The sequence below is a fragment of the Leucopleurus acutus genome (assembly GCF_964270905.1).
Source record: "Leucopleurus acutus genome assembly, chromosome: 5".
Classification (NCBI taxonomy): Eukaryota; Metazoa; Chordata; class Mammalia; order Artiodactyla; family Delphinidae; genus Leucopleurus; species Leucopleurus acutus.
Genome location: NC_139147.1, coordinates 24,909,866 through 25,486,581, shown reverse-complemented (window position 1 = coordinate 25,486,581; position 576,716 = coordinate 24,909,866). Strand labels below are relative to the sequence as shown.

General features: G+C 34.7%; 1 pseudogene across 1 annotated transcript; it reads right to left on the bottom strand.

Moving 5' to 3' along the window:
• Positions 1–156,956: 156,956 nt before the first annotated feature.
• LOC309961631 (translationally-controlled tumor protein-like) lies at positions 156,957–157,461 on the bottom strand (annotated as a pseudogene). The gene has a single exon. The product of its transcript is annotated as a translationally-controlled tumor protein-like (transcript).
• Between the last annotated feature and the right edge of the window lie 419,255 nt (positions 157,462–576,716).

The following is a 576,716-nucleotide window of genomic DNA, read 5'->3' as shown; positions in this document are numbered from 1 at the left end:
GGATTTGAATCCTGGCTCTACCATTTGATAACTGGCCTTTGGAAGGTTACTTCACCTTTCTGAGACTTTGCTTTTTGATGTATAAAGTAGTATTGTAAACAGTTCCTCTCTTGTTTGATCATCAGTCAGATGACTTAAGTCTGTTTTCTTGACTGTTCTGAGCTTCCTTTTGCTCATTTATGAAATACTGACTTTGATGGCATCAATTTATATTTGTGAGGATGAAATAAAATAAAGTATATAAAGTTCCTAATCGAACTCACTAGGTTATACAGGTGTTATGTATAATCTGTTTTATCCTAATAAATCAAAGAAGAAAGATCTGGTTTATTAAGTTACACATAATTTTCATTTGTAGCATAATCTATGTTGTTCCTTGATGTTTTCTTTTGCTGATTCCTGCTTGACGTCAAAGGTGAGGGGTGTTGTCTCATGAACTTTGTACTCAAATTATCAACCTGTCAAAAGCAAAACTAAGGAAGATAGATCAGAAAATAAAAATTTTTATCTTGAGATAAAATAAAAAGTCAAGCCTTAATCATTGACATTTTCCCAGCCCTATATACAGTTCTGTATTTATAATCTCTTAATTATTTTTTTATTCTTTTTTCCTATTTTAACTTAAAATAACCGTCCCCGAACTTTTTTATAGCAGCAACAGGCAGACAAAACAATACAAATATCATTTAATCAAGGGCCTATTTCAAGGCTTTATAACCACAAGGCAGATCTGGTTCCAGTAGGAATTAATCTTAATATATCTGATCAAATGCAGTGGGGGAAAAAGAAAAATCATGAAAGTGAACTCTGAGAAAATACTTGTTTCATAAGTTAAACATGTTTTTCTTCAGATATAATTGAATACTAATAATTTTTGTGTAATACAATTAATTATTATTTTATTTTGCTTTGGAAATTATATTAATGTTGTAATTTTATCTATGATAGCTATGATTTCAATAATTTTATATATAAACACTTGTGAATGTATTTAAACTAAACTGATATTATTTCAGTTTATTTTATTCACTTTTTATTATTAATATTAATGAATTTGAATCATAATGTAAATAATTGATAAACTGAGTTTAACTAACAATTATCCAGTTTGAACACTGATTTTGATGACACCCTTATAAATTTGATTTCAGAAAGTATGTATTTAAATCAATATTTTCACACTTCTAAGAACAGTATATCACAAAGTGTTTACAAATAACCATATATTCTTAAAAACATAAGTTTTATCCTAGCTTTATTTATTGAGGTAACATTGGTTTATAACATTATATAAGTTTCAAATGTACAATGTTACATTTTGACCTCTGTATATACTACAGCATGCTCACCACCAAAAGTTTAGTTTCCATCCATCACCATACAGTTGACCCCTTTACTCATTTGACCCTTCCCTCACCCTTCACCTATAGTAACCACTACTCTGTTCCCTGTATCTACGTGTTTTTTTTTTGTTTGGTTTGATTTGTTTATTTTTTTCTTTCTTCTATTCTACAAATGAATGAAATCATATGGTATTTGTTTTTTTCCACCTGACTTATTTCACTTAGCATAATACCTTCAGGTTCTGTCTGTACTGTCACACACACACATACGTGATATATATATATATATATATATATACACACACACACACATATATATGTGAGATATATATATCACATCTGTTTTTTATCTATTCATCTGTCCATGGGCACTTAGGTTGTTTCCATATCTTGGTTATTGTAAATAATGCTGTGATCAACATAGGGGTGCATATATCTTTTTGACTCAGTATTTTTGTAATCTTAAGATAAATATCCAGAAGTGTAATAGGAGGATCATATGGTAGTTCTATTCCAAATTTTTTGAGGAATCTCCATATTGCTTTCCATAGCAGCTTCACCAATTTACATTCCCACCAATAGTATATAATTGTTTCCTTTTCTCCACATCTTCCCCAACATTTGATATTTCTTGCCTTTTTGATAATAGCCATTATAACTCTATGTTTTCTTTGGAAAAATGTCTATTAGGCTCCTCTCTCCATTTTTTAATTGGGTTGTTTGCTTTTCTGTTGTAGAGTTGTATGAGTTCTTTATATATTTTGGATATTAACCCCTTATCAGATATATGATTTGCAAATAACAAAGAATATACAATGAAGAAAGGATAGTCTCTTCAATAAATGGTACTGGGAAACTGGACAGCCACAAGCAAAAGAATGAAATGAAACCACTATCTCACACCACACATAAAAATCAACTCAAAATGGATTAAAGACTTGAATGTTAAGACCTGAAACCATAAAACTCCTAGAAGAAAACATAGGCAGTATGCTCTTTGACGTGGGTCTTAGCAATGTCTTTCTGGATATGTCTCTTCAGACAAGGGATACAAAAGCAAGAATAAACAAATGGGACTACATCAAACAAAAAAGTTTCTGCACTGAAAAAAAAACCCAAAACAAAACATCAGCAAAACAAACAGATAACCTACCTAATGAGAGAATATATTTGCAAATCAGATCTAATTTTATTCAGTTTTATATTTACTCCTTTTTTTTTTTTTTTTGGTAATTGCAATTTTGGTTGGAATGTGTATAAGACAAAGGATATAATTTTAAACTCCAAGGAAAATATTTTATGTGATTCTTTTAAAAGGTCTAGAATGAAGATTGTTTAAAGTTTTGTGACTCAGTGTATTTCTTTCTCATTTCTCTTACTATCCCTCTGAAGTCCAAATGCTAAATAAATAAACTAGGTAAGCATTTCCAAACCCATTTAAATATTAAAAAAAATATTTGAAATCTGGTCTGGAATTTTATGAATTATATTTATTTTCTTTCAAGAATACTTACCCCTTTATTCCAATTTGACATCTCAATATACAATATTTTTCTATAAGGAGTAATTCCTAAATTCAACTTAAATACTTTCTCATTAATAATTTATTTTATCCTAATGTGCTTCTATCACTTTTTATTTTTCTCCATACTTTTAGATTATCTCTAAAGTCTTGGGCCTTAAATAGCAAAAAGTTCATTCTTTTTAAACAGCCATAGTTAGTACTATTAGCATCTATAGTACCAGAGAGGCTTTAATCATAGAAATTCCTGATTTACCTCATTAGAGTTGTTATCATAAAATTTCTACATTCCCTTCTAAATTTATTAGTATTTTATTTGTAACATTTAATTTCCTTTGTAATTCTTAAAAATAATTTTGTTCAAAGCATACTAGAGTCCAGATGAAATGTGATTTTCAAGCAGGGGAAAGCATAGGTAGTCTTTACTTGTCACTGTTATTTATTACTTTTCCAAAGTTAGCAGTTAGGTTCTTTGTACCTTGGACTATTTCTCAACTAAAACAGATTGTACTCTGATGTTTAGCAACTGCTTGTGATTCAGTCCTTTGGTTCTAATGTCAGAGTTTTGGTTTTAACATTTGTTACATTATGATATTTTTGAAACCCTGGGCAAGTCTTTTAAAGTGTTCTATGTAACTTTTTCCCTTTTATTAGTGTTTATATAGCACAATATTTTTAGTTAGCAAGCCTATCAAAATTATTAGAAAGTTGCATACACAAATTTTCTTTGAAGATTTGTGAATTTGTATAGTAGGTGTGTGTTATTCATATTTATTCATTATTAAAATGGTAGGACAAGACCAGGCTGATATTATTTCAGCCTGTTTTCTTAAAGCAATTGTGTGATTATTAACAACCCACCTCACTTTTCTAGATCTTGTTTTTTTAAGTCTTTTTTTTTTAAATTGGAGCATGACATTTATACCCCCCCAAATGCACAAATCATCACGTATACCTTGATGGATTTTCACAAGGTGACCACACACAAGTAAGCAGAATCCAATAGAGAAACTGCTACCAGCACGCCAGAAACTTCTCCTGTGTCCACATCCAGTAGCTAATCCTCAATTATAACAATATTCTGACATCTAACCCCAAAGATTAATCTTCTTAACTAATCCTTGATTTAGAATTTTATATAATTGGAATCATAGTATATATGACTTTTTACCTTTTCTTTTTTTCCTAAAAAAATATCTTTGTAATATTTATCTATATTGTTGCATATGGTTGTATACACGAATACACGAATGTATTCATTCGTGTTCTGCGTAGTATACCAGTGTGACTATACATAGTGTATTTATCTATTCTTAGAAGGGATTTGCTACCTGGTGAACTAAGAAGTCTTCACTTACAATAAGGGTCAAATTGTCATATCAGATGCAATATAATTTTTAAAAAATCTTACCCAGTACCAAATTACTGATGATTCAGAGGATACAGGAAGTAGCAAAAGACATGACTAGGCTTTGGGAAGGTCCAAAATTGTCAATGTTACTCCCCAAAGGCTCTTCATCTCTTGTATTCAGACACGCTCTGGTTTGGATTTAACATGAGATGCTTATGCAATGACTTTACAAGTACATCTGTTTAATGGCATAATTGCAAGGGGATTTGATCAGACTATTTCTCAAGTGTCCCAGTAAAGCAAGAAAATAGGTTACAAACCTGCTTTTAATTTTAACCCTATCCTTCTCATGCAGAAAAATATTTATATTTGTCTATTTATCTATTCATTCATTCATAAGGTTTATATATTTAGATATGCAAACCATCTGGTATATTTTTATGCATAATATGATATATATAGACATCAAGATATAATATTTTTCCAATTGGATTTCCAATTGACTCAGCACTATTTATTAAAAAGAATTGCCTTTCCCCACTATACTGCAGGTCGTTGACATAAGTAAGGTGATCATACATGTGTTGGTCTGTTTCCATATTCTATATTCTGTTTTTATTATCTATTTCTACCATAACTATCTAGCACCATCATCATGCAGTCTTAACTACTATTAGTTTTTAAAATATATGCAAGTGTGCATGTTTCTGTTTTTGTTCTTATTCTTCAAGATTATCTTGCCTATTTTCAGCACTTTGCATTAATTTATAAATTTTAGAATCAATTGTCATCTTCCTCATAAATGAGAGATTTTTAATTGGGCTTGCATATCGGATTAGGAAGAATTGACACCTTTATAATATTGAGTGTTTTTATATATATATATATATATATATATATATATATATATATTTGTGTGTGTGTGTGATACGCGGGCCTCTCACTGTTGTGGCCTCTCCCATTGTGGAGCATAGGGTCTGGATGTGCAGCCTCAGCGGCCATGGCTCACGGGCCTAGCCGCTCCATGGCATGTGGGATCTTCCCGGACCAGGGCACGAACCTGTGTCCCCTGCATCGGCAGGCGGACTCTCAACCACTGTGTCATCAGGGAAGCCCTCCAATATATTGAGTTACTTAAGTCGTATTTTTCTTCCTTCCTTCCTCCCTTCCTTCCTCCCTCCCTTCCTTCCACCCTCTCTTTCTTTCTCTCTTTCTTTCTCTCTTTCTATCTCTCTCTCTTTCTTTCTTTCTTTCTTCCCTTCTCTTTTTCCCTCTCTCTCTCTTTCTGTCTTTCTTTCTGTTTTAATATAGAGTTCTTACACATTTTGTTAAAATTGTGTATAATTTGTTTGGTATATTGTTGCTATTATAAATGGTATCTTTTACAATTTCAGTTTCCATGTGTTTGTAGTTAGTAAACAAAATCAGTATAATTGTTTTCTTCATATTGACTTGTATCCCATACATTTGCTAAATTACTGGATTTTCTATGTACAGAATCAGTTCATCCCTAAACAATGATAGTTTTATTTTCTATTTATTGGAATCTTTATGTATTTTTTTCCTTCCATATTATAACTCTCTAAAACCTTCACTATAATGAAGAATAAATAGGGATGATAGCAGGCATTCTATTTTTTATTCTTGAAGTCAATGCGAAAAGTCATCAAGTATAATCTTAGCTATAGGTCTTTTGTAGGTACCATTTCTCATATCAAAGAAATTCCACACTATTCTTATGTGCTAAGTTATTTTGCTTGTTTTACTTGTTTTTAATTGTGAATGAGTACAGAATTTTGTCAAATCATTTTTCAGCACCTATTAAAATAATTAAGTTTTCTCCTTTATTCTGTTAACATGGTGAATAATATTAATTGATTTGTGAATTTTAACTTTCCTTGAATTCCTGAAATAAACCATACTTTGTTATAATTTATCATCTTTTGTGTATATTGTTGTGCTATATTTGATAATATTTTGTTTATGAGATAAATCTGTAGTTCCCTTTCCTGTCACATATTTTCAGATATTGATATTAAGATGATGCTAGTCTTATAACTTTTTAGAACTCTGGAAGTTCTTGCAAAAACACTTGGAGAGTTTGTATATTTGTATTTATTCCTCTTTAAATATCTTATAGAAGTCTCCAGGGAATCCTTCTGATTCTAGGGTTGGACCAGAGTTTTTAAACTACTACTTGTAGTAAATGTTACAGGGTAACATAGTGAGGTATTATTTTGTTGCAGGAAAACCACTAAGATGGATTATCTTATTTCATCTATATAGAAACTCTATGAGGTATTAGCGATATTTTAAAAACCAGGGAATTGGAGTTTAAGGAGGACAAACAACTTGCTCAAAGTTACACAGGTAGTTAGTAAAAGATCACATTTTTATAGACACTGTCTCCTTATCTGTCAAATGAAAACATTGAGTAGATTGTAAATGTTCCTATCACAAGAAGAAAAAAAATGTAACTATGTGTGGTTAACTAGATTTACTGTGGTGATCATTCCACAATAGACACATATATAGAATCATTGTGTTTTAAAACTGAAACTAATGTTATATGTCAATTATATCTCAATAAATAAAGTGAAAAAATGACAAAATGAAGTATTGACAGAATTAAAGGGGTATTAATCAAGGTAAAGAGGTATATATTTAATATGATAAAAAAGACTTTTTCACAGCATTTTGTATAAATTGTTGAAAAATGATTAAAGACGATTTATATAATACAAACGTTATTGTTGAACCTCATGAAGCAGACAGTCTCCATTCACAGAATTGCAAAATGGGACAGAAGGCAGGAAGCTTTTATGGGATGAAGTATAAAGGACCAGGAAGAGACAAATACAAAGTATCTTGCTTTAACCTTGGCTCTTACACTTCTTATCTCAAATTTCAACATCCTGCTCTCAATACAACCTCCCCCCTTTGCAGATATCATTGCTCTCCATCCAGTGCAGATTTCCTTTGACAGCAGTGTAGCCTTCAGTGTCAAGGCCACATCAACCATTTTCACTAGAGCATCTGTATCCTTTGATCTCCACAATATGAGGAAAGCAAAGTCCTGAGTCTTTGTCAGTACTGATTGTCTTTACTACAACTACACAGGAAGGGTTGCTTTCATACAGAAAAATATCGAAGAGCCTTTTGAACTGCAGACACTCTATATTCATCTTCCACCCTCTCAGTACTTCTTAAAGGGATCTACTCACTGGGAAATTTCTTTCCTATTTTCTCATTGGCTATTTATTTTAATTTTTCACGGGTTCTTCAAGGGTTGTATTCCATGTTTCAACTCTCACTTTTAGCTAATATTCTTGTCCAACCACTTCTTTTGAAATAAAACAATACTAGGTTATAAAAATCTACCAACTTTTATATTAAAATATGAAGACCCCCATCTGTAGCCACATTACCCTTATATAAATTCATTCTTCTGTTGTTATTGGTAAAAATGTCTTTCCACTTATGTGTCTGAGAGTATTTCCTCCCTTACTTCCTTAAAGGATTTTTTTCCATGAAGTATCCCATTCCTTTATTATTTATTCAGCCTAATACTGTGTATTAATACTACACCAAATATTTTGTATATGTTCACAAATAAAATAGATACAGGAACCTGTTCTCCATTATAATGGGAGGAAGGGACAAATAATAATAACTAAGTAGAGTTGATAAGATATTGGAAACTTGTAAGTCAGAAAAAAAAAGTAGGTAGAAGTCAAGGAGATCGGGGTTATTCAGGGAGACATGAGCAGGTTACAGTATTAAATATACTATTATGATTGGCTCTAATTTCCTCTAGTACACAGGTAAAGTATTTCAGTTTCTTCATTAATGAATTGATGTAGCTGTGTGAATCCAGATTTTCTTTGGCCTTTAAAATTCAGTGAGTCCATATAAGTCATAAGTAATCATAGTAATAAACATGCATAAAAGTGTTATTTTTTTATTTCTAGGACTATTATTCAAATCTTAGCAACACCATAATGTTTATCAGTCATGGCATTTCTTGTTTACAAATAATTTCTTGTAGCAGGAATACAAGTTTAACAAGAGATTCCTAAGAGAAAAAGTAATCTTCTAAGAATAAACTCAGGGGAGTCACAAGTAAGAACTCAAAATAATTAGTCTGGTTCTCCAGTGTTGTACATCTTTCATTCTGATTGTCCAGTCTCACTCTGAAAATTTAACTAACCCTAAATGCATTGGTCATTCCAGAAATCATTCTTAAACTCTGTCTAGCAATATCTTAAGTATCAATTCATCTTGTAAAGTAGAGGTGCCTTTTATTTTTCTCTTCTACTCATATCTCAGCATCTTAATTGTACTAACTCATGAGCTGAGTCTGTTTTTATTTTATTTATTTTATATACATTTTTGTCTGCTTGCAGTAGTGCTGATGTGTCACAGAACAGTGACTATAGCTGCTACTATAATTGATGGGAACAAATTCTTCTGGGATGTATTAATACAGCTGCAGGCAGCAAGGCAAACAGTGAATGGAGAGTAAATGGGTTCAGGGGCTGTAGCAATGCTGATGTCGCTGGGGGCAAGGTGGTAGGCAGCCACTAATAATTACAGCTAAACAGTGGGAACGGAGCGTGTGCTAGGTTTATTTCACTCATCATTGTATATCGTATGCATTTGGCGGTTATGATCAAATGTTGTTTTCCCAAACCAATTAGCCTTCACTGTATTGCTATGTAATGCGTATGTAGCTACTAGTTTTAATGATCACTAGGCCTTTGATTTTAAGCACCCATGTTAAGGATACAGATTTTCTTCGGGGTTTTAAAGACAAAATATTTTTTCTCAATCTTGAATACTTTTTCCAAAGACCAAGATTCTACTGTGTTTGAAATTCTAAGACTATTTCTTTACATTTTTAATTGTGGTGCTCAAAACTTAGGCCTGTAGAATTTTAGTTCTGCTTAAAACAATTTATTTTGCTGAATAAGAGCTTGCTCTAGAGAAAATGAGTTACTTGCCCAAGGTGCAAAAATTGCTTATGGACAGCATTCGGATAAAAGCAAACTCTAAAGTTCATCATGGTTAGGTTTACTAGCAATTCAGCAAAATGTATTGAGTATTCATTGTGTTAGGCATCACGCTAAGAGACAAAGACACACTTAGAAATATATAAGCACTAATTATTTCAGGGTATATAATTATTTGCTAGTGACTTAAAGAAAGTAGAAGCAAAAGGAAGGAAATTGTTAACTTTGATTAGAGAGTTAGAGGACAATGATATATCTACAACAAGTAGCAGGCATTATTGGGAAGAAAAACAGGAAGCTTGCTGCAGAGTCTTTGCAGGGCATGGTGCAGCAATGTAGAAGTCACTAACCCAGATGTGCCTATTCTCTTACAACTTTTGTGAACTGTGTTTACACCCTGAGTTTCACAATTAAGGTAAAGCTGCAACTTTCCTACCTGCAATTTGCATTGTATGGTGAAGAAAAGCCAGACACTTAGCTTTGATGTGGAATCTTTAGATATTCAGCACATCTCATTGTATACCTCCAGAAATAAGTATCTTCTGCACATTCATCATTGCAGTTTACTTTACGAAATAATAGAGAAAAAGAAAGACATCCTGTTTGATTCATGTCTTCCATGCCCTTGACTTTTCAATGCATCAGTGACTTCCATGGCTGTCCACATAGTCTTGGTTTTGATACTAAAGATGGCATCTATCTCTATTACTACATACATGATTGCATTCTAAGATCCTTGGATTTCAAATCTTTAGTAGTAATTCCTTAAACGGACATATTTCTTTGTAAATAAAGAATGAAATTAACTCACATGTCCAGTTGCGAAGAATTTAATGACTCCATCAGCATGTGGCATCTTCCTAGTGAGCCACGGGTCACACTAAGCATGAAAAGTTACTGCACCAAGCGCCTGATGTGGATTGCAACCTCCTGTGGAAATACTCAGTATTTAACGTTTGCATCGGTTTTCAGCAGGCATTTTGATGAATATGAATGTAATAGAAATGCCTGAATCTGTGTATGAATCAAATATAAACCAAAGAGGAAATTCTTTGATTTCTTTTGACTTTTTTCTTTTTGCCTGGTCATTTCTTGAAGCATCAGGCATAAAACTGGCTTAGTGCTGGAATCTCATTCTCCTGGAGAGGAAGGAAATGTTTAGGGGACACATATAAATAAAATAAAAATGAAAATATCTTAAACCTGTTACTTTTTGGAATGACTCCATGAAGTTTACTATCTTCAAAAGAAGTTTTAAATTGATAAAAGATGGTTTTATTTGAAGAACTTGTATTATATAATAATTACACTGTCAGGTAGTCATGAAGCAATACTAAGCATTCCTCAAAAACTGCCAAATCTATTCTTTTCAAAATAATTGTAATGTAAAAGGCTATGTCTGATTGAAATGTGAAAGCATCATCAACTCTAATGTAAAATAAACATCTCAGAGATTAGAGAATAACTTTCTCTTTACACCCCATTTGGAAAACAAAGGGAAGTAAGTTGGGCATAATACTATAGAGAAAGAAGAAGCAGAGATAAGAATGCTTTAGAGTTATCATTTTTCTGTCGTGAACATTGTAGGACCAGATTTTTATGAACTGCTAATTGGTGCACAATGGGTTCACTAAATGCTATGATCAGGTTTTAAAACAATCTTTCTTAACCACATGATATTTGAAAACCTGATAGGACTCCTTTAGACCATGAGTCCTTAGAGAGAAATTATTTCTCGATTTCTTTCAAAAAAATAAAAATGTGAAAACTACCTAAGGATACATTTTCTGACCATAATTGACCAAGTACAGCTTTAAGAGCTCAATTTTGGCCTGTGTGTTTCTATATGTCTCTTAAGATATTATCAATTTTTATATATAGAGAATAGTTATGACTATCCTCTTTTTCCCAATGGACAAAAAAAAAAAAAGTAAGATAGCTAATGTGAAAGAGTTAATGTGTGGTGTGGAATTTGAGTATGAAACCCATGCCAAGATTTAAAAGCTTTAGGAATAAAGATTCGATTTTCTCATGTGTATAATAAATGATTACATTAAATCATCTTCTCAACTTAATTCTTATTATTTTATGATTCATAATATACATTCTTAAGAACCACTATTCTCTTTTTTTTGAAAAGGCTGTGTCTTAGAAATAGTAGGCATAAAAACACCCTGTGAATGAGTCAACAGGATGCTCTTCTTAAATAACTATGGTTCCTTATATAGTTGTTAAAATGTGCTAACTGGTATTATGTTCTATTTACAAAGATTCTTTTAGTTAACGTTTTTCTATGCTCAAGTACGCTTGTGCCTTATTTTGAGTTAAGAAAGTCAAGGATGAACATTATAGAAATCTCTACTTCTATATTAATTCTATGGGATCCTATGCTTTCTAATAATGATACTTCTCTATTATTCTTCTCAAGAGAGATCCTACACTGAATAAAAGACATCAGATAAGAAGATATTAAGTTCCTTTTCAGATTTTTTTTTCTACCTGTAGTAAGTTGAGTGGTGGTCCTCCAAAAGAAATTTTACCTGGAGCCTCTAAAGGTGACCTTTCTTAGGAAAAAAGGTCTTTGTAGATGTAATTAATTCAAAAATCTTGAAATGAGAATATCCTGGATGATTAAGGGTTGGCTCTCAATACAATAACAAGTGTGCTTAGAAGAGAAGGAAATGGAAGACATAGAGGGGAGGGTTGTGTGAAAGCAGGCAGAGACTGGAGTCCTGAACACTGAGGAACCTCTGGAGCCAATAGAAGCTGGAAGAGGTGAGGACAGATTTTCTCCTAGAGCCCCCAGAGGGGGTCAAACCCTGTTGACATCTTGATTTCAGACTTCTGGTCACCAAAACTATTCTAGGAAATGACTGCTATCATTGCCGCTAACTTAAAAAAACAAGGGGCTTCCCTGGTGGTGCAGTGGTTGAGAGTCCACCAGCCAATGCAGGGGACACGGGTTCGTGCCCCGGTCTGGGAGGATCCCACATGCCGCGGAGCGGCTGGGCCCGTGAACCATGGCCCCTGACCCTGCGCGTCCGGAGCCTGTGCTCCTCAACGGGAGAGGCCACAACAGTGAGAGGTCCGCATACCGCAAAAACAAAAAACAAACAAACAAAAAAATACAAGCAAACGAACAAACGAAAAGCCCCAAATGGGATTAATACATAAGGGTAAATCAATTAGGAACCATATGATTCTAATAGGGTATTCAAGAAAATATAAGAAAATGACTCCTTATAAAGGTGTGATCAGGGTGTAGGAAAGCTTGCAGGTATTTGTTTGCTAGGTCTGCCATAACACAATACCACAGACTGGGGGGGCTTAAACAAGAGAAGTTTATTTTCTCACAGTTCTGGAGGATAGGAGTCCACGCTCTAAGTGCCAGCAGGGTTGTTTTATTCCTGAGGGTCTCTCCTTGGCTTGCAGATGGCTGCTTTTTCCGCTATGTCTTCAGAAGGTCTTTCCTAGTTGCCCATGCATTCCTGGTGCCTCTTTTGTCTGTGCTAATTTCCTTTTCATAGAAGACCTCCAGGCAGATTGGATTAGGGCGCACCCTAACAGCTGGATTTTAATTTAATCACCTCTTTAATGACCATTGCTCCAAATATCTTCTAAGGTGCTGGGGGTTAGGACTTCAACATATGAATTTGGGGAGCACAATTCAGTCCATAACAGTGCTCTCGGCAAGGCGAGGCCTGAAGAAATGAGGAGAAGCAGCAGTTACATGAACCCAGAGACAGAGAAGACCTTGCAGAGAGATACCTGATGGGACCTGAGTGTTGGTGAGAGAAAAAGCAAAGCCCCAGAGGAAAGGAGGCTGGGGAGTGAATTCTTCTTTCCCTTTGACTCCTGGGAGCCACAGGAAGGCCAGAAGACCACTTCTGTAGTGCATCCACATCAGCCTTCCGGCACTCAGAGCAAGGTTGAGAAGGGTCAAGAGAGGATGTGAAAACTCAAATGAAAGATATCCAGCAAAAATGAAATTTCAACATTATTTCATGGAAATCACTTGTAGCCACTTCTGCGGTTTGAAGGCATCAGTAAACTAGGTCCAGCATAATAAAGTCTTTAACAACTCCTTTTTTCATAAGGAGTTGAGGAGTTAATGAAAACAACATAAGTTTTGTATAACATATTCTCAACAATATAGACCTGCCCTGGAAGCTTTAAAAATCTTGCTTCTTATGGAACTATTCACATTTTTTATTAAAGTGTATGTCTACTTGTGTTTATAAACAATATATATTTTAAAACATCACACAGGTTGACAGGTATTCTAAGATTTAAATGCTGAATGCCTACCAGGGTTCTGTTCCTGTTTTCAAAATTCACTAGGACACATTCTGAACTTTCTACAATCTTGTTGTTTTACTGGTTCAGTGGGAAGGTTATTGATATCCAAGAACCAGATGAAATTACTACAGGATATTATTTTAATAAAACAAGTGCTGGAGAAATGCTGTTTGTGACTGAAGCACATTTATTAGTGTATCTTCACCACCCAGTGCTGATATAAATATTTATTTAACTGAATTAAACAGCAATAGACATCTGCTCATTTTCCTAGGTATATAAGCCACTGGAAAAGAATTGTTATTTGAACAACTTTATGTATTCTGGGCAACTTAGTAATGGGGGAGGAGTAAATATTTGAACTTATTATCAGGCTGTTCCTTTTCCTCATGGCCCCCTTAGCCATTTTATATTAAAATTTGCCATATATAAAATATATGAAAAATATTTTTTCAAACTGCCCCAAAGTTTCGCATGTATATTGAATTTCTAGTCATATTTGGCAAGAAGTTGAAACCAGTTCGGGTGGAAAATTGTCAGAAATATTCTAGAGATTTGATTTCCACGTTAAAAAAAAAGTTAAATATTTGAAAATCATTAAATTAATGGTCGTATATGTTTTGATATATTTTTGGAAGGATAGATAATTTGAAAAAAATGTGTATCCAATTATAATTTGTGACACATTTCACTAGAAAACATTTATGAAAAGTCAGTCAAAAGTGGTTAAAATTATTTAAGGAAAAAAACCATGCTGCTTCCTAAATGAAAGTAGCCACTAGAGGGCACTGCTGCTCTATATCAAACCAACGTGTAACCACAATAAATACTGAAGATTTTAAAAGGTAGGGGTTCAAGGTGGCAAGTTTGGATTGTAATATGAAATGCTCTAAAAGAAGAAAAATAAATTTGTTACAGTTAATATTATTTATCAGACGATTTGAAAACTCTGAGCACTTAAATTGGCACTTCCATCAAATTAATTTTACTAGACTTTGTGATGTACATTTAGGAAAAAAAATGTACATAAAGAAAAAGATATTTATGGAACCCCACAGTAGTTTTGCTTAGATTAGCCCTGTTATCTTTTTATTATAAAGATTTCTATTCTTCATAATGTCAGATAATAATGGTAATGATAACTTAGCTGCTTTCCTCAGAAGGGCTATGATGTATTTATACATATACAGTATATATTCATAACACAGTATATATATTCATGTTTACACGCCAAAGTGAGGCAGTAAAGACAGGTAGTATAATCACCAACTTAAAAGGAAAGAAATTGAGGTACAGAATGTCATTGCTTGTCTAAATCTCAGAGAAATTAGAGAGTGAATATGTGTGATGTGTATGTGCACATACAGGGGCAAAAATGGAGATAAAGAAATACTTTTCCAATAAAATTGAAAGAAAGAAATATCCACAATTAAATAATGAATTACATACATATAACATACACATATTGGAGAGAGAAAAGGAAGTTAGTTATTATGTTTCACTAATAAATATTATGCTCTTTAACTTAAAAAGCAATGAATAGTTCACTGTCCTTACTATGAACTAAAAATGAGTGGCTAATATAGAAATATGAGACACATTCTTTGAAGTAAATAATTGAAATAGAGTTGCAGAGACAATGCACATGTCAAAATAGACTATACTGCATAATTTTGTGTGAGAAATATGCTGGGTGTTATATATACAGACTTTAGGAGATCATCATGGGTTGGAGTAAACTAAAGTGTTCTATGGAGAGGGGATAGGAATTTGAACTTGGTCTTGAAATTTGGGACAACATCAGATAGGTGATGAAGATGTTAAAACATGGGAAGACTCAGAGATCTGGGTGGTCCAGACATGTACCGATGCCAGTCAGTATCTAAAGCTATCTGTCTTGGTGAGTAGGGGTAGGGAGGTGTAGTTGGAGCAATCTAGAAAGCTACATTAGGGATATATTGTATGTAATTTTGAATTCCAGGTTGAGATGCTTTGATTTGATCCAAGCCATTGGAATCAGATGTGTGGCATGATCAAAGCAGTGTGTAAAAAGATTAATCTGCTTGCCAGATAGATTCATACGAGGAGAAACTTGAGTGAGAGAAGACCTTTGAGGAATCTGTTTCATAGAACAAACCTGAGATGCTATGAACCTTAATTAGGACAGTGGCTACAGACATAACAAAGAAAGGGCTAAAAGAGAAGTGAGATAGAAATAGGAAACGGTATGGATTTGGGTTGATTAAATGTGGAGGTCTCAGAAGGGAGAGGGGATGAGAAGCAGTTATGAGAATTTAAGCCCAGAGGACATGAAACAAAAGGCAGAGGAAGCGGATTTGTACTGAGCATACAAGACAGAAAAATCTGTTCAGTTTTAGATATGTTAACATGTCTTTCATTGATTAAATGTAATGATTCTCCTCAGAGATGCAGGGCAGAGCTGCAGAGAGGAGTTAGATTGTCAGTGTAGATTTATAGTTGTATTTACAAATGCTAACTTAATCAGAAGGAGGTGATACATTTTTGAGTGAAAGGAAAAAAATGAAATAGGGGACTAAAAGCTAAAATACAGGTTAATCTGAATTTAATAGTTAGAGAAAGAATAACCAGCACTGAAATATTCAAAACGATTGTCTTAGATGTGCGTAGGAGACAAAAGATCAATTAACCAGAAGCACAGAATGAGGGATTCCCTGAAGTCAAACTTTAAAAATAGGTCAAGAGAGCTGGGGAAAATGCCATGGAGTTAAGTAATTAATAATAGGTCAATGCCATATTGGAAAGTGTCCTTTCATCAGAGTGATAGAGATAGGAGAAAGATGTTGACTGGTTAGAATAGAGAAAAGGGGAAATAGATGCTAGGGTAAATCACTGTTTGAGAATACAGGCAGTGAGATAAATAGGAAACTAGGATCAAGGGATTACCATTAGGTTCAAACATCATGTTATAAGATTAGGAAATATTGCATTACAATATATAGGAAATATTGTGTTGTAATATTTAGTCAAGTAGATTGCATGCTTGCAGACAAAAGGGAAAAAGAGAATGAGAAATGAAAGATCCAAAATAAAGAGAGAATAATCGAAGGACAAAAGGAGATAAAAAGAGGGAACCGAGGACCCTGGCTGAAGCAATATCCCTTTAAAGCTGTGATAATGCATCTTTTGATAAGCCTGAAGAGATATGTTATATGGTAGGTTTACATCAGGATATTCTTAGCTATCTCAAATCTATTTTGAAATTATACATGGGACAAGTCAATCAATAAAAAACAGAATCACTTCAGTCATCTTTATGTTGTAGGAGATGAGATGACCCTAAAAAAAGGGGGGGTACAAAAGGTAATTTTGCCTGCCTCACAATCTTCCTGATGTTCATTGCTGAGTAAAAATCTGGGCTCTAATGTGTGAATCAGAGTTTGCATGAAGACCGTTCTGTCTATGTGCCTATTTAAATCAAATAACACATGAAAAGCAAATTGAGCCTTTTTGTAATCCTGAAGAGTTGCAATAGTAGAGCCTGTCGACCAATGTTCTAAACCTACCTGTTTTCATCATTTAGCTTTATGGGCTTTTATTTTTCCATCTTGAAAAGCCAGACATTAAAAGTCTGAAATATTCTGTAATTTACAAACAGCAGAGCAGCAAGTCTGCTGGTTATATTTGATCCCGACTGGTACAGAACTGCTGGTGAGATGTCCTGCCTGTCAAATTTCCTCATTCTTGTGCTGATCTGGTTGCAGACCCTCTGACCTTGCTCTGCTCTTTGCTTCCTTTGAATTTTCTGATTCCTGACTACCTGCTCAGCCGTTCACTCACCCAGCATCTTTTCTAGGAACTCCCTACCTGTGTACTTTTGATCCCCAGCTGCCTGTCTAGCTGATAGACTACCATGCTCTGACCTCCTGTACCTAGATTGTTGTTGATCAAATATTGCTTACTTGAGTCCTAAATTGCCTCTTCCAACTTGGTGTAGGATGTGTCGATATGTGTAGACTGCCTGCCTGAACTCCTGTACCCTATCTTCAACAAGCCTTGCTTGGCCTTTCCTAATCCTGACTCATCATCCTCCTTCAGAAAAGCATTTTCCCTCAAGTCCTAACGGAACAGCAATTAAAGAGGATGCCAAGGTTTATTAATCCTGGGTGATGGGGATTAAATGGATAGGAAAGAGTGAAGGAGGTAATGAACTTTGTTGTGGATTTATTTTATGTAGGATTATAATAGATGTCTTATATTGGATGTTCACAAGATTTAAGGTATATTTTCTACTATTTCTCCATCAGGGAGAAAAATCATCAACTAATCTCATTATAATGTATTAGTTATTATCTAGGTCTAGATAGACTGGAGTTCTATTTAATATTTTTTAAGGTCCCAATTGTGGACTATTATAATGAATTGTTTCTAGGAGTTAAAACTATGTAACTCTCTTAAGACAGAACCACTTTAGACTTAATTATGGCTGAAAAAAAATCTTAATTGATTCTATTATGCACATGTATATCTTACCCATATGAATTCAATAACAGAGAAAGTACCACCAATGTTTCTTTTCTGAAAGATTTATTATGGCATGATGTTTAGGAGAGGGGTAATTATTATTTGTGTATAAATTCTTCATGTAGTTTCTTCCTACTTTTCCCATACCACATGATTCTTAGGAAATGAAAATATGTTAACATGGATCTGAAGAAATGTAGCAGGCTTCTCAAGATTTGTGGGGATGTGTTGAGGGCTTCATCTACCCCAAGCCATAGTAATCATTGTGAGAGCTTAGGGGATCATAAAGTCTGCTAAATTTCAACCGGTTACCATACTGGGTGGGAAATTCTGCTTGGGAGTCATCATCCACCCAGTCAATCAACCTGGAAATGTGAGGATTATCCCTCAACTGTCTTTGCCTCTCATTCTCATCCTTCACCAAAACATCTAGAAACATTTTGAATCACTTCCTTCCTTTCTATATCTCTGTGTCTTGTCCTAGTTCAGGCAAAATCGTATTTTCCTAGAATGCTTGTTATACTTTCCTGAATTGACCTTCTTTATTCTAGGATTTTCTCCCTTCTTTGACATTGGTCCCATTGCCCCTGTGCATGGAATGCCCTTTCAACAACTATTAGCAGGACTAAAGATTCCAATTTTTGAAACTCAGCTCGAGGGTCACCTTGAGATGACTTTCCTGATACTACACATCTCCACATTAACTTGGTGCTACAAATAGGCTGAGTGCTTCTTCTTTTTCTATAAAACCCTGTACGTATTTCTGCTTCTGCATGTACGACATAGTGTCACTGTTGTTCTGGGTCTACTTTCCCCATTAAACTTAGATTTGATTGAGGGTAAAAAACATATTTTATTGTTTCTCCAGAACTCAGTTTAATGCTGAATATATAGTAGGCACTCCATAAATGCTTGTTAAATAAATAAACGAATATATAGATCTGTCTTTATACTCTATTTTTCATGGGCAAGAGCTCTTATTTTTATGTTACATTTGGCACTGTAACAAATATATGACAGATGCTTAACAAGTATTTTTTCAATGACTGTCTCGATAAACTGCAATCATTTCCCCCTTCAAGGTCTTATGCAAGAAGAGCTCATATCATATATCTCTTTCCAATAATTTGATTGTACTTTGTGACAAATTTTTAGATTTTACTGTAAAATAGGTGGTGGAAAGTTTAATAAAATTTTCTTGTAGATGCCTTGGAGAATTCTACACATTTCCAAGGTCTGGACAAGAAGAGCTCATTTTAGCTGAAATAGGATTACAATGAGAACTATGCAGGACATCAACTGTCTCCCCAAATACTAATGATATGATATGATATGATATGATATATATAACATAATATGATTAATATAATACATTGAAAACCTCTCTGGGTGAGGAGATATCTATGAAGGGCTTGGTTGAGGGTTATGAAGAGATTGATTGATTGCCTCTGGACCTCATACTATCATTTGCTATTCTGAGAATTCAGGACTAAAAATAACTGAGGAGGTGGGCAGACAGGATTACTTCAACTCAATTTAACATTTGACACATATTCTTTGCTCGTTGCTACAACTGCATTTTTCAATTGTTTCGTAATGCTTCATGTGCCTGCCACCTTGCTAGAACTGTGAATTCCTGTTCTCCAATTCTGTGTCTTATTCACATTTATAGCATAGTTTATAAATCAGAGTAGGAGTTCAACATATACTTTTTAAGTGGTTGAATGAATACATTTTTGACCAACAATGTACAAATCACTGTTAAAATGAATACGGCCAGGCATGCATGCATAAGGCACATTTCCTTTACTCAGTCAAATGAAGGAGGGGACAAAAGGGGATGGGTAGGAATGTTTTATACAAAGAAAAATTTGATAAAAACATGGAAAAAATACGTAAATAGAACAATGGCCATATTTGTACAAATGGTCATATTTGCAGTTTAATTTAGACCTCTTATTCATACTGACAGGAAAAGCCCTAGAATTAATGTAGAATGGGTTTCTGTCAGGAGGCCATGGCACTCTGGACCCTAGATTTTGGATTCATCATCAAGTTCCAAAAATATTTTAACATGTTGGAATCTATAAAATGAATCTAATAAGGCATCATATAATAGCGACAAATGGAAAACCCTTCTCAACCAAGTGCAAAATCAAAGAATAGGTAAAAAAGCTTTAGATTTTTAAAAAACTCTGAGTCTGATACAAATCAACAGTGAGTTGGTTTCTAAAATGTTATAAGTATCAGACTTCATTGGTAGCATGGCACCTACCAAAGGACAGATAATTGGTTCTCTGTGAATGTTGGAATTTACCAAATGCATTAACATTTTATTGATCATTATTTGCTTAATTTATATTCTGCCTAATTTCTAAAATAACTTGAGACAACTACCTTGGCTGTCTTTTTGTGTAAGGATTTCAGACAGAGTGGAGTATGGAAAAATTAGAGAAGATCCAAAACGATGACTAGAGTCAAAGCTGTGCAACATTAGCAATAATTAAGGAACTAGCAATATATTTATTCGCTAAAAAGAATTCAGTAAGCAAATGTTTGTTGAATACCTACTATGTACCCAGTACTCTATTAAGTCTCAGGGATTCAACAGTGAAGGGAGAAACAAACAAGGAAAAATCCTGCTGCATATTTATGAAGCTTAGAGTCAGATGAAGAGACACAATCAATGATTTTAGAAATAAATGTATAATTGCAACCATGCTAAATCCTGAAAAGGGCAAGGATGTTGTGCCATGAAGGTATAATTAATGGGAAGTATTAGTTGTGGTAAATGTGGTCAGTGTCAGCTCCCCTGAGAAAGTGAAATCTGAGTTGAGATCTTATTGATAAATAAAACATTAGTAAATACGAATTCCTTATTCTATTGTTGATAGATGTGGAAATCAATATAATACCTTAAGAAGGTAATTTTGTAGTAACTATCAAAATGTAAAATATGAATACCTTTTGACCCAGTGTTTTGGACTTCATGCTTGTGTCTCCCCCAAAATTCATATGTTGAAATCCTTAACACCAAATGCCATTGCAATGGTATTGGGAGATGGTGCCTTTGGGAAGTAATTAGGTCATGAAAGTGGGCCCTCATGATGGGATTAGTGCCCTAATAAGAGACTTGAGAGAGTTTGCTTCCTTTTTCTCTCATGAAACCATGTGAGGACAGTGAGAAAGCAGAGAGCCAGGAACAAGACAGCAGAACTGCCCCCCATAATTGCACTAATTTTCTACTGCTATTTTGACTTTCTAGAAGTCGTTTGCTCTGCAAGGAGTAAACATTATAGAAATGTGCATTTGTGGAAACATTTGATCTTTTTAACATTTAAAGATATGTATTTTTAGCAATTTAGAGCAGTGCATTTACTTTATCATTCTCTGAGAAATGCAAATTTAAAAAAAGTAGCTTGTAACACAGAACTAAAGCAAACTTCAAAAACCTTTTTCAGTTTTCAATGATTGATTTATTTTCTCCAACCCTAATTTAACTACTTTCCTTTAATCCCCATGTTTTCATCTCAGTTATTTTATATATTAGAAATACGTTTTTTCAAAGTACAAACCCAAACAAAATTCTGTCATATCACTCATATAGTATAGTTGCTTATCCAGTAACATTTTTAGGTGCTTTCCCAAATACATATGAAGCTTAACTTAGATCTTTAGAGAGCTAAAGCAAATTTTCAGTGATAAAATAATGGGTGCAATAGCCCAGATACCTACCATTTTTAAAAAGTGAAAATTGTTTATCTACAGACTTGAGAAAAAAGAGGATCAAGACTTTTAAGGGCCCCAAACTGCAATGTCTTAAGAAGCCATTCAGGTGACTCAAATTGCTGAACAAGGACAGGTACTGGACAACAGGTAGCAATGGGGGTTTTGTTGAATTAATGAGTAAAATTTTGGCGTCAAGAGGTCCTCATCTCCAGACAGATTCAGTATTGCTATACCTTCTTGGATTATTTAAAAAGTAGCTGGAAACTGAGCTTTTATAGGAAGTTTCTCAGTTTTTCAAACTTTTGTCTGCTGAATCAAAGGGCACAGGAAGGTTAGATTTAGCTCTCTAGGTCCCCACTTAGAAAGAGTTGAGGTAATGGAAGTGGGGCAGCCTTGAGCTGGAAAACAGAGAGAAAGGAAGCAGGTCACTGGGGATCCAGTAAACTCTAGAGGGAAGAGAAACCATCCAGTCATATCCATGACTAGGCTAACCAGCTTGAGACACTGCAGATAAGGCTTTCACAACTATTGGCAATTTTTGAACATTGAGGATATTTTTGCCACAGTGTAGTGAAATTTGTTGCTTGACTCCTCAGGAAGATAAGAGAATATCAAAAACCTAACGCAGGGCTTCCCTGGTGGCGCAGTGGTTGAGAGTCCGCCTGCCGATGCAGAGGACACAGGTTCGTGCCCCGGTCCGGGAAGATCCCACATGCCGCAGAGCGGCTGGGCCCGTGAGCCATGGCCGCTGAGCCTGCGCGCCCGGAGCCTGCGCTCCGCAACGGGAGAGGCCACAACAGTGAAAGGCCCGCGTACCGCAAAAAAAAAAAAAAAGCTAGAGCAACTCCTAGTTCTTGTAAACCTAGCTGCCTTTGAATACAGGCATTTTCAGAACACAAACAAATGAACGAACAAACAAACACAAAAGGGTAATTTCTTTAGATAGAGCTATTTACTGTATATTGTTATTCTTAATGCCATATTACTCTTGATTTTCTTTCTTTTTAGATCTCATTATCAAGCTTTCCTTTGGCTCTTATTTCTTTGGATATTAACAATGTATCAAAGGTTATCATTGACATGTTTATCTTTACTTAAGTTTCAGTGCTAAGCACATGTTTCTGGACTAATACACTCAGAAGAACCTCTCGTCAGGGAATTAGCCTTAATTCTTTTAGAAGCCATCAGTGATTCTGCCATCTTTGTCAGGTCCTCAGTCATGTGCCTCATTGGCTTTCTTTATATCTTCTTTTAAGGAGAACCTGTAATTTCTTCTCTCAATGCTACGCTGGTATTTGGAAAAAACACTCGGATTTTGGAAGGGAGAAAAGGAAAACATGGCACTCGTTGGAACACGGTTTTTCTCTCTTCACAGACGGCTTTCTTGTTTTCCAACCATACAATCACTTTTGTTAGTTTTTAGGGATTCTTATTCCATTCACCTTTCAACCTGACTTTCAGATGCATTCCCATGGCTGCTTCCAGTCCCTAGCTATGCTGTCATAAGGATTACACTCAGTTATATAGAAAACAAACATACTTTTCTTCGTATAATTTTACTATAACGGCTTTCTGAACCTAAAGATTCTGTATGCAAGTGTGTATGCATACATACACACACACTCACATAGTCACACAAATAACTCCCCCCTTATTTCCCACATACACCCTTTATGATATTATATCACATTAATGTGCTCTGCTGTCTCCTTCAAGGTTCCCAGAAGAAATGAATTACTTCTGGAAGCCTAAATGATCTAAATCTCACCATCATTTTCTCCTAATAGTCCAAGGTCTAGCTACCTAGATCATGTGTTGTTCTGTAAAAGACAATAAGTCCAGCTACAAGAGTTGTAGCTAATGTGCAAATGAGGGTCCAATTCAAGGGTTACCAATTATTTCACCTTCTGCAAATTTAGTCGATGGTCTTAATTTTATCAATTTCTTCTCTCACAATGCTTCCTCTATTCTAGTGTCTTTAGTAAGAATCCTATTGTCCTTTACTTATATTATTTTGAAGTAAACCTCCCAATGGAATATAACAGTCCCCAAAATATGCAACCAGAAGCATGCTATCACTCATGAATTTGCTCCAATATCAGCAGAATTTATCTAATTATCCCTCAGAATCAGGCCTTCGTAGCCTAACTGAACCATGTCTCTGCTTCACAGTGATGGTCCTGACGTGGGACCCAGTGTACAGAGGACCTCTGTATTAATAATCTCATTGCAGTGCCCCATTAATAAATATTACCAGATCAAAAAAATTTTTCAACTAGTGATCTCAAACATGTTTTTATGTTTTCAGTAATTTCTGTTAAAATTCTTTGTCATCAGTTGCAGGTTAGGAGCATGGAAACAAAATCTGCAATTAGGAACAAGCACAGCTGACAAAATGAAGAGTCATGGGCACACGCAGAGAGCATGGCAGGGTGAAGCTGCCCCTGGAAAAGTTAGGAAGAAAACACTTAGCTGACATTGCAGTATCAGCAAATGTACATGGATTTTTTTCCCCCTATTCTTTGTTGTAACTATCAAATTAGCCAGTGTGTTCGAGAGAGTGCCATGCTCCTGGGAAAGGGCAATCATTGCTTCTCCTCTCACTCATATTCCTAGTTGACAGTTCCCTAGGGGGACAGCAGAAATAAATTCAGGCTGTCCTGATGAAGGCGAGTCAGCTCATTAGCAGCTGCCATCACAGCACTTTACCTCGAGCTCACAGATGGAGACAAGGGGTCTTTGAAGGCGATTCTAAGGCAGCTTCGCATGGAGCAGCATAAGTCGGAATCCTGTAAAGTGTTGTCTCCCTGGAAACCAAGTGCAACAATTACCCTGTTTTCATCAGTTCAGGATGTGTATAGTTCACACATAAATGCCGGGTTTGTGGAGAAATTTGCACAGTGGATTCCTGTGTTATGGATACACATAAAAAAGAGAGATCTTTAGGACTGTCAGTCAGATCATTTATGAAGTCATGGACCGCCTTTGAAAGAGTGGAATGTTAAAGGTCTGAAATAAACGACTCCTGTATGATGTATGTGTGATACTGAATCCCTGTGTGAAATACAGCACTCCCTTATGCAATTTAGAAAGGGGTATCAATTTTAATTGAATTAGATCTTGTTTTAACATAGACGTTTACCTTGTTCATTTAATTCCCAGATTCTTATTTGTGGGAACACCAGTAGTGGAGTTTTATCTTATTTCTCAAGTAACAATATCATCCCAATTTCATGCATACTCATTCGATTCGAAATACAATTAAGAAAAGAGGCATTATTTTCTACAATGCTTTGTATTTAAGCCCATGAAGATTAAAAAAAACTACTAGTTTTTGAGAGGACTCTGACTTTAAATTGTGTGTGATTTAACCTTCTGAATATTAAGTTTAGGCTATAATGAGTAAAAAGTAAGTTTAAAGAGTTAATAGTTTATAATTCTGGATTCCAGCTATCTCATCAGAAAATACATGCCATCAAATTAAGATACCAGGAGAGAAGTTCCTCAGACAGGAATTCAGAGAATGATTATTCAAGTAGAAAAGTTTATAAAAATAAGTTGCCCACCCATAGTATAGATTAGAGACATTTTTAACAGTAGCAATTGTAAAGGATCTCTAAACGCCTCTACAACCTAAACACTAAGCTAGAAACTGGCCTTATTTGTCAGCTTAGCTCTTAATTGCATAACATGTGTTTTTAACTAATAATTCAATGTTGATACTTTTATATTTTGGTGTTTATGGAAAATGTTAGTGACACCAAAGATAAGCAGTCTTTACACTGTTTGTACATTTATTATTTATCTTTTCCATATTCCCCATTTGAACCTTCATTCATTTTGAGTGGAATTCCTTATCAAAAGTATCCTAAAACTATCAGGTCCAGGTAGGGATCACCTTGGTGTAACACATAGAGAAATGGGTGATACCAAGAACCTGTCCTTTATCTGTGTTCACATTAATAGAGCCAGGTCCTCAGATTTTCCTTCTTACCATTTAATCACCAGTTTGCAATAGGCTACAATTCAATTCTACTTAATTAGACTGTATAATCATAATGATTGATTAGTTAATACAGACACATGTACTTATTTTAACTGCCATTTGATCTTGAAATATGGCTTTGCACTGTCTAGACTGTCAAAAGAATGAAACTCTTCCTTTTTTATCTCTTGTATATTAAATCTCCCCTTGGCATTACTGCATTATGGCAGTGTCTTCTCTATGGTTTCTATATGCAAGTAAGCTCAAGTTTTCATTCTTTAGCTGTTAGTCACATAGTTCTAAATGTATTCCAAATAATGCTGATGTTGAATGTTTTTTACTCCACTGTGTGTTTCTAATGGGATTTTACCAAAGAGCATAACCTCTAACCATATTAATAGTTAATCAAGCAATAAACATGCTTTGCTGCAAGTTCAAGCCAACAGACTTTTCTCTGATGATGAATTTTCTATTCAATTGACAAGGATTTCTTTTGCTTTATCTCATTATTGTAAAACTGGGGTAAATGCCTGAGTGTTCAATTCCCAGTAAGTGCCCTAAAGGGCTTCTTCCTAACTCTTTGACCTAAATAAATGAAGTGTCCCAAACTGCACATTAATATATTATCCCAAAGCTTTGCTTCTTTAGAAATAGCCTCAAAAAACATGGATCTATTAGATAAAGGGTTTTGAAACAGGAAGACAAAGTAAAGGTAGTCATTTATTAAATTTAAGAGCTTGCATTATGAAATATTGAGAAATTTAAAAAATATGAGTGTGCTAAGGAAAACTACGACGATTTATATAATACTAGGAAAACTGGCCCAAAGTGAAAGCAATGTGCTTAGATTGTACTTAGGTATTTATCCTATAGAGGAAAGTGAGACAGAGACAAGGTTACACAGTCACCATACTGTTTCCTCCTCCTGCAGACACAGAAAAACATTTACTACATCATCATGTTTCCTACACTTGCCTGCAGTCAGGATGGGGTGTTACTGGCTGAGCTTTGGTCAGTAATTTATGGGCAGAGGTGATGTAAGCCACCTCCAGCTCTTGTTCTTTCTTTTTTTTAATAAATTTATTGATTGATTTTTGGCTGCGTTGGGTCTTTGTTGCTGCGCGCGGACTTTCTCTAGTTGCAGAGAGCAGGGGCTACTCTTCGTTGTGGTGCATGGGCTTCTCATTGTGGTGGCTTCTCTTGTCGAGGAGCACAGACTCTAGGCACATGGGGTTCAGTAGTTGTGGCACGCAGGCTCAGTAGTTGTGGTGCATGGGCTTAGCTGCTCGTGGCATGTGGGATCTTCACAGACCGGGGCTCAAACCCGTGTTCCCTGCAGTGGAACACAGATTCTTAACCACTGCACCACCAGGGAAATCCCACCAGTTCTTGGTCTTAAAAATCACCCTACAATGTCCCCCAGGCTCCTCTTTCCCATATGCAGTAACCTTGAAAGCCTCTTCTTCTAGATGGCGGAGCTACAAGACAGAAGAAGCCTGGGCCCCTGTAGCTTATAAATGTGCTATCTTCCATTAAAAATACTTATGGGACACAGCTAACCTCCTCAAATCTCTTAAAATTAATTTATAGATTGATTCTGGCAGTCATGAAATCAATTAAAACACATAATCCTTAAGTTATCTTTTTGAAGACGTTCTAAATTGTATAGTAGTCATGGCAGAGCTCAGTTCATGGGTCAGCCTTCTTATTTTTGTCTTTGTCCTTCTTATAATTAGAAAATTAAATTTATGGCTAATAAATTATCTTCAATATCAAGCAAATTAGTGTGTGTGTGTGTTGTGTCTTACCAAAGTGGGAGTATATTGCTCATCTCACTCCAGGCCTTTGTGTGGCATTTGTGGCTTCAGCTGTGAAAGGAGCAGTTCTGGTCAAGGACTCAGGGACCAGCCTGAGACTGGAGGAACCTCAGCATTGTTGGTCTTCAGGCTTGGTCAGACCAGGGACTATGCTGGGAAGAGTGGAGTTGTACTGGGCTGTCTAATGTTAAACTTGTCGTGTCAGCCCAGCACTGGCGTTGCTAACAAGCCTTCCATTCCTTTCATATTTTGGGGAATATGGTTGCGATTACTCAGCATCTATTCCTAAAATGACAGTGCATTTTCAGCGGTTCTTTCGAGAGGGCCATTTTGATCACAATGTTGAGTTCTCTTTGTTTTGGTTTCCCTGATGTTTCTCTCAGTTTACTTTCTCCAGGACTGACTCTAAGGAACTGCCAAAGCAATAATTATTTGTTCAAAAGGAATTGTCCTCTAATGTGGGCCTTGTATATTCCTTCTATTTATTCGATCAATGTACAATGGTTTGTTTCTATGCATATCAAATTATTAGTCTGCAAAATGAATGAATTTGAGAGTAGTTGGACCTTTGCTCTCCCTTGGTTAAATTCCATCACACAATATTCCCTTGAAAGACTCAGGAGGTCTTTCTATTTATTGACGAATCTAAGCAGGGGCCTTGGAATGAATGGTCTAAAAAATATAAATGCTGCAGTAGATTTATTAAGTAGTAGTTCCAAACAAATACTGAGGAGTACAGGAGTATTTGCCAACATTTGTGCTCTTAACTCAATTTCCTACAGAAGGAACAGCTGAAAAAACAAAAACTATTAAAAATCCATTACCTGTTGTTTAAGAAGCAAAATAGCATTTTTCATAAGCTCCTTGTCAAGCAATTGGATGCAGCAGGATGATGAGCAGTGAGAGTGAGGGTTAGGCTGGCATTAACATTTTGCCTAGTAACTTAAGTGATTACACCTTCACTAAATTAGATCAAGGAATTTAATTTCTTTTCAAGTCTTTATGAATTTTCTCTAACACAGAAATGATCCGAGACAGAATGCTCAAGAAAGTTAAACAGACACAACACTAAAAAAAAAGTCTGCATTGCTCTCTGTGGAGGGCACTCATGGACCATGAAACACACAGAGTTTCTTGGACAATTTTCTCAATACAATTTTCAAGGCAAATTCGGATGTGTTTGCTGTGTACTCACAATGTATTCATGAGTTAAGACTTGAACGGGGCTTCCCTGGTGGCGCAGTGGTTGAGAGTCCGCCTGTCAATGCAGGCGACATGGGTTCGTGCCCCGGTCCGGGAAGATCCCACATGCCGCAGAGCGGCTGCGCCCGTGAGCCATGGCCGCTGAGCCTACGCGTCCAGAGCCTGTGCTCCGCAACAGGAGAGGCCGCAACAGTAAGAGGTCCGCGTACCGCAAAAAAAAAAAAAAAAAAAAAAAAAGACTTGAATGGTAGAGCTAAGCCTAAATTGGAAGCATCCACTCTTTCTTAAGGTCGTGTAAGCTACCTTATATACTTGAAATCTAGCTGCAGTGTTAGTTACTAGGTAAATTCAGTATATATAATAATTTTTATCTATATCTGACATGGGCTGAACGAAATCCACAAGGGGGAAATCAATACAAAAACTACCACATATTAACATGGGTTATATTGCATATGACAGAGGGCAGAGGGACTTAACATAATGCAGTTATCTTTCACAGCAGCCACAAATGTGCTGTCCCTCAAGTAAGCAAGGTCAGAAAGCTACCAGGTCTTTCCCTTTAAGGCCAGGGCAGAAAGAGCATCTCCTGCTCCTGAAAGAAGAGAAAATGGGCCTCACAGATCAGCGTGATCACTGCTAGCCCAGAGTCTGCACTGTTTTATGATCTAAATAATAGAGATGCCAAGGGCAGCTTCTAGGGAGGTTTTAGACTTCCCCTCTAAAGAAAAATAAGTCTCCATTAGCCTTAAAGTCACTCTGTTCATTGTCTGAATGTTGTTTTAAACTATTTAAATAAACGTACAATCTAAATGAAAAAATCCAGGTGCATGCTAATTACAACAATTTGAGGACACTCAACCATTTGAGTCCTTCTAAGCTTGACCCCATTCCAAAGAAATTGCCCAGATTTAAACCCCTTCTCAAAGCATGCTCCACACCTTAGCCATAATAGGATCAGGGCAAAGAAGACATATATATTTTCTTCAGGAAAGAAAATAAAACAAAAATAGAGCAGACCAAGAGTCTTGTCCCTTTAGGTCATACCTCTGTAGACAAAGGAAAACACATCACTGGGGTATAGTGTATGAGCACGTACACACATATACATACATGTACAAATTTAAGGAGGATTTTTATCTGTGAGGATGAAGAGGGAGTTGGTGTATTTGGTCAGAGAGGGGTTGTAAAGGAAGGGAAGTAGCATATATAAAAGTATTTTTAATATTATATGGAAAATTAGTGAAAATAGCATGTTCATTCACTGAAATGCCACCTGATAAAGAAAAAGAAAACTAAGAGCCTCCAATGCCTAAAATATTCTGTACAAAATCTTGAAAACTTCAGTAGTCAATAGGTTCTCTTCAGTTTGACTCATAGATGTCATTGTAATTTGCTGAGGGTTGTAACTTAAACTATTAAGGAGGTGGCTTTTGTCATTTCCTTTTTTGCATTCTCCTACTGCTTAAAATTAATCGACAATTTAGTATTTTTAAAAACTTGTTAAAGAAAAGCATATTTAGGGATTCCGTCAAACCAGTGAGTCTAAAGCTAACTGCCATGACAAATGGAACTGCTTCAAGTGAAATAAATAGCCATTCCTTTGTAGCTATTTGTTATATCTGAGTGATATGTTTTAATATCCCAAACATAGATAGTATATAAAGAACATGCAAATCCATAAAATAATAGACAGCCTGAATTGTTATTTATTTCATAAAAAATATCATGGTAATGGGATTGAAAAATGAATGGTAAAACCTCATCATTCTCAGAACTGACACTAAAGAATTTGATAATTAAGACTTCAAGGTCAAGTGGTAAGTAATTGATGAAGCCTTGCTTTTCATAATGTTTTTAGTGAGGATATTAAACTGAAGTGCCCTAAATTTCTTGGCTGCATAAATTGAGTCATGATTAAAATAGCCAAAATAAGGTTTCTTTATAATTTGTTTTTACTCCGTGAGACTGCTGAGTGGGATATTGTGTTAAACTTTTTTCTTTTTCTTTTTTTTTCTTGCGGTACGCGGGCCTCTCACCGTTGCGGCCTCTCTCATTGTGGAGCACAGGCTCCGGACGCGCAGGCTCAGCGGCCATGGCTCACAGGCCCAGCCGCTCCGCGGCAAGTGGGATCTTCCCAGACCGGCGCACGAACCTGTGTAACCTGCATCGGCAAGCGGACTCTCAACCACTGCGCCACCAGGGGAGTCCTGTATTAAGCTTTTATGTTCAGGTGTTAGTGTCTCTGCTCAAGAAAAGCTAAGAAGGTGATAAGCAAAGCCAATGATTTTCTAAGAGACACACTTTTGCACTTTTGTCTACATTACAAGATGCCTGAAGAGCTTGCCAGGGTTGTCAGACTCTACTTATTGGGATGCTGGAATCTGAATTGAAGCAGGAAAATGAAATGAAAAATGAATGGCTATATCATTTTGCTTTTCTTGCAGTTCCAAACGTGAACTCAGTGCAGAAAGACAAAGAATTCTCTAGAGCCTCGGAACCCTCTAATCATGATATAGGTCTCTGTGCCACCGATAAACTGTGCCTAGTTCTTCTGATGAAGAAACAGATATGATTCCCAAAGCACCAAGACTGACGAGATGAGACAGGAGAGCCACTCCTGATTCCAACACTTACGCTGGAGAGGGAGGTGCATCCAGGGTGGCTGCTATTTCCTGCTTTTCACCAAGTGAGGGGGTGTGAAAAGCATACAGTTTCAAACAATCCTAAGGACTCATAGTCATTTTACATTTCCAACTATTTTTCAAAGAAAGGTATTTAGCAGTATCCTGCAAGAACATGAGTGTTTATTTCAGCAGCTTTTACTATGATTTCACTTAGCTCTGCTTGCACTTTAGTTAAGGGTCATTTTTCTGTGAACTTTAATTAAATCCATTGTCTTCAGGGACTGATTTGCATTGGTCCTCCTTTCCTCAAGGTCCCCAACTCATATCAGGCCTCCTTGAAATATCCTAAGTTAATGATATCTGTTAAGGGGATATTTTCTCACCACTGAAAATTTCAAATCATTCAATATATCATTTTAGGCACACAGCTGAATCTTCTGCTATGATGTAGTCCTTGCCATTTTTTAAATATAATAAGCCTCCTCTTAGTTTCTGGATTCTGATGATAATTGGAAAAATCTTCTATTTTTAAATATAGTTTATTTGGTTATCTTTCAAAGTAATTTAGTGAATGATTTGGTCATTACTCTATAAATTATGCAATTAATTTTAAGAATATTATCACAACATTTAAAATGCTTTTGAATTTTCTCAAAATAATAGGGTTAAATGGCTAACAGGTCAATGCAAAAGTTTGAAATTTTTTACCTAAAAATTAAGGAGAGATAGGAAGATGAAATACAATACATATTTATTTGCCGCAAAGCAAATAAAATCTATTACTAGTCACAAAATTTCCATAACAAGCGTATTTCCACATTTTAGTGCCTGTGAAATTTAACGTGTATGTTACCTAGATTAGTTAAATGCTATATCACTTGTTGTTCTTTAAAAACACATTTCAAATCATTGTATGTCTATTAAAATATGTTAAGTTGATCTATGTTTAATGTGGAATACATTTTCATTTTTTTATCAATTATAGGGTTTCCAGTCACAAGTAATAGAAATTCTAACTCAAATTAATTTAAACTGTAAGGTAAATTTATTAGCCTAGGTATCTGTGAAGTCTGGAGGTAGAGAAGCTTCTGGGTTGTTTGGTTTAAGCAATAGGATAATATTATCACTAACTTAGTATTATTATTATTCCCACTGCTTGCCCTTCCTCCCTCTCTCCCTTCCTTCCTTCCTTCTTTCCTTACTCTCTTTCTCTCTCTCTCTCTCATATTTCTTTTCTTTCCCTTTCTTTCTTTCTTTCTCTTTCTCTCTCCTTCCTCCCTCCATCCCTCCCTCATTCACTCTTTTGGCTCTCTCTCTTTCTTTCTTTCTCCTTCCCTTTTTCAGTAGTTTTATCCAAAGGCTGGACTCCATTATGTTGGGAAATTTGCCACAGTCATTCCAGATTTCATGTCTGTCTACCATATATTCAGTAGATTTTTCTTCCCCAGAAGCCTTCAGTATCAGTCTTGTTCAGACAGATGTGCTGAATTGGATTCTATACTTATCAGTATCTGTGGCTCTGATGATGAATTTCAGCAAATTGTCTTAGGCTTCAGCCACATCAGCCACATGCCCCAATCCTTGAACCATGAGGATATCAGTTTCTTTAAAATGTATGGGTTCAATGGGGAAAGTCTGAATATTTAACTGAAGAAAATAGATATTGGGAAACAGCTAAAAACCCATTAAAATAGTCCAATGAGACTCACCCCACCCTTCTCTCTCTGTGTCTCTCTATCTGTCTCTCCAGGCTTCATCTCTCTCTGTTTTGTGTGTGTGAGTGTGTCTAGAAGCTTTGTTCTTATAAAAACCAAAAAGCTTGTAGACATGGTAACATGTTTCTCCCAGTCTCCCAATTGCTTAACCATTTCCATCCTCACTGTTTTTTTTTTTTGGTTTTTTGTAATTCACTTTTTGTTCGATAATACTTTTAGATTTATGGAGAAGTTGTGAAAATAGTACAGGTTTCCATATACCACCACATCCAGTTTCCGCTGTTATTTATGTTAACATCACTATGGCACGTTTGTCACAGTTAACAACACAATTAATTAATTAATTATGGAGACACTGTTATTAATTAAAATCCACATTTTATTCAGATTTCCTTAGTTTTTAACAAATGTCCTTTTGGCGCTCTAGAATCTTACTCAAGATTCCACATGTACATTTATCCTTCATTTCTCCTTAAGTTCATCTTAGCTATTAACGGTTCCTTAGACTTTCCTTGTTTTGGATGACAGCTTGACCTTGACAACTTTGAGGATTCAGTGAGTTTTTAGAATGTCCTTAACTGGAATTTGTCTTATTTTTTTTCTTATGATTAGAGTGGGGTTATGGGTTTTTGAGAGGAAGATGTGGAATAAAGTGACTTTTTCACCACATTATATCAAGTATACTTACGTCAACATGACATCATGTTGACATGATGTTAACATTGATCGCTTGACAGATAGTGTTTGACAGGTTTTTCCGCTGTAAAGTTCCTCTTTTTCACACTTTCCTCTTTGGAAGCAAGTCACTATGTACAGCCCACACTTAAGGATGGGGAATTATACTCTATCTCCTCAAGAGGGGATTATCTATATAAATTATTTGGAATTCTGCACAGATTTGTCTATTTTCCTTCAATTATTTACTTATACAATTATTTCATATCAGTATGGACTCATCAGTATTTTATACTTTGGGTTATAATCCAAGATTACTTTATTTTTGTTGCTTAAATTATTCTACCTTTGGCCAGTGGGAACTGTTTCAGGTGGTGCCTATTTCACTTTGAAATACTCCCTTCTCCACTGTTTTCTTTTTAAATTTCTATCTTACATGCAGTTTGAATCATTACTCTAGAGTAATGGCTCTCAAAGGTTGTTGCCTAACCAAGAGCATCACTGATGTCTGAGAACTTGTTGAAATATAGATACATCCTGGATATACTGAATCAGAATCTCTGGGTGTGGAACCAGCAATCAGTCTTTTAAGTCCTCTAGGTGATTCTGATGCACAGGAAAAATGAGAACCAGTGAACTAAAGGTTCATGAGAAGAAAGGAGGAGGCAAGTATTTACTCCATTCCACAACAGATAACTGAAGAATAAAACAAGTAAATGATTCATTCCGGCACTCCCCAAATATATTACATTCTGCATGAAATGTGCTGATTTCTAGTCTGAAGACATTTTTTGAATAATAATTTGGATTCTTCTCTTGAAATGACTGTCTTTTTCTGTTTTAATCATTTATCAACTTTTGTGAAAATAGAGTTTAAAATCCATTTCTCTTTATTCTAGATTCTCTCAACTTCATATCATTTCAAATATATTTTTTATTGGGGTATAGTTGCTTTACAATGTTGTGTTAGTTTCTGCTATACAGCAAAGTGAATCAGTCATACATATACATATATCCCCTCTTTTTTGGGTTTCCTACCCATTTAGGTCAGCACAGAGCACTGAGTAGAGTTCCCTGTGCTATACAGTAGGGTCTCATTATAGTAGTGTATATATGTCAATCCGAATCTCCCAATTCATCCCATCCTATCCTTCCCCCTTGGTATCTATACGTTTGTTCTCTACGTCTGTGTCTCTATTTCTGCTTGCAAATAATATCATCTGTACCATTTTTCTAGATTCCACATATATGCGTTAATATACAATATTGTGGGATCTTAGTTCCCTGACCAGGGATCAAACCCACGGCCCCTGCATTGGAAATGCAGAGTCTTAACCACTGGACTGCCAGGAAAGTCCTCAAATATTTTTTATCATGGGATTTAATTTCTCTTTAATACAATTATTTGTGAGGACAAAGTCAGCAAAATGCATCTAAAACCCCTATGAAGAAACTAAGTACACATATCCTCTGGAAGTGAATATTAAACTATTTTTCTTACTAATCCAAATATCTTTTTGTCTGTGTGTGTGTGTGTGTGTGTGTGTGTGTAGTTGGTTTCTCACCAAAGCCAACTAATATCACAAGACAAATATTAAGGTGTACTTGGTTTTGGAATAAGTGTTGAAGAAGAATGCCAACTTTTAGTAAAAACTTTCCATTCTGACTCAGGTGAAACCCACAGTCAATACATTCTTAGATTAGTTTTTCTGACATTTGTCTTAATTGCTTATCATATTTTATTTGGAATCAATAATTATTTTGAGTTTAAAAGAGTTTGTTACTGGGATCTTTATAAACTCTCAGATCTTAAAAAAATTAATAATAAATACATGCATAACACAAATAATTTATAATGATATTTACTTTAAATGAAAAAACTTAGTATTATTCCCCATCTCTGAGAAGAGTTTCAAATATCTATCATCTGTCCCACCTGCAAAGGCCATTGTTAATTTGCCACAGAACCCCAAGGAAGATTAAAATGTATATGACAAACTGTGATTTCCTACAACATTGAACTTATCCTTTAATGTGTCATTTTTATGTTATTTTTTTCACAATTACCATGTTGAGTTGTAGAGCAAAACATAATGGTTTTATAAAGGTTTTGTATTTCTAGGAAGGAAACAATTAGTGTTATTAGGTTAAGTCTTTTCCATTACCTTTCTATTATTTTCCAAGTTTTTATATACATATTTTTAAATGAGTTGGATAATAATACACAATTCAAAAGTATTTCTTTGAGTTGAGTTTTACTCTATGAAGTCCGAAAGTCTTATGTCGTAAAGGATTCTAACATTGAGGAGGTCTGTTTCTTTTTGTCTCACTCACACCTCCCAACTTCACAGTACTCTATATAGAAACACAGCTGTCACTGCCAAGGACTTCGGTGCTTCCACTTTCAGGCTGGATGATATCTGACTGACAAAGTGACACATCAGTCATTACACATGATGACTCACACCATCCTTGTCTTGGCAGGAATATACATATTGCTAACACTAGCATTTCTCTGGAAAGGCTGAAGCATTAATGCATTCCTATTTTTATTCTAACCAAAAGCTCCAAATCATAGGCACTTCTCTTACAACCGTACAATTAATCTGAGAAGTTTTAAACTGTAACTAGAGGGTGCATTTTATTCTTTAATGACATTCTTATAATTTGTTCTTAAACACTTAAAATTATTGCCAAATTATAATTATACTTATGGTGTGCTTGTATTTGGATCTTCTTTGGTGTCTATTTGTGATTCAAAATACATTGGTTTCATTATTAGGTTAATAATTTTAATTAAGAAAATATTAAAATAAATGAAAGGAAAGCTTTCATATGAATAGTAAATCTGACACTCAGAAATCAGAAGATTTAAAATATTAAAATTTTTTGTTCATCTAATATCTTCTTTCTTTTCTATTTAGCAAAATTTTCAATCAAGATAAGACTAAAAGCAGAGCTTAGTATATAAAGCATCTTTCTATTTCAAAAAAACATATATTTGATCTGCTCTTTACCTTTAGTTTCTTTATGGTGTGACTCATTTTTAAGTGCACAATAGTGGTAATTTAAAATTAATTGCAAACCACAAAAATGTATAACTTTATACTGAATACAATAGGTATATTATGTGCCATGTTTCAAATACTGTATCATTTTTAAGATATATAATGTTTAAATGATCTCTGTGGTAGTTTAAAGTGATTTTTAATGTAAAATGAGAATTAAAGATTTTAGATTATTAATTATTCATCAAAGGACATATAATGGTTCAATTCAGCTGGTATACATTGACATGACAGTCAATAATGAGCTGAAATTATTAAGGAAATAATGTCAGTCAATATTAATATGAAACAAGTAACGGCATTTCTTTCTTAGGAATAACTGCTTTATCTATTGGGTAGTATTTCAAGAAGTGAAATGAACAAACTCTTGTAACACGTCTTCCCAGGTTTTAATTTAGTTCCAAAGTAGAGGACAATCCCAGGGTGCAATCAACCTGATTTAATATGATTACCTGATTTAGAGGTGGTGTGTAAATCTTGGGGCCTAGAATATGCCATTTCCAAAGTGTAATCACTTAGCACATTTCAGGTGACCTTCTCACGTGATGTTTCCACTACTATCACTTTATAAATTATTTTTCTTAACTTTTATTATATTCAGTATTTAAAGAGTGTTTATGTTCTTCTCTAGGAGAGAGAATCAACAGTTGTCAGATAATAAATTCGTATTTAGAATTCCATGTGATTGGCATAATCACCTGGTGTTTTTTGACTGATAACCAAGATGAAATATTTATTAAAAGTATTCTTAGGGGTTTCCCTGGTGGTGCAGTGGCTGAGAGTCCGCCTGCCGATGCAGGGGACACGTGTTCATGCCCCGGTCCGGGAAGATCCCACATGCCGCGGAGTGGCTAGGCCCGTGAGCCATGGCGGCTGAGCCTGTGCGTCCGGAGCCTGTGCTCCGCAACGGGAGAGGCCACAACGGTGAGAGGCCCGCGTACTGCAAAAAAAAAAAAAGTATTCTTAGGTTAAAATTAAGTGTATAAAAGTACAGCGAGACACCCTACAGAAGGTGTTCAGGAATCACAGCAGCTTACAAATATGTACATTTTGAAAAACTTCAAGAAACCTTCCTCATATCTGCATAATCTTTCATTATTATATTCTTACATTTTTCTTATTTTCCAGGTTCTTTTCTGAACTGACTTACCTGTAAATTCAGTGTCCTATTCTGACACGGTAGGATTATAATCAGTATGTTTCTAGAGTTGTAGATGTTGTATTCTGAATGGTAGATGTAACAGAGGCATCTAGGAATAGCACATCATAGGAGAAAAAGCAGATGGAATATATTAGTACATATCCATGCCACATATATTTCATATATAATAGAAAGCACCCTAGATTGTTACATGCCAAACCCATAGAGATTCACATATCTGTGGGGCATGATATAAAAATTATACATTGTCCTGTTGGACGAAAGCAAATTTTCAATGTGTTTTGTAGAATTAATGCATTATGACTAAATACAAAGGACAGGTTGGTTGATCAATTATTGTACAACTGAAGGAATAAGTTGAATCTCTTAGAAAAAATCATTTTGCTGGGTACTGGTTAAGCAAGGACAGGAACAACGTGATTCAAATGACACATTCTGCCTCCAAAAATATACCAAAACATATTCATAACTGTCTACATTTTTGAGATACCTGTTACTTAACTTTATGTATTTATGTGCTTGCTTATTTATTTTTACAATGTTATTGACTATATTTCCCATGCTGTACATATCAGTCCCATGACTCACTGACTTTGTAACTGGAAATTTGTACCTCTTAATCTCCCTCATCTATTTCACTCATTCCACCATCTCCAAACCCTCTGGGAACCACCTGTTTGTTTTCTGTATCTATGTGTCCATTTGTTTTGTTCTGTTTGTTCCATTTGTTGTTGATTTTTAGATTTCACATATAAGTGAAATCATATGGTATTTGTCTTTCTCTGGTTTATTTCACTCTAGGTCCATCCATGCTGTCTTAAATGGTAAGACATCATTCTTTTTTATGGCAAAGTAATATTCCATTGTATATATACATACCACCCCTCCTTATCCATTCACCTATTCATGACACATAGGTTGCTTCCATATCTTGACTATACTAAGTAATGCTGTAATGAACATAGGGACACATATAATGTTTTTGAATTCACGTTTTGTTTTCTTCAAGGTAACTACCCAGAAGTGGAATTGCTGGATCATATGGTAGTGCTATTTTTAATGTTTTGAAGAACTTCCATACTGTTTAACATAGTAATACTGCACCAATTTACAACCCCGGCAACAGTGTATGAAGGTTCTTTTTTCACCACATCCTCGCCCATACTATTTATTTCTTGTTTTTTTGATAATGGCTGTTCTGACAAGTGTGAGATGATATCTCATTGTGGTTTTGATTTGACTTCATTTAAGCCTTATGTTTTGAACTCCAATGAAATAATCAAGCTCTTGATTGCTCTTTGAACCCTATACTAATGCAAACTAAAGTTCTGTTTGACAGTGCATTCTACTGGTTCGTATTTAATTTAACACTACTACTTTACTTATTTTTCTGACACTGATAGTTTATCTTTGAAAAGCAGCTAGTGCTTTTCAAGCTGGGCACAGGTCAGTACTGATGATGCATTTAAGTGGGGACTGTCAAATCATCTTTATTTCATATATATGTCAAATATATATATATATATATATAAAACACATATATTATATTCATATATAATGGAATAATGATATTTCCCTTAAAGTTTTTTTCATATTGTTAACTCTCTTTTCAAATACGTTTTCCTTTGCAAATCACGTTTCACCTAGACTCCTTTTATAGTCTCTAATACCACTTGGACTTCTTTTGTAGCCATAAGGCAAAGTCCTCAGAATATCTTAGTAACTGGTAGCAATTACCATGATTTTTATTGAAGTAACTCTCCTTGCTATTTTTCAGCTTGTTACAAACAACAATCTTCTTTTTACCATGTTACTGTTCTATCTTAGTCTGTTCAGGCTGCCATAATACAATGTCACAGACTGCGTAGCTTATAAACAACAGAACTTTATTTCTCAAAGTTTTGGAGGTTGGAAGTCTGAGATCAGGTTGACAGCACAGTTGTGTTGGGGCTCTTCTCTGAGTTACAGACGTCTCATTGGGTCCTTACATAGTGGAAGGAGCAAGGGATCTTTCGGGAGCCTCCTTTTTAAGGGCATTAATTCCATTCATGAGGACTAAACCTTCAGGACCTCACCACCTCTTAAAGGCCTCACCTCCTAATACCATCACCTTGGATATTAGATTTTCAACATATAAATTTTGGAGAGACACAAACATTCAGAACATAGCACCTTCTTATTTCTCAATCTGTTCTTATCTGCAATATTTTTGTACCAGTTTACTGCTCAATAACGTTTACATTTCTCTTGCTTATAGGGACACTTTTATATACCTCAGAATGGCATTCAGTCTCTTCCCTTAATTGGTCTTCTATCCTAGCTAAACATTGCTATTTTTCAAATACGTTCACTCCTATTGACCTCAAACACATACTATTTAAGTTTACTATAAAACAATGTCAACAAATTGGTCTTCTTTCTTTGAACATGTAAAATCCTGATCATTTTACATTTAATTGGAAATTTTAAATTATGATAACTTGTTATCTCAATTTTTATATATTTTCTTCCTCAACTACATTATAAGCTATTAAACAGAAAGCATTATGACTTATACTTGTCTTGCATATTTTATGTAGCTAGCACAATGCTTATGACAACTCTAGCCACTTGACACATCTGCCCAAGAGAATGAATGAATGTAATTCATTACCATGTAAACTGGCTAAGTAATTACTAATCTTCCTTATCATTCCTAAGGGCATACAGCTATACTACATTTCCCAACCATCCTTGTAGTGAGATGTAGCTGAACTGGAATCAATGGAGAGAGAGTGGAAGTACCATATGTCATTTCATACTAAGGTCCATCAAAACCTTCTATGAATGACCTTCCAAGTTTTTTCTTCCAAGTAAGCTTGATATCAATGATAATGGAGAAATTTTGGAAGTCACACATTGAAGATGGAAAAAATACGGAAGCAGCTTGTACTCCCTGCCCCCAGAAATAATGCAAAAGAAAGAAAGAAAAACACACACGCACAAAATTAGAGAAAACCCAATAGTTAATAAGGAACTAGCATTTTGGACTTATGAGGAAAAAAAGAAAAACTTTTATCATGTTTGAAGACTCTCTCTCTCCCTCCTTGAATAACACAGGGATGAAGAACAACAACTTTCAGGCAGCTGAAAATTTGTGTATAACTTTATAGTCAGCCTTCCTTATCCACTGTTCCACATCCTCAGATTCAACCAACTACAGATCATGAAGTAGCTGTAGTACACATTTACTGAAAAAAATCACATATAAGTGGACCCACACAGTTAAAACCCTTGTTATTCAGGGGTCAACCACATTTAATTTGTTTGTTGTAACAGGTAACATTATCTTAACTAATACATTACATTGCTAATTAGGTATAAGTTGTGGCTACCAGTATTTATAAATAATCTAAGTTTTACCATTGAATGAAGACTTTTAGCAAAAAGGAGATATTTCCAAGTCTGAATACATAGATTTTACCTGACTCTTGCCTTTTCTCTATTCACCAAGATTTATAATCAATATTCCATATATGTACAACTTGTATCTAAAACTATTTGCTTTTATAAATAACAAAAATAATGGTATCATTTTAATGTACAAATTCCTTTCTAAATAGTAAAAGTATGTATCATAATGCAAACTTTAGAAAATTAATGATTTTTGCCCATTTTAAAGAATGTGTTGAGCCATTTTCTCCAAAATATGGTGAATGCCTTCTAATCTTTCCTATTTAAAATCTACTATCCTCTTAAAATCCAACTAAAATGCAAACACTTCTGAAATAGCTTTATTCTTTATATCTAAAGAAATCTTATTTTGCCCTGTGCTCCCAATGTCTTTTTGGCCTTCCAGAGCAGCTTTTAATTCACACTGCCTCATGTGACACATCTTTGTGCACAGGAGTTCTAACTAGAGAATAGCAATCATGGAAGCCTCGCCATTATATTCTGATGCACATGACATATATCTTATTAATAATTGTTGTATTGATGTTATGAATTGACTCTTTTTAATTCCTTAACCAAAGGTTAGATTTCCTTTTTGCTTGTTTTTATTTTTTGATTGTTTTGTTTTGTTTTTTGCTGCACCACTTGCTGAAGAAAGAGTAATAATTTCCAAATGAATTTACCCTTGTGATTTCACTTAACCAGAACTAAAAGGGTATGAATTGATTTTTTTTTATAGGTGAAATGTTTCTCATCCTTTCTTGAGATCTCAGTCTAATAAGTTTTGGTAATGTATGTGGTTATATATTTTTTGAAAGATATTATTCTTACAATCTAACTTGTGGTGTCAAAATTCTATGAGCTGCAATTAGTCTTCATAGACTGTCAACACCGTAGAAGACATCCCATTCCAAATCATTTTTATAATAGGAAAAAAATCTAGCCTCATTATGTAAGTCAAAGTATTATCTTACCTTTGGAAGACATGCATGACTAATGAAGGATACTTTAAAGTTACTACATATTTTGTTAAAAAGAAATGAATATTTATTTTATTTTAAAAGCCACTCATGTTTAGGACAGTTAGAAACCAGTGGCTTCTTCTATAAAAGCTATGATTGTTTTACTATTCTTTTCACTAAAGAATAAAACTATAAAATAGTTTTTATAGTTTTATTCTTTAAATAAAATAAAGAAAAAATAGTTTTTATATAAAAAAATAAAATATAAAAAGGCTAAAAAATAAAAAAAATGTGGGCTTCCCTGGTGGCGCAGTGGTTGAGAGTCTGCCTGCCGATGCAGGGGACACGGGTTTGTGCCCCGGTCTGGGAAGATCCCACATGCCGCGGAATGGCTAAGCCCGTGAGCCATGGCCGCTGAGCCTGTGCGTCCGGAGCCTGTGCTCTGCAATGGGAGAGGCCACAGCAGTGAGAGGCCCATGTACTGCAAAAAAAATAATAAATAAAATAAATAAATAAATAAAAATTTTAAAATGTACTTCCTTATAAATTTTCAAAATGTGAACACAGTCTTATAATCACTATTCAGGTCACAAAGTTTCTTACCAATACCTTAACACCCATACAGCTGCTCCCACCTTCCTCCTAAAGGTAACCACTCTCCTGAATTTTATCACCACAGATTAGTATTGCTTCCTTTGAACTTTATATATATGGAATCAAATAATAAGCCTTATTCATCTCTGATTTGTTTAGTGTTATGTTTTCTTTGTGTGATTTGCCTATATTTTTCATGCAGTGGTTCATTGCTATTACTACATTACCTTTTGATAAACATTAAATTTGCTTCCAGTTTGAAGCCATTATGAATAAAATGGACTGAACATGTTTTACATGTGTTTTTGTAATTGTATGCAAATTTTTGTATTGAGTACAATTTTAGGTCTTACAGTATGTTCAGCTTTGTTACATACTACCATAATAGCTTGTAACAAATTTTTTTTTAACAGGCAGTGTTTGAAAGTTAATATTTTGTTCCAAATCATTGCTAACACACTATATATCTGTATTATTATCTATTTAGCTATCTGCTTTCCTATCTATATATGCTTATCTAGATAAACCATTATAACATGGCTTGTATTTAATTAATTAATTAATTAATTAATTTGCTTGGATGACAATAGTTTTTATTTTATTTAATTATTATTTTTTAATTGGAGTAAAATTGTTTTACAATGTCGTGTTAGTTTCTGCTGTACAATGAAGTGAATGAGCTATATGTATACCTACATCCCCTCCCTCTTGGACCTCCCTCCCAACCCCCAATCTTGCTCATCTAGGTCATCACAGAGCACCAAACTGAGCTCCCTGTGCTATACAGAAGGTTCCCACTAGCTACCTATTTTACACATGGTAGTGTATTTATGTCAAATCTAATCTCCCAAATCGTCCCACCCTGCCCCTCCCCCACTGTGTCCACAGGTCTGCTCTCTATGTCTACATCTCTATTCCTACCCTACAAATAGGTTCATCTGTACCATTTTTCTAGATTCCACATATATGCATTAATATACGATATTTGAAAATTTGGTTCTTTGAGAAGATAAACAAAAATGATAAACTTTTAGCCAGACTCATCAAGAAAAAAAGAGAGAGGATACAAATCAATAAAATTAGAAATGAGAAAGCACAACTGACACTGAAGAAATACAAAAGATTATAAGAGACTACTACAAACAACTATGTGCCAATAAGATGGACACCCATGCAGAAATGGACAAATTTTTAAAAATGTACAATTTTCCAAGACTGAACCAGGAAGAATTAGAAAATATAAACAGACCTATCTCAAGTAATGAAATTGAAACTGTAATTAAAGATCTTCCAACAAACAAAAGTCCAGGACCAGATGGCTTCACAGGCGAATTCTATCAATCATTTAGAGAAGAGTTAACACCAATCCTTCTCAAACTCTTCCAAAAAATTGCAGAGGGAGAAACAAACTCGTTCTATGTGGCTGCCATCACCCTGATACCAAAAGCAAAGGTTGCAAAAAGAAGAAAATTACAGAACAATATCACTGATGAACATAGATGCAAAAATTCTAAACAAAAACTACCAAACAGAATCCAACAACACATTAAAAGGATCATATACCATGATCAAATGGGATTTATCCCAGGAATTCAAGGATTCTTCAATATACACAAATCAATCAATGTGATACACCATATTAACAAACTGAAGGATAAAAACCATATGATAATCTCAATAGATGCAGAAAAAGCTTTTGACAAAATTTAACACCTATTTATGATAAAAACTCGCCAGACATAGGCATAGAGGGAACCTACTTCAACATAATAAAGAACACGGCTTTTAAATTTAGCTATTCTCTTGTGAGTGTTATGGTATCCAGTTTTGTTTTTAATCCACATGCCCTCAATCACTAATGAGGTTGTCTACTTCTTCACATGTTCACACAGAGACCTTACTTAGGCAATGCATGCATAGCCATACCGCACAGTCTTCTCACTGGGATACTATTCTTCTGCTGGCAGAATTCACTTTACTATTTCCTTTACAGTGAGCCTGCTGCTGAGCACTTATTTCAGATTTTTTTTCTTGTAAAATACAACTGTATTTCATCTTTATTTTGAAAGTTTATTTTCACTAGACATGTAACTCTAAGGTCTTTTTTTTTTTTTTTTTTAGCATTTGAAGATATTTTCAATACTTATGTGACTTTTGTTTCTTTTACTTTTCCTCTCTCCTTCCCTCCCTCTGTTCTTTCCTTCCTTCCTTCCTTCCTTCCTTCCTTCCTTCCTTCCTTCCTTCCTTCCTTTTCTCCTTTTCTTTCTGAGGTCTTAGCTGTCAATCTAACTGTGGCTGATATTTCTCATTGTTAGGTAATGTGCATTTTTGCTCTGCATGCTTTCAGTGTGTTTTCTCTGTCTTTGCTTTTCAGCAATAATATATATATGTTATGTCCAGTACAAGTTTTATTCATATTTATTTGCTTTGAAATTTAAGTGCTTGTTAAAACTGTGCCTTGATGTTTTTTATCAGTTTTGAGACAGTTTTTGTTATTTTTCTCTTCTACATTGCTTTTTCCCCATTCTCTTTTTGAGAGTTCAGTCACTAATGTTAGACCACTTCACTGTTTTCCATGTATTTTATATGCTTTTTCTTTAATTTTATCATTTCTCTAGAGATTTTTATTCATTCAATTTTCAACTTTATAATTCTTTTAAACTTTGTAGAGTCTGTTAAAATTATCCATGAATTTTTAAAGTTTACTTATTTTATTTTTCAGTAGAGCACTTTCATTTGATTTTTTTTTTAAGTTTCCATTTCTTTGTCAAAATTCACCAGGCTTATGTTATTTTCTTGCACATACTTAAGAGTTATTTTAATGTCTACAAAAATGGCTTCAGTATATGGATGTCCTTATGTATTGAGGTGCTCCTATTTTGGGTGCATAAATATTTACAATTGTTATATCTTCTTCTTGGATCAATCCCTTGATCATTATGTAGTGTCCCTCTTTGTCTCTTCTAATAGTCTTTATTTTAAAGTCTATTTTTTTCTGATATGAGAACTGCTACTCCAGCTTTCTTTTAGTTTCCATTTGCATGGAGTATTTTTTTCCATCCTCTTACTTTCAGTCTGTATGTGTCTCTAGGCCTGAAGTGGGTCTCTTGTAGACAGCATATATATGGGTCTTGTTTTTGTATCCATTCAGCCAATCTGTGTCTTTTGGTGGGAGCATTTAGTCCATTTACATGTAAGATAATTATCGATATGTATGTTCCTACTCCCATTTTCTTAATTGTTTTGGGTTTGTTATTGTAGGTCTTTTCCTTCTCTTGTGTTTCTTGCCTCGAGAAGTTCCTTTAGCATTTGTTGTAAAGCTGGTTTGGTGGTGCTGAACTCTCTCAGCTTTGGCTTGTCTGTAAAGGTTTTAATTTCTCCATCAAATCTGAATGAGATCCTTGCTGGGTAGAGTAATCTTGGTTGAAGTTTTTCTCCTTCATCACTTTAAATATGTCCTTCCAGTCCCTTCTGGCTTGCAGAGTTTCTGCTGAAAGATCAGCTGTTAACCTTATGGGGATCCCCTTTTGTGTTATTTTTCCCTTGCTGCTTTTAATATGTTTTCTTTGTATTTAATTTTTGACCGTTTGATTAATATGAGTCTTGGCGTATTTCTCCTTGAATTTATCCTGCATGGGACTCTCTGTGCTTCCTGGACTTGATTAACTATTTCCTTTCTCACATTTGGGAAGTTTTCAACTATAATCTCTTCAAATATTTTCTCAGTCCCTTTCTTTTTCTCTTCTTCTTCTGGAACCCCTATAATTTGAGTGTTGGTGCATTCAATGTTGTCCCAGAGGTCTCTGAGACTGTCTTCAGTTCTTTTCATTCTTTTTTCTTTATTCTGCTCTGCAGTAGTTATTTCCATTATTTTATCTTCCAGGTCACTTATCCGTCCTTCTGCCTCAGTTATTCTGCTATTGATCCCATCTAGAGTATTTTTAATTTCATTTATTGTGTTGTTCATCATTGTTTGTTTCATCTTTAGGTCTTCTAGATCCTTGTTAAATGTTTCTTGCGTTTTGTCTATTCTATTTCCAAGATTTTGGATCATCTGTACTGTCATTATTCTGAATTCTTTTTCAGGTAGACTGCCTATTTCCTCTTCATTTGTTAGCTCTGGTGGGTTTTTATCTTGCTCCTTCATCTGCTGTGTGTTTTTCTGTCTTCTCATTTTGCTTATCTTACTGTGTTTGGGGGTCTCCTTTTTGCAGGCTGCAGGTTCATAGTTCCTGTTGTTTTTGGTGTCTGTCCCTAGTGGCTAAGGTTGGTTCAGTGGGTTGTGTAGGCTTCCTGGTGGAGGGGCCTAGTGCCTGTGTTCTGGTGGATGAGGCTGGATCTTGTCTTTCTGGTGGGCAGGTCCACGTCTGGTGGTGTGTTTTGGGGTGTCTGTGGACTTATTATGATTTTAGGCAGCCTCTCTGCTAATGGGTGGGGTTGTGTTCCTGTCTTGCTAGTTGTTTGGCATAGGGTGTCCAGCACTGTAGCTTGCTGGTCATTGAGTGAAGCTGGGTGCTGGTGTTGAGATGGAGATCTCTGGGAGATTTTTGTCATTTGATTATATGTGGAGCTGGGAGGTCTCTTGTGGACCAGTGTCCTGAACTTGGCTCTCCCACCTCAGAGGCACAGCACTGACTCCTGGCTGCAGCACCAAGAGCCTTTCATCCACATGGCTCAGAATAAAAGGGAGAAAAAGTAGAAAGAAAGAATTAGTAGAAGTAGAAAGAAAGAAAGAAAGAAAGAAAGAAAGAAAGAAAGAAAGAAAGAAAAGGAAAGAAAGAAAGGAGGGAGGGAGGGAGGGAGGAAGGAAGGAAAAAAAGAAAGGAAGAAAGAAGATAAAGTAAAATAAAATAAAGTAAGATAAAATATAATAAAGCTATTAAAATAAAAAAATATTGAGAAAAAAGTTAAAAAAAAAAAACTGACGTATAGAACCCTAGGACAAATGGTGGAAGCAAAGCTATACAGACAAAATCTCACACAGAAGCATACACATCCACACTCACAAAAAGAGGAAAAGGGGAAAAAATCATAAATCTTGCTCTCAAAGTCCACCTCCTCAATTTGGGATGATTCGTTGGCTATTCATGCATTCCACAGATGCAGGTACATCAAGTTGATTGTGGAGCTTTAATCCGCTGCTTCTGAGGCTGCTGGGAGAGATTTCCCTTTCTCTTCTTTGTTCTCACAGCTCCCAGAGGCTCAGCTTTGGATTTGGCCCCGCCTCTGCGTGTATGTTGCCGGAGGGTGTCTGTTCTTCGCTCAGACAGGACGGGGTTAAAGAAGCAGCTGCTTTGGGGGCTCTGGCTCACTCAGGCCGGGGGGGGGGGGGAGGGAGGGGCACGGAGTGCGGGGCAGGCCTGCAGCGGCAGAGGCCGATGTTACGTTGCACCAGCCTAAGCCTCGCCGTGCATTTCCCTGGGGAAGTTGTCCCAGGATCCCGGGACCCTGGCAGTGGCGGGCTGCACAGGCGCCCCGGAAGGGGGGTGTGGATAGTGACCTGTGCTCACACACAGGCTTCTTGGTGATGGCAGCAGCAGCTTTAGCGTCTCATGACCGTCTCTGGGGTCCGCACTTTTAGCCGCGGCCCGCGCCCGTCTCTGGAGCTCCTTTAAGCAGCGCTCTTAATCCCGTCTCCTCGCGCACCAGGAAACAAAGAGGGAAGACAAAGTCTCTTGCCTCTTCGGCAGGTCCAGACTTTTCCCCGGACTCCCTCCCGGCTAGCCAGCTGTGGTGCACTAACCCCCTGCATGCTGTGTTCACGCCGCCAACCCCAGTCCTCTACCTTGCGCTCCGACTGAAGCCCGAGCCTCAGCTCCCAGCCCCACCCGCCCCGGCGGGTGACCAGACAAGCCTCTCGGGCTGGTGAGTGCTGGTTGGCACCGATCCTCTGTGCGGGAATCTCTCCGCTTTGCCCTCCGCACCCCTGTTGCTGTGCTCTCCGCCGCAGCTCCGAAGCTTCCCGCCTCCGTCACCCGTAGTTTCTGCCCACGAAGGGGCTTCCTAGTGTGTAGAAACCTTTCCTCCTTCACAGCTCCCTCCCACTGGTGCAGGTCCTGTCCCTATCCTTTTGTCTCTGTTTATTCTTTTTTCTTTTGCCCTACCCAGATACGTGGGGAGTTTCTTGCCTTTTGGGAGGTCTGAGGTCTTCTGCCAGCGTTCAGTAGGTATTCTGTAGGAGTTGTTCCCCATGTAGATGCATTTCTGATGTATCTGCCGGGAGGAAGGTGATCTCCGCGTCTTACCCTTCCGCCATCTTCCCCTCGTCCCTGGATGTCCTATAGAACAGTTTATGTTCCAGGTTTCCTTTTTTGTTGTTTTTGGCCAATTCTTATTTCATTATTTTTAAATTGAATAACAGATATTTTTATTAAAAATATAGATATATTTTAATACTTAATATAATATTTTCCTCCATAAAGGATTGTTTTGACTAGTCTGCCAGTTAGATTGAGGTTATATTATCAAATATTTAACTGGACTTTACTTCTTGTGTTTATTAATGTATACTTTGTTCAACTTACTCCTGAGGTTTACACACAATTGAAAGTCTGTGTTACTTAACAGGTCCTTCATCCTTGGTAGATCCTCAGCTGCACTTTTCATCCATCCAGCCCTATAAGTTTTCTAATATTTCTGTTCATCCTATCATCCATAGCTTTGTGGCTGGCAAATAACCTAAAGTAGAAGAATATTGGTCTGATATCCATGGGATTCTCTTCTCTCTGATAGCTTGTCTTTTCTCCGCCTCAAGTCCTTGTAACCTTAGCAACTTTCCAATGCTTTTAAACAGATTTTTAACATATATATTTTTCTTTTTCTTTTTTGTCCAGCTTTTGTAGTTCCCACAGTGTGGTTTTTGTAACAGAAGATCTACAACTTCTCTACATAATTCTTTGTACAATCTTCTTATAAATATGAAATTACTTGAAGCAAAATGCAAAATATCACAGTTCTTACAAATAAAAATAACAAATGGAAAGAGAAGTAATGTATTGTATTATGTTGATTATGATGAAGATGTGTTTGATTTATACCACCCATTAACAATTTTAAATTAGACATTCAAAACAATTACTGGAATTATGTACAACATTAGGTAAGACTTTACTTAATATATCTATCTATTTCTTGGTAACTGATCTTTGCACAATAACTTATTATTGATTTTTATTACTACTCACATAAATTTTATTTCATAAATGTGTTAAATATTGATTTTACATAAATAGTTTTCAAAGAGCATTCAGTAAGCAATCTGCTGATACAAAATAATATTAAATACTTTTATACTTATGTTTTAACTTTAATTATGTATTTTTGAGCATTAAAATCCCATATATAAATAATTTAAAAACTTTCTTTTTCTGTTTAATTTGTCTACTTTGCCAAAGCAGTTACTGGATAATTATACAATTGTCTCCTCCATGTCTTTTGATACTTTTAAAATACAGTCCCAAAAGATATTCCTTTTCACCTCAAGAAATATCCAAATTATGAAAGGAGGCCTGCTTGGTTTTTTTTTTAATTTTCAGATTTCTGTTCTCTAGTCCTCTTTTATATATTTCCTTTAGTGTAGCATGTAAATCACTATACATCTAAAACATTGTTTTGGAAACAAGATCTATTTAACACCGTATATGAAATCTCTGGTCATAAGTTATTGATGCAGAAAATAAAGAAAAAAATCTCAACAGGCATTACTTGATTATAATCTTTGTGCCAGGCATTGTACTAAGGGTTTGAAATTACACTGGTGAAAAATATATGGCTCTTGTACTCAAGGAAGTCACTGTCTAGCAGATGTAAACACATGTAAATAAATGTAATATAGTGCTATAAAGTGCCATAAAAGAGGACTTTAGAAGGCATTTCACAATAAAATATCATATATCATATGGAGTGTTTACACCAAATCGTGAATTTTGTTTCTGCTAATTAGAAAAAAACTCCTAGCATTTATAGAAAGACGTGAAGTTAGAGGGGTGAGTCAGATGAGATCAGACACAAGGCAATATTTTCTTCTATATTTATGCCTTATCTCTAATTAGTGGCTTTGAATATCATTTATATGTTTATAACCACCAAACATAACTTAAACCTTGATTTCTATTGATCTCTAGTAAGCAGTGTGTCAATATTTCATGAGAGACTTGTTATGGTGGGACATTGGAAGAGTCCATAAGAACACAATAATTATGCTACTATATGTGGGTGGATTTGGGGGCTTATTGACAATACTAACACTATTACTACTCATAATAATAGTAATAACTATTGAATCTCAATTTTGATTCATTTAAAATATTGTCTTTTTTCAAATAATGCTGTGATACAGCATTATTTTCCTGGTGTTATAGAGAAAGGTTTGAAAGCATAGAAAAATCCTTAAATAGCTGAGTCAGAATTCAAACTCAGTCTGTCCCTCTGAAGTGGGAGTGTATGTTATGAAATATGGAAAAAAGATAATGGGTTGACTTTTGAACATTTTAATTTTGAGAAGGGTTTGGGACACCCATGTGTAGTAAAGAGGCTATTGAATATTTTTGAATGAAGCTCTTGAAATGATCCTACATAGAGATTTGTTCTTAGATATCATATAAGGGGCAGGTAGAAGATTGCGTGTTTGAGACTGCTGAGATATTTGTGTAAGGAATAATGAAGAAGACAAGTATAAAGTCTTGAATAACACAATACTTCATAAACGGTTGAAGGAAAATGAGCAGAGGAAAGAGAATGAAAGAGTTTAAAACTTAGAAGAAAAACTAGAATCTTCTGACATAGAAATCAAAGGAGAGTCCTTCAATTAATTGAAGATAGTCAGTGAGTGCTGCAGAAAGATTAAGATGAAAAGTCAGCTCTAAAGTTCAATTTTACTTGGATTCTGCCTCCTCGACTCACCTAAGCCAAAAAGAACCTTTAACTTAGAGACAAAGAAATTCTAGGATTTTTATTCAGTCCTATATCTCTTCAATTAGGACAAAAATATTCTACAAAATTGTCATAAATTGTCAATTATGTTTTGTTTGAATATTACCATCCAGAATTGAATTGGTGAACTTACAATTAGTGCAAGAAACAAAGTGTATTTTCAGGTATAATTTTATCTATTTAGGAGAATTTCTAAAAGGCTTTGGAAATAGACTAACATTACTCTTCTCAGTCAAGACTTACTAAAGCTACAAAAATAATGAAAGAATCAATATAAACACATAGAGATGTATTTTGGTTGAATCAGAGGTAGTAACACTTTAACTCTTACCTACCAATTCTGAACCCATATTCCTCTACCTTCTTAAAGATTCTCTGCTCGTGACAGCCATAGTTCTCTTTAATTATCAAGGGATATTTGACATCATGTAAATATTTATTCTGTCCATGTCCTCTTTTGAAGGGAATCCAGGAATTTCATGGGAAGGAATGCATATTAAAGTTCAGATTTTCACAAATGTGTCTGATAGACTGGAAAAGTTCTAATAGAATCAACTCTGCAGGAAAGAAAACAGGAATATGGGTATTTTGTTCAGAGAGAGGCAGGAGGCTGATGTGATGATCCACAGAGACCAAGGGGGCAGTGGTTCCAAGTGAAATGTGAGTCCATGTGAAAATTATTTTGTTTCCATGTCATTACTCCATCAAAATCGAGATTGATTAAGGTCTGAGAGAATCCATACTTCCACTTAGAGTAGAAAAAAATTTTTCCATGTATTTTCTAATGTTTTCAAGCCACATAGGTACCCAGGCTCTTTTCCTCTAGAGAGAATTGGTTACAGGAGGACAGTTTCACAATACACTGAACTCAGTTGATTAATGAAAACATATATTTTCATTACTAGAGACTACACTAATCTACTAGAAAACAATATGGTTTAATGAATTACCTACTTTTTCGAAAGCAATGAACAAATGGCTTCATTTATAGAAGTCAATAGCAGACAGAAAATATGTTATATATGAAAAATAAAATATCTTATCCATTCTTTAGTGCTTAATCCAATTTTAGTTAGGGTATGTAGAATTTTGCTCACAAATATTTCTAGAGCTCCTAAATCCCGGGTCAATTAGCTAAACCATCCTTTACCTCCAATCAAATATAGGTTATCAAATGTCTTGTTTTCCTGAATTAAGTGGACAGCAATTTTTCTTTTTCTGCTTTTCATTGTTAATTACTGACTTCCTTCTATTATGAGTTTCTTTGCTTCAGTGGCCATTTATAATTTCCACTGCTCTCTTTTTGTTTTCAACACATTTCTTTTTAAATTCTTTCATCTTCTGACATTTGGCTCAAAAACAAAAAAAGTGAAAGAAAGAAAATCTGTTTTATTGTCTACAATTTGCATAGCCAAAGTTTTACTGCCTATACACTGAAAAGAATCTTTCCATTTACCTATAGCTCAATGAAGACTTCTACATTATGGTAAAACATTACATAATGCCAATAGCTCAATTATATATACTTTTATAGTTCATTACCCAAACCATCTCTCTTCCTGAGAAATCCAGAAGTTTAGCTATGCCTCATTGATTCACAGTAGATACACCAATCTGGATGGAGTTTAAAAAATAAGAAAATTACAGAATTAAAAACAACTGCATTCATTTACATGCACACTATACTGATGTTCTTGTTTATTACTTTATTACACCAAGGGTTCTTTTTAGCCCATTGAATACTGTTGTATTAGTTTAAAGAAGATTCTAAAACCATGTTCAGAATCTGATCTCTCTGTTGAACAATGGACCTTCTTCTCAGCCAGTCTTATTCAAGTCTGCAGTGTGTTCAGTGGACAGCAGATGTAAAAGCACAGGAGAGTTTCTTACACTCAGAGTCAACATTATTTTGAACTGTGTGCCCTTGTTCCTGAGAGGTGTATGTGGATGTATCAGAACATAGGGGTTATCACTAGAGGATACTATCACATTATCCCAACCATTAAGTTTTCTCTGGTCTTTGATACATGTAAGGACAAGTATTATTATGAATGTTAGTATGATTATTATGACAAGAATTTTACACAATTACAATCTGAAAGAGTGATTCACCATTCCTCACCTTCTTTAATATTTTAGACAGCTGTGTCTGTCATGACCCCATTTAAAAGACATTAAGTACATTTCAAAAAATTTAGGTCACACATAACCCATGATGTTTGATTTATGATCTACAAATGGACACCTGGGGCATAATTATACACCTATAAAGTTGTTGTAGGAACCATTAATTATCTTCTACATAATGGCAGGTTCTAATTGGTTTGCTAAAAAGTTTATTACTGATTATCACAGAGAACTTGCCACTGAAGTCATCTTTGTTATAATCCCAGCAGCAAAGATGAACACATTTTAATGCAGGTATCAGACATAAAGTAGGAAGCATGCTGAAAATCTATTAACAAAAACTATTTCAAGAAAAACAATTTTGTAAAAATTCTATTTATCTTTTTTTTTAAGGTCAAATCTTTTATTTATTTATGGATGCTTTGTGTCTTCATTGCTGCATGCAGACTTTCTCTAGTTGCAGCGAGCAGGGGCTACTCTTCGTTGCAGTGTGCAGGCTTCTCATTGCGGTTGCTTCTCTTGCTGTGGAGCATGAGTTCTAGGCGCGTGGGCTTCAGTAGTTGTGGCATGTGGACTCAGTAGTTGTGGCTTGCGGGCTCTAGAGCACAGGCTCGGTAGTTTTGGTGCATGGGCTTAGTTGCTCCGCGGCATGTGGGATCTTCCCAGACCAGGGCTTGAACCCGTGTCCCCTTCATTGGCAGGCAGAGTCTTAACCACCATGCCACCAGGGAAGTGCCCCATTTATCTTTGATATAACTTTCTAATAGATTCTTGTTTTTCATCAAAAATAATACTGAGCAAACACTCCAAATAATTTCAAAATTCTTTTTTCAAATCAAGAAAGACTTATGTAGAATTCTGAAAACCATGTCTAAATTAGGTTAAAATCTTCAGTTTAATGAATCAGTCATGGTATTAAAATTGATCCAATGTTTACTGACAAACTTACAGTAAAAAATGGGATTTTTCTCCATTTTATTTAAGAAAATTAAACAATTCAGCCAAAGAACTCATTACAACAGAGAATGGCATTCAAATTCCTACTACTCACTCTGTGAATCTAAATAGTAGATTTCGTTGTCCATTTTACCATTTTGAAAATTTATACTTTTCTAATACTTAAATTGGTAATTGTCAAAAGTAGCATTTTAATATCCAATTATAAGACAGGTGTTGCAGATGTATGATATTTTTGCAGGTGTTGCAGATTTTGTATATTTTTCTTTCTTCTCATCTGCAACTCTTGAATGTTTACATATTGTTTAAATTGCTACTCGTTTCCAAAGTTGTTTTTTGATGGATTATAAATAATTTTTAGTGGGTATTATTACATTGTGATGGCTTTATTTACACATTTAAAAAAATAAGCTTATAGAATAGAGTATCATGGGAATAAAATATGAGGATCCAAAAAGAACCCAACAAAAAACTAAAAATACAACAAAAAACTGGCTTGTCATGAAGGAAGTGAGTACTTTATGCGATCTGGGGTCTATATAATCAAGAAAGCTAACCAGTGAGTTATAAAGAGATTGGAAGAACAAGCCAAAATAGGAATTCTTTTAGGACTGTCAGTGCTAAATGAACTCTATCAGGATCACAATAAGATACAGAGTATTCAGGAGTAAGCTAATTACCTTTCTCAGTATGAGATGGCTCAGGTCTCATTGGAAACAATTAGGAATAAATATGTTCATTTATAAGGTCCTTGTTCTACTCACATATATTCAATGTATTTACATGCATAATATCTGAAGTTTTAGGAAAACTACTACACTTAAGGAAAAACTCAAATATATATATATGCATGTATTTGTAGATACCTATCTATCTATCATCTATCTATATCATCTATCTATCCATCTATCATGTCTTTCTTTTATGGGAAACTGAAGCAAAATATCATTGTAAAGTGTTTTAAATTCATAAACTCTTTAATCTTTAGTGAGGAAGTATCTTCAGGGAGATAATTCATCTGCTTTTCTTCCACCTTCCATTTTGTAAAGTTTACCTTAGCAAGACTTGTTAATCCTAGGAAACATTTTCATTATCTGAAGGTTTAAGCTTAAAAGCACAATTGAGAATCATTCATAATAGTCACATAATTTTCCACTGACTGATTGCTGCCTGCTCTCAAAGAACAATCGTTTGTAATCTTATGATAGGATGGTGAGTAAGCATCATCTTACAGCAGTTTCTTTCCTATTAACCTTTCTGCTAATGCCACAATCTGTTTACAACAAAAACAAATCAGTCAACACTTTTGTAATTTTCATTAGTGGTACAGCTTTTCCCTCTGATTCAAAAACAAAATGCTTAGTTGATGTGTTCATTAAATTCTGACTTTTTTTTTTTTTGTCTCCATGCAGTATTAAAAAAAACAGCATGTGTGATTCTTTTTAAAGAGAATTGGAGTCTAAGAGAAATCAAAACCAGAGTTCTGTCATCCCTAATATGCCCTTGAGAACTGACTGGATTCGTTAGCTGAGTCCATTTTAGCATGTTTCAGATTTTGCCTGTGTGTGTGTGTGGCTGCCATGAAAGCCAGATGGATACTTTGTGAATACTTTATACTTAAGAAAAAAAAGAGGGGTGAGATGCAGAAACTCCAGACACTAATAGCTCTCAACCCATCTTATTTAGATAACAATTGAGTAAATGTGGACACATATTGATTACCTTTCTAGAAATGATTTCTTTCGTATTTTCTTTTTGGCTCCTTATCCTTGGCACAAGAAATTGTTACATTAATATTGTTTTACCACAAAGATATGAAGGTTTATTGCCTGGAAATTATGTATGCAGTTTCAATTAATTTTATAAAACATCTGTGTACATGTGATATACAAAGAATTTATAGTTAGTCCTAATCCACCCAATGTAAGCCACATAAAATTATTCTTATTCGGGCTTCCCTGGTGGCGCAGTGGTTGAGAGTCTGCCTGCCGACGCAGGGGACACGGGTTCATGCCCAGGTTTGGGAAGATCCCGCGAGCTGCAGAGAGGCTGGGCCCGTGAGCCATGGCCGCTGAGCCTGCGCGTCCGGATCCTGTGCTCCGCAGTGGGAGAGGCCACAACAGTGAGAGGCCCGCGTTCCGCAAAAAAAAAAAAAATTATTCTTTTTCCCCACTGCATAACCTACTATTAATTTTATTAATAAGCCTAATTGTCAGATCGCACAAAGACCTTGGATAATGACAAAGGACATATCTTCTGTGAGTTGGGCGTTTAAAAATATTTTTGAAAGGTCAACAAATTTAAAGCACTAGGTTATTTCCCTTCAGTCATTTTGTTCTACAAGTATTTCTACCACTGTTTGTCTGAGTGGAATGTACACTCTCTAATAAAAAGAAAATAAAACAGTGACTGTCACTGACAGAGGTCAATACTGAAAAGACTTCTACAAGTTCTATTAATAAAGTTAACAATTTGAGTAAATGCTGACATGCATTACTTTATCAACCGCTCTTAAAACACCTACTACTTCTGTATGACAATTTTCATTGCTGCGATAATTTGAATTGCCACCATCAAATAACATTTCTGAGAGTCTGGCACTACATAGTGTCAGGTTTAATGTTGTATCTCAAACAGGATGACAAGGTTGCTGCCTTCTACACACATCATGGCTGGTTAAGAAATATCTGGTGACAACAAACACAATGATAGCTTATTATTTCAAGGTTGTCAGCAAATTTTCTCATACTGATTAAAAATGTTGGGTAAACTGGAATACATAAAACAGATAAATTATGCATGACAACCCACTTTGTCAAGGGCTTATCATAAAATTCTGTTAAAAGGTACTGTTTATTATAGCATCCTAAGTGTAAGTGAATTTATAAAAGTACAGTGGAAACACACATTTTTAGTAATAGTTTTACCACCTAAAGTTTCAAACAACTTGCATATACATACAAAGTTATATCCATATGACATTTCACGTTTTTGAAGCTCTGGATGGACCTAATCATGGAAGGATGTAGAAAAAAGAGCACCAGTTTTCTTCAATCTTTATATTATTTAGAGATACTTTGTTGAGAGTTTATTTTCTACCCAAACTTTTCTTTTGATCAACTTTTAACTTCCATCTCTTACTTTCTTTTTAAACCATATGGTATAATCATATAATGTAAAAGGGAAAAAACGTCCTCTTAAAATGGTTCACTTTCGTTTCCAACCCCAGCCAACTGGGTTACATTTTCAGTGCTTAAATGTGATGAATAGGAAACTGAGTCATTTAAACCGATGCATCATGCAGGAAATGTATAGAAAAGGAATCTGAAACCTAAGAGACTTTTTTTTGAGTGTGATAATAAGCTCAGGATTTCATCAGACTTTTACAGCAGCTAATAGAGTGAAGGATGGCATAGCTTCACAAGGAGAGAGATAATGCTCCATTCCCTCAGTAGTTATATAATACCAATCACAGGAGCACTTAGTCTAACAAAAGACCAGATGAGTTCTTTCTGGGAATTACTTAAAATATAGGCCAGGACAATAAAGAGACTGAATGTTAGTGTGTATTGTTCACAGGAAAGGACAGAGGGCAGTGGGAGTTGGGCAAAGCAATAGGTATACCTCAGACAGCCTTGCTACAAAGTTTCCTTGATATCACATTTGTACTTACAAGTATTAGCACAGCCTCAGTTCCCACTCAGTCAATTCCTATTAAAGACTTCCGAGGCCAAAGAGAAATGGAAGGATTAATTCTGGTAGTCATTTGCCAAATTCACATTAGAGAGAGTAATTCAGCACATTTGGAAAATTAACTAAGACTCTTTACAAAGAAGATTAAGACTTCTAATTTTATAAATGATTTCACTTTGACACATTTATATGATTCAGTTAAACCCTTTAACTTATAGGGGAATGGTCACTGAATCCCTATCAATATCTTGGCATATAGAGCTTAATTGATTTAATGTCTTATGCAGTTCGCACTAGAAGTAGAGAAGAAAAGTTTACAAATGTTGATGAACAAAGTAGAATGATTTCAAGAAAAACATGAACAATTAGCCTCTTCTGTATTAATCAGAGTTATCCAGAAAAACAGAATAAATAAGAGAGAGAGAGAGAGAGAGAGAGAGAGAGAGCAATTTATCATAAAGAATTCACTCATGCGATTATGGAGGCCTGTAAGTCCCAAGATCTGCAGTCTGCAAGCCTGAAGACCAGGAGAGTCGATAGTGTATTTATACTCCAAAGGCTGGTAGGCTCAAGATTCAGGAAGAGCTGAAGTTTCAGTTAGAGTCCAAAGGGAGGAAAAGAGCAGTGTCCCACTCCTGGGCATAAATACAGATAAAACCATAATATAAAAAGATACGTGCACCCAGATATTCATTGCAGCACTATTTACAATAACCAAGACATAGAAGCAATCTAAATGTCCATCGACAGATGAATGGATGAAGAAGATGTGGTACATATATACAATGGAATATTACTCAGCCATAAAAAGAATGAAATAATGCCATTTGCAGCAACATGGATGGACTTAGAGATTATCATACTAAGTGAAGTAAGTCAGACAGAGAAAGACAGATATCATATGATGCCACTCGTATGTGGAATCTAATTTTTAAAAAGATGCAAATGAACTTATTTACAAAACAGAAACAGACTTACAGATATTGAAAACAAACTTATGGTTACCAAGGGGGAAACACGGTGGGGGAGGGATAAATCAGGAGCTTGGGATGAACACACACACTACTATATATAAGATAGATAACCGACAAGGACCTACTATATGGCACGGGGAACTCTACTCAGTATCCTGTGATAACCTATATGAGAAAAGAATCTAAAAACAAACAAATATATTATATGTATAACTGAATCATTTTGACGTACATCTGAAACTAACACAACACTGTGAATCAACTATACTCCAATAAAATTAAAATATTATAAAAAATAAATAAAGTAAAAAAAAAAAAAAAACTATGTCCCAGCTTGAGGGCAGAAGTGCAGGAAGAAATTCCTTTACTCTCTAGAGGGTCACTCTTTTTGTTCTATTTAGGCTTTCATAAGATTGGATGATGTCCACCAATATTGGGAAGGACAACCACTTTACTCTGTCTACTAATTCAAATGTTAATCTCTTCCAAAACATCTTCACAGACACACCTAGAATAATGTCTGACCAAATGTCTGGGCGCCCTGGGGGCCTACTCAAGTTGACACAAATTAACCATCATAAGTCCACGCCTTGTCAACATGGCACCCATACACATTTCCTTAAAACCATACTTAATCTCCAATGAAAGACAATAACAAGGTCATAATTTTACCTAAAATTATACAGCTATTCTGCATACAATAAAGAATACACTAACTCCTTCCACAGAGGAGAAGGTAAAGTTCATGAGTGATGTTTACTTTTTTTGATATCCCGTAACTAAAATACTATGATGTAGAATTGATAATACTTAAATACTATAATATAAATTCAACACATTTTACATTATATAATAAGAGAATAAGAGAGGTATGAAAACAAAGATCTTTTCTACACACACACACACACACACACATCCCCCAACATAGTCATTACATAGTGAGGAGGTCTTTATTTCTGTAACTGATTTTGTGCTCAAAGCTGGTATGTATGACTAACTTCTTCTATTATCCATTCTGTATTCCCTCTGCTTTTAGCAAGCACCTCAGCTGGTGGAAGTTCTTTAACTGGTAGGCTGAACCACACCTTTACTTCTGAATTCCTGAAGAGTCAGAGCCATCAGTAGTCCTGCCTGGATTGGACTGTAGTTTTCCATTGGCCATAGTCACAAAACATGGTAATATTAAGAGATGTCCTAAGAAATCTATATTCCAGACACATTCTTCATTATGTCCACTGTAGAGTAGTTGTCCAACATCCCCTTGGTAGTCAGGATCAATCATCCAAGACAGCACATTAACTCCCTTCTTTGCCTGTTGATTTGGAGGCATAAGGAGCCCAAAATGGCTGAGCAATAGTCTTAACTTTCAGTTTAATGGAAACATTGTTGTATCTCCTAGTGAAAGCATTCCTTCTTTTGGAACTAACACTTCTAGGACAGCAGAGCATAAGGTCATGGTAACAGGAAGCAACAATTTTGCTAGGGTGTGTCACTAGAGGTAAAAGTAAGTGGTATCATTCTCATTTTCACTTCTTGATTCCTGGACCCATTAATCCTGGCTGCAGAAGAAAAAGCACCATATATTGAATGGTGATTCAGAGCATATGTAACCTCTGGAGAATCTTACCTCAGCTTGGCAAAGTATTGCCACCTAGCTGGTGCTGTAACTGAGTCTTCAAAAAGCTATTATACCATTCTGTCATGGAAAACAGAGAATTTCATGATTATGAGCACATTGACATAATTTTTGTGCTGTGAAGTGAATTCCTTAATCAGGAGCAATGCTGTGTAAAATATCAGGATGGTGGATAAAGGATTTTGAAAGACTACAGATGAGGGTTTTGAAGCATTGCTTGCAGGGAAAGCAAATTTGTATTCAGAGTAAATCTATTCCAGTAAGAGTAAAACATAGCCCATTCCTAGATAGAAGCTGTCAAAGTTAGTCAGCCTGCCACCAGGTAGCTAGCTGACCACCCCCAGGGAACGGTGCCATATCAGGGATTCAGTGTTGGGCTCTGCTGCTGGCAGATTGGACCTCAGTGGTGGCTGAATCCAGGTTGGCCTCAGTGAATGAAGTCCATGGCACTGAATGCATGCATAACCTCCATCCCTGTCACCATGGCTACTTTGTTCCTGAGTCCACTGGCTGAGGAAAAATGCTGACGGGTGGTATACACAGAATGTGTCATTCTATCCACTTGATTGTTAAAATGCTCTCTTTGATGATCATTCACATGGGGCAGAAATATTTTCTTGTTTTCTTTCCATTCAGAGAGGTCTACCCACATGTTCCTTCCCTACATTTCCTTGTCACCAGTTTTCTAAACATGTTCCTTCCAAATCCCTGACCATCCAGCCAAACATTGGCCACAGGTCATGAATCAGTATATAGTCTCATGACTGGCCATTTCCCCTTCCAAGCAAAGTGAATATCTGGGTAACCATCTCGAAGTACTGTCCATTGGGAGGATTTCCCTTCACCACTGTTCTTCATGAATGTCTCAGAAAAGAATTGCAGTGCTAAAGTTGTCTACTTTAAGGTGGTGCCTGCCTATCATGCAGAAACATCAATAAACCAGGCCCAATAGTTCTCTTTCTCTGTCAACCAATCTTATGGAATTTTTCCTGAGGCCAAAGGTATAGGCTGGGACAGAGAAAACAGTGTAGCAAGAGTGGGGACCATGAGTATTTGGGCCACTTCATGTAACTAACTTTTGCCTTCTGGTCTAGCTCAAATCTGATCAGGTACATTTACTTCCATTCAAAGATGAGGTGTTGGTGTACGTGCTTTATGGCTTGGTGGGTCAGATTACACCCAGTTCATGATAGACAGCTATAATGGCAACTTGGCAGCCCATGGTTAACTGTTCAGTCTCTACTATTGCCTGGTAGCAGGCCAAGAGCTGTTTTTCGAAAGGATAGTAATTTACAGAGGATAGCAGGGCTTTGCTCCAAAATCCTGAGGACCTGCACTGTGATCCACCTATGGGGGACTGCAAAAGTCTCCAAACAGCATCCCTATCTGCCACTGACACTTCAAGCACCATTGGATCTGCTGGATCATATGAACCAAGCAGCCGGGCAGCTTCCATGGCAGCCTGGGTCTGTTGAGGAGATTTATCTTGTTTTGGGCCTCACTCAAAACTAGCAACTTTTTGGATTACTCAGTGAATAGAACAGAGACACAAACCCAAAGGAAGAATATCTTGCCTCCAATATCAAGAGAGGTCCTCTAGGTGCTGTGCTTCTTTTTTAGTTGTAGGAGGGACCAGATTCACCTTTGAAGGGATATTTTGTCATGCCTCACACCACTGAACTCCTAGAAATTTCACTGAGGTAGGGCCCCTGAATTTTTGTCATATTTTTTCCCCCACACTCTGACAGGTAAATCTCTTACCAGTAAGTCTGGAGTAGTTGTTCTTTCCTGCTCAGGAGGTCCAATCAGCATAATGTCATCAGTGTAATAAACCAGCATAATACCTTGTGGAAGGGAAGTGATCAAGATCTCTGGGAAGTAATTATGACATAGAGCAGGAGAGTTGATAGACTCTTGAGGTAAGACAGTGATACTGTATTGCTGGCCTTGCCAGCTCTAAACAAACTGCTTCTGATGATCCTACTGACAAGTATGGAGGAAAAAAATATTTGCCAGATCAATAGCTGCATTCCAGGAACCAGGGGATACATTAATTTCCTCAAGCAGTGAAACCACCTCTGGTACAGAAGCTGCAATTGGAGTCACAACCTGGTTAAGGTTATGATGATCCACTGTTATTTTCTGAAGTCCATCTGTCTTCTGCACAGGCCAAATAAGCAAGTTCAATGGGGATGTAGTAGAAATCACCACGCTGCATCCTTTAAATCCTTGACGGTGGCACTGTTCTCTGCAATCCCTACAGGATTGCTTTTGGCTGATTATTCTCCTAGAGACAGTTAACAGCAGCTTCCACTTGGCCTTTCTGACCATAATAGCCCTCAGTTCACCAGTCAGGAGACAAAGCCAACTTATGAGTGTATCTAATCTAATTATGCATTTCAGAACTGGGGAAGTAACCACAGGATGGGTTGGGAGATACACTTGTCCCATTATGAGATAGACTTGAGCTAAAACTCGACTGGTCGTCAGACTTCCAAAAGTCCCTACTCTGACTGACAGACAACAGTGATGCTTTGGGTCTCCTGGTATTAGTGTCAGTTCAGAGCCATTGCCCCCCAAAATCTGATGATTTCCTTTCCCCCAACGCACAGTTACCCTGGCAAAAGATCATAGGTCCCTTTGAGTAAGGCTAGGAGAAAAATGAATGATACATTTTTAGCAGTGTACCAGGGGCCCTCTTCAAGGGGCCCAACCTTCTCTTCATTCAAAGTTTTCTGGGTCTGCAAACTGGCTCAGAAATCTGTGTTTGATTCAGCTTAGACTTTTGTTCACTTGTTCTAGAATTTTTCTGCTTTCACAGATCAAGTAACATTTTAATAGATTTCCTATTTATTTCACTTCTAGGTACTCCAGGATCAACTAGCCAATGTCATAGGTCTCTGTGAGTCAAACAATTCTTATTACTGCTTTCACCCTAAGGTCTCTTTATGGGAACCACACTCACCTTGCCTTTGGTAGTTGATGCTGACACTTTGTCCCTACCACTCCAGGATCAATTACTCCCCTTGCATTTAGGTTTCCCAATTCAGTGACCACAGTGCCCACTGTAAGGTCTGTTCTACAACAAAGAGTGATCACAGAGCTTACAAAAGTATTCCTCACAGATGTGATGAAAGTTATATCTCTGGACCTTCCCAGTGTAGGTGAGTAGTTTTTAAATGACAAATCTACTCTAAAATTCCAATCCCACTAAGCCTTTGAATCACTTCTTCTACATTAAATCAAGGCAGGTTCTGAAACTGAGCAGAACCCTGTGGGGTTCCTGGGCACAAAAGCCTTTCTGTGTCCCCCATTTCTCAATTACAGGAAATAGGCTTCATTCAGCCTCCATGACCTTGCCCAAAACAGTTGCTAATTAGAGAAGGGAGGCAATACAGAGAAAAGGGAGGAACAGTCAAGAAACAATAGTGCAGCCTTGGGGCAAGGTCCTGGTTCTCCCTCAAGGGGTATACATAACAATATCTTTGAGCAGTTTTGCAGATACTGAAAAATTTCTGCATACTCACCAAGTGGGAGCAGTTAACGGTATGCTGCCCACAAGCACGTAGACCCCAGACAGGTTGGAACCAAAAGGTTGATGCTGACTCCCACTTACCTCACCACCAAGCAATCAGAAGAATGTCCATGAGCTGTTCACACCATCTTTGGACCATTATTATAAAACTCCTCACTACATGCTCCAGGTTGGGACACACAGTTTCAAGGGCATTAGTCTGCTGTGGCCCACTTTGCCTGGCAAAGCAATAAAACTATTCTTTCCTACTTCACCCAAAACTCTGTCTCTGAGATTTAATTTGGTGTTGGGGTACAGAGGCCAGATTCATCTTCAGTCTGACATTTCTAACTCATTCACTGTGGGCCACCTGTCAATGATCTATGTTTCAGGCAAACAAACTGTTAGTCATTTCTAACTCTCCAAGTTGCAATATTAAATGTAGAATCTGCTTAGAGAGCCCATATCAATAAATTCAGCCTGGTCCAACTTTATATTTTTTCCAACATTATCCCACACCCTTCCATGCCCGGATGATATGTGCCCCAAATTTCTGTCTGTGTAAATTAGAAAACTCAAGTAGCTATTTGGAGGTGTTAGTGCACCTCCTCATAGGTTACACTTTATTCCTCACTTTTAGGGGTCTGCTGGGACTTGAGTCTAATTATAGGCCTAGAAGCAAAGAAGACTGGGGGAGGGGACTGAGTCCCAAGGAGAATCTGCATTGTCTTGCGATAACAACTGCCTCTGGGGAGGTCATCACAGTTTCCTCAGGGAATGCAGAGTTGATCTTTTCAGACAAGGTGGAGAGGCATTTACACGGAGGATGTGGAGGCTGCTTCCACTGGGAGTGGGGAGGCCTCTTCCATGGGCAAAGAAGACTCACCAGAATTTAGGGGTTTGATATCCCCAACTTTACTGGAGTCTTCCCACAAGTTCCCTTTCCAGCTTATAGGATCCCATTCTTTACAAAGTAATGCCCTCACATTTACAGTAGACACTCTGTGAGGTTGGGAATTTAATTTGCATTGAAATTCATCCATTGGCAGGAAGGAATTCTGGGTTAGGTTTTCAACATTCTCAGTCTTGTGCCTATCGAAGATAAGTCTCTTTCAGGGCACACACAGAAGTTTCTAGGTCTTCATGTGACCCTTGACCTTAGAATTAAAATCCCTGATCTCATTCATTTCTTTCCCTACTTTGTCCATTGACATTAGGAGCACCCCACCAGTCTCACTGACATTCATTAGTTTGAGAAAAAAATCCCAAAGTATCAAATACACAGTTATCAAGCTCCTTGCGTCTTACAAAAAGTTGATTAGGATTACCCAGTGGTGACATTTTGTATACCTCCATTGCTAGATCATTCTGTAGACTATCAATGATCTCTTTTACTATTGGAAATAAAGTCATTCATATCTTTAAATATAATAAGATTTGAGAGCCAGTTCCAGAACCCCCAGAACTAAATTAGAAAACTTATCCTTACAATTCTGTTCCTCTTCAATCATTCTTGGTACCAAAATCTGTGTTAGTCAAGGTTCTGCAGAGAAACAGAAACTATGTATATATATATATATATATATATATATATATATATATATATATATATATATATATATATACATCAGCAGCCCTCAAGCTGGAAGCCCAGGAGAGTCAATAGTGTAGTTCTAGTCTCAGTTTGAAGGCCTGAGGACCAGGAGATCCAACAGTATAGCTCCAGTCCAGAGGTCAGTAGACATGAGGCCTAGGAAAAGCCTGTGTTTCAGTTTGAGTCCAAAGGCATAAGTAAATCCATATTCCAGCTCTAAGGCAGTCAGGTAGGAGATGTTCCCTTTACTATCTAGAGGGTCAGTCTTTTGGTTACTCAGTCCTTAAACTGGTCCCACTTGTATTGGAGAGGGTCTGTTTTACTCACTCCACCAACTTGTAAAAAATTAATAAACAGAAACTTCAGTTAAGTGGAGTTGGGAGACCAAACGGGGATGTTCTCTCACCCTGTGGCAATAGCAGAGACCATTAAGAAGAAGAAAGACTCCTTGTCTTTCCTGGCAAGGAGTCAGCCAATGAAAAGCCATGGATGGGCTCTTTGTTTACTATATCTCTCCCAGCTTCCTTTTTCCCTCTATAAAATTGTTCTTCTTTCTTTTCCATGTGGGAACTTGTACATGGCTTTCCATGGTTACAGACCCTGAACTGCAATTCTCTACTGATCCCAAATAACTCCATCTTTTCTGGAGAAAAGTTTGGCTGTCTATTGTTTTAGGTCAGTGTTTTGGAAGACTGTACAGGGACCTCTCACAGCTCGAGGGCTGTTGAGCTGGTAAGCAAAAGGTCCAGTACCCACAAATGAGACCTTTGTCACCCACTGCTTTTCTCACAGAGCCTACTGTTTGAAGGTACATCCTTCTCCTGGATTCAAGCTCATGCATTCCTTGCATCTGAACCTCTCCAAGCTGTACTGGGGATCCATTTAGGGGTTCTGCCTTTCTGGTTAGGCCGTGTTTTGTATGCGAGTACTCATTTGGCTTTTCAGTCTGATTTTGAGATCACACTGTTTCCCTGAAATTGGCAAGCCTCTGGCCTTTTCCATTTAGAACAGGGGCTGCTTCTCCTGAAGCTGTCTAGCCTCTACCCATTCCTTTGTGAACAAGTTTTCTTTATCTGAAATGGTGCCAGGTTTTCAGCTTTTGGCCTACTCCTTTGGAAAGCTGTCTTCTGGACACTGGCTAAAGAAAAGGTCTCTGGCCTGGCTCCTCCAAGACCAAACTGTCTCCTTAAGACAGGCTGGGGTTAGCTTGCACACTATTTGAATTGAGCCATTTGTGCTGTAAGCTGTTTATGCTGCTTGAAAATTGTTCTTTGCTCTAGAGGAAAAGCCTCTAGGAAATGGGATCCCAGTTATCCAAGTATTTTGAGGGTGCTTCTCTCACAAAGGCTCTGTCCAGTTTTATGTTTAAAAGCAGAGGTCCTTCCTCATGCTCATTTCTTTCTTTCTTTTTTTTTTTTTTACGGTATGCGGGCCTCTCACTGTTGTGGCCTCTCCTGTTGCGGAGCACAGGCTCTGGACGCGCAGGCCCAGCGGCCATGGCTCACGGGCCCAGCCGCTCCGTGGCATGTGGGATCTTCTCGTACCGGGGCACGAACCCGTGTCCCCTGCATCAGCAGGCAGACTCTCAACCACTGCGCCACCAGGGAAGCCCCCTCATGCTCATTTCTAACTAAAATAAACATGCATGACTAAAGGCAATTTAGAATATCAGTGGCCACTATGGGAGACTTGTGAAATCCCCAAACTTCATTTCCTTGAAACTGAATGGGACTATAATAGCTCAAAATTTTCCAGAAGTGAGTGGACTGTTTATTCCTGTTGGAATTTTGAGGTTTCTCAACTTTTCAGGAGCCTAAAATTGCCTTTCTGCATAATAAGATTTTAAGATTAACTGAGACAAAAAATATTTAAGAAAAACAAAATGTCTCCTGAAGCCTCAGGCTCTTCTTCCTTGGTTTCTTTCTCTCAGGCTCCACGTCTGGCTCCATCTCCTTCCTTCCCTTCTACACAACCCCCATACCCTCAAATTCACCATACTAATACTCCCAGCAAACTTCCCCTTTTCTCTGAAACTCTCCCTACTCCCTTTTCCTCTAAACTTATCAGAACCTGTCCCTTTAAAATTAAGTCTTCTGAGGATTCAGAGGCTAAACGCTTCATTTCTTAGACTTCCTGGGTTAAAGCTGAGCTGTGAGCCATAGTAAAGATTTTCCTAACATAACTGAAGAAATTTCTCACGTTTGCTGAGGAATTTAATATAGTCATTCAAATTTATCAACATGGTTTCTCTGACCTATATCAGCTAGTTCTTTTGCTTCTCCGTGAAAGGGTGAAAGCCAGGACTAGCATTCAATGAAAACTACTAATTGGGAAAATCCTGAAAGGTCTCTAGAATTACAACCCGAAAACAGCCCACTAACTTGTATGGGCAATCAGCAATTATTAGGTAACTTCAGAAAGCAATTACTATTGATTGGAACAAAATTCAGACTTGCACAAGAAAATCTTCTGAACCTACTATTAACTATTACTATCAACTGTAGATTGTTTTTTAAAAAAATCTGGTCTTCCATCAAATGTTGATTCCACCCAACTAGCTTTTAACTCTATGTTTATTAATAGACTGAACTGAGACTTTTCCTTTCTAGTAAAAAAGAACCAGGAAGGAATGAGAAACTCTGTCCACTTCAGATTTAGTTAATCTGACAAATCAGCTCTCTCATACTCTACATGAGTCACTTCCAAGAGAGGCTGCCAAAATTCTTAATCTTCAACTCCAGCAAATGAAGGCTCCTAAGTGAAACCAAATCCTCCTAGTTTTTGCTGTTATTGCAAACAGCCAGAAGATTGGGAAAGAGATTGGTACAAATAAGCACTTTAGGTGCCTTCAGCCCTCAAATCAGCCTTTCCAGCATCCTCCTAATTCTCGAGGACTGGGCTCCAAGGAACTACAGGGGCTCTTCCTTCCTCTTTTTTTTTTGCGGTACGCGGGCCTCTCACTGTTGTGGCCTCTCCTGTTGCGGAGCACAGGCTCCGGACGCGCAGGCTCAGCGGCCATGGCTCACAGGCCCAGCCACTCTGTGGCATGTGGGATCTTCCCAGACCGGGGCATGAACCCGTGTCCCCTGCATCGGCAGTCAGACTCTCAACCACTGCTCCACCAGAGAAGCCCCTTCCTTCCTCTTAATTGGCTTGGAGAAACATCTCTCCAGACTGGAGATAAATCTCTTCCAGTCCTAATGGACAACAGAGCCACTCTCTTGGTGCTCAACCCCACTACTATAAAACTGTCCCTACCTCCCAGGACTAAAATAGTTCAGATAGTGGGAATCTCTAATAAACCTCAAGAGGATCCTGTCTCTGAACTTATTTCCTTTTGTTTAGGCCCTTTGGAAGATACACACCCTTTTCTCCTCTGCTCTTGTCCACTTATTAGGTGGAGACTTCTAAGAGAAGTATTATGCTGGAATAAAATAATTCTAGAAATCAATGTAACCAACCAGGTGAATTAAATGACACTTTGACATCTTTTATTTGTTCTGACTCTGACAGTAGGTACTAGAGCTGATTCTGGAAACACTGATTATTTGTTCCTGTTGAATCAGCTGCCACTTTCCTTATGGGCAAAATCTCCAACTGTTGTTGGCAAATTTCACAATGCATCTCCCATCAAGATTCAAACAGACCCCTCAAAACTTCTTCCCATTATTAATCACATGCTATAAGTAAAGAAGACCTTCAAGGTATAAAGGACATAATGGAAGATTACAAGTCTCAAGGCCTCCTTATCCCTTGTACTAGTCACATTAACACTCCCATTTTACAGGTAGGAAAACCTAAGTACTGAGGGTGAAAGTTTGTCCAGGACCTCTGAGCAATAAACAACATTGTTATCCCTTGACACACTGTTATTCCTAATTCTCATACATTACTAATATCTATTCCCAACAAAGAAATCTTTACTCTAATTGATTTATGCTGTACATTCTTTAGTATTCCAGTTGATGGAGCCAGCCAATACCTTTTTCCCTTCACTTAACAAGAAAAACAATCCACCTAGACAGTAATGCTTCAGAGTTACACTGGGAGTCCTTCTTATTTCTCCTAAATCCTAAAGGTTGATCTGGGTGATACACACCCTTGAGTTTCTTAAGTTCCCTAGAGTTTCTACTCTGTTGCAATATGTGGATGATTTACTTCTTTACTCTTCTTCTCAAGCCTCCTCCCAGGAAGAGAACATCCACTTGCTAAAGTTTTTAGCCTTAAAAGGACATAAGGTCTCCAAAGAAAATTTGCAATTTGCCCATCTGGTTTTGGGCATCTGATATCAGAACAAGGGGTACACTTAGATCCAGATGGACTTCATGGCGTCCTAAGTTTCCCAAACCCAAAACTAAGCACCAACTGTGAGGCTTTCTTGGGCTAGTTGGTTATTGCCAAAATTGTACTCCAAATTTCTCTCTTATGTCCGGACCTCTATATGTTTTACTCAACAATAACAAATCCGACCCAATTTTATGAGAACCAGATGACATGGTCTCAAGCCCTTAAAAAAAGTTAAATGGAATAGAATATGAAAAAGAATGTGCTACCTTGAAAGTAAATTGTTCCTAGAATTGAAGCAGATGACTTCTGATGAAACAGCTTTCCAAAGATATCTGGACCAGGCCTGTTGGAAGTTTGTCACTAAACATTTGATGATGACCTAATGCTTCAGATGATCTCCAGTGTCTATAATCTTGATAACATATGGACTTTATACAAAAAGTGCCTGAGAGTTCTCCCTCCTACCCCTCCTTGTTACTTGAATGTAACCTTAATAAATTTCCAATATGTGCACTTTCCTTCTGACATGGGACATTATACCCAGGAAAGGTCTTTCCTGGCATTGAGGGACAAAAAGCTGCAAAAACTAGTAAACCTGACTCCTTTTCGGGCCTCTCACTGTTGTGGCCTCTCCCATTGCGAAGCACAGGCTCCGGACGTGCAGGCTCAGCAGCCATGGCTCACGAGCCCAGCCGCTTTGCGGCATGTGGGATCTTCCCGGACCGGGGCAGGAACCCTCGTCCCTTGCATTGGCAGGCAGACTCTCAACCACTGTACCACCAGGGAAGCCCATAGAAAACCTGACTCTTGACCAGCAGTGTTTTCAGAGAAAGATCTTGATGAAAAGGGGAAAATGTAAACAATAAACAGAAACCTCAGTAAGAGTTTGGAGACCAGAAGGGGAGCTCTCTCACCCAGTGACAATAGCAGAGCCCAACAGGAAGAAGAGATTTCTTTTCTTTCCTGACAAGAACTCAGCCAATGAAAAGCCATAGACTCTTTGTTTACTGTAGCCCTTCCACCTTCCTTTTCACTTCTATAAAAGTGTTTTCCTTCTCTTTCTGTTTGGGCATCTATACATGCCTCACCATTGTTGTAGACCCTGAAGTGCAATTCTCTGCTGATCCCAAATCAATGAATCTTTGCTGGAGAAATATCTGGCAGTCTATCTGTTTCAGGTCAATAAAATGAAATGTTAATCTCATTTAGAAACAGCATCTCAGACACACCCAGAATACTGTTTGACTGAATGTCTGGGCATACCTTAGCCCAGTTAAGTGGGCACATAAAGTTGACATATTACACTCTCCCAATATTTTTCTCCATAATTTAAATATTTTACTCCCCCAAATTATAGCTGCTTTGGGGATGAGAGTTAAGAAGGGGCATGAAAGAAATACATTTAATCAGATATTTGAATTTTAAATAATTTACAGAAGTCCAAAGGACTATTTCCAATATTTTTCCCCTAAAGATCCACCAATAATTCTCTGTTACTTTTATGGAGACTTCATTATAATTAACTCAATTATCTTCCCCAAATGAACAAAAACTGTCTTAGTAGCATCACCTACATTGCTCACATATATATTTTAATGAGATATTAGTGGAATATCTTGTAACTGATGCTGATTTATCAGCTAAGTTGCTATTTTGATGTTTAAAATAACATCTACTATTTAAAAATATTGTATAAAATAATTAAGATTAAAATGCACAATTCGACAAATATCTCTTGTCAATACGTCTGGGAGGGAATGCACTTTATTGGTGAATAGATGGGTGGTGATGACTAGAACATGGATGATGAATATTTCTAGGTAAACAGCATACAGTATAGGAAACATTATCAAGCTACTCTCAATCACAAACAAATGGTCGATAATAATTTGCTAGTCTGGTTTACAATAAACCAACATAGAGTGATTTCTGGTGCAGTTATAAATACTAGATTGTTTAACACATTTAAAAAATCTATTCAGTAACACTACTGCCTAGAGGAGGTATTAAAGAATTGTCAAAATAATAATGTCTGTCTTATTTATGACAAGCATCTATATAATTCACAATTTTAAAATAAATATTTTTAACAAGATTTGTGAGTGATTCAGGCTGCCCCTTCCTTATTCTAGATATCAGCTTTATTGTGGTGTGATTAACTTCCATTAAACTGCATGAATTAAAAATGTATAATTTGACAAGTTTTGATCTATGTATATACCTGTGAAGCCATCACCACTGTCAAAGTAATCAACATATCCATTATCTCAAAAAGTTTCCTTAAGTCCCTTCCTAATCATTTCTTATTGCCCACCTGCCCACCATTTTCGGGAAGCCACTCATCTAATTTTGTTCACTAGACATTAGTTGGCATTTTGTAAAATTTTACATAAGTGGAGCTATTTGTAGTGTATATTCTTTTCTCTGACTTCTTTCACTCAGTATAATTATTTTGAGAGTAAACATGTTGTGTATTATCAATAGGTCATTTCATTTGATTGTTGAATATTATTCCACTGTATGTATATACCACAATGTGTTTATCCATTGATCTGCTGATGGACATTAGAGTTGATTATTACAAATAAAGCTGTTAACAACATTTGTTTATAAGTTATTTTATGGACATGTGCTTTTATTTCACTTGAGTAAATACCTAGCAATAGAAGGGATGACTCATAAGTGGAGATATATATTAAATTTTTAAGAAACTGCCACACTGTTTCCACAGTGGCTTTATCATTTTACATTCTCAACAGCAGTGTATGAGAGTTCTAGTTCCTCTACATTCTCACAAAAACACTTGGTGTGATTGGCCTTTTTATTTTAAGCCATTCTGATAGATGTATAACAGTATTTCATAGCAATTTTACTTTGCATTTTTTAATGGCCAGTGATGTTCAGCATCTTTTCATAGGCTTATTTATCATCTATATATATTCTCTGGTAAAACGTCTGTTCAAACCCTTTGCCTCTTTTTTTTTTAATTGAAAAATCCAACATCCATTCTTTTTAAAAACTTTTAGCCAATGAGGAATAGAAGGTAACTACCACTACCTGATAAAGCATCTATAGCTAATATCAAGATCTATAGCTAATACCAAACTTAATGGTGAAAGTATAAATGCTTTTTCACCAATATCAAAAACAAGACAAAGATGTCCACTCTCACTACTCCTCCTTAACATTGTATTTGAGACTCTGGCCAGAGAAATCAGGCAAAAAAAAAAGAAAATTATAAAGAAAGAAGAAAAATTGTCTCTATTCATAGATGACAAGATTATCTATGTAGAAATTCTAATGGAATCTATTTTTTAAAGTTACTAGAACTAATAAATGAGTTTATTAATTAAAGTTCTATACACTAGCAATAAAATTTTAGAAATTAAAACATATAATTTCTGAAGTATAAAAGTATAAAATATTTAGGAATGAAACTGATTTAAAAAATGTGAAATACGTGTTCCCTGAGAACTGATGAGAACTGCATAATATTGCTGAGAGAAATCAAAGAAGACTTAAATAAATAGAGAGATATACCATATTCATGGGTCTGGAGACTCAATAATTTTAAGATGTAAATTCATCCTAATTTTCTCTATAGATTCGAGAAAGTTCCAATTAAAATCTCAGCAAGTTTGGTAGAAATTAGAAAATTGATTCTAAAATTTATATGGAAATGCAAAGTACCTACAAGAGCCAAACAACATTAAAAAAGAGTAACAAAGTTGGGGAATTAATATTACCTGATTTCAAGACTTATTATAAAGCTACAATAATATTTGTTGTTAAAATAGAGAAATAGATCAAATAACCAAAAACCCAATCTAGAAATATATCTATATACATGGGTATATATATGTGTGTGTGTGTATATATGTATATATATATATATATAACTGATTTTCAAAAAGAAGTATAAAAGTAATTCAGAAGAGTTAGGATAGTCATTTCAACAATGATGATAGAGCAATTAGATATCCATAGGTGAAAAAAATAATAAACTTTGTTCTATACCTAAAAATGTATACAAAAATGAACTGAAAATGAAATATAAACATAAATGTCAAAACTTAAATAGTAAAAATCATCTAAAAGGAAGTTTTAAGATACAAAGAGAAGGTTTTTCATATGAAATGGAATAATGAGAGATGCTTATCTCCTCAACAATAATAAGTAAGGCAGGAATTAGGAAGAATAATGATTTCTTTTCTTAGCTGAGGCCTGAAAATATCCACAATTATTGAGGGAAGATGTAGAGGAGGGGTGAGGAGTCAAGCTGATGAGACAAACAAGCTAAGTCCTAGACAATGATGGAAATTACGCTGCTTTGTCTTAAAAGGGAGGAATTTTTATTCCTTCTGTTTTTATTTTCACATGAGTATTTAATGCCTTGAAGAATTATAAAGTTGGTGAGTGGGTCCAGTCTTGACATTCATCAGAATAAAATTCATCTATCAATTCAGTGATCTGAACTTTCATTTTTTAATAAAAGTATTTATTCAAGAGATAGAGAATAGTAGTAGTAATGATGAAATATTTTTATAGAAGATGTCAAAATTTCAGATGGTATGATGTTCTGGCCATCAAGTTGATTATTTTAAAAATTCTAATATTTGATATTCATTTTTTACTTTAAGTTTTTTAAATTGCCCAAAGGATATAGACCTGGAGTATGTGACAAAGTGAAATGTTATAAATAATGAATAAGTCCTGTATGAATGAATGAATATTTCAGATCCTTCCTGACTGACAGTATTAGCAGGACGAATACAGATGAAGCAGAGCATTAACAGATTCAGACGTGCTACAGAAGGTATAGATAGGGAAGCTGGAGGACATTACGGTCCTAAATACCAACACTGAGAAAAATAAACATTTTCTACATGCCTTTGGGAGTTAAAATATGAACTAAACATTGTTTTGCATCTTTACACTCATTTTCAGGAAAAATTTCACCTATGTTATAATTTTTTAGGGATAGCCTCTATGAATACTCAGAAAATATAAAAAAAATTAAAATAAGACAGATTAAAACAGATTTAAAACAAAATACCTGGGGCAGAAGTTATTGGGCTTTCTACCTCTGAAAGGAGCCCAGGTTCTTTTATTTTTCTATGGTGTCATCATCAGTGCTGATATACACCATCAAGTCCACTCATGCTTCAAGATGGTTACCAGGATATTGGGTCTGCACCTTAATACAAGATGGGGAAAACGGCAGAAAGGGTTCATTTTCAACTGAGTAAGCTTTCTTTAAGGAGTCTTTTGAAAGTCAAATACAGCACTTCTGTTTACATTACGTTAATCAGATTCTATGTTACATGGCCACACCAAGCTGCAAGTGTGGCTGGGTGATGCCCTCTTTGCTTGGCCTTACTGATAAATTTAGTGTGCCTTTGCATGGGGAGAGGAGAATGGATATTGGGTAGGCAACTACAAAGCTCTGCAGAAATCTCTATGATTATTTTACCACACTAAATTTTCATATCTCTCTAAATGTACTGAAATGCCAAATTACCAGTTAAGAACACTCATCCTTGAATTTATAAATGTATACACATGACCAAGTATCCAATCACAATGCTGAAGACAATCTGTGTTTGTTTTTCCACATATGTGCTTGGAGAGTACTTTTTAAATACCTGCCTTAGTGTCATAATCACATAGTATTGTATGTGTTTATATAATTGTAACCACTTCAACATGAATCACTGCAGGCCACAAACTATATTTTATGCGTCTGTATCAGACAGCTGTTGCTATAATACAAACAAAGCTACAAAATTTCAGTGGCATATAAAAATAACTTTTTTGCTTGTTTGTTTTTTTCCCTTAAACCTCTGTGAATTGGTTAGGGTAGCCTTTCTGATCTCAGCTAGGCTGGCTCATTTACCTGTTGGCTGATCTAGCCAGAGCTCAGCAAGGTGGTTCTTCAAATGAACAAAGGTGGCAGTGGACAAAGAGAACAAGCTGAACTCTGTAAGCCCCTGGTTGTGTCATATCTACTAACATCCCACTTGCCAACCAAATCACGAGTCCAAAGTCAAAAGACATGGAAGCATATTCCTTTGTGAGTGGAATTGTTAAATTACCTGGAAAAGGGCAAGGCTATAAGGCAGGGTGAAGATCTGGGACCAGTAATTCAATCTACCACAGTTCAACAAATCTCCAGGACAAAATTTAGGGCCTGACCCATAGCAGAACTCATTGAGTAGATATAAAGAAAGTGTATTAATCAGGGTTCTACAGAGAAAGAGACCAATAGGGTAAATATGTGTATATAATGAAAGATTTATTATTAAATAATAATAATTTATTATTGGGTCACACAATGATAAAGGCTGAGAAGTCCAACCATCTGCCATCTGCAAACTAGAGACCCAGGAAAGCTGGTGTGAGTCTGAATATAATATAATTCACTCTGAGTCTGAAGACCTGAAGCCCTGGGAAGCTGATGGTGTAAATCCTAGGCAAAGGGCAGGAGATGAGATGAGATGTCCCAACTGACCAGTGAGGCAGGAAAAAAGGGGCAAATTCCTCTTTCCTTTGACTTTTGTTCTATTCAGACCCTCAACAGATTGGATGATGCCCACCCACATTGGGAGGGCAATCTACTTTACTGAGTCCCTGGATTCAAATGCTAATCATATTAGGAAACATCCTCATAGGCACACCCAGAAATAGTATTTAATCTGGCATCCCATAGCCAGTCAAGTTGACATACAAAATTAACATCAGAGAAAGGAATACATTTTAAAACACCACTTTGTTCAGGTTTCTTAACTCCACTGCTTTCAAAGTGTCTCCTAAGCACAGTTTCACCTTATTCTTTAAAAATAATCGGTGAACTTTAATATATACCAGTTTTCTACTTCTTTAATATTAAGAAATTATTCATATTTTCCCATCTGAATCCCACCCACTATAGGCCACACAATTGGATCACCATTTTGTCAAAGTCTTCCTTGTGCTAGAATTAACTATAAATACAAATGAAAACTAAGCAATGTGGCATAAATCAAGATTCATTAAAGTCCCAACATTATAGGATTATTGTGAGGAATAAATAAATTTATATACATAAAGCATTAAAAATAAATGCCTGGGGCTTCCCTGGTGGCGCAGTGGTTGAGAGTCCACCTACCGATGCAGGGGACACGGGTTTGTGCCCCGGTCCGGGAAGATCCTTCTTGAACGTCAATCTTGCAAGCTTGAAAAGACATGTATATAAGTAGCCTATTATCTTTTATGTAATAAAGAGATACAGGAAATTATATGTGAGTTCAGAGAATATATGAGATCATTAAAAAAAATGTATGGTTCCAGGCACTTTCCATGATCTTATTCATTTTATTAAAATTTCACAATAACAGGACCTAAGATTTGAACCCAGTTTTTTCAGACTCCAGTTGTCATGTTTAGCTTTTCCCCTACCTCACAGATCCCAGTTCATTTGGATAATTGAGAATGAATAATTCAGTCACTGCCATTTGAACTAGGTAGTCCTCAAAGAAAAGTGAAAATGTAGATAAGTTGAAAATATAGAACATCATAAACACTACAGATTTGTAAGTGGAATAAGACAAGAAGTGTTCCACAAATACTATGCAATAAAGTTGATAAATTTAAAATGTATAGGGCTTCCCTGGTGGTGCAGTGGTTAGAGTCCGCCTGCCGATGCAGGGGACACGGGTTTGTGCCCCGGTCCGGGAGGATCCCACATGCCGCGGAGCAGCTGGGCCCGTGAGCCATGGCCGCTGAACCTGCGCGTCCGGAGCCTGTGCTCCGCAACGGGAGAGGCCCGCGTACAGAAAAAAAAAAAAAAATGTATAAAATAATTAAAGAAATATTAAAGAAAATAATATTAAAGAAAATAATTATTTGGGGAAAGTGTTTCTTTCAGCTTTCTTAACATATAAATGCTAAGAATTTTTAAGAAGAAATATGAAAGATAACATCTCTTATATCCCAGATTATAGTTTAGAAGTTAATTAACTGTACTTGGCAATTAAAACATAGTTTTCCTTAGAATGTTGAGTTGTTCATTAACTTGTGTGTTGATGCCAATTTCAAAAGCTATAATATTATCTTGTTTGGGAGGATTAATATCAGCTAGTGTATTCCCTGGTAAAGAGATAACCCGCATTCAGATTTATAAAAAATAAAAATACAACTACATATTGCAATCACTAGAGATGAAAAAACAATTACTTTACTCTTTGTAACTGCATTTGAAAGCTTCACAAAATATATGTAATAGAATAAGTATACTGTGCATGTCGCTAAAATCACCTAAAATACAAAAGCATGAGTATAAAAATGACTAAAATAGTGCTTTATGATGATAGTTTACACCCATATTTATAAATATACAAGCATCCTCAAATGAGAGTAAAAGTATCAAAAGATTCTTGTTTAGTTCAATATTTATCTGTCACTAAGTTACCATAAACTTCAGCTGGACTACTTTTTGGTGTTAGGGATTAGAAGAGGTCCAGGAGATTATAGGTCCAAAACTGACGGCACAGGTAAACCTGCAAAAGTGGAGAGAGAGAGAGTCTGAGAGAAGAGAGAGAAAGAGGAAAATCACTTTGATTATCCTGGATATAGGTGGAAAGGGATAGCAGGCTGTGATAATCATAAAAATTTAATCCTTTAGTCTAATTTTTACATGTTAAATACAAATTCTATTTCTATCCCTTCTTGTTAAGATTTTCTAATAAATACTGCATTTGAACAATTAAAATTTAGTTGTCTTTATTTATCCAGCTCAATATCCAATGGAGATTATGATCACATTACTAATAAAGAGAAAACATCTTCAATAAACTTAAATTGTATTAGGGACTTCAGGTAATTGTCACTGCAAAATAAGGTTCTTTGGGCTACTCAGGGATCGATTTTGATTCTCTTTCTGGATATACAACCTAGTTCTTTGTACATAAGAACTTCAAATTAAAAAAAAATATATGAATATTATATTGTTATTCAGTGATCATAGACCACTGCATTGAACAGTTGAGACTGATTTTAGCCAGTCTGTGAGATAAGAGAGCGGGAGGGTAAGGAGGAAGTCTAGTGAAATGCATTGAAAACTGTTTTATCTCTGGCACCAAGTTATTGACCCAGAATCAAATTCAGAAGAAAGATTTTTTACTAACCATCGCCTCTAGGAGTGAACAAAAGCTATGTTCACTAAATTCCTAACATGAGACTCCTTGTCTCACAAGGATACATGTAACCAGTTACAGCATATCTGGGCTCACTATCTGAGTCTGGTGAGCACTGATGCTGAGCCACAGAGCTACGGAGCTCTCTCCATCCTTACTTACCTCTAGCCCCTCCCTTAATGATGCTTCTCACTGCCTTCACATCCATGGAATTCTGGTCACTGGACGTACTATCCTGGTTTACCATTCTCCTCAATATACCTTATTGCCATCTTATAAATTCTGTACCCATCATTTACAATACTATCAGATACTTCATCTCCCAGGAGCAGAAACATAAACATACACACCAGGTGTACTCTTAATATTTTAGCTATCAATCTGTAGCTGCCAGTGCCAACCTCTATTCCCTTAACCCCCTCAGCTTTGCAGGACAGCTACTATATATGTCCATTTCTTCCTACTTTATGAAAATGTGTCTCTACTTGAGAGCTTTCTCTGGCTGCAGGGCATGACCAGCTTATGTCCAGGACAGAGAGGAAGTGCCAAGAAGCTAATGCTCCAAAGTAGGGAGGTAGTGGATTATATGCTAGCTTTTATTAGAGAACATAGTAAGATTTCCATTTAACATATAGCAGTGACTGACTGCCCCCTGATCATTGTGTTCTTTTCATGTTGACAAACTGAAGTTTTAGATTAAAAGTTTAGATAAGTGTTACTATCATGCCTGTGATTTTTGACATTGATTATTATAGGTGACGAGCAGTGGTCTTACATAATGGAAAAACAAAAGAGTATGTCTGTGATACAAGATATTTGATTGAGTATCTCATGATGTCTCTATGTCCAGGGATAAGAGTGAATAGGAAATTATAGCAACCAGGGCCTGACAAGGCCATGGTAAACTAAAACTCAGTCCTTTCTATTGCATCCTATGCCCAAGATCTGTGTCACCCCACTAGTCAAGCAACTTAGATGAACAGAAGTGCTAGGTGAATATGAAGAAACTAAAAGAAGTGGTAGACAAAAGATAATGAATATTAGTTATGTTCTTAGAATTGACTGTGTCAGTTTAAACTCTAGTTTTGATAACTCCTTTGTGGTAGATCTTATTTTCCTAGGAATCATAATCATCCATTACCTTGAAGAATCAGTGAAGGCTTAAGTGGATTTAACGTCTAAATGGTGCAAGGCATAGACTGCTCGATGAACCTAAGATGTGCTTGTTGCTTCACTCAAATTCCCTTAGTTCACCCTAGAAGATAATTGTGACTGAGGTGGAGTCACACTATACACAATGCCTTCCTACATGAGGTACTTATATCTCTCTGTTTGACAGTTTTCTTTGGTTACATGGGCAAGATCAACCTGCCTGTAAGACAGTTTGGAAGTGCCAAGGGACTAGTGATTACGGTAGCAAACTTCAAACAATGAGGAGGAATGTTGGTGAATAAACAACCAACCTTACTCCTGTGTCAGGGTACTATTCTGAAATATTTTCAATGCAGTTACTCACTGGCATTGAACTCTGGTTCCTGCAGTAGTTATTAATGTGTGTATAACGGTCATTAATGTATCTTTTTATTCGTTATCCCCCCTTACCCATCTTACTTTCCTAGTCTCTCACCGTGCTTCTGGTTTACCTTCCAAATAAACTCTTACACAAAAGCACTTCTCTTAGGAACTACTTTTCAGGGGACAAAAATTAAGACACCATCATCATACAACTTACTATTGGCCTCTTTGACTACTAAAAGTCCAACTTATAGAGAGATATTTGGTTGAGTAAAAATTACATCCACATGACCTACAATGAAAATAAAATATCCATAATTTATAGACAAAAGTACTAAATGAAGGAAGTAAAACACTTATGTATGACTATGGAGTGATTATCAGAGCCAGATTCATGAAAGAGGTCAAGCCATTAAATTCATGACCAGACAAGAACACGAATCTTGATAAAGAAAATGAACATTTAATTTTTCTAATTAAATTGAATTTTATTATTTTTTTATACAGCAGTTTCTTATTAGTTATATATTTTATATAACTAATATAAAATAGTGTATATACGTCAATCCCAATCTCCCAATTCATCCCACCACCACTATTCCCCCCAGCCCCCTGCGTTTGTGAAAACGAACATTTTAAATGAACCATAAAAGGCAACTTGCCAGAAAAGGGCTCCCTTTAAGGGCATTGACAGGACTTTGAGGTCACAGAGCCAACTCTACATCAAAAATACATGTTCTTTGAGTTATATTTTCAATAGATTTGTTAGATTTACATTGTGTATCAAGGTAGCTCCCAAGAGTGAAGGTAATAGTCAGTTTGCTAAGGGTAGAAAGCAAAACTGTTTCCCGGGGAGACCAGTGCTACAAATTAAATTCTTTGGCTTTAGCTCCTGTTATGTCTGCTTTTATCATTTGACCCTTGCCCACAGGCTCAGCTCTGCCCACAGTTCAGGATCAAACATGCTTCTAGTCTGGACAAATTTAGAAAACTTAAATTCAGTTGCACAGGGTGGTCAGTACACACACACACTTGCTGTCAGTCTTTTGTCTTGGAATAGTTCCATTCTCCCTCATTGCCATGACCCACCTCCAACCATGCACTAATGCTGCTCTCCACAGTCACAATGAAGCTGAAGATAAAACCCCATGCTCTCTTTTTACTTCTCGTTCTCAGATGTCCCCGTGCTTGCTGCTTTTCAAAATTTGTTTCTTCCTGTCTTGATCCAATCTTAGTCCTTCTATCACTCAATGACTAGTCTTTTTTTCTGAGCTTTTGTTTCATTTCTTATCCTGCCTTATCCCAGAAATACAGGAAATCAAGTTACCTATTATACACAATAGGTAACATTTACAATACGGATAAAAGAAAAAGAACAATAAAGAAGCAAGAACATCATACAAGAAAATCAAAGATCAGGATACTTATTGCAATCAAGCCCATGATATAGATTTGAGCAGACAGCTGGTCTTTCACTCTATTTTCTGCTTCTGCAATTTCACCCACACTCCCTATCTTGCCAAGTTAATATGCAGATGTTTTGCAAATGTGGATCTCTCTTACCAACCTTTCACCAAGCTACAGACCTGTATTTTCACAAGGCCTGCTAAACAATTCCAAAATTATTATTTGTCTCATTTTCAAACTCAGCTTATTCCACAATGAACGATCATTTTCTTTTTGTTTTTACTTATCCTCAAATTCTATCATACCGTTAGCATCTCATTTAACACCTATGATCACCAAGGTATTGTTCTAGCCTCTGGTGATACAATAGTAAACAGAATTTTACTGCTCTCAAGAAGTTTGGTATTTATTGCAGCAAGCTGTCTCATGAGAGCCCTCACCTGAGTCACCAGGGAAACCACAGACTTAATCTTGTCGCCCTCAAAGGCCTGCAGTGGGATGACCTCTATATCTTTGGCATGTCTGACAGCCTGTTGAAGAAGACAGTCACTCAATCACCCAAAAATCAAATACCAAGACATCGTATCCAGACCAAAAGAGTAGGTCCAAGCCAAGACTAGTAAATAGGGGCAGAGAGGAACAGGACCTGCCCATGACTTTCTTGGGAACTTAGCCAGTGAAAAAATAATATGTTCAATCTGAGCAAAGATAGCATGTGTAAGGAACTTAACCATGAACAGAAGGTGCATTTGCTCTCCAGTAAAGATTAAAGATGATGGTCTAGTGCACACAAATCGACAAGTTCATCTCCATGTACGTTAATGTTAATGTTGTTTCTATGTTTCTCTACTGGGGAGATCTCTTTCCTCCTTTGTCTCTGTGTTCAGGCATCAGAGCATTATCTCACCTGATAGATCTGAATCCCTTAGATCTGTATTTTGCAACCACCTTATCACATGTGAATGTCCTTGACAATGTATACTGTGATACAGTCATCACATTGAAGATCCTTTGTGAAAATGTACAAGCTAAATTCTCCATAAAATCTTAGAGCTTAAGTAGCATGAAAAGTCCTGGGCTGTCTCTTCATGGTGCAGCCTGTGACCATGGAGGCCTTAAGTTCCCTCCAGCAGAGGGGCCTGGGGTTGGGTGTGCTAGTGGCTGATTTTCTCTAGCTCAGATCATAATTAAAGTATGAATTCAGTTCAGAACAAAATTTTAATTTACAGATTTGTATATTAACCTCAGGCAATGACGATGTTATTGTAGATACTGCTGTCAAAATGTGTTTATACGAAGCTGCCCTCCTCTGTTCATAGTTCTTTTAAAGATTATAAGTAAAAACTCATTAAACAAAAAGACAAGTACAATTAATTTCTGTGTAGTGTTCTCAACTATATAGAAAGGAAGGCTAACACTAAGATATAAGGTAAAATACTCACAAGAAGCTCCATCAAGGTTGAAGTTTGAATGGAATGAAAAAGTTAGGTAAATAAAGAGGGAGAAGAAGCTGACAGGTGAAAAGGAGAAACACTTTTGGTAGAGGAAATGTTATAAGGCAAGGACTTGCTGCCCAAGGCACATAGAAGCTGATACTATGGCACTGGCTTTTGAGAAAAGAAAGAGCTTTATTGCAAGGTCAATGGGCAAGGAGACAGGAGGCAAGGCTTTCAAATCTGTCTCCCCAGCTGGGGTTCGGTCGAACTTGAGTTAGGGAAGGAGGGTTGGTATGTGGAAGTGCTGGAGGGATAGGTTTTGATTAGAGGGCTTTGAAATTTGGCCATTTATGGTAAGGTAGGATAAAAGGGCTTCAGCAGCAGTTCTTCCTGGACAGTGAATCCTTCCCTCTGAAAGGGTTCTTGCATTCAGGTTTTGGTCATGACCCAGTCCTTTGGTTCTGTTGGGGGGTAAGGGAGGCTTTGGTTCTAGGGGTTATTTATGGTCAAAATTTTCTCCTCTGCTCATGCTTCAGCTGCGTGACTTGCAGTTTTGTCCTGTTGTCTCCAAAAAATAACTCGGTATCTTGTTGGAAACAGGGTAAGGCCAATTTGGGCTTTGTTTTGCAGTTTCGAAGTAGCTCAGGAGAAGGCACAGAGGAGAGGAAGAATGGTGCACTAAGAAAATGGTGAAGAAGTCACATTAATAAAAATATGGGGGATTTCTTTACATGGGGCTGCCTAGGCTGAAAGAGAAGTGTCATTTTAATCTCCCCCACCTACCTACTTCTTTTAGCCAAGAAGCTATTTTGGACTTTGGGGTCTGGCTTCATTTTAGCTGAGAAGATATTACCAAGTTATATGGATCCTAGAAAACAAGGAGTAATGATATAAAAAATCAAGAAACTGTGGAAAGCTTGTAAGGGTAAAGAAGTTCAGATGAGAATGAGGATTAAAGAAAAGATTTAAATTGTGAGCAGGAACCCAGCATAACAAGTAGGGGAGGCATATTGAGATTTAGCAATTTTTAGAACAGTTAGATGCAGGAGTCAAACTCTTAGCCGAGTCAGGCTTGGTCTGTACTGACTGTATTACTAATGAAGTCTTGGCTCAGTTCTGGTCCCAGTGGGTCTAATAGTTCCCAGAACCCTGATTAGAGTTGGGAGTAGTTGCAACCCCAACTGAAAGTGTGACCTTTGGAAAATGCAACCTGGGACCTGGATTCTGATGTTACCATTCTCCTAGTGGCACCAATGTTCTCTAACACCTAATTTATTCTGATTACCACCATTCTCATTACACAGAATTTATTTAATTATTTTTTATGGTCAATTGACTTCAAACTATTGTAAAGAAGCAAGTACAATAAAACTGCTATTACATTAAAATAATGGAACTATTAAAACAAAATGGAGATGAATATATCTGAAATTCAATTATTCCTATAATTTAACCTTTATTCACATATATTAATTTTTCCCCCAAAATATCTTATAATACATCAACTAAACTAAACTATTGTTTTCTCTTCTTGATTTTCCTTGTCATTTCTATTTTTGCACCTTTGCTCATGATATTTACTTAATCAAAGCATTCTCTCTGTGATATGTATTCATTGTATTCATATTCGTGTTTGTTATCCAACAGACATCTCAGATATAATATATATATAGATAGCTCAAGTGAAGAAAGGCTTCATGAAGCCTTTCTTAATATTTCCATTCATATATTATCTTTCTTTCCTTTGACTCTCCATAACAATTTGTGTATCTGTTAGCACGCTAAAGACATGATGAACCTATGATATACTGTATTCATTTGTGGTAGGTGCTGGGATGCACCTCCAAGAGCCCTTCTCAGGGCTTTCATTGCTTCAGCTTCTGAGAGTGGGACTGCTGACAGCCCTCAGATGTCGTCCAGCTCTAAGGATTGCTTCAATCTGAGAAGCAGAGCCTCGCCCAAGGGTACACTCCCTGTTTCCTGCAGCCTAAATCAATGATGATTCAGAAGTGGATATGAACACCAGGGTCATTTCTCCAAATGCAGACCACTTTGAAAGAGTTCCTTGTAGATCAGCTGCAGAGCCCTTCATTGAGATTGTATCACAGAACAGCTCCTCCCCCTGCTTAATCCTGCTTTTGCCCTTTTCTTCCATAGGTGTTAATCCTAAAAGTTTCCTCCATAAGGCCTCTGTGTATTACCTTTATCTCATATTGTGCTTCTTGGGGGGAATCCAAAATGTATTATCATTCATTCATTGAAACATATATTGAATTATTCATAAGGCAGGTATTCACTATGCAAGACATAGTTGTAAGTGTGGTGGAAGAAGCAAAGAAGAAACAGAAATTGCTCCTGCTTTCAAAATTCTAGGATGAGAAATGAGTGAAATGTGTATATGAAAGGCACCAAGTGATTAAAACACAGATGAATACCGTGGGGATTCTGATACAGGTATCACACTTAAGCATTTCTTATCTCCTGGGAGGGCTTATCAGCTTTTTTATAGCAGTATGTTTTCATAGACTTTTTGTTACCCTGCTGTATCCAGTGACTTGAATAAAACTGATACTCCGTATGCAATTGTTGAATTGATCTCATATTGGATTGTTCTGAAAAAAATCAAAAATCTACAAGAAACATTCAACAAAGACTTCCTTACACAATGACTATGAGTAACTATGAATTAATTTGAATGCCCAGGGAGTCATTCTATTCTTGTGTTTATTTGTTACTGAAAACACGAATTATAGCTAAATAACACTGAGTCATAAATGTCAATGTTAAAACCTGAAAAAAGTGCTGAGGTCCACATAGACAGGAAAAACATTTATAATTTCAAAGACTCTCAGATTGATTGGTTCAGTTTCCTAGACAGGTATGTACTGCCCTCCATTTACAATCATACAGAAGCTATTATATCCTGTATTTTTTCAATTCTAATTTGGTTCATCTCTAACATAATCTCTCTGCAAGGCTACTGCACAAGACCATTATTTATCTATTTTTTTTACAGCAAGTTGTTTAAGAGATTTTTGAGATGGTTATATGGATCATTAAGTGTTTAGTCTAAAAGGAAGAGAGTTGTATGTCAATGTCCTGCAGAATTATCTTATTTAACCCAAAAAATTCTTGTTTAGAAGAAGCAAATAATAGTGTGATTCAATAATCTGTGTAGGAAAATAAAGAATTAAACTTATTTCTTAAATGTATTGCTAAATAGCTATTTTTTTTAGTTTTGTTAGAAAAATATGATAGCCAGAGTAATTCTACTAACATTAATTTATAAAGACCTCTATTTCTCTAAACATTGGTATTTATTAAATATACGATATTCATATTTAATACCATTTATCAATGTGACCAAAGATATAAAGATGTTTATTTCAGGAAAGTTGCCATATATATTTAAACTAGACAAAAACAGAAAGTGATAGTGATTATTCTGAACTTTCAACAAACTGTATTCAGTGGTTAAATCAAAAGGGAGGAAATACATAATTAAGTTTTGAATCCCCCAATATAAAAGCATGATGATTATAAGTTTATGTGTTGTAAGTTCGCTTCAAGATCTAAAATTTCAAAAACATTTAAATTTATTCCCACACCCCCTCACAAATGATTGAGGATGAGTCTATGTGAGATTTCATTTCTATTCCCAGCTGTTTGTTCAATTACTATTTTGAATTCCTTAATTAAAGGAGAACAGTTGATTAATGACTCATCAGCAATTTATTTTCAAAAATGTCAAAACACATCATTACCAAAAGATGTTTTTATAAGCTTAGATACTAATGCCTACATTTCTCCTTCATTCTGATAGACTTGCCTTCTACTCTGTAAAAATAGGTTCTTCCATCTTATGAACTGCATCAAAACCACCTAAAATGAAGAGATCATTCCAAAAGCTTAGTATTTCAAAAATGCAAATAATAATTACATGCATATTATGTTATACATCTACTTCATGTTTTGCTCTATGAGAATCTTGGCTCTGCTAAGAATGCTGTTTCCCTTTAAGCTCTCTTAAGTGCTGTTATTTTTCTCCCAAGTGCTTAATACCATAGGTCTTGAAGAGGAGGAAAAGTTCTCTCCCTGTTGTATATCCAGACCTTTCTTCTTTTCTCTTGCTTCGAACTTCAAGTCATTGGACTGTACAGCCAGAACTCCTCCTGTTGCAGTTGTCCCATTTCCTAGTCACCCCCTTCCCCTATCCACAAACACACGCCAGAGCTTTCTTGAAGATTTTTTACATGAGTCACTGCCCTCTCTTAACTACTGTTACAGTTCCTATCTTATATGTCTATGTCAGTAATCCTTTAAATCACTTGGACTCAGTGTCTTGACTTCTTTTCCTCCAATGATCTTGTCTCCATTCTCCATCAGCCTGTGTCCGTTTCTTACCCTGGCCTAGGCATTATTATCAACATTGACTACAACTCTTTCCCAAACCCATGATCAATTTATGCATTCACTCTCTGAACACCACCTCCTATCTTTCCAGAACATTTTCTACAACACCCCATCTTTCAAACGCACCCTGTACCTACAATTCAATGGTCCTGTTACATTTTCATTGAGACTCCTTCTCTCTGTTTTTCTCACACAAGTTAAACAGTGTGGTTCATCTATAAACACTGTAGCTGAATCATTAAATCTCTTTCTATTCCTTCTTTTATTTTATGTTGGACAAAAAAATCAACACTTCACTTATTTCTATAGCGATGAACAAGGCTATCTGATCTTACTTTATCTTTATGACCATATACGTCAAGTGGACCTTAATGGCTCTTGTCTATAGTACTGCATTTCCCTGGTCCAGTCATTCCCCTGGTCTCCTAGACAACACCTTCATTGTCTTTCCTATTCCCACACCTCCAACCCTACTCAAAGTTATCATGTCTGATGACTTTTACTTCCCTTTACACTGAGAAAAGGAAAATACATGTAGAAGATTGCTTCTGAAAGCTTCCATCATCACATCTACCTAATGTATTGAATCTGTGCAATATACTGTTCCCACTCTGTTTCTCTGGATGAAATATGTTGGCTCCTTTGTAAGATTGACATTTACCTCAATTTGAGACTGACTGCATTCTTTGTCATCTTCTCAAGAACAGTGTCTTGGAAAACCTTCTCTTTCTCTGTTTCTCTCATTCTCTCTCTCTCTCATGATTTGTATTCTCAAGAAAGTACACCCCATTACTCTACTGGCATAACTGACATTAATGATGACCTGATATACTCCACTTCTAAAGAAGAAAGTAACTAATTGATGCTCATTCTTTTCACTGGTCCAATCAGTTCTCCTACCACACTAATCCAGCAGGATAATCTTAATCTTAGACTGGTGAGCAATTTGTGGTACTTTGCTCTTTCTCTTTTTGGTGCTTTGGGCATATTTAAATTGATCAGGTAGTGTGCAGTATGAAGTATTAAAGCAAAATTAGAATAGGTTGGAATATTAATGAAAAAGACTGGCTCAGAGGCCAGGGTATCACCACTAGATATATCAAAAAGGTAAAACTATCCTTTGTCTCTTCCACATGATCATACCAGTTTTTGTGTCTGTAGGTGGTTGTATCTGTAATCCTCCCATCAGTATCTTTTTTCTGGTGTACAGAATGTAACTATTCTTTTTGATGACCCCCCACACACACACAAAGTCCTTTACAGTCAGCCATGTCTTTTGGGTTGTGCTGACCACAAAGGTAATTACAGGAAGGCATGATTTAGACAAAGCCAAACAAATTCAGTCTCATAATTTTAGCTGGTGAAATTAGAATAGAGGGAAACTGGAGGAACAAAGATGGTGGAGTAGAAGGACGTGCTCTCAATCTCTCTTGTGAGAACACCAGAATCACAACTAGCTGCTGGGCAATCATCGACAGGAAGACACTGTAACTCACCAAAAAATATACTCCACATCCAAAGACAAAGGAGAAGCCACAATGAGATGGTAGGAGGGGTGCAATCACAGTAAAATCAAATCCCATAACTGCTGGGTGGGTGACTCACAGACTGGAACACACTTACACCACAAAAGTCCACCAACTGGAGTGAAGGTTCTCAGCCCCACGTCAGGCTTCCCAACCTGGGGGTTCAGCTATGGGAGGAGGAATTCCTAGAGAATCAGACTTTGAAGCCTAGTGGGATTTGATTGCAGGACTCTGACAGGACTGGGGAAAACAGAGACTCCACTCTTAGAGAGCACACACAAAGTAGTGTGCACTTTGGGATCCAGGGGAAGGAGCAGTGACCCCAGGGGAGACTGAACTAGACCTACCTGCTAGTGTTAAAGGGTCTCCTGCAGAGGCAGGGGTGGCTGTGGCACACTATGGGGACAAGGACCCTGGCAGCAGAAGTTCTGGGAAGTACTCCTTGGCGTGAGCCCTCCCAGAAACTGTCATTAGCCTCACCAAAGAGCCCAGGTAGTTTCCAGTGATGGGTTGCCTCAGGCCAAACAAACAACAGAGAGGGAATCAATCCCCACCCATCAGCAGACAAGCGGATTAAAATTTTACTGAGCTCTGCCCACCAGAGCCACAGCCAGCTTTACCCAGCACCAGTCCCTCCCATCAGGTAACTTACACAAGCCTCTTAGATAGCCTCATCCACCAGAGGGCAGACAGCAGAAGCAAGAAGAACTACAATCCTGCAGCCTGTGGAACAAAAACCACATTCACAGAAAGATAGACAAGATGAAAAGGCAGAGGGCTATGTACCAGATGAAGGAACAAGATAAAACTCCAGAAAAACAACTAAATGAAGTGGAGATAGGCAACCTTCCAGAAAAAGAATTCAGAATAATGATAGTGAAAATGATCCAGGACCTCGGAAAAAGAATGGAGGCAAAGATTGAGAAGATGCAAGAAATGTTTAACAAAGACCTAGAAGAATTAAAGAACAAACAGAGATGAACAATACAATAACTAAAATGAGAAGTAAACTAGAAGGAATCAATAGCAGAATAACTGAGGCAGAGGAACGGATAAGTGACCTGGAAGACAAAATGGTGGAATTCACTGCTGTAGAACAGAATAAAGAAAAAAGAATGAAAAGAAATGAAGGCAGGCTAAGAGACCTCTGGGACAACATTAAACACAACAACATTCACATTATAGGGGTCCCAGAAGGAGAAGAGAGAGAGAAAGGACCAGAGAAAATATCTGAAGACATTATAGTCAAAAACTTCCCTAACATGTGAAAGGAAATAGCCACCCAAGTCCAGGAAGTACAGCGTGTCCCAGGCAGGATAAATCCAAGGAGAAACACACTGAGACACATAGTAATCAAATTGGCAAAAGTTAAAGACAAAGAAAAATTATTGAAAGAAGCAATGGAGAAATGACAAATAACATACAAGGGAACTCCCATAAGGTTAACAGCTGATTTCTAAGCAGAAATTCTACAAGCCAGAAGGGAGTGGAATGATATACTTAAAGTGATGAAAAGGAAGAACCTACAACCAAGATTAGTCTACCTGGCAAGGATCTCATTCAGATTTGATGGAGAAATCAAAAGCTTTACAGAGAAGCAAAAGTTAAGAGAATTCAGCAGCACCAAACCAGCTCTACAACAAATGCTAAAGGAACTTCTCTAAGTGGGAAACAGAAGAGAACAAAAGGACCCACAAAAACAAACCCAAAACAATTAAGAAAATGGTAATAGGAACATACATATCAATAATTACCTTAAAAGTGAATTGATTAAAAGCTCCAACCAAAAGACACAGGTTTGCTGAATGAATACAAAAGCAAGAATCATATATATGCTGTCTACAAGAGACCCACTTCAGACCTAGGGACACATACAGACTGAAAGTGAGGAGATGGAAAAAGATATTCCATGCAAATGGAAATCAGAAGAAAGCTGGATTAGCAATGCTCATAACAGATAAAAAAGACTTTAAAATAAAGAATGTTACAAGAGACAAGGATGGGCACTACATGATGATCAAGGGATCAATCCAAGAAGAAGATATAACAATTATAAATATATATGCACCCATCATAGGAGGACCACAATACATAAAGCAACTGCTAACAGCTATAAAAGAGGAAATCGACAGTAACACAATAATAGTGGGGGATTTTAACACCTCACTTACACTAATGGACAGATCATCCAAAATGAATATAAATAAGGAAACAGAAGCTTTAAATGACACAATAGACCAGATAGATTTCATTGATATTTATAGGACATTCCATCGAAAAACAACAGATTACACTTTCTTCTCAAGTGCACATGGAACATTCTCCAGGATAGATCACACCTTGAGTCACAAATCAAGCCTCAGTAAATTTAAGAAAATTGAAAGCATATCAAACATCTTTTCTGGCCACAACGTTCTGAGATTAGAAATGAATTACAGGGAAAAATACATAAAAAACACAAACACATGGAGGCTAAACAATACGCTACTAAATGACCAAGAGATCCTGAAGAAATCAAAAAGGAAATCAAAAAATACCTAGAGACAAATGACAATGAAAACACGACAATCCAAACCTATGGGGTACAGCAAAAGCAGTTCTAAGAGGGAAGTTTATAGCTATACAAGCCTACCTCAAGAAACAAGAAAAATCTCAAACAAACTATATAACCTTACACCTAAAGGAACTAGAGAAGGAAGAACAAACAAAACCCAAAGTTAGCAGAAGGAACAAAATCATAAAGATCAGAGCAGAAATAAATGCAGTAGTAACAAAGAAAACAATAGCAAAGATCAATAGAACTAAAAGCTGGTTCTTTGAGAACATAAATAAAATTGATAAACCATTAGCTAGACTCATCAAGAAAAAGAGGGAGAGGACTCAAATCACTAAAATTAGAAATGAAAAAGGAGAAGTTACAACAGACACCGCAGAAATACAAAGCATCCTAAGAGGTTATTGCAAGCAACTCTATGCCAATAAAATGGACAATGTGGAACAAATGGACAAATTCTTAGAAAGGTATAACCTTCCAAGAGTGAACCAGGAAGAAACAGAATATATGAACAGACCAATCACAAGTAATGAAATTGAAACTGTGATTAAAAATCTTCCAACAAACAAAAGTCCAGGACCAGATGGCTTTAAAGATGAATTCTATCAAACATTTAGAGAAGAGCAAACACCCATCCTTCTCAAACTCTTCCAACAAATTGTAGAGGAAGAAACACTCCCAAACTCATTCCATGAGACCACCATCACCCTTATACCAAAACCAGACAAAGATACTACAAAAAAAGAAAATTACAGACCAATATCACTGATGAATATAGATGCAAAAATCCTCAACAAAATACTAGCAAACAGAATCCAACAACACATTAAAAGGATCATACACCATAATCAAGTGGGATTTATCCCAGGGATGGAAGAATTCTTCAATACACACAAATCAATCAATGTGATACACCATATTAACAAATTGAGGAAGAAAAACCATATGATCATCTCAATAGATGCAGAGAAATCTTTTGACAAAATTCAACAGCGATTTATGATAAAAACTGTCCAGAAAGTGGGCATAGAGGGAACCTACCTCAACATAATAATGGGCATATATGACAAATGCATAGCAAACATTATTCTCAATGGTGAAAAACTGAAAGCATTCCCTCTAAGATCAGGAACAACACAAGGATGTCCACTCTCACCACTATTATTCAACATAGTTTTGGAAGTCCTAGCCATGGCAATCAGAGAAGAAAAAGAAATAAAATAATACAATTGGAAGAGAAGAAGTAAAACTGTCACTGTTTGCAGATGACATGATACTATACATAGAGAATGCTAAAAAATGGCACCAGAAAACAATTAGAGCTACTCAATGAATTTGGTAAAGTTGCAGGATACAAAATTAATGCACAGAAATCTCTTGCATTCCTATACACTAATGATGAAAAATCTGAAAGAGAAATTAAGGAAACACTCCTATTTACCATTGCAACAAAAAGAAAAAATACCTAAGAATAAACCTACCTAGGGAGACAAAAGACCTGTATGCAGAAAACTATAAGATACTGATGAAAGCAATTAAAGATGGAGAGATATACCATGTTCTTGGATTGGAAGAATCAATATTGTGAAAATGACTATACTACTCAAAGCAATCTATAGATTCAATGCAATCCATATCAAATTACCAATGGCATTTTTTATGGAACTAGAACAAAAATATCTTAAAATTTGTATGGAGACACAAAAGATCCCAAATAGCCAAAGCAGTCTTGAGGGAAAAAAAACGGAGCTGGAGGAATCAGACTCCCTGACTTCAGACTATACTGCAAAACTACAGTAATCAAGACAATATGGTACTGGCACAGAAACAGAAACAGATCAGTGGAACAAGATAGAAAACCCAGAGATAAACCCACACACCTATGGTCAACTAATCTATGACAAAGGAGGCAAGGATATACAATGGGGGAAAGACAGTCCCTTCAATAAGTGGTGCTGGGAAAACTGAACAGGTACATGTAAAAGAATGAAATTAGAACACTCCCTAACACCATACAGAAAAATAAACTCAAAATGGATTAGAGACCTAAATGTAAGGCCAGAAACTATAAAGCTCTTAGAGGAAAACATAGGAAGAACACTCTATGACATAAATCACAGCAAGATCCTTTTTGACCCACCTCCTATAGTAAGGAAAATAAAAATAAACAAATGGACCTAATGAAACTTACAAGCTTTTGCACAGCAAAGGAAACCATAAACAAGAAGAAAAGACAGCCCTCAGAATGGGAGAATATATTTGCAAATGAATCAATGGACGAAGGATTAATCTCCAAAATATATAAACAGCCCATGCAGATCAATATTAAAGAAACCAACAACCCAATCCAATAATGAGCAGAAGACCTAAATAGACATTTCTCCAAAAAAGACATATAGATGGCCAAGAAGCATATGAAAAGCTACGCAACATCACTAATTATTAGAGAAATGCAAATCAAAACTACAATAAGATATCACCTCATTCCAGTTAGAATGGGTATCCTCAGAAAATCTACAAAAAACAAATGCTGGAGAGGGTGTGGAGAAAAGAGAACACTCTTGCACTGTTGGTGGGAATGTAAATTGAAACAGCCACTATGGAGAACAGTACGGAGGTTCCTTAAAAAACTAAAAATAGAATTACCATATGATCCAGCAATCCCACTACTGGACCTATACCCAGAGAAAACCATAATTCAAAAAGACGCATGCAGGGCTTCCCTGGTGGCACAGAGGTTGAGGGTCCACCTGCCAATGCAGGGGACGTGGGTTTGTGCCCCAGTCCAGGAAGATCCCACATGCCGCGGAGTGGCTGGGCCCGTGAGCCATGGCCGCTGGGCCTGCGCATCTGGAGGCTGTGCTACGACATGGTGGGAGGGGCTGCAGAAGTGGGAGGCCCATGTACCGCAAAAAAATAAAATAAAAAAATGATGCATGCACCCCAATGTTCATTGCAGCACTTTTTACAATATCCAGGTCATGGAAGCAACCTAAATGCCCATCGACAGACGAATGGATAAAGAAGAAGATGTACATATATACAATGGAATATTACTCAGCCATAAAAAGGAATGAAATTGGGTCATTTGTTGAGGTGTGGATGGATCTAGAGACTGTCATGCAGAGTGAAGTAAGTCAGAAAGAGAAAAACAAATATCATATATTAACGCATGTATGTGGAACTTAGAAAAATGGTACAGATGAACCAGTTTGTAGGACAGAAGTTGAGACACAGATGTAGAGAACAAACGTATGGACACCAAGAGGGGAAAGCCACAGGGGGCTGGGGATGGTGGTGTGGTGACTTGGGTGATTGGGATTGACATGTATACACTGATATGTATAAAATTGATGACTAATAAGAGCCTGCTGTATAAAAAAATAAAATAAAATTCAAAAATTAAAAAAAAATACTAAACTTTCTTTGGGTTATTTGTATGGAAATATGTTAATATAAATGTTTCAGACATTACATGAAATTCCTAAAAATCTTATATGTTCTGGTATAATGTTATAAGTCATAATTCTAGTTATTATTTTAAAATGTATATCTCAGAAATAACTAAATTTCCTTTTCAATTGCATTCTTATGAACTTTCATCAAATCTTTAACCGTGGTCATTTTAAAGTCTTTTGTCATTTACAGACAGTTCTGGTGTACGCTGATGCTTTTGCAAAAATGTTCCTATAAAAGGGTCTCATCTTTAAGGAATTCATGGATAAGACTCTGACAAGTACAGGTTCCTGGTAACTGACTATAATGCTGAACTGAATGAATAAGAATTTTCAGAACTCTAATGGAAAACTGATGAATTCATAAAAGTGCTAACAAAAGATCAAGATAAAAAAATTAATTACATGAGACTGAGTGAACTGATGAGGATGATTATAATTTTTGTGACTTTCTGTTTGAATAAAAAAAAAAAAAGAAAAGAGGGACACTTTTACACCAAAGATAGCAAACTGGTAGAATACAAGTCTGGAGTGTTTTTGTGGTTATTTTTGCTCCTGTATGGGAAGAGATACCTGCTAATGAAATCAATAAACCTAAAAGGTAATGAAAGACATATTGCTGAGGATATTCTTTGAGCATCTGGATGTCACTTTTTCTAAGCCATTCTTCCTTGAGTTTCTATTTGATTGTGCCAATGGATTTCAAGTTTGAGTTAGGTTTCTGTCACTTACAGAAGAAAAAATCTTGACGTCCTGATTAACACAGACATAAAGATAAAATGGAATAGGAGAGGACACCCCATAAACAGTCTAAAGTGATAGGAGAGTACTCTATGGCATGGTTTCTGTGTGGTAGAGCTGGTCAGGAACTGCTGAGCTTCTACACGGTTTGTGAACACCAGATAGTTAGATTCTGATATTTGACATTTTTGGGGTATTTTAATGCAGGAAAAATATATAAGTGGACACCAAATAGTAGAACTTACTAAACCATATAATAATCTCAACTTCCTTTCCAAACATTTTTAGAGAGTCTCCCCCTCCTTACGTTTCAGAGGATCCACCATTGCCTCAGTTAAATTATTGTTGTAAGGGTTTGTACTTGTATAGGTTATTTGTTATTGGTTTAGGGGAGAGAGATTGAACAAGTCTGAACTAATCATTATTTCTTCTAGAAACTCTATCCTTCTAGTCAACGCTTATAGTTCAATTTTTGACTCCTAGAGTGAGTTGAAGATCTTTCCTGGGAATTTGAAACATGGAATTAGTGAAAGAAAATTAATTTTTTATAGCTATACTGAAATATGTACATTTTATGTGCTTGGTGATGTCCTGTCCCAGCATTTAGATAGGAGGCAGGTTGAGAAGAATGAAGGAAATATGCAGAGATGAGCCAAAGAAAAAGTAAAATGACCCCCTTCTTTTCCCACAAGACCTAGTTCTCCAGTTTTATTCTTGAGGCCTTGAATAAAAGTCCATAAAACGTTTCATTACCCTTCAAATAATTTTATTTATTTTTGCTTAAATTTTATCCAGATTTCTGTTACTTAAACCAAAAGTAAACTTAACTGTGGAAAAATTTTTGTGTGTGTCAATAAAGCCTATGATATATGAAGTTGATTGGTACAGGGACAGGCGTAAAAACTGTGTATCAACATTTCATAAAAGGATTTGATCAAATTTTTCATAATGTGTTTATGTTCAAAAGAAGAACTCCTGGATAATTTAAATCAGAGAAGTGTGTTTTTACTGTGGCAGTGAGAAAACAGTGCCTATCAATGGTGTCTTGACAGTTTTCAACCTTATGTTACAGGCCTCCACCCTCAACTTTGTTCTTGTCAACAGTTTTTAAATTAATGATAGAAGGAAGATATTGATGGCATGCCTATCAAGTTCCAACATAACATCAACATGGGAGGGATAGAAAAGTATAAGTTGGCAGAATTAGTGTTTTTGAAAAAATTGTGTACTAAAAACCTCATCATATAATTTAACAAGGATAATTGTAAAAGTTACAATTATGCCCCTCAAAACAATCCTAAGAGACAAGTAAAAGGTAGGGATAGATAAAAAGTATTAATTATTTTGAGTAAAACTATTAGCTCACTTAGGTCAGCAATATGACAATGCTTAAAGCAGTATTCAGCAGTACCAATAAAGTACTGTGCTGAGAAGTCTGCCATAGTTAGGATATACAAGGAATAGTTTGAATGGCCAGTTAACCAAATACAGCACATCCAGAGATGAATGCTCTGATGAACTCGTAGAAAATATTGCTCATTTATGCCCAACAGTTGAAATATTGACTGGTTATTGTGAAGAATTCAGGTGGGAAGGTGGGGAGTGGGATGGAAAGTATAAACTTCATGGTCATATTCCAATTGAAAAAACCCTACTGTGTGGGAAAATTGTATTTATTAAATTATAATTATGTTTAAATACAAAGGATACCTTTGAATAGCAATTAGAAAGAGATAGAAGGAGAAAAATTCAATCCTTATGACAAAGACATATCTGAGAACTGGAGGTATCTGAAAAAAAATATGAAGTGGCAAAAAGTTGTGAATTCTCTATTTTGCTGTTGAGGCAGAGATAGTAGTAAAACTAACAGGAAGTTATAGAGGGAAGTCCTCAAATGTGTGCAAACTTCATTAGGTGATTCCTAACTTTCTTTTCAATTCCAAATATTATGACCCATCAATTTCACTGTACTGAATATAGTTTATAATAAGTAGCTTTATTTCTATAAGAAATGTTAGTTGATTTTTAATAGAAGTATAGTTGGTTAACAATGTTTCAGGTGTACAGCAAAGTGATTCATTATATATATATATATATATGTCAATTTTTGAAAAGTTAATATTCAGAAGATAGAAGATGATTTTCAGGGTCTAAGGATTGAGTCAAACCACAAATATAGTCACAGTAAATCTGTGCCAATGTAGACAATTTTATTTAAAAATATATAAATGTATATCTAGCTTGTTTACTTACCCCCTTGAGCTCTACTATAATGATTATAAACACATTTAAAAAAAATAATCTAATCTGGGCTTCCCTGGTGGTGCAGTGGTTGAGAATCTGCCTGCCAATGCAGGGGACATGGGTTCGAGCCCTGGTCCAGGAAGATCCCACATTCTGCGGAGCAGCTAAGCCCATGCGCCACAACTACTGAGCCTGCGCTCTAAAGCCCTTGTGCCACAACTACTGAAGCCTGTGCTCCACAACAAGAGAAGCCACTGCAATGGGAAGCCTGCGCACCACAACGAAGAGTAGCCCCTGCTAACTGCAACTGGAGAAAAGCCTGAGCGCAGCAACAAAGACACAGTGCAGCCAAAAATAAATAAATAAATTTAAATAAATAAATAAATTTAAATAAATAAATGAATAAAATAATCTAATCTAAAAAGACAAAGATAAGGGGGAGAACAAACCAGTAAAATAATATGATACAGGTTTGAAAGATGGGAACATTTAACTGTTAAAATTCATGATGGAAGGAGGGTGATACATGTGGGATCCACCCAATTAGCCCCCCCAAATCTCTGACAGATTCCATGACTTGAATCACCAGGTAAGCCAGTGTATTAGTCAGAGTTCTCCAGAAAAACAGAGTCAATATGTGTACACGTGAAGAAAGAGATTTATTATAAAGAATTGGCTCACATAATTATGGTTGTCAAGTCCAAAATCTGCAGTGATGGCCAGCAAATGGAGACTCAGAACGGCAGCTAGTGGGGTTCTACTCCAAAGGCCAGCAGCCTATAGATCCAGGAGAGCCTGGAGTAGCTGAAATCTGAAGGCAGTCTGCTGGACAATTCCCTCTTGCTGGAGGAGGCTGGTCTTGTTTTGTTTTACTTGGTCCTTCAACCGATTGGATGAGGTCCATAGCAAACTGATATCATGACTTCCAATAAATGCACCACATCTAATCTCACTTCAGTGCAATATTGGTCAGACTATTTCTGCTGAATGATAAATGAATATATTTTTATATTTAAAAGAGTATGGAGGAGGGATTTTCTAGAAATTTTTTAGCATGGCTAATTAAAAAAAAATAATTGATGGCAATTTCCAAATTAAGAACAGGTTCTGGAAAATCGTAGCTCAGACTATAAAGGAATCTTCTCATTAAATTTTTGAGAAGCATATCACACCAATTTAAAATTTAAAAAGAATTAGTTAAAATAGTTTAGAGCCTCCCAGGCCCTATCCTTATGCCTAATTTTATTTTACACTCTCCTGACTGAAGTAAAGTAGAAAAAAACTGTATTTTTAACTCCACTCAGTTTGTTGAAAGGTTAGTTTTGAAAACCTGTAGGTCCAAATTGAATGTGATTTTATAGGTAATATCTGAAATCACTTAACAACACATTACATTCTAGAATTATTTAATAACATTTATTCTTGTGTTTGTGACTGTATTTAAAATTGTCTTTCTTGAAGATGGTGAGTATCTCAACACATAAATGCACTTTTGACTATCATGTTTGGTTTCCATTTTGAAGAGGATATTGCATCATAATTACTAAAGAAACATTCTAAATGGTCAGATTTTGGAGGAAACAACTTTAATTATTCAGCTAAAGTAAATGTTCTTAGAAAAAGCAATAAAAAATAAAGACATGTTAAAATTATTGTTAAAAAGTTCTAAAACAGATTTATGACTTATTAAATATCTAGTTCTGAAGATTCCTCTTATCTAAAAGTACATATGAATTGAAAATCTGATTATTTTTAAATGAATATCTGTTTTAACTGCTGTCACCAGAGAAGGTTAATAAACAATTTCAAAACTTGGAATAATGTATTTAGCATGATTGAGTCTTCTGTTTGTTTGTTGATTTGGTAGCTAGAGTTTTGAGGTGCAGATGGTGAAATAGACATATCAGTGGTTTACAGTTCACACTGTCTCTAGAGTTTTAGGTTCCAACTGCACCTATAAAAGGGGTAATTAGTCCTTTCTATTTCATTGCTGTTAAGGGAAAGAAAGCTATTTCAGTTAACTGCCAACTAGATACTACTCTAGATTAAAACCCTGACACCAGTAGCTTATTTTTCCTTTCAGATTCTAAGTTGAAAGTTCTAAAAAAGTAAGAAATGTCACCTTCCTAAATATTATGATCTATTAATCATGTCACTGCGGTGAAGTTTATTGGTGCAATTAGTTGACAGATATGAATATCATTCTTTATAAAATTGTATGTAGTGGAGACAAGGTTAATACTAATTGAATATGCATTAATGATATGATTGAATGCATTCAGAGATGAGGGAGCTGTGATCTTAGCAAAATGGCATATTCTGATTTATTTAAAAGTTTGAAAACAAGAACATTCTCAAAGCATGTATTTTTTCACAAATCCAGTACTGTTGGCAAGTTGCAAATGTGTAATAATATTTAGTTTTTTCATTTAGATGTGAATTATTTTGATAGCAACTTCTCAGTCATATCAAATACGATGAACCGACTAGAAAATAATTCCATTCCTTCCTAACTACACCTGTGACTCCAATATAAAAAGAATAATAAACATTCAGTTTTAGTCAGATGCACAAAATAGGTATTCTAGTTTCCAAAATAACCTTCAAACATGTGAAGAAAATGAATGTCAAATATTAGCTTAATTATTTGAAATTTCATCTTTGATGCCTTATAGGCAATGTGGTTAACTCATAGAGGCTTTGAATTATTTCTGCATAACTTTTCCTACTTTAGAGGTGTGAAAACGGAGAATCCTAAGAAAGATACGCAATTTGAAATGATCGACAGGTCACATAAACTAACAATGGCATTAGCATTTGTTTGTAGATTAATTATATTAATAGTTATAGTTAGGATAATTTGAGCTTTTGCATTAATATAATGGGAGTTTACTTGTAATGTTTTTAGTGTATGTTTTAATTCTGCCAACTGTGAAATGGGGGAAAATGTCAATGCTGAGAACAAAGTGGAATTTGCATAGGAATGGAAACAGCTACATCATGACAAACAAATCTTGAATTAGCTCATAAGCTGAATAATGTCATGAGTTTTTGTACTTAGAAATGTATTTTTTAAATCCATATATACCATGAAAGACTGATTAAGACAGCTGCATTTTTTAATTCAAATAAGATCAGCTGTTTGCCAGAGGAGGCAGAGCAAAGAAAAATTGCAACAATGACTTAACTGGAGTGAGAAAATCAAAGACAAAGAGGAGCACAATGAAATCATCATGAAAAATACACATTAACAGTAACTTCACTCATTTTAGAAGGAAAGTTTGTCTAATTTGCTTTTGACTGTGCCTAGTATAGTTTATACCAAAAAAACAGTTTCCCTAAATAAATATCCCTCAATGAGGACATAAGAAAATTAAAGGTAAAAAGAAAAAAAATTCAATGACTTTAAGGAAATAGAGTCCTTTAATTGTGCTGGTCAGTGTCATGCTATCATCACAATATATTTTCGGCTATAAGCTTTTATTTCACTTTTTATGACAAAATTTCCACCTGGTATACTAATTCCTACCTGGTTTGCCTATGTCTCATTCCTTGTTGTGAGTGCTTTATTTGACCCAGAAGCAAAGAGCTCAAATGATCAGATATTCACACTAATTATTGACAGATGCCCTTTACTTAGGGACTACCTGGATTCCACCCACTGTCTACGGACAGGTGTCTCCCATGCTACTTCTACGCATCTACAAGTGTTCCAGTTGGATCCTTTCATTGAATCTGCTTGTTGCTGACTATCTGGTCTGAAAGTTTGAATATTACTAAGAGCAGCCTGCCAAACTGTCTTCTTTAGTCACTTCTATTAGGTTAATGGACTCCCTTTTTTATCATGTATGGGAGTTCTCACTTTAGTCTCAGAAGCTTGCCCCACTTTGTTGCTTAAAGAAATTCAGTGCTATAAATAGTATTCATTCATTCAAAAATAATTATTGATCTCCATTTCAGCCAGTTATAAGAGTTAGTTATACAGTGATAAACAAATCAGACATAGTAATTACCTGCCTGGACCTTAGAGTTTAGTGGATTGTATAGGTTATACACACATAAGTAGATAAATACATATTTAAGATTTTAATGTGATTTTTAAAAAATCAGTGTTTTGTGATAGAGACTCACAGAAAGAATGTAATTAGAGAAGACTGTCCCTGAAACTTAGCAAGAGTTATTGAAGAGTTAGCTATACTTATATTGTTGCTATTATTATATTAATTACTAATGTATTCACCAAGGACATTTTATTAAGATAAAACTCTAATAACTGCCTTAAGTGTTTAAAATATACTAAACAGTCTTTTAAGTGCTATACATGTATTAGTTTATTTACTCTGTGTGACAAAACTTTGAGGTGGGGGATATTATTACTCGCATTTTATAAGTGAAGAAAATGCAATACAGAGATGGAGTGAATTGCCCAAGGCCATGCTGGTAATGAAAGGTTGAATTGGTATTAGGGCTGTAGGTGGTCTGCCTCCATAACCAAAATGTTATATCACCTGTCAAAGTGCTGAGACTTGAAATCTCACCCACATTGAGAAGTGAAAAAATAATAAAAATCAAGCCAGTGTACTGCACATAGAGGGACAATCACATGTAATGATTATCATTTGGAGCAGAGCTATAGTGTAGTGACTATGGATGTGGGCAGACTAGCTCAGGATGAGGGTTAAGACATGTTTAGGGATAGATAATGTGGGGTTATGAAGAAAAAGGGAAGCTATTAAACTCCTAGCACGCCATTGACCTGACCCAACTCATGCTTTTCCTGTTTATTTCATTTTGCTTTGCTTTGCTTTATTTACTCATTCTGAATGTTAAGCAGGAAATTAATTGGAATGGAGCAGCAAGAAAGGAGGTGAGGATGACAATTCAGGGGCCATTTTTGCAGTTCAAGAGAAAGATGGTGATAATTGAACTATGACTGTAGCTGCAAAAATATAGAATGCTGAACAGAGTAGAGAGACATTTGAAAGAGACAATATATATGCAAGATATGTGGAAGACTAAGTAATGAAGGCTAGTACTAAATTTTCTGACCTGGTAAAGGTCTTATTCTAAAATGCATAGAAATATTAAAATTTAAATTTAAATCATTTAAGAACATTAAATACTCTGGATTTTAAGCAAATGGGCTAATACTTTTGCTAACTAGGTAAGTGTGATTGCTGGCTACCACAATTATTAATAGATGAAATTTTTGAATCCTTTACTGAAAAATGAAAAATCAATAAGATAATAGATAAAGAATTATAAATAGAAAGATTAAGGGTAACAATATTATAAAATATATTTTTAAAATTTTCTCTCTTATTAATAAGATATGCTTATATTAAAATAAATTTTCATAAATGTTAAGGATGTAGAGGCACAGTGTAATAGCACAGGATTTAAATAATTATTCTGGATTAACTTGACAGATTTAAATACAATTACAAAATTATTGGAGGAAAGCGATAGAGCCCCTGTCATATGTTTGGACTTTGGGAAAGTATTTTATACTGCTTCTAAAACCTTTGTTTACACAATATAAAATAAAATGTAGTCTGAAAAACTATAAATAAAGACAAATGGCCAAGTTTCTATCTAATAAAGTGTATTTATTTTTGGTAGTCTTAGGTTTAATATTATTTGATATCTAAGCTAAACAAATAATCTAAAAAAAGGAGGAATAAACCAACCCAACTTGGAATATTTTAGGCACTGAATTTAAAGACTTGAAGAGTGAAAATCCCAATATATTTGAGGGGGTAAATGTTTGTTTATGAAAAGGCTAAGAAAAGTGAAGGTTGAAATTAATTTAAGAAATCTGCTACCCTCCAGAAAACAAATACTTGCAACATGGATCTTAAGAAGCAATATAAACCCCATGAGTATGGAAATAGATTGAGATATTTCCACAGAATAGAAGTATTAGAAGTCATATCACTGAGAACAATATACATATACACGTCTGGTTACCTTGGTATTAGACTGATATTAGCAAAGAATACATTCTAAAGAAAAATGGCTCATTTTTTAAAAAATATGCTATTCAAGATTATGCTTTTTTTCTTTTTTTTAAGCAATGTTTGACATTTTTGCAAAAAAATTAGATTATATTATCTTCAGCACTGGAAATTAAAGGCAGATCTATGTGCTTTGATAATCAATCTAGATGGAGGTAGGACTGGCAACTCCTAATGAAATCTAAAATCTCAAACCAGAACAGAGATAAATAAAATGGCATGACATGGAGATGTGCCTTAAAAAGAACTCTAGGGTAGGTCAAAATTCTTTTCAGAAAACACTGTCCAACACAGAGAAATGTGGCTTGAAAATTTCTAAAATATTATGTTATTGCTTTGAGCATAGCTTCACATATATTAGCCAAATTAGGCTTAAGGCAGATGCAATCAAGCTACAGTGATTTTCATTTGAGGTCACTTCCATATTGTTAAGAGTAAAACTTTGTTACCTGAATAGAGAAATTCACTTATATTTATTCTCTGTATAGGCAGCTGGGGTCAACAGTAGTGAATCTTACTTATCAAGAAACATAATCAAAATATATTTAAATAAATATAGGTATAAATATAGCTGTAGCTGTATATAGATATAAAATGTCAAAATAATTTCTAATTTATCTGATTTAAGATTTTTACATAATCTTTACAGAAATCTGTCAACATTATACTCATTTCTTCTTTATTTCTTACAATATTCTATAGCCATCAATCTTTTACTTATAAAAACAAAGCATTCATGTGAACTCAACTTTTTGCCTATAGCAGATGCTAACCACCCCACTATCCCAAATCTTGTATTTCAAGATATTATTTATAACTCTTTACAACTATTATGATTTTTATAATATTTTAAATGAAAATATAATTTTTTAGGAAATCACCCTTAAAGTATTTTGGCAATTATTTTATGTTCTGCATGTAAATGGTGCTGAAAAATCAATTTCCTAAAGGGAAGGAGATAAAGAACATCAATAGAACTTCAGTGACATTCAACATCTCAATTTCACTCAATCACAAATAGGCCGACCCTTTCCTTAGCTGGTCTGTGAATGACTCACCCTCCATTTTCTCAGGCTTTTGGAATGTGAAAGTAACATATATTTGTTTCTTCCAAGGCAGACAAACATATATATTTAAGGATTTGTCTTTATTTTAGATATTAAGTTTAAAGATATGTACAATTGGTATTAAAGTGAGTAATTTCTGTAACTTTCAGTATTAAAAAAGTTTGTTTCTCATGCTAACATTTCATTTATGTATATAAGAGATCAAAATATGGCTTAAAATATTACTATGAAGTCTAGGTATGAAAGTAGAAATACAAACTAATGAAGTACCTTTCTAAATTCAGTGGATACTTTTTCATCTGGAAAAGATACTAGGAAATAAACTTTGCATTACCAACAAAGTATAGCAAAAATACAATTTATTTCTGTTAATTATTGATAGTCTTTGGTTTACCGAAGTAGGCAAATACATCAAATACAATGTCGATATACTTAGCCTTTGGTGACAGTGGTAGTTTCAAAACCTTGAGCAATTCTTCCTTCAGATTTATTATTGATCATGATGCTGCAGCCAGTATGGTGCAGCCATATATCTGAGTAATAGTAAGGACTGGTAGAGTAGCCAGGCAACAGACCTATAATGATTAGAGAATTTGAGAAACTTAACTGTGAAAATATGCTAACAGAATTAGCATCAATTAGTTTAGAGAAGTAAAACCTTGGGGGAGACCAACTTTATTTCATTGACAACTGATAATGAATTCTGATTAAACACATTTACATTTCATTGTGGAAAGTTGTTGTAAATTGAAGGGACTTATCAGAAATTCAGTTCTATAAGAAGCAGAGGAAAAATAATTTAATCTGAAAGGTGTTTTCATAATGAGAAATTTAGATTCATAAAATAATCATCTAGTACCAGTGGTGAAATATTATGAGATACTTGAAATAAGATTGGAAAATTAGTACCAAGTAGATAAGGGTAAATTGAATATTGTGATATGTGTTTGTTTTCATTTAAAATTTTAGTAGTAATTCATTCAGTTTAGCTTTTCAGTACATTTGGAAAAAAAAATTCCTTAAGGTTTATCAACATGTACCGAAAGTCCTTTTGTTCATTGATATCAAAAAATATATATGCAACATTTGACAAATTAAATTTTATTCCAGCTCTGTGATGAACATTACAAAATAAGGAGTTGTTTCTAATTGATTAACAATTTCCTTTTTTTAATAAGGCCGTCAGCAAACATAAGTCTGGTACCGCATTTGACAGTCTCACTAAATACCATATTTCCTCTGCCCTTAGAAGAAAAACACCAGAGCGGGTGCTACATTATGATCATCAAAAAGCTGTTTTGTTTAACATGAATAATGTCATTCAGAGGGTTAGCCATCTGTTTGCTGAGTGTTTGTCAGCTCTACACCCACAGCAGCAGAAAAGCGATGCATGTGGGCGCCATAATCATGGCTCTTCCAAAAAGCTTTTGTCTCATATAAAAATGAAGTGAAATTATTTAAAAAACTAAGGTATATTAGAAATATAGACACTTAAATACTTTTTTTTTTGCCTTACTAATCCCAGATATGCAAATAAAATATTGAGTTTGGGTTTCTGCATATAATTTATGAGCTTAAAAAAGAGATACTGAGCAAATTGTAGTTCAAAATGTGCAATTACTGAAACCAATTCAGTTTGTTGTGTGTATATTTACACACACAACAGATCTTAAACTTTAGATTCTATCCTAAAGTGTAATTTTTTTTTCCAGAACATTTAAGCTATTTCTCACTTTGTATTGATTATCAGGAAATAAACTTAAGAACTTCCTTTCCAGGGAATTCTCTGGTGATCCAGTGGTAAGGGCTCTGCGCTTCCACTGCAGGGGGCATGGGTTAGATTCCTTGTTGGGGAACTAAGATCCCACATGCTGCACGGTGTGGCTAAAATAATAATAATAATAATTTCCTTTCCAAATAGTGAGCAAGAATTAATCATTGAATATTTTTTCCAGAAATATTGTGTAAGGAAATTTTGACAAACAGCTGAGTAAAAACAACTTTTTATTATTCATTTCTAGTTTGCTATTCAAATAATAACCATAAATTTATCTCCAGTTATTAATGGTCAATCTATTTTGAAGGAATTCAAACTTCTATCAATCAAAATTTGGCAATACAGTTTGGAATATGTTTGAAAGTGTAGAAAATATTTTGAGCAATTTGATTCCAACAGATGCATAGATTTTTTTTAATGTATGTAAAACAGTATGATAAAATTTCAAAGAAATTCACTTATATTTATCATGTATAAATTGTCAATATTTATTGATATAAACCATCTGATCAAATTCACTAACAGTTGGACTGATAAGCACAAAAGTATACAGAATTCATGATAGATTTACTAGATCACAATTTCAATACATAAAACCAAGATTATTTAAAATCAGTTTACATTTATGTAACTGGATTCAGTAAGAGAATAACTTCAGGAAGTTCAAGTACTTCCTGAGGACATTGGGAAGGTTGTCATTATGGTCATCACTAAATATGGGTTAGTATTAATAGGAGTTCGCTACCCTCTAGGTATGGAAAATGTAGAAATGAATCAAGGAAAATGAACATAGAAAAGACATGGTCCTGATTTTGAGGCTCTTAAACCACTGCAGGCAAGGGAGAGAAATCCATATCATAGACACTTCAAAGTATGCTCTTGAATAATCTGACTGTGTGTTTGTACATGGGTCCAATCCAATATCCCTTGTCTGGGGAACCTAATTCGACTTCAGTTGATGGGAATGAAGGGTTACAGATGAAGATAGAAAGTCAGCACCTCCTACATAATGATGTATACATAGGGTCTTAAGCTCTAGGAATGAGTGTTGATGGCTTTCATTCTATGCTGGACACTAAGTGAAAGCATGAAACACTGAAGAAGGGCAGAAGCAGAAGACCTGAACCAGAGGTTTGAAGGCCACAGGAAACATAATGAAGACTTGTATCCATTTACTGACATGGAAGGAAAAAAATCAAACAAAAATTGTTTCCTTCTTTTGGAAAGTGATTAATTAAGATGGTAGATAGCTAGTGGGAAGCAGCCGCATAGCACAGGGAGATCAGCTCGGTGCTTTGTGACCGCCTGGAGGGGTGGGATAGGGAGGGTGGGAGGGAGGGAGACGCAAGCGGGAAGAGATATGGGAATATATGTATATATATAACTGATTCATTTTGTTGTGAAGCTGAAACTAACATACCATTGTAAAGCAATTATACTCCAATAAAGATGTTAAAAAAAAAAAGATGGTGAGTGCTCAGGAATTTACCACTTCCTGTTACATAAGTCTATGAAGATCTTGCTGGATACAATGATCTCTTCACTTAGGAGTATAATGCTTATAAAGAAAACCATTGATTTTGTTTTTTAAATAGACTATTTTTTAGTGTGGTTTGCAATTGGTGTTTGAAAATTATAGAATATATATAAAAAAATGATTAGGAAATGAAAATTAGACAAATCTCAGCTCAAGTGCTTCTTTTTGAGTAATTGCTTCCCTAATTTCCCTGTATAAATTTATTCTTTCAATGTATTTGTATAGATATTTATTACAGTCTTAGCCAACCTAATTCATATTCATTATTACATTTTTTTTATCTCTGTTGCTTACGAGGTCGTCAACTCTTTGAAATCAGAAGCACATTTAATCTTCTTCATACCCCTTAGGACCTAGCACAAAAATCTAGTATATAATATGCACAATAATAGGTATTGAATTGTTGAGGAATAAATAAAACTATTCTAAAATACATATACTGATAATGTGAATATTGACTTAATTGATTTAAAAATCACATAAAAGTTATACATTTCTCTTACTGTGGGTGATACAACATCATTCCAAATAAAACTAGTGTTGAATCAATCTTAAGAAGATAGTCCAGGACTAAATAAATAAAAGTGGCAATTGCCTTCTTAAAAAATGTGCCTGAGGGCTTCCCTGGTGGCGCAGTGGTTGAGAGTCTGCCTGCCAATGCAGGGGACACGGGTTCGTGCCCCGGTCTGGGAAGATCCCACATGCCGCAGAGTGGCTGGGCCTGTGAGCCATGGCCGCTGAGCCTGCGCGTCCGGAGCCTGTGCTCCGCAACAGGAGAGGCCACAACAGTGAGAGGCCCGTGTACCGCAAAAAAAAAAAAAAAAAAAAAAAAAAAAGTACCTGAAACTGTCAAAAGAGCTATAGTAACGTCAGGAGACTGAGAAATTTCATGAAATTTACAATACAAGTGAGATTTCTGAATAAATTTAAAAACTCAATAATAAAATAACCCATTAGGGGATTTCTTCATTTGAACTGATGACACAAGGCCTTTTGTTTCCTAATGATTCTTTGCAGTTTAAGTTAAAAAAACTATATTTCCTTAATTATTTGTTATAGTCTTTTTTCTCTTACGTTTTAATTTTTATCTTTCCTTACTAATAGCAAACATTCTCTTCAGTTTTAACCAGAATAATTTAAGCCTGAATAAAGTACATCATACTGAATTTCTGATTCTGAAGGACAACCAACTATATCATATTACATAACATAGTTATGCTTCTTCTTCAAGCAGAAAGTCTCTCATAATATAAAAATTACAGAAAAGAGAAAATGTAGATGTCAAGTTGGAACTATTGATCATAAGGAGAAATTATAGGGATTATCTATTTTATAGAAATTTTAATATGCATTCAAACTTATACAGTGTTAACTTTGAGCCTCAGCACTTTTTCTAAGTCCTTTATAAGTATTAAGCCACCCAGTTCTCACACCACCCCTTAGGGTCAAGTTTACAATTTTTTTCTCCATTTTATGAATAAGGAAACAGAGGAAAGTTTATACAGCCCATATTTGGTAAGAATGAGATTAGGACCTACATTTTCTGGCTCTAAAATCTCTCCTTTAATCACTCTTCTATAACGCCTCAGTAGCAAGGGAAGTTGTTGAGTTTAGCTTATAGAAATCAAAGGAGCCAATATATTCAGGAGAAAATGTACAGGTTAGCCAGACCCTGTAAGGAGAAAAACAAGGAAAAGAAGGTGTCAGAGATGTGCAATTATTTGAAGTTTTGGAAATAGTGGGAGCTCAGGAACAAGAAAAGGCAGATGTTTGCATACTTAGTACTCTGAGCACAAGCTTCTCAGCTATGAGGTGTACCCTGAGAGGTGGCCGTTAGCATGGACCATTAAGAAGGAATACACTTACTTCCACATTCCCAGTCCTTGGAGGTGGGAACTAGGGCCATGTGAGGAAACCCTCTGTTCTGGTCCTCTCTGGGAGGTGGCCCTTGGAAGGATCCTATAACAGGAAATCCAAAATAAAATCAGTGGATACTGCTAGTTTTATTTATGAGAAACAATATCTAGAGTAAAAGTGTGAGATATGATGTTCTTACACATTGTGAATTGTTTCTGTGATATGCCTCACTCTTAAACAATGAATAACAAAAGGTAAAAAGTCCCATTATGAGTTTAGCAGGTGATGAAGAATTTGTAGGATTGTGGAAGATACATGCTGTCACTTTAATTGGGAAATTATTATCTTAGTTTTTTCTTCACTAGGGAGAATTATAAACATTTACTTTTAGCTGTAAGGGTCTAAGATTTCAACAATGGGAAGAAAGAAATTCTGTAGTTATATAATTTGGACATGTCATAAATTCAGTCAATATTTAGAGAGTTGCTTTTCTTTGTGGGTAAAGCAGTTTGATCCATAATCTTGAAGTTTCATGCAAATAGAATGATTGACTGGTAATGATAATTAGTCTTGTGAGATAATTTGTATACAAAGAACAAATAAGTATTTCTTTGATTATCAAGCTCATAATGAAAAATTAGCAAATCAGTACTCCATTTTTAGAAAATCAAATATTATTGACAGATGTCTTAAAATATAAGATTTATACTTAAACAATTAAAGTATAAGTGACTGTTCTGCTCTTTTTATCCATTTTAAAGTTATAAATATAATGCAATTAATCAGTCTATATTCCTCTACTTTAACTGAATGAAAATAACTAGTACTTATTTCTCCATTTTAAAAGAATCCACTTGAGGAAGTAAAGCAGTTTTGCTGCATAAAATATACAGATTATTACAATTTAGTTGTTTATGAAATGAAATGAAATTCTTCAAAATGATAAAATATGCATATACATGTATATATGTATACATCCATATATGATAGTATAAACATGATTTATTATAAATTTTACATTTATCAGTGTTATAAAAACCTCACTGTAGTGTGGGGAAAAATCCCTTTCCAGGTCAGGTCCAGACATCAAAACTCATGACCCTAGTCTAGCCTTCCTTTGGTATGATCAAAAGATTTATTACACAGGCAGGAAAATCCCAAAGCAAAAGGCATAGGATGACTCTCCCAGAGGAAGTCTAGGACTGAGAGAGCCAATACCAAGTGTGCAGGTGTTTTATAACAGCAAAGTCTGCCAGACTGAAGATTTACCCCCCTGTCCCCCAGTGAAAAATTTGAAAGAAGCAGAACAAGGGAGCATGTATTTGTGGTGTGGATGGGGGAGGATTTATGACATGACAGACAGGGAATGAGATTTAGAGATTGCTGGCACTAAATCAAGGTCAATTGGGGTATAAGTTTCTTTCTTATGGTCTCATGGTCAATATTAAAAAGTTTTGCTTAGTTCTGTTTTCGTTTCATAAGGCAATTTATATTTGGGAGTGCTTGGACTATTTGAAGTCATTCATTTAATTGTTTCATTCAGTACAGGGTTTGAATTTATAATTAAAATAAATTATGGAATGGCAATGAAACATTTAATGAGTGAAATATGTAGAGCTAAATAGAAAATGAAATAATGTGAATCCCTAGTGGAAAATATATAATTTCAAGAAACCCAACCAAGAGAGATTAGTATTGAACTATGCAATTACCAGAGTTTATTCACTACTAAGAGTTATGGTGTAGTTTCATAAAAGTTAAGAGCTATCTATAATTAGAGTTTAATCTAAAATTTCTGCTGGAGAATTACTTTAAAATGTAAACTTTGTGTACATTAGATATTATTCTCCTTTCTTTTCAGTAGTCCTAGTCAAGCCAAGAATCTTGCATCAGAATCTTTTTGTAAGAGAAAGAGAAGAAGGAAAGTTTAATGGAACTAAAGAATCAAGACAAAGCTTTATTAAAAAATGTCAGTGTTCATGATCTCTCCCTTTTTATAATCCCACTACAGTGACATTTAAAATAGGGTTTATACATAATAATAAAGATCTTGAAATAGTAATTTAAGACTTTCTGGTAGATGCAAAATGGATGGTGAGGTGAGAACTAATTCAGTGGATCAGGGAAACTGGTAGTCTGGAGACGGATTTCTGATGTAACAACAACAACAATAACAAAAACAAAGTGCAACATTGGCTTAGGAGCCAGATAGAACATGATGAGGAACTTAATGGGTGATAGGAATTGCATAATCCACTGTGAATCATTTGATACAAAATTTGTGACAATTTGAAAAGCAATAATGTACTGGACAAACTTCATGCCAAGACATTGAAAAACAAAATATTAGTAAAGTGCTTTGTTTTCATTTGCTAAATCTGGCAAGAGAGTGCATAAGACATGAACTCATTAAAAAAATGTCCGGTTTGCAAACAGAAATAACAGGGAAATATTAAGAACTCTGAGAGTCTGAGATTATACACCACTTGCAAGCTAATTAGTTAGGCTGCCATGATTTCATGGGTGCCTCTTGGTAGAAGACAGGAGACTTCTGGGTCAGAGACAAAATTTACAATAGAAGTAGTAGTAGCAAGAGTGTCAGCATTTTGTGCCAGTTTCTTGAGCCTCGAATCTCATAGAGTGGGAAGAACGTCAGATGACATTGGCACATGCAATGGGCTGCATTACAGGAGAGGAACACTGAGCTTAGGAAACACAAATATTTTCTGATAGACAGTAAGCATACTTGTCCCTTGCTCTAGAGGAGACTTCATCTTCATTATCCTGGACAATAAGCATATCTACACTTTGCCCTGGTGGGAGGGCACTGTATCTTCTTCAAAGGCTGTTAGCTATGAACTATCCTTGAGAAAATAAGGAAGAATAAAGGCCAATCAGTGTCTCACTTATGAGATGTGCAAAATGGCTTAGACTCATGGAAAACTATCTTCCAACAAAAGTAGGTCCAGAGGGCTTCCCTGGTGGCACAGTGGTTGAGAATCTGGCTGCCAGTGTAGGGGACATAGGTTCGAGCCCTGGTATGGGAAGATCCCACATGCCGCGGAGCAACTAGTCCCGTGAGCCACAACTACTGAGCCTGCGCGTCTGGAGCTTGTGCTCCACAACAAGAGAGGCCGCGACAGTGAGAGGCCCACGCACCGCAATGAAGCGTGGCCCCCGCTTGCCGCAACTAGAGAAAGCCCTTGCAAAGAAATGAAGACCCAACATAGCCAAAAATAAAATAAATAAATAAAGAAGCTTTCATTTAAAAAAAAAAAAAGTAGGTCCAGAAATTCAGGGGCTTTAGAGTAACTTTCTATCAACTGTAAACAGTAAAATATAAAATTGAGAGAATATTTGAGTGACAAGGACAAATAAAACTCAGCTTTGTGTCAAAAGCCAAATTAGTAGTCTAGTGGGCAGGCAGTAACCAATAAAGTCTTTTAGTTGAATTAACTGACTCAATGAAAAGAAATTAAACATGTGACTCTTGGGCATCCAATGAACTGCCTCAAAATGACCACAAAAATGTATAAAGAGTCAAAACAAATTGTGGCTGTGTCTCTTGGCACATGGGACTGATCAGAATTAATGAATAAAAAGCTGAGTTTTCAAAACTGTACTGAAGGAACCCACCAGCCTGGACTAAGACTGTGATTGTTCTACCCCCGAAATGATCCCTGAAATGCCAAGGTTCTACAGGCCAAGAAAGACCTTGAAAATTGCTCAGCCACCAAGGAGGACATATCTCTCCTCTTCAAATGTAACCAGGTAGGATAATGGACAGAGAATGTTCTCCGTCAGGGTGAAGCTCTGTCCACTAAAAGCTATGAATTAGGGAACTTCTCCCAGCAAGAAGGAGTAGAGCTTAACAGTAGAAATTACCATCTTTCCCTTTGTGATTTCAGAACTGCCATGGTGTAGTGAATGTGCTATTCTTTCTATTCTTACTTGTATTTACCTTTATTATTCTTATCACGTTTCTTCTCTCTTCTTCTGCCATAATATATGAGGAGTAAAGGGAGCAAATAATTTGCGTGGCTTTTATGTTGGTGGTTTTTGTTTTGCTTTGTTTTGTTGTGTTTGTTTTATTTGTTTTGTTTTGTTTTTGTTTTTGGCAAGGTCTCTGAGCAAGAAAACCCACAGAGACCTGGATTTGAGTCTGATGCCATTATTAAATTACATTTTGTGTGGTCTACCTGGAGAGTCTGTGAGTGTACTTACACATAGAACAAAGAGAGTACACCAAATATTTTTCACAAGAATAGTTGCTTGTGGAAGACTGTACTATCATTTACAAATACCTGTTCCCACTTCCTGGAGGATTATATTTCTCTGGTCTCACTGACATTACACTTGGCCTTTGTGACTTGTTTTGGGCAATGAATAAATAGTAAGCAGGAACAAAGTATACATATGTCACTTCTGCACAAAAGCTTTATAAGCAAGTACATTGTTTGACATTATTTCCTTGCTTCTGCCTTGATGAATACCAGCTTCTGTTAGAGGTTGCTTTATCAGACTGGGCCCAGAAAAAAGGAGGATGTGGGACACAGCTACCACAGAATAATTATGAACAGGTAACTTTCATAAGAAATAAACCCTTGTTGACTTAAGCCTCTGAGATTTGGGAGAGATTACAACAAAATAACATAGACTATCCTATTGAAGTATCTTTGTACTATGTCAGCTTAGCTATGCTAGAACTATATTTATTAGTACACTCTTCTCTACATGGTTCTGGGTTAGAACAGGACTCAAGAGGAAAATGCATGAGATTCAGAAGACAGAAGAAAAGCAGTAGCCAGCATGCACTGATGGTCAGACTAGGGCACCTGACACCATTGCAGCTTGCATGCATTGTTGATCATCTACTGGTTTACTTTGTTGGAGTCTGGTAGCAGCTCTGTTGGGAACTCCTCCAGCTTCCACCAGATCTTCTGTCTTCTCAAAGTCCTAGGCCAAATGTATGCAGCATCAAGGCAAAGGGTACCATGGTCTCCTGCAGGTTACCTGCATCAAGAGCTTTCAGGTGGTGACAGATGAGTTAAAAACCTAGTTTGTTCTTGTGAATTCCAATTTGGGTTCATGGAGTCCAGTTTTTCCTTTCTCTCTCACAATACTTCTAGTGTTCCCAACATTAGGGTAATCACTGGAATTTCATAGACTCCTGTATCAATTCTCATAACTGTTAAGGTCTAATCCCTGTAATTAGTCCATTATTCTATACCATTCATATTGGTTCTGTCTCTCTAATTGAACCCTCACTGATAAATCTTTTAGACCCTCTCTAGTTATAACTACCATGTGATACTGTAAAAGATTTTGACATTCATTATTTCTATTCCTTACAATAATTCTTCAGGAGAGGCACTGCTATTGTAATTTAGAGATGATAAACTCGGGACAAGAAACATTGCTTTCCAAAGGTACAATAACTAATGAGACACAGAGCTTGTATCTGTACCTATGTTTCGATCATGTTCTTTATATTATACTATGCTTCTCATTGAAAAACATTTATTCATTAATATTGGTAAAACTTGGCCAATCTTCAGCATTTGAATCTAGAGTAAGTCACTTTGTACATTTTTACTGCCAAGTTACAACCATTTTTTGAAGTATGGAATACAGAAGTGAACTGGTGCAGCAAAACTGTGCACCCATTTTAGAGGCTAGATAATGACAGAGGAAAATATGACCCACGGAATATTGCTTTGCATGCTGCAGTGCATTTACACTCAGTAATGAAGGCTCTCATATCAGCAAGAGAGAGGAAAGTGACAATGAACATTAATGCTGAACTGCTGCATTCTCTCTCAATGGAGCATGAAATAAGGCACGTCATCATGTCAGCATATGCCAGGAAGGATTTGCTTAGGCCCTCATCTTTTCAGCACAGTGAATCTGCTTCCCAGGGAGTCAGATTCTCCCACATTGTGACTCTTTCACCTTCTCATTTCTTTCCCTATTCAATCCTCTGCCTTTACAGATCTACTGTGATACTAAATTGCCACCTTGTCAGGAATGTGTGCAAGAAGTTTCTCATATGGCCATAAAGTTTTGTGAAAGGCAGATTATTATAGTACCATAAAAAATATCATTTCATAAGAGGGAAAAGACATTAAGCCATGGTAAAAGTGTATTTTCCACAGCATTGTCCTTACCTACCTATGCCACATAAATAATGGTATTATTGTGTGAATATTAAACCTAAATTCAAACTCAATTTATGGTAACACCAGTAACTAAAAACCACTAATGATCATTTCAAAAATACCTGACAGATATTTTATTTAGTAAAATACATGTGTTACCATGCAAGGTTAAGACACCTAACCTTTTGAGGACTCATATACACAACTCATTTGTAAAATAAAGGCATGCATGTAGATAATCTCAAAGCTACATTTCAGCATTTACATAGTATGGCAATATATTTTGTTAGGCTTTGTCTGATTTCTTACATGATTATTTAGCTCTTTCAAGGCCTAGTTCTATGTTTAATAATAGAGAAAGTATCATCATTTTATTTTTATTCTGTTTTAAGATTTCACTAATGCTATACTGAACAAGTTAGCATAAATTCTAAGAAAACTCACTGCAGAAAAAAAGTTCTATTAAAAAACAATTATCATCAGAACACAACACATGAGGTTAAAAAAGAAAGGATATCATCTTATTATTTACACATTGAACTGACTAAATTGTTCTTTCTATCCTATGAGTATTTAAATAACATTTTTAATACATAGAATAAAATCAAGGCTCTATGCAAATTACAGTCAAGTTGGAATGTAGTTCAAATATAGATAGATCAAGGGGAGAGGGGAGAAGAGTCTAAACAGGGTCTTAGAGTCTGGAATGTATGCAGTATAATCAGGAAACAAAGAAAATATGTTTTCTCATATACCGTAAGCTCCAGTAACTAAAATTGTGCTTAGTAAAATCACATGGTGTTAATAAGGTGTCCTTATTAATGGGGAGAAAAGTGCTCTATGCTCATGTAAACTAAGGTAACTGCTTATTGTGTGCTTATACCGTAAGTTTACAACGTATTTTAGTAAAAATGCCAAGAGAGTATGCTCTAAAGAAACTTCTATGATTTCCTGAACTAATATGGTTCATTTGGCACATTATATTGTTGACTCAGTGAGATTCTATTTTTTACCAAAACAATTAAAAGTGCATGGTGTCAAGAGATTCATCTCTAGGTGAAAAGCTTATCCATATAAAAAGACAAATAAGTAAAATAATGAATTATTTGAATTGTATTTCTGTAATATTCTATGTTAAGAACGTATTTAATTTCTTGGAAAGTTCCATTTTTGAACTGCACTTTGTTTTCTTACCTCAAGTTGTAAATAATAAAGTCAAGCTCTCTAATTGGTTCTCCTATTTAAGTAAGGCTATTTGACAGACTTTCTCGAAAAACTTAAAATATATAATATATTTAAGGCATATAATTTCACAAGTGCTGGAAATACCAAGCCTTCACTAAAATTGAAAACGAATGCTAATTTTTAAAAATGTTCTCAAAACTTCAAAAAAAGCTCAAATATTTAATTTCAAGCCTGATTTCCAAATATAATATGGCAGCAGATGAGATGGACATTGATTTAGGGTATGTTTTACTTTCATTTTTTATTTATTTTTTTTTTAGGGTATGTTTTAGAGATAGCATTTAGTATTTTAATGAATTAGCCAAGTATGGTAAATTTATTCTTTCTTTTTTGATTTCTGAAAAAGTACATTGCTAGATGTTGATTGCCCATTTTCATGCCTTTCAGTCATATCGCAAAATGAAGTATAAAATAATCAGAAAAGCCTGTTTTCCTTGATTCTGTTTTTAAATTTTATTTTGAGGATTCAGTGAGTACTCCTAAATAGATATAACACAGAAGTTTAATAAAACTTTTTTTGTTGAGATTATATCTATATTACCCTCAAACATCCTGAAATAGAGCTATTTAAGCAATCATGAATCCATGATTACTTAGAACAAAAATTATTAAAACATGATGAATTTCCTAAAGGGAATATGACTTTTTATCACATTTTCCCCCATAGTTGGGTATCTAATGCCTAAGAAATATGTATTTCTAGAAAATTACCTGAATATTTGTGTATATTCTTGATCTTTCCTAAGTTGAGGTTCAAATGCACTATTCTAGATTTGCTTTATGTGATTTTTCTTTTTAAATGAAATAGAAAATAATTTCCATTCATATTGTTTGGTATTCAGAACCAGGCAGATCTTTGACACTTTTTAAAAAGTTAGACATTTTAAATAAAAAAAAGAGAGGGACTTGAAAAATGTGCATCTCAAAGTATCCAAATCTCAGATATAATCTTACTAAATTTTGCTTCACCAGAGAGCTATAATTCAATAGCTACTGTGAATTTCCTAAGCAGATTGTGGCTATACAGTATTGGAATGATAAGGTCCAGATGCTGTTTCAACAGCAGGTCTTGAATGAGAAAAATTAGCTCAGCTTCTGCAGTCTTTGTTTTCCAATCAGCACATATCCACATCACAGCTGGGAATCAAAGGAGGCTATTCATTTCAGGTAGCCCTTTTGCCCTTTATACTTTCCAGAGAAAAGCATATTGACCAGAAACCAAGGTGCTCACAGGCATTTGACCTTTAAAAGAAAATGAGTCTTTGTAAAAAACAGATAAAAAAGTCAGATAATCTGTTTTCTTTCTTTCAAGTAAGCAGCTGGGTTCAGAGAAATGTGTTTCTATATGTCAAGCAGCATTTGGGACCCATTCTGGACTTCAGAAGTAAATCTCAATATTTCGATATGTTGAAGGATTTTGGACAATTAGCTCCTTTTGTTTTTAAGGGAGAAAAACCTATGGAAGTTGGGTTAGCTGTAGATTTGTAAGACAATTTTTCCCCTCTATCAATTTAAGAATAGGAAGACGTGATTTTAATTGCAAAGTTAGGAAAATGATATTACATGTTATACCTCCAAATACATGAAAATTCAATGAATGAAAGTAGTTTGGTCCATGCTTCTATTTATTTTCTAATTATTCCAAATAGTATTCTGATATCTACTTGTTCACTGAACTGAAAATTGTTGACTTTTTATATAAAAGCTACCTATCTGGGCTTCCCTGGTGGCGCAGTGGTTGAGAGTCCGCCTGCTGATACAGGGGACACGGGTTCGTGCCCCGGTCCGGGAGGATCCCACATGCCGCGGAGCGGCGGGGCCCGTGAGCCATGGCTGCTGAGCCTGCGCGTCTGGAGCCTGTGCTCCGCAACGGGAGAGGCCACAACAGTGAGAGGCCCGTGTACCGAAAAAACATAAATAAATAAATAAATAATAATAATAAAAAAATAAAAGCTACCTACCTCTGAATATGGCCCATAAAAATGTACTTCTTAACTAAATATCAATGTTTATTGTTACAGTACAATCTGGGAAATATATAACCAAGGCAGTTTCCTGTTAAGTATATAAGAACACTATACTTAAGAATATCAGTGTAATGCAAGTCAAAAGCTATGTAGTATTTCTCTGTGCATCTCTGTGTGTGTGTACATGCAGGGAAAAATAGTGATGTAATAAAGAATCAACTTTAATTACTAAAAGTTTCAAATATTCATATCCATTAAATTTGGCATAGCTTTATCAGATAAGAGATTTTTCTTTTCCCTTTTTATTACAGAATTATGAATTCAGTGACAGTGCTCAATGTTGTAACTTAATGAAGAAATGTATTTTATGAATTTTAAATATTCTTTAGTATCAGAATAGACAGTCTTAAAATATAAAAATTATATAGCTAGTCAGTGGGATAGCTCTATATGGTGATTAAGTGTATTTGTTTTCTAGACTCAAAGTAAATTTATTCTGAAATATTTAAATATATTCAGTATCAGTACATACAGCTGTTTTATTCTTTCTAATAGCTACATTTTATTATGTAAAGAAATTATTGTAAAACTTTCACCCACTTATAGTAAAAGCATAGAAATTCCTGTTCCCTTTTCTGTCATAGAGCTTATTACTATCTCTAAATACCAGTAAATTTCAATACATTCATCATTTTTGGCTAATTCTGATAATTTATTCTTGGCATAAATTCTTTATAATGGAACTAACAATACATATACAATGCGTGCACTATTTACCCCCATCCCCCAACTCCTTCCTTGTACAAAATTTGACTAACAAAGATAAGGGATTAAGAAAAATATGAAAATCTTGTGGCAGGCTTTACCACAATTTTTTTTAAGTTTTTCCAAAATAAACTCACAATGCCATTCCTTCAACTTACTCATGAAAGTCCTCAACCCAGTTCTTTTCTTGCAATGTTTCTCAGTGGAGTGTGTTTAAATGATGAAAAGTCTTCATTTATAAGCCCAGGGACTTGGACAGCTTATGAGACATTGTCCAGGGGACCATAGCTCACAAATCCTGGGTTCTGTTTACTAAATGTATTCTTAACCAGGAACATCCTGCTAAGGGCTTTGCAGAGATAAATATAAGTTTCTTCTGAAGTGATACTGTGTTCTCATGCTGACAGCAAGCATTTTCTGTACCAGTATCATGAGAATTATGAGATATGTGGACTAAATATATATAAAAGGAAAATGACTATAAGATCTCAAAGAAACGTATATCAGCTGGTTTTGTAGTCTAGGAAGCAACTTATATTCTTTTTACTTGTCTTCTGACTGAGTTCACATATTATTAAAAAACTAAATGAAACGAAAATTGTTATCTTCTTTGAAAAGCCTCAAATTCATTACCCAAATTCTATTTTAAGTGTAGATAAATCTGTTCCAAACACCAGGTATTCATATATTTACCTCTCTGATTCTTCTCTATCATCTTCCTTACATGTTCTATGACTTACCTAAGGAAAAGAGGAATGACAAGTCATACTAAGAAGCAATGGTTTCCCTTAGTCTATACAAATGGCTCAAGATGTGGTGTTAGGGACTTACCTGGTGGCGCAGTGGTTAAGAATCTGCATGCCAAAGCAGGGGACACAGGTTCAATCCCTGGTCTGGGAAGATCCAACATGCCACGGAGCAACTAAGCCTGAGCGCCACAACTACTGAGCCCACGCTCTGCAACAACGGAAGCCTGCATGCTCTAGGGCCCATGTACAGCAACAAGAATAGCCACCACAATGAGAAGTCGGCACACTGCATCCAAGAGTAGCCCTCACTTGCCGAAACTAGAGAAAGCCCACAAGCAGCAATGAAGACCCGATGCAGCCAAAAATAAATAAATAAATAAAAGATTAAAAAAATTTAGAAAGACTGGTTTTAGATGGCCTATCAAGTCCACAATGGGGCAACCTAAGATGATTCTGGTAATGGGAGCAGCCCTTGTCTTCTCCTAATGGGGTGCATTCTATATCCCTACCTACATTTATATGAATATTTTCAAGTGCTTACATGTTATTTCCTTGTTGTAGGATTGCCTAAATATCAGAAGAGCTGATATTTACAGTTACAAAAGAAATTTTTAATTGTTTAATTTTTCATAGGAAGTTGCCTGTTTCTATTACCAGTGACAGAGGGAAACATTTCTTAGAACAGGCAGGAAAACAAATCAGTGATTTTTTTTTTTAACAATCTTTACAACTGTCCTCATAACCCTCAAAATATGACAGCAGTGTTCAAAGGAATTTAAAGCAGATAAAAAATGTCACAAAACATATTCAAATTGGCCTGAATCCTTATTTTTTACCTTAATGAGTATGACAGCCAAACCAAAATAAACATGCAAACAAACAACTTGGAGCATGTTCATATAAAAAACAAAACAAAACAATAATGGGGATGTCCAAGAGGTTACTTGCCTCATTACCATAGACAAGATAACGTTGTAGGCAATAAAAAATAATATAACCACCTATTGTGCTTTTAAGTTATTTCTTATTAGTCTGTATGATACTATCTCCAGCTTTAACATCATTTCAGGGTTCTGGTGAGCAAAACCTACTAGAAAAACCCAAATATGATACTGGTGAATCAGGTAAGATGAAGTATTTGTAAACTTAGTACTATTATACTGTGCTAGGGCCCAGAAAGTTATATATACAGATTCTACTTGGTAACACATTCTTTACTAGCCAAGAATCAAGAAAATAATACATGAAGAAAATAAAATACAGTTTTCTTATCATCAAAAGGACATAATATCTCAGCAACAAACCAAAGTCCACACAATGCCTCTGTATACCACAACAAGAATCCATATAGATCAGCTTGTTTAAACAAAGACCCAACTGATCTTAGATTGTATTTTACACAAACAGGCATCAACACAAGAATTCAAGAGTAATTACTTTATTTGGAAGGTAATCCTAGGAAACTCTTCTTGGGAGGGATAAATGAGAAAGGGAAGGAAAGGATGATAATAATGATACATTATTAAACAAGTTACCACGGGGGCAACTAGAGATTGATCCCACTGGGGAAACTTGGGGGATAGTATAGAACACAAGTGTCAGAATTTCCTGACCTGAGGGACAAATGAGTTTGATATTTATTCACCAACACCCATTGGTCTTTTCTGAGGGTGGCCCCAGGGGGGTGTTAATTGCCCAACATTGTCAGTTTGCAGTATACACACACACAGGCATGGATGGCCAACTTTTTTTTTTTTAACATCTTTATTGGAGTATAATTGCTTTACAATGGTGTGTTAGTTTCTGCTTTATAACAAAGTGAATCAGTTATACATATACATATGCTCCCATATCTCTTCCCTCTTGCGTCTCCCTCCCTCCCACGCTCCCTATCCCACCCCTCTAGGTGGTCACAAAGCACAGAGCTGACCTCCCTGTGCTATGCAGTTGCTTCCCACTAGCTATCTATTTTACGTTTGGTAGTGTATATATGTCCATGCCACTCTCTCACTTTGTCACAGCTTATCCTTCCCCCTCCCCATATCCTCAAGTCCATTCTCTAGTAGGTCTGTGTCTTTATTCCTGTCTTACCCCTAGGTTCTTCATGACCTTTTTTTTTTTCTTTCTTAGATTCCTATATGTGTGTTAGCGTATGGCATTTGTTTTTCTCTTTCTGACTTACTTCACTCTGTATGACGAGCCAACTTTTATACCTCAAGGAGTTTCTAGTAGAGCTGGGATGCTCTGAAATGGTAAGTCTTGAGGATTATGGCTGTGGCACAACAACACCTTCTACACAGCCTCTTCTTGGGAATCTAGAATTCAAGGCACATGTAATGGTCTAGATGGTGATATGTGTTTGTTTTCTTTTGGCCAAACTAGCACATGAGAACTAAAGATGCATATATGATTAAGTGAAAAATTGACCCAAAACAAAACAAAACAAAACAAAAAACATTGTTGCAGACCAAAAACATTCTGTGTATGAGATAGACTGAGAATGGCCGAGTTGATTTGATGAAAGAAATTTTAAATCCCTTGGTTATATTTAACTGTATTACACTGTGCCAGCTTAGGTCATCATTCTTCCACTTTCTTGAATCTATTTCATCTCCTATAAAAATTCCTTCAGTGGCCTTAACCTGGAGGAATTACTCAGGCTGTAATCAGCCTTAATTTCCAAATATATTGCTAGGCCACTTGTTGACCAAGAGTAAATTTGTCCAAAATAAATACTGCTCTAAACATCATAAGCCCAGTTTTTAGAAATATTACCAAATGGTTTATAACTGTGGAGGTACCAGTATATATTTTTCTCCATGCTATATTCAAATTTCTAGGGCTCTACTTTGTCAACAACTTACAGCATTTTAATTCTTATGTTTTAGATATTCTGTAGATAGGTTGTGATATCTTTCTTTGGTTTTAATTCTCTGGTTATTAAGAAATTTGAACTTCCTTTTATATGTTTGGGGTGTTCATATTTACACTTGTAAAAGTGTCTACTTAAGTTTCTTGTTCTTATTTTTTTATTGGGTTGTCTGCCAAATTTCTTATTGATTGACAATAACTTCTGTATATGATTTTTTTAATGATTTGTTTAAATGTGTTGCAAGTGACACTTCCATTGACTACATTACATTTTAGATCACTTGTGTTATTTCATAATTAGAAGTTCTTATTTCTCTATTTTAATACAGTTTAGTTGATTTTATCATTTATTTTATGGTCAGTAGATTTGTACCCTATTTAAGAAATCTTTTCCCATGCCTATGGCATAAAGTTACTTTCTTACAAGATTGTCTAGAAACTTTTATGTTTTATCTTCATATTAGATATATTATTTGTCTGGGACTTGTTTTCTGGATGGTATAAGGTAAGGAGGAGTCTCCAGGGGTTGCTTTTTTTTCAAAACTTTTGCACCACTGTCATCCTGTGATTTCCATTGATGACCTGTACCCATTTTTTTTTCATTAATCCTAGGTGAAAAAAATCTTCTTTCTAGGTTAAAACTCTGGTATTATTCTCAAGTATCATCCCAAGAAATATTTCATAAGAAATAAATTGAGTGAACTATTCTGAGTGCAATACATGGATTTATAAAGTAGATACATATGTTATTCAAGACTGATTAGATATTGTCTTCTGGAAACTGACTGAGATATTGGAAAGTAGAATTCTATTGTGAATTTTGCTCCTGTTGGATTGACAAATTTTTTCTCCTTTCTGGAAGCATACAAGGTATTTTTTTATTACTTATTCTGAAATTTCACTTTTATGGGCCTTTATCTTTTCTGAAACTTTTTCATGTATATTCTTTACTATCAACATTATAAACTATGATATAATATAAAATTATTTCATATATAATCACTTTGATAAAAAAGAGATTGACCAAAGTAGCAGGGATATTTAAAATTTAGTTGATTAATAAATTCAAAGAAACATAAAGACCTTGTAATAACATTAGTAATCATTTTGAGAAATTTGTAGAAACTTATACTTGCAAACTTTGACTAATATATAGCCAATATATTTCTAACATAAGTAAGTTTCTGAAATAAGTTTTATGGCATAACTTCTGTGATACATCATTTTAGCAAAAGTTTAAAACAGGGACATTTTTAAATTTAGAGGCAAACATTTTGGGTTTCTTAATAATACCTTATCCCTAATTTATTGATACATAAATCCAAAAGTACCCATTGAAGGCCTATTGTAATAGCTACTTAATTAAATTGGAGAATTCATGCAAAGTGTTGGAGCCTGTGATGTGGTGGTATTTAAATCGAAGCTGCCCTAATCTTCCTTCTTTGAAATAGCTTCAAATCATTCATTAACATTCTCATTCATGCCATTGCAAATATTGCATCATTTCTCTTCCTTTATAGCTCTAATTGATAAATTGCATAATTTAAATGATCTATGTAACGTCAGTTTATTAGAAAGGGTTCATATCACCAAACGCTTAAGCCTGTCCTTTTTCTTGCCAGAAGCATATAATTTATCACTGTCATTGTGGGATAACATGAGAGACATTGAAATATCATTTCATCCACAAATATCTATTACATCACCTATTTCATTGAGTTAAATGATTTACCAAATATTTTGTTCATTCAAATATGTTTATTAATCTTTACTATGTACTAGGCATTTTGCCAGAGATGTGGGAACAAGTAAAATAAAACAAAACAATCTCTGTTTTCATTCCCTTATGGTGTGTAGATTCAGATGAGATGACAGACATTAATCAAATGATTGCCAAAATGTAACAATTGAGATTATAGTAATGATATAGAGAGGAGTGTCATGAGGATGCAAAATAGATGGAAGTAACTGTAGGACACACAACTTTGGCAACACAATTTGCAGATGTAGCATAGGATATATTAGGGGAAACTTGTGAGCAGAGAAGTGTAGTGATGAGAGTGCCTTGAACTCTCATTATTCCATAGTCTAGTCCAAAGATGGAAGTTCTGTATGCATCCTGGCTGAGGCTTTAGTAGACAGGAAACTAGTCTGGGTGCACTGCTGAGAGCGCTCTGAATCTGAGAACAAAGCTAATCCCCCAAATCTGGTTACATACTGTAGCCCAAGAGGGGTTGGGAACACCTAGACACAAGACACTGGTCAAGGAATCTCCAGGCCAAGACATAGCATCCCAAGGCCCAAGATATGCATCCCAACACCAGGTCTTTCATACCAGGGCTCATCCTTGATGCAAGGTACATCGATATCAGCCAACACCTTGACGTCTCCCTATAGATTGTTCAGGTCAACTGAGTTAGCTCTTGGCATAGTTACCAAAATGAGGGGGGTAAATGAGTTTCCAGACCATACAGTATTGTCTCATCACTGACCTAGTCAGGAGGTTCTTCTCTTAGGGATCAAATTGAATCTGGATAAAAGCAATTACATAAGCAATACATTGGAGGTGATTAAATAGGTGTTGGGTAGATGTACATTTAGGCAAAGAGAACTGCATGTACAAAGAGAAAGGCAAGACACAGCATGACACCTCAAGGATCTGTAAGGAGGCTGAAGAGTTAGACAGCAGACAGCAGGAATAGTGTGGTACATGAAGCTGGAGAGTCAACAAGCATGAAATCAGGTGAGATTTTGGAACTACTAGGAATCAATTGTTCATTATGTAGAGTAATGGGGTAGAGTACATGACATGAGTAGGGTGCAGTAGAGAAGAAATACAACATCATCAGATTTCATTTTGAAATTATCACTCTGATTGCAGCAAAAAGGACACACTTGAGGATGCCCAGAAGCAAGTAACATGTCCTGTAGTCTGGATAAAATAATGGTGACTCAGAATGAAGTGGTAGTAGTGAGTGAATTTGAGAGATACTTAGAAAGGTTTAAAAAATACAAGTTATTTGTAACATAACTTTTCTTGTTCATGTTGTCAACAAGAAATATTTTTTCTTGTAAAAATAATATAAAGAGTTAACATGATTATTGAAATTTTAGTTGGATAAAATTCATTTCTCTTCCATTTTACTCACATAACTATTTTGGAATATGTGCATGTACTATTCAACAGAAATGGATGAATATGTTGTTTACCATGAACTAATATTCAGGATTCCTGTTGGTAAACAGAATTCTTTATGGTTACAAAAGCCATGCTAAGATGGAGATAGAGGTTGGGGTAATGCATCTCCAAGCTAAAGAATGCCAAGGATTTCCTGCAGCAACCAAATCCTAGGAGACAGGTGTTAAATTAAACATGGAGGCCAATAGGCTGAGGTAACTCATGCCTTAGTAGCCCAGATAAGCAAACCAAAACTTAAGCCTGTAAATGCCTCAAGTTTAAGAAATCAAAATCTAAAGACAGCCAGCCACAAAAGCCAACTATGCTTTCCCAAATAAGGCAGCCACTTAAGCTATAATCAATCAAATAATTTCCTTGTGTTGCTTTTGTGAGTGCCTTGAACTCTCATTATTCCATAATCTAAAAAGTCTTGCACCTAGCTCCTGTTGGTGGAGAGCTCCTAATTACTCCTGGTTTGGCACTGCCTGATTAAAATAGATTTTAGTTAAAATAAACTTTTTAAAATTTAATAAGCTTCCATTTATCTTTTAACAGAGGCATGGGACAGTTTGTCACAGAGACTTAGAAGGAACCAACCCCAAAGATAACATGATTTCAGACTTCTGTTCTCCTGAAATATGAGAGAATAAACTTCTGTAGATTTAAGCCACCAAGTTGGTGGTAATTTGTTATTATGGCCCTAGGAAACTAGGAAAATTGTTTCTTCACAGTCAGGAAGCACTTATTTATTCCAGCCACTGTATTTAGAGCATAGGATTTTAGTAAATTCCAACTGATTTAGACAAGACTTCATGAATCCCAAGCAAAGAAAAAAGGAGTAAGACATGTTGTACTCAAGATAATTATAATTTATTCCAATCCTAATAAGCCATTGAGAAGAAAGAGAAAATAAATCATAGTACTCCAAATGTAGTTCCTACAAAAACCTTTTTTTCTTAAAATAAAAGTATAAAAGAAATTACTACATGGAAGAGAATGAATGTATTTTATGTCTTTAAGTAACTCAATATATTGAGTTCCTTTCCAGAAAAACTATACTAGTACTACCAATGACCCTACACATTTCCCATCAGTGCTATTATTATAATTGTTTCATCTTTGCCAATTTTAACAATGATTTATACCTGTCTAGAAACAAAATCACATTTTATTTAATTTGACTTATTAACTACGGAATTATTCAACAGGCTTATTAGGCTTTCTTGTTTCTTCTATAATTAGTGACATAGCATATTTATATTATTTTCCTATTATAATTTTTGTATTTTTCTTTTTACTAGTATGAGCTTATTAATTAACTAAATAATTAATTTTATGTGTGTCAGGTCTTAGATGCTGCACACAGGATCTCTTTTTTGTTGCGGTGCACGGGCTTCTCTCTAGCTGTGACTTGAGGGTTTTCTTTCTCTAGTTGTGACATGTGGAGTATGAGCTTATTTTAAATAAAAAATGTTATTGCAATTCATGTTAATGATTGTAGCAATATTTTATTAAATTTTAATTTAGTTTATGCTTCATGATATAACCACTCAACGTGTCTTAGAAAACTATTTGACATTTCAAATTTAACATATTCAAAACTAAACTATTATTTTCCTTCAAAGGTAAACTGTCTGAATTTTTCCCACTTTCAATTAATAGCAATTCCATCCTTTCAGGTACTCAGACCTAAAATCTTATATGGTATAATAAAAAGTATATTTGATATACTTTTCCTGGTTTCTGTCACAAAGCTCCTAAAGTCCTTGGAATTTTCTGAGTGATAGGAGTGTCTTTTGTTATTCAGAAGAAATGTCTTTCAATTAATTATACCGAAGTTTATGCTAATGAGGTGACTCTTGGCTGGTGGCCAGATACATTCTGGGCAGGGCTGGTCACTAGTAAAAACTACTATGTGGTTAGAGCATTAGAACTTTCAACCCCACTCACAACATTTTAGGAGGGACAAGGGGCTGGAAATTCAATTAATTCAATCACCAATAGCAAATGATTAATCAATCATGCTTACTTTATAAAATCTCCATAGAAAACTCAAAGCTAAACTTTGGGAGTTTTTAGGTTGTGAACACAATAAAGTTCTGGGAAGGTGGCACATGAGTAGAGGGCACAGAAACTCCACATACCTTCCTCCCATACCTTCCCCATCATTTCTTCCATTTGGCTGGTCCTTAGTTGTATCCTTTATAATAAAATGATAACCATTAGTGAATTGTTTTCCTGAGTTTTGTGAATATTCTACAGAATTATTAAAACTGAGGAGGGCGTTGTGGGAACACTTGACTTATAGCCAGATGGCCAGATATGGGGATTGGTCCTGGGACTTTTGACTAGCCTGTGAAGTAGGACAGCCTTGTGGAAATGGGACCTTAACTTGTGAAATTTGTACTAACTCTTATCAGTTAGTGTCAGAATTAAATTGAATTACTGGATATACAGTTGATGTCAGAGAACTGGTGTTAGAAAAGACACCACATATTTGATGTCAGAAAGAATTTGACATGTTTGTATCATCTTCAATTTCTATTTTCTTAGTGTATCTGGGCTGCTGTAACAAAAATACCATAGACTGGGTGACTTAAACAATAAACATTTATTTCTCATGGTTCTGGATGCTGGGAAGTCCAAGATAAAGGCACTTGCAAATTCTGTGTCTGGTGGGAGCACAAATTCTGTGTCCCCCTTCATGACCTAATCACCCACCAAAGGCCCATCTCCTAATACCATTACATTGGAGGGTTAGGATTTCAACATATGAATTTTAAGCAGACACTTTCAGTCTATACCAACCATATTTCTCTTAAAATCTACATCTAATTTTGACAGGAAATTTTTGGCCTCCACACCTAAAAATTATCCAAAATATACTCACTTCTACACATCTTGCTTTCTGTTTTCTTCAACAGATTAACCACTACAATTTTAAAGTTTTCTTTGATAGCTCCTACATTTTTCTGTGCATTTTTTTCTCCATATGCCTGGAAATCATTGTTTATATGGCTAATGTTGTATAGCAAATTATGGAGGAAATGAATAACTTCATCTCCTACCAGAGAGAGTTTGCTTTACTCTGTATAAGCCGAAAAAGTGTGGTACACCATTTTTTTATGATATCAGCCAGAACCGATTCAAGACTGGGTTATTGTTTTGGTAGAGATTTCTCCACCCAGTTTGTAATAGATCCTTGGGTATGATCCTCCAAGTTTCCTAACTGAGATCCTGGAAGATATGAACTCAAGTATTGCCTCCTCAGCACCATGAGATCCCGGATATATTTTTTCTGCCCTTCACCAGATTCCTACTTTGCTTCCCTTTTGTATAACTTTGTGGTTGAAAAACTTGACCAATGCATTGAGGTGTTGACCAATGCAGCACGGTGTTGGTCTCAAAGTTTTGTGTTTTCCTTCTCACCGGAATCTGTATTAGTTGCTAACAAAGTCATAACAAAGTACCATAGACTGGATGGCTTAAACAATAGAAATGTATTTCCACACAGTTCTGGAGGCCAGAAGCCTGAGATCTAAGTATTGGTAGATTTAGTTTTTTTCTGAGGCCTCTTTCCTTGGCCTGTAGGTGGCTGGCTTCTTCAGTGTCTTCACATGGTCTTCCCTGGGTCTCTGTCCTAGTCTCCTTTTCCTATACGGACACCAGTCATATTGGATTAGGGTCAACCCACATGTCTTAGTTTACCTTTAATACCTCTTTTAGGGTTCTATCTCCAAATAGTCATATTCTGAGGTAAGGGGGTTAAGATTTTACCATATTAATATCGGGGGGACACAATTTACCCCTCTCTCCCAAATCCTGGCTGCCTCCATAGCTCTGGACTTCAATTTTTCTCTTCTAAGTCCCATGAAATTGCCAATTTTCTGATGGATTCTTTGTCACTTAGCAGTAGCTTTATGTTCTGGCCCTCTGTTTGTATTTTCAACTTCTACCCCATCTCTCGGAAGAATAGGAAAATCTCTTGAAGAAAAAGTACAAGCAGAATATAAGCTTATCTCACCATAGTTCCTTCTTTATGAGATCCTGGCCCTTCACATCCCGTTTGGCTCATCTCTCTCCTAATGTGCACTTATGTGTGTGTGCATGTACACACACACACACACACACACACACCCTTACACCTACATATGTCAAATCGGGCTTCTCTGGTTTTTCCTGGCAGGAATGCTGATATGCATTGAGACTCCATAATATCTAGAAAAAAAATACTATACTTAATAATTAAGGAATAGATACATTAGAGTGGATAATTATGAGAAGAGAGAGACAGGAGGTTGGCTATAGGTATGTGATTCACTTGGTTGTGGTACCAAGGAGGTGATGTAAAACAATAATTATAATGTATCGCTAATAAATTTTTACATAATAAATAGAAAAAACAATTATATAAACAGTATAAAGATCTAAAATAAAATAAGGATGCATGAAGAAAAAAGTGAGCATCACATGTAATCTTACATCTTAATATTTTGGAGTATAAATATATAAAATAAAGTTTTTCCTACATTTGGCTTCATATTAAAGATGCTATTTTTAAACTTCATTTTTCACTTTAAATCTTGAGTGCTTTTAAAAGTCAATATTCACAGAGCCTTTTTATCTTTACTAAAGTTACTTTGTGTGACTACATAGTACTTTTAAAAGACCAATCTCCTCTTCATGAATACAGTAGCAGAGTGTTAAGTTTTAGCACTTACACTAACAGAAAGACACACATGCATACACAAAGCTGGATTTTGTTCTTCTTTATCCTCATCATGAATATAAACCTTGGCTTTTGCCCTGATATATGGGCTTCTATAACAAAGGGACTATCTGAATGGCCAGAAAGAGGAAATGTTTTATTTAACAAAGACAAAATGTTCCAGTGGAAAGAGTTTAGGTTTTATTTTTCTTTGCAGTCAGTTTGTGCCCAGGAGATGCTGACAAGATAAATTATCTGAGTCTCTAAGCCAGGGAGGCAAATCCAAATTGTGTAAACTGAGTCAAAATAAATAAATGAGAAGACATTTCAAAAAAGTGAGAAACATGAAAATACAGAATTTTTTTATTTGGGAAAAAGCACTATAATATCTTCACTCTGTTTTGAGCTCAAATGTCTCCCATTCTGTGCAAACTCTTGGGATTGTTAGGTTTACAGCTCTTTTTTCCTTATTTCCCCAGCTATGAGCAGTTTCCCTGTATTTTCAGAACAATAATTATCTACAGGCAGAAGGCTGGAATAACCGTTCTCCCTACTGGTTTTCCTTTCCTAGGAATCCCAGTCCTATGCAGCTGGTGTACAATGTCGGAGACCAGTTATTTCATGTATTCTGCAGTTTTCTTGTTTACAGTCAGAAGTTATGTCTGATCCTTGTTATTCCATCATGGCCATTAATGATTATCCATAATTATATTTTTATTCATTTAGAATTTATTTTGGTGCAAGATGAAGTCAAACCTACAGATGAATTTTGGAATATTGACAATTGCCATCCATCTAACTTTGTGCTTTCCTTGTTTATTTAAGATTTATTTTTGTTCCTTTATTTTAGTTCCTTATATCATGCATATCTATTCTCAAGTAAATGTCTAGATATTTTAAATTTTATGGATATTTAATCTTTTTGATTAATAATGATGCTTACTCAATATCTTATGAAGAAAATATCTTTATTTCTTGCATTTAGTAATTTAACATATAAGAAACTGATGTTGAATTTTTTAAAAATGCCTTTATTTTTCTTCTTGCAGTGTTTTATCTATTTGACTTTTTTCACTAACCTATTGGTGTGATAAACTACAGAAATAGTTTTCTAATATTGAACTATACATTTTTCTGGAATAAATCATTTTTATTAAGTATAACATTATCTATTATGCTTAAGATACAATTTTTAAAATATATTGTGTAGTATATATTCATTTTTATTCATAAATACTGTTAGTCTGTACTCAGAGCTATTTTATAAGGTTTTGGAATTAAGATTTTGATAACCTAATAAAATGACCTGGGAAGTTTTCCAAAATGTTCTTTATGTTCTTAAGATAGTTCGGAAATTTACTTTTATGTGATTGTCTGATAGAAAATGTAAAACAAAACAGACAAAACAAAAAAAAGGCATATTGATTGAATGCATTTTGTGACCGTCTTAGACATCTTTGCAGTGTATTGTGATGGTACAGTTCTCTCAATATTTCTTTTTTCCTTTCAAGACTATTTTGCTATGTTATCTTAGTATATTTTTTCTAATTATTTTTTACAACTTCTATATTTTCTCTTGCTTGCATTTGATAGTGGTTTGTCTAAATTTTTGTTTCCAAAGAACTCTTCATTGTGATTTTTTTCCCTCTAATTCATATATTTTGACTTATTTCTTATTAAGTTCTTTCTTCCTGGTCAAGTTATTTTATTTTATTATACCCATATTTTCTGTATTAAAGTTTATATTCATTAATTTAAATTATTTTTGTTTTGAGCATATTTTAATGTTTAAAATTACCCTGAGAATAGCTTTAATTTTCTTTTTCTGAGTATATGCACTATAGTCTTGTTTTAGGCAACCTTTAATTAAAACAATTTGATACTCATTATGCTAAAAACTAAAATTTTATAAAAAGCATGCAAATTTTCTTCTTTTTCCAATGTTAGATGTTTCCTTTCTCCTAGCAGTAAAATTTAGTGGAGTTTCATCTTATGTAAAATAACACTCCATAAGTGGCATGATTACATAAGAATTGAACTGACCTGTTGCAAATTTTGCATAATATGTGTTTTAATAAACTACTGTGAAAAGGCATATCAATCTGTTCATCAGACATTTTCACAATGCATTACATTCCTATAAAGTCATTATCTTAACAGAAAAGCAAAAGAGAAACAACTGCCACAATTACTGCAGAGTGCCAAGAAGTTATTAAAACAACCAAAGGAGACTAAACTGATTCAGGAAAGAAATAATAAAAGGTCTCCCCAGATCTCTTGCAATGCTGCACAGAGCCAATAACCACAGCACACACTTTCTCAATTTAGCAGTCTAGAACACAAAGAAACAGACAACGACAAAAAGAAAAAAAAACAACAACAGTAACACAAAAACTGCAGGTTTTAATTGATGTGTGATGTGTGTAAAATTAAAATAAAGTTATTATTTACAGTTGTCATTATGCTTCAGGATTAAGGGGAAAGTCATCAAGTGGGACAATGTCAAACTAAAAAGCTTCGCACAGCAAAGGAAACCATCAACAAAATGAAAAGACAATCTGTCAAAAAGGAGAAAATATTATACATTATATATCTGACAAGTGGTTAATGTCCAAAATATATAAAGAACTCATACAACTCAATAGCAACTCCCCCACCCCGTGCCCCTGCCAACAACCCAGTTAAATAATGGGCAGAGGAACCCAATAGACATTTTTCCCAAAGAAGACATAGAAACGGCCAACAGGTACATTAAAATGTGCTCAAGGGCTTCCCTGGTGGTGCAGTGGTTGAGAGTCCGCCTGCCGATGCAGGGGACACGGGTTCGTGCCCCGGTCCAGGAGGATCCCACATGCCGTGGAGTGGCTGGGCCCGTGAACCATGGCCGCTGAGCCTGTGCGTCCGGAGCTTGTGTGTCCGGAGCCTGTGCTCTTCAATGGGAGAGGCCACAACAGTGAGAGGCCCGCGTACAGCAAAAAAAAAAAAAAAAGGTGCTCAACATCAGTAAGCATCAGGGAAATGTATATCAAAACTAAAATGAGATATTACCTCACATGGATAATTTGGGTATACTTTAAAGTAGATTGTAGAGTTCTTTGCAAAAATAAATGGTCACTGTGATTTTGCATGTAAATTATTGTCTAAGTAAGGTTTTAAACTATACCATACAAACTAAATCTATAAATTCTTGTATAGTAGGTTAGTATTTTTGGCATTTTTCTTTTAAAAAAGTACTATATTGACATATATTTATCTGGTTTTAAAATCAGATTATTTTACTTTTATATCTCTGGAATAGGTGCAGTCATTCCTTGAATAAAGCTAACCAGGAAAAATGTGTTCCTTCTCAAGTGCAATTCCATCCTCACGCATGCTCAATTCTTTAATTTCTCATATTATTTCCATATTACCATTTTATAGAATTTAAACACATGAACTGTTCACTGGGAGCTGGTATCATGAACTGATAACAAACAGTCACCAGCAAAAAGTAACTATCCCACTGACATGCTGTTAAACCCATATTGGCTCCCCTGAAAACAGCTGGAATTGAGTCACAGATTCTCACAAATAATTTTCAAATACCATTAATTAAAAAGTGTTTTGTTTGTTTTAGTTACAATTGCTGCAAATCAGAATATCCCAAAACTTACTGGCTTAAATCAATATTTATTTCATATTCCCAGGTCAAAAGTTCAGAAAAAGTGCCGTGGAGATAGTAATCTGCTCCACAATAGCTAGAGCTTTAGTTGAGAAGACTTTGAGCCTAGGTGGGCGGGCTCAACTGCTTGCAGCTAAAATTATCAGAAGGATATTTACTCTCATGTCTAGTGGTTATTGCTGGCTGTAAGCCTAGATCTCAGCTGGACAGTTGGTGTAAACACCAACATAGGACCTCCTTGTGTGACCCAGGCTTTCTCCTAGCATGGTGGTCTTATGGTCATTAGATTTTCTACATGACAGTTCAGGGCTTCAGCATTAGTGTTCCAGCGAACAACTTGCATCTCTTTTATGACTGGAAGCCTCTGACTGCCACTTCTGTCACTGATTCGTGTGGTCACAAGCAAGTCACAAACACATACAATTTAAGGGAGGGAAATAACAATATCTGTTAAGGGTGTTATGGTAATGTTCTAAGTCATGTTGTTGAATGAGAAGTATTGTTTTGGTGATCTTTGGGCAAAACAATCTGACTCTGCCACTCACTGTTTAGAGAAAATCTAAATTATAAACTATAACATTCCCAGATACATATATACAATTGCCGTTCCATATCCTAGGGGTCTACATTCCCAGATTCAATTAACCATGAGGTGAAAATATTTGAAAACAAATTCCAGAAAGTTCCCAAAAACAAAACTTAAATTTACCTTACCTTGGCAACTATTTACATAGCATTTACATTGTATTTACAACTGTTTACATAACATTTACATTGTATTAGGTACTATAAGTAATCTAGACATGATATAAAGTATATGGAAGAATGTGCATGGTTATATGCCAATTTATATAAGGAACCTGAGATTTGGGTATTCCCTAGGGTCCTGGAACAAATCTCCCAAAGATACCAAGGGACAACTGACAACTGTGTATATATATATATATATATATATATATATATTACACAGAGGGGATTTTACTGGGTGAAAAATTCTTTGTAGTTTGGCTATTTCATATCCTTCATATACTTGTCCATATAATCCTGTTGCCTTTTGTTCTCCTAAAATCCTGTGCTACTTGTTATTCCTGAGGATATTGGGCTGCAGGATTTCTGGATGAAAATAACTGATCTGTTAATACACTGGCACCTCAAATACAAGAGGACTTGTATTAAATAAAGTGTTGAAATTTATAAATGTGACTTCTGAAGTGACAATTGTTATTTCTTATCAGAAATGATAGACATATCTACCTTATTCCCCTAAGCATACACTTTGCAATGTAAATCTATGACTTGGAATACATGCTTAAAAGTTATGCCAATAATTTCAAAGACTCTATGAACAAAGAGATACTGTATGTTATTAATCACTATGAAATCTATTTCATAATTTCTGGTATGTATTATCACATATATGTTTAGTGTCATATCAAAATCTATACTGGGCTCAAATTACAACGAGCAATTCTGATTATACATATAAGTATAAATAAATTTAAAAGGAAAATTTTAAGCATTCAAAACTAAGCAATAAGCAAGAATATATACACTGATTTAAAAACTAGGTAATAAGCAAGAGTGTACATGTTGATTAAAATTTGCCTTCTATGTTTAACATAACCATTAATATAACCCTTGAAGATAATGGAATAAAAGTAAAGAACTGTGTCTGCTGTAAGCTCAATATTATGCTAGGGGATGGTATAGAGTTGTAAAATGTTGACCTAAAACAAATAGACTGTTAAATATTTCTCTATCAAAGATGGGTTTATTCAGGATTAGCAGAGAATTGCAATTCAGGGTCTACGACTGTAGGGAGCCTTGTGCAAGTCCCGGCATAGCAAGGGAAGGAGAACACATTTATAATAAGGGAAATGAAGATGGGTGGGAAGACTATAGTAAACAGAGAGTCCATGGCTTTTCATTAGCTGAGTCCTTGCCAGGAAAAGAGAGGAGTCTTTCTTCTTGCTGGGCTCCAGTACGGTCACAGGACATAAGAGCACCCCATTTTGTCTTCTCACTCTATTTAATTAAGGCTTTTTTTAAAAATTTTATTGTAGTATAGTTGATTTATAATGTGGTATTAGTGTCAGGTGTACAATATAGTGGTTCAATTATACATATACATATATTCATTCTTTTTCAGATTCTTTTCCCATATAGGTTATTACAGAATATTGAGGAGGCTTCTGTTTAATAATTTTTACAGAAAGAAGTATATATTATATTTTCCTGGTATTTGCTCTGTAAAGTCAAGTCCTTACTTTTTTTTAACCTTTGCAAGTTTTCAGCTACCATTTAATTCATTGTTGCTTCCTAAGGTGTTATCCTTTCTGCCTCAGAAACACCTGTTCTTCTAAGACTAAGCATCAGTCTTTTATCTTCATAAATATACTTTCTTCTCTCATGATATTTTATATTTTTAGTTTTTCTTTGTAGTTAGAAAACTGGATTTTGACACAACCAAATTAGCTTTATTTAATAATCATATACTTGGAATACTGCAAAACTAAGTGCTGTGCAAAAAATTAGTAAAAAATGAAAACATCCAAGTAATTCCCAAATAGGTCAGAAACACAACGTTATTAACATTCCTAAATTATATTCCTCTTCCTTTCCAATCATCTTATCCACCCCCAACATATATGTAAACACTAACATCAAAGGTTAGTTTTACTTCTTTTTGAAATTCATGTAATAATTGGGCTGATACAGTATGTACTCTGTTGTATTTGTTTTAGAATGTGAGATTCATCCATTTTGTTTAATTTTATTGTTTTGTTCCAAAATTTAGTATGCCAAATAAACAAAAACACACACTTACGAATACTCACACACATAATCCTCTCTTCTCTTGATGCACTGATGCCTTTTGTTGTATGTACAGATGGTTAGACAAGACAGAGACAGGGAGGGAGAGGGAATGAGGGGGAGAAGGAGGGGTAGAGAGAGAGAGAGAGAAGGAAATTTTGTTGGGTTATGTAAAAACATTTTATACAGTTTCCAGCTGCCTTGCATCCTTATCAAAATTTAACATTGCCAATTATTTCATTTCAGCCATTTTTTTGACTATATAGGGACATCTTACTTTGGTTTTGACTTATATTTCCCTGATTATTAAAGATATGTATTGAGAACATTTTCATACATTTGTTAATTGCCCATTTGGATACTGTTTTATATGAAGTTTCTTTTCAAAATGCTGATGCCTACTTTTCTATTGGGTTGCATTTTCTTACAATTTTAAAGAAAAGTTTATGTATTCTGTGTATAGGTTTTTTCTATTTTTGATTATATGGACTGCAAACGTATCTTTTTTGCTTTGTTTTTTCACTGACTTAAGGTATGTTTGTTTAACATTGGTTTCTATTTTAATGTAGTCAAATTTATCACTATTTTTTTTAATTATTAAAGTTTCCTTCTGTACCAAAAAGCTTTGGTACAGAAAGTACGAGCTCATATATTATGATCTAGACATTTTACTGGTTTATCTTTAACCATAATTTCCATAAAATATATGAATAAAATTTTGCCTTTTATGAGGAAGGGATAAAGATACAGCTTTTCCCATTTGAATAACTGACATATTGTAATGAAAACCCTTTCTTTTCTTCTTTGTACCTTCATTTTTTGTCATAAGTCAAGTGCCCTGTGTGGAAGTTTGTCTTTGGAAAGTAATTTCTGATCCATTATTCTATTTTTCAACATTGAGAAAAAAAACAAATAGTTGTAACTAATTTAGCCTCATAATAAACCTTAATATCCACTATTGTAATCCTCACTTTGTTAATCTTCAAGATTTCTTTGATTAATCTTGGCAATTCTCACTTTCATATATAATTTAGAACGAGATTGTAAATTACAAGAAAGAAAACCTGCTGGAATTTGGATTGGGATTTCATTGAATTATAGATCTATTTTAGAATCTTTGACAACATTACAGGATAGAATCTTCCAGTATATTAACATAATGCACTTGTCTTAACTAATATTTTATAGTTTTTTTTGTGTGTGTGTGTGTGTGTGTAGAGCTAATGCATAAACTTTGCTAGATTTATTCCTAAGCATTAGGTGGGTTTTAATGTTTTTGTAAATATTACCATTCTAAAATTTTATTTTCTGTTTTTTCATGAACATGTACTTGATTTTTATACATTAACCCAATAGCTAAATCTGCTTATAAAATCTCGTAATCATATTCTTATAAATTGTTTATATGTACAATAATATCACCTACAAATATTGACAGAATTAATTCTTGTTTTAAAATTTTTGTGTTTTTAATTAATTTATTTTCTGTTGCTTTATTTTCCTTGTCTTATTTAACTCAGTAGAATCTCTGGTACAGTACTGAATAAAAATTGTGAGAATAGATATACTTTCTTAAGAATTCAATTTTTTACCATTATTATGCTTGTTAAAGTTTATAATGATACAATTAACCAACATAAGGAAATTTTTATTTCTAGTTTTTAAGCAAATAAATATTGATAAATTGGAGTGAATTTTTGGTGATGTAATGAGTTTACAATATCTCTTTCTGCTAGCAATTCTTAATTGATTGTATTCAAGCTCATCGAAGTTTCCTGTGTGGTCAATGTTGTTTCTTGGGTTTTTTCATTTTTACCTTGTTTAAGAATTTTTTTCCTATCCCAAGTCTGAAGATAAACCTTGTATTTTAGCCTAATGACTTTATTCTTTGTCTTTTTGAATTTAGAGAAAATTATTGATCTGAAAATAATTTTTAAATACATTGTGATGTGGAGTTACGGATGATTTTTTTCCTCCATGTGTATATATTATTGAGTTATCACCATTAATTAAAAAGAAAACCCTTTATTCACAACACTGGAGGGTTATATGTATCATGTAAATGTCTATTTTTGGTTTATTTCTTTATCCTTGTGCACATACGGGTAAGTATTAATTACTATACATTATCATAAGTTTTCATATTGGTAGCATAAATCTTCTGGATTTCAATATTTCATTTAACTTATTTAATGTTTAAATAAATGTTCATATTTTCTATTACTCTTCATTTTAAAGAATTCATTGGCATAAAGTTTTTTATAATATCTAATGTTTTTAATATCTAAGTGCTCTGAAATTATGTCCCTTTTTATTTCTGGTATTGGTAGTTTGTGGTATTTTTTTTCTCTTGGTCAATGTTGCAAGTTATCAATTTTTTTAGCGGGCCATATATCTATTTTTAGATGTAACTATGCAAACCTTCAGTCCTCAACTCACTTTATGCTGTTGTCTAATTCAAGCACTCATGTCACACTTTTTCTTATTCTTTCATTATTTTCTACAATACTGACATATGGGATTAAGGAACGAGACTGTTGACAGATACAAATGCTGGGGATGTACTTCCCCTAGGGAACTCTCAAATATAGGTGATGAAAGCCTTGAATGAATATATATTTTCAACCATCTAGTCAATGATTCTGAGAAGCATTAATAAGTATAAACAGAATTGAGACTTATTTGAACATAGTGATGCTTAACTTGATAATTTACCCTTGATATTTATTTTTCTACTTTCTCCTTCAATGTCTGTTCCTTCATTCCTTCTTGCTTCCTGGGATAAACCCTCAAATACACTATCTTGCATAAAAGTTGTTGTTTTAAGATCTATTTTCAGTGGACTAAGATATTAGTTTTTTCAAATAACCAACTTTTAGATATTGGTTTTTTCAAATAACCAACTTTTAGACTTTTAATTATACTCTATTTAAAAAATTTCCCCAATTTCTGTTGTTTTCTATCTTAGCAGCTTACTCTTATTTTTTATTTTTATTAAATTAGCTGTTCCTATTTTATTTTTGAGACTGATGCATAGATCGTTGTCAGTTTTTCTTCTTTCTTAATATATAAATTTAGAATTGCAAATTTCCTAGCTAACATATAGTGCATCTTACAAGTTGTGTTTTGCATCATTTTCTCATTATTTAAACAAAAACATTTTATAGTTTCCACAAAGAAATTTTCTTTGATCTAAGGTAAGTTTAGAAGTGTGCTATTGAACTTCCAAGAATTTTCTAGTTATCATCTGGTTATATATTTTAGCTTAATACTACTATAGTCAGACACCATACATTGTATTATTTGAGTCATATGAAATATATTTTTACTTGCTTTATTACCCCATTCCCAAGTTTAGTGTAGTATTTCATTTGAATTTAAATAAATGTGCATTCTACCACTGTTGCTTACATTGTTATATGCATGTGAATTAGTAAAGTTTTGTTAGGTATAATGTTTCAAGTCTTTTATTTTCCTTACTGATTTTTGTCTGATTTTTCTTTCAATTACAGAGAGAACTTTTTCATAATGTATAAATTCATAGATTTGTACATTTCTCTTCTTAATTCTGTCACCTCTTGAGTTGAGTTATTTTGAAAACTTTATTGAGGTATGATTTATATACAAATAACTGCATATATTTAATATGTAAATTTGAGTTGTATTGACAAATGTATATGCCTATGAAACCACCACCACAATCGAGATAATGAACAGATCCATTGCTCCCTAAAGATTCTTAATGCTTCTTTGTAATCCATTTCTCTCACCCAATTCTGTGAGTCCCCATATCATTCACAGGCAAACATTGAGCAACTTTCTGTCAAAATCAGTTAGCTTGAATTTCCTACAATTTTATATAAATTAAATCATACAATATGTACTATTTTTGCTAACTTCTTTGATTCAGCATGACTATTTTGAGATTTATCCATGTTGACATGTGTGTAATAGATAATTCCTTTTTATTACTGGGTAGTATTCCACTGTATGAATATTCCACAATTTGTTTATCCATTCATCTATTGATGGACATCTGAGCTGTTTCCAGTTTTAGACTATTACAAATAATTAATTTGTAAGTATTTGTGTAGAAGTCTTTGTCTTGATATATGCTCTCATTTATTTTGGGTTAAGTACTAAGGATTTGAATGGCTAGGTCATACTGTGGGCATAGATTTGACTTTTAAAGAAATTGACAACTGAATTGAAAAGTGGCTGTCCCATTTTACATTCCCATCAGTAGCATGTGTACATTCTAATGCCTCCACATCTTCACCTTATACTAAATGCACAATAAATGTTAGGTTATGCATGCTAAGATGAAAAACTTAGGGATCTTTGAGTTTAGCTATTCTATTTCTGATCTGGCTAATGGAATTCTCATTGCCTTAAATATCTGTCCTTGCTTTGTCTGCCCAGTAATTCCTATTTGCCTTTCATGATCAATTTCTGACCTACCCCGAAATGTATTTCACCTCCATCTTTGTACAATGACTATTTGTTCTACATGTTCTGAAGTCCCTACATTCTTATATGTTAGTCTCTCTTATTAGGTTAGGTGTTTCCTGCAGGAAGAATCATGTATTATTTATCCCTAGCACCTGCCTTGGAGCTTGACACATATTAAGAGCTTAATATATTTTGGATTGTTAAATGAAATAGTAAACAGAATTTTATAAATCTATGCCTTCCTGATTATCTGTAAAATCTTCCAAATGAACATTTCATACTAAATGTAGACACATGGAATTGCATTGATTACTTCTAAGACTTGAACCATTCAGAGTGCAATTAATGAAAATAAAATGAGATATCAAGATACTTCTGAGAACATGATTTGATTTAAAATTTAATCATCATTCATTCATGACTGCCATGGAGTTTAACTTATTAGATACCATCTGCTGCCTAAACATCTAGGGAATATTTTTAAGGAATATCTTTCTGGAGAAAATGATAAACTTTTTTTTCAACATCTTTATTGGAGTATAATTGCTTTACAATGTGGTATTAATTTCTGCTGTATAACAAAATGAATCAGCTATATGTGTACATATATTTCCATATCCCCTCCCTCTTACATCTCCCTCCCACTTGAAGTATCACCTCACACTGCTCAGAATGGCCATCATCAAAAAATATACAAACATTAAATTCTAGAGAGAGTGTGGAGAAAAGGGAATCCTCTTGCACTGTTGGTGAGAATGTAAATTGATACAGCCACTATGGAGAACAGTATGGAGGTTCCTTAAAAAACTGAAAATGATAATCTTGCCAACTTGTTTATCAGTTATCTGGTTGCTGGCATTTAAACCTTGTAACAACAAAAATTATAGTTGAGCGTATAAGGCAATAAATGAAAACGAAGTATGCTAAGAACACAATGAAAATATAAATGGCTTTTTTTGGGCCAGATTCATTACTCCTGTATTATAATGAGCCATGCAAGTATGAGACTAGGTTACATGGCAATAGAGGAGTGATTCAGAAGGCAAACTTCATTCAGACAAGTGCTAGTTTGAGTGTTGGCTATACCTTTAAATGGCACCATGACCTTAGACAATTGGGAAACCATAGTTCTTTCATCATAATTAGTGGATAATAATAGCAATCTTGTAAATTGTGTGTATCTGCACATTTATATACTTGGTTAATTTATTCATGGGTCACAAAATTTGAGTAAGGTGGCCATTTAAGACTGAAAGGGTCCAAAATATGCCACCTCAAAACATGCCATTTTAGGCTTAGGATTATTTTGTGCTGAAAGCAATTGAGAATGAGCAGATTCAGGAAGAGTTCTCTACCCTTCCCTTTTCTGCCTAAAAGCAAGGCATAGATTTCCTTTGTGAAGGCCGCACAATTTTCCCTTGTGGAAGTGTCCCTCTCTCCCTTATCTGGAGGAAGAGATTGACTCATCACAGAAGAGACAGTGGGAATAAGATGAGTATGCATCAACAACAAACCATACTGAAATAACCCTTAACTTTCATTGGATTCCTCATAAGGTTCCTAGTTAGTTCACCAGTTTTTTGTCTTTTGAAGCCCAAATCCCTTTTCCTTTTTTAAGATGGTCTATAGGTTCCCAAGTCTAACCACTTTTTTGAGTTTCACTTCTCTGTGAACTCCCATGCCCATGAATATTAACAAAAATTATATGCCTTTTCTCCTGTTAATCTCTCTTTTGTTTGTTTAATTCACATGCTCCCAGACAATGAGCCTAAGAGGGCAGAGGATAAGTTTTTCATTCCCAACAGAACCCTTAGATGCTAGACATTTTTACTTTAAAAATGGGTATCTCTACAAAAAGTAAAATTCTTTTAAAAAATTGTCCAGAAAAGTTAATGGAAAAAAAAGTTTAAAAAAATGATTCTTCAAGAGTTACCTAGGTCCCAAATATTTCTAATTACTAGGAGCTATTCATTTTTGTACCCTTTACGGGTCCTAACAGTTTTGCTGTATAGCAGACACACTGTGCTTGATAAATGTATTAATATTTGCAATGCCCCTGTGTTCTCTTTTAACTACAAATTCTTTATTATTTTTAAGCAATTTTATTAGTTTCCTAAGGCTGCCATAACAAATCACCACAAACTTAGTAAGTTAAAACAATAGAAATTTATTCTCTAACAGTTCTGGCAGCTGTACTCCCACTAGAAGCTCTAGGATGGATTTCTTTTCCTGCCTTTTCCAGCTTCAAGCGGCTCTGTAGGTTCATTGGCTCGTGGCTGCAAAACTTCAATCTTGACTTCCTTCACATGGTCTTCTCCTCTGTGTATATTTTTCTTTGTATGTCTCTTATAAGGACACTTGGGTTTGGTGGATAAGCCAGGATGATCTCATCTTGAGATCCTTAACTTAAATGCATTTGCCAAAAGCTTTTTTTTTTCCCCCAAATAAGGTCACTTTCATAGGTTCTGGGAATTACAATATTTATATATTTCTTTGGGGGGCCACCATTCAACCCACTGTACCAGTGATGGATGACTTAACTTGTTACTAAGTAATTTTCCTAAACTTCATGCTGTATACATCTTAATTTTTCAAATATATTTTTGCCTTTTCTCTTATTCTCCATCTTGGTCATTTCTGACAGCAGGCATAAATCTGTTTATGTGTTCCAACAAAACTACTGCTACTAGTGGCTGATACCCAATGAGAGCATACACTATCCCAGACAATGACCTAAATACATCACACCCATTATCTCATTACATCTTTATAAGAAACGAGAAATATACCCACTTCACAGTTGTAGAGACTTATGCTGAGATATTTAGAGGGATTTTGTGACAAATTCGAGGTCTCAGTCAGTAAGAGACAGAACTGAAATAATGGAGCCCACTGTTTTGTTTACAGAGTTTTCTTAACCACTGTGCTGTATTCCTGTATTCCTTCTTCGCACTTCATTTTGAATTATCTTGAGAGGGGCTTGTCTGGGCTTTTCTGCATTTATGTTGGTTCTGTATACCATATACTAGTTTTTCTCTTGCTCTGGTTCAGAAGCTGCTGTTTCTTTGCTGTATATTCTCTATATTGTTCTGTGGTTGATTTGTAACTGCATCTGCTATAAAGTGAGTTTCTTTTTTACTTAGGAAAAATCCAGCTTTACCTTTCATTTGTTAGAGCTTATGTTCCACCAAGGCCTTATTCTGTGCTGGGGCTTATTTCCTGGGCTCTATTTATCACCCACCTACGAAAGGTTTCTCTACTTCTTTGTTGTACTCCTTGCAGCTTTTTAGAATTCCCAGTTTACTAGGGAAAGCGTCACATCTTATTTCTAAAGCAGGGGTATTTGAACACTTTTGATCATTTAACATATCCGAAAGACAATTATTAGTTAATGCCTCTGTATATGAGTGGGTGTGTGTGTGCATTCATATACACTGTATGTATAATGTATTGATAGGCTATGAACATTATAAGTCGTGAACACAAAGAAATTATGAAATTAAAATCAAGTAAAAATAAGATTTTCCAGTATTTTGTCATTCATCCTAATGCATGGACTGATACAAGCACTATGATTTTTACCTTGAGGTCCAGTATTTAAATGAACACAACAGCTCTCTACATGCCCAGAGGTGATTCTGGTCTCTGACCAGCTCGTCTCATGGCAGTACTGGCTTCAACCTGACTGTTATACTCTTATCACTTGAATATCAGAATCTCTTTGATTTGTGCCTATGCTCACCCATAAAGGGGTTTTACATCTGTATCTGCCCTGTAATACAGAGAGCATTAAGCAATTTTCAGACTGGCGCTACTAAAATACTCCCCGCTTCCCAAACCCACAAAAAACAAAATCTTTCTTTATTTTTTTTTCTGAATTATTTTCTTCAAAAGTTATGGAACAAGAGTTTAAACTAGTGTTTGACATGAACCTTCAGAAGCTTATTATCACACAGTTACTGGTAGAATATGTTTTTTTAACCATATTAAAATTATGTAACTTTTCTAATTCCCTTGGCATATAACCACATAGCTGGTGCTTCCTAGTGGGGAACCCATGTGAAGGCTCATGAAATATAAGCTTCTGTTTTAACCGGTTCCTATGAGAAGTCTCACTTGAATCTACTTCAGATGAAAGCATTTCTAACCTGCTTCCTGAAACTGATTTTGTGAAAATGAAGACCTTGTGTAAACTGCTTAAAGCTAATCTTAATACTGAATCAAGTAAGCACACAATAAAAGGTAGAGAAAAGTCACTTTTCAGTAGCTATTGATCTAACCAAATCCGGTCATCCATATTAAATGTAGATCTTTAAATCTTTCTGCATTAACATTTGTAACGACAGGGTGGAACTGGAGTAATTATCTCAATGACTTTTATGGTAGTATTTTTGGAACTATGAAAATAATTTATCAGGAGGAAGAATGGTGCCATTTTGTGAGCTATTCCTGTATCATCCATTTACTCATCTTTTAATATGAATTTAAAACAAATTCACTGTTAGTTTGTATGTGGTAAATCTTCATGCAGTTTGAAATGTGTTACCGTAAAAATCTCTCTACTTTCTTATTGTTGGTTCACAGTAGTCATTGGCCCAACTGTGTCAATCATTTCTTCTAACCCTCCTCACCCCCTGGTTTCTCTAAACTTCTTGATGATATGATGGGGACATTTTTGTGACTTCCATTGAGAACACATAACACATTTATCAACCCGAAGCAGAATATTTTAAAAATGAAGTTTACCTAGTGTGAAGTTATAGGACCTGGGTTTTAGTCCTAGATCTGACATTTACCAGTTGCCAAAGGAAAAAGCTATTGATTTCTCCTCAGATGGTTCTTCACTGTTTAATAGCCGTCAGGCTCCTTTTACCTCTGTTCATCAATGTTGAGGTAAGAAAGCCTTCTGTCATATACACTTCCTTGCAGATACACACAATTTTATTACAGATGATTTAAAAAGTGAGTAACTGCACAAATCTGGCAAGAAGTGTGTTTTATAAAATAGATACAAACTCATCAAACTGTCTTTTTATATTTTATGCTACATGAATTGATCTGTCCATACAATTATTCATAGAAATATGATTTATTTATACAGAATCAGCTACAGACTTGAACATATTTTTTCCTACTTCTTGAATTTAAGATTACCGTATCAGATACTCCCTGGTTTGTATATTTTGGCATCACTGAATAAACATCATTTATGTTTATGTCTTGAGTAGTTCACATAAAAATTTTTATATGCCAAGTTTCTTGACATCATTTCTAACATTTCATAATTTGGTGGCAGATAGAGTCAGTGACAGAGCTCAGTATTACATTAAACACAACATGATATTTCCCATGACTTCTTTGTTTTCTCTTTACTTATAAGATTTAAATATTTTTTATAAGGAGTTATGTTTTTCCAGACATAAGATTTGAGAACTACAGAATACATGTTAATATTGCCAGTTACAGAGTTAACTTTACCAAATACTTATACCCGACTACATAAGTCTGATTCTTTGTTAAGACTATTATCTACCTTTACCTTTCTATCTGTTTATCTATCATCTATCTATCTATCTATCATCTATTTTTCTATAATCTATTATCTCTCTGTCTAATCTAGCTATATCAATCATCTATCACCTTCTAATAAAAAGAACAGGAGGTAATTACTTTCCTGTAGATTGGTTTAATTAATCAGAATAACTTAAAAGAGATTTTATAACACTTAATTACTTTAGTCTCTATATTATTAAGTTTTAATGGGAAACAAATATTTAATACTTTAAAAGTTATGGTTTTACTGTATTTAATACTGAGAATTAAAGTTCTTATCTTTTCATTTTCTCTAGCCAGACAAAATATATTTCTGCTTTTTCCTGTCTGAAATGGATTTACTAAATCTAGGACTTTTCTGTACTCTGGGTAGTACCATATCTCAAAACAAAACAAAACAAAACAAAGCAAACGGTATTTTTCTGAACTTCAGTTAAGCCAAAGATATTTTACAACAACTTAATATTTCATTAAGAGCTAAATTCATGAATTCCTTCTTGTGGAGGAATGGGGAGAAATGTTGATATTTAAAGTCAGGAAGCCTATTTTTTAGCATTGATCCTATCACTAAATGAGTAGTGAAAGACCTTCATTTCTTAGCAATACTGTTTTAATCTTCCAGAAAAAAAATTTTTTTGAATAATACTGTTTAAAATCTAATATTTATTAGGTTTTTATTATTATGTACAAACACTCACCTAAGTGAAATGATGCATTATTAACTTATTGAATGCTCACAGGAACCCTATTAGATAGCTACCTCTTATGACATGATTGAGGAAGTTGAGGGTTGGAAATATCACATGACCTGCCTTAGACCACAGAACTGGTAAGACTTATGCTTCAACACTCATGTGCCACGACATACATGCTACTTTCTCATAAACCAAAGACTGAAAAATCTGTAAGCCATGTTCTAGCTTTAAAATTTAAAACAAAAAGTGGATCTCAAACACATATAAGGATTTATTGCTTAGCAGGTTTCAAACTTTGTACATTAGTAATTTTGATTGATAGCATGAATCACTTAACTCCACCCCACAGGCCAAACATCACCTGTGGTCTGTTTTTGTATGACTCATACACTAAGAACATTTGCTTTTTTTTTTTTTTTTTTTTTACATTTTTCAATGCTTAGAAAAAAATTAAAAGAAGAATATTTCTTGACAAGTAAAAATTATCTGAAATGCCAATATGTGTGTCCATAAATAGTTTTGTTGGAACACAGCCATTCCTGTTAGTTTACATATTGTCTATGGCTATTTTCACACTACAATGGCTAGTTTAATATTTTCAAAGGAGATATTTGGCCCACAAAGCTAAAAATATTTACTATCTTGTGTTTTAAGCAAAAGTTACTCATCCTCAATCTATTTTACTCACCAGAAAAAAGTTGTTTATATTGAATCAATCATATTAAATGAATAAGTTTTTATTGTGTACATATATAATATTTGTAGTCAAAGGACACTGAAGGATATACAATATAAAATAAGTACCTGGGCATTGAATTATGCCACAAAACCAATACAGATGAAAAAAATGAGAACAGTTAAGAAACTTAAATATAAGTATTGATTTTATGTGCAATGACATTTCAAAGAAAGTCTCAGACAGTTTTAGAATATTTGAAGAAATATCCTTCATGCAGAGGAAATAGTTGTGGTTTTAAGCCTGAATATCTTTTAAATAGAGGTAGGGAGTAGGGGTTACTTCAGGTTATAGCAGCAAACTCATGAAAAGACAAGGATGTGATGACTAGTGTATAACAAAACATGGATAGAGATTGGACTCTGGTGAAGAGACCATGATGGATGATGTGCCTAAATTTAAAGTTGTCCGGCTCATGAGGCTGTGGTTCAATTGCTCCCTGCCCTGCCCCAACAAAAGTCTGTCTTTTTAAATCTCACTACCAAATAGATAATTCTATCAAAGACAATTATATCATTATAGATATATTTGTCATTAAATATATGAGAATTATGACCTTCCCTCAGTCTTCAACATTGCCAGGTCATCTGTTACATGTTTCTGGAAAGTTCACTATCCTACTAACTTCAACAACTATTTTACAACTTCTTTGTTATTAAAACTCATAATTTCAATGCTGTCTCTTTCACATTTACAATATTATTCTGCTTTCCTTTTTATAGGAAAAGGAAGTCTATAAGGAAGAAATTTCTTCAACTTTCTCACACAAATATCTGCACCAGAACCTTGGCATGCCTCCTTCCTGCCAGTCTCAAAAGAAAGCATCCTCTTACCTGCAGTCCACTTACCTGACATGGGACTCTGCCCTTTCCCTGGAGATTTGGCTCAACTGCATGTACCTTCAATCTACCTCCTGATGTCTTCCCTCAGCAGACAAATACACACAGCAAAACATACCCCGTAATCACTGACCTTCTATAAAACTTGTACTTTGATCTTTCATTATTCTTCATATTCTATCTGAGCAATTTTATTTTGTGTCTTAGACTCTCATTTATTGGAGCTGTTTCCCCAAATCCCCCTAATTCTCCCCCATCCTTATTTGGACTTCTCACACTTTAAAGTCTAAGTTTAAAATTTAATCTAATAATTTTTTAATTCTTCCAACTTGTAACCCTTCCCTCTTCTCTATTTCACAGAAGAAAAACACCATTTCTCTTGTTTCAAGAAGCGGGAAACCTCATTTTTCTTTCAAATCTCTGCTTTAAGCCTTCATATTAATAATTTCTGTAGTTTAGATTCCACATTGCTCTCAATAATGGATAAAATAGGTTTGAAGACATCTAGATTAACTGGGTTATGTTCAGAGAAAAAGCAAGCTTGATGAGAAGGAAATTTAATATGTTAAATTTACAATGAGTATGAAAGACTCTGGAATATTCAACTAGAGTAGAGAAAGAGCTGCTTTCAAATATTTGAAAATGCTCATGTGGGAGAGGATATGCATTTTAATTTGATCTTAAGACCCAGTAATTGAAGAAAGTATGTCTTGAGATGAAATGATTGCCTGAAGATTCACTGACTTCACCATAGTGGGAAGTGATCAGGCATATCCTAGATGGACACTTAGTGGGGATGGTATAGAGTTTAGTTATTAGAAGCATGGTTGGATTAGATGAAATTTAAGAACGACCCCAATCCTGTTTTTGTGTAATGTTGAAGACATATAAGTACTGACTTAATGAATTTTTAAATTTCCTAAGGGTGGTGTTTATGCTATAATTATAATTAATTTATGTACTTTAAAACAGAATTTGAGAGAGTTTAGTGCTTTAAAAAGTGAAGGGTGTCTTTCTTTCAATATATAGGCTTTGATAAGTGCAATGAGTTGCCATGACATGCAATATCACATCCAAATTTTAATGTCAAAACTTGATCTATTGCAAAGCCACGTGAATTGTTATTCAGACAAATGGAAAATATAATTTTAAATGTCCCTATAAATCTGTTTCCCAGAATGTAGTTTACATCAACCTTTAAACATTTAGAATGATGGAAAGTAAACATCATAAAATGGTACCAAATTATACTGAACCTATAAGAAGAATCCTTCAGAGTGTAACATTGACTAGACACCTTTTCATAGCACTATTGATTTTGTGCTGAGGTTAAACATTAAAAATGCTATTTTGACAATATTTTCACATTAATAAATAATTTTCTCAGAGGGAACAACACTTAAAAATGAAAAGTAAATGACAAAATAATTTTCAAAATCAGAAGACAGTTTAAAAAAATGTAACGAAAAAAAATGTAGCCATATAACATGAAAGCTACCTCAAAATAATTTGTTGTTCCAAGTTCTCCCCAGAAAGAAATTTTAATTAGAACTAATTTCATTAAAAATGGAAACTAATTAAAATTATTTTGAAAACTTGCACAGGGTCATTATTAGTAAATCTGTATAGAATTCTATACATCATCTGACTCAGCCAGATAGAATTTCAAATTAAAAAAATAAAAAGATTATACTGCATATAAAAAAGGGAGGATTTTATGCTTCAAAATAGTATTATGTAGGAAGTAGAAAACATTTTTATATTAGTTCAAAATTTTTAATTGATACATAGGAGAGTAAAGTTAAAAAATATGAATACATATTTGTCTTTTACTCAAATGAACTGAATGGCCACTTCAAAGTAGATATCACTGTGTCCTGAGAATTTTGTTTCATTTTTTAAAATGTGAATATGGGTTAATAAATGTTCTTTTCTACAGTCTTGGTAAGAGATTTGGTTCCCCTTGATTCATCATTTGCTTAGTGATGAATGCCATGGGGTCTCTAACTTCCCAGGCATGTACACTTACCAAGTTTTTTCCATTGACTCACATTGAATACCTAACTCACAATATTCCATTGAAAACTGTATGTCTCTGGATGGTAGAAGCATGCTATTCAATTTTTAGAGTATTAACAATAAACAAACTGAAACGCCGTTAACCAGATGCATAACCATCTCTTCTATAGATAACACAGATCAAAAGAACAACTTGAGTGTCGGTAGCTCTTGAATAGGGATGCTAGTATCTCATGGACAACCACTTTCTCCCCCACATGCAGAAAAGCCATTGCAGCTACAGAATTCTTGCAAGATAATGTGCTGATAATCTCTATTATTTTATTGGAGTTAATCCAAAAGATTAAATCCATTACCTATCTCAGCTCTAAGAGTTGTGATTTAAGGACAACCTAAAAGACTAGATAATGAAATCTGTAAATAGGCAAAATTTTCCTAGGAGATAGCACTGCTGTTACATTTTTATATTTTTATGTTAATTATCATATTTTTCAATTTGAATTAAAGAAACATTTTTTGTATCCAAAGGTTACATTTCAGAAAAGAGTTGTAAAATAAACAATATTCTTTTCTTCTCTCAAAAATTCTTTCGATGGGCTTCCCTGGTGGCACAGTGGTTGAGAGTCCGCCTGCCGATGCAGGGGACACAGGTCCATGCCCCGGTCTGGGAAGATCCCACATGCTGCGGAGCGGCTGGGCCTGTGAGCCATGGCCACTGAGCCTGCGTGTCCAGAGCCTGTGCTCCGCAGCGGGAGAGGCCACAACAGTGAGGGGCCCACGTACCGCAAAAAAAAAAAAAAAAAATTCTTTTATTAAAATTTGGAGTAAACTTTTCACGTAGATATCCATGAATTTTCAAGTGTTATGTCCAGTGTGTGGAAATGGCCAATTGCAAATGTCTCTTTGGCATAATAAATTTACTTCATTAGATGTAAACTCCAAACTAAAAAAAATTCTGTCGGGTCCCATAGTCCCTATAAATGTGCCCCTCACTCCCCGCTAAAATATAACTGCCTTTGGAATAAAACACTGTAATATACTTTGCTACTTTCAACATTAACTAGAGATTTCAGCCAAGGAACTGAGAGTCTCTTTTAAGTATTTTACCTACAGTCTACTGACAATTTTAAAATTCTGTGTAACATACTAAAGTAGTCAATGGATATTCAAGACATCACATACACAAAGCTTATTTGCCTACAGCAAAAATGTGTTTTTACTATAGATAGCAAATACTTTCACGGTTCATATTTCATTCAAGATCATACAGAAGCATCCTGCTTACTAAGTGAGACAACTAGGTATCATTTATTACCAAGATTTTTATTGGCTTGGATTGGGATGCAACTGACAGACAAATAAATTTCATGTATTTAAATGTATTTAAATGTATTTATGTATTTAAAGGTATTCTACAGATTTTTACCCCTGTGAAACTACCTGCAATATCAAAATAATTAATATATAATACCCATCACCTACAGAAGTTTCCATGTGCCACTAAGTAATCCTTCATTCTTGCCTACCTCCATTCCATGCCCCTCTCGACCTCTACCCATCATTGGTGAGCTTTTTGCCACTATGGATTAGTTTTAATTTTCTGTAGTTTTTTTTTAAATAAATTTATTATATTTATTTATTTACTTATTTTTGGCTGCGTTGGGTCTTCATTGCTGCGCGTGGGCTTTTCTCTAGTTGTGGCGAGCGGGGGTTACTCTTCGTTGCACTTTGTAGGCTTCTCATTGCAGTGGCTTTCCTTGTGGAGCACGGTCTCTAGGCGTGAAGGCCTCAGTAGTTGTGGCTCATGGGCTCTAGAGTGCAGGCTCAGTAGTTGTGGCACATGGGCATAGTTTCTCCGCAGCGTGTGGGATCTTCACGGACCAGGGCTCGAACCCGTGTCCCCTGCATTGGCAGGCAGATTCTTAACAACTGTGCCACCAGAGAAGTCCCTAATTTTCTATAGTTTTTATACAAAAGTAACCAAACAGTATATACTCTTTTTTTTGTCTGGCTTCTTTCACTCAGTATAATTATTTGAGATACATTCATGTTGTAGTATGTTATAATAATTCTTGTTTTTATGTGTAGTATTTCCTTGCATGATTGTATTACAATATGTTTATCTATTCACTTATTGATAGAAAGTTTAATTGTTTCCATTTTGGGCTATTATAAATGATGGGGTTATGAACATCTGTGTACAAGTCTTTGTACAGCATATGCTTTCATTTCTGTCAGGTGAATGCTGAGGAGTGGAATGGCTGCACTATATGCACTGCATGCACTTGGCTTCCAGAGACCATCCACACTGACAGTGCATGTGTATCAACACAGCTGTGCTGTTTACACAGTGTCTCTTCAATCTGTTAGGGAAATCAAAGACCCCAACATTGTCTCTCTGGCTATTTTACTGGTGCTTTCTAAAAACTTCATAAAGTACTTTTTGACTCTATAGGACTGTGTACAAGTTTATAGTATACAATCCTATTTGTTGCTGCTCTGCTCTGTAGAATGTTAGAAGTGAAAACAAAAAAAATATGTATCTACACGTGGTGGTTATTTGTGGGAGAGCAACATACGGTTTCTTTTTTTTTTGCTTCCAACTGTGTTAGTCTTTTTTTATTCTTTTGGTAATCTCTTCCAGGGTTAACTAGTTCCATTTGTAGGTGATGAAATGTGTAAGAAATCCACTTCAAATGCTGGCACTGCTATGAGCATGGTCTTTCCCTTTACTTCAACTCAATTACTTTTGATTCTTGTTTATATTCCAAGTGCCAGAAGTGGTTTTCACTGTAGAAGTTATCTGAAGATGGTCTTCAACCAGGCTCTAGCTTCTCCAGGAAGGCTACACAGGATGGATTTAGATATTACATATTAAACTAAGAGGCATTCTCTCAAATGAGTTTAAATGCATTTTATTTTTAGACAACTTACGTGACATACCTTTTTTCACAAAAACAATATTTCCACTCCAAAAAAATCAACTGTTAAAATAAATGAAGAGCTCAAGATGACATCAGTCCCATTTGTCTAAGTCCTGGTGTTGTGCTGATGAAAAGCTGCAGCCAGCCAGTTATGACGACAGGTGCTAGATCCAAAGGAACAGCCAAATTTGTTAACATTTTTCCATTTCTAAACCACCCTTAAAGAAAATCATATATGGGCTCACACCATCCTCACGGTAGTCTAGCAGAACAACCATGCCATCTGGATTCATGTTTTCACCAATAAGAGGCTGACAGTTGTTGAAATTAGCAAGTATGTGCTTGATTTGTTCTGCAGCCCCTGTCATAAAACATTTTACTCTTTCTGGTCTCTGTTCTTCAAGTTTCCCTTTGATTGACTTCATGTAATCTTTGATGTACTTCTTGTAAGCTTCTTTTGTGTAACTGGTTTCCTGCAAGTGATAGTTCATGACAATATCGACATCAGTGATTTCTGCGCTCTGTACCTTCCTCCTCAGGCCCTTCAGCAGAGGCATTTCCACCAGTGAGCGAGTCATCAATGTTACACTCTGTCCTACTGACCATCTTCCCCTCCACCTCCAGACACAGCCCTTTGGTGACCTGCCTGATCTTGTAGATGTCGGAGAACACCTCAGCATGGTTGATGAGGTCCCGGTAGATGGAGCTGCTGGGAGCTCAGAGCAAGCGCTGTGTAGTCAGAGCGGTGCTGGGCCTGGGGCAGGGGGTGGGGGTGGGGGTCGAGGGAAAGGATGGAAAAGTAACCTGCAGTTTCTTTAACAGGTCAAGGGTTATATACCACTTGAAAAGGCAAACTCATGAAAACAATCAATCTGGAAAAATAGCTGTCACTATACATTTAAGGAAATTCTTTATAAGTACATAAATTTAAAGTAGAGTATATCTGTATATGAATTAGCATAAAATTGAAGTTGTTTTGCTTACAATAAGGGTAGAAAAATGTAGTGATACTTATTTAGAAAATCAACTCAAAACATTTTTATCTAATAGTAGTCTAGCTGTTTTCTGGTTTTGTTTCCTATAGTTGAAGAAAATGTCATATTGAATATTTGTGATTTTTTAATATAATTCTGATGACACACAATGAATAGTTTGTCTTTTCCAAAAGGCAGAATTCCCCAAATGCACTGGTTACCTGTTTGTACAATTGTGAGATGTTTATTTATTTGTTTCATACAAAATGGGATTTCTGGCTCATATTAAATTCCAAATCATCTTCCACTTGCATACAACTTAGCATGATCTTAGCATGCTCCCAAAACAATCTGCACCTCATGCAATCACTCAAAGTGAGCACTTGTGTTTATGCTCCTATTCAATTCTAGCTTTCTGTGCTGTTCGGATGTCCTTACCTTGGTCCAGTTTTGAATGAGGCAGACTTGTGTTAGCTGGAGGCATATCTAGGGTTACTATGAATTGCAAATTAATTAATAGATTTTTGAATTGCCATTTTTGGCCCAAAGATGCCAAGAAATCTGCATTTAGAGAATACATATTTGGGTGAGACTGAAAATATAATTAAGTTATTAAGACAGTGATCACCATGTCTGAGACTGAATATTTTTGATAGGTGGTGGATGAGCTGCCGCTGAAAAAATGTGCTTCCAGAAGAAAATGGTGAGGTTGAGACTATTACCCAGAAAGATATTTTTTCAGGATGACAGATACATTTTTTTAGTTTCCTCAATGGAAGCTATATGGGAATTAGGGCATCAGCTTGGATCTATGACTCTGAGAGATCAGATGTTTCAGGAATAAAGTAAAATTTAAAAAATAAATAAATAAAGTGCTGCACTTCTTACTAATTGATCTGTGGATATAATTAAAAGAGGTTGCTCCAATTATTGAAAGCGTTATTAGACCCTTTCTGCCATGAATAAGTTAGATGTTGTTGTGAGTACTTGTAAAGAAGGTGCATCATCATATATGAGCAGTTTGGGGGACATTCATTAATTATTTCTTCAATGAAAGGTAGTTGAAACAGATACTGTGTATACTAACTTGTAGCAATACAAATTGAACAAGCTATAGCCATGGAGATTGTAAAAGGATATTGACAATCATAATAAAAAATTTGTATCTATGAAAAGCAAGATTACTTCACAGTATAGAGAGATTTTGCTTGTTCATGAGGTTGATATTAGGGTATGGGGTCTCAGAGATTTCCAATGTCCATCTGTACTTTCAAGACAACTATTGAGTGTGAGAAAACAGAGCTAGAGGAGAGTCTGTTCTTAATGTGGGCTAATCCCCTAATTAGTTACAAAATCATTTACTTAATCATTACCAAGTAATAATTTACTGATATGTCAAAGAATTTTTAAATCATGTTATTAATATATTTTCTTTTCCCCATCATTTAAAATTTACCATTCTCCTCCAAGGTAATTATTTCATGTATAGTTTTCTAACAAGGGATTTTGATCTTAGAACTGAGTCAAGCCTTATCTCTGTGCGAATAGAAGCTAGATGATCCAAGACGCTACTTGAATCTTTTTGGTATCCTTTTTCCTTAGGTAAGGTGTTACCTGGAACAATGATGATAAAAATGTTGAGGTTTTACCTTAGGGCGAGTGTGACAGTGTGATCCTCAGAGGTACGATTTAGTACTCTGATCTTGTCAATTGCTGCACCCCTCGAATTTGACTGTTTCCTCTACTCATGGGATAGCATTTCCCATTCATAGGTCAGTCAGTGTTATAAACTATTCCAAGCTTTTCCATTCAGCAAGCTAACAATAAGTATGGTTTGGCATTATTGGACATAGCAAACATGAAATCCTAGAATCTGTTTTAAAAGGCAGAAGTCTAAGACTAGTTGTCAAGCTCTAAGATTCCAGAAGCAGTGTCATAACAGCAATTGCTTTTGATAATACAATTTTCCCTCCAGAGTAACTGAAAGTACTTTAAGTAACATAGGAAAAAATGTTCCAGAACAAAGCCAAATTGAAAGCATAAAAGTTAACCAGGGGTCATAGACACCAGCAGAGAACTGAGCACAGAACATTTTTTTTTTAATCTACAGAAAGTTCTGCTTACTGCTCAATGCAAAGTTTGATAGAAAGTTGAAGTGTACTTTTGTTTTAGGGGCATCTTAAAAGCACATAGTATCCTGTAATGTCCTCCCAACTTTTGTTTCTAAACATACATAAATGTGTCATTTTGGAAAAAAATAGATACCTTACTTAATATAGGGTATTTCTTTGCCATTTTATTTAAAACAATGCAAAAGTCTTTGAACTGAAATTGCTAGTTTTATTCAACATTTTTACTCCCAGGTGTACTGTATTTCAAATGGGTTTTTCTTCTTGTTGATAAGTGTCCTGGCTTTTAGTTTGACCATTGAAATAGTGGGAAAGGTAGTCAATCAAAACGTACTTCTGTGCATTCAAATGAACCTTTTGGAAAAATGAACAAGACTGAAATCTTTAAAAGGCCCTAGTTTGTTTACTAAGCACAGGAGTGATTAATCTTTTCACCCTTATGTTGGCAGCAGCCATAAAATGCACACAATTAAAGTCTGTAATGCCATATTTCTATGGCATATACTGGGAAGTTGTCCAAGAGATGATAGGATAAGATAAACTGGCACAGTGTTCTGCAAATAAGAGTCCCTAATAAGTGTGTTCAGCACAATACAATTTGGACATATTTAATGGTTTAGTTAAATGTTTGTAATAACCGTTTTTCTGCCCTGGGATTGTGTTAATTTCTAGAATAATGAGACACAATACTTCTTTTAAATGGACTTACTGATTCCAAATTTAAATTAATAAACATCTTAATTGAGTTATTTTTTCACACATATATGTATATTTAATTTTGCATTGAAAAATAAACATGCATTTTAAAAGGTTACAGAAAACATAACTAATATTTATAAAGTGTTCACTCATTTAACCACTGCTGAGGTCAAGACATAACATTCTCAGTGTTCCAGAAATCCATTTACATGCCCCTTCCCTATCACGACCCTCTTCCTCCTCCAAGATGATCAGTAACTTGTTAAACACAGTTTTACATTTGGAGAACTGTGATGATTAAGACACTATCAGTAAGTGACAATATTTTTGCTGTTTTGTATAACAAGAAGGGTTATTATGTAACATTTTAAGTTAGAAATTATTTGAAATTGCATATGAAATAAAGTTTCTTATTTGGATGGTTACAGATACTTTTTCTTTTCTATTTATCCATTAAGTAATTTTTACAAAAACAACTAGTTGTTGCCCAATATGTATCCTGCTTTTATAGAATAATAGGATCCCCATATACCTAGCTTCCCTGAATATACTATACTTCCCAGGCTCCCTCACTTATGTCTGTGACCCTGTAATTAATTTCTGGCCAATGAGACACAAATAAACATTGTGCAACAAATTTCTATGAAGGAGAAATTCTTCTTTTTTCATGTCTGTTTCCCTGAAAGCTGGGATGCTATCATGGTGACTAGCATTAGAGCAGTCAGTTTGGACCACAAGTTGAAAGCTAGAGATTGAAGATGGCTGAGTAACAGCATGGATTAGGTCAATGATGCTTGTGAAACTGCAATCGGAGCCCTATACTACCAAGTTTGTGAAAAGGAGAAACAATATTTATAACATTTGTAAGTCATTCTGTAACTGAGAGTTGAACTTAAAGCTAATGCAGTAACCAACACCTTTAAAACTGTATCATAATAAAGATGTATTGGCATTACCTTCTAAGTGGCATTTTCTACAGGGCAAGTACATTTCTTTATAATAAATATATGCATTGGAAATGTTACATTAATGATACAAAGTGAATTACCACATGTATTCTTGAAAATTATTTTTAACTCAATTTATTTTAACTAACAAAATTAGTTATAATTGAGGAAGGATAAAATACAATAATATATAAAAGATGCTTCTTTGGCATTTAGAGTAAACTATTTTCCTAAGTCAGACAAAACTGTCATAGTTGTCAGCCTTGCAAGCATGGCTTTAAAATCCTAGATTGTAACTTAACACAAAAGATAGGAAGTATGAAAGCATTTATGGCACTGATAATGGAATAGAAAGACTGGCATAATGAAGAATGAACAGAAGGTATAAGTGCCCCAAGGCATTTAGTAACATTGTCAGTGCCAGAACAGGTGTTTTCAGGAATATGCCACAAGAATAATTCAATGCCCCTGGATATTATCTCCTTTTGTAGCTTCAATTTATATTGGAATAGTTCTCTTTTTAGTTCTTTTTTCATATTTGAATTTCCATATTGAAATAATTTAATATGTACACAAAAGACTGTATACAAAGTAGAAACAGCACAAAGAATTCCCAAAAGCACTTCATAATGCTTCTCAAATGTTAACAACTTTCATAATCACAGTACGGTGATAAAAACTGGGACATTAACATTGACATGAAAATATTCTTAACTCTACCAACCTTATTCAAAGACTAACATTCACCCCAACAATGTGCTTTTTGTAGAGCAATATTCAACCCAGTCTCATGTATCCCATTCAATCATTTCTTCTTAGTCTCCTTGGATCTAAAACAGTTTCTCACTCCTTTTTATTTTATGGTATTGAAGATTTGAAGACTATTGACAAGGTATTTTATAGACTATTTCTCAGTGTCTGTGTTTGTTCATAATTAAATTTAAGTTGTGCATTTTTAACAAGAATACCACAAAAGGAATGCCATGACTTTCCTGGTGTTTTATATCAAGAAGTACACAATAATAATACATTTTCTTACTGATGGTGTTAACATTGATCCCTTGGTTAGGTGCTGTCTACAATATGAGAAACTTATGTTTTAATTTCTATCCCCAAAAGTGTTTAAGCTGGTTCATCTCTATCTTTTTTCCTCCATAAATTATTTAAAATAAGATGGTTAACTACTAAACATCAAGGTAAATTAACAGAGACTGGATTTTCCTGGCAAATCTAGCAAACAGATAATGGAACCAAATATACAAAACATTCTTATTTTTCATAAATGTGATAATAGTGCAGCACTGTGGTTACCAAGAGAATGGATACAAATGAGGTAAGTCTTATGATTGCACCAGCTCTATACATGGAAGAGTTGTCAAGTTACTGTGAAACAATGGAGAAAACATTTTCCTGTCTAGAGACAATTTCCAGGTAAGAGTACAAGTTGGGAAAAACTAAACAGAGCCCAGTCAGCTTACTGAAATAAGAGACAGAAACCTGAGTTTGAAAAGGTGAAGAAGGCTCATGTTGCGGGGTGTCATACACAAAAGGAGAGACTTTCACAGGGAGATGGCTGTGGAGACCTGCGGAATGGTTCTTTCTTAAACTGTTGATACTGATCCACATGTCCATGAGAGAAAACAACCTGAGTTTCTGGAAAAATCTTCCAGGTAAAGGCAGACAAAAAGAAAAAACAAAAACAAATGGAGCTTCAGGAGTCTGGGAATTATTTGTGTTCCCACTGATCAGAATAGGAAGATTTCATGATTAACAAAAAATTGGACAGAATCCTCAGAATGGCATTACCTTACAAATGGGGCTAGATTAGTTCTGGACTCTTGGCTGCTCTAGATCCACTCTAAAAACACTTAAAGCAAGCTTTAGAAGGATACAGCTGACTACAAGTAACTTAATGTATGTTACAACAAATCAGCATGAAAGGCTAGCAAAAATATAAAAACTAAGAATGTAAATACACAACGCCCACCCAAAAAGAAATTATAAGGCAAGCAAAAAAGCAGGAAAATATAACTCCAAACCAGGAGAAAAATCAATCTATAGAATAAACTGAGAAGTGACAAAGGTAAAGGAACTAGTGGACAATAGAAGTTAAAAGAGCTGTTATGAATGCTTCATATGATTGATAAGAAGGAAAAAATGTGAATGTTGAGGAGAGAAACACAACACTTGATAACAGTATTAGCATATTAGGACGTTCATAAGATCAGTAAACTGGAAGACATAACAACAGAAACTTCCAAAATGAAGTGCAGAGAGGACAAAACCTGAAGAAAATAAGAGCTGGATTAACTGATAACAAGTGGTTTAACATATAAGTAATTGGACACAAAGAAAGAGAGGAGAAAGGTACTAGAAGATATAATGATTGAAAATTATTATATTTAATGAAAAATATAAATTTGCTTGTCAAAGAATCTCAATGAACACCAAGTAAAGTAAATCTAAAGAAAACCACACCATGAAAAGTAGTGATAATGAGAAAATCTTAAAGCTTTAAGAGAAAAAAAAGGCACAATACTTTTAAAGATGTGTTAAAGCAGACTCTTATCAGAAACAATTCAAACCAGGACAGTTGAGGAAAAAAGAATTTTTTAATTGTCAACCTAGAATTTTTATCCAATGAATTATTGTTCAAAAGTGAAGGTGGAAAAAAAATACTTCATTTAGAGCAACAAAAACAAAGAAATTATTTTCAGAAGCTATACATTAGAAAGACCTAAAAATCTCTAAGTAGAAAGGGCATGATGCCAAATGGAGATTTGGAGTAACACAAATGAATGAAGAGCATCAGAAATTGTAAATACACGGTATAAGCAATGTAATTTGTCTTATTTTTAATCTATTTGAAAGATAATTGACATAAATATAACAATCCTATATATGAGTGCAGCTAATAATAAAGCTTCAAAATGCACAAAAAAAATGTGACAGTATCTGCAGGGGAAATAGACAAATTCATAATTAGAATTGCAGATTTCAATATCTCTTTTTCAGCAATTGTTGGATCATATATACAGCAAAATGGATCTAAGGATTTATGAGATATGCTTCTTTAGAGAATTACTTGTAAGCTATACAACTCTTGTGGCATATGAGAGAGCTAGCTCATGACTTAAACATACCTGACTCTTGTGTGAAGTGAAGCATGAAACTTACTCAGAGATTCCCCATCTTATTCTGGCCCAGGAAGTGCATGGTCAATGCAGAAGAAAGGCTTGGGAAGAAAGGCCTGGAACCCTCTCTTCTTCATATGAGACTCCTGATTGACTATAAACAGTATTATTAGTAAATCTTGATACTTTGTTAGATCTCTCAATTTTTTATGAGTCTGATTTGACAATCATTCCCTTGTGTTAGCTCGTATGAACTGCTCTTAAAACTTTTGTCCCAGGATGAGAGGTTACATGGAATAGCATATGGTTGACCGTGGCCTGAAGTACAGAAACAATTGGCCAACAACTCTAATGTAATATAATCAAGAAATAAATATTTATTGTTAGACACTGAGATTTGGGGAGTTATTTGTTACCCCGGCAAAGGTGACTAACATATCAGGATGTGTTTGCAGTAGGGATTCCTTTTTCAGCAATCTATAAATAGATTTGTGTTTTTAATTTAAAAGTCCCAGACACCATTTTGTCTGGAAAATTGGACACTGAGAAGGGTGATAGAATACACAAAATCACAAAAGGTGTGTAACAAGAAATGTATGCTAAGGATGGCGTGGTTGTTATTCCTCCTATAAGATTATTCCTGAATGATTTAATGACCAAGTCACAGTGTTATTTGTTGGAAATCTTGAGAACAACTGAGTCCATGATTCAGAAACACAATTCTATCTAAATTTTTCACATAGTTTTCATACTCTTTCTTTTACTACTTTTAATTGGCCATACTTTTTTAAAATGTGGCAGAGGTGTGGTAAAGAATAGCAAAACAACAGCACCACACACACACACACATATGCAAACACACAACTGCTTTATCAGCAATTATCACTAGCAGTGAGATTTAAGTTTATTTTATAAATCTATATTTTGTCAGCCTCCTTTAAAATACAGAGACATTCAACAAGTGAAGTTTTATACCCCACTGTACTTTTATATAAAAATTATTTTTCTTCTTATGAACTGGTTTTGATGGATAAATTGAAGTATTAAAGAGAGGAGTTGACACATTAAAAGGAAATATTGCACAGTTCATTATACAAGTAAATTTCTAGTCTTCTTTCTGTCAATTCAAATATAACTGTCAGAAGTCATGTTCCTAGCCTAGACTATTTTTAAGAAAGTTATAAAAATTAAGATCATGATAAATAACACTAGACTTACCACTTAAAAATGATTCCTAGGGCTTCCCTGGTGGTGCAGTGGTTGAGAGTCCTCCTGCTGATGCAGGGGACACGGGTTCGTGCCCTGGTCCGGGAAGATCCCATATGCCGCGGAGCGGCTGGGCCCGTGAGCCATGACCGCTGAGCCTGTGCGTCCGGAGCCTGTGCTCCGCAACGGGAGATGCCACAACAGTGAGAGGCCTGCATACAGAAAAAAAAGAAAACAAAAGAAAAAGAAATGATTCCTAAACAGTTCAATCAATGCCCATTTGTAGAGATGTGCAAAATCAGCTCATAGGGTTCAAAAAATAAGCTGTAAGCAACTTAAAATAAAGCAGTTAAATTATTGGAAGACAGCACAAAACATCTAAGGGGAAATTCAAAGATTTATTTCTTTAAATTTTAGCTTGTAATAAAACCACTAATATATTACAATTTCTTGCTCATTTTGCTTTTAAAGACTTGGGCAGGTAATTCCTAGAGATTGCAATGAAGTGCATACCTAGATACCTTGACACTAAAAGGTCTACTTATGCTAACCTTCCTTCCGCCAGTATTTAGCAAAAATATAGGCTTTCATATGTTCTCCATTAAGGGTATAGAATAAAACTTTCTCTATATATAACTAGGGCCAAGTAACTTTTCAAACTTTTCTCAGATTAAGTATGTTAGCTTATATAGAAAGATATTTGAGTGACAACTGGAGTACTTGTCAGATGTAATTTAATCAGATAAATTCAATATGAAGGGTGAAGCAAAGTTGAATGGGAATTTCAATGCGTACATCTTCTCTAGCCTACAATGATTTTATCTTCTCTACTGATGTTTTTCATTAGCTTATTTACATATCTGTAGCTTTTTCTGTTGGCATTTTCTGGATATTTGTCATTGCAACTCTATTAAACCATTTGCAATAACCTCTCATCAAATGTAGTATATGAATCCTATATGCTATTCTCTCAACTTAATTTACTGTTTTCTTTTCTTTGTCTAGTTCACTTCTAAATACCCTTCAAAATTTAGCCAAAGTATCACAATTTTCAGGAACCCTTTTCAGAACAATTAGTGTGAGTTAAAATTGCTGCATCATACTGATAGTAACCTGTACTTAACATATGTAACTAAGTGACAATCAGTATTCTATTTATGGATCTTCATCAAGCTTTAATTTACTCAGAATAAGAACTCCTAGACCCTTCAATTGATATTTTCTTAACATATGTAACTAGGTGACAATCAGTATTCTATTTATGGATCTTCATCAAGCTTTAATTTACTCAGAATAAGAACTCCTAGACCCTTCAATTGATATTTTCATGGAAGAAATAAGGTTTGACATTGTAAAATATTTACACAGTTCAATATTCCACTAATAAATTAGATCTCAATTAAGAGAGAATGGCATTCTGCTTCTAGCCAAGATGGTGTTAACAGGAAGTGGATTTACACTCCTTCCCTGAAATCAATTACAAGACATATGATAAATCAGTTTTTAAGACATTGGGTATCAGTCAATTTAGCACAGTGATTTTGTGAGACAGGAAACAAATCAGTGGAACTCTGTAATTATTGTGTTACTGCCTTGATAGTGTTTCCAGGGCATTGTGAAGAAGCATCAGGGTTGGGAGGGAAGGCAAAAATAGAACTTAGAAGATATCCTGAGTTTGAGACCCAGAGCTGAGTCACAAGGGAGACCATAGTGGCTGGAGTTCACAAAGCTGAGTACTGGAGAGGTGAATTTAACAAGGAGAGATTGAGATTAAATAGGAGAGAGAAAGACAGAGAGAGACAGACAGGATGAAAGAGAATGAAGGGTGAGGGGTGGAGAGAGAAAACTGGAGCTCTGTAGGGAGTCACCTACAGTATTCAGGAGAATACAGATCATATCCTGTACCTGAGAAAACTACTCAAGGCTGGGATGGGTGGAGGAGGGGAAACACTGGTAAGGCTGGCAGAGAATAGTACCCAGGGCTCCTACAGAACAGGAAATTGCATCTGTTTCCACCAATCACATTGTAAACTGCACACTTTACACTTCATGGATCATTGGTCAAGTATTCAGTATTCATTAGCAGAAAAGCTATTGACTTTTGAATAACATCTGAAGTTTAGTTAATAATTGTATCAATATTAATTTTTTAGTTTTGATAAATGTACCATGATTATATAAGATGTTAATACTGGGGCTTCCCTGGTGGCAGAGTGGTTGAGAGTCCGCCTGCCGATGCAGGGGACACGGGTTCGTGCCCCCGTCCGGGAAGATCCCACGTGCCGCGGAGCGGCTAGGCCCGTGAGCCATGGCCGCTGAGCCTGCGTGTCCAGAGCCTGTGCTCCGGGAGAGGCCACAACAGTGAGAGGCCCGCATACCGCAAAAAAAAAAAAAAAAAAAAAAAAAAGATGTTAATACTGGGAAACGTTGAGGGAAAGGTATAAGGCAGCTCTCCATTCTGTATTTATTCTGTAAATTTAAAATTATTTCAAAAATTTTTTCAAAAAACAGGCAGTTCCAAATGAAAATGGGCTATAAAAAAGACTTTAACAGTCACATACAAAATATGATATTCCAAATGGCAAATAAAAATGGCAATGGGCTCAATTTTATTAGTAATTATAGAAATTCAGTTTAATACCATGACATCTTCTCTGGAATAGCTAAAATATATATTTTCTATACAAGAATGCTCATATGTGCACCAAAATTACATGTACAAGAAAGTGCATATGTGCAAGAATGTTTGTTGTAGTCGTACCCCCAAAATACACAGTGCTATATTTAACTTCAATGAAGTTCAAACAAGCAAAACAATTCCATGCTATTCAGTTGGGATAGTGACTACCATGAGCAAAAGGAAATTAGAAGGGGGCAGGAAGGGAACTTCGGGAGCTGTTAGACTCCATTTTTTGAACAGTATGGTCATTCCATGGATGTGTGAACATCACGATAAATTAATGAGCTGTACTTTGTTTATGTTATTTTTGTACCTCCCTCTATGTATAATGAAAAATTTTTAAAGTACTTGATAAAAGGCAAGTTTCTAAGTTATTTAATCTCATCCTCAGTTCTTTCATTTTTAGCTTGTTTTCAACACCACAGAATATCAGTGTGTTGCTTCAAAAGGAATGAATATCTTTGAATCATTGTAGGAGTGAATATCAGTAAATGCTAGAAAATCATTTCTAAAACTGAGTGGGCTGAAAGATTCTATTTGGCTTTATATAGATATCTCCTTTCACTCTTTCCCTCCTGTAGCTTAAAAAAATGGAAACATCTATCTGCTTTAAATACACTCACCTACCAAACTATCCACAAAAACTAATTTTAATGAGAGGCAGATAAGAAGGAAACAGAATGAATCTATTTACAGAATGTATCATTAGAACTGTTTCATACCCAAACTTAATGATCAATTTCCATGAAACCCTATTTCTGACTTGTTATTGACAAAGAAGTCAGGGCTAACATTTTTATGTCTGCAGCAAGAAATAACATGTCCTGTAAGCAAAAGATTCCTCCATTTTATTTTTCTTCAAATTTTTCCATGAAAACATCATGTTATTAATTTGTCAGATTTATCAAAGGCTGTCTCCTGGGAGATTACAAAAAAAGCTGTTATTAGAAATTTTTACTCCATTCTGTGGTTGCCTGTGATTAGAATTTCATTTTCACATAGCCAGTGGTAGATCCAGGTTTTGTGAAGACTAAAGATTACATAATTTTCAGGGGCTTCATCAAAGAAAAAAAAAAGGGAATGTGAAAATATCTTACTTTTGTAAATTTTACAGAAGCATAGGATGATGTGAACACATTACCCCTTCCTGGGAACTGGTACAAGTTAAAGGAAACTTCTATTTCATGGTAAATATGTGTCTCAGCATAGAACCCAGAGATTATCACTTTAAGGCAGGTATCAAAGGGAGGACACCTACAGGGGAGAAATAGCAGTGTAAATAAATGAAATGATCTGTGTAAATAAAACAATAGTGCAAGTGTAATTACAAACGGCAACTTGCAGCCTCATTGCCATTGAAGTGGTAATAGGAAATGGTGTGACTTTGACACTCTTTCTAGTATAATGGAAAATAGCCAAATCCACTCAAATTCTTATGCAGAGTTGACTGTTGCTTAATTTTCCTGTATTGAACAAATCAAAGGAATCTAGAATTTATTATAAAATTTCCATTAAAAAATATTAACAACAAATTAAAATTATTTTCCCAAGAAAGTAACTCTTTTGGAATATCAAATGTTTGACTTTCACCAAGTCTGACACACATGAAGGTAAACAGAATTCACCTCTGACTAGTCCCAGCCAATAGTTGAAGCTAAAGATCAGTGGTAAATTGACCCTGAAGGACTTACTTTATTTTTAATGATTTAAATTAGAAGATAGCCAAAAAGAAGGACCAGAAAAAGTAGGGGACTTCTTAGTATCTGGAATAACTTAAATTTAGGGCATTCTGATGGGATGGTGAAAAGCCAGTGGACTGCCATGAAAACTTATGTCTGTAATATTCTTTGGTCTAAACTCTCTTCACTTTTATTAGTTTTCCTAAAAATGGATCCGAAGACAGCAAGTGGGTTATGAGCCCTACTCTCTCAGTCAGGCTACCTTTAATAACTAAGAATACATGGAGACTTTGTAATATTTGGAATAAGCAGAAGACTTCTTAGTATCTGGAATAACTTAAATTTAGGGCATTCTGATGGGATGGTGAAAAGCCAGTGAACTGCCATGAAAATTTATGTCTGTAATGTCCTTTAGTTTTCCTAAAAATGGATCTGAAGATAGCAAGTGAATTATGAGCCCTACTCTCTCAGTTGGGTTATCTTTATTAACTAAGAATACATGGAGACACTAAAAATCCTACCTCCAGGTCCCAAGTTAAGAGTCAAGCTATACCGTGAGTTTAAATGGATCTGTACAAAATTAAGGAAGTGGAATAGCAACAGTATTTAGGATACTTCACAGGTGATGTATATTCAGGGATAAAAAGCAGTGTAAGTGTAGGCAGATGGATTCCAAAGACATCAAAATCTTGTTTAAATGCAAATGTTTCGAGAAGAAATGTTATATAAATAAATTGCCTCTCAGCAGAATGTTTTCTTCTTCAGGTTTACAAGAGGAAACCTCAGGTGTCTAATAGAGATATACTGAAGAACTAAAAGTGGATACCTTTGTGAAAGGAGTGGTAGTGCCTCTAAAAGCCTGCAGTCAGAGGCACATTATTTATCTACTGAATTGAACCTGCAACCAAATTACAATCTTACTCTCTTTGCATTTTGTATCCCAATATTGACTTTGAGATGAGTTGGCACTTCAAGGCATAAAAGTGTAATTAAGTCTTTCTTTTAATTTCCACTTAACTTCTGTGATAACAAGCAACTGCTTAGTGAGGTAATTAATGGGAAATTATGCTTTTTTCATTGACAACTTGAGACCTACTTTCTAGAACTAAGTACGCACTGAATCATAGTTTGATACCAATTTTTTTCTATCTCAGCTATTTAGTTGCAGAACCAATCTTAATCAGTTACCTGAAAGGAGGGAAAATAAATACCCATTGGCCCATCAAGAGCTTTTTTTGTGGGAGCATAAGTGAAATGTACCCTACTTTGGAAGGTATGTTTCAATATAAATATCGCTTTATTATTTTGCGTATGGTCATTATTGTATGTGATATGCAATTGTTAGATCATTTAATCCCACAAAGTGCATTGAAAATTGCTTAAGGAAAAAAATGATGAAATCTTCATACCTCACTCATACTGTTCGGCAGTGGATAAAATGAATATTTAGCAAAGCAAGCTAACAGTTTGCAAACGTGCAATTAAAATCCTGGCTCTTCTCTAATTATGTAACACTTAAGTTAAATGGTCTTAATAGACATATAATGATAGCTTTATAAACCTATAGTTACTTATAATCAAATGTAATTTCTATTTCAGTTTTAAAGCACCCATTAACTGTCTATTATGATTTTTAAGTAATTTGGCAGACATTTAATGAATACTTTAAAAACCTAAATAGTAATTATTTCAAGAGACATCTGTTAACATATAGGAGTAACGGAGCTATTCATTTGAATACACAGTTTAAAACTAATTAGTGAAGTATATATGCAATACCCAATGGCTTTACTACAAGAAGAAAATCACAATTTTAATGTAATTTTCTCTCTGAAAATAGAAGCTGTTTTTCTAATTTTCTTCTGAGTCCTGTGACATACCTGTCACGTTACAAAACTGTAACACTGAAAAGCCATATCTTCTCATAATTCCAGGTGTATTCTAGAAAAATTATCTCTGTGCCAGGCAGCGTAAAAATGTATTTTACACATTAATTCACTGTTATATTTTGGGTTTGTTAGGATGCTTAAAAAAAAGTTCAATATAGACAGTTTTTCATTGCAAGTTGTAGGTGACAAATCAGTTTCCAAGTTTTTGGAATAATGCTCTTAAATTTAACAGAAGACTACTATTTCTCACTATGTGTAACAAGTATAAGTTGGCTACATATTTTCACAACTAAAATGCTTAAAATTCTTCCAAATGACAGAAGAAAGCTGTGTGTTATAGAAAAGTCAATAAAAGTTTCTCATGAAATAGAGATCATTATTTTTGACCAATGAAGCGTCATTCATGAGCTTTATGGAAACATTTTAAGGCCCATTTCAAGAGTGATACACTTTAATTTATAAAACTGCAATTGCTTTATTATTCCTATGAAATAGAGATGTTTCAATAGTCCAAATTTCCAACTCTGGATTATATGATTACACAAATATAGACAATTGCTTGAAAATGAGATATAATTTTTAGTGCTAATCTTCATTAATTAGTATAAATTTTAATTATTATTATAGTATTACCAGTTAACTTTATAATCTAACTGTTTTCATATACATGCTGTTTCAGCATTGAGGTCATTTGTGACTTTTCCTGTCCTAAACTTCCTTCTCTTATATGACAAGGAAAAATAATGCAAGCATTTCTCCTTCTGTACTGGCACTAATTCCATAAAAGGATACATCCAATTATTAGAACCTACTGCAGTATGAAATAATTGTGTGTGTGTATATAATATAGAGATATCCAAATACTTATATATATGATAAGTATATATACAAGCATATATATATATGCTTATATTTGTGAATATATCATATAATAGCACATGATATAAATATATCACATATATTATATATATTGAATATTTAATGTGAATATATATGAATATGAATGTATATATGAATATATGTACACATAAAATAGTTAATCCCTCTTCACAAATTTAGGGAAATGTATTAATTATATCCTGAGTTCTATGTAAAACAATAGTTAAACAATTGATAATTTTATATTAATTCTTATACAAATAATATTATAAAGTAGTACAATGTGGCCTTTCAACACAGGGCTAAATATTAAACTACTATTTTATACTGTCTATGCATTACAATGTTACAAACTGGTAGACATCAAACTTGTGATAAGCCCTCTAGTTAGTTGGATTTATGCAGCTGCAGCTCAGCAGAGAGGTCTGCACTGGATATAGGGATCTGCCAGGCATTTGGCATACAGATAGTGATCAAAGCTATATAATTATGTGAGATCAAAAAGGAGTTGTACAGCTAGAGAAAAGAAGAATATCAAAGATTGAGTTCTGTGGTATCCAACACTAAAAGGTCAGGAAATGAGGAAACAGGAAACAAACTAGCATAGAAGACTAAAGAGGAAGAGGAGAAGTCAGATAAAAATAGATAACTGGAAGCCAGATGAAGCCATTCTTCCAAGAAACAGGGGATGTGTTATATGCTATTGATACATAAATATTAATAATGTGTTGATATCTGTTATATGCTATTTTGTTGTAATAGCACAATAGTGTATTATGTGATTTTGATAGGTCAAGTTAAAGATTAAGTATTAATTTAACAGTGGGAAATTAATTGGTAACTTGATAAAAGGAGTACAGTGGGGAGATGATGAAAGATAAATAAATGGGGCTCAAGAGATAAAGGGACACTAAGAAATGTTGGTATAAACAACTATTCCAAAGTATGTTCTTGTGAAGAGAAGTTAAAGAACAATGGAGCAGTAGCTGAAGGTAGAATTAGAATTAAGAAAGCATTTTTAAAAGAATATAAATATAATGACATATTTATGTGTTGATGGTAAAGATCTAGTATAGAGGGGAAAATTTAAAAATGTATTATAGAGTAAAATATTGGACAAAATATGAAGAATAAAGTATTGGAGCTAAGATGTTGCATATGTAAAGGAAAGGGGATATAGTGCATAAAGGGAAGTGAAGACCTTAGCTAGGATTCTCACAGTTTGTCCAAATAAACCAGGGAGCAAGGAGGAAATTTGTACACAGTTGCAGGTAGCTGGATTGATGAGATCCTGCAGGAGATCTCCTGTGATTAACTCAATTTTCCTTGTGAAATTGAAAGTGAGATTATTATCTGAGAGTGATGATGATGAGGTAACTCTGGATATTTGTGGGAAAAGGAGGAAGAATGAAACAGCTTTTTAGCAGAATGGGATGAAAAATGAATTGAGAAGTGTAGTTTGTTTCTGAGTAACAATAATGTCCAACTACTCTGAGGTTGGCAGTCACACATTTCAATTGAGAGCAATCAGCATGATGGGTGTTTTTCCAGCAACACTCAGATGCACAGGCACATACAAAAAAAAAAGGCTGGGAGTTCAATATTAAGACAAGGTACTTACCAAATTTATAAGATAATGCCAACAGCTTTTCTGAGTGTGTGTGTGTGTGTGTGTGTGTGTCTTTGTGTGTTTGGGTTGTTCCACATGTTCTATAATATTTTATGTTGTCAAATGTTTAATATATTTTATAATAAGATATTCTGAAAGAAAAATGATGGTGGTTTAATTCTGAATTTTCCCACTTCTCCTATAGAGCATAGAGAGGGATGTATCAATATTAGTTTGCCAGGGATGCCACAACAAAGTACTACAACTGGGTGGCTTAAACAACAGAAATTTATTGTTTCACAGTTCTGGAAGCTAGAAGTCCAAAATCATTTTTAATTTGTTTTTTTGACATTGTTATAGTCATTCAATAAGAAAATAATAATGTTTTTGACAACTTGTCCTGGAACAAACATAAATATATTTGGGGATGGGAGAAGACAGTGTGCCCCCTTAAATTGGAAACATAGCATCTTGTTAGTGCTCCACTCATACTTTATCAGACCCCTTTACCACTTGTTTGTGTGAAGCCTCCATATAGGTTTCCATTCCCAGGAGTCAGCACCAGCAAGTCTAGCAGATAACTACACACAGGTGGCCAGAATCACATTTGTCTGCACAAGCAGAGAACAGAAATTGTCTCCAAAGTTTTGTCCTCCTGTGAACAGCTCTTAAGCAATGACAAATGTGCATGGAAGTATAAATACTCCAAGCTCCTTAAGCTTAATCTGAGGTTCTGGTCACACTTTCTAAAGATCATCTTTGGAGGATTGAGGGGAAGTTACTGTATGTGGGCCTTTTCAAATACCTCACTCTCATTTCCTGTCTTATTTCCTCATATATCTATGAATTTTTCCTGGACCATATAATAATAAATCACAGTTGTCTCTGGACAAAATCCCACTAATCCTTATTTGTGAAGGACAGTCAAATTTTATGTCTATGATCCCAGTAAAATTATCCCATTGCATTGTCCCATTTCATTCTTACAACTGTTCCAGTTTGTATGGTAACATATATGGTCCCCATTTTATAATGAAAAGTTATGACAGCCACAACCACATTTTACCAAGAAGAGAGAGCATAGAAAACCTATAAGATACTCTCGGAAAGAAAGTGTGAGGCAAGGCAAGTTGACCTTGAAGTTTACAAATACACATTGTGAACACACAAGAGAATTAGTGAATATTCTTTGCAAGAGCCTTCTTGAGAACACTATAAAAGGATGAACTCCAGGTGGAAAGAGTAATTACTGATATAAAAAACAAAATAATAGAGTTGAGAAAACGGACTGTAAATTGTATATGCTTTGACAAAGGGAATCACTCATCTAACACAAAATGGGAGCAGATGTGTTTGGTAAGTAGCTGGAAAGAAAAATTAGTTTCCTGATTCCCTCATTGCAACCATGGGTGTCATAGAGTATTATTTAAGGCTAATAAATTAAATAGTGAAAAATGAAACATATGTGAGAAAACAAAGGTAAATGAATAAAAGCTATTAATATTTACTGAATGTGCATTATAGTATAATTGTTGGGGCTGGGAAGGTTACAACTTTATTTTAATGGGGTTTATAATAAGGTGCCAAATAAAGAAAGGATATTTCATAAATCTAAAATCATTAAAATAACTTCTAGAGCAAAATTATAAACTTTCCTAAATATTAGAAATACAGTTAAAAAAAGACAGGAAACAGATATCCATACTGAATGTTTTATACATTATGATAGTTAATTTTATGTGTCATCAACTGACTTTATCATATGGTTTTTATCCTTCATTTTCTTAATATGGGGTATCACATTGATTGATTTGCATATATTGAAGAATCCTTGCATTCCTGGGATAAACCCCACTTAATCATGGTGTATGATCCTATTAATATGCTGCTGGATTCTCTTTGATAGTATTTTGTTGAGGATTTTTGCATCTAATTCATCAGTGATATTGGCCTGTAGTTTTCTTTTTTTTTGACATCTTTGTGTGGTTTTGGTATCAAGGTGATGGTAGCCGCGTAGAATGATTTTGGGAGTGTTCCTTCCTCTGCTATATTTTGCAAGAGTTTGAGAAGGATAGGTGTTAACTCTTCTCTAAATGTTTGATAGAAATTGTCTGTGAAGAGTTTCAATTTCAGTGCATGTGATTGGTCTGTTCATATTTTCTATTTCTTCCTGGTTCAGTCTTGGAATGTTGTGCTTTTCTAAGAATTTGTCCATTTCTTCCAGGTTGTCCATTTTATTGGCATATAGTTGCTTGTAGTAGTCTTTTTGGATGCTTTGCATTTCTGCGGTATCTGTTGTAACTTCTTTTTTTTTCTAATTTTATTGATTTGAGTCCTCTCCCTCTTCTTCTTGATGAGTCTGGCTAATGGTTTATCAATTTTGTTTATATTCTCAAAGAACCAGCTTTTAGTTCTATTGATCTTTGCTATTGTTTTCTTTGTTTCTAATTCATTTATTTCTGCTCTTATCTTTATGATTTCTTTCCTTCTGCTAACTTTGGGTTTTGTTTGTTCTTCTTTCTCTAGTTCCTTTAGGTGTAAGGTTAGATTGTTTATTTGAGATTTTTCTTGCTTCTTGAGATAGGCTTATATTGCTATAAACTTCCCTCTTAGAACTGCTTTTGCTGCATCCCATAGGTTTTAGAACATCGTGTTTTCATTGTCATTTGTCTCTAGGTATTTTCTGATTTCCTCTTTGATTTCTTCAGTGATCTCTTGGTTATTAATAATGTATTGTTTAGCCTCCATTGTTTGTGTTTTTTACGTTTTTTTCCCCCTATAATTGATTTCTAATCTCATAGCATTGTTGTCAGAAAAGGATGCTTGATATGCCTTCAATTTTCTTAAATTTACTGAGACTTGATTTGTGACCCAAGATGTGATCTATCCTGTAGAATGTTCCATAAGCACTTGAGAAGAAAGTATAATCTGCTGTTTTTGAATGGAATGTCCTATAAATATCAATTAAATCTACCTGTTTTATTGTGCCATTTACAGTTTGTGTTTCCTTATTAATTTTCTGTTTGGATGATCTGTTCATTGGTGTAAGTGAGGTGTTAAAGTCCTTCACTATTATTGTGTTACTGTCAATTTCCTCTTTTATAGCTGTTAGCGGTTGCCTTATGTATTTAGGTTCTCCTATGTTGGGTGCATATATATTTATAATTGTTATATCTTCTTCTTGGATTGATCCCTTGATCATTATGTATGGGTGATGGTGGCCTTGTAGAATTAGTTTGGGAGTGTTCTTCCCTCTGCAGTTTTTGGAAGAGTTTGAGAAGAACAGGTGTTAGCTCTTCTCTAAATGTTTGATAGAATTTGCCTGTGAAACCATCTGGTCCTGGGTTTCTGGTTTTTGGAAGGTTTTTAATCACAGTTTCAATTTCACTGCTTGTGATTGGTCTGATTATATTTTCTATTTCTTCCTGGTTCAGTCTCAGAAGGTTGTGCTTTTCTAACAATTTGTCTACTTCTTCCAGGTTGTCCATTTTATTGGAATATTGTTGTTTGTAGTAATTCATCATGGTTCTTTTTATTTCTGCATGCTCAGTTGTTACTTCTCCTTTTTCATGTCTAACTCTGTTGATTTGAGTCTTCTCCCTTTTTTTCTTGACGTGTTTGGCTAGTGGTTTATCAATTTTGTTTATCTTCTCAAAGAACCAGATTTTAGTTTTATTGATCTTTGCTATTGTTTCCTTCTTTCCTTTTTCATTTATTTCTGATCTGATCCTTTTGGTTTCTTTCCTTCTGCTAACTTTGGGGTTTTTTGTTCTTCTTTCTCTAATTGCTTTAGGTGTAAGTTTAGGTTGTTTATTTGAGATGTTTCTTGAGGTAGGATTGTATTGCTATAAACTTCCCTTTTACAACTGCTTTTGTTTCATCTCATAGGTTTTGGGTCGTTGTGTTTTCATTGTCATTTTTTTATTTCATCTTTGACTTCTTCAGTGATCTCTCCATGATTTAGTACCATATTGTTTAGCCTCCATGTGTTTGCCCTACTATTATTGTGTTGCTCTCAATTTCCCCTTTGTATGGCTGTTAGCATTTGCCTTATGTATTGAGGTGCTCCTATGTTGGGTCATAAATATTTACAATTGTTATATCTTCTTCTTGGATTGATCCATTGATCATTTTGGAGTGTCCTTTTTGTCTCTTGTAATAGTCTTTATTTTAAAGTCTACTTTGTCTGATGTGAGAATTGGTATGCCAGCTTTCTTTTCATTTCCATTTGCATGGAATATCTGTTTCCATCTCATTTTCAGTCTGTATGTGTAGGTCTGAAGTGACCTACACATATAGGGACCACTTCCCTAGGGATTACTTCCCTAGGTATGAAGTGGGTCTCTTGCAGACAGCATATATATGGGTCTTGGTTTTGTATCCATTCAGCCAGTCTATGGCTTTTGGTTGGAGCATTTAATCTATTTATATTTAAGGTAATTATCCATATGTATATTCCTATTACCATTTTCTAAATTGTTTTGGGTTTGTTATTGTAGGTGTTTTCCTTCTCTTGTGTTTCCTGCCTAGAGAAGTTTCTTTAGCATTTGTTGTAAAGCTGGTTTGGTGGTGCTGAATTCTCTTAGCTCTTGCTTATCTGTAAAGGTTTTAGTTTCTCTGTCGAATACGAATGAGATCCTTGCTGGGTAGAGTAATCTTAGTTGTAGGTTTTTCTCCTTCATCACTTTAAATATGTCCTGCCACTCCCTTCTGACTTGTAGAGTTTCTCCTGAAAGACCAACTGTTAACCTTATGGGGATTCCCTTGTGTGTTATTTGTTGTTTTTCCCTTGCTGCTTTTAATATTTTTTCTTTGTATTTAATTTTTGATAGTTTGATTAATATGTGTTTTAGCATGTTTCTCCTTGGATTTATCCTGTGTGGGATTCTTTGCCCTTCCTGGACTTGATTATTTCCTTTCCGATATTAGGAAAGTTTTCAACTATAATCCCTTCAAATATTTTCTCTGACCCTTTCGTTTTCTCTTCTTCTTCTGGGAACCCTGTAATTCGAATGTCGGTGTATTTAATGTTGTCCAGAGGTCTCTGAGAGTGTCCTAAATTATTTTCATTCTTTTTTCTTTATTCTGCTCTGCAGTAGTTATTTCCAGTATTTTATCTTCCAGGTCACTTATGTGTTCTTCTGCCTCAGTTATTCTGCTATTGATTCCTTCTAGAGAATTTTTAATTTCATTTATTTTGTTATTCATCATTGTTTGTTTGCTCTTTAGTTTTTCTAGGTCCTTGTTAAACGTTTCTTGTATTTTTTCCTTTCTATTTCCAGGATTTTGGATCATCTTTACTATCATTACTCTGAATTCTTTTTCAGGTAGACTGCTTATTTGATCTTCATTTGTTTTGTCTGGTGGGTTTTTACCTTGCTCCTTCATCTACTGCATATTTCTCTGTGTTCCCATTTTGCTTAACTTACTGTGTTTGGGGTGTCCTTTTCACAGGCTGCAGGTTCGTAGTTCCCATTATTTTTGGTGTCTGCCCCCAGTGGGTAAAATTGGTTCCATGGGTTGTGTAGGCTTACTGCTGGAGGGGAGTGGTGCCTGTGTTCTGGTGGGTGGAGCTGGATCTTGTCTTTCTGGTGGACAATGCTGCATGCCGTGGTGTGTTTTGGGGTGTCTGTGAGCTTAGTTTGATTTTAGGTAGCCTCTCTGTTAATGGGTAGGGTTGTATTCCTGTCTTGCTGTTGTTTGGCATGGGGCATCCAGCAGTGGAGCTTGCTGGCCATTGGGTGGAGCTGTGTCTTAGCGTTGAGACAGAGATCTCTGGGAGAGCTCTCGCTGATTGATATGACGTGGGGTCAGGAGGTCTCTTGTGGTCCAATGTCCTGAGTTCGGCTCTCCCACCTCAGAAGCTCAGGCCTGATACCAGGCTGGAGCACCAAGACCCTTTCAGCCACACGGCAGATGAGTGGTTTATTACCGAGGATATTAAAGCACAGGAACCAACAGCCAGACGAAGGGATTCATAGAGTGAGGTCGAGAACAAAGAAACCTTAGTCTTCTTGGAGTTGGAACCCAGCACAGTGACACATGGAAGCATTCTGCTTTACCTACCTGGAAGCTCTCTGAAACCCCTTCTTTTTTTTCTTTTTTTTTTATGAGTTGTTAATATATTTATTAACTTGGTTTTTTTGTTTGTTTGTTTTTTTAACATCTTTATTGGAGTATAATTGCTTTACAATGGTGTGTTAGTTTCTGCTTTATAACAAAGTGAATCAGTTATACATATACATATGTTCCCATATCTCTTCCCTCTTGCATCTCCCTCCCTCTCACCCTCCCTATCCCACCCCTCTAGATGGTCACAAACCACCAAGCTGATCTCCCTGTGCTATGCGGCTGCTTCCAACTAGCTATCTATTTTACTTTTGGTAGTGAAACCCCTTTTTTTGGATTTTAATGGTGGTTTCACTAACATGGAGCTTCATGAAAGCATTATTTATAACAATCTTGAAGTGGAAACAATCCAAATATCCATAAACCCATGAATAAAGAAAATGTGCAATGGAATATTAATTGGCATTCACATGGCATATTAATGGAGACTGGGGCCAGTGCACCTCAGGAAACATTTTAAATACAAATACCCAGGTAAGTTGTAAAGAAAACCATGGTAAAATTTATATCTTCAATAAAAAAGTTTTAAAAAGATGGTCTGGATTTATAATGATCATAAAAATATAGACTTTGAGACAAGGAGTATTTTATAAAATACAGAGGTTTATTGCATTATGACAAGATATTAATTTAATAGAAATTAAATATGTCATAAGACTAAGACACCTAATAACAGCACTTCAATATATTGAGCAAAAGCTAATAGCACTAAAAGAAGAAATTAAAAAATTATAATTTAGAGTTAGACACTTTAACATAGCTTGTCAACAATTGATAAATCACCTAGTAAAATTCAGTAATTATATAGAAGATTTGTACAATAAATGACATACATTGATAGAATTTTATAGCGCACTATACCTCCAAACTGAAGAATACATTCTTTTCCAGTGCGTTTGGAACACTTAGAAATACAGCTCATATGCTAAGCCATAAAACACTTCTTAATAAATTTCAGAAATATGAGTTTATTGAATATGTTCTCTGATCATACCAGAATTAAATTAGAAATCAAGGAGAAAGATCTCTAGAATGTCATCAAAAGCATAAAACAAATTTTCAAAGAAACTGTGGGTCAAAGGATATCATGTGGGCTTTTAAAAAATAGTTCAAGCTGATAAATAATGAAAAGATAACATGTAGATATTTGTGAATTGCCACTCATGTAGTGATTAAAACATGTTCATAAAAGAAAATAATATAATTATCTAAGTTTCAAACTTAAGAAGTTAGAAAAATAAGAGCAGTGAGAGACAAAATATGAAGAGCAGAATTAGTGAAATAGAAAACAAATGATAAATAAAAGAAACTAAAAGCAGTTTTTGAAAAGACTAATGAAGAAAAAAGAGTCAAAACCCATATCAGAGATGTAAAAGGGTTGACGTCACAATGGATGCTAAGACATTAAAAGGATAATAAAAGTATTATGATTAATTTAATGCTTATAAATTTGACAAAAGGTAAAACTGAGAATTTCTTTAAGATTAACAAATTAAAACTGACAAAAGAAGAAAAATAAAATTTGGGGAACTACTGTATAGAACAGGGAACTCTACTCAATTCTCTGTATTGGCCGATATGGGAAAAGAATCTAAAAAAGAGTAGATATATGTATATGTATAACTGATTCACTTTGCTATACACCTGAAACTAACACAACATTGTAAATCAACTATACTCCAATAAAAATTAAAACAAAAATTGGAGAGCCCAATATTAAAATATAATGATCTAGACCGTTACCTCACATGATGAAAAAAAGAAGGTAAATTATAGAATTAAATGAAAAAGTTATATCTATAAGCCTTCTAAATAAAATTTAGCAAAATATATTCAACATCTTGATGTTTTAGATAGTAAACAGAAAGCAATAATCATAAAAGGACAATTGTTAAACTCTTCTTTGCCCTACCTCAAATTTCTACTCATTAAGAAAATGAATTTTTCAAGCCACACTGTAGGAGAAAATATTTACAAAATATATATCTGAAAAAGGACTTATACCCAGAATCCATAAAGAATTTTATAACTCAATAATAAAATAAAGAACCCAATAAAAAGTGGGTAAAATAATTGAACATACACAATGGAAGATGAATAAATGGCAAACCACAAAAACAACACACATGAAAAAATTCACAGCATCATTAGTTATCACAAAAATGCAAATAAAAGCCACAATGAAATACCACTATACACCCACTAGAATGGCTTAAATATAAGTCTAACAATATTGACCACTGGCAATGATGTGAAGCTGTCAAGCTCTTAAATGTTGCTTGTGGAAATGCAACCTCTCTGGAAAAAAAACGTTTTGTAGTTTCTGTAAAAGCAAAACATAAACCTTATGGCCCAGTAATTTCACTCCAAAAAGTTAAATTATATGTCCACAAATGATTGTACAAACATGTTAATGACACCTGTATTCATTACTGAAAAAACTGAAAACAATTGAAATGTTCATCAGCAGGAGAATTGTTAAACAAACTATGGTTTACTTATACAATGGAAAACAACTCAGCAGTAAAAAAGATAAACAATTGCTACATGTAACAGCATGGACTGATCACACAAGCATTGTACTGAATAAAATAAATCAGACACAAAAGTGTATATACTATATGATTCCATTTGATAAGGTTCAAAAACTGAAACAATTAGTCTGTTATAATAGAAATCAGAGCAGAGGTGGCCTAAACCAGGGGTTGTCATAGACTAGAAAGAGCAGTGAGGGAAATTTCTGGGATAATAAAATTTATACCTTGATATGGATATTGCTTACACGAATATTAGCCAAGAATCATCACATGTTATAATTAAGATTTGTGCATTTTTCTGTATGTAACTTTTTTTCAATAAAAACTAAAACAAACTTGTTAGCAGGGGAAATGAGATATTGAGGACCTAGAGTTAGAAAGTTGTGGAGTTGTTTTCCAGAGCCCAGGCCTCTATTCTACAAGTACAAGTCAATTCCTCCTAATTCACGAAACTGAGAATGAGGCTGATAATGTTCTTATTCTAAAGCCTTGGGAGGAGTCAGGAATTCTTAAAAGGATGAGAAATAAGGAATTGGGCTTGAAAAATTATACTCTGAATTAATGTAAATTTTGTATGCTAGGAGAAATTACATGCTAATATAAGTGAGAATGAAGCTTATTAAATATGCGTATTAATTTCATTTAACGTTTGAATACCTTTGCTTCAGTTGTATCTCACTTTTATCTATATCTATCCCATTTTTAAATTATTTTAGTGTCTGGAGAAGTATTGGCTTTACCAATTATTTTAAATTTGGAGAATGTATAAGCCTAGAAAGACTGAACTTGAATTCTTGGCAACTACTAAGGTTATAGAGGAACGATCACCTTATTAGGATCTTATTTTCTTACATCTCAATATTCAAAATATTTTTTCTGAAATGTTTACTATTGTGTCAAGTTTTCCAAAAAAAGAAATTTAGGAACACTCTGTGGAGCAAATTTTAAAATCATATCTAAGGAATGTATATATAGTTTGGATGTATTTATCCTAAAATTAAAATTCAGTTTTAATTTAACAATAAAGTTTCAGTTTTTGTTTTAACCATATTGTGTATGAAAGGCAAAAACACAGAGAAATGTGTTCAAGACCTTGAGAACAATTCTGCATCAGGAGAATAATAATGTTTATCTTCTTTCAGACATTTATGTGTTGTCAATAAATCATTTAATCTACTTTAAATTATTTTGCACAATAATGCCTAACTAATTTGGGGATAAGGTTAAGCCTTCTATTGATAAGTAGTAAGCTCTCTCATTAAACTTAATCTATTGTACTGTAAATGTCACTCACTCCCCCAAGCTCTTCTTCTAATCAATACCCTCCACTATTTTCCCTGTCAGTTGAGATAAAGTCCACCTCTGTGAGAGTTTTGACTCCACTTCCTCCAGAAGATGATTGCATGCACATTGAACACTTTGCAGTCTTTTAACCCAACAGATGATTATAGTATACACGTATTTTTTAATTAAAGTTTTACAAGTTTTAAAACTATGAGAGATTCTTTTTGGTGGCCTTTTTAACATGGTAATGCTTTTCCTGAAGGGTACTCTTTAAAAAATATATATACATGTGATATATACATGATATTATATATGATGTGTATATCTATGTCATCATATATGATATATACATGATACATATACAGAATACCATGTATGACATATGTGATTCCTTTCCAAACATTTCTTTTTTATTTGAGTTAAGATCCATTTATGCTGTTCAAATACTGCCAGTCAGGATAACAAATTATAACTTTCATATATTTAAGAATATTAAGTCTTGTGAGTTTGGTATTTGTCACATGGAGTGTATTGAACTTAATATATAAAATGCTGAAATTAGCTCTATTGTTAGAAGTGCTGTCAGCTTGGTAGAAAGGAAACTCAGACTAGTCAAAATATAAAATGACCTCTAGTCCTCTGTTTTCCACATTAAGAAGCAGCCTGAGAAATTTGCTTGTCCACTGAGAATGGTATACGTTACAATGCCCTCTTTAGAAATGGTCAGAGGGTGAGAGAAATGCAAATACATATGAGGGAATAGAACCAAGGGCCAAGAACAATGGACCAGGTGTCACCTTCAGGGAAGAGAACACAGACTTAATAAAGAATCATTTCCTGCCTTTAGCATAGGACAGTGTTTCTAACCCTTAGCACTATTGATATTTTGGGGTGGACAACTTTTTGTTGAGGGCAACTGATCTGTTCACTACAGGATGTTTAGCTGCATCCCTGTCCTCCATGTAATAGAGAACAAAGCAAAAAATATAGCATCACTATATTCCTGCCGAAAATGCATGACCTAAATCTAATTATGAGAAAACATCAGACAACTCAAATTAAAGTGTTGTCTACAAAATATCTGGCTGTAAATTTCAAAGTACCAAGGTCATGAAAGTTAAGACTAAGACACTGTTCTAGACAGCTCAAGGCATGATTCACAACTAGATTATTTTTCTATAAAAGACATTATAGAGACAATTGTCAAAACAAATGGAATTTGGGAATTAGATAGTGAAAATGTGTTCATATTAATTTACTGATTTTGATAGTTGTATTATGGTTATACAGAAGAATATAGCACTATTGTATTCAAGGTTAGTGAGACATTAGATTAGTAATTTACTCTTAAATGATTATAAACACTTTTTTAGTACTATACTCTCCACTTTTGAAGTTCGAATTAGTAATATATGTGCATACACCTATGTATATTGTGTATATTCACATACATATACAAAATACAACAGAATGAAAATTTTAATGCACACAGTAAACCTAATAATAAAATATAAGGTCAGGTACAAGTTAAGAATTCCTATTAACATATCTTTTATTCAAAATTGTATAGAAGTACTACCTAATTTCCCAGAAAGAAAAATACAAAAATTTTTAAAAAGTGTTCTTATTTTCATAGAATTATACTTGTCTTCATAAAAAAGGTCCAAGAGAATCTGCAAACTATTGGAACTATTTAGAAAATTCAGCAACTTTTATGAGTGTATTAGCTCTTTTATACACAAACAGAAAAGCATTAGAAAAAAAATTAGTTAAAATATCATTCATTGTAATGATTAATTTTATATGCCAATTTGGAGGGTATTTTGAATGAAATTAAAATTTAAATCAGTGGACTTTGAGTAAACAGATTATCTTTTCCATTGTGGGTGGGCCTCATTCAATCAGTCAAAGGCTTGAATATAACAAATAAACTAACCTTCCAGAACAAGAGAAAATTCTTCAGTAGACTGCTTTCAGACTCCATCTGCATCAGCAGCTCTCCTTAATCTCCAGCTTGCCAGTCCACATTGCAGATATTGGCATGAGCCAATTTCCTATCACAAATCTCTTTATATATAAGATACCTAGAAATATATCCTATAAAGCAATACCATTGTGCAAAATATCAAAACTTATTAAAAGACATGAGCATTTGAATAAGTGCTAAGTTAGACCATGTTTATGGATGGGATAAAGAAGGCAATTTCTCCAAATCATTTTATAAATTTAATGCAATTCCGATGGAAAAATACCATTATCCAAATAAAATTTCATAAAAATTTGGAGGTGATAAATGCATATAAAATTAAAAGAGCCAAAAATAACTGACAATTTTGAAGAATAAAGTATGACTAGCTTTATCTCATATTATTGCAGACTCATTGAAATTCATCATGAAGTGTGAGTAATTTGGTCAATATTGTATTCATGTCAAATAACAGAACTATATCAGTAAATCTGAATGGACAACATAGAAATACCTCATGTATAAATGGTATTGGTATGCACGTTGTCCATATGGAGAAAGATTCATATAGATCTCTGCCTTATGTAATAATATATATTTCATATGAATTAGAAGTCTAAATATGAAAAATAATACTTTAATACATCTAGATATTGATGAGAAATATTTTGAGTGTGGGGAGTTTCTTCAATAAGACAAAAGCGTAATTCATAAAGGAGAAGACCAATAAATTTGACTATATCATATTTAAATGGCACAAGAAGATAAAGCAAAATGAAAAGTTAAACGAAAAACTGGGAGAAGATATTTTAAATCCAAATAACCAACAAATGATGACTATTGAGAATATATAAAGAATATGCATATTTTAAAATTTCTAAATAAAATATTGTCAGTTAGAAGCTAACAGTCATTCAACATGTCAAAACTGTTCATTTGATGAAGCAGAGATTATTCCAGTAATAGGAGGCTGATTTTTTTCCAATATATTTATTAATATAATACAATATATAAAAATAAAGTGGAAAATCAAATGATCACATTAACTGATGGCAAAATTTCTGTTCTCACACGCATGGGCAACTCATGCAGGTATTTCCTAATTCTTGCAAACACTTTTTCCCTGTGATTTCCCTCTGTGGAGGTTGTATCACAAATATGCTTGCTGCTTTGCTAAACTTATCTGAAGAGGGTTTTCTCTAGTCCCTAGGGACTCTGCTGTTTGGGGTAGCTTTGTTCCATTATTCCAAGCACTAGACAGCAAGTTCTTTCCTCTAGGCTTTAATTTGCATATTCCAGGTTTTAATCATAAACTTGTGCATGCATCTCTGCTTCCCTTATGAGTTCTTAGACTTTAGCACTTCTTGATTTTTATGATTTTGAATTAATTGTTTCTTACATTGAGAAGTGTTTCCTTTACTAGTTACAATTTTAACTTTATATTAAAATGTGCATGTGCACCTGGGTGTTTTCCTCTGTGTGTGTGTGTGTGTGCGCATGTATGCCTGAAGCAGGTGGAGGATTCCTGCACCAGTTTAGCTCGTATTCATAAGACATCAGTGATATGTTAAACCATTTCGTATATTGTTTCTGTAATTTCTATTCATTTGTAACAGGAAAAAGTGTTGCAGTGTGCTCTAAGTCTGTCAATTTCAAAGCATTCTCAGTTTTTGGTTATTTGTTTGGGTAGAGGTAGCAATTGCCAACAGTGTAGAAAAAAATGACTTAAAAAGGAAAATATTATATTTATTGCTTATTTATGAGAATTGGGAAAATATTTTAGTGAGGTAAGAACTCATCTTGGCTCACAGGTTATCTGTATTTTCTGGAAGCAGTGGTTGAGATTTGCTGCACAGCAACTTATACTTTGTAAGTCATTTATATGTGTGTGCATATATATATATATATATATATATATATAAACACATATGTATAATATGTATACACATTGGTTTTTTGTGTTCTTCCCAACAGTCTGTTGACATAAATATTACTTCCGCAAATTCTTTCTGTAATAGAAGGTGACACAAATGAAAATGGCTTTTCTCATAATGTCTTCCCAATGACCAGTAGACAAATCATCCAGACCTGAAAGAAAGATCCCATGATCTTTCTACTAAACCATATGGTTTCCAAGGGTAACCTTTCTTCGTTCCCTCCTTCCTTCCCTGCTTCCTTCTTTTTTTTCTTTTTTTTAATAAATTATTAATTAATTAATTTATTTTTGGCTGTGTTGGGTCTTCGTTGCTTCGCCTGGGTTTTCTCTAGTTGCGGTGAAGAGGGGCTACTCTTCATTGTGGTGCATGGACTTCTCATTGCAGAGCATGGGCTCTAGGCACGCGGGCTTCAGTAGTTGCAGCACGCGGGCTCAGTGGTTGTGGCTCACAGGCTCTAGAGTGCAGGCTCAGTAGTTGTGGCGTAAGGGCTTAGTTGCTCCATGGCATGTGGGATCTTCCCAGACAATGGTTCGAACCCGTGTCCCCTGCATTGGCAGGTGGATTGTTAACCACTGTGCCACCAGGTAAGGCCCCCTCCTTCCTTCTTTCCTTTCTTACCTCCTTCCTTCCTCCTTCCTTCCTCCTTCCCTCCTCCCTCCCTTTTTCTTAACCCTTAATTATGCAACTATTCTCCTAAGGAAGTTAAATGACTTTCTAATACCAACAAAATAGCAGTAGTAGTTCATTAAGATGACTGTAAATTAAAAGCAAGTTTTACTGCCCTGAGACTTAACTAAGTACTAATGAGTATAAAGTAGCTCCAATCAATAGAACATTGAGAAGGGACCACATTTTCATTCCTCTTCAATCAATATATAACACAAAAATATTATCTGCCAGCAAGAATAACCTTAGTCTATTTATTTTCTGTTTAATAAGGATCCTCTAAGCATTGTACAGGCAAAAGATACATCTTTCTTCTTGATTTCTATTCTTTCGAGTAGGACATGTTTTAATTTTTAAGAGAGAAGACGCCTGTTCAGAAGAAAACTCATTACTACACAACATTTTCAAGGGAGAAAAGAATAGCAAATGCTTGAAAGACTGAATGTGTTTCTCTCTGAATGAATATCTCTGATTATTCTTTTCTGTGGTTGACTAACTGTATAAAACATGATTAGGTCTAATGTGCTATTGATGTGTCATAGTCTTAGGCAGAGTTAATGGTATACATAACCTGGGCCTGCATTTCTTTCTTTCATCATTTTCCAGACTGCATTGTGGCATAGACTTTAATCAGTACAGTAGCTCCTCCTGAGCAAGCATTAAATTGAACAGATGAATGGCAGCATTTTAAAGGAGATCTGATGACCCAAACATGCTTGCGGGTTTTAAAGAGGCCAAGCCAGATAAAAATAATTAGTGGACACTTGAGAGCTGACATATTCTTCTAAAAAAGAAAGGATCTTGAGAAATCAATTGAGCCATAGAGATTATACTCTAAAGGATCAAATAGGGCAAAAGAATGTTTCTAGTTCTCTAAAGAAGCCTATAATATTTAATGAAAATATTCTTTCAAATAGTCAAATGGATTCATTCATAGCATAACTTCACATACAGTTGAGCCTAATATTTCTAAAAATGACTTTAAAATCTCTCATATTGTGTCAGCAATCTTAGACTTTAATTCTAAATAGAAAAAGAAAAATCATCTCGAAAATGTTTTCCATCACAGTACGTGCCCAAAGGAAAAAAATTCACTCCTCAAAAAGTGAGTCATAACTCATTTAGTTTTTTCAGTACTCAGAGAATGGAGTAGAATTTTCTGAAGGCTGTAAAAGGGCTGTGTGTGTGTGTGTGTGTGTGTGTGTGTGTGTGTGTGTGTGTGTGTTTGAGAGCATGTATGTGAGAGAGAGGAGAGTTTCAGCAGAAAATTGTGTATTCAAAGTTCAACATAATAGGAACAGTCATCAGATTTCAGGAGGCAGTTTAAAAAAAAAACTTTAGTGATACTGATGTTTAAATCTAACAATTTATGTGAAAATACTACTCCAAATTAGAAATATATTTGTCATTATCTAAATAAATGGTCAAATAATGGACTACATATCTTTATTAACTTAAACCATTTATGTGATTCTTTTATCATTAAAAACCTACATTGATTTTATCAACTAAATGGAATAAGCCTCTAAACAATAAAAAGAAGGAAGAAAGGAAGGAAGGAACATCTAACCGGACAAATAAATAGCAGGTGCCTTCATGTGTTTCGTTCATTGTCAAGCTAGACAAAACTTCACAATTTCCAGGAAGTTAAACTAAATAGTATTAGAATTAGTGTTAACTTAGAACCAACAGGCTGGGTGAGAACGATCAAGTGCCAAGTCAGAGGTGTATAAGGACTGTCACATTAGTATCAAGAGACATGGCCCGATTGGGTGCAACACTGTGTATTTTAGAATGACTGCAAGCAAGCAAAAGCTTTGTGATGCTAAGCCAAACAAATAGGGAAATGGAAATGAGCAATTAACAACTGAGCACAAATGCTGGTTTCTTTGAGTGTAAGGCAATAAAAGTATAGGCCCTTAGAGGGCAAAACTATCTCAAAATTATCTTATTCTCCAGAATATTAACATAGGTGGTAGGGGGAAGAGGGGGGGTCAATGATAGATGGTCAATAAACATGACTTGAATAAATAAATTGGTACATTTTTAAAAAGAATTATGTGAAAACTACAGTAATAATAGAGAAAATATTTTCCTCTTTTTTATTCTTCATTGTGTATTCTTCCTTCTCCTGTGCACTAATAGTTCCTCTCTCCATCTAGTCCTTCTACTAATTTCTGCCTCTCTTCTTTTCCTGCTTTCTTCAACCTTTTATCTCTAACAGACTGTGATTTATAATAAGAAATATACTGTATATTTGGTCTTAGTCCTGGTTCTGGGCACAGAGCTCCCAAGACCTTTGGAATTTCCTAAGTGATAAGACAGCCAAAGATGTCCTTTGTTATTCATAGCAAGCCCTTTTCATCTACACCTGAGTTTATGTTAATGAGGTGACTTTTGGAAATTCTCTAAGGATGGGAATTCTTTGCCAGGGGAACCAAAGAGGTGATTAGAGGGTTAGAACTTTCAGCCTCACCCCCAACATCTGACCTCCAAGGAGGGGAGAAGAGGTGGAGATTGACTTAATCACTAATGCCCAGTGACTTGATCAAACATACCTACAATAATAAATCCTCCATAAAAATCCCTGGACTAAGGGGCGGTTCAGAGAGCTTCCGGGTCAATAAGCACTTGGAGGTGCTGGCAGGGTGGTGCGCCTGGAGAGGACATGGAATCTCTGAGCCTCTTTCCGCATACTTTATGCATCTTCTCCATCCAACTCTTCCTGAGTTACATCCTTTTATAATAACTGGTATCTAGTAAGGAAACTGTTTTCCTGAGTTCTGTGAGAGGCTCTAGCAAATTAATAGAAGCCAGTGAGGAGGTCCTGGGAACCTTTCATTTATATCCAGTTGTCAGAGGCACAGGTAACAACCGGGGCAATTTCAATCCAAAGATTGGCATCCGAACTGTGTGCCTGTGAGTGTGGTGGGGTGGGTAGTTTTGTGGGGTTTTGCCTTTAACCCATGGGATCTGGTGCCAACCCCATGTAGACAGTGTCAGAACTAAATCCAATCGTAGGACACCCAGCGGGAGTCAAATAATTGCTTGGTATGAGGAAAAAAATAAACTCACCAGACGTGTCAGAAATAAAATATTCTGTGGTAGTGTGAATTGTAAAGAAGAAAACCAGGAGGAATTTTTCCTTTTCACATCTCTTAGTAAAAGCCTGTCTATTTTACTCAAGTTTCTTCAACCATCTAGTGCAATATATCACACCATCCTTTATTCCTCCAAATAAAACCTCAGGGATTTAATGCAAAGAGAATTCTGTAACCCAATTACCAGTCAAGAATATGTCATGAATGTTGCATCTCTCTTACTGTTCCTATGTGGATAAAGTTTTCTGGAATTGGTTTTTCATCTAGTGAGATCACTCATAGTTGCCATTGTAGCTTCTGGACTGAATTACTACCACTTTGGTATATTGCATGTTGGTTTTAACTTCTGGGCTGTACTTTCTTAGTCTGAGAGACCTAGGTTTATACAACAGCTATAAGGAAAAGATGTCATTTCTTGCTTCCTCTGCTGTCACTTAGGGCACCCATTCTCTCCCAGCCAGCCAAAGACGTGACAACGCCTTTTCTCACTTGTTATACATTAATTCATTAGTAACATGATTTTTTTCAACAGTTCATAAATTGTCAACAAATCATAAATTATCTTCTGTAAAAAAGATAAGTAATGTATTCAGGAAATAGAGATTGAAAAAGTTCCCTGATATATACATAAGAAGCAAGAGTTAAGACATGTTTGTTATGTTCTAATATTTTATTTGTGATTTACTATGCTTAAAAGACAAAGAAGTGAATGGATAGAAACAAAAAGTGTGGATAATGATAGTAGAATAAATAAGATGCTAATTAGTGATACCACCATTTAATTCCTTTTTTTAAAGAAGATTATCCCAAAATCTAGCTTAACAACTAGCAGATTATGGTAAGCTATTTATTTTAATGATTATCATAAGAGGGAAACTAAGAGAGAAGGAAAAGCCCAGAGAAAAATATCGATGAAATCATTGGGTACATCAAAAAATCACTCTGGTTGTATATATCAGATTCATTCTTCCATGCTTGAAAGAGAACATTCAATAATTGGGATTATCCATCTATCATTTTGACATTGCCCTTTGGAGAGTAATTAACAGTACTAATTTATGTAATTTGTTTAGCCCATCAGGAGGTTTCAGAACTCACATATGTGTTGAACATCTGTGTATTTTAACTAGACATATATGGATGCATTTTATTTACATTTCAGGCCATGAGATATGACTGACATAATATTTTAAGAATTATTATTTTTTCAAATTGGAAATGAGTTTCTTTCCAAGTGATTTTTCCAAACTCTTTCCAAGAGTTTCTTTCCAAAAGCTTTCCAAGCTTTTTTGAAGAAGCTTAAAAAAAGGTTTTCAGATTTTAAGTGAGATGAGTATTTCTTTCTCCTTTCTAAGATATCATGTGTAAGTCTATAAATTGCAAGGACTGAAATTTTAGAATTTGATAGGAGATTGTGCACTGAAAAAAATCTATAGAAGGTCTAGGGCAGTGCTGTCCAATAGAAATATAATTTGTTCCACATCTAGAATTTTAAGTTACCTAGTAACCACATTAAAACATAAAAAGAATCAGGTAACATTAGTTCCTTATAATATGTTTAACCCAATATATCAAAAATATTTATTTCAACATGTAATCAATATATGAATGAGGTATTTTACATTTTTTTGTACTGTCTTTGAAATCTGTCTTGTCTTTCACATTTACAGTATGTCTCAATTTGGAGCACCCACATTCCAAGGGCTCAACAGTCACATGTGGCTCCTGACAATAAACTGGACAGTAGGGTATGGGAAAGTTGATTCTCCAAGAACAACTTCCAGAAAAACAACTCAGAACTGGTTTCCCAAGAGAACTTTTCCTTCTGTCACAATCAGGGAGCTAGAGTATCAGGGGTATGCTTTGCCAACTCTGATTTCAGAATTATACAACCTTAGTCACAATCCAGGGATTAGGGAGCCCTCAACGAACCTGTTGGCTTGTGGCATACAGTACCTTGACTGTAGTCCAGAGACAAGGCCACAGCTTAAGATTCTATTACTATGGAAGAGAGGAAGAACAGATCGTGACAGCAAGAGCTGGTCTCTGTTGCAGTTTACCCTCTGCCACTGAAATATCCTCGCACACCTGCCTTTCCATGTATATACTTACCTCCTCCCCAAGGTAAACAACACAAACGTCCATCCGCCGCTCTATCCAGCATCTAGGATTCTAGAATGATGCACAACCCTCTCCATTATGTCCGAAGATAGCTATTTGTTGGCCTAGAAAATAATAAACACATTTTGTATGCCCCATTTCTGATACACACATAATACATTGAAATACATGATATACAATGTTGGAGTAGGAACAGAGTAATAAAATATTTAAAAAATTTAAATTCAGAAAATGTGGGAATGTGAAATAGGAGTTATTAAAAATTGTGACCTTAAAAATAGCAAATTTGATGGGCAGGAAAGGGAATGAGTCCCTTGCTTAGTCCGCCTGGGTGCTTTGGGTTCTGCTCTTTAGGATAAGGGGCCTTCGTTCATGGTTCTCTGTGGTCCCAGGCGTTGCCATTGGGACCATGGCTCTCATCTTCCATGGTCCTACATAGAGTGTTTTTCATTCAATAGCTCCTATTAAGATGAAAAGCTTTATCAGAATTATTTGAAATTCAGTAAAGAGCACTCTGTATTCTGTTCAAAATCAATTGATAGACATAGGTGCCAGCTAAATGGAGACCAAAATCTTGGCTTTTTTTTCTGGATAGACATTTTTGCTTACAAACATGTTACCTTTGAACTAGGTACATATCTAGTCAGTCATTTACACAGCTGGATAATCACAGGTCTATCCCACAACTCTGTAGATTTTATGTTGTTAGGAAGAAAGTTCGTGCTTGCTGGTAGGAATATGGAGGGAGAAGGGACTCATCTTCCCAGGCTCAGTTCCTGCCCACCCATCAAGGAAGTTCCATCTTGTCCCCTGGGGAAGAATGACATGAAACAGAAAAAAGGAAGGAATATGGCTCTTTGGAGGGTTCTGGGAATAAAACATGAAGCAAAGGAAAATTACACATTCCAATAGAAAATAAATCCAGTGAATGCAGTCAAAGAGTTTTATTGAAATAGGTACCACTTTTCTTTAAGTTTCTTAATTTATGTTTTGTGAAATTGTAAATGATTTATTATTTCCTTGATGAGGTATTTCAAATTACAGTGTTAGAATAAGTAACACTAATATTCATTAATTTTTATGCTGAAACACAAATCTCGCCTCTAATTTTCAGAACATTATTTTTTACTAAGTGTATCGTGCCATAACTAGCCATAGCTCTCAAAGATGTAAACTCAGGAGAGCAAGGTTTAAAAATCAATAATTCCTTAAAACTTTATAAGATTTTTTTAGGCAGTGCCAGGAAAAAAGATATTCTTGCTTTCACTTTCTGTAATCTGCAAATAATAGCATAAATTATATAAGTAACCTCTGATTTAACAGAATTATGTCATGCTTTTCATTCTAAGGTCCTTGTTTAGTATGACAAAACTCTATTTTCTACCTCAATGATTCTCAAAAGGTGTGATTTTCCCCCAGGGGATATTTGGCAATATCTGGAGACAGTTTTGGCCCTCATAGGGGTTGGTGGATAAGGCAACCCATTCAAATACTGGCATCTAGAAGGTAGAGGTCATATATATCACCATACATTCATTCCCATATTCTCAGGGCAGCCTCCATAACAGATAATTGTCTGGCCAAAATTGTCAGTAGTGCTGAGGTTGAGCTGAATGTTGTTAGGTGAATGCTACTTGACTTATCAAGGTTTGTATACTATCACAGGAATTTACAGTTTTGTTTTTTTTTAATCCTTGTCGATATTTGGCTAGTTTCACTTTCAACTTTATCAGGTGAAAAAATATGAAAAGATTATAACTAGCCAGTGAATCAAAGCAGTACACACACACAGTTACTTTGAGTTTATTGGAATTGATTACTCTGAATTTATTATTTGTCTTTTTTCTCTTCCTACTATATTAAAGGCACTGCTTTTCTTCCATCAAATTTGTTTGCTCATTTGTTTTGCATATATTCAAATTTTGTTCTTTATAATGATATGAAATAGTAATTTAAACCTATATATTCCTAATAGCTTGCCATACTCTTTTTTGTGATGTTATTTTTGTATGTTGTCTATGAAAACATTACAAGTGAATTAAATAACTGATAATTAAATGATAATTAAATCTAGTTGTTTTGACCATATTGATACTGCAATTAAGGACAAAAATTTGATGAAGCATATTAAAAATACTAAACTAGTTATTAGTTAATTGACATTTTAACACATATATTGAAGCAGAAATTAGGGAATATAGAAATAGATGTGACTTAATCATGACAGTAAAAATTTGATCTTATATAATATTTATAAAAATTATCACTATAATTATTGTCATGTCTTACAAAATTATTATTATTTTTTGCGGTACACTGGCCTCTCACTGTTGTGGCCTCTCCCGTTGCGGAGCACAGGCTCCGAACGCACAGGCCCAGCGACCATGGCTCACGGGCCCAGCCACTCTGCAGCATGTGGGATCTTCCTGGACCGGGGCATGAACCCGTGTCCCCTGCATCGGCAGGCGGACTCTCAACCACTGCACCACCAGGGAAGCCCTATAAAATTATTTTGACTACTCATATAATGTTTAGAAAGCAGCTTATGCATTGCCTTTTTCCTTTATACTTTTTACTTCAAACTTTACTGTGGTGAAGTGAGTACTTTCCAAGTAATTTGAATTAAAGTAACTTTGGAATATATTAATTTTCCTCAGCAACTATTTAAAACATGAAATTATGTCCATGAATCTAAGGAAAATTCAACCTAATTTCTCCTGTTTAACAAATTTAACATACTTTTAACATTGTAATATTTAGCTCTTAGGTTTATCTATTTTATTAGGAAAATACAATAAGACAAAATATTTTAATCAAAGTTGAAGACACTGAAAAACATAAAGCTTAAATAACTTTCTTAAGGTCACACAGCTAGTAAGGGGGTGAGAAAAATTTGAACCAAGGTGGTCAGACTCTAAACCTGTACTTAGTATAAAGACTTTCATAAAGAGGTTGAAAGACAAAATGGAAACAATACAAAAAAGGTATTTGTAACACAGGATACTATTAAAATCTCTAATATGTAAAGAAGAAAGACAGGCAGAGCAATAGAAAATTGAGCACAGGTCATTGACATGATGTGCAATTCATAAAGAAAAAGAAAAACTAGAGAATAGTAACAATAATAAAAATAAAAAAGATGTAACTTCAACAAATCAATTCAAATTAAAATGATGCTGTAATAGGATGAGTAATGGAACCCAGCAGTATCTGCATCCTCCTCCCTGCAACCTGTGAATGTTACCTGACATTTAGAAAAAAAAGTCTTTGTGGGCTTCCCTGTTGTCACAGTGGTTGAGAGTCCGCCTGCCAATGCAGAGGACACGGGTTCGTGCCCCGGTCCGGGAGGATCCCACATGCCACGGGGCGGCTGAAGTCTTTGCAGATGTGGTTAAATTAAGATCTTGAGATGGGGAGTTATTCTGGATTATTCATGTGAGCTCAAGTACAGTCACATGTATGGACATTTATAACAGGGAAGTAGAGAAATATTTTTACGCAAACAAGAAGCAGAGACAATGTCACCATTGGGACAGAGATTGGAGACATATGATTGTAGACCAAGGAACGCCAGCAGACACCGGAAGCTGAAAGAGAGGCCAGAAATTGATTTTCCCAAGAGTCTTAGAAGGGTGTGATATCTGCTAAAAACTTGATTTCAGACCAGTGATGCTGATTTCAGACTTCTGTCCTCCAGGTCTGTGAGACAATAAATTCTGTTGTTTTAAACCACTAAATTTTTTGGTAACTGGTACAGCAGCAACAGAAAACTCATTCAGATGACATAATCATTTTTCACTACCAGATTTTAATAAAATCTGTCTAAGATTAATGTAACAGTGCCCAGAAGCAGAGTCATGTACAATTAGGAATTTATATGGAATTATATATTATTTTGAGGAAAATTGATTATTCAATAAATGGTGCGAGAATAACTCTAGACTATAGGATCCACAGGAGGAGGAACTGTTTTCTATTTTGTTCAATACTGTATCTTCAGGGCCTACTACAGAGCCTAGCATATATAGGCATTCAGTAGATAATTGGTGCATGAATAAATAAATCGTAAAACTCCCAAACTTATTCAATTTAGTAATATACATCTTATAGGCTTTTCTTCAAACCTCACTTTTATTTACTTAACTGATCTCTGAGATACCTTCTATAATCAGTGGATACTTTCAAGTTCAAACCTTCTAGTCAGTATTTGAATATCACATACATAAGGAATTAAAAGTATCTGTCTCAATAACCCTCATTTTATTTTTATGAACCAGGAATTTGTACCTCAAATTACAGTTGAAGATCATGTATAAGGTAGACTCTGTACAACTATTCTCTCATTCCTCCTTAGGATCACATCCTTCACTTGGATGGGGCAGCAAAGCACCAACACAAAGACATGAAATGAAATCTCAGCTTCCCCTGCAGTGGGTCACCTGGTTCCTGTGTGTCAGGTATGGGTGAGTGTCGCAGGAGTTGTCCCCTTTCAAGGCAGGAGTCTTTAGCCTTGTCTTCTCTTAGCCCTTTGCCAGGCCCTCTTCCAGATTGGAATCCAGACACAGAACTTGGATGGGGAGGCCTAGAAAACATTCCTCTGTACCTGGTAAGAAAAGTAAACCTTTCCTTTCTTTAAAATGCTTTGTTTGTTTGTTTTGATGGTAATTCTGTAACATGCAGCTGAATGTATTCCTAACAGAGGCATGCTGGCCGGGAAAGCAAGTAACTGGCAGGTCCACGTTTAAAACCTAAAGGTACCTGACTCCAAAATCCATGGACTTTTCATAGTACTGCACTTTTTTTTGAAAGTTCATAGGTGCTCAAATGTAGTGCTTTTCATAAATTTGCCCGTTACACACCACCGATATTTTACATTCTATCAAGTAAATCTCCAGAGAAAATAATCTATAGATTAAGCTTTCAGATAGAAGGATGAATAAAAACAAACAGACTTTAGCACTCATTTATGATGTTTGTCCTTAAGATGCTTTCATTTGGTTAGGAAATACCTGGGGCTATTTTAAAATGGAAAATGTTTATCCACGTTTTCATAGTTATTTTCATTAATTGATGGTAAAAAAAATTTCTTATCAATGGCATCATTTAGACCACGGCTCTTTTTCAACAAGAACAGTTTTTTTTTCCTTTTAAAATGTTCTTAATTTAAAAAGAAAAATTCTTAAAATGAAAACTTATATGTAAAACCCTACCAACAATTGTTCATTTTAAAAAAAATCAACATTTAAAAATTTACTTATGTTTAATTTTCAATTCTATAAATTATTTTGTTTCTGAAATAAATCATGACTTTATTGAACATGAGTGCAAGTATGAAATACATTTCCTGCTTCAAGGTAATGTATGTTGATAGGAGATATAAAATATAATCATGGAGATAAACTTGAAAATCCAGGATTCCATAGGCTGTTCACTGGATTTATATTCAGAGATGCACTGAAAACCGAGTTTTAATATTCATTAACTGAATGACTATGGACAAACATTTCATATTTCTTGAAACTTTATTCTGTTATTTGGAAAATTAGCATGGTTACATTTGCCAAATATATTGGCTCTTGAAAAGATGAAACAAAATATATCTACAAAGTTTCTTTGAAAACTGGTATTTACTGTAAAACATATCAGTTATGTTTGGGTACTAAAAATAAATTAGAAAAACTAAATTTAATTTTATATTTCTTATTACAAGTGAGAGCATAGTGAGTGTTTGGATGAATGGATAATAAAAATGTGGTATATATATATATATATATATATATATATATATGTAATAGAATGTTTTTCAACTTTAAAAAAGAAGGAAATCCTGCCTTTTGCAACAGTATGGATGAAAATGGAAAACATTGTATTAAGAGAAATAAGCCAGGCACAGTAAGATAAATACTGCATGGTATCACTTAGAGGTATGTGGAATCTAAAAAATTCAAACTCATGAAAACGGAGAGTAGAATGGTTGTTGCCAGGGACTGGAGGTTGGAGGAGATGGAGAGATGTTGGTGAAAAGGTACAAAGTTTCAGCTATGCAGGATGAATAATGTGAATGGTTTCAAACTTTTAAAAAACCTTTAGAAACATATTAAAATTAGAAATGCATATATATTTTTTACCTCTCAAGTATATTCTATGACTTTATCCCTTGTAACTAAATTCACTTTTATTTGAGGCTTTATATGTAAGGGTATTTATTGCTACATTTTCCATAATGATAAAAAAAAAAGTAAAACTACAAATACAGTGTATTTTCAAATATAAAATATCAAGGAATGGCTAAATAAGTTATGTTTTATCTACATCATGGAATAATAAGTAACTGTGCCATGATCATTAATTTCATTTCCTTCCTTTTGACCTTAAAATTGTTCTATTGTTTCCCCTTTATTTTTATCTCACAAAAAATTGTAAACTAAATTTTAATTTTTCCAGACCTACTTCTTAATAATATCCTTCTTCAGAATCCTGTTTCAATATTGTTATCATTCATTGCTTGTTTTTCCCCCAACAATGCTCTCCCACTGTGGCTCCATATAATCTCAAAAAAACATTGAGAAGTTTCTTCTATCCTAAAAAAATAAAAATAAAAACAAAAAAATTAAAAAATAAAAACTTTCCTGAAACATTTTGCCATATCAAGCTGAGCTTTTCCCTCTCTCCAGCACCTTTCAGTCATGTCAGTAATCTTCAAGTCCTCATCCATTTGTTAATAAAGTTTCAGGAACTGGCCACTCTGTTGGTAAAACTAATCTCTCATAGATTTGCAGAGGTCTCCATGGTACCAAATCTAATAATTTTACAAATGCTTATGATCTCTGACCACTATGCCTATGACATAATTGACCACTTAAACCTGGAAACAAGGGAATATAAACCAGGGCCTTGATAGTAGAAAGAGGAAAGTGGAAACACATTTAGAAATATTTAAATGGTAATCCATGATTGATTGCTTGAATGAAGGAATTTGTTGATTGGTTGGATATCAGATATTTGAAGAGAGGTAATCTAGCTACCTAGCTATGTTTCAGTGGCTTGAGTGGAGGGTGATACCAGCAGCAGAATTATATTTTATAAGCAAAGGATAATATTTACAAGGAAATGATGAGGAAATTGTAAATCTAATTTGGGGAAAACTGGCATTAGTAGGATATGTGTCCGAAAATCATTGCAAAATATATAGCGTCTATGAAGTATCTAAGTCATCCTAGGAGAGATATAGAATTAGGTGACAAGTTGGCCAGGGATACATTTTTAGGAATATTAAAGTTTTAGGAATACATATATGAAAAGGAACCCTTGGGGAGGTGGGGAGATGAACAGAGAAATTGAATGGAATATTTTCTCTTTGCTCCTCCATGTACACTTTTCACCTAACCTCACACTGTGTTATGCCCCAGGACCAAACTCTGAGGACCAGTTCATGCCTGAGGTGTCAGTTCAATTTTTAATAGCACACTCATTCATTCTCAAAAATATCTTTTACTGGGCAATAAATTATATCCAGACCAGGACTCTCTTACCCTCTGGCTTCCCTTTGGTTTTAGCCAATGGGGATCAGATGGAGAGGGAAGAATGACAGGGAATTAATTTTTGTGACATCCTTCCTTGACTTTTCACAGTGGGTTGATAGTTACTCACCTTATTGCCCCCAGCTGACACTAGCCACTGGTGGCAGACATGGGGGAAAGGTAAGATTACTTTTCATTCCTCGCTTTTTTACCTATCCTTTTTCATGAGCTTTTAAATTATTCTCAGTTATCACACTGGAATGTGCCATGTGTTTTTGCCAAGATCTTGATTAGTGCAGGGGTACGGGCAGAACCAAGACAGTGTAGTGTCATGAAAGGCAAGAAAAGACTTTTAAGAAAATTTGTGTAATGTACTGGGTGTGTGGAGTGGTGGTGGTGGAAGGAATGTCCCAGAGTGATCCAACAAGATTAGGGAAAGATTGTAAAAATTATGAGAAGGCTGCAAACTATGAAATCTTGTTCTAGGTAAGAGCAAAAATAAACACACTTTAGGTAAAAAAGAGAAAAGTTGTATCCACTTTTCTATTCAATGTAGTTAAACAGTCATTAATAAACTCATTTTGATTTTAGGAGACAGACACGGGACATCATCTCAAGTACACTTTGGTGGGGGGAAATTATAGCAAGGAGAGACAGTAATGTAAGTACAGTACATTAGTACCATAGCTTACTTGAGCTTGGCTCTGCCTGTACTTAACCATGTTTGGAATAAAGGAAGCAATGAACAGAGAATTTTTATTGATATATTATTCTAAACAAACATACTTTGGTCCAGCTTTTGAAGACTTCACTTTCATCAATACTATACAAATACTTTAGCATCAATAGAGTTATCAACAGACATGGGAGGTAATAAATTGTTTAACTATTTTTAAATCCTGCCCTTGATATACTCATTGACTCTTATAAGCCAAGGATGCAAATATCCAGAGTGAAATGGACTTTTTTATGATTATTAGAAACAAAACTAATAACTCTTAGAAAGCAAAGACATGAACGAATACCTAAACTATGGCCATTCCTGGTGGATGATGATTATGGAGAAAAGTTAAATGAGCAGTGTGTAATAAGCTTGGAATTCTCAGGAGGTTAGAAGTCATAATAATTAGCCAGTCAGAGAAGGAGTCAGTTCCTGTAGCCTTTTCCCAAGTTCTTATCATTTTTCAAGGACTTGGTACATCTGGGGATTCTGATAACTGAGCTCTGCATCCAGTTTGGAAAGAGCACCCTTAATTTTAGCTGAAGGCAGAGGAGTAGAAATGTATCACCAAGGAATGGAATGCATGCTTTTTGGCTGAAAGCTGCTTAGCAGAATGCAATGTGTTTAGTATAAAAGTGCCTGGAAAGCTTAGATGTATTTTTCTTTAAATCTATGAAAAATTGTCTATGCCTATAAGGGACAGAAACCCTAAGCACTTATTAAGAAAATAGGAACCATCTTAAAAAAGAAAAACATTTTTCAGTAACATCTCCATCATTGCTCACTGTTCTGTTTCCTATTTCATAGGCCAGACCACCTGGGATTTTGTAACCCCCCAAAACTTCAAACTCCCTCTATTGCCATTCAAGTTCCCATAACTGGACAACATGTTCTTTCTAAAGTTCAAATTCAAGAATATCTGCTGGACAAAGCCTATCCCACTCAGAAAATTAGCAGAATCAAGAACTATCAATAGACATTGTGCTATTTCCCCAAAACATTCAATGTGCTTTTGAAGAGATCTCTAAAACACTCAGTCTCCTGGGTTTGCATGAGTACATAGTCAATGAATGAAGGGAGAACAATGTCTGGCACCTATAAACTCCATGCAAAGAATATTTTTTTAATAAAATTAATTATTCTTCAAATTAGTAAAATAGTTTGAAACATACAATTTCAATGTGCCAAAATGAAAATTTTATCCCTTGATTAACAAATGTTGTCAGTGGCCACTGGCTTAACTCTTCCATATTCTTGAAAGAAGAAAGTAGTATACAAGCAATGGTTAAACATAGAATGGGATAACGATGGGACTTCTGGTATAACCCGCCCCCCCACCCCAGTGTTTTAGAGGAGACCAGGTAGCCTTCTAGAGTCTCTAAAGTTATAGATGTGTGCAGCAAACTTTTTTCTTTTTCTTGGGACAGTTGTCATTACCATTGTGGTCTACTCTTCAGGAAACTGAAACAGTTTTCCCATCCTTTGTTCACAGAGCACTCACTCACCAATCACTCTTTCCTAAAGGACTTTTCTTCTATTTGGGAGAGGGGACTGAACATGTATTGCACAGGACATTGAAGATCACTCTTCGCAGGGAACTGCATTCAGAACTCAAACATTAACTTTCCTTACTGCAAGTTAATGAAAGAGTCCAGATTCTCCTGTTATTCAGAATGAATAAAATTTGGGGAGGGGGCAGAGAAGGTCATTTTGAAGCCCGATAGGACTCATGTTTATGTCATGTTCTATATTATTTCATTAATAATAAAGCTGGGAGGTTAAGGTTAGCAGACATAAGCTATTATATATAGAATGGATAAACAACAAGGTCCTACTGTATAGCACTGAGAACTATATTCAATATCTTGTGATAAACCATAATGGAAAAGAATATTAAAAAAAGAATGCATGTATATGTATAACTGAATCATTTTGCTGTACAGCAGAAATTATTAGAACATTGTAAATCAACTATACTCCAATAAAATAAAAAATAATAAAGCTGATATATAATACCCATCTGTCTGATCCTCAAATTTTATCTGTTTGGAATTTGTAACTGATTTTAAGGTCTAAACAATTATTACTCCTAAAATTCAAATTCCCACCTAATTTCAATCATGTCTTTCCCTATAATTTCTAAAAAGATTCATGTAATCTGCCTAATTTAACCAATCAGTAATTCTGAAGAATAGAAATGTCAATGTCATAAAATTCCATTAGTAGAAATTGGAATATTTAATGGAATTGGTCATTAACTTTACTTAGCTTTTCTCACATTGAATAGCACTTTTTCGACTATGTAGTGTTTTGCCACAAACAGAAGCTCAGTAAATTTTGCTGATTAGATTTAACAAGTGCAGGATTTTTTTTTCCTTTGTCAGGAAAAGCTATTCTATTAGATAAAATATTGACACGAGGAAGTTGACATTTGTGATCTAAGTACTTCCAATGTTAATATGCTTAAGAGAATACAAAATACAAATAAAACTAGACTATAAAATGATTTTGTCTTCCCCTGATTAGGAAAAACTACCAGAAGTGTAACATAAACAAATGTGCAAACTGAGTAAGCATATTCCCTATTGTCATTTTTATTTCTGCTTTTCTATGTTAATCAAATTCTGACTCACATAGGACTTGATACTATTATATTAGGAAAGAATAATGTATCATTATTTACAAGATAAAACCTTATACTGATACAAGGAAAACCCTTTTTTTTAAGTTGGAAGGCTCTTTGAAAAATATTTGCTATTTAATGTAGACTGTATAAAGAGTCTAGGTTTGTCAAAATCATTTCAATGAAAAAACGATAGCAATTTATTTATCTAAAACACACATATACACATTTATCTCATTTATTTAAACAGACACACACATACATACACAAACCCCATGATATAATTGAAAGATCAGATCCTGTTGTTCTAATCCCAAACAATTAATATATTTGTATTCTCTTTCAAACAATACCTATATTGCTACACATTTAAAATCTGTGGATAACTTTACCTAAATCTGGTTCTTGCACAAAGTACAAATGCTCTTTTTTTTTTATGTGAATACACATTTCAGTTTGTCACACAAAAAGGCAGGCTATTTCCTTTAAGTATCATGGAAAGCAACTGGAGTTCTAGTCACTGGAGTAATGGGAAACCTTGAGTTTTTGCCCACTGAGAAGACCTATCAGCTAATTTGAAAAGAATTTCATTAACACAAATAATCAGGTAGAAGAAACAAAAATTTTGAGGTAGTTTTATGACCAAGCAGGGCCCTATGTGGCTTCCCCAGAACAGACCTTCCACCCAAGTCCTCCATCTGCCTCTTGTCTACAGAAAAACTTTAGCCTCCTAGACTTTCCCCTAGTTCTAAAGAGTAAATTTAATAAGAGAAGTGAGAAAATGCAGAAAGAAAGGAAAGCAGTCAAGCAAGACAAAATAATAATAATTTAACCATTAAGCAAAGTCAAGAACCTTTAGTTCTTCCTCAAGGGCTATAGATAATATTCTGAGCTATAGTCTTTGAGCTGTTTTGCAGATACTGAAACCCTCACAAGGTGGAAGAAGTTAATTGTATGCTGCACACAAGCATGTAGACCCCAGACCAGTAGGAACCAGGAAGTTGATGATGTTGATCCCTGTTTACCTTACCACTAACCAGTTAGAGGAATGTCCATGAGATGGTCACAAACCCCAAAACCCCCTTCCTTCACCCTATTTTTAAAACCTGTCCCTGAAAGCCTTCAGGGAGTTTGGGCCTTTTAAGCACTAGCTACCCTGACTCCTTTTTTGGTGCAGCCCTGCAATTAATGCTGTACTTTCTTTCACCACAACTGGGTGTCAGTAGATTGGCTTTACTGTGTGCAGGAATGTGAACCCAAGGTTGGTTTGGTAACAGTTGTACTTAATATTTCAACATAAGCCTTGCTTATCCTTTGCTTATTCCCTAAAGAGATAAAATCTGGCATCCCAGATTCTTAGGAGAATTGACACAGAATGGCCTACACATGATTGCAAACTATGTTTTCAAATGAACATTGAGAAATATTATCTCTATCTCTAGGTCTCTACCTCTGTATCTCTCTGTCCTCTCTCTTTTTCTCTCTCTCTTCCTAAGCTTGCCTATCCTTCCATTCTTTCTTCCTTAAGATGTCTTTTCATATTGTGACTCTCGAGTCATCTTTTGCCAATTTTCTACTTCATCCTTGCCTCACAATCCATGTTATAGCAACAGAGAACATATTTCAGTTACAGAAACATGCAATGATTTCTCCCACTTAAGTCCATCTATTTAGATATTTTTGCCTTTTTCCCTGCCTTTCCTCAATTCCTGATTTATACTTTTGACTTCATTTTAAATGGTACAGTCTTTGAGATGCCATTTCTTCAGCTCTCCCATTCTGCATTAGGGGTAGGATTACCATATAAAATATAAGATGCACAGTTAAATTTAAACTTCAAATAAAGAATGAATAATTGTTTAGTATAAGTATATTCCAAATATTGTATGGGTATGTTCTTTGGTTATAAACATCGAGGGGGAGAGTGGGTGGAGGGACAAAGAGCCCTGCAACAGATGCAGACTTGTGAGCAGGATAGAGCTAAGGAGGATTATTTAATAGGTTTAACTGTGGAGTAATTTTAATTCAATACAATGGCATCTCCAACTAAAACTTTGTTCTAAAAAGTGGCTTCATTTTCCTTGACCTTGAAAGATCAAGTACTTAAACCATCATTTTGAGAAAAATCCACCCATTCTGCTCCCTTCCATGAAATCTCTTTTGAATTATATTTGTGAATGATCTGAACAAGTTATACCATTTTCAAACACAGAAGACTAGATTCTTATGGGTTGACTAGTAATTGAAGAATGAACCTTTTTTTTTTTTTAGAATGAAACATTTTAATTCCATTATTATTAAGCAGCTAGAGTGAAATTTCACTCCTGCTATGTATTACAGAATGAGTACAGGATCATATAACCAATGAGTTAGGTAATATCCACTCAGAGGTTGATAAAACATTCATTTTATTTGAAGGAAATTGTTATTTCACTCAAACTGACATGTGTACCTGAAAATCACAGGACATAAAAGCATTTTAAAAATGTAATCATGGTGTTTGCCATCCACTAATATAACAGTATCTAATTCCCTATCAGTATTATTAAACCCAGTTAAAATAAAACCCAATATATTTGACCCTTGAACAATACGGGCTTGAAACACACAGGTCCACTTATACATGGGTTTTTTCAATAGTAAATACTACAGTACTACACGATCTGCATTTAGTTGAATCAAAGGAGGCAGAATTGTGGAAACGGAGGGCTGACTATAAATTATACACAGATTTTTGACTGCATGGATTGTCAGCAACCTTAACTCCACATTGTCCAAAGATTAACTGTATTAGTTTCACCTTATTTGCTGTAATGAATATTTTTAATATTTTTAAAATGCTAACTATAATAATAAATCAAATTACAAAATTTTACATTCTTTATGATATCTTTGTAAGGCATACATATGTTTTATATACACATATATATCACACACAGGTATATATAAGAAAATGCTGAAATAAAAATGTTGAAATAACTGGACATGTACCCAATAAAATATCATTAATTGTTTTGGTGGCTACCTCTGATTGGGGGCATGGGAAACAGATAACTAGATTTTCTTCCTTACTGAGTAATATCTTCTAAATGTTCCTAATGAACATACTTTCATCAGGTAAAAAATAGTTTTTAAAATAGTTATACTTTAAAAATCTTTTTACCTCTTATTACTCACATAATTTACTAGAGGCCTAAGTAAATATAAGCTCTATTGAGCTGTATATGCTTAGAAAAGCTAAAATGTGTAACCAGCCAGATGATGAAATAGCATAGAAGTCAATAATTTGCTTCCTAATAAGCCGCATGTAAGTCATTTCTTGAGTGAAGAATTTGGTCAATTGTACCTTGTTTGCTATTATTATTTATATCTTCAAGTGAATATGTTTAACATGTTCTTCAGGGTCTCTCTCTGTAGCTATTGATGATTTCAGCCATTCATTGGCATATGCACACATGCTGAATTAAAATATACCTCGGGATGAATCTCTCACTTTTAAGAAGTAGTAGATTTGTTCAAGAAAATACTGCCCTAAAACCTCTGTGCTGACAAATTAATCTTTACAAACACAGAGAAATCCCTAATGTGCAAACAAGTGCTCAGGGCACGAAATGTGAAAAATAACCTGAACTTCATCATCACCATTCAAATATTTCCCCATGTTTATCTATTGAAAATTACATAGCGTGTCTAACAGAGAATGTTCTAAATCTATAAAATGCTATGCAGTTATTTTTTAAATTTATTTATTTTATGCATTTTTGGCTGCGTTGGGTCTTAGTTGCTGCACGCGGGCTTTCTTTAGTTGTGGCGAGCGGGGGCTACTCATTGTTGCGGTGTGTGGGCTTCTCATTGCGGTGGCTCCTCTCGTTGTGGAGCACGGGCTGTAGGCGCTTGGGCCTCAGTAGCTGTGGCTCGCGGGCTCTAGAGCACAGGCTCAGTAGTTGTGGTGCACGGGCTTAGTTGCTCCACGGCATGTGGGATCTTCGCGGACCAGGGATCGAACCCATGTCCCCTGAATTGGCAGGCGGATTCTTAACCACTGCACCACCAGGGAAGTCCACTATGCAGTTTTAAGTAAAGTCATTTTTAGTGAGATGAACTACTACATGGCAAAGCCAGAACATAAAAATCCATCCAAAAAGGCTTTGTAAAATAAATGTATTAAAACTGTATTACCAAAAAATATATTATTAAGGCACAAACAAGGCATACATAAAGTTTGAAATATTACTAAAATTGTTATTGTGTAGTCCTATTTAACTGTAAAATTCTTAACAAATACACTAGTCATGTGTACAAGTATTTTTTAGCAACTATTATATGTACTCACATTTTAATACTCTCACATGCTTTAGTGTGATAATGAATACAACTATCTCAAATACATTTGTTTCTTCCAAACCAGTCATCTGGGCTAAAATAAAATACAGAATAAATGACTGTTATAAAAATGTTGTAGGTCACTTTATATTCATTACAAATTGTCTTCCTTGCTCGCACTCAAAGTTGCAGCTCTGGAAAAATATTGTTTCTTAGAATTCTGGCCTCTGAATTTAGAGTCCTCTAATCTCACTTACATACTCCCAAAGGTAGGACAAAATTCCCATTATCTTTTGAAGACAGCCATTTTGAATGAACATTCTCTACACCCTGTCACCTTTTGCTTATCTTACACTTATTTTCTACTCATTTCAACCACTCACAACCCATCATTCCATTGAGACTCCTTCTTCCTCCTTCTTCGGAAATTTACAGAACTATCAGAACAATGCTTAATTGCTGGAAACAACTAAAACTTTCCTCTCCTTTGATATATTCTAACCTGGATATTTTTAATCACCTTCAGAACTGTTTGGATTTCCCTTCCTCGTTTCAGGCTTCTCTTACTGTCCTTCAAGTGTGGACTTCTCAAGGCTCTGTCTCACCCTCTTTTCTTTCCAATCTACCACTCTTCCATGCTTCCTTGACATCGTACCTATTTCAGTGGCTGCACTATTTACAGTCTGATGAGGTCCATATTTATTTCTCCACTTTGAATCATTCTCCTTTCTGTTTGTGGATGTTTAACTATTTTCTGGACATTTCCACAAAGAGGTTTCATTAGACACCTCACACTCCACATATTAACAAAGGGGTGTTTCTTTCTCATTTATAATCTGACTTAGTCTGTGACTAGTCAACCTAGTTGCATAAACCAGTACTATTCTTGGGATATTCTTTGACTCTTCATTTTTTTATACCAGAAACAGTCAACTACCAAGTCCTCTCAAGTTAACTTCCCGAATATTTCTTGACTTTGTACACTTTTCTATCACCCTTTAAAAATATATATATTTGACATTATTTAAAATCTATCTACGATCTGGTCCATGCCAATCTCTGAGCAACACCACATGTTATATGATCTGCAACAAATCAATATAAATGTTTAAAATTTAACATGGCAAACTTGTTTCAGTTCTCATATATTAAGTACAACTCATCGTAGAGAAGTTACCAGAGACATATAGGTCTAGTTATATTATTATTACAATTCCTGTGGCCAGTAGTAAGCCATGTGAAACTCTTTGGGCCCCAAAGCTTAAACTTTTAATTGGCTGTTTCTGTGCTAACTACTTTTAAAATCTTTTCTATTCCTCTTTCTTGACATGTCCTTTTTCTGCAAAGTGTTTTTAAGATTTTCTTTCTCAGGTTAAACAGGAAACTTAGAGATTTTTTCCAATTTAACTACTACCATAAGAGATAAAAATTTCACTGACATTGCCAGCATCTTTTATGGTATGATTCATTTCCACATTTGAAGAAAAGACTGATCTAAGAATCTGTTTTCCTGATACATTAGTTCCTAATAACCCATCTTATCGTTGATCTTTAATGTAAATCACTATGTTCTTATTCCTTTTACATTTATCTTAAAATATCTATCTCTCTGAATTGGATGGAATTTTTAAAGTATAGCACTTGCGTTGCTGGTCTTAACGTTTGCTTATCGTGATATTACAATCTCCATATATACACAACATGGAAAATGAATAGAGGATTTTGAAAAAAATAAATAACTATATATCACCACATAGTTTTAGATATAAAATGTAATGATACCTTGAAACTTCATAATTACATCCCATGCGGAACCCTGGAGCCATCCATATTTCTGAACATTCTATTTAATAATACTTTGCTTTCCACTCCAGTTTTGCAAACAGGCTTATTTGTCTTTTCATTTTAAATAAATAATATTACACTGAATCCTTATACAACTTGCTTTTTTCTTGATCAATATTGTTGTAGGAGTCACCTCTGTTTATGCATGTGGCCACAGTCCAGTTCCTTTAGAGTACTCAGCTGTATGAACAATCAGATTTATCCATTCTACTCTTGATTGAAAATTTAGTAATTTACAAATTTTTGCATTTACAAACTATTCTGCTATGATAAATCTTGTTATGACTCATGGCGGCTCACTGAATATGTATACCTAGGAAGGAAATTGCTGCTGAGAGAGTATGCAATACTCCATGTTACAGAAAATGCCAGATTGTTTGCCAGATTATTTCTATAAATGAACTCTTCCATCAGGAGAATATGATCTCTAGGTACTCCAGGCCATTGTCAATCCTTTTTATTATTCAACTCCTACACTATTTACCACTCTAAGGCCAAATGTTATGTAATTATTATTTTAATTTTAATTTGCTTGATAACATAAGTTTGAGCATCTTCACAAAAATCTTCATGATTTATATAAGGGATCTATTTGTAAAATGCTGTCAAAATCTTTTAACCAGTTTTCTATTACTTTGTCTAATGTATATTAATTGTTAATAATTTTATGTTTTGGCTACAAATGATTTGTGGGTTAGCAATGTTTAAACTATCCTTCTCAGTTTGTAGCATTTTACTTTCTTTATAGTGTCTTTTGGTGAACAGAGTTTTTGATATGAATGTAATCAAAAACTGCTATTTTTAATAAACTTTTAATTGATGAATAATTTTAAATTCAGGTTGCCAAGATATACATACCCTTCAAGAGGTTGCCCTGTTGCTAAAATTATAACTATGCAACATTCATCACAACTAAGAAGTAAATGTTGGTACCTTACTATTAGCTAAACTCTGATAACTTTATTAGCATTTCATTAGTTATTCCACTAATGTCCTTTTTCTATTCCAGAATCCAGCCCTGTATACCACATTTTATTTTGCTCTCTTGTCCACTTAATTTCCCCTGATCTGTTACAGCTTCTTAGTTTTTATGTTTTGTTTTTTTCCTGATGATCTTGACAGCTCTGAGAAGCACTGGGCAGGTATTTTATAGAGTACTTATCAGTTTGGATTTGCTTGATGTTTTTCTCATGATTAGCCTTGGGTTATGGATTTGGGGGAGGAATAACACAGAGTTGAAGTGTCCTTCTCATGACATCATATCAGCAGGTATATGATATCAATATCATTTATCATGATGATATTAACCTTGATTACCTGGCAAAAATAGTATTTGGCAGGTGTCTCCACTGTAAAGTTAATTTTTACTCCATTCCACACTCAATTATTTAGAAACAAGTCATAAAGTCCAGTCTGCCCTCAAGGAGAGGGGGTTATGTTCCATCTACTGGAGAGGCGAGTATCTACATAAACTATCTGAGATTCTATAAGGAAGATTTGTATCTTATCCTCTCAGCTGTTTAGTTTATATATTCATTCATTCATTCATTCTTTTCAAACTTATAGAGGTTCATCTTATACTTTGGGTTGTAATCCAGTACTATGCTGTTTATTTTGCTGCTCAACATGCTCCAGCTTTGGCCATTGGAAGCTCTATAGATTTGATTTCTCTGTTCACTTCCCATGTCCCCAGCATTGTGCCAACATTCATTCACTTATGGGTTCAACCACAGAATACATGTACAGCAGTTTCAGAATTTTTACTCGTATTCCCAAGTGAAACAAATTCACCAACTTAGCACACATATAGAGTTCCTTTTGTTTTTACATATGCAGTTTCCAGTCAAAACACAATTTCCCAAACTTACTTAGGTCAGTTCCTTTTTTTCCAGACTCCTCTCATTGAGGATGTGTCATAGATTTGCAACATATATTTGCATTGTTACATGTTTATATTTAGATTCTTTTGTCATAGTCTGCAACCTTCCTGTGTTTTCCTTTTTTCTTTTTTTTTAATTTGTATACTAACCTAATGCCTTTGTATGTCTTATTTAATCTCTATGTAATTTGAAATCATAAAAATACTTCTTTATTCTCTTCTGAGAGTTTAAAATGTTTATTTTATTTTACATTATTTTATTTTTTTTCTGTATTTATTCATTTACTTTGATTTCACTATGCTGGCTAAGACCTGCAGTAGCACATTAAACCAAACTTGTGGTAGGCATTCTGCCTGAAATTATTTATAATCTTAATGGTAATGCTACCAACATATTACCGTTAACTATTTAATTGATAGCAAATTTTTAAAGATATCTTTTGCTTGTATAATGGCACTTGAAATTGCTGACTAGTCAAAACTAATTAACTTTGGACCTGTAAAAAGTTAATACACAGAAACCTTATCAAATAGAGTGGGAAGCCCAGAAGGGAGCGCTCTCAAGCCCTGTGACAATAGCAGAGCCCAACGAGAAAAAAGACTCCTTTTCTTTCCTGGCAATGACTCAGCCAATGAGAAGCCGGGGACTCTCTGTTTCCTACAGCCCTCTCTCCCAACTTCCTTTTCTCCGCTATAAAAACATTCTCCTTCCCTTGCTGTGCGGGAACTTGCACATAGCTCATCATGATTGCAGATCCTGCCCAAATGCACAAATGATGCCAAATAAACCCATCTTTGCTGGAGAAATATCTGGCAATGTATTCATTTTAGGTCAACAGACCACACAACAAGTGTGGATTTAATTGAGTTCTCTATGGATCAAGGGGGTTTAAAAGGTTGTCACAATTCTAATTTATTTTTTCTTCTTTCCATCCATAGCAATAGCCAAAACAGACAACTTTCTTTCCCATCTCCCTTTATACAGTGTTTATTTTACCCTGAAATTGTAACACTCAAGGGTCTTGGACTGATTCACAGGCCTGAGGCTCTGTCTTCTATCCCCCCAAGTCACCACTGAAACAAAGAAGCTTGTCACTGGGTCATATCCACACCCTCAGGGCAGCCTCCAGATCCACTACCTTGCTATCTCTCTGGAGTACTTCCCTTTCCTCGTTCTGGCTTATGATTTTTCTTACTTTCTTACAAGTTAGTCATGCACTTTTCTTTTTAAAAATATTTTATCCAGCACTTAAAATTTTTCTGTGTGAAATTACTTTTCAAGATCAATAATTTGCTATGTTCTGTTTTTAAATATAATTTCCCTCAATGTTTTCTTTACCCTTTCCATCATCCTTCTCTTTTAAAAAACTCTTTAATCATTTATTTTTAATATATATATTGATGCATTATTTTGTTTAAACTTAGGGTTTTCCATTAATTATTCTAAATAAGATGAAATAGGCAAAGCACAACTGAAGAAATGCAGAGAAAATGGAATATTAGCTGTGTTACAAATGCAAGAATAGGAAAGGATTTGAAAAAGAATGAGCTTAAGATGCAAAATATAACTCACAGTTAAAGAGATGGTATTCTTACTATTAGCAATCTTACATCCTAGTTTGAATATAATTTATAGCTTCTCAGACTAGCAAAATATCATCACATTTTTCACACTGCTAAAAACTTGGAACATCTGGCATTATAAAATACATAGTTCTAGATCTTTGTATTTTATTATTTATATAGATATGTATATACATATATATATTTTTAAATCACAGATTGTGTAAGATTATGGTTCTTAGAAATGTAAGCCAAAGCAAGTTATTAAAACAACTATGATACACAAACACTTGAAATCATATATAGATTTTTAAAATTGTGAGACTGCTAAATTCCAGCTTTCTGTAACTTTGTAGTTCCTAGAAAACTGTGTCTTAGTATGAACATCATTACATTGAAACTGATACAAATTTAGCAGCTAAATGGGCAGATCTTTAAAAAATGTTAATCAGCCTTACTAACTCAGTAATTATCCATGCTTTCATATAGAAGAAATAAGGAATAAGAAATAGCCGAAGGCTTTGTATTTCAAAGCTGAAGTCTGGTATAGTAGCAGGAGGGAAATAATGACAAATGCATTCACTGATGATTTCAGATAAAAATTCCTAAGGTATCATGTTTTAAAAGATATCAGAACTTTGAAAGTGGGTTTTTTTTTAAATAACAAAATTGGCTTTGTTATATTATATATGAAATGGCAATCTACAAATTGCAAATTATGATTTAGTTGAAAACTTTAAATCTATTTTGGTTAGCCATGTCCTTGAATTTTATGTGCATGTATGGTGTGTGTGTGTGTGTGTGTGTGTCCCCTCACATTCTGAAATTTTAAAATTTTCTTTACTTCCATGACAAAATTCATTACTTGTTTCCATCATATCTCTGTGCATTTTTTTTCTTTCTTTCTTTCTTTTTAATCCCTGCTCCTTCCCCATTTTCCTCTTTACACTACTTTGGTCCCTTGAGATAAAATCCTTCTGTGGCATTTGACAGAAGAAGTGAAAGTTGGCAAGGCCAAGTCCATCACCTGTTCAGTGGTAACAAGGGCATGAGGGCATGGACCTATGACCTAGACTGATGCCTCTGATGTCTCAAACTTTGAATAGACTGTGAAGTACCAAGTCAAATGGATTATTAGTACAGTTAAAGTAATTAAACAGGAAGCCATTAAGCTGAGGTAGCTCTAATGCCCTGGTAGTGGACGTAAGCAAACCAAAACTTAAGCCAGAGTCAATTCCTGTCTCCTCTCCAAGAAAATAAAATTTGAGACCAACTAACCACAAAACCCCACTGAGCTTTCCCAAATAAGGCAACCACTTAAGCTATAGCCAATCAAATAGTTTTCTTACTTTGCTTCCATGTCTGCCCTATAATAACCTTTCCCCTAGCTCCTGTCTGAGGAACATCCCTAACTACTTTTGGTTTGGTGCTGCCCATTAAAACCTATGTTTGCTCAAATAAACTCTTGAAAGTTTCAATGTACCCATGATTACTGGCCACTTCTTCTCCAGGATCCCTTCAGTTCTGTTGCCATGTTTTACCTAAGGCAGCCAATATGATTTTTCTAGTGTGTGCAGTTATAAACCCTAGCTAATATACTGTTATTTTTCTTAGATTCTTCCTTGGTTACTTCTTGTTCTTGGCTCTAATTAACACTGTAAATCCTTTACATCACTATTCAGCTCTTTATCCTTTACACTCATATATCCAGTTAGCTACAAGATGTATCTATTTGGATGCTCAAAAGCAAACCCCTCAACATAACTTGCCCCTAAAACCTGTAAATCTTGTATTTCTACTCTCAGTTAATAATGAGGTCCTGCACTCAGTCACCCCAGGTAGAAATATTTGAGTGATTCTAAACTCTTTTTTATTTGAAACCATTTACTCCAAACCAGTTACAGAAATCAGCCTAATTAAATTCCTAAACTTTTCTAGATTCATTATCTTTCTTATCATTGCTGTCTTAATTTAGATTCTCCCAATATTTTGTCCAGCATATTAATTTTTCTTCTTTTTAATCTCCTTGCCTTCAGTTTTAAATCATCTCTCAAATTAAATGTATTCCATACTATATTTGTCTAAATACAAAAATTCAGACCATAAAACTTTCAAAAGAATCACTGTGGCTTACAGTACATCAAGCCAGAGCCTCTGATTGGGATCCATAACATTTCTCATGGCCTTCATCTATCTGGCTTCAACCATGACCAGTCCCTGATATGCACCTGATGATCTGGAATATTTCTGTAAACACTACTCTTTTGCTCATGCTATTATTTTTGTTACCCTATATTCACTCTCCTAGATAAGTTCCACTTCTTTTAAAATAGTTAACTCAGGTGCTATTTCTTCTTCTATGCATTACTCTTGCACTCCATGCGTACTTTAAGATATATATATATATCATTCTTTATTTTAATTTTAATTTACTTCCTGTCAACCCAGAGCAAACTGTGAGTTTCTGGAGAGTTGAGTTCATGAGGACTGGGTATCAAAGTTTGGTATCGACTTCAGCAGAAGAAATAAAAAGATGGAAGGATCATAGTGGTCAGTAGATAAAATCAAGTAGGATGGTAAAAGGATGGTTCAGGTAAATGAATTTAGTCAAAGATGAGCTCTTGTGGATGGTGTTTATAAATGAGATTGGAAATAGGATTGGGAAACTAGATTGTATCTTTTCATTCTTCCAGTGTGAGTCAGTAATAATACCAGCCTCACATTAAAAAGTGAAATCAAGTTCCGGGAAGATGGCGGAAGAGTAAGACGCGGAGATCACCTTCCTCTCCACAGATACACCAGAAATACATCTACGCGTGGAACAACTCCTACGGAGCACCTACTGAACACTGGCAGAAGACCTCAGACCTCCCAAAAGGCAAGGAACCCCCCACGTACCTGGTTAGGGCAAAAGAAAAAACTAAACAGAGACAAAAGAATAGGGACGGGTCCTGCACCAGCGGGAGAGAGCTGTGAAGGAGGAAAAGTGTCCACACACTAGGAGCCCCTTCGCGGGTGGAGACTTCGGGAGGCGGAGTGGGGGAACTTGGGAGCCGCGGAGGAGAGCACAGCAACAGGGGTGCGGAGGGCAAAGCGGAGAGATTCCAGCGCAGAGGATCGGGCCGACCAGCACTCACCAGCCGAGAGGCTTGTCTGCTCGCCCGCCGGGGCGGGCGGGACTGGCAGCTGAGGCTCCAGCTTTTGTCGGAGCGCCGGGAGAGGACTGAGGTTGGCGGCGTGAACACAGCCTGCAGGGCGTTGGTGCGCCGCGGCTGGCCGGGAGAGAGTCTGGGGAGGGGTCTGGACCTGCCGAAGAGGCAAGAGACTTTTACGTCCCTCTTTGTTTCCTGGTGCACGAGGAGGGGGGATTGGGAACGCTGCTTGGGAGAGCTCCGGAGACGGGCGCGAGCCGCGGCTAAGAGTGCGGAGCCCAGAGACGGACATGGGACGCTAAGGCCGCTGCTGCCGCCGCCAGGAGGCCTGTGTGCGAGCGCAGGTCACTAGCCACACGCCCTTCCGGGGAGCCTGTGCAGCCCGCCGCTGCCGGGGTCCCGGGATCCGGGGACGGCTCCCCCGGGAGAGCGCACGGCGCGCCTCAGGCTGCAGCGTCACACCGGCCTCTGCCGCTGCAGGCCCGCCCTGCACTCCTTGACCCTCCCTACCCCCCGGCCTGGGTGAGCCAGAGCCTCCGAATCAGCGGCTCCTTTAACCCCGTCCTGTCTGAGCAAAGAACAGACGCCCTCCGGCGACCTACACGCACAGGCGGGGCCAAATCCAAAGCTGAGCCCCTGGGAGCTGTGAGAACAAAGAAGAGAAAGGGAAATCTCTCCCAGCAGCCTCAGAAGCAGCGGATTAAAGCTCCACAATCAACTTGATATACCCTGCATCTGTGGAATACCTGAATAGACAACGAATCATCCCAAATTAAGGAGCCCTGTGGATGAAAGGCTCTTGGTGCTGCAGCCAGGACTCAGTGCTGTGCCTCTGAGGTGGGAGAGCCAACTTCAGGACACTGGTCCACAAGAGGCCTCCCAGCTGCACATAATATCAAACAGCAAAAATCTCCGAGAGATCTCCATCTCAACGCCAGCACCCAGCTTCACTCAACGACCAGCAAGCTACAGTGCTGGACATCCTATGCCAAACAACTAGCAAGACAGGAACACAACCCCACCCATTAGCAGAGAGGCTGCCCAAAATCATAATAAGTCTACAGACACCCCAAAACACACCACCAGACGTGGACCTGCCCACCAGAAAGACAAGATCCAGCCTCATACACCAGAACACAGGCACTAGTACCCTCCACCAGGAAGCCTACACAACCCACTGAACCAACCTTAGCCACTGGGGACAGACTCAAAAAACAACAGGAACTACGAACCTTCAGCCTGCAAAAAAAAAAAAAGGAGACCCCAAACACAGTAAGATAAGCAAAATGAGAAGACAGAAAAACACACAGCAGATGAAGGAGCAAGATAAAAACCCACCAGACCTAACAAATGAAGAGGAAATAGGCAGTCTACCTGAAAAAGAATTCAGAATAATGATAGTAAGGTTGATCCGAAATCTTGGAGATAGAATGGACAATAGAATGGACAAATTGCAAGAATCAGTTAACAAGGACCTAGAAGAACTAAAGATGAAACAAGCAACGATGAACAACACAATAAATGAAATTAAAAGTACTCTAGATGGGATCAATAGCAGAATAACTGAGGCAGAAGAACGGATAAGTGACCTGGAAGATAAAATAGTGGAAATAACTACTGCAGAGCAGAATAAAGAAAAAAGAATGAAAAGAACTGAGGACAGTCTCAGAGACCTCTGGGACAACATTAAACGCACCAACATTCGAATTATAGGGGTTCCAGAAGAAGAAGAGAAAAAGAAAGGGACTGAGAAAATATTTGAAGAGATTATAGTTGAAAACTTCCCTAATATGGGAAAGGAAATAGTTAATCAAGTCCAGGAAGCACAGAGAGTCCCATACAGGATAAATCCAAGGAGAAATACGCCAAGACACATATTAATCAAACTGTCAAAAATTAAATACAAAGAAAACATATTAAAAGCAGCAAGGGAAAAACAACAAATAACACACAAGGGAATCCCCATAAGGTTAACAGCTGATCTTTCAGCAGAAACTCTGCAAGCCAGAAGGGAGTGGCAGGACATATTGAAAGTGTTGAAGGAGAAAAACCTGCAACCAAGATTACTCTACCCAGCAAGGATCTCATTCAGATTTGATGGAGAAATTAAAACCTTTACAGACAAGCAAAAGCTGAGAGAGTTCAGCACCACCAAACCAGCTCTACAACAACTGCTAAAGGAACTTCTCTAGGCAAGAAACACAAAAGAAGGAAAGGACCTACAATAACAAACCCAAAACAATGAAGAAAATGGGAATAGGAACACACATATCGATAATTACCTTAAATGTAAATGGACTAAATGCTCCCACCAAAAGACACAGATTGGCTGAATGGATACAAAAACAAGACCCATATATTTGCTGTCTACAAGAGACCCACTTCAGACCTAGAGACACATACAGACTGAAAGTAAGGGGATGGAAAAAGGTATTTCATGCAAGTGGAAACCAAAAGAAAGCTGGAGTAGCAATTCTCATATCAGACAAAATAGACTTTAAAACAAAGACTATTAGAAGAGACAAAGAAGGACACTACATAATGATCAAGGGATTAATCCAAGAGGAAGATATAACAATTGTAAATATTTATGCACCCAACATAGGTGCACCTCAATACATAAGGCAAATACTGACAACCATAAAAGGGGAAATCGACAGTAACACATTCATAGTAGGGGACTTTAACACCCCACTTTCACCAATGGACAGATCATCCAAAATGAAAATAAATAAGGAAACACAAGCTTTAAATGATACATTAAACGAGATGGAGTTAATTGATATTTATAGGACATTCCATCCAAAAACAACAGAATACACATTTTTCTCAAGTGCTCATGGAACATTCTCCAGGATAGATCATATCTTGGGTCACAAATCAAGCCTTGGTAAATTTAAGAAAATTGAAATTGTATCAAGTATCTTTTCTGACCACAACGCCATGAGACTAGATATCAATTACAGGAAAAGATCTGTAAAAAATACAAACACATGGAGGCTAAACAATACACTACTTAATAATGAAGATATCACTGAAGAAATCAAAGAGGAAATCAAAAAATACCTAGAAACAAATGACAATGGAGACACAACGACCCAAAACCTGTGGGATGCAGCAAAAGCAGTTCTAAGGGGGAAGTTTATAGCAATACAAGCCCACCTTAAGAAGCAGGAAGCATCTCGAATAAACAACCTAACCTTGCATCTCAAGCAATTAGAGAAAGAAGAACAAAAAAACCCCAAAGCTAGCAGAAGGAAAGAAATCATAAAAATCAGATCAGAAATAAATGAAAAAGAAATGAAGGAAACAATAGCAAAGATCAATAAAACTAAAAGCTGGTTCTTTGAGAAGATAAACAAAATAGATAAACCACTAGCCAGACTCATCAAGAAAAAAAGGGAGAAGACCCAAATCAATAGAATTAGAAATGAAAAAGGAGAGGTAACAACTGACACTGCAGAAATAAAAGAGATCATGAGAGATTACTACAAGCAACTCTATGCCAATAAAATGGACAATCTGGAAGAAATGGACAAATTCTTAGAGAGGCACAACCTGCCAAGACTGAATCAGGAAGAAATAGAAAATATGAACAGACCAATCACAAGCACTGAAATTGAAACTGTGATTAAAAATCTTCCAACAAAGAAAAGCCCAGGACCAGATGGCTTCACAGGCGAATTCTATCAAACATTTAGAGAAGAGCTAACACCTATCCTTCTCAAACTCTTCCAAAATATAGCAGAGGGAGGAACACTCCCAAACTCCTTCTACGAGGCCACCATCACCTTGATACCAAAACCAGACAAGGATGTCACAAAGAAAACTACAGGCCAATATCACTGATGAACATAGATGCAAAAATCCTCAACAAAATACTAGCAAACAGAATCCAACAGCACATTAAAAAGATCATACACCATGATCAAGTGGGGTTTATTCCAGGAATGCAAGGATTCTTCAATATACGCAAATCTATCAATGTGATAAACCATATTAACAAACTGAAGGAGAAAAACCATATGATCATCTCAATAGATGCAGAGAAAGCTTTTGACAAAATTCAACACCCATTTATGATAAAAACCCTGCAGAAAGTAGGCATAGAGGGAACTTTCCTCAACATAATAAAGGCCATATATGACAAGCCCACAGCAAACATCATCCTCAATGGTGAAAAACTGAAAGCATTTCCACTAAGATCAGGAACAAGACAAGGTTGCCCACTCTCACCACTCTTATTCAACATAGTTTTGGAAGTTTTAGCCACAGCAATCAGAGAAGAAAAGGAAATAAAAGGAATCCAAATCGGAAAAGAAGAAGTAAAGCTGTCACTGTTTGCAGATGACATGATCCTATACATAGAGAACCCTAAAGATGCTACCAGAAAACTACTAGAGCTAATCAATGAATTTGGTAAAGTGGCAGGATACAAAATTAATGCACAGAAATCTCTGGCATTCCTATATACTAATGATGAAAAATCTGAAAGTGAAATCAAGAAAACACTCCCATTTACCATTGCAACAAAAAGAATAAAATATCTAGGAATAAACCTACCTAAGGAGACAAAAGATCTGTATGCAGAAAATTATAAGACACTGATGAAAGAAATTAAAGATGATACAAATAGATGGAGAAATATACCATGTTGTTGGATTGGAAGAATCAACATTGTGAAAATGACTCTACTACCGAAAGCAATCTATAGATTCAATGCAATCCCTATCAAACTACCACTGGCATTTTTCACAGAACTAGAACAAAAAATTTTGCAATTTGTATGGAAACACAAAAGACCCCGAATAGCCAAAGCAATCTTGAGAACGAAAGAAGGAACTGGAGGAATCAGGCTCCCTGACTTCAGACTATACTACAAAGCTACAGTTATCAAGACGGTATGGTACTGGCACAAAAACAGAAAGATAGATCAATGGAACAGGATAGAAAGCCCAGAGATAAACCCACGCACATATGGTCACCTTATCTTTGACAAAGGAGGCAGAAATGTACAGTGGAGAAAGGACAGCCTATTCAATAAGTGGTGCTGGGAAAACTGGACAGCTACATGTCAAAGTATGAAATTAGATCACTCCCTAACACCGTACACAAAAATAAGCTCAAAATGGATTAAAGACCTAAATGTAAGGCCAGAAACTATCAAACTCTTAGAGGAAAACAGGCAGAACACTCTATGACATAAATCACAGCAAGGTCCTTTTTGACCCACCTCCTAGAGAAATGGAAATAAAAAGAAGAGTAAACAAATGGGACCTAATGAAACTTAAAAGCTTTTGCGCAGCAAAGGAAACCATAAAGAAGATCAAAAGACAACCCTCAGAATGGGAGAAAATATTTGCAAATGAAGCAACTGACAAAGGATTGATCTCCAAAATTTATAAGCAGCTCATGCAGCTTAATAACAAAAAAACAAACAACCCAATCCAAAAATGGGCAGAAGACCTAAATAGACATTTCTCCAAAGAAGATATACAGAGTGCCAACAAACACATGAAAGAATGCTCAACATCACTAATCATGAGAGAATTGCAAATCAAAACTACAATGAGATATCATCTCACACCAGTCAGAATGGCCATCATCAAAAAATCTAGAAACAATAAATGCTGGAGAGGGTGTGTAGAAAAGGGAACCCTCTTACACTGTTGGTGGGAATGTAAATTGATACAGCCACTGTGGAGAACAGTATGGAGGTTCCTTAAAAAGCTACAAATAGAACTACCATATGACCCAGCAATCCCACTACTGGGCATATACCCTGAGAAAACCATAATTCAAAAAGAGTCATGTACCAAAATGTTCATTGCAGCTCTATTTACAATAGCCCAGAGATGGAAACAACCTAAGTGTCCATCATCGGATGAATGGATAAAGAAGATGTGGCACATATATACAATGGAATATTACTCAGCCATAAAAAGAGACGAAATTGAGCTATTTGTAATGAGGTGGATAGACCTAGAGTCTGTCATACAGAGTGAAGTAAGTCAGAAAGAGAGAGACAAATACTGTATGCTAACACATATATATGGAATTTAAAAAAAAAATGTCATGAAAAACCTAGGGGTGAAACAGGAATAAAGACACAGACTTACTAGAGAATGGACTTGAGGCTATGGGGAGGGGGAAGGGTAAACGGTGACAAAGCGATAAAGAGACATGGACATATATACACTACCAAACGTAAGGTAGATAGCTAGTGGGAAGCAGCCGCATAGCACAGGGAGATCAGCTCGGTGCTTTGTGACCGCCTGGAGGGGTGGGATAGGGAGGGTGGGAGGGAGGGAGACGCAAGCGGGAAGAGATATGGGAATATATGTATATATATAACTGATTCATTTTGTTGTGAAGCTGAAACTAACATACCATTGTAAAGCAATTATACTCCAATAAAGATGTTAAAAAAAAAAAAAGTGAAATCAGATCTGCACTCTCCATTAGAAGGCTTCACAGTGAGTATAAAATCAGGACGAAGCTGACTTTTATCTAAGCAGAGATTTTAAAAGGTTGTTTTTGAGTTTGTAAAAACAAAACAAATAGAATGGACCTGGCGTTCATGATTTAGAGTTTTGATTTCAAGATCTGTGAATTCATGGTTAGTCTGTAACTGCAATTTGATCACTCACCCTGCGAACCCATCTCAGTTACAAGTACTATGATGTGACTTTTTCTACTTCAGCAGAAGCTGCCTAGAGACAAATTACTTTGGTGTGTCAGACTGAATTCACCCTGGTAGCTGCACAAGGATGGCATTTCATTTGGATGCAGAAGCCTTGAAAGTTTTGCTCTTTGACCTTTGGGATGACATCCTCTGCCCGATAGTCATTATTTTCCACCTCCAGCTCACTAGGTTTCTTAGCAGAGTAGTCATTAGAGCTCCACAGGCAGCGTAAATGACCAGGTATAGATGTTTCCATTTTCAGAAATTGGATAGGAGGAGATGAAAGGAGCGAAAAAACTCCAAACTTGCTTTTATTCATGACTTCATCTTTCCCTTGCTGGCTCTGAAGCCCATCACTGTTGATTTCCCTGTGATCCTGGATTTCCCTGGTATATTTGAAACCACTCCTGTCTCTAGAATGTAATTTGGCTTTATTGTGGTATCATCCCAGGGAATATTACATGATGTTTCTGTTCTACAAGTCTGAAAACTGCCTTTAAACAAAGGTTAAAATTAAGTTAAGTAAGATGTGTAGGAATAAAGCAGAATCAAGCCTGGGGAATGATAGAACTCCTCTCAGTAGGTTAAATATGCCATAAGGATGTTTCTAGAGGGAGAGATCAGTGTTGAGTGGGTGTTGATATAATGGCAAGTAACCCATTTCCCTTAATCCCAGAGATACTGTTAACTCCTATTTTCTTATGCCGTTTTTCTGCTCCCCATACCTTCCACTTCCTGCCTTAATATCCTCCTCTCCTCCCTTCCCTCCCTGATTTTCTCATTCTCTATTTCTGTCCCTCTTTCCCTGTAAAACTCTTTTACAGATCATGAATGCGTTGCAAGAATGCTGAAATCTTCTTAGTCTTTGCCATTATGGAAGTTCAGTTTTATTCTTCAATAACAATCTACTAGAAAAGGTAAATTGTCTTTAAATGTAATTTTTTTGCTAGTTGTGTTGATTTCACCATCACACACCATAGACAGCGATTGCCTCTTATTTGCAAATCATTTTACATACCTACCAGCAATACAAGAGAACTCTGCTTCCTACAAATCCTTCCTGATGCTTGGAATTGTCCTTTTTATTAATACAGCTTTTTTAAACTGCATTTATTTAAAGTGTATAATAGTTAGGTTTTAGCACATGTAACACTCGTGAGGTCATCACCACAGTCAAGATAATGAGCATATCTCTCACCTCCCAAAGTGTCCTTGTACCATTCCTTTTGTAATACTGCCCTGCCCTCACATCTCCACACCCCACCCCCCACCCCGACGCCTCCCCTCTTCAACCTGCCTGTGTGGCAACATTGGTCTCTGTCACTATGCATTCATTTGCATCTTCTAAAATTTTGTATAAATAGAATTATGCAGTTTGCTTTTTAAAAAATATCTGACATTTCAATCAACATAATTGTTCTAGGCTTTATTCCTTTTTCTTGCTGACTAAGACTCAGTAGATATACGACCTTTGTTTATTTATTCATCTCTTGTTGCACATTTTGGTTGTTTTCAGTTTTTAACTCATAAATGAAGCTCCAAAAGGCATTCATTTACAAGTTCTTCTATGGATATGTGCTTTCATTTCTTTTGAGTAAATACCTAGGAGTGAAATTACTGGGTCATATAATGCTTTGATACTTAATTTCTTAAAACAGCAACAACAAAAACTTCTCTATTTTCCAAAGTGGTTGTACCATTTTACATTCCCACTAGCACCTTTCTTGAAGATCTTTACCATATATGTATTGATTCTGTTTCTGCTGTATTCTGTGCCATTGATCTATTTGCCCAAATTTAGGCCAGTATCACATTTTCTTGCTCACTCTAGCTTTGTAGAAAGCTTTGGCACTATGTAGTGTAAGTTCTTCAACTTTGCATTTCCATATGAATTTTAGTGGTTTGATGATGTCTGCAAGAAGTTTGTTTATTTTTTGATTGGAATTTTCTTGAATTTATAGATTTCTTAAACTTTCACTTCAGAAAACACGTTAATTTAAAATTTAGTCCTGATTAATACTTGCAGTGGATATAAAATTGTAGAGTTAAAATCATTTTACCATGTAACATAAATTAATGACAATTTTCTCCTAACATCTTATCTTTGGATAAAGATGATGATGTCAATCAGATTATTGTTCCATTATCCATAACCTGTATTATTATTATTTCTATCATTATTTATTAGTATTATCTTTATCCTTGTTTCAAATTTTCACAATATTTATGGGTGTTAAATCATTTTTCCAATGCTGTATGGTACTTTTTGGGACCTTTCAACCTGAAAACTAATATCTTCTTGAGAGATCAAGAACACTTTAGTTACTCATATTGTTATTAATTATCTTCCTTTCTTCTTCTCAGTTTCTTTAAAGAGAAACTCATGTTGAAGTTCTTGGATTAACCTCCCTTTCTCTTAAAATGTAATTTATTTATCACCTCTTTCAATATTTGCTTTACATTCTGGAAGATTCCTTGAGTCCTGCTGTTGCCTTAATTGAGCTTTTGCCCCCAGCATTTTTTTAAAATTTTTAATTAATTTAAGTTCCCTTTTAGTCTCTAAATTTACTACTTTTCTAATATCTTTAATATTCACGTCCAACTTTTGGTACTGATGCTTTTTCTAAGATGTCAGTGCTCTCTGTATGTTCAATCATATTTATAGATGAAGTTATAGATTTTAGTATAGGCAGTTATTTCAGGTTTCTTGCCCCATTCTTTTTTGTTTTTGTTTTCCTTCTGCAGATGGATCATTTGACTGGGGAGGGCTGAGTGAGATCTGTATATATTCAGACACACCATATTACTCCATTTTAATGAGTAAGTGACAGTGGCAGCTGAGGGTGGTACCTCTCTCTTCATCCAGACAAATGCCAAAATTATGGTTCATTCTGGTGTTCCAAGTTCTATTTCACAGCCTCAGTTGCTCTCAATTACAATGTCTATATTTTGTTTAGTGAGTTGTTCTTTCATTTTATCCTGGGATAAAGGAAGAACTGCTCTGCTCTTGTCAAGAAAGGATCAGGCTGACTGGCTCTGCTCTTCTATACTTGCCTCCCTAATACTTTCCTTGTTTACTGTGTCTCTTTCTCTACCTAAGAGAAAACAAAAAGTTCTTCTAGTGCTCTACTAATTCTTGCCTCTATGGCATTAGATATTGAGAATGAATGGCTTCACCAACTTTGGTGCAAGCAGCTTTGCTTAAGAAGGAAGATGTGACATCTTGAGGTCATATTGTAACCTTTACACAGAGTGTGGAAAGTCTCAGCAATATTGGTAAAAGACTTCGGCAGCTGTGATTATTCTTCCAGTGGGCAGGGAGGTTTTCAACAGGCAGAAATGGCATAACTACTGCTTTGGATATTGTCATAAAAATGTGATTTCATCATAGGGAATTTGAGCAGCAGAAGAAGATATTATGGATTTTATTTGAATGCTGGCTAAGAAAAACTAGCCCATGGGATGTACTTGAGTTAGATTTTTGTATTTCAGAGAAATATTAAGGTTATATTTTAAGATGATAAGAACTTCTAAGTACAGATAAAAATGAAGCAAGAGAAATATTGGTTTGTGACTACTACTGCCAATGTAATTTTGCCCCAGGTCTGTGAAACATCAGAAAAATAAAGCAGATCTATTGTGGTGGCTTCAAGACACAAATTATTTTCCTTTTCTCTACAATAACCTCTAACTCAAATAAGTGGACCCCAAGTGTTCCTGCCTCTGGGGAAATATCCTTAATATATGAGAAAAGGGCCCATTAATCCAGGATCCAAACTAGGCTAGTAAGAGTACACTGCATTTGATTTGTCCAAAGGTAGACAATTGGCTATACTTCCTCAATCAAGTTTTGCCTGGACCTTTTCAAAATATTACTCTAGAAGAAAGACAATTGCTTGATGTTGATGAAAGTTGTTAAGTCATAAAAACAGTGGAGGTTTCAGTGGTTGCATTTCCTACTGTTTAGAGAAAGCCATTTTAAAGTGGAAGAATGATGAAGCCAGTGTACTGAAAGCAAAATAGTATAGTAGAGAGTCCTGGTTGTATTGCAGACCCTGGTCCAGTTGTTCATAAGCCTATTTCATCTTTGTGCTCTGCATTTTGGTTATTCACACTTTCATTAGGTTGTCTAAGAAAAGTATTGTTTATTTTTTTCCCTAAATTAATTTGTTTCTGTAAATTTGCATCAAAGATCATAAGCAATTTGTAAAAATTGTCCATTTATAGTCACTAAGGACTCTAAATTATTTAATTTTCTCAGAGTAAAGCTAATAAGTATTGCCATAGAAGCTCAAGTTTATTTTGAATTAAAGACAAATGTATGTAATTATGTTTAGTGTTTTCTCAATTATTAAATAATAAGCAATTCTAGGATTCTGATGGTGGTCACACATTGGCATTTTTTATAATATCAGAAGTTTGTTCCCAAAGAGAAAACTCACCACTTCCCTGATTTGATAGACCTTGGTTTTGGCATGGAAATTGATGTGTTTTTTATGTTTTTTTGTTTTGTTTTTCACACTAGTGTATATTTAAGAAATTGATGAGAAGCCTGTAACTATGCAATTTAAATAAATATATTATCACTATATTAGTGTCTTAAAGTGTGTATGTGATTTTAATGACTTCAGATTTTATCCATAGAATACAGGTATGAAAAATAGCATTTCAAACAGAAAAAAATTTAAGTATGTATACGTGTGTGTGTATGTCTATATACACATTAAATCATTGTTTTAATAGTCTAATTACTTTAAATTGAAATAATAATCTGTAATAATGTTGCATGATCCACTACATTACATTATCCAGGCATTAGAAGCATGCATATTGAATTCTTACTATATTAGATTTTAATTATTATTCTAAAGATACAGTGTTTAAGTTGACAGTTTTACTGCATAATGATACGAATGTTAATGGTATCCATAAAGTGAATATTAAAGCAGTTTATTTTAATTTATTGATCTTTCAGATACCTAGCAACTTACTCCCTCCCTTTTCATTTTAAGCATCAATTGAGGTGATAAGATTGATGAGGATATAAAGAAAATATCTATGGTTTCCTTATAATGCATTGGGAGCTACATATTATGTGTTAAGCAAAGCAACATTTGCCTTTTCAAAGTCTTCTCCAGCTTCATATATAAGCTCAAGGAATGTGGACCTTAAGCTGCTCAACATCACTAATTATTAGAGAAATGCAAATCAAAACTGCAATGAGGTATCACCTCACACCAGTTAGAATGGGCATCATCAGAAAATCTACAAACAACAAATGCCGGTGTGGTGAAAAGGGAACCCTCTTGCACTGTTGGTGGCAATGCAAATTGATACAGCCACTATAGAGAACAGTATGGAGGTTCCTTAAAAAACTAAAAATAGAATTACCATATGACCCAGCAATCCCACTACTGGGCATATATCCAGAGAAAGCCATAATTCAAAAAGACACATGCACCCCAATGTTCATTGCAGCACTATTTACAATAGCCAGGTCATGTAAGCAACCTAAATGCCCATCGACAGATGAATGGATAAAGAAGATGTGGTACATATATACAATGGAATACTACTCAGCCATAAAAATGGATTAACTTGGGTCATTTGTAGAGACATGGATGAATCTAGAGACTGTCATACAGAGTGAAGTAAGTCAGAAAGAGAAAAACAAATATCACATATTAATGCATGTATGTGGAACCTAGAAAAGTGGTATAGATGAACCGGTTTGCAGGGCAGAAATTGAGACACAGATGTAGAGAACAAAGGTATGGACACCAAGGGGGGAAATTGGTGGTGGTGGTGATGGTGTGATGAATTGGGAGATTGGTATTGACAGGTATACACTGATGTGTATAAAATGGATGACTAATAAGAACTTGCTGTATTAAAAAAAAATAATAAAATAAAATACTGACCATAGTGCTTCATAAATATAGAAACTCGATGAATTCATTGAGTAAATGACCTTGACAAAACAACACAACCAGATCAGACCTGTTTGTTACTTTGTTCTAGTCATTTGAGGACAGCTTATTTACTTGGATCATGTGTTCTGGTGTAAAGCCTTTAGCTATGTCCTCTTGTCCTATTGCTTTCCTCAAATGGACGTCTTTATCAATTGTACTTTCTCTAGATTGTACTTTAATTATCTTCCTTCAGACGTATTATTTCTTCTCCAGTGTTGTCTTCCTGCATCAGCCAACTTTTTCCTCCTGTGCTTCACAGGTTCTGAGTATCTTGACTTTTTTTTATAAAGTATTTTTTAATTAAAAAAAAGAAATCTTCTGATTCATGGCATTCCTTAAAAGAGATTATCTCTGACCTCAGATGCCCCAAACATTGCCCAAATGTGCTCACTTTTATTTTATGCACAAATAATTTTCAAGCATGTCAGCCTAAAACATAAAACCAGACTGTGAGAAAATCTTGCATTCCAACAGATAGAGGAAACCTTATCACTGTCATGTTGTAGAAATGCCTTTGTATAAAAATGCTATAAATGATAATTAATCATAATCAACAGTGTTCCAGTGACAACATACTACCAGTGTTCTAAAAATAACAACATAGGGCTTCCCTGGTGGTGCAGTGGTTGAGAGTCCGCTTGCCGATGCAGGGGACACGGGTTCATGCCCCGGTCTGGGAAGATCCCACGTGCCGTGGAGTGGCTGGGCCCATGAGTCATGGCCACTGAGCCTGCATGTCCAGAGTCTGTGCTCTGCAATGAGAGAGGTCACAACAGTGAGAGGCCCACATACTCCAAAAAAATATAATAAAAACTAAAAATACCAACAGCAACAAAAATATGCCAATATAAATAAATGGGAGGAATATTTACCAAAAGGGAATTAAATGTATGACTTGAACTGTGTTGGAGTCTAAGCTCTAGAGTAATAAGTAATATAGTCATATATAAACATTTTATGCATTCTTTGTGCTTTCCTCTGCAATAATTTATCTAATATTATTCCACAATGTAATGACTGACAGCTTTATCAAAAAATCTTGTCTTTGAAATAGAGAACAATGACAAAATTAAACTTGTTCTGTGCTGATAAATATTTAGAAGGGGTGTACAGCAACTTTCATAAATTTTCTTATCTATTAACACCTCCCTGTTTTACCCTTAAACTTGTCTCTTTTCCTTTGTTGACTAACCAGGCTAATGCCATTCACTTTATCACAGCAGAGACGGACTCACAAACTTGACTTCATTCAACCTTTCCCTCTTCTTCCACCCAGACATGGAATCAGTCTTCTCGGTTTTTTTTTTTTTTTATGAGATGTTCTATATCATATTTTTGCTTTCCTTGCTTATCATGACTGCCTCATTTAAATTCCTCTGTATCACCATTGGGAATATTACAGTAATCCCCTAAATGTCCTCCTGGGCACCAGTTTTTGCATTCTTTTTCACCAATGATTCTCAATTTTTTTGATCTCAGGACTCTTAAAAGTTATTAAGCACTCCAAAGAGCTTTTTTTGTTAAATGTCAATTCTATCTATTGGTATACGCTGCATTAGAAGGTATAATGAAAAGATTTGTAAAATATTTATTAATTAATCCTAACATAAAAATCTTATTAAATATTAACATGGTGAGATATTTTTTATGAAAAATAACAATATTTGCAAAGACAAAACATTAGTGAAAAGATAGGCCTTGCTTTTTCACTTTTCTTATCTGTTAAGTAGAAGACAACTTGGATTCTCATATATGTTTATACATTACTTTTGCTAGGATATCACATATGATATCATCCATGCAAGTATGTAGTTTGAAAAGTTTTGGTTTTCTTATATCATTTCCAGATATTTGTGGATATTCTTTGGTATAACACAAAAACTCAACAAGTGGTATTTCTTAGTGGTTATTTGCAACATGGAATATAAAACCATATCAATAAACTTTTATTTTCTAACAGTATAATCCACTGGGGCTTCTTGTGCTTTGAATCTTTTACCTGTTCATTAATTTGTTGACATTATGCATTGGTCATTTTGAAAATATTGGTTCCTTGAGTTATGCAGATCTCCTAAATGTTGACATAATATTGTACATTTTATTATACAATATAAGAAACATGTTAACATTTGTTCATTTCAACAAAAATATGATCAGAGAAGTATTTAAGTATAGGACATTTTCAAATTCTCAAAAGTGTATACAAATTTTCCAAAGTTCAGTTTATCACTTGAGAGTTGAAATTTTACTATTAGCAACAAATGCTATCAGTTCTTTTCCTCAAAGTGATGGGATCACCTGATTTATTATCATAATTTGTAACTCTTTCAAGTAAAAGGAGTTTTATTTAAAAAAAAAGTGGTGTGATGGGTTTCCCAAGACTACCCCTAAGTTCAGTGATTCATAGGACTCAGCATGTAATCATACCCATGGCTAAGATTTATTACAGCAAAATGATACAAAGTAAAGTCAACCATTGAGAAATGTTGAAACTATCAAAATAGCCTAGGGTAGCAAATTTCTAATAATTGTTTTTTCTTTAGAATACAAAGTAAAGTATATGAGCAATATTTAGAAGTATGTTTAAAAGGATGAAGTCACTAAATAAAAAGTAAAACAAAACAATGAATACCAAAAATAAATATAGTTAGCTAAGAAGTTGAAAATATCAGTAAAATATTCAAAAAACATTCAGGAAAGTGAGTGTCAGTAGAAAAAAATTACAACTACATGAAAAACAGGAAGAATGTTTAAACAATAAAGTAAATATGGAATTTTATTATAAAATACAAATTTCTCACAAAAATAAAATTAAGATAAAGTAGTTGAAGTATTTATTTTAAAATTATGTAGTACAAAATTTAAATTATGTTAAAAGACTAAAGTACATTTAACTCAATATATGTTATAAATATATATAATATATATTTCTTATCAAGGCTAGTAAAGATCAAAATAGGCAAAATAGTTCATTTGAAAAAGAAAATTAAATAATTTTCTCTGTATGAGAAAAACTACTGCCTAAAGGCAGTCCCTTCATTTTATCATCTAATGGTGAGTTCTATTCATTTAGCTATAAGATGATCAAAAGTTGGTAGTGTCATCAAAGGTATGTGATGTCATAATTCATCATTTTATGCCATGATTGATATGTTGGTAAATGGTGAATGGTGTCATTGTATAGGGAATTCAACCATTTATCTAATCATTTGGCAGCATAGATTACATTGTGCTGAAGAAACATTAATAAGGTATCACACATCTTTGGCCCAGAGAATCTGAGAAAATCATTCTTTGATACATAGAAATAAATTTAAACAATACTTCAACTTGTACATATTAAAAGCAGAGTATCAAAATGAAATTTCTTAAAATTTCTTAAATATTCTATAACACACAGTTATACAATATCTCACATGTATCCCAAATGTCATTGACTTCTGCTCCCACTAGATGATGAGTCACATATACGACTCCAGAGAGTCCTCTATGATTCCAGAGAAACCTCTTAGTGTTTCTCCACTAAGCCCATTGCATGTACTTTGTGGTGGGTGTGGTTCATTCATTATATAAAGTTCTTCAGAGTGAAGACCACCTGTTTCTACAGTTTCCCTAAACATTAGAAGTGTTAGCATGGGAGGGCACTTAGATGATTCTGTCCCTGATCTAACTTTCATTATTGAGTTCTGGATGAGGTAGTTCCTCTCTGGAGGATTATGTGTCATTTAACAGATCATTGCTCCTGCAATCACAGACTCACGAAGTAGAGTCATTATACTTCCTCCTGGAGTAATATTCCTTCTCCACTAAGGTTCAACTTCTGCCCTGGAGACTGGAGAACTAGTAATTCTGCCTCAAGATAGAGCAATTAACCTCAAATTGCTTTTCAACACTAGGTTGAGTTACTCTTTCCTAAGAATCTTCTCTTTATTTGCTCAGAAGTTGATAAGGCATTCCAGTTGTCCCTTAATATATTTTCATAAAGCACAAAATAGGTGATCAAATCATTAACTCAGGGTCACATACTGGTTAATGTCCTCCATCCCCTGTTAATTCAAGGTGAAACTGAATTTAATATGTCTAGAAACTATTGTATGTCTTTGGCTTTCATCCCCCCAGTGTATCTGAATTGGAAGGTCAGAACTTAGGTCATTGATTTTGCCAAATAAAACCACCAAAGAATGGTAGTTAAAAAATAAATACTAACAGGTATCTCATTTGTAAAGGAGGACAGTTGGGTCAATTATTTTCTTTTTACACCATTGACATCTCCTGCTTGAATATACATGCTAAATTTGCTAGTATAGCAGCCCTTGACCCTACTAATAAAGTGATGTCAATTTTCTGATTCAAATACCATTGCTGACTTGGAGAAGGTTAACCATTTCCATACAGTTTCATTACTGATGATTTATAAACTGCAAACAATGGATATGACTAATTTACAGAGGAGGATTTTTTCTATTTTGCTCTAGTAGTGATATAAATATGTACAATCTAATTGTAATAATTTAACCAAAACTCTAGTGAATGCCAATATTGGGGAAGAAAGATATCAAATAAGGCTGTCCTGTAGCTAGCAATAGACTCAGCTGTATCGTGCATATGGGTTTATTTTTGTGACATAGTCATATACTTAAAAGTTTTATATTTTTAAAAAAGTGATAGATGATTGAATGCAGAATTCAAAAATAATTAATCTTTGAGTAATACCTGATCATTGCTTCTTCATCAAACATATACTTTATCCTTATGTCGTTCTATGTCCATTATGCCTCTCCTATCTCTTTTTTTTTTCTTTTTCAATTCCATTGTTATTTTTTAGTTAGGTCATTAATATTATTACCATTATTATGTAACAGCTTCCTTAATATGTTCCCATCTATTTCATCTCATCAAATTTACTAAAGTTATTTACCAAATTAAATCTCTTTAATATTGTAACCTTTATCAAATCTCTTCACCACACAATATATACATAATATACATACATATATAGATACATACAGTGTTTTTTCATTTTTTATCAAATCCAACTTCCTCATACTGTTTCTGGCAGTCTGAAATTCACATTCTTATGTGATGAACACACACCCTATGGGATAAACAAGCAGAGTTTAAATCATTTCTATACCATTCCTTTTCTGGTATGTAAGACTATTTTAATTTATTAACTTGGTCTGAGATGTCATTCCCTGAATCTTCAAGGGCAGATTCAGTGTAATTTCTTACCTTTTGAAAGGCTGCAAGAGTGATTCTTCCTTCCTGAGACATTCATGGAACTTTTACTACTTCTGTAATGGCATTTACAATATTCTTCTTTGTATTGTAACTATTTTGTATATTTTAAAAAATCTTTTTTACTTCACCATTGTACAATAGAAAGGCTTTTATTTTATTATTATTATATTTATTCTAGGACACAGCCTTTCATAATAAATAGGAAGTGCTTAATAAATGTCTCTTGATTGAGTGAATAAAGTAACTTTATTTTAATTAAACATAAACAACATTATTTTATTTTGTAAGAAAGTGAGACCTTCTTACAAAAAGAATGTCTGAATAGTTCTTTTAATTTTGGTTTTGATGAAATATTATTTAACCTAAAATGTCATATTTGGAGTCCAGATTTTCCTACAGTGACTCTAAAAACACCTGCTAACACTGACTTCTCTATTATCTCTGTCTGGTTCTGAAGTAGCAGCATTTTTTTGATAGGCAAGGTTCTTGAAAACCAAAACACGTGCATCTGAATTGAGAGCTGGAGAAAGGCAGAGTCTTCAAAGAATATTTTTTGGTCTGGCAAAATGTAAATCAAATTTACTTGCTGTGATTTAAATGCACAGTTGTATCCTATGAAAAAAATAAACCATTTTTAATGTTTTTTATTCAATTGTCACTATTGAAGTAAAAATAAAATGCATATCTGTTATAGAAAGCAAGAAGGTAATTACATTTTGAAGCTGGAAGCCCTCATACTCTATAGAGACCTCAAAAAATGGCAAAATTTCCTATTAAAAACATTTAATATTTGTTAAGGAAGTTTCCATAAAACTGTGAGGACACAGATCTCAAATAACTTTCAAGAAGTTATAAACAAAATAAAATTGAGATTTTATTTACTAAGCCAGTCATCTGCAAAGCATGCTAAGTAAAATTGACTGTCACTGATAGTTCCAGCCTAGAATTTCTCAAATCTACTTGAGTGCAATGATTCCTCAAACCACGTTTTTCTTCAAGAACAGTTAAGCAAACCTCTGGGTTTATTTTGTCAGAAAAAAATTCAGAATCAGACTTCTTAGAGACAGAATCGTCACATGTTGCTGAATTAATTAAGAAACTGACTTCGGAGTGCTAGGTACATGGCAAACACAAATGTCCCTGTAGGCAGCTTTTTTTAGTGGCTATCTCACTTCTCCACTGTTTCTATCTTTTGCATCACACCAATATTTCCATTCCTCTCAGGATTGGATTAAAACTTATCTCTTTTCAAGTAATGGAATGAGATCACTTAAGAAGTCTGCATCATTTTTACTGAGAAGTGAGAGAGAAGCACTTGTTAACACTGATCTGAAAGCTGTTCCTAGTGATATATTAACATTTCCTTTCTGTGGAAGTACTACTGAAAACTGAAGGATAACTGATTTCTGAAGATTGAAAATTCAGACAGAAGACCCAGAAAACATTTTGAGGGCTATTCTCAAAAATATAAGTTAAAAAAAATAAAATTTCTAAAGACCCATCAGACAAATGTCCCATTTCCCAACAAGGTGCTTCCCTATATTTTCTAAGACATCTTCCCACAAAGGAACTTAAATATAATTGGAATAAATCTGCAAGCATTCTAAGATTACTGCATCAAGTCTGCAGGAATTTACCTCAATTTAGATGAAGTACATACAATTAAGGATATCCCTGTTACAATAAAAAAGATATAGTCAGGTCTCCCTAGGGTTGTCAGTTGCTACTGGATTTTGATTCTACACAAATATAGTATAGCAAAACCACTTTGTCACCTGCTGGAAAATGACTTTCCATGGTGCGAACTTCAATTACATTTGGATAGTTTTGTAACACCTAGCAATTATTGACTTTTCCAATTTGTACAAATGTATTTCTTTGAATACAAGCCACCTTTTCTCATCACTTTCAGTGCGAATGATGTATTCAGCTTCAAGACATATGAATATACGTAACCTATGTTTATTTACTGAACAACAACATTTTCACTAATAAACTGGAAATAAAAAGAAATTTAAAGCTGTTGCTGTCAAGAGTCATGAAGTTCCTTACTATCTTCACAGCCATGAATTTATAAATTCTACTGATTAAAATTCTCTTTGACAAGAAAATACACAAGTGAAGCAAAGGGACTCAGTATGCAGAGTAGAGAAAGAACTCTGAAGCCTGGTTGTATAGGTTTGAATCTTGGTAGCAGTGCTGTGCTCTTGGGAGAATTTTTGTAGTTTCATTCTGGTTTAGTTGTCTCATGAGTCAAGTGGAGATAATAGTAGTACTTATCTAGTAAGGAGTACAGTGGATTAAGTATGTTAATAGATGTAAGGAGTTTAGAAAAATGTGCAGCAAACAATAAATACACAATATGTGTTAACAATTAAAATTTTTATCATCAAGAATGCAACCCTAGAATATTTCACTCTATGCTTATTGAAAGCACATACGTTTAGATACCAGCAAGATCAGTAACATGCTGATGACCTGTGGATCACAGAATATGCTGCAACCATTTGGTTGAAAATTGTAACTTTTAAAGACTTCTAGGTCCCAATCCTTCTAGTCCATCAAGTTGCATACTTCACAGTGAATTCTTATATGGGACTATGTCATAACCAGAGTGTGGGCAGGATAGCCAAAGGGAATAAGTGAGAGACAAATATATTTAAATTTATCAAGTAAGCCAGAAACTTGAAATCATCCTTCACTTTATCTTCTCTCTTGTCCCACATTTAAATTGGCACTAGGTGCTACTGATTTTGTTTTTGAAATTTATTTTTAAAATTATTTAAAAATCTGTAATTATTCTGTTTTCTTTTGAAGACCATGTTATTTTTTGTTGGGGACACATGTGAATGTTTTCTCCGTCTTTGAATCTCCTTAAATACCATACTGCTGACAGAGTAGTCTCTTTAGCATAATAATACAGTTTACCCTCTTACATTAATGTATCCAAAGTTCCATAATGCTTTCACAATTAACTTTAAAGCCTATAATATTTCATCCAAAAACTTCATGTGTTGGTCCTTTCTATTTTTTCAGGCTTATCATCTGCCATGTTCTAAAATATTAGCCTCTTTCTGTTCACGTCCCATTCCTGGACAATTTTTCTTCTACTTTTTGCCTTTGTACATACTCTTAGCAGTATCAGTAATGATTTTTATGAGGCTCACCTTTGGATACCATCATGCTTGTGCTTCAAGGCTCATGCCTTTATCTTTAACCCACCAGCCCAGAATGAGTTGGGACTTTGCTTTGTACTTTAAATCATTCTGCATGCTAGTTCTTATTTGGTCTATTAGTTGTTATACTGTGAATGAAATTATTTTTCAGCACTCATGAGAGTTTTGAGGGCAATGATTGAGTTTTCTTCTCAGTATCTCTGAAATCTAACATGGTCCATTGCATTAGGAGGTGATTATTAAATGAGAGTTGATTGAGAGGCTCATTTAATTTTATATTAACAATGTTTGATATCAGTCCTGACCCCATGTGTTACAGCTAGCTTGCCCATACCTAGGTTAGGTGCCCAGAATCCAGTATGATTCATTTCTCTACTGTTTTTTTTTGTTTGTTTTGCTTTTATTCTTTTCTGGAATTTTTATTTTTTATATAATTTTTAAAGGTTACTTTCCATTTACAGTTATAACAAAATATTGGCTATATTCCCCATGTTGTACAATACATCCTTGAGCCTATCTTGCATTCAGCAGTTTGTATCCACCACTCGCTCACCTCCGTATTGCCCCTCCCTCCCCACTGGTAGCCACTAGTTTGTTCTCTACATCTGTGAGTTCGGTTATATTGGTTATATACACTAGTTTGTTGCATTCTTTAGATTCCACATATAAGTGATATCATACAGTATTTTTCTTTCTGTCTGATTTATTTCACTTAGAATAATGCCCTCCAAGTCCATTCATCATTCATGTGGGTGCAAATGGCAAAATTTCATAAATTTTATTGCTGAGTGGTATTCCATTGCATATATATATATATATATATATATATATATATATATATATATATATATATCTCACATCTTCTTTATCCATTCATCTGTTGATGGACACATATGTTGCTTCCATATCTTGGCAACTGTAAATAATGCTACTATGAACATTGGGGTTCCTGTATCTTTTCGAATTTGTGGAGTTTTTTTGGATAAATACCCAGGTACTCAGGAGTGGAATTGCTGGATCATATGGTAGTTCTATTTTTAGTTTTTTTGAGAACCCTCCATACTGTTTTCCACAGTAGCTGCACCAATTTACATTCCCACCAACAGTGTATAAGGGTTCCCTTTACTTCACATTCTTGCCAACATTTGTCATTTGTATTCTTTTTTTTTTTTTTTGCTGTACACGGGCCTCTCACTGTTGTGGCCTCTCCCATTGCGGAGCACAGGCTCTGGATGCGCAGGCTCAGCGGCCATGGCCCACGGGGCCCAGCCGCTCCGTGGCATGTGGGATCCTCCCGGACCGGGGCATGAACCCGTGTCCCCTGCATCAGCAGGTGGACTCCCAACCACTGCGCCACCAGGGAAGCCCTGTATTTTTTTGATAGCTATCCTGACAAGTGTGAGGTGATACTCTCATTGTGGTTTTGATTTTCACTTCCCTGATGACTAGAGATGTTGAGTATCTTTTCCTGTGCCTGTTGGTCATCTGCATTTCCTCTTTGGAAAAATGCCTACTCAGTTCATCTGCCCATTTTTTTTTTCTTTTTCTTTTTTTGTTGCTGTACGCGGGCCTCTCACTGTTGTGGCCTCTCCCGTGGCGGAGCACAGGTTCCGGACACACAGGCTCAGCGGCCATGGCTCAAGGGCCCAGCTGCTCCGCGGCATCTGGGATCTTCCCGGACCGGGGCACGAACCCGTGTCCCCTGCATCAGCAGGCGGACTCTCAACCACTGCGCCACCAGGGAAGCCTTCATCTGCTCATTTTTAAATTGCATTGTTTGTTTATGTTAAATTGTATGAGCTTTTTATATATGCTGGATATTAATCCCTTATCAGTCATATCATTTGCAAATATTTTCCCCCATTCAGCTGGTTGTCTTCTCATTTTGTTGATGGTTTTCTTTGCTGTGCAAAAGCTTTTAAGTTTAATTAGGTCCCATTTGTTTGTTTGCTTTTATATCCTTTACTTTAGGAGAACATATCCAAAGAGATATTGCTGCTATTTATGTCAAAGAGTGTTCTGCCTATGTTTCCCTCTAGGAGTTTTATGGTATCTGGTCTTACATTTATTGAGTTTTTATGCCTTAAAACATTTTCCCTAGCTCAGTCTTATTCTAACTTAATGTTTTAGAAATTGAATTTTCACCTTGGATTTGTTGTTCAATTCTCCTCCCTCACTCATCTTTATCAACCTTTGTTTTCTCTTCTGGGTTATAATATTTTCTTCAGCCTTTAGGTTACAACCATGAATGAGTTATCTTAGTACGTATCTGACAGGTTTAAGTGGCATTTATAAGAACTCAGTATCCCAGGTTTATAAGCATGAAAGTCATTGTTAAAACTCCTTTTTTTGGGGCATATTAAAATATACATATTGACAATATTATAAAGCAGGGGTGAATATAATGGAAAAACCAACCCAATTACTAGGACCACATAGTTTTCTATAGAAACTCCTGAATTTCTAATTTGTGATACATTCCTTAGAATGATGATGACTTGAAATTTTCTTAATTTTTCCAAAGTTGTTTAATAATTGTAATTACTGTCTCTGTGAATTGGACATTCCAACAACTTAATATTTTGTTGAATATTAAATCACAAAATAATTTTTTAGTGAGATGAGATCATATATTTTACATATGCTATATTCTAAATATTATTATTTGATGACTAAAAGGATAAAGCTTAGAAATGCAAATAGTAAAAAAAAAAAGAAATGCAAATAGTAATCTAAAATGCCCACTTTGTTCTCCAGTGTCACCTGTCTTAAAGAAGGTATTGGCAATTGCTGGACCTCAATTAAATCACAGATGACTTAGTAGTATGAGAAATACAATGGGTATTATAACAATTGGGGGAATAACTTTATTTTGAATTATAATTAAAATCTCTTAAAACCAAATATATTCTTTTAGCTCTGAAATGAATATTTTGAAATGATAAGGTCCTGCTGTATAGCACAGGGAACTATATTCAATATCCTGAGGTAAACCATACTGGAAAAGAATATTAAAAAAATGTATATATAGGTATAACTGAATCACTTTGCTGTACAGCAGAAATTAATACAAACTCTAAAACGATAAAAAAACACTTCAATAAAAGTTTTTATTGTAAACTTCAATAAAAATATTTTCGGGGCTTCCGTGGTGGCGCAGTGGTTGAGAGTCCGCCTGCCGATGTGGGGGACGTGGGTTTGTGCCCCAGTCCGGGAGGATCCCGCATGCCGTGGAGCGGCTGGGCCCGTGAGCCATGGCCGCTGGGCCTGTGCATCTGGAGCCTGTGCTCCGTGACGGGAGAGGCCACAACAGTGAGAGGCCCGTGTATTGAGAAAAAAAAAAAAATATATATATATATATATATATATATATATATATATATATATATATATATATATATAATTTTTTGGGGGGGGGGCTTTGGAATTATCACACTTGACTCAGCTAGTCAAACAAGTTTTTAAATAGAGTGTGTTAAATGCTCATAGAGTCTTAGCAGGCACAGGTCTTTTCTCTTGAACCAGGAATTGATTTTACTCTAGTAACTAGTGGAAATTGATACTCGAAATGTTTGAGTTCAATTTCAAACTCCAAATCCATGACATTTGAGTAGGTGCTACATTTGCCAAATTGTGTTCATCCATTCCTAAAGCTATTAGTTCCAAGTCTTGCCAATAGAAAGATCAATGACACACAGAGACAAAATGAATATATGGTTGAGCTTCTTGCTGCATCTTCATTAAGAGAATAGAAGAGTATAATTTAATTCTTAAGCATATATTTGAAATGTAATTTCATAAATGCTACTAAAATTGAGCATGAACTGTTTTTAAATCTTTTGGAAACCTGGCCATGTCTGTAATGACTGTACATACATACACACACACATGTGACTGTGTAAAACCTAGTGTACATTTGATAACAATAACAGGAGCACCAATAGAATCATCATTTAAATTAAAATACACAACACTGTCTGTAACTTAGAAGCTCCCTTCTCCTGATATGAGTCCTTTTCCCTAATAATATTTGCATCCTCTCTTTCCACCAAGGTTAAAATTATATTCATTTTTCTTTTAATCATTCTGTTTTTATTTTCACAATTTTTCAATTATGCACCTTTCCTGACATACATTTTATTCAGTATTGCCTGACTTTAAACTTTATGTAAATTAAATAACACTGTATATAGTCTTCTGTGATTTATACCTTTCACCTTGTTGCTCTATAGAACTGTACTTCATTCATTTTCAGTTCTGAATATTATTTTACTCTATCCACATACTACAAATTACTGTTTTTATTCTAGTCTTGATAAAAGTTTGATATGTTCCAGTTTCTTAAACAATGACACCATGAACATTCTATCACATGTCCCACAATGCACACATGAGTACATTTATCTAGGCTAAATACCCATAAGTAGAATTGATTCACTTCACTGCGTATTGCCAAACTATTATGCAAAGCACATTTCCTAATTTATTCTTACTGTGCTGTGTATGAATGCTATCCTTGTTGCACATACTTGTAAACATTTGATACTGTAGCCCTCTTAAATGTTAATTACATTGTTATAAAATTGTATCTCATAATTTTAATTTCCCTGTTTTCTAATGATATTCATTTGATCAGCCGTTCATCTTTTTCACTATTCTGAAGTGCTTGCTTCAAAATTTTAATATATTTTTTAAAAGCTTAGCTTTGTGTCCATATATATACAAGTAATTTGTAATTGAAATCTTAAATAACTTCTCCCGATTTGCTTTTTTAAAAAATCCCCTTATGATGCACTTTGATGAAAATAATTTCTAACTTCAAGTGAATATCATTTCTACATTAAAAATTAGTACTTCTATTTACAGCCATATAAAAGTTTCTACTACTAGTTCCCCTTTTTTCCTTTATAATTGCATTTTCAAAGCCACATTTGAGAAAGCATTTCTTACAATAAAATTTGAAAATATTTTATTGTATTATATTCTAAAAATATTATAACATGGTTTTTTGCATGAATGCATTGAATTTTCCTTGAAATGATTTTGTCTATGGTGCAAGGTATAACTGCAAATTCATTTTTCCCACATTAGCCCATTTTCTCAAGATCATTTAAAAAAATCTGCCCCTTCACCACAAATATGAAATACCACTTATTTAGTTATCAGATACACATATATTTCTGAACTTCTTAATCTGCTCCACTAGTCTAAGTTGTCATATTTATATAGCTCTATAATGAACATTGATATTGAAGTAACATCCATAGACCTACTGTCTTGTTTTTCTCCACATAAGTCTTAGATATTCTTTGCCAAACCCACTTTTACATCCGTGTTAGAAGTATACCTACTTTGTGTTATATAAAACCTTTTTATTGTTTAGCAGTATGTTCTGTGATTAGACCTCAAAATTCCTGATTATTTGTTCATTGAAAACGAGATACATTGGTCTCAATCTGTTGCTCATTTGGTGGTCTGACATTTTGCAGGGGACAATGATTTTGGTGAGCACTCTTAGTCAGGCAGCTATAATTGGAATATCTTTAATCACGGTTAATGTTTAATCATGGTTCCACAAAGTAAATACAAAATCTGAATACAAATGTGTTAAGCATAATTTTCAATAATGTAGCTGGTAGTATGAAGTGGATAGATAAATAGTAGATGTAAGACCAAGACTTTTACAGGGAGGAAGCAGTCTCCTAGGATGGGAAGTTCAGGAACAACCTCTGAGAGTAAATAACTTTAGCTTGTCATTGAAGGATTTGAGAAGCAGATAGGGAGAATCCTAAGAGATAGATTTTTTCAGGAAGAACATAATACAGGCATTTTAACATCAGATAAATATGTAGTCAAAAACCAAATGTCCCTTTAAATACCAAAATCTCCATTTTTCTGTTTGTTATTATATCAAGGATTTTAACTTTAAGCTGCGAACTCAACCTAATCCATTGTCTATGTGTTCACAGCACATCTTGGGTAAGTTTATTTTATCTAATTTTAATGTGCCTAAAAATATATATATAAGCAAGTGAGCAAAGAAAGAACAACAACAAAAAAAACTTTAATAGTAATAGTTGAACGTTTTTGATATAGGATACTAGGGGGTGTCTGGGGGAGAAAATAAATTGTAGAAGTTTATAATGTGTATTTCTAGCTTGTGGGAATATAAAATATATTAATATTTAATTTGCTTCTGTTTCTATAATACATTTTTGTGTCAAAATGTTGCTTTTTAAAATTATAATAATTATTTTACTAAAGTGCAAAATTGCCTGCAGAGTAAGATACATTCATTTACGAAGCCAATTTCCACATGGAAAATTGGTAAATCAAGATTTCTTTGAGCAGCCAAGCATATTAAGTAGAAATAGTATGTTTATGGCTAGAGATTCTCATGTTTAATGGAACAAATGCAGGCAAATTATCATAATAGTGATTTAATTTGTTCAGAGTTCAATAATTTGAGAGAAGGTAAACGAACTTAATAGTTGTGAAGGGGTTGAGAGAATAATGAAAAAAGAGTATTAAAAGATCAAAGAGCTACAATTTTAAAGAGAAACATTATTGTAATGAAATATAGCAACGGATAAGTGAATAGACACATTATATATTAAACAAAAATTAACCCATAGTTAAATGTCAAAAAAGTAGACATTTTCAAGGTATGCACATATTTGAGCAATGCACATTCATAGAAAAACCAAAAGTCCTGTCTCAATTGATACATGTATTTTGGAAAGATAAGAGAAGGTAGGGAAGAACAGAATCACAAGGTAGAGAAAAGAGGTATGTTGTAATCCAGTGAATGCTAAACTTGGCATGATCATGGATAAACTGTTTACAGATTGCTTTGAAATCTCCTTGACCTGGAAAAGACCTTTCCAGAATCTTGGTCTTATGTTTTATTTTATGTTTTCAGCTTACGGCATATTCAAAGGAATAACTTACAAGCAAGAATTTGGGGAAAAGCACAGCTATTTTTGATGAAACTGGCAGATAAGTATAATCTTGAATACCAATAATTGAAAACAGACTGATAATTGACACTGCAGATTAAAGAAAAAAAAGAACCTTTATATTCCTAAAGAGGCTACCCACAGAATGCAACTCAAGCTTCCTCCACAACACTTCAGGCTTACCATCAAAAACTTTCATAATACTTGAAATAAAGAGAAGATACAAAGAATTTCAAAGAAAGAAAAACATGGATCTTATCGAGGTTTTGAAGTAAAATTGGCAACCAACTTTTCAACAACAGCTGAGAGACAATGGAGCAATGGCTTCTAACATTCTGAGAAAAAAATAATTTTCAGCCTGAATTTTATACACAGGCAAAATAGAACAAAACTGTGGAAGGACAGATAAATACATTTTAAAGCATTATGTATCAAATAATTTATCTGCAATGCATTCAAAATCTCATCCCTAATTCCTCATATGTCACCTGTGTTGAGTCACTGTTCATATTGAGAACAGATTACAGCAGTAGACTCTCAACTGATTGTCTCCTTTCACCTTTTCTATTTTACAGTCTATTCTCAACATGGTAACCAGAGGGGTTCACGTGAAACTAAATTTGAAATGTGACTCTCTGCTCAAAATCCTTCAATGTTTCCCCGTTTCACTCAGAGTAAAAGTCAAATTTCTTAATGTGACATAACTTTTGCAAATAATTATGTAATAATAATGGCCTAAAATATGGATTAAGTAAATAATTGAGTCCTTTTTACCTCAGACATTCTTCTCTACTAATCTCCCCCCTACTCATTCCATTCCGGTCACACCATCTTTCTGTTTTAACTTGAACATTCTCCCTGTGCCTGGAACATGCTCAGCTCTCTGGCTGTGGCTTTTTTTGACCACCCTCTACCACAAACTTTCCCAAACACATTCACACATTAACTGCACTCCCAATCCTCTTTCCATCCTCTATTTTTTTCTTTTTCTGTAACAAAACTCTACTTGTAACCAAGTGTGTAATTTACTTATTTCAAAGGTTTATTGTTTATTTTATTTCAGAGGGTGTGGCAGAGAGACCAGTTAAAAGACTATTGAATTGGTCCAGTCAAGAAACGTTGGTAGCTTTGCCCAGGGTGACATTGGTAAAGGATAGAGGGTCATCACTTCACATGTAAAATCTAGTCCCTAATATTATAATCTGTTCTCTGATATTATGCTCTAAGGCCTGCCCCTTCACAATTTTGGCATGGCTCTCTTAGTCTCTTAATCAATTCTAGAAAATACCAAGAACATTCCTGACTCAAAATTTTCAATTTTTGTTTTTCTTGCCTGGAATTCTTTCCCTTGATAGTCACATAGATCCTTCCTCATCTCATCAGACTTCTGTTCAAATATAAGCCTATGAAAGAAGTGTTTCCTAACCAACCCCCTCTTTACTCTCTATTCCCTTTCTCACCTTATTTTTCTTGTTAGCACATATAATTACTTGACATATTAAATTGTTTGTTTATTGCTTGCCTTTTCCTGATAGAATTGTATTCCCACGCTATTACTTCCAGATCTTAAAGAAGTGAGTGGCAGACAGTAGGTCAGTAACTCACTCTTCTGTGTGAACGAATGAATGTATGAATAATTACTGGGGGAAGAGGAGAAGGTGTGGCAGGGCTAAATTTCCATGTTCCATAATAGGAAGTGCACAGTAGGTAATGTTTGTATAACTTATTCAAGAGATATGGGTATGAACATAGTACTTAAATAATTGGAGCTAAATGATAGTTGAACAGATAAAATTTTGGAAGGTGCTTGCTTTCTGGGAGGGTGTTGCCATGAGAGAGAAGATGGAAAGCAATTCTTACTTTTGTTATACACATTTAACATGGTTGATTCTTTTAAACTTAATAACTTGGCTTAATAACATTAATAAACATCCAAAGCCAATTAATATGAGACGAGTTTGAGTGAAATTATGCATTTTACTTTTATTTTTGTCATCGAAAACTTTGTGATTAGGTATCGCTGCTGCCACTACAAATGCAATAATCTGAAGAAGACTGAAGGCCCCAAAGTTCAACAGAATTGATGGAAGATGCCTTCCAACTCTGGGGAGTCCCATGTTCTCATTCTGCATATTGCAGTCACCTTTTGTAGCAATCTAAAATTAGGCATAGAAAAGTATTCATTTTAATTCATTTCACTTTTGAACATGACTAGATCCCAGCCCAGTGTTCACTAATTGATTGGATGCTATCTCCATGATTTTTACTATATTTTTTTCTGCCCTGTAGAGACTGCAATACTCTTAAATACACATATATTTTGAGAAAGAAGCTATTATTTTTCACCTACTCCTTCATAAAAAAGTGGAGAAAATGACACTATTTATAGGAAGATAAAGAAAGTGAACATTTTATGAAGGCCTATGTTTTAAATTAGATGAAGACATAAATCTGTTGCTGAAATTACCTGCAAATATAGAGACAGTGCTATAGTTCAAGACAATAAAACACAAATCAGGTAGAAAATTATTCGCCTATAAATCTTAATCTCCTACTATTTTATTTTCTCTCATCTATTTATGTGGCACTCTTGAATTTTCAGTGCTAGGTCTATTACTTGGAAATAGGCTTGCCCTAATAAAACTAACATTTCTAAAAGACTGTTTTCATAGAATCATGTTCTTGCTTCTGAGATCCTTAATTCAACACAATTGACATAGTCTCAGTTCTTTGCAGGGTACAATACCAAGAACAAAGGGAGAAATAAAAATATAAAGGAAAGAAGAGATGAGTAGGGATAAACTCTTAAAGCTGTTTTATTCTTCATAATTCAAAAAATTATAAAGTTCTCTAATACTGAAACCAATTTTTTCCATTTTCACACTAGCATTGGTCTTCCATCAGTGACAGGAAAAATCAGGCAGACTTTCAATTATTTTTAGCTAAGTTCTCCTCTTAACAAAAACTTGCTAACTTTTTTTTTCAACTCCAGATTTTATTTCAAATAATGGATTGATTATATGTTATATACACTCAGTTTTCATGGAAGTAGTGAAAATCCAACTTTTCCAGTCTAAGAGCATAACATAAAATAATAATGACTAATCTGAAAGCAAGATGGAATCTCTTATTCAACTCTTATTAAATCCATACTAGCCAAAGTATTCTATTTCATTCAGTTATGTCATTTCAATATTTCCTGTGGAAGGCAGCATTTCAGATAAGTGAGTTGTTTCATCTTCATGAAACATATCATCTTTGCAAAAGGTTGCCTGAATATTACAGTATTTCAAGTTTTAGGCATCCCGTACATTATACATCAAGTATCCCTAATTCCATATTTTAATTTTTGACACCAGCTCTATCTCTTGTTTTCAGGAAAGATAAATTTGCTTTTTCTAATTCATTTTAGATGCCATAAACTACCTTTAACTCTCATTGTTATGTGAGAAATATGAATTAACTATTTAAAAAAAGTAAATCACAAGAAAAATATGGTACATCAGGCTTTGTACTTAAACCTATCAAGAACTATTTTACATAATGTTGGTAAGTGACAAAAACAAGATTTGCTTCAAATAAAGTCGGATATCATTGGGTTGAGCACAGGTCGTTTCTTTGGTACCAGATTTATCATTGCTTTTAAACCTTTAAAACACAAAATGCTCTGTGACTATTCAGTAAGAAATCTATTACACAGTGGATCCTAAACTTATTTGACCGTGGAACCCATACTTCTTGGAGCATTTGACCAGAATAGGGTTTCAAGGGACAAAATTTTGAAAAGCTGTGTGAATAAAACCAGTAACAGCGTGCCTTACAAATTTTCATACATTAGATGTTATTTTTTTCTTTCTTTCCTCTCAAATACAAGCAAATATCTTAGGGGAAATGAGTAATTTAAAATATACTAATTGTATCTGAGCACAAAGAAATGATACTTTAAGTTAGTAATTGGACCCTGCTTCACTTGCTACTTTATTTGCTTATTTTATCAGGGATAGACTGAACTGAAGTAATATTCAACTGCTAACTATTTATTTGCTTAAAATCTAAGACAGCCTAAAAATACAAACCAACATGTTTCTTGTCATTACCTTGATCAAAATTTTATTGCTGCAATTTATTTTTCTATTAATTTCTTTCTTGATAAAAGAATTGCACATCTCTAGTCATTGCTAGAGACATTGGGTCAGTTTGAAAATTTCAAATTTATAATCTCCATTGTATTGTTCAATTGTTTTAAAAGGAAGTCTATTCAATGATCTTTATCTCACAAAGATTTCTCTGTACTCATTTCAATGTCATAGGCAAACAACTATATCCAAAGAATGAAATTGTCTAATGAGGAATTCTCACAAAAGTATGTATTAAAATATAAGAAACTGTTTGAAGTTGTATATATGATTTATTTTCTTGCCTATTATTTTTCAGGCCATAATGAAGTGGCAATAGATGGATTCCTTGCAAAAGAAACAAATGTTGATGAGTTCAGCAAATCAGGCTACACATATATGCTAATACAAACAGACACTTTTTTAAATAGCTAATTTAAAGTTTTAAACAACCTATACCAAATTAATCCTATTTATATATTTATATCCAATACAAAGCAGGTACAATTTATCATTATTTTTCATTGATTTTATCATTGACACCGACTATAAACCCTTTCTTTTAAAAGATTCTTTTAGAGATTTTAAAATCTCTACCTTGAGATATTTCTATCACAAAAAAGGAAGTCAAGTATTTTGTTGAGAAAAGATTGTGTTAATATATATAAATTCCATTTTTAATCTTAAAGATTTCTATATATAGTTAGGACATTATTATTTAATTAGGCTAAGGAAAATAATTTTTTCTGGTGAATTTATAATTTTACTATTTTTGATTTGCAATTTAAATAACCTAATCAGGTAATCAACAAATTCATCTAAGTTGGAGATTTTAAAATGTTGGGTTTTTTGGTTGGTTTGTTTGCCTGCTTATTGGTTTGTGTCCGTTTAAAGAGGCATAAAGTTGTTTTTTTTTTTTTTTTACTGCCAGTATTTTTCCAGATAATCAAATAGAAAAAAAATGTGTGAAATAGTCATCTCAGCTCTAGTATTGGTATTATTGTGGTCTTATGTGAACTCTCCCTGAGTCCTGATCTCCAAACTTTAAAAATACCCTCACGGTGTCAAATACTATAGAGGTTACAAACAGATGTATTTTTTATTTCTATGTTATTAAATCAATAAGAAAAATTTTCTGTTAGAAAAATCGGAAGATTTTTGAGATTAAACAAGTTGCTGTTGTGTGGACTTGGTTCATGTGACTCTAATTGTTGATATTCTATCATATTGAACCTTTTGAAGGTTCAGAATCAGGGGTGCACTAAATAACTTTAAGCAGTATTTGTTTGTTTTTTGTTGTTGTTGTTTTGTTTTAATTACAGTATAAATAGTTGACCCTATTCAGCAGTCTTTGGACTGGTGCAAATGTTCCCCTCTGTTCTGTGGTTGTATGTCATGTACAACCTGACCAGGAAAGAAGAAACCAACCTAAGTACTTAATACAGAGGAAATTCAATGCAAGGAATTGATTATACAGGTGATGCAAGAGCTAAGAAAAAAACAGAGATTGGCAAGGCAAATCAGAGATTAATAGAAGAGAAAACCACTCACATCCCTAGAATGACAAGGGATGAGGTTTTGTAACTAGTACCAGGAGCTCAGTTTTCTTTGCAGTGCCTGGATATACAGGATGTGGTTTCCCAGAAAGCTAAAAGAAATATAGATTCTCCCAAAGGCAGAGAGGAAGAGGAAGAAAGACTCTGGCTTCCCTTTTCTCCTTCCCTTAAGTGAAAGCTGGCTCGAAGCCAGGTGACATGGGAAAATGCAGTCCACTGGGCTGGAGTTAGCTCCTCTGGAATACAAGGAACAGTAGGACAGGTATAAGAAATGGCTCTGAGGTCAAATGGGTACACAGGTAGCACAGTCCATTGGATTTGCTACTTAACACCTGCAATGGTTAATTTCATGTGTCAAGTTGACTGGATCACGGGGTGCCCAGATATCTGGTTAGACATTATTTCAGGGTGTGTCTGTGACTGTTTCAGGAAGAGATTAACATTTTAATTGAATAAAGCAGATTGTCATCCTCAGTGTGGATGAACGTGATTCAATCCTTTGAGGATCTGAATAGAACAAAAGGCAGAGGAAGGTTACATTTGCCCTCTGCCCTACTGCATAAGCCCTCAGTGCTCCTGGTTCCTAGGCCTTCAGACTCAGACCAGAGTCTCCATCATGGGCTCTCTTGCCCTCAGGCTTTCAATGTGCACCCCCAGCTTTCCTGCAGACACAGATCATGGGCCTTCTTAGCTTCCATGTCATGTAAGCTAGTTCCCTATAATAAATATTATGATATAGACAGGTACAGATATAGATATCTTATTGGCTGTCTTTCTCTGGAGAACCCTGACTAATACAGCTCCCATCCTCACTCTGACTTCCTTATTTAACTTTCATGTAACAATTCCATGACTTCCCCACTTCCCCAACTTAAGGTTATTATAAATAATACAAATAAAGTTATTATCATCCTCTCTTCAATAACAGGAGACACAAAATCTTCATGTATATGTCTAGGTATTTTGCAGATGTCTCTGTTGGGTACAGATGAGGCTCCTTGTGGTTTGGTGACATTTATACTAAATTCTTATGTAAAGAACAACCTCCTTCAAAACAGTAATGGAAGGGGAAAAGGAAAATAAATAAATAAATATAAGATAAATATCAATAAATAAATGGGTATATATGTATTATATCATATGTATATATAGTAACAGACTTCCCAGAATATATATCTGATAAACTCCAGACTCAGCCTTCCCCTCTGTTTTATGTACTACAAGTAATTTGTGTCACATTAGGATGCACAGAATCACCCAGAGAATTACTAACAAAGGCAGATCCAAGGTATTGCCACATCCTTCCTACCCCAAACACCCACACACACAAATGAAGATTTGGGAGAGACTAGAAATTCGAATTTGACACAGGTGGTTCACAAATTTTACACTGAGAAACACTTTTTACCAAAATCCCTACCTTTGAGCTAAATAAAGTATTTTTGTATTTCAAGAACACTAGAAATCATCTTGCCCTAATTTTGTCCTTTGAAGGCCATCTGCTTGATGTCTCCTGATCACTTTCAACCCTTTCATGCTGAAAATTGTCTTACTTGGAAATAGACTTGCATATTTCTTAGGTAGGTAGTTTCTTCGGGCATCCTTATGGGATCTGCTCCTTTAAAATGGAGGGAAAGGAAGCAGGATTGGGCAAAGGAGAAGGTGGATTATGATGCAGACTCAGCAAAGGCTTCAGCCAGTGTCCTAAATGCACAGAAGCTCAGATTTTTACTGGAGGTAGTCACACATGGTGGTGAGGGAGCAGGGCCTTACACTCTCACAACATACACTAGTCATTAGATGTTGGCTGCTCTGGAAACGGGATCTGGCCTTGGCAAAGAAATCTCTTCAGAAGAGAGCAATGCCCAGAGATGACTGACAGTTGAAAGGCATCAGCTGCCAGCACCCTCAGCTGCTGAATAGTAAGTCTTTCTGTCCTGAGGCAAATCCTCTCCATTCATGAGACAAACAACTACATTTTATTTTTATTCAAACTCTATGTTTTCTTCAAATCACTTTTTTTCTAATAATTCTAGGTCTCTATAGCTACTTCCTTCTTTATGTATACTTTATGGTCTACATACAACTCATCTGGGACCTATCAGTGATTTTCCCATTTTGTAATTTAAACAAACATGTAGATATATGTGTGGAGAATACAGTATGCACAAATATGCATATATCAGTTCTCCACACATAAACCACTTGTCCCTTAGGAAAAAGAATAACAACATATAGTTATTTGAATATGCATATACTTAAAACTAAGTTAATGCTTATTAGAGAATATTGCATTTATTTTTTGTTTATTTTCATCTCTGTGTGAAGAATACTAAAATTTGATAGCTAGACATATTTTTGGTTTATTAAATGTTAAATGTTGCTTTAAAATGAATATATGATGAAACAAAACATAAAGATATTGGTAATTTTTGAAGCTTTGTGATGATTATGTGGGGTCATTATACTATTTTTCTACTTGTGTTTATTTCAAAATAATCTTAATTTTAAATTTCATAACATAAATAAAATACATGCAAAATGACAACGTTGATGTATTAGGTTTCTTCAGAGAAACCAAACCAATAGGACACACACACACACACACACACACACACACACACACACACATTTATTTGGAGGCTGAGAAGTTCTACCATCTGCCATCTGAAGCTGGAAACTCAGGAAAACCAGAGGGGTAATTCAGTCTGAGTCCAAAGGCCTGAGAATCAGGGGAGCTGATGATGTAAATCCTAGTCCGAGGTCAGGGAAGACAAGAAGAGATGTCCCTGCTCAAACAGTGAGGAAGGAAGAACCAACAGGGAAAATCCTTCCCTCCTGTGTGTTTTGTTCTGTTCACTCTTTCAGTGGACTGGATAATAACCCACTCACACTGGGGAGGGCAGTCTGCTTACTGAGTCCCCTCATTCAAATGTTAATTTCATGCAGAAACATCCTCACAGACACACCCCGGATGATGTTTAATCTGGGTAACTGAGGGCCACTCAAGTTAACACATAAAGTTAACCATCACAGATGAATATTTTTCCTTGGCACAATACAGAAATAGATGATAGCAGGTGACAATTCAATACATATTGAATTATTTTTTTCAATATATGAGTGAGGAATAAACAGTGAAATTCTGAATAAAGTAAAACACTGAAGTGTTACATCCAAGTTTCAATGAAGAATTAAAAAATCCTAAAGTGAATTTATGAACAGGAAAACATTATACACCATGAAAATATTAAAAGTTCATGTACAATAGCTATAAAACAATACTATCTATCAAATCAAATTATAGGAATCCCTTCTAATCCACTAAAAGGTCATCAGTATTTGAAAATATGCACATGCTTTTATATTCACATAACTCAATTTAAGCTAGTTCACCTCTTCTGCCCCCTCATTTTAGCTTATTCATCCATGGTTCTTATACATTAACAGCATCAATTTTGCAAGTAAAACCCCTCAACCTTTCTTTCCTATTACACTTTCCACTTCCAGGCCTGTATGTACCCAGAGAAACACATAACACTAGAGCGACTGTTACAGGAACACTGAATACTAAATAGTCACTATAAATACAGACATTGCAACTTCAAATTTCTTGTTTGTTAAATGTCACCTGATTTTAATTTGACCTTCCTATTCTTATGCAACTTACCTAACTTGGTATGCCTTTTCCTGTTCTTGTTAAATCCATTACTATATTTCATGTTGGTAAAGTATTATTACAGGTTGCGTAAAACACAAGGCTGGGTTAGAAGGTTAATGACAGATGTGATTTGTAGAATGTCACACAAATTGATACTATTAGACTGGCCATGGTCCAATGGTAATTCATCTATAAGTGTAATAGTACTTTAATCAATTCTAGTCTAAAAATATCTGAAAATGACATTTGTCCTAAAAACTTGTGAACACTGCTGCTGAGTGGAAAAATCAGCATGGAAGGAACAGAGAATTAGGTTAGCAAACACTCTAATCACTGGAGTCAGAACAGTCACAGGAAATGGAAGTATATATATGTGTATCTCCCTGTGTGGTGTCTGCCACTTATTTTAAACCAAATTTCATGCATGAAGCAAGGAAATAACATTTTTTTTAATAAATCTCTTGTTTTAAAAATGGGGTTAACTCTTCTAATTGAGACTGATTCTTAGCAAGATATTTGCATTTCCTATGAAGAAAAGATAGATTGTATATTAATTTCATGATATAATTTGAGCAGTAAGAGAAGCTACTACAGAAGGAGATCTCATAAACAATAGATGTACTTTCATTGACAGAAATTTTTCTGCAGTGGACTTCTCTGCCTCTACAAGGTATTGATATACCCCCTCTTCAATTGCCTTAGACATGAAGGGCAGATAGTTGAGTTCAAGGTAACTTGTCAAAATAACTCCAATATTTGTGGTTCACAAACCAATCCCTTTCTTTCTTAGCAGTATTCCCTCAGGCTAGACACAGTTGTTTTTTTTTTTTGTTTGTTTGTTTTTTTTGCGGTATGTGGACCTCTCACTGCTGTGGCCTCTCCCGTCGCCGAGCACAGGCTCCGGCCATGCAGGCTCAGCGGCCATGGCCCACGGGCCCAGCCGCTCCGTGGCATGTGGCATCCTCCCGGACAGGGGCACAAACCCTTGTCCCCTGCATCGACAGGCGGACTCTCAACCACTGTGCCACCAGGGAAGCCCTCACTGTTGTTTTTTTTAAGTTGGATCAGGAACAACATTAGGGCCAATGCTAGGCTAAGAGAGCTAATATCTTTTTATATGAAGTTGTGGAAGGTTTTGTTCAATTGAAATTCTCACATGAGAATGAAGAACAACACTTCCTGGGAGAATTCATGTGCCAAGTCATCTAAAGAACTTGTTCTAGAGCACCTGGAGCAGGTGGCCCATGGAGAGGCAACCACAAGTGTGACAGAGTTGTGAGATTTTCATAGTGGTCTCAGTGTGAAACTTTGGGGAGATGAAACAATGTCTAGGGAGAATTTCGGTGAAAACTCATTTACGAGATGCAATGTGAAATTCCTGCTCCTAGACTCTTCAGGAGGACTTACAGTAAAGATCAGCTTTATTCTGTTTCCTTCTTTGTGACTCCATGCTGATGTAAATGCTTGCTACTACTCTATCCACAATTAATAAGTTGCATTTCAAAAGCTAACTGACTCTTGTGAGCAAAAGATACTACTTTTTGTTCTAAGTCTGAAGTGAGATAAAAAATGTTATGAAATAAGTTTTCTAAGGAGAAAGTGATTTTGCAGTATTGTTTGTACATTATGGACATATGTCTTCATGTATACCTGAATCTTATCCCCAGGCATCATTAGTGGAGTATGCAGTGTTTGGATTCTTAGTTAGATGCATCCAGAATCATTTCTGTGTTATTCAGAAAAAAATGTATCAATATTAAACTAATACTGAGTATATCACCTATAGCCAAGTGGGCCAGAGAACCAGACATGGAGAACATCCAGTTGGGAGCAATCACTAAAATTGCACTACAAAACTGATAAATGCTGAATACACTGACCACTAACACCAAATATTAGGTACTTCAGCTCATCTCCCTAACAGAGCTGGTACTGGCTCTGAAGATAATCCGGCTTGCTGCAGGGACTACTGGTGCCAGTGAGAAATCTTTATTTTTCCACTTTCTTTACATCACTGAGTACTGTTTCAAAGTAGAAACAGATATATTAGATAAGTGGAGTCGAGGACCTGTGCAAGCATCCTAGGTACAAGGAAGCCTAGTAGGGCAAACATCTGCTATTTTTAATGTCTATACTCTCAAGTGCACTGACTCCCCATCTCCAAAATCTCACAGGTTGGATGTTAACCAAACAGAAGATGGGGTAATCAGAAGCTTCAATGACAATAAGAATAAATGTACCATCTGATTGACCATGCAATAACACAAATCATTTTACGTGTAAACATATGCAACTTTAATTTAAGTAGCAAGAAATGTTCTTGTTTCAAGCATGGCACAACTAAAATTCTCATCAGTTATTGCATCTATCTCTTTAAGGATTATCCCATGTTCTAAAATACTGGTGACATCAATTATCATTATCAATTACATCAATTATCATTTTGATATCCCCTAATGTGTTAAATCAAAATTTAGTCTTGACCAAGACATCAATATAAAATGGTGGACATATAGCATAGGAAAAAGAGGAAATTGAATTCTATAAATATATGGACAATAAAGTGGTTCATGAGACAATATACAAAAATACATGAAAAAGGTAAATATCTCATTTCTGAACCTGGTTATAAGTCAGGCTATAATTGTATTTTTTATTTCTCTCCTTTACTACTAGGATAACAATTCACTCTGGTTTTCTCAGCATAATAATCATTTACACTTTCCTGGTCTCCTTATGACACACCATTTATTCCAGGTTCCAGTACTGCTATAAAATGTATTACCTGAGCTGATATAGGTTATTGAGGTTCCATTGTATTTCCAATCTCTGTTATGGTTTTGTCTGGTACTGCGTGAGACACTTTACTATCAGAGTGTTAAAGCTGAAAGACATCTATTAGTAATCCCTGGTGGCACAGTGGTTGAGAGTCCACCTGTCAATGCAGGGGACACGGGTTCGTGCCCCGGTCCAGGAGGACCCCACATGCCACAGAGTGGCTGGGCCCGTGAGCCATGGCCGCTGAGCCTGCGCATCTGGAGCCTGTGCTCCACAATGGGAGAGGCCACAACAGTGAGAGGCCCACGTACCGAAAAAAAAAAACCAAAAAGAATAAACATACCTTACATACAGTATACAACAATGGGTCATAGTCATGTCATTCAGCACATGAAAACAAGAAGACACAAAATCTGAAGAAATAGCAACAGCATCTACTTGAAAATGTGTAGTTAATAAAATGTCTGTAGTTAATGATATAAAGTCCCCCATCACCTAATATAGTGTTTGTCATGCAGTACATTTAATAAAGCTCTTAAAATATAAGTACTCAACACAAGAAGCTAGAAAAATGAGCAAATACATTCTAAATTTAAAAATGAAATTGTTTTCACAATTAAATATAAAAATTTACCAACTATTAAATTAAATTATAGACGTTACCCAGGAATTTTCTGAACAAGATCATAAAGATAGATAGACTTTGGTAAATCTGGAAAGAAAGAGCAAGAGAAAGAAAGAGAGAGAGAGAGAGAGAGAGAGAGAGAAAGAAAGAAAGAAAGAAAGAAAGAAAGAAAGAAAGAAAGAAAGAAAGAAAGAAAGAAAGAAAGAAAGAAAGAAAGAAAGAAAGAAAGAAAGAAAGATAGATAGATAGAAAGAAAGAAAGAAAGAAAGAAAGAAAGAAAGAAAGAAAGAAGAAAGAAAGAAAGAAAAAAAGAAAGGAAGGAAGAAAGAAAGACAGACAGAAAGAAAGAAAGAAAAGAAAGGAAGGAAGGAAAGAAGAAAGGAAGGAAGGAGGGAGGAAGGGAGGAAGGAAGGAAGGAAAGAAGAAGGAAGAAAAGAAATGAAGGAAGGGAGGGAGGGAGGGGAAAAAAGGAAGAAAGAAAGGGAGGATGGAAGGGAGGAAGAAAGGAAAGTGTCACAAAAACCAGGTTGTAAATGAGAAAGAGGATATAACTACGGATCAGGAGATTTTTTTTTTTTTTGGCGGTATGCAGGCCTCTCACTGTTGTGGCCTCTCCTATTGCGGAGCACAGGCTCTGGACGCGCAGGCTCAGCGGCCATGGCTCAAGGGCCCAGCTGCTCCGCGTCATGTGGGATCTTCCCGGACCAGGGCACGAACCCGTGTCCCCTGCATCGGCAGGCGGACTCTCAACCACTGCGCCACCAGGGAAGCCCTAGATTTTTAAAATAATTTTTCAACAAACGTGACTGTAAGTATTTCAATGCATTTGGAAATATATATTCTAATACATTTACAAGCCTAGAAAGAAAGACTTATATATTAGGAAAGGTAAATTATCAAATATAAATTTATTTATATTTACCTATATTCTATACATTTAATAACAAATATAATTCAAGATTCTATTAGGAAACTGAATGGGCCAATGAACAAAGAAAGGAAAAAGAAAGGAAAAAAAAGAAAATTTATGTCCAAAGAAATGATTTGACACATGTAGTTGCTGAAGGTGCATTGATATATTACACTGGAAGCATGAGTTTCATCTCTATCCAATGAAATATATCATCACACTATATCAAATAAAATAATTTCATTCATCTTTTTGAGTCAAAGTTTTCTGAAGAATGTTATAAATGTTACACAAAAGTTATAAATGTTAATAAATATTGGTTGAGGGGTTGTCCTCATTAAGTGAAAAGGAGGCATTCACAAGGATTTAAATTATACCAGGCTTTTCAGGAGTAGCCTCAGTTGCTTCAATTAAGGAATAGGTTTTGTTAATTATAATAAAGCAGACAATTCATGGAGTCAAGGAGGAGATTTAAAAAGTAAAGTGAACAAGTACTAAAAATGGAATTATCTTTTCATTTATAGGAGAAAAACAAAATTTAGTATTTGTAATGGTGAGATCATCTACACTGAAGTAAGAAACAAATAAAATAGAAATTTATAACAAATTAATTGTGATACAGGCATAACGCATTCATTCATATATACATGTGTGGGTACATACATGCAAACGTATATGCACACGTACATGTTGAATTAAATGAACTACAACGTTTTTGTAATGAAGTTGATAATAAATATTAAACACAAATCATAAAAGGAAAAAACCTCAGCATGGCAGTACACAATCTTAGATATATTGAGAATGTGAAGGGCTATTCTACATAACCTAAAGATCCTCCAATATTATTTATTTTTTGTTGAGGATAAATTATTCCATATTCATCATTACTTTCAAAATATCATTAGAAATCTGTAAGCAAATTAGAAAATCAAATGGAATACTACAAACAGGAAGCTTTTGAAACTTTTGGTACATGCCAATCATTGAAAACAAAGATTGTAAAGAGTAAGGTATTGAAAACTTTCCTCTTAAAAAAAGCACGGGTAATAACTGAATCAATCATACAATGAGAGCTTAAATTCTATAAAGGATTTATTTTGAAATCCTATAATTATCTTTGTAATGTATCCTCTTGTGAGAGTACATTTTTTGGAAAAGCTCTTGTTTTTAATAGAGCAAATTTATATTCTGTAATATATTGGAATGAAATTGAGAAATATGCTTGCAGCATCTAAATTAGGCAATACTTTCATATTTGTTGAAGAAATGTCCTTTGAACAAAAAAAATAGTAGTTGTGAAAAATATTTAGGATAATATAAATATCATATATATAACATATATAGTATACTTGTATATACATGATATATATATATATACATTTATTATATTTTAAGTGGATAAAGTAGAATTGAAAATGTCTCCATTTAGTAGAATTTGCCCTGCACTTGCCATACCTCCATGCCTGTGAACTGAGCATTTTCTTGGTTAAAAGTAGGATGGTATATAAAGAAAATTAACAATGTTTCAAATTTATCACCTACAATGCAAACTTGCAGAATATCACTGGTAAGTTTATTAAAACATTCAAAATAATAATATATAGAAAGAAGAACAATCTCTAAAAATAACACCAGTAATATATTATGAAAAAAACATATCATTAAGAAATATATTAAAATACAGAATATATAACTTAAGCAGGTACCAAAATGCTATCTTTAATGTTGAGATCCTCTATACAGAGTTTTTAATGTTGCTTTAATCCAAGTGTGTATGTGTATGTTTGTATATTGTTTTTAGATAAAATTTTATACTTAAAATTATTTTTGAACCATATTCTCTATAGGTCCACTTACACAAATTTATTTCTTCAATTAACAAAGAAGTATTTCAGATATAGCATAATTTGAGTTATTTGGGGCATCTCCTTACACTCTGAAACATGTTTTAATTTTTATGCTAAATTGTCTCATTTCCCTTTCCATGACCCAATATGTTTTCCATTGCCTTTCATGGAGCTCCTCGTTTGGAGGGTGGATTTATCTCAGTGGAGGAGCAAGCAATCTTTCCTGTGGGAAACACTGAGAGGATGTTGAGGAGCATTCCCATAGATCACATATAATCTTACATTCTGGCATCTCCTTGAAAAGAAACTTCCTCCTTCAACCCCCATGAGTCAAGTCACTAAAGATTGTTAAGGCGAAGGAGAGATAGCCTCCCAAGATGGAGGGGATATGCCATGTCAGCTGGCACAGAAGGCTCATTGCAGGTGATCTCTTCCATGTTCTCTGGATCTTTCAGCTATTTCTGGACACACACATTCCATTTCTCCCACTTTCCTGAATCAATAATCTAAATTTTACTTGAGACTCATGGCTATGAATTCAACTGATGTTGAAATCTGACATTCTAAAAGATGAGGTGTTTGCATATGTCCAAACACATCTAGATGTACATATTAAATATGTTCAATTTTTCCATATCAATTATACCACAATAAAGCTAAAAAGATATTTAGTAAGAAAGAAAATATTATAAAGTGAGATTTCCATTGAAAAATGTTTTATTGTAAAACATTTGAGATGATGTTATCTAATTTTGTCATAAGTACATATTACTAATAATAATTTTAGGAGACTTACCATATAGAAATTTCAGAATCAGAATTTGTTGCAAAGGCCCATTATAACTTCTATTTATTTTTATTAAGTACAAATTAGAATTCAAAGTAAAAGTCTGGCTAAATAAAAGAATGACATTAAGGATATGTATTTTATTGTCTAATCCAAATACTATGAAGCTAATACTTTTGATGAGCATTTAAAATGAGCCATTGGATTTGAAAGGAAATGACAATCCTTCCTTATTAATCTTCCTTTCATGGAAGTTTTTGTAGTTTATATTTACTGCCTATTCATTTTCTTTGATGAGAAATGCGAACTACAGCAATGTGTCTAATGTGTTAACTAAAAATAACCCTCAACTATATTTTAGACAACTCCAAAGGCTAGACTGTATTATCTTTTGAAAATCAGAACAAAGACCCTTTCAGTTCATAAAGAATAGATGAAAAATTGCTCTAATTAGTTTATTTTAATCTGTAAAGGGGAGGATAAGTTGTCTACACATTATAAATGGCTAATTTTTAGTGATTAGCTTTTATAACTACGCATTGTACCCAAGCACCTGGCTTGCCCCTGGTCAGACTTACTCTTTTCATCTTTTCTTCAATTAGATCACACCCCACCCCACGCCCAAATTCCAGTGATTTAAATAGAAATAACACAGAGATCATAATGTGTCTTAAAATCTGCTTCTCTTACTTAGCTTTATGAGAAAAACTATCCCTCCAGTAACTCAATACAGAATCTTAATTTCTTCCCAGTTACTCACCTCCCACATGCAAATGTTCCCCATTTTCATTCTTTTTAATCTGCTAAGTAGCTCTTACCTTTGGCACCTCTTTATTTGCACCTCCATGCCCTTAATTCAGTCCCTTGTTGCCTTTTCCATGGATTGCAATAATGCATTTTAAATGGTCTCAAGAATACTTTCTGTCTCCTATCTTGCTCTGCTCCAACCAAAATGACTTTTCAAAAATGTAAATCTTAACAGCCACCACTTTGCAAAAGCCAAACAATGACATGAAAGGTATAGCACAAATCCTTATATTAACACAATTTACCAGAAACATGCATTCTTCCCTAATCTTATCTCTTGTCTTGACCCATGTACACCTTTCCCTCTAACCATACTACATTGAGGATCTGTATATAAATACTTACATCTCCTTGAAGATACTTACATATGTTTACTAGTTAGCTATTCTGATGGTCTATGGTCAGTATTTAGTCCAATATTTAAAATCAAATTATTACATTTGAAAGTTTATTAGTTGTTGCTTTTAATCTATTGAGGTTTTTTGTTTGTCCATATTTGTTTTTGTTTTGAATCCAGTACAAGATAGAAGTAGCAAATTAAAAATAAGACACAGTGCAATAGAAGTCGAGTTGAGGGCTTCCCTGGTGGCGCAGTGGTTGAGAGTCCACCTGGTGATGCAGGGGACACGGGTTTGTTCCCCGGTCCGGGAGGATCCCACATGCCGTGGAGCGGCTGGGCCTGTGATCCATGGCTACTGAGCCTGCGCGTCCGGAGACTGTGCTCCGCAACAGGAGAGGCCATAACAGTGAGAGGCCCGCGTACCGCAAAAAAAAAAAAAAAGCCTTATAATACAAAGATGGTTTCTAATGCCTAATTGCCCACAGCTCCTCTTAGTTGTCAAGAGGTCCTTTTGTATATCAATAGTTTATGGAGTGTTTATTATTTGCTGGATAATGTGTCAGCACTGGACATATGCTTGTGAATAAGATTAGATCCTTGACTACAAGGTGATTAGAGTCTAGTGGGCCATATAAAACAGAATGCTGAGAATGGTGATAAAGAATAATAAATTCAATCATAAAAGTTTATAATTTCATCTAAGAAAGGATTCCTATTTCCAATTGGAGTTGTGGTTAAGGATCTATCAGAGGGAAAAGTCCAAGAAGTCATGATGACACAATTGTTAATCTGTCTTTGCACAATAAATGATCAGCAGTACCCAGATGAAGCTACAAAACAGAACATGGCACATTGATATACTTTAAGTTCTAGAAACTCAAGAGATATTCCAAATGGGTCATGCACTGTATTTATACATTATTATAATAATAATTTATTGCTACTTGTTTAAACAATATTTTCACATAATTTAAGGCAACAGAACCTGAATGAACTTACTCTATTAATTTTAACACTCTTTTCCACTATCCCATCATGAAGGAGAGGGTATAGGATGGAATCAAGAATCAGAAATAGTCAAGATATAATCTAATTTTTGATTCATGGATAACATACAGTCTTTTGTGATCAACTTTGACAAAAGATTCTGAAAAACATTTCCTAGATTTCCTTCTTTGAAAAATAGACTAAATTATTTTAATTTAATGTGTTTAAAGTTTAATGATTAATTTGGAAACTCAATGAATTATTAATGGGTTTGTTATATATCTATCAAAAACCACTCAAATATGTAACTTGAGTTTCTTAATATAATACTCATTTTTTAACATCCAACAAGATATGCTTATTGCTTACAAAAACTTCTCTGTTTATTCAAACTGCAATTTGTATCACTTGTTCTTATTTAATTACTGGTCTAGACAATTAAATATTGTTTTCACAGAATCTGTATTCAACTACACAAAATTATTAGGGAAATAAATTGACAAATTAACTGCCCCAAAATGAGCCTGTCTGTGGAAATAACACCTGCCTTCTATCTCCTTAATGGCCTAGTAGTTTTTGGCTGATAAAGGAGATCAGGAAAATTACTTCAATATGCAAAAACTAATCAAAACTAAACTAGTCAAAAACTAATAAATTTTAGGGAACACTTTCAAGATGATGGAGGAGTAAGACATAGAGATCACCTTCCTCCCCACAAATACATCAAAAATACTTCTACATGTGGAACAACTCCTACAGAACACCTATTGAACGCTGGCAGAAGACCTGAGACCTCCCAAAAGGCAAGAAACTCCTCACGTACCTGGGTAGAGCAAAAGAAAAGAGAAAAAACAGAGACAAAAGAATAGGGACGGGACCTGCACCAGAGGGAGGGAGCTGTGAAGGAGGAAAGGTTTCCACACACTAGGAAGGCCCTTCGCAGGTGGAGACTGCAGGTGGCAGAGGGGGGAAGCTTTGGAGCCACGGAGGAGAGCACAGCAGCAAGGGTGCGGAGGGCAACACGGAGAGATTCCCACACAGGTGATCGGTGCCGACCAGCACTCACCAGCCCGAGAGGCTTGTCTGCTCACCTGCCGGGGTGGGTGGGGGCTGGGAGCTGAGGCTTGGGCTTCAGAGGTTGGATCCCAGGGAGAGGACTGGGGTTGGCTGTGTGAACACAGCTGAAGGGAGTTTATGTGCCACAGCTAGCTGGGAGAGAGTATGCGAAAAAGTCTAGAACTGCATGAGTCAAGAGACAATTGTTTCAGGGTGCTCAAGGAGAGGAGATTCAAAGCACCACGTAAATCAGCTCCAGAGATGGGCGTGATCCACGGCTATTAGCGCAGACACCAGAGACAGGCATCAAATGCTAAGGCTGCTGCTGCAGCCACCAAGAAGCCTGTGTGCAAGCACAGGTCACTGTCCACACCTCTCCTCCCAGGAGTCTGTGCAGCCCACATGCAGGATCCAGGGACAACTTCCTCAGGAGAACACTGCACGCCTCAGGCTCTTGTAATGTCACTGTGGCCTCTGCTGCCACAGGCTCGCCCTGCATTCTGTACCCCTCCCTCCTCCTGGCCTGAGTGAGCCAGAGCCCCCTAAGCAGCTGCTCCTTTAACCCCATCCTGTCTGGGCAAAAAACAGATGCCAGAGGGCAACTGACATGTGGAGGCGCTGCAAAATCCAAAGCTGAACCCCAGGAGCTGTGCGAACAAAGGAGAGAAAGAGAAAAGTTCCATGTAGCCTCAGAAGCAGCAGATTAAATCAACACAATTAACTTGATGTACCCTGCATCTGTGGAATACCTGAATAGACAACGAATCATCCCAAACTGAGAGGTGGACTTTGGAATAACAGTAGACTTGGGGTATCCTGTATGTGACTGAAAGGTTTCTGATTTATATGTTTATCTTAGTTTAGTTTTTAGGGCTTTTTATCGCTGGTGGATTTGTATATTGGTTTTGTTGCTCTCTTCTTTTTTTTTATTACTTTTTAATTTAATAAATTATTTTTCTTTCTTTCTTTCTTTCTTTTCTCCCTTTTCTTCTGAGCTGTGTGGCTGACAGGGTCCTGGTGCTCCGACTGGGTGTCGGGCCTGAGCCTCAGAGGTGGGAGAGCCGAGTTCAGGACATAGGACAACCAGAGACCTCCTGGCTCTACATAATATCAAATGGTGAAAGCTCTCTCAGAGATGTCCATCTCAATGCTAAGACCCAGTTCCACTCAACGACCAGCAAGCTACAGTGCTGGACACCCTATGACAAACAACTAGCAAGACAGGAACACAACCCCACCCATTAGCAGAGAGGCTGCCTAAAATCATAATAAGGTCACAGACACCCCAAAACACATCACCAGACATGGTCCTGCCCACCAGAAAGACAAGATCCAGCTTCATCCACCAGAAAAAAGGCACCAGTCCCCTCCACCAGGAAGGCTACGCAACCCACTGAATCAACATTAGCCACTGGGGACAGACACCAAGGACAACTGGAACTATGAACCTGCAGCCTGCTAAAAGGAGACCCCAAACACAGTAAGTTAAGTAAAATGAGAAGACAGAAAAACACACAGCAGATGAAGGAGTAAGGTAAAAACCCACCAGAACAAACAAATGAAGAGGAAATAAGCAGTCTACCTGAAAAAGAATTCAGAGTAATGACAGTAAAGAGGATAAAAAAATCTTGGAAATAGAATTGAGAAAATACAAGAAATGTTTAAAAAGGACCTAGAAGAACTAAAGAGCTAACAAACAATGATGAACAACACAATAAATGAAATGAAAAATTCTCTAGAAGGAATCAATAGCAGAATAACTGAGGCAGAAGAAGAGATAAGTGACCTGGAAGATAAAATAGTGGAAATAACTACTGCAAAGCAGAATAAAGAAAAAGGAACGAGAAGAATTGAGGACAGTTTCAAAGACTTCTGGGACAAAATTAAATACATGAACATTCGAATTATAGGGGTCTCAGAAGAGAAGAGAAAAAGAAAGGGACTGAGAAACTATTTGAAGATATTATAGTTGAAAACTGCCCTAATATAGGAAAGTAAATAGTCAATCAAGTCCAGGAAGCAGAGAGTCCCATACAGGATAGATTCAAGGAGAAACACCAAGTCACATATTAATCAAACTACCAAAAATTAAATACAAAGAAAAAATATTAAAAGCAACAAATAACATACAAGGGAATCCCCATAAGGTTAACAGCTGAACTTTCAGCAAGAAGAGAGTGGCAGCACATATTTAAAGTGATGAAAGGGAAAAACCTACAACCAAGATTACTTTACCCAGCAAGGATCTCATTCAGATTCAACAGAGAAACTAAAACCTTTATAGACAAGCAAAAACTAAGAGAATTCAGTACCACCAAACCAGCTTTACAACAAATGCTAAAGGAAATTCTCTAGGCAGGAAACACAAGAGAAGGAAAATACTTACAATAACAAGCCCAAAACAATTTAGAAAATGGTAATAGGAACATACATATGGATAATTATCTTAAATGTAAATGGATTAAATGCTCCAACCAAAAGACATAGACTGGCTGAATGGATACAAAAACAAGACCCATATATATGCTGTCTACAAGAGAACCACTTCAGACCTAGGGACACATACAGACTGAAAATGAGGGGATGGAAAAAGATATTCCATACAAATGGAAATCAAAAGAAAGCTGGAGTAACAATTCTCATATCAGAAAAAATTGACTTTAAAATAAAGACTATTAAAAGAAACAAAGAAGGACAATACATAATGATCAAGAGATAAATCCAAGAAGAAGATATAACAATTGTAAATATTTATGCACCCAACATAGGGGCACCGCAATACATAAGGCAAATGCTAACAGCCATTAAAGGGGAAATCAACACTAACACAATCATTGGAGGGGACTTTGACACCCCACTTTCACCAATGGACAGATCATACAAAATGAAAATAGATAAAGAAACACAAGCTTTAAATGATACATTAAATATGGTGGAATTAGTTGATATTTATAGGACATTCCATCCCAAAACAAAGGAATACCCTTTCTTCTCAAGTGCTCATGGAACATTCTCCAGGATAGATCATATCTTGGGTCACAAATCAAGCCTTGGTAAATTTAAGAATATTGAAATCATATCGAGTATCTTCTGATCACAATGCTATGAGACTAGATATCAATACAGGAAAAAAAAACTGTAAAAAATACAAACAGATGGAGGCTAAACAATACACTGCTAATTAACCAAGAGATCACTGAAGAAATCAAAGAGGATATCAAAAAATACCTAAAAACAAATGACAATGAAAACACAAAGACCCAACACCTATGGGATGCAGTAAAAGCATTTCTAAGAGGGAAGTTTATAACAATACAATCCTACCGCAAGAAATATCTCAAATAAACAGCCTAACTTTACACCTAAAACAATTAGAGAAAGAAGATCAAAAACCCCAAAGTTAGCAGAAGGAAATAAATTGTAAAGATCAGATCAGAAATCAATGAAAGAGAAATGAAGGAAACAATAGCAAATATCAATAAAACTAAAAGCTGGTTCTTGGAGAAGATAAACAAAATTGATAAACCATTAGCCAGACTCATCAAGAAAAAAAGGAAGAACCCTCAAATCAACAGAATTAAAAATGAAAAAGGAGAAGTAACAACTGACACTGAAGAAATACAAAGATCATAAGAGATTACTACAAGCAACTATATGCCAATAAAATGCACAACCTGGAAGAAATGGACAAATTCTTATAAAAGCACAACCTTCCAAAATGGAACCAGGAAGAAATAGAAAATATAAACAGACCAATCACAAGCACTGAAATTGAAACTCTAACAGGCAAATTCTATCAAACATTTAGAGAAGAGCTAACACTTATCCTTCTCAAACTCTTCCAAAATATAGCAGAGGAAGGAACACTCCCAAAATCATTCTACGAGACCACTGTAACCTTGATAACAAAAACAGACAAAGATGTCACAGAAAAAGGAAACTACAGGCCAATATCACTGATGAATTAAATGCAAAAATCCTCAACAAAATACTGTCAAACAGAATCCAACAGCATATTAAAATGATCATACACCATGATCAAGTGAGGTTTATCCCAGGAATTCAAGGATTCTTCAAAATCCACAAATCAATCAGTGATCCACCATATTAACAAACTTAAGAATAAAAAACTATATGATCATCTCAATAGATGCAGAAAAAGCTTTTGACAAAATTCAACACCGATTTATGATAAAAACCCTCCAGAAAGTAGGCATAGAGCAAACTTACCTCAACATAATAAAGGTCATATGTGACAAACCCACAGCCAACATCGTTCTCAATGGTGAAAAACTGAAACCATTTCCTCTAAGATCAGAAAAGGTTGTCCACTGTCACCACTATTATTCAACATAGTTTTGGAAGTTTTGGCCACAGTGATCAGAGAAGAAAAAGAAATAAAAGGAATCCAAATTGGAAAAGAAGAAGTAAAACTGTCACTGTTGGCAGATGACATGATACTATACATAGAGAATCCTAAAGATGTTACCAGAAAACTATTAGAGCTAATCAATGAATTTGGTAAAGTAGCAGGATACAAAATTAATGCACAGAAATCTCTTGCATTCCTATACACTAATGATGAGAAATCTGAAAGAGAAATTAGGAAAACACTCCCATTTACCATTGCAACAAAAAGAATAATGTACCTAGGAATAAACCTACCTAAGAAGAAAAAATACCTGTATGCAAAAAACTATAAGACATGGATGAAAGAAATTAAAGATGAAACAAACAGATGGAGAGATATACCATGTTCTTGGATTGGAAGAATCAACATTATGAAAATGACTATGGTTACCAAAGCAATCTACAAATTCAGTGCAATCTCTATCAAACTACCACTGGCATTTTTCACAGAACTAGAACAAAAAATTGCACAATTTGTATGGAAACACAAAGGACCTGGAATAGCAAAAGCAATCTTGAGAAAGAAAAACGGAGCTGAAGGAATCAGACTCCCTAACTTTAGAGTACAGTAATCGAGACAGTATGGTACTGGCACAAAACAGAAATATAGATCAATGCAACAGGATAGAAAGCCCAGAGATAAACCCATGCACATATGGTCACCTTATCTGTGATAAAGGAGGCAAGGGTATACAATGGAGAAAAGACAGCCTCTTCAATAAGTGGTGCTGGGAAAACTGGACAGCTACATGTAAAAGAATGAAATTAGAACACATCCTAAGACTGCACACAAAAATAAACTCAAAATGGATTAGAGACCTAAATGTAAGGGAAGACGCTATAAAACTCTTAGAGGAAAACATAGGCAGAACACTCAAATCACAGCAAGATTCTTTTTGACCCACCTCCTAGAGAAATGGAAATAAAAACAAAAATAATAAACGGGACTTAATGGAACTTAAAAGCTTTTGCACAGCAAAGGAAACCATAAACAAAACGAAAAGACACCCCTCAGAATGGGAGACAATATTTGCCAACGAAGAAACTGACAAAGGATTAATCTCCAAAATATACAAGCAGCCCATGTAGCTCAATATCAAAAAAACAAACAACCCAATCCAAAAATGGGCAGAAGACCTAAATAGACATTTCTCCAAAGAAGATATACAAATTGCCAACAAACACATGAAAAGATGCTCAACATCACTAATCATTAGAGAACTGCAATTCAAAACTACAATGAGGTATCTCCTCACACCAGTAAGAATGACCATCATCAAAAAATCTACAAACAGTAAATGCTGAAGAGGGTGTGGAGAAAAGGGAACACTCTTGCACTCTTGGTGGGAATGTAAAGTGATACAGACACTGTGGAGAACTGTATAGATGTTCCTTAAAAAACTAAAAATAGAACTACCATATGACCCAGCAATCCCACTACTAGGCACATACCCTGAGAAAACCATAATTCAAAAAGAGTCATGTACCACAATGTTCATTGCAGCACTATTTACATTAGCCAGGACATGGAAACAACCTAAGTGTCCATCAACACATGAATGGATAAAGAAAATAGAATATATGGCACATATATTCAATGGAATATTACTCAGCCATAAAAAGAAATGAAATTGAGTTATTTGTAGTGAGTTGGTTGGACCTATAGTCTGTCATACAGAGTGAAATAAGTTAGAAAGAGAAAAACAAATACTGTATGCTAACACATATATATGGAATCTAAAAAACAAAAAAGAAAAAAATGCTTCTGAAGAACCCAGGGGCAGGACAGGGAATAAAGACGCAGATGTGGAGAATGGCCTTGAGGACACAGGGAGGGGGAAGTGTAAGCTGGGACAAAGTGAGAGAGTGGCATTAACATATATATATATACTACCAAATGCAAAATAGATAGCTAGTGGGAAGCAGCCACATAGCACAGACAAGTCAGCATGGTGTTTTGTGACCACATAGAGGGGTGGGATAGGGAGGGTGAGAGGGAGACACAAGAGGGAGAGGATATGGGGATATATGTATACGTATAGCTGATTCACTTTGTTATACAGCAGCAAATAACACAACAATGTAAAGCAGTTTTACTCCAATAAAGATGTTAAAAAAATAAGATAAAATAAAATAAAATTCTGGGTACTCTGGGAATACCTAGAAACTGGATTGTGAGTCAAGTGTGAATAGAGTAGCTATTTCCTTGTCTGTTAATTCTAATCTCTATGTCATTTCTGGAATGATTGTAATAGATCTTTCTCCTCATCATGGGTCGTATTTTCCTGTTGTTTGCATACTTCGTAGGTTTTGATTGCATCCAGATATTGTGAATTTTACTTTGCTGGATGTAAGTATTATTTTTTGTATTTTTTCAAATATTCTCCAACTTTTTTCTATGATATATTTAAGTTATTTGGAAATGTATCATATCCCTCCTATCTTGTTTTAAGTTTTCTTAGGTGGGACTTTTTTTAAGTTTTAAGTTTTAAGTTTTCTTAGGTGGGACAGTGTTTGGTCTAGGGTTAATTAATCCTAAAACTTAATTAAAGTTTTCTTAGGTGGGACTTTTTTTAAGTTTTAAGTTTTAAGTTTTCTTAGGTGGGACAGTGTTTGGTCTAGGGTTAATTAATCCCCACTACTAATGCAAGACCCTTTTGAGTACTCTCTCTAATGTCCTGAGAATTATATTTTCTGGGCTGGCTGGTGTCTGGGACAGGCACTATTCCTGGGCCAGTGTGAGTGTCTGGCACTGTTCCTACTAAACATTTTGGGTAGTTCTTTCCTAGTATCGGTGGTTTCCTCATATACATGCACTCTTTAGCACTCTACTGACTACTCAAGAGGACAGATCTATGGCATCTTCTCTGTGAAACTTGCTTTCTGCAGTACCCTGTCCTGGGCACTCCAGCTATCACGGTCTCCCCAGACTCTCCACTCCATCTCTCAACTAAAGGAGACTACTGGGCTCTGTCTGGGTTCTCTTCCCTGTGCTACACCTGGTAAACTGCCTTAAAACAGTAAGCTACAGCAATCATAGGACTTTCCTCATTTGTTTCCTGTCTCTCAGGATCACTGTCCTGCAGTACCAGAATTCCAGTATCTTGAAAACTTCTGCTTCATACGTTCTGTCTGTTTTTTGGCTTGTCTAAAAATCTTCTTCCTACACAAAGCCATCTCTGGCTTTGCCATGCCTTTGTTCTACACATCACTCAGCACATGGTGGATCCTCAATATTTAATCTACCCAAAACATGCTAATCCATGGACTTAAATGTCTAACATAATTAAATTTGCAATATGGAAATGAGAAATTGAGAGTTAAGCTGTGAATTACCTTTTTCACCACTGTAAAACTACAGAATCAATAAAAACTGATAATGTTCAAGTTGAAAAAAAAAACTAATAAATTTTATATATATTTTTATTTCCTCTCTCTCTTTCCACTCTTGGTATTTCCTCAGTTGTGTTGATGATAAAATGGGCTTATATCAAATCCAGAAGACATGAGACAAAACCAACTTCTGCTGACAAGAAAAATTTCAACTAAGAGCATTATTAACCTCATGTAAGGGGATATAAAATAAATGTGAAGAACATTTTATTTGATTTGAACATTACATCTTGTCATTGTTCTATATTTCAATCTGCTGAAAAGAATCTTCTGAATTATCTTTTTGGTTGAAGTAATTCTGATACCAATATTTCAGTATCATTTTCATACAAATTATTGATAAATGGCAGGAAGGTATTTTTCTTATTGTTATTTTTCTTAAAGTGCTTCATGTGTAACCATTTTTCCAAAGAAATATGGACTTTAGTATAAACAAATTTCTATATTCAGAAAACTTTTGGGACATGCATATTTATGATACTATATACTTGTACATTACTAAATAATCATATTGTAAGTAAACATATTTTTAAGAAGTCTCAAAGAGCCGTGGAATGATGAAAGATATTTGACACACATGTATTAGTATTTTGATGCTCAGATTTTAAAACAACTAATTTAAAAATAGATTTTTCATATCCTTAAATAGTGTTTTGATCCATTTTTGCTTAATGTAAAAGCCTTAAATACCCAAGACTTGATAGATTCTGCAAACTAGTTTTATATTATGACTATAAAAAATATATTTGGAGAAATTAAACACTGAACCACATATAAGTATTTCATTAAACAATGATGTTATTTATTTAAGTGATGTTTAGTACAATGCTAAATACTTAAACTTACATTCAGGGTATAGTAAGATGAATATCATTAAGAATTTTAAAAAGTTCACATAGTGATTAAGCTATAAATCTGGTCCAAAGCTACAGATAAACATTTGCTATTTCTTCTAGAGCTTCACAATATTGTTATCAGAAGTCTTAATATATTTAATCTATTTTTTTAGCTTGTGAACTATTTTCAAAATTTCAATGTGCAGAATATTCAATCACTACTCCCATAATATACTAATTCAAATAAAAAAATATTTTAAAGTAGTTATGTTGGATAAACTTAAGTACCACTGAAGTAAACAACACTGAAGAGTATGAGGGAACAGAAAACAAAAAATATGTTTTCTCATAGCATAGAACATTTCTAATAGGAAATAAATAATTTCTGGGTCAGCAGCCAGCACTTCTATTTTTATTATAAGTCATTATATCTAGTATGTATACATTAGTTATCTGATTTTATTTAAAGCCATGACATCTAGATTATCATCAACAGCACCTGAGTAAAACTCACAGTTCTATAAGAAGATTGATATGACATTGATGGTAATACATGTTGAAGTCTTGTATTTTCTATATATAGTGAGGCTAACTTTTAAATGATAATGAAGATTTTTTTTAAATTGTAGTAGAAATGTACACTATGAAGTTTGGTCTAAACTTTCTAATATCACTCTATAAGTTCGGTATCATCACAAAAATTACTAAATAATAATGATAATAATAATAACTCAAAAATCTCAGTAGAATGAAACAAGCATTTGTTTAACTCATAAGTCTGCAGAGTGTTTAGGGGAAGATTGGCCTTGACCGGGCTCTCCTGAGTGTGGTTCTATTCCACATGTTTTTCATCCTTTTCTTGGGACAGCAGGCTAACTCAGGCATATTCTTTTCATTGTGACAAAGGAACAAAAGTGCAACTGTAAAACTCAAAATATATTTTAAAGAATTATGTCTGCTAAAATTCCATTAGCCAAAATGAATCATATGGCTAAGCCCAGCTTAAAAGGGAAAGAAGGATACCCCACACAGTCCTATGCCAAAGCAAGTTATATGGCAAATCCCCAAAACAAAGGAGACAAAATACACTCTGCCCATGGAAGGCTAGAAAAGTAGTGAATATTTCTGAAAAATAACCTAATTTACCACAATCACTATTTTAGTAGAACTACATGCTATAGTCTATAATTGGAGGTAGCATAATGTATGTAATCTTATCATTTATGCAAATGCTTATGAAATGATTTACCAAGAAATTATCTGTGATCTAACATTTTACAAAGGTATTATTTAAATAAAGAGGATTGTAATATTAATCCCAAAATATATGTTCAGCAGGACTTGGGTAGGAGGGCTTTAATATTTTTTCTTTAGTGAGAAGAACTGCTATTTAAAGTATGCAAATTTTGTAGCTGCTTCTAAGTGGACATATTCAGTAAAAGGAACCAAGCTTCGTGTGACAGAATACCATTTTGAGTTATTGATGTGTTTCTCTTTTTGTTTCCTTATGTAACAGAGTCTTGGGTGATTCTCATCCAGTGTAAGAGGGGAATTTTTTGGATAATTTTATGAAATATTGCTTTCTTTATATATGACATATAGGCTTAATAAAGTATCAGTGGGAAAGCTTAAACTTTTCATTCAAAAATGATAATTTATATGGTATAAACATAGAAAGGAAAAAAACATGATTTTTCTTTTACCTTTTATATCTTGTACTATATTATGAAATGTTTGCATGATTTATAAAGAATCATAATTCTTGATTTCCCACATTCATAAAGTAAATCATTTAGTTAATATCTTATCTGCAATTATTTTGTGTATAAAAGATAGATGCAAGCCACCCAAAAGGAGGAAAGTTTTTACCAAATTATGCACCAGGAAGGTGAACATCTTCTTGTCCACCCTCCTAAAAGTGAGGTGATGGCGAAAATGTCCTCTCTTTTATATTATACCTGAGTAAATTGTTTATCTAGAAGGAACTTTACATCAGTAGACAAAAACCATAATACTGCATGTGAAGAATCAATAACTACCCTATCTAGTGACAGTAACAGAAGCCATTCCCCACAACCCTGAATTCATAGACACAAGGTATAAATACAAATCCTCCTGTCTCCAATTGGCACAGAAAACTCTGAAGATTATTCGGTTTCAATGATGTTGAGATTCAGTTGAGGCCTTATTTGTGACTGTCTCACAGCTCAATTCTCATTTTTTTCTGCTCAAACCTATTTCTCTCCTTGGCCTAACACATGTATATCCCAAGAGTGATACCTAATGAACCTTATACAATGATCTCTGCTTCAGAGTCTGCTTCCCAGAAAACCAAGGACAGATGGAAATTGAATCTAATAAACATTCATGAGCCAGTTCACCAAGAGGATTTTAGGCTTCTCAAAGAATTTTACCATAAATGGGAGTTAGAGAAGTATTTTAAGCAGAAAAGTGAAATGATTTCCATTATAAGAAATTATTCTAGTAAGATCCTGTGAAAATGGATTTGAAATGGCAGAGTATAAGCAGGTAAGAATATGGAGTTATTTTAGTCATCCAGACAAATAATAATAATAATAATAGTTGTTAGCTAACACATGCTATATGACACTGTTCTAAGTACTTTTCAGATACATGTTAATAATATTAAAAAAATTATGATTTAGGTAATACATTTATCTCTATTACCACATGTTACAAATGAGAGAACTGAATCACAGAAAGGTTAAGTAAATTGTCCAAGGTCTTGTGACTAGTAAGTGGTGAAGCCAGGACTTGAACTAATGGCATGGTTTCAATGACTTTCTTTTCCCCACTGTGGTCTTGCAGCATATTTAGTGATGGCTTGAACTAAGGCAGTAGGGGCAGCAAAAGAATTACATGAACAGGATAATATAGTGGGAAGTAAATAGGAATTTACAATGTGATTATCTTATTTGAACATCTGAGTTTGATGTGTTAATGAATCTGAGTGGAATTGTTTGGTTGCTGGCAGCCTTTGAGAAATCTCAGGAGGCACTAACAAACCTGGATGGGAGCCATCAGTATATTAGTGATAACTGAAGCCATGACTAGTAATATTATGGTCGATGGAGACTGTGTAGCAGGAAAGAAAAGGTCAAGAATAGAACCCTATGGAGTATCCACACTTAAAGAGTCTCTCCACTAAAAATAAAGACATAGATACAAACAACAAATATCCACAAATTTTACTCAGTGAAATAGCTAATGTTTGTATGCCTCTTTTATACACTTATAAGGTTATCAGATTTAAGTTATTCAAAATCTCCATCTTTTATCTAGGAGCAACAAATGAGTTGATCAATTAATAGAAAAAAATCTATGATTACTTATTTCAATCAATGGCTGCTAAAAACCTTCTATATTTCAGAGAAACTTTCAGGACAGTTAGTAAACTTCTAAAAGTCTTCAGTTTCATGGTTTTGTAACTTTTAGAAACACCAATATATTTGAATAAATGAAAATATTAGAATGATTACATGGTTTAGATATCAAATAGATATCTGCCCTTTCTCTCACTTACTCAAATTTATTTTAAGAAAATTAGAAATTTAGGGCTTTCCTGGTGACGCAGTGGTTGAGAGTCCGCCTGCCGATGCAGGGGATGTGGGTTCGTGCCCTGGTCTGGGAGGATCCCGCATGCCGCGGAGTGGCTGGACCTGTGAGCCATGGCCGCTGGGCCTGCGTATCTGGAGCCTGTGCTCCGCAAGGTGGGATGCCACAGCAGTGAGAGGCCCACATACCACAAAAAAAAAAAAAAAAAAAAAAGAGAGATGCTATCTTAATGGCACTTGCAGTAAAATGGGACTGACAACGAATATGAAATTAAAAATCAGGTGTAATCAGCACAGTAAGAGGCAAAAGATAGGAAAGTATGGGAACAAAGGAGAGACGTTTCACCTCTGCTACATAGGGGAGTTATATTTAGGCTAAGACTTGCAGGATGTGTAATCACACAAGGAAGAGAATGAGTGCTTGAAGTAGAAGAAACAACATAAATAAAAGCCTGAAGGTGAGACAGAGTTGTGGATACTTCTAGAACTGAAAGTAGATCTGTGTGGGAGGAAGACCTCCAGATTGAGGATGACAACATAAGGCAGAAATAAGCAGCAGGCAGATGATAAAGGCTATTGAATGATGCTGACAACTTATTAAGAAAATATTGTAAAATCTGACCCTGGTGCGAAGTATGTATGACAAGGACACAAACATTCTCATTTTTCAGCATTCTATAATACTAAGTTCCAGATATTTTAAGTGTTCCATAAGACATTGTCAAAGAGGTACTCCGGGTGTCCATAGATAAATATTAAGGACAAAATTATTTCATGAGTTAATGTGAAAAATGAAGAATTGATTCAAAATACAAAACTAGAAATTTTGCTACGTGCTTAGTCTGGAACTACTGGTCAGTTCTAGAAATGCTTACTCTAGAACTGACCTTGGCAAAGATATGAACTTACTTCTACTGACCCCACTCTAACATTGAGAAGTAGCTTATTTGAGGCACACAGCTATCATGTCCAGAAAGACTGGTAGATGTCTTCTGCTCTTTCCAGGGACACTAGATGAGACCCTGTATTGTTCTTTAGTAGTTTCCCTCAGGAATATACATCAAGTTAAAAGGGTGGTTTGTCTGAAGGTCTAGAACATTTTGTTTTGTTGTATCAATTTTCTTCTGCATCAAGCATCTCTCTTAGAAAAGTGTTATAAAGAAGGAATTAAAAGGCAATAATGTTCTCTCTTTTTTTTTTCAATAATAAACTAGTTTCTATGCGATGGTGAGGTCAGTTGGGAAGTTATCCAACAGTCCAAGCAAGAGTTGATGTATTCGGGCTTCCCTGGTGGCACAGTGGTTAAGAATCTGCCTACCAATGCAGGGGACATGGGTTCGAGCTCTGTTCTGAGAAGATCCCACATGCAGTGGAGCAACAAAGCCCACAAGCCACAATTACTGAAGCCTGCACACCTAGAGCCCATGCTCTGCAACAAGAGAAGCCACCACAATGAGAAGCTTGTGCACTGCAGTGAAGAGTAGCTCCCCCTCACCATGACTAGAGAAAGCCCGCACACAGCAACGAAGACCCAACGCAACCAAGAAAAGAAAAAAAAAAAAAAAGAATACAGATAGAAAAGAAAGAAGTAAAACTGTTTAAAAAAAAGAGTTGATGTATTAGGATAATGACAGTGAGGACTGAGGCAGATAATAGGCAGAATAAGTGGGATATGGTGTCCAAATAGATGCAAGGATAAGAGAGAAGAAAGAGATCATGTTGACAATGGGATATTAGCTCTGGTAAACGGTGATGCCTCTCCCTGACTTAGGGAACATGAGAGAAGGATGAATGGATTGTGCAGGAAGGTTATTTTATTTATTTAGTTTAGTACAGTTGGTTTTTAGGTATGCATATCACATACAGGTGAAATGTCTAGCAGGCAGTGGGGCAGCTGATCACAAAGGAATGAGATGGAGGGGAGAAAGTGGAAAACCAATTGTACGTGTTTTTTCCAAGAAGTTACACGATAAAATTGGACGGGAAGGCATAAAGTCATGGATGTAAGACGTGTGATCAAGGGAGGGGTATAGTATAGTATAGTAACTATACAAGAGTCTTAAACGTGTAAATACAGATAGGAAGAAAACATTATAAAGGGGGCAATTGAAGTTTTAGGAAAAGAAATTGAATAGTGTAAGGTCCTTGAGAAGATAGGAAGCAATGATGTTCAGGGGACACACATGGAACTCAGCTTTTTAAAGGAGGGAATATCTCTCATTGTTAAAGAACAAGGGGGAAATATCAGGTGGGCATCTATTAAATACAGTCTTGGATACATTGTAAGGGAGATGAGGGGATATTTCTCATTTGATAGCCTACATTTCCTCTATGCATGGAAAGCAAAGCTGAAAGAATGCTGGTAGGATGGATGCTTTGAGGAGAGAGTAGTTTGGAAATGTTGACGATGAGAAAGAATACCAAGTAGATGAAGAGATGGACTTGGGCAAATCTGAGGGTCCAGAATTAATGATATTTGGGTTTCCTCCAAGAGTTTTTGATAGATTTTCTCCAGCAGAAGGCCGTAGCCTGCATATCTTTATAATAGATAAAGAAAATATGTAGAATTCACAAATAGGGGTTTGATTTAATTTCTGAATCCTTTAGGATTTCCTCCAGGAAGTACAGGTGTGAACTCTCTTTTAATATAATAGCTCATGATCTTATATGAAGCTTACCTGAATATAATTCTGGTAAAATCTAATTTTTAGGATAATTTTTATATCACATATGTGATAATTTTATGTGCCAACTCGGCTGGGCCATAGTGCTCTGATAGGTGCTCAATTGTTATTCTGGATGTTTCTGTGGGGTGTTTTTGATAAGAGTAACATTTAAATCAGTGCCCTTTGAGTAAAGAAGATTGCCCTCCATAATGTGGGTGAGCCTATCCAGTCAGATGAAGGCCTGAATAGAGCAAAAGATACACCTCTCTGAAGCAAGAAGGAAGGAGACAGGTTTTGAACTTGAGCTGCAGCATCAGCTTTTTCAGTCTGCTGGCCTATCCTGCAGATTTTGGACTTGGCAGCCTCTAGAATTGTGTGAACCAACTCCTTGAAATAAATCTCTCTCTCTATATATACACAAATCCTATTGGTTCTTTTTCTCTGAAGGACACTGACTAATACAATGTATTAAAATTTACTTACACATTTAGTTGTTTCTACAATAACTAGTTTATTTCACTTCAGTAGTGATTGTGAAACTTGTTTAATTTTGCTAAATATTTTGTGTAAGAATGTAAATCTTCATTTAGCAATATATTATCAAACTATTAAGATAAATGTTAATTTTCTACTGTTCTCATTAAGCAAAGTTGTGCACCATCCAAATCACCGTAACTTTTTAAAAATATTATTTTTACCCCAGAAGGGAAATCTTTTCAGCACCCTCTTTGCTTTTTTCTTTAAATTATTTTAAAGAGTTCAATTTCATAATTTCTTTCTAACTATATTCAATAAAATATTACTCCTACTTTAAAAGATCAAATGGGTCAACAGTTTTGACTTTACAATATTTTTGAAAGAATTATGACAATATTTAGCATATAATAAAAACATATGATAAAGAGATCATATAAAAAAACAATGACATAAAACTTGATCATTCATTAGGCATGTAAAAATATAAGCATATTTTGATACATGTTGTATTTCAATTATTTCCTGAAAGTAAATAATACATTCTCCACAATGTTGGGAATAATACATTCCCAACAATGAACAACAACACATAGACCAATGTGTTATTCATCAGCAAAATATTTTACAACAATGCATTTTGTATACTGTCTACTTAGCATTGTTTGAAAATTGCCAATCTTACAAAAGCATGAAAAAAATTATAATTCTTTTAAAATATATATATTTAGTAGTTTCTGTTTTCATGTTTCAGCATTAAACTTTGATAAATAGCATTGCAGTTTTAATAGATACTCTGATTTTGTTATACAACTTGCCATATTAATCTGTTAACGGTTGCAGATTAAGATATATAGTACTTTGTATGTCAGTTGTCTTCTATTTAAAATGTTTGCAAGTCATTTGTTATTAATAGTTCCACTTTCTTTCCATCAGACACCTTCCACAACATTACAGCCATTTTTATATGGTCTTTCAAATCTTCCCATCATTTATTATTTAATAAGCTTTTAATTTTACTTAGACTCTCTACATTATTTTATGATTCCTCAAAGGCAGAACTATTGTTCCACTTATCTTTTGACCTGGTTTCTGACAATTAAAAGTGGCCTTTATTCACAGTTGTCATAGACTATTCACGTTAACTTAGTTGTAAACTCCATTGTCTAAAATATATATAGTTTTACAAAGGCATGCCAGCTGTATTTTCCCATTTCTTCCCTAAGCAGATAATAATTTGTTAGCAACAGTTTTGCCACAAATTTGATATTCACTTAATTTCCAGCAGAGCCTGCAGTTCTAGATAGAAAACATTCTTTCCAAACATTTTGACAATGTTACCCTATTCTGACTCAGTTTATTCCTCCTACACGTATGCCCTCTTCACAAATACAAGTTTAGCATTACTGTTCACTCAGCTCTAAAAATAAAGATGAAATTTTAAATTAATAATTAGAAAAATATGAAATGTATAGGAAAAACAATTTCTTCGCATTCACTTCACATAAAACTTTATAAAGCACAATGTTCTCAACGTCATAGTGTAGTGATGCTCTGTTGAAACAGCGATGCTCACCTGTTGTCTTTGGCATGTAGCTCAATCACTTGCATCTAAAAGGAGCCACATAAATTTTTTTTACACATAAAATATATGGATTTGTGGAGAAAATGTACATAAACAACTCAGATTTCCTTCACAGTGGTAATCAATCATGTTTCGTGTGTGTTAAAGAAATTCATTATTATATCAGAGAGTAAAAGTGTAAAATATTAAATTCCATTTCAAATAAACATTTAGTGTTTTTATGTACAAAATGTCCTCTAATATTTTTTGCAGAAAGTTAAAATAAAGAGGACAGTTTTGTAGCTTTGAGTTACTTAAAAATTAGTAAGAACCTGCTAATCCAAACCACAATATAGTGACTAAAAATAATTATAAATCCAGATATGGGGACTGTGGAAGTATGTTAATGCAGTCTTCATTCCAATGGAAGTTATGTTTTTATGATTTATTTTACCTATTCTCTTATTTTGTTAATGGATTCAAATATGCCAATAGAAATAATTAAAGTTTATATCACAGTAATAACACTGTTGCATAAAGAGGCACTCCAAGAGTCACTTTGATAAAGAAAATGAAAGGCTTGCAAATACTCTAAATAGCTTTGCTTATAAGGGAAAAAAACAAGTTAAATAGAGACAATAGCTTTTGAAGGAAAGCTATTTTAATTGGAAAATTTTGAAGCACATGATTTGTTTAGGAGAAAAGAATGGTTTTTTAGAATTTTTTTAAAAATCCATGTTAAGAGACTTGGAAAAAAAATTTTTAAAAGAAAATAAAAACATTACTATTGGAAAAAAGGTTTGAAAATTCCAGTAATCACTAATACTATTTTTGGTGTTCCAGAAATTCTTCCTACTAGCTACTCTATCATAACTTACTGTCCTCTCCAGTTAATCATTCCCTATAGCATGATCATGCTAATTGTTATTTTTCCATCTTAAAAAAACCTGTTTTCACCCTGCTTTCCACACCATATACCCTTTACTTTCTTCCTTTTTAAAAGTGGTCAAATGTATATATATTTACATATATATATATATATCCCTGTGTCTCTTTAAAAGAAAAAATTACTTATATATCTGAAATGCACTTTCCTTTGATTCTTTTGGAATAAAATATGAAAGAAAATGGAAACAAAAGTAAAAGGAGGAAAAAAATGATATATCTAAAAAGTAAAATCTTGTTTCCTGTTATAATCCATTATGTTTAGCAATTTTCTCTCAAAGAAAAATAACAACAAAAATTTGGCTGTAATAAAAAGTGTGGGAAAATAATGTTGTCATTTTAAGAAATCTTTTGTTTTCCAGTTTCTGATGTATGTGCACTTAATTCTCCAATATATGCATGGAAATAACGTCAGTCAAATGGACAAACTAATTATAATAAACATGCATTAGCATGTCATTTGCATTCATCATTAAAGTACATATTCTCAAAGAAAACTCAAGATTTAAAAGTTTAAATAGTCACACAAATTATTTTTAAGTTTTAGGAAGTAGCTGGATCTCCCAGGCTGGAAGGATAACAATGTTTAATCTAGGGGACAGTCGTATAGTCTCTCAGAAACAATTATAAAAACTCACATAAAAATTATTTTTGGAAAAGAATAAAATATTATAATTTATGTATAACAATTATCAGCTATTTTTCCATGTAGGATACATCACTTAATATTTAAAGATATGTAAACACCTGCCAGCAAAGTCTTTATAATCAATATGAGGAAAAATATCGTACACAGAAAATGACTTAAAAGTTAAAAGCTGTTGGAATCTATGGAAAATGGTAAAAATGTGGCACATTTATGTTAATAATAATGATTTCCTAATGTCAAGTGCTTATAAATTCAGATGAAGTGATGACTGAATGGTTCTATCTAGTGTTGCGCCAGAAAGTTACAATTAGCCAAGAAAAGAAAATGATTAAAAAAAAAATAGTAAAGAAAACCAAAGAGATGAAGAAGTTTATGTGTCAGAAAACTTAATATATGATGAAGAGCCTAATTTTGCTTAAAAAGAGCTCATATATGGCAGTCATAAGAGAAAGATATGGGGATACAAAATGGAGATAACTTGAAGAAGGCCTAGAAAAAAGTTTTCAAATCAAGGAAATAAATATAAAGGTATACAATTAGTCTTGGAGAAAAAAGAAGTAGTTTTCTAGGTCTGAGCCTAAAGCTTTACTTTCTTAGAAACTAGGGATTAAAATTGCAGGTCCTGTGACTAGATCCAGACCTTCCTGTTTATAATGGCAAGTGAATGATATACCCCAAATGATATTTTGACAATCTCAAATTAACATATTACCTGTTCTGGGACTTAAATATTCAATTAAGCTGTTTCTTTCCAGCATGCAGCTAAGCTTTAAGCTAAAGACTAGTATTTTCTTAGTAGGTCTAATGTACAAGCTCTAACACAACAAGCTCCTCCACAATCCCTGCTGGCTTTTAATGCTTTATCTTGATGGTAAATTAGTTCCAGTAGCATAATTCCTTTAGTGCTTGGTCCTTTTGCTGACATTAAGCCTCTTACCAAAAGTTTTGAAAATATAGGATTTTATTTAAATAGTTCTCCACATGTACTGGGTTTATATTGGCCTAATTTAGAAACCATAGCCCATCACAGCTGCAGTGTTGTCATAGTTGATGTACCCTTATTTGGAAAATCACAGTATTAGACAACTTTTTTAATACTTTAAAAAGTGATTGAGGCTTTATGCTCTAAATTTTCTAGTTACACTTTATATGCAAACACTGGGATTTGTTGCTTTTAAACTCTGGTTTTTTAACTTTTGTGTGAACTTGTTAAACACAGATGGTTGGGCTTCATACACAGTTTCTGATTTAGTAGTTTGGGGTGAAGTCCAAGAATTTGCATTACTAGAAAGTTCTCAAGCAAAACTGATGCTGGCGGTCTGGAGAATGCACTTGGAGAAACACTACTTTGAAATTTTTTGACTCTATATTGGTGGTTTCATGTTAAGACAGATTGATCTCTGAGACTGTTTCCCACTTCCTTGGTCACTTGAAAGTATAATTATCTCAAGACATTGTTACAATACAATACAATACATAAATGATTTAGCAGAGATTCTGAAACATAATTGACAATTAGTAAACTTTAACTGCTATCCTCCCCTCTCTAAAAATTTAAAATATTTAAAAAATAGCCATTTAAATGATGTCTTTGAGGGTGTGGGAAGAGAGAAATCAAATCAATGTTGAGTCAGAGACTGGCCTATGGAGGAACATATAAGGCTTTAGTCTTTTCTGACTAGAAGGATGATCAGTTCATGTCAATGTCACCTTGTTCCTAAACGATTGATATTAAAAAATGTCCAAAACAAAGTACAAACAAACAAAAATATAAAACATGGGGATGGAGAACATATCAAATAAGTTATTACCATTTACTGCAAATGCCAGAAAGCCCAACAGAAACAAACAAAGGTTTACTTATCTTTCATAACAAGATGTCCAGACGTGGAAAACTTCTCTCTAGGTTTCTCCTTTGCTGTCCTCTACAGTTTTCTCCTCTGCTCTAAAAATGGCTGTTGGATTTCCAGAAAGAATATCTATGCATCACACAGGAAGAAGAAAAAAGGTAAACTATTTTCTCTTAGTTTGGCTATGATTTTATATTAGGAAAGGAAGACCTCACTCTTTTACCTATATTTTATTAGCTTGAACTGTGTCACCTGCTCATGCTATGTGGAAGGACAGCAGGAAAAGTAAACATTTTAGCTTACTAGCCTTTTTAGTGGAGGAAGGTCAGGGAGAATGTTGTGCAGGGTTCTTGCATAGCCAATTCATAGTGTGCAGCACAGAAACTTTTAAGGATGAAACTTTAAGGAAGTGTTCTGGAAAAACTTCAAAAACATTTTTATTTTTGACACTGAATACTGACTTAGAAGAATCATTGGGTAAAGTCTGGTTGCCAATATCTATTTAGGTGTAATATCTAATAGAAAAGGAGAGCAGTACAAGAACTAAATGTCAACATCTATCTAATAGAAAACAACCAAATAATGAGTACTTTCCAAAAGTAGATATCCACTGAAAATCAGATTTACAATGTTTCCACACTCCAAAAGCCATTTGACTTCCAAAGGCAACCATAACATTTGGAAAATACCTATAAAAGCCAAGAATATATATGCTAAATTGAAACAGCAAAGATTGTCTTCCAATCCATAAATATGAAATGTCTTTCCATTTATTTGTATTTTTGTTAATGTTTTGTAGTTTTTAGTGTATACGTTTTTCCCCTCTTTGGTTAAGATTATTCCTAAATTTTTTTTAAACATCTTTATTGGAGTATAATTGCTTTACAATGGTGTGTTAGTTTCTGCTTTATACCAAAGTGAATCAGCTATACATATACATATATCTCCATATCTCCTTCCTCTTGCATCTCCTTCTCACCCTCCCTATTCCACCCCTCTAGGTGGTCACAAAGGACCAAGCTGACCTCCCTGTGCTATGCAGCTGCTTCCCACTAGCTATCTATTTTACATTTGGTAGTGCATATATGTCCATGCCACTCTCTCACCTTGTCCTAGCTTACCCTTTCCCCTCCCCGTATCCTCAAGTCCATTCTCTAGTATATTCCTAAATATTTTATTCCTTTTGATGCTACTGTAAATGAGATTGCTTTCCCCATTTCGTTTTTGAATAGTTCATTTTTAGTGTCGGCAAATGCAAATGGAAATCTTTCACACCTATTTCTTTTAAAAAAAAATAAAATCCTTGGGTTTCTTCCTACGTGGTCATTCCTCTTCCATACTTCCCCATTAGCAAAAATTTGTCTTTTGTCTTTCCCATTCAAACTTACCTCTGAATAAAGAACTTCAGATATTGTGTTACACCTCACTTCCAGCTTTTGGAACCTGTTTTGTCTCTGCCCAAGGTCTTCTTTCCCTCCAGCCACAGTGCTAATTATAAGCTGTAGATGCAGTCCATTTATGAAAATCAGCTATAGTAACACTTCCTTCATGACCTGAGAATATATTATATTTCAAAGCAATCTGTGCATTTATTCATCCCATTACGTGTGTGTGTATGTGTGTGCACTTATCAAGTACATGTCAGAAACTGTTCCAGGCACCGGAGTCATAATGATAAGTAAGAACAGAGAAAAATCTCTTTTTAAATTTTTGTGAGTGCACAGCACAACGAAGGTGTAAAATGCATAAGTTGTTAGACAAAATTAAGTATAGTGATAGACTAACCGGGTAAGGGGACTCATTAATAGAGTGGTCAAGGATGGCCTCTCTGGAAAGGTGTTTTTGAACAGAGAACTGCAATGAGAAAACGAGATTGTAGGTATCTAGAGCAACAACATTCTGAACAAAGATAGAGCAAGTTTAGGAACAATGAAAGTAAACTTGGTGTGTTTGAAAAAAATTGTATGATATATATAACAAAGAGGTAAGTGTGATAAAACCCAGTGAGCAAAATGGAAAATAGTGGTACTTAAAATTACTATTTCAAATATTTCTATGGCAGGTTCCATTCTTATATCATTTAGGAAACCCCAGGATACCAATGGTTGTAAACAAAGCAAAACAAAACAGAAAACAGAAAAGTTCTCTAGTTTGAACATAGACAGTTGATTTCTTGCTTACATTGCATACCCACTGTGGGGTAGGGTACAACATCACTCGTTATCACTTAGGGATCTCAGCTTTATTTCAACACTGGCTTCCTCAATCACAGAGGCTGGGAAAAAAAGACAATGGGAATTCATATAATGACTAATAAAGCTTCTTTGGATCATTTGTGTTAAGCAAGTGACACCTATTGTCTATTATAGAGTCCAAGTGCTTCTGCCCATTGACTCCTGGTATCAAAGTCACCAAGGAAAACACAACACAGTCAAGAACTGGATGAAGCAGTTTGACTCACATAAAGAGACAGGGTAAGATCAGCTTCAGTAGTGGGTATTGGTCCCCCACGGTCAGCAAGTCCCTCCCGACGGCTGATGCAGGGCAATTGTTCTGCACACATTCCTCTTGTACTGCAGCAGAAGAATCTCATCCCTTCCAAGCAGGAGACGGAAATAGTGTAGTCAGCTGGGTGCTGGATGACACACACATTTAAGCATAACAAGAGAGTACACCTTACGTCTGAAACTGGGAATGATAGTCCCACAGAGGGCCATAAGTTCAGCACAGGCTGTAAGGGGCCTTTATCTTTTATCAGTGAAGTAATCCAGGCCTGAGGCCTGTTCCGATGTGGCCAAGTGGGCGGGCAGACAGGCAGTGTGTGTGGGGCTGGGGGGTGTGGGGGCGGGTATGGTGGTGTCCAAGGCTGCCTGCACAAGACTGCCTTTCTCTACAATTTCAGATCATAATTCATCATGCTTCCCATGGAGCAAGTACATATAGTCCTCCTTCATGAGAGGACACTGCAGGAACAGTCACAATGTCAATAATAGTAATAGTCTTCCAGTTATGTGTTTATAAGTTAAACAAGTCATTATAGCTTGTCAGTTATTTATGTTAACTTATCAAGGTATTAACATAGTTTAAAGATGGGAATGATGTAAAGGAATTCAAAGCCAAGGTAAAAAGAACACTTGCAAATTTCATCCACCAGGAAAAAAAAAATACAATAAAGTAAATTGTAACTTACATCAATAGATCAGTACAATAAACTTTTCAATAATGTGACATATTTCAACTTTGTCAGTAACTTGTTTATAGAAAATTAGGTATAATAGGTAAAGCATCATTTGATTACCTCATGAATGAAACTTTCTGGCCAAGTCTCATTTACATCAGCAACTCTAGGATGGCATATATTTAGGATAAATACATGTTTTCCAATAAATGTTGGTTTTGGATACTGGAAGCTCAAAGATTTTATTTTAAAAGATGATGTAGTCTTCCTTTCTAGTTTGTCATAGAATTTCATTAAGCTACTTTTATTATTGTTTCTTTTTGCTTCCTCATAATCCCCTCCGTTTGGATAAGCCTTATCTATAAATATGCTTGAGAGAGCAGATGGTGCTTCATGAGAGACTGGAGTTAGATTTGCTAACCATGAGGAAAGAGATGGATTTAGATATTTCATTTTCCTTTTTGATGCATTCCATTTTAATAGAAAGAAATGATTTCATAAAGCTGAGTTTGTGTTGTATTTGTACACACACACCTGTCACAATTACCACAATTAGCCACATGCATAATTACCCTGTTTTACAATATTTGGAAAGGTTCAACATGCTATTAATTCTGCTTTAAATTTAAGGAAAAAAAGAAGAAAGCGCTATTCTTGCATTGCTTAGAAATTAATTGAAAGTAGATGCATAGTGTATATGACTGCCTCTGCTCAAAAAAAAAAAACAAAACAGTTTCAGTGCAGGACCTCTTTCTTCTGATATTTGGAAAAAAACTACCATTGAATTTAATTACTTCTATAATTTGTTTCCTTCATCCATTTGATGCTTATCAGTATAAATTAAAAACAGGCTGCATGGTTAAATGTGATTTAGAATTGCAATAACAGAGACTAGCATATTTCCTTTCATTCAAAGAGGTATAGCTATAAACATAGAGGTATATTTCATATTCTAGCTTAAGTAACTATGCTACTCTTAATGTGTGCATATGTGTGTGTGTCTACACTATATGATCACATAAATTAGAATATAGATATATATATACGTGTATACAAATATATGTATACTTATCAATATATAAATATATATTTTTTGAAAAGAAAGGAAAAACAAGCACCTACTATTTTATTCTAGAATACTTGATTTCCTATATATGAAAATTTTTTTGTTATTTCAGAGAACCGAATTTTATTGCTGAAACTGCTAAAAAATGGTTAATGTCAAAAAAAATGACAAAGAAAACATAGAAATTATTTGCTTTGATTTCCCAGAGAATGGCAGTGCAGAGAGGGAATTGAGGACATCCAGGTGTCAATTTCCTTAAATGACAAAAGTAAAAAATTTCTTTCTTATAAAATGAAAAGGAAACAAGGGCATGTACAGCTATTTGATAATTTACAGTTATGATTAATATTAACATTTACAATATTATATACATTTAAATCATAAATGGCTTGGAGGATTTCTATGAGCTTATATAAATCTATTATTGGAGGAGTGAGCACAATAACATATAAATTAAATATAATTAGATTGTTTGGTTTGATTTATGATGGTTTTTCCTAATGAAATAGAAGAAAGTCACTTAAACATCACTTCATATTTGTCCCAAATAAGCAAAGATCCTCTTACTGTACCGATCTCTGTATGGAATGGTAAGGTAATAATTAGAGCAAAGTGCACATTTCAACATAATTTATTTCATTTTGATTCAGATCAACCTACATCTATTTTATCCAGTGCTAATTGTTGCGAAGATAACAAATAAGAATAAGATGCAAACCTGCTTTCATTAGTATACAAATTAGTAGGAATGAAATACACAAGCAAATGAAAAAAAACCTGAACTATCAATTTTGAAAAAAAGTTCAAAATTTTATTCATTACTCTTCTTTTGTTATTATATAACCACTTGACTTGACTTAAAATGGTTCACAATCTTCAACCTTAAATGTTAAAAGCCACTTGTATCATTCAATACAAGTGTTAGGTCAGACTTCCTGTTTCAGCTATAGTATATAAAGAACTTTTAGAAATCATCACTCTTGTTCTCACCACAAAAAGTTGAACAAACTAAAACTCAAATTGTTTTAGATCTATCAGAAAATTGAAGTTGCAGGGCACAATGACACCCTGAAATCTGGAAAGACAGGCAAATACAAAAATCACAGTCAAGATCAGTTTACTTGGAACAGATACCACTGTGTACAGTAACTGGTAGAGAGAGACACTTAATGGTAACTGACAAATTGCTGAAAGATGAGTGTGGAACAACTTGACTATGAGAAATTCCTGGGTGTCCAGCCATGAATGGTGGTGCCACACTATTGTATTGCCTCCAGAGCTTTAACCAGGTTCTGATGGTAAAGCTTAGAGAAAACTCTCTCCTCTTGTGGGCATGATAAAGGGAAAAGTCAATATGTTGAAAAATGTTCAGAGGGAAAGTAAAAATTTTGAAATATTTCCAGAGTGGTCTCCATAACAAAGGACTCCATTCTAAGCAAAATTATTTTAGTAGAGCACTATCTGACCTGGGGATGTGTAATTAGACAACTCCAATTACCTCTAACCTACTGTTTCACACAGGAAAGGAAAAACAATGGCTAAGAAACATTTCCTAAAGTCACAGGTCCCAGGACCAAGAAAAAACTAAGATTTAATGGTAACATTAGAGAACGCTTTCACGGCCCAACACCTTCACACCATACGAAATGGGTTCCACTATAATAACAGAGAAGATTACTACTAAGGGAACAAACATACAAAGACTTTAATTAAAAAAGAGTTATTAGGGAAATTCAAAACCCAAGGACATCAGAGGTGGAAAAATAAAATAGAAAACTAGAAGAAACTGAAGTTTCTAACACCTACAGCTACAGAAAACATTAAACACAGCCCAACTTCTAGCCATATATATATATATATATATATATATATATATTTATATATAATCTCACAGTAAAGACCTATCTACTTTAGTTCCCTTTTCCCAATTCATCATGTATGGCTTCAAAAAATATATAATGCATGCTAAAAGACAAGAAAAAACAAAGTCTGGAGGGAAAAAGCAAACATTAGTGCCAGACTCAAATGTGACAAAGATTTTGTAAATATGAGATAGAGAATCTAAATAGCTATGATTAATATGTTAAGGGCTTTAGTGGAAAAGGAGACAACATAAAAGAATAGGTTGATAATTTAAGCAGAGAGATGAAAATTCTAAGATAGAATGAAAGAAAATAAAAGAAACAAAACCATTATTGCACAAATAAAAATGCCTTTGATGGGTTCATCAGTAGACTGAAAAAAGCTAAGGTATGAATCAGTGAGTTCACAATATATTAAAGAAACCTCCCAAAATGAAAGCAAAGAGAGAAAAAGGAAAAAAAAATGGAAAAGGATATTCAACAACTGTGGGACTATTATCAAACACATATATGTGTAAAGGGAATATTAGAAGAAGAAAGTGAGAAAGGAGCAAAATAAATATTTGAAGCAACAATGTATGAAAATTCCCCCAAACTAATGATAGCCACTAAACCACAGGTACAGAAAGCTCAGAGGACACCAAGCAGGATAAATACCAAAAAATTCTACAGTTAGGCAAATTAGAGAAAACCAAAGACAAAGAGAAATCTTGAAATAAGCCAATAAGCTGGGAGGAGGACAGAAGGCAAGATAAACCTTACTTATAGAAGAACAAGGATCAGATTTTTAAAAATCAGGAATCATACAAGCAAGAAAAGAGTGAAGTGAAATATTTAAAGTGTTGAACATAAAAACCTACCAATCTAGAACACTGTATCCAGCAAAAGTATCATTCAAAATTGACAGAGAAATAAAGGATTTTCTCAGTTAAACAAAAACTGAGAGAATGTGTTACTTGTAGTCTTGCCTTACAAGAAACATCTCTCTGAAGTTCTTATGAGAGAAGAAAAATGATATAGGACAGAAAATCATACCTATATAAAGAAAGTAAGAGTATCAGCAAAAGAATAAATGAAGGTAAACAAAACCTTATTTATTTGCTCTTATAGGTAACTGTTAGTTAAAAATAACAGAAATAATGTATGTTCTTATAGATAAGTGAAATGAATGATAGCAAAGTTAAAAGGGACTGGAAGGAGGTAATGGGGTATAATCTAAGTTACCTGAACTAGCCATGAAGTAGTATGGTGTTACCTGAAAGTGGACTTAGATTTGCTGTACAAGTATATTGCAAACTCTAGGCCAATCACTAAATTTATATGAAAAAGAATTAAACTTGAAATGCTAAGAGAGGAAAGAAAATGGAATGATATTAAATGCTCATTAAAACCAGGGAAGCAGAAAAAAAGAAAAGATATAAAAGAAGGAAAGAGGTATAGTGAATAGAAAACAGTTAAAAATATGGTAGATAATAATTCAATGATGTTAATGATCACTTTCAATATAAATGGTCTAAATATGCCAATTAAGAAGTTTAGATTTTCAGGTGGATATTAAAAAAAACAGCTATACATTGGCTACGAGAAACCCATTTACAATATAAAAACACAGAGCAATTAAAAGTAAAGAGGTGGAGAAAAATGTACCATGGTAACACTATTCAAAAGAAACCTGGAGTAATCACATTAATCTCAGACAAAGCTACTTCAGAATGAGCAAAATGATTAGGGAGAAAAAAGATCATTACATAATGATAAAGGTTTTGATTCTCCATGAAGACATTCTGATCCTTAACTTATACGCATTTAACAACAGAACATCAAAATATGTGAGGCAAAAATGTGATAGCACTGCAAGAAGCAGCAAACCAATCCACTAGAGTTGAACATTTCAAAACTCCTCCATCAGTAATTGAGAGATCAAGTAGGCAGAAAATTAGGAAGGATATAGTTAAATTGAACAGCAACACCAATCAAAGGAATCTAACTGACATTTATAAAATACTTCATAGGGACTTCCCTGGTGGCACAGTGATTAAGAATCCACCTGCCAATGCAGGGGACATGGGTTCGATCCCTGCTCCAGGAAGATCCCATATGCCGCAGAGCAACTAAGCCCATGCGCCACAACTACTGAGCCTGCACTCTAGAGCCCGCAAGCCACAACTACTGAGCCCGTGTGCCACAACTACTGAAGCCCGCACACCTAGAGTCCATGATCCACAACAAAAGAAGCCACTGCAATGAGAAGCCCGCACACTGCAATGAAGAGTAGCCCCTGCTCACTGCAACTAGAGAAAGCCCATGCACAGGAACGAAGACCCAACGTAGCCAAAAATAAATAAATAAATAATTAAAAATAAAATAAAATGCTTCATAAAATAACAGCAGAATACACATTCTTCTCAAGCTCACGTCGAGCATACACAGTGACAAAACAAATACTGGGCTGTAAAACATACTTCAACAAATTTAATAGAATAGAAATTCTATAAAGTATGTTCTCAGATCATAATGGAATTAGACTAGAAAGATAGCTGGAAAATTAAAAAATATTTGGAGATTAAACACACATTTCAAAATAACACATAGGTCAAAGAAGAAGTCTCAAAAGAAATTTTAAAAATAATTTGAACTAAATGAAAATGAAAATACAATTTATCAAAATACATGGGATGCTGTGAAACCAGTGCTCACAAAGAAACCTATGACAATGTATGTATATATTAGAAAAGAAGAAAAATCTACAAGCAATAGTCTAAGTTTCCATCTCAAAAAAATAAGAGAAATAAAGCAATGCAAGCCTAAGCAAACAGAAGGAAATATTAAAAATTAGAGCAGAAATCAATAAAATTATTAACAGAAAATCAATAGCAAAAAAAAAAATCAGTGAAACCAAAGGCTAGTTCTTTGTGTGAGTTTTGGTAATTCACATTGCAGTTCTGAGTCTCAGTTTCACTGTCAGTGAAATGGGAATAGAAATATCTGTATTTAGATGGCATGGAATAGAAGATCAAACATAAAATTCATATGGCACATTGGCAAATTGGATCTTCAGTATTATTTTTAAGACTGTTCTACACTAGAAACTGTTATTTATACTAGATATGGGTGGAGATAAATTCAGAGTACTCAATTCAATGAATTAAAAAGGGAGTGGTTCAAAAATATCTATTATATCTCTATAAGAAATACCCTAAACACAACTCTGTAAAACAATATATGATTTAAAATTTGAGGTCTGAATATTAAAAAACTTTAATCATCTGTCTCTTTGTTGAAAACTTGACAAGGGAAGGTTATATTTTTCAAAACATTTACTTAGGTAAGTTTGTCTTCTACAGTCACTCTCTGAAATAATCTCACAGGTAAACCACTTTGATTTTATACAAAAAAATATCAAAGTTACAAGGTGACAGCTGTGCATATTGATGTCTATATTAAACTTACCAGAAAAATGACTTCTGATACGATTTATTTTAGTAGAAATAGATGAAGATTTACTGTTTCTTGATTTTTCTTTATAATAAACTCTCCCCAGAGATTCAGTGTTCTAGAACAGTAAAAAGCCTGCCAATAAAGTGATTGCTATGGAACCCTCAGATCCAGAGGGTGAACAGAAGTGTTTAATGGCCCTGCATTGCACTCAGAGGAGAGAGAACCAGACAGATCCAATCATGGAATTTATAATTCAATAACTAGCTTCCTTTTTCTAACCCAGTAACCTCATCAACTCTGACTCTTCTTAAAGAAACACACACAGATATTTCTCCTCCTATCATGCCATCTATTGTTATAACTGAAACAAATAGTAGCATTCAACATAAGATCTGGCTTGTGAAATGTACTTAGACTACTTTAAAATGAAATATTTAATGCCAATATAATTTTTCTTTCAGTGAGACTAATATTCACCATGATAATGATTTTATTCATGATAATTTCAAAGAACTTTGTAGGGAGTAATGCATAAAAACTAGAAAAGAGTCTTGGTATACAGGCAGACAATGCAGGCTCCGTGGGCTTTGATTTCAGGACTACTGGGGAAGTATGTTGACTACCAAAGCCTTTCTCCCAAGTACTGTAAAATCAATATGACTCCTTTAGCAGGAATTAAAGCTTATAAGAAAAAAATACCCTTGGAAGGTGAGAAATGTTGAAATAATTTCCAAATTAAAATGTAAAATAATATGTAACCTTTTTTTTCCCATAGAGAAGGAAAGACTAAGAACAATAAGAAAGGAGAGAAGTACATATCACTATGGACAGATAAAAGGACACAAAGGATACAGAAAGCAAAGAAAAGGAATCTGGAAAACAAACTGCTTTTTTGTTATGTTATGTTATGTTATGTTTTCACCATAGCCAGGCCTTAAATGTTACTGAATTTTTTTTTAATTTAAGGACGTATATTTAAGCAATTTATTTTTTCCTGGAAAATTAGCAGTAAAATTGTGACTAATGAAAGTTTTTCAGTGTGACTTTTTTAGAGACAAAGGGAAAAATGGTGTTGTAATGAAAAGGAAGAAAATCACAAAGGCTTTACAAGCTAAAAAATGTAGCTGAGAAATATACTTGTTGAATAGAGGACATAAGTAGGGACTTAATAAAAGGTGTGGGAGTTGTTTATAGAAAACTACCCAAGGAGGTAAACTTCTCCAGGAACCTATGTGAACAATCTTTTTTACATAGTCAAGGAGCCTTGGGTGAGGTGGACAGTGGCAAGACAAATTTTTCCTATTTAAAACTATAACATGGTATAGTCTGAATATAAAATATAACACAGTATAGTCTTAATATAGCTCTAGACTGGGAGTTGATATTCTTATATTTTGATTCAGATTCCATTTGACTCTATGACTACAAATAAAAGTGCCTATTTCCCCTGGGGCAAGAATATCTACCTCTACACATATAATAGGGATTTAATGAAGACACATATATAAAAATGTTAACCTCTTTGAAGAGAAACTAATTAAATTCAAGATATTATTATTTTCTGCATTTTGGGGGTGCATGGTCTCCTTGGTTTAAACTTCCATTTTTGTTGACTCTTTCCAGGTGAGGCTGATTAAACATTCCTCTTCTTTAAATAATGAGATCTTAAAACTCTCAAATAACCCAAAATTTCTATGACTGTTAAAAAGTAATTCAACTTCATTTAACTTAGAAGTAATCATTTATTTGATAAGTGATTTTGTTTCTGGTGTTATTGTTTTAGACTTGAACGTTGTCTGGAACAAGCAGGCAGATTTTCTAAGAAATCTGAAGTCAGTAACTGATTTACTGGTATTAGAGTCATAGAAAGGATAATATAGCCACTTTGCCCAAGGTATGCCTGTGTTACTTTGTTATTTATGAGACACTGGCACTGCTGGAAAACAAACAGCTGCATCAGTATTTTCCTGGATATTAAAGTCACTTTTATTGATGCTTCTGAACTTGATGTATCCTCTCATAGGGACACTGCAAACAAAGGCCTTGTAAATATACAATTTATTACCACAGAACCTATTTAATGAAAATGTCTGCTGCATGTAAGAAAAGCTACAATTGTCTATTTGGAAAACATTCAAATTCTATTTCCAATTATGTGCTAGTGTGAAGTTTCCTTGGGTTTTGCTCTTTATCTTTCTCTTTTAAAACTTCAGTCAGTTGATTATTGATCTCTCTTCTACAAAAGATAGCAGTAAATGTGAACAAGCAGTATATGTTTCGAATATTATGCATGCTTTATAGAAATGCATCTCCAACACATGAGCACTCTCTGTAAATTAAAATAAGATTTATTTATTTTTTAAGTTGGGTGAAATGAATAAAATGTCATATTTAGGTTACTGATTCAGAATTAAGAGTTATTTTGATCCTTATCTTATCAGGAAAAGTTTAGCATGCTAAGTGAAAAAGAAATAACTTACACCACTGTTAATCACTCAAAAACTCTTTTCTCCTACAATGTGGACAGTTTAAATTACTACTGGCTCTCACCTCAAATTGGAGGAAAACATTCAAGAGAGTTTAATGTATTATAAAAATTTACCTCTTATTTTTTATTAATAAAGTTGATGTATATCCCTGAAAAAGAAAATGCCCAATTAAGTCCAATATCCTGCTTCAAATGATGCCGTAAGACTTTACTCATAAAATAGGTAGTTTCTTTTGAGGTGATCCAGATCACAAGATGACTAAAATACCACATTTTTAAAAAGGAAATCAGCATAGTACACTCATTTCATTTTAAGAAGAAAACAAAACAATACCCTTATATGAATGTACAATAGTATCAAATTTCAGTGTAACAATGACTCTGTGAGTCAACATTTTCCTCTTTATTTCCCAGGGAAAGAACAAAAGCAACACAACAAATATAAGAAAGCAAACAAACAAATAACATGGTCAACACCAATTTTAGTGAAACTGAGACACAAATATAATTCCTGCACTCAAAACTGGCTGTAAGTCTCTTCATAGTTGAGTTCGCTCCCAAGCTGTGTGGATGGGCCGAGCAGCAGGATATCTCAGATATCACCAACAGAAATTTAGTGTCCTGTAGATAAGCATCTTATCATAATGTGGGAAAGCAAAGCACTTGCTCCTGACCTTGCACCAATTGGATTAAGAGAAATATGGGGCTTCCCTGGTGGCGCAGTGGTTGAGAGTCTGCCTGTCAATGCAGGGGACATGGGTTCGTGCCCCAGTCCGGGAAGATCCCACATGCCACAGAGCGGCTAGGCCCATGAGCCATGGCCACTGAGCCTGCACATCCGGAGCCTGTGCTCCGCAACGGGAGAGGCCACAACATTGACAGGCCTGTGTACAGCAAAAAAAAAAAAAAAAAAGAGAAATATGGACAACATGGCTATACAAAGAATCAACCACATGGCTTCTGAGACAGTAGAAAAGAGGAAGGCCATGTAGACACCTACCCAATCCACTCCGCAGGGAACGTCTTCAATCCAGGAAACTCCAATTTGTTATGATTAGTAATACAAAGGAACTAAAAACTATTGACACAAAGCCATTTTAACATAGAAGATAAAAAGGAGAATAAAAACATACTAACATAGTGAAGACTAACAGAAAATACAGAAATATGAATACAGAGAAAATAAAATCATAATAAAATATTTTGCAGTGGTTTAAATAAAATGAATGGAGCTGTTATCTTAATTAAAAAAGTACAGAGAAAAAGAGAGAGAATGAGAATAAGGGGATGAAATATGTAAGCCACCAATCCTAAGGAAAGAAGAGAAAATAAAACAATGACACATAAAGATAAAATTGAATGAATTACTGGGAGGGAAAAATAAAAGATGCTGGGGAAGAAAAAACAGAAAAAAATAAAGAGAATAGATACTGGAAAATTAAATGAAATGGAAATGAAGAGGCTAAAAAATGCAATATGTAAATTATACCTCTAATAAATTTATTAGAAAGACAGGAAGAGAGGAAGGGAGAGAAGGAAGGAAGAATTCAGAGCTCCTGAATTTTAGTCCTGCTATTCACTGCATCTGAAGCTGTACCACTGATCAGTGATCAAAGGCCCAGAAGAAAATAATATTGTATTTTGGCAAAGATACTTACGAGTATTTAATGGAAGCAAGACAGAAGGTACTCCAGTTAGAATGAAATTCAGTTGTGACTTTATGGAGAAAAATCCAGGAACTGCCACAGTTATTAGGATAAACAAGACTAAGCAATTGGAAGTAACTATTCTGGAGATGCGTAAAGATCAACATGGAGGTCCCAATATTCTACTTCAATATATTCATAAGGAAGTCAGTGTGAAAGAGAAAATTTCACTTACAAGATCAAGTATACAAATTATCATCACAAAGTGTTATAGGTATTACTAAATATAAGAAGGTAAAATCTACAAAGAGAACTATAGATGTGGAAATGCAAACTAAAATTTTTTAAAAAATAATTTATCTTTAGAAAAATTCTAGTGTATATGTCTTTCTCCATTTAAAGGGATTATTTGATTCTGTTATTAATAAATTTGAAAAAATAGAGACCCTCATTATCCAAGCAGATAACTTTGGGTAACACTGTAGAAGTAGGTTTCTGTAGAAATTAAAATAGACATTCTTAAAATTTCCATTTATTTAGAGTGAATATTGTTTCATTGAAAGTAAAATGAATACTTGTAGAATACAATGATCAAAGTTCCTTTGTTACTCAACCCGTTCTTTATGCTTTAGATTTCAGAGGGATTACATCTATATACATTAAAACATCCATAAAATATTGATATAGGTTTTGTTTTAAATGATGATATAGTTTTTTAAATGAATGTAGAGGAATAGTAGTCTTTTATATTTACCTGGATATTTGTGATTTCTGATGCTCTTCTTTCCCCCTTAAAGACTGGAGTCTATATATTATTTTCATTTCTCTTCAGCCCAAATAATTGTCCTTATCTTTTTTGTTTTTTTGAAATACAATCCTGTGGACAACAAATTCTCTTAGTATTCCTTTATCTAAAGACACCATTATTTTTACCTTCACTCTTAAGAAATATTTTCCTTGAATATAGAGCTCTAGGTTTAAAGTTACTTTCTTTTAACACTTTAGAGATATTGTTCCATGGTCTTCTGGCCTCTATAGATTTAAATTCAGATTTTTTAAATTTAACAATCTATGTTTTTCAGTCATTTGACTATGAAGATCAGAGAAGTGATTTCCTTCGTATTTATCCTCCTTGGAGGTTACTGGGTTGATCGAAAAAAATAAAAATGGTTTCTCATTTTTTCTTTCTTCTTTACGTCTTGAAATCCAAGTTAGTATTATTTTTTTGGCTGTGTGGCGTGGCATGCAGGATCTTAGTTCCCTGATAAGGATCTAACATGTGCCCCTGCAGTGGAAGTGCAGAGCCCTAACCACTGGACTGCCAGGGAAGTCCCCAGCACTTGTTAATCTGTTTGATAGGATTGCAGAGTTTGCTGAATCTGTGCTTTTTTTTTTCCAGATTTTTCACTGTTCTTCAGATGAGATGATCTTATTGGATTATCTCCTTGTTTAATGCCTCCTTCCCCTGTCATCCATATTCTGCTGTTAAGCCCATATGTAGATTATTTATTTCAGATATCATTTGTTTAGATTCTATATTTCCATTTGGTTCTTTTTAAATATTGTTTATTTCCCCAGTAGCTTATCTTGTTATTCAGTGTGAGTATATTTTTCTTTAGAATGGGCATAGTGACATTAGCTGCCTTGAAATCTGTGTTTGCTAATTATAACAACCTACCACAACCTTGGTTGATTGTGTTTCCTGATTTTTATTACTCATATTTTAATGAATTCTGTATTTTAGCTTGAATATAGAGACCTTGTATTCTGCCATATTCCTCTGAAAAATCTTCTGTTTCTTTGTTTTAGCAGGCACTTAGCTTGATTGGGCTCAAACTGCAAACTCACTTTCTTTAGCAGAAACTTAAATCTCGATTCAGTTTTTTTTTTTTTTTTAAATTTCAGCTGGGTGAGTTAAGTCTGCACCACACATGCCTGGTTCAGTGACAAATATTTAGACAGAGTTTAATGGAGATTTGGAGACTTCTGAACTCAGAATGTCTTCTTTCCATGAATCCCCTTCTCATTTTCCAGCTGTTGTGCTTGCTTTAGCTTTTGTCCTTCAGCTCTTACCTCTGGAAAGAGTACATGCTTTCTATCAGAGTTTTAGCCTCTATGCACAGAATTGACTGTTATTTTCTCTCAGGCTAATGGTTATAAAAACAAGCAACCTTTCTATTGTTAGCCCTTCCTCCAGGTATTAACTGTTTTCCAGATTCTGTCTACATATGTTCCTGATCCAGGGTCTTCAGATCTTGCAAAAAATTATCTGTAGTTTCTGGTTGTTATCTGAAGGAAGGTCAATGCTTAGTAGGAGATTACTCAGATCTACAGTGAACAAAATGCCAAGATATACAGGTATGAACATGGGCAAACTTAGGAAATCTTATTTCATGATTCTTTTTTGGGGAGACTACAATAGGACAAACTATGACTGGGAAAACTGTGACAAAATGATTCTTCTCAGTATTGAGAACATTTATCTGTGAAATATATCTATCTGTACGTCAAGTTTAATGTAAATGTCATATGCCTTGACTTTGTAGAAATGATACATTTTAAAAAGTTGGGTGAGGTAAGAGAAAGTGAGCAGGAGATAGATACGCTTGCCAAATGTCCAATTCCTAAGAGCAGATTCAAACCATAACTTTTAAAACCAGCAAGTAGAGTAGTAGAAATATAAGCATATTTAAAGGTACAAAGTAAACACTGAAAGCCTATTATTCGTAACTAAGGTTGTCAATAAGAGAGGAAGAGGAGGGATGTGTAAGAGAAAATATGTTACTTTTTCATTGTTTATAATGACTGATTCATGTAATATAAATAAATGGTGAACTAAGAAGATACACTAACAATGATACATATGTAAACAACATAACTAATTAGGTATCTATCAATAGGGAGCTGTGTGGTATGTCCTTATGTATTAGGCCATAAATAAATCATTAATAATTTACACAAAAGGTATGAGTAGCACAAAAATATTTTGTCATCACAGTGCATACAATTAGAAATTTATAACAAAATACAAATCTGACAAGTGGGTCCTCAGATGTGAAATGACATTTACATTAGTATATGTTACAGATATTTCCAAATATCTATAGATATGTCCAGTCCTAAAAATTGCACCAATTTGCATATCCACCAGCACTATACTAAATGTAAATATAGTAAGAGAGGTGAGGTTTTGAAACACCTCTGGCCTATGAAAATTTCAAAATGCTATCTAAGCAATTTTGTGGTTGGAGGAAAAAAAAATGACACTCCAGACTTTAGCATACATCAAAAATGAACACATTATCTAGAGAATGCAGCTTAAACTGTGCTCAGAGGAAATTTATAAAATGTAATTCTTCTACTGATAATCAAGAGTGAAACATAATAAAAATATTATCAAAATAATCTGAAAATAAGCAGAAGAGAAAACAATCAAACACACAAAGGCCTAGAAAAAAAACAAAAACAATTAGGTTCAAAAATGAAGAAAAACTGAGAAAGGATTGCAACTTCTGTCACAGAGTTGATCTCTATTATACATGGAAATTGATTAGAAAAATACCAACTACCTAATAAATATGAGTGAAGTGTTCAACTGAAGTTCACAAAAAGGAAACAAACAGCTTTTAAATCTATGGAAAAATATCAAGTTCGCTCATAGTAAAATGATTAAAAATTAAAGCTCTGGGAAGATACCATTTTCGTCTATCATATCAGCTTTAATTACCAATGGAAAATATTAAAAGTCTGGGGGAATATTTTTAGTTGGCAAAATGATTTAAGGGACACAGATATTCAGAGATAGGAGACGTTGCAAAATTCCCTGTAATTAATGGTTAGACACATAAAACTTTAAAAAACTAGTATTTCACACAGTTTTCAAATGTCTTGCCACATATTCATACATTGAAGAGTTATTTATAATTATCTGAACCTAGAACCTCTATCAAATTTATATATTTTCACTAAATATTGGGATCAGAGGATTCATATTTCTTTGAATATTGAAGTAATAGAACTACTCTATGAATCAATAGAAGTGTCTAATTTGTGTTTGTAGTTTTATCAAGAGCTGTTCAATTTTCCACTATCACATCAACCATGTCAACTCCACAGGAGGTATCTGAGTTACTAACCCAACACATCTCTGTCTGTTCCTTAATTCAACTTAGTACACATACCTGACTACTTAATTATGACTTCTTATGTGGCCACATCTGTGTATTTACATATTTACACATTTTCTTAAAAGTTATTTTCTATTTCCCCTTATATTAAAGTTAGAGCATTGTATTGATTTAGTTATGAAATTATGTAGATACAAAGGTACAGAATGAGTTTCACTGCAGCACAGTACAGGAGAGCATTACAATTTTTCTTTAATAAAAAAGAAGCATTGGGTCTAACAGGATTGACAGTGACTGGCGTATCAAATTGACAAAAAAGTAAATGCTTAATAATACACTTATAAAGGCTCTAGGAAAATAAGAACTTTAATATATTGCTGGTGGCTGTACAGACTGGTGCAATTATTAGGACTGAAAATATCTACAGATATTTGGAAATGTCTGTGACATTTACTAATGGAAATACCATGTCATATCTGAGGATCCACTTAAAAGATATAATAGCATGCTTGAAATTATATTTGTACAAGATTATTCATTGGAGCATTGCTTGTATTAACAAAAGATGAGAAACAATTATGTAATCAATGCTTGGGTACTGGTTATATAAGTTAATTCACATTCATATAATAAAATGCTATGCACTTGTCAAATACAATGGGGAATATTTTTCCATTATGATATAGAGAGGTCTCCAAAATACTTATTGAATGAAATAAGCTGAATAGCGTGTAGAGTGTGAGTTCTATTGTGTGAAAAAAGAGGAAAACTAAAAATATAGGTTTGTGTTTTATTGCATATTCCATAAATAAATCTCTGGAAGAAAACACAAATGCTAAAAGCCAGTGCTCACCTGTGTGTGTTACAGTGGGAGAGTTGGCGTTAGAAAAATGGTCTGTTGTACGCAGGAACTGGAGGTTGACTATTCACTGTTTTAATTTTAATGATCTAACCAGTTGGATGAATCGATGGTAAAATTAATTTAAAAATAAGATAAAATATAATTAAGATCTCCGTTTATATTTATGTTGAAACTTTTCAACACAAAGTGTTTTCTGGAATTTCTCACAGAAACGTTAACACCTAGCTATCAATAATGGGACAATCCATGAGCATAGGGACAGCAGACTGTGAGTAAAAAGCTGAACATTTACTGATCTCCATTGCTAAATTCATCCTGGGCAGCGCTGCGTGCATAATCCCTTTCATGTTATCAAAGTGACAAAAACAGCCACACAAAAACACTGAAATCATATAGTAAGACACTTCCTGGCTGGAAAGAGAAATCATTTGAAGGTTATCTATTTGTGTTTTTTAAGGAAACATCACCAACACAGAAAAAAATAAATCCAAGCTTTCTCAGTAAAATGAGGTTTGAGGGAGTTGCCTTAGGAAATCAATCTACTCCTGCTATCATCTGGACACCGACCAAAATATCCATCTGCCCCTCAGTGAAATTTTTCTTGCCTGATTTCAGCAAGCATGGAGAAAGTTTTAATACAGGGCCTTTATGCTAGTTTTAGCTTATTGTTTATAATGACTTTCTTATATATTGTATCTTACCTTAAATAACCAGTATTCCAGCAGAAATATTACTTGGATTTACAGTTAGAAAAATTGGGGCTCACATTTACTTTTGACCAATATTTTTCATAAAGTCAGCACTGAAATTCCCACATAAGAGGGATTTGAAGAATCAATTAGGTTGGGAAAGGAATGGGTGTGTAGAAGATAGTTTTAAAGCAGTAGTTACTTAACAAACACTCTTTTTCATTTAGGATGGCTAAGAAGAGGCAGATACAATTCATGTTGTTCACAAATCAGGCTAGTTGAATGCCTTAATGGAGGAATGTATTAATAATGATTGAAATGTTATTGCAAATAAAAGTAATATATGATTTGATAACTAGTTAACATCCATTTAAGGTAGTCACTTTTATGTATACATCTGTATAATCTTAATTTCCTTCACTCCATATAACTGGAAATAGAAACCAGTGTGAAATGTAACTTTTGTTTTTCTATTTTTTATTTTGTTATTTTATTTTTTGTTGAATAAGAGTATATGTGAGTTCCATCAATAAAAATGCAATGAATAACTTAAGATAAAAAATGAAATAAATTACATTTGACTTGTCAGTCATTTGGACAGATTTAAGTTTCTCATGTATTCCTTCTTTAAAAAAAGCTTTATTAGTTTAGTATGTTTAATTTATGCAGAAAAACATGAACACCCCCTTAAACTAGAAGATTGTCACTTTTTCTTTAATTATTTTTTCTCTTAATTTTAACTCTAAAGAAACATAATACTAATGTTTTGGAGAACCAAAAAGGAATTGATGATTTGTTTTGAAATTAATGTATTATTGTTTATAATTATTATCAAGGTATTCTATTTACTATTATGAATATGATTCTTACTAAACATCAACTGTGTAGTTACAATGTATGTTATATTTAATCTTAAAAGATAAATATAATTTTCCACATTAGATAAATAAGGGCAATTGCAAAGTGATTATATGATTTGCCCATGCTCTCTGCATCCAAAAGTCAATCTTAAACTTAGTGTCTCTGGGACACGTTGACCTATTGTGTAAATGATGTTACCCTCTTTCTTTTATTATTTTATCACATTATGTCTTATTTTCTTTTAAGAGATTTTAGCACTATTGGAAGAACCACTCAAATATTTTTTTCAGTAATTGCATTTAAAATAACTTTAATAGAGCTGTCATACTTTTAATCGCTTGTCAAATTAATCAGTTACAATCTGTCTAAAAGCATTCTACTTGTCCTAGCCCAATTATTACCAATATGCCCACTAAATAGGTGAAATGTACAATCTCATAAATTTAATGAGTAAGACAGAATTCTATTTTCGTCTCAAATACTCTAATTCAAATTACTCTTAGGTAAGTTTACTAACTATTCAATGTGGGCACACAGTTATATTTATTTTACTGGCAATGAGACGATAGCAACATGACTCATCCCAAATAGGATATCTGAAGAATTTACTGATAAATTGAAACCTTAGTTCATAAATGTATTTGGAGGGTCAACTTATTGCCAAAAGTACAGTCAAAAGGTAACCAATTCACTGTTGCTATTAGTTTTCAAATGTTTCTCCAAAGCATTAGAGTTATATTTATTTAGGGTTCAATCTAATGGAAAAGCAATCAAGAAAGTTATAATTGTCTCAAGTTCTTTGAGTTATTCTTCTAATAAGCATTCAGAACTAATAAACCATTATTTAACATTTAACAATTTTAATCACATCATTGATTATTCTACTAGATAACTATATTTTTGAGACATCTATTATATATGAAAAATGCATAAAACTACAATTAATATAATTAATAATAAACCATCACTATATAACACTATATGGCTTAAGAAGTAGTATATTCTTACTACCTCAGAAACTCCTATAGGACATTTTCCAATTGTATCTATTTCCTTCACTCCAAGAATTAAGTCCTATTCTAAATTCTGTATTTTTGTATAAATAATGTATTTCTTTTTGACAGATTTTGAACTTGATATTTAAATGCAATCATATTGTTTGCACTCTTGTGATTTGGTTCTTTACTCAGGATCAATTTTGTGATATTCCTCTAGAGTAATGTCTGTAGCTGTTGTTTATTCATTTCTTTCTGCCCTTCCTATCCCATCTACTCTTGACACACATTTAAGGGATTTTGGTTTGTTTTTTATCCTTTTTCTTTTCTCAGTTCTTTCTGAGCAAAGCTCCTATCTATATAGCTCCTAGATTGCATATGCAGATGTTTATCTAGGAGTGGAGTTGCTGGGATGCAAACGTGTAACTTTATTAGGTGAACTGGACCAAAATATACACCTCCTCAGATGTACTGATACCAGAATTGGAGAGCCTCCACCATCATCTCACCATCAAAAACCTCTGTTGTGAGCAAGTTGGTAGCAATGGCATAATCTAACCCAACCAAATCACAAAAGCTCTGAGAGGCCTCATAACACTCTGAAGGGTCTCAAATTTAGTGTGGAATGTGATGAATTTTGACCGAAGAAAGACAGGAGACTAGAGTTAAATAACATATTTCTCATCTTTTGCTCTCCTAATAGACTGTTCTTTAGCACAGTGGTTCCACAGACCTCTCCAGAAAAATTCACATGACTAAGCAAGCAGCTGTGTTTCCTGGAGGCTGGCAACACTAGTCTACACTTGAGCTACAATGTCAAACTCTCCTAAAGTAAGGGCCCCACTTTCACACGAACCAGCAGTTGGTGACAGACTTTCCCTCCATCACCACGTTAATGTCTTCCATTACCTGACTTCCAGTTCTGCCAATATCAAGGGAGTAAAATGGCATTTCATATTAATTTTAGATTGTACTTTTATGAATATTAATAGTGCCAAAGGTTTATAGACCATCCCTGTCTCTTCTATTGGATACTAGCTCATGATGCTTGTCTCTTTCTTTCTTTGATTATTTGTCTTTTATCCTATTCTTAATTTTTTGTATGAATTCTTCATATCTATATAAAGTAGATATTAATCCATCAGTTATGTGATTAATATAGCTTATTCTGATCTATGATTTGCATTTTTACTCTTTATAGTTGGTATTTAAACAAAAAGTTATAGTTTTAATACTAATGGATTTATCCATATGTTTATTTATGTCTTGTATACTTTTTATCTCTTTGGAGAAATCACTATTCTAAGTGATGAAGATATTGTCCTCTAAAAGTTTTATAGTTTTCCCTTCTTATTTAAGTATTTAATACACTTGGAGTTTATTTTTGCCTGTGGTTGTAGGTAGGGATACAGCACAAGCATGCTTGATTTTAAAGTCTGTATTACACCCATTGATCATCACTATCTGCTTTGACATAAATCTAGTGTACATTATGGTTTTTGATTCCCTGTTCTTCTACAATAGTCTAATGTTTTAGTCTTGTTCCCAAACTTTATTGTCTTACTTAAATATGCTGTGTAATGGAGTGTGATATTTGGCCGGGCCACTAGTTTTCTTTCCCCACTTTATTAGAGATTTCAGAAGCCATCTTGAAACCATAAACATAGTCAAAGAGAATCTGACTCTAACATCACTGAGCTGCTGAAAGAATGCCATCTGCCTATCTCAAAGTTGCATGTGCATGAGAAAAATAATCCTCCTTTTTAAAAGTCAGCGTTATTCTAGATTTCTGTTATGCGCTGCTGAATATATCCCTAATTGATAAAACCTTTCTGGGAAACTAATTACTATAAGTTATTTTTTACTCAGGAGTGATGCTTAGTCATTACATTCAGCCTAACTAGTTGCTTACACCTAGTGTTCATTAAAATTTTCAGAGCCTCTGCCCTGTGGTTTGTTGAATTATTTCATTGTCACTCATGTTTTCACTATTGCAATTTGCTACAGGATCATTGCAGATCTTCTCGTTGTTCCAGGCTTTTCCTAAATATCATTTCCATGACAAACCACTTCTGAGAGAATTCCAGGAAAGAAATCTATGGAGGGCAAGTCTGTCATGTTCATTTTGAGAAATATCTCGAAAGAGTTAGTGATATTTTAAGTACAAAAAGTCACATTTAAGATTTTAAAAATATATAAACAAGTGATATCCCTTCTAAGTATAGTCAAACAGACCTCACACAACAAAAGTTGGGTATTGATACTGATATTTAGTACACAGTGTGTCAGGAACAATGATGAGTAGCTATAAATCTCATTTAAATAATCCAAAATATCTTCTGGGACATGAGGATACAATTTTTATAAATGAGAAATTTTTATCTCTGGATGTACATATTCAGGTCTCAGTCATTGTTATTCCTTTAGTAGTGCAGTTGATACTGTTCCATTCTATGAAAATAACTCTCACAGATTTTTTTTATTGCTGTTCACTACAAATGATGAACTGCCTTTTTCTTGTACCCTATCACTTTGTGGAAAACTTCTGGCACTATTATTGTACTCTAACTACAGAAAGATGGCCAGTGTGGGCAGCGCTCTTGAGGAGAAACACATGTGCCAAATTCTTCTGTTAATATCATGGATGAAACCACTGAACTATCTAACTCAGTGATTCTGAATCTCAACTGGACATTAGAACCATCTGGGAAATTTTAAACATAATGATGTTTGGACACCATTCCTAGAAATTCCTATTTAACTTGTCTCAGATTATTTCCATGAATTACTTCCTTTATTTCTGTTTTATTTCTTCTGTTATGTTTTCCTTTTAAGCTTCCTCTGGAGTCTAATGTGTCATTGGTGCTCAGAAATTCCAGTCTGATTCTCTAACCCTGGGAGAAGGAGAGAGTTAGTGGCTAACTAACTCCATTAGAGGCAGTCTTAGTTTGTGAAGTATACAAGTGTCCACCTCTCTGTTAATATTCCCAAGCCTTCCATGAGGCAATTTCAGTCTTAGAGACTTTACACACCTTGCTCATTAAAGTAGTGTATGCCCTCTATATAAGAGCTAACTTGAAATGTTGAGTTCAAAAGTAGGTTACTAAACACATAGAGATACTGGCTATCCCTTCCTTAAAATACAAGGTAGGACACAGGCCAGCACAAAGTGTCTTGACTTTTAAGTAGGCCATTAGAAGAAAGAGAACACCCATGTTCTTCAAAATAGTTAATCTTCAAATAATTAACATCAGCAAACACCTTTAATGTTCACAGTAGCTTTCTCTTATGCATGATTCAGATTGCAATTTTTCCTCTAAGCTGATTTCTCTCTTATTCCAATTTCGTCTTCTATATTTCCTATGAAGTTCTTCAAAATGACTGATTTGTTAATGACCACTTTTCTGTATGGTGTATCTATTCCTTTTAATTCCTATTATCATTCTAAATGCAAGATTATGGGACAAGAGTGACATTTCAGAAATAGAAACACTAAAACAAGGAAACAAATTTAATGTGAGGATTAAAACACTGGAATAGTAAATAATAACTCTAAATTGTCTGGCTTTGTAAAATATAAATGAAAAGTACTACAGATATAAACATAATAGTGGGAAAGTGAAATGTACTTAGAAAGGAAGAAGATAAATTCAGCTTCTTATTGAAATAGAAAAATTTGTGTATTTATTTGAAGTGTTCTCTTTTTCTCTCAATTTCATATAATAGGTAAGAATGAAAGAAATAAAAAAAAAGGTTACTTATACACTGAGGAAAATATTATAAGAGTTAATGAGCTATTTAATGACAGATTATCTCAATCTTTTCACAATAAACTAGGAAATGACCTCGGTTGAATGAGGGTTATTCATTCAGTCAGAAGATTATGGCATGAGAAGAAATGAGGGTTTAAGAGGTACAACAAGAGACTAATAAAAATATTGATGATCCAAAACAAAATCAAATTTAGAGATCATGAATATGGAATAAATTAAGTTTTGATGTCACTTCCTATTTTTCCAACAATGTTTTGTTCTTCTGGAGAGAGAAGGGGGTGCATAGGAGGAGAAGGAATGTGGATAGTAAGACATAAATTAGTATATTAATTTATACAACATTTTATTTCATTCAACAGTTATTTAGTACTTATGATGTGCTGGGCATGGTGTAAATCAAGGTAAATGAGAAGCATTCTCTGCCATCAATTAATTTATAAGATATCAGGCAACAGAAGTTTAAAGAAAGTGATTGTATATTTTGTCAAATATTTTAAAATATATTTTTTTTATCTAGGGTCATACTATCAGTTGATTTGCAAAGATAATTCATTTTTTTCCAAAATATGAATCAGGCTTTAATGAAGTAATTTGGACATTTTCAATAGTTAATGGTAGTTTTATATCATTGTCATTTCAAAAATAAACAGGAAAAAAATCTGCACAAGAAATATGCATTAATTACCAGATTTGTAATTTCCACCCAACTTAGGCCAATCTGTATGCATATCTCTGACAATTATGCTTTTTTATACAGACATATTCTAAAGAAAATATATCTAGTACAATGGATTAAAAATCTCCAAAATATCGATTCCTAGATTAAAGCAAGTTGACATATATAAATTATTTTACTATAATGTTCGCATTACACTTTCATCTGATGAGAAGATAATTATTTTTCAAAAGGAGAATGTTTTCATGAGAAGAAAAGGTAATTAGATATAGATTTTCAGGATCTTGCTTGATTTTACTTTCTTAACAAATCTCTCTTTGTGTATGTATGTGTGTGTGTGTGTGTGTGTGTGTGTGTACCAATGGCAGTTTCTTGTTTGAGCGTGGAAGCATGAATACTTTTATATTTTGTGTTTTCCCTAGTCACTGCTTGTCAATCTAATCTAATAATGATGAAAATATAGGTGAAAGAATAATTTAAAACATAAAACAACTTAATGAAATACCATTAAAAAAGAAATGATTTCCTATAATTTTCAGCAATGCTCCATAAAGAAGTGTGGTTTGGGAAAATATACTTATTGAAAAATTTATTCCATATGACATATTAATGAAATTAGTGAGCAAATATGAGGCCCTTTGTTAAGATACTGAAGAGCCTTCCTCTAACATGCTTGTTTTATCTTTGTTCATGTGGGTAGGGGAGATATTTCCATTCAACATAGCAGTAATACAGTTTCTTTTTTCAGATGTCTCCAAGCAGAGAACAGGTATTTGAGTAACTAGAAGCCACTGAGGAGAATGAGATGTCCTGAAATATTTAATCATACAAGCTACCCCAGTGACTAAGAACCCAATTAGGAAACTGAAATTAATATGAAAACCTTTTGACCCCAGAAAACACAGAATAGTAGGAAGGAGGCAGTACTAAACACTGCCTCATCTATTTCATGATTTGCTTAGAATCTCCCCTCAATGAAACAAACTAAAGACATTTTTCTAAATGTGTTTTGCATATTAAAGCATTCTAAAAAATAAATGTTGACATTGGGAAGCTATTTGCAAGAGAAAATTAGAATTTCAAATTTATATCTTTCTTTCACTTCAAACATGCATAATAAAAGTTGTGCCCAGTTCTCATTTAGAGCTCTGTTCTTCCTCTTCTCTTCATTTTTGTCTTTTACTTTTTATTCCTCTATTTTTTCCTTTTATGACCTGAGAACAATTTTTATTTTCCTCAACACATATTTCATATTCTCTACTAATGTGTTATAATGTTTAATTATGTTGTCTTTGTGGTTTCCTGACAATCTGTCCTAATCACATCCACCTCTATTTTTGTATCTGTCTGTAAAATGATCTTGTTATTTTTCTCAGAGGGTCAATTTTTTTTTACTTAAACTAAGATAAAAAATTGATAATTTCTTAAAGATTTTCTTTGACATTCATACTATCATCTTCTGTTATGGCTGATTTTTTTCTAGATTTTATATTTGTCTATTTTTTTATTGTGTTCCATAGGAAAGGTCTAGTTTTCTAGCCTGAAAATTGGATTTGTAGACTGTCCTTTGATCCTCAACCTCACTCATGTGTTTCCTGATTGTTAGGTTTCCTGACTCTTTGTTATAAATTGAAATGGTCAGTTCAGAGATTCTTCTCCTCATGAGAAATGAGGCAGAATTAAATATGGGGAGTCTTAGAAAGGAGGTAGGGAAGTTTGCCTACATGCTAGGATCTTCTGTGGGCCTCTATCTCTTTTTCTCTCTCTCTCTGTATATATTATATATATGTACTTGAGTATTTTTATATATATATATATATTTCAGTATATATATATATTTATATATAAATATATATATATATAATATATACTCAAAGAAGAAACAGATGTTCAATACTTAGTCCAATCTAGTGTTCTTGACTGAAAAATTATTGTAATTAAAAAATGGTTATCTTAGCTTTATAAATTGTTATAATTAATTTTATAGCAGGATAACAATTAGAGAGATTTGATTCTGGCCCGTACATGCTCTCTGCTTTCCCTTAGGACAAAGACAGTCTCAGACATACCTTCCTAAGTGCAGCCTGGGATATGTGCATGACTTAGCATAGAGTTTGGAGTGTCCCATTTGAACTAGGAAGGTTTTAATGTAGGTCAGGGTTTTTGTTCTTCCTCATCTTATTTTCACCCTAACTTTAGGCTGTTTCTGGGTGAATTAATTGTTCTTCAGAGCCTCAGTTCTTAGCCACAGTATATTTGGTGATGGTCAGGAAGTTTTCTTCACCCAATTTCTATGCACAAATTAACTAAGACAGGTATTGTGTTTATTGTGTTGCATATTTTCCTACACAGCTTTATAAGCAGTCCAATTACTCCATTCAACTGCTGTTGCCCATATCAGCTGAGCTAGAAACCAGTCCTCTCTCACATCTATGTAATTCTGTATTGTGGGTAAAATATTATTTCTTTAATCTTTCAAGGGCATGGATCTACTAAACGTTACATATAATAAGGAGAATACATAACATTTTAGTCTGTAACATCTGTATTTAGATGAACGACACCACCGTTTGTTATTTTTCCCAGGAATATTATAAGGTTATTTTATATTTCTCTTAAAGAATATTACAATTTGAAAATATTTCCAAAACAAGGGAATCTGTTGTAAAGGTAAATTGTTGTACAATTTTGAAAATCCAAACTGATAACAACTTTTAAAGAATAGTTCTGACTACCACATTTACTGACTACCACCCTTACTGAAATACTGAAAATCAGGTTTCTGTTTTGTTTACTGCCATCTATTACCCTAATATCTGAAACAATATTATTGCTTTGGGGATGTGAATCAAAATTTTAATGACAAAAGCTACACAAAACTTTATTCTCCAAATGAGATCATGCTAAAAATTACACTGATCAGAATGATAAAATTTGATAAATAATTCCAAACAATCATACTGCTTCTGTGTGGATTCCCACCACAAAGCAGACACTGAAGCAAGACTTGATTTCAGGCAGTTTATTTCCTAGGAAGAGCAAGTGAGGCAGTGGTGATTATAATATGTGACAGGGAGAAAAATTAATAAAGAATCCATTAACTAACAGCAGTGTTAACAACTCGGGCTCAATCCCACTGTGAACTTTTGGAGAAACCATGTAACACACATTAGACTTTCCCTTAAGAAGATGAGGTTGAGGGCGTGGAGGAGGTCTGGGTATTTTCTACTGACTCCTGTGTCTTGTCATTGGATGACTAGCCTAAGGAGAATGAAAAGAAGCACAATTTCAGATTGACTTGCGTATGGAAGACTGTTGTCTTGTGGTGGCCGATACAGCCCTCATGCAAAGAAACAGAGGAATATACAGGAGCTTGAGATAGGAACCTGTCAGCACACAGCATGTGGGAAACTGTCCACAGAAGCTAGAGATAAATTCTGAAGTGGTGTGAGCAGATATTGGGTGGGAAACATTACAACTTACTGTTTGTTAGTTTCAATCTTCACGCATATCATATTTAGTGCCCTCTGTTACTTTAGGGGGTGTATGGACAGATTGTGTCCCTTCAACTTCACATGTTGAATCCCTAGTCTCCAATAAATCCTTAGTCTCCTCCCTTTGGAGGAAGGGCCTTTGAGAGGTACTTAAGTTATGAGGGTGGAACCCTCATGAACAGAATTAGTGCCATTATAAGTGGAGATACAAGAAAGATCTCCCTCTGCCACGGGAGGATGTAGCAAGATGGCTGCCATCTGCAAACCAGGAAGAAGGCCCTCACCAAGAACCCAACTACACATGCACCCTGATCTCAGGTTTCTAGCCTACAGAAATAGAATAAATAAATGCTTAAGCCACTTAGTCTATGGTATTTTTGTTATAGCAGCCTGAATTGAATAAGAGAGGGTTGTTGCTACAATCTCTAAAAAGCCATAAAGTGAAAGGTTAGTGAAACCATCTGTGTTCTGAGACCATAATGAACATTAATCATTTTCCTTCTCTACTACCCATTCTATATTTCCTGTATCTTTAGTCAGCAATCCTGCCTGTCTAGGCGGGTTGCCTGTGCCTGAGCCCTGTTTACCCTGCCTTGCTGTTTACTGCTGTCACCAGACAGGGATGCCCCATGGAGCACGGCAATTAATGGCTCAAGTTCAGACATATTGCTTCCTGCCCCCATTATGTTGCAGGAACTTTAGCTCTACATGATAATCACTGTTGAGAACCATGACCTAGTAACTCCTTTGGGCTTGATGTTTGATCAACCTGAGGCCCAAAAGTACTAGATGGCAGTTATAGTACTAGGATAAGGGAAATTCTGATTGCATCCATAGGTATAAACCTCTCCCACACACACTTCGTCCCACCTGGGGACCATGACTTGCAACCCTTCAAGGTATAAAGTTGCAGGATTAGGAAGCATAAACTTCTCAAATGGACCAAAGAGAGTGATAATGAGTGGAGTCAATTCTACTTCCATCCTTTCTTTTCCTTTGCATTCTAGCTCTTGGAGATACAGCATCATATAATCTCAACTGGTTCAACATTTGCATTGCATTCCAGAGGACAGATGGACAACCCTGCAAAATGTGCTCAGGTTGAAATTCGAGTTGAAAGGTCATCCCACATACTATCAGGCCGATAACTTCTGGGTGATAGATAGCATGTGACCAATGAATTCCTTTTTCGTTTTTCCATTGTCAGAATCCTTAACCATAACTGGCTCCTTTGGTCCAAGGTGTAATTTTGCAGAATCTCAGCCACGTGGAAAGCCCTGGCAGAAGCATACAGAGGAGGCAAAACAAGATCCAATCTATGTATGAATCTCGAAAAGATGAATTACTTCATTCTCCAGGATAGGAGAAAATTAATGCTCCATTACTATTAACCTTAACCCCCATTAGATGCAAGGTTTATGAGTCCATGTTATTAAAAAGACTTCAGAGGGAGATGCAAGAGGGAAGAGATATGGGAACATATGTATGTGTATAACTGATTAATTTTGCTATAAAGCAGAAACTAACACACCATTGTAAACCAATTATACTCCAATAAAGATGTTTAAAGAAAAAAAAAACAAGACTTCAAGTGGATGCTTTTCTCATGCAACAGTAACGCTGAATGTTCAGTGTTAATTTCTGATACTCACAGGTCAGACATTTAATAGTGTTAGTATTTACATTATTCTGATGAGAGGAAGCACATGCTAATAAGCCCATTCATAGTTTCCAACCCAATCACTACCATCCCATTATAAGAGCATAGGATGAGTGAGGACAAGTACTGCCTGATCTCCTTCAAATGAATCATCTTTTTCATTTAGTTTCCCAGTGTTTCCACTGTAGTAGACACCTTCTGGTAGGTGATGATATGGTATACAATGACCCACTTGCTTTGGGCCCACTACCCTGGTGCATTCTCATTCTCATTCTACTATTTCATACATTATTGTTTTCAGTCTTCCAAACTTGCCCCTTCCAGATGCCTGGCTGTACAGTCACGTCCTTGTTAGAACCTGTACTTACCTCAGAGGAGCACTGGAAAAACAGGTTAAGTCTAGATAGTGATGATATTCTTATATGTTTTCATTCTTTAATCAGTAGTGAACAATGAGTAATTTTCCTTTTTAATTCAGATAATAACTTAGAAACATTTCTCTTTTCCCATTGGCTCTCAAAGAGATATTACTGGGGTGATTTAATCCCAAAGCCTCATGATGAAAAACTACTAAAGTATAATTAATTGATATAATATGTATTATACAAAGAATATTAGCTGTAATACTGTAATCATTTTAAAGAAAGTGGAAAAAATATCATATATGCCAAATATAAGCAACTCTCAAGGTGGTAATCAAATATTAATAATCTAAGCCAGAAGTTTCAATTCCCTTAAAATTAAGACAGTTGCTCAAACAACTTGTGTAATTCTCTTTAGATGGACTATCCTGTGTAGGCAAAACTGCAGAGGCAAGAAGTAGATTAGTGGTTGCTTAGAATTGGGTCAGGGGCCAGGGTTGAGAGGGAGCAAGGAGTATAATGAGGAGTGACTGGTCATGGATGCAAGGCTAATTTGGGGAGATGATGAAAAGATTCAAACATTAGATTATGGTGATGGCTGCACAACTCTGTAAATATACTAAAAATCATTGAATTTTGCAATTTAGATGAATAAATTCCCAGTCATAAATTATATCCCAATAAGTTTGCTTAAAAATATAAAGTAATCAGTAGCATGTCCAATAATATGAATTGTTTAAATATAAGGTGCCACCCTCTTTTACTGGGGGGGCTAAGGGCATGACATATTAGGATATAGATGGTTTTCTTTTCTCCTACTTAAATATTTGACTTAAAAGTTAAGCATGTTCTATCAATATGTTATGGTAGACTGATTATTTTTAGATTATGCACCACACTTGTTGCTTTTGTTAGAGAACTTGAGTCACCACAAGTTTTACAAATACGATTTGTCCTCATTTTCATAATTAATTCCCTGTAAGCTTCAGTTTTCTTGTTCCTTTAACTGAAAAGAAGAAAATAATTCAAGTCAAACTATCTTGAATAGGAAAAACAAACCAATCACAGTAACAAGCAAAAGAAAAATGATAATTTTTCTGCTTAATTTTCAAGTTTGGAATCTTCAGAAGTATTGTATTAATTTCTAGAGGGTCTAACAATGCTGTTTGTGTTAAATAGATAGATCATCTGCTGTATACAGTCCATACTGGCTCTCTACAAAACATGAACATCACCTATATTTCCTGCAGGAGGTGTTCTTGTGTCTCTGTTCTTCATTGAAATCCAAATAAATTCACTCTCTTTATCTTTTACATCAAATATCTGATTCTATGAAAAATATATCAGAATTCATTATTAAATGGTAAATCCTTTTCATGAAATATCTTCCTTTTTTTTCATAACTTGTAGTTTCTTGTTTTATTTTGTTTTGCTTATATTTATATGCCTAGCCCATAGTAGATTCTCTCTGGAGCTTTTCTAGTTCAGGGTCATTGTCCTGATTGGCAAAGATTCAGAGTCAATGAAGTGATTGACAGCTTCTAGCTTAATACACTTTGGTCAGGTTTCAGTTCTTACCTCTTTATTGAGATTAACTCAGGAAAGAGTAGTACTGAGACTACTCTTAGGAAAGTCACAGGACACCTCAACATCACCAAGTCCATTAGTTACTCTATTTTTTTTTTCCATTGAGATAATCTCATGGAAAATAGGGTCAAAAAATCAACTCTCATAAATGACAGTTCCTATAATCTGTGTGTTGTCACTTACTATGACATAATTACTGCAGTACAAGTTTCAGGGAGAACAACAAACTTTTAGAGATATTTTAATTAATTAATTTATTTTTTATTTATTTATTTTATTTATTTTATTTTTGGCTATGTTGGGTCTTCGTTGCTGCACGCGGGCTTTCTCTAGTTGCAGCGAGCAGGGGCTACTCTTCGTTGTGGTGCATGGGCTTCTCATTGCGGTGGTTTCTCTTGTTGCGGAGCACAGACTCTAGGCACACGGGCTTCAGTAGTTGTGGCATGCGGGCTCAGTAGCTGTGGCTCACGGGCTCTAGCATGCAGGCTTAGTAGTTGTGGCGCACGAGCTTAGTTGCTCCACAGAATGTGGGATCTTCCAGGACCAGGGCTCGAACCTGTGTCCCCTGCATTGGCAGGTGGATTTTTAACCATTGTGCCACCAGGGAAGCCCTAGAGATATTTTTAAATAATAGATTTTTTAGGTCATTATGGACTTGATCAATATTTCTTAGTTCATAATTTTTCATTGAAAAATTGATATTTTCTAGTTTATGCCAAGTAACTTAACATATAGAACATGTATATGCTAATTTTTCAGTCTTTGAAATACTTTCAAGAAATAAGACCAAACTTCTAATAAAAAAGATGTGCATGTGTAAATATGCAATTTAAAGGGCATAAGAAAAATACTACTTGGATGCAGAGAAAGATGCATTAAGTTCTGATAATCTAGAAAAATCCAGAAACACTTCACAAAAGTTTTAGAAATTTCTGATTTCCTCAACTGAAGGTACGCTGTGTTTGTAAGAATATCATGAGCAAAACTATAAAGGGAAAAACGCTCAGAGAATGATGAATACAATTTAAAATGAAACCATAAATTTCTTTTGCAGAGGTTTTAGGATTTGAGATAGAAAATATACATTGAGCTCAGTTTGTAGGGTATTTTAAATCCATTCATAGGGAACAAGTATTGAAAGATTTCTCTGCTTCTCATATTTGTCACTCTTTGTCAAATATGAGTAAAGACCACAATGCTTATACTTTAAAAAAAAATCAAGAGTTTGTATAAAGTTTCTTTCATTTAAAAAACCAACAGGGCTACATATTAAATTAATAGTATAGAATAGCTAAATATTATACTCACTTCAGCACAATATTTTAATATGTAATTTTGAAATCTTCTGTGCAGCTCAGTGTTTATGGATAACTCCCAGCCCTGTGCGGTAGGGGTGAGGATCCTGCTGAAATCTTTCAAGAAGAGCTGCTGTGATGAGTGTAGTCTGCTCAAAGCCACCCACTGTTTCCGCCGTGGTTCAGCATCAACTTTCATCCTAAATTCATGCTTCTCCTGGTCTGCCTGCAACACAGTGACGAGCATCAAATCCAGACCATTGCTGTTTGACGCAGGGCTCCTCAAATAGGTAATCTTTCTCTCGAGACACTTCCCCAGTATGGCTGAGTCTTTTTCAGGGTTTGCTGCAATCTGAGGCTCTTTCTACCCAATCCTTCTCCTTTCCTTCTCTCTTTCACAGGTGGCTGATGGCTCACGTCACCTATTTCTGTTTCCTAACTCTTTATCCTCAAATAAATCTCATTTTCTAATGCCATCTTGGTGACAGCTTCACAGAGGAACCAAACTGACATATCATGCCACGAGTACTCCTCCCCAACTGCCCTCAACTACTCACATTTTTCAGTCATCCCATGTAAATTAATGCCTCTGTATTTTGTTAAATGTTTTTTCTGAGATTCCATGTCACAGGTTTTTTGTTTTAGTCAATCACAGAATATTTATATTCATTATGACTTATGTTGTAATTCAACAAAATACCCCTTTCACCTTTGTATCAAAATATCCGAACCTCTAAAATTTAAGGATAAAAATCTGTCTTCCTTAATGGTACACACTAAGAAATAAATAGATAAATAAATAAATAAATAAATATATATATATATATATATATATTCAACTGATGTATAGTTGTACAATATTATATAAGTTATGAGTGTGCAATATAGTGATTCAGAATTTTTAAGGATTGTACTCCATTTATAGTTATTATAACTGTAATAACTATAGAAAAGTTAGCAAATTTGGGAAAGTTGACTATATTCCCTGTGTTGTGCAATATTTCCTTGTAACTTATTTTATACCTAATGGTATGTACCTCTTAATCTGGCCTTGAAAATTTTTATCTGAATGATTATACATGACATATTGGAAGGAGGGTTGTCGCTGGTAATAACTAGCATCTTCAAGGGCATGGACTAAAAACATATGTATGTAAGTATGTGTTTCTTTCATTTTTTTTTTTAAACAGTGGGTGAAGGTGGGAGAGAGTTTAAAACAGGGAGACTAGGAAGAAGAAGGAATAAGGTTCAAGTGAGAGACTGGACGGAGTGGGCTATTATTAGAGAGGTCTGGGAGGCAACAAGGTACACCAAGAAGATTCATATGAGCACAGGATTAATGAGGGAATCAAAAAGACAGAAGGAAAAATAATTATAAGAGAATTCCTCAGTTTCTCTGTTTTCTAGAGATCTGGCATTAATTTTAGAAACTTGATTTGGTCAAGGCTGTCCATTCAACAACAAGGATATTGTCTCTACCAAGCCCTAATATTCCCAAGCACATTGCCTCAAAAGGCCCTGAAGCATTTCTGCAGGCCTTCCAGAAAAAAACAGTATATGTAACCCTGTGTGTGTGTGTGTGTGTGTGTGTGTGTGTGCATGTGTGTGTGTATGTGTGTAGTTTCTTCTCTACCAGGAACTCACTATACTGGGCACATGGAATATAAGTCAGGGTATTTTAGTAAATTTTCCAAGAGAAGCTCAGAATATTAGAAATCAACGAGTAGAAGAAAAGTCTTATTAAAATTGCCATGAGTATACAACCTGCTGCAATATTATTTTGCAGAATATTTGGCCTCATATTGATTTTGAAATAAACTCATATCATCATTAGAATATTTACATACATATAGATTATATGTATATATATATATATATATTTACACATACTTATAAGAAATATACCTGCAGACTTACATTTATAACATATTTTAGACCATCTCAAGTTGGCAACTGCCATAGAATTCTCGGAAAATCAGTTTAATACTCAACACCATTGATATGACCTTGTGTTCCTGATAAATGAAAGCATTTAAGACTCTACCCAACAGGGTTGCATTTCCCACCTACATTTTGACCAGTTTCCTTAATGACCTTGCCAGCCGATATAAATTGCTTTTTGGAGGGAGCCCAGAGGAGTGTTAGAAAGCTTAAAGATTTTGCTTCATGTTACAGTAGATGGCTTTTAATAGTGAAGAAAAAAAATGTGGCAGCTTCTGATGTATAAAAATGCCTCTTTTGATTTTAATGGTAGATAACAAGCACTTCGCTTTTATAGTAGCAGGGCAGAGGGGTTATTTAAACAGACACATACTAAATAAAATACGTTTATTCAAATGATATGCCATTCTTTCTCATACTCATATTGTTACCTTTGTTTGTGCTGTCCCCATTGTAATCACTTAGACTAGTCCAATATATTGTCTATTATTTTCAATATGGTCTCACGTCAGTATATATTTCCAAGTCAAGAAATGTCTCAGTCTCACAGTTAAGCATGTAAAATGTCATTTTTTAAAAATCACATGAATGAGGTCTATGGGAAAAGTAAAGATCACTGCTTCCTTCTTAGATTTGTAAAAAACACTCAATTTTGTAGTATTCCAAAGAAATTCTGTAATTTTGTTGAATAGTCTCTCACCTTGAATTGAAAATATATGATCAATTAAGAATAAAATATGCAAACATCTCTAACATGAACAAAATGAACTTATTTGGAATTAATAACTATATTTTATATTAATAACTGATTTTATTTTATATTTATTTAATGTAGAAAAGACTGAAATAATAAATAAGCACACTGTAGACACCAAATAAATCATGAGATGATTTGATTTGAATGTAGACACAGGCACACACACATATACGTACACATACACACACACTATTAATGTGTTTATCTGACATGGCTTTGAAAATTATTCAGGCTTTTCAAATGCTATTCTATTTGTTCAACATACTTACATTTACTCATCCACATTCCACATATACCATACACTTTCTGTAATGATTTTAATCTTTTCTGTATTTAGAAAAAAAATTCTGTATTTTTCTGTAACCTCAGAAAATAACTACTACTTCTACATGTAAATATATTTATAATTCCATTCCCACCCACCAACACATACTTCAAAGATAACAAAAGAAAATGTGAAAATGAAAGTAACAGAGTGTATTAGGTTCTTTTGAGAACCTGAAATTTTTATTTAAAACAAACTGGACAGCAAACAAAAAGGTGCAGAAGCAATGCTAATGCTTCAAAGTACAAAAATCACAGGAGTGAAGATTCATTTAGGAAGCATCAAATGTAATTTAAATGAAGTTTAACAAAACGGTTGAGACAACAAATTGCTTTCTGTCTTAGTTCAGGGAAATTTACCTTTTACTTGCGTAGCATAATGTCATCTGGAAAATGTATCACCTGGGTATTTCCTGGTACGCTTCTTTTTCCTGTAGAATCTACCAGGACAGTCTACATTTAAACAAGCATAGAGAATAGAATTATGCAGAAAAAAATTCCCCTTTGCCTCTAGACTATCACTACATAGTGTCAGAATGAGTCATGGATATAGAGCTATGGTTACTCAAACTCCAATTGGTCAATGCATTCCTTTCACTCGCTTGACCTAAATGGATTGAGACTTTCAAGGTAAAAATCCAATTTTACCTATCAATCACTGTGGCATAGGTCACAGTGACCAAAATTATGGCTCTAGTAGCCACTTTCAATGTAGCTCAAACATTTTGTTGCTGTGACTAAGATATAATATAGCTAGAAAATTATAAATTGCTTTTTGTTGGTCTGATGCATGAGCAGGTAGGCAATATCATAAAACTGTCTATTTCATGGGTTAATATTTTTGGTTTCTATAAACATTAATTCACACTTTGTAAGTTCTGCTAAAAGAAAAAATAACTAATGAAAGTACTGATTGTGTCATAACTTTTTCCATCACCTTTTGCTAGAATATAAATACAGGTTGACATTTCTTTCCTTTCCACATAACCTGTGAAGGATATCAAATAACTGGCAGGTGATAGGTTTAAAATTACCACGAGGATGGGTTAATTAGTTGGAGCATCATCTTGATAGGAAATTCAAACCCAATCATTTGGAATTCATGAACAATATTTGTTATGAAATGAGGTAATAAGTCAAAGTGTGCCTTAGATGCCTGAAAAATAGCAGAGTCATCCTCTACAACTCTGACCTTTTTCAAGTTTATATTTCCATGGTGCGTGATGATTATAACAAGAATTGCTATGTTTCTGGTTTCTTGGTATTCAGGATTTCCAGATGAACATTTAGATAGACATTATTATACAACAGAAACAACTCAAATTTTAAGTCAAATACAAATTTATAAGGAATATTGCTTCTAAGGCTGTTGGACATCATTCATCCTATTTTTATAAATACTACAATTCAGAGAAGTAGGAGCCCAGGAATGGGGCATCAAACCTCCTAAAGAGATGGTATAAATTAATATCTCAGATTCAGAACTGGCCTCTATGCTTTAACATTAAATGCTCTCACTTTTCTCTCCTTCACATCAGGATTCAATATTCTTTTCTAAGGCAAATTTGTTTTCAGCTATCCCTATCTCAATAGGAGTTGCAAATTGAAAGAGAGGAGCTAGGTTTTAAAGCACAGCTGCTTTTTTAATCATGAAAAATGGAGAAGAGAATTGTTAATAAGGAGAAAATTTAAAGGGGAAACAATATGGTTCACAATAAAGCGTATATAGAAAAAAAGTGGCCATTGCCATTTATATTTTATACTATTTTTCATTTTGGTATAAAGAAGCAAAACTGCTCAGTTTTTGTTTTATGAAAATAATTCTATCTAGATATCTTAATGCATATAAGACATGCACAGCCAATTCTAACTCAAATACACATATATGACTATACATATATCCTTAAAGTATATTCATCAGAAGCAAATTATCGAGTTTCTAATATTTCCAAGCAATGTGTTAGGTGTGATGATATTAGGTGAATAAAACCATACCTGGACCTAGATTTCAAGTAGGGGAGACACATCATAATTTAAATACTTATAAAGAGGTAACATCAAGTCATAACTATTAGTATAACAGAAAGCAACACAGTACTATGAACATACGCTATGAGAGGAAATCATATAGTTGCTTTCATGAAGAAATGTTATTTGAGATGGGATCTGGAGGATGAGTAGTAATTAAACAACTAAAAATAAAGGACAAAATTGAACAATTAATAAGAACATTATTAGCAAGAGTAGCACAGGTAGCAACCTTGTAGAAGAATGGAGTAAGTCACTGTAGAATGTGAACAAAGTTGTGTGTACAGAGCAGGGAGAAGGAGGTTGTAGAAAAGACAGCTAACTTCTCACCAAAACATGCTTATTCTTTTCCCTAAAGCCAGAGTGTGACTATATTTCCCATTCTGCCTTACAATTGTGTGTGGCCATGTGACTGAGTTTTATACAGTGAAAATGAATGGGAGTTATCTGTGCCAACCCCAGGTCTGGTCTAGAACATATCCCTCTCATGCTTATCCAGGCTGGTTGCCTTCCCACCAACTGGTTGGTCACTGTGCTGACCTTGGGAGTCACATGTTAATATGGGCAAAGCTTCCATCATTTTCTCAAATATAGTGTGCATCAGAATCACCCGAAGACCTTGTTCAATCACACATCACTAGGGTTTCTTGTTCATTAGGCCTCGGCTGGGTCTGAGAACGTGCATTCATGACAAGTTCCCAGGTGACAATGATGCTACTGGTCAAGAGACTATTTGCATACAACAGGACACTCCCTCTTTTGTGAAAAACTGAGGATTATTATATGTGAAGTGGATGATTTCTATTGTTTCTTTTTTTTTTCCATTGTATATTTTTGGCTTATTTGTTAAAATAGGCAATGTAGCCTGAATCAATATGGAAGTCAATGCACTAGAAGGTGGATATTACTCCTCTTGGAAAGATGCCTATTTTCTGATTACTACCATTGGTTTACACAGGCAGCATGTGATTCAGTGCTGGTTAATGTAAACGAAGACGAAGACTTTTACGGAATGATTAGAACTTTATATTTTACCCCCACATCTATGTTGCAGGTTCTGTGGATATGGTCAGTTTCTGCCCTGCCGGAAGTTGATGGCTGGAACTGCTGCAGCCACACTGTGAAAATGATATGAGACGGAATGAGGAAAAAGCCACCCTAATAAGTGTGACAAAGTTTCTCCCAAGAACGGGAGTTTCCCCAGAGTATTGGAGTGGAAACAAGAGGCAATGGCATTCATTAGAAACCAGCCCAATCCAAGGACAGTGGACTGTGCTGAATGACATTACTTTGGTAGTTCTTATCCTAGGGCAGTTAGTTAAAAACTTTGTGCAGAAAATGTATATAATATGCTGAAAGTATTTTGTGTAAATAAATTAAATAGAACAAAGAAGTTATAGTCTGAAATGATGCACCATTTAAATAGTACACTTGGATAGGTACTGAAGTTTTTCTTCCATGAATAGTTAACTACAATTTTTTCAGAGCTGCTGGAACTAGAAAGTTAAGCTCTCCATCTCCAGCTAGCTAAGAATAACTCATATTGCTAATATTTTTTATCATTTAATTTATTTAGCAATATTTGTCCAAATGTATGAAACTTTGATGTTGCTGCCATTTAATGCATGAAACGTTATTACTACTGGCTCAAATCACTCATTATATAAAAAGTTTCAGACAAAAATAAAAACAAAGTTATTCTTAAAAAATTAGATAATTTTAAGATTTGCATTTAAAAATAAATTTAAATGAAAAATATTGCCTAGAATTTTAAAAGGTTAGTCATCAGTAAAATCAGTTTTCCCAGGGAAAGATAATTTTATTTTACTTATTTATTTATTTTACATCTTTATTGGAGTATAATTGCTTAACAATGGTGTGTGAGTTTCTCCTTTATAACAAAGTGAATCAGTTATACATATACATATGTTCCCAAATCTCTTCCCTCTTGCGTCTCCCTCCCTCCCACCCTCCCTATCCCACCCCTCTAGGTGGTCACAAACCACCTAGCTGATCTCCCTGTGCTATGTGGCTGCTTGCCACTAGCTATCTATTTTACATTGGGTAGTGTATATATGTCCATGCCACTCTCTCACTTTGTCACAGGTTACCCTTCCCCCTCCCCGTATCCTCAAGTCCATTTTCTAGTAGGTCTGTGTCTTTATTCCTGTATTACCCCTAGGTTCCTCATGACATTTTTTTTTCCTTAGATTCCATATATATGTGTTAGCATATGGTATTTGTCTTTCTCTTTCTGACTTACTTCACTTTGTGTAACAGACGCTAGGTCCATCCACCTCACTACAAATAACTCAATTTTGTTTCTTTTTATGGCTGAATAATATTCCACTGTATATATGTGCCACATCTTCTTTATCCATTCATCCGATGACGGACACCTTGGTTGTTTCCATCTCTGGGCTATTGTAAATAGAGCTGCAATGAACATTTTAGTACATGACTCTTTTTGAGTTATGGTTTTCTCAGGTTATATGCCCAGTCGTGGGATTGCTGGATCATATAGTAGTTCTATTTCTAGTTTTGTTTTATTTGTTGTTTGTTTTGTTTTTTGTGGTATGTGGGCCTCTCACTGTTGTGGCCTCTCCTGTTGCGGAGCACAGGCTACGGACGTGCAGGCTCAGCGGCCATGGCTCACGGGCCCAGCTGTTCTGCAGCATGTGGGATCCTCCCGAACTGGGGCATGAACCCACGTCCCCTGCATCGGCAGGTGGACTCTCAACAACTGTGCCACCAGGGAAGCCCCATTTGTAGTTTTTTAAGGAACCTCCATACTGTTCTCCATAGTGGCTGTACCAATTCATATTCCCACCAGCAGTGCAAGAGTGTTCCCCTTTCTCTGCACCCTCTCCAGCATTTATTGTTTCTAGACTTTTTGATGATGGCCATTCTGACTGGTGTGAGATGATATCTCATTATAGTTTTGATTTGCATTTCTCTAATGATTAATGACGTTGAGCATTCTTTCATGTGTTTGTTTGCACTCTGTATATCTACTTTGGAGAAATGTCTATTTAGGTCTTCTGCCCATATTTGGATTGGGTTGTTTGTTTTTTTGTTATTGAGCTGCATGAGCTGCTTGTAAATTTTGGAGACTAATCCTTTGTCAGTTGCTTCATTTGCAAATATTTTCTCCCATTCTGAGGGTTGTCTTTTGGTCTTGTTTATGGTTTCCTTTGCTGTGCAAAAGCTTTGAAGTTTCATTAGGTCCCATTTGTTTATTTTTGTTTTCATTTCCATTACTCTAGGAGGTGGGTCAGAAAGGATCTTGCTGTGATTTATGTCATAGAGTGTTCTGCCTATGTTTTCCTCTAAGAGTTTGATAGTTTCTGGCCTTACATTTAGGTGTTTAATCCATTTTGAGCTTACTTTTGTGTATGATGTTAGGGAGTGATCTAATCTCATACTTTTACATGTACCTGTCCAGCTTTCCCAGCACCACTTATTGAAGAGGCTGTCCTTTCTCCCCTGTACATTCCTGTCTCCTTTATCAAAGATAAGGTGACCATATGTGTGTGAGTTTATCTCTGGGCTTTCCATCCTTTTCCCTTGATCTATATTTCTGTTTTTGTGTCAGTACCATACTCTCTTGATGACTGTAGCTTTGTATTATAGTCTGAAGTCAGGGAGCCTGATTCCTCCAGATCCATTTCTCATTCTCAAGATTGCTTTGGCTTTACAGGGTCTTTTATGTTTCCATACAAGTTGTGAAATTTTTTGTTCTAGTTCTGTGAAAAATGCCAGTGGTAGTTTGATAGGGATTGCATTGAATCTATAGATTGCTTTGGATAGTAGAGTCATTTTCACAATCTTGATTCTTCCTATCCAAGAACATGGTATATCTCTCCATCTATTTGTATCATCTTTAATTTCTTTCATCAGTGTCTTATAATTTTCTGCATACAAGTCTTTTGTCTCCTTAGGTAGGTTTATTCCTAGATATTTTATTCTTTTTGTTGCAATGGTAAATGGGAGTGTTTTCTTGATTTCACTTTCAGATTTTTCATCATTAGTGTATAGGAATGCCAGAGATTTCTGTGCATTAATTTTGTATCCTACCACTTTACCAAATTCATTGATTAGCTCTAGTAGTTTTCTGGTAGCATCTTTAGGATTCTCTATGTATAGTATCATGTCATCTGCAAACAGTGACAGCTTTACTTCTTCCTTTCTGATTTGGATTCCTTTTATTTCCTTTTCTTCTCTGATTGCTGTGGTTACAACTTCCAAAACTATGTTGAATAAGAGTGGTGAGAGTGGGCAATCTTGTCTTGTTCCTGATCTTAGTGGAAATGTTTTCAGTTTTTCACCATTGAGGACGATGTTGGCTGTGGGTTTGTCATATATGGCCTTTATTATGTTGAGGAAGGTTCCCTTTATGCCTACTTTCTGCAGGGTTTTTATCATAAACGGGTGTTGAGTTTTGTTGAAAGCTTTCTCTGCATTGATTGAGATGACCATATGGTTTTTCTCCTTCAATTTTTTAATATGGTGTATCACGTCGATTGATTTGCATATATTGAAGAATGCTTGCATTCCTGGAATAAACCCCATCTGATCATGGTGTATGATCCTCTTAATGTGCTGTTGGATTCTGTTTGCTAGTATTTTGTTGGAGATTTTTGCATCTATGTTCATCAGTGATATTGCATACCTGATCCAATGTACATGGATAGAGTTTGAAGGCATTCTGAGAGAAAAAGTAATAAAAGAGTGAAAGAAGATAAATTCAAGATAATTATACTTGACCAAAGGTAACAAAAGTAAAATTATAGATTATTCAATATATTGAGTAACTACTAAAATCATAGGATCCCGTTTCCCTTTTTATAATAGATGAAGTTTCCTTCCTTCTACCAAGCACCATCTCATCCATTTATTCCTTAGATCCCAATCCCTCCATCTTTCTACAAAAATTGTATAATTTTCCTCTTTTTATTATGTCTTCAACCTCACTCTCTCACCTGTTTTTCTCCTATAATGATTTCAACAGAGTCTAGTGTTTCTCACCTGAAAAGGAAAAAGTAAAGCAGCAACAACAATTCCCCTCACCCAGTCATTTTCTTCCTCATATTACCACATCTCTCTCATATACAGGCAGACTTTCCTAAATGTGAATATCAGGATTAAAACTTCAAATGATACAGACAGGTAGTTTATTAAGTCAACTGTAATGGTCTCAAAATATCTGTTTTAGTTGTACTCTTTATGTACAAATTAGTTTTGAATATTAATCACATACCAACATTCTTCACTCACCTTTCTCAAAATATATGTGCATTTTAGTATATCTTTACTTTCTCATTTTCTGTTACAGGCAGAGGATAAAGTAATATTTTACTTCTTAATTCTCCAATTAGAAAACATATACACACTAACAAATGTAGTAAGGTAGATAGCTAGTTGGAAGCAGCCGCATGGCAAAGGGAGATTGGCTTGGTGCTTTGTGACAGCCTGGAGGGGTGGGATAGGGAGGGTGGGAGGGAGGGAGACGCAAGAGGGAAGAGATATGGGAACATATGTATATGTATAACTGATTCACTTTGTTATAAAGCAGAAACTAACACACCATTGTAAAGCAATTGTACCCCAATAAAGATGTTAAAAAAAAAAAAAGAAAACAATACCAGAGGTATAATGAGAAATAGTAACTAACATCCAACTCAGTGTCAAGAAGATAGGAAAGAATAGTGAGAAAGGAGGCAAATTCTAGAGGACTGTGATTCAAAAATCACATCTATGGACTTTGTTCACATGAACACAGTTTACCAATGAGAAATTCAGTGAACGCATTGTCCCCTTTTAATTTATTATACACACTGGACTTAGAGTGGTTCTATTAAAAGCAGTTATTTGTTCATGTGGATTCACTGTTTAACGTAATTGAATGTTTTCCCTTTGCCCTTAAGGAAAATGCTAAACACTAAATGTCATTTCCTGATTGATTTTTTATCTTTCTTAAGACTCAGTTTGTGCTTCTTCCTCCCTTGTCATTTAAGATCCATGCAATGCTTGGCCTCTTTTATTTCCTCAAGTGGATTTTTCTATCTCCTTCTTCAGTTACTTTACTTTGCCATTTTTTGTTCTTCCAGTGTTCTTCCCACTTTTTCTGGTTAACACCTGCCAATTTTTTTTCTAGTAATCTTTTTCTCATTTTCAAGACTAGTTAAAGTACAGTCCAGTAGCAACTGCACTTCTTGATAACACTTGATTCATTTATTCAACATCTATTTTCCTTATTAGACTGTAATCTCCATGAGAGCAGGCATTGTGCTTATTTTATCTTTAGCATCTTACAGGGTCTCTCACAATGAGTGTTATGTTTTTATTTCTAAAATGAATGAATAAATGCCTCCAAATTGGAATAGAGATGAAGTTACTCTTGTATTTTCTTAAATTTTATTTATTTATTGTTTTTTTAAATTTTATTTATCTATTTATTTATTTTTGGCTGTGTTGGGTCCTCGCCACTACAAGCAGGCTCTCTCTACTTGCAGCAAGCAGGGGCTATTCTTTGTTGTGGTGCAAGGTCTTCTCACTACGGGGGTTTCTCTTGTTGTGGAGCACAGGCTCTAGGTGTGCGGGCTTCAGTAGCTGTGCACACAGGCTCAGTAGTTGTGGCGCATGAACTTAGCTGCTCCGTGGCATGTGGGATCTTCCTGGACCAGGTCTTGAACCCATGTCCCTTGCATTGGCAGGCAGATTCTTAACCACTGCATCACCAGGGAAGCCTACTCTTGTGTTTTTTATTCTCTTTTACATTCTTCTTTCTTGTGTTTTAAGTCCATATAATAAAAAATTACTGATTACACATTTGTAACTATGTACATGACTCTAAGCTAGTTAATGCATTAAATATCCAACTGAACAAATCCTTGTTCACAAAACATATAAATGTATCTTTTGTTAGGTTTATTTATGTATGTTATATATGCATAGCTTTTTTTCACATCTTTATTGGACTATAATTGTTTTACAATGGAGTGTTAGTTTCTGCTTTATAACAAAGTGAATCAGCTATACATATACATATACACATATCTCCATATCTCCTTCCTCTTGCATCTCCTTCCCACCCTCCCTATCCCACCCCTCTAGGTGGTCACAAAGCACCGAGCTGATCTCCCTGTGCTATGCGGCTGCTTCCCACTAGCTATCTACTTTACATTTGGTTGTATATATAAGTCCATGCCACTCTCTCACTTCATCTCAGCTTTTTAAACGATCCTGAAACAATTTTATTTAAGTATATGTATCTTCATTTTTACTCTAACTGGCACACTTACTCCATAAAATTTGTCAAAAGTAAATTATATCCACCACAGAGATATATATATGCATACAGATAAAGAGAGTGAGAGAGAAGGAGAGAGTTTGTGTGTGTGTGTGTGTGCGTGTGTGTTTAAGGAAATAGATGTAATGTGATGTAATTTTCAGAAAGCCTGAATTCTAGTATTGTCTCCAGTTAAACATCATTGGTAATTCACTCAACTTTTCTGCCATTTGATTTCTATTCCTATAAAACGGAATAGTTACAGGATGAGTCTAACATAGTTCTAATGAACTGATAAAATGTTTGTGAAATTCTTTGTAAATTCTAAAATGTTATTCAAATTATTTTTCAGTGAAACTTGCAAAATTGTTTCACATCTTTATCTTATAGTAAATTGAGATGTGGCTTTTAAAAAGAAGAAAGAAAAAATACATATCATTTGCTGTACTTAATAAAATGAGTATAGTATTCTTATCATGGAGTGAGACATATTTGGTTTTGAGTATTTTGTTTTCTTTTTGTATCTTCAGACATTTATCTCCACTCACTAAACCCTTACACAATCTCATGTATTTCCCCTTTAGACCAAGCATCTAATTGCCATTTTTATTTTCTGCTTTATAATAGCTGTCATTGAATAATGGAAGAATCAATCATTTTTTTCCCTTACTGTCCTTGCTGCAACATAACTTTATTATTTTTACTCCAGTGACACTGAGAAGCTTGAATCAATATTGACAAAACATCAGGTCTTTTTGAAAAACCTTACTATGATAGCACTCAAAGCTTAACCATTTCACATCTTTCATAACCACGGAAATTCACAATTTATTTTCCTCACAAACACATACATCTTTATCCCTTGGAAAATCATTGGGTTGCATTGGAAATGCTTTCACCATAATTGACTTCCAAGGCACAGGACTAGGATTCATCTCCATATCAGAATAGAATCAAGCCCTAAACAAAAGGAACTTTATAATCAGGTTTGGAAGATTAATGTTTCTTTAGAAGTGGAAGCAGATCTTGGGAGCAATCTGATTTTATTCTTACTATTGATAGAAAATTTGAGTTTCTAGCTGAACTAGTAGAAAAACTTACTTGTAGATAAATGAATATTTTAACCCTGGAAATAATTCACACTTAAACGTTGTTCATCATGGATATTGATTACTAGAAAACTCTCCAAACCACATGCATACCAAAATCTCTTCCTGTTGAAATATTTCTAATATTATTCTTGATGCTTTAATTTTTAAGTGGTGAGATAGATAACAGCTTTTATTTATTTATTTTTGCATAACTCACAGTTTATCATACAGTCTCATGCTTAATCTTCTAATAACATTTTTTCCAGGTCTGTCATCTGATCCCTGAACTTACCTTTTTTTTTTTTGGTTTGTTTCTGTGGCCCTCATTTTTTCTTTATCCCTGAGAAAATTTATATGAATCTTGAGCTTTGCCATTAAGCAGTGCTTCTCAGACAATATATATAATTCAACAGTTGATCTCATTCTTAGTTATTAAAACATGATGAAAATTGATTGAGAAAAAAATTATCATGCAGTGAAATAGAAAAACAGACTATGGAAAGTGGCTATATAAAAATATTTGTTTTAAAATGCCTATTTACATGATTATCATTTGGTCCTCAAAGCAACGTAAACCTGTGCTCTATACACAACTTGTGATGAAGTTGGCATCTTCCACTTTTTGCAATTTTGGATATTAAGTCAAATTTATTTATTCAGTCTTGTGTTGATAGATGTGTAACTATAACTCAGGTCTCCCAACCATCGTTCCAGATTTCTTTATATTGAAGCATACGGCCTACTCTTCTTTAAATACAAACATGTATGCGCTCATCCTTTTTTTCTTGAGTGCTGACATTCTCTGCCAGTAAATTTTTCTAAACCTTTCTCTTTACTTTTTTCTTTGAAATCAATGGCTTTAATATCAGAGGCAGCAGGCTTACATATAAGAAAGAGTTAGCATTTTGAAAATTCAACTAATATTTGGTGATTTCCAAAACTTTAAATATTTAAGTTGATGCCATTACCATCAGAATCAAAAACAATTATTTTAAAAGATCATAGTAAACAATTATAGAGCATTTTTCTATGTCTTTTAAATATGCAGAAGTTTACAGATATTGGAATTGTGTTCTCAGTAAAACCAATTTCAATGATTTTTGAGTTCAAGGTTAAATTGTTACTTGATTTCATGTATAACTCATGATGGTAGCCTGATCAATCACAGAGACAACCTGAAAAATTAGTAATAGCTGTTCATAAAGGAAAAACAGGTGTATACATATATACATATATGTATGTATGCATGCATTTCCTATCTATGCCATTCTATCCATTTATCATATTATTTATATAAATGTACATATGCATGTTTGTATAGGTACAGATATATAGGGGTATGTAAATATTATTGCTATACTTACTTATATAGAGAGAAGTAAATTGTATATCCTTCCCTCAAATTGAATTCATTGTAATATGTTTGCATTTATTATTATTTTATTTATTTATTTATTATTAATAGTTTAAATTTTCTTTCTAAATAACTGCACACTGAAAACAAACATAAATTTGATTTTCTCACATGGCATGGGTAAACCCAGAAATTTTAGTTTATTTTGGTCTAAGTATGGAGAGTATTTATGCAGGAGGAAGTTTGTGCAAATAAAATAGAAGTGAATTTACATTTCTTGCTCCAAAAGAAAGAGTCAAGCTTGACACAAAATACTAAATTTTTGTAACCTCCATGATCCATCAAGCAGAATTGAACTTTCCAAAGGGGTCAAATATAGATTGATGTTTTAGAAATTACTACAGGGCGTAAACCATGCTTTCAGTGTACAACAAGCCTGACCTATTAGCAGAAAATGTCCATGAAAATTGGCATTTTAAAACAAATTTACATTGCTTTATCACTGTTATGCATCTTGTTGCAGACAGAGTTGATGATTTGAAATTATGACTGATTTACGAACACTGTAGAAATGAGGCAGAAAGTTGCCAGGGGGTCCATTTAGGACAACCAATAATTACACTGAGAATTAAGTTGTATGAAATTGGAAAAGTGTGAAAGAGTTCATGGCATCAGTAATTACACTGAAAATAAAGTTAATAACTTTAAAAATTTTGCTTTCATATAAAATTCCTCTTCTGGATATTGTGTTTTTTCATATTAATTTTCAGAGCTAGCTAATATTATTGTATAGACATCTGTTTTAAAGTGAGGTAAGAAAAAGAAAAAACTTAACTAAACTTTCTTCAGACTGTGAGTATGAAGAGAGTAAAAGTCAGATGGGAAGTGATTTCTTGTTAACATCAATAAAATACCATATAATATAATTTCTATCACTTATACATCTTTCTGTATAATAATTGGACAGATGAGAGTTGGCAATTTCATTCATTTTATCATGTTATAGTGGCTTAAAAAGTCTTTGCTGAATAAGTTATTTTGTTTCATTTGTTGAACATAGACATGTAAACAAAAAAATATACACATTTAAGTGATTCAATTAATTCTACAATCTGGATAGTTTTATCAGTAAACTATTTAAAACACTCTCAGTAGCAACTATAGAACTAAATAAATTATTCATTAGAGAGATCATTTATTATAGAGTGTGTAAGGATATTGAAATTGGCTTCAAATCTTACTACATACCATTCAAATCATAATATTTTATTTGTTTATTATAATTCTGAGGAAATACATTTTAAGTATAATTTTTAAAAATTATACATTTTAGGGCTTCCCTGATGGCGCAGCGGTTGAGAGTCCGCATGCTTATGCAGGGTACACAGGTTCGTGCCCTGGTCCAGGAAGATCCCACATGCCGCAGAGCGGCTGGGCCCGTGAGCCACGGCCACTGAGCCTGCACATCCGGAGCCTGTGCTCTGCAACAGGGGAGGCCACAACAGTGAGAGGCTCGTGTAGCAAAAGAAAAAAGAAAAAAAATTATACATTTTATAATTTAAGTGCATTAATAATTTAAAATATATGTAAAAATTTGATTATATACTCTTTCCACTTCAAATACTTTTCCAGCCATATCTAAATTTTTCACCTAATGTCTTCCAAAACATTTATTTAGTGATGGAAATTTAAGATATTTTGAATCATACTCAAATTGTTCTACTTTTTTTATTTTAATTTATTTTTGGCTGCATTGGGTCTTCATTGCTGTGCGTGAGTTTTCTCTAGTTGCTGTGAGAGGGGGCTACTCTTTGTTGCAGTGCATGGGCTTCTCATTGCAGTGGCTTCTCTTTGTTGTGGAGCACGGACTCTAGGCATGCGGGCTTCAGTAGTTGTGGCGCAGGGGCTTAGTTGCCCCATGACATTTGGGATCTTCCCGGCCCAGGGCTTGAACCTGTGTCTCCTGCATTGGCAGGTGGATTCTTAACCAATGTGCCACCAGGGAAGTCCAAATTGTTCTACTTTTGACCAATGGATTAATCTTTCTAAAGTAATGCTTTCAAAATGCCATTTCCAATTTCAGTAATCTTCAATGACTCTGCTTCCTATAAGACAAAGTTCAAAATAAAATTACCTTAAAACAGATTTAACTTTGTGGATATGCTTTGAACATTTATACCCTGAATTCTTTTAAGATAGAAAAGAATAAACTGGAAGGTATTAATAAATTATTTACCAGTATATTGGAAAGTCCAATATTAAGGAAGTATGAGCAGAGACACCATAAAAAGGAAATAAGTAGCCATCTATTCCAAAGTATGGGTATAAGGACAGTATGCTTTGATATCTTTGGAGATGTATTTTCATATCAGTAAATTTGCAGATCCAAATTATTAAATAAATGTCATGCATCCCTTCAAGAGCAAGGTGAAAACTGCCAACAAGAAAAGAGTCATCGTAACTTTAGTCTTGAAATTGATTTTATTTTTCAAACCATAGTGAAACACTAATTAGGAGATAGGTATTTCCCAGAAAGAAAAGAGTGATCCAAGTTCATGAAGTGACTTTTTCTTATCAGAAGCGCAGTTTGAAAAACTTTACACAGGAAAAGAAGAATCAGGGTGTCATATAGAAAGAATTTCATCTGGACAAAGAGGCAGCTGTAAAACGCACGCATTGCTGTACAGTACACAGAGGAAAAGGGAAGAGAGAATGATAAAACATTTGCTCAAAGAAGTCAGAGTCCATATTCTATTTCTGTTTTCTCCTCCTCCTCCTCCTTCTTCTTTCTCCTCCTCCTCCTCCTCCTCCTCCTCCTCCTCCTTCTTCTTCTTCTTCTTCTTCTTCTTCTTCTTCTTCTTCTTCTTCTTCTTCTTCTTCTTCTTCTTCTTCTTCTTCTTCTTCTTCTTCTTCTTCTTCTTCTTCTTCTTCTTCTTCTTCCTTCTTCTTCTTCTTCATTGCAGTGTGAAGAAAACAAACCAGATATATTTCAAGGAAGCCAAGGACATCAGAGTTAATAGTTAACTTTCCTGAGAATAGTCTGGAGGTATGTAACCTTCTTAATGAAGCTCACATCCTCATTCTCATCTTGGGACAATTATCTGGTATGTAGTAATAGAGAAATACTGCCCAAGGAAGATGTCTAATTGAATGAGTCTGTGGAAGAACTCATGGCTCCTGAGAGACTGTGAGTGATGTGCAGGTGACTCAGAAGTTCATGCATGCTTAAGTTTGGAGCATGGTCATATATGAGCTGAGAGGGTCCACGGACAACAAATTTAAAGGGAACAAATAGAGTCCACACTATGTGTGATCAGATTCAAATAGATTTCCAACATTATGACTGAAGGGCTGAGCCAGGCCCAGCTCATAGGTTCCAGTTCAGTGAACAAATTAAACAAACTATGAGCCAATAGTAGATCTGTGGCTCCTTTACCCCACTGCCCTTAGGCCCCCAAATATATCGCTATAACACCTTGGAGGTAATTAGGAGGTCAAAGGGGGACGGATGATATGAAACTCTGAACAATAATTAGAAAGAGACCATTTACATGGAAGAAACTGAAATGTAATTAATTGGAAAGTTCAGTTCTCCTCTTTACCCTAAGAGAATAGTCATCCAAAGAAAAATTATATATGTTTCAGGAAATATACTAAATTTTATTTGCCCATTTAAGTTGTGTTAGTTTCCAACTGCTGAGGTAAATAATTATCACAAACTTAGTGACTTAACACAAAACAAATTTGTACTTTGACAGTTATGTATGTCAGAGGTTTCTCTGCGCTGAAATCAAGGTGATAGCAGGGGTTCATTCCTTCTGGAGTTCTAGGGAACAATCTGTGTCCTTGCCTTTTCCAACTTCTGAGTCTGCCTGCATTCTTTTTCTCATGACCCCTTCCTCTATCTTCAAAGCCATCCGTGTAGTATCTCAAATTTCTTTTTCTCTTACTCTGATACTCCTGCATCCTTCTTGTAATGATTCTTCTGATTACATTGGCCCCAATGTGATAATACAGAATAATCTTCCTATCTCAAGGTCATTAATTTAATCAGCTCTGCAAAATCCTTTTTGTCATATAAATTAGCATTTTGACAGGTTTGGGGGATTAGGATGTGGACATCTTTGAGGATCCTTATTCTACCTAATCCACACATTATATATAGATAAAAAAAATCAACTATTCATTCCAGACAACAGAGGATCATTATTCCAGTATAAAGAAAACATTGAGCTGTGTTGAGATACTTAAGGAATGAACATATCACACATGTATGGGGTTAGAGAATTTTTAGTTTATTCATTTCAAGACCACTTAAAAAATGTCAAATTGTTAAGTTCTCTACTTAAGTACAGGATTGTGACTATTTGGAGTTTTTGTTCATGCCCCCAAAATACAAATTTAGGACTCTTCTTACTCTGATATGTGTCTCAGATAAATAGTAAGGAGATCTTTGTCAGAGACAATTCATTTTCTCTTAACAGCCATACTTCTCATCTTCATTAGTGGCAAAACAGATTTTGATTCAGTAACATTTGTATAAAGCTTACATTTCCCATCTTCGATTTTAGGTACGTATGGCCATACTATTAAGTTTGGAATGCAATAGATGTAAAGTAGTCTATAGAATGTTTTTGGAGTACTTTGTCAAAAAAAAAATGCACCTCTTCATTATTGCTAGAATTGTGCACTATGATGGCAGGATTTCAGGGGTACCATTTTAGATCTCAGGTATTATCTAAGACTGTAAAGCAATGAAACACAAGATCCTGAGCTAATTTACCTTTAAAATGTCTACCTCTGTATTACCATGTTATAAGAAAGAAGTCAATTTTTATCCTTTCAAAAACTGTTAGTTTGAATATATCTGGTGTATTCAATTGATCCTAAGTAAATGATACAGCCCTCATTACAAATCAAACATCTAATACCAATCAGTGAAAAACTTAGTTTACCAAAGTAATGTTTCTGCATCAGATGAACAGTCAAACTTGAAGACTCTATTTCATGAGTGATTGCTAAGATTATGGAGAAGTAGGTACAGTTGAGAGGACAAAGCTGAAGGAGTGGATTTCTTCATGTAACAAGATAATATTCTGATGAATGAATTTGTGTTGCAAGAGCTGTATATTTTTCTCACACTCCTAAAGTCTGTTAGCTAGTCTATTAGAACTATAATCTTAACATTATTGTTTTTCTTTTCACATATTACATACCTAATTTATTGGAATTTTTCCCATGTCCTTGAATAGAATGGAGCAAGAGAAGAGACTTTGAGTGCCAGCAAATAGAGAATAAAGAAATTGGTACTGGAAATAAAAGACAAGAATAGCAACAATGATCAGTAAGTTCTTTGTTCAATGAAGACTGAACCCAGCTTCCATATTAGTGTCCAACACAGAATAAAAGACCTCAAAAGAATGAGAGTATGGTACACCTAATTCACTGGAGATCCTAACCTTATCAGAGATGTCTACTTTCCAATTCAGTATGGAAGTAGTAGAACTGCTGTAGTCAAGGGAGTTCTGTGGTCTAGAATAAAGGGATATCTCATTGTTAACTGACGCTGTCCGATGAATGCTAAGAGTAGAGCTCATTTGCCCATACCCTTGAATGCATAGATTAATATGCATTTTTATTTTGATAGTAGCAGCCTATACTTATATTTCTACTGTGATGGTCTGAAGTTTAAATTTTTTCGCCCCTTAAAATTAAAGAAGGAAATTAAGTATTCTACTTGAGTTCTGAGTGTTATAATCTTTATCATCTACTCAGGCATAGTAACAGGAAATTTATTACAAGAATTACTCAGGCTATTCATATGTAAGGCTTACTTTACCTATTCACAATTTTCTCCTTATATAATCTGTAGGACTTTCTAGAAGATCAATCTCATCATGATCCTCAACATGTCATGGTTTTGCTCATATACCATTGCTCATGCAGTTAATCTTCAGAATGCCCTTCTCGTCCTTCTTCATATGATCTAAATTAAGTCCACAAATGAAGGAGTTTGGCAAATATTTTATGAATAATTTTGATCAATAGTATTCTAAAGTCTCAGGGATTATATTAAAATACTTTGCAGAGTGTATTGAGAAGCTTTTCATTTTTATCCCCTTCTTCACCAACACACAGTGCTCTAAAGTCTGAATAAAAGGAGAAATATCGAAAATTCCATTACATTTTTAAGTGGACAACCATTACATGATCTCCTAGCCACATTACATATTACCAAATTTCACTCCAGAAATGTTACTTATTCACATAACAATAAGTAGTGACTGAGCCCAACCCAATAGATAGATAGATAGATAGATAGATAGATAGATAGATAGATAGATGATAGATATGCATATTTTTAAATTTACTTTTGGCAACTTGATAGACAAATCTACCTATATTTAGATCTTGTATAAATTTGTGTTTATTTTATATATCTCACTATTTTACATGTTTATTTTAAATGAAAACTCCCTGTACAATTCATTTTAATTTATCAAATTTACTTATTTCTCTTTCAGGGGCATTTCATCATGTTGACAAAATTCTTTCTTACTGTATTGGCTTCATCTGCTTAGGCTACCATAGCAAAAAACTGTAGACTGGTGGTTTAACAGAAGCTTACTTTCTCACAGTTCTAGTGATATGCTTATTTTCTCACAGTTCTGAGCATCTGAGAACAGGTTACCAACATGGTCTCCTTCTCCCGAGAGCTCTCTTCCCAGCTTGCATATACTCACCTTCTGGCTATGTACCCACATGGTGGAGGGAGAATGAGCTCTCTATTGTCTATTATTATTAGGACACAAATCCTATCATGGGTCTCCACCCTTGTGACCTCTTCTAAACTTAACTATATCCCAAAGGCACCACCTCCAAATTCCATCACACTGGGTGTTAGGGCTTCAACATATGAATTTTGGGGGAAACAGTTCAGATCCTAGCACCTATGTTGATATAATCAATATAATACATTTACCTCTATTTAATTTTTTTAAAATTTTTATATGTTATTCTTCTAAAATATTTTTGGTACAAATGGAGGGTTACTTTTTTCCAATAAGACATATGAAAAAATTAATTTTTGAACAAGTCCCATAATATCTATCACCAGTTTCTACTGCACTTTCAAAATGATTCCAATTTTATAAGAAATAGCAAGTACTTTGGGACAAAATAAAGGGTAAATTTTCAGTTGGTAAATTCATAGAGGAGGTTTTTGTGCTTCCTCCAAATTTTTACTGAGGTCATATTTACTCCTTAATTCTATTTTTTCAGTACATGTATCATCCGATCCTGAAAAGGACATTTTCTCAAAAATTGCAATTCCAATCCCTACATTCTCACTTCAGTGCCCATCTAGCTTGCAGGTGTTATTCTCAAACCCATCAGGTTGAGTCATGGTGACCCTTCTACTTTACCACTAAATTCCCATAGTCTATCAGCTCTGCTAAAAGTGTACTGTCAGTTGAGGTCTAGACAGAAGCAAAATATGATTTCAACTGGAAGTACTTGTGAGTACAAAGACCTGGATAATCTCACAAAATGTGGTCAGAATAAATTTCTAACTCCATATTGCCCCATCCCAGCCTTCAAAAAGGAAGCAGTACTCAGATGAACTGTCTATGTGCCCTTCTTCTTTTCTTCCTTTTGATATTTCTTTTCACTTTTTTTCTTAACTACAAGTACATCTGTGCCTACAAATCCCCATTTCTACCTCTATTCCACCATGCTCTGGTTAATTTGATTTGCATAGTAAACTGTAACAACTGGTGTGTGTGTGTGTGTGTGTGTGTGTGTGTGTGTGTATGTTCAAGTACCAAGTACTTATTGTCAAAATTACTCTTAGTGAACAAAGAGTGGTAAATGCATGAATACTAATAAAAACTTTTTGTTTATATTTTATTATCTTTTGTCTATCTAGATATGCTATTATAGCTCATTGTCTTCCATTCCCAATTCATCATTAAAAAAAAAATTGATCATGCTTTTGTATAATGCCAAGTTAAAAAAGAAAAATAAAAAATTATACAAACAAAAAAATTGAGATTTCAATGTATTTTTTACTTCATCTGGACATATCAAACCACAGAAGTTATTCCCCAAGCATACTGAGTACTTAAATTCTCCAAATAAATTTGAGAACTTGTCAAATTTTCCCCACTAGAAGTCTGTGATTTCAGTATAATGTATCATATAACATAACCTTGTCAACAATAATTGTTAGACTATTAAGAATTCTCACTGAGAAATGCTATTCCCACAGTAAAAATTTTTATCCTTTTTTTCAATGAAACTAATAAAAATAACTTGTTATCTTGACTCAAATGCACTTTATTTTCTCTTGGACATATTTGTATTTTAACATTTCCATAATACAGTATTAAATGAAACATTCATTATAATATTTAGTTTTCTAATCTTATTTTCATTTTCCTTAATTTTTTGTCAAAAATAACATTACCATATAAATGTATCTATATTTATATAAAATCTTATTTCATTTTTAAGTTTTTGTTTATAGATTTTGAAACCTAAAAGATTTATTTTGTCTGTTTTTTTCAGTTCAAATGACTATTTATTTTAACATTTGTTTCCATGAATTTTTCTAATAAAAATAGTTGTAAGAACTAAAATATGTAATCCATTCTTTTTTTTTTTTTTTTGTGGTACGCGGGGCTCTCACTGTTGTGTCCTCTCCCGTTGCAGAGAACAGGCTCCGGATGTTCAGGCTCAGCGGCCATGGCTCACGGGCCCAGCTGCTCCACGGCATGTGAGATCTTCCCAGACCGGGTCACGAACCCATGTCCCCTGCATCGGCAGGCAGACTCTCAACCACTGTGCCACCAGGGAAGCCCCATTCACTTATTTTTAATATTTGATTCAATTTGATTTAGGTTTATTTGTTATAAAATGCAAAGAGTAACATTTCCTTTATAAATAAAAACATAAGTTGAGATTTGGACCTTTATTAGGAAGATTAAAATGCTGATATTTACAATCTTAATGCTTTTCCTTTATTATCTTTGTTTTTTTGTGTTTTTCCACTTTTTCTATTGTTTCTTGTTTGTTTTGTACTTAAATTACAGATTTTTGTTCCTTTAATTATTTTGGAAGCAATATGTCCTGTTTTTTATAGAGTAAATATGATTAGTGACATTTAAGTCTTTAAGCAATATAATTTTAATTGTTAAAATGCTGAATAAATTATGTATTTTGGGTTTCCATATTTACTTCAAATAGTTTAACATGTATGTATATATATATATATATATATATATATATATATATATATATATGTGCCAACTCTTTTGAAGTGTTCAAACTGTTTGTAACTTTCAATAAAATTACAGTGTTTCATCACAATTAAATTTTTTACACTATAAATTTGTTCCTTAACATCTGGCTGTTAATGTTGCTGAGAGTATTAGTGAATATAGACCAATTTTCATTATTTTGGGCCTAAACGTTTTACTTAATGTTTGAATAAGTCAAGAAAATTTTGATAGTTCAATCTCTTTTAAACTGTGTAAAAAGGCAAGAATATTTTTACATGTATTTTTCTGGATAATAATATTTACTTTCTTTAAAATTCTTACCTATATGCCATATACTATGCTAAATGATGTATAATTAGTGACTTACCTAATTCTCCCCCCAAACTCTGTGAGGTTACAATTGTTATCATCATTTTTTTTCTCCTTTTACATTAATATTTATTCTGGGAGAGTTAGAATTCTTAAGCAATACACTGCCTTTTCCCAACACTTAATTTGGGGGAAATTCACAAGGTATTAGCCCAGATGTGTATCATCAGAGACCCACAGGCTAACCAAACTGACCAGGCAGTTTTTCTTTTCCCACATGCTGCAGTCTCTGAAGTGTACAGCCACAGGAAGGATTAAATCGAAAACTGGCAAGGGCCTCCCTCCAAGGCTGCACACTCAGCTTCCAGAAGCCCATCAGCCAAGCCCAGGGCGGTTCTTTGTGATCTGCTGTGGAAAGCGGGAGGGAAAGCAAACACTGTCGTTTCTTCTTTACATGGTAGAGTCGTTGAAGCCCTGAAACTACAGCGGCAAAGCCAGAAAAACAGGGCTCTACCTCAAACTGCCATGGGTGTTTCACTGATTGTCAACAGAGCTTCAGGAGCTGAAAGAAAAGAATCTAAACAATTCCTTTACCCTCTGCTGTGGCTATTATCTTGAAGATCCAAAGAGCTGCTCCTAAAATGACCTTTCCTGGCCTTGGAAAATCCAACAGTGCTTTCAGAAATAGAGGATATTGTTCTTCTACTCTAATAAGAAAAACAAACATTCTTTTCCATTTAGAAGTAGTAAGATTTTAATCTTTCCACCCAAGATTTCCCTTCAAACCTGTTAACTAGCTGCCTACTCCATCGAGCTAATGTTCACTCCATTCTTCTGGATGCTCAGACCAGAATTCTTGGGTTCCTTTTTTTCACATATCACAGAATAACAAACTACCCTAAACCTTAGCAGCTTTGACAACAACTGTTTTATTTGCTCACAACTCTGTCAGTGAGAGTTGGCTTCTCTGAGTGGTTTTCCTTTTGCTCTCACTGGTAGTCACTGGTGTGCTGACCTTAGTTGGAGGGCGAGCTGCAGACTTGGCCGACTGAGCTTCCATCCTCTGTGTCAGTTCAGGGCCTCTCCTTCTGCATGAGGCCTCTCAACATGTTCCTTCCCAGACATGGTACATCCAGGTTCCAGCCACACAAAAGCAGAAGCTGCCATGCCCTTTTAAGGTTTAGGTCCAGAGCTGGCCCAGCATCACTTTTGCCACATTTACTGCTTAAGTCAAGTCCCCTGGCTCAGCCCAGGTTCAAGAGGAAGGCACTGCATAAGGGCATGAATCCATAAGCAAGGCTGGTGGAGGGCCACTCACCCAATACCCTGGAGTCTACTTTCTCTCCTATTTTACAACTAATCCATCAACAAATGCTATTGGTCCTCCTTTAGAGTGTATCTGGAAACCAACCACTTCTCACCAGAAGTGCACTACAACTGTCCAGATCGTCTTGAACCTGAGTCATAACAACAGGAGCATCACTGGTCTCCCTGTGTCTGCGCTTGTCCCCGAGTCCTTGTCTGCCTGACAGCCAGAAGGAGCGTGATCATGGTGTTCTTCTGCTCAAAACCTTCCAGTACTTCTTGTCCCAGAGTCCTTATAAGACCTGGGGCTCTGCTCCCCATCATTCTCTGACCTGCTGCCTGCACTTGCTCACTCTGCTCCATCCTGGCCTCCTTACTATTCTACTAGCAGCTCAGACCTCCTCCCATCTCAGAACCACTGCACCTGCTTTTACCTCTCCTTGGGAAGCACTTTCAACATGGGTCCACATGGCTCGCTTCTTCCTCATCTCCTTCAACTCTTTGCTCATATATTACCTTCTCAATGCATGCTACTCACTACACTCCCCCCGGCACGCTGTATCCCCTTTTTGCATTATTTATCTTCCTCTGTCACTTATCACTTTCTTTTCTTTTTTTTTTTTTTTTTTTTTGCAAGTGAGGTCAACTTTATTACTGTGCTCCTGAGCTGGGATGATTCTTTCTCTTTTGGACAAATGTTTGCTTTTATTTTATATTTTTAATTTAATTTTATTTTTTTTTTAATACAGCATGTTCTTATTTGTTATCCATTTTAAATATATTAGTGTATACATGTCAATCCCAGTTTCCCAATTCATCCCACCATCACCACGACCACCCCCGCCACTTTACCCCCATGGTGTCGATACATTTGTTCTCTACATCTGTGTCTCAATTTCTGCCCTGCAAACTGGTTTCTCTATATCATTTTTCTAGGTTCCCCATATATGTGTTAATATATAATATTTGTTTTTCTCTTTCTGACTTACTTCACTCTGTATGACAGTCTCTACATTCATCCATATCTCTACAAATGACCCAATTTCATCACTTTTTATGGCTGAGTAATATTCTATTGTACATATGTACCACACCTTCTTTATCCATTTGTCTGTTGATGGGCATTTAAGTTGCCTCCATGGCCTGGCTATTGTAAATAATGCTGCAATGGATATTGGGTGCATGTGTCTTTTTGAATTTTGGTTTTCTCTGGGTATATGCCCAGTAGTGGGATTGCTGGGTCATATGGTAATTCTATTTTTAGTTTTTTAAGGAACCTCCATACTGTTCTCCATAGTGGCTGTTTCAATTTACATTCCCACTAACAGTGCAAGAGGGTTCCATTTTATCACACCCTCTCCAGCATTTTTTGTTTGTAGATTTTCTGATGATGCCAATTCTAACTGGTGTGAGGTGATACCTCATTGTAGTTTGGACTTACATTTCTCTAATAATTAGTGATGTTGAGCAGCTATTCATGTGCTTCTTGGCCATCTGTATGCCTTCTTTGGAGAAATGTCTATTTAGGTCTTCTGCCCATTTTTGGATGGGGTTGTTTGGTTTTTATTAATATTGATCTGTATGAGCTGATTATATATTTCATAGATTAATCTTTTGTCCATTGATTCATTTGCAAATATTTTCTCCCATTCTGAGGGTTGTCTTTTTGTCTTGTTTGTAGTTTTCTTGGCTTTGCAAAAGTTTAAGTTTCATTAGGTCCCATTTGTTTATTTTTATTTCCATTACTCTAGGAGGTGGATCAAAAAAGATCTTGCTGTGATTTATGTCAAAGAATGTTCTTCCTATGTTTTCCTCTAAGAATTTTACAGTGTCCGGCCTTACTTTTAGGTCTCTATTCCATTTTGAGTTTATTTTTGTGTATGGTTTTAGGGAATGTTCTAATTTCATTCTTTTACATGTAGCTGTCCAGTTTTCCCAGCAACACTTATTGAAGAGACTGTCTTTGCTCCATTGTGTATCCTTGCCTCCTTTGTCATAGATTAGTTGACCATAGGTGCGTGGGTTTACCTCTGGACTTTCCATCTTGTTCCACTGATCTCTGTTTTTGTGCCAGTACCATCTTGTCTTCATTACTGTAGCTTTGTAGTACAGTTTGAAGTCAGGGAGTCTGATTTCTCCAGCTCCATGTTTTTCCCTCAAGACTGTTTGGCTATTCTGGGTCTTTTGTGTCTCCATACAAATTTTAACATGTTTTGTTCTAATTCTGTAAAAAATATCATTGGTAATTTGATAGGGATTGCATTGAATCTGTAGATTGCTTTAGGTAATATAGTCATTTTCACAATGTTAATTCTTCCAATCCAAGAACATAGAATATCTCTCCATCTGTTTGTATCATCTAATTTCTTTCATCAGTGTCTTATAGTTTTCTGCATACAGGTGTTTTGTCTCCCTAGGTAGGTTTATTCCTAGGTATTTTATTATTTTCATTGCAGTGGTAAATGTGAGTGTTTCCTTAATTTCTCTTTCAAATTTTTCATCAATAGTGTACAGGAATGCAAGAGATTTCTGTGCATTAATTTTGTATCCTGCGACTTTACCAAAGTCATTGATTAGTTCTAGTAGTTTTCTGGTGGCATGTTTAGGATACTCTCTGTATAGTATCATATGATCTGCAAACAGTGACAGCTTTACTTCTTCTTTTCTGATTTGTATTCCTTTTATTTCTTTTTCTTCTCTGATTGCCATGGCTAGGACTTCCAAAACTATGTTGAATAATAGTGGTGAGAGTAGACAACCTTTCCTGATCTTAGAGGAAATGGTTTCAGTTTTTCACCATTGAGAATAATGTTTGTTGTGGGTTTGTCATATATGGCCGTTATTATGATGACGTAGGTTCCCTCTATGCTCACTTTCTGGAGAGTTTTTATCATAAATCGGTGTTGAATTTTGTCAAAAGCTTTCTCTGCATCTATTGAGATGATCATATGTTTTTTCTTCTTCAACTTGTTAATATGGTGTATCACATTGATTGATTTACGTATATTGAAGAATCCTTGCATCCCTGGGATAAATCCCACTTGATCATGGTGTATGATCCTTTTAATGTGCTGTTAGATTCTGTTTGGTAGTATTTTGTTGAGGATTTTTGTATCTATATTCATCAGTGATATTAGTTTGTAATTTTTATTTTGTAGTATCTTTGTCTGGTTTTGGTATCAGGGTGATGGTGGTCTCATAGGCGTTTGGGAGTGTTCTTTCCTCTGCAATTTTTTGGAAGAGTTTGAGAAGGATGGGTGTGAGCTCTTCTCTAAATGTTTGATAGAATTCACCTGTGAAACCATCTGGTCCTGGACTTTTGTTTGTTGGAAGATTTTTAATCACAGTTTCAATTTCATTACTTGTGATTGGTCTGTTCATATTTTCTATTTCTTCCTGCTTCAGTCCTGGAAGGTTGTGCATTTCTAAGAATTTGTCCATTTCTTCCAAGTTGTTCATTTTATTGGTGTACAGTTGCTTGTAGTAATTTCTTAGGATGCTTTGTATTTCTGCAGTGTCTGTTTTAACTTCTGCTTTTTCATTTCTAATTTTAGTGATTTGAGTCCTCTCCCTCTTTTTCTTGATGAATCTTGCTAATGGTTTATCAACTTTGTTTATCTTCTCAAAGAACCAGCTTTTAGTTCTATTGATCTTTGCTATTTTTTCTTTGTTTCTATTTCATTTATTTCTGCTCTGATCTTTATGATTTCTTCTGCTAACTTTGGGTTTTTGTTTGTTCTTCTTTCTCTAGTTCATTTAGGTGTAACGTTAGATTGTTTATTTGAGATTTTTCTTGTTTTTTGAGTTAGGCTTGTATTGCTATAAACTTCCCTCTTAGAACTGCTTTTGCTGTATCCCATAGGTTTTGGATCGTTTTGTTTTCATTGTCATTTGTCTCGAGGTATTTTTTGATTTCCTCTTTGATTTCTTCAGTGATCTCCTGGTTATTTAGTAATGTATTGTTTAGCCTCCACATGTTTGTGTTTTTTACATTTTTTTCCCTGTAATTGATATCTAATTTCATAGCATTGTGGTCAGTAAAGAATGCTTGATATGATTTCAGTTTTCTTAAACTTACTGCGTCTTGATTTGTGGCCCAAGATGTGATCTATACTGTAGAATGTTCCATGAGCACCTCAGAAGAAAGGGTATTTGCTTGTTTTGGGTTGGAATGGCCTATAAATATCAGTGAAGTCCATCTTGTTTAATGTATGATTTAAAGCTTGTGTTTCCTTATTTGTTTTCATTTTGGATGATCTGTCCATTGGTGAAAGTGGTGTGTTAAAGTCCCCTACTATGATTGTGTTACTGTCAATTTCCCATTTTATGGCTGTTAGCATTTGCCTTATGTATTGAAGTGCTCCTATGTTGGGTGCATAAATATTTACAATTGTTATATCTTCTTCTTGGATTGATCCCTTAATCATTATGTAGTGTCCTTCTTTGTCTCTTGTAATAATCTTTATTTTAAAGTCTATTTTTTCTGATATGAGAATTGCTACTCCAGCTTTCTTTTGATTTCCATTTGCATGGAATATCTTTTTCCATCCCCTCACTTTCAGTCTGTATGTGTTCCTAGGCCTGAAGTGGGTCTCTTGTAGACAGCATATATATGGGTCTTGTTTTTGTATCCATTCAGCGAGTCTGTGTCTTTTTGTTGGAGCATTTAATCCATTCACATTTAAGGTAATTTCCAATATGTATGTTCCTATGACCATGTTTTTAATGGTAATGGGTTTGTTTTTGTAGGTCTTTTCTTCTCTTGTGTTGTCCACTTAAAGAAGTTCCTTTAGGGCTTCCCTGGTTGTGCAGTGGTTGAGAGTCTGCCTGCCAATGCAGGGGACACGGGTTCATGCCCCGGTCCGGGAAGATCCCACATGCCGCAGAACGGCTAGGCCTGTGAGCCATGGCTGCTGAGCCTGCGCGTTTGGAGCCTGTGATCCACAATGGGAGAGGCCACAACAGTGAGAGGCCTGCATACCACAAAAGAAAAAACAAACCAAAAAAGAAGTTCCTTCGCGTTTGTTGTAGAGCTGGTTTGGTGGTGAATTCTCTTAGCTTTTGCTTGTCTGTAAAGCTTTTCTTTTCTCTAATCAAATCTGAATGAGATCCTTGCTAGGTAGAGTAAACTTGGTTTTAGGTTCTTCTCTTTCATCACTTTAAATATGTCATGCCACTCCCTTCTGGCTTGTAGAGTTTCTGCTGAGAAATCACCTGTTAACCTTATGGGAGTTCCCTTGTATGTTATTTGTCATTTTTCCTTTGCTGCTTTCAATAATATTTCTTTGTCTTTAATTTTTTCCAATTTGATTACTATGTGTCTTGGCATGTTTCTCCTTGGGTTTATCCTGTATGGGACTCTCTGCACTTCCTGGACTTGGGTGGCTATTTTCTATCCCATGTTATGTAAGTTTTCAACTATAATCTCTTCAAATATTTTCTCAGGTCCTTTCTCTTACTCTTCTCCTTCTGGGACCCCTATAATGCAAATGTTGTTGCACTTAATGTTGTCCCAGATGTCTCTTAGGCTGTCTTCATTTCTTTTCATTCTTTCTTTCTTTATTCTGTTCTGCAGCAGTGGATTCCACCATTCTGTCATCCAGATCACTTATCTGTTCTTCTGCTTTAGTTATTCTGCTACTGAATCCTTCTAGTGTATTTTTCATTTCACTTATTGTCTTGTTCTTCTCTGTTTGTTCTTTAATTCTTCTAGATTGTTGTTAAACTTTCTTGCATCTTCTCAATCTTTGCCTCCATTCTTTTTCCGAGATCCTGAATCATCTTCACTACCATTATTCTGAATTCTTTTTCTGGAAGGTTGCGTAGCTCCCCTTCATTTAGTTGTTTTTCTGGGGTTTTATCTTGTTCCTTCATCTGGTACATAGCCCCCTGTCTTTTCATCTTGTCTATCTCTCTGTGAATGTGGTTTATGTACCCTAGGCTGCTGGATTGTAATTCTTCTTTCTTCTGCTGTCTGCCCTCTGTTTGATGAGGCTGTCTAAGAGGGTCGTGCAAGTCTCCTGATGGGAGGGGTTAGTGGTGGGTAGAGCTGGCTGTTGCTCTCATGGGCAGAGCCCAGTAAAACTTTAATCTACCTGTCTCTGTTGTCATCATTTTACAGATGAGTGAACTGAAGCTTGTAGTGACTAAGGTTTGCACATGGTTGCAATGTTAGAAATTGGCAGATCTGCAGTTCATTCCTGGCATTTTTATCCCAAAGCCCATCTAAGCCAACATACTGATGTTTCTTCCACCATGGAAAAATTCTTTCTGTTATTTATATTATTCCTTATCTTCTTTTAAATAATACTTCTTTTTTGTTTATTGGTTCTATCATCAGTGATGATTTCCCTATCATTTTCATAATTTTTCTTGTTTTTGTTTATGAGAAGCAAAATTTAACTAGGAACAAGTAGTCTTCATCTTCTAAGTTCCAGAGAATAATGGCTTAAACACTTATTCTTTATTCTTTGGAAGGAAATCCAAAGCTATGCCAATGATAATTTGTATTTGAAAGAGCACTTATTTCTTCTAATTACCTCTGATCCTGATTTCCTGTTTGCATGGAAGTATTTTATTTACTCTGTATTTTCCAAGGTTTCCATTATTTTCACTCTATTTCCTCCCAGACATGGACCATTCCCAGATGCCTCTACCCCCAAGATACATTTTTGAGCATTGAGCGCTCTGGAGAAGTTACAGTTTATTTTCCTTTTTTCTCCTGCAGTTAAGCTATGTTTTATGAGGCAAATTTTGTATAACATTTTATTTCAGTTCAAACCCCTATGCCTTAAGAAAAATCTATGTTTCTTTGAATTTTTGGCAATGTGTTTCTCAATCTCATTTTTGGTTGTTTATTAGTTTTGTACCTTGAGTTTTCATTTACTTCTGTAGTTTCATAAATAGTTTAGTGGGTGTTAAGAAACTAACTTGAGAGATGCTGCATTGAGTACATTTTAATTTGGCAATTATCCTGATGGAAAGAAATAATTTAATTTACCAAAACAGAAAAACAAAACACTTTATTTCTCACTTAAAATATTTAGAGCAGCATTCACTTCCTTCATAAAATGATTAATAATCATAACTGCTATAGTTTTTTTTGGTAACAGCTTTATTAGGATATAATTCATATACCATGAACTCACCCATTTATTTAAAATGTACAATTTCATGTTTTGTAGTATTTTCACAGCTTTGTGTAATCAACACCCTAGTCTAATTTTAGAATATTTTCATACCTTTAAAAGAAATCTGACATCCATTACCAATAATCTAATTTCTTTCTCTATAGATCTACCTATTTTGTCATTTCATATTAATAGAAGCATACCACATGTCATCTTTTCTGAATGGCTTCTCTCACTTAGCATTGTGTTTTCAAGGTTTATCCACATTGTAATACCTATTTCATTCCTTTTTTATTTTTGAATAATATTCCATTAATGGATATCCACATTTAATTGCCCACTGATCAGTCAATTGGAATTTGGTGGTTCTACTTTCAAGCTATTAAGAATAATGTTGTTATAAACATTCATGTACAAGTTTTTGTGTGGTCATAGGATTTTGTTTCTCTTGGATATATACCTAGAAAGAAGGTGAACTTTCTTCCAGAGTGGCTGTACACTTTTACATTCCCACTAGCAATGGATGAGAGCTCCAATTTCTCCACATCCTCAACCACACTTGTCATTCTCTGTCATTTTTATTACAGCATGAAGTAGTATCTCATTGTGATTTTGATTTGCTTCTCTTTAATGACTAATGATGTTTTGAACTTTTATGTGTGCTTATTGGCCATTTTTATATCTTCTTTAGAATAATGTTTAATGAAATCATGTGTCCATTTTCAACTGAGTTATTTCTCTTTGTATTATTGAGTTATAAAAAGTGTTTATATATTTTGAATACAAATCCCTTATCAGATATATGATTTCCAAATATCCCCCCCCCATTCTAGGGACTGTCTTTTCACTTTCTTCATGGCTTTGTTTGTAGCACAAAAGTTTTAAGTTCTGATGTAGTTCTATTTCTTTGTCATCTGTGGTTTTCGGTGTTGTATCTAAGGAACTACTCCTATGTTTCCCCTAAGAGTTTCATCATTTTACTTCTTACATTTAGGACTATGATAAATTTTGCATTAATATTTCCTTGTTTTTATCTTTAGCCTGGCTAACCAGGGTTCATCCTTTGTCAGTCACTATTGCCACTTATTATTTGAAGGTTGCACTTGAGAAAGAGGGCGAGTCCTTAGTTAGTTAGATTTGAACGTTTTATTGTTGGAATATTCATGTGGCTTGGAGGTTGCTATCATTGTTTAGGGAGGTGATATTTTTCACCTTGTTCATCCAAGGCTTGGCAATGCCCTCTCTGATTGCTCCTGGGAGGGTGCATGCAGCCTGGGGCAAGCACACCTTTCCAGGCTGTCACACTTGTGGATGACTTTCCTTTTTAAGCTCTTGGAGTCATCTCTGGTTCTGAGAAGCTTACTGTTCAGTCAGTGTTTCGTCAGAAGTCTTGTTTAAACCCCTTAAGCCAGTGAGTCATGTGCCCTGTGTTGATGGGTCAGCGTGTAGCCTGAGGAACACTCTAACTTCTGCCACATGTTCCCACTCTGATCACCCCTGAGTATGTGTATAGTCGTCCTAGTCCCCAAGGTTGGCTATGATCCCAGGACAGCTCCTCTTAGGTTATGTTTCTTTCTTTCTTTTTTTTTAAAGCTTTCTCTATTAAAATTATGGCTACTCAGCTCTTTTGCTCCTATCACTGAACTACCACCTTCCTCTAAATTGCTTTCCACCAAGATCTCCAGTAGTTTTGATGATGATCTTAGTTATGAAGTTTCACCATTCTTCCAAATGAAGTCAGTCCTCTCAAGCAGATCTGAGGAACTTGGTGTCCTTAAGTCCAGGCTGTCCTTCTGGTCAGAACTGCCACTGCACTGGAGCTAGAGATGGACACAAACATTTCCCAACTGAGACTGCCATTGTATTAGAAGGCAGTCTTTGGTGGTGGTGGGGGCAGGTAGGTGGCAGCCCTTGGTCTTCTTGGTTTGCCCTTCCTGATATGGAATCTGTATCCTTTGAATAAGATAGTGTTTGGTGACCAGGGACCCTGTTTCCTCTGCCTGCTGCACCTGGGGTAGAGCTTCATATCTAAGGAGTAGGTGTTGGGTGGGGAAAGGGATGACAGGCCTTCTCTACCACACTTGCCTGGAATACAGCTTCTGCAACATGAGCTTGAGGGGATGAGAAAAGTAGCCCCCCATCTTTTGCCTAGGGTAGATTCCTAGTGTAGAGCTCCCAAAACACAAAGTAATGCAGGGGGTCATGATTCAAATGTCACAAACTGGCTACTATTCTTACTGAGACTAGTAGGTTTTCTTAATTGAATGATTCTCCATTTGCTATATGACTTTGACAATTTACAGAGACTTTAAATGATTTTTTTTTTACTAATTAGCTATTTTGCTGGGGAAAGCATTCATTATGCCCCTTAGTCCACCATACTGGAAGTCCTGCCTATACTAAATTTTAATATCTTTAAAAGTCCCAATAGTTACAAACTATAATAAAACTTTGTCTTTAATTTTGTGCATATTAATTCAGAACTTCAGCATTTTGGGACACCAATAAATAAGCCTGAAAATATGAACGAAATTATATATCTTAATATTAAAGGATCTTGTATTTTCTTATATTCATGGACATTTAGGTTGTTTCCACATCCTGGCTATTGTAAATAGTGCTGCAATGAACACTGGGGTCCATGTATCTTTTTGAATTATGGTTTTCAATGGGTATATGCCCAGGAGTGGGATTCCTGGGTCATTTGGTAGCTCTATTTTTAGTTTGTTTTTAAGGAACCTCCATACTCTTCTCCTTAGTGGCTGTACCAATTTTCATTCCCACCAACAGAGTAGGAGGATTCCCTTTTCTCCACACTCTCTCCAGCATTTAGTGTTTGTAGATTTCTTTTGATGATGACCATACTGACCAGTATGAAGTGATACCTCATTTTAGTTTTGATTTGCTGTTCTCTAAAAATTAGTGATGTTGAGCATCTTTTCATTTGTTTGTTGGTCATCTATATGTCTTCTTTGGAGAAATGTCTATTTAAGTCTTCTGCCCATTTTTGACTTGGACATGGAAGCAACCTAAATGTCCATCAACAGAGGAATGGATAAAGAAGATGTGGTACATATATACAATGGAATATTATTCAGCCATAAAAAGGAATGAAATTGTGCCATTTGCAGGGATGTGGATGGAACTAGAGACTGTCGTACAGAGTGAAGTAAGTCAGAAAAAGAAGAAAAAATAATAGTATATCACTTATATGTGGAATCTAGAAAAATGGTACAGGTGAACTTCCTTACAAAGCAGAAATAGAGACACAGATGTAGAGGACAAACTTATGGATACCAAGGGGAAAGGGGAGGATGGGATGAATTGGGAGATAGGGATTGATGTATATACACCACTATGTATAAAATAGATAACTAATGAGAACTTACTGTATAGCACAGGGAACTCTACTCAGTGCTCTGTGATGACCTAAATGGGAAGGAAGTATAAAAAAGAGGGGATATATGTATATGTATAACTGATTCACTTTGCAGTACAGCAGAAACTAATGCAACATTCTGAAGTCACTATACTCCAATAAAAATTAATAAAAAAATAAAGTTCTGTTATGCATTAGTTTATAATTAAATGTTAAGTTGTTCATTTACATAGCTTAGTTTTACTCACTAATGCACTTAGTTAGTGGTAATTACCTAGGACCCCAGAAACAAATTTATGTGTGTATGAAGGATAATAATTTGATCCCAAGACAAGAAATTGCTTTATAATTGATAGATTGCCAATATGAATTTAAATGGAATGTTACATAATTAATTTCATTGACAATAGACCTTACTTATCTGTACTATGATCACAGCAATATTCAGTAAGGCAAAATCATCTGTTACCATTGTTATCTATTTGAACACACTATCTTTTATAGAATAGCTGTTTCTTAAATTTGTATACATTTCTTATGCTTAGATGAGTTTATCTGATAAGCATCACTTTTATTTATATGAGCTTTGTTAATGGTAAAGTAGCCTAGGCAAAACAAAACAAAGCAAAACAAAACAAAACCCTTCAAACTGTACTATCATATTCCTCTTTTTTGTATATGATATTTATAAATCTAAGAAATTTAATTTTGTCTCAAAATTTTTAGAGAACGGACTCCAATCTTTCTCTAAATAAAATCATCCTCTGAGGAGGTCAGGTGAGATAAATGTATGTGAGATGAATATAGGCAAGCCTAGAGAGAGATATAAAGAATAAGAGTTTTAGAAAATGTTGAGAACACATTTCCTAGATTGTTATTCCTAAATTTTATTATCTCTCATCTTCTTATCAGAATCATAGATACTTATGAGTTTGTATCACAAGAAATTTTGCAGATATAGACATAGAGATAAATATGTACACATGTATATACATATATGTACATATAAGCTACACACTGGAAGAGCTTCTCTGAGTAATGTAGTGACGCATAATTAACGTTTAACTTTATTGGAAATCATTGAGTCACACTTATTTTTCATATTTTACATGCATCTTTCAACCATTTCACTCAGAAAATAGACTGTTGCAAAAGCAAATCAAAGCTAGGTTTGGAAATTCAGATCAAGGGAGCATAAATTTGTTAATATATATTACTCCTCGGGTATATATAGCTTGTATGAAAGTTCTTGTGAGAACTCACTACAAGGTATCATCCTAGTAGCTTTCAGTGTTTTGTGTGCATGTGTGTGTGTGTGCATCTAAATCTGTATCTGCAAAATTTGCCTGTATATGCTCTAGGATTGGCTTCAGCTTGTACAAAATGTCTTGTGAGGATCCATGATAATGTATTATACTGGTAGCTTGAATGCAATTCACCTTGAACAATTATATATCTTCAGGCTTCCTGACATTTATTATACATTTGCTAAATATAATTTTCCAAATTTAATGGTTCCTAACAACAAACATTTGTTCAGCTCACGATTCTGCAGACTGGCGATTTGGGTTGGGCTTAATTAAGTCATTCTTTTGGCACCTGTGCCTGTGGTAAGCTGTCGGATTGTTGGTTGAAGCCATTGGTTTATGAAAGCCTTGGCTGGGAGTTCTGTTGACTGGGACCCCTCTCCATGTAATTGTTTATTGCCCACCAGGCTAGCCTGAATTTATTCACTTGACTACAGGGTTACAGGTGCATTAAGAGAACAAGATCTAAGCTGCAAGGACTTCTCAAGTCTCTGCTTGTGCTACATTTGCTACTTTCCCATTGTTAATGGTAAATCACATGGCTATGGTGAAAGTCAGTGGCAAATAAATGTCACCTCTTGAAAGCAGAAGCTGAAAATAATTGTGTAGGGGAGATGAGAAGGAAGGGAGATGCTGTGGCCATGTTTGCAATCTGCCATCTTCTTTACTTGATTATGTTTCATCTGAATAATATAGCACTGGAGTTCTTAGCTGGTTGTTCAAAATAACAAGAACCACATCCTAATTTTGTTGTTCCAAGTGGTATTTTAAAAGTAAATCCATCCTTGTAAAGGTTAGTTTTTACATATAGCCCTGGTTGCTGTTTTCTCCATTCTTCTGAAGTTAACACCTTGAAAATTGATGAATTGAACCTCAAAATAGTACAAACTGCACTTTGGATAAGTTCCTTGGTTATTCCTATTCCTTTAAATCTCTTTCTGTTGAGTCACATTGTTTTTTTCCCTTTGTGATTGATAGAATTTAACTCAAATAGAAATACAATTAAATTAGGGTATATTATAAGTTAATACCCTATTGATATTCTATAGAATATTTCACAAGTTAACTTTCTGTTTCAGATGTTTCAATTCATAGACTACTTGTATTAAAACAACCAAATAGATATATAGATAGAAATAAATATGTGTGTATGTGTGTATATATATATTTGCATGTGTTTTATAGATGTATATATAAACATATACAATATAAGTAAGATATATATGTATAACATGCATTTATAATATATACATACATATTTATAGGACAAAGTGGAATATGAATTTTTATAAATTATCTTAAAGGTAATCATAAAAGTTTAAGGTGATTCCCCCAAAAAATGTGATAGTGTAAAAGTGCTGTTCTTCCAAACATATAACATCATTCACTGGCTTTTATTTTTTTCAGATCAGAAAATGTCTAGACATCTTTACATTTTTTTTGGCACAGCTTTCATAGAACGAGGAAAATATGTGAGTTAAGTCATCTAAAATGTTTATGGTTACTAATGGCAGTATTTTCTTTGCCTTTATTGAATCTCAGCTCTCAAAACATAAGATTTACAAATTGTTAATTCCTTAAGTCAGAGAATTGGGAAATGTGCCACATTTAGTTGTGAGTTATGTAGCAAATAATTTGCATTGGCATTTGTGATATCCAATAAGTATATATATATATATGTATACATATATATCTATATACACATATAGATATATACTTAGACCAAAGTCAATATTAGCCCAATAATAATATCACTTTAACTTACTTGTTGACAGTGCTTTATGGAATAGACTAGAACAAGGCAGCACCTGATCACAGGGAAACCCATGGGAGGGCTGCATATGAGATGGTCACTCATTCAGTCTTTTAAGATTATGAGAAAATCAGAATACAGAAAAGCTTTTTTGATCTCTATGTTATGTGAACTTAAGTCTTAGTGAAATATAGCATTAAATCATGTATCATGATGCTATTCATAATGAAAAATGACACTGCAGCTGAATTTGTCAACAAATTTCTTCCCATATACTCTCCATAGACATTTGATACCTGGATTTTTTGTTGCAAGGAGCAGGTGTCTACAATTATAGCATTATTTGAAGCAACAACGGAAGGTTAAGGAGAGAGCACTCTGGGATATTTCAAAAAGAAATCTTATAAGCAGCCAACAGATGATGCTTGCAATTCCTTCTGCTCTTCCAATTTCCACTATGATTGGAGTAGATTAGACAGGCCATCAAGCAATGGCACCATCAAAGACCAACAGGAGATCTTTTAAAAAGTCTCATCTGTGAGAGAAGTTTTCTTCTAGAACTGTGTCCACAGATTCTTATCCCCAGTGCTTCCAGGCTTCCATTGTTTTACTCCTATAAGTTCTATGAAGAAGAAGAATACAAATAGCAAAATTTGCTGTGGACTTTCTACTTACCTACAGATCTATGCATTCTAAATCCCTACTCCTTATTTAAGATCAATATTCCTGTTTTCAAAATATATATTAGTAAAAGTTATAATACATGCTTTCAAAAGATAATGTATTTAATATCTACTTCTTTTTCAAAATAAAATTTCAACTCTATTTCTCACACACAACAATTTCAATCAGAATTATATAGTTTATATTTTTGTTGTTGTTGAGGGATTTTCTTCTTTCTTTTTCCGCTTCTTTTTTTTAATCAATGAATACAACCACCCTTCTATTTTAATTTCTAACATACATAAAATAAATCCCCCCAAAATATATTTTATAACTAATATTTATGTCTGCATAAAATGTGATAAAATAAATGTTAGACTGTATTCCTAAATGATTAGATTTGGGGACAAACCCTTCACTAATAAAGAGATTATAAGGGATAGTATGAATGGTGGGTAAGAACATTATTTCAGGAGTTAGACTGAATAGGTTTAATTTCTGTTTTTGAAACATTAATTTATAAATGTCATTCTGTTCTTCAGATTTTTTAGATGCAAAATGAATAAAAATGTACAAATAGGACCTTTTTGAAAATTAAATGAGTTAATAAGTGAAAAGAATTTATGACAGCATCTTGGTCCATGGTAACTATTCAATAAAATTGAGTATATGTGTGTGTGTATGTGTGTGTGTGTATGTGTGTGTGTGTGTGTGTGTGTGTGCATGTGTGTATGTATACACAAACATAAATTTGATGGCATACTATAAACTTTTAATTGAGCCAGAAAATTTGATAATGTGAAATATCAATAATACATTTTATATTAATATACACTATAGAAAATCTGTATATATTTCTCATGTAAAGAGTCCTTTTAAAGCTTCATATATGTTTATGTAAATCCAACATTTTGGCCTCAAACTGCTTCAATACATATTTTCCATTATTCTATTCTAACTCAATCAGTTCTTGCTCTCAATAAGTTGTGGGAAACACACTCAGAATTATGATATAAAAGTTATATTATTTCAGAAAAACAGAAACAGTTCTAGTTATTTAAAAGAGAATTAATTTATTACTTAATCACATACGACCAACAAAAGGGCTGTCAAAGTGCTGGTAAAAGAGGCCTTTACCAGCTTTCAGAAAACCTGGAAGGAAACTACTGTAATGACCCCTGATGACCAGCTGCCTGTAGAAAGAGTAGACCATTCTCAGAACAACAGGCAGATGCCCCTGGCAAACACCCATGACTCTGTGATGATGCTGGAGCCTGCTCAAAGCTTAGGCTCATCAGCTTCACCCTATAGCTAATTAGCTTCAGAACAAATGTCTCTAAATTTTCATCATTATATTAAGGAACTTGAACAAGATTTTCTCTAAATACCTGCCCTATAGCTCTAAGAATCTATGACTGCAAAATTTCAAAACTTATTGCCATGACAGATCCCCATTTACAGAAAAAGCGTGAGTCACAAAATGCCTCAGTGTGCCTTTATACTGTAGTGTCATTTTTCAGAAATCTTCTCTTTAAACTCAAGAGAGCAGCCACTGTTTTCCCCTAACATCTGCCAGCATCTGCACCTAGCTCACTGATGTAACTGTGTTTGTATCCTGACACCTGATAGCAGCTCACATTTAGTCAGACATGTCACAGCTGGAAGCCCAAAATAAAAAGTAAACGTGACTTCCCAAGTCTCACCATGCCAAAGAGCCACAAATAATGACAATCAAGAGACATCTTTCCAATTATCAAAAAAAAAATTCAAGTTTTACTACTTCATTTGGATTTTTTGTGATTTTCTACTGAATTTAAGGTCACTAGTCAACAAAATTGTTTTATAATTATAGCCATGATAAATATATAAGATTATTTGCTCAAATACAGAAAAGACTGATAGAGTTTTGAAGTATTTTACTGAAAAAGCTACACTAAATTGAAAACACTTGGTTTAGCTAATTCTGAGGGAAGAGCAGACAGCAAATGAAAAGGAGGCTATAAAATGCTTAAGAAGCCAAGTAATTCACAAGTGATTAATGATAATGGTGATATAGATAATACCTTTGGTGATAAATACACAACTGGGTTTAGAAAATACAACAAAGAGTAATTAGATTAAACTGAGTTATAAACAATGTGTATATAAAAAAGATACCTAAAATAACAAATTTTAACATTATGCTTGTAACGCTGAAAGCACAAATTGTTGCATAAATGGAGGAACTGGTATGATTTAAGTACTCTTGAAGCATAAAACTCAGTTATTTTATGAGATAAAGACACTCATTGTAAATCATTCCTACATTTGTATGAGGGCAAAATAAATTGTCTTGATAAAATCAAACTGATTTAAAGTACACTTCTTTAATGGCACTGGATGAATTTAAAGTGCCCTATATCTTGGATCAAGGCTAAACCAAATTTCTTTCTCACAGGGAAACACATACACACACAAACACACACACCCCACACACACCCATGCTCATACATATATTCACAAAATTTCAATGTGAGCTCATAATATCTGTAGGTTCCTTGCAAAAATGACTTTATAGATGGTAATATTTATAATCTATTAGATAAAATAGGTTTTGTATTATAATAAGAAAGACAAATATAATTTTATAAAATATTTACTTGTTATGAAACAATTCAAGGGCATGATTTTTAAACCACTTCAACCTAAACATGAGTCCTCCTTAAAGACAAATTTACACCCCAGTTCCATAAAGATATTTTTTTTACTTTAGCAGTTCTAATTGGACTCCAATTTTTCATTTCACATTATAATAAAATTTCTTTTGAAAGTGAAATTTCAATTGAAAAGAATAGGTCTGTTAAAATTTTTATAAAGATCTAAAAGAAGTCCAAATTTTATACACATATTTTGATAAAGATTAAAGTATTAAACATTGTATCTTATAATTTAAAAAACTTTGTAGTTTCTAAAGTGGGTACCATTTCTTTTTTGAATTCAATACTTCTGTAAGATGTACTGAGCAGTAATTATTACAGTAGGGAAATAAAGCTCAGAAAAGTAACTAATTTACCAAAAGCCACAGAGCTAGCAAATGGCATAACCAGCAAACAAATCTTGTTCTGAAAACTCTAGTCTAGAACAAGTAGTCTTTCTCCTGTTTCAGGATCCTTAAAGAATTCAAATTAAAATGAGATAAAATAGACTAAATAAATATTCTGTATATATAAAAGAAGGATAAGTGATATTTTATTTTTAACAAAGCACAATTTTTGTATTAAACAAATACTTCAAAGAATACGTACCATCCCAAGAGTTGACGTTATTTCATGTTACTATAACATGCATTTTTTCTAGTCATTCTTCTGGAGTTCTACTTCTTAACTAAGGGTAGGGCTTTGAATTGATGGTCAAAAATTTGGATAATTTTATTTGTACACTGTTTAATTAATGTAAATAGCATATTTCTCAGAATTCAAATGAGTAGATTTCTCTGTAATTTCAGTTAATCTGAGGGCTTGTTTGCCCTCTTATTCCTTCCTTGCCCTTCCTCTTCACTTGTCTGTGTCTTGGGAGCCTGAATTTCAGAGAATTCAGAATCTGTAATCTAGATGTTTTCTAAAATACCACTGGATGTTAAATATCTGTGAAACTATAACTCATTGGAGAAAACTATACTTTCCCAGAGCCTTTCTCAGGAAGTGTGCAATGCATAGATGGAAGAAATAATTTTATGAGCTCTTGGATTGGAGATGGAAAGTGAGATCTTAAGCAATATAATCAAGTAGCAATAGATGTGCATTAACCTATATTAATAGAAAGGAAAGTACTGTTAACTTCAGATCTTTTTTGAGGTAGACGGGGTATATATTCTTAAACTCAGCACTGACTAGCTCTTGCTAATTGTGAAAGCTAAATGATACTAGCAGTGATCTTTCTTTTCCTGTCTTCCTTCTATACAGCCTTCATCCTACTCTCTAAATAAATAATGAGGAAATATTGAATGAACATTAATTTTCAAGGGTATCAATTATTAGACAGCAAAAAAAGACCCACAGATGTTAGTGTGCCCTTGTAGTTATTATATTAAGTTCTTTAAAATACATTTTTACATAACATTCATAAAAGCTTAGGAATTCAGTGTTAATATGCCAATTTTGCATAGGGACATATGTAAGCTTTAAAAATGATCAAGAAATATTTCCATGACCACTAAGTTTAGATTTGCAAGAGAAACCAAAGTTTGTCTCATTCTTATATTTTATGCTTTGCTGATTACATATTCAACACTTATTGGCTAAGTGCAAAACCTAGGTACAATATAATATTGCTAATCTCTTTACAAGTCTGATTTTTAACATAAGTTTGTTATTTCTGGGTTTGGTCATGATTCCTCCTTAACTATTCCTTTTCCTTTTCCCTTTGGCACAATTTCATATAATAATCAGATAATTTTCATTATCAATGCAATAAGGTACATTTTACTTTAAAGATCAATAGAAAAATATGTTGATACTTGATAAAATATCTTTATTCTATTTTTTTAGTAATTGGAGATGGATAAGAAAATTGCCTAGGACTACCATGTCATAAGCTTATATGTACACTGAGATAACTCAGGTAAGTTCTGGACATCACCTTTTAAAAAAATCACTAAAATGTTTGTAAACTTAATAGAATCATTATCATTTTTCAAATTAAAAAAATTAACTGGCAATTTATGCCAAGTACTCAAGTTTCTCCTTTGAAGGAAATTATCTGTTTACAGAGCCACTTCTAATTGATGGGACCACTCTGGGTTATAGGCCAGATGCAGTAAAGAAATAAATGTCCCTTTGGTGAAATGGAGAAGTTATTGCATTTCTTCATTACAAGACATGAGTAACCTAGGCATAGGTAGTAAGAGAATGAAATTGATTATGGACCAGTTTCCCCATGTGAAATTAGGGATTCAATAACTGTGTGCTTTTTTTTGCCACTATTATTAAAACCACTCATATTATCACTTATGTTTCAGACTTAAGGTTTTGGTTATTTTGTTTGTTTTTGTTTTCTCCTTTCAACATGTAGGCCTTTCTAGATACATCTGTAGAAAGAATCCTACTACCTTGAAACTAAATTGTTATCACCCTGGGATTTATACGTTAGTGGAAAAATAGTGAGGTGGAGACTTTTGTATAAATAGAGTAGTCTTCAGGGAATTTTTGGAAAAATGTAGTTAGTCAAGTTTGTCTTGGTTGGTTAAAATACTTGACTTTCAGAAGTCGTGTCAGTGAATTTGGTTTTTTATTGGAGTATAGTTGACTTATAATGTTGTGTTAGTTTCAGGAGTACAGAAAAGAGAATCAGTTATACAAATACATATATCCAATCTATTTTTAGATTTCTTTCCCATATAGGTCATTACAGAGTATTGAGTAGAGTTCCCTGTGCTATACAGTAGGTCCTTATCCATGCACCTATGGTCAACTAATCTATGACAAAACAGGCAGGAATATATTGTACAATGGAGAAAAGACAGCCTCTTCAATAAGTGGTACTGGAAAACCTGGACAGTTACCTGTAGAAGAATGAAATTAAAACACTCTCTAATACCATACACAACAAATAAACTCAAAATGGATTAAATACCTAAATGCTATAAAACACTTAAAGGAAAGCATCGGTAGAACACTCTCTGACATAAATTGCAGCCATATCTTTTCTGACCAACCTCTGAGAGTAATGAAAATGTAAACAAAAATAACTAAATGGGACCTAAGTGTCAGTGGATTTTGCCTGATAAATCTTTTACTAAAGAGTGAATACTTTGAGCAAAACTGATTTCAGACATTACCAGGGTTAGGCAGTACCATAGGAAATAGATGGGGGCTTTGTGTCACACAATGTGGAGGAAAGGGGAAAATTTTCCTTTATGTCAGTAGAAGCACTAGACACTAGCTTATAGATGTATTAAAGTGGGGTCATTTAGTCATTTATTTCTGCCCCATGGCTACCATGTGAATATGGCGAACAGTAGTGTGGGATGGAGGCTAAGGCTGCAACAGGGAAGAGGAAAATGGGAAACAAAGGAAGCAGGAATAGGAGGATTCTAGAGATACTCAGATGTTTATAAAAAATCATGAAAATAATTAACACTATCCCCAACCAAGTTTTCCAAAAATAGCTTTAAGAAGTCTAGCACAATCTTTGCTTATATGGCTGTACACTTCTTTCAGGTTAATATCGTGTTAAAGCTCTTGTATAATTTAAAACTCTGCTCATTATTAATATTGATATATTTTTAAAATTTTGGAAATGATTTTGAGCAGCATAGTGATTAAGGTAGGAAATATTCTTTTAAATAATTCAAAAATTATAACAGTATTTTTTGCATATATCCAAAGATAGTACAAATTAATAAAACATATAAAAACTTGACCTTAAACTGTTGTCAGACACAACATAAAATTATGATTGATAACTAATCTTGTTAAGCCAATTAAATTTGTTATATATAGCATATAAGATGTACTAAAAAGTTTAGTGATGCAATGGAAAATCCTTAAGTTCAGAGCAAATCATGTTCTTTGGAGGAAAAAGAAAACAGTTTTTTTGAATTTAAGATGTCAATAATTATTTAGTGTATATTGGTTACCATTAATAATATTACAATAGCATACAAAATATATGTTTATCTACTTCTGTGTTTAACAAAAATATTGTGTGAAAATCTTGACTAAAACAATATAATTAATCATCACTGTAGGTATGAAAGCAATAAAAATAAATATTATGGAATAAATGTATGATAATTTATGAATTATTTAAATGTACAGTTTTTATTTACCCAGGTCTACCTGTGCCATTTTTCCAACAGCATTTGCTCACTTCACATCTGTATCATATTTTGGTAATTCTTGCAATATTTCAAACTTTTTCATTACTGTTAAATTTGTTACAGTAATCTGTGATAAGTGATCTTTGATGTTACTATTGTAATTGGTTTGAGGCACCATGAACCATGCCATATAAGAGGGCAAATTTAATAAATGTTGCATGTGTTCTGATTGCTCCACAGACTGGCCTTTCTTCTGTCTCTTTCACTTTCCTTGGGTCTCCCTATTCCCTGAGACACAATAATATTGAAATTAGGCCAGTTAATGACCCTACAATGCCCTCTAATTGTTCAAGTGAAAGGAAAAGTCACACGTTTCTCACATTAAATAAAAAGATAAAAATGATTAAGCTTCGTGAGGAAGGCATTTTGAAAGTCTAGATATGTCAAAAGCTAGGCCCCATGTGTTAAACAGTTAACCAAGTTGTGAATGCAAAGGAAAAGTTTTTGAAGGAAATTGAAAGTACTACTCTAGTCAACACTCTAATGGTAAGAAAGAGAAACAGGCTTATTACCCTTATGGAGAAAGTTTTAATGGTCTGGATAGAAGATCAAACTAGCCAAACATTCCCTTAAACCAAAGTCTTATCCAGAGCAAGGTCCTGTCTCTAATTCTATGAAGGCTGAGAGAGGTGAGGAAGCTGCAGAAGAAAATTTGAAGCTAGCTGAAGTTGGTTCGTGAGATTTAAGGAAATAAATTATCTCTATAACATGAAAGTACAAGGTGAAGAAGAAAATTCTGATGTGGAAGCTGCAGCAAGTTATCTAGAAGGTCTAGCTCAGATAATTAGTGAAGGTGGCTACACTGAACAATAGATTTTCAATGTAAACAAACAACCTTATATTGAAAGAAGATGTTATCTTGGACTTTCAGAGCTAAAGAGGAAAAGTCAATGTCTGGCTTCATACCTTCAAAGTATAGTTTGCCTCTCTTGCTAGGGGCTAATACAGCTGATGACTTTAAGTTGAAGTCAACACTCATTTACCACTCTGGAAATCCTAGGGCCCTTAAGGATTGTGCTAAATCTACTCTGCCTGTGCTCCATTAATGGAAAAACCAGGCCTGGATGACAGCGCATTTGTTTACATCGTGGTTTACTGAATATTTTAAGCCCACTGTTGAGACCCACTGCTCAGAAAACGAGTCCTTTCAAAATATTACTGCTCATTGACAATGTACCTGGTCACCCAAGAGCTCTGATGGAGATGTACACCAAGATTAATGTTGTTTTCAAGTCTGCTAACACAACATCCATTCTGCAGCCTATGGATCAATGAGTAATTTCGACTTTCAAATCTTATTATTCAAAATGTACACTTTGTAAAACTGTAGTTGCTGTAGATACTGATTCCTCTGATGGATCTGGGCAAAATCAATGGAAAACCTTCTGGTAAGGAGTCACTATTTTAGATGCCATTAAAAACATTTCTGGTTCATGGAAAGAGGTCAAAGTATCAACATTAATAAGAGTTTGGAAGTAGTTGGTCCAACCCTTATGGATGACATTGGAGGATTCAAGACCTCAATGAGGAAGTAACTGCAGATGTGGTAGAAATAGCAAGAGAAGTAGAATTAGAAGTGGAGTCAGAAGATGTGACTGAATTGCTGCAATCTCATGATAAAATTTTAACAGATATGGAGATGCATCTTATGGATGAACAAAGAAATTGTTTTCATAAGATGGAAACTACTTCCAGTGATGATTCTATGAAGATTGTTGAAATGAGAACAATGAATTTAGAATATTACATAAACTTAGTTGATAAAGCAGCAGCAGGGTTTGAGAGGATGGACTCAAATTTTGAAAGAAGTTCTACAGTAGGCACAAGACTATCAAACAGCATTGCATGCTATGGAGAAATTGTTCATGAAAGGAAGAGTCAATTGATGCGACAAACTTCATTATCGTCTCGTTTTAAGAAATCGCCACAGCCACCCCAATCTTAGCAACTACCACCCTGATCAGTCAGCAGCCCTCAACACAGAGGCAAGATCCTCCACCAGCAAACAGATTATGACTCACTGAAGGCTCAGATGACAGCATTTTTTAGCAATAAAGTATTTTTAATTAAGGTATGTACATTATTTTATTAGACTTAATTGTATTATACACTTAATAGACTGGAGTTTAGTGTAAACATAACTTTTATATGCACTGGGAAACCAAAATATTAGTGCAACACACCTTATCATGATTTTCTTTTTATTGTGGTGGTCTGGAACTGAACGCAATATCTGTGAGGTATGCCTGTATTAGGCTCAGTAGTAGTGCACAGATTAGCACCTAGAAATCACCAATCAGTTCTACCATAAGCCATGTTGTAGAAAACTATCAAAAACTCATCTAAACACTACTTTCTGAGTCAGTATTCATGTTAATATCCTTCTCTAAAAACCTTTATAATGATTTATTCCAAGTTTGACATATTTTTAGGAAAGGTAAATGCATAATTATATTTCTTTCTCAAATTCAGCTTTTATATGGATATCATATAACATGATAAACTATATGCAATTAATCTTAAATTATCTATAGTTGTAGTGAAATCTATTAATTGCCTCTAAAATGATGAGTAATCAGGCAAAAAAAAAAAAGAAAACCTTTAATAATTCTTCCAACAGAAAGAGAGTTCCCCTAATGGAAACCATTTTAATGCCATAAGGCAAACATTATATGATTAAATCAGTTTTTAAGTGACATAAGGAGCCCAAATGATAACTTTCTCAGCCATATTCTTCATTCTCTAGTTTACACTGACTCCTATTTCTTGTCTATAGAGGTCCAGTCCCTCTGGAACATGGTGATTTTTATTAAGGCAAACATGCTCCTGGGGGCCGTCTGACATTTATTTATATATGTCAGTGGTTTCAGGATTTAAAGGGTAGTAATGGATTGAGGTTTAATATACAGCACAGTCAGTAAAAGTAAAGCAAAGCAAAATTGCATAAGACAGACATTTTAGGGAATGCATTGATAGCTTACATGGTTTTGCCCCCTCTAGAAATATAATCTTAATTATCAGAATTAGATGAAGTTTACCCAATCCAAACATCTATCTATCCATCATCTATCGTCTATCATATATCTATTATCTAACATCTATCTATTATCTAACATCTAATGATAATTTTCAAATTATCTAACATCTAATGATAATTTTCAAAATTATCTATTATCTAACATCTAATGATAATTAGATCATTATCTAACATCTATTGATATATCTATTATCTAACATCTATTATTATCTAACATCTAATGATAATTTTCAAAATTATCTTATGATATTTATCTAATGATAATTTTCCAAACTTTTGCCAGGTAACTTGTCAACATTGAGTACAATTTACTTTTCTCATTGTCATTTTTCTCTCACTCCTCGTCTGAGTGTCTCTGTTTGGGGGTGTTTGTGGGAGAGTGGAGGTAGGAGTGCTATATTGGCTCATGGAGAAGTCAGCTTTTTTATATCTTGTATTTGCCTCCTCTAATCTTTCTCAAATTAATTTTTCATAGTGAATTATGATCTCTAGGTTTCTACAGAAGTTTCTTCCTTCTAATTGCTTAGAAATGTTTGTTTGCTTTGGTTAACTTTGGTATGCTTCGTTTTTTACTTTAACCTGAATTTCCTTTGTTATACACTTAAGGATCAGTGTTATGGCTGGTCCTTTATTTATTATGGCAATGGAGTTGAGGAAAATGCCATAACTAATGTTCAGCTACTTTGGGCACTAAGTCACTTAACTCAAAAACATACAATCTCCTGTTCAGAATCCTTATACACAGTATAAATAAACAAACTCCCACCTAAAATTCTTAATTTAAAATTCTTATTTAGTAATTTTACCACTATTGCTGTATAGAGTAAAGAGTACCATCATGTGATTTTCTGTTAGGCCATCGTAATCAGCAGACATCAGTCCCCCAAAGGAATCTAAAATCCATTTGGCACCTTCTAAAGTAGAGCTAAAAATTTTATCATACAAAAAGATTTTTTAAACAATAATGCATTGAACTTCATTTGGTGGTGAAATGAGTCAATTCTGCTAGGGCCAGAGATTGTGCCATTACATTAACAAGCAACTAAAAATGTATTGTAGAGCTTCAAGGAATATAGTCTTATCATATCTTTTCTCATTTTTCTCCCTCATTTAGGTGAGTAGGAATGTATTTTAATTATCCTTTCCAAGCCCTAGGAACTCCATACAAGATTCACAGCAGTCTCCTGGTTTCCTTCTGCACCATTAGGAAAGTTGAGATGAAGCTTCAGAAGTATGAGTGAAATCTTTCCTACTTATAAGAAAGTTACCCATAAGAGTTCTCTTTGTGATGTGAAAGGCTTATGTTACCTGTGGTTTTAATTAGGTGAACATATGGCCAGATTAAGGAGAGAATGCTGAAGATCAGTTATACCAAAATAGAATTATTAATTTTCCTTAAGCGCCACATAAGAAATTGATTATCCTAGAGGCACCTTTTTTTTTAACATCTTTATTGGAGTATAATTGCTTTACACTGTTGTGTTAGTTGCTGATGTATACAAAAGTGAATCAGCTTTATGTATACATATATCCCCATATCCCCTCCCTCTTGCGTCTCGTTCTCACCCTACCTATTCCACCCCTCTAGGTAGTCACAAAGCACTAAGCTGAGCTCCCTATGCCATGTTTGCATTAAACAAACTAACAATAATTTCAATCCAAATGAACACTTGAATACCCTGAAAAAGATGGTCACACCTTGCCTTATGGTTTCAAGGTAATAAATCAAAGGTGCTATCACTAATTCGAAGATGTTACTAAAGGTCCAAACTTTTATTGCACTCTTTACGATCTTGCCTTCAGAATATGTTCATAAGTTTTACAAAAAATACCTTATTAATCATTATGCTTTTCACCCCTATTTTCAGCATTTTTCAATAAGAAATGAGATTCTATATCATGATTATCAACATTAATTCCACGGCTGATCATTATGAATTTAAACTATTTCCAAGAGTCAAACTCTTTTTTTTTTAGGTTTTTTCTAATTTCTTTTTATTTTTTTTATACAGCAGGTTCTTAAGAGTCATCAATTTTATACACATTAGTGTATACATGTCAATCCCAAATGCCCAATTCATCACACCACCACCCCCATGCCCCTGCGGCTTTTCTCCCTTGGTGTCCATATGTTTGTTCTCTACATCTGTGTCTCAATTTCTGCCCTGCAAACCGGTTCATCTGTAGCATTTTTCTAGGTTCCACATATATGCATTAATATACGATATTTGTTTTTCTCTTTCTGACTTACTTCAATCTGTATGACAGTCTCTAGATCCATCCACGTCTCAACAAATGACCCAATTTCATTCCTTTTTATGACTGAGTAATATTGCATTGTATATATGTACCACATCTTCTTTATCCATTCATCTGTTGGTGGGTATTTAGGTTGTTTCCATGACCTGGTTATTGTAAATACTGCTGCAATGAACAGTGGGGTGCATGTGTATTTTGAATTATGGTTTTCTCTGGGTATGTGCCCAGTAGTGGGATTGCTGGATCATATGGTAATTCTATTTTTACATTTTTAAGGAACATCCATGCTGTTTTCCATAGTGGCTATATCAGTTTATATTTCCACCAACAGTGTAAGAGGGTTCCCTTTTCTCCACACCCTCTCCAGCATTTGTTGTTTGTAGATTTTCTGATGAAGCCTATTCTAACTGGTGTGAGGTGAAAACTCATTGTAGTTTTGATTTGCATTTCTCTTATAATTAGTGATGTTGAGCAGCTTTCCATGTGCTTCTTGGCCATCTGTATGTCTTCTTTGGAGAAATGTCTATTTAGGTCTTCTGTCTATTTTTGGATTGGGTTGTTTGTTTCTTTAATATTGAGCTGCATGAGCTGCTTATATATTTTGGAGATTAATCCTTTGTCCATTGATTCATTTGCAAATATTTTCTCCCATTCTGAGGATTGTCTTTTCAACTTGTTTATGGTTTCCTTTGCTGTGCAAAAGCTTTTAAGTTTCATTAAGTCCCATTTGTTTATTTTTGTTTTTATTTCCATTACTCTAGGAGGTGGATCAGAAAAGATCTTGCTGTGATTTATGTCAAAGAGTGTTCTTCCTATGTTTTCCTCTAAGAATTTTACAGTGTCTGGCCTTACATTTAGGTCTCTACTCCATTTTGAGTTTATCTTTGTGTATGGTACTAGGGAGTGTTCTAATTTCATTCTTTTACATGTAGCTGTCCAGTTTTCCCAGCACCACTTATTGAAGAGACTGTCTTTTCTCCATTGAATATCTTTGCCTCCTTTGTCATAGATTAGTTAACCATAGGTGCGTGGGTTTATCTCTGGGCTTTCTATCTTCTTACATTGATCTATGTTTCTCTTTTTGCACCAGTACCATCTTGTCTTGATTACTGTAGCTTTGTAGTATAGTCTGAAGTCAGAGAGTCTGATTCCTCCAGCTCTGTTTTTTTCCTCAAGACTGCTTTAGCTATTCGGGGTCTTTTGTGTTTCCATACAAATTTTAAGATTTTTTCATTCTCGTTCTGTGAAAAATGCCATTGGTAATTTGATAGGGATTGCATTGAAGCTGTAGAGTGCTTTGGGTAGTATAGTCATTTTCACAATATTGATTCTTCCAATCCAAGACCATGGTATATCTCTCCATCTGTTTGTATCATCTTTAATTTCTTTCATCAGTATTTTACAGTTTTCTGCATACAGCACTTTTGTCTCCCTAGGTAGGTTTATTCCTAGGTATTTTATTCTTTTTGTTGCAATGGTAAATGGGAGTGTTTTCTTAACTTCTCTTTCAGATTTTTCATTAGCGTATAGGAATGCAAGAGATTTCTGTGCATTAATTTTGTATCCTGCAACTCTACCAAATTCACTGATTAGCTCTAGTAGTTTTCTGGTGGCATCTTTAGGATTCTCTATGTATACCATATCATCTGCAAACAGTGACAGTTTTACTTCTTCTTTTCCAATTTGTATTCCTTTTATTTCTTTTTCTTCTCTGATTGCCGAGGCTAGGACTTGCAAAACTATGTTGAATAATAGCAGTGAGAGTGGACATCCTTGTCTCGTTCCTGATCTTAGAGGAAATGCTTTCACTTTTTCACCATTGAGAATGATGTTTGCTGTGGGTCTTATATGGTCTTTATTATGTTGAGGTAGGTTTCCTCTCTGCCCACTTTCTGGAGATTTTTTACCATAAATTGGTGATGAATTTTGTCAAGAGATTTTTCTGCATCTATTGAGATGATCATATGGTTTTTCTTCTTTAATTTGTTAATATGGTATATCACATTGATTGATTTGCATATATTGAAGAATCCTTGTATCCCTGGGATAAATCCCACTTGATCATGGTGTATGATCCATTTAATGTGTTGTTGGGTTCTGTTTGCTAGTGTTTTGTTGAGGATTTTTGCATCTATATTCACCAGTGATATTGGCCTGTAATTTTCTTATTTTGTAGTATCTTTGTCTGGTTTTGGTATCAGGGTAATTGTGACCCCATAGAAGGAGTTTGGGAGTGTTCCTTCTTCTGTAATTTTTTGGAAGAGTTTGAGAAAGATGGGTGTTAGCTCTTCTCTAAATGTTTGATAGAATTCACCTGTGAAGCCATCTGGTCCTAGTCTTTTGTTTGTTGGAAGATTTTTTTTTTTTTTTTTTTTTTTTTTTTTTTTTTTTGCAGTACGCAGGCCTCTTACTGTTGTGGCCTCTCCCATTGCAGAGCACAGGCTCCGGATACGCAGGCTCAGCAGCCATGACTCACAGGTCCAAGTGCTCCGCGGCATGTAGGATCTTCCTGGACTGGAGCACAAACCCATGTCCCCTGCATCAGCAGGCGGACTCTCAACCACTGTGCCACCACGGAAACCCTGTTGGAAGATTTTTAATCACAGTTTCAATTTCATTACTTGTGACTGGTCTGTTCATATTATCTATTTCTTCCTGGCTCAGTCTTGGAAGGTTATACCTTTCTAAGAATTTGTCTATTTCTTCTAAGATGTTCATTTTAAGTACGCTTTTTTTTTTTTTTTTTTTTTTTTTTTGCAGTACAGGGGCCTCTCACTGTTGTGGCCTCTCCCATTGCGGAGCACAGGCTCCGGACACGCAGGCCCAGCAGCCATGGCTCATGGGCCCAGCCACTCTGCAGCATGTGGGATCCTCCTGGACTGGGGCACAAACCCATGCCCCCTGCATCGGCAGGCAAAATCTCAACCACTACACCACCAGAGAAGCCCCAAGTTGTTCATTTTTTTAGCATAGTGCTGCTTATAGTAATCTCTTAGGATGCTTTGTATTCCTGTGATGTCTGTTGTAACTTCGCCTTTTTCATTTCTAATTTTACTGACTTGAGTCTTCTCCTTTTTCTTGATGAGTCTGGCTAATGGCTTATCAATTTTGTTTATCTTCTCCAAGAACCAGCTTTTAGTTTTATTGATCTTTGTTATTGTTTTCTTTGTTTCTCTTTCACTCATTTCTGCTCTGATCTTTATGATTTCTTTCCTTCTGCTAACTTTGGGTTTTGTTTGTTCTTTCTCTAGTTCCTTTAGGTGTAAAGTTAGATTATTTATTTGAGATTTATCGTGTTTCTTGAGGTAGGCTTGTAAAGCTATAAACTTCCCTCTTAGAACTGCTTTTGCTGCATCCCATAGGTTTTGAATTGTCACGTTTTCATTGTTATTTATCTCTAGGAATTTTTTTGATTTCCTCTTTGATTTCTTCAGTGATCTCTTGGTTGATTAGTAACGTAGTGTTTAACCTCCATGTGTATCTGTTTTTTCCTCTGTAATTCATTTCTAATCTCATAGTGTTGTGGTCAGAAAATATGCCTGATATGATTTCAATTTTCTTAAATTTACTGAGGCTTGATTTGTGACCCAAAATGTGATTTATCCTGGAGAATGTTCTGTGCACACTTGAGGAAAAAGTGTAATCTGTTGTTTTTGGATGGAATGTCCTATAAATATCAGTTAAATCTATCTGGTCTATTGTGTCATTTAAAGCTTTTGTTTCCTTATTTATTTTCATTTTGGATGATCTGTCCATTCGTGTAAGTGTGGTGTTATAGTGCCCCACTCTTACTGTGTTACTGTCAATTTCCTCTTTTACAGCTGTTAGCAGTTGCCTTATGTATTGAGGTGCTACTATTTTGGGTACATATATATTTATAATTGTTATATCTTCTTCTTGGATTGATCCCTTGATCATTATGTAGTGTCCTTCATTGTATCTTGTAACATTCTTTATTTTAAAGTCTATTTTATCTTATATGAGTATTGCTACTCCAGCTTCTTTTGATTTCCATTTGCATGGAATATCTTTTTTCATCCCTTCACTTTCAGGCTATATGTATCCCTAGGTCTGAAGTGGGTCTCTTGTAGACAGCATATATTTGGGTCTTGCTTTTGTATCCATTCAGCAAGCCTGTGTCTTTTTGTTGGAGCATTTAATCCATTCACATTTAAGGTAATTGTTGATATGTATGTTCCTATTACCATTTTCTTAATTGTTATGTGTTTGTTTTTGTATGTCCTTTTCTTCTCTGTGTTTCCCACTTAGAGAAGTTCCTTTAGCATTTGTTGTAAAGCTGGTTTGGTTTTGCTGAATTCTCTTAGCTTTTGCTTGTCTGTAAAGCTTTTGATTTCTCCATGGAATCTGAATGAGATCCTTGATGGGTACAGTAATCTTGCTTGTACCTTCTTCTCTTTCACCACTTTAAGTATATCATGCCACTCCCTTCTGGCTTGTAGAGGTTCTGCTGAGAAATCAGTTGTTAACATTATGGGAGTTCTGTTGAATGTTATCTGCCATTTTTCCCTTGCTGATTTCAAGAATTTTTCTTTGTCTTTAATTTTTGCCAATTTGATTACTACGTGTCTCGGTGTGTTTCTCCTTGGGTTTATCCTGTATTGGACTACTGTGATTCCTGGACTTGGGTGGCTATTTCCTTTCCCATGTCAGGGAAATTTTTGACTATAATCTCTTCAAATATTTTCTCTGGTCCGCTTTCTCTCTTCTCCTTTTGGGACCCCTATATGGCAAATATTGTTGCACTTAATATTGTCCCAGGTCTCTTAGGCTGTCTTCATTTCCTTTCATTCTTTTTCTTTATTCTGTTCTGCAGCAGTGAATTTCATCATTCTGTCTTCCAGGTCACTTATCCATTCTTCTGCCTCAGTTATTCTGCTGTTGATTCCTTCTTGTGTAGTTTTCATGTCAATTATTGTATTGTTCATCTCTGTTTGTTTGTTCTTTAATTCTTCTAGGTCTTTTTAAACATTTCTTTCACCTTTTCAATCTTTGCATCCATTGTTTTCCTGTGGTCCTGGATCATCTTCACTATCATTATTCTGAATTCTTTTTCTGGATGTTTGCCTATCTCCACTTCATTTAGTTGTTTTTCTGGTGCTTTATCTTGTTCCTTCATCTGTTACATAGCCCTCTGTCTTTTTATCTTGTCTATCTTTCTGTGAATATGGTTTTTGTTCCACAGGCTGCTGAATTGTAGTTCTTCTTGCTACTGCTGTCTGCCCTCTGGTGGATGAGGCTATCTTGGGTCAAACTCTTTTATTAAAGAAAAAGACGGGCTTCCCTGGTGGCGCAGTGGTTGAGTCCGCCTGCTGAGGCAGGGGACATGGGTTCGTGCCCCGGTCCAGGAGGATCCCACGCGCCACAGAGCAGCTGGGCCTGTGAGCCATGGCTGCTGAGCCTGCACTTCCAGAGACTGTGCTCCGCAATGGGAGAGGCCACAATGGTGAGAGGTCCGCGTACTGCAAAAAAAAAAAAAAAGAAAGAAAGAAAGAAAAAGGCATACAACCATTAATACATAAATTAAATAATTTATGTATATATTTCATATATAAATAATATGAAATGGCAGGGGTATAGGAAATTATATTGAGTTCCTGTTATGTGACACAAATTATAGAGAATCTTATGCATTTTTAAATGGATAAAATACCTAAATATAAGACTGGATATGAGGAATTCCTAGAGGAAAAAAGGCAGAACCCTCATTGACCTAAGTCACAGAAATTTTTTTTTGGATCCATCTCCTAATGTAAAGGAAATAAAAACAAAAGTAAACAGATGGGACCTAATTAAATTTAAAACCTTTTGCACAGCAAAGTAAACCATTGACAAAATGAAAAGACAACCTGTTGAATAGGAGAAAATGTTTGCAAATGATATGACTGATAAGAGATTAATATTCAACATAAAACTCAACATCAAAAAAACACAAAGAATGCAATTTTAAAATAGGCAGAAGAACTGAGTAGACATTCTTCCCAATGCAGATGGCCAAGCGGCACATGAAAAGATGCTCAACATCACTAATCATCAGGTAAATGCAAATCAAAACCACAATAAAATACAACCTCACTCTTGCTGTCATCATAAAGAACACAAATAACAAATGTTGATGAAGATATGGAGAAAAAGGACTCCTTGTACACTGTTGGTGGGAGTGTAAATTAGTCCAGCCACTGCGGAAAACAGTAGGGAGGTTTCTCCAAAAACTAAAAATAGAACTACCATATGGACGAGCAATTCCACTCCTGTGTGTATATCTGAAAAAAAACCCAAAAACACTAACTTGAAAAGATACATGCACCTCAATGTGCATAGCAACATCATTTATAATTGCCAAGATATGAAAGCATTCTAAATGTCCATCAACAGATGAATGGATAAAGAAGATGTGATATATGATATATATATATATAATATATATGTGTGTATATATATATATACACACACATACACAATGGAATACTACTCAGCCATTAGAAAGAATTAAATTGTACCATTTTCACCCAAATGGATGGGTTAGGAGGGCATTATGCTCAGTGAAATAAGTCAGAAATATAAAGTCAAATATTGTATGATATCACTTAGATGTGGAATCTAAAAAATACAACAGACTAATGAATATAACAAAAAAGAAGCATACTCACAGATATAGAGAACAAACTAATGGTTACCAGTGGGGAGAGGGAAGAGGAGAAGGTCAATGTAGGGGTAGGAGAGTAAGAGGTACAAAATATTAGGTGTAAAATAAGGTACAAGGATACATTGTACAAAATTTATAATAACTATAAATGGAGTATGAACTTTAACAATTGTGAATCACTATTGTACACCTTTAACTTATATAATATTGTACAGCAACTATACTTCAATAAAAAAAATTGTATCACTACCTGAAAGATAGGCAATATTGCCTTCACTTTTGGAAGGTCAGAGAAGCTAAGTAATTTATCTAATTTCAAAGTCACAAAGAAAGAAAAAAGAGTGGATAAATTTTAGTTAGCAGCTCAGGAATACAGAAATCCCAATTTATTTTATACATTTAACACCATAATACATTAAACCCAATTTTGAAAACTTTGAAATAATCTTACTTATAAACTTTGAGGAAAAAATATGTTACTAAAAAATAGAACCCAGTGGTCTTTCAAATGAGTAATACACAAATACCAGTAACATTTATCTCAATTGCTCAGGTATAGTCCAAAAACATAAAATATTTTAGTATAATTGATAACATCATCAGATTATAGGAAGAAAATTTTATGATGTTGACAAAAGAGAGTGAAGTCACTTTATACAATACAGCAGTCATTCCTAGTAAACACACTAAATAAAATAGAAATAAATTAAATCTACTTAAATATAATAAAAAAAATTCTACAATCTGCAATTAATATTATCTTAAATTACAAATATGTTTAAGGAGCAAGAACTGAATGGCCAGTGTTAAGATTATTATACAATATTCACATGAGTTTCTAATAAGTAGAACAACAAAAAAATAATGGACATAATTAGTATAGACCATGTTTTATCTGTAAAGGTACAATTGTATATTTAGAAAAATCTAAGAAGATATAAAATTACAGAGATAAGATAAAATAATAAAAACCGGTAAAAACTGGTTGATTTATAACTATTGTAAAGTGCAAAGTTCTATAGCTGTGTTCTAATTTAACAGCAACATTAAAAAGTGGTAAAAAAAATAAATAAACCCTTGACAATAGAAAGGAAAAATCTGCAATCTGTACAAATAAATTTAATTTTTAAAATCACATATTTTTATGAACAGAATCATACGATCTTATTGATAGAAACAATAACTGAACAAATAGAAATGAATAAGGTTGACTTTAATCTTACTTGAAGAAGCAAATACTGTGCTATTATCTTTGAATTTTTACATCTCTGTCCATGAGTGAGATTGGCCTGTAGTTTTCTAAAGTATCGTGTAATTTCCTTTACTACCCTGAATCAGTTTACGTTGCATCTTTATAAGAATTAATCAATATCACCTAACTTTTTACTGTCATATACTTGAGCATAATACTTTCTTATTTACTTTATAAACTCTGCTTTCCTGTAACCATGTTTCTATTGTTGTTCCTAGTATTATTGCTGACTCTTTTCTTTTTACAGGTCTCTGTGTTTTTGTTTTGTTTTGTGGAGAGAGGGTGGTAGAAAACCCATATTTGATTGGTTTCCTGTTTTAAATGTCCATTTTGCATTTCAATTATTTCTGCTCTTAGCTATATTAGTTGATTCCTTCTATTTTCCTTCTGCATATTTTAGTGTTCTAATATTAAGCTATAGGTTTAGTTTATTAATATTAAACTAATATTAGACTTTACTTCATTTAAAGTTAAATATTTGTGAAAAACACCTCACAAATTTTATATGTAGCAGTATGTATATTTATATTTAACAACTAACACCTACCCAGAAACACATTGGTAGTTAAATGGATATCTGTGAATTTATGAAGAGACCTGGATTTGTAATAAAAATGGATTCAGTTGTAATAATTTTGTAAGTTTGATAAGGGAAATTGAAGGAATACCATTTATGAATAAGGTAATATAAGCATGGATTCTACTGCATTATACTGAAACTGTTGACATTAAATCACTATATAAAAGCTAATGCTGATTGACAGTTATATAGAAAAAAAAAGTTTTAATTATTTTGCTATACAACCAAACATCCAGATGAATATCCTGAAAGAACTCAAAATAAGCATTTTGAGTTGTCAAAAAGTAATCAAAACATATTCAAATAAATTAATTCCTTAGTTTCAGAATGGAAATTAACACAAAAACGACCTTGTAGATGAGATAAAATCAGTTTTTCTGACAACATATCCCAGCACATATTCAATGTGTTACTTACCAGCTCAGGCTAAAAATTTCAGTAGTTAATGAAAATGAACCCAAACATGTCTATCAAATAGAAAGTTTCACATCAGGATTGGATCTTCAAGCATTTGTTCCTTTAAGTAGCAAGATGCAGTAACTCGTAATTCAGATCTGAGTCCCTTATTAAATAACTGTAACTCAAACACTTAGTCATTCCACAATCCATTATTTTTCAATATTAATTTTTTTAGGAAACAATAAGTTTTGCTGGATGCATTGTTTATATTTTAAAAATATCTATTTTTTAAAAATTGTGCATAAAATCTGGCAAATTTTTAACTCAATTTTTTTCTGACATTTATCCTCTTTTAATACCAGTGCTCAGGCGAAATAATTTAATTTGTGCAACAGGGCGTTTTGAAACATTTGACCTTCATGTACACCTTTGTTGACAGTATTCTCATTAATATCAGGAAACATATTTCAAAGTTTAAAGACATCTACATGGTGTTTACCTGATGCTTGGTTTGATGTACAAAATAAATTTTCCTTAGAATATTATAAAAGGGGGTAGGGCAGATTACGGGGAGTTGTTCAGCGGCAGCGACTCTATGACAGGCACTATGGAAAAAATTGAGGTGAATAAATAAATTTCAAAATTGTCAATTCAGGGCTTCCCTGGTGGCGCAGTGGTTGAGAGACCGCCTGCCGATGCAGGGGACATGGGTTCATGCCCCGGTCCGGGAGGATCCCACATGCTGCGGAGCAGCTGGGCCTGTGTGCCATGGCCGCTGAGCCTGCGCGTCCGGAGCCTGTGCTCCGCAACGGGAGAGGCCACAACAGTGAGAGGCCCGCGTTCCGCAAAAAAAAAAAAAAATTGTTAATTCAAAGAGATGTCATGGCATTATTTATTTTATTGTTGATGCATTTTAATAGATAAAAACAGCTATGTGCATTAGTTATCTATTGCTGTGTAAGAAATTGCCACACACTAGCAGTTTATAAGAATATATATTTATTATCTCACAATTTTTGTTTGAAAGGAGTCCAGCATGGTTTATCTGAGTATTCTCCTTCAGGATCTCCAAAAGGCTTCAATCAAGGTGCCAGTTGAGCTTTTGTCTTATCTCAGATCTCTAATGGGGAAGGATCCACTTCCAAGCTGATCTGGTTGTTGGAATAACATGGTTCTTTGTTTGTTGTTGGACTGAGGACCTCTGCTTTTGTTGGTTGTTGGCTGGAGGCTGCCCTCAGTTCCTAGACAGATGGGCTTATTTATATGGCAACTCACAACGAAGCAGTGTGTTTTATCAAAGACAATGAGGGAGAGAGACCACAGTGAGTCTGCGGGTAAGACAGAAGTCAAAATCCTGTGTAATCCAATCATGGAAGTAATGCTCCATAACTTTTGCTGAAGTAAGTCTCAAGCCCCATGAACATTCAAGGGAAGAGGGTTACACAAGAGTGTGACTACCTGAAGGTAGAGATCGCTGGAGGTCATTTGAAAGCCTGTTTATTTCATCCTAAAACTAGTTAAAAACAGAAACTGATATAAGTCAATCAGATGTTGTGATACACACAGTTGTTATAAGGACAGAAGAAGCAGTTTCCAAATTAAGCTTTCCAAATTCCCCAAACAAAGAAACAAAACAATGTATCCAGTCTACCATGTGATCTCCTGTACCTGCCAGGACCAAGAAGCTGAGCACCCAGAAAGCTGCAGCCACAATGGTGGGTTCCCAGATCCTTGTTAGGATCCACATCAGCAAAATAGATGACTGCACTGTAGCACTCAACATCTTTGAAGATAAGATCTGGCCAATGTGACCTCCATTAAAGCTCCACACCTACAGACACAAATGTCACCAGCACCATTAATTCCAGCAGAAAAGCAAATGAAACACAGCTTTTATCACCTGATGTTCATTTTCACCTTTCAAATCTCAGGCATAAATACGTTCTTGGCAGAAGTTATGTTACAGGCAACAAAGTTTTGAGAGATTCTGGAAAATATTATATTTAACCTTCCAAATAAATTTACATTAAAACATACTTACATGAGTCTTGGAGAGACTTGGGTAACAAAATCTTCATCATTGTTGTAGTCCTCACAATGACTGGCAACTCAGAGCCCCCAAACATGCAATCCCTTTCTTAGTTAAACTTCCAACTTGTAATAAAATACTAGAGGTAGTCTCCCTTCTAAGATAATGTAACTATACTTTCTACAATAAATGTAACTATACTTCCTTTAATAAAGGAGTACTTATCACCTTCCTTAAATAGAAGAATGATTAGCCATTGAAACCATTTTGAATGATGTTTGTTTCCCCTCTCTTAGTCTAAACAAATATCCTGAAACTAAAGAATGGAATATTAAGTCATATGTTATACTACCAAAATGCTTCATATAAAATTTCAGAGGAAAATTATTATTATTATAGATTTTATGGCTAGCTAGCTAGCTAGATAACACTAGATGTAATGAAAAGGGTGTGGGTAAATTCTATCTATAGCAATTTGATAGCTCTCATTTATTCAGCTTGTCATGAAACCAAATATATTTGCTGTTTGTAAATTTTTTATTGTTCATTTCATGTTTCTTTCCTGCCCCTCTGCCAAGCTCTTAGCTTCTCAGTATCATTTTACTGATAGTAAAACCCAAAATATATTTGAAAGAGTAGAACATTTTCAGATCCTGCTTGCGTGAGGTTCATACAATATTCTATTACATTTTTCCCTGATTGTGCTGGTATTATGAAACTCTTCAGAAAATTCCTTGGGTTTCAGAGATATGTTTCCATGCCAAGGTTGTGTGATATCAATCCTATATACCACTGACAATCAAAGGGTCCTACAAACATGTCTCCATCAGTAAATTTCCTTTGCCATGACCCAGGGATTGCTACGTGTTTTCCAAAACTATTGACTATAGGCACAGTCATAACAGCTGAGCAATAAACCATGCTTGGTGTCAAAATTCTCACTACCCATGAAGCTAGGAACTGATATTAGATCCTTGCCACAGTGTCACAGGTAAACCAACCCTCAGAAAGAAGCAGCAGAAACCAAATCATAGACTCCACCTAAGCTAGTTTAATTCTGCTTTACAAATGCCACACATGGGTGTTTACATGATGTAATTTTAAAAACACCAAGTAGTAAAGGAGACTGGAAATGTAATCCTTAGCTCTTCATCCACTAAGCATGGAGTAGACACACTACAGAGGGTTGGCATCAAGGTGAGTAAATCATGAGGGTCAAGAGAAGGAACAGTCTTATTTTGTGAACAGATAAAAACAAGATGTCCAAGGAATTCAAATGATGGAATTCTAAGTAAAAAGATGGAAAATGTAATGTACCAGAGACTGTTAACTTCTTCCCAGTATCCATTGACCCTTGTTCATCTTATTACTTTATTATTAAACTGTGAATTTTAGATGGCTCCTTGGCCACCTTGGTAGACACTACATTTTCCAGCCTCCCTTTAAGGAAAATGTGGCTGTAGGACTACATTTTGTTCAATGGCGGAGAAATAAGAATTTTACCGAAAGGTGGATTTTGCCCTCCACTCACTTCATCTTCCCATAAGCTGGAGCATGAACATATGGATGGTGATCCTGCTTTGGCAATCTGGATAAAGGCAACATTTAGGAAATGGTGGGACGATAAAGAAGATGAAATGTAGGTCTATGGATGACCTAATGGAGCAAAGCTCTCTGTTCACCATGGAATTTTCCTGACTGCCTTTGGACTTACATGAGGGAGAGAAATAAAAAACCACTCTTTCTTTTCTTTTCTCTTTTTACTTTGTTTTTTTTTTTTTTTTTTTGATTTCTATATTACAGAAGCTTAGCCTCTATCTTAAATAAAGCAAGAGGTATCATGTAAATCAATTGGGAGAAGAAAGTTTCCAGAAGGAAAGGTAATTTACAGTGTCACATTCTAAAAAATGTCTATTAAGATAATATGATAATATATCCATTAAATTGGGCAATCAGCAAGTAATAACTGATAATGTGATAAAATAAAGTTGGACATGAGTGTTGTGAGAAAAATTTAGATGTGTAACAGATTAGAGTGAATCAGGAGTGTGAATTCCATATTCCTCAGGTTACCACTCTCCTTTATCAGGTCATTTCCAAAGATTAAAAAAAAAAAAAACTGGGGAGACTTCCGGGAAGATGGCGGAAGAGTAAGACACGGAGATCACCTTCCTCTCCACAGATACACCAGAAATACATCTACGCGTGGAACAACTCCTACGGAGCACCTACTGAACGCTGGCAGAAGACCTCAGACCTCCCAAAAGGCAAGGAACCCCCCACGTACCTGGTTAGGGCAAAAGAAAAAACTAAACAGAGACAAAAGGATAGGGACGGGTCCTGTACCAGCGGGAGAGAGCTGTGAAGGAGGAAAAGTGTCCACACACTAGGAAGCCCCTTCGCGGGTGGAGACTTCGGGAGGCGGAGTGGGGGAGCTTGGGAGCCGCGGAGGAGAGCACAGCAACAGGGGTGCGGAGGGCAAAGCGGAGAGATTCCAGCGCAGAGGATCGGGCCGACCGGCACTCACCAGCCGAGAGGCTTGTCTGCTCGCCCGCCGGGGCAGGTGGGACTGGGAGCTGAGGCTCCGGCTTTTGTCGGAGCGCCGGGAGAGGACTGAGGTTGGCGGCGTGAACACAGCCTGCAGGGCGTTGGTGCGCCGCGGCTGGCCGGGAGAGAGTCTGGGGAGGGGTCTGGACCTGCCGAAGAGGCAAGAGACTTTTACGTCCCTCTTTGTTTCCTGGTGCACGAGGAGGGGGGATTGGGAACGCTGCTTGGGAGAGCTCCGGGGACGGGCGCGAGACGCGGCTAAGAGTGCGGAGCCCAGAGACGGACATGGGACGCTAAGGCCGCTGCTGCCGCCGCCAGGAGGCCTGTGTGCGAGCGCAGGTCACTAGCCACACGCCCTTCCGGGGAGCCTGTGCAGCCCGCCGCTACCGGGGTCCCGGGATCCGGGGACGGCTCCCCCGGGAGAGCGCACGGCGCGCCTCAGGCTGCAGCGTCACACCGGCCTCTGCCGCTGCAGGCCCGCCCTGCACTCCGTGACCCTCCCTACCCCCCGGCCTGGGTGAGCCAGAGCCTCCGAATCAGCGGCTCCTTTAACCCCGTCCTGTCTGAGCAAAGAACAGACGCCCTCCAGCGACCTACACGCACAGGCGGGGCCAAATCCAAAGCTGAGCCCCTGGGAACTGTGAGAACAAAGAAGAGAAAGGGAAATCTCTCCCAGCAGCCTCAGAAGCAGCGGATTAAAGCTCCACAATCAACTTGATGTACCCTGCATCTGTGGAATACATGAATAGACAACAAATCATCCCAAATTAAGGAGCCCTGTGGATGAAAGGCTCTTGGTGCTGCAGCCAGGACTCAGTGCTGTGCCTCTGAGGTGGGAGAGCCAACTTCAGGACACTGGTCCACAAGAGGCCTCCCAGCTGCACATAATATCAAACAGCAAAAATCTCAGAGAGATCTCCATCTCAACGCCAGCACCCAGCTTCACTCAACGACCAGCAAGCTACAGTGCTGGACATCCTATGCCAAACAACTAGCAAGACAGGAACACAACCCCACCCATTAGCAGAGAGGCTGCCCAAAATCATAATAAGTCTACAGACACCCCAAAACACACCACCAGACGTGGACCTGCCCACCAGAAAGACAAGATCCAGCCTCATACACCAGAACACAGGCACTAGTACCCTCCACCAGGAAGCCTACACAACCCACTGAACCAACCTTAGCCACTGGGGACAGACTCAAAAAACAACGGGAACTACGAACCTTCAGCCTGCAAAAAAAAAAAAAAAGGAGACCCCAAACACAGTAAGATAAGCAAAATGAAAAGACAGAAAAACACACAGCAGATGAAGGAGCAAGATAAAAACCCACCAGACCTAACAAATGAAGAGGAAATAGGCAGTCTACCTGAAAAAGAATTCAGAATAATGATAGTAAGGTTGATCCGAAATCTTGGAGATAGAATGGACAATAGAATGGACAAATTGCAATAATCAGTTAACAAGGACCTAGAAAACTAAAGATGAAACAAGCAACGATGAACAACACAATAAATGAAATTAAAAGTACTCTAGATGGGATCAATAGCAGCATAACTGAGGCAGAAGAACGGATAAGTGACCTGGAAGATAAAATAGTGGAAATAACTACTGCAGAGCAGAATAAAGAAAAAAGAATGAAAAGAACTGAGGACAGTCTCAGAGACCTCTGGGACAACATTAAACGCACCAACATTCGAATTATAGGGGTTCCAGAAGAAGAAGAGAAAAAGAAAGGGACTGAGAAAATATTTGAAGAGATTATAGTTGAAAACTTCCCTAATATGGGAAAGGAAATAGTTAATCAAGTCCAGGAAGCACAGAGAGTCCCATACAGGATAAATCCAAGGAGAAATACGCCAAGACACATATTAATCAAACTGTCAAAAATTAAATACAAAGAAAACATATTAAAAGCAGCAAGGGAAAAACAACAAATAACACACAAGGGAATCCCCATAAGGTTAACAGCTGATCTTTCAGCAGAAACTCTGCAAGCCAGAAGGGAGTGGCAGGACATATTGAAAGTGTTGAAGGAGAAAAACCTGCAACCAAGATTACTCTACCCAGCAAGGATCTCATTCAGATTTGATGGAGAAATTAAAACCTTTACAGACAAGCAAAAGCTGAGAGAGTTCAGCACCACCAAACCAGCTCTACAACAACTGCTAAAGGAACTTCTCTAGGCAAGAAACACAAAAGAAGGAAAGGACCTACAATAACGAACCCAAAACAATTAAGAAAATGGGAATGGGAACACACATATCGATAATTACCTTAAATGTAAATGGACTAAATGCTCCCACCAAAAGACACAGATTGGCTGAATGGATACAAAAACAAGACCCATATATTTGCTGTCTACAAGAGACCCACTTCAGACCTAGAGACACATACAGACTGAAAGTAAGGGGATGGAAAAAGGTATTTCATGCAAATGGAAACCAAAAGAAAGCTGGAGTAGCAATTCTCATATCAGACAAAATAGACTTTAAAACAAAGACTATTAGAAGAGACAAAGAAGGACACTACATAATGATCAAGGGATCAATCCAAGAGGAAGATATAACAATTGTAAATATTTATGCACCCAACATAGGTGCACCTCAATACATAAGGCAAATACTGACAACCATAAAAGGGGAAATCGACAGTAACACATTCATAGTAGGGGACTTTAACACCCCACTTTCACCAATGGACAGATCATCCAAAATGAAAATAAATAAGGAAACACAAGCTTTAAATGATACATTAAACGAAATGGAGTTAATTGATATTTATAGGACATTCCATCCAAAAACAACAGAATACACATTTTTCTCAAGTGCTCATGGAACATTCTCCAGGATAGATCATATCTTGGGTCACAAATCAAGCCTTGGTAAATTTAAGAAAATTGAAATTGTATCAAGTATCTTTTCTGACCACAACGCCATGAAACTAGATATCAATTACAGGAAAAGATCTGTAAAAAATACAAACACATGGAGGCTAAACAATACACTACTTAATAATGAAGATATCACTGAAGAAATCAAAGAGGAAATCAAAAAATACCTAGAAACAAATGACAATGGAGACACAATGACCCAAAACCTGTGGGATGCAGCAAAAGCAGTTCTAAGGGGGAAGTTTATAGCAATACAAGCCCACCTTAAGAAGCAGGAAACATCTCGAATAAACAACCTAACCTTGCACCTCAAGCAATTAGAAAAAGAAGAACAAAAAAACCCCAAAGCTAGCAGAAGGAAAGAAATCATAAAAATCAGATCAGAAATAAATGAAAAAGAAATGAAGGAAACAATAGCAAAGATCAATAAAACTAAAAGCTGGTTCTTTGAGAAGATAAATAAAATAGATAAACCACTAGCCAGACTCATCAAGAAAAAAAGGGAGAAGACCCAAATCAATAGAATTAGAAATGAAAAAGGAGAGGTAACAACTGACACTGCAGAAATAAAAGAGATCATGAGAGATTACTACAAGCAACTCTATGCCAATAAAATGGACAATCTGGAAGAAATGGACAAATTCTTAGAGAGGCACAACCTGCCAAGACTGAATCAGGAAGAAATAGAAAATATGAACAGACCAATCACAAGCACTGAAATTGAAACTGTGATTAAAAATCTTCCAACAAAGAAAAGCCCAGGACCAGATGGCTTCACAGGCGAATTCTATCAAACATTTAGAGAAGAGCTAACACCTATCCTTCTCAAACTCTTCCAAAATATAGCAGAGGGAGGAACACTCCCAAACTCCTTCTACGAGGCCACCATCACCTTGATACCAAAACCAGACAAGGATGTCACAAAGAAAGAAAACTACAGGCCAATATCACTGATGAACATAGATGCAAAAATCCTCAACAAAATACTAGCAAACAGAATCCAACAGCACATTAAAAAGATCATACACCATGATCAAGTGGGGTTTATTCCAGGAATGCAAGGATTCTTCAATATACGCAAATCTATCAATGTGATAAACCATATTAACAAACTGAAGGAGAAAAAACATATGATCATCTCAATAGATGCAGAGAAAGCTTTTGACAAAATTCAACACCCATTTATGATAAAAACCCTGCAGAAAGTAGGCATAGAGGGAACTTTCCTCAACATAATAAAGGCCATATATGACAAGCCCACAGCAAACATCATCCTCAATGGTGAAAAACTGAAAGCATTTCCACTAAGATCAGGAACAAGACAAGGTTGCCCACTCTCACCACTCTTATTCAACATAGTTTTGGAAGTTTTAGCCACAGCAATCAGAGAAGAAAAGGAAATAAAAGGAATCCAAATCGGAAAAGAAGAAGTAAAGCTGTCACTGTTTGCAGATGACATGATCCTATACATAGAGAACCCTAAAGATGCTACCAGAAAACTACTAGAGCTAATCAATGAATTTGGTAAAGTGGCAGGATACAAAATTAATGCACAGAAATCTCTGGCATTCCTATATACTAATGATGAAAAATCTGAAAGTGAAATCAAGAAAACACTCCCATTTACCATTGCAACAAAACGAATAAAATATCTAGGAATAAACCTACCTAAGGAGACAAAAGATCTGTATGCAGAAAATTATAAGACACTGATGAAAGAAATTAAAGATGATACAAATAGATGGAGAGATATACCATGTTCTTGGATTGGAAGAATCAACATTGTGAAAATGACTCTACTACCCAAAGCAATCTATAGATTCAATGCAATCCCTATCAAACTACCACTGGCATTTTTCACAGAACTAGAACAAAAAATTTCACAATTTGTATGGAAACACAAAAGACCCTGAATAGCCAAAGCAATCTTGAGAACGAAAGAAGGAACTGGAGGAATCAGGCTCCCAGACTTCAGACTATACTACAAAGCTACAGTTATCAAGACGGTATGGTACTGGCACAAAAACAGAAAGATAGATCAATGGAACAGGATAGAAAGCCCAGAGATAAACCCACGCACATATGGTCACCTTATCTTTGACAAAGGAGGCAGAAATGTACAGTGGAGAAAGGACAGCCTATTCAATAAGTGGTGCTGGGAAAACTGGACAGCTACATGTCAAAGTATGAAATTAGATCACTCCCTAACACCGTACACAAAAATAAGCTCAAAATGGATTAAAGGCCTAAATGTAAGGCCAGAAACTATCAAACTCTTAGAGGAAAACAGGCAGAACACTCTATGACATAAATCACAGCAAGGTCCTTTTTGACCCACCTCCTAGAGAAATGGAAATAAAAAGAAGAGTAAACAAATGGGACCTAATGAAACTTAAAAGCTTTTGCGCAGCAAAGGAAACCATAAAGAAGACCAAAAGACAACCCTCAGAATGGGAGAAAATATTTGCAAATGAAGCAACTGACAAAGGATTGATCTCCAAAATTTATAAGCAGCTCATGCAGCTTAATAACAAAAAAACAAACAACCCAATCCAAAAATGGGCAGAAGACCTAAATAGACATTTCTCCAAAGAAGATATACAGAGTGCCAACAAACACATGAAAGAATGCTCAACATCACTAATCATGAGAGAAATGCAAATCAAAACTACAATGAGATATCATCTCACACCAGTCAGAATGGCCATCATCAAAAAATCTAGAAACAATAAATGCTGGAGAGGGTGTGTAGAAAAGGGAACCCTCTTACACTGTTGGTGGGAATGTAAATTGATACAGCCACTGTGGAGAACAGTATGGAGGTTCCTTAAAAAGCTACAAATAGAACTACCATATGACCCAGCAATCCCACTACTGGGCATATACCCTGAGAAAACCATAATTCAAAAAGAGTCATGTACCAAAATGTTCATTGCAGCTCTATTTACAATAGCCCAGAGATGGAAACAACCTAAGTGTCCATCATCGGATGAATGGATAAAGAAGATGTGGCACATATATACAATGGAATATTACTCAGCCATAAAAAGAGACGAAATTGAGCTATTTGTAATGAGGTGGATAGACCTAGAGTCTGTCATACAGAGTGAAGTAAGTCAGAAAGAGAGAGACAAATACTGTATGCTAACACATATATATGGAATTTTAAAAAAAAATGTCATGAAAAACCTAGGGGTGAAACAGGAATAAAGACACAGACTTACTAGAGAATGGACTTGAGGCTATGGGGAGGGGGAAGGGTAAACGGTGACAAAGCGATAAAGAGGCATGGACATATATACACTACCAAACGTAAGGTAGATAGCTAGTGGGAAGCAGCCGCATAGCACAGGGAGATCAGCTCGGTGCTTTGTGACCGCCTGGAGGGGGGGGATAGGGAGGGTGGGAGGGAGGGAGACGCAAGCGGGAAGAGATATGGGAATATATGTATATATATAACTGATTCATTTTGTTGTGAAGCTGAAACTAACATACCATTGTAAAGCAATTATACTCCAATAAAGATGTTAAAAAAAAAAACACTGGATTGTGACAAATATGTTTTTTTAATAGCCCAAATAGATTTTAGTTTTAATTTTGTTTTCTGTTATAACAACATATTTGCTATGCATATACAACCTGTCCTTTTGGTGTTTACATGGTTTCTTTTAGAAAATATGGGAATAAAAGGGTATCTGAGCTTTCACCATTTTGACTTAATCCATTCAAGCAAATCATCATATTCTCATAAACACTAGATTTAGATTCCAGTAGTTGCAAATTTTTATCCTAACTTTGTGCCACCATGAGGCTTTGGCAAAAATACTCCTGTTTCTTCATGTATAAAGTGTCAATAGCAATGGTGAAATCATACCACTGTGAGTATTAAATTAAATAATTATATACATAACAATTAGTACTCTCTCCATATATAATTATATTATATATTTTGTATATATTAGCAAGGTACTTGGTCTTTAATAAGCTCTTAAATTGTCACAATTATAATTCTGATGTTAGTTATAACCTTCATAATCATCTTAATAATTAATGATGTAAATGCCTAAAATTGTTCAAATTTAGAATTTAGATGAGACTGCAAACACATTACTAGGCTTCCCTTTATGGAATGTTCCACAATTTGTACAATAATAGATACTAAAAAACAGTCAATACTGTACTTTGAGTTCTCCCATTATTATTCAAACTTAGATAACTTCATACAAGAAATATACAAAATATTCATGATATAATTTTGTCTAAATCTATTTCTTATTTTTTGTTTATTATTATTACAGTATAGTTCTAAGAACTGTTCAACTGCACCAGTGTGAATTTACAGTTTTATAATTAAAGCTATGCTTCTAGACTCATAGAATTCTAAAGCGTTCCCAGATCATTGCATATAAATGAATTGTGAAGGTCTTTTTCTCAGGTAGAGGATCCTGATTTTATTTGTCATGTTTGTTTATTGTAGTTACCATTTATTAACTGTCAATTGGCAGTTTTAAGCTCTGTCTATGTATTATTTCATTTTCATGATAACCCTATAAAAATAGACATTTATTTAGATTATAAAGCTTATAATATTACAGTGATTCTAGAATTTTAGTTGGAACTTTGAGCTTATACTCTTGTCTGTTATGTTTTATTGTCTCTCTGCATAAAGTGTCTTGATTAAATGTGGAAATGAAAAAGCCATATATTCTAGAACTATTTACACTAATCTCATGACTCTCAACAGTGGGCAGAATGATGAAAGAATAGAAAATTCAACTCTCATCACTTCTTTTACAGAGATTTGTCAAGTGTTGTACTTATTTAAACCCCTGTGATTGAACATTACTATTAGTAACTTAATAATTTTCTTCCTTCTCCCTAAAATTTATCTTCCAAATAATTACCTTCACCTGATTAATTTCTATTCCCAAAATAAAATGGCATTGGTGTGTTCTTGTCAACAAAATGGTTAAGAGTGTTTATAGAACAAAGTGATATCAAAATAGAGCTAAAGATAATTTATTGAAATGTAAACATTTTTTTTTTTACTGCCAGTAATAGTTTTACCTTCCCACTCTCATTCCCCAACCCCTTCTGCAGAAACTTCTGTTTATTTGGTAGAAGAAATATATACATTTGAATCTATATGTTTATATAGTATAAAATTTGTACAGTGAAAATTATGTATATGGGTATGTTTGGTTATATGTATTTTATTAAACATAATATTACAATTTTTGCAAAAAACTCTCAAACTGGTTAGAGTTTGATAGATATGGGATAAAGTAATGAAAATATTATTGAAATAATTAAAAACAAATAACATCCATAGAAAAAAAAATGTGTATGGGGGCCAGTTTCAGATTATATCCTGGAACTCCTGAGGTTGTGAAGCCACAGAGCTGTGTCATAAAAATATTTCTTATTTGATTCTTAATATTCCTTTCTTTTTTTACAAGGTTAATGCATTTTAAAATGATGAATTTGCAAGTTGAACGGTAAAGATGGTGAAGACACAAGATGGTCCCTGAATCACTACTTAGGAGACTTGCCTACCAATCAGAAACATCCATATCAAGTTCTATGTCTAATTCAACCCATAACTGCTGAGATTCTGGGGTCTGTCTCATATGGCAGCTAGTGTATTTTCCACCTTAACTAAGTTAAAAATAGGTTCTTTGCACCTAAATGAAAAGAAAATAAGGATCTTATTCAACTAGTGATTGAATGCAAACTGATATTAGATGCTAAACAGATGGAGACCCATGTTATGTGGCAGCAACAAGTCTCATGCCTACCAAGGCTGTGGTTCAGGGCAAGTGGATAAAAGGAATTGACGTGTGTGTTGTCACTTATTTGTTGCAATGGGGAAGATATTACAAGAAAAAGATCTCCAGGGTATAACTGACTAATTTGAGAAGGGAAGAAAGAGGAATAGAGAATTTGGACGTTAACAGTCATTATAGGTAGAAAGAGTCAACTATTTCCAGACCTGAAACCTTTTTCAGGAAAAAAAGTCTCAAAATTTTTCAGGAAAAATATGTCAGACATGCTGTAAATGTAAAATTTAGAAGATATCCTTCCCACCTGATCCTTTAAGATGACTACAAGCAATCCTCTCTTATGGTAATAGAGAAGACTGTGCAGACAAGGGATAACAATTTATCTTGTGTGGGAAGATTTCCATTTTTATCAATATCAAAATTAAGATTCACTCATATTTTATTATTTCTGTATCAGAACACATTTAATAATTGCTAAGAGCCATATGGCAATGGTGATAAGGCTATCGATGTCTGTACATGAACATACAAATATGGACAGTGGTTTCAGGAGACACTATTTGAGTACTGTTAAGATACACCTTGTCACCAACACTTCTGTTGGCACAGAGTCCAATATTGTATGAAAAAACAGAGAGATGGAAAACTGTGAGATGAAATTCAGAAGTCACACTCTAAAACTGAGTGACTTGCAGTCATATCTTATCCAATTTATTCATGTTGTATATGTTCTTTTTTATTATGCACAACAACACTATCATAAAATTTATATCTAAATAAGTCAAATGTAGCTTTTTCAAGAAATATAAAATTTTATAAAAATATAAAATTGTAAGTGAGAAGATAGCATTAAGTCAGGCATTTTGCCCCTGAGTGATACATAAAGTAATAGTGTCTTTAAACAGATGGTATTTCAGATTTTAAAAAATGCAGTAAATGTTTAAAGAACTTTAGGTACATTTATTGGCACATGACATGGAATAGAAGAAAATAGATCAGAGCCATGCTAAATTTATAGGGAATAATATTTCCTAGATAATTAACCCTGGATAAACAATTAACCCTAGATAATGAATATTTTACTCTTTAAGGCTAAAAACATCTCTTGTTCCTTCCAAATTTGCCAAGCATAAAACAGCATGAGAAAGGGACATTAGCCTGAAAGATGTAAACGTGATATTACTGACCAAAAATGGAACTGTGCTGGGGTATGTTCTGGTGACCCCCTGAGAATAAAGTACAAGGGATTATTTTCCAGACAACACTAACAGGGTTAATCACAGGACTTTCCGCATTTGCGGAAATCTTTCCATGTTGGCTTGCCAGGATTTCACAACTTCTGCAAATCAGCAATTACTATAAGGCTCTCTCTCTTCCCTCTCTTGAATGTAGTTATGTTGTCCTTGAATTAACCTTGTATATTTGTTGAGAAAGAGAAAACTTGATTTTTGACTTCATAGAACAATAATCCATGGGCATCAAGTCAATGTAGAGGACTGTGCAACACCTAAGATGATGGACTTCCAGTTTGATAGGATTTGAAGTTATCTGTGAAAGATGCTGAATTGCTCCATGTATGAGAAGAAAGTTGACATGGATAATTGGTAAAGTGGGAGATGGGGCAGAGATTTCTTTGTGATTAGGAAATATCTTCTTGGGCACACTCTGCCTTTCACTCCTTTGAAGTTGGTTGTGGCCACATGGCTCAGTTTTCAATAGTAGGGTATGTGCAGCTGGGTGTGTGCCAACTCCAGGCCTAGATCATTAAAAGGGCCATGGATCATCCCTCACCTTCTTTCCCCTTCTATAAGATTAATAGAGAAAAGCATGGCAACTTTGGAAGCGCTCTATAAAAACTGGTAAAATAATAAGATCATTGGAGCCTAGTTCCTTAAATCATAGCTTCGAAGAAAGTTACACGTCAATCAGAGACACTCATTTTATACAAATGAGAAATGAATTGTAACATGTGAAGCCAGTAAGATTTGAGGTTTATCTCTTGCAACAATATTTTGCCTAAACTAATAAAATGTTCATTATAATACCCTAGAATATCTTTATCTTTGAAGTAGAGACAATATTCCTGATGGTCAATAATCTTTACTCTGTGATCAGACAACAAACAATCAAATTTTAAAATGTACAAATAAGTTCAACAGACACTTCATCAAAAAAGACATATGGATGGCAAATAAACACGAAAGGATACTCAATGTTACTAACCATTAGGAAATTCAAATTAAAACTGTTATTCACACCACTATATACCTGTTAGAATGACTAAAATATAAACGTTGATAGCATCAAATGCTGGGGAGGATGTGGAGAAACTGGATGTCTCCTACATTGTTGGTCAAAATGTAGAATGTTACAACCATTCTGAAAATAAATCTCACACCTTCTTAAAATATTAAACATATACTTACCCAACAATCATAGTCCTGAACATTAATCCTAGAGACATGAAAACTTAGGGTCACACAAAAACTTGTACACAAATGCTCACAACAGCTTTATTTGTAATAACTCAAACTGGAAAGAACCCAAATATTCTTCAATAGGTTAATTAAACGTTTTGTGGTACATCTATATGACTGAATACTACCCATCAGTAAAAAGGAGCAAACCCTAATACACACAACTTAGATAGATCTCAAGGGCATTATGCTGAAAGAAAAAAATAAACTACCATAATTATGTACTGTATCATTCCATTTGTATTCTCAACATTCTCAAAATGAAAAAAATTATAGGGATAGAGATCAGATTAGCAGTGCCAGAGTTTAGGAGATAGTGAGGAGAGTGTAGCTAGAATAGAATAGCATTAAGAAATTCTGTTGTGCTGAAGGAATAATTCTGTGTCTTCAATATGGTAGTGATTATAAAATTTATACATGTGATTAAAAGTCATAAAATTATACATAAATATGAAACACAAAAAAAAAATGAATGCAAAACCTGGTGAAATTTGACTAAGTCCTATATAGTCTAGTAAATTTTACTGTGCCCATTAAAATTTCCTGGTTTCCATAATGTACTATAGTTTTGTAACATACCACCATTGGAAGAATCCAGGTGATCGATAGGATCCTTCCACAGAGAAGAGTAAGAGCTCTTGATTCTGTTTTTGTAATTTACTGTGTATCTTTAATTAGTCAAAAATCCAAATTAAAATTAGATCGTCCTATTTTTGTTACAAGATTTCTTGATTATTATGGCCTATATTCTTTTGCTTAAATTTTGAGGTTCTTAACCCCACTTTCTTTAAAATCAACTTGACATTGTTCTGTCCTTTGTATTTGATGTCCTGAATTAATTTGCCTCACCATCACCTATTTTAATTTTTTTATTTTTCAGCGTTGTTTTTCTTAATGTTTTTGTTCTAATGAAGTAGATTTGGTTTATCATGTATCCATTTTCTCTCCCTATGCTTACCTCCCTTTACCATTCTATTGTGTTGTTGCATTCACTCACACTTTGGCACCCAGGAAGAGAGCTAACTTATTTGCACTTAAATCTCATGTCAGGTTGTGATATTGCAGCATGGTCAGTGTGCCTTCTTCATGACATTTTCTGCTTCTCTTCCACCAAAGTAGATATTTAAGATATAAAGTCATGATCTTGGACAGTGATCAGGGAAATCTATGACTTCCTATGGGAAGAGAATGCAATCCCAAATCCAGTTTCAATGAAATGCACCTGGACCGATACCCTAACAAACTCAGGGTATTTCTAGACCCCAATATTCTATAGGAGTCCCACTCGATATTTTATGCCTGTTTCCCGAGTCAGAGCAGGCTCATGGCTTCAGTTTCTTACTGCTGTAATTATATTCCATTTCATGGCCCAAGAGATCTTTATCTTGTTCCTAAGGACAACTATGATTTTTTTATAGTTATCTTTCAGAGAGAAGAGATACTTAAAATGCGAATTTACATTACCGTCTTGACTGGAGTGGGTTTTGCTTTTTCTGACTGTTTGCTTGAAGAATCCTTTCTGTATCTTTGAAATTCTACATATTAAACAGTCAGTAATGATCAGTCTCAGCCTTGCTGTTTCATTTTTCATGGGATGTGGTTCGTTTTCATTTTGCAGATTTGCTTCTTTCATTTCAGGGAGATGGTCTGTGCTGCATCTTTGAATAGCTTTCTATTCCATTTGTTATATTCTGTACTTGACAAACACTGGTAATCTTATGTTTGTCTGTGTTTCCAATTCTAGAATAATAATCTCTGTAATTGTTTATTTCTTAATTGCTTCATTGCTTCAATGTCTTTTTTTCTTTCTGTATTCACTGATGATCTCAAACCATTTCTCTATTTCATCAATGCAATTTTAGTTGAATGTAAACCCTGAATCCCAGGTGTGAAAACACCATGTTTTTCTTTTTTCACGCAAGATTGGTTTGGGCTCTTCAAGGTGACTTAGGAATGGAAGATACATCCTTCTTGTATAATACTACCTTATCTATACTACTTTATCTGCCTATGTTTTTTATCAATGGAATCATCACTGCATGGGCATCCACAACACTTTCACTTACAATATATTGGCAAAAACTATCACATGGCTTCCACCCAACTTCAAGGGTGGTTGGGAATGAAAGGGAAGAATGCAGAATAATTGGGGAGCATGTCATGCATTTGGAACAAAGAAAACTAAGATAGTCTAAAACACTTTTGTTTTTGATTAAAGTAAGTGTTATCTAAAAGATGTATGATATGCTAACTAAAAGGAACTCCCACTAGCTAAGGTTAAGACATTAAAATAAGTTAGGTTTTTAATGAATCAATTATAAACAACTGAATCTGTTAGAAGAGCAAAGAGTCCATTATGAGAATAAAAATGGAAAGGTAATAAAATGTGTTAAAAACTTATTATGCATGCATGAATATCTACTATCTATAAAAATGCTGTATGTTTATAAAAATTATTAATGGGATACCAACATTGGAGTTTTTAAAATAACTATTGGAAAAACAAGTTTTATGAAAATAAGGAGAGAGCATGATTAACATAAAGTCCATCTGTTTAAGAATAAACAATGTAGAGTGCTACTGATCATAAGAGGATGCAAGGTGAAAAATACAAAGGTGGTTTTCTTTTTATTGGTAAATAAAAACATTTAGGAAACTTTATGTGAAAGTCAGGAAAGTCTCCACTAGCACTGACAAAAAGGGTGACTAATTAATCTGGAGGAGGGAAGTGTAACTAGTTTAGTTATGTTTTAAATTTCTTGCATCTATAAAAGTAATAGAAGATGAGCAAATTAAAAAAATTATTTAGGAAAAGCAGTCAGTGTAACAAGGAAGAGACTGCACAGGGTTAAGTATAATGGTTAGTTGAATAAAAAAAATTCTTATGTCTACAATGCTAACAGTTTAGCATATATAGATAACACATATATTACTCTGATTTCAAAATAAAGTGAGACCACTACACACTTATTAAAATGGCCAAAATACAGAACACTGACAGCACCAAATGCTGGTGAGGATGTAGAGCAACAAGAACTCTCATTCATTTCTGATGGGGATGCAAAATGGTACAGCCACTTTGGAAGACAGTTGGCAGTTATCATACTCTTACCATAAATTTTAGCAGTCATGATCCTTGGTACTCATCCAAAGGAACTGAAATCTTATGTCCACACAGAAACCTGCACACAGATGTTTTTTAGCAGTTTTATTCATAATTGCCAAAACTTGGAAGCAACAAAGATATCCTTCAGTAGAAGAATGGATAAACTGTGGCAAATCTAGACAATGAATTATTATTCAACACTAAAGAAATGAGCTGTCAAGCCACGAAAAGAGATGGAGAAGTCTTAAATGCATATTACTAAGTGAAAGAAACTAATCTGAAAATGCTGTATGATACCAACTATATGACATTCTGGAAGAGACAAAACTATGGAGACAGTGAAAAGATCAGTGGTTGTCAGGGGTGGGAGGGGCATCGGGTTGGGGTCAGAGATAAATAGGCAGAACACAGAGGATTTTTAGAGCAGTACAACTACTCTGTGTGACACTATAATGGTGGATACATATTACAAATTTGTTAAAATTCATAGAATGTGCAACACCAAGAGTAAAACTTAATGTAAACTAGGTACTTTGGAAGATAATGATGTGTCAATGTAGGCTCACCAATTGTAATAAATGTACCACTCTGGGGGGGGATGCTGATAATGGAATAGATAATGCATATGTGTGGGTATTGGGCACATGGAAAATCTTTGTATCTTCCATTCAATTTTGCTGTGAACCTAATTAAAATTGCTGTAAAAATAATCTATTGAAAGAAAGAGAGAGGGAGAGAGAAAAGGAGAGAGGGAGGGAGAAAAGAAGGAAGGAAGGAAGGAAGACAGGGAGGAAGAAAGGGAAAGAAAGACTATGTGACACAGTAGTTGAGATCATGTGAATCGTGTCACATGGTCAACAGTCAACCACGATATGTGTTTCCTGGGACCTGATATGGAAATCTTAGAAAACACAGTCATTTGGACTTGAACTTCACAGCATTTCTCTGATACTGATCTTCTGGCTCCAAGCTATTCTTCCTCTTGCTTCATCCACATTGACCACATCAGTTTGCATACAGATTGACTTTCTATATTCACTTTTCACTTTGTCTAGGTTCCAGCTCTGTGAACCTCAGTGAATCTTGTTTTATCTCACTGGCTTTTTTTCTTCAGCTATTGGCTAAAAAAACCCTGTTTTTCTTGATAAGACTTGTGTCTGTCCATTCTCTCTCAGCTATTACTACTTTGTGTCTCAGTCTCCTCTTTGGCCTACCTACAGCTGGAATTGACACTGTAGAGAATGGGAAAAATTAAAATAAAAATTGTCCCCCCCAAAATCACTACAAATGGAAAATATGTCTTGGACACATTTTAATTACAAATTAAGTATATTTAAAGTTAATTATTTTAATAAAAATTAATGAAAATTATTAAAATTAAATTTTTGTTTTTTTGTTTGCGGTACGCGGGCCTCTCACTGCTGTGTCCTCTCCCGTTGTGGAGCAACAGGCTCCGGACGCACAGGCTCAGCGTCCATGGCTCATGGGCCCAGCCGCTCCGCAGCATGTGGGATCCTCCCGGACTGGGACACAAACCTGTGTCCCCTGCATCGGCAGGCGGACTCCCAACAACTGCACCACCAGGGAAGCCCTAAATTAAGTTTTAAATATTAACTTATATTTATTAATTTTAGTTACGTACATGATATTTTTGTAAATATACCCATCTGGGACTAGAATCCATGATCCTAATCATTTTGCTATACCTTCTTTCTAAATAAACATATATATGTTACACTTCATACATGCTATATTCATTATACTATGTATTCATTGTGACCAAATATGATAGAAAAATGGTTAGGCTAACACCAAAACTAAAACTAATTATTTTGAAGTACATTGATAAAAAATATAGTAACAGGAAGAAAAACGGGAAGAGCATGCTGATTAAATTCTTCCTGAAATTCTGTCTTTATTTCTAGCCCTCATATATTGATAAGGAATGTGTTAAAAGGTGAGTAACCAGGATTGAGAAGATTTGCTTGTATTTACTGTGTCTCTGACTGGAATATTTTACTCATGGCTAACCCCATGCTTGGCTTTCTCTCACCTTTCATTTTTTATTTTAGATATTCTCTCCTGACATAAAGCACTTCCTGATATAAAGTGGCTCTCTGCCTGTGCTGGGCCCATTAGTCTCTATTACAGAATCCTGGTTACATGCTTCAAAGAACTTATTGACATTTTCAGTCACTGTATTTTTTTGTTTTCTTATTCATTATGTAGCATGATCAGAAGGAAGTATATTCATTAGGAGAGGAGCCATGTCTCTCTGGTTTACATTTGTGACCCCAGAACAGAGCATAAGGAATAGAACATAATAAGGTAATATTAAGTGTTTTTGAATAAAGGCATGAGAGAATGATATATTAGAAACCATGAAGTTAAGAGAAAGTTTGGAGTAAATAGGAGATGACTAACTAAGGGAAATAAAGTATTTTTCGTTTTTTCTTTTTTTATTGATAAGGATAATAAGTGGAACAACATGCACAAAAGGGATACAATGTATTTTAAATAATGATATACTAATCAATAATCATATTGTTTTCCAAATCAATTAAATTAATTGTGACCAATAGTTAACAGTACAAGAGAGAAAGTTGGTCTTTATTAAACAATGATTTTGTACTGAAATTCAACTTCACATCTGTAAAATGGTAATAACACCACTCACATCTCCCAAGTTTGAGGGTGCTGTAAGGACAGCGTTTTTGAAATGCATTATTAATATGCCAATATTACTATCCAACATTATTAAGTTTTAAATCATAAAAAAGTGTTTACCAAAACCTACACAATCAATTAGTGGGATAATAAGGGAGATTAGAGAACTGGCCTAGATCTTTATTCAGTTCTGATACTTAGAGCTTTAGAAATTCTTTAATTTAGGCACAAGTTATAGACTAATATGCTATGTTTCTAAGTAGATAGATGAAGTTCTGTCAGGTAATACAATTAAAAATGACTAGTTCATGCCATTGCATCAGAAATGCATTACTTATTCCAAATTCAGGATGCCTTGGTAGTAGTTCACTTTCAATCTAGCTTTGTTCCATGAAGGAAGAAAGACACGTATCCATGCCTCTAACACAGGAAATAAATTCTGCCAGGTCTGAGCTAAAGAAATTTCCTCTCTAATACTTAATCTACTATATTTTGAATCTCCGTATGTGCTTCTTCTGGGAATAATAACTCTAATTAGTATATTTTCCTAAACAAATATAAGGAAAACACAGTTCTTACTTTCAAAAATATCTGTAGAGAAACATACATAGATAAAAATGTCGTTCTGCATTTCTTACTTCAAAGTTAAGGAATAACACTGTATTAAGTTCCAATAATTAAAAAGATGCCCAATGGATATATTCGCTAGCAACTTTTCATGAAAATAACTATTGAACATAACTTATTTTTATACCAAGAAATTTTATCCATTGTTCTTTTTCTTCTAACTTAACATTCACCTGTGCATCATTTCTTCTTCCCAGGACTATTCATATTTTGGGGTGACAAAAATTATTTCTTTAGAATGCAAATACAAAAGCTTAATTGTGGATAACATTTTTACATATAAACTAGAACATAGTAGTTATGTATGTGGGTGTACTAATAGGTAAGATAAAGGCACATGTAGTACAATATCTTTGCCTGTGTATTATCAGACTGCTCAATAAACACCAAGTACCTAGAAAAGGATACATGTTTGAATTAAAGTTTTCACTGAAATATTTTGTTAAGAATTGAAATGGATTTTAAACCTATTAAAGAAGCTAAGTATCATAAAAAGTCCTTTTGCAATGTCCTGCTAGTTTACATATTTAAAAAAAATTGAGTTCTGTATTTTTAGCAGATCACATTTCTGTATAATACAAGAAATCTAAGCTAATTGAATATATAATATACATATACACATATACATCTTTGTGTTTGTGTAACAGTGTAATGAATCTAATGAATAAAGAGTATGGTATGCTCCTGGCTAATAAATATATTTATGCTGTGCCTTAAAAAGAGGGTTTTAGCATAAATTCTTACCCTTTGAACATCTCATAACAAGCATAAATCATAAATAGGCAGAAATTAGCAATATGTGAAAAATGCAGCTTTTGCCCAAAGATCTCATACTCTGAGAAATTCTACGTTCTCAACATATTTTTTTTATCACCTTTCCTGCACAGCTGAAGACTAAGCTCCAGAATCATTCTAAAAGCTTGTTTCATGTTATTTATTTAATCACTACTCTGGAGAATTCAACTTTGGACAGTAAAATTTTCACTTGTAATGTTATTTATTGAATGTTAAATGTTCCAGAAATTATTCCAAAGGCAAACTGATTTTTCTACAAAACTACTCCGTAAGCAATCTTAACCTTTCAAAATTAAGTCCCTGTTATAACATATATATATATATATATATATATATATATATATATATATATACACACACACATACTTTAAAGATTTTTTAACCTTCACAAAGGATTTGCTGTAAGAACATATATATATATATATATTTGTGTGTGTGTGTGTGTGGTACGCGGGCCCCTCACTGTTGTGGCCTCTCCCGTTGCGGAGCACAGGCTCTGGACGTGCAGGCTCCGGACACGCAGGCTCAGCAGCCATGGCTCATGGGCCCAGCTGCTCCACGGCACGTGTCTTCCTGGACAGGGGCACGAATCCATGTCCCCTGCATCGGCAGGCGGGCTCTCAACCTCTGTGCCACCAGGGAAGCCCAACATATATATTTTTAACTAAGTAAAATTTCATCTTTTCACTCTTAATTGTAGCTGATTCTTCTTCCACCAGTTCCTTTAAAAGAGAACCCATGGTTTCAAAACAGTTTCTTAAACATTTCATTTTAATAGTGACACTAACCATGTCCAATTACTTTTAGACACCTAAAATATTGATGTTTTAACTGCTTCGACTTATATGACTTATAAGTCTTCATGAACCTTATTTAATTTATAGAAGAAACTTCAACTTCCATTAAATTTTCCTTTTAATGATCTTGAGTCCCAACTCTTTTGTAAAAGCATCAAATTTTCTAAATAAAACTAAACAGAAAATTCTGAGGGGACAATTATTTCATCAGTTACAGGAAGAGAATTCTTTTTTTCTATGATTAAATGCACTGCATTTTGGAGCAATGATTCATTTGCTATTTGGGGTTCTTTGGCCAGAATGTTAATGTCTAGAATAGTTTAGTCATCATAAAGTCTTGAGTTTTTATTTATGTTTAAAACACATAAAGTAATAAAGTATAGACCTTTAAAAACTTAACTTTCTTAAGTTCTTTCTTTTCTTTCTTTTCTAATTCTTTCTTTTCTCCTATTCCCCCCCCAACACTTCCCTTAGCTAGTTTTCCTTTCAAGCTCCATCAGCCAGAATACCACTGTTGGATTTACTCAAAAGCATATATTTGATCATGTGCCAAGTAGAGGATCCTAGATAAATTAAAACTTAAAACTTTTACATTTGGTGATATATTCTACAGGAGACTAATATTCATAAAAGAATTCTCATGGGAAAATGTATTTCTTACACTAAAAATTTATTTCGTTCAAAGTTAGTTCCTTAAGATCAAACATGTTTGTCAAAAAATGAGTTTATTTTACATATGTCTATTTTAGTAAGTTAGGAACTAGGTAACAGTCAGCAAATAGCTATTTTATTTGTCTACTGCACGTGTGATGGAAAAAGGTTTTTAGGCTGTTTCCTTCTGTTTACTTACTTGATCTCTGAATATGACAAACAGATTTTTTTGAATTCCTCAATAGAAAGCATTATGACCAAGACTGGAATAAATTAAATGACAATTTAAAAATATCTGTTCTCAGAGAACTGATATTTTGATAGAAAAAATATATCATTTTAGTTATGTTTTTAAAATGAAATTTAAAGGGCAAATGCCCAGCTGTGAGTGCCCATGGTCTAATTTACTCTGCTCTGATTTTCCCAAACACATATTTTCTAAAATACTATGAAATTTGTTTGTGTATAAGGGCTCTACTTATTGTGTTTACCTCCCTGGAATATAAGCTTCATAAAAAGAACTTTTAAAATTAATAAATATATAAGTGAATGAATGAGTTGTTTTTTTGTACTGTCCCTGGATTGCTTTGCAATGTCAAATACTATGGTTTCTTTTACAATTTCACTTCATTGAATATGAGTAAGTCAAAATAACCTTGTAGTATGTGAACTTTTTCATGGAAATTTAGAGTGAACAGAAATATTCTAAATTAAATTTGAGAAAAGATTTATAATGAAGGAAATGTATTGGAATGTATCTGGTCAAAAGTTGAAAAGTTATGATAGAATATTTATTAAAGAATAAAAAGGTATTCAGTAATTTGATTATAAATTAAAATAAAGGGACTAACTTCATCTTTTAAGAATCTTTTAGAATCAATTTTTACAGGTCATAATAATTCTAAATAATATTATTTATATGAACATTCAATGTATATTGAGGGCCTACTCTGAGCTCATCCTTTTACATACAATAATTTTCCAAATTTGGTTTAGTGGCATTTTAGCCATTGACTAAGCATGAAATATATACCAAGTTTTTACATATTTGTTTACATGAAAGCTAAATTTCATAGTTTTGAAATATTATAGAAGGCAACATCTCTTCCAGGTGGGTTTCTATAATCCCTAATTAAACTCCTACCCCAACACTTACAAGGTCATATATATGTTTGTCCCCACTTGAATTCTGTTCCTTACTATGACCAGATCAAAACGAAAGTCAAATCTAAAATTCAAAGCCTCTCATGGTATCAGTTATTCTGTTCTACTCTCTTCCCAGCTAAATCTCACTAACAGGGAGTGTGTGTCTGTGTGTGTGTGAAATAGTAGAGCTAAAAGAGAAATTATCTAATCAAATTTCCCCTCATTTTATGTTGTAGGAAAACAATATTTAAATAGTTAAGTGAATTACTAAGACTAGAGCTAATCAGTAAAAAATCAACATCAGAAACCATATTTGCTGACTCACACCTCAGTGGTCCTTCTTCATTATAAAATCTTAGATTATACAGTTACTAATAAATTTTTCAAAAAATGAAGTTCTACATTGCTATATGCATTCAGTTTAAACTGCAATTTATTCCTTTCTCTACCCAAAGTAATTTTATGTGTTTCACTATCAGAATCTCTTATGATATTTGAAATTTATTGTGAACTTAATAAAACCTAGCAAATAGTATTGAACATTCAGAAGAGTGGTTTCCCCACAAACTTATGGTTGAATGAATGCTTCTAATACTTCATTAGTCAATAAAATTATTTATAGATTAAAAACTCCACTCCCTAATGAAAATATGTGAAACAGCCACATATATCTTAAAGAACATTGCATTGAATTTCTCAAATGATTTTGTCATGTAATTCCTTTTTTTTTTAACATCTTTATTGGAGTATAACTGCTTTACAATGGTGTGTTAGTTTCTGCTTTATAACAAAGTGAATCACTTATACATATACATATGTTCCCATATCTCTTCCCTCTTACATCTCCCTCCCTCCCACTCTACCTATCCCACCCCTCTAGGTAGTCACAAAACACTGAGTTGATCTCCCTGTGCCATGCTGCTGCTTCCCACTAGCTATCTATTTTATGTTTGGTAATGTATATATGTCCATGCCACTCTCTCATTTTGTCACAGCTTAGCCGTCCCCCTCCCATACTCTCAAGTCCATTCTCTAGTAGGTCTGTGTCTTTATTCCCATCTTGCCCCTAGGTTCTTCATGACATATTTTTTTTCTTAAATTCCATATATATGTGTTAGCATACGGTATTTGTTTGTCTCTTTCTAACTTACTTCACTCTGTATGACAGACACTAGGTCCATCCACCTCACTACAAATAACTCAGTTTAATTTATTTTTATGGCTGAGTAATATTCCATTGTATATATGTGCCACATCTTCTTTATCCATTCATCTGCTGATGGACACTTAGGTTGCTTCAATGTCCTGCCTATTGTAAATAGAGTTGTAATGAACATTTTGATACATGACTCTTTTTGAATTATTGTTTTCTCAGAGTATACACTCAGTAGCGAGATTGCTGGGTAGTATGGTAGTTCTACTTTTAGTTTTCTAACAAACTTCCATACTGTTCTCCAGAGAGGTTGTGTCAATGTACATTCCCACCAACAGTGCAAGAGGGTTCCCTTTTCTCCACACCCTCTCCAGCATTTATTGTTTGTAGATTTTTTGATGATGGCCTTTCTGACCAGTGTGAAATGATATCTCATTGCAATTTTGATTTACATTTCTCTAATGATTAATGATGTTGAGCATTCTTTCATGTGTGTGTTGCCAATCTGTATATCTTCTTTGGAGAAATGTCTGTTTAGGTCTTCTGCCCATTTTTACATTGGGTTGGGTTTTTTTTTTTTTTTTTGATATTAAGCTGCATGAGCTGCTTGTAAATTTTGTAGATTAATCCTTTGTCAGTTGCTTCATTTTCAAATATTTTCTCCCATTCTGAGGGTTGTCTTTTGGTCTTGTTTATGGTGTCCTTTTCTGTGCAAAAGCTTTTAATTTTCATTAGGTCCCATTTGTTTATTTTTGTTTTTATTTCCATTTCTCTAGGAGGTGGGTCAAAAAGGATCTTGCTATGATTTATGTCATAGAGTATTCTGTCTATGTTTTCCTCTAAGAGTTTGATAGTTTCTGGCCTTACATTTAGGTCTTTAATCCATTTTGAGCTTGTTTTTGTGTATGGTGTTAGGGAGTGTTCTAATTTCATACTTTTACATGTACCTGTCCAGTTTTCGCAGCATCACTTATTGAAGAGGCTGCCTTTTCTCCACTGTATATTCTTGTCTCCTTTATCAAAGATAAGGTGACCATATGTGCATGGGTTTATCTCTGGGCTTTCTATCCTGTTCCATTGATCCATATTTCTGTTTTTGTGCCAGTAGCGTACTGTCTTGATTACTGTAGCTTTGTAGTATAGTCTGAAGTGTGGGAGCCTGATTCCTCCAGCTCAGTTTTTCTTTCTCAAGATTGCTTTGACTATTCGGGGTCTTTTGTGTTTCCCTTCAAATTGTGAAATTTTTGGTTCTAGTTCTGTGAAAAATGCCAGTGGTAGTTTGATAGAGATTGCATTGAATCTGTACATTGCTTTGCATAGTAGAGTCATTTTCACAATGTTGATTCTTCCTATCCAAGAACATGGTATATCTCTCCATCTATTTGTATCATCTTTAATTTCTTTCATCAGTGTCTTATAATTTTCTGCATACCGGTCTTTTGTCCGGTTAGGTAGGTTTTTTCCTAGATATTTTATTCTTTTTGTTGCAATGGTAAATGGGAGTGTTTTCTTAATTTCACTTTCAGATTTTTCATCATTCGTGTATAGGAATGCCAGAGATTTCTGTGCATTAATTTTGTATCCTGTTACTGTACCAAATTCATTGATTAGCTCTAGTAGTTTTCTGGTAGCATCTTTAGGATTCTCTATGTATAGTATCATGTCATCTGCAAACAGTGACAGCTTTACTTCTTTTCTGATTTGGATTCCTTTTATTTCTTTTTATTTTCTGATTGCTGTGGCTAAAATTTCCAAAACTATGTTGAATAATAGTGGTGAGACTCGGCAACCTGATTTTAATCCTGATCTTAATGGAAATGTTTTCAGTTTTTCACCATTGAGGATGATGTTGGCTGTGGGTTTGTCATATATGGTCTTCATTATGTTGAAGAAAGTTCCCTCTATATCTACTTTCTGCAGGGTTTTTATCATGAATGGGTGTTGAATTTTGTCGAAAGATTTCTCTGCATCGATTGAGATGAGCATATGGTTTTTCTCCTTCAATTTGTTAATAAGGTGTATCACATTGATTGGTTTGCATATATTGAAGAATCCTTGCATCCCTGGGATAAATACCACTCGATCATGGTGTATGATCCTTTTAATGTGCTGTTGGATTCTGTTTGCTAGTAATTTGTTGAGGATTTTTGCATCTATGTTCATCAGTGATATTGGTCTGTAGTTTTCTTTCTTTGTGACATCTTTGTCTGCTTTTGGTATCAGGGTGATGGTGGCCTCATAGACTGAGTTTGGGAGTGTTCCTCCTTCTACTATATTTTGGAAGAGTTTGAAAATGATAGGTATTAGCTCTTCTCTAACTGTTTGATAGAATTCGCCTGTGAAGCCATCTGGTCCTGAGTTTTTGTTTGTTGGAAGATTTTAAATCACAGTTTCAATTTCAGTGCTTGTGACTTGTCTGTTCATATTTTCTATTTCTTCCTGATTCAGTCTCAGAAGGTAGTGCATTTCTAAAAATTTGTCCATTTCTTCCAGACTGTCCATTTTATTGGCATAGAGTTGCTTGCAGTAATCTCTCTTGATCCTTTGTATTTCTGCAGTGTCAGTTGTTATTTCTCCTTTTCCATTTCTGATTCTATTGATTTAAGTCTTCTCCCTTTTTTGCCTTGATGAGTCTGGCTAAAGGTGTATAAATTTTGTTTATCTTCTCAAAGAACCACCTTTTAGTTTTATTGATCTTTGCTATCATTTCCTTCATTTCGTTTTCATTTATTTCTGATCTGATCTTTATGATTTATTTCCTTCTGCTAACTTTAGGGTTTTCTTCTTCTTTCTCTAATTGCTTTAGGTGTAGGATTAGGTTGTTTATTTGAGATGTTTCTTGTTACTTAAGGTAGGATTGTGTTGCTATAAACTTCCCTCCTAGAACTGTTTTGCTGCATTCCATAGGTTTGGGTCTTCATGTTTTCATTGTCATTTGTTTCCAGGAATTTTTAATTTCCTCTTTAATTTCTTCAGTGATCTCTTGGTTATTAAGTAGTGTATTGTTTAGTCTCCGTGTGTTTGTATTTTTACAGATATTTTCCTGTATTTGATATCTAGTCTCATAACGTTGTGGTCAGAACAGATACTTGATACGATTTCAATTTTCTTAAATTTACCAAGGCTTGATTTGTGACCCAAGATATGATCTATCCTGGAGAATGTTCCATGAGAACTTGGGAAGAATGTGCATTCTGTTGTTTTGGGATGGAATGTCCTATAAGTATCAATTTAGTCCATCTTGTTTAATCTATCATTGAAAGTTGTGTTTCCTTATTTATTTTCATTTTGGATGATCTCTCCATTGGTGAAAGTGGGGTGTTAAAGTCCTCTACTATGATTGTGTTACTGTCAATTTCCCCTTTTATGGTTGTTAGTATTTGCCTTATGTTTTGAGGTGCTCCTATGTTGGGTGCATAAATATTTATAATTGTTATATCTTGTTCTTGGATCGATCCCTTGATCATTATGTAGTGTCCTTCTTTGTGTCTTGTATTAGTCTTTATTTTAAATTCTATTTTGTCTGATATGAGAATTGCTACTCCAGCTTCCTTTGATTTCCATTTGTATGGAATATCTTTTCCCATCCCCTCACTTTCATTCTGTATGTGTCCTTAAGTCTGAAGTGGGTCTCTTATAGACAACATATATACAGGTCTTGTTTTTGTATCCATTCAGCCAGTCTATGTCTTTTGGTTGGAGCATTTAATCCATTTATATTTAAGGTAATTATCAATATGTATGTTCTTATTCCTATTTTCTTAATTTTTGTTTGTTTTTTTTTTTTTTTATTGTAGGTCTTTTCCTTCTCTTGTGTGTCCTGCCTAGAGAAGTTCCTTTAACACTTGTTGTAAAGCTGGTTTTGTGGTGCTGAATTCTCTTAGCTTTTGCTTGTCTGTAAAGGTTTTGATTTCTCCATCAAATCTGAATGAGACCTTGCTGGATAGAGTAATCTTGGTTGTAGGTTTTTCTCCTTCATCATTTTAAATATGTCCTGCCACTCTCTTCTGGCTTGCAGTGTTTCTACTGAAAGGTCAGCTGTTAACCTAATGGAGATTCCCTTGTGTGTTATTTGTTGTTTTTCCCTTGCTGCTTTTAGTATTTTTGCTTTGTATTTAATTTTTGATAGTTTGATTCATATGTGTCTTGGCATCATGTAATTCCTTAATTAACAATTTGAAATAATGGAGATGAATGTTAACAATTGTTACCAACAGAATGATGTTCTTGAACAATGTTCACCTAAGATTCACCATTTTAGATGGCACTTGAAATGGTGATAATTCAAAATATTTAATGGCCTTTAGGGCAAAGGGACTAACCAACCTGAACTGACTTCCAGCCCCAAAGTGGTACTGGTGGGCTAAAGAACAGTGCAGAAGCTGTCTTTTAGAAATTTTAATAAAAACAGCACATGAACTATTCTAAAGTGGATAAGTTTATAGTGTGAAATTGACTTGAATCTGCTACAGTGTACCTCAGATGTTGTCCTTGGGTTGGAGGAGAGTACAGGGAAAATACAATAGAAAGGAGGATCTTTGGGAGGCATTATATTGGTAGAACTGCTCTATGCACTATCATAATCATGATGGAGAAGAAGACATTGAAGAGTTGCTGTAGGGTGGGAGGTGACCTGTGCACTTGCAGGAGGCAAGCAAAATCAGAAGGGAGACTGAAATGGGGGAAAGAATATGAGATTGTGTTCTGAGTACAACAATTCAGAGTGTTGGATCTAAGTCATAACAGGGATTGGTTAAGACTGGAAATGTGAGTCTGATTTATCACACATATTTCAGATTTAAAATTGTTAATTAACAAAACAAAATAAACAAAAGACCCTTAAAAATAACAAGGTAAAAGATACATGCATCACAATGTTCACTGCAGCACTATGTACAATAACCAGGACATGGAAGCAGCCTAAATGTCCATCAACAGAGGAATGGATATAGAAGATGTGGTACATATATACAATGGAATATTACTCAGCCATAAAAAGGAATGAAATTGGGTCATTTGTTGAGACATGGATGGATCTAGAGACTGTCATACAGAGTGAAGTAAGTCAGAATGAGAAAAACAAATATCGTATATTAATGCATATGTGCGGAACCTAGAAAAATTGTACAGATGAACTGGTTTGCAGGACAGAAATTGAGACACAGATGTAGAGAACAAACGTATGGACACCCAGCAGGGAAAGCGGCGGGGTGGTGGGTGTGGTGGTGTGATGAATTGGGCAATTGGGATTGACATGCATACACTGATATGTATAAAATGGATGACTAATAAGAAACTGCTGTATAAAAAATAAATAAAATAAAATTCAAAAATTAAAAAAAAGAAAATGTGGTAAATATATATGTAATGGAATATTACTCAGCCATAAAAAAGAACAAAATAATGTCATTTGCAGAAACATGGATGGACCCAGAGATTGTCATACTGAGTGAAGTAAGTCAGACACAGAAAGACAAATATCTTATGTTATTGCTTATATGTGAAATCTAAAAAAAAAAGGGTATAAATGAACTTATTTACAAAACAGAAGTAGAGTCACAGATGTAGAAAGTAAGCTTATGGTTACCAGGAGATAAGGTGGGGAGGGATAATTTGGGAGATTGGGATTGACATATACACACTATTATGTATAAAATGATAACTAATAAGATCCTGCTGTATAGCACAGAGAACTCTACTCAGTAATCTGTAATGGTTTATATGGGAATAGAATCAGAAAAAAAAAAAGAGTGGATATATGTATGTATATAACTGACTCACTTTGTTGTACACCTGCTACTAACACAACATTGTAAATTAACTATACTCCAATAAAAACTTTTAAAAAAATAACAAGGTAGTAATAGCATTCATAAATTAATATAATACAGTACAATAAAATATTTGCTCGCAAATAAAATAATATTTGGAAAAATGAAATATTTAGTTTTAAATTAAATCGTAATGTTTAATTTACAAGAGCAGAATTTCAAAATTTTGATATTTAAAAGATAATTTGAGAAGCTCTTCCTTAAACATGTGAATTAAATATTTGAAACATTGTGTGGGAACACTGATATTATATTTATCAATTTCATTCAGTTACTTTAGTTTTTAGAATAACCATAAGGTTTACCAAAACTGTGGAGACAGCTAAGGCAAAAATTTTCTTTACAGGTCTAAATTTAAAACAGATTTTAAGATATGTTTGTTAAGATTTTTGCTAGGCATGTCAGATATCCTGCAAAATAATACCAAATTGAACAAAATGAGATTTCATCACTAAATGAATACATGAGGTTTGAATACTAAGCATGTATTTACATTAGATAATAAATTAGATAATGCTTTATATTTTGTACATTTATATATATATATATATATATATATTTTTTTTTTTTGCGGTACACAGGCCTCTCACTGTTGTGGCCTCTCCCGTTGCGGAGCACAGGCTCCGGACGCACAGGCTCAGCGGCCATGGCTCACGGGCCCAGCCGCTCTGCGGCATGTGGGATCTTCCCGGACCGGGGCACGAACCCGTGTCCCCTGCATCGGCAGGCGGACTCTCAACCACTGCGCCACCAGGGAAGCCCTGTACATTTATATTTTTATGAAACAAATAATGAATTGTTTTTCATCTATAACTATTTGAAAGCTTTCTGTAAACACATATTATGGTTACATTTCCACTTAGATGGCATGGCTAAGACCGATTATAATCAACATAAAGATATAATCAAAAATATATAAGTTATATATTATAACCACTATTTTCTGGGAACTAAAACTATAATCCCATATTTAGCAAAATTTGATATAAACCTAGTCTATATGTAAACATAGTCTTCATATTCACATAAAATACTTTCATGTCAAAAATTAAAATTCAGTGCTAATAACAAATACTCAAACAATGCTATGTTTTTCTCTCCGGTTGCCTTTATTTGAATTATGCATTGGCTCTTTTCTTATTTTTCCCTTTCTTCTTTGTCTCAGGAACAACATTATTTTGAAATAGAGACCCTGCATTTAAAATAGAAGTTAATTAAAAATGAAAACAAGAAATACACATTTTAATAAAACCCCTGCTATATCACACTCCTGTTAACGTATGTGGGTGTTATAATTTCCATTTCTTCTGTTTAGCTTCTCATCAACTAGGAATAACTAGGTGATTAAGAAGCAATTTCGGGTAAAGAAAACAGTTGTCTTTCTGTAATTGTCTTTCTGTCTTTATACTTGAAAAAGCAAGAACCACTAATTATCTTGCTAAGGGAAAAAAGTGGATTACCTCTTTACTTATAGAATATTGAGTCTCTCATCACTTATAAAATAATTAAGTTCCATATTTGTGCTCTGCTAAAAATTTCTTCTTTGTATACAATTATTATAAGCATCCTTTTATATTCACGCCATGTTCTTCTTAAGCTTTTAGTAAAACAATTCTCCGTCAAAACTGTTTAAAGAATTTTATTTAAATAATTTTATTTTTAAAATGACAGTTAAGACTTGTTTGCATTTCTAGCTCATTCCTAAAAGAGTTATTTTTTTTTTCTTTTGTAATGGCAGGGAATTCAGAAAATAATGAGAATGAATAGAAAAAAGTAAAAATCTGTAAATGATAATGAAAGTATTGTGGCATATGAATAGAGAAATATATCTTTTAATTCTGCATAATAGAAGAGAATATGAGTACACATGATTTATTATAATGTATAAAGAAAAGTTACTTACATTTGGCTTCAGATTGCAGTATGCTTTCTACCCAATTCTGCCTTTCCAGTTGTTCTCCTTTAGTTAAGGGGAAGATGAGTTTCAATTCCATGAACATATGTAATCTGACTGTTGAGTAGAGGAGGCCACTAGAAGCAGAGTGGGTGGCAGAGTAAAGTCAGCTTTGGGTTTAATAATAATCGGAATGAATGGCATATGTAACAGAGAGGTAAAAAGATAGGAATGTTTTCATTTGAACCAAAATCAAATATGAAAATATAGATTTACCAGAAAGGCTATTTGAAAAATAATATTTTCTTTTTTATTATACATGGTTTTATCACAATGGTTTTGTGATATCAACCTGTCCACTTTAATTATATCCAAAATGAATTTATGTTTAAAAAAAGTAGTTTGCATTTATATATTAAATTCCCCAAATGGGTTCTCTTCTACTAGCTGAATTAGAATTATTTTATTTTTCTTACATAAAAGTTATCAGTCAAATTTTGCCATAGCACTTACATAATAAATCTGAAAATGTCCACAATAATGTTGGAAGAGGGTTTTAATAAAATAATAATTATTTAATTAATGTTAAAGTATAAAAATCACTGTAATGGAAAAGGAAAACAGAAAAAGAAATCTTGTCACATGCAGATGAAAACTTTGAATCTTTTGATGTCATTATTTTCAGTGATGTGTATGTGTTCATGATATGATTTTTAGTTTAATATCATAAGCATTTTTTGTTTTATTTGCTCTTAGTCAGTGTGACTGACAGAATTCTAAGTTTTCTCCAATGATTCCCACCCTGTGGTGTATACTTCCTGTACAATGCTTGAAATTTACAAATATGTTGGGCTGATAACACCAGTGATTACATTATGTTATATGGCACAGTGACTTTAAGACAGGGAAATTATCCTGGGTGTGCCTTACCAAGCAGTGACTCTTGTCACTTTAAAAGTGACTCTTGTGTCCTTGGATTAGAAGAATTAATATTGTTAAAATGACTATACTACCAAGGAAGTCTACAGATTCAAAGCAATCTCTATCAAAATACCAATGGCATTTCTCATAGAAGTAGAACAAGTAATTTTGATATTTGTATAGAAACACAAAAGACCTAGAATAGACAAAACAATCTTGAGAACAAAGAACAGACCTGGAGGAATCACACTCCCTGATTTCAGACTATACTACAAAGCTACAGTAATCAAGACAGTATGATACTGGCATGAAAAACAGACACATAGACCAATGGAATAGAATAGACAGCCCAGAAATAAACCCACACACTTACAGTCAATTAATGACAAAGGACGTAAGAATATAAAATGGATAAAAGCTAGTCTCTTCAATAAGTGGTTCTGGGAAAATTGGACAGTGACTTGTAAAAGAATGAAATTAGGACATTCTCTTACACCATATAAAAAATAAACTAAAAATGGATTAAAGACATAAATGTAAGACCATATACTATAAAACTGCTAGAGGAAAACATAGTCAGAATATTCTTTAACATAATTTACAGCAATAATTTTTTGATCCATCTCCTAAAGCAAAGGAAACAAAAGCAAAAATAAAGATATGGGACCTAAATAAAGTTAAAAACTTTCACACAGAAAAGGAAACCATCAACAGAATGAAAAGATAATCTATTGACAGGGAGAAGATATTTGTAAATCATATAATTGATAAGGGGTTAGTTAACATCCAACATATATACAGCTCATACAACTCAACGTCAAAAAAACCAACAACACAATTTAAAAATGGGCAGAAGAACCAAGTAGACATTTTTCCAAAGGGGAAATGCAGATAGCCAACAGGCATATGAAAAGATGCTGAACATCACTAATCATCAGGGAAATGCAAATCAAAACCAAATAAAATATACCTCACACCTGTCAGAATGGCTATCATCAAAAAGAACACAAATAACAAATGCTGATGAGGATATGGAGAAAAGGGAACACTTGTACATTGGTGGTGGGAATATAAATTGGTTCAGACACTGTGGAAAACAGTATGGAGTTTTCTCAAACTAAAAACAGAACTACCACATGACCCAGCATTTCCACTCCTGAGTATATATCTGAAAGAAACAAAAACACTAATTTGAAAAGATAAATGCACCCCAATGTTCATAGCAGCATTATTTACAATTGGCAAGGTATGGAAGCAACCTAACCATCCATCAACACATGACAGGATAAAGAAGATGTGGTATAATATATATACACAATGGAATACTACTCAGCCATAAAAAATAATGAAATGTTGCCATTTGCTGCAAGATGGATGAACTTGGAGGGCATTATGCTAAGTGAAATAAGTCAAACAGAGAAAGACAAATACTGTGTGATATCACTTATATGTGGAATCTAAAAAGTACAACCAACTAGTGAATAAAACAAAAAAGAAGCAGACTCACCAATACAGAGAATAAACTGGTTACCAGTGGGGATAGGGAAGGGGGGAGGGGCAATACAAGGATGGGGAAAAAATGGTTATTATAGGATTATATGAAATCATGTGTGTGAAAATATTGAAAATTGTAAAGCACTACAGAGTTTAAGGAACATTTTATTCAATTAAAAAAATGTTTAAAGAATAAAAATCTAAAAAAAGTGACTCTTCCTAAAGAAGAGATTTAAATCGTGAGAGAAATTCTACATAAAGAAGATGCTCTGTTGCTGACTTTGAAGATGGAGGGGCCATGTGACAGGGAATATGGACAGTCTCCAGGAGCAGACAAGGGCCCCTAGCTGCCAGCCAGGAAGTTAATGGATGTCTTAATCCTAGAACCAAAAGGAACTAAATTTGGCCAACAATTTGAATGAGCTTGGAGGAGAATGAGTATCTTAAAGGAAATGAAGCTCAGCCAACAACTTGATTTCAGCCTTATAAGACACTCAGCAGAGAACCCATCTGTGCTCTGCCTGACTTCTGACTTACAGAACTGTGACCTAATTAATGGATGCTGTTTTAAGCCACAAAATTTGTGGTAATTTGTTACACAGCAGTAGAGAACAAATACAAGTAGGAATTTCATGCTCACCTAAGATTTCATTATTTTATTGAATTTAAGAAAAGAAGGAAATAAGATGATAGCACAATGAAATAGAAAAATATACACTAGAGATAACCATCAAAGACAAAAATTGGATCTCTGAAAAATTCTCAAAATTGATAAATCCCTCAGGAGAACTACAATTACATAATGGTGCACCTTGAAACCTGGGGCTTTTCAAATTGCTGACCAATTTGCTTCTGCCTTCTCTCTAACAAAATATTGATATCTTATAGCCCAGCACTCGACTCGTTGCCCATTTGTGGACTCATATATTTTGTTGTTTTAATTTTCAATTTTATTTTTTAAATTTTATTATTATTGTTATTACTTTCTTTTTGGCCAGCCCATGAAATTTGTGGGATTTTAGTCCCCCAACCATGGATTGAACCTGGGCCCACAGCAGTGACAGTGCACTATAGAATCCTACCACTAGACCACAAGGGAATTCCCTGATTTTCAATTTTAGATTACTAAGATGTTTAAAGCTTATCCCAAATTTGTAAATCTCCTTTGTTGAAACATAACATATTTGTAATAGTGGATAATTTTGCATAAAGATACATTGTTATTTTTGCTAGAGATATTTAAATATTAAGAGAATCAACCCTCTGATACATTAAATTATCTTCTGACATTTCAATTTTCTTCTTAGGATTATATATGACTTTTTTTACTTACAGATATTATTTTTTAATCTAAAATATTTACTTATTGAAGACATTTATTTTTAAATTTAGGATAAGCTTAACAGAAAATATTATCCAATAAAGTGAAATTTACAATCCAGAATGTGGATTTGAGATGTTGGGTTACATAATAAGCCTGAGAAGTCCAGATGCAATATTAAGTTATGATCAATCTCCTAAGGGATTAAGCAATTTTAGAATTTTTAATAATATTTTCATAGAAAGTGCTCCTGGCTTTGATGATCTTCTCTACTTTGTGTTTGTTTCTATTTTATCCACTTATGTTATCACTATTATTTCTTTCCTTCTATTCCTTTTGAGGTTTCTTTCCTGATACTTTTCTAATTTTCTAAAAAGATACTTCATGCCTATATTTTTATCTTTCTTCATTTCTAATATATGTAAGTACAGCTATTAATTTACCTAGTTGGATTTCAAGTCTTGAATTATGATATTAGTATTATTATTCCATTAAAATATATTCTAATTATATTGTAATTTACTTGTTGGCCCATGGGTTTGCTAGAAGTATGTTTCTAAATTCCCTATATACAGAAATTTTCTAGTTATGTTTATGTGTTTAATATCAACACATATGCAATATTAATAGCATCCTGATAAGAAAATTTATTCTGTATAATTTTATTTTTGAGATTTATTTTGACTTGTTTTATAGTTTAATGTATTATCTATTTGTATAAATGTGTCATGCACACTTTAAAATGATTCATGTTTTTCAGTTGCTGGTTGGAGTGTTCTAAAGAGTTGTTCCATTTTTGCATATGCTAAATATCAGGTAGTTCTAGGGCTCCAGGTGAGCATGTCCAAAATTCTGTTGGATATAAGTATCTGTGGCTCAAGAGGGGGTTATTATCCTCTAGAAGGTAATTTATACAAGAGAATAATATGCTTGGGGATAAAATAGGATGTCTTATGCAATAACTGCTTGACCTCAAATTGAAGGAATAAGCATAGAAAATGGAGTCCATAAAGGAGACTTACAAAAACTGATGAGCTTCTTCATTTACTCATTTATTTTTATTAAATTTCCCCATGAAAATTTTATAGCATTTTTCCTTGTATTCAAGACTATATTATTTATTAAACTAATTCTGAAAGGCTTTACATATTTTATTGTTATTATAAGTAGAGTCTTTTAAATTTTATTTTTAAGCTGATTATTTCTGATACCCAGGCAACTCCTTCTCCATATTACTGAACTTTTCTTTTTGTTGTATTAAATTTTTGTGTTAAATTCCAGTAAGTAGGGCTTCCCTGGTCACGCAGTGATTGAGAGTCTACCTGCTGATGCAGGGGACACGGGTTCGTGCCCCGGTCCGGGAAGATGCCACATGCTGTGGAGCAGCTGGACCCATGAGCCATGGCCGCTGAGCCTGCGTGTCCGGAGCCTGTGCTCCGCAACAGGAGAGGCCACAGCAGGGAGAGGCCCGCGTACCACAAAAAAAAAAAAAAAAAAGAATTCCAGTAAGTATTTCTTTTTTTCTCTTTAAGTATAGTACTATGTGTGAAAAAACATTATTTCATGGCTTAAAATTGTTTGTATATTAGAATAGTAAAAATTATAGCAAAAATTTTTATTCTGTGGCTAGATGTAGTATGAAGACTCCTTGTCTTTACTTTTTCTAAGTACAACTCTGACTTTGTTTGAAGTTGCATGGTCTTCATCTGGAATTAATTTTAAATTTTAACTTGCTTACCTAACATGTTAAAAAGATGACTGTGTTGTTAAATATTTTGGTAAATATTACTCATCCCTGTTTTCCAGGGCCAACTTTTTCAGTTATTATAATCAAATTAATGAGAATTTTGTGTAGAGATTTAGACACACCTACCAACATAGCTGAATTAGCTGGAAATGATGAACTGTTATTTTGATTTTATGCCTATAGATTAATGTCTTACATCAGAAATGGTTATCTTATGCCTTAAAGCTCCATAGAAAATTCAGGTCATAATTTTTAGGTGACTTAAATATGGTTGAGGATTTTTCACAAAAAGGGTTTATAAAGTAAGAATAAGGACTATGAAAACTATTACATACCTATTTATAAACTACATCAAAGAAGCCTTTTGTAATGGATACTTTGCTAAGATTATAGAATCATGGACATCTTTAGAATTTTACTTTATGAAAATATATTTACATGTATTTTAATCAAGTATTATTTAAATAATTAGAGAACATATTTGCTGAATAAATGAATGAGTAATTTTATAAGCATTAACCATTTTATATTTGAGCAATTTTAGATGACACTCTAAGTGCCTTTGTGAAAATAAAAGGAAAAGATTTGTATAGTTAGTCATTTTAAGCTATTATTATATTTTAGTGTTGGCCTGTCATGAAGTTTTAAATGAGCTGTAATTAATGTTTTCTCTTATTCTTTTAAATTTCTATTGTAGTTTAAACAGTTACGTGGCACACGTTCCTCAGCTGGGTAGGCACTTGTTCAAATAAGCAATCATCTTCAACTGTGGCTTTTCAATAGTTTTTTTTGGAAATTACTTTTTAAAACTTTGGAAACATAGAATACCAATAATGTGGATATGGTTATGAGGCTCGGCATATTGGAAAATCTGTTAGAAAGTCCTCAGCTGCACAAATAAAATAATTTATTGGCTGACAGGCATTTATGTGAAAAATATTTCTTTTCTCTTTTAATTTGTGAACAAGAAAGGCAACACAAAATTTTGTTAATAGTGTCTATAATTTTCCCAGCATAGACAAAAGTCTATACACTGCATTGCTTGTGAATATCTACAAATTAATTCTAAATCCTAAAATCATGTATATAATTGTAAAAGAAAAGAGAAAAGCAAATAAGCATTTAGTCAAATCCTAACTACAATTTTTTTCTTTAAAGTATTTAGACCGTTCAGTCATTTTAATTAAGTGATGAATATCATTTAGAAATAATTTTTATAAGCATCCATATTTATTGGTATTATATTTCTGGTTGCACTAAAATTCAATAATACTGTTGGAGTTCAACTCCAGAAAATATTGTACCATTCTATAAATATCTTTTCAAATAATATCATAAATAAATCCCATGTTGAACAATGCACTTAATCCCATAGTATATTATTTTTCTAAAACAAACAAAAAAAAACTTCTCTAATAATATATATTTACTTCATAGTATGAGTAGAAAATTAAGTAATGTTTGTAAAATATAGTAATTTAAAAATTTTAGAGTGTCAGTAAATAAAGCTTAATTCCCTCTACCACAGGAGAAGTGGCTTTCCATGAAATACTGAAATAAAGATTCCCTGTCTATGAGTAGATAAAATGAAAGAAACATAATTACTCCAATTAATGCTTCATATAGCTTACTTTGTGAGAAAGAAGGAAGGATACATTTGTATTATAAAATATACCTAAATGAACATTAAAAAAGAAATAATTGTTATCTTAACTGCTAGTTTGCATCGGCATGTAAGAGCTAGGAACTTCTTACCAGAACCTAAACTATTAGGAATTTTTTAGAATCTAAATGATCTGGGAGAAGGGAAAGACCCAACTCTAGCCCACTCTTGCCATCCTGTCCACCTAAGGTGGACAAAAAACAAAACCAAAAAACCCTGTGAATCACTTGTGAAGCTCATACTCTAGAGTCAAATGCTTATTAAGATTGAGACCTGGGGCTTCCCTGGTGGTGCAGTAGTTGAGAGTCCGCCTGCTGATGCAGGGGACAGAGGTTCGTACCCTGGTCCAGGAGGATCCCACATGCCACGGAGCGGCTGGGCCCGTGGGCCATGGCCGCTGAGCCTGCGCGTCCGGAGCCTGTGCTCCACAATGGGAGAGGCCGCAACAGTGAGAGACCCACGTACCGCAAAAAAAAAAAAAAAAAAGAAGAAGACTGAGACCTAATCATAGATCTATAAAATATTTCCACAAATACATCAGAAATACATCTACATGTGGAACAACTCCGACAGAACACCTACTGAACGCTGGCAGAAGACCTCAGATCTCCCAAAAGGCAAGAAATTCCCCACGTACCTGGGTAGGGTAAAAGAAAAAAGAAAAAACAGAGACAAAAGAATAGGGACGGAACCTGCACCTGTGTTCAAAGTAAATTACCTGGCCAGACCTCACTTTAAAGCAAGTGCTGTTTGTCATTGCCAGACAATGTCTTAAATAGAGTCTGTTTGATTTTCTATGTTCCCTATTTTTGGCTCATTGCATTTCCATAAAATATTAGAAGAAATATGTCACTCTTCCACATCACCACCCCCTGCCAAATACACTGGAGTTTGATTGATATTGCATTGAATCAAAAGACTTATTTGAGGAGAAATGACAATTGTACAAAGTTTAGACTTCCAATCAAGATACATGGCATATACTGCCATTTCTCTAGGTATTTTACAATGATTCATACATTTCTGTGTAGAGGTCTTACACATCTTTTAGTTGATTTATTTCTAAGTATTTATTTCTGTAATTATTGAACAGTCATCTTTAAAAATAGCATTTTCTAAATATCTGTTGCTAATATATAGAAATAAAATTGATTTTTTGTTGATTGAAGTTGTGTTGAACAATCTTGCTAAATTCGCTTATTCAAACTTTATGACTGCACATTATAGATTTGCTTTACATATAATCATATAAACATTAGATCTTCAAATACTCCTCTTTTTTTTTTTATTATTTTTTTTTTTTTGCAGTACACGGGCCTCTCACTGTCGTGGCCTCTCCAGTTGCAGAGCACAGGCTCCGGACGCGCAGGCTCAGCGGCCATGGCTCACGGGCCCAGCCGCTCCGCGACATGTGGGATCCTCCCGGACCAGGGCACGAACCCGTGTCCCCTGCATAGGCAGGCAGACTCTCAACCACTGCACCACCAGGGAAGCCCCCTCTTTAATCTTTTTACCTAAGTTTTTTCTCAATTTATCTTGCCCTGAAAAAAATGGGAAATGGTATTTCTCCTATGAATTAGGACTCCAGCTTAAACAAGAGATGGCACAAGAAATGAGAAGAGATTTGATCTGCAACTTATAGTTCTGCTAAGCTCAGGGCAACTGGATGGTACTGGGGAAGTCATTTTAGCTTTATGCTTACTTTCTTCATCCATAAAATAATTTTACATAAAGAGATTTCTCAATTATGACATTCTACACTTTTGACCTATGACTTGTCAAAAGATTTTAAATTTTACTTCTATAAAATATCTTAATGTCTTCATAGTAAAATAAAGTCTAACTTTGAAAAAGCTGTATCTCCTGAAGTCATTAAGATAAAAAAAAAAAAAGTAAAAAGAACATGTTAACTTACATTTTCCTGAAAGATTTGTTTTCAGGATTGTCAAACCTATCCACATAGGTCATGCAAAATATTTTCATATTGAAAATATTTCAATGGGTAATATATTTTTTTCCTATTCTTGGTAACATTAATCTCTCATGAGCAAACTTTACACACACACACACACACACAAATATATATATATATATATATATATATATATATATATATATATATATTAAAGTTGTGAATCCATGGAGACAGGCTTTAGAGTCAAGTGCTGTTTCTTTAAAATATTGAAGCCTAAATGGACAGCACTTACTGAGAATAAGACTGACATCACCACCCCATTCCACACACCATATGTCATTGAATAGCCTCCACTCTCTGCCAAAATGTAATTCAAATCAGTGACCTAGAAATAAAAGACTACATATCCCATTACCAATCAATCCCCTGAGCCAGTCGGTCTCTACTCAGTAATATTTTAATAAATCATTTTCATTTATATTGATGAGCTGTTAATGCAAATTGTAAGTAAAAGGACAGTTGACTTTTATTAGCAAAGACATGGATATATAATATGTGACACCAAAAGTGCCATGCTCTATGCCCAGTATAATACAATATAACTCATTCACCAGAGGAAAAGATGAAATACTAGTAATTTTACAGAACTTCATGAATTCATATTTTTACATCACACTTAATGTTCCTTTTTATGGTTTCTAAACTATTGGCTAGGGCAGATAAAATTTATAGAATTGGGGTTCCGTTCTATGTAATTTTTAAAAATTTATCTTAATTAATAAGAGATAGTTCTAATGATGGAGAGAATTTAACAATTCCTAGTCACTCTTTTAAAAGGCAGCAGATTCAACCTTGTTTGGTTTAAGTTCACATCTCTAATTGTGAATCCATACACATGGGATGATTCTATCTGACCCTGTTCTTTATTGCTTTTCTTATGCTGATGGTATCATTCATATTATTGTGACACCAATTAACAACCAATATTTAGAGTTTTTGAGGTTCTAAATTGCTATCATTAATTATCTCTTTAAGTTTCCTCCATACCCTGTAATTCACATGCACAGTGATGAAATCATTCACCGTACACCATTTTAGTTACTTTAGGCATTGTAAAAAGTGCTGAGAGTATGAAAATAAAGACAAAAATGCCCAGTACCTAATGAATAAGTTAACAAGGGTTATTTCTTTTTTAAAGTATTATTATTATTCTCAGTTCCTTAATTCTATTAAGACTCAAAAACTAATCCTCTTTAAATGTGGAGAAAATAAAATGTGAATTTCAGAAATCTGTTCTACTTGAGTCAAACTCTGATGATTGACGGGAGGCAAAACACTAGAGTAAGATTTCTCAAAATGGGTCCCCTGTAGAGTTTGGTACAATATTAATATGGATTTTAATCAAAGTATTTCCTTGATGAGAAAAGTTTTATAATGTTCCATACTATACTTATAAACTTATAAAAGTTTCACAGTAAGCATTAAACTTCTCAGAAAAACTGCAATAAGTAATTTGACTTCATTATTTCTAAATTTTCTCAAATGCAAAATATTTTTTTATGGAAAACTGACAGTAATATAATGTGGGTACTGTTCTTCTATAGAATAATAGGAGCACTGAGCTAGACATAATGGAAATGGTTTCTGGACCTCTTCTGATCATTGACTTTTAAAGAGATCATTTTATCTACCTCAATGTCTATATTAAAAATAAAATACTAATGTCCACACAAGCTATATTATCCTATGGCACTTGCTGAAATGTGACTTATCAGGTAACAGCCGGACTTATGAATTAAAAATTTGCATGTTAACAAGAGTCCCGAGTGATTTGTAAACATATTAAACTTTGAAGCACTAAGGTAGATTGGTAGTTCTCAAAGTATGGTCCCTAGACTAGTAGCACCAGTATTACCTGGAAACTTGTTAGAAATGCAAATTGTTAGGCCCTTGCCCAGGCCTACAGAGTCCAAAACTGTAGAGGCTGAACCTAGTGACCTGTGCTTTAAGAAATCTTTCTAGAAAATTCTGATGCAAGCTAAAGTTTGAGTATTCCTGTTCAATAATTGGCCTATGTCAAGATATCTGGAGGTTCTTTTTTAAAAAATATTATTATCTAGGTTTTGTGCTCAAACCAAGTAAATAAGAATTTGAATAAGAGGATGAAAAAAGTTTGGGCATAAGAACGCTTCATAACCTTCCAAAGTGAGAGTCATTTGCTGCCAATATTGAGGATCACTGATTTTCACAATAACTCCATCTGTGCTGTGAAGGTGGAGATATCTCATAAAACTAAAGACTCAGATATCTAAGGATGAGGGCAGTGAGGTCACAACAGACACATCTAACATGTTAGCAGAGCAACTCACAATGCCCCCAATAAAGAAATGGAATTAACTGTACTCTTTTGCCACAGCAAAACAGTCTCTTGGAATTAAGTCCCACTGGTGTATTGGAAGGGCTGGGAGGGGGAACCCTCACACCAATAGGCTGAGAGCACCTTTTAACTAAGCAGCCCTTTCTTCTCAACACACCCCCACCACTCCCTTTGCTATTCTCAAGCCTCACAGCTAGCACTGGTGTACTTCTACTATTATAAAACCTAAATATCGGAGTTCCGGGAAGATGGCGGAAGAGTAAGACGCGGAGATCACCTTCCTCTCCACAGATACACCAGAAATACATCTACGCGTGGAACAACTCCTACGGAGCACCTACTGAACGCTGGCAGAAGACCTCAGACCTCCCAAAAGGCAAGGAACCCCCCACGTACCTGGTTAGGGCAAAAGAAAAAACTAAACAGAGACAAAAGAATAGGGACGGGTCCTGCACCAGCGGGAGAGAGCTGTGAAGGAGGAAAAGTGTCCACACACTAGGAGCCCCTTCGCGGGTGGAGACTTCGGGAGGCGGAGTGGGGGAGCTTGGGAGCCGCGGAGGAGAGCACAGCAACAGGGGTGCGGAGGGCAAAGCGGAGAGATTCCAGTGCAGAGGATCGGGCCGACCGGCACTCACCAGCCGAGAGGCTTGTCTGCTCGCCCGCCGGGGCGGGCGGGACTGGGAGCTGAGGCTCCGGCTTTTGTCGGAGCGCCGGGAGAGGACTGAGGTTGGCGGCATGAACACAGCCTGCAGGGCGTTGGTGCGCCGCGGCTGGCCGGGAGAGAGTCTGGGGAGGGGTCTGGACCTGCCGAAGAGGCAAGAGACTTTTACGTCCCTCTTTGTTTCCTGGTGCACGAGGAGGGGGGATTGGGAACGCTGCTTGGGAGAGCTCCGGGGACGGGCGCGAGACGCGGCTAAGAGTGCGGAGCCCAGAGACGGACATGGGACGCTAAGGCCGCTGCTGCCGCCGCCAGGAGGCCTGTGTGCGAGCGCAGGTCACTAGCCACACGCCCTTCCGGGGAGCCTGTGCAGCCCGCCGCTACCGGGGTCCCGGGATCCGGGGACGGCTCCCCCGGGAGAGCGCACGGCGCGCCTCAGGCTGCAGCGTCACACCGGCCTCTGCCGCTGCAGGCCCGCCCTGCACTCCGTGACCCTCCCTACCCCCCGGCCTGGGTGAGCCAGAGCCTCCGAATCAGCGGCTCCTTTAACCCCGTCCTGTCTGAGCAAAGAACAGACGCCCTCCAGCGACCTACACGCACAGGCGGGGCCAAATCCAAAGCTGAGCCCCTGGGAACTGTGAGAACAAAGAAGAGAAAGGGAAATCTCTCCCAGCAGCCTCAGAAGCAGCGGATTAAAGCTCCACAATCAACTTGATGTACCCTGCATCTGTGGAATACATGAATAGACAACAAATCATCCCAAATTAAGGAGCCCTGTGGATGAAAGGCTCTTGGTGCTGCAGCCAGGACTCAGTGCTGTGCCTCTGAGGTGGGAGAGCCAACTTCAGGACACTGGTCCACAAGAGGCCTCCCAGCTGCACATAATATCAAACAGCAAAAATCTCAGAGAGATCTCCATCTCAACGCCAGCACCCAGCTTCACTCAACGACCAGCAAGCTACAGTGCTGGACATCCTATGCCAAACAACTAGCAAGACAGGAACACAACCCCACCCATTAGCAGAGAGGCTGCCCAAAATCATAATAAGTCTACAGACACCCCAAAACACACCACCAGACGTGGACCTGCCCACCAGAAAGACAAGATCCAGCCTCATACACCAGAACACAGGCACTAGTACCCTCCACCAGGAAGCCTACACAACCCACTGAACCAACCTTAGCCACTGGGGACAGACTCAAAAAACAATGGGAACTACGAACCTTCAGCCTGCAAAAAAAAAAAAAAGGAGACCCCAAACACAGTAAGATAAGCAAAATGAAAAGACAGAAAAACACACAGCAGATGAAGGAGCAAGATAAAAACCCACCAGACCTAACAAATGAAGAGGAAATAGGCAGTCTACCTGAAAAAGAATTCAGAATAATGATAGTAAGGTTGATCCGAAATCTTGGAGATAGAATGGACAATAGAATGGACAAATTGCAAGAATCAGTTAACAAGGACCTAGAAGAACTAAAGATGAAACAAGCAACGATGAACAACACAATAAATGAAATTAAAAGTACTCTAGATGGGATCAATAGCAGCATAACTGAGGCAGAAGAACGGATAAGTGACCTGGAAGATAAAATAGTGGAAATAACTACTGCAGAGCAGAATAAAGAAAAAAGAATGAAAAGAACTGAGGACAGTCTCAGAGACCTCTGGGACAACATTAAATGCACCAACATTCGAATTATAGGGGTTCCAGAAGAAGAAGAGAAAAAGAAAGGGACTGAGAAAATATTTGAAGAGATTATAGTTGAAAACTTCCCTAATATGGGAAAGGAAATAGTTAATCAAGTCCAGGAAGCACAGAGAGTCCCATACAGGATAAATCCAAGGAGAAATACGCCAAGACACATATTAATCAAACTGTCAAAAATTAAATACAAAGAAAACATATTAAAAGCAGCAAGGGAAAAACAACAAATAACACACAAGGGAATCCCCATAAGGTTAACAGCTGATCTTTCAGCAGAAACTCTGCAAGCCAGAAGGGAGTGGCAGGACATATTGAAAGTGTTGAAGGAGAAAAACCTGCAACCAAGATTACTCTACCCAGCAAGGATCTCATTCAGATTTGATGGAGAAATTAAAACCTTTACAGACAAGCAAAAGCTGAGAGAGTTCAGCACCACCAAACCACCTCTACAACAACTGCTAAAGGAACTTCTCTAGGCAAGAAACACAAAAGAAGGAAAGGACCTACAATAACAAACCCAAAACAATGAAGAAAATGGGAATAGGAACACACATATCGATAATTACCTTAAATGTAAATGGACTAAATGCTCCCACCAAAAGACACAGATTGGCTGAATGGATACAAAAACAAGACCCATATATTTGCTGTCTACAAGAGACCCACTTCAGACCTAGAGACACATACAGACTGAAAGTAAGGGGATGGAAAAAGGTATTTCATGCAAATGGAAACCAAAAGAAAGCTGGAGTAGCAATTCTCATATCAGACAAAATAGACTTTAAAACAAAGACTATTAGAAGAGACAAAGAAGGACACTACATAATGATCAAGGGATCAATCCAAGAGGAAGATATAACAATTGTAAATATTTATGCACCCAACATAGGTGCACCTCAATACATAAGGCAAATACTGACAACCATAAAAGGGGAAATCGACAGTAACACATTCAGAGTAGTGGACTTTAACACCCCACTTTCACCAATGGACAGATCATCCAAAATGAAAATAAATAAGGAAACACAAGCTTTAAATGATACATTAAACGAGATGGAGTTAATTGATATTTATAGGACATTCCATCCAAAAACAACAGAATACACATTTTTCTCAAGTGCTCATGGAACATTCTCCAGGATAGATCATAACTTGGGTCACAAATCAAGCCTTGGTAAATTTAAGAAAATTGAAATTGTATCAAGTATCTTTTCTGACCACAACGCCATGAGACTAGATATCAATTACAGGAAAAGATCTGTAAAAAATACAAACACATGGAGGCTAAACAATACACTACTTAATAATGAAGATATCACTGAAGAAATCAAAGAGGAAATCAAAAAATACCTAGAAACAAATGACAATGGAGACACAACGACCCAAAACCTGTGGGATGCAGCAAAAGCAGTTCTAAGGGGGAAGTTTATAGCAATACAAGCCCACCTTAAGAAGCAGGAAGCATCTCGAATAAACAACCTAACCTTGCATCTCAAGCAATTAGAGAAAGAAGAACAAAAAAACCCCAAAGCTAGCAGAAGGAAAGAAATCATAAAAATCAGATCAGAAATAAATGAAAAAGAAATGAAGGAAACAATAGCAAAGATCAATAAAACTAAAAGCTGGTTCTTTGAGAAGATAAATAAAATAGATAAACCACTAGCCAGACTCATCAAGAAAAAAAGGGAGAAGACCCAAATCAATAGAATTAGAAATGAAAAAGGAGAGGTAACAACTGACACTGCAGAAATAAAAGAGATCATGAGAGATTACTACAAGCAACTCTATGCCAATAAAATGGACAATCTGGAAGAAATGGACAAATTCTTAGAGAGGCACAACCTGCCAAGACTGAATCAGGAAGAAATAGAAAATATGAACAGACCAATCACAAGCACTGAAATTGAAACTGTGATTAAAAATCTTCCAACAAAGAAAAGCCCAGGACCAGATGGCTTCACAGGCGAATTCTATCAAACATTTAGAGAAGAGCTAACACCTATCCTTCTCAAACTCTTCCAAAATATAGCAGAGGGAGGAACACTCCCAAACTCCTTCTACGAGGCCACCATCACCTTGATACCAAAACCAGACAAGGATGTCACAAAGAAAGAAAACTACAGGCCAATATCACTGATGAACATAGATGCAAAAATCCTCAACAAAATACTAGCAAACAGAATCCAACAGCACATTAAAAAGATCATACACCATGATCAAGTGGGGTTTATTCCAGGAATGCAAGGATTCTTCAATATACGCAAATCTATCAATGTGATAAACCATATTAACAAACTGAAGGAGAAAAACCATATGATCATCTCAATAGATGCAGAGAAAGCTTTTGACAAAATTCAACACCCATTTATGATAAAAACCCTGCAGAAAGTAGGCATAGAGGGAACTTTCCTCAACATAATAAAGGCCATATATGACAAGCCCACAGCAAACATCATCCTCAATGGTGAAAAACTGAAAGCATTTCCACTAAGATCAGGAACAAGACAAGGTTGCCCACTCTCACCACTCTTATTCAACATAGTTTTGGAAGTTTTAGCCACAGCAATCAGAGAAGAAAAGGAAATAAAAGGAATCCAAATCGGAAAAGAAGAAGTAAAGCTGTCACTGTTTGCAGATGACATGATCCTATACATAGAGAACCCTAAAGATGCTACCAGAAAACTACTAGAGCTAATCAATGAATTTGGTAAAGTGGCAGGATACAAAATTAATGCACAGAAATCTCTGGCATTCCTATATACTAATGATGAAAAATCTGAAAGTGAAATCAAGAAAACACTCCCATTTACCATTGCAACAAAAATAATAAGATATCTAGGAATAAACCTACCTAAGGAGACAAAAGATCTGTATGCAGAAAATTATAAGACACTGATGAAAGAAATTAAAGATGATACAAATAGATGGAGAGATATACCATGTTCTTGGATTGGAAGAATCAACATTGTGAAAATGACTCTACTACCCAAAGCAATCTATAGATTCAATGCAATCCCTATCAAACTACCACTGGCATTTTTCACAGAACTAGAACAAAAAATTTCGCAATTTGTATGGAAACACAAAAGACCCCGAATAGCCAAAGCAATCTTGAGAATGAAAGAAGGAACTGGAGGAATCAGGCTCCCAGACTTCAGACTATACTACAAAGCTACAGTTATCAAGACGGTATGGTACTGGCACAAAAACAGAAAGATAGATCAATGGAACAGGATAGAAAGCCCAGAGATAAACCCACGCACATATGGTCACCTTATCTTTGACAAAGGAGGCAGAAATGTACAGTGGAGAAAGGACAGCCTATTCAATAAGTGGTGCTGGGAAAACTGGACAGCTACATGTAAAAGTATGAAATTAGATCACTCCCTAACACCGTACACAAAAATAAGCTCAAAGTGGATTAAAGACCTAAATGTAAGGCCAGAAACTATCAAACTCTTAGAGGAAAACATAGGCAGAACACTCTATGACATAAATCACAGCAAGGTCCTTTTTGACCCACCTCCTAGAGAAATGGAAATAAAAACAAGAGTAAACAAATGGGACCTAATGAAACTTAAAAGCTTTTGCGCAGCAAAGGAAACCATAAAGAAGACCAAAAGACAACCCTGAGAATGGGAGAAAATATTTGCAAATGAAGCAACTGACAAAGGATTGATCTCCAAAATTTATAAGCAGCTCATGCAGCTTAATAAAAAAAAAACAAACAACCCAATCCAAAAATGGGCAGAAGACCTAAATAGACATTTCTCCAAAGAAGATATACAGAGTGCCAACAAACACATGAAAGAATGCTCAACATCACTAATCATGAGAGAAATGCAAATCAAAACTACAATGAGATATCATCTCACACCAGTCAGAATGGCCATCATCAAAAAATCTAGAAACAATAAATGCTGGAGAGGGTGTGTAGAAAAGGGAACCCTCTTACACTGTTGGTGGGAATGTAAATTGATACAGCCACTGTGGAGAACAGTATGGAGGTTCCTTAAAAAGCTACAAATAGAACTACCATATGACCCAGCAATCCCACTACTGGGCATATACCCTGAGAAAACCATAATTCAAAAAGAGTCATGTACCAAAATGTTCATTGCAGCTCTATTTACAATAGCCCAGAGATGGAAACAACCTAAGTGTCCATCATCGGATGAATGGATAAAGAAGATGTGGCACATATATACAATGGAATATTACTCAGCCATAAAAAGAGACGAAATTGAGCTATTTGTAATGAGGTGGATAGACCTAGAGTCTGTCATACAGAGTGAAGTAAGTCAGAAAGAGAGAGACAAATACCGTATGCTAACACATATATATGGAATTTTAAAAAAAAAATGTCATGAAAAACCTAGGGGTGAAACAGGAATAAAGACACAGACTTACTAGAGAATGGACTTGAGGCTATGGGGAGGGGGAAGGGTAAACGGTGACAAAGCGATAAAGAGGCATGGACATATATACACTACCAAACGTAAGGTAGATAACTAGTGGGAAGCAGCCGCATAGCACAGGGAGATCAGCTCGGTGCTTTGTGACCGCCTGGAGGGGGTGGATAGGGAGGGTGGGAGGGAGGGAGACGCAAGCGGGAAGAGATATGGGAATATATGTATATATATAATTGATTCATTTTGTTGTGAAGCTGAAACTAACATACCATTGTAAAGCAATTATACTCCAATAAAGATGTTAAAAAAAAAAAAAAACCTAAATATCAAGCCTGCTTCTTAAGCTATTTAAAACTCATACTTTCTATGGTCTCCTCTGTCTCAAGTTCTTTGTGAAAATACAGGTGATATTGCTCTGTGTATTATACAAACTCAAGACTATTTTAGTTCCAAAAAGGAAAAGCGTACATAATATGGGAGGAAATATCCTCATAAAACTTTCTTGAAAATAGGAAAATTACCAGTTTTGTTTGTGTGGGGGCACAGCTAACACTGAATTTATATGGTGTGGCAACATACAAATCTTAGAAATATCTTTGAGAAACTTTGTTTTCTATTACTGATTTATGGCCATCAAGATACCGTGCATCTGACTGCCCCACCTCCTTTCAGATAGGCCTCACCGTGCTGGTCCCTCTCTTCTCTTTTCCCTCTTTATCTTCTCTTTACCCTGTCTCAAGATATCTAATTTTACATGTTTGTGTTGAGCATACAACACCTCTTCCTGAAAGTTAGAAACCAAACCCACCAAGGTGATCAGAAGATTAAAGTGACTTCACTCTAGCATGAGCTACACTGCTTAGAAAGTCACTGTATTTATATAAGGTGACCAGATGTACAGATTTGTATGAGACAGTTCCAGTACACACTTGTGCAGCCATTCTTCCCAGATGGATGTTTTCTGTTTCTTTTAAAAAATTCTAACAGATTATTATTAATAATGTATTAAAACATGCAAGTTTTGCTTTACTGGGACTTTACTTAGAGCTTCTAGGTTCTGCCTTGCTATCACCTAGTCATATGTAAGACACATGTGTGGTGAATGGACTTCTCAATTTAGCTCTCAGCTAAATCTCAACGACAATCACTCCTTTGACAACTCTTTCAATACACTAAGTAATTGCACCTCCTTTTCAAGGATGGCATTCAGGTGCCTACTGATAAAAAGAACTGCACTCAGAATGTAACTGTCAAGGGACTTCCAACTACTTACTGTTTTCAGCGATGGCAGGTAAAAATATTCCGTGATGCTGCCTCTGCCAGCCACTTGATATGCGAGCCGTGGTATCACAGTCCATGTTGTAACTAGCAGACAACCATCAGGCCACCAGTTTGGGGGTCAGTGGAAAAGTGGAAAGTTATAGATGGGGTATATTAGAAAAACATATCCAGAGGACAGAGACTGAGTAGATCTGCGGTAGAGTGTGAGAGCTCTTTGAATGCACTTGCTATAGTAGAGTTGTCATTGCTTGGTATAAATCTGTATTTGATGTATTTCACCCTTCAGTAGCAGTTTTTTATGTTAAATATCATCTCTTGATTTTCAGCACATAAGATCAACATATAGACAAAATACAGGAGAAAATTTCAATTACAGAAACGAAAGTAAACATTTTCAAGTTTGACGTTTTCAAATGCACATTGTCAAGTGAAAGTACTCTAGACAGAAGCTGGTTGCTTCCAGTTTTGTGGCAGTTATGAATAAAGCTGTGATGACTATTTCTGTGCAGACGTGTGTGTGTGTGGATATCAGCATTTAAATCAGTTGGGCAAATACTTAAGAGCATAATTGCTGGATAGTATAGGAAGACTATATTTAACTTTGTTAACAAACTGCCAAATTGCCTTCTAAAGTGTACCATTGTCTCAAAAGATTCTTACTGTATTATAAATATATGAGATAATCTCACCAAAGAGCATGAGGGAAAAGGCACTGGCTTAGGCAACTTTGAAAATAAGTGAAGTCTGTAAAACTAAAGGCAAAGAGAACTGCATATAAGCCCTGAACTCAATAAGTAATCTTTTCCACAGGGGCACAGGTTAACAATTATGAAAGCATATCCTTGTTAACTCAATGTATTCAAGAAAAAACTGAACTTGAGTTTGTTATGGTTGCACATAATTCATTGTTGCATCAAAAAAAGCTGCGACATTCTATCAATTGAAATAGAGACCATGGTTGACACATTTAAAAGATTATGTGTATGTGTGTGTGTGTGTTTCCTTTTTGTGTATAAACATGAGAAATTACCTTTCTTATAATTATGCTGATAGTAAATATTAAAAATCTCTTATTATGGCACTCCTGATTAGGATGATAAATAATAAGATAACTCACTTAAAATAGCAGAATGTTGTTACAAATGTTGGTTTACTATGTTTTATTTTTGTGTTCCGTTTTTAATTATTGATTGTCAGGCTCAGAGCTTGTTTGTATTCAACTCTTTCTCCCTGTGGGTTAAAATCCAAATATTTAAACATGTCAGACTTTAACCTAAACTGTACTAGTGATTTGTCTGGTCATACCTCCTGCCATTTCAACTAAAATAAATTAACAGCTGTCTATAAAATTGATATTTGACTGACTGATGATGCCACTCCCTTAAATTTTTCTTAAGGCTTCCATCAACTCCTTCATACTAAACACAATCCTCACGTCAAATCTCTCTCACAGAAACTATGACCCAATTAGAGGAATAGTTTACTCAAGAAGATTAAGCATCATATAGACATGGTAAGATAAATAAAGATTAAGAAAGAGCATGTGGTAACACAGTGATGTACAAATAGCATGTGGTCCGTAAATGCTCATAGGGTGAATGAAGTGCTGAATTGGAAGCACTAAACAGAAATTGAGGAAGTATTAGCCTAAATAATAGGGATGCCAGTGTGTTTCAAGACATATAATAGCATTCAACAGCAAATGTGTTCCATGAAGACACATTTTGATTTTGATCTACATAAAATCACTCTACAGCACTATATATGGCATTTTAAAATAATATTTATTATCTTTTCTTATGATTATTTACTGGCTTTACTTTCTTGTCACTTTTCTGGTTAACAGAAGCATAAAATATAGCATTTCTACTGATCCTTGGAGGATCACTTCTTTTTTACACTGCATTATTAACCAGGCTCTTAAGGTACACTATGAAAATACTCATATTTCAAGTATTCCCAATGGAGTTATCATAAGCAGAGTAGTTTCCCTCTTGAGGACTATAACACTATTTGATTTAATTAAATGGATCAAATTAAAGCAAATGGTGGTAGAACTCCCAGAGTAATGTATATTCCAGTTATGGAAACTGCCATCAGAGTGCAGTAATGTTTGCACACTACATTTGAAATATTTTCAGATCTCAGTTTGTAATAGAGTATTCAGTTCTGCCAAATAAAATAAATGCTGACAATTTGAGAAGTTTTAGCTAACTTAAAATGTATTTCCTTAAGGCTAAACAAATGAATTTATAATTATTTACTTCCTGAGTTATGATTATATTATATAGATGAACACTTAAATGCACAGATGCATTTAAAAGTTGAGAAAAGTTTCAAAATGTTGAAGATGATGTGTTTTCTTCTATTTCAAATATACTGTGAAGGTACATCTCTGCTTGAGAGCTAAGAAATAATTAAATGTGATGGGAGGGAATATGTAGATCTTGCTGTATAATGTATCAAGTGATGATAAAATAATTGATAGGCTTCAGAAATACTAAACATGTCAAGACTTTGAAGCTCTTCTTTTAATCTCTCCCCAAGTTTTAAAAATCTAAACTCATGTAGATGTTGTTATCCTGCTTAATGTTTATTTTCATTTTTACTTTGAATAGGCTTGAATATTTAAGAAAACTCACATGACCTATCCAGCTGTGAAGTAACTCTTTCTTCTATAATAGATATCTAAATAAGCTGCAGTATTAAGCTGTCCATAAATGTCAACCATTTATATTATACTGGATCTCTCTGTTATATAGTCTTATACTCATATTGTAAAGAGTATTGAGTATATAAATTATAAGCAGCATACATATAATATCTAATATTCTCATGAATTGTGGGAAAATTGTACTAGACCTCAGATAAAAAGACTTTTTTTTTTTTAAGATTAGCTTCAACCACTAACTGACTGTATGGTTTAGAAAAAGTCATTAAATTTTCCATCCCCAACTGTCTTCATATATTGAATGATGGGGAAAGAGCAGGGAGGATGCATGGAAAAACTGACAAAAGTGAGGACGGTGACCACCAGGCATCCTAGAAAATGCCAGGGAGAAATAAAAATAACTACTAGACTAAATATCTACATTTTGACATAGTAATATAATGAATATCTATATTGATGGAGCTGTAGTTGTAAAGTTTTTAGATTATTTATAAAACATTTATATTTATTTTCTACTGTTCTCATGTCTGTGATATAACCAAAGTAGAAATGTTCTCTTCATTTTATAAAGGAGACCAGATGTCAGTTTAGGAAACATAACTATATGTTAAGGGCCAAGCTAGAGATGGGAAACAAGATTCCACAGCACAAAAGTTTCTTGCACTGCTCTTTCTCATCATATGATTAATTCACTGTAATTAAGGATCTGACTGGTGTATCCATAAAAGCAGAAGGCATTTGTACTCTGTTTATATGACCCAAGTACTTAACCCTGCCTATTATGGAGGTTCCAGGTGAGTCTTTTTAGACCCTGAAGTGACAAATGTGTAAGGTACCCTATCTACAGCAGATGTAAGAAAAGGCTGCTAGGGTAGCCAGTACCTGTCACTTCAGCACCTTCTAACTTGGAGCAATGTTTGAAGTGATGGGCCACGTGTTAGGCCAGGTAGAAAAGAAATTGATATCAACAAATAGTAAATAGATCCAAAGTTAAGGGAGAAATAGAAGGCTTGGGAATCCCAATAAGATTATAAAGCAGCTATAGTGAAAAGAACAGAAAGAGAAAACTAGAATGATACACGATTCCTGGCAAATAATGGGATATTGATCTTTAAGGTTTAGAAATGGTCACTCTGTGAACTGGGGCCCATCCATTCTACAGAGCATAGCAATCATTCTGCCCCATGCTATGAGAAAAAGTACAGTCGGTGTTTTCCTTTTTTTGGGTGGGGGGAGGGTTTGATTGTGTGTGGAGGTGTGTGTACATGTGTGTGTGTCTTCATTGCAGTTGGTGCATTTTATGTTTGTAAAAGCTATGTGAAGGAGGCATTTATGTGTAATTGGGAGACTAGGTTGGTAAGAAACTGAAGTTGCTAATTTGCAGCACCATCCAGTACCCAGTTAGTCAGTTAAGATGGAAATCCCACCTCCATTTAATCAAGTGCCAAGTTTTCTGGGTTCTAACCTCTGAACATTTTTCAAGACTATTCACTTCACTTCTCTCCATTCCTGAGCAAACCACCATAATCTCTCACTTAGACAAGTCTCTTTCACTGGTTTATTTGTTTTTTGTGTTTTTTTTAAATATCTTTATTGGAGTACTATATGTATACATATACCCCATATCCCCTCCCTCTTGTGTCTCCCTCCCACCCTCCATATCCCACCACTCTAGGTGGTCACAAGGCACCCAGCTGATCTCCCTGTGCTATGTAGCTGCTTCCCACTAGCTATCTATTTTACATTTGGTTGTGTATATATGTCCATGCCACTCTCTCACTTCATCCCAACTTACCCTTCCCCCTCCCCATATCCTCAAGTCCATTCTCTAGTAGGTCTGTGTCTTTATTCCCATCCTTCCCCTATGTTCTTCATAACCATTTTTGTTTTTTTTTAGATTCCATATTATGTGTTACTATACACTGTTTATTTTTCTCTTTCTGACTTACTTCACTCTGTATGACAGACTCTAAGTCCATCCACCACACTAGAAGTAACTCAATTTCATTTCTTTTTATGGCTAATATTCCATTCTATATATGCACCACATCTTCTTTATCCACTCATCTGTCGATGGACACTTAGGTTGCTTCCATGTCCTGGTTATTGTAAATAGAGCTGCAATGAACATTGTGGTGCATGACCCTTTTTTTATTTTTTGAATTTTACTTTATTTATTTTTTATATAGCAGGTTCTTATCAGTTATCCATTTTATACATATTAGTGTGTATATATCAATCCCAATCTCTCAATTCATCACACCACCACCGACCCACCCTACACTTTCCAACCTTGGTGTCCATATTTTGTTGTCTACATATGTGTCTCTAATTCTGCCCTGCAAAACAGTTCACCTGTGCCATTTTTCTAGGTTCCATATATATGCGTTAATATATGATATTTATTTTTCTCTTTCAGACTTACTTCACTCTGTATGACAGTCTCTAGGTCCATCCACGTCTCTGCACATCACTCAATTTCGTTCCTTTTTATGGTTGAGTAATGTTCCATTGTATATATGTACCACATCTTCTTTATCCATTCATCTGTCTATGGGCATTTAACTTGTTTCCATGACCTGGCTATTGTAAATAGTGTTGCAATGAACATTGGGGTGCATGTGTCCTTTTGAATTACGGCTTTCTCAGGGTATATGCCCGGTAGTGGGATGGCTGAGTCATATGGTAATTCTATTCTGAGTTTTTTAAGGAACCTCCATACTGTTCTCCATAGTGTCTGTTTCAATTTACATTCCCACCAACAGTGCAAGAGGGCTCCCTTTTATCCACACCCTCTCCAGCATTTGTTGTTTGTAGATTTTCTGATGATGCCCACTCTAACTGGTATGAGGTGACACCTCATTGTAGTTTTGATTTGCATTTCTCTAATAATTAGTGATGTTGAGCAGCTTTTCATGTGCTTCTTGGCCATCTGTATGTCTTCTTTGGAGAAATGTCTATTTAGGTCTTCTGCCCATTTTTGGACTGGATTCTTTGTGTTTTTAATATTGAGCTGCATGAGCTGTTTATATATTTTGGAGATTAATCCTTTGTACATTGATTCATTTGGAAATATTTTCTCCTATTTTGAGGGCTGTCTTTTCATCTTGTTTGTAGTTCCTTTGCTTTGCAAAAGCTTTTAAGATTCATTAGGTCCCATTTGTTTAATTTTATTTTATTTCCATTACTCTAGGAGGTGGATAAAAAAAGATCTTGCTGAGATTTATGTCAAAGAATGTTCTTCCTATGTTTTCCTCTAAGAGTTTGATAGTTTCTAGCCTTACATTTAGGTCTCTAATCCATTTTGAGTTCATTTTTGTGTATGATGTTAGTGACTGTTCTAATTTCATTCTTTTACATGTAGATGTCCAGTTTTCCCAGCACCACTTATTGAAGAGACTGTTTTGCTCCATTGTATATCTTTGCTTCCTTTGTCATAGATTAGTTGACCATAGGTACGTGGGTTTATCTCTGGACTTTCTATCTTGTTCCATTATCTATATTTCTGCTTTTGTGCAAGTACCATATTGGCTTGATTACTGTAGCTTTGTAGTATAGTCTGAAGTCTGGGAGTCTGATTCCTCCAGATCCGCTTTTTTGTCTCAAGACTGCTTTAACTATTCGGGGTCTTTTGTGTCTCTATGCAAATTTTAAGGTTTTCGTTATAGTTCTGTAAAAAATGCCACTGGTAATTTGATAGGGATTGCATTGAACCTGTAGACTGCTTTGGGTAGTATAGTCATTTTCACATTGTTGATTCTTCCAATCTAAGAACATGGTATATCTCTCCATCTGTTTGTATCATCTTTAATTTCTTTGATCAGTGTCTTATAGTTTTCTGCATACAGGTCTTTTGTCTCCCTAGGTAGGTTTATTCCTAGGTATTTTATTCTTTTTGTTTCAATGGTAAATGGGAGCGTTTCCTTAATTTCTCTTTCAGATTGTTCATCATTAGTGTATAGGAATGCAAGAGATTTCTGTGCATTAATTTTGTATCATGCAACTTTACAAAATTCATTGATTAGCTCTAGTAGTGTTCTGGTGGCATCCTTAGGATTTTCTATGTATAATATCATGTCATCTGCAAACAGTGACAGTTTTACTTCTTCTTTTCCAATTTGGATTCCTTTTATTTCTTTTTCTTCTGTGATTGCCATTGCTAGGACTTCCAAAACTATGTTGAATAACAGTGGCGAGAGTTGACATCCTTATCTTGTTCCTGATGTTAGAGGAAATGCTTTCAGTTTTTCACCATTGAGCACGATGTTGGCTGTGGGTTTGTCTTATATGGCCTTTATTATGTTGAGGTAGGTTCCCTCTACACCCACTTTATGGAGATTTTTTTATCATAAATGGGTGCTGAATTTTGTCAAAAGCTTTTTCTGCATCTATTGAGAAGATCATATGGTTTTTATTCTTCAATTTGTTAATATTGTGTATCACATTGATTGATTTGCCTATATTGAAGAATCCTTGCATCCCTTGTATAAATCTCACTTGTTCATGGTGTATGATCTTTTTAGTGTGTTGCTGGATTGTGTTTGCTAGTATTTTGTTGAGGACTTTTGCCTCTATATTCACCAGTGATATTGGTCTGTAATTTTCTTTTTTTGTAATATATTTTTCTAGTTTTGGTGTCAGGGTGATTGTGGCCTTATAGAATGAGTTTAGGAGAGTTCCTTGCTCTGTAATTTTTTGGAAGAGTTTGAGAAGAATGTTTGTTAGCTCTTCTCTAAATGTTTGATAGATTTCACCTATGTAGCAATCTGGTCCTGGACTTTTGTTTGTTGGAAGATTTTTAATCACAGTTTCAATTCCATTACTTGCGATTGGTCTGTTCATATTTTCTATTTCTTCCTGGTTCAGTCTTGGAAGATTATACCTTTGTAAGAATTTGTCCATTTCTTCCTGGCTGTCCATTTTATTGACAATGAGTTTCTTGTAGTAGTCTCTTAGGATACTTTGTATTTCTGTGGTGTCTGTTGTAACTTGTTTTTCATTTCTAATTTTGATTTGAGTTCTCTCCCTCTTTTTCTTGATGAGGCTGGCTAAAGGTTTATCAGTTTTGTTTACCTTCTCAAAGAATTATCTTTTAGTTTTATTGATCTTTGCTATTGTTTTCTTTGTTTCTATTTCATTCATTTCTGCTCTGATATTTATGATTTCTTTCCTTCTACTAACTTTGATTTTTGTTTGTTCTTCTTTCTCTAGTTCCTTTAGGTATAAGGTTAGATTGTTTATTTGAGATTTTTCTTGCTTCTTGAGGTAGGTTTGTATTGCTATAAACTTCCCTCTGGGAACTGCTTTTGCTGCATCGCATAGGTTTTGGATCATAGTGTTTTCGTTGTAATTTGTCTATAGGTATTTTTTGATTTCCTCTTTGATTTCTTCAGTGATCTCTTGGTTATTATTAACGTATTGTTTAGCCTCCATTTGTTTGTGTTTTTTAAAGTTTTTTTTCCCTGTAATTGATTTCTAATCTCATAGTGTTGTGGTCAGAAAAGATGCTTGATATGATTTCAATTTTCTTAATTTTACTGAGGCTTGATTTGTTACCCAAGATGTGATCTATGCTAGAGAATGTTCTGTTCACGCTTGAGAAGAAAGTGTAATCTGCTGTTTTTTGCATTGAATGTCCTATAAATATCAGTTAAATTCATCTGGTCTTTGTGTCATTTAAAGCTTGTGTTTCCTTATTAATTTTCTATTTGGATGATCTGTCCATTGGTGTAAATGAGGTGTTAAATCCTCCAGTATTATTGTGTTACTGTCAATTTCCTCTTTTATAGCTATTTGCAGTTGCCTTATGTATTGATATGCTCCTATATTGGGTGAATATATATTTATAATTGTTATATCTTCTTCTTGGATTGATCCCTTGATCATTATGTAGTGTCCATCCTTGTCTCTTATAACATTCTTTATTTTAAAGTCTATTTTTTCTGATATAAGTATTGTTACTCCAACTTTCTTTTGATTTCCATTTGCATGGAATATCTTTTTCCATCCCCTCACTTTCAGTCTGTATGTGTCCCTAGGTCTGAAATGGGTCTCTTGTAGACAGCATATATATGGGTCTTTTTTTTGTATCCATTCAAGGAGCCTGTGTCTTTTGGTTGGAACATCTAATCCATTCACATTTAAGGTAATTATCAATGTGTATATTCCTATTACCATTTTCTTAATTGTTATGGGTTTGTTTTTGTAGGTCCTTTTCTTCTCTTGTGTTTCCCACTTAGAGAAGTTCCTTTAGCATTTGTTGTAGAGCTGGTTTTGTGGTGCTGAATTCTCTTAGCTTTTGCTTTTCTGTAAAGCTTTTATATCTCTGTCAAATCTGAATGATATCCTTTCTGGATAGAGTAATCTTGCTTGTAGGTTCTTCCCTTTAATCACTTTAAATATATCATGCCATTCCCTTTAGGCTTGTAGAGTTTCTGCTTAAAAATCAGCTGTTTACCTCATGGGAGTTCCCTTGTATGTTATTTGTCATTTTTCTCTTGCTCCTTTCAATAATTTTTCTTTGTCTTCAATTTTTGTCAGTTTGATTACTATGTGTCTCAGCATGTTTTTCCTTGGGTTTATCCTGCCTGGGACTTTCAGTGCTTCCTGGACTTGGGTGAGTATTTCCTTTTCCATTTTAGGGAAGTTTTCAACTATAATCCTCCTTCTGGGACCTCTATAATAAGAATGTTGTTACATTTAATGTTGTCCCAGAGGTCTCTTAGACTGTCTTCATTTCTTTTCATTCTTTTTTCTTTATTCTGTTCCATGACAGTGAATTCCACCATTATGTCTTCCAGGTCACTTATTCGTTCTTCCACCTCAGTTGTTCTCTCTAGTGTATTTTTCATTTCAGTTTTTGTATTGTTCATCTCTGTTTGTTTGTTCTTTAATTCTTCTAGGGTTTTTTTTTTTCTTTAATTCTCTAGGCCTTTGTTAAACATTTCTTGCATCTTCTTGGTCTTTGCCTCCATTTTTTTCCAAGATCTTGGATCATCTTCACTATCATTATTCTGAATTCTTTTTCTGGAAGGTTGCCTATCTCCACTTTATTTAGTTGTTTTTCTGGGGTTTCATCTTGTTCCTTCATCTTATACATAGCCCTCTGCCTTTTCATCTTGTCTATCTTTCTGTGAATGTGCTTTTTGTTCCACAGGCTATAGGATTGTAGTTTTTCTTGCTTCTGCTGTCTGCGCTCTGGTCGGTGAGGCTATCTAAGAGGATGATGCCTACATGATTGTTTTTGATTTTTTTTTTCCTCAGGGTATAAGCCCAGTAGTGGGATTGCTGGGTCATATGGTATTTCTATATTTAGTTTTTTAAGCAGCCTCCATATTGTTCTCCATAGTAACTGTGCCAATTTACATTCCCACCAACAGTGCAAGAGGGTTCCCATTTACTTATTACTAATGCAGTGAGTCAAAAAAAAAAATGAGAGAACAAATTTGACATAACACCTCATTGTTTTAAAATATTTCTTATTTACTATAAGCACAAACTCATCCTCAGGGATTTTCAAAGCTGTCTGTACCCAGCTTGTTTCATCACCTTATTCCCAACTATTTTCCTTCTCACCTTCTCTACTGGACTGTAAATTTAAATTCTTAAATATACCATACTCTCACTTACCTCCTGACTTTTTCACATGTTGTTTCCTGTGTATGAATGTTTTTTATGATATGCTTTCTGTCAATCTTACAGTATCTAATAATCTTCATAGAAATCTTCCCTGGATGCTGGACTAACTTGGTTTAACCAGTATAGTTTCCCAGAGGATACTGTATATTACTTTCAGAACCCCTATCAGGCTATTTGGTGATGAAGTAGTATTTAATATCAGACTTCTTCCTGAACTACTCTAATCTTTGTGAGGGTTGTGCATAGAGTGTGTTTGAACAGTAATAATAAATTTTAATTGGAGATATTTCAGAGAGTGTGTTGATGAGATCATCCATATGGATATTAGAGTAAATCAGAAATGCAATTGTAAGACTGTAAGTCATAATAATAATATCATAATGATAGTAATGTGTCAGTTAATCATCATAGCAATACTGTGAAATAGATGCAATAAATATCTATACACTACAGATAAGGCAACTGAAGGAAAAATAACTTCAGTAACTTGCTTATTATTACATAACTAGTCTTTAGCAGAACTGGGGGTTAAAATTAAGGCAGTTTGTGATATATACTATGCTGTTTGTAAATGTCCTTGAATGCTGAAAATTAAAAAAAAATGTAGATAGTTTCTAGAAAGAGTGGTAGATGCTGGAATATTCAGCTAGTGTGAAACCCTAAAGGGAAGGAGGTTTGTACTTGGATGGAAAATCAAAGAAACATCACTGTAGGAGAAGAGAAGTTACATAGAAAAATCTCAGAGGCTATGCATGTTTAATTAAAGGAAGGATAAGAAGGCAATATTGTCAAACATGTTAAGAGTATAAAAGAAAATCTTCCAGATTGTGTTAAAGATGCATTTGCTCTACAATCCAAGCAGGTTAAAAACAAAACAAAACAAAATAACTCTGTGGAATGCCAAGTCAGGGGTCAGTATGCAAGACAGCTAGTGAGCCACTGAAAGAATACATCATAAGAGAAGAATAAGTGAGGAAAAACAATTCATCAAGAGAGAATATCAAAGTGATGGCTTCATTTAAATACTTTTGGTACTGTTCAAAACAAGTATCTTTATTCATCAGGCAAGTTTAGTCATTACGGAGAGTCAAGGACCTTAAATTCCTCTTTAAGGGCTATAGATAATATTCTGAGCCATATCCTTTGAGCAGTCTTATAGATACTAAAACCCCAACCAGATGGAAGAAGTTAACTACATGATGACCAGGCTGTAGCCATGACATAAGCTGCCACAATTCCAAGAGCTGGCCTCAAAGAAATGGAAGCAAACCGACCCTGAAACTGAAGATTAACTGTACTAGAACAATCAAGATGATCAGACCACTGCATGACCAATTTCAAGACGACTGTAAGAGCTGACTGTGCTGTTTCTACATGTATCCCCCTCCCTTCGCCTATACACCCCTGAAACTCCCCTTTAAAAGCTTTTGCCCACTGATTGTCAGTGAGGGGGAGTCAGCCTTCGGATGGCAGTCCACCCTCCCCTTCCCCCCCAGGTTGCCAGCCTCCAAAATAAAGCAAACTTTCCTTTATCAACCTTGCCTCTTTATTGGCTTTAAAATGGCAAACAGCTGGACCCCCACTTTCAGTAAAAATAACACGTGTTTTGTTTTTTCATCATAGCTTTATAATATATTTGAGACATGGTATGGCTAATCTCTTCTCTGCCTACATATTATGTTTTAATAAATGTTCTTATTTTTGTGTTTTAAATATTTTAGAAGGGTTTTGAATGATTTTTTTACATTACAATAAAACTTGTATTAAATTAGTGTTAATTATATGAAAGCTAAATGTACTTACCTATAGGTAAATGTGCCATCTTGGGAAAATCCTTGTAACATCACGTTTTTCACATTCCAAATCATAATATATTTCTTCAGTTACTCATTTTCTTTTATATTAGTATGCAACCATTTTCCTTATTATGGCCATGGGTTTGGTCATTTTTAATTAAAGGGAATAAAAGTTAATAAAATAAAAGAAATAAAACTATTGAAGCAATTTATAAATTTGTTTTCATGAAATATGTATATATACATTTATCTTGGTTAGTGAAGAGATATAGTGAATACTGTTTACATGCATTTCTGTACTGCCATTCTACAAAATGCATTAATTCTAATAAGTACCAATTTTCTCATTAGGAAACATGTATATGAACAAAACTATAATTGTTTCTTTTTCAGTTTAATACATTATTTTAAAATTATTTAAGTATAATGCTAATAGAATTAATCTTTGATTTAATTATGATTTTCATTGGAATGTTTTGTGTTAAAGAAAATATTGAAAGGAAATGTTTTTTATTTGTTTAGAATAGATATTTGGTCTCAATTAAATAATATATCTAATATATGTCTTTTGTCATTTATTGAAGTAATCATGTGTGTATATTTTTTTCTTATGTAATGAGGTAAAATATATTAATAGATTTGATATCTTTTGCATCATCTTGATGAATTATTCTTTTACTGTACAGCTTTTTTCAAATACATTGTTATATTTTTATATTTAAACAATAAACTCTTTTTTGTTTTCTTTGTCAACTTGTCATATCAGAATGTCATGGATATTTTCCCTTAAACTTTTAACAACTGAAATAAAAATTTTCTGGGCTCAAGGAAACTAATATTTACCAATAATTTACTGTATGTAAGAACAATAGGTCTTTTAACATATTTATTTCATTTACTGACACCTTTTATACAAGAAGAAACTGAGCTTAAGAGAGTCTGCATAATCCCCACAGGTTTCATACACTAGTAAACCACAGGGTTCAGATTTATGCTAGTGTTTATGTGTTTTCATGAGCAATGTTCTTTAAATCATAGCATGTTCTTTCTAAACCCAAAGTATTTTTTTAAAAATAGAAAAAAAAAATAGAATTACCTTCTCAACACAGAAGTCCTAAGGGGAAACAAAGTCCAGGTCTTATAAAAATTCCTTCTTTACTTCCAAAGTTCTTGTGATGAATATTTCACACTCAATAACAAAGCATGCAATCATTTGTCTTCTCTTCTAGGTTTTGCTATATTTCTGTGCTCATTTTTTTTTCTTTTTGGATGTTTTAAGATGTTTAAATAAAAGAGAAAGTTATCCAAAATGTCTTGAAGGACAATATAATTAATGACGTCTTTAATGAGTTAAGTTTTTAGAACTGTGCATTCCAGCGACACCCTATTGAAACACCCAATTAAAAGATAATTAGGATAAATCATGGAGAGAAAGGAGATAACCTCACAGCTCCAAGCACAGACCATCGTGCTTCATGTAAAACTTTCAAGGTGACACTTCCAGCATCTCCAGAATAAAGGGAATTAAGTACAAAGATGAGAATCATTTTAATATTAACACATTTATTTTAAAATGTAAAATTTTAAAATTGATGTGATGAGAAATGTAATTTATAAAATTATTTGTTAATAACATTTTCTCAAAATAAAGTAGAAGATATCTGTCAGTTGTTTTCACTGCCACTTTAAAATATTCATAGTTTATTCATTCATTCATTATCACACTCAGTTATTCCTTCATAGAATATTGATTGGTTGTCAACTGTGAATCATGGCAGGATCAAGGTTTCTGTTGACAATATAGATTTGGATTTGGTTCTGAAAAATTTTTTAAATATGTATTAAATTTTTCTCACATTTTCAAAACTTCAGTAGTAAGTGTTTACTGCAGAAACAAAATATCTAAATATAACTGCCTTGACAAACATAAATTATTTGGAATAGTGTTAGATATAACTTTAAAAATCCTTAATTGCTTGAACTTCTAAATAAAACTCCAACATGTATCCCACTTGCTGAAATTATTACAAGAACATTTCTAAATCACTGAAAACAAGGAAATACATTTATCTTCATGTGGCAGGTGTTATTAGTACCTACAAATTTAAGATATATCTTATACTTGTTTATAAATAAATTATCAGACAAATCAAGGGAAAAAGCGTGCACATGAGTTTATCTACATGTACATAAGCATATATGTGTATTTATATGGATGTATGTGTGAATAAGTTTGTTTTTGTGAGTGTTTGTATTCAATATATAATAATAGAGCTAAATTGAATTCTATGATTCAAATCCTGACTCTTCCTTTTACTATCTTTGTGATTTTTACACAAGTTGCTTTCACTCTTTGGCCTCATTTCTCTTATATTAAAAAATAAAATAATACTGATTCCTTCTTGGAAGGGTTATTTTAAGGATTAAATGAATAAATATATGACAATAATTAGGAAAATGTCTAGTTTACAATGAGCACTTAATAAATATTGGCTATTATATCTTATGTATTTCACTATGGTTGGACACACAATCTTGTCAAAGGGTGGCAGGGAAATGGAGAAGGAATACTTTCTTTAGATCTGAAATTCTGAAGCCTTTATTTAAGATATTGAGAGAAAAATATACCAAGACACCATGAGATGTTCTGCCTTAAATTATTGAATAAAACTCTCTTGTCCTAAATAGTATCTGTGTCTGAAGTTGATCATAATCAAAAGTTTAAAAATTGAGGATGTGACTGTGTATTACAAAACAGATTATATATACAATTACTGATTCTATATATGTAATATTATAAATACAAATTATTGGTAACTTGAATGTCAGTGGCATTTGTATTTTTTAAACAGCATAAGCTTTCAAAATCTCCCAGAGACCTCTACACATAGAAAAGGGGCATAGTTAACCATGTCAGCACCGGACTTACAAAAAATGATTGGGGTCCATGGGTATCAGAGTAAGTAATGCATTGGTCCTGATGGTTTACTTTTTGTAAATAAAAGATAGAAAATCAAACAGGGATGGCATTAGTGGGCTGATTTCCCCTCTTGTATTCCATGTCAGATGGATTTGTGGGACTCTATCTAGGTTGCTACTTGGGTGGTTCAACATTAAGTAAACTTTGTTATTAGAACTTTTGCCAAATCCTTGAAAGCAGATTTCCATCTTCTCTTTTTCTCCAAAAACATGATCCAGTTCTTTATAACCCACCTATAATCCTCATCTTTCAAATAATGGACTTTCTCTTGCTTTCCATAAGGGCAAGCAATCATTGAGTTCAATCAGCTCATGATCAGGAACTAATGACCTTATTAAACACATGTACTGCCTGTTTGAGTTTTCAGAATAAGTTTTGCTACTACTTGTTTCTCCTCCTCACTTTTTGTGCTCTTTTCTATTAGTTGAACAATATTTTCTTGTTACTGAACTTTTAAAATCACCTGTAGGTTGTTATAATCCTCAATCAACCAATTCTTCAATGAAATTCTACAGGCAGAAACTTCTCTTTGTCTTTTATTAGCTATACTCACCTTCTTCCATTGTTATAGAATTTTTAGCTAGGCATACGGCATACATAATAATTATTTTCCCAACCTTCCTTGCATCCAGGAATAACCATATAACTATTCTCCAGCTGACAATATGTAAATGGTCTTCTGGTCATCGGACAGCAAGATGAGATACATTCTTCCCACTCCTTATCATCTCCTCCTCTTCTTGCTTACATAAGAACAGGTATGAGAGCTCTCAACAAGGATGTTGAGGTTGAGTCACATAGCATTTAAATGTGTGACGTGTTTACTAGATGAAATGGGAAAAAATAGCAAAGTTATTTTGCCTCTTCTAGGAGCTCATTGATCTTAGTCAAATAAGTTTTTTGAGCCAAGAAGAGAAGAACAAATATTAGCTTTATATCACATCCTCTGCTTGTTATTTCTGCTAAAATGCTTTTTCTTTTCCAGATATTTTCATAGTTAGCTCCTTTACCTATTTTAAATTTTATTCCAAAACTATTTTATCTAGTATTCCTGATTTCCTTAATTTGCCTATTCCCTCTGTCTCATTGTACTTATTATTCTCTAACATATTATATAATGTATTAATGTATCACGGTTAGTGTACCTACTCCACTAAGATGTGAGTTCCAAGAGGTAAGAGATCGTTATTTATTTTTTCACTGATATGTTCCACATCTCTAACACAGGGTATGAGACTTATATTTCAATTAATATTTCCGAAGGAAAAAAGGTCAATGCAGATAAAGAAAACTGCAGGTAAAGACTATGAGTTGGAAATATTCCACAAGGATATATATTTTAAATTGCAGAATAGCTGCAACTTAGAGTAAAATGAAAAGGTATCAAGATTTGAAGCTTGAGGTATTGGGAAAGACCAAGTTATGCAGAAACTTGTAGATCTTCTCAAGACCTGGGACTTTTAAATATCATTAGAAGCCAATGAAACAAAGATAAAGTTCGGAATATTAGCAAGAGAGTAACTAAAATGATAAGCCATGAGCTTTACTTCATAAAGAGGGAACAAAGACAAAGGATACGTAGCCTTTGTTCATCTATCTACCGTATCTATCTATCTGGAATGTAAAGTTCAATTAAACAATGAAATCTTTGACCTTAGAAAGTTAAATGATTGGTGTCAAGGATATAAGTGTATAAATAGGGCAGAAGTAGAGGTTATTATCAAAGAATGAAATGTCTGAACAAATGACTTCAGTAACCGATAATTTCAAGTGATGATAATATCCAGGATATGGTTCTGTAATGGTAACATGGCTGAAGAATGAGTAAAATATCAATGGAATGAGAAAGTCAAGCAAGTAGGAGATGACTGTGTATGCTGAACAAACACTTTTTAAAAGGAATAGCTGACATAAAAAATAAAGACCCATTAGATTAAATAAATAGAAAAAGGGGAACATTATGCAAAGTCTTTGAGACTAATATGGAAGACAATACACAAAAGAGGCTTGAAAAGAGTAGCTTTGAAAGGAACACTGAAAATATAATGAAAGCTTGATAACAATTTCACTTTCTAAAGGAAATTACAGATCACGGAGGTCTATGAAACCAGACATCAACAAGCTATTAGAACAATATAATGAGATTCAAGGGGAACTTGTGAATCTTGCAGAAACACATTTAGGAAAAAATATCATTCAGACAAGAATAAGTAGAATTATCAAGAGAGGAAAGTAGTCAGTGGCAAGCAGAAGATAAATAGTTTTTATAAAAGCATCATGACATAGTCATCATTTCTACTTAGCGGAAGAAACCAAGGTCCCAACAGGAAAGGCAACATACCCTGGATTGAACACCAAATAGTCACAGAGCCCTATTTCTCACTGAAGCACCCTTCTCAGGCTAAGTATCCTTTTTCAAACCTACTTAAGTGGCCATAAGCTTTAGTGTTAAAGAACACATCTTGATGTTCAGACTCCAGCCTTCATCAGCGACTTTCTCTGGGGATTATAGTGAGAATGCAATGATTTAAACTCCATAAAGCTATTAAACAGAACTTCACCTAGCACTCAGTGATAAATTATAGCTGACACTATAATAATCATTCCCATTATTTTTACTGCTCTTATTCATGAGTTTCGGTACAAATTATTTCACTGTTTTGAAATCCAGTTTCATTGTCAATAAAATGAGAAAATAATGAGGGAATAAGGCTCACCTCAAAAAATCATAATAAAGATTAGATTGATAATGGATGGAAAAGTTCTGAAAAAGCACTTGACTTGGGCTGTTACAACTGTGCAGTAAAATCTTTTGAATCTCATGCAGCTGAACGTATGTTCCAGAAGAGCATTTCTGGATCCTTCATCAGCATAGTTTATACCTTTCCATTATCATTGTAAAATACATTTACAACACTTTAATACAGTCTTTTAGAGGCTGCCTGGCATTGCCGTGACTTGTACTGATCTTAACTGTATCTATTTCCTAGTACAGTTTTCATGACACATTTAGCAGCTACATTACATTACAGCTTTATACTGAACCAGAGCTCAATTAAAACTACCAAGTCCTTTTTTATTTCCTCATGGACTTCTCAAATCTCTACTCTACCTGTTGCTTAGATAATTACAAAGAAAATCTTACAGAAGCATGTATGGTAACAGACTAGACAAACTACTTTTACCACTGAAGTTAATTGATGTTATGTGAGGTCTGTACTTGTGTTTGACCACAGTTAACACCTGGTTATGATGCAGACTACGTTCATATTTGACCATTCTTATCTTCACTGATCATTATTAATAATTCCATCAACAAAGCCTAATTCATCTCTCACTATTATCTGTTAAGGTAATGTGGCTACCATCTGATCTTTTCTTATGGAGACAACGTACAAGTGGAAGTACCATCTTATAATAAATAGTATACTTGAAGATAACTTAAAAGAAATGAACATCTAAAAGCAACTCACAAATGGAAAGAAAGTATTTTTCTTAAAATGGCTCAAAATGAACTTTTAGGTTATGATTACCTTAATTCTTAATATTATTATAAAATGGAACTACATATTATGGAAGCATTATGATTAGTGCTATCTTTAGACCTCTGGGTTTTAATGTGATATTAGGATAATAAAAGTACCTCCCACTTGGTGTTCTTGTCATGAATAAATGATTCAAGGCAAAGTGTTTATAATAGTGCTTAGTAAGCACTAAATGAATGTTAGTTATCATTACTCATACGTATAATTGTTAATTAATATTATACATGCTTTGTATGGCTTTCAAATATTTATTTATATTATTTTCTTCTTACTAACCCTGCAGCTTAATATTGAAGGAGAAGTTTCAGTAAAGTTTTCACTAGTAATTTTTAAAACTAAGTTCTTCTGAATACTCTGTAAAGTTACTGAAACTAGCATTGTATACTGTAAGGGATATTTGTAATTTCTAGGTCAGAGAGAAATTAAGGGAGGGCTTAGTGTCCACAGTTATTCTTATATAACCTCCTCATCTTCTTAATAACTTTGATCAGTCATGCATCAATTTGTCTTTGAAGGAAGAGGAAAGGGTTCTGCATTTTATAAGGAGAACATATCAAAACTTATATTTAATTTACAAAATGAAGCTTTAAATATATTTTTTAAATGGAACCAGGATGTACTCTGATTGAAAAAGCATCTTCCAACATTTCACTTTCTGCAAATGCACATTCATTGAGGTGAGGAATGGCCTGCTTAAAATGAAAACTAATTTGAATTTCAATTGGAGAAAATATGTGCTAACTCCACTGAAAGTATCACTTATATGTACTCTAGTCCTCTTCTCTCACTCTTTTATACATTATCAAATACATGAAATTTTCTGAGCAGAGCTTAGCATTGCCTATATGAAAAGCTTCTATCAACTATGAAAATAAGGTGGTTGTGGTGTGGGATTGGCCTCCATAGTCTTCCTGACCATGTTACTAGAGTTTACACTGGACAGATGATAAGTGAGTTTAGACCTCAGTCATGTAGTGAGAAATTTTCAAAGCTGCCTTGTTGTTTCCAGGTTTTCAATCCTTTTCTCACAACTAAAGTTCCAGGAATAAGAGGAATATTTTCCCCATTGAATAGACATTGCTGTCTCCAGTATAGGATCAATAAGTATGATTAGAAGAAAATATACTTGAACAAAATATATCAATACTTGAATTTGTAGTCATGCTAATTGTCTTGTTTCTTTAGTGACAATCTTAGAGGTCTTTCCTTTCTTTTCCTTCCTTTCCCTTCTCCTTCCTTCCTTCTTTCTTTCCTTCCTCTTCCCTTCCCTTCTTTCCTTCCTTCCTTCCTTCCTTCCTTCCTTCCTTCCTTCCTCCCTCTTCCTTTCCTTCCTTCCTTACTACCTTTTCTTTCCTTTTTCTTTCTTTTTCTTTCTTTTCTTTCTTTCTTTCTTTATTTTTCTTTCATTATTTTGAAATAAAGTGGCCTATCGTCTTTTTCTTACTAGTGCTTTAGTTTTGTTAGAAATTTGCAAGGAAAATAAGTGTAATTCTACAGTTTCTAGAATGTATATGAGAAGTAATATTTATATGGCCAACTTTTGGGATCTATTTACTCACAGTTACTCTAGCACAACAGACTCATGGAATTATGCTAAAACCCAGAAGTTGCAGCACATATTATACATGGCAAGTGTAAAGGATGCTGTTGGTATTCTGTCCTACTCTCCATCTCCCAGGGGCTATGAGAGTTGGCTGAGACCAAATCACAACTTCTCCCTTCTCAGGAGAATAGCCCTTGGCCAAATGAGACATGTTTGCCCAGGAAACTACTGCCCACCCCACCCTTACCCCAACCTTCCTGTAGACCTGGTTTGCATGAAGATACAGAAGACTGGCCACTTATCCTAGGTAGTACTATCTCTAAGATGCTATTGGCTCCTGGGACTACATTGTTGCTTTGTGCTCTTTCCTTATCCAAATCTGGTGTCCTTCTCAGCCTTTCTGCTGAGAGCACTCCATCAGTAAGGTGCTTGATCAAAAATCCTTGTCTCAGGTTCTGCTTTAGTAAATCCAATCTGAGTCAGCAAGGGTGAACACTTTTACTCCATTATGATCACGGAGATATATCGAGCTCAGGGTCAACATCATTGTGCTCCTTTTCACATCTTACATTTTATTTACAAAAGCCCAATCACATATCCACATTGAATGTTTTAAAATCACCTAATATTCTAAAAAGATCACTTATAAACTTCTTTAGTTACACAGTCTGTTTTCTTCATCTCTGGCCACCACTCTTACTGTATAAAACAGATAGCACATCGTGAAATATTACATAAAATTAACATTTGAAACATGACTATAAGTAGAAAGAAAAATTTTCTAAAAATATGGGATTTGTTTCTTAATGATAGAAAAGGGAGACTAAAATAATCAGGAAAATAGAGCTCTATCCTGGTAGATACTCATCCATCATGAAGGCAGTAGGTTTACAATATACTCTTCACTAGTGGCATTGCCCCTCTCCAAGATTCACTCTGGAACTCTGAATCCTGAAATTAAACTTGCTTACAGAAAATTCACTATTGCCATGATTTCCAGAATGGGCCTGGAGTAGATTTGAGTCAGGGCTGATAGAGAGATAGGGAACCTTAAGCATGAAGAAGAAACCGAGTAGTGTCAGTTTGACTTTATGTTTCTGCAGTTACGTATGCGTCATGAATTGCATATATTACAAATCCAGGAAGTATCATTTAGATAGAATTCAACATGAAGCTTAGTGGAACTTTTATAGATATATAGTGATCTTAGAGAGAGTTTTTCAGATCCTTGGAGTTTTCAAGAAAAGGAGACCAAGAAGTTTTGGCCCCATCTCTTGTGTAGTGTAATTGAATGAATTTATACAGTTCTAATAAACATAATTTTTTACATTTGAAAGAGCACAGGATAAAATATTTATATATTTGGACTGAATCTTAGCCCACATTTTAAAGATCTTAGGCAGGTCATTTTTTATTTCTGATTCTTTATTTTTCATTACAAAGTAAAGGACTTATAAAAATTCAGGTAGAACACATGAATTTATCTTCAATTCATTCTCAATTTCTACTAAAACATCACTAAAAAGTTAACCCCACCACATTTTCAAACAAAGATAAGATTCCACAATGACAAAGAGAATAGGAAAAGAGATAAAATTCTGTAAAAAATGTCAGTAAAACTTGGTAAGTGGAACACGAATGAACAAGCAACAAATAAGCAACCTTAAGGAAGCTGGAAATTAAATTTGAGTAGTAATGGTGTTGAAGAATTCAAAAAGAAAGCAAGTTGGGCAAGATCAGGAAATGAGGACTTTAGGTATCCTGTTGTTTACAAAAACAGCTAAATCTCCTGGTTTTTTTCTCAAGTTTGAGAATTTCCCATCTTAAGTCTATAGGGTTGAAACTAACATTTTCTAGCCTCGAAATTGAAAAGTATCTCTGGGGACAGAGCATAGGTACCACAACTAAAACCTAACAGAGTACATAACAGTAAATGTAATAAATGTTAAGACCTTATAATCTTTTACAAATTTTATAGAATGCCTGTAGAACATATTTCTAATCCTTGCCCCGAAGACTGAATGCTTCCAGTGTGTGGAATTGACCAATGGAAGAGACAAGACATAGAGACACTGACATATCCTTCCTACCCCATTTACTGCATTGGGACCACTGGGTTCCTACCTGATCCACTTAAAGTGGAGCTCAGCAGTAGATAAGCCTGAGATATGAACACAAAGTTTTCAATCAGATTTTTAGTTCTTTAGAGTTAAAAACATCTGAAAATATTGATGTCATCAAATAGAGAAGAATCACTGAATCTATGAAAAGAGAGAGACTGTATCCTTGAAAGAGAACAGTGGACAAAAAATAAAGGATATTTGATGACGGGAGGCGTCATAGAGAAATTATTTGGAGAAATAAAGTGCTGGCAGTGTAATATTCAAGAGTACTTTTTGAAGAAATACAGAGGAGGATATCTATAGGAAACTATTCTTAGAAGTAGGAATTCTTACAAAAGATAAAAAGTAAGGGAAATACCTATATTATCTATCTTGGAATTTCAACATCCAAATACTAGGGGTTAAAATAAAAATGAAAGAGATGACTTAAAGAGAAGAAACATATTAAAGAATTAATACTAGAAAATTCCTTATAGCCAAGGGACATGAATATCCTCCAAAGTGAGGTACGGATGTGCAGAAAAGAATCACATGGAATTAGGAAAGAAAGGGGTGAAATTGGATGGAAATTCCCAGGAATTATATTAGGAAATACCCAGGATGACCATCTGCAGCTGATTTAGAGGACAACCAGCCCAGATGGAAGCAGGATGACAAAAGACTTCAAGAAATTTGTTTCCAAACAAAAATGCAAATGAAGCTTATAGAATCACTGATGTGTTTGTCTTTCTCCCTAGCAGAAAATGATGATGAATAAATTATGAAGAATATGATGACCACTATGAATGAAATTAAGCATTAAGTACATAAAACAGACAACTATTAATTCCAGGGAAAACAAAATAATCATGACAGCAAATGTAGTCATACTACAGTACATAGTTCAGCTATATTTACTTTGAGTTTATAACAATATAATCACAATATTGACTTAACAAATCAACCAAAAAATTATACTCAATGATAACATGAAAAGTGTTACATCTTACAGTGTGTAGGATAAGAGAGGGAGATGAGGATACACTGTAAGAGAACAGAATGTTCATCTTCCAGTGAGATAAGTTAATAAGAAATGTCTAAAACTGAAAATTAGGATATATGTATGTTACTTAGAAATGTGTAGATAAACCCCAGAAGAAAGACTTAAAATCTTGAAAGTCATTTTTTCTTAGGAGTAGAATTGGAAGAGAAAATTTGGTCCAGGGGCTGGAGATGTCATTCCAACTTAATTGGGCAACTTTAATTTTTAATAATGTGCAGATATTTCTTTGATAAATATGATATTAAATATTAATGACCCTGACAATCTAAAAACTTAACTTTTCAAACATCAGTTTACACCATAATGAAGACCCATGATAAATCTAGTGATCTCTGCCTAGATCTTTGCCACATGTCATGAGCAGCCCCAAATTGCATTCTCACTTAGCCTTAGGAAGGAGCAGTTTACCTGCATTTGTACATGTGCAATCCAATGAAATTCAAATTTTTTGTCTTATAACCAAGGGCATGAGTTCAAATGCAGGAATGTTAAATCTAGAACCACAGATCTGGACATGAGTGTTTTGAGAAAATAAGCAGAGTAGAAGCATATCAACCTCCAATAAAACTGTGTAAAAAGGATAGAGAGAGTTCTCAAGTGTCAGTGACTAGAAAATGTACATGGGGACAAATATTTTCTTAAAAAAGTCTTTCTTCTGAGAAAATGATATTTCTAAAGCAGATCTAAGCAGAGACCAAATTTTCCTATAGATACATTACCTTGAAAGTAGACTAGATAAAAGATAAAATTGAGGCAGACGAGTGTGCTGAAAAATAGGTGAATATTGCCATAACCTAGGAGAGAAAAAAATAATTTTCAATCTCTGACATTGGTTGTAGGAATGGAGAAAAAAGAATGGATATGAGTAAGGTATAACTTACTCATGGATCACATGCAAGGAGTAAGATAGAGTAAGATTTTGAATGACTCTTAAGTTTTCAAATTGTGTGATTAGTCTTGTCACTGAGATAAAGAAACGGAACACCCTTGATTCTCTTTTGTACACTACACAGATGTTTGTATTAATTCTCTGACTTCAATGACATTTGAAATGAGTTTTAGATTCTGCTCAACCAGAACTGGCATTCAGACTGAAAGTAGAGACTAACAAGAGTTTATCTCTTGGGAGTAGGATTATGCACAGTGTTGGTAAGATGAGAAAGCATTTTTAAAAATCATATCAGTCTCCTTCACATGAGAGCGTTCATATGAAAAATTTAATATAAAATACATAGAAAGGACAAAAGGACATTTTTTTAAAAAATTTTATTCCACTGTTAATGCACTTAACATTATTGTAGTCCAAATACATATGTATTTGTAGGCAGTAAATAATGAATACATTAATTAGAAGAATATTTATGCCTGGAAATTACTTTCAACATGTCCAGTTGACTATAATGGCTATATAAAAATTATAGCCATTTTTTTTTTGCCATATAGCAATTTTTGTAGCACACACTTTAGGATAAGCTTGAATATAGGTGACCATGTCAGGAAGAATATTAAATGAGATAAAGTGAATTTGCTATTTTCTGTGCAATAAGATGTGCTGAACCTGGAGAGAAATATTTATGGAGGAAAAAAGAAAAGCCTCTCAAATTTGTTGACAAAAGTTGTAGTTTCCAAAAGCTTGCACCATTGACCTTCCACATTTCAAAGATTAAACACTAAATGTTTCTTAATTTATGAAAACTTTAACCAATATATATTATTTTACATTAATATCTATGCAAAAGCACAGTATAGGTTACCTTATGTGTAGTGAGGTCTCCTCTATGTTTTCAGGTAACAGTGCCTTAATAGCAGAGTTTTTTTTTTTAATTATATTGATGTTCAGAGATCTTGAAATTACTGAAATGTTGTTTAATTCTTTGTAAAAGTGCATATTTCCAGAAATGTGTCTTGTCACATATACTATAAATGTACATGTGTAAGTCCACACATAGACACACACTGATTAGATACAATAAACAGAAACCACTTCCTCGAAGGCAAGGATTTTCGTCATCTCTTTTCCACAACAGCTGTTTCAGAGCAAATTCTGGGTTAAATGACAACCCAGAATTCTTATTTTTCATACAACTGACTAACAATAGGGTTTCAAGTTTATTGAATGTGTAACTGTTAGTAATTGAGAGACTCCTGGGATAAAGCCCATAGAGCTTAGTGCAAAAGGAAAACACTGTAGATTAGTTTAGAAGTTACAAAAAAAATTAAGATGAATTCCTTTGCACTAAAAGAAAAAAAATCAGTTATTTCAATGTCTAATCATGAGGAAAAGATATTGCTAGTTTCCATAGCAACCAAGTTCTGAGTATACTTCATTCACTTATTTTCCGCCAGAATCTGCCTCATTATGGTGAAAAGAAATTCAGTGTCACATCAATGAAAACTCTAATATTTATAGATCCAAATATATTTTTCTGTCTAGGGTGACTAAGTAAAGATGCTGAAATCTAGCATAAGCTTGAACAAGGAAACTTAATTTAAATGTGAGAAGAACTGAAGTTTCTCTTGAATTTTACTTATGTATGTAGCATCCATTATTTGAGCATCCGAGAGAGATGTTTCTTTCATCTACTTTGACAGGCTCAGCTCTTTGGAGAGTTTATTTTATCTCCTCTAGTCAGAATTTGAATTCAGTGGCACAAACTTAAAAGTCAAAATACAAAAGAACTAGCACATTTATTCTAGTCTGGCAAAGATAAGATTTATTCTGTGTGGCGTAAAAAAACCTGACAAACTATCTACTTGATGTTGAACTTTCAAAATACTTTCACAGTATATTTTCTTATGGGAAAAATATGTTAACATAATTGACTCTCAGTTGTGCTTCCTGTGATTACTTATAAAAATATAAATTTCTGTTCCAGCTATTTTACATAATTTCACAACACTATTGTGGTTGATCGATTGGTGGTTGATCACAAATTATGAAGAAATTATTTTACTTTAGAAGTACAATTTTAACCTCTCTAGCTTTGTCATGTACTAAGTGATACAGTTAAAGTGAGTGATTTTGACAAACTTATATTGGTCTTTATCACACTTGTGATAATATCACATATTTTGCATTCATTCTGTTTCACTGATATATTTCCATAGGACCCTCTGCATTTTTCTGCATAACCACTTTAACACTTTTTTCTTGTATTCATTGATCTAATATCTGTTATCTTTAGAAAGCTCTAGGTTTCATGCAAGGAACACACCTCTTCACTTCTTTTGTTTTATGCTACCCAACACAGGGTCTGGCACACGGTAGGGTCCCATAAATATTTGATGAATGATAAAATGAATAATGAGCCAACAAAAATTTTACTTTTTCTATTACTTGTTCATTTTAACCAGGTTCCAATTATTATATTGATATTCTCACCTTTATATTTGGTCTGTATAAGCATTGCAGCTTGTATAAAGGCATCAGGAAATGGGTATACCTAGCTAAAAGATATTATCCATCAAGCCCATGGCTTGTTATTGTTTATGGAGATAACCCAATACAGAACATACAACACAGCATGCTGATTGGAAGAAAAAAACTTACACTTATCCTGAAATTGATGACATTTTCAGGAAAGGAAAAATAGAAAGAAGAAACAAAAGGAAGTGAGAAATAGAGGTCAAAAGTATGCAGTATGCTTTCTTCCCATTTCCCTCCATGAAGGCTAGGGATTTTAAGCAGATTTAATAATAAACTTGGGAGTCAAGCAGTTAGGTAAACAGACATTATAGATGTATAGTTCACATAGTGTGTAAAGACTTTATTCATCATTATAAACTACCAACTATGTGACTTATTTTTCTAATTACTCTGTTTATAGCAGTAAACAAATTCTCTGTTCTCAAGATTATATCCTAGTAAAATTACAGAAAATACATTTTAAAAATATGTAAAGAAAAAACAGCATCTTGAGACTAATAGAGAGTAACTGGGATAGGAGATCATTTTATAAGGGGTTATCAAACAGCATTACTGATAAAATGTCATTTGAACAAAGAACTCAAAAAGCCAAGAATTGATTCAGGCAGATATCTAAGGAAAGATTTCCGGACAGAGGGAATAACAGATAAAATTTTGTGAGGTAAAAGTATGCTAGCACTTTCAAGAAATAGTGACAGAGCCCAAAAGCCCGTGAGTGCAAAGGGGAGAATACTAGGATATAAGATCACAGACTTAACAGGGAATCCAATTGCCCAAGACCTTGTAAGCCATGGCCTGAAATTCAGGTTTTATACTGAGTGAGATGGAAGTTGTTAACTGGTTTTGAACATAAGAGTGATGTGTTCTGACTGAAAATTTAATAGGATCTTTCTATCTGCTTTCTGGAGATTAGGCTTTATGAGGGCAAAGGGAGAAGAAGGAAGACCATCCAGATGGCTATTGCAATAATCCAGTTGAGAGACTGTTGTATTTGAGCTAAGGTAGTAGTGATGGAGATGGTGGAAATGAGTCGAACTGTAGATGTATTTTAAAAATAGAACAGAGAATAAGAGAATAGTTGCTGATAGATTGCATGTGAACTGTGGGAGAAAAAGGAAAAAAAAATGAGTCATCGTTCTGGGTCAGAAAAATTGGAAGATGAAGTTTCCATTAACTGAGAAGGAAAAAGGAACAAATGGAAGGACAGTAGTATAGATCACAACTGTATTTGTTTTTATCCCTAAGTTTGAGATGTTTATTTTATATCCAAGTAGAAATGTCACATAAGCATTTTGCTATGTTTTATCAGATTGTGAGAGGATCAGGAGATATGAAAGGTAGAAGTCAGAAATTGAGTTGGTTTGGGGTATTGGAGCCTGGATATCAGGAAATTTTATACATGCATATAGATATCTTCAGCTTTTAATTGTATTTTTTAAACATACGGGACTATGTTTTTGCTCAAAGTGAGGGAATGTTGATAAAGAAAAATCAAAGCCACAGTGGCAAATGTAAAAGGTAGCCATGATGGTGATACACTGCTTCAAGCAGCACAAGTTGCTGAAGGGCAGCCACAGAATGGAAATGTGCAGTCATGCAATGTCTATCCATATGCATAGGCAGATTCACACATCTGCCATCTTTTTTTTATGTTAATGATTCATACATCCAACATACATTCAGGTTATACTGTCTGATAGTTACTAACCACTCTGGACATAGAAGATTTAAAAAGACAATATTTTATAAGACATAGCTTATAAGACATAACTTCTTATGGAGATTACAAGAAAATATTCATCATAAATTGTTGCAAACATTATGATAGAGAAAATGAGGAAGTAGGAAAGTACCCATGGTAATCATATACTTCATCTAGGGAAAAAAAATCCCTAAAACAGGTAGCCTTTAAATTAAAACTGGTCACCTGATTGTAATACAATTTTTAAAAATTCTATATTCCTTTTTCCCACTCCTTTTAAGCTTCTCAAATATTTGAAAATGTAACAAATCCTATTCTCCAAATTAAGAAATTAAGGAAATTGCAAATGCATCTTTATAAATTTTTTCGCTTGCAAACAGCTGCAACTTGTTCAGTGAGCACTTTCTTGTGGAAAATGAAGCTTAAAACAAAAGCCACATAGGATGTGCTATGAGAAAAACTTTCCAAAGAAAAATCAGAGTTATTGTTTGTTGGCATAAACGTAATTGAATGTTACTTTCATAGATTCTCTGATAACATTGATCCATATAAATTGGAGAAAATAAGTATTTGTATTGGAATTGAGTCAGATTTCATAAATTGCAACTCTTTGATGATATGACCTAATTCAAATATAAAACCCTGGGCAGCTAGAGAAGCAATGTGGATTTTGCTAAAACTGGACAAAGAAAGTTTGCAGTTACCTTCTTTGCTAAGAGCTCAGAATATCAATGTATTATTCTTTATCCATAAAGATATAATAATGTACTTTAAAATTATTAAAATGAAAATACAGTCAACCTTCTCTGATTAAAATCAGTAAACTTAATCTTATTTTAATGTCTTCTTTTTACTGATTTTGATTATTTTATGAAAGATAACACCTGTCTTCAAAAAGTGGTATATGTTCATTCTTGGAGATATAGTTTGTCACCTTCAGCTGAATAAGCTATGCCCTTTGAAGGAGGAAACTATAAGAAAGTCTCAATAGTATGAAATATTGTTACTGAATTTTTCAGTAATTGTAGTAAATGCACTATATATATATATATATATATATATATATATATATAATAAGCAATGCACACACCTACTGAAAGATTTTTAAAACCTGTAATGTCATGTTCAGTTTCCACAAATAATAGTATGGTATGTTAAAAAGACATCTTTCATGTTATATTGAACAAGCCTCTCCACTTAATGTAAAGAAATCTGTTTGCAATTACAGTTCATAATTTTTTTCACTTTGTGTAAGTCTTCAAAAAGATTATTTCCCTCACTTACTAAAATGCATCTTTATTTCATTTCCCCTAACTAATCTCTCTGATTGATTCTCCCCACTTCAGGTTATTTCAATCTTTTTCTTTTTTCTTCTTGCTTTCTAATTTCCTGTGGTATATATGTCCAAATGACTCCACTTAAAATGGTAGCAAATGTGTAAGATAAATCCACTGTAAACATTTTGTCATGTCAAATAACATGTTTTTGTTACAGCAAGTCCAGGGACACTTTTTTAATTTCTTGCAGAAACATTTTCTAAATCATCTTATGGAAGTCTAATTTTATGTACAATAATACGTACCCATTTTATACTTCATTTAGCTGAGATAAATGTGCATACTGATGTAACCAAAAATTTCAATATGTCAAAGAACTTGTATCATTAGTGCATCTGTTAAAATGATCTTACATCTGGTTTACTTTTATCTATTCATAAAATGAATCAAAAATTGGATTGACTGTAAATGTTAAATCAATCTTGCATTCCTGGGATAAACTCCAGGTTATTTTAATGGTTACTCTTTTTAAAAGGGTAGACTTGAATGGCTAATGTTTTTTTAAGTATTTCACATAAGTGTATAATGAGCTGATTCTCGATTATAAGGAAAATACATACACAGCACCCTTTGGCACAAATCTTGATAAAAAGAGGTCCCAAACACTTTGCACTCATCTCTCTTAAATGGACAAACAACACCATCAAACTACTGGACAACTCTAAGAGAAATCATTAAAGACTTTAGATTTGAGTGCCAATGCTTTTTAAAATGCCAAGGAGTTCATTCTAACCCAACCTAAGTCTGAGTTCCTAAACTCCAAAAAGTAGCAATTACCATGGATGAGTCCCCTAATACGGATGACACTGATTTGGGACTACAGAGAAAAAACACATAACTATGAGTAGAGTGAAGAAAAGCACCTGCTTCCCCAAAGTTTATCCAGTAATTACCAAAAACAAACAACAAAAAAAACTTGATTCAGGAGAGAAAAGACACAATGGAAATCCAACATTTACTAAAAATACACAATAGAACAATAAAAAGAGTGGCAATTGACTTTTGTGCCTCTACAATGTAGATTACCTAAATAAAGTCTAACAGATGCCAAAATGCATCTGTTAGATTGTACCAAAATGCAATAAGCAAAGCTTTGAGGCCTTAATCAATACTTGGGCTCAAATTATGACATCCAACTTTCAACAAGAGCATAGGTATGGTGTTACTTTGATGACATATTTTTCCAAGAACATTCATTTGACACGCTCATTTAGGAGATACAAATACAAAGAATTTCACAAAAAAGAGATAGACCATTGTCCTACTATTAAGAAACAAGGCCTTCATCAATACTGAGGCTGAAATTATCACACCCAAGAAGTACTCACATTCTCTCTTGGTGTATATGTGGTGCTCGACATCTAAATCAATTTTGGCTGGAAGCAATTGGTTCTGTCTCTGGTGCAACCACAACACACATTGTGAAGTGTCTGGATTGTTTTATTATTTGAAAGATCATCGGTCTTTCTCCTTGTGGATAATGAAGTTATTTGCTTGCCAGTTGACCTCTTTAGAGCTCATACTTTGTTCATACTTTGTTTATGGTGGTCTCAAGTAGATTTTGCTTCATGCTTTGTTTATGGTGGTCTCAAATCGACTTTACTCTGAATATATTTTTGTATTACTACCAAGGTATCTCTACTGGATACCACGGATAATCAGTGAAGATGGAGATGAAACATTGTCATTCTCTCAGGGACATCTGGAGATTGTTCATCTTAGAATTCCTCTGTCATTTTTGCCTACCCTTGTGGAGCTTCACCATACACACAAAACTTAGTGTTCAACAAGGACATGAGGTGGCCTATATGCAGGTATCTGAAGCTCATTTTCTGTATAACTCCTTTCTAGTTCCTCTCCTCGACATTCAAACGCTTAAGCTTTCTTGAATCTCCATCATTTCAACCAAAGAGACTGCTAGGCTTTGTTGAGGTCATTGCTCATTGCTTGAGGTCCAAAATGTATCAACAGGCAGACATCCAAAGAGGTTGTACAGCCTCTAACTCATTTTTCTTCTGTTGGGGATCAAAGATCTTTATTACCTGTTATCCAATGTCTGAAAACTATTGTTTAATATATTCTGTTCTGGTACTTTGGTTTGCTTTTTGCTTTTCAGCAGACTGAGTTTAAGTCCAGGCCCTGTTATTCTATTGTGGTGAAAAGCAGAAATTTACCATTCATTTTTAATTTTTCCCAGAGTACTTCCTGAAATGCCCTTCACACTGAGTTACTAACTGAAGATAGATCAAGTTCTCCAGAGAAGATTGACCAAATATCAAGTGGACAAGTATTTTCTGAACAGAACTTGGGAAAGGGCTAAGTAGGATTAGCAGCCTTCAAAGAGGAATTAAAAATAGTTTTTATTCAGTATAAACAATGTTTATAAGCCTAACATTCAATCAGCAAATATTGATTATATATTTTGTTCCAGAAATACTATAACTAGAGAGGATTGGCAAATTATTACTAAAAAAACCTTCTGATTTACTGAAAAAAATTGCATATATATATAAAATATATATTTTCATATATATGTAAAATTGAGATCTATACATACATATGAATAGACATAGCTACACTGATAGATTTTGTTTTGTATATTACAAAAAAATTTTTCAATATTATAAAAGATTTAGCTACTGTTTTGAAGCTAAATTTGCCTTGTATTTAGAAGAACTAAGAAAAGAATAGAAAAATGTTGGCGGGGGTGGGGAAAGGCATTACAGGTAGAAAAAGAAATGTTACCAGATTCTGGCCTCAAAAGTTCTTTCCTCCACCTCAATAGATGCAATCTGAGTAGGAAATGGTCTTCATTTCCCAGTTATTTTCAACACCTCATGTTGGTATAAATTATTCAACAATACGTTGTGTGCATGCTGAGCATGGCTTATAAACCTGTATGCTGGAATCACATTTGTGAAGAGCATTCCATGCACTGCAGTTTGTCTCAAAATGATATTTCAAAAGTCCATTATACCCATTAAAAAATAAACTCTTATATTTACTGGGAAAGTGTGCAAATATTTTATGACATCATTAAAACTCATTATTATTCTTTTTTAAGAGTAAAATGTTATATATTTTATAGTATTTATAGTTTGTTATTATAAATAATTATGGTAGTCTATACAAAGAAATAATCATATTGAAAATTTATAAATATTACCTTTAAAATTTATACCTTTTCTTAAAACATTGAGATAATGTAAAATATTAAAGGCATTCATTCATTTTACCTTTATTTATTGAATGTTTACAAGTCTACAGACTTCTCTGTGCCAGGACACAAATATGAAGATGAGAATGGTCCTGTGGTCAGTGAACACAGTTTGAACTGGCAGAGACATATAAAATATTATGAAAAAATTAAATGAATAGAATCAGGATATAGTACAGATGCAGGGCAAATAAATATACCTGCAGTTGGTAGACTAGGTGTCAACAACTGAGTATAAATAGGTACATAAGAATTTTTCAGGAAGAGATGGGACAAAGATGGATAAAAGGAAATGTAGTCCATAGGAAACCCTCCATGGAAAGAATAGTGTATCTAGGGGTTATAAAAATTGGGTTTTTTTTATGGTTGGAACAAAGAGAGAGTTTATAACATAGTACTAGATGAGAAGGCAGGCAAAGGCCACATCTTAAAGAGCCTTGCTAATTCCCCAAAAGTAGAAAAGGTGCTCAAAGTTTTCTGGTGGTCAAAAAACATGGCCAAGACCTTTATACTAAGGTCTTCCAATTCTAACCAAATACTTCAGTGGGGTGACAATGATACACTTTAAGTCCTGGAGAACATTGATCATTAAATGTGTTTTAAAAATATTTTTACTAGCTTCAGCATGAAGGGTGAATCCAAGATGAAGAGGGTGGAGGAAATGGGAACTGATAGCCCAAGACAGAGACATCCATTAGAAGGCTGATTTAGTAATCCCAACAAGAAATCACATGGTCCTAACTAAAGAATTGGCATTCAGAAGAGAAGGGTGATAGGATTTTTCAGGATATATGAAAAGTAGAATGCACAACAGGGTTGCTAAAATAAAATAAATAGGCATTAGGAAAGAAAGCAGGAATGATGAAAGCCATGTGATTTGGCATGTTATCAAATCAACTACCAAATTTCAAAGTTGCGCCTAATGTCAGGTCCCATTTGAACGTATCCTTTCCCTGAACCATTTTTCTCGTTTCTTCATCTAACTAAATACTATTCATGATTCAAGTCTCAGTTCAATACTGTATCTAATTTGAAACGTTTCTTGAACACAATAGCCTATATTAGATGCCCATGTATGTGTTTCTCTGTTACCTTTCTCTGGGCATTTATCATAGTATGTATAATTCTTTGTCAATTTTTTCTCTTTTTCACTAGAATATGTATTCCATAAGTGATAGATCTTTTTCTATACCATTTTAATTAGATTCCCTAATTGCTAACATAGCAATTTAAGCATTAGAGCTGTGATAAATATTTGTAAAGGAAATACTACAAAAAAATGAAATAAACAAAAAAAAATACACATTGTAAATGTGTGAATATTATGAATTATGCTTTTTAAATTTAAGAGGCAAAATCTACATTTTCTATGACTTAACTCTCAAGAATAAATTCCTACAATACTTATTTCCAGGGCAATCCTAAAAGGACACTTTGGAGTGCTATGTCCATGATATATGTGATTTATTTAATCATGCCTCCCCTGTGAGTTATATTACTCGCTCTATAGAGTGTGTGGGCAGCCATTTTGCTTCTCAGGGCAGTGCAAGTATTAGTTTTGATATGTGGCTTCGTCCTTAGCTATCTTTAAGATCATTTTTCTTCACATATGCAGCTATAACCTTTGAGAATTTCTAGTGTTTCTAATCTAACATTTCCTGAATTAGAGAGCTGAGAGCAGAATGAAAATTATTCAAGGAGAAAGATGCTTACCATAATATGATTCCTAGCTCAAAAATTCATTCATCCATATCTTTAAAAAGACCCAAGACAACCGACCTTCTGGTCGGGGGAGCAAGTCACATATTACAGAGAAGGACGATCAGAGCTTATAAATAATTTCCTGTAGTTTATAATTTCTTTTCAAAGAAATAATAGCTTTAAAACATAGTAACTGTGGACCCAAAAGAAATATTTTTTGGATCGTTTTACTATAACAGTTTTTAAAAGGCCCAGAGAGTAATGGTTAGCAGATAGCCTTCCCCCGTGCCCTCCCTCCCACATTCATTGAATTGATAGCTAAGCAAACCTAGCCTAGTCCTTTCTGTAGCAAATAATTAGAAACCTGAGGAGCTTTCATTGGCACAATTGCTAAGATGTGGTGGGTTTCTTTCTCTGTAGTTTTAATACCACAAAAGAAATTTACATCTAAATCAATTTTAACTATACTGATAAGACAAAATAAGCAAATTTGCAGAACTGTAAATTTAGGGGTAGAATAAGATATCCAGATATTTAGGTATTTAGAAGCATCTGGATTTAAAACAAACAAAAAACATTATGTACAGTTTTTTTCATGGAAATACATAGAATTTTCATTTGAAAGACATGGGTTCTAATATTGATTTTATTCCTGGCTGTGAATCTTGGAAATAAAATCAGTCTCTGAACATCACATTTTGCCAGGTATAATGAGAAAAGTTTATTAGATGACTCCGAGTCTGTTTACTCTGTCAAGACCTTCATTACAAGGAACATGACCTGATCAAATAGAACAGAAAAATAAACCTATTGAAGGGTATTATACAGCATGACCTGTCTTCATGAAGACATGAAAATCAGGCCTAAAACCTGCTCAGTCAGAAATAATATTCCATCACAACCATGAAGACATCTTTGCTGCAGCTACTGAAAGCGTCAAATGTTACCACTTCTGCCTCTGCCACTGCTGCCCAAAAGAGGGATGTCTCTGACCCAACCCTTGCCATAAGGAACTCTACTCTTATTTCTGGCCTAAAATCACACTTACTGACCTGATAAGAGGTGTCAGGTCATATGTCTATCATCTCTTTACAAGGGAAGGCTAGAAAGTCATTTTTGGCCTCTGCTTGGAAAGGCATGGACTCAGATGGTTCATTCTGCAAATGTAGAAACAGGGCTTGAAAAGTTTTGGTGGTTACAAAACACAAAGTTAAGCTTCAACTGTATACCTTCAGTCCTAAAATGATGTGTATCTATAGGAAGAAAATCATTCAAACGTGATTGATTCAATTTTGTACTTTGCATAGAACTGTTTTGACATCATGAAAATGCAGATTTGATCCAGCACACCTGCACCAATAAATGGGTATTGAGAGTCCTTTTTATACAAGGCCCTTGGTTAGGAATTGGAGGCACAAAATTGTCCTCAGGTTCCTTGATCAATACACTTTGCTAGCGCAAGTACTGACAGTATCAACACATTCAACTGAATAGAAAAACTATATGCAAAAAGGTGTTTCTCATAATTTGAGTAATAGAATAATGCAGCTGTTATCTACTGAATTATAAAATATAGAAAATTAGTTATCTTTAAGTCTAGAGTCAAAGCTTTTGGTAAACATCTAGAACCCCAGAGCTGCGTAAAGGATCAAAAGGTAAAATTTCTCTTCAGATTTTAACAAAATGTGTCTAATTTTTTTTTATTTTTATGCATTTTTGTATTTGTTAGGCAATATATAAATATTTTGAGGTTTTATTGATGACACTTCCTCATATTAGTACAGTAAGTAACTGTATAATTATGAAATTATTTTGAAAGTCTAGTTGGAAAAATTAGAATTTCTTTTCCTTGCTGTGGAGCAATATTGGCAATCATTCAAAAATTATAAATTGAATTTTAATCAGGATTTCTTTTATATATCACCTAGATTTTTGCCAGAGTTGTGTGTTACACAAATGGTTATCAGTTTCAGCCCTTGATGGTGACCAGCTGTTCTTATGTTCTTGTATATCCTGAAGAGCTGATCTGAGCATGGAACTACTTTGAAGCAAACATGACTCTCAAGCTAGAACCATCTGGCAGGTGTATGCATTTATTTTCCTTCTCTCTAAATCATACCACTCTTATGCTTCTTCCTTTATTAATTTGCAGAAATATTCCTACCACAAAAAAAAAAACTTTAAAAAAAAGCATACATTTATTATCTTAAAATTTACATCATCAGATGTCTGTGATGCATCTTATGGGGTTAAAATCAAGATGTTAGGAGAACGGTGTTTCTTTTGGAGGCTTTAAGGGAGAATCTGTTCCTTGCCTTTGAAAACACATTTTTTAATATTATCACTTAAATTAATATTACAGATTGGATGAATCCGTTTACAAATTAATTATTCATATATTGATATTGCAAATAAATGAAGAAATAATTATATTAGTGGTCACATTAATGATGTGTCTTCAATAATTACTCCTCATTTTAGCAGCTACATTGAATTCAATTGTCATTAAAGATGGGTCCAGTGTTCCAGATCTGACAATCCCACCAAGATCTTAAGAATGATGGAGAGGCACTTAAATATTTGACCCAAACAACAAAATGGCAAAACCCAGACATACACACACACACACACACACCAGGTATCCATTATCTAACATCTTTAGGCATCCTTTATTTAGCTATTGACTTCTCTATTTCTTCATACTAATCAGTGAGAAATCTTCTCTTTGATTCTTCTGAGGACATGAGAGAAATTGTCTCTCTTACAATATAGTAAATTTTGAAGACATAGGAACCCCAAGAAAAGGTGCAGAAAGAGACAGGCTTACAAAGGAGATGAAAGCAGGTAGAATCCCTGGGTCTACACAGGAGATGGTATAAAGAGGAAGAATACTATAAAACGTGTACCCAGGACAAAGGAATCAAACCAAATAACAGCCAACACACCGTGTTAGTCCTGTAAGAGAATTTACTTCATTTGTGAAAATGTTTCCAAATGTGTAAACTTATTATTGTGATAAAAATTATTCACAAAGTACCTGTATACATCACATACACTCAAACATATGTACTACTATTTCCTGCCAGAAGATTGATTAGAAAAAAAATAACTTTTATTGTCTATTTTACTCCTACTGTTATTTTAATTTTACATTAACCAAACCTACTGAATAATTTGTTTTCTAATGATTTATGTAACAAATGAAAGGGAGAGGAGATTAAAACCTGATGATATATATGTAGAACACATTTCTGTAATCACAGAAGAAAATTAAATAAAAATTATTTATGTTAATGTACTAAATAATTAAAATGACTCAAAATATGGATTACTGAATATTTTGGTGGAAATATCATCATCTTCTTTCAAATCCCTAGTATATTCCAGTATATAATGTAAAGATTTGTAATCCTTCACTTAGAATTACAAGGTAAAATACACTACGTCCCCTTAAAGAAGGAAAATTTCCAATAATGAGTTAATTCTAAACAAAATCAGATATGTTAAAAAGATTCTTGTAATTGAAATTATGAGCTCTTAAAAAAAGCTTAATATTTTAAAAGATTCCTTAAATAGGGTCATTATGCCTATGCAAATGAAGACAAGAATTATTTGTACTGAATTTTATCATTAAAATATATTTATACTTATAGGATTTTAAATTATCAGAAAATCTACTAGGAATATTTTTAAATTACATTATTTCCCTTTGACAGTAGGACAAATCTTTTATATTATGTGTCATTTAAATTGCATACTGTGATTAAATAATGTGGGATTGTTACCATGTTGTTCACAATCTCCACTTTTCTTCTGTGACTTCTTCCTCCATCTCACACTATCCTCTTTCTTTTAATTTTTCAAATTAAAAGATATCAATGTGTTATCTATTCTATTCATACTTTCCCCTTTCCTTCCTTTGAACTTAAATTCAGGTTTCCTCTGTTGAAGTTAAGAATAGATATATTTTTGTGCTTGCTCTACACTGTTAGGGTTTTCTGAAAATATTTTGTGGAAATGTGAGACCTCGGTCTGAAAGAAAACATTATCAGTTAATTTCCTACAATTTTGTTTTTCAAAATTTTATAAAAGGATAATATGGTAAATCAACCAAACATATATTAAAGTTATTTTTTTTAATAAATATAAAGGGTGGCCCTAGGAAAAGAAGTATCATGGAGAATAATGATATAGCAGAACAAGTGTATACATTTTAAGAAGTATATAATTTGGGATTTGATGAAAAATAGATCAATTATTAATAATAGAAAAATGGATTAAAATTATCAAAAACAATAAATTATTTTTCAAAAAATAATTTAACTCCTGTTTTCGGTGAAGACATTGACTTCATTCATGGAATTCACAAATGATTGGTGGATATACCCACAAATAAAATTTGGTCTATATTATGATAATATTTACAAAGATAATATGCAGAAGGCTTTCAAAATATATAGAAGAAGCATATACCATCCATGAAGGGGTGTTTAAAGAAAGACTTCCTAGGCCATTGAGAAGCAGAATAGCACAGTGATTAACACATAGACACTGGAACAAGAAGATAATTTTTGAATTCCGTTTCTACCATTTTGAGACCGGGGGTTAGGGGGGCATTATTAAATCTCTCTATGCCTCAGTTTCTACTTCTGAAAATAGAGATAATAGTACTTAGTTATGAGGATTAAATGGTAGATTATTAATAAAACATTTAGAAATATACCTGATTCATAGCAAATATCATATAAGTTTTGATAAATTAAAGGTGATAATCGAAATGGAAATTTTCTTAGAGAAATAGGATTTCTGGGGCAAAATGGGAAAGAGGATTCGTGTCACAGAATGAGTCAGGAAAGAGTACAATGACTTAGATTATATGCAATACCTCCATTGAAGTTGTAGTTCAGACAGCAAGGATGAAAGCAACAATGTAAACAAAAATAAACACTTAAGATCTATTTGTGTATGGAAGGAGAAGGAGTCCAAAAGAACATGAGAAATAAGCAAGAACCAGGCTCATATATGACCATGTCATAGTTATTTATCCTTTTCCTAAAAGCAATAGCAAACCATTTAAGTATTATAGGCATAGGCATAATCTGGTTTTATTTTTAAATAAAATGTTTTCTGCTATGTGATTACTGTATAACTTCTAATTATTAATTAAGGAAACAGTAGTAAAAATACAGATTTAGGCTTGTGGTAGACTAGCTTCATAAGACAACCCTCTAGGAAAATTCCCAGGAGAAACAGAATACAAAAACAATATATTCCCAGTGACTGACAATTCATTTGCAAACCTTATCTCCAAAACACAAAATTTCAGATTGCTCTGTGCATAGGTGTAGGTGTTCTTTGTATTCACTCACAGATGTTTTAGATCTTTATAATTTCTCAGTGATCAAAACAGTTCCAGTACAAAACAGAAGCATGGTAGTATCAGTAGTTGGCTTTGAGGTAGCTCTGAACAATTGTTCTTCATGTAATAAACTAAAGCATCTTGTCTCAAAGCTATCTGGTTATGAATTGTGTATATGAGTGCTAAAGATGTGGGATGCTAAACATGATTTAAAAAAAAGCAAAGAACAAATAGAAATAAAAATAGTTAACTGTCCTTATTTATTTGACTATAAGGTATCTCTCATTGTTTCTGTTTATTCTGGGGGGAAAAGTGGAGGGAATTATCACCCTTTTAAATTTCTTTTTAAACAAATTGTATTATTTACTACTTTCAAGTATGGCTGCATTGTATCTAATAATGTTATAAATATTTTTGCTCATGATTAATATTAAAAAGCTAAACAGTATCCAAATCATTGCCTTATTTTTACTTCAACATGTCATTATAACAAATGCAATAAAAACAAAATAGCATAACACTCTGGTTTTTATCTTTTTACTACTACTATGAAAGGCATATGTTCCCATCCATTTAAGAAATAATAGTACTAAAAGGCTTATATTTCATTTCTTGGAAGTAACATTAAATCTATGTACTAAAGTGCCTTTTAAAAGGTCTTTTTATTATAAATTAAATGATTTTTAATACATCTTACTTTTAAGATACGGAAGATGTGGAAAGATAAATAGCAGTTAATTATACCTATATAATATATCCATTTTTATGATGTTTTATACTATACTATTTCTGAGCTGGATTTGCTGTACAACAAACCATCCAAATTTAGTGGCTTAAAAAACCCAATCACTTTATTTAGCTTATGATTCTGTGGGTTGCCTGGGTTGGTCTGGGTCGTGTCTTACTGGCTTCTTTCATGTGCCTGTGATTAGCTGGCAGGTTGGTTGGTGGATGCATGATGTGAATAACTGTCCTCACATGTCAAATAATTTGTAGGCAGGTTGGTCTAAGGATTTCAGCTGGGATGGCTCATTTTGGAACTATGTGGTCCCTTATACAGTAGGATAGCCTTGGTTTTATCCACATCACAGCCTAAGGGTTGCAAAGAGCAGCGAGTGAGGGTAGATGCCAATGTGCAAGTTCTTTTCAACTCTGCTTACATGACATGTGCCTGTCTCATTGGCCAAAACAAGTCATATGACCATGCATCAGAGCATTGTGGGTTGGGACAATATCTGACAGTATAGATATAAGGAGGTGGATTATTGCATTCACTTCTGTAAACAATATTCTCTGTGGTTATTTACCTCCGCTCTAAAATGAAATAAATAAGAAAGTAGAAAATATCTGCATGTATATGGCTGAGCCTTATCCATACCTTTAAGATCAGAAATGATGATATAAATGAAGTGGGGTGAAAAAAGCCACTTCATGAGTTTTATAGTTATTTTCTAAAATCTCCTTTGTTATAGGAGCTATAAAGTAGGGTAAGACAGCCTATAGATACTTCTGGCCTGATCACCATTATCATTAACATTGTCATTATTGGTACATTTCTCTGATATGAAATCAACACAGACACCTCACTTGATATTATAAGGTTAATCAGCAAAAATGATCTGACATATCTCTACCAGGGTAATATTAAAATGTGTCAAAATAAGCATAATGAAACTCTGAAAAAGGAGTCCCATTTTCAGCTTTAACCTCAGACAGTGTCTTTTCTAGGGACAGGCTACAAAACATTACTACCCCAAACAAAGCTCAGAGATGTAGAGAGTTTTTTGTTAGAAAAGATGCAGTATCATCTAACCATTTGTCTTAATCAGCTCCTATTTAGACCTGTCATTGATAATAAGGGCTCAGTTAAAGATTTAGATATGAAGAAATATATGATCCATTCTCCAATTAACTTGGTAGTCAGCCAATACTACAAATAGGCAGTTATCAGATTTTGGGGAATATAAAATTTGGGAAAATAGAATGCCTATCCTAATCTACAAGTCCATCATTCTAAGCCACACTAAATTCTTTGTATTTGGAATAACTGCCCTGCTAAAGGAGATTTCATGATTAAATTTAACAGCCTATACATCACAGTTTTATTCTATCTCAACACAAAGTGATTTGCTCCTATCATATATTTTCCCGTACTATCATTCTCTTGTTGATTTGTTAGCCTTCACACTTGAATCCAACTTCCTACCCCTCCACTCTTTCCCTAAACTAGAAAAATCGTCAATGGGCTCAGGTCTATCTCACAAAATTTCTTCTCCTTTCTTAATTGAAATCTTATCATAATCTACTAATATAACTTTCCCCGTTGCCTTTTTACTGAAACTGCTTTTTATTTCATATCCTATGAAGATCAAGAATGGAAGGCATTTCAACTTCTATGTTTTAAAATGTCCCCATTTCTCCCATAATTTTAAGAAAAAAACTATATCCTTCAAGATTCATGAATCCAGCTGCATCTCAATTTGCCCTCACTTCACTTTATTCTACCTGCTCACTAAACCCTCTCAATAATTGATTATTTTGTCTCCTAACTTACAGTGTCTAATACTACTCATACAATAGCACCCTCGTAAGTAAATTCAATCACTCTCTCAAAGAATATTGAATATCCCTTGCTGACCTGTTCTACTTCAGAAATCAACGATTTCAACTTCTGATATTTCCTCCAAAGCCTGCCTCCTTCACAATTTCTCCTTCTCAATAAATGAAAAAAGTATTTTCCAACTACCAGTCTAGAAACTTTGAAATCATCTTAGACTTTGCTGCTATTTTGACACTGTTTATGCACTTCATCAGCAAATCCTCCTGGCTCTACCTTCAACATATATCTATAATATAATCAGTACCCATCCCTTCTCCTGCCAGTTGAAATCACCTTAATCTCACTCTTGAATTATTGCATTAGTGTTCCTACTGGTCATGTTATGCTATAGTTTATTCTCCAAAGTTGTATCAGAGTAATTCTTTTATAATAAATGTCATATTATGTCATTTCTCTGGTCAAGACCTAGCAAGAACTTCCCATTTATTAAAAGGAAAATCCATATTATTTACAAAAATCTATAAAATTTTGTATAATTTACATAATCACACACATACTTCATACTCTGGCCTCAAGGCTCTCATGAACAGTGTATAAATTATATACTATACAACATAAGAGATGCTAGACACAATCTTAACCATTCATGGCAATTTTGTATCCTCTCATATTTTTTCCTTCAAAGTCAAGCCATGCATGACCCTTGACTTTTCTCAAAAGTATCTGAACTTCTTCCTCAGGTGTTTTACATTTTGTTCCCTCTACTTGGAATGCTGTTTCCCAAGATAATTATATGGCTTTCCTCTTTGCTTCCTTCATGCTTTTGCCTAAATCCTATCTTATAGCAGAGATTTTTTCCTGACCATTCAAAATAAAATGACAACACCAACCTCTTCACTCTATCCCCTGACTCAGTCCTATAACTTTTTGTCATCAGATCAATTCATTTGATGTTATTTCATTCTGTATTTTATCTCTGGAGATCTAATCTCTTAAGGCTCTGTTTTCCAAATTTCCAGTCCAGTAGGCTTCATCTGGGTTTGTTCCATGAGAGGAACCAATGGGGTTTTGAAAGCTAGAAGGAAGAGAGAAGCTACGTTATTTTTTCTCTCTCCCATCATTGGGGCTTTCTCTGTCAGACACTGCCTCTTCTATGTGGCTATTAGCTAAACCCAGCCATGGCTTCAGCTTTCACTGGATATGAAGATATATAAAGACTCCAACAATAACTTGGAATCTTCAAATTTTACCTTACATGGCAAAAGAGACTCTGCAGATATGATCAAGGTAAAGATCTTGAGTGGTAGAGAGCTTGACAGAATTACATCCTAAAATTATGTAGAAAGCAGAAATTGTAAATAATGAATTTGTATATTTAGTTGATATTTCCAAGCAAAATATTGAAAGTATGACCTAATTCTTTTTGCTGCTTACAGAAAACTGTGAGAGGAAAGAGATAAATTGAAGGAAGAACTGTTAGGCAAAAATAAACTAGGATTTAATGATTTGATAAAGTATAATCCTATCCAAATTTTAAAAGAAGCTAAAACAAGGAGATCCACTATGAGAAGAGCATACTCCAAACAGATCCAAAGATGTGACCTAACCTTTGGCTAAACCTTTCACAAGGATTAAAAGATTAGAAGAGTCATTCAGACAGAGGTCTTTTTGAAGATATTAAGCATGTGATTCATGGATCACCTCGACCATCTCAGAAGAAACCAGGAATAGAGATAGGATTATTCAGGAACTATCTAGGCAGATGCTCCTGTCTAATGGAGTGAATTTCCATGACATACACAGGAGACCCGTAAGTTGTTTGAGAATGTTATATCGACAGAAATGTTCAAGTTTGTACTAAAAGTTATAAGAAAAGGACAAAATTAGGAAAAGATATCAGACTTTCAAAATACTACAGACCAGAAACAGACTATAAAACTCAGCTGCAACAGACATATTCACTCTTTAAGAAAGTGGAGGGATGACTCAAGAGCAGAGCCTCAGGTCCAAAGGGTAGAGACGTGGACCCAGTGACTGGAGCTGTGGACCTAGAGGATGGAATCAAGATCCACAGAGGATTATTCTCAGACCTTGAAACCAAATGGAGTCTGCTTAATTGGACTTCATAATTGCTTAGGACTGGTGACTTTTTCTTCCTTTAATTTTCTCTCTTTTAGAATGCAAATGTCAATAACTATTATGTTATGTCTGTGCCATCATTATACTTTGGGAACAGAGAATTTGTTTTCTAGTTTCACAGGTCCACAGCTGGAGAGAATTTTGCTCTAGGATGGATCATACACAAAATTTCTCCCATCTCTTATTTAGAAGATTTTAGATGACAATGTTTAGGGCTTTTGAACTCATAATATTTAAATGAGATTTTGGATTGAATGATGCTATAGTGAGTTGATATATTTGGGGAGTTGAGATGCGGTGAATGTTTTTTGCATGTGGGATGGATGTTAGTCTTTGGGAGTCAAAGGGAAGACTGTGGTAGGAAGAAAATGGCCACCCAAAAATCTTCCCTAATTCCTGGAATACATAAATGTTAGCTAAATGGGGGGAAAAAAGACTTTTCACATGTAATTAAGTAAATAATATTGAGATAAGGAGATAATCCCAGGGTATTTGGGTGGACCATAAATGTAATCACAATTGTTCTTACAAAAGGAAAGTAGAGGAGGGTTATATTAAAGAAGAAAAAGACAATATAATAAGTAAAACAAGATGCTATCTGATGCTTTAAAGATGAAGAAAGGGGTTGCCAGCCATAAAATACAAGAAATGCAGCATCAGAGGCTAGAAAAGACAAGGAAATAAATTTTGTCCTAGGCCTCTGGAGAGAGTGTAGCACTGCCATAACCTTGATTTATGACTAATAAAACCAATTTCAGACTTCTTGCTCCAAAACTGTAAAAAGAATAAATTTTCATTATTTTAAGCCACTAAATTTTTAAATAATTTGTTACATCCAAATTAGGAAATGAATACATTGAGTAAACTTAGTCTTTGTGCTGTGATAATTCTACTTGCTCTTTTTGTCCTTACACCTTTATAGCTACAAAAACTTGATTGCCTCACTGACCACTATTTAGGTTCTCATTCCTTTCACTACTCATGTTACAAATTTCCTTCATTAAATTCCTTATATTTTTTTAATAATCTGATTTTTTCTTCTAGTTTAGATCTTGATTAATATATACTTTCTATATTTTATTCATTTTCTATGGTACTTATTATCTGATGAGTTACAGGATTGATTGACTTATTATATTAAAGTGACTCAGTATGATCTTTGGAATAAGAGTAAGTCAAAGACTCCAAAGTAGTCAAATCATTTGAGGTCACCAATACCAGTCCAGTATTAGATGTAAGTAGAAAGGGAACAAATTGTCTTAGAGCATGGTAGAAAATTAAGGTCCAGCCACGATACTGGAGAAAGAGAAAGTGCCTAACCAAAGCCACTGTTCCCCTCTCAAAGAACTCCCCTAACTCTCCAGGGAAATAAATGAATGGACCCCTTGGTAATGGGGATAGGAACCAGGATAGAAACAATATCATTAGACCATAAGTAAGTTTCATTTAAGGCTATTAGGTGGACTTCTCTGAAACATTTCTGAGTGTTGGAGGTTCTGGCTTACAAAGAAAGAGAGCTTAGCAAGCACTGTGGAAAGTATAGGCAAGGAGGAAAAGAATGGGAGAATGTGTTTTGAAGAAAAAGTTCGAGGATGATGGAATACACCAATTAAAAAACAAACTATATATATATATATATATATATATATATATATATAAACATTTCTGAATGTTGAAATTTAGAAGCTAATACCTAATAAGTATTTTATGCCAGGCTATATTATGAGTGTTTCATGTATATTATCTGAATTAATTATTTCAATATTATGCCCTCGGACATAAATATTATTATTCTTATAATATAGTATGGAAACTGAGTTAGGGAAGTTAGTTAACTTGCTCAAAAGGCAAAGTATTGTAAGTGGAGTGAACTTATCAGTGGAAGCAGACATTTTATGTTTTCTTTTTCCTTAGAGACTACCTAGACAGCTGCTATGATGTATTGCCCCCTCACTTAACACAAGAGATTTTTTCTATATCTGTAATAAGTGTTAATAGCATCTTAAGGACATGAGAAAGGATTTAATAAATACTTATTCTTTATGAATGTTTTAGTTCCTCTGATGAGGAGACCACAAAAATACATGGAAGTTATTAACAGCAAAATATTGATATAAGAATTATAATAACATCTGAGCCACTCACAAGGAACAAAAATAATAGACTGGTATTTATCCAGAGGTCTAGTGATTGTTTATGTTTATAATGCTACTGTAATGGCCCTGTCCAGTTATGCTGCTAGAAACTCTCCCTGCACACCCCATCTCTTTCACTTGCCAAGCAGTAAGCAGTTCATGTAATGCATGGAGGCATCTGGCCTACAAAACGATTATCATTTACTTCCTGACTGGCAAATTCAGGTACAGTAATTAGAAAAGTAACAAGCTCAAAAGAAAATCCACTTACTACGTGCTCATTTACACTTTGTAAAATGAATCAAACAATATATCCTTTGGAATATATCCATAAACTGTCACGGTAAGCTGTTTATTTTTGTGAGTTATATCTGCAAATGAACATGTATTAAGTAAAATAATGAGCTTCCCTAAATCTGTGAAATGAGAGGCTATAATTAGAGAATAACTCCCTATTACCAAATGTTTTCCTAGTCAACTAACTCATTATAAACTAAAACTTCCATAATTTTAGATAGATCCAGAAAACATTATTCTATTTTACCCACAGAGCATGTATAGAGAATAGTTAGAATATATAGAGAGAGTATGTATTATAAAACTGATCATCTGTCTTTCAACATTTGTCATGGAACTTAAGCCTATCATGAATCCATTTTGTGACCAGAATAATTGAAATACCTTATGGCTAGCTAGAATCCTAAAACAAAGGAAAGGTTATTTTAGAAAAACAAAAACTGGAACCATTAACAATATAAAAGTTAAATACAAAATGCACTTTATAAAATTCTTAGACTTTAACTTTTAAATAAATTAATTTAAATATATATATGCAAAGTTGTAGTTTAGGTTATTAAAAAACGTGGTATTATAAACAACTTTAATTTTAAACATAATAGTGAAGAAATATATCCTGTGTAGTAAGCTTTAATTTTATAACATGTTTATTTGCCTCAATATAATTGGCATGTGAAAATGCATTTTTCTCAAAAACTTATTTGAACATGGAAAAATTTCACAATAAAATTTTAATCTGTATGTTAAAAAACAACAAAAGTTTTAAATTGTGTGGAATGGCTTATTTTATGTGTCAACCTAGCTAGACTATAATACTCAGTTACTGACCTAGGTATTGATGTGAAGATATTTTGAAGATGTGGTGTGAGATAACAGAAAATATATATTGGTCTCTGTCCCCTGTTCCTGGTACAGAGCTTCTGAAACTCTTGTAATTTCTTAAGTGGAAAGAGCACAAAGTGCATCTTTTATTCTAATACTTGGTCTTTGACCCCAGTTCCTGACACAGGGCTTCTGAAGTCCTTGTAGTTTCCTGGGTGATAGGAGTGGCTTTATTCTAATGAGATGACTCTGGGTGGGCTTCTGGATGAGGGCTGGTCATCGGAAAGACCAAATCATGATTAGAGCTTGGAATCTTCAACCCCTCTCCCCATTCTCTTGAGAAAGAGGGGTAAAAATGGAGTAAATGAGCAATCATGCCTGCATGGTGAAGCCTCCATAAAAAAACCCCAAAGTATGGGGTTTTTCACATGTCAGGAGGGTGATGCACTCCAATTCCATAGGGACAGAAGCTCCTGAGCTCGGAATCCTCCCAGACCTTGCCCCATGTATCTCTTCATCTAACTGTTCATCTGCATCCTTTATCATATCCTTTAAACAGCAGACAAGTAAGTGATTCCCTGAGTTCTGTGACCTCTTTAGCAAAGTAATCTAACCTGAGGAGGAGCTCGTGGGAACCTCATATTTATAGCCAATTGGTCAGAAGCACAGGTGACAAACTAGGCCTGCAGTTGACATCTGAAGTGGGGTGGGAGCAACCTTGTGGAACTGGGCTCTTAACCCATGAGACCCGATGCTACCTCCAGGTAGATTGTGTCACAATGGAGTTAAACTGTAGGACACCAGGTGGCATCACAGAGAATGGCTTAGTGGGGGAAAACCCCACATATCTGGTAACACAAGTATTGTGAGTGTGGTATAGTGTGAGAGTAAAGGAGAAACAAAGGATGAAAACTGAGGTTTTCGCAAAATGTGTGGTTAACTTCTACAATCAGTTGACTTTAAGTAAAAGGGGTTACACTCCGTAATGTGAGTAGGCTTCATCCAATCAGTTGAAGGCCTTAAGAGCAAGAGATGAGGTTTCCCAGAGAAGAAGACATTCTGCTTCAAGCTTATACTATCAATTCCTGCCTGAGTTTTCAGACTGCCAGTCTACCCAACAGATTTCAGACTTCCCAGTGTCCATAATTTTGTAAGCTAATTCCTTAAAATATATATATATATAAACATATATATATATATACACACATATATATACACACACACACACATATATATCTCCATATCCATATCTAAATCCAAGTGCAAATCTAAGTCTATATATTTATATATTATTACTTCTATTCTTCTGGAGGGCCCTGTTACAAAGTTGGGTGTCAGGAATTGGGGTGTTGCTATAACAGATATCTAAATTGCATAAGTAATTTTTGAATTAGATAACGGGGAAAGGGTGGAAGAGTTTTGAGGTTCATGATAAAAAAATGTCTAGATTGCATTGAAGACACTATTGGTAGAAAATACAGATGTTAAAGGCCATCCAGGAGGGAGGTCATAAAAAAGTGAGGACAGTTGTAGAGAAAGCTTCTAGCCTTCAAGAATACATATATCATCATAGAGAGAATTCTGGTAGAAATATAAATCTTAAAGGTGTTTCTGGTGAGAGCTCCCATGGGAATGAGAAGCATATTAATAACATCGAAGCAAAGTGATCCTTGTTAATAAGTAGCAAAAATGTGGCCAAATTGTGTTCTAGCATTGGGTAGAAAATAGAATTTATAAACAATAAGGTTGAATGTCTAGCTCAGGAGAGTTCCAAGAAAAGTGTGAAAGATGTGCCTTGGTTTCTCCTTTCTACTTATAGCAAAATGGGAGAGGAAAGAGATAAATTGGGGGAGAAACTGTTAAGCAGAAAGGAACTAGAAGTCAATGACTTGAAAAATTCTTAGCCTATCTATTAATATATTGCAAAAGATGCTAAAGCATGTGTTGGAGGGAGCACTTAGTGGGTGTCTAGACAACCTGCTGGAGAGATTAGGTGTGTGACTCATGGATCCAATCAACCACCTCAGTAGAAGGGAGGAGTAGAGATGAGATCATGCAGCAGGGATCTTGGAGAATCATTGTGTCTAAAAATATGGATTCCATGACATACATGGATGACCCACAAGGGTTTTCAAAGTGTTACATCAAAACAAAACAAAACAAAACAAAACAGAAACTTCCAACTTAGATGGAAAGGAACAGAGAAGGAATAAAATGAAAAGCTGTTGGACTTCTGGGCTTCTACAGGCAAGAGATGGAATGATACAACTACTTGACTGTAAATATGTGTTATCCTTCAAGGAAAGGGAAGAATGACTCCAAGGCAGATGAGATTTCAGATTTAGAGTTAATGCTGAAACAGGTTAAAAGATTTGGGGGGATGTTGGGATGAGGTGAATGAATTTTGCATGTGGGACAGACATGAATTTTGGGGGAGGGAACCGAGGGAAGACTGTATTGGGTTAAATACTGCCTCTACATATTTAATAGAGTCTCACAAAATTCATGTCCCAGAACCTCAGAATGTGATCTTTTTTTGGAAACTGTGTCTTTGCAGCTGCAATTATTTAAGATGTGCTCATATTGGATTAGAGTAGACTCTAAATCCAATTGACTGGTGACCTTATGGGAGGGAGGGAGCTTTGGAAACACAGAGACACACAAGTAAAAATGCCATATGAAGATGAAGGCAGTGATTGGAGTGATCTACAAGCCATGGAATGCCAAGGATTGCCAGAAACTACCAGGAGATAGAAGAGAGGCATGGAACAGATTTTATCTCTGAACCTCCAGAAGAAACGATCACTAAAGACACTTTGATTTCAGATTTCTGGCTTCCTGAATCGTAAAAGATTACGATTCTGTTGTTTTAAGAAACTTAGTTTGTGGTGTTTTCCTATAATGGCACTAGGAAACTAAAAGCTCATGTAATAAAATTTAGTTTAATTTGAGGCCATGATCAAAAAATTTATTATTTGATACCTTCTCAGGTAAAAGAAAGTAAGAATGAATTTCTTATACTTGCAAAGTCATGTACTAGGAAGAATAGAATGCATGAAAAACAGAAATTAATATTCTTAGTATTTGCACATTCAGTGAAGAAATATAATATTTTAAATAATAAAATAGTGGTAACTGACTGTCAATGTATTGCGTTTTGACAAAAGATATGTTTACTTTGAATAGAAATAATTTAAAATGATGTCTTTGAATATTATTTTCTTCTAAACTGCTTTTTACATATAATCAATCTTTTAATATGTTTCTTTTACTGAATCTATAAAATCTAAATTATTTGTATAAATAAAGCTTTGAGCTTAGCAATTTGCTACAGGCACAGATGTCAAATGGGATACTTTTTAAATGAATGATCATGAAGAATTTTAGCTCTATTTTTTAAAAAGTATAAGTTGAATTTGGCAATAACCTAATCATTAATTATAGCAGCTATTATACAAGTAATAGAAATAATTACTGATATCAGAATGTAATACCTTCAACAGGACAAAAGGTCCCATTAATATTTGGGAAACTAAAGAGACACTGAGGCTGTATTTTCTATTAAAATGAATGAAATACTGAAAATATGATTCATAATATTATGCATTTGTCTCTGGGTAAGAAAAAGGGACACACTTCATTATAAAACTTTCTTTTTATCTTTTCAAATTACGCAGCCACATTAAGAAAACACATTTTCCCACTTTTAATTAAAGTTATACATGATCAGCTTTAACTATAAAACACAAATAAACCTTTATAACTTGTATGTTATTTAGTGCATCTACAAATATCCAAAGTCTTTAAAATATTTTCTTGCTGATAACTGACTGTTAAAATAAATTAGAACAACATATAAGGCAGTCTATACTAATTTTTCCTAAATACTGATGTAAATACTGAATTCAACTTGCCATAATTTCACCCAAAGTAATAATTTAATATTTTAATCTTTGTTACATTCATTTCTAAATAGAAAGGTCTTATTTTGACTTTAAACATTAATTTTATGTCGTAGAGGGGGTTGCAGAATTTACTCTGATATTCACTGTTAAAAAATAATAATTAACCACTTACTGTGTACTGAGCACTCTGTTACATTCAAATAAACTAATACAAATCCTCCCTCAAGAGATGTTATAAAAGATAAGTCACATGTATAGTACATTATAAATAAATAAAATAAATAAAACTACAGCAGAATGTATTGGAAGCTGAGAAGAGTTACAATGTAACAGGTGATTTAGAAATGTTTATATGAGAGGAGACACTTAAATTAAAATATTTGAGATCAAAAGCATGGAGCTCAAGTGGTGACTACTGCCATAATCTAAACAAGAGATGATGATGGCTTGGACCAGAGAAGGTGATGAAAACTCGTTTTACTCTGAGGGTTGAACTAATGGTAAACAGTGATGAAACACATGGAGTTGAGTGAAAGAGAATCAAGGATGACCTTTTTTTTGTTTTGTTTTTCTTTAAAATATATTGTCATTAACTGAAATTGGGAAAGATTTGGGTAGGATGTGTTTAGAGGGAATTAGGAATTTCTTTTGTACATATTAAACTTAAAATATTTATTAGTCATCTAAGTTGAGAAAGACAGTGGGCAGTAGATTTATGAGTCAGAATCCCAGGGAGATTAAATTTGGAAGTCATTAGCCTTTAAATAGTATTTGATGCCTTGGGACTGATGAGATCACAAGAGACTGAGTCTAGATCAGGACTCTTAATCTTGACAATATTTATATGGCAGGCTGGATAATTCTTTGTTTTGGAAGTCTGTCCTGTACATTGTGGGATGTTTAGCAGCATCCCTGGTCTCTACCTACAATATTCCAGTAGTAACCCCTTGTGGCAACCTAAAATATCATTAGATGTTGCCAAATATCCCATGAGAGAAAAATGTTCTCTAATTGAGAATCACTGTTCTAGGTAGAAGAAAGAAAGCTCCAGGATCCTCCAATTTCTTTGTTTGTTTTTGTTTTTCATTTATTGGTTTAGGATCCACCAGCCAGAAACCTCTTAATGGACAAGTTTTCATTAAACTAATTCTTTGATTATTTGTCCTAACATTGCTAATCCCCTTAGTTATCTTTTCATAGATACACATTTCTTCCTTTTCTTTTCTCTACAGGATATCATTGAAAGTCATTGTCAAGTGCTTTGATAAAATCTGTTTTAGTTCAGTAACTCTGTCAGTGAAAGAAACAAGGTTAATCTGACATGACATGCTCTTGGTGAACCAGTTCTTTTTCCTTGTGATAATTTCCTCCTGTCAGTATTTCTAAACAGCCTTGTAAATATTCATTCTCCAATCTTGCTCAGGTATAACATCAAGTCAGCCTGACTATTTTCAGAATCTCCTGTCTCTGAGTTTGTAAAAATTCTTCCACTTTCTACCACTTCTTACAACAGAAGTATTTTTAGGAGTTAAGAAGAAGAACTGGACAAACCAGCAAAGTATCTGTATCTGCAGAGAGGCCAGAGATGGGAAAGAAATAAGCAAGAACGGTACTCTGAAAGTCAAGTAAAGAATATGCCACAAGAAGAAAAGAGAAATAAACTGTGTCAAAAGCTGTGGTTTGGTTAAGCAATAGCTGAGATAAGATTTGTCCATTGTTTTAGGAATATCACGATGACTAGAAATTTCATCAAGAGCACTTTTGGTTGAGTAGCGTGGTAATATGGATATTTACATGATGCCAAATTACACCCACAGGTTAACTGAAGATTATAGAATCAAAAGTTCAAATTGTAGTGGAGAGATCAGACTCTTACCACTTGAACCCATCAGTTAATCTTAGCATCACTCAAAGTGGAGCAAGCAGCTAGCATGTTCTCATGATTTGATGTCATGTATATAATATGATGTGATATTCTAGCTATAAAGTTGAACCCACATTTCTTCAATGCTCTACATGTAGCTTACAGTTTATAGAAATAATGGAGTCAAAGGAATAAGTTAAATGCCAGCACAACAAAACAATTAGAAAAATTCAGACAATGGGACATTCTACAGGGCATTTGACATCAGCAATAATTCTATGACACAGGTATAAAGGGTTGAGCGATATATAAGAATAAAATACATTTAAGAGACATAAAAATGCAATTTGTAGACCTTATTGGATCCTAACTTTTAATTAAACTAAGTGTAAAAAAAATGACATAATCAGAAAGATTTGAGTATAGAGTTAATATTGGATGATATAAAGAGTTAATGCTATTTTTGTTGTTAGGCCTGACAATAGACTGTGACTGTGTTACAGAATGTGCAGTATTTAGGGTGTGTAATAAAGAAGCCGCCTCCATTTTTGGATGTTTGACTGCTGACATCTTCTAAACTTCACTGCTCCCTCTTGCCTCTGCCTCACATCTGGGCAAGCTGAGAAGAAAGTCTGAATGCTCCCTTTTTGGTGCTGGTGGGAGATTCAAAGCATGTAAGCCCTTGAACACCTGTAAGAACTCTCACCTCAGCTCCATCCCCCGATCACAAGAAAAATCCCAAGATAGGCTCTCTTCCTTTCTCTCTTAAGCCATTTTTCAGACTAACTTGAAAATTGTGCATTATTCCCCAAATGCCTATTATGTGATTAGTAAACTTTTTCACACATATCTGCTGTGTATCTTGATATCTTTGATCAAGAAATCAGTCTTGACATATGAAACAATTTTGTGTGTGGAGGTCCATCCTTCTTCTCAGAGTATCCACAGCAGGCTGCAATGTCATAATGTATAAAATTTATTGTAATATACTTTGAAAGAAAAAAGAAAGGAAGGAAGGAGAGAGGAAAGGAAGAAGAAGGCAGGAAAATGAAAAGGGATTGACAAAGTTTAAGCATTACAACGTGTTGCTAATGTGATCCAATTTTATGATTTAAATAATAGCAGAGTGATAGTGAAGAGCATATCATCAACTGCTCTTCTCCTGTTTTTTGACAGACTTCACTGCTAAGGCATTATCTACATTTTCTTTGGGGGCTAGTATCAGTCCTTACTACATCCACTGAGCATGTCCAAGCATATACTCCCCTGCCCTTGTTACCTTGTGTGTTGAAGTTAAAACACATTATTCATGTAAGCAGGCCTGTAAATTAATTGCAATTTGTCTAGTAAAAAGATCCTTGCTCATCCACATATTAATTCATTTATTTAAGAAAAATTTATATAGTACCCACTATTTGGATATCATTTAAAATTATAAAGCTACAAAATTAGATAAAACATTTTTTTCTTCAAGGAACTCACAGTCAAGAGGCAAAATAGTTTAATAAATGGATAATTATGAAGAAACAAAGAAATAGACATGACATATATATATAAGGTTTTGTGGGAAAATTGAATATTTGTAACTAATTTAGCCTAGAGGGGTTAAGTCGATCTTAACCTTGCATTGAAAGGAAGTTGGCCAGTTGGAGGGAGAATAGCCAGTCCAAGGTAAAGGGTTACTATGATTAGTGGTGAGTAAAACTGTAAGAAGATGAAAGTCAGAAAATATGTACAGAATGATGAGGAATGGACTGAAACTTGAGGGATCCCAGCAATCAGGAGATGGGAAGAGGAATAATATAGTCTCCTAGGTGGTCAAAAGAGAGTGTCAGAGAATTTAAATGTGGAACGTGTGGCTTCAGGTGAATAAAGAAAGAAGAGCGTTTCAAGTTATGCTCTCTCATTCTTCATGTCACAGATTAAATGCAAATTTCTCCAGGTGTCCTTACTGACTCCCATAGTAAACTATGTCCTTCCTTAATACTATATTTAACAATTATCACAATTACAGTTTTTCTGTAATAACCTGTAAAGTATAACAAAAACTGAGGCTTACAGGCAGATTACTTTTTGCTAAGATATTGCCTTTAAATAAATGTGTTTAACTAAAGAAAAAGGATGAAAGGAATAGTTTCAAGTGCATAAAAAGGTCTAGGATAATGAGTTGAAAATGTAGCCTAGATGTATAGTGAGTGAACATTGGTGCCTTTAACAACATTGTTAGTAAAGTTATGGAGGGTTTGGAGCATCCACGGAAAGTGAAGAATTGAGATAAAGAAATGTAGATATAGATTGTAAAAAGCTGGATGAGAATAATAAAAGAACAGTATTGAGAGGACTTTGGGGGTAAAGGCACAATTTAAGTTTTGTTTTCTTCTTTTTTTTTTGCAGTACACGAGCCTCTCACTGCTGTGGCCTCTCCCGTTGCGGAGCACAGGCTCCGGACGCGCAGGCTCAGTGGCCATGGCTCACGGGCCCAGCTGCTCCGCGGCATGTGGGATCTTCCCGGACCAGGGCACGAACCCGTGTCCCCTGCATCGGCAGGCGGACTCTCAACCACTGCGCCACCAGGGAAGCCCCTGTTTTCTTCTTAAGGATAAAAACTGTAACATACTTTAATACACAGTAAAGTCAAACGGGTGTATTGAAGATATAAATTAGCTTTAGACATGAAGTAAATTTTATCTTCTAAGTCTAAGAGACAGGAAATATGTATTTAACTGTAATTGAATTTTTTTTGTTGTGATAGATATCACTTAGGGCTTCATTTTCTCTAGGTATGAGGTCAGATAATGATCAAAGTATTGAAGAGAATTGTAAATGATTGGAACATAGTCTTGATGGGAATCAGAGGTTGATATATTTAAAAAATAAATCAAAAGAAATCGTAGTGGTCCTAAGATTCTGACTATAGTTTAAGGCCACATATTTTATTTTTCCACAAGTCTGCGTAACTGTGTAATTTCCTTCAATAGTGCTTAACCTCCAGGGCTAGTATCAAAGAAAAATGCATTGTAGCATTGATTCAGAGAAGCCTAGATAAACCTGATATTTTGTGGAAGGGATAAAAGATTGAAGGTGTTATGATGTTAATGAGTAAGTGCAATATGAGTGAAATCATGAGAAAACTAGAAGGATGGCAATGTATGGGATACAAGAGTTTAAATTTTCTAAATTTAAGCTCTTCCAGATGCAAGGTATGACGGGCATTGCAATTCAAGTAGTCTATAACTTTGAGAATGGTTTTGTGATAGGCCTGTCAAAATGGGATATTAAACTGTCCTTAAATTATCACAGGTATTTGGAGCAATGACAGAAAGTGTTTCTGATTCCTATCTGAAAGATGTCATGGAATGAAGGGTACAACCTGGATTAAAGAAGGCAAAGGGGGCCTCCCTGGTGGCACAGTGGTTGAAAGTCTGCCTGCCAATGCAGGGGACACGGGTTCGTGCCCCGGTCTGCGAAGATCCCACATGCCACGGAATGGCTAGGTCCATGAGCCATGGCCGCTGAGCCTGCGCGTCTGGAGCCTGTGCTCTGCAGTGGGAGAGGCCAGAACAGTGAGAGGTCCACGGACAGCAAAAAAAAAAAAAAAAAAGACAATGGGTCTTACAGCCAGAATGCCTGAAACTCACAAGAGCATGTACATATAACAGAGATTCAGAAAAAGAAATGTAATGGGAGTAATTCCAAAGTGGAGGGCCACAGGAGAATGTGTTCTCAGGGGAGAACCAAATTTTAGTCAAAACAGGCAGGTGGCAAAGCTTTGTGGAAAAGGTAGAGAGTGATTGGGATCTTTTATTTACAATGGCATAAGGGTTCCAAGAAGCAGAGGAGAAAGGGCTGGAGGGAAATTTATATTGAGAGCCTCCAAGGGATGGAAGATTCAATGTTGTAAAGAGATGAGAAAATAAGAGAACATAAAAATTAGTTGAGAATGGGAGGAATAACTCCCCAAGGACTAAAACGATGTCTTAGTCTCATGAAAGAAACTTGGTAAAGGAGTAGACAAACCACTTTTCTGTATAAGGAATATTTCAAGGTATTCAGAAGAGGAGAGAGAATGCTGCTTTGAGTGACTAATCTTGTTAAAACTTAAAGAAGAGGAGGAATTTTGTCTTAAGATGGGAGATTGGGACCTATTTTGATTAACAGCTATACCCTAAGAATGCTGCTTATCTGAGAAAATGAATATCACCTACCATGAGCCATAAATAAGCAAATAAAGACTAAGTCAATACAAAACCTAAGTTGTGAAAGGTGATACTGTTTTTAAATAATAAACTTCTATATTAATATATAAATGCAATTTCTATCACTTTTAATGTATAATTTTTCTGATGTGTATTAGTCAGTGTTCTCCAGAGAAACAGAACAAATGGGATGTGCCTATATATATATATATATATATATATATATATATATATATATACATATATATAAAGAGATTTAATTTAAGGAATTGCTCATAAAATCATGGAGGCTGGCAAGTTCAAAATCTGCAGGTTGGGCCAGCAGGCTGGAGACTAGGGAGGAGCAGAAGCTAAAGTTCAAGTCCAAAGGCCTTCTGCTGCAGAACTGACTGCTCAGAGGAGGTCAGTTTTTTGTTCTATTCAGGTCTTCAACTATTTGGGTGAGAAGCACCCATATGATGGAAGGCAATTTGCTTTACTCAAAGTTCAACAATTTATATGTTAATTTCATCCCAAAACACTCTCACAGAAACATCCAGAATAATGTTTGACTGCATATATGGGCACCATGGCTCAGCCAAGTTGACACATAATATTAGCCATCACACAGTGGAATTAGTCTACAATCATTGACTATCCCTGACTTTTATAGTTTCTGTATAAATCAGAAAAAAATCCATTTTGAAACATTATTGTATAGCACTATATACTTACCAACTATTATGACATAGGTAATTCCAATTAATCCTTAAGATTACCCTCTGAAGATAAAGAGAACTAAAAATATACAGGGCCCATTAAAGAACAGGTAGTAGAAATATTGCCTTGTAAGATTTAGAGGTAATGAGACCCATATGGTTTAAAAAGATGTGCAAGATAAAACAGCCTGTAAATTAGCAGAACCAGCCTGGAATGTCAGCCTTCTGACTATGAGTCTAAGATTTACCATATCACCACAACTGTGCTGTAGAGAGAAATGCATCTAGAGTTGGATCAATTTCAAGAGTCAGAACATTGAGTCCCTTTAAATTTAAGCAAAGCCTCATTCTTCATTAGAGAGCCAGCATGAGGTAGGGAACTGATTAACTTATAGCTGCTTTAAAGGTACCCACAGGTACACATGTCAGCAATGTATTATTTACCAGCCACTAATCTAGAGGTGATCTAAATATGGAAATCCTTAATTTGAAAATAAGGATGATTTCATATTACATTCTAAAGAACATAATTGTCTTTAAATTGCCCTTTTCTCAGAAGATTTGATCTCTGAAGCCTGAAATGAAACTTTAACATTTCAATTAAATCGGTTGAAACTAAGAAAATGATTTGTGAAACTCTTTTTAAACTCCCTCTGAAATAAGCTTCAAGACAGTAAAGTTCTAATTCTTAATATTTTGACCAGTTATACAAGAGAAGTCCCTTAATACTGAACTTCAGCCATAATATTCAAGCTATGCAGAAAAGAATAAAACATTTTTTTAAATTAATCACTAAGATTGTATTTTGATATCCGAAATTTTTTGAAAAGTAAATGACCTACTGGTTGCATACATTGTTTAGGAGGTGGAGGCAATGAAAACAAACAAATAAAATTTTGTAGCCTTTTAACATCTAAGATTGTACATACTGCACTTCTGATACACATTATGGATTGTTAGTATTCTCCCAAATTTTCCTAAGCATTTATTATATTCCTATTTTATTATTATTATTTTTATACAGGTAAATTTAAAGTTTTATTTTTAGAAGTTACACATATTTCAAAAAAGCAATTTCTTTTTGTTCTAATTAATATTACCTATTTTAAACATATTCACACAGCTTTATCATATTTTCAGTTTATTCTTTTATTAACCTCAAAAGGGATGTGAAGCTTATTTTTTATACTATTTTTAAAAGTTTCTTTCCATTTACAATTATTGCAAAATATTGGCTATATTCTCCATGTTGTAAATACATCCTTGAGCCTATCTTACACCCAATAGTTTGTGCCTCCCATTCTTCCACCCCTGCATTCCCCCCCCCACCTTTGTGCTGGTAACTACTAGTTTGTTCTCTATATTTGTGAGTCTGCTTCTTTTTTTGTTATATTCACTAGTTTGTTGTATCTTTTAGATTCCACATATAAGTGATCTCATAGAGTATTTGTCTTTCTCTGACTTATTTCACTTAGCATAATGCCCTCCAAGTCCATTCATGTTGGCAAAGTTTCTTTCCTTTTTATGGCTGAGTAGTATTCCATTGTATGTATATGCCACATCTTCTTTATCCATTCATCTGTTAATGAACACTTAGGTTGCTTCCATATCTTGGCAATTGTAGATAAGCTGCTATGAATATTAGGATGCATGTGTCTTTTTGAATTTCAGTTACTCTTAACCAAGTAATAACATAGTTTCTTTCTTTTTCTTTCAGGATGAAGTGCAATTATGGGATATTTTTTTCAAGATTTTTAAAATGTGAAAATATCATATAATCATATAAATAACTTCTGTCATCTTCCCTGTTGTAACAGGAAATTGGCCACTAATGCTGATCATGGAATCCCACATTATGTTGCCACCAGTCTGTATGTTACAATACATAGTCTCCCTTTAATTTATCTTTTCTTTGACCTTTTATACAATTTATTAGCAATCCTACCACCTCATTTTCATAAGACTTTTATAAAATTCCAGAATACTACTGAAAAATGACATACTATTAAAGATCTTTATATATATGGCTTTATATTTAAGCACAAAATGGCAATCCATTTCATTTTGTGCTTAAATATAAAGATAGATAAATAAAGATATATACAGATATATAAATATATATCCCTAGTATATTGGCTTCTTTATTGCAGCACTGAGGACTTTCAATCAGTCATGGAGATTACAGCTGGAATGTTCTTAAATAGGTACAACATTGTGAAGTAAATGTAACAGGTACCAAAATAGAATGCAAAGAAAGGTTATTTCACCACCATACCTGGACATCTTGCTAGGATTTGCATGTGGCCTTCCTAGTCAAGTGTTGGATTTTTATACTCTCTTGAAGCCTGAATATAAAAATATCATAAGACCCAATGAATTCATGTTGCCATGAAGTCTAAAATGATTTATCCTCAAACAATTCCATAAAACCAAAAGTGAAGTGGTAACAATTTAAGTAAAGATGAAATATGAGCTATATATATTTTTTGCTGTAAGGAGGAAAATAGCACACAAAAATTCATGTTAAATAGAAAGAGTTCATAATTTGTATGTAAACTGGAATAGCTGTATTAACATTAAATATGAATTTCCAGATTCATTTTATTACATAAACTGGGGTATTATATATTATAAGTAATTGCCATGTTGACATATTTCATTCTTCTAAAATTCTAGAATTTATTATATTTATCTCCAATAGAAATTTCATAAAGATTAGATTTAAGCTTTTGGAAATAAATAAATAAATAAATGTGATTACACAGGTTCTAAGCCCAGTGACCATTTGCCTATTTGAAAATAAAAATCTTTATGATTATTTATTATAATTAAAAAGAATAGCTGTGTAAGGGAAGTGTCAATGTTTTCTAAAGTAACTAACACCACTAGAATTTTCTGTTAAATGGTTCTTTCTGACACCTCTCCTCCCTAGACTTCATATTGTATTTGTTTATATTTTGGCTGTCCTCACCATGTGTCAGTTTGTACTGAGCTAGCAGAATTCACCTCAGAAAGTCAAACCTGAATGTTATTGTTCTATTTAAGTTATCAAAGAGATGTGACCTTGTACTTCATCCTACTCACTTATACAAATAATGGATGTATGCTGTTTCTAAATAAGGTCTTTAATATTCAAATATTTCCAGTGATTGGAATAAATCACCCATTTCATATCCTAATCTAGTACCAAATGTGTGGCCATACATTTTGTGCTTAAATATAAACCTTCTAGAACACCAGTAATTTAACATGTTAGTTAAATATTCTGGTCATGTTAGTATTGACTTAATAAAGTTTCTATGCCATATTTTCGCATATTCTATATGTTATGACTTTGAATTGGTGAGGTAGTTTTTTAGTACTCTGAGATTGGCTCAAAGTGAAAAACAGAAAAAAAAAAAAGATAAGATTCAAAGTTGTGGTAACTCCAGAATATTTTCAAATTGAGAAAATGTAGCAGTGTAAACCTCCAAACTTTAACATTTATATCAGCTCATATAATTAATGCTATGTATAAATTAACATACATATGAACATCTTCTTTATGTATAATTTGTGATCTTTCCAAAAATAACTGAGACAACTCACTACAAGTCACACATACACTGATGCAGCACTGTTAAGAATCAAGATGGACATTAGAATTTATTTCTCAATAGAAGAGTTAACTGTAAGAGAAAGAAGAAATGAAAATAACACTTAAAATTGAGCACCTATACTACCCTTAAGCATTGTAACAAATCAGGAAAGACAAAAAGGAAAAAGACAAGAAAAGGGTAAATTTGGGAGACAGAAAGGAGAGAATGAAGATGTAAGAACAGAAGAGAAAAATTACAATGAATTTCATAGTACTTGTTTTCAGTTTAAAAATTCATAAAACTCAGAGGGGAAATTCTTTGGCAATAGAATTTTAGAAGTCATTGAACTTTGCATTTTAATATGTATCCTGTTTGCTTTCTTTCATCTTATTCTTATATGTATTCATTTTTAAAATTTTCATCCTCTTCTTATATTATCCTATTTTCCCTGCAGAGTTTTTGTTTTTATTTATAATTAAACTATTGTCCCAGTTCAATTATAAATAGCTTCCCCAATATCCCTGAAAATAGTGAAAGCACAACAAATTATATGGTCACCCTAAACAAAAGGGGGACTGAATAGACATGGACAGTGCTTCCAATATGTTTCTTTAAGAAATATATAAATATTCCTTAAGTGACGACTGTGAAAAAGCAGTACTATAAAAAAAAATGAGCAAAAGGAAAGGTCATCATGTGAAACATTTTGAAGCTAAACTTTCAAAGTATGTTGGTTTATCTCTCTCCTCATTCAGATCTTCCTCATCTCTTATGTGAATTAATGGAATCTCTTTCACATTAGCCCCAATTCATTTACCATATCCAATAATACACATATGATGGTGTCAATTCTCTTAGAAAGGAAAAAGAGAGAGAGGGAAAATATTGAAACAACTATTTAAGTTGATATCTAACATCCAAATTCTAAAGGTTGAAAGAGAAAATCATTCACAAATTGTCTCGTCCATCACACACTACCATACTCTTTCTACCCCAGCCACCTTGTACTACTCTTGGCTCTCTGAACATGTCATACAATATGTCAACTCTATACTTTTGGACAGATGGATACCACAGACTGGAGTGTCCTTATCCCATGTTACTCTCCCTGCTACACATATGCCCCAACTTCTTTATCTACTTGGTACGGTATGTTTTCATTTTCAAGGACCATCTTAAATGTTACCCCCCTCACTACAAATGTATCTTCAGTCTTGCCAAACAACCTGCACAGCTTATTATGAGTTGTACTGGAAGCAGCCCATATCTTCCCTGGAGTGGGGGGATAGGGAAGTGGGAGGGGGCAGGATCTGAAATCCTGTTTATTGTACTCAAAAGACCCTGAATGGACACAAGGTATTGAAGTAAGGATCTTAGCATTTTGTGATATTTTGAGGGAAGTTAGTTGATCACAAAAAAATCATTTTAAAGTAAAAAAAGAAGAAAACACAATGGAATTAACCATTATCCCACTTGTACATTAACTTTCAAAGAAGCATTCATCAATTGTGATTCATTAAAAAACTGAAAATTGCTTAGATTAATAAATATATTAATAGAATATATGTAATTAACAAGTAAACAAAAGGGATATAATTTTAAAATATCTGATCATCATAAATAAAACTATGAATAAAACAAAATAATTTTAAAAGGTAAAATCAGTATAAGTTTAGTGCTGTTTTTCTTAAGAGAACAGTAGTAAATATAAGGTATAAGTTAAATATGGTCACATTGAAGAAATTTAAGTATATTTAAGAAGCAAAACAGAAAGTTAAAAACACTCTGTAGGCATAAAATAAAATTGTAAATTTCACCTGTATTAATCAAGATAGCACTAGTAGACTGAGATAAAATTTTAGTGTCTCCCCAAAATGAATTTATTTCCTATTCAAAAAAGTCCAAATTAGCTCATCTTGACTTGAGAACTGCTCTCCCACAAGTGGTGGTTTAAAAATCCAAACTCCTTTCATCTTGTAGCTCCACCATCCTCAATGCAGTACTTCCAAGGAGAAAGAACATGGGAAAATAATGGTGTGACTTTTTTCCATGGGTCATGTCTAGAAGTAGCATATATCAGACAGGTGCATCTTCCCTTGACTTGGTCATGTGGGCAGTCCAACTGTAGGAGAATCTGGGAAATATAGCCTGTGATGTCAGAAGACATAAAATTTTGTTGAAGAAGAACTAGTTCATCTCTGCCACACTATAAAATTTAATATGTAATAAAATTAAAATTGTAATTTCAAAAGCAAAAGAATTTGAAAATCAAAAGCATTACTTACATATTTTTAAATGAATAAATGCATCTGTAGGAAGTCCTATAGATTCGAAATTCAAAACAAAGATTTTATGCTGCCAAACTTTAAACCACCTCCTTTATTTTTCACATTAACTCAGTGATATGAGCTGTGCTTTAGATTACCAGTACAGAAAGGATAGCTCTTCTACAGAAAGAAAACCATGTTGTTTCAACAACTATAGCAGCCATGTGTGATCAAATTGATAGTCTAGTTGACAGGGTGGCATCACAGAATGTATGATTTCAGGGTATGGAGTAGTGGATTTTGTGATGTGCTGGACAAACATATATCCTTTCAAGACTAAAGGATTTATTTCTCTAGTTGCTGGCATATATCTGGCTGATAAGCCTTAGCTGGCAATCTTTTTGGAAATTTCCTTGGCCATAGAGAGTTACCTTGGCAATGGCCAAGCTCCTTAACCAAGGGCAGCCTGCATTCAAAGATTGTTTGATGTAGTGGTATAAAGTTTTATCTTCCTTGCCTCATCTTGGAACAACTCTGAAGGGACATTCCAGTTTGACATTTTCTGAGGTTGCATCACATCCCAAGTTATACCCTGGCCTAATATTACTTCTTTTTTAACCCAAAAGGAAGCATTCTCTGAGAAACTTCTTTTTTAAAAAATCCATTTAAAATATAGAACTCATTGATTTTAGTATATTTACAGAATTGTGCAACCATCACCAGTCAATTTTAGAACATTTTCATCACTCAGAAAAGAAATTCTGTTTCCAACTGTAGTCATTCAACATTTTTCCCCAGTGCCCCCAGTCCTTGGCAAACACTAATAAATTTTCTGTCTTTATAGCTTTGCTTATTCTTGAAATTTCATATAAATAGAAATATACAATATTTGGGTTTTGAATGATTGTCTTCTTTCAGCATAACCTTTCAAGGTTTTTCTATGCTGCACCATGTATCAGTACTTCATTAATTTTTATTGCTGAAGAATATTCCACTGTATGGATATAACTCATTTTATTCATTCATTCATCTGATAAACTGATAAACTTCTTATATCCTAATTACTTTGCTAATTAATATCCATCTCAGAGCCTCCTTCCAATGAGACCCAATTAGCAAAAAAACAGATAGACTCAAGTTCAAATTCTTGTCTATTTTGTAGCTGAATTACTCTGGATATGTTATTTAGCTTCTCTGAGCCTCAGGTTTGTCATGAATAAAACTGAAATAATTATGATTTTATCACAAGATTTTTTAATGAGATAAAATTATGCAACAGTTAGCTAATAAGCTTTTGTACTAGATTTGTATTATTATCATCTAACTGAAGTTTTTTTTTTAATTAAGAAAGGAACAGGAAAAAACCTTGAATATTAAAAAATAATAAAACTTTGATGGGTTTACAGTAATAGTATATATAGTAAATTTAGATTAAAAACCACTGTAATTCTTAGAAATTCACAGTTTTGTTTGGTTCCTTTAAATTAACAAATCAATCTGTCAAGTTCCTTGCAAAGCTCTTTGGATTTCTTTAGTAATTCTGTTTTCAACTTTGTTTCTATGGTGACAAGTGCCAATTTAATTTTTCAATCAGAGAACAATGCTATATTGTTTTTCAATCACAAAATAAGTCATTTTAAAAATAGCTATTTACAAGGAATAATTGAAGCAATAAATTCTAAACTCTAATATGTCAACCCCAAACTTACTAGACAGCTTCTAAAGGTTTTGAAATACAACTGAAACAGGAAATTATGTTGATTTCAAAGCCTATCTAAATCAAATGATTACACATTTAGAAACTTAATATTTTGCCTTTTTGTAAGAAAAGTACATTTTCTAAACATTACTATTTTACCTAATTTTCTTTAAGCTACAAATAAGGAAGTGTTTAATTAAAATTAGTGATACTAAGTAATAATCAGAAAAAACAATTAATAAAACTAGAATAAAATGAATCCTATTAAGTGTAATTGCTAAAGTAAATTCAAAAATTGAAAACAATAATAAAGATCATTAAAATTTTTAATTACTTCATGCCATATTATAAGTACAATTGATAATATTTCAAATAAAGATGTCATGCTATTGTATTACGTTAATAATATCAACATTATGGCTATATATGAATAAACAAAACAGAAAGAATCTTTAATTTAGCCAAAGTTTTTCACTAAAATGATTGGTTCTAGTAAAAGAAATAGATTTGACAGATATTTAAAAGTATAATTAAAGTATGAATTGCTAACAAGTAAAATGCCTAGTAGAAGAGTGAAAGGAATACAGAATAGTGATAGGAATAGCTAAATAATAATGTCAGTAGTAATTAGGAATCATTCACTGAAAACTCTAGTCATGAAATATAACTTCCTTTAAAAGCTGTGTTTTAAGTGTTGTTAATTACTAATAAAGTTCTGTTACTTGTTTTGTTAGTATAAAATATACTTATAACACGTGCATATATACCTTTTAACCAAAATAATTGAATAATAAAATTCTCTAGACAGGGAGGAGATGAGGACAGAAATCTCAGTAATGTTGACCTAGGGGAAAAGAAACTGCAGTACAACAATGTTGTGAGGTTTTATACACTGTTCTAAAAATAGTAAAATAATCTAAAGGTGAAAAATGATGTTGGCTGAGAATTAAAAATAAGAAGAAAATGAGTTAAGCACTTACTAAGTGTCAATACTACTTAGACAATTTATTCTTTTCTCATTTAATACAAACAGCCACCAATGATAATCACAAAAGGCATTATTTCCATTCAAGACATGATAAAATTGAAGTTGAATGAAATAACACAGTGTTACCAGATTGACATTTTTAGAATTGGGATTCAATAGGCTTGATTAATTCAACAGTCCATGCTTTCTCTATTTGGCAAATATTTTTCCATTTTACTTCTTTCAACTTTTTTACAAAGATAATAAGTTATTTTCAAAAGCTAGCTACAGCTAATGGAATATACTTTGTAAGGGGAAGTGGTGGAGTAGTACAGTACAGTATATCATTGTTCTACTACCTGAGGCAAAACAGGTGCCACATATAAGGTAACTATATTAATATTATTGTTCTCTCCTGACTTTGAACATGAGCTGGAGTTGCACTTTAAATAACTCATAAAAGAAGAGGTCCCAGGACATTGTGCTTTGGTTATAGGTAGCTAAATTTTGCTGTCACACGGTTGATGAGGAACTAAAGCCTCCTGTTTTCTTCAGCACAGCATCAGAGTGAGACAAATTTGCTAGCTGACTGGCATGTCCTTTTCTGAATTCTCAAGATACTCAGACCTTAAATATCTAAACTTCCCTTCCTTTACCTTTTCCTACAGCCATCTGTTTATATGACATCTTTCAAACTGGCATTAAAACTCTTTGAAAATAAGTAGGAATTGAGGTGTTTTTTTTTTTTTGTACCTCTCACAAAATCTAGCATTGTTTTGAACAAACCAGGGAACTTAAACAATGTTGATAGCTAACTTAACTGAAATTACATGTATTTTTTTTTTTTTGCTTTTAATCACCAATACTCAAAACAATATATAACACCATTTTGTGCAGATGATACATTAGAAAATAACAATGCATTCTAATGCAAGACCTGTTATTCAAAGCTTTGTTGATACAATCTTGATGACGCTAATAAAAATGTTGCATTTTTATGACAACAGCTTCTCAGTTTAGGAAAAACAACCCTTTGTCATTTAGCTTATTAAATTTAATTTGAGCTGCTTTCCACATGAGCTCATAACCAATATCAGCTTTTAACATTTAAGGTACACAGCAGAAGAATCAGTAAAAATAAAGCAAAAAACTTTTATTGAAAATATTTTTATTTCATTGGAAAAGATTTGATTTTTTTAAAAATTATTTTCTTAATTTTTCTAATGCATTTATTACCTTTAGATATATGGAATGGAATCAATAAGACTCATAAATTTTAATTTCTTATTCAAATTTTACCTAAAATTTCAAATAATGGTAACTCACTTCTTTCCTGCCTTCATATGATTTAAATTTAAATAAAAGAAATCTAAACCACACTGTTTTTTAAAATTAGAAGTGTTTTAGTTCAGTTTCTTCCATTCAATGACAATGCATTCTTAGTTTAATTTTTGTTTGTTTGTTTCATTCATCAATTTAACACAGATTGTTTATGAGTCAAAAACTATAATGGGGCTTCCCTGGTGGTGCAGTGGTTGAGAGTCCGCCTGCCAATGCAGGGGACACGGGTTTGTGCCCCAGTCCAGGAGGATCCCACGTGCCGTGGAGCGGCTGGGCCCATGAGCCATGGCCGCTGAGCCTGCATGTCCGGAGCCTGTGCTCCGCAATGGGCGAGGCCACAACAGTGAGAGGCCCGCGTACCGCAAAAAAAAAAATATATATATATATAATGAAGTTGCAAAGTTTATATATCAAGTATTTGATTATTGATATAAGATTTGATTATAATGACTTAGGAAACTAAGCAGACTTTTAGTCTTTGTAATTTTAAGTTGTATATAATATCAATATTGTATAAAGAGTGCTTATATTTCTAAGTTTGTTTCAGCTTTGGTCTATTTGAAAGATCAAGGATTTGATTTAGAAAAAAATAGATGAACACTATGTTTAGTTTAAGGCTGTCATCCTTCTATTTATTTATTCTAACTGCTTTGCAAACAAACAGATATTGGTCCCTCACCTCTTCATAGGAACATGTTTTACTTAACTACAGTGATCAGACAATTGGAAGCAAATAGTACCCTTTGAAATTTTGACATTTTATAATAGAGCTTGAGATTTATGGGCAATTTTGCGTTCAATTTTCTCTTAGTGTTGAAAATATTGTCCCTGGGTAATTGTATAATAAGGCAAAAAGTGTATTATTCACTCTGTGAAATTAAATCATCAGTGACTATGTATACTTGTGCATTATATTGTATCAACAAGTTTGAAAAGATATTAGCAATGCAAAACAGTGAGTACCTAGTTCTATCCTTGAGAACAAAAGATATTCATCTCTCTAAACAGCAAATGAAGTAAATAAAAGAATAATTGATTAAACAGAGACTGAGGATTGTTTAGAAAGTTGGTCCTGTAGAGTACCACTAGGAAGAACTAAATGAGAGGGACAAGCTCTCTCCTCCCAATGTGTTTACAATTCAAAAGTCAAGATCACAAAATTCAATGCATGGTTATTTTTTATTTGACCATGACTTGGGTATTTTTAAATTTTCACTTACTTATGAGATAATATCAGTATGAAAAATTATTTTCAAGACATTGGCTTCAGCTCAATATAGTTAATTCTTACTGATATAAGTGAAGGAGAGTAGAAGACACACTACCAACTTAAAGATTAGTGTCTGAAGAGAATTAGATATTTTACTTCAAAAGATAACTAGCCTTTAGTTAATAGAGTTCTGAAAAGGAGATCATAGAGATAACTCTTTAGAAAACCCATTTTAGAGTTCAGAAGGGAAAAAAAAATGTTTAGTTTCTATAGGATTCAAAAACATCTTATGTTCAATACCAGACTCAGGTAGATAAGACAGTCTCTGAACCAATCTCTCACAATGGTTATTAATATTTTATTGTACTGTAGAACTTCCAGGACGGCCCAGAAAGAACATCCAAAAATCCACTCCTCCATAGAAGCGATGAGAACAATGGTAAAACTTTTAAAATTTGTCCTTTTCAGAGCACTTGAAATAAATCAAAACCATTTGTTTTTATTCAAGAAAAATTTCTAAATCTCTGTAAGAACAGTGATTTTTGTGGCATTTTAACTCACTCTATTCAAATCTTATTCTCCTCAACTCTTTTATAGCCATGAAATCCAATATCAATATTATCATATGTATGAAAACCCACAATATATCAGCCAATGGAGGGAGGAGAATGAGTATGGAGCTCAACAAAAAGTCCAGTTCCCAGAGAACTGTCACTATTTGACCTGTCTGGCAGCTCCTGGAAAAGCTCCATTCTCAGGGCTTGTCTTTATTGGACCTAAGTTTAAGTTTACTCAGAATAAACAGCCTTTTCCTTGGGGCACTTGTCAAATGAAAAAAAAAAAGCATATATTTGAGACAATTGTTTTAACATCATAGCTGCCTGAGGCAGTGATACCAATCAGGGCTATCAAAAATCTGGACAATAAACTTAGAGGAACATCAGAGTAATGAGATGAAAATGAGGGTCTTAGAAATAAGGATACATTCTTGGTGATCTAGAAAGACATATGCATATACAATGCTTTGGGAACACCCAGAAAAGTTCAAAAAAACCCTAATTTATTGCCTCTGGCCAATATTAAAGCTCCAAACAAGCAGAAAGGTAAGTTTAAGCCAGGGCTGTGAACTTCCACAATGACTCAACTAAATACAGAGCTCCTCAGTAAAGTGTGAGAGACTTATTGATTCAGAGCTTTTAAAGAAATCTTTGGCTAAGCTAAGAAAATAGAGGCTTCTATGGCTGCACATGACAAAGAACACAGAATTTACAGAATTTTCCAGGGAAGTCACTAAATACAAAAACAGCAGCAACAAAAACAAAAAACAATAGAAACAAACACTGGCTTGGGGTGGAGAGGAGGACTGATTTTAGTACAAGATTTGCCACATTATATTATTTAAAATGTCTAGTCTTCAAGAAAGCATTATGACACCAAAGAAACAGGATATTATTGTCTTTCAATACAAAACAAACAAAAAAAATAGAAGTAAAAAAAAAAAAGTCCCCAAGGAAGCCCAGACATTGAACTTAATAGATATCAACTTTAAAAAAGCTATTATAAATATGTTCAAAAACTAAAGGATATCATGTCAAAAGTATAAAAGAGATGTTTCACCAAAAACAAAATATCAATAAAAAGAAAGAAAATATTTTTTTTTTCAAAAAAGAACTAGAATCAAATAAAAATTCTGGAGTTGAAAAAGTAAAACGAATGAAACTTTTAAAATTCAAAAAGATTCTGAACAGCAGAATTTAGCTGGTAGGAAAAGAAGAGGAAATTTGAATATAGGTCAACTGATATTATACAGTCTGAGGAACAGAAAGAAAAAAGAATAAAGAAAACTAAAAAGAGCCTCAGAGACTTGTGAAACAATGTTAAACATAGCAGCCTATGTATAAGACTCTCAAGAGGAGAGAGAAGGATGCAGAAAGAATATTTGAAGAAATAATAGAAAAAAGCATTCCGAATTTGAAAAAAAAAATGTTTGCCAAACTGAAAGTAGGATAAACTCAAGGAGATCCACAATATATATGCATCATAGTCAAACTATCAAAAGTCAAGAAAGAGAATTTTTTTGAATTTTATTTTATTTATTTTTTTATACAGCACATTCTTATTAGTTATCTATTTTATACATATTAGTGTATGTATGTCAATCCCAATCTCCCAATTCATCCCACCACCACCACCCTGCCCCTGTTTTCCTCCCTTTCCCCATGTTTGTTCTCTACATCTGTGTCTCTATTTCTGCTGTGCAAACCAGTTCATCTGTACCATTTTTCTGGATTCCACATATATGCGTTAATATACAATATTTGTTTTTCTTTTTCTAACTTACTTAACTCTGTATGACAGTCTCTAAGTCCATCCACAACTCTACAAATGACCCAGTTTCACTCCTTTTTATGGCTAGTAATTTTCCATTGCATATATGTACCACATCTTCTTTAACCATTCATCTGTCAATAGGCATTTAGGTTGCTTCCATGACATGACTATTGTAAAGAGTGCTGCAGTGAACAATGGGTTGCATGTGTCTTTTTGAATTTTGGTTTTCTTAGGGTATATGCCCAGTAGTGGGATTGCTGGGTCATATGGTAATTCTATTTTTAATATTTTAAGGAACCTCCATACTCTTCTCTATAGTGGCTGTATCAATTTACATTCCCACCAACAGTGCAAGAGGGTTCCCTTTTCTCCATACCCTCTCCAGCATTTGTTGTTTGTAGATTTTTTGATGATGCCCATTCTAACTGGTGTGAGGTGATACCTCATTATAGTTTTGATTTGCACTTCTCTAATAATTAACAATGTTGACCAGCTTTTCATGTGCCTCTTGGCTATCCATATGTCTTCTTTGGAGAAATGTCTATTTAGGTTTTCTGCCCATTTTTTGATTGGGTTGTTTGTTTTTTTAATACTGAGCTGCATGAGCAGTTTATATATTTTGGACATTAATCCTTTGTCCATTGATTCATTTGCAAATATTTTCTCCCATTCTGAGGGTTGTCTTTTCGTCTTGTTTATACTTTCCTTTGTTGTGCAAAAGCTTTTAAGTTTCATTAGGTCCCATTTGTTTATTTTTGTTTTTATTTCCATTACTCTAGGAGGTGGGTCAAAAAAGTTCTTGCTGTGATTTATGTCCAAGAGTGTTCTTCCTGTGCTTTCCTCTAAGAGTTTTATAGTGTCTGGTCTTATATTTAGGTCTTTAATCCATTTTGAGTTTATTTTTGTGTATGGTGTTAGGGAGTGTTCCAATTTCATTCTTTTACATGTAGTTGTGCAGTTTTCCCAACACCACTTATTAAAGAGACTGTCTTTTCTCCATTGTATATCCTTACTTCCTTCCTTCCTATCCTTACTTTGTCATAGATTAGTTGACCATAGGTGTGTGGGTTTATCTCTGGGCTTTCTATCTTGTTCCATTGATCCATATTTCTGTTTTTGTTCCAGTACCATATTGTCTTGATTACTGCAGCTCTGTGGTAAAGTCTGAAGTCAGGGAGTCTGATTCTTCCAGCTCCATTTTCTTCCCTCAAGCTTTGGCTACTCAAGGGTCTTTTATGTCTCCATACAAGCTTTAAGATTTTTTGTTCTAGTTCTGTAAAAAAAACCATTGGTAATTTGATAGGGATGGCATTGAATCTGTATATTGCTTTGAGTAGTATAGTCATTTTCACAATATTGATTCCTCTAATCCAAGAACACGGTGCATCTCTCCATCAGTTTGTGTCATCTTTGATTTCTTTCATCACTGTCTTATAGTTTTCTGAGTACAAGTATGTTACCTCTTAAGGTAGGGTTATTCCTAGGTATTTTATTCTTTTTGTTGCAGTGGTGAATGGGATTATTTCCTTAATTTCTCTTTCTGATCTTTCATTGTTATTGTATAGGAATGTAAGAGATTTCTGTGCATTAATTTTGTACACTACAACTTTACCAAATTCATTGATTAGCTCTAGTAATTTTCTGGTGGCATCTTTAGGATTTTCTATGTAGATTATCATGTCATCTGCAAACCATGACAGTTTTACTTCTTCTTTTCCAATTTATATTCCTTTTATTTCTTTTCCTTCTTTGATTGCCGTGGCTAGGACTTCTAAAACTATGTTAAATAATTGTATTGAGAGTGGACATCCTTGTCTTGTTCCTGATCTTAGAGGAAATGCTTACAGTTTTTCACCATTGAGAATGATGTTTGCTGTAGGTTTGTCATATATGGCCTTTGTTATGTTGAGGTAGGTTCCCTCTATGCCCCCTTTCTGGAGAGTTTTTATCATAAATAGGTGTTGAATTTTGTCAAAAAATTTTGCTGCATCTATTGAGATAATCATATGTTTTTTATTCTTCAATTTGTTAATATGGTGTATCACATTGATTGATTTGCATATCTTGAAGAATCCTTGCATCCCTGGGATAAATACCACTTGATTATGGTGTATGATCCTTTTAATATGTTGTTGGATTCTGTTTGCTAGTATTTTGTTGAGGATTTTTGAATCTATATTCATCAGTGATATTGATCTGTAGTTTTCTTTTTTGTAGTATCTTTGTCTGGTTTTGGCATTAGGGTCATGGTGTCTGGTTTTGGTATCTAGCAAACTCATAGAATGAGTTTGGGAGTGTTCCTTTCTCTGCAATATTTTGGAAGAGTTTGAGAAGGATGGGCATTAACTCTTCTCTAAATGTTTGATAGAATTCACCTGTGAAGCCATCTGACCCTTGACTTTTGTTTGTTGGAAGATTTTTAATCACAGTTTCAATTTCATTACTTGTGATTGGTCTGTTCATAAATTCTATTAATTCTTGATTCAGTCTTGGAAGGTTATACCTTTCTAAGAATTTGTCCATTTCTTCTAGGTTATCCATTTTATTGTCATAGAGTTGCTTACAGTAGTCTCTTATGATGCTTTGTATTTCTGCAGTGTCCATTGTAACTTCTCCTTTTTCATTTCTAATGTTATTGATTTTAGTCCTCTCCCTCTTTTTCTTGATGAGGCTGGCTAAAGGTTTATCAGTTTTATCTTCTTAAAGAACCAAATTTTAGTTTTATTGATCTCTGCTATTGTTTTCTTTGTTTCTATTTCATTTATTTCTGCTCTGATCTTTATGATTTCTTTCCTTCTACTAACTTTGGGTTTTGTTTGTTCTTCTTTCTTTAGTTCCTTTAGGTGTAAGGTTAGATTGTTTATTTGAGATTTCTCTTGTTTCTTGAGATAGGCTTGCATTGTTATAAACTTCCCTCTTAGAACTGCTTTTGCTGCATCCCATAGGTTTTGGATCACTGCATTTTCATTGTCTTTTGTCTCTAGGTATTTTATATTTCCTGTTTCATTTGACAGTGATCTCTTGGTTATTCAGTAACGTATTGTTTAGCCTCCATGTGTTTGTTCTTTTTATGTTTTTTCCCTGTAATTGATTTCTAATCTCATATTGTGTGGTCAGAAGTGTTGCTTGATATGATTTCAATTTTCTTAAATTTACCAAGGTTTGATTTGTGACCCAAGATGTGATCTATCCTGGAGACTGTTCCATGTGCACTTGAGAAAAAAACTATAATCTGCTGTTTTCAGATTGAATATCCAATAAATATCAATTAAATCTATCTGGTCTATTGTGTCATCTAAAGCTTCTGTTTACTTCTTAACTTTCTGTCTGGATGATCTTTCCATTGGTGTAAGTGAGGTGTTAAATTCCCCCACTATTTTTATGTTACTGTCGATTTCCTCTTTTATAGCTGTTAGCAGTTGCCTTATGTATTGAGGTGCTCCTATGTTGGGTGCTTATATATTTATAATTGTTATATCTTCTTGGATTGATCCCTTGATCATTACATAGTGTCCTTCCTTGTCTCTTGTAACATCCTTTATTTTAAAGTATTATTTATCTGATATGAGTATTGTTTCTCCAGCTTTCTTTTGATTCCCATTTGTAGGGAATATTTTTTCCATCCCCTCACTTTCAGTCTGTATGTGTCCCTAGGCCTGAAGTGGGTCTCTTCTCGACAGCATATATATGGGTCTTGTTTTTGTATCCGTTCAGCGAGCCTGTGTCTTTTGGTTGGAGCTTTTAATCCATTCACATTTAAGGTAATATCGATATGCATGTTCCTATTACCATATTATTAATTATTTTGGGTTTGTTTTTGTAGGTCCTTTTCTTCTCTTGTGTCTCCCACTCAGAGAAATTCCTTTAGCATTTGTTGTAGACCTGGTTTGGTGGTGCTGAATTCTCTTAGCTTTTGCTTGTCTGTAAGGCTTTTGATTTCTCTGTTAAATCTGAATGAGATCCTTATTGGGTAGAGTAATCTCGGTGATATGTTCTTCCCTTTCATCACTTTAAATATATCGTGCCGCTCCCTTCTGGCTTGTAGAGTTTCTGCTGAGAAATCAGCTGTTAACCTTATGGGATTTCCCTTGTATGTTATTTGTCATTTTTCCCTTGTTGCTTTTAATAATTTTTCTTTGCCTTTAAATTTTGTCAGTTTGATTACTATGTCTCTCAGCATGTTTCTCCTTGGGTTTATCCTGCCTGGGACTCTCCGCACTTCGTGACTTGGGTGACTATTTCCTTTCCCATGGTAGGGAAGTTTTTGACTATAATCTTTTCAAATATTTTCTCAGGTCCTTTCCCTCTCTCTTCTCCTTCTGGGACCCCTATAATGCGAACGTTATTGCGTTTAATGTTGTCCCAGAGGTCTCTTAGGCTGTCTTCATTTCTTTTCATTCTTTTTATTCTGTTCTGCAGCAGTGAATTCCACCATTCTGTCTTCCAGGTCACTTATGCGTTCTTCTGCCTCAGTTATTGTGCTATTGATTCCTTCTAGTGTATTTTTCATTTCAGTTATTGTATTTTTCAGCTCTGTTTCTTTTTTCTTTAATTCTTCTAGATTTTTGTTAAACATTTCTTGCATCTTCTCCATCTTTGCCTCCATTCTTTTTCCAAGGTCCTGGATCATCTTCACTTTCATTACTCTGAATTCTTTTTCTGGAAGATTGCCTATGTCCGTTTCATTTAGTTATTTTTCTGGGGTTTTGTCTTGTTCCTTCATCTGGTACTTTGTCTTCTGCCTTTTCATTTTGTCTATGTTTCTCTGAATGTGGTTTTCATTCCATAAGATTCAGGATTGTAGTTCTTCTTGATTCTGCTGCCTTCCCTCTGGTGGGTGAGGCTATCTAAGAGGCTTGTGCAAGCTTCCTAATGGGAGGGACTGGTGGTGGGTAGAGCTAGTTGTTACTCTGGTAGGCATAGCTCAGTAAAACTTTAATCTGCTTGTCTGCTTATGGTTGGGGATGAGTTCTCAGCCTGTTGGTTGTTTGGCCTGAGGCAACACAGCAGTGGAGTCTTCAAGCTCTTTGATGGGGCTAATGGCAGACTCTGGGAGGTCTCCTGACAAGGAATACTTCCCAGAACTTCTGCTGCCAATGTCCTGTCCCTGTGCTGAGACACAGAAACCCCTAGCTTCTGCAGGAGACCCACCAACACTAGCAGGTAGGTCTGGTTCAGTATTCTATGGGGTCACTGCTCCTTCCCCCTGGGTCCTGATGCACACACTACTTTGTGTGTGCCCTCTAAGAGTGGAGTCTCTGTTTCCCCCAGTCCTGTCAAAGTCCTGCAATCAAATCCCACTAGCTTTCAAAGTCTGATTCTCTGGGAATTCCACCCCCCATTGCCGGATCTCCATGTCTGGTAGCGTAATGTGGGGCTCAGAACCTTCACTCCAGTGGGTGGACTTCTGTGATATGTGTTCTCCAGTTTGTGAGTCACCCACCCAGCAGTTATGGAATTTGATTTTATTGTGATTGCACCCCTCCTACCATCTCACTGCAGTTTCTCCTTTGTCTTTGGGTATAGCGTATCTTTTTTGGTGAGTTCCAGTGTCTTCCTGTCAATGATTGCTCAGTAGTTAGTTGTGATTCCAGTGCTCTTGCAAGAGGGAGTGAGTGCATGTCCTTCTACTCTGCCATCTTTAACCAATCTCAAGATAGAGATCTTTTTAAACAAACAAAAAAATAAATGATTAGTTGCATTTAAGGTATCCCTAAGAAGATTAACAACTGAATTCTAAAAAAAACCCAGGGAGACAAGAAGCCAATGGAATGACATATTAAAAATCCTGTAAGGAAAAGAATGTCAACCAAGATTTCTATGTCCAGCAAAACAATCCTTTAAAAATGAAAAGGAAATGAAGATATCTGCAGACAATAAGACAGATAAATAGAAGACTTGTGTGACAAGAAATACTGAAGGGAATCATTCTGGGTAAAAAGAAATGACAGTAAACAATAACACAATTACTCACACACACACACACACACACACAAGATCACAGGTAAAGGAAATTACCTACATAAATATAAAATACAGTATATATGTATTTTTTACACCTTTCTTCCTTTACCTAATTGAAAAACAACTGCATAAAGCAATAATTATAGAACTGTTTTGATGGGCTTATAATATATAAAGATGTAATTTTCATGATTTTGATAGAACAAAAGAAGGAAAGAGGAATAGAATACAATTGGAGCAAACTTTTTGTATAATGTTGAAATCAAATTGGTATTAATCCAAACCAGATTGTTTAAATTAAGATGTTAATTGTAATCTCTGGGGAAATTACCAAATATGATTTTAAAATAATATATAATATAGTAAAAAAAAGAAAATTAGAATTTTATGCTAGAAAATATTTATTTAACCCAAAAAGAAGACATGAATGCAAGAAAATGGAACAAAATGGACATGACATTCAGAAAGCAAATTCCAAAATGGCAGACACAGATACTATCTTTTCAGTAATTACATTAATGTAAATGGATTTAACACTCTAAACAAAAGGTGGACGTTGAAGTAATGGATTTTTAAAAAAATGTCCAACTATGACTTCTTACAGGAGACACATTTAGGATTGAAGGCACAGATAGGTTCAAAATACAGTAGCCCAAAGATAGCTGGCATACTAATGTCAGAGAAAACAGACTTCAGGACAAACACTATTACTAGAGACAATAAAAGGATATTTTAATAAAAGGATCAGTCTATCAGATATACATAACAATTATAAATATATATGCACATTACAATAGAGTGCCAAAAATACATGGAGCAAAAACTGACTAAGTTGAAGAGAGAAAGTGACAACTCAAAAATAATAGCTGAAAATTTTAATTTTCACTTTAATTAATTTAAAAAAAATTAGGCTTCAGATCAACAAGGAAATAAAAGACTTGAAATGTACTGAACCAACTTGACCTAACAGGCACATAGAGAACACCTCACCCAAAAAGAGCAGAATGAATATTCTTGTCATGTACTATGGAATGTTCTCTACAATAGGCCATGTTCTAGACAAGTATGAATCAACTTAAAAGGATTAAAATTATACAAAATACATTTTCAGACAACAATGGAATTAAATTAGATATCAGTGACAGAGGAAATGTAAGACTCCTAAATGTATAGATATTAAATTACACATTTCTAAATAACTAATGGATCAAAGAAGAGATTACAAGGTACTTTAGAAGGTACTTTAAGGTAAATGGAAAAAATAGCAAAATTTAACAAAATTTATAGATATAAATTCCTATATTAAAAAAGAAAATAAATGAAATAAATAATCTAAACTTCTACTATAAAAATACCTAGAGAAAAGGAGAACAAACTGAACCAAAATCAAACAGAAGGGAGGAAATACTAGTTATTAAAGTGGAAATAAAGTTGAGTATAGTGAAACAACAGAGAAAATCAACAAAACTGGAAGTTGTTTCTTTCAAAGGAAACAACTTGATTAACCTTTAACTAGCCAGAGAAAAACAAGAGAGGGAAGATTCTTATTACTAAAAATCAGAAATGAAAGAGAAAACATCATTATCTATCTTTCTGAAGGAAAAATAACTATAATGGAAGACTGTGAACAAATATATGTCAAATTAAATAGTCTACATAAAATTGATGAATTCCTAGAAAGACATAAACTACCAAGACTGGCTTAAAAAGAAATAGGAAATCTGAATAGACCTATAACAAACAGTGAGATTGAATCAGTAATTTAAAAACTTTCTACACACACACAAAAAAGTCCCAGTGTTGGATGTTTTCACTACTTAATTCTATAAAAGATAAAAATAAATATCAATGTTTTACAAAGCTTTCCAAAAAAATGAGTAAGGAACACTTCCCAACTCACTGTATAATGACATTGTTACCCTGGTACCAAAACCAAAGAAATCACATGAAGAGAGAATTACAGAAAATACCCCTTATGAATTTCAGTGCAAATATCCTTGATAAAATACTAACAAGATTAAATTGGCAACATATGAAAACTATTATACACCTTGACCAAGTGGAATTTATCGCAGGAGTGCAAGATGAGTTTACCATCTGAAAATCAGTCAGTGTGATACACCACAGATGGAATCAAAGACAAAGAAACACGTGATGATCTCAATAGATGCACAAAAAATATTTGAGAAAATCCAACACCCTTTTGTCATAAAAGCACTCAACAAAAGAGAAATAGAATGGAACTCCTTAAACCTAATGAGGATATCTATGAAAAAATCATAGCTAATAACATTCTTAATGGTGAAAGACTGAAGGCTTTCCCCCTAAGATGTGGAACAAGGCACATATATCTGCTCTAACCACTTCTACTCAACATTGTCTTAGAGATACTATCCTATCCTTATCTTAGATGAGAAAAATAAATAAAAAGCCTCCAAAGTAGAAAAGAAGTAAAGCTATCTTTATTTTCAGATGACATGATCTTGTACATACAAAATTGAAAGGAATCCACTAAATGTACTAGAATGACTAACAAAGTATTTCAGCAAAGTTTCAGGATAAAAGATCCATATACAAAAATCAATTGCATTTTTGTAAACAAATAATAAAAATTACAAATAAAACTAAAAATTATTCTATTTTCAATAGCATCAAAAATAATAAAATATTTAGGGGCTTCCCTGGTGGCACAGTGGTTGAGAGTCCGCCTGCCAATGCAGGGGACACGGGTTCGTGCCCCGGTCAGGGAAGATCCCACACACCGCGGAGCAGCTGGGCCCGTGAGCCATGGCCGCTGAGCCTGCGCATCCGGAGCCTGTGCTCCACAATGGGAGAGGCCACAACAGTGAGAGGCCCATGTACCACAGAAAAAATAAAATTTAAAAAATTTTTAAAAATAAAATATTTAGAAATAAATTTATCAAAGAACTGCAGGATTGTACATTGAAAATTGTATAGCATTGTTGAAGGAACTTACAGAAGATATAAATAAAAGGAGAACAATCATATATTAATGATTTGGAAGACTTTCTATTGTTAGGATGGCAAAACTACTTAATTTGATCTACAGATTCAAGACATTTTTGTCAAAATCCTTGCTGTCTTTAGGCAGAAACTGACAAGCTGAGTCTAAATTTCATATGGAAATGAAAAGAGACCCAGAACAGACAAAATAGTCTTGAGAATGAACAAAGTTGGAGGGCACATACTTCTCTATTATAAATATTACAATAAAACCACACTAATCAAGACACTGTCATATTTACATAATCATAGAAGTACACATGAAGCTCAATGGAACATAGTTTAGAATCTAGAAATAAACCCCTACTCTATGGTCAATTGATTTTCATAAGAGAACAAAGACAGTACAATGGGTTAATTATAGTTTGGTGGGTTTTTTTTGTTTTCATCTTTCTGTTTAGACATCTTGATATCCATATTCAAGAACAATGGGCTCTTATGTCACACAACAGAGAAAAAATAATTTGAAATGGAAATAAACAAGTATAATATCAAAATTAAAAACAACTTAGAAATAAGCACAGGAGTCAATTTTGTAGCACTTACAACTCAACAATAAATAGAAAAATAACCCATTTAAAAATCTGGTATTTTCTTTCAATACTTAACATATCAATTAAACTTCTTCAAAACTAATAGTTGTTTCCCTGGAGCTTACAATATACATTTTTAATTCACCTAATTCCATCTTGAAATAACACTATAGTGCTTCACATGTTGTGTAGGTAGCTTATAATAAAGTATGCCAAATTTTTCCTTGCTGTCCCCTGTGTTATTGTAATTATTTCACCTATCCATATGTTCTAATAATAAAACATATCATTAGTTTTGGTACATTAAACATACAGTTATCTTTTAAATCAATTAAGAATTAGAAAATTTTTAAAACGATAGTTTACATTTATTTATTCCTTCCCCAGTTCCCTTTGTTTGTTTACATAGATCCAATTTTCTGACTACACCATTTTTCTTCCATTTGAAAAACTTATTTTAACATTTCTTGCAGGGCAGATCTGCTCCCTAGAGAATTCTCTTGGTTTCTGTTTGTGACAGTCCTTTTTTCTCCTTCACTTTTGAAGGATTATTGTATTTGATATAGGATTTTAGTTTCCATTCCACTCCTTTCTTGACTAAATGGTTTCTGTTAAGAATCTTATTCTAATTCTTATCCTTGTTACCCTGTTGATAAGACTTTCCCCATCTGGCTTTTCTCAAGATTTTTTCTGTCTTTCATTTACTGCAGTTTAAATATGATATGCCTAGGTATAAATTTACTGGTATTTATCCTGATTGGTGTTCTCTGAGCTTCCTAGATCTGTGGTTTGGTGTCTGTCATTAATTTTGGAAAATTCTTGGCCATTATAAATTTCAAATACTTCTACTCTATTTATTTTCCTTCTGGTTTTCAAAATATGCACATGTGATACCTTTTAGAAATCCCCAACAGTTTTTGGATGTTCCATTCTGATATTTTCACTTCTTTTTTTTTCTCTTTTCATTTCAGTATGGGAAGTTTCTATTGAGCTATCTTCAGGCTCACTGACTCTTTCCTTGGCCATGTCCCATCTAATGATAAAACCATCAAAGACATTCTTTATTTCTGTTAGTTTATTTTGATTTTTACCATGCTTTTGATTGTTATTTAGAGTTTTCCTGTCTCTACTTGCATTACTCATCTGTTTTTGCACATTGTCTACTTTGTCATTAGAGCCCTTCACTTATTAATTATAATTATTTTAAATTCCCTGCCTGATAATTTCAAAGTGTGTGTCATATCTGTTTTGGTTCTGCAGCTTGCTTTTTCTTTTCAGGCTGGTTTTTCTTCTTGCCTTTAGTATGTCTAATAATATTTTGTTGAAAGCTGGACATGATATGTTGGGTAACAGGATATATTGGATAATAGGATATACTGGGTAACAGGAACTGAGGTAAGGAGGCCTTAATGTGTAGATTTATGTTAGTTTGGCTAGGAGCTGGGATATCTTTAATGTAGTTGTAGGTGTCATAGATTTCAAATTCCTCTGGTGACCTTATTTTCATTTCCCCTGTTAATTTAGGGCTTCCCTAAGAACTTCTCTCAGAGGTAGTGTCTTGCAGCTATTTCAACTGTAATCCACTGGATCTCTGTTCATATGGGGATAAGTTGTAGGGCAGAGGAAGCATTCTATAATATTATGATTGCATCTCATTCTTTTAATGGTCTATTTCCCTGTGTTGTGACTTTCACAAGTGTTTCTTAGCTTTTCTTCTCCCGTTAATGAGACAGGAAATCTAGAGGGCCCTAGAAGTGGGGATAGGCTCTGGTTAAGTGTTTTCCCTGTAGGGTAGGACTTTGTTATGGAGAAGTCACTGGATGTATTTCAGAACTATTTCTCTTTCCTTCCCCATGATAAAACCCTAGATCTTTCTCAGAGCTTTACTGTGGGTGCCTAGAGAGAAAGTACATAAAATACGCCCTCTTCCCAAGACTGCAGCCAGTGAGTTCTCCTGATAAGCATATATTAGCACTAACTCTCTGTATGTGCTTACCTCTCCAGATTTCATGGTAGCAGTTTGTCTTATAACATCAGTTTTCTGACAGGTCCAAGAAACAGCATTGATTTTTAATTTGTACAACCATTTATTATTATCATGAGGGGAGTGATGACTTCTAAACACTTTAGATATTGGAGCTGAAATTGGAAATCCATTAATATCCATTGATAAAGTGTTAACTTTACTCTTGAAATTTGCTTGTGCCTCTGCGCACTTAATTTTTTGTCTCTTTGTAACTTTACCCTTTGTGTTATTAACTTTTTGGTTATTTGAGTAAAAGTTCTTGTAATTTAATTCCTGCATACATCTACCCGTTGACATTTGAAACATACTTCCATTAAATTCTCATGCTACTCCTCTCCCTCTTGACAAGTGAGAACCTGCTCAACTTACATGTGTCAGGAGACTTCTACTTCCATATCCATCCATCTACATTTCTGCTGCTCTCATTCATTGCATAGGTGCCCTTCTGCTATTTTCTTAACATTACATTTATCAGTCCCAGTTAGTAGTGCTTAATAGGGTCTCAGCTCATGCCATGGTGCCTGGCACATAGTAATATGGTTAATGTTCAACAGTAATATATATATTTTTAAAATCCATCAGTAGCTATTCACCAAATTTTATTAAAATAACATAACTTTGTTAAAATAGGAGTATTTTTCAAAATTTTTTGAAAATCCAGAGGATGTAGAAAAGTATTTTTTTTTTACTTTATATGTACCTTTAAAAGTCTATTAGTTTTCTGATGCCAAAATGTTGTGTTCACATTATGACTCTGAACCATAAAACTAAATAAAGTACAAAAACATCTTACTCAATTCTCTGTATTTTTAATTCACTCATTTTAGAGGTAGAAAAGTGAGACCCAAAGAGGTAGAATAAACAGCACAGGTCATGCAATCTACCAACTTACAGATCAGTGCTCTTTCATTATATCACCCTGCCTTCTGATACCTCTGAATAATTTGGTAGTTGTAGACAGATAAATGGAGACTATGGATTGCTACAATTTTCAGTCAAGGCACACTCAACCAATAATGTTACCAACAATATCCCCCACAGACATATTTATTACAACTGTTCCCTGCTTTGTTTTGCATCATCAGGTCCATCTGGCAGTAAAGGATTGACCAGGTGTTCTGGGGAAAAGTTGGCACACAAATGCCTTGAATATTGTGATACTAGCAGGAGGGAGAGATAAAGAAAATGAAAGGAAATTAAGTTATTCTTGTTATATATGAGCTTACAAGACATTTTTATGTGGTAACAATTTTGGAACATTTTTTGCTTTATTTGTAAATGGATTTTGGCTTGGTTTTAAAAATTAGAATGAAGTATAAATATTTAAGAGAAATATAGTGTCATACTCATTAGTGTAGTGAATAAATAAAAGTGTAAGTAAGCATTTTTGAAAACCTGTAGTAAAATGAGAAAAGATATATGGCGTACCTCATCAAACTATTTATTATTCTAAAGAAAAAAAAAAAAAAACCTCTCTCTTGAATAGTCTTGATTAGTTGGTCCCTAACTCAAGTTTTTCAATCAGATGGTCAGAACATGGTTTACAAATGACCTTTGCCTTGCTAAATTGAATTTTGTGGCTTAAATTAATTAACCTTTTCCCTAAAGTGAACAATTTCCTGTGTATTTTAGCTTAGCAAAGACAATGAAGGTATTAAGAAAGCAAATCTCACTCTAATATGCAGAACTCTGATTGAATAACAAGTGTAATGCATGTCCACTGAGGCTTCAAACATTCCCTAAGAAACTTTCCCCAGGCAAAGAGCTGTTTGTGTGGTGCATTGACACACATTAATGAGAAACCTCCAGTGCTGGTACCAGCACTATGCAACACCCTTGACGTTCATTATGTCAGGATTAATACCATGGCAAAGAGCTTTTATCAATCTTGAATGTGCATATGCTATATTATAAAGTACACAACCATACAACATTTCTATGGCCTTTTAACTCAGGAAGAATTAATTAATTTTTTATGATTTAGTTAATTTTTTAACATTTTATGTTTAACTTTTCTACTATAACCTTTTATATTTCATTTAACTTATTTCACTTTAAGGCATTATTTAGTGATTTTTAGAAACACAGAAAAACTGATACAAAATCAAAATTATTAATTCCACTATTTAGAAATAACATTTAAATGTATAGCTCTTTTTAATCTGTTTCTTGCTGTTTTTTTTATTGTTACTGCTATTTTATGTGATACATTGACATATTTTGTCACACTCTTTTTTTTTCATAATCATGGCTAGCTGTCATAACAAAATAACCCAGACTGTGTGGCTTAAACAACAGAAATTTATTTACTCACAGTTCTGGAGGGTAGAAGTCCAAGATCAAGGTGTTGGTGGTATTGGTTTCTCCTATAAAAAAATAATAACAGAAACCTTAATTAAATAGAATCAGGAGACTGGAAAGGAGAGCTCTCATGCCCTATGATGATAGCAGAGCCCAACAGGAAGTAGGAAGACTCCCCTTCTTTCCTGACAAGAACTCAGCAAGTGAAAAGAGATGGATCCTGTTTACTATAGCCCTCTCAGCTTCCTTTTCCCCTCTATAGAAGTGTTTTCCTTCCCTTGATATGTAAGGGACTTGCACATGACTTGCCCTTGTTGCAGACCCTGAATTGCAAATCTCTACTGATCCTGAATAAACCCACATTTGCTGGAGAAATATCTGGCAGTCTATTTATTTCAGCTCAACATTTTGGTGACCAGTACAGGGGCCAGAGAAGACCCCCTAATGTTACAGGGCTGGTGAACCAAAGAAGTGTGGTACCTGAAATTAAGCCCATTGTCACTCACTGCTTTCTTTTCAACCCTGGGGTTTGAACATGTATCTTTCTTCTGGATTCAAGTTCATTCCTTCTTTGCATTTGAAACTCTCCAGGCTTTATTTTGGATTTATTTTAAGGTTTTGTCTTTCTGGTTAAGGCCTTGTTCTGTATACAAGTACTCTTTTGGAACTTTGATTTTGAGTCAGACTGCTTCACCTAAAGCTGGCTGAAAATGCCTTTAGACTTCAGCTCATTCCTCTGGAAGGGGCTAGTCTCTGGAAACTGTGTAAAAAAGTTTTGACCTGGCTCTCCTGGGAGCAAGTTGTTTCCTTAGAATTGACTGGTATTCAGGCTTGCAAGATGTCTAATTGAGCCATTTGTGCAGTAAGCCATTTGAGCTGTTTGAAAATTGTTCTTTACTCTAGAGAAAAACCTATGAAAATGGGATCTCAGTTATCTAAGTATTTTGAGGAACCCACCCTACAGGGACTCCTAGATGATTTTATGCTTAAAAACCACATTCCCTCCTCTTGTGTACTTGTAAAACTAAATAGACTGACCTGACTAAAGGCAATTCATAATGACAATGGCCTCAATGGCCATTTTCAAGAAGTTTTGAAATCCCAAACTTAATTTCCTTAAAACAGAATTGGACTATAATAGCTCAAAGTGAAATTCTTCTTTCAGTTGGTGTTTTGAGACTTCTCATCATTATCAGGAGCCTAAAATTGCTTCTCAACTAAATAAGATTTCAAGATTAATTGAGACACATGAAAGTTTAAGAAAGATAAAATGTATCTCCAAGCCTCAGTCTTTTCTTCTTTGGTTTCTTTGCCTTAGACTCCACCTCTAGCACCATCTTCCTCCTTCTCTCTGTGCTGCCTTTGCCTCCTCTATACCCTCTATACCCTCAATTCTCTGTAATGATTATCTCACTAAAATTAACTAAAACTCACTAAATTTTCCCCCCAAATTCTCTCCACTCCCTTCTCCTCTGAACTTGTCAGAACCTGTCTCTTTAAAATAAAACCTTCTGAGGATCCAAAGGCTAAACTTCTTATACTTCACTATAAGCCATAGTCAGATATTCCCAAAGTAGCCAAAGTTCCTCACAGATTTGTTGAGGAATTTACTATAGTCATTCAAACTTATCAGTCTGGTTTCTCTGACCTATATCTAGTTCACTTGCTTGTCCATAAAGCCAGGCCCAGAACTGGATGAAAACCTCTAATTGGGAAAATCCTGAATGGTCTCTAGAACTTACAACCAGAAGACCAGCTAACTTATTATATGACCTGGATTAGGCAATCACTAGGCAACTCCAACCAGCAATTCCTAGGGCTTTTCCAAAGCCTGTTGATTGGAACAAAACTCAGGCTTGCACACAGATATCTGATGAACCTGTTTATGGTTACTATAATCAACTTTAGATTATTTTTAAAGAAAATTCTGGTCTTCCTTCAGATGTTGATTCTACCTGTGTAGCTTTTAACTCTTTGTTTATTAATGGGCTATACTGGGACTTTTCCCTTCTAGTAAAAAATAACAATAATAATTTTTAAAAAACAGAATGGAATGGAAACTGTGATCACTCTAGATTTAGTTAATCTGGCAAACCAGCTCTTTTACACTCTACACGGGTCACATTAAAGGAAGACTGCCAAAATTCTTCATCTTCAAATCCAAAAAATGAAGGCTTCTTAAGAAAGCCAAAACTCATCTAGCTTCTGCTATTATTGCAAAGATCCAGGACATTAGAAAGGAGGTAGTTACTCTCTTAAAGTAAGCACTTTAAACATCTTCAGCTCTATATGCAGCCTTTTGAACATCTCATTTCTCAGACAGAGCTCTGAGGAAATACAGGGGTTATTCCCAATCCTCCCTGTTAATCGGCTTGAAGGAACATATCTCCAGGTTGGGGTTGAATCTCTTCCAGTCCTAATTGACACTGGAGGGAGCCGCACTCTCAGCGTTCTCAATCCCACTACTGTAAAACACCCCCTGCCTCAGATTACTTAAAGAGTTAAAATAGTGGGGATCTCTAATAAACCTCAAGAGGTTTCTGTCTCTGAACCTATTCCCATTTGTTTAGACTCTGAGAGGTATATAACCTTGTCCCCTTAGTTCCTCCTCCCTTATCCATTTATTAGGCTGAGATTTCTTACAGAAGTACCATGCTGAAATTTCTTTCTTCCAAAAATGAGAATTCTAGAAATTGACAATAGTTATCAAAGTAACCCACCAGGTGAATTAAATGACCCTTTGACAACTTATATTTGTCCTGTCTCTGACAGTACTAGAGCTGATTCTGGAAACACCAATCATTTATTTGTCCCTATTAAATCAGTTACCACCTTTCTTACGGGCAAAATCTCCAACCGATGTTAGCAAAATTCACAGAGCACCTCCCATCAAATAGACCTCTTAAAACCTTTCAATAATTAATAAATACCCTATAAGTAAAGAAGTCCTTCAAGTCATAAAGCCCATAATAGAAGGTTACAAGGCCCAAAGCGTCACTGTCCCTTGTACTAGCAGCCCCTGTAACACTCCCATTTTATCGGTAAGAAAATTTCAGGGCTGAAAATGGAGGTTTGTTCAGGACCTCTGAGCAGTAAACTACATTGTTATCTCTTGACACTCAGTTGTTCATAACCCTTGTATGTCACTAACATCCATTCCTACCAGAAGTGAATTCTTTACTGTAATTGATTCATGCAGTGCATTCTTTAATATTCCAGATGATGAAGCTAACTAATATCTTTTTCCCTTCACTTGGGAAGAAAAACAATTCACCTGAACAGTAATACCGCAAGGTTTTACTGACAGTCCTTCTTAATTCTTGCAAATCCTGAAGGCTGATCTGGATGATATAATATTCTCTATGGTAAAGTTCTACTTTGTTGCAATATGTGGATGGTTTGCTTCTGCGTTCCTCTTCTCAAGCCTCCACGCAGGAAGAGAACATCCACTTGCTAAAGATTTTGGCCTAAAGGAACATAAGGTTGCCAAAGGAAAACTGCAGTTTTCCCAAGCCTGGGTCTGGGTCTTAGGGCATCTGGTATCAGAACAAACACTGCACCTATATCCAGATAGACTTCATGGTGTCCTGAGTTTCTCAGAACCAAAACTAAGTACTAATTCTGAGGCTATTTTGGGCTAGTTGGTTACTGCTGAAGTTGGATTCTAAATTTCTCTCTTACTGTCAAACCTCTATGTTCTATTCAACAATTAAAAACCCAAACCCAATTTTATGGGAAGGATCAAATTACAGTCTTCAAGGCCTAAAAAGAAGAAGCTGCTGAACCCATCTGCCCTTGGGCATTCCAATTAACAGATTCTCTTTTTCATTTTTGTATTTGAAAAGGAAGAAATTGTCCTTGCGATATTCACCCAGTAACACAAGGAACACCATACCCATAAGGTATTATAGACAGCAACAGGACCCTGTGTCTTGCGGATACCCCTCTTGCCTTAAGGCCATCATAGCTGCTGCCATTTTGGTTAGGGCCACCAAGAAAATCACTGTGGAATTCCCTTTAACCATTTTTGTACCTCATGCAGTGGAAGCTCTCCTGAATTCTCATCACACTCAACATTTCTGTCAGCTGCCTCACCTATAAAGTACTTTTTTAAATGCTCCCCACATAACTATTTTACATTTTACTTTTTTACTTTTTTACATTCCCTCACAGTTGCTTAGCCCTGACAGACCACCACCTGACTCCTTGTCACGATCTACAGGAAATTCCTTTGATTAAAACTTACTTTTTCTCATGGTTCACTGGCGGTTCCTATTTAAAAGATGACAATGGCAAATATTGTACTGGGTATGTTATCACAGCTCCTTTTGATGTTGTTGAGTCAGCATCTTTACCTATGGCTATTTTGGCCCAACAAGCTGAATCCCATGCTCTTATATGTGTTTGTACTTGAGCCAAGGACAAAACTGTCAATATTAATACTGATAGTAGATACGCTTTCAGAGTAGCTCAGGATTTTGGGACGTTGGGGAAGCAACATGGCTTCCTTATTTCCAGTGAAAATAATATAAAAAGTAGCCCCTATGTTCAGGAATTATTGGATGCAATATCCACAATAATAGATTTAGCTGCTATTAAGAATCTGTGGCATTCTGGCTTCCCTGGTGGTACAGTGGTTAGGAATCCACCTGCCACTGAAGGGGACACAGTTTTGAACCCTGGTCTGGGGGGATCCCACATGCCACAGAGCAACTGAGCCTGTGTGCCACAACTGCTGATCCTGTGCTCTGGAGCCCGTGAGTCACAACTACTGAAGCCCGCGTGCCTACAGCCTGTGCTCTGCAACAAGAAAAGCCAATGAGAAGCCCACATGTGCACCACGGCGAAGAGTGGCCCCCCGCTCGCCGTAACTAGAGAGGGACCATGCACCGCGGCGGAAACCCAAAGCAGCCAAAAATAAAATGAATTAAATAAATAATTTTTTTTAAAAAAAATCTTTGTATAAAAAAAAGAATCTGTGACATTCTAAACTTGACTCTCTAGAAGCTAGGGGAAATCACCTCACTTTCTGCAAGGAAGGCTGCCGTTAAAGGGACCAGCAGCAGCCAAACCTCTGTCATGATCCAAAGGGATATTTCCCAAAATGATAATTTAGGAAAAATGGCTAGAAAAGCCCATCAACTGGCCTCAGGAAAGGAAAAATAAAAACATGATTTGAAATTCAGCAATTGTTGGTTTGATAAAAAGAGAAAGCTCTGGTTTGGACCAAATGACAACCCTGCCTCACTAGAGACTAAAATTCCCACTCCTTACCGCTGTACATGAACAGTGACACATTTAAACTGTTTTGAGTGACATTTTTTCTTCTAATTATAAAATGAATACATGATTACTGAATAGAAAGAGAGAAAGATGAGAATGAAAACATAAAAAAAATATAAAAACTCTACTACTCAACAAATGGAATTATATATCATATGCTGGTTTTGTTTTGTTTATTTCTATTGGTAGTTTTAATCCTGTTTTTTTAAAATAATTATGAATAAAAATAGGTTTCAAAAAATATTACTATACCCGATGTGCCCATATAAAGCAAAAGAAATAAAACATTACCTAAATGATTGAAGTCCCTTTTGTTCCTTTCTGGAATCACTTTTATTCTTTCCCTCACATATTTAAACACTAGACAGAATTTGGGATTAATTGTTTGCATATATTTCTTTCACTTTTACTACATAGTATTATGTGATTATACTGTAAGTATTCCTCTCTAATTTGTTTTTTATGCTTAACATTATTTTTGAGATTAATCTAATTTGATATGTGTCAGTTTAGATCATTCATTTCTACTATTGTATCACATTCTATTGGGTGAACATGTTACAATTTTTCCATGTTAATATTATTTTTTAATCTTTTTAATTTAAAATTGTTTTTTTTAAATCTCATTAAAGATTCTTTAGAAATACCAGAGTAATGATTGTTTAACATTTAATAATTTGGATGTACCATACTATGCCTAACAATTCTTTGATTGTTAGATATTCAGAGTAGAGTGCTCTCTTCAATTCTCAGAATTTACAATATTGCTCAGTATATAACAGGTGTTAAGTAAAGACAATTTTTAATATAATGACTTTCTGGTTGTTCATTGTTATAATTAATAGTTCAAATAGAATTATACAAGAATTTTCACCTGACTACCTGATAATATTATATGTTATATTCCAGGGAAGATTTTTATAGAAAAAAAAAGGTATTATACAATTAGGACATTTTCTTTCCTATTCTTACACTTCAGAGGTTGGATTTGAGGTTTAGATGCAGACCTGCTACAACCCAAAACTTTGGAAGGAGAAGTTAGCAGCTGATTGGTGGGCAACCATGTCCTTCTGGCAGATGAGTGATAAGCAACCCTTAGTTCAAAGGAGTTGCCCTCCTATTCTGGGAAAATGGCAGGAGATAGAATTTCAGGTTGAAAAAGTTGGAAGCGTTTGCTACTTTTCCAAGGTGTTCAGTTATTTATATTGTAACAGGGGAAAACAAGTGCCAAAATATGTTGGCTTTCTAAAAATAAACTGAATAATGTTGGAAATCTAATTTATAAAAGCACATTTCCCCCCTGTGGGGCTTAATAAAGCACTTTTATTTTTCTCTTAAGGTTTGGGGATGGGTTATTGCAAATAAATCATTTTATTTGTCCTGAATTGATTCTTATATAGAAAATAATGTCACTTCTAGAAGAAAGGTAAATCCATTATTGTTTAGCTGAGCTCAACATCTTAGGAAAAGCAAGATTTACAGAAAAAGTACAAGCAAGGATTACCAATATAAATTTGTCTGGAACAACCTGTATCTCCCCTTCCACACCATTTTATTTCCAACAAAAAGTGATAGGTGGCTAGGTGTAGCAGCTATCCAGTGGGTAAAAGAACCCTAAGGAACATCATTGTTGCTATTGTCTATTGTCAGTGTTCTGTTAACCTTTTTGACTTACTGTCATTCCAGCACTTATTACATTCTGTCTTAGGACACTGTGACCTCATTGGAGTTCTTCTCCACTTTTTCATATGTTAACAATGATAAACTGGACATCTTCTGGATTTGATCACCACAATTCCACCTTCAGCAGATGGACCTTAAAGTGGACCCCAGTGATTTCCACCTTCTGGCATGCACAATCCTGTATAATTTTCTCTCCTTGAATGTAACTTGCTTCTAGAAAATAGGCTATGGCAAATGTGAAGGGATTTTGCAGATGTAATTAAGGTCTCAAGTAAGCTGATTTTGAATTAATCAAAAGGGAGAGTATTCTAGGTGGGCTTGATTTAATGAAGTGAAAGTCTTTAAAAGAGAGACTTGGCTGTCTCTGAGGTGGGAGTCTCTCTGTTGCTTGTTCCGAAGAAGTAAGCTTCCACATTGTGAGAGGGCATATGGAAAAGTCTATGTGGAAGAGAGATCAGGGTGACCTCTGTGAGCTGAGCACAGCCCCTGGCCAACAGCCAACAAGAAAATGAGGACCTTAGTGCCAGCCACAAATATGAGTTCTTCCCGCAAGTGAGGGACCCTCCAAATTGATTCTTCTCCAGTGCAGTTTCAGATGAGATCACAGCCTCAGTCAACATATGGATTTCAACCTGGTGAGATCTAGCTAGGCTGTGCCACAACTTCTACCTTACAGAAACTGTGAGAAAATAAATATGTGCTATCTTAAGCTGCTAAATTTGTGGTAATTTGCTATGAAGCACAGAAAATTAATACATTATCATTCCTTTTTCTGCCATATTTGTCTCTATTAGTCAGTTTCACATTTTGAATCAATATTTTGTGAGCTCTTATTTTGTACCAGGTCCTATTAAGAATTCATCTCACAATCATGTTAAGTCAGCAAACAACAGAGCCCAGATGGGAGTTCAGACCTTTTTATTCCTGGCTCAAGGATCATTCCTCTACATTAAGGAACTATGGGTACACTAATTAAAAAGTCAATTGTGTGATTGACAATAATATTTACGTTACAGCAGGTTAGAACTATGATCCATTTGTATGTGTCCATTTATGTGCCAAATTTGAAGCTGTGCTGATTCTTATGGAGTGCTAACCTAGGAATAGTAGATTCAGTAAATAATCCTTTTCATTAATGTTCATCAATGTTTACAGAATACATATGTTCAATTTTTGATTTGCCTGAAGTTCGAAAAAGAAGTGAGAATCGTATGGCAAAAATACCTTCTTCTTAAGTAAAAAGTCCCTTGATTCCCAGCTATAAAAATACTAATGTCAATTAGTTCTGGTTCATAACACTTCTGGATATCATCATTTAAACTTCCCTATAAATTTTCTATTTTATTTTTGTGGATATGTGAGATTTGATTAGTTCAAGTTTTGACAGAAGCTTAGATAAGTTGACTTTTCAGTCAAAATTATTTGAACACTTACAGCCAGAAAATAATTTGGGCTATGTTAATGGAGCTGAAATAAAATTAATTAAATATTTTATGGACAATAAAAGCATATATGAAAAGTTAAAACTAGATTCTATTTTAATATAATGGTGTCTTTAGAAATATATAATGTTGTAATAAAATACTGTAAAATGAATGATTTATATTCAGTTTTCTATTTGATAGGATCTAATGATTATGTGGTATTGAATTTAAAAAGTATATTATAGATATCTTTTAATTTCATTGAGAACTAGATTTTAAACTGCAATAAACTAAAGGTCAGATTCAGAGAATAATTACCTCTTACTAGTGGTAACAGCAAAATAGTAATCAGAATTTACTACAGTTTTAAAAAGCTTTTACTAATATCAACACTGGCACTGGAGAAATAATGATACCAATCAAATTAGTTATTTTCACCACTTTTGATGCTTTTAAATAAATGAAATTATTCCAGAAGTGAAAGTATATGCTTATTTGGCAGAAGACTGTAAAATCTGTTTCATTAATTAATAAATTGGCACACATGCTTCATTATTAGTGATACTGAAAGCTGAAATATTTTATCAATGGATAAATTTCTTATAATGGCTTACTTCTGCAAAGCAAAGTACATGTCTCACATCCCAATTTCACCACAATGCATATTGTACTGTAAGTTAATATCAGTGCTGCTATTGATTCAATCACTTGTGATTGACTCAGTCATATGTTCAGAGAGTCAACTGGGAAAATAATGATATTATGATCAGGACGCTGAGGTTGTCCTAACAGAGTGAGGGCAAGCAAAATTTAAAGTCAAGCTGTGAATCACTAAATTTCTTTAGAACGCCTTGCTGCTCTATGAAGTTTTAAAATAGAGTGAACTTGGTTGCAACAACTTTTGCTTCTCTGACAGCATATAATTTTTGATCATTACTATTTTCTAGTTGATGCTTTCAGTATAAAATTGCATATACTTTTGGTATAAAATACCATTAATTTTAAACCTTGAAAAATTATTTTAAGATAAGGAGATAAAAAATTTGGTGAAATTCTATCACTAATAAAATTGGTCAAAACAAGTGAGTTTATACAACAAAGATAATTAGTCTATGTAATAGACAATTTTTGTTTTTTTCAGTTAATTCCTATCTTTGTCCCATAATATAAGCTTCTTGAGGTCAGAAGCACATTTATTCCTCTTTGTTTCTTCAGCAAGGAAGACAACATATGACTTAAATATTTTGATTAGAATTGAATCAGGTTCTTAATCAAATTTCTGAAATGAGCCATGTTTCCATTAGGACTATGAAGTAAACAAATCTGTGTAATCTTTGCAAGATTAAAAATAGCAGGTCTTATGCTGGGGACTTAGATCATTTGCTTTGTAGAACTTAACTACTTTTTATGCTCATGGCCTCTAGGTATTTAGAGGAAGGATATTTATAAAAATGTAGAAAGTCCTTTAAGGTACATGATAATCTACATTAATCCTAAAGACTCATTTTTATGATCTTAAAAATTTCCAGCTCCTAAGCAGATGATTAACTGTTGCATATTTCCCCAGTCAATGAGATCTGTGCTGCCACCTCAGTAGTAGCACATTCCCTAGGATCCAGTTGGCAAGGGCCAATGGAAATAGCAGAGGAATCTGAATGCCAGGGCTAGCAAGGATAGAATCAGCTGATTTGGTCTGTTAGATTCATATTCATCAAGTTTTCAATTAACTTCCAATGTGATGGGCAAAACAATGATTGATGCCAGTCTTCACCATTTCCAAAATCACATGACAAAAACCTTACCTATCCTACAAGTGTTTTATGAAAAATAAAACGAGATGTAGGTCATGGTATTACAAGGAATTTAAACTGTAACAATATGTAATTTATTAATATTGTATTATCATTATACTGACTAGCAATGAAGGTACCACACATATGACCAATTAAGAACCAATTATAAGGCTAACAATTATGAGATCATAGTGTTAGCCTGAATCAATTAGGAACTCCATTTAAAAACATATTTGCAGATTTTACATATTTTACTTAACCTTAAAAGTCATGGTTAGAGAGAATTTCCCAAAATTATAAAAGAAAATTATCTGAAGTCATTATGATGTTCTCCAATATTTGCTGCAAAAAAATACTACTGGTAGCCTTGAGTGCTCAGTTTTGTTATCCTTGCCTGGACTTGCAAGTATAAACTTAGTAATATATGTAGAATGTTTGATTGTGTTTTGTACACATAGGCATTGACTCTTTGGAACTCAAAGGCAGGTATGTAAAAATAAATGTTTGTTTCTTAATATTGGGGTTAGTGATTACAATGTCTTATTGTTATAGGATTTCACTTCACTGGCTGTTAATGGATTGTGAAGTATAGAAATTAAGTTATTGTGAATTCAGTATACGTCAGGATAACTGTTATACAATGAAGCCCTACTTGGTTTTTTTTGTTTTTGTTGTTTTTTTGCAGTACACAGGCCTCTCACTGTTGTGGCCTCTCCCGTTGCGGAGCACAGGCCCCGGACGCGCAGGCCCAGCGGCCATGGCTCACGGGCCCAGCCGCTCTGTGGCATGTGGGATCCTCCCGGACCGGGGCAGGAACCCGTGTCCCCTGCATCGGCAGGCAGACTCTTAACCACTGCACCACCAGGGAAGCCCCAAGCCTTACTTTTAAAATAATTCAGAAGATGAATCTTTTGGTGACAAACATTTATAGCAATATATTTAGTGTTACCATTGTTTGAAAGAAAGGGGTGAGGGTTGGAACACTTGTGGAGAGAGGCAGTCCTCTGTGGATCCTGAGCGTCCCAACATGTCCTCCCTGAGTGTGTGATTTTGCCTTCCCCTAATAGTAGTTTCAGAAGTTTTTTTTTTTTTTTTCTTAAATGGTAACATTTTCACTGGGAAGCAATTGTCCATGGGCCTCTTGTGTTGCTGAATGTCTTATAAGCAGAGGCACAACTGTTTTTGTTCTGAACTATCTTTTTGAGGATCTCTGAACAGCAAACAGCCTTGGATAACAGAGATAGCATACCCCCCAGCAGCTCCCCCCACCCACATCGAAGCAGAAGCATGTTTGTTTAGAGCCTTGAGGGATAAAGTACCTCTCTGTGGAACAAGGGACAGGCATGCCTACTGATTTGTATTTTAAAATGTGGGTTCTGTATAATATAACCCACTGTGTAGGCAGGTGTCACTTCTCTTAACATCAGCTCTTGGAAATTAAGGCTTGAGAAATCAAGCCAAATGCTAATGTTCTGTCTATTTTAATTGCCATGAGCAATAAACAGTTCTCTGTTTCTGACATGAAGTTTTAGGTCTCCTGCTAATATCTCTGAAACTCTACCATGCTAACTTTCAGTTTGCAAGTAGAGTAAAATCTCAGGCCTTTCAGAGTTCTTAATAGTTATGTCAGAAGCATCAGTCATTGAGAAGAACATATATAGGATGTTTTCACAAGTGATATTACCAGTCATATGGATGGAAGAGATTATAAACAGGAATAAAAAGTATAAGATAAGCTGGTCTAGAATTTTGAAATGTAAATCTTAAACATACTTCCATCTTTTCTCAAATGCTGGAAGGGATTACTATGCATGGTACATAAGTCAAGATTCTTGAAAGATTTATTCCAGTGGCATTTGTCCTTTTTGCTGTCACCATGTCACCATTCTGCTCTTTCTTTCCCTGCCAGGACTTAAGGACACTTGTGCAACTGAAATGACTTGAGGAGTGTGTGTGTGTGTGTGTGTGTGTGTGTGTGTGTGTGTGTGTCCTGGCATGAGAGCAAATCTATCTCTTCATACAATTTTTAACACTTCTTATTACATGTACAAATGTTTTAAAAATCTTTAAACTCTTAATACTTCTCTGTTAAGCCTTGGGCTTACTGTATATGTTTAAGAACTTTTTGGGAACTGGACTTAGTAGAATGGACTACAGAGCTCCCACTCAAACTTCAACAGGGTAGCCTTGAATTGTTTTACATACTATATTCTGAAAAGCACAAGGAAGAGTTCTTCAGATAAAAAAAATAACAAATTTCTACCATGATTCAAAAACTCATTTTCTGAGTAAAACCGACATGTTTATGAGGCTTTACCTACTAGTAGTCTGTTGACATTGATGACCATATATATTGTTTTTTCTAAAATTTGAAAACGATCCACCTACAGTTTTCATCAAGCAGATACAGGATTATTTCTCTTTAGAAGACTGTAATCTTAAATTACCTCAGGTCTCTTTAGAGGCAGCTAAATTGTTTGAGGGAGGAAACAATATTTCTGTAAGTTAACTCTACACTTTAAAATATTAGTATTCTAGATCTAATAGTAAAATGCCATTGAATGAAGAACATGTTGGCAGACAAGCAATTCTTAAAAAATATCAATTCCATTGAGATTAATCTATGAGCAGAACATAAATAAAAGACATGAGTGTTTCACCCACACTAATAAGTTTGATCTGTTTTTGAGAACTTATCAGCATTTACTTAGTCTTGTCAAAGGCAGTCATAATTAGAACCCAATAATGTATGATTTTGAATGATCATACCATTAAAGATCAACTATAATGTCTTATGGTTACCCATATTCCAACTTCATTAAAAATACATTTCTCTCTAAATGGATTAAATGCACCAACCAAAAGACATAGACTGGCTGAATGGTTACAAAAGCAAGACCCGTATATATGCTATCTACAAGAGACCCACTTCAGACGTAGGGACACATACAGAATGAAAGTGAGGGGATGGAGAAAGATATTCCATGCAAATGGAAATCAAAAGAAAACTGGAGTAGCAATTCTCATATCAGACAAAATGGACTTTAAAACAAAGACTATTACAAGAGACAAAGAAGGACATGACATAATGATGAAGGGATCAATCCAAAAACAAGATATAACCATTGTAAATATTTATGCACCCAACATAGGAGCACCACAATACATAAGGCAAATACTAACAGCCATAAAAGGGGAAATCGACAGTAACACAATCATAGTAGGGGACTTTAACACCCCATTTTCACCAACGGAGAGATCATCCAAAATGAAAATAAATAAGGACACACAAGCTTTAAATGATACATTAAACAAGATGGACTAAATTGATACTTATAGGACATTCCATCCAAAAACAACATAATACACATTCTTCTCCAGTGCTCATGGAACATTCTCAAGGATAGATCATATCTTGGGTCACAAATCAATCCTTGGTAAATTTAAGAAAATTGTAATCGTATCAAGTATCTTTTCTGACCACAACACTATGAGACTAGATATCAGTTACAGGAAAAAATCTGTAAGAAATACAAACACGTGGAGAATAAACAACAAACTACTTAATAACCAAGAGATCATTGCAGAAATCAAAGAGGAAATCAAAGAACACCTAGAAAAAATGACAATGAAAACACAACAACCTAACACCTATGGGATGCAGCAAAAGCAGCTCTAAGAGGGAAGTTTATAGCTATACAAGTCTACGATAAGAAACAAGAAACATCTCAAATAAACAACATAACCTTACACCTAAAGCAATTAGAGAAAGAAGAACAAAAAAACCTCCCAAAGTTAGCAGAAGGAAAGGAATCATAAAGATCAGATCAGAAATAAATGAAAAAGAAATGAAGGAAATGATAGCAAAGATCAATAAAACTAAAAGCTGGTTCTTTGAGAAGACAAACAAAATTGATAAACCATTAGCCAGACTCATCAAGAAACAAAGGGAGAAGACTTAAATCAATAGAATTAGAAATGAAAAAGGAGAAGTAACTGACACTGCAGAAATACAAAGGATCATGAGAGATTACTACCAGCAACTTTATACCAATAAAATGGACAATCTGGAAGAAATGGACACATTCTTAGAACAGCACTACCTTCTGAGACTGAATCAGGAAAAAATAGAAAATATGAACAGACAAATCAGAAGCACTGAAATTGAAACTGTGATTAAAAATCTTCCAACTAACAAAAGCCCAGGACCAGATGGCTTCACAGGCGAATTCTACCAAACAGTTAGAGAAGAGCTAACACCTATACTTCTCTAACTCTTCCAAAATATAGCAGAGGGAGGAACACTCCTAAACTCATTCTACGAGGCCACCATCACTCTGATACCAAAACCAGACAAAGATGTCACAAAGAAAGAAAACTACAGGCCAATATCACTGAGGAAATAGGTGCAAAAATCCTCAATAAAATACTAGCAAACAGAGTCCAACAGCACATTTAAAGGATCATACACTATGATCAAGTGGAGTTTATCCTAGGAATGCAAGAGTTTTTCATTATACACAAATCAATCAATGTGATACACCATATTAAAAAATTGAAGGAGAAAAACCATATGATAATCTCAATAGATGCACAGAAAGCTTTTGACAAAATTCAACACCAATTTATGATAAAAACCCTCCAGAAAGTAGGCATAGAAGGAAATTTCCTCAACATAATAAAGACCATATATGACAAACCCACAGCCAACATCGTCCTCAATGGTGAAAAGCTGAAACCATTTCCACTAAGATCAGGAACAAAACAAGGTTGCCCACTCTTACCAATATTATTCAACATAGTTTTGGAAGTTTTAGCCACAGCAATCAGAGAAGAAAAGAAATAAAGGGAATCCAAATTGGAAAAGAAGTAAAGTTGTCACTGTTTGTACATGACATGAAACTATACATAGAGAATCCTAGAGATGCTACCAGAAAACTACTGGAGCTAATCAATGAATTAGGTAAAGTAGCAGGATACAAAATTAATGCACAGAAATCTCTGGCATTCCTATACACTAATGATGAAAATTCTGAAAGTGAAATCAAGAAAACACTGCCATTTACCATTGCAACAAAAATAATAAGATATCTAGGAATAAACCTACCTAAGGAGACAAAAGGCCTGTATGCAGAAAATTATAAGACACTGATGAATGTAATTAAGATGATACAAATAGATGGAGAGATATACCATGTTCTTGGATTGGAAGAATCAACATTGTGAAAATGACTCTACTACCCAAAGCAATCTACAGATTCAATGCAATCCCTATCAACTACCACTGACATTTTTCACAGAACTAGAACAAAAAATTGCACAATTTGTATGGAAACACAAAGATCTTGAATAGCCAAAGCAATCTTGAGAAAGAAAAACGGAGCTGTAGGAATCAGGCTCCCTGACCTCAGACTATACTACAAAGCTACAGTAATCAAGACAGTATGGTACTGGCACAAAAACAGAAATATAGATCAATGGAACAATATAGAAAGCCCAGAGATAAACCCACGCACATATGGTTACCTTATCTTTGATAAAGGAGGCAAGAATATACAGTGGAGAAAAGACAGCCTCTTCAGTAAGTGGTGCTGGGAAAACTGGACAGCTATATGTAAAAGAATGAAATGAGAACACTCTCTAACACCATACACAGAAATAAACTCAAAATGGATTGAAGACCTAAATGTAAGACCAGACACCATCAAACTCTTAGAGGAAAACATAGGCAGAACACTCTATGACATAAATCACAACAAGATCCTTTTTGACTGATCTCCTAGAGAAATGGAAATAAAAACAAAAATAAATGAGACCTAATGAAACTTAAAAGCTTTTGCACAGCAAAAGAAACCATAAACAAGACCAAAAGACAACCCTCAGAATGGGAGAAAATATTTGCAAATGAAGCAACTGGCAAAGGATTAATCTTCAAGACATATAAGGAACTCATGCAGCTCAATATCAAAAACACAAAGAACCCAATCCAAAAATGCGCAGAAGACCTAAATAGACATTTCTCCAAAGAAGATATACAGATTGCCAACAAACACATGAAAGATTGCTCAACATCATTAATCATTAGAGAAATGCAAATCAAAACTACAATGAGATATCATCTCACACCGGTCAGAATGGCCATCATCAAAATATCTACAAACAATAAATGCTGGAGAGGGTGTGGAGAAAAGGGAACACTCTTGCACTGTTGGTGGGAATGTGAATTGATACAGCCACTATGGAGAACAGTATGAAGGTTCCTTAGAAAACTACAAATAGAACTACCATACAACCCAGCAATCCCACTACTGGGCATATACCCTGAGAAAACCATAATTCAAAAAGAGTCATGGGGGTTTCCCTGGTGGTGCAGTGGTTGAAGGTCTGCCTACCGATGCAGGGGACATGGGTTCATGCCCCAGTCCGGGAAGATCCCACATGCCATGGAACAGCTAGGCCCGTGAGCCATAGCTGCTGAGCCCGCGCATCTGGAGCCTGTGCTCTGCAATGGGAGATGCCACAACAGTGAGAGGCCTGCGTACTACAAAAAAAAAAAAAAGTGTCATGTACCAAAATGTTCAATGCAGTTCTATTTACAGTAGCCAGGACATGGAAGCAACATAAGTGTCCATCAACAGATGAATGGATAAAGAAGATGTGGCACATATATACAATGGAATATTACTCAGCCATAAAAAGAAATGAAATTGAGTTATTGGTAGTGAGGTGGATGGACCTAGAGACTCATACAGAGTGAAGTAAGTCAGAAAGAGAAAAACAAGTACCGTATGCTAACACATATATATGGAATCTAAAAAAAAAAAGAAAAAATGGTCCAAAGAACATAGGGACAAGATGAGAGTAAAGATGCAGACCTAGTAGAGAATGGACTTGAGGATATGGGGAGGGGGACGGGTAAGCTGGGACAAAGTGAGAGAGTAGCATGGACATATATACACTACCGAACGTAAAATAGATCGCTAGTGGGAAGAAACTGCATAGCACAGAGAGATCAGCTCGGTGCTTTGTGATCACCTAGAGGGGTGGGATAGGGAGTGTGGGAGAGAGGGAGATGCAAGAGGGAAGAGATATGTATATGTATAACTGATTCACATATGTATATGTATAACTGATTCACTTTGCTATAAAGCAGAAAGTGATATTCCATTGTAAAGCAATTATACTCTAATAAAGATGTTTAAAATAAATACATTTCTCTCATATTTTGGGTTTTTTTTTACTAGTTTTTCGTAAGAATGTAAAAATCCTATACCAACATTAACTTCCCAAGCTTGATATTATATTAGGTTTATAATGCTCACTTTGGAATGTTTAGCAGCTGTTCCTTTTGCCATCATAATTACTCAACTCTGATTTTCACCTGCATGCCAAAAATAGAAGATTACTCTGAGATCTTAACTGTAAATGAAAAAAGAGTTCAGTTCTCTTTAGTCACTAGAACCATGGACCTTACTATATATTAATCATTTTTTCAGTCATAAAATTCTTTTAAAGTTTAGTGAATTCAAAATAATATTCAAAACTTTGGCAAAGTATGAAATTTGTCCTAAACCATTAAGAATTTCTACTTCAACAATTATAAACAAAAATATATTTAAATAAAAACAAAAACACACTAAAAGGATGTAATGGTCAAAAGTTCAGCATGTCAAACACTGTTCATATGATAAACTGACAGATGAAATCTCAGTTATAGACATCTGATAGCCACTAATAACCACTAACATCCCAAGAAGTTTCTCAGATATTTTTAAAGGGGCATTCCATTTAAAACTAAATATACTTTAAAATATTCATTGTAAACTTTTAACCATTGGATCTTTCTCAAACACCTTGGATACTTCTGTCGTTCTTAGAAACAATCTTTCTTCTTTTTAAAAACATGATGGGCTTCCCTTGTGGCACAGTGGTTAAGAATCCACCTGCCAATGCAGAGGACACCAGTTTGAGCCCTGGTCCGGGAAGATCCCACATGCCACGGAGCAACTATAAGCCATGCGCCACAACTACTGAGCCTGTGCTCTAGAGCCCACGAGCCACAACTACTGAAGCCCGTGTGCCACAACTACTGAGCCTGTGCTCTAGAGCCCATGAGCCACAACTACAGAAGCCCGCCCGCCACAACTGCTGAAGCCCGCATGCCTAGAGCCCGTGCTCTGCAGCAAGAGAAGCCACTGCAAGGAGAAGCCCGTGCACCGCAATGAAGACTAGCTCCCACTTGCCAGAACTAGAGGAAGCCCGCGCACAGCAACAAAGACCCAACACAGCCAAAAATAATAAATAAATTAAATAAATAAATTAATAAAAAAATTATGAAAGCATACACTGATTTGTCTCAATCTATCCAATTAATTAAATATAGAGCCAAGAATAGAATCCAAAACTTTTACATTTATTCCAATATATGGTGTACTTTTCTAGCTATAATAGTCATTGTAGCATGACAAGTTATTGTCATCCAATCAGCAAAATAACTAAGTCCTCAGGGACCATCTCAATTTGTATCAATATTAATCCTGCTCCTTCTAAGAATGGGGTTATATGGCGAAACCAACGAACTTCGTGATAGTAAGCAAGTTTTCTTGTTTCATTTGTTGAAAAATGATTTCTTTGTTCAGGAACTGTGTTGTATGAATATCACAATGTTAAATAAAGTATTTAATAAGCCAATAAGCATGATGCTGAAAGAACTTGGGGCAGACAAAAACATCTATAACCTGAGTCACCGTTTTAATGAATTATTTATTGTCCTTACACTTCTCCCCTATGTGATGGAAGGAAGAAATTAAATATAATTCAACTACCATCAGGAATCAGGGTGGTCCTCTTGGGAAATGACATCCTATTAGGAATTTAGCATTAGTCTTTGCAACTGGAGATTAGTTACTCAGCTACACAGGCCCTATTTAAGGGAAGTCCTTAGTGACTTCATGCATAACTTTCATCCTTTCTGAATTTTCATGGAAAATTATCTTCCACTATTGGCAAGTACCTCTTACAAATAGTTCTAAAGGTTACTTGTTATGTCTTGACCACCATAATCTAATTTCCATGATATCAGTCTGGTAAGATAGTGCTATGTTCAAAGGGATGGTAAAAAAAGGTTCCTGTGTACTATGCTGTGACATAGGACAGAGCTGACATATTCCTGAGGTAATACTGTGAAGATGTGCTGTCCTCAGTGCCTTATGAAAGCAAACTCTCTGGTGGTCCTTCCTAATTAAAACATAGATGCAAGCATTTACCATATTAATAGCTTTTTGCCGCGCCTACTGACCTTCGTGGTATTTGTTACAGTATGCAGATCGCATCTGAAACGACAGTTGCAATGGAGGAAATTTCTAATTGTTTCCAATGATTCCCGTTCATTCTATAGCACTGGTATTTCTTCATAGCCAAAGTGGCATTTTCAATGGAGATAAGTTAGAACTCACTATTCTTACATCTTTCAAGTCTTTGATGTTGGCATCATTCTTTGAGATTGCATCATGGATAATATTCTTTTTTTTTTTTTCTTTTTGGATATAATGAGATCAGAGACCTCCACTTTTCCTTTGTACCATAACAGCCTTTACTCCATGGGCCAGGAAACCAACGTAGGAATTCTGTCAACTATGGAGATATGTTAACTATATACCTGGAATTTGGGAAGATAACTACAGAATGTTTTTGCAAATTTACCAAGCCCACTAAAAGATGGATTCAGGCCAACATATAATTTCTCAACTGACCTCCGTAAGCCCCCATTCTGAGTAAAAGTGTGCAGTGATCTTTTGGATGATCAAAACTTCATGTCAGTTCACAGCTGTGCACTGAGTAACACTTAAAAGTTCTCAATACTTCTCTTTGTCCAAAGCAAGGTACCCTGAAAATGTTCACAGGACCCCAGCGGAAAACCAGGAAGACTATCTCCATTACATATTTGCATTTTTGTTACGAGGATACACCTTTAAGGAAACCCAGTTTCTCCTTTACTCCAGGATCTGTAGAGTCTACCTATCGGTTCTAATCTGGGAATTAGGTAAGAAGCCCTTGATTCTCCAACTTGGTGCCTCACCTCAAGTGTCTTCATTCCACTTAGATTTGTTTGTATTTCTTGCTTTTTCTACTATACTTATTTTAAAAATTACTAGATTTCCTTTTGTGTCAGTCAGGGTTCAATCAGAGGAGCTGAACCAGTGAGATAGTTATTATAGAAAATGACTTATGGAAGTAGGGGGGTTGACTAAATAGTCTTTGCAAGGATGTTTTTGTTTCTAATGCTGGAGGCTGAAGTCTACAGGCAGGAAGAGAAGATAATAGAAAGCTGGAACCACAGGAGGACAGACTGAAAATCATACTGTTTCTTGTTACCTCTGACCTCAGTGATGAAGACATCCTACAGAAACCAGAGCCCGTTGTTATGGAGTTGAACATCTATACACTACCCTTAGCCCAGGAGCCAGAGAAAATGAAGGAAGACCAGGGAGAAGGGAAAGCAACTGAAGAGCCCCTCTTGGGAGCATGATTAGTTAGGGTGAGTAAATAACCTATGAAGAATTCTCTACAGATAGCTTCTCTCTCTAAGTACTGTCATTTCTTCCTGCATTATGTTCCAGTTAAGTTCCAATATCTCAACTTTATTTAACATAAGCCAATACTGAGTCCAGATTTCAGTTATCTACCAAGTAATTAGAGATACCTATCACTGCTCAAGCTGCAATCCATATTATTTGTTTGACTCCATATAATGTTATGATTTTTCCTTTCTAACGTAACACATGTATAATATTTTTGTACCTGAATTACATGAAGCCCCAGGTTTTGGTTGACATAAATAGTAGAATAAAAACCAAATGATTTGCCAGATTTTTGTCCATCTCCTCTCAAGTCATAATTCATCTTAATTCTTCTGAGGGTATGGCTCAGGAAGATCTGAGAGATGGTACTTGTGGATCTTAAAATCAATCAACATCCCCTTGAAATGCATCTGCTTCGAATGAGGTTATTAAAGAGAGTTAAAGCAAAGGAATGCTGACAATCTCCATTAGAGCAAGAGATTTTTTTCTTTTTAAAAGCAAAGTTAAAGAGGATTGGAGGTGGTGGTGTAAATAATCATAATCTATCAGAATTCCTACAAATTCCATCATTCCGATTTTTTCTAATCATCATTCTCACTTTCACTTAAGAGCTCCAGAGAGGTTCTGAATTTCATTTGCATTGTAATATTTTACTTGAAAAGTCAAAAATTTGTGTTTTTTCTTTATATCTCCATGGCTATAGGAGATTAAAAAATCCTTTTGGGTCAGTTTTAGAAGCTCATAGAATCATTCATCTTCTTTATGTAAAAATATCTCTTCTTGCCTTTCCTCTCCCATGCATGACTTTGTTCTCTCATGCTCTTCTTTCTACATCAATTTTTAAAACAATTTTTATGGATTTCAAGGTGGGATATGTATTTAATTCATTAATGAAGGAAATATGAAAGAAAAGTTACCAGGTGATAATATTAGAAAATACAACAAGGTGGGGATGGGGTTGCCATATGTTAATATTTTCTCACATTATGTTCAATAGTTCATGTACTATTTTTTTTTTCTTTTTTTGTGGTGCTTGGGCCTCTCACTGTTGTGGCCTCTCCCGTTGTGGAGCACAGGCTCCGGACGCGCAGGCTCAGCGGTCATGGCTCACGGGCCCAGCCACTCCACGGCATGTGGGATCTTCCCCGACGAGGCACGAACCCGTGTCCCCTGCATCGGCAGGCGGACTCTCAACCACTGCGCCACCAGGGAAGCCCATGTACTATTTAAGTGTTCTGATTGTCAAGATTGTTGGCATAATTGTAATTCTAAGATGGCCCTAAAGATTTTCACATTGGTGTAAATGTCTTGTGTAATTTCCTCATCTTGAGTGTGCTCAGAACCTGTGAATTTGGTGGATTATCACTCTCACGATTATATTAGGTGACAAAGGAGACTTTACAGATGTAAATAGAGTTAAGGTTACTAATCAGCTGACCTTGAGTGAATCAAAAGGAAATTATGTGTATAGGCCTGTCTATATGAGCTCTTTAAATCACAGTGAGAGGAAGTAAGTTTCAAAGCCTTAAAGGAGCAAACACCATATTATGATGAACACAGGAAACCACAAGCAGCCTCTCAATGCTAAGAATGGGCTCTGACTAACAGCCAGTAAGAAAGTTGGAACCTCAGTCCTATAATCCAAAGAATCTAAGTTCTAATTACAACTTGAATGAGCTGGGAAGGGGAACTTAAGCTTCAGATGAGATAGCAGCCCCAGCCAACATGAGCAAAGAAGTTGGCTAGATAGTGTCAGGCTCTTCAACAATTGAAACTGGGAGATAACATATTTGTATTGTTTTAAGCCACTTAGTTTGTGATATTTGGCACAGAGCAATTAAAAAAAAAGATTGCAATTAGTTAAGATATAAATCATGATACTAGGCAAAGAAAATGATTCTAAAATACTGCTCATGAACATATTTAATGGAATTATTGCTTTAGGTCATTCTACAATCGACTGATTTTAGTATTACAAGATTTTAGAAGACACACACTGTTCAACATCTTTTAAACGATATTATTTAAAACATATGACAGAGCCACTAACACCAGGGCAGATATTACTTAGCATACTGAGTAGTTTTGTTACTAAAAGACTTTAGACAAAGTTAAAAGACATGACAAAGATCTCAATTATCAATTTGTTGATGGATAAATCCTTTTTTCTCAGTTTTCCTCTAAATATTCTCTGATGTAAACGTCTATACTGCTGTCTTTTTTCTTATTGCCCCACCTCCAAAATTTGCACTGTAACCTCTGAAAACATAATTTCATTATTAACAAACCACCCAATATCTCATTTAACACAGAAGGCTGTCACTCTCATGATTTGTTACTTTACCTTAACTAAACCCTGGTTCTTTCCTTAATTCCTTCCTCTCTCTATCCCTCCTAACTTCCTGTCTAGGATATTGAGTGTTATGTCTTCCTGTTTAAAGCCTTCTCTTTGTGTGACTGTAGCCCATCCTAAATCCTTCTCCCTGTGTGTCCTTTATTGCAATATCTCCTGGCGTTTGTAGAAAATAGCTTCACTGATCACTCCTTTTCTTTTGTGTTCATTCCTATTGTAACTGGCTCCCGTCCCTCAGCACGAACATTCCTGAAGTCTCTCTCTTTGATTCACCCCTGCCAAATTGGACCCTGTCTTGACTCTACAGTTCCCTGGATATACTCTCCAGTTTCTCTCCTCTCTCCCAATGTTCATATAGTAGCAAGGGACGCATATTATGTCCACCATGTCACATCCGTTAAACTCCTAGATGCACTGAAGTTTGACTTATCTCACTAGGTCACCAAAAATGTCCTGCTAAGATCACAATGGATTTCCTAATGAATACTAGCAGCTCTTTTCATGGGCTAAGATTAGATTTAGTATTAAAAATTCTGTTGAAACAACAACATTCATTCAGCTATGAAGAATAGACAATAACCCAGGCTTTTTGAGGCTTCATCTTAACAAATGCTTCTGTGATAAGCACACCAAAGTTGGAGGGCGTGGGGAGTTGGGCAATTACTGGCTTTCTCTTGGAAGTAATATGTCTCTATTATTCACATTTCATTGATCGAATCAGTCTGTTGACCATGCCTAACTCATAGGGAATGAAGAGTACAATCCTCCCATGTGCCCAAGGGAAGAGAGAACTGGATATTAGTAAACAGTACTGATGTCTTCAAGTGCCAATGTTATTAGATATCTCTTTATCTTTAAAAAAACTAATTTTTCCTGATGATCACTTCTTTGTCCACCCTTTAAGCTTGCTTACCACCATAATTCCTAGTTCAGATTAATACCGCTTCACTTGGCATGATTTTCCTGAGAAATTCTCTCCATTCTCATGCCTTCCTCTAACACCTGTGAACTGATGACTCAAAATCTTATTTCCAACCCATCTGTCTCCTTACAGCCTTACATGTGCTTGTCCACCTGTCAACTGGGTATCTTTACTTTTATACTCAATTTAACTAGAACATAAAATCAAGTTATCTGTCTAAAACTTAAATTGACTTTATTCCTATTCAAATGACATAATTCCAACATGACTATCTCTGTCTTAAACCAATGCAGTAACTTCCAAAATCTCTGTTGTTTCCAGTCTTATCCCCCTTGGATCCATTTACGTTACAGCCGAGAAAGTGATCTGTCTAAAAAAAAAAAAAATCTGACCAAGTTGTTGTCATAAAAAAAAATTCTGTAAATATTTCCTAGCTTCTCATTATGTATAGGTTAATTCTTAAACTTCCTAACAAACTATTTCATGACCCGGCACTTACTGCTCCATTCAAACTCTTTCTTTTTTAATCCTAGTTTCACACTTATTAACTAGCTGCACAAAATTGCTTGTATTGCTCCGCCTATACTATGCCGTTTGTTGCCACAGTCATTCGCTTTTGTGTCATTTTCTTTCTAAAATGTCCTTGAGCTTTCCCTATTTAACTTCTCTTCATCCTTTAAAAATCAGATTAGGTATGGCTTCTCTCACCAACACATCTTCCAGGTCCTCTCTTCTCATGACAATCTATGAATTTCTCTGATACTGAGCCATAAGAGTTCTGAGAAATAAGAGTTTATCGGTATAACAGAACTTCTTCAGGAAAGAGACTGCTTTATTCAACTTTGATTCTAAACTGCTTCTCACCATTCCTGTTAATGATATAAAGATAGTGAATACTTAATTACTGAATGAATTCAGAGCGAACAGAGATTCTTTTTCAAAATAGTGTTAAAGTACCTGTGGAACAATGTTATCGATAATCTTTATGATCTTGATCTTTTAAAAATCTTCAAAAATCCATTTTATCAAGTTTTATTGAGTTCATTATAGAGAACCAATGAATATCTGGAAATCCCAATCTGGGTAGGAGATTTGATAGACCCAGCAGTATATTCTGGTACCAATTTGGTCCAAATAATACACTTCTCCTTTCTCATTAAAAGTCACAAAATTTATCTTGTCACCTTACCTCAAACCAGAATCTTGAGTTTTAGCTCAGGTGGCTCTTGCTTTCTTGCCCTCTATACTTAATCAATGGCCATGGCTTTTGTTATATCTCTTAAAGGATTAAAAATTCTTTACATTTTCTCTATCAATATAGTCAATTTCTATATTCATTTCATATCATATATCACCTGGATTTACTCAATATGTCAAAATATTATCCCTGTTTTCAAGTTTGCCCACTCAAATTCATTATCCACATTTTTCCTCTTCTTATCTCTCCAAATGAAAATCTGATGCTGTATGACTTACTCTTTAAAGTGCTTGGTGTCCAGAGATCTGTAGAGCCCAGGTGGGAGCGTATTCCAAGTGAAGGTTGAAAGTAGAATTTTCCTCTAGGATGTGACCCGGAAATCCCTGACCTCAGTGAGCCCAGATTGCAAACAACAAGTGAGTTGATTCTTCACTACTGGGAAGGTTGGAAGTAGACAAATACCAAAGAGCAGAAAGGACTCTTCCATTTATCTCAGGAGAGTGGTGACAGTCTGCTCTTAATCCACAGCTCCCCAGAAAAGGAGTCCCATTTACCTCAGAAACCCTGAGAATTCTGTTCATGGGAGACATTCAAATATTCAATCTAAGTCTCAATTTACTGGCAGAGTAAAATTACAGCTTACTTGATAGACCTCAGGAACCACAGAGAGAAACATAAGATGGAAAGTTTGAAACTCATGGCAAGAGAGAAAGACCTGCTGGAGGAGACAGATGGACACCTGATTTGTTTTAAGCACTTAGGAAGACACACTCAGAAAATAGATTAAATGAGAAGAAATTGAGACTGAAATTAGTGAGTTAAGAAGTTCAGGAAAATTAGCGAGAAAAGAACAGGAGTTTCAAAGGGAGGAAAATGGACAGATGGAGGATCAGGTATAACAGAACACTTGATTGAAGGCAATTCTCTGAGTTGAATGAAGCATGTGTCTTCATATTGAGAGAGGTCATTGAGTTCCAGGCTGGACTGGTGAGAAAGAACACCTATCTTGATAAAACACGTAATCTTTAACAATAGAGAAATAATTTTATAATTATCCATATGTAATGATAAGCTACAAGCAGAGGAAAATAAATCTGACTGGCATCTTTGTATTATCAGCAGCTAAATGCAGAATACCACTTATGAACTACTGAAAGAAAAGGATTTCAGCCCAGGAATTCCAAATTTACTAATGATGTCATTTGCATCTCAGATGCACAAAGCTGTTTGAAGAGATGCCAGAATTCAAAAGTGTATTCCTCAACTATCACGCCTAAGAAAAATGTTTGGAAATAAAAATTAAAAAAAAAACTACCACCAAACCAAACATTAACCAAAACAAGACCTCAAAATATAGCAATGAAGAGAAGATGGAATAGTAGATTAATAGTACTTATGAACATTGGTATAAATAAATTTGATATTCATACAACTTACACATGTGTGTCTGTATAAATAAATATACAAAATATATAATGTATATTATTGATATATGTTTCTATATTTATATTTATTTTGTTTTATATACATTTATGTGTAATATATAATATTATATAATTATATACAAATTTATTTATTTATAGAATAACTCACAATGGATGAATGTATACTTTCTGGTATTGCTTGAGAGCAGCATAAGACTCACAGAAAGATAGGTCTAGTAAGAACTATACTATCTTAGTCAAAATCCAAGATAGTCATGAAGCATGAGAAAAAGGAAGTTCAAGTTGTTCCATAGGTCTCATTGTGTGAAAGGGGAAATGGAGAGACTTTTAAAGTAATCTCAATATAGTTTTCTATACAGAAATGTTGTAAGAGAGAATGAAAGAGCGTGAGGCAGTATAAACAGTGCCTTTCAGTGAGAGAAGCAATTGTTAACTTGTAATAAAAGTAAAATCATCTGATAAAGAGAGAGGAATGGTAAATGTCAATTAATGGGAAAGAAATGCAGTAAAAAATCCAAATTAACAGTGGTTGAAAATAGGAACTGATAAAGTCATCACAGATGAAGGAATCTCTGATATAAAATAAGCAATTAACTTGAAGAAAAGTATATGAATACTTAAACCAAAAATGAAAGAACTGAATTAATAGATTGATAAACTTTACTTATGATTTCAAAATCTTAAAAAAAATACATTTCAGATAAAATAAAAACAATTCAACTTTAAAGCAGGTAGGACATAAAATTTCAAGTAAGGTATTTCAGGTGTTTAGTGAAAAGAAGCAGATACATGCTATAAAATGTGTGAACCTAGAAGAATCAGGTGACCAAACAATTGAGAGTTATGGGAGTTATGACTTATTTTAATAAATTATAACAACACAGCAATAATGTAACCTAACTTTAGAATTATAAAATCAGAGACCACTACATCTATATGGCAGTGGAGTGTGAAAACATTGATCTTAATAGTTGGCTTAAAAAGAAAAAATATCCAGCATCACAGGAATACTAGAGAAACTGAAAAAACAATATGTTGGGGCCCTTCACATAATTTATCAACATGGCATTTTTCACAGTGACCTGAAACCTGTTAACTTTCTGATGGAATGCTAAAGCTAATTGATTTTTTGGGTTACAAATTTTATATAACCATCCAGGCACAACATGAATTGATTAATATTTTAAGGTTGGTACAGTTAATTATAGATTACCAGAAATAATAGAAAATATATTTTCCTCAAGAGAAAACAGAAATCAAAATCAAAGTTAAGCCTTCAAAGTGATGTTTGATCTTTAGGATCCATTCTCTATTAATGACTTATGGGAAAATGCCATTTCAGCATGTAAATATATTTCTAATCCATGTGCAGATTTCTGAACAATTTTAGATTGTTTAGATTTAGATTTCCAAGCTATTTATCTTAACCATAAAATTAAATTTCCTGAAATGTTAGATAAATTATTTTTAGATATGAGGAAGTATGGCTTAAAAAGGGGCTCTAAACAGGAGTATATCCATTTCTGAGCTCCTGGTGCAGTATATGATCAATTTCAAATTCACCAAAGTACTGAGATGGATAAGAGAACCACCAAAGAAATAAAACATATCCTGAACCAACTTGTTTGTCCAAATTCTAAGTCCATTTTGAAAGTTGTTAGAACTTTATGCTAGTAAAGTAGTGCTGAAAGTAATGATTCCTCTTCATCATCTAAGACTTTTGGAAAAAAATGTGTAGAAATGGCTTGCAGCTACTCATAACCTGTCAAACAACAACTATAAAAATATTGGACTGTTGTACTCTTTATTGTCTTCAGAAGTCGACTCTTGAAGATGACTTTGCTCTGAAATGTTATGTTTCAATGGATAATCCCCCAAAGAAAACTCTAAAAATAGCAACCACTGATGGTACCATATGCAATAAATTCTAGAATTGTTTTTCACTGTTTGGAGTTTACTATGAGTCTAATGTATTTGATGTGTTTTCACATTAGAATAAATGTTGGAAAATTGAAACATTGGGAAAATCATGTAAAAAGTTTTGCAGCATAAAATGAATCTAAAATTTCAAAGAATAAAAAGAGAGCAAGAGAGAAATGAAAGAAAGGAGAAAAGGAAGGAATTGATCCATCAGAAGACAAAGACTGTCATACTGGATTAAGAATTAACACCCAGATATGTTATATTCAGAAAAAAAGATTATCAAAATGAAGTGATTTTTTTTTAAAAAAGTTGAAGATGTAGGAATCAGCAAAGTCAAAACAAGACATGTGGAGAAGAAATACTAAGAGAAAGTAACATTAAAGATTATAAATCAATAAAAAGGATAGAGACATCATGTATTAATAAAATACAGCAGGGACATGGATTTTGCAGCCATAAATCTATTTGTATGAACCACAATAGCATCTAAATGCAATGAAAACGACTAGTAAAATTAGAGGAAGTGTTCAAAACAACTTTTTAATCCTAAAATCTTATTAAAAACTAATGGCAAATATTTATTAAATAATGCAATCAATAAACTTAATTTAAAAGTACAAGGAGCCATAAGTCTTTCCAATTGCAAGGATGTATATACATTTTCTTATGTCCAAATAACATTTACACTTTTTAACTATCATTCTTCCATTCAAAGCAGCATTTCTAAAACAGATTTTTAAGATGTTCACAAGATACTTTGTATTCAGAAACAAACGTGTTCTATGATTAAGAACATAGTTTCAGAGGCTTCCGGGAAGATGGGGGAAGAGTAAGACACGGAGATCAACTCCCTCCCCACAGATACACCAGAAATACATCTACACGTGGAACAACTCCTACAGAACACCTACTGAAAGCTGGCAGAAGACCTCAGACCTCCCAAAAGGCAAGAAAGTCCCCACGTACCTGGGTAGGGCAAAAGAAAAAACAGAGACAAAAGGATAGGGACGGGACCTGCAGCAGTGGGAGGGAGCTGTGAAGGAGGAAAGGTTTCCACACACTAGGAAGCCCCTTTGCGGGCAGAGACTGCGGATGGTGGAGGGGAAAAGCTTCGGAGCCGCAGAGGAGAGCGCAGCAACAGAGGTGCAGAGGGAAAAGCGGAGAGATTCCCGCACAGAGGATCAGGGCCGACCGGCACACACCAGCACGGGAGGCTTGTCTGCTCACCCGCCAGGGTGGGTGGTGCTACAAGCTGAGGCTTGGGCTTCGGTCGGAGTGCCGGGAGAGGACTGGAGTTGGCGGCGTGAACACAGCCTGCAGGGGGTTAGTGTACCACGGCTAGCCGGGAGGGAGTCGGGGGAAAAGTCTGGACCTGCCGAAGAAGCAAGAGACTTTTTCTTCCCTCTTTGTTTCCTGGTTCGCGAGGAGAAGGGATTAAGAGCGCTGCTTAAAGGAGCTCCAGAGATGGGCGTGAGCCACGGCTAACAGCGCGGACCCCAGAGACGGGCATGAAACGCTAAGGATGCTGCTGCCGCCAACAAGAAGCCTGTGTGCGAGCACAGGTTACTATCCACACCCCCCTTCCGGAGAACCTGTGCAGCCCACCACTGCCAGGGTCCCAGGATCCAGGGAGAACTGCCCAGGGAGAACGCATGGCACGCCTCAGGTTGGTGCAATGTCACAACGGCCTCTGCCTCCGCAGCCTCACCCCTCATCCGTGTCCCTTGCTCCCCCTGGCCTGAGTGAGCCAGAACCCCCAAATCAGCGGCTCCTTTAACCCCATCCTGTCTGAGCGAGGAACAGACGCCCTCTGGCGACCAACACGCAGAGGCGGGGCCAAATCCAAAGCTGAGCCCCGGAAGCTGTGAGAACAAAGAAGAGAAAGGGAAATTTCCCCCAGCAGCCTCAGAAGCAGCGGATTAAAGCTCCACAATCAACTTGATGTACCCTGCATCTGTGGAATACATGAATAGACAACAAATCATCCCAAATTGAGGAGGTGGAATTTGAGAGCAAGATTTATGATTTTTTTCCCTTTTCTTCTTTTTGTGTGTGTCTATGTGTATGCTTCTGTGTGAGATTTTGTCTGTATAGCTGTGCTTCCACCATTTGTCCTAGGGTTCTATCCATCCATTTTTTTTCTTTTTCATTTTTTTCCTTAATTACTATTTTTTTATTTGAATAATTTTATTACATTTTATCTTATTTTATTTTACTTTATCTTCTTTCTTTTTTTCCTTCCTTCCTTCCTTCCTTCCTTCCTCCCTCCCTCCCTCCTTTCTTTCTTTCTTTCTTTCTTTCTTTCTTTCTTTCTTTCTTTCTACTTCTACTAAATCTTTCTTCCTACTTTTTCTCCCTTTGATTCTGAGCCATGTGCATGAAAGGCTCTTGGTGATGCAGCCAGGAGTCAGAGCTGTGCCTCTGAGGTGGGAGAGCCAACTTCAGGACACTGGGCCACAAGAGACCTCCCAGCTCCACATAATATCAAACAGTGAAAATCTCCCAGAGATCTCCATCTCAACACCAGCACCCAGCTTCACTCGACGAGCAAGCAACAGTGCTGGACACCCTATGCCAAACAGCTAGCAACACAGGAACACAACCCCACCCATTAGAAGAGAGGCTGCCTAAAATCATGCTAAGTCCACGGACACCCCAAAACACACCACCAGACGTGGACCTGCCCACCAGAAAGACAAGATCCAGCCTCATCCACCAGAACACAGGCTCTAGTCCCCTCCACCAGGAAGCCTACACAACCCACTGAACCAAACTTAGCCACTGCGGACAGACACCAAACACAACGGGAACTACGAACCTGCAGACTGCAAAAAGGAGACCCCAAGCACAGTAAGATAAGCAAAATGAGAAGACATAAAAACACATAGCAGATGAAGGAGCAATATAAAAACCCACCAGACCTAACAAAGGAAGAGGAAATAGGCGGTCTACCTGAAAAAGAATTCAGAATAATGATAGTAAAGATGATCCAAAATCTTGGAAATAGAATGGACAAAATGCAAGAAACATTTAACAAAGACCTAGAAGAACTAAAGATGAAACAAACAATGATGAACAACACAATAAATGAAATTAAAAATACTCTAGATGGTATCAATAGCTGAATAACTAAGACAGAAGAATGGATAAGTGACCTGGAAGATAAAATAGTGGAAATAACTACTGCAGAGCAGAATAAAGAAAAAAGAATGAAAAGAACTGAGGACAGTCTCAGAGACCTCTGGGACAACATTAAACGCACCAACATTCAAATTATAGGGGTTCCAGAAGAAGAAGAGAAAAAGAAAGGGATTGAGAAAATATTTGAAGAGATTATAGTTGAAAACTTCCCTAATGTGGGAAAAGAAATAGTTAATCAAGTCCAGGAAACACAGAGAGTCCCATACAGGATAAATCCAAGGTGAAATATGCCAAGACACATATTAATCAAACTGTCAAAAATTAAATACAAAGAAAACATATTAAAAACAAAAGGGAAAAAAAACACACAAGCAAATCCCCATAAGGTTAACAGCTGATCTTTCAGAAGAAACTCTGCAAACCAGAAGGGACCGGAAGGACATATTTAAAGTGATGAAGGAGAAAAAGCTACAACCAAGATTACTCTACCCTGCAAGGATCTCATTCAGGTTTGATGGAGAAATTAAAAGCTTTACAGACAAGCAAAAGCTGAGAGAGTTCAGCACCACCAAACCAGCTTTACAACAACTGCTAAAGGAACTTCTCTAGGCAAGAAACACGAGAAGGAAAAGACCTACAATAACAAACCCAAAACAATTAAGAAAATGGGAATAGGAACATACATATCGATAATTACCTTAAATGTAAATGGACTAAATGGTCCCAGCAAAAGACACAGATTGGCTAAATGGATACAAAACAAGACCCATATATTTGCTGTCTACAAGAGACCCACTTCAGTCCTAGAGACACATACAGACTGAAAGTGAGGGGATGGAAAAAGATATTGCATGCAAATGGAAATCAAAAGAAAGCTGGAGTAGCAATTCTCATATCAGACAAAATAGACTTTAAAATAAAGAATATTAGAAGAGACAAAGAAGGACACTACATAATGATCAAGGGATCAATCCAAGAACAAGATATAACAATTGTAAATATTTATGCACCCAACATAGGAGCACCTCAGTACATAAGGCAAATACTAACAGCCATAAAAGGGGAAATCGACAGTAACACATTCATACTAGGGGACTTTAACACCCCACTTTCACCAATGGACAGGTCATCCAAAATGAAAATAAATAAGGAAACACAAGCTTTAAATGATACATTAAACAAGATGGACTTAATTGATATTTATAGGACATTCTATCCAAAAACAACAGAATACACATTTTTCTCCAGTGCTCATGGAACATTCTCCAGGATAGATCATATCTTGGGTCACAAGAGAAGCCTTGGTAAATTTAAGAAAATTGAAATTGTTTCAAGTATCTTTTCTGACCACAATACTATGAGACTAGATATTAATTACAGGAAAAGATCTGAAAAAATACAAACAAATGGAGGCTAAACAATACACAACTCGATAACGAAGTGGTCACTGAAGAAATCAAAGAGGAAATTAAAAATTCCTGGAAACAAATGACAATGAAAACATGAAGACCCAAAATCTATGGGATACAGCAAAACAGTTCTAAGAGGGAAGTTTATAGCAATACAGTCCTACCTTAAGAAACAGGAAACATCTCGAATAAACAAACTAACCTTGCACCTAAAGCAATTAGAAAAAGAAGAACAAAAAAACTCAAAAGTTAGCAGAAGGAAAAAAATCATAAAAATTATATTAGAAATAAATGAAAGAGAATGAAGGAAACAATAGCAAAGATCAATAAAACTAAAAGCTGGTTCTTTGAGAAGATAAACAAAATTGATAAACCATTAGCCAGACTTAACAAGAAAAAAAGGGAGAAGACTCAAATCAATAGAATTAGAAATGAAAAAGGAGAAGTAACAACTAACACTGTAGAAATACAAAAGATCATGAGAGATTACTACAAGCAACTCTATGCCAATAAAATGGACAACCTGGAAGAAATGGACAAATCCTTAGAAAAGCACAATGTGCTGTGGTTGAACCAGGAAGAAATAGAAAATATGAACAGACCAATCACAAGCACTGAAATTGAAACTGTGATTAAAAAATCTTCCAACAAACAAAAGCCCAGGACCAGATGGCTTCACAGGCGAATTCTATCAAACAGTTAGAGAAGAGCTAACACCTATCCTTCTCAAACTCTTCCAAAATATAGAAGAGAGAGGAACACTCCAAAAGTCATTTTATGAGGCCACCATCACCTTGATACCAAAAGCAGACAAGGATGTCACAAAGAAAGAAAACTACAGGCCGATATCACTGATAAACATACATGCAAAAATCCTCAACAAATACTAGCAAACAGAATCCAACAACACATTAAAAGGATTATACATCATGATCAAGTGGGATTTATCCCAGGAATGCAAGGATTCTTCAATATACGCAAATCAATCAATGTGATACACCATATTAACAAATTGAGGGAGAAAAAACATATGATCATCTCAATAGATGCAGAGAAAGCTTTTGACAAAATTCAACACCCATTTATGATAAAAACCCTGCAGAAAGTAGGCATAGAGGGAACTTTCCTCAACAAAATAAAGACCATATATGACAAACCCACAGCCAACACCGTCCTCAATGGTGAAAAACTGAAAGCATTTCCACTAAGATCAGGAAAAAGACAAGGTTGCCCAATCTCACCACTCTTATTCAACATAGTTTTGGAAGTTTTAGCCACAGCAATCTGAGAAGAAAAGGAAATAAATGCAATCCAAATCGGAAAAGAAGAAGTAAAGCTGTCACTGTTTGCAGATGACATGATACTATACATAGAGAATCCTAAAGATGCTACCAGAAAACTACTAGAGCTAATCAATGAATTTGGTAAAGTAGCAGGATACAAAATTAATGCACAGAAATCTCTGGCATTCCTATACACTAATGATGAAAAATCTGAAAGTGAAATCAAGAAAACACTGCCATTTACCACTGCAACAAAAATAATAAGATATCTAGGAATAAACCTACCTAAGGAGACAAAAGATCTGTATGCAGAAAATTATAAGACACTGATGAAAGAAATTAAAGATGATACAAATAGATGGAGAGATATACCATGTTGTTGGATAGGAAGAATGAAGATTGTGAAAATGACTCTACTATCCAAAGCAATGTACAGATTCAATGCAATCTCTATCAAACTACCACTGGCATTTTTCACAGAACTAGAAGGAAAATTCTACAATTTGTATGGAAACATAAAGGACCCTGAATAGCCAAAGCAATCTTGAGAACGGAAATCGGAGCTGGAGGAATCAGGCTCCCTGACTTCAGACTATACTACAAAGCTACAGTAATCAAGACAGTATGGTACTGGCACAAAAACAGAAAGATAGATCAATGGAACAGGATAGAAAGCCCAGAGATAAACCCACACACATATGGTCACCTTATCTTTGATAAAGGAGGCAGGAATGTACAGTGGAGAAAGAACAGCCTCTTCAATAAATGGTGCTGGGAAAACTGGACAGGTACATGTAAAAGTATGAGATTAGATCACTCCCTCACACCATACACAAAAATAAGCTCAAAATGGATTAAAGACCTAAAAGCAAGGCCAGACAGTATCAAACTCTTAGAGGAAAACATAGGCTGAACACACTATGACATAAATCACAGCAAGATCCTTTTTGACCTTCCTCCTAGAGAAATGGAAATAAAACCAAAATAAACAAGTGGAACCTAATGAAACCTCAAAGCTTTTGCACAGCAAAGGAAACCATAAACAAGACCAAAAGACAACCCTCAGAATGGGAGAAAATATTTGCAAATGAAGCAAGTGACAAAGAATTAAACTCCAAAATTTATAAGCAGCCCATGCAGCTCAATAACAAAAAAACAAACAACCCAATCCAAAAATGCGCAGAAGACCTAAATAGACATTTCTCCAAAGAAGATATACAGACTGCCAACAAACACATGAAAGAATGCTCAACTTCATTAATCATTAGAGAAATGCAAATCAAAACTACAATGAGATATCATCTCACACCTGTCAGAATGGCCATCATCAAAAAATCTAGAAACAATAAATGCTGGAGAGGGTGTGTAGAAAAGGGAACCCTCTTGCACTGTTGGTGGGAATGTAAATTGATACAGCCACTGTGGAGAACAGTATGAGTGTTCCTTAAAAACTACAAATAAAACTACCATATGACCCAGCAATCCCACTACTGGGCATATACCCTGAGAAAACCATAATTCAAAAAGAGTCATGTACTAAAATGTTCATTGCAGCTCTATTTACAATAGCCCGGAGATTGAAACAGCCTAAGTGTCCATCATCGGATGAATGGATAAAGAAGATGTGGCACATATATACAATGGAATATTACTCAGCCATAAAAAGAAACAAAATTGAGTTATTTGTAATGAGGTGTATAGACCTAGAGTCTGTCATACAGAGTGAAGTAAATCAGAAAGAGAAAGACAAATACCATATGCTAACACATATATATGGAATTTAAGAAAAAATAGATGTCATGAAGAACCTAAGGGTAAGACAGGAATAAAGACACAGACCTAGTAGAGAATGGACTTGAAGATATGAGGAGGGGGGAGGGTAAGCTGTGACAAAGCGAGAGAGAGACGTGGACATATATATACACTACCAAACGTAAGGTAGATAGCTATTGGGAAGCAGCCGCATAGCACAGGGAGATCAGCTGGGTGTTTTGTGACTGTCTGGAGGGGTGGGATAGGGAGGGTGGGAGAGAGGGAGATGCAAGAGGGAAGAGATATGGGAACATATGTATATGTCTAACTGATTCACTTTATTATAAAGCAGAAACTAACACACCATTGTAAAGAAATTATACTCCAATAAAGATGTAAAAAAAAAAAAAGAACATAGTTTCAAGAACGTTTGTACATATTTTATATCCCCTCTTTGAAATGACATACATGTGCATATATGTGTATATATATATATATATATATATATATATATAATATGATTTGACACATTTTATTAAATTTTTGTCTATATGAAAGTATGTTCTTTCCTCTTCTCCTCTTATCATGATGGTGAAGGCATTCAATTTCTTATCTCAGGCTAGTCTCTCTCTTTATGTCCATCCCTTTTCTCAGAATCTTCAAATTCTTCTATCATCTGGCTATTACTCACCATCCTAAAGATCAAAAAGGTAATAAGTAGTGTGGATCAATGGAAATATGTCATCCAGTCCAGAAAACCAATTATAGTTCAGCAGTGTGAAATTTTTGTACCATAAAGGTGGTGTATAATAGATTTGAAGATATTTTTAAGAAAATAGATCATTTCAAGCAAATGATGCATTCAACATCATTTTCAACATTCTCCATTTTCCCTTCATATTAAATTTAAGAGTTTGCAAAAAGGTTGAAAAATAATTCTTATTTAAAACTAAATTGTATTTTTTCTTGACTATTTTTATTCTTGCCCTATAACAGTTTTGGTCCTGACAGGTGTATGTGGAAGGTGATAGGTACTGTTAAAGGTCCAGTGCATTTATGCCAAATTTTGTTTTGCTTAATAATGCTGTTGAAAGTCGAAAGAACAGGTGTAGAAAATATGTCACAAAAGAATGAGAGTTAGGGCTTCCCTGGTGGCACAGTGGTTGAAAGTCCACCTGCCAATGCAGGGGACATGGGTTCGTGCCCCAGTTCAGGAAGATCCCACATGCCGTGGAGCGGCTGGGCCCGTGAGCCATGGCCACTGAGCCTGCGCGTCCGGAGCCTGTGCTCCGCAACGGGAGTGGCTACAACAGTGAGAGGCCCGCGTTCTGGGGAAAAAAAAAAAAAAAAAAAAAAAGAATGAGAGTTAGATTCTAAAAATAAAAGCAAAAATTATTGATAGAGCATATAAATAAGAAAAATTCTCTTTAGTTTCAACCTACTACATTCTCTAGTAAAACAATACATAATGTAATATCCATAATATAATAAACATAATGTAATATAAAATGCTCAGTATTTGCCGACTAAAGTACCAAGAGATTTATATACATTACCTCCTTTAAGCCTCTCAATAGCACTTTGAGGTTGTAACTATGATTATCGCCACTCACTCTTTAATAACTATTAATGGCCTCTTTCCACAACAGAAATATTAGATTACAATATAAAAAAAATTAGCAAATGTACAATTTTTAAACCTGTAAATAAATCCTGTCCATTATTTTGAATTAAATCCTAAGGCACTGAGACATTATACACTTTTTTTTTTATCATCCTCTGAATCACTGTTTTCTCTCTGGATTCAGTAAACGTAAAGACTTTAATGGTGTGATTTCTTTGAATAATTAAAGAGGAATTGGCCCACGATCTGACAGAGTGCTGTGCCCTCTGAAAGCAGCATTTCATTGTCCCTTCTTTACTTGTCATGAGGTCAAAGGCTTGCTCTTCAGTGCACTAAGTGCAGTCAAATGGCCTTACAAGTAAGCATTCTTTACAAGCGAAACCTCCAGGTAGAGCATAACTTTTCTACCTTGTTGAGCTCACCTGACAGGACAAGAAGTACTGCTCCAGAGAGCTATAGCCAGAGGCACTTAACATTCACAACCAGACTTGCACTTTGCTTTCCGGAAGCAATCAGATTCCCTCAGTCAGGTCCCTCCTCTTTCTGGAGTCTCTTGTTCTGAGCTGTAAGAATACAGTAAAATGGATATTTTATAAACAGGGATAGACAATGTTACGAAATAGACTATTAGTGACTTGAGGAAGTACTGCATAATAAATAATAGAACCAAAATGATACATTAGCTGATCTTAAAGACAATATAAGCTTACATAAGAGAAACTAAAGACAGTGAGACTGAGTTTTCCTTTACACCAGTGTTTTAAATTTTAAAAAGCATGAAATCATCTTTTAAATTTTATAATAAATTTCATTTTAATGAAACATATTTATTTTAATTGTTTAAAATTATTTTTAATTTGGACAGTCATTCTTCTTTTAAGCTTTATTCTATTTAATTATAATTTTCAGAATTTAAGAACATGAACCTTATATAAATATAGAATAAATACATGTCAAAGATTTTATTTAGCTTATTAACTAATGAGGCACCAGTCACATGGAAAGGCTGATTCCAAGAACATCTGAGGAATAAGTGTTTGCATAGTATATAAGGAAAGGCATTTAAGTAGAATATTAGAATAAGATCACTTGGTTACCTATAATACCAGTTTATATCCTAAAGGATGATGATATCTTTTCTACTAAACAGATATCTACAAGTAAGCATGTAACTTTCTGGTGTCTAAGCACTAACCAGTTAGCATATAAAGTCAAAACAAAGATCCATTTTCTAGAAAATCAAATAATCCTTGGGTAGTCCTGTTAATACTGCAATATGACACTGAAAGGATATACAGATATGCTTTTGCCTTATTTTCTAGGTTTAGAGCGTGTTTTCTCTTAAAGGTCCTTCTATTGGCGGGAGATCATCTGAATACCACTCAGAAATTCTAGTGTGCCTAAATGATGGAATTTGTCAAGACATTTGAAGATAGTTTATAAAGAGAAAGATGATTACACAATAAAGGCCAGTAAGTTAGTATGTCTAGCAAGATATTTTAAAAGGTTGTAGGTTGCATCTGCAAATTATTTTGAAATTTCTAAAACACTAAGAGAGTTATATACTTCAGGTGATATAATTCAAATCTCAAAGAAAAAAAAACCTTCAAGTAATTATAAAAATATCTTGTATAAATTTTGAATATGTCAATATAGTGGAAAAAGGGAAAAATATTTTGTGAATTAGATCTGATTAGCCAGGTTAGTGAATTATGAAATATGTAAGAACTTATGATTTAAATGTCATGTATTAACTTGAACAATATAGTAACCAATAAAATGTATTCTAAAGAGATGAAAAGTTGTTTTTCATACATTATATATACCTGATAGTTCTGTCTTTATTCTTTTATAACAAATTACTTTTCCTTATGATATGTATTTTACATTTATAAAATTTCATTAAACTATATACAGGCAATAAAATCATGGTAATTGGTTTTATTCTGCACCTCCGGAAATTAATATTCTAATTAATCTAATAATATAATATGCATATTATAATGACAATGACTTTGAAATAATGCTACCATGCTTATTTACATAGCAGACTTTGTAATAATGCTACTATGTTTATTTACAAATGCTTATTTACATAGCAGAAAGGTACTTTCTAAGTTTAAAATAGTATGTAAGCACACTTTATTATTAATTTATTAAAATTCTTTACCCACATGAAAATAGGTTTTTGATAACATATGTTTTCCAGTTTTATTTTTAAACATCATAAGCCATGTTTACTTTCAGAATATTATTTTATTTTGAAAATCTGCCTGTAGTACCTTTATTTAAATATGTGTATTCATCTAACATTTGATCATTCTAGAAAAACAAAATAGAAAATAAGATTGAAAAATTTTACATTAATGAATGAGGTGATTGTATATAATTTATTTTTTATTATTTAACTTAAAAAAATTTTGCTTTCCTACATTTTCAAATAGAGAGCAAAAGAACAAGTAATTGACTTAAAACATTTCACACGAGGGAAGTCTTAGAGTGAACCCTGATTTTGTTTTCCTCAAACTGCTTTAGAAGGATTGAACAAATGCCACACTTAAGTCAACATACACTGAACTGTACTTTCTTCTTTTTTTGCTGTTTTTAGGAATCAGTGTCTTGAGTTAACTGAAGTTGCTAGAATACAGCTTAATAAACATTACTAACAATTTGTGTAATTGGGCAAAACTCATTTCAGCTTAGAAAATCAAATCAATACCGTTTTGACTTTTATTAAATCATTATTAATTAAGAGGTCAAAATTTTTGGAGTATGTACCTGCTTGCTAGAAAGAAATCTATATTTTCTTCCCAGTGCTATCCTTGATTTCTTTAAACATAGGGGAGATTATCAAATATTTTGCAGTTAGTTGTTTACTTTTTTAAATAAGAATTACTTGTTAAAATAAATTGCATGTTAAGAGTTATTATCTTGAGCTACTTTCTCAGTAATAATAGCTACATCAATAAAATAATAATCATAATAATGCCAGCAACAAGAGCACATATTTTCTGCCAGAAATTAAGCTAGATGTGTTGTATAGATTATTCTTTGCCTCACAATAATCTCTTAAAAGAGGTATTAGCATCCATATTTTCAGAAAAAAGAATGAAACATTAGGGTGGTTAAATTATGTACTAAAGTACTCAGTTGGTAAATGGTTCATCCCAAGAGAAAACCTAACTTTGTCTAACTATAAAACCTAAGTTCTTTTACTTAATCATAAATACAAATTAAAATAAACACATTGTACTCACAATGGAAATTATCTTCTGTTACAACAGTCTATTCTATGTCTGGGTACTCTGACATCTTAGATGGTCAATTCATTCTTCTATGAGTGATATTTATACTTGTAGTAAAGGTGAACTGAATCTCTTGCATTTGCTAGAGGTAGGAACATTCAAAAGTATTGCTTAATCAAAGTTTATATCACACTCTGGGATAATTTTCTTTTGCATACGATTTAACTCAATAACAAGAAGCATAAGAAGTTGGGATTTTTCGCAGAGTCATCACTGTTTCAGTCACTTACATGAGTTTTGAGTGATCTCTTTTTTTTTTCTTTCTAAAAGTAACCCCAGAAGAAAAGTTTTCCTATTTAGGATGAAAATCTATAGAAACAATAAAAACTAACTTGATTGTCTTATTTAGCATCTGGTCTTCCCACATTCTATCTCAGAAACACAAAATAAGAGAGTATGATCCTTCCCTTTATTCAGAACATAACCAAACAACATAAATCAAAAAGTGTTTTCAATAAACTACTATGCAGGGGAAAGGAAGAATTTCCACATTAAAAAGAAGGTGCATATATGCATGAATAGGTTTGTTTTGTTTACACATTTCTAATATTAACAACTTCTACTAACAAGCTAAGTGGTGAGCTGCTCCAAAGATAAGAAAATTAGCTGAAGGCTCCTAGTGAAAATGTGGCTGACTTAGCATTTTGGATCATGATTTTCACTGGAGATGTAAGGTGACCTGCAGTATATATTTCATGCTCTAATTACTCCTGCCTCTGACTTGTCAGCTAATATGATTGTTGAACTTAAAAAGGTCTGCTTCAAAATATGCCTATAATGGAGACTTGACTGATGAGAATGAGATTTGTGATATAACTTTGAAAAGTATGACAGTAAAATGAATGTGACATCTTTCTACAAAAAGAGAAGTAAAGTAGATGTGAATTCAAAAGAAATGCGGAAGAAAAATACGCAAGGGAAAATTGAAATTTAAATCTACAGTGCCTAATAGAATGGTTGGAACATATGGGACTTTAATGAATGTTTGAGTAATAAACAAATAAATTCAACATAATAATTAATAGGACTGATCTATTCTCTGAGGGAAAGTTACCCAATGTAGTGAGAAGGATAAGCATGCAAACAAACAATGACTTAGCTCCAGGTTTCTTCTCTGAGAAAATTCCCTTTCCACCTGTCACTCTTTCAATCCTTTTGCAGACATTCTTGACAAAAAAGGTACAGTATAAGCTGAGTGAAGATATAAAAGTTTCAAACACCAAAGCCCTTTTACTTTATGGTGAGATATAAAGGTTAGGCTGGCTTGTAAACTTGCTTTCTCCAATTGAGTGGGTCGGAGGTGATGGAGAGTCAGTTCAAAAATGTCAAGGGACTTTTGCATTTCTGATTTCTCTTGTACCTTGGTGATCTACAGCAAACATGTCTAGGTTAGCCTACTGAAGAGATGTGGGAGATCACCTGGGAGAGAACTGAGCCGTCTGGGAGCAGCTGACAGCCAGCCAAACCCAAAGATGTGAAAAAGCCCAGCCACAATCAGCAGAGCCACCTTCCAAGCCCACAGGTATTCACATAGAATACCGAATCAGCCAGGACCCAAAGAACCATCCAACTGACCTATAAACTTGTGAACAATAAAAATAATACTGTTTCTCTTATTTGGGGTTTCCAAGAAGCAAAGCCTGAGACATGGATTTCTAATCAAATGATTACTAGGGAAATGCTGTTAGGAAAAAGGAAGTATAGGATGCAGCCTAGTGCAAGGGAATTAAGGTAAGTATGGATATCTCGGATCCAAAAGAGAAGACTAAAGCACATATTTGTGCACTGAGAAAAAGCAGGTCATTTCCCACCCCAGTGTAAGTCAGTCATTGGCAGAGGCCTTTCTTCCAAGGGAGATAGGACTGGGGGAGAGGAATGAGGAGTAGCCTCCAGTGCTAGAAGCCTCTCATTTGGCTGAGGGATGTTCACCTTAAAGGGGGCAACTATGAATTATCAGCCAAAACTCACAAAAGCTGGAGTTTGAGCACACCTGCCATGGAAGAGAATTGTGTTGGGACACCAGCAGCACCTGCTACATTATTTTTAGGAAATAAGTTAAGCAGGGATAACTAGTACAATAACCATAATGTTTTAATTGTGTTCTAGGCACTGCTAAAGCTAATATTTATATTTTTAACTATTTCATGCTCAATCAATATTAAGAGTAAGGAGCATAGATTGTTTTTACTATAAATAACAGGAAACTAAGAGAAATTTGTTTTTATTTTTTGCAAAGGAATCATATAATCAAATTATTTTCTGGAAGGAAAATTTTAGTGATATTTGATAGATAAACTGTAATGGGAAGATTCATGTCATAGAAAGACCATGAGGAGGATATAGTGATATTCTGATTAGAGACACAGAGACCCTGAACTAATCTGCATTAAGTAGATTGCTGAGAAAAAAAAAAAATGAAGACATAGTATCTTAGTTTGCTGGAGCTGCTTAATAAAATACCATAGACTAGGTGGCTAAATAATAGACATTTGGGAAACTGACAAGTACAATATCAAGGTGCTGACAGATTGGATTCCTGGTGGAGAACTGTCTTCCTGGATCATTGCCTTCTGGTTTTGTCCTCACTTGGCAGAGAGAACAATCTCTCTTTCTCTTTCTCTTCTTATAAAGCCACTAATCCCATCATGAGGGTCCCTTCCCCATGACCTCATCTAACCTTAATTGCCTCCAAAGGCCTCATCTCCAATATAGTCACTTTAGGGGTTTGGGTTTCAACATAAGCCTTCTGGGGCAGATACCATTCCATTCATAGTAACCACTTTGATATGGAAGACTAGGAAGACAAATTTATTGAAAAGAAATCAGAGCCTATCATTTTTAAATTCTTCCTAGATAGCAATATAGTGATGAATAGAAGGACTACAAAAGAAAAAGTTGATTTGAAGGAGAAGATTATAAAGGCATATTTTGAATTTCTGGATTTGAGAGTTTTACAATATCCAGTTAGGAATATATTACAGGCATTTGAAACAAGGTTGTAAAGTTTACATGAGATTATGGAGTTAGAGATTTAGAAATAATTAACTTATTATATATTTTTAAATGAATCTTTTAATTTAGGATGATCATTTTGAAAAGTTGGAAGAAAGTTCTAGAAATGTTTGAAATGTTATGCTCATGCAGCAAAGAAAAAAATAACACTTTTTATTATGAAAAGTCTTTATATGTGCTAAATTCTATTTACAGATTTCAAGTTAATGATCTTTTAATCCCCACAAAACATGTTAGGCAAGGTCTAATATTTTTACTTTACCTATGAAAAAAAAAAGAAAAAAAGATTGGAGGGGTTATTTGTCCAAGTTCACAGAGTTATGCGTTGAATGAGCTGAGATTTGAACACAAGCCATGTGGCCCCAAAGCCTGTGTTATTAATGTAGAAAAAAATCATAAACATATTTTCTATGTTGACAGATGTGCATCTAAAATATTATTTTTATATCTGTCCACTCTATAATTATATGCTTGTATGATAGTTTATTGAATCACTCTATTATTCTTTTACTTTAAGTTTTTCACATTTTTAGAACATATTGTAAACAAGGTTTGGTTAGCATCTTGTTGGTCACTCTTTGATAAACATCTTTTTAATTTTCTCACTTATCTATTTCCTTAAAATATATGCCAGAGGATAGAATTGCGGGTGCATAGGCTTGCAAACTTTTAAAAAGCCTTTCCTACGCAATGTTGTTATACCACAGAAAGATTGTATGAATTTTTCAGTTCTTTGAACGCAATCACTGATTTCATGAAAGCAATCTCATTAGGATAATGGTGCAGAACTCAGATTAAACAGGTTTAGGTGTAAACGGCAGTTTGAGTCAAAATGGTGAGGATGGCTTCTTATATGAAAGATGTTTGGTGATAAGAATAATGATAGCAAATATTACTATATTGTCAAGTATGATTCGAAGTGCGCTTGTATTGTTTTTTCATTTAAGCTACAAACCCTATAAAGCAGATATTATTATTCTCACCATTTTACAAATGAGATTACTGACAAACAGAGAAGATCACATAACCAGAAAATGTTGGAGTTAGGGTTTAAACCCAAGAATTCTTTTCTACAGGGATCACATGTTTAATCTCTTTCATTAACTGTACTGGGACAGAAAGATGATAGGGAAAAGTTCAGAAAGTTGTCTGGGGGCTCTCAAATATTCAAGAAAATATATTGGCTGAGATGAGCAGGAAAAAGAGCAATACATAGACAATAAAAGAAAATGGTTGGAGATGATCCCTAAATACACAAAGAACTAGCAGAGTAAAAGTATAGTGAGAAAGCTTCAGAGAAAATAGAGGAAAACATATCTGAGTAGGATAATATATATATATAAATTTATATAAATGAATGAATTTATTTATATAAATCATATAAATTCATAAGTTAAGGGATTTATATAAATTCATATAAAGAGAGAGTAAGGAATTTATATAAATTCATAAATAAATACCATCAACGGTATTTCACCTTGTTTCAACCTGGCAAATAGGCAATTGAGTGTTTTCTTCGTAAACTATGTTTGCAATAAAACATTGATTAAGGTTGCTTTCACCTTCAGTATTGGCCAGGATCAGAAAGATAGTTGAACTAGAGCAAAATTAATGAAATATGCACTATTTAAGCAGTGCATTAGGTAGAAATTGATTATTAAGGCACTAACTTATGAGCTTAAATTAAATAGCTCCACAGACAGCATACAACCTCTGTAAGTACTCATACATTTAACCTTACAACTTATACAGTAAATCAGAAATTATCAAGTTAAAGAGTTTTATTTCTCTCAGAGTAAATGGATTACCAAGAATTGCATGAGGATTGCTTTTCTAATTATCAAAAGAGAGTAAAACTCACTGGTTAATATATGTGAAAGTGTATATTTAATATTATAAACTAAAATATAAAAGTCTAATCCTCTGCTATAAATTCATTTCTAGATACAGACGTTCCATTTCAAACTGTCTTCCTCATTTCAAACTTTTATCATTATAACACTTAGAATTTGAAAGTTTAGGAAGGAATTAAAACAAATTTCAATAAATAAACAAAAAGATGATTATTGTGCTCTTTTTCACTTCATTTAACTAATGAATTTGTTCATTTCTACCTTATATAACTAGTACTTTTTTTCATTTTTTTTTTATAATCCACAGAGAGCAACATTTGTCTTTGATTTCTAAAACTTATATTAAGTCTGGATGTAAGCTTTCATGCTTACTATAAACATGGCTTAACCTGTATGCATTAGCTGTATAATAGTAAATGGTGTTAAAAGGCTAGTTTATTTGTGGGCCATTTTGTCTATCTCTTCAATTACAAATATTCCTGAGCGTGGCTTTTCATGTAACCATTTATTCAAGAGAATTTGAATTGCCTTAATTGTGCCATGTGTAGTTACAAGTTTTTTGTTTTTGTTAAAGTTATCCCCTAAAAGAATAATGGTATGATATTGTAAGCTATAAAACATAATGTGGTGTGTGTGTATAATGATTTTTAAGCAGGAGTTTTGACTGTGGAAGTTACTTGTTCTAGCCAATAAATGTTCAGGTTCTGTACTTTAGTTGAGAGCGTTACCTATAGGAGCTCAAAAAAAAAAATAAAACCAAGCAAACAAAAAATATGCCACAATCATAAAGGAGGCAATCATTTCCTACTTGAGCTACAATACCAGGGAACTTCTTGACATGAAAGAATAATATCTAAAGAAGCCTCGAGTTATTGAGAGACAGACAGGGATAATGCTTTATTGACTTTGGTCTATTTAAATTGATCCCTGCATTTATCTTAAGTAAAACGAAAGGAAAATCTTCATTTGAAAGTAACGACAGATCTTAAAATTAAAGCTCCAAATTGATATACTACTTCATTGATCGCCAACCTTGATGAAAAATTCCCTTTTGTTTAAGCTAATATTACAGATCTATATCACCTTCCAGTTTTAATTTTCTTCACTTCTATTTTTCAGGTCAATTTCTCATATTAGCAAGAATTTTAGAACCAGTTCTAATATCAGCTTGTCCATCTTAGCACTGGCTATAAGCCTGAGAGATTCACGTTTATTGTGTCTTTGGTGTCTCACAATACTTCAAATATTTTATTTAATATATATTTGTTGAATGTCTAGTTTTACTCTGTTGCTATGTAAAACATAAAAAAGGATAAAGTTGAATCAAATAGAACTTTGGGCCTCTTTATTAGAAAAGTAGGCAAAGAAAGGAATGAAGCAACGTGTTGTATCTCATAAAGCAGACACATGGACCAACTAGAAAACAAAAAAGAGAGAGTGGTTACATCTGTAAGTCCTCTTGGAAAAGGCCTATAAACAAGACAGGTTAGACCAATTACCTTTAATGTGATTATTGATATGGTTAATTTTAAATTGATCATCTTGATATTTGTCTTCTATTTGTCCCAACTGTTCTTTGTTCCCTTTCTCCTTTTTCTGCCTCCTTATGAATTCATTGAATATTTTATATGATTTCATTTTATGTCTTCTGTTGGCTTTTTAACTATAACACTTTTTAAGTTGATAGTTGCTTCAGTGTTTATGGTGAACATCTTTAATCTATCACCTTCTACTTTCAAGTGATAGACTGCGTCATTTATAACATAAAAACCACACAAGAGTATACATCAATTTCTCCCTTCCTAGCACTGATGCTATTACTGTTTTACATTTTTTTCTTTCTATGTTGTAAAACTCACAATTCATTTTTGTTATTTTTGCTTTAAATTGGCAATTGTCTTTCAGAGAGATTCAATAATGAAAAATGCTGTTTTGTACTTGCCCATACTTTGGTTTGCAGTGCTCTTTATTCTTTTGCTTAGTTCCAGATTTCAAACTGGAATAATTTTCTTTATGCCTTTAACATTTCTTCATGGATTTGGGACATAAATTCATTCTTTTATTTTATGTTTAAAAATGAAACTATTTTTGCTTTCAATATTGAAAATATTTTCACCAGGTATGCCATTCAGAGGTGACTGTTCTTTTTCCTAAGTACTTATAAGATATCACCAAACTATTTTCCAGTCTGTTTGCTGCCAGTGAGTAACCTATTACTCTGATATCTATTCCTCATAAGTAATGTGTCTTTTTCCCCAGTTTTAAGTTTCTCTATTTATATGGTTCTTAGTGACTTGTTTATAATGTAACTTGATGGAGTTTATCTCATGTTTCTTGAGCTTGAGGTTCATTTAACTTTTGATATATGTGAGTTTATAATTTTCATAAAATTTAGAAATTTGACTATTATTTATTAAGGATTATTTTTGTTGATGTTGTTCTTCTATCTTTCAAGGACTCCTCTTCTATCTTTCAAGGACTGAAATTACTTGTGGATTAGACTACTTGAAGTTGCCCCTCAGTTCACCATGGCTGTGTTCATTTTCTTTTTGATAATTTCTATTAATATTTATTTCTTCAAGTTCTTTCATCTTCATTATGCAGTGTCTATTTTGCTGTTAGTCTCATCTAGTCTAATTTTTTCATCTCAGACCTTAGAATTTTCATCTCTAGAACTCTAATTTGAAACTATTTTATCTCTCCCATAGTCTACTTAATATGTACAATCTTTTGTCTTCTTCAATATATAGTATACAATTATAATAACTCATAAGATTCTTATCTATATTTTTAACATCAGTAACATTTTTTTAGTTTGCTTCAGTTGACAGCTTTTCTCCTCATTGTGGATCATAAATATTTCCTTCCTCTTGCACACCTGGGCATTTTTGAATGCCAGATACTGATTTTTATTTTGTTAAGTGATGGATATTTTTATTCTGAAAAATATTCTTGAGCTATATTCTGGGTGAAGTTAAGTTTCCTGGGGGCATTCTGATCCTTTTGAGGATAGATAGCTAGATTCTGAGTACTCTTCCTAATACCTCATGAATTATGGGATTTTTCTATTCTGTTTGAGTTCTTGTCACTGTTATAATTCTTTCAAGTGGTTCTTTCTCTGGTCCTGGGTAATTTCCTCCCTTGCATTCATTAGTCATCACTCATCTGAAAACCTGTGGGGGACCCTCTGTTGATCCCTAGAGCTGTCCCTTGATTTAGCTATCTCCTCTCCAGTATTCTGCACTGTAAATCCTAGCCTGCTTATTCTTTCCAGCATCCCAGCTCTCTTTCCTAAATACAGGGAGACTGCTAGACTCCACAAGGATTACCTTTCTTGGCACTGTGGCCTAGAAACTCTCTCCAGACATGAAGTTAGGCTAATTACAAGATTTACCTCATTTGTTTCTTTTCTCTTAAGGATCATTAAGATTTATTGCCTGATGTCCAATGTCTTGAAAACCATTATTTTTTTAAAATATTTTGTCTGCTTTTTATTTGTTTTAACTGGAAAAATAAATCCAATTCCTATTATTCCATTTTGACCTGAAAAGTAAGTACAGTCTTTATTTTTGAATATACCTTTTATAGATGTATGCTATACAGACATTAGTCAATTCAGTGATTTTTTAATTTCCAGAAAACAAATTACTATAGTGTGCTTTAGAAGCTAAAATACATAGTTTGAATTATGTTTTGAAACAAAGCACTTTTGTTTTAAAATTTTGAGTTCTTTGTTAAATGACTCAGGTTTTAATGAAGCTGAAATAAAAACTAACATTTCTAATATGATTATTACCTTTCTGCGTGCTACAACCAATAATTCCTGCTGCGTGATAGGACTCTGGGCTTCCTACGAAATGATTCTAGCTTAAAATTCTAGATTGCTACATATTAACCCCCAGCTCATGCAATCTCACTGTTTTTTGTTCCTAGGAAGCACATAACTGAGTGGCATCATTCAGGAAACCTCCCTTATCCCAGAGAATGGTTGAAAAGTTTGATCTTAGGCCTGTTAAAATAATTGCTACTTTCAGAAGATGTCAGTGGCAGCTTTACGTCTCTACAAGGACTCAGTAAACCCAGGTGAGAGCTCCTCCAAATGGAAATATATTGTGATATCTCTTGCTTTGTGCAGCTATACCTGTGCAGATGTTTCTGTATATTTTCTATTAAAAGTAATATATTTTAAATATGTCCATTTGTACTTTCTGTACAATACCATCTTTTAATGACACCTACACTTTTCATAATTAATAATATCCCTGATATAAAATCTGTAGAGAAATTAAGATATCACTTCTTTAGTACTAATAGTTTAAACGTAAAATTTAAAAGAAACAGTTTTCTTCCAGAATTGGCCTAAAATTGTGAAATGGATAATTTCATACAGAAGAAATCTACAAGAGTGCTTGAAAAAAATCAAGTAATCTACATGCATCAAATCTGGAGGAATTTGAGATATAGTGCAAATAAGGCTCAATGGAAGAAAAGCAATAAGGAGGGAACCCACAATTTCCTTTACTTTAAGTAGAGCGGACGCTGGCAGAAATATAGCAGTACCCACTATTTTGATGAGCTACAACCTGCAAATGAGGTTACATTTTAGAACAAGAAATAAAGTTCATTGCTTCATGATTTCCATCAATGCTGAGGAAGAAAATACAGAAGCATCTATGACAAGAAATCTAATAATAATATTAAGAATAACTAACACTTATATGGACTAACCATATTCCAGGAACTTTTCAAATTTTGTAATGCATATAATCCCATTTGACCCTCAAATAACCCTATGAAATAGGTATTATTGTTATTATTATCAGAGTCAGACTCAATCAATTGTTTGATTACAGTGGATCTTATCAGAAAATGGGCCCTTTTTCTTCATGGGAATCTATGTGAATGACTCAGATAGTTCAACCAGCAACTGTAATCTGTTTCCACAGCTGATGACCCCAAAGAAGGGAGACTTTTAATCTAGTAGTTTTCCACGTGATGGACCAAACATCTAGGTCATAAGCAAAAGAGCAACAGAGTTCTTACTTCTAAACAGAATGACCTTGTCTGGTGTAGGATCTTTAGAGCTGGGAATTAGCCTAAACAGCTGCAGCATTCTAGCAGACATTTGGTTTCTTTCTTTTAATAAATTTATTTATTTTATTTACTTATTTTTGGCTCTGTTGGGTCTTTGTTGCTGCGTGTGGGCTTTCTCTAGTTGAGGCGAGTGGGGGTTACTTTTTGTTACAGTGTGAGGGCTTCTCATTGTGGTGGCTCCTCTTGCTGTGGAGCACGGGCTCTAGGTGAGTGGGCTTCAGTAGTTGTGGCGTGCAGGCTCAGTAGTTGTGGCTCTTGGGCTCTAGAGCGCAGACTCAGTAGTTGTAGCGCACGGACTTAGTTGCTCCACAGCATGTGGGATCATCCAGGACCAGGGATCAATCCCATATCCCCTGCATTGGCAGACAGATTCTCAACCACTGCACCATGAGGGAAGCCCCATCTGGTTTCTTTTTAGCTGAACTGTCAGTGAACCAGGCCTAGGCATCTAGGGGAACCTCTATGAATCAAACACCCTGGTGACAGTAGCTTTTCTTCAAGAGGTGGAGTGGGACAGAAAGGCTCTGTACAACCAAGCTATAGCTGTTAGCTTTTCATGTAAAGCCAAGATGTAACTGGGGCCAGTAGCTGTGTTTTTTAATATACCACTTCTATTTTGGGGCCCTTCATACCATGATAATCACTGGGTCCCAGTAGACCCACAACAAAATGTAGATATCAGACCAGAGTGTCATATGACCTCTATGGATGAGGCATTTATTTTCAACAAGAACCCAGTAGCATGCTAATAGCTACTTCTCCAAAGAGGTGTACTTGGAAGTTGTATCAGGGAGACTTTAAATTCAAAACTCCAAGGAGCACATCTGGGTAGAGACTATCTCCCTTTTCCAGAGGTTCCAATCAACAAAATCATCAGTCACAGAGATTATTCTGTCTTTTTGCCCAAAATGGCCAACAAGGGGCTAGGCCTTCTTTTTGGTGGCAGGGGTCTGAAGAGACAGCACTTTTTCCTTGACTTCCAGATGGATAATCATGAATCTCCCCACATAGTCCAAAAACACTTTTGGTACTTATCAAAGGAATAGTGTTTCTTTGTTTGTTTGTTTGTTTTTTTGCAGTATGCGGGCCTCTCACTGTTGTGGCCTCTCCCGTTGCAGAGCACAGGCTCCGGACACACAGGCTCAGCGGCCATGGCTCACGGGCCCAGCTGCTCCACGGCATGTGGGATCTTCCCAGACCGGGGCACGAACCCGTGTCTCCTGCATCGGCAGGCGGACTCTCAACCACTGCCAGCAGGGAAGCCCAGGAATAGGTTTTATCAGCTACCCTGCTGACAGAGATATGATAACAGGACAATTGAGACTCCTGCTTTTGACCTATCGTACACAGACATCATCTGTATAAGGAAAGCATTGGACATAAGATGACAAAGGATCTCATGCTAAATTATGCCCCACCCACTGGTGGTAAACGCTATGGAAGTTTGTCTCCCTAGTCTCTCTCTACTTACAGCTCTTCCTTGATCAGGCTGATTGTCTGGCACTTGTGGCATGGGGAAGTTCAAGTAACCCATCAATTCCTACCATACATGCAGGTGTAGAAGCAACAAAAACATTGCATTTAATTAGCCTAAAGGGTCCCACCTAAAGTCATGTTAGTTTTCTTTTCCCACAGTGAACCTTGCTGAATCCCAACAGTTGAATCCAGAAGTCTCCTCCTCACACAAGTCTGGGTAGGATGGAGATTTGGGCACCTGCATCTAACAGAGCCAAAAAGTTTGCATCTCTCCTTCCCCCCAAATTATTTTCCCAAATTATATCCACAGAATACTCAGCCTCTTTTCTCAAAGCAGCTGAGAGGGAGCAAGAAGAGAGAAAACAGCTTTCTACCAGTAAGTCACTGTTACTTTCCATGTCAAGCAGACAGATGACTCAATCAAATTTCCACTGTTTTCAGTTTACTCAAAGCCTTGTGTACCAGCTTTGGGACTCCTTGACTCATCCACTTCCTGCCTAGAGGAGTAAACAACAAGCAAAAGACTCATTTGCGTAGCTTGTTTCAAGCTTACTTCCCACTCTCCATCAATTAAAAGTTGAGGGATTGCCCTTAACTGCACCCCACCACTTCTTGCCTACAACTTGAGAACATTTGCTACTAGTCCTGGAAAGTATTCTCATGTCCCTTAACCTGGCCACATAAGATCCTTTTACTTTCTTCTTTTAGAAAGCCATGTCTCTGTTGGTAACCCATCCTCCAATTGTCTCCAAAATTGTCACAAAATGTCTGAGACTTTGCCCTACTTACAAGCTAATGTTAGGCTATCACAATTATATAGATACTGGCAGAAGACATGAGTCTCCTGTGTCAGTATCAGCTTCAGATTTGCTTTGGTTCCCCTTGTCTCACAAATCCCAAGAAAAAGGTACAGAAGTAAGCACATGTAGATGCTGCACTCAGTGAGCTGGTGTCATAGCTGAGAGACTCCAAGCTGAGGAAACCCCCAATTTTATAAAGGGGACTACAGCAAACCTACCTAACCTGTGACCCAGAGAGATACATTGTCCTTATTATCTTAGGAAATAATTCTGCCCTCTGGCCCTCTGTCTTACAAGAGTTTTTGCATTGCAAACAAGGCTTTATCTTCCAAGTGTTTTGCTATTAAAAAATACCCTTGAAAAGATTGTCTTGAACAAAAACTGCCATAGATGTACAGAAACACCATGAGAATTGCCCCCCAAAGTAATATTTTCCATCTTCTTTTTCCAATAAGTGCCTCCAGGAAAGAGAAGGCAAAAGGGAATAGACCTCTGGGAAATATTATAGGGACACCCTTCCCCACCTCAAATGGAGAAGCCATATTTTTGTATGTACTGGAACTTTAAGAGACAATTATCAGTCTGTACAAAATATTTTTATAGTAAAAATAACACTATAAAATTATTGGTTTTAGAATAAAAATAAATGATTTTTTGTAAATCCATAGAATGTCATCTTTGCAAAGATTATTTAACTGTATGTATTTGTTTATACTTTAGATATTTGTGTTCCCTGTAGTTCCAGTGTAGCCTGTGTCTTACTGTGTACTGACAAAATAATGAAAGAGAAATTAAAGACACTGGAAGATTTACTGAATATCTGATTATGATAAATTGTAGGTACATTTTATAGAGATATTAAAACATCAGTGTGAAAGTAAAATACAGATATCTGATTATTTCATGAACATCACAATATTATGGATGGGAATAAAATAGAGAGAAAATATTTAACATGAAAAAAAAAAAAATCCACTATTTATGACATCTGTAAGTCTCCAGAAGTTGGCGGGAGTAGCAGAGATAAGGAATTTTGTTAAGGTTTATATGGGGAATATATCTTTTAAACTATGCATGCATTCTCACTCATTGCATGTAATGAGTAATGTTAATTATGAAAATTATACTAAGGATGTGAATAGTATGCAGCCAGACAGGGAAAAAACAAAAGAAAAGAAAATAGAAAGCAATATTGAAGAATCACTGACTGGCATCTGGCATTGAAGAATAAAATACAACATTTAAAATGTGTATTGGCTTCTCTTCATTGTGAAAACTGGATTTAGTGGTGCCATTGTGATCAGGGCTGAGAAGGACTCAAGAACTGAGGAAAACTACTGCCTTTGGTTTCCAAGATGTAAGCAACAAATGTCTTTTAACTTTTGGCAACTCCAGTGCTTGCTTTATTGTAAAATCTCAAAGGCTGATAAAATAGGAAACAGAAGTATACTTTGACTTTGTAGTTGACAAACCTGTGAATGGGAAAATATGTTTGCACTCTGCCTAAGATTGCTTGGTATTCCTCATGGCAAAGTCAATCCCTTCCCCAATTAATCCCAAGCATCAAGCATTACCATCAGCAAATTTTACCTCAGTGCCAAAAATAGGTACTAAAATGGAGAATTTATCATCTCTTCTTCCTTTCTCCACTAAATAATTATCCTGACTTTGACACTCTCCTTTGTTCTTATATCTTAATATAATAAGAAAGATGGAAGGACCAGAAAGAGAAATTCAATTAATGTTTCTTTCCCTGGAGTGGGGGCTTGGGAAGTGGAGATTTGTATGACTATGGGTATTACTCATTACCTCTAAATATAAATGTTAATCCTTGCATCTGATCTTTCTAAAATTCTATAAAACATTCCTAACACTATTTAATTTTAATAAGATGTTTACTCAAAATGATTCATCTAATTCCAAATGTGACAAAATAAACCTGAAATGCCTTGGAAAAATCAAATACAGTTATCTCTCCAGTTGCTTCAGGAAAGTAATAGCAATAACTGCTATAAAGAACAAAATAGTCATTCAGTAAATAGTCAGTTAGTATATATATATTTAGGGTTTATTTTGTGATAGACTATAATATGTGTTTGCAATATACCAATGATCAAAGACAAAGTTCTGCCTTAAGGAGTCGATATTCTGATAAGTTAAGATAACATATGATGGGGGTGGAGTCAAGATGGCAGTGTGGGGAGACGTGGAGTTTGCATCTCCCCTCAACTAGGGCACCTGCCGGATGCTGGTGGGGGACCTTGACACCCAAGGAGACGGGAGGAAGCCCCAAGTGAACTGGTAGGACGTGGGGGGACTGAGGAGGGAGAAGAAGTGGAGGCCAGACAGGACCAGAGTCCCTGAGGGGTAGCTGAGAGGGGGAAGGGGTTCCCATGCCTGGAGGGATGCTCAGGGGCTTGGATCAGGTGGGAGCATGCCCAGCATATCCCCAATCCAATCAGCTGGGGAAGTCTGCCCGGCTCTTGGACCAGGTCCTACACCCCCAGAGGCCCAGAGGAGAATGTTTGCCATCCCCACTCAGGTCCAGGAAGCTTGATGGGCTCCCAGCTGGGGTCCCCCACTCCCTGAGACCAGAGGCAGGAGGCACGCCTGGACCCCTTCTATTCAGTTGAGCCTAAGCCCCACCTCCCTACACCCTCAGGGCCTTTTCCAGCCCTGTGGG